Source organism: Sinohyriopsis cumingii, chromosome 9 (assembly GCF_028554795.1).
Source record: "Sinohyriopsis cumingii isolate HCF-2022 chromosome 9, ASM2855479v2, whole genome shotgun sequence".
Lineage (NCBI taxonomy): Eukaryota > Metazoa > Mollusca > Bivalvia > Unionida > Unionidae > Sinohyriopsis > Sinohyriopsis cumingii.
The window spans coordinates 90845877-91422592 of record NC_142969.1 but is presented as its reverse complement, the minus strand read 5'-3'; the positions used below and the strand labels follow the sequence as shown (position 1 = coordinate 91422592).

The 576716-nt window shown below is 36.7% G+C and overlaps 7 protein-coding genes, 1 long non-coding RNA gene and 1 pseudogene across 13 annotated transcripts; 5 read left to right on the top strand and 4 right to left on the bottom strand.

Annotated features, from left to right (window-relative positions):
* Nucleotides 1-68742: 68742 nt before the first annotated feature.
* LOC149792235 (uncharacterized) lies at nucleotides 68743-73551 on the top strand. Its single transcript, XM_089969371.1, has 3 exons — nucleotides 68743-68870; nucleotides 72375-72442; nucleotides 72962-73551. The coding sequence occupies exons 2-3, from the start codon at nucleotides 72397-72399 to the stop codon at nucleotides 73246-73248; spliced, it is 333 nt and encodes a 110-aa protein (XP_089825497.1). The 5' UTR covers nucleotides 68743-68870; nucleotides 72375-72396; the 3' UTR covers nucleotides 73249-73551.
* Nucleotides 73552-79513: 5962 nt separating this feature from the next.
* LOC149792234 (uncharacterized) lies at nucleotides 79514-84322 on the top strand. The gene is made up of 3 exons (XM_089969370.1): nucleotides 79514-79641; nucleotides 83146-83213; nucleotides 83733-84322. Exons 2-3 carry the CDS (start codon nucleotides 83168-83170, stop codon nucleotides 84017-84019), a joined length of 333 nt encoding a protein of 110 aa, XP_089825496.1. The 5' UTR covers nucleotides 79514-79641; nucleotides 83146-83167; the 3' UTR covers nucleotides 84020-84322.
* Nucleotides 84323-95181: 10859 nt separating this feature from the next.
* LOC149792233 (uncharacterized) lies at nucleotides 95182-125222 on the bottom strand. The gene is made up of 5 exons (XM_089969369.1): nucleotides 125039-125222; nucleotides 124043-124238; nucleotides 116390-116575; nucleotides 99395-99488; nucleotides 95182-95949 (listed from the first exon to the last, which is right to left on the bottom strand). Exons 2-5 carry the CDS (start codon nucleotides 124158-124160, stop codon nucleotides 95742-95744), a joined length of 606 nt encoding a protein of 201 aa, XP_089825495.1. The 5' UTR covers nucleotides 124161-124238; nucleotides 125039-125222; the 3' UTR covers nucleotides 95182-95741.
* Nucleotides 125223-185994: 60772 nt separating this feature from the next.
* LOC149792232 (biogenesis of lysosome-related organelles complex 1 subunit 5-like) lies at nucleotides 185995-213016 on the top strand. Its single transcript, XM_089970772.1, has 5 exons — nucleotides 185995-186080; nucleotides 191047-191129; nucleotides 203669-203798; nucleotides 207294-207349; nucleotides 209989-213016. The coding sequence occupies exons 1-5, from the start codon at nucleotides 186056-186058 to the stop codon at nucleotides 210166-210168; spliced, it is 474 nt and encodes a 157-aa protein (XP_089826898.1). The 5' UTR covers nucleotides 185995-186055; the 3' UTR covers nucleotides 210169-213016.
* Nucleotides 213017-217383: 4367 nt separating this feature from the next.
* LOC149792231 (RAD52 motif-containing protein 1-like) lies at nucleotides 217384-254651 on the bottom strand. 2 transcript variants are annotated; one of them, XM_089970769.1, is made up of 7 exons: nucleotides 254592-254651; nucleotides 242526-242647; nucleotides 240111-240314; nucleotides 236763-236882; nucleotides 227599-227740; nucleotides 224432-224616; nucleotides 217384-219854 (listed from the first exon to the last, which is right to left on the bottom strand). In XM_089970769.1, exons 2-7 carry the CDS (start codon nucleotides 242628-242630, stop codon nucleotides 219723-219725), a joined length of 888 nt encoding a protein of 295 aa, XP_089826895.1. In that variant the 5' UTR covers nucleotides 242631-242647; nucleotides 254592-254651; the 3' UTR covers nucleotides 217384-219722. The 2 variants fall into 2 exon arrangements, with proteins under 2 accessions (XP_089826895.1, XP_089826897.1); XM_089970771.1 differs by having other exon boundaries at nucleotides 254633-254646.
* A 33488-nt stretch (nucleotides 254652-288139) lies between these two features.
* Nucleotides 288140-414424, bottom strand: LOC149792229 (connector enhancer of kinase suppressor of ras 2-like). Of its 3 annotated transcripts, none has more exons than XM_089970766.1 (20): nucleotides 414232-414424; nucleotides 408771-408940; nucleotides 403847-404070; nucleotides 402758-402890; nucleotides 399785-399913; nucleotides 397381-397440; nucleotides 396613-396681; nucleotides 395299-395567; nucleotides 385866-386113; nucleotides 364055-364659; nucleotides 360320-360462; nucleotides 356052-356124; nucleotides 350494-350545; nucleotides 328938-329092; nucleotides 321570-321652; nucleotides 311814-311882; nucleotides 307910-308019; nucleotides 304232-304312; nucleotides 300531-300712; nucleotides 288140-292227 (listed from the first exon to the last, which is right to left on the bottom strand). In XM_089970766.1, the coding sequence occupies exons 1-20, from the start codon at nucleotides 414290-414292 to the stop codon at nucleotides 292105-292107; spliced, it is 3039 nt and encodes a 1012-aa protein (XP_089826892.1). In that variant the 5' UTR covers nucleotides 414293-414424; the 3' UTR covers nucleotides 288140-292104. The 3 variants fall into 3 exon arrangements, with proteins under 3 accessions (XP_089826892.1, XP_089826894.1, XP_089826893.1); XM_089970767.1 differs by having other exon boundaries at nucleotides 292092-292227; nucleotides 300492-300712; XM_089970768.1 differs by lacking the exon at nucleotides 300531-300712.
* Nucleotides 376959-379167, top strand: LOC149792230 (uncharacterized). Its single transcript, XR_016423530.1, has 2 exons — nucleotides 376959-377854; nucleotides 378841-379167. It is a non-coding gene; the product is annotated as an uncharacterized LOC149792230 (long non-coding RNA).
* Nucleotides 414425-421913: 7489 nt separating the features above from the next.
* On the top strand, nucleotides 421914-473081 carry LOC149792228 (calcium-responsive transcription factor-like). 3 transcript variants are annotated; one of them, XM_089970764.1, is made up of 15 exons: nucleotides 421942-421956; nucleotides 422988-423063; nucleotides 423450-423591; nucleotides 431319-431520; nucleotides 433124-433354; nucleotides 438963-439114; nucleotides 440492-440681; nucleotides 442440-442554; nucleotides 445610-445747; nucleotides 452533-452721; nucleotides 455273-455423; nucleotides 457304-457496; nucleotides 462974-463113; nucleotides 464462-464888; nucleotides 471998-473081. In XM_089970764.1, the coding sequence occupies exons 4-15, from the start codon at nucleotides 431337-431339 to the stop codon at nucleotides 472048-472050; spliced, it is 2163 nt and encodes a 720-aa protein (XP_089826890.1). In that variant the 5' UTR covers nucleotides 421942-421956; nucleotides 422988-423063; nucleotides 423450-423591; nucleotides 431319-431336; the 3' UTR covers nucleotides 472051-473081. The 3 variants fall into 3 exon arrangements, with proteins under 3 accessions (XP_089826891.1, XP_089826890.1, XP_089826889.1); XM_089970763.1 differs by lacking the exon at nucleotides 421942-421956 and adding an exon at nucleotides 421971-422593; XM_089970765.1 differs by lacking the exon at nucleotides 422988-423063 and having other exon boundaries at nucleotides 421914-421956.
* Nucleotides 473082-477320: 4239 nt separating this feature from the next.
* LOC149792227 (uncharacterized) lies at nucleotides 477321-540136 on the bottom strand (annotated as a pseudogene).
* Between the last annotated feature and the right edge of the window lie 36580 nt (nucleotides 540137-576716).

The following is a 576716-nucleotide window of genomic DNA, read 5'->3' as shown; positions in this document are numbered from 1 at the left end:
GAAGAATCTGCTCCATGCGCCCAAGGGAACTCCAGACCTACAAACAAAAAATTCACCACCGTACTTCCTCCAGAGAAATAACGAAACAAATTCCCTCTGCGAAAGGTCTAACCTAGCTCCACAATCTTTCATTTAAATTTATAATGAAAAACACTATCATACAATGGAATTGTCGAGGACTTAAAGCAAATTACAATGATATTCTTCTGCTTTTAAACGAACATGATCCTGCGGTACTATGCCTTCAAGAAACATTCTTGAAAGATACGGACAATATCACATTTAAAAACTACTCCCTGTTTAACACCTGCTCTCCAAATGTTGATAGGCATCAGGAGGAGTTTTGTTATTGTGAACAGCAGAGCTCCTCATAGCTTCATTCATTTAAACACCAATTTACAAGCCATTGCTGTAAGCGTCACTCTACATCGAGTGATTACATTTTGCTCTATTTACTTACCACCAACACTAACCTAGTACCAAACGAATTAGACGACCTTGTTCAACAGCTTCCCGCGCCATTTGTTTTACTCGGGGATTTTAATGCCCATAACGTTTTATGGGGATCGAATCATATAAGGTATCACGGTACCAATTGTTTTTCCATATACCTCAATGCTAATGTTTTGTGAAATAAATATACTTTCTGTCCTACTTGGGCATGCATGTCACACACTGTCATATAGAACAATGCTAGATTGTCAATTTGACAATGACATAACCAGGTACTCCATTGCATTTAAGAGAGATAACTCTACTGGAACTAGACACGGGTAAGAGTTATCTAGTCACAACAAGCACATTTTCAGCCATGTGTACCATATTTTAAAAAAATCATAAAAAATACAAAATATGATCTAGATAGAAATTAACACAAACTCACATGTTGCCAAGAGGCTCAACATTTTTTTAAGCCAAACAGAAAGTACAACTCTTACATAATGCACCAATCACAGCTAGTGTTGTTCTTTAATTCTGAATACAATGTTCCATACACCTTAAGCTCCGCCCACCTGGACTTGCGCAATTGGTACCGTTATACCTATAGCAAACCTTAATTTTTCCAATAATCTGTGAAATAGTTCGGGACTGTATATGTAACAAATATACTTAGTCTCACTTGTGAAAAACAATTTGATGAGGTACTAACCTATGTCTTATATGAATGTGTATAGAAATGTCATTGAGCTGTTTGAACTATTGTTTTCATACTTTTGTTTCACCATCAAAATCATCTTTTGAAATAAAATGAATTCTTTCAACTATGAGTTGTATCTTATTCCTATCAGCACTTATTTAACTTCACATAGGTGATATGGGATAAATCACATTATGTCATATTATGTAATAACTAGGTCAAAGGTCAATGTACCAAATAAGTATGTACCTGTCCTATTTCAAAATGTACAATTCACCTAAAAGAAAGGAATTTATATTTGTTTGGTAGGTGCAGAACTTAACATCAGAGACAGGTGGACATGACCCAATCTTATTATAAAGTATAAGCTTTGACCACTTTATACTATCTGCAGATACAAGAGGTCACTAACCACCAGTCCTCACACAAAGGTCCACCTACCCATCCTCTTTGTAACACAAATAGTAAGCTTTCCTCCTTTGTGATGTAAATAAAATTGTTTCAATAAGCCAGTCAGTCACCAAATATAGTAAATCACAGCTTCTAAGTGGTTATGTTGGATTGGGGGGGGGTGAAATTAGGGGAATAAAATACAGAAAAATGCCAAATATAAACACTAAGTATAGCACATTAAATGGAGTTAAAAACAGGAGGAAAGTGTTTATCTAAAAGGGAGAGGTAGCATATGATAAAGGAATTAAAGGAGGCAAAATCAGCAATGCGAAAAATGAGAAGTGAAAGTTTGATGACCTTACCTTGGACAAATATATGGGGCAGGGCCCAACAGGTCCAAGGACAGCCCAAAGGCGGCTGTGCTATAACATCCCTTACAGGTACCCAAATTTCAAGTGAAGTTGTGTTCATTTCCATCTAATATGAAAGGGTGAATAATTTAGATAATATCGATACATATAATGTATATTTCTTCTACATAAGAATTTAATAATGATTGGCATAAGATAGAGAGAAACTTATCTCAGATCCAAATTGAACATACCTTATCAGTTTTTAAACTTGTAAACTTTACTGTGAGAAATTATTAAATTGCTTCTACTTACATTTGCATCAAGATAGAGGGCTAATATAATACTTCACAAATCTTCTCTTTATTTTCATAACCAGTCACTGAAAATGTGAGATTTTATTTCCTTGAAATGTTATGACTGGTGTAAGGGAGATAACTGAATGATATGCATAAGGTGTGGTAACCTCTAATACAGTATCCCTGTAATATAGATGAGTTCATCAACAACCTGTATTAACTTCATTGCAATTAAATTATCTCAAAATACATTTCTGAAAAAGTGAGAACCTAACATTTAGACTCCTATATTTAGTGGAGACCTCAAGAGTCATGTAATTTTAATTTCTAAGATGACGCAGCTCTTTCATATCACATAGTTCATATTTTCTACAATGCCAGCATGTAGAGTGCAGCCTTCCATAACAATGCAGATATCATCTCATGCCAATTTGGATTCTTGCGATGGGATGCAAAGTTTCAAGAACAGTGTGGATTTGAATGGAATGAATACGCACTGTGTGACTAAAATGGTTATCATTCTGTAATGTTGGACCAAACATGGAAATTCCACAAGAGCAGCTTGACAGAAAGAAATAGAATCAATTGAAAGTCAATAGTAGATTATAATTGGGCTTATACAAGTGCCAATGGGAAATGCTGACTTAAGGAAACTGTTCTTGTTTGTTGGTATTCACTGCTACTTCAACAAAAGGGAATGCAAGAGAACTGAACTAACTACATGAACAATTTCAAAGCAGGAAAGTGTAAAAAAAAGGACAATTAGAGCAGGACAATTCAAATCAAAGTGGGAAGAAATACCATATCCTTAATAAATTACCTAAAAATTACTCATGCCAGAACATCCCACATGGTACTAGTGATCTATCTACAAGTGTAGAGTGTTCTCTATCCTGGTTTATGGCATGCCTTACAAGAACAAGATAGCTGTTTTTGTACACATGATTTTTCATCTTTTGCAGGTAAAATAGCCAATATTTGGCCAAAATCAACTATATTATGTTTACATAACTTATTTTGTTGCATGCATTCCAATCTAGGAGGTAACAGCACATACATAAAGGCATCAGTTAACACAAGCCTATATCTATCATAGCTATAGTTATCAAAAGTCCCCATCCAAAGCCAACTTTTGCTATTTTCTGAAGATTTCATACATTTTATTCTTAAAGAACTTTCAATATTTGACCAAAACTGTTCAGCACACATTTGTTTTCCTACATCAAACTATTTGAGTTCATAAATGCCGCCCACATGTATGCGTTTCTATGGATACACTGTGAGGCTATTCTTTCCTTTAGGTATCACGGTACCAATTGTTTTTCCATATACCTCAATGCTAATGTTTTGTGAAATATACTTTCTGTCCTACTTGGGCATGCATGTCACAAACTGTCATATAGAACAATGCTAGATTGCTAATTTGACAATGACATAACCAGGTACTCCATTGCATTTAAGAGAGATAACTCTACTGGAACTAGACAGGGGTAAGAGTTATCTAGTCACAACAAGCACATTTTCAGCCATGTGTACCATATTTTAAAAAAATCATAAAAAATACAAAATATGATCTAGATAGAAATTAACACAAACTCACATGTTGCCAAGAGGCTCAACATTTTTTTAAGCTAAACAGAAAGTACAGCTCTTACATAATGCACCAATCACAGCTAGTGTTGTTCTTTAATTCTGAATACAATGTTCAATACACCTTAAGCTCCGCCCACCTGGACTTGCGCAATTGGTACCGTTATACCATAAGTGACAGAGGTCACAAAGTTGAAGACCTTATTTCTAGACACGATCTGTGTCTATATAATACCAAAACACCTACATATTTACACCCAGGCACGGGTACATACATATGCATCGATTTGACAATTTGTTCTCCTTCGCTGCTTTTGGACTATGAATGGAAGGTCGCTCATGACCTTCACAGCAGCGATCACTCCCAATCTCCCTTGTAAATCCTAACTCTACAATTGATGAAGTAATTCCACAATGGAATTTAAAGAAGGCCGACTGGGCCAAGTTCGAAACACTCTGTAAAACCAGGCTGAATGAGCATACAGTTTTCAATGTTAACGATCCCATTCAGCATTTTACATCTATTTTAACCGACATTGCAGAAGAATCTATCCCCAAGCCCTCAACAAACTGTAAAAGAACCCTAAAACCTTGGCTCACTAAGGAATGTAAGGAAGCCATACGGCAACGCTTAGAAGCATTAAAAAAATTCAATAATCCCCCGAAGCCCGAAAACTTAAATATATATCGCATTGTCCGGGCCAAAGCTCGCCGCACAATCAAAGAAAGTAAAAGAGCATCATGGAAGAAATATGTTTCTTCTTTAAACTCTCGTTCCTCTGTTAAGAAAGTTTGGGACACTATACGCAAAATAAACGGAAAGAGAAAACAAAACCCTCTCCGACATCTGACACTGAACAATAACAACTTTAGTTCAAAACGTGACATTGCAAATATTCTTGCTGACAGTTTCTCGAAAAATTCCTCATCATCTAATTATTCAGAAGCCTTCCGAAAACTTAAAACTCAAAAAGAAACGTCACGTTTAGAATTCACATCCAACAACTCGGAAAGTTATAATCAATTGTTCTCACTATCAGAGCTTAGGGAGGCTTTAGACAAGCCTCATGATACTTCCGCTGGGCCTGACGAAATACATTACCAGTTTTTGAAACACCTTCCAGAATCATCTTTAACATCTCTTTTGAAACTCTTCAATGATTTATGGATTACTGGTAATGTACCAAAAATCTGGAAAGAAGCAACTGTAATACCAGTCCCCAAACCCGGCAAAGATAGCCAAGACCCCAACAGCTATCGACCAATTGCACTCACAAGCTGTGTGTGCAAAACAACGGAAGTAATGATCAATTATCGGCTTGTCTGGTATTTGGAAACTAACAATTTAATATCTCCTTTCCAAAGTGGCTTTCGATATGGCCGGAGCACCAATGATCATCTGGTTAGACTGGAAACATTTATTCGCGATGCATTTATTAAGAAAAAACATTTAGTAGCGGTTTTCTTTGATTTAGAAAAGGACTATGACACGACATGGAAGTACGGGATACTAAATGACCTGAACGATCTAGGTCTAAGAGGCCGTCTGCCCTCCTTCATATCCAACTTCCTCTCAGACAGAGAATTCAAAGTACGAGTGGGCTCTACCCTCTCAGATCTGCACGACCAAGAGATGTGTGTGCCCCATTGCAGTATTTTATCTGTGACGCTCTATAACATCAAAATTAATAGCATCACCAAGTGTTTGACTCCTGGTGTGGATTGCTCGTTATACGTTGATGATTTTCTAATATTTTATCGGTCAAAGCACATGCATACAATTGAAAGACAACTGCAGCAAAATATAAACAAAATTCAAAATTGGGCCAATGCAAACGGTTTCAAATTCTCGAAATCTTAAACGGTATGCATGCATTTCTGTCAGCAACGAAAACATCACGATGAACCGAACCTCACGCTGGATGGAACACCTATTCCAGTTGTTGAGGAAACCAAATTTTTAGGTATAATCTTTGACAGAAAACTGACCTTTATTCCACACCTAAAGAACTTAAAAGCTAAATGCTTAAAAGCACTTAACCTACTTAAAGTAGTAGCGCACACTGACTGGGGTGCTGATAGAAAAGTCATCCTAAATTTATACAGAACGTTTATTCGCTCCAAACTAGACTATGGTTGCGTTGTGTATGGTTCAGCCCTGAAGTCATATCTTAAAATGCTTGATCCAATTCATCATCAGGGACTAAGACTGGCTCTGGGAGCATTTAAAACATCCCCGTGTGAAAGACTTCTAGCTGAGGCGAATGAACCACCGTTATCGCATCGCAGAGAAATGCTTTCTGGACAGTATGCTCTCAAATTAAAATCAAACCCTCTGAATCCTACTTTTTCGGCTGTTTTTCAACACAAATACAAAACTTTATACGAAAATAAACCAAACGCCATACCTTCCTTTGGCATTAGAATATCACCCAGCCTTGACACTACAAATATAGATCTTTCTAAAATTCAGAAAACGTCTATCTCCGAAACACCACCTTGGTTAATTAAACAACCAAAAGTACGTTTTACGCTACACGATGGTAAAAAATCAGAAATAAACCCTTCTGTCTTACACAACTCTTACCATGAACTCCTCACCGAATTTAAAAACTACACCAGAATTTACACTGACGGATCAAAGGATGAGGAAAAGGCTGCTTCAGCCTTTGTTTTGGAAATCACACAACGCAAGTTCGCTTACCAAATGGAGCATCAATTTTTACAGCCGAAATCAGAGCAGTAGACCTTGCTCTGCAACATATAGAAAAGAAATATATTTTAAACAGTATCATCTTCTCCGACTCGCTATCAGTACTCCAGTCATACACAATAGAAAACTGGAGAACCCATTATTGAAAAACATACTCGTCAAAAATACCGAGCTGAGTGTCTCCCACAATATAATATACTGTTGGTTACCTAGCCACATTGGTATTAAAGGTAGCGAAAAAGCAGATCGCGCTGCTAAAATGGCCCTTACTCAAGAACCATCTGATTTTAAAATACCATATACTGATTTTAAACCTTGTATCAGAAAGTTCTTTCGTCAGAAGTGGCAGGCATCATGGAATGATGCCGTGAATAACAAACTTCATGCAATCAAGCCAACTCTAGGAGAATGGAATCCTTCCTACAGAACCATTCGTAGGGAGGAGATAGTCATTGCAAGAATCCGAATTGGTCATACTTATATCACCCACACCCACATACTAAAAGGTGAAGACCCACCAGAGTGCGTTTCTTGCAATGAACCATTCACTGTCAAGCACTTTATGATAGAGTGCTTTGACCTACAACCTACGCGCGATCGTTATTACATTGTGCATGACATGAAAGAACTTTTTGATAATATAAACATCACTCGTATTATAGAGTTCCTGAAGGCCGTAAATATTTACTCTAAATTCTGACTTTTATGCTATCACCTTGTGCAGTTTTATGCAATAGATATACCGTCCCATTTTAATACCTATTCATCTTTTTTACATCTCCCGTTGATCGGGAAGCTTTATTTTGCACCGTTACCATCTTACCGTTTTTAATTTCAACCATTTGTTCTTTTATATCGCTGGTCGATATAGGACCTTTTATAAGTTTTAAAAGATTATACAAATAACACTTTGTTTGTCGCTAAATAGCCTAAAAGTGCTGATGCGCCGTTAAACATCAACCAATCAATCAATAAATCAATCAATGAATCAACCTGACACCAACACCATTGTACTCACCTTCAACAAACCAACAGTACCCAAGTGGTCAAAGTTGGCTTCTTGCAAGTGAAGGTTGAGATATATATTCCAAACGCCCTTTGATGCTATAAGTGTGAAAAATACGGCCATCACGAACACCGTTGCTCAAAAGGCCAAATATGGTGCCGATGCTGAGACCATTCTCATCAGGACTCTGATTGTAGAGTAACTCCGCATTGTGTCAACTGTGGAAAGGAGCACCACGCCAATTCCAAGGATTGCGATACCTGGAAACAGGAGAAGGAAATTCACAGGGTAAAATACACAACTAATATTCCCTTTCCACGACCAGAAAACTTGTACAGGCCAAAACAGCCCATCCTGGCCCATCCTTCTCCACTGTAGTGAAGAACAGTCCTAAAACAACGAAGCACGCTAAAACACAGACAGATCTACAGATTCAACACAAAGATCTAATAACCCCCATTACCAAGCACAAAAAAACACGGCATCTACGTAACTACCTTTAACAATACCCAACCTCCGAAATCACCAAAAAACAAAAACAAATCTCTGGGAAACAGGCAACAAAAGGGGTCATATGACCCAATGAAACTCTATAACAGGTTTGGAGACACTGAGAGCATGGATGCAGAAGAATGTGCTCCATGCGCCCAAAGGAGGTCTAGACCTGCAAACAAAACAATTTAATATCTCCTTTCCAAAGTGGCTTTTGATATGGCCGTAGCACCAATGGTAATGTGGATGGACTGGAAACATTTATTCGCGAAGCATTTATCAAGAAAGTACATTAAGTAGCGGTTTTCTTTAATTTAGAAAAGGCATATGACACGACATGGAAGTACGGGATACTAAATGACCTGCACGATCTAGGTCTAAAAGGCTGTCTACCCTCTTTCATATCCAACTTTCTCTCAGACAGACAATTCAAGGTACGAGTGGGCTCTACTGTCTCAGATCTCCACGAGCAAGAGATGGGTGTGCCCCAGGGAAGTATTTTATCTGTGACACTTTTCAATTTCAAAATTAATAGCATCACCAAGTGTTTGACTCCTGGTGAGGATTGCTCGTTATATGTCGATGATTTTCTCATATGTTATCGATGGAAGCACATGCATACAATTGAAAGACAACTACAGCAAAATATAAACAAGATACAAAGAAGTAGCGCACACTGACTGGGGTGCTGATAGAAAAGTCATACTCAATTTATATAGAACGTTTATTCGCTCCAAATTGGACTATGGTTGCGTTGTGTATGGTTCAGCCAGAAAGTCATATTTAAAAATGCTTGACCCAATTCATCATCAGGGAATAAGACTGGCTCTGGGAGCATTTAAAACATCCCCGTGTGAAAGCCTACTAACTGAAGCGAATGAACCACCGTTATCGCATCATAGAGAAATGCTTTCCGCACAGTATGCTCTCAAATTAAAATCAAACCCTCTGAATCCTGCTTTTTCGGCTGTTTTTCAACCAACATACAAAACTTTATACGAAATAAACCAAACGCCATACATTCCTTTGGCATTAGAATATTATCCAGCCTTGACAGTACAAAAATTGATCTTTCTAAAATTCAGAAAAAGTCTATCTCCGAAACACCACCCTGGCTACTTAAACATCCAAAAGTACTTTTTACGCTACACGATGGGAAAAAAATCTGAGACAAACCCTTCCGTCTTCCACAACTGTTATCAAGAACTCCTCACCGAATTTAAAAACTTCACAAGAATATATACTGACGGATCAAAGGATGAGGAAAAGGCTGCTGCAGCCTTCGTTTGTGGAAATCACACAACGCATGTTCGCTTACCAAATGGAACATCAATTTTTTCAGCCGAAATAAGAGCAATCGATCTTGCTCTGCAATATATCGAAAACAAACGTATTTTAAACAGCATCATCTTCACTATCAGTACTTCAGTCACTACATAATAGAAAACTGGAGAACCCATTTTTGACCAATGTTCTCGTCAAAAATACTAAGCTGAGTACCTCCCACAATATCGTATACTGTTGGTTACCTTGCCATGTTGGTATTAAAAGTAATGAAAAAGCAGATCGCGCTGCTAAAATCGCCTTATCTCATGAACCATTTGATTTTAAAATACCGTTTACTGATTTTAAACCTAGTATCAAAGAGACTTTACGTCAAAAGTGGCAGGCATCATGGAATGGTGCAGTGAATAATAAAATTCACGCCATCAAGCCAACCCTAGGAGAATGGACTCCTTCCTACAGAATATTGCGTAGGGACGAGGTAGTCATTGCAATAATCCGAACTGGTCATACTTATATCACCCACACCCACATGCTAAAAGGTGAAGACCCACCAGAGTGCGTTTCTTGCAATGAATCTTTCACTGTGAAGCACTTTATGATAGAGTGTTTTGACCTGCAACCTATGCGCGATCAGTATTACAATGTTCATGACATGAAGGAACTTTTTGATACTATAAACAGCACTCGTATTATAGAGTTCCTGAAAGCAGTGAATATTTACTCTAAGCTCTAACTTTTCTGCTATCACCTTGTGCAGTTTTATGCAATATATATACCATCCCTTTTTAATACCTTTTCATCATTTTACATTAACATACAACATTTACATCCCCCGTTGATCGGGAAGCTTTATTTTGCACCGTTACCATCTTACCGTTTTAATTTCAACTATGTGTTTTGTATATCGCTGGTCGATATGAGACTTTTTAAATTTTTTAAAAGATTATACATATAACATTTTGTTTGGCGCTAAATAGCCTAACAGTGCTGATGCGCCGTTAAAAATAAAATCAATCAATCAATCATTTAAAGCATTTAGCTTTCAAGTTCTTTAGGTGTGGAATAAAGGTCAGTTTTCTGTCAAAGATAATATCTAAAAATTTTGTTTCCTCAACAACTGGAATAGGTGTTCCGTCCAGCGTAAGGTTAGGTTCATCGTGATGTCTTCGTAACTGACAGAAATACTTGCATACTGGTTTGGATTTCGAGAATTTGAGACCGTTTGCACTGGCCCAATTTTGAATCTTGTTTATATTTTGCTGAAGTTATCTTTCAATTGTATGCATGTGCTTTGATCGATAACATGTTAGTAAATCACCAACGTAAAACGCGCACTCCATACCAGGAGCTAAACACTAGGTGATGCTATTAATTTTGATGTTGAAAAGCATCACAGATACAATACTGCCCTGGGGCACACCCATCTCTTGCTCGTGCAGATCTGAGAGAGTAGAGCCCACTCGTGCTTTGAATTTTCTGTCGGAGAGAAGGTTGGATATGAAAGAGGACAGTCGGCCTTTTAGACCTAGATCGTGCAGGTCATTTAGTATCCCGTACTTCCATGTCGTGTCATATGCCTTTTCTAAATTAAAGAAAACCGCTACTTAATGTACTTTCTTGATAAATGCTTCGCGAATAAATGTTTCCAGTCCATCCACATGACCATTGGTGCTACGGCCATATCGAAAGCCACTTTGGAAAGGAGATATTAAATTGTTAATTTCCAAGTACCATACAAGCCGAGAATTGATCATTCGTTCCATTGTTTTGCACATGCAGCTTGTGAGTGCAATAGGTCGGTAGCTGTTGAGATCTTCTCTATCATTGCCTGGTTTGGGAAATGGTATTACAGTTGCTTCTTTCCAAATGTATGATACATTACCAGTAATCCATAAATCATTGAAGACTTTCAAAGAGATTTGATGATGATTCTGGAAGGTGTTTCAAAAGCTGGTAATATGTTTCGTCAGGCCCAGAGGATGTATCATGCGCCTTATCTAAAGCCTCCCTAAGCTCAAATAGTGAGAACAGTTGGTTATAACTTTCCGAGTTGTTGGATGTGAATTTTAAACGTGACTTTTCTTTTTGAGTTTTAAGTCTTCGGAAGGCTTCTGAATAATTAGATGATGATGAATTTTTGGAGCAACTGTCAGAAAGAGCATTTGCAATGTCACGTTTTGAACTAAAATTGTTATTGTTCAGTTTCAGTTGTCGGAGAGGATTTTGTTTTCTCTTTCCGTTTATTTTGCGTATACTGTCCCGAACTTTCTTAATAGAGGAACGAGAGTTTAAGAAGAAACATATTTCTTCCATGATGCTCTTTTACTTTCTTTGATTATGCGGAGAGCTTTGGCCCGAACAATACGATAAAAATTTAAGTTTTCGGGCGTCGGATGATTATTAAATTTTTTCAGTGCTTCTCGGCGTTGTCTAATGGCTTCCTTACATTCCTTAGTGACTCAAGGTTTTGGGGTTCTTCTACACTTCGACGAGGACTTAGGAATGGATTCTTCTGCAATCTCTATTAAAACAAAAAGTAAAATGCTGAATAGGGTCATTAATGTTGAAAACAGTATCCTCATTGAGCCTAGTTTGACATAGTGTTCCAACCGTAGCCCAGTCGGCCTTCTTAATATTCCATTCTGGAGTTGCGTCATTATTTGTAAATTTAATATTTTCAAGGGAGATTGGAAAGTGATCACAGCTGTGAGTGTCATTAGCGACCTTCTATTCATAGTCCAAAAGCAGCGAAGGAGAACAAATTATCAAATCGATGCACGTGTATGTACCAGTTCCTGGGTGTAAATATATCGGTATTTTGGTGTTATATAGACACAGATCGTGTCTAGAAACAAAGTCTTCAACTTTGTGACCTCTGTCACTTATGTGATTTGATCCCCATAAAATGGTATGGGCATCAAAATCCCCGAGTAAAACAAATGGCGCGGGAAGCTGTTGAACAAAATTGTCTAATTCGTTTAGTACTAGGTTAGTGTTTGGTGGTAAGTAAATAGAGCAAAATATAATCACTCTACGTATAGTGACGCTTACAGCAATGGCTTGCAAATTTGTGAATAAAGGGATGACGCTATGAGGGGCTCTGTTGTTTACAATAACAGAAACTCCTCCTGAGGCCCTGTCAACATTTTGGGAGTAGGTGTAAAACAGGGAGTTTTTTTCAATGTGATGTTTTCCGTTTCTTTCAAGAGTGTTTCTTGAAGGCATAGTATCGCTAGATCATGTTCGTTTAAAAGTAGGAGAATATCTTTGTAATTTGCTTTAAGTCCTCGACAGTCCCATTGTATGATGGTGTTCTTCATTATCCTTTTAAATTGAAGATTGTGGACATAGGTTAGACTTTTCGTGGAGGCAATTTGTGTGGCTATTTCTCTGGAGGAAGTACGGGGGTGAATTTTTGTTTGTAGGTCTGGAGCTACCTTGAGCGCATGGAGCAGTTTCCTCTCCATACATGCTCTCAATGTCTCCAAACCTGTCATAGAGTTTCATGGGGTCATCTGACCCCTTTTGTTCCCTGTTTCCGTGCAATTTGTTTTTATTTTTTGGTGATTTCGGTGGTTGGGTATTATTTAACGTAGTCTGCGTCGATGCCGTTTTTTTCTGTGCTTGATAATGGGGGGGTGTATCAGCTTGGTGTTGAATCGGTTGATTGATTGATTGATTGATTTTATTTTTAACGGCGCATCAGCACTGTAAGGCTATTTAGCGCCAAACAAAATGTTATATGTATAATCTTTTAAAATTTATGATAAGTCTCATATCGACCAGCGATATTAAGACACAAATAGTTGAAATTTAAACGGTAAAGATGGTAACGGTGAAAAATAAAGCTTCCCGATCAACGGGGAATGTAAATGTTCTATGTTAATGAAAAATGATAAAAAGGTATTAAAAAGGGACGGTATTGCATAAAACTATACAAGGTGACATCATAAAAGTTAGAGTTTAGAGTAAATATTTACTGCTTTAAGGAACTCTATAATACGAGTGATGCTTATAGTATCAAAAAATTCTTTCATGTCATGCACTATCTAATAACGATCGCGCAAAGGTTGCAGGTCAAAACACTCTATCATAAAGTGCTTAACAGTGAATGGTTCATTGCAAGAAGTGCACTCTGATGGGTCTTCACCTTTTAATATGTGGGAGTGGGTGATATAAGTATGACCAATTCGGATTCTTGCAATGGCTACCTCCTCCCTACGCATGGTTCTGTAGGAAGGAGTCCATTCTCCTAGAGTTGGATTGATTGCATGAAGTTTGTTATTCAGTGCATCATTCCATGATGCCTGCCACTTCTGACGAAAGAACTTTCTGATACAAGGTTTAATATCAGTATACGGTATTTTAAAATCAGATGGTTCTTGAGTAAGGGCCATTTTAGCAGCGCGATCTGCTTTTTTGTTACCTTTAATACCAATGTGGCTTTGTAACCAACCGTATATTATGTTGTGGGAGATACTCAGCTCGGTATTTTTGACGAGTATGTTTTTCAATAATGGGTTCTCCAGTTTTCATTGTGTAGTGACTGGAATACTGATAGCGAGTCGGAGAAGATGATACTGTTTAAAATATGTTTCTTTTCTATATGTTGCAGAGCAAGGTCTATTGCTCTGATTTCGGCTGTAAAAATTGATGCTCCATTTGGTAAGCGAACTTGCGTTGTGTGATTTCCACAAACAAAGGCTGCAGCAGCCTTTTCCTCATCCTTGGATCCATCAGTGTAAATTCTGGTGTACTTTTTTAATTCGGTGAGGAGTTCATGGTAAGAGTTGTGGAAGACAGAAGGGTTTGTTTCGGATTTTTTTCCCTCGTGTAGCGTAAAACGTACTTTTGGTTGTTTAAGTAGCCAGGGTGGTGTTTCGGAGATAGACGTTTTCTGAATTTTAGAAAGATCTATATTTGTAGTGTCAAGGCTGGATGATATTCTAATGCCAAAGGAAGGTATGGCGTTTGGTTTATTTTCGTATAAATTTTTCTTTTGGGTTGAAAAACAGCCGAAAAAGCAGGATTCAGAGGGTTTGATTTTAATTTGAGAGCATACTGTGCGGAAAGCATTTGTCTACGATGCGATAACGGTGGTTCATTCGCCTGAGCTAGAAGGCTTTCACACGGGGATGTTTTAAATGCTCCCATGGGTGTGCCCCAGGGCAGTATTTTATCTGTGACGCTCTTTAACATCAAAATTAATAACATCACCAAGTGTTTGACTCCTGGTGTGGATTGCTCGTTACACATTGATGATTTTCTAATATGTTATCGGTCAAAGCACATGCATACAATTGAAAAACAACTGCAGCAAAATATAAACAAAATTCAAAATTGGGCCAATGCAAACGGTTTCAAATTCTCGAAATCAAAAACGGTATGCATGCATTTCTGTCAGTTACGAAAACATCACGATGAACCGAACCTCACGCTGGATGGAACACCTATTCCAGTTGTTGAGGAAACCAAATTTTTAGGTATAATCTTTGACAGAAAACTGACCTTTATTCCACACCTAAAGAACTTAAAAGCTAAATGCCTAAAAGCACTTAACCTACTTAAAGTAGTAGCGCACACTGACTGGGGTGCTGATAGAAAAATCATCCTAAATTTATACAGAACGTTTATTCGCTCCAAACTGGACTATGGTTGCGTTGTGTATGGTTCATCCAGAAAATCGTATCTTAAAATGCTTGATCCAATTCATCATCAGGGAATAAGACTGGCTCTGGGAGCATTTAAAACATCCCCGTGTGAAAGCGTTCTAGCTAAGGTGAATGAACCACCGTTATCGCATCGTAGACAAATGCTTTCCGCACAGTATGCTCTCAAATTAAAATCAAACCCTCTGAATCCTGCTTTTTCGGCTGTTTTTCAACCCAAAAACAAAACTTTATACGAAAATAAACCAAACGCCATACCTTCCTTTGGCATTAGAATATCATCCAGCCTTGACACTACAAATATAGATCTTTCTAAAATTCAGGAAACGTCCATTTCCGAAACACCACCCTGGCTAATTAAAGAACCAAAAGTACGTTTTACGCTACACGATGGAGAAAAATCCGAAACAAACCCTTCTGTCTTCCACAACTCTTACCATGAACTCCTCACCGAATTTAAAAACTACACCAGAATTTATACTGATGGATCAAAGGATGAGGAAAAGGCTGCTGCAGCCTTTGTTTGTGGAAATCACACAACGCAAGTTCGCTTACCAAATGGAGCATCAATTTTTACAGCCGAAATCAGAGCAATAGACCTTGCTCTGCAACATATAGAAAAGAAATATATTTTAAACAGTATCATCTTCTCCGACTCGCTATCAGTACTCCAGTCACTACACAATAGAAAACTGGAGAACCCATTATTAAAAAACATACTCTTCAAAAATACCGAGCTGAGTGTCTCCCACAATATAATATACTGTTGGTTACCTAGCCACATTGGTATTAAAGGTATCGAAAAAGCGGAACGCGCTGCTAAAATGGCCCTTACTCAAGAACCATCTGATTTTAAAATACCATATACTGATTTTAAACCTTGTATCAGAAAGTTCTTTCGTCAGAAGTGGCAGGCATCATGGAATGATGCATTGAATAACAAACTTCATGCAATCAATCCAACTCTAGGAGAATGGACTCCTTCCTACAGAACCAATCGTAGGGAGGAGATAGTCATTGCAAGAATCCGAATTGGTCATACTTATATCACCCACACCCACATACTAAAAGGTGAAGACCCACCAGAGTGTGTTTCTTGTAATGAACCATTCACTGTCAAGCACTTTATGATAGAGTGCTTTGACCTACAACCTACTCGCGATCGTTATTACATTGTGCATGACATGAAATAACTTTTTGATACTATAAACATCACTCGTATTATAGAGTTCCTGAAAGCCGTAAATATTTACTCTAAACTCTGACTTTATGCTATCACCTTGTGCAGTTTTATGCAATATATATACCGTCCCATTTTAATACCTATTCATCTTTTTTACATCTCCCGTTGATCGGGAAGCTTTATTTTGCACCGTTACCATCTTACCGTTTTTAATTTCAACCATTTGTTCTTTTATATCGCTGGTCGATATAGGACCTTTTATAAGTTTTAAAAGATTATTCAAATAACACTTTGTTTGGCGCTAAATAGCCTAACAGTGCTAATGCGCCGTTAAAAATCAAATCAATCAATAAATAAATCAATCATTAAATGCTCCCAGAGCCAGTCTTATTCCTGATGATGAATTGAATCAAACATTTTAAGATATGACTCTCGGGCTGAACCATGCACAACGCAACCATAGTCTAGTTTTGAGCGAATAAACGTTCTATATAAATTCAGGATGACTTTTCTAACAGCACCCCAGTCAGTGTGCGCTACTACTATAGGTAGGTCAAGTGCTTTTAAGCATTTGGCTTTCAAGTTTTTTAGGTGTGGAATAAAAGTCAGTTTTCTGTCAAAGATAATACCCAAAAATTTTGTTTCCTCAACAACTGGAATAGGTGTTCCGTCCAGTGTGAGTTTAGGTTCATCGTGGTGTCGTGGTAATTGACAGAAATGCATACATACCGTTTTTGATTTCGTGAATTTGAAGCCGTTCGTACTAGCCCAATTATGAATCTTGTCTATATTTTGCTGTAGTTGTCTTTCAATTGCATGCATGTACTTTGACCGATAACATATGAGAAAATCATCAACATATAGTGAGCAATCCACACCAGGAGTCAAACACTTGGTGATGTTATTAATTTTGATATTGAAAAGTGTCACAGATAAAATACTGCCCTGGGGCACACCCATCTCTTGCTCGTGCAAATCTGAGAGAGTAGAGCCCACTCGTACCTTGAATTCTCTGTCTGAGAGGAAGTTGGATATGAAAGAGGGCAGACGGCCTTTTAGACCTAGATCGTGCAGGTCTTTTAGTATCCCGTACTTCCATGTTGTGTCATAGGCCTTTTCTAAATCAAAGAAAACTGCTACTAAATGTTCTTTCTTGATAAATTCATCGCGAATGAATGTTTCTAGTCTAACCAGATAATCGTTGGTGCTCCGTCCATAGCGAAAGCCACTTTGGAAAGGAGATATTAAATTGTTAGTTTCCAGGTACCATACAAGAGGAGAATTGATCATTTCGTTCCATTGTTTTGCACATGCGGCTTGTGAGTGCAATAGGTCGATAGTTGGTAGGATCTTCGCTATCTTTACCTGGTTTGGGAACTGGTATTACTGTTGCTTCTTTCCATATCTTAGATAGATTACCAGTAATCCATAAATCATTGAAGACTTTCGAAAGAGATGTTAAAGATGATTCTGGAAGATGTTTTAAAAACTGGTAATGTATTTCGTCAGGCCCAACAGAATTATCATGGGCCTTATCTAAAGCCTCCATAAGTTCTGATAGTGAAAACAGTTGGTTGTAACTTTCCGAGTTGTTGGATGTGAATTTTAAACGTGACCTTTCTTTTTGAGTTTTGAATTTTTGGAAGGCTTCGGAATAATTAGATGATGAGGACATTTTAGAGAATGTATCAGCAAGAACATTTGCTATGTCACGTTTTGAGCTAAGATTGTTATTGTTCAGTTTCAGATGTCGGAAAGAATTGTGTTTTCTCTTTCCGTTTATTTTGCGGATCGTGTCCCAAACTTTCTTAATTGAGGAACGAGAGTTTAAAGAGGAAACATATTTCTTCCATGATGCTCGTTTACTTTCTTTGATTGTGCGGCGAGCTTTGGCCCGGAGAATACGATATTTACTTAAATTCTCGGGCGTCGGATGATTGCTAAATTTTCTTAAGGCTTCTCGGCGTTGTCGTATGGCTTCCTTACATTCCTTAGTTACCCAAGGTTTTAGGGTTCTTTCACAGCTTGTTGAGGACTTGGGGATAGATTCTTCTGCAATGTCGGTTAAAATAGATGTAAAATGCTGAATGGGGTCGTTAACATTGAAAACTGTATCCTCATTCAGCCTAGTTTTACAGAGTGTTTCAAACTTGGCCCAGTCGGCCTTCTTTAAATTCCATTGTGGAATTACTTCATCAATTGTAGAATTAAGATTTACAAGGGAGATTGGGAAGAGATCGCTGCTGTGAAGGTCATCAGCGACCTTCCATTCATAGTCCAAAAGCAGCGAAGGAGAACACATTGTCAAATCGACGTATGTGTATGTATCCGTGCCTGGGTGTAAATATGTCGGTGTTTTGGAGTTATATAGACACAGATCGAGCCTAGAAATAAAGTCTCCAACTTTGTGACCTCTGTCACTTATATGATTTGATCCCCATAAAATGTTATGGGCATTAAAATCCCCGAGTAAAACAAAGAGTGCGGGAAGCTGTTGAATCGGGTCTTTCTGTTTGTATTTGAGCGTCCTTTGTTATTTTCGGATTGTTCTTCACTACAGTGGAGATTGATTGATTGATTCATTGATTTTTTTAACGGCGCATCAGCGCTGTTAGGCTATTTAGCGCCAAACAAAATGTAATTTGTATATTATTTTAAAACTTATAAAGGTCCTATATCAGCCAGCGATATAAAAGAAGAATTGGTTGAAATTAAGAACGGTAAGATGGTAATGGTGAAAAAATAAAGCTTCCCGATCAACGGGGGATGTAAATGTTGTATGTTGGTGAAAAATGATGAAAAGGTATTAAAAAGGGACAGTATATATATTGCATAAAACTGCACAAGGTGATAGCATAAAAGTCAGAGTTTAGAGTAAATATTTACGGCCTTCAGGAACTCTACATGCGTTGTGTGATTTCCACAAACGAAGGCTGCAACAGCCTTTTCCTCATCCTTTGAGACGTCGGTATAAATTCTTGTGTAGTTTTTAAATTCGGTGAGGAGTTCTTGATAATAGTTGTGGAAGACGGAAGGGTTTGTCTCAGATTTTTCTCCATCGTGTAGCGAAAAAAGTACTTTTGGTTGTTTAATTAGCCATTGTGGTTTTTCGGAGATGGACGTTTTCTGAATTTTAGAAAGATCAATTTTTGTACTGTCAAGGCTGGATGCCATTCTAATGCCAAAGGAAGGTATAGCAATTGGTTTATTTTCGTATAAGGTTTTGTATTTGGGTTGAAAGACAGCCGAAAAAGCAGGAATCAGAGAATTTGATTTTAATTTGAAAGTATACTGTGCTGAAAGCATTTCTCTACGATGCGATAACGATGGTTCATTCTCTTCAGCTAGTAGGCTTTCACACGGGGATGTTTTAAATGCTCCCAGGGCCAGTCTTACTCCCTGATGATGAATTGGGTCAAGCATTTTCAAATATGATTTTCTGGCTGAACCATACACAACGCAACCATAGTCCAGTTTGGACCGTATGAACGTTCTATATAAACTGAGAATGACTTTTCTATCAGCACCCCCGTCAGTGTGCGCTACTACTTTAAGTAGATCAAGTGCTTTTAAGCATTTAGCTTTCAAGTTCTTTAGGTGTGGAATAAAAGTCAGTTTTCTGTCAAAGATAATACCCAAAAATTTTGTTTCCTCAACAACTAGAATAGGTGTTCCGTCCAGCGTGAGTTTAGGTTCATCGTGGTGTCGTCGTAACTGACAGAAATGCATGCATACCGTTTTTGATTTTGAGAATTTGAAACCGTTCGTACTAGCCCAATTATGAATCTTGTTTATATTTTGCTGTAGTTGTCTTTCAATTGTATGCATGTACTTTGACCGATAACATATGAGAAAATCATCAACATATAGTAAGCAATCCACACCAGGAGTCAAACACTTGGTGATGTTTTTAATTTTGATATTGAAAAGTGTCACAGATAAAATACTGCCCTGGGGCACACCCATCTCTTGCTCGTGCAAATCTGAGAGAGTAGAGCCCACTCGTACCTTGAATTCTCTGTCTGAGAGGAAGTTGGATATGAAAGAGGGCAGACGGCCTTTTAGACCTAGATCGTGCAGGTCTTTTAGTATCCCGTACTTCCATGTTGTGTCATAGGCCTTTTCTAAATCAAAGAAAACTGCTACTAAATGTTCTTTCTTGATAAATTCATCGCGAATGAATGTTTCTGGTCTAACCAGATGATCGTTGGTGCTCCGTCCATAACGAAAGCCACTTCGGAAAGGAGATTTTAAATTGTTAGTTTCCAGGTACCATACAAGCCGAGAATTGATCATTGGTTCCATTGTTTTGCACATGCGGCTTGTGAGTGCAATAGGTCGAAAGTTGCTAGGATCTTCGCTATCTTTACCTGGTTTGGGAACTGGTGTTACTGTTGCTTCTTTCCATATCTTAGGTAGATTACCAGTAATCCATAAATCATTGAAGACTTTCAAAAGAGATGTTAAAGATGATTCTGGAAGATGTTTTAAAAACTGGTAATGTATTTTGTCAGGCCCAGCGGAAGTATCATGGGCCTTATCTAAAGCCTCCATAAGTTCTGATAGTGAAAACAGTTGGTTGTAACTTTCCGAGTTGTTGGATGTGAATTTTAAACGTGACTTTTCTTTTTGAATTTTCAATTTTTGGAAGGCTTCGGAATAATTAGATGATGTGGACTTTGTAGAGAATGTAACAGCAAGAACATTTGCTATGTCACGTTTTGAGCTAAAATTGTTATTGTTCAGTTTCAGATGTCGGAAAGAATTGTGTTTTCTCTTTCCGTTTATTTTGCGGATCGTTTCCCAAACTTTCGTAATTGAGGAACGAGAGTTTAAAGAGGAAACATATTTCTTCCATGATGCTCGTTTACTTTCTTTGATTTGTGCGGCGAGCTTTGGCCCGGAGAATACGATATTTACTTAAATTCTCGGGCGTCGGATGATTGCTAAATTTTCTTAAGGCTTCTCGGCGTTGTCGTATGGCTTCCTTACATTCCTTAGTGACCCAAGGTTTTAGGGTTCTTTCACAGCTTGTTGAGGACTTGGGGATAGATTCTTCTGCAATGTCGGTTAAAATAGATGTAAAATGCTGAATGGGGTCGTTAACATTGAAAACTGTATCCTCATTCAGCCTAGTTTTACAGAGTGTTCCAAACTTGGCCCAGTCGGCCTTCTTTAAATTCCATTGTGGAATTACTTCATCAATTGTAGAATTAAGATTTACAAGGGAGATTGGGAAGTGATCGCTGCTGTGAAGGTCATAGGCGACCTTCCATTCATAGTCCAAAAGCAGAGAAGGAGAACAAATTGTCAAATCGATGCTTGTGTATGTACCCCTGCCTGGGTGTAAATATGTAGGTGTTTTGGCTTTTCAATATCAAAATTAATAACATCACCAAGTGTTTGACTCCTGTTGTGGATTGTTCACTATATGTTGATGATTTTCTCATATGTTATCGGTCAAAGCACATGCATACAATGATGAACCATGTAGTGTGGAATCCTTTCCTCGCTTCATGGTCATCAAATCAAAAGATGAAACCAAATCCCTAGCCGCACTATCGCCATTTATAATCGAAAAGACTATACATGGATTCGTCGGCAAACCAAAAAGCGTTAAAAAGATCAAATCAGGTGGTCTGCTTGTGGAGTGCGACCGTAAAGCACATACTGAGAACATTCAAAAAATTAAGATCTTTCATGACATTCCATTAAGTTGTTTCGCACACACATCTCTTAACACATCAAAAGGCGTCATTCATTGCCGTGACTTGGCTGGAGTCAACGACGAAGAAATCGTAGAGGGGATGAAAAATGAAGGTGTCACTGCAGTTCGTAGGATTCGTATCAAACGAAACAACAATCTGCAGGACACCAACTCCATTATACTCACCTTCAACAAACCAACGGTACCTAAAGTTGTCAAAGTTGGGTTCCTACAAGTTAAGGTTGAGATATACATACCAAATCCCTCCGATGCTACAAATGTCAAAAATACGGTCATCATGAAGACTGATGTTCCAGAAGCCAAATATGTGGACGATGTGGAGACCCTTCTCATCGGGAATCCGAGTGCAAAGCCACTCCGCATTGCGTCAACTGTGGAAAGGAACACCATGCTAATTCAAAAGATTGCGATACATGGAAACAGGAGAAAGAAACCCAAAGGGTTAAATACACATCCAACATCCCATATCCAGAGGCCAGGAAGCTTGTACAAGCTAGAACATAACTGCCTGGTCCATCCTTCTCAACTGTAGTGAAGAGCAACTAAAAAGCAACGAAAGACGCCCAAACCCAAACAAACCCACCTGAATCCCCTTCCGACTCGAACAATCCGCATTACAAACCCAAGAAAAACTCAACATCGACGCAAACAACATTCAATAATACTTCACCACCAAGATCACCAAACAGTAAAAAAATGTCGCCAACAAATAGACAGCAAAAAGGGTCTCATGGCCCCATAAAGCTGCATAATAGGTTTGGAGACTATAAGGATATGGATGCAGAAGAATCTGCTCCATGTCCTCAAGGTGGGTCCAGACCTAACAACAAAAAATACACCCCCGTACTTCCTCCAGATAAATAACCAAACAGATTGCCTCAACAAAAGGTCTAACCTAGCTCCAGAATAATCAATATAAACTTGTAATGAAGAACACCATCATACAATGGAACTGTAGAGGTCTTCAACCAACTACCATGATATTCTTCTGCTTTTAAACGAACACGATCCTGCAGTACTATGTCTTCAGGAAACATTTTTGAAAGATACGGACAACATCACACTTAAAAACTACTCCCTGTTTAACAATTACTCTCAGAATGTTGACATGGCCGCAGGAGGAGTCTCTGTTATTGTGAACAACAGAGCCCCACATAGCGTCATCTCTTTAGACACAAATTTACAAGCCATTGCTGTGAGCGTCACTCTACATCGAGTGATTACCTTTTGCTCTATTTACATACCACCAAACACGAACCTAGTACCAAACGAATTAGACAACCTTGTTCAACAACTGGCCGCACCCTTTGTTTTACTCGGGGATTTTAATGCCCATAACATTTTATGGGGTTCAAATTACATAAGTGACAGAGGTCACAAAATAGAAGACTTCATTTCCAGACACGATTTGTGTCTATATAATATCAAATCACTGACATATTTACACCCAGAGAGTGGAAATGAAGTTTCCTGAAGACATAGTACTGCAGGATCGTGTTTGTTTAAAAGAAGGAGAATATCATTGTAATTTGCTTTAAGTAATCAACAGTTCCATTGTATGATGGTGTTCTTCATTATCCTTTTAAATTGAAGATTGTGGACCTAGGTTAGACTTTTCGCGGAGGCAATTTGTGTGGTTATTTCTTTGGAGGAAGTACGGGCGTGAACTTTTTGTTTGTAGGTCTGGAGCTACCTTGAGCGCATGAAGCAGTTTCTTCTGCATCCATGCTCTCAATGTCACAAAACCTGTTGTAGAGTTTGATGGGGTCATCTGGCCCGTTTTTGCCTGTTTCGGTGAGATCTTTTATTTTTTGGTGATTTTGGTGGTTGGGTATTATTAAATGTAGTCTGAGTAGATGCCGTGTTTGTCTGTGCTCGGTAATGGGGGTGCTTGAGCTAGGTGTTGAATCGGGTGTTTCTGTTTGAATATTAAGAAGTCAATCCACTTCGAATCCTTTGTTTCTAAGCAGGAATACATATACGTATCTTTGAATCAGCCACTGAATCCTTTCTGTCTTACATTGGCAGTGTCCAGGCACGTTGAAAACGAAAACGGTTGCTAATATATGTTTCATAGCTTTCTTTCGCAATTCTCAGTTGCACTCCGAAAATCTGAGCGAGAAGTGAAAATGTCGCTTCAAAAATTTTAAATATATCAAGGGCGAAAAGAGGGAGTGAGAAGTATCTTAAAGTGCTGACTTATTGAATCTTTAAAAATAAAATCCGGGTAAAAATAGAATAAGGCGCGGTTGAACTGATTTTTCTTTCCCTTCCACGCAGTAGAGACTGGGATAAAAACAATCTTGTTGTTCCAGGGTTTAAAGCCATTTTTCAGCACAAAATAGGCTATACATGGCGGCCAGTATAACTTGTGGAGGAAGAACCCTGGAAAACCTAGGGAAGGTTCACCGACCCATGAGAAGGGTAAAAACAATGCAAAACAACAAAATATCAACACTGCATACACAGTGAAACGTGCCATCTCTTTAGTCTTTAGGAAAAAGCGTAAAACGTAACCTTGTTCAGAAGAATTAAACGCTCGCTTGAAATTCCTCATGGAGCATGACTGCGGTATCTACCGATGTTCCTAATTGGAGAATAATTGTTTCTGTATTGAAATTAAAAAGCTAACGGTAGGTTAAATTGTTAACTTGAATCATAATTCTCATCATTTAATGTTCAATAACACACTGAAAGAAAGAGTCAAGATATTTGCAACATTTCTTTCTCTTTTCATGCAGCATAGTTAGTGACACAATCTATCGGTATATACACATAATTGTACGTAATCAAATAACGGGAATTCCAAGTACAAACATGTCAGATATTGATCTCCACGTAGATTTACTTTTACTCAGAAAATAAACTAATTCCTCCGCATTTAATCGGATGTAACCATATTACAACATTGCCTACGTAAGGCAAATACTCAAACTTTTTCGTCGTGGTAGTTAAGTGGCAAAAAGATATCAATGGACGACTAATGCATTATGTAAACCGAATTAAACCGTTGTTGTTAAACTCTCCACACCCATAATTAAAACAAAAGTAGCTTACAGACTACTCTAGCCCTATCCCAGCCCCAAAGGAAATTGAAATCCGCATTGTATTGATTTGATAGAAACCATCCCAAAAATTACCAGAAATGTTCCTATTGGTTGTGCATTTGTCGTATCAATCGGATAAAAGGAAATGCTGTGAAAGTTAAATTTGTATATATTGCAAAACCAAAGCTGGGTCAAAGCAGCAAACGTTTGTCAGGTAAGTACATTTTCCTCCTAATTTTATTCAGGAGAGTAAATTTTTATTCGCACATTTCATATTCGTTAAATAATCCTTTCTATATTTGTTTATATTTCCTCAACTTCATGCTCACTTCATATTTTGTCATTAATAATTACGTTGTTGATGTTCTAATCTATAATTAAGATGTACGGGCCAACCGTTTTCCTCCTATCATCAGTGAAAATACATTTTCGTATATTTTCACAATTAAGGAACATGATTCGTTGGCATTGAATTATGTGCATAGTATCAGTGTTTTCTTTCCGCTGAACAAATATGCTAGTTTGTTATACTGGTACAAGTAGATAATCTGTATGATCTATGCCATGTTCATATTTCAGTATAGGTGCTTTCTAAATTGTTTTCTTTATAATATTTTTCTAATCATTAAGATATGAGCCCAAAGTGTAAAGATCTAAATATATTTAATATACACACAAGAGTTTAAATTCAAACCTACAATCTTTGCTCAAACGTTGCCTGTGAAATGACGAATCAGATGTTTCAAGTCATCCACGTGTTTTCATATATTGCAATCCAATCATCATTGTACGCTTTTATTACATGATGGAATATTTCAAAAATGCATTTGTTCAACCAGTATTGCGAACACCTAATGAGAATTTAAAATCCATTTGATTGTCATTTTGGCAGCAATTCCACAACCAAGCCTTACTAATTGTTTTGCACAAAAGATTCTATGACAATTTTAAATAATGTTATTTTTACAAAGATCATTTCAAACAGAAACTCCGCATCAATAAAAGAAACAAGTATGTGCCAATTAGAATAATGGCGAAAGTCTCCGCCTTCCTTTTTTTATAGGTAAACAAATATATGTATTAATCAGCTTTCATTTTCAAGCTTTTCGAACTATCCACAATATGGATGTGTATATCTGTCTGTATATCCGCTTGTTACATCCCATCTCGTTAATGTAACTTTAGAATGATTGTTATCAGCTTCCTTTTGTTGATTTCCCGAGTGTGGACGTTATTGATTGATTGATTTTATTTTTAACGGAGCATCAGCACCGTTGGGCTATTTAGCGCCAAACAAACTGTTATATGTATAATCTTTTAGTTGAAATTAAAAAGTAAGATGGTAACGGTACAAACTAAAGCTTCCAGATCATCCAAACACATATAGTCTCATCTGTACAATCGCATCTAACCAATAAAGCGTATATTTTAACCGTACGATAAGGGGAAGTTCTTTGATACATGGTTTATCCCTTCCCATTGCACTTAGAGGAGGGAGTATATCATGCTAATGTCATAATTGAAACAATCAGCATCAACACGAAAATGAGGCGCAATAAAAACATTCAATGTACATTGTATTATTTTCATCATATAGGAAATTACGCTCTCTATCACATACTCAGCAATAACTGAATATGAACCTTTGAAGAACTGATGCTAGTCGTTCATGGGTACGTTGCCGCAAGATAAAATAATACGACCCATACGTGTAAAGTAAGTGCCATTACAAATGTATGGATGGTTCTAAACAGCCATTACAAAGTATGAGAATAGTTTCAAAGATCTGAAATGATATGAAAATCCTATGCACGTTACTTTCCTCTGCCTGCGGGTTGTTGACCATTTTTAATTCCCCGGTCATCCTGAAAATGATCTTCCTCTGTTTGAACTTTATCACTGATATCTTAGTCTCTAAAAACTTCTTTAATTGATGGTAGATTGAAGAAGAATGAACAAAATGTATTCCGTAAACAAGTTATATTCAGTTCCAAATTGTATACAGAGTACAGTGTTGGAGTCAATATAAATTAAAGAGTAAATGCTACATATGTCAATAAAAGAGATGTGCTAACAATGTCAGATTTAAATGATGCATAAATTGTTATTCTTTGCCTTTTATTCCAGACATATACACGAAAAACACCTACGATGTTGACGAAATCCATGACATTGGTGTAAGTTGCAATCGCTATCGGTGAGTAGTAATATTTCGTAAATAGTTGGACAACATGTACAACAAACGTAATATTGTGTTTTCTGAAGAAGGGATAATAATTTCTTCTATATGCTCCATTACACTGAGTCATACTTAACTTTACGTCACCACTGTAGTCGTCGTAGGCAGTTTTATTATTTCCACGTAATCATCATTGCAATGCGATATTAGAACTTACACATATACACCTTAATGCAAGTCTATTCCAGTAAACATGAACTCCATTTACAATGTACTCAAAATCAGTTTTACTAGTTTTCTTGCCGTTGTTAGAAGCGTATAAAATAATTACTTTTCATTTTTGGTTAAAGGAGCTATCTCAGTGACCTATGGCAACCCTGTACCCACTGTAGCTGAAGATAATAATGACCTGGGAACAGAGGCATCACCCGCTGTGATTCATCATTCTGAAGTAGATCCAACTGAAAAGGTCGAGGCAGCAGAACAGACAGATGCACCAATGAGCCCTGCCGCAGAGGGAGCAGAACAATTGTCAACAATGGCGTCACCAGTCGGAAATAGTGATAATATTGAAGCTAGCCAGTCAGAAGCTTCGGAGACTGATGCGCCACTCAGCGCGTCAGAGGAGCCATCGGCATTGTCAACAGCAGTTTATACCAACCCTAGTGAAAAGTAGACACCAAAGTATTTTCTCTGAAAACGATGTAGCAACTGCAAACATAGCAGAATAAGAAATCCGTAGCGTGCAATGAATATAGTAGTGATCTAGAGGTTGCTGATGACTTTACAGACGTTATAAATATCGCACAAAATCGAAAGCATTTGTGCACGTCATGTTGTTTAGAAGGTATTAGCTTCTGTACTTGATTCGTGCTTGCTAATACCTTGCCATTTATTACTTCTTTGAGCAAACGAAATAAATCTTACCAATATGAGCAGTACGTTTTCTCTTTAAATTCATCCCAAAACAATGACAACTTCCTTTCACAAAGGCAGTCATATTTCATGGAAATTCTATCATTACAATAATTCACTGCACCCATGAGAAAACTTGGGGAATTAATTTTATTAATCACAGGCATTTTCTCTCTCTCTCTCTCTCTCTCTCTCTCTCTCCTCACTTTCTGCAAAGCAGTTGAGCTATAATAATTGATCATGACTGTTAATGATTCCATGGTCTTACTCTTAGTAACAGATAAAAGCGAAAACCTACAAATTTTGTAAAATTCAACGAAACTTTTTTCTCCAGAATACACAGTGACAGCATTGTGAATTAGATCCTTATAGTACTAAACGTTCTATCCCAAGTTTACATGTACGAAGTTTCAATTCACTTCCAGTGCTATTTCAAATAAATTCCGATATTGAATGCGGCATGTGCTAGTACGTGCTAATGGGGTAATGTACCAAATATTGGGACTGTGGCGCCCTTCAAACAGTCTTTTGATAGATCACAATAATACAGTAATAAATGTCACTCTCCGAAAGAACAAAGCTTCTGAGTTATAATAATTGATCATCAATGGTAAAGATTCCATGTTCTTACGCTAAGTAGCACATAAAAGCGAAAACCAACAAATTTTGTAAAATTCAACGAAACTTTTTTCTCCAGAATACAAAGTGAAAATTTAAAAACAACTCACAGCATTGTGAATTAGATCCCCATAGTACTAAACGTTCTATCCCAAGTTTACATGTATAAAGTTTCAATTCACTTCCACCGCTATTTCAAATAAATTCTGATATTAAATGCGTGCATGTGCCAGTACTTACCAACGTGGTAATGTACCAAATATCGGGACTGTGGTGCCCTTCAAAAAGACTTTTGATAGATCACAATAATACAGTCATAAATGTCACTCTCTGAAATAACAAAATTTCCAAATTAATGTTCTACACCAATAATAGTAATGGGGACTTAGTAATTCCAATGAATAAATAAAGGCAACTAAATTAACAATTCAACACACGGTAAGACTGATTCTAGAACAGATCTTACGGCAGGAATGAATAATTTTCCAAGTAAACAATATTATATAAAATGCTACGACACAGTAATAAGCCAAGACGTAGGTCAGTCTCCATTCTGAAACATTCAAATGTGTTGACATGTTCAACACTTTCCACGCGAAACACCAGCAACCTTCATTTACATTTTTACTACTAACAAAGATTTCAATATCCAATCAGCAATGATAGAAAAATCTTCGCCGAGCATTATCTTTCTTACAAGCTGAACGTTACAGGTCAGGAACACTACTAACTTGATTTCGGTGAAAAGGTCAAGCACGAAATATAGATATGAGTAACAAATTGTTACAAGCCAGGGGTCTTTACTTGACCTAGCGGCGTCAAATCCTGGCGCGATTCACCCTAGAAGTCATATGTTTACCCAAAATTTCCAAAGACTTTCATACAACTTCAGTTGAAAATTAGAAAGCCCGACGTGTCCGGTCTATACATAAATTGTACCCTAATCAATGCAAGACGACAGATCTCACAACCCGCCAAATATTTATCAATCGCACATCTGCATGGATTCACTTCGTTAGGTTTCCGTACCGCCAGAAGTTCTCGCCATAGAAACTATGCAACTGTCCCCCAACACAAGGAACTATTTTAACTACGCCACCTTAGGCCATTCAATCAACTATTTCCAGGCACATTTCACTAGTACAACTGCATCAAAGTTGCCATAATGGCGACATAAACGGTATATGATAAATCAATTCTTGTTGATTCCGTTTTGAAATTTACCGTTTTTATACTGTAAATACTGCCACTGCAGTCACGCCACCAATGTACACCACTCGATGTTAATAGGGCTATGTTATTCCAGGGTCACGCATTCGGTTTTCACCTGAATTAGTTATTAGTAAACCATGCCATCACGGAAACTCACTATCAGTTCACTCCCTGACGCTTGCTTACAGTGATTGGGTAATTATAAGGAATATTTTCATTGTACCGAATTCCAATAATCAAACAAGTAATCAGAATAATTAGATTTGATTGATTGATTTTATTTTTAACGTCGCATCAGCACTGTTAGGCTATTTAGCGATACACAAAATATTATTTGCATAATCTTTAAAAAATTATAAAAGGTCCTATATCGACCAGCGATATAAAAGAACAGATGGTTCAAATTAAAACGGTAAGATGGTAACGGTGCAAAATAAAGCTGCCCGATCAACAGGGGATGTAAATGTTCTATGTTAATGAAAAAATGATGAAAAGGTATTAAAATGGGACGGTATACATAATGCATAAAACTGCACAAGGTGACAGCATAAAAGTTAGAGTTTAGAGTAAATATTTACTGCTTTCAGGAACTCTATAATACGAGTGATGTTTATAGTATCAAAAAGTTCCTTCATGTCATGCACAATGTAATAACGATCGCGCCTAGGTTGCAGGTCAAAACACTCTATCATAAAGTGCTTAACAGTGAATGGTTCATTGCAAGAAATGCACTCTGGTGGGTCTTCACCTTTGAGTATGTGGGAGTGGGTGATATAAGTATGACCAATTCGGATTCTTGCAATGACTACCTCCTCCTTACGCATGGTTCTGTAGGAAGGAGTCCATTCTCCTAGAGTTGGCTTGATTGCATGAAGTTTGTTATTCACGGCACCATTCCAAGATGCCTGCCACTTCTGACGAAAGGACTTTCTGATAGGTTTAAAATCAGTATACGGTATCTTAAAATCAGATGGTTCTTGAGTAAGGGCCATTTTAGCAGCGCTATCTGATTTTTCGTTACCTTTAATACCAATGTGGCTAGGTAACCAACAGTATATTATATTGTGGGAGACACTCAGCTCGGTATTTTTGACGAGTATGTTTTTCAATAATGGATTCTCCAGTTTTCTATTGTGTAGTGACTGAAGTGCTGATAGTGAGTCGGAAAAGATGATGCTGTTTAAAATACGTTTGTTTTCTATATGTTGCCGAGCAAGGTCCATTGCACTGATTTCGGCTGAAAAAAATTGAGGTTTCATTTGGTAAGCGGACATGTGTTGTGTGATTTCCACAAATGACGGCTGAAGCAGCCTTTTCCTCATCCTTTGATCCATCCGTGTAAATTCTTGTGCAGCTTTTAAATTCGGTGAGCAGTTCATGGTAAGAGTTGTGCAAGACAGAAGGACTTGTCTCGGATTTTTTTGCATCGTTTAGCGTAAAACGTACTTTTGGTTGTTTAAGTAGCCAGGGTGGTGTTTCGGAGATGGACGTTTTCTGAATTTTAGAAAGATCTATTTCTGTACTGTCAAACAGGATGATATTCTAATGCCAAAAGAAGGTCGAGAGCCGGTCTTATTCCCTGATGATGAATTGGATCAAGGATTTTCAAATATGATTTTCTTGCTGAACCATACACAACGCAACCATACTCCAGTTTGGACCGTATAAACGTTCTATATAAATTGAGTATGACTTTTCTATCAGCACCCCAGTCAGTGTGCGCTACTACTTTAAGGAGATCAAGTGCTTTTAAGCATTTAGCTTTCAAGTTCTTTAGGTGTGGAATAAAAGTCAGTTTTCTGTCAAAGATAATACCTAAAAATTTTGTTTCCTCAACAGCTGGAATAGGTTTTCCGTCCAGCGTGAGCTGAGGCTCATCGTGATGTCTTCGTAAATGACAGAAATGCATGCATACTGTTTTGGACTTCGAGAATTTGAAACCGTTTCCACTGGACCAATTTTAAATCTTGTTTATATTTTGCTGAAGTTGTCTTTCAATTGTATGCATGTGCTTCGATCGATAACAAATGAGAAAATCATCAACATATAGCGAGCAATCCACACCAGGAGTCAAACACTTTTTTGATGCTATTAATTTTGATATTGAAAAGTGTCACAGATAAAATACTGTCCTGGGGCACACCCATCTCTTGCTCATGCAGATCTGAGAGAGTAGAGCCCAATCGTACCTTGAATTCTCTGTCTGAGAGAAAGTTGGATATGAAAGAGAGCAGACGGTCTTTTAGACTAAGATCGTGCAGGTCATTTAGTATCCCGTACTTCCATGTCGTGTCATAGGCCTTTTCTAAATCAAAGAAAACCGCTACTAAATGTTCTTTCTTTGATAAATGCATCGCGAATAAATGTTTCTAGTCTAACCAGATGATCGTTGGTGCTACGGCCATATCGAAAGCCACTTTGGAAAGGAGATATTAAATTGTTAGTTTCCATGTACCAGACAAGCCGGCAATTGACCATTCGTTCCATTATTTTGAACACACAGCTAGCGAGTGCAATTGGTCGATAGCTGTTAGGATCTGCGCTATCTTTACCTTTTTTGGGAACTAATCTTAATGTTGCCTCTTTCCAAATTTTTGGTACATTACCGGTAATCCATAAATTATTGAAAATTTCCAGAATGACTGTTGATGAAGGTTCTGGGAGGTGTTTCAAAAACTGGTAATGTATTTCGTCACGCCCTGTGGATGTATCGTGGGCCTTATTCAGAGATTCCATCAGATCAAACAGTGTAAACTGTTGATTATAACTTTCTGAGTTATTCAATGTGAATTTCAACCGTGTCTTTTCTTTGTGAGTTTTTAATCTTCTGAATACTTCTGAATAATTAGAGGATGATAAATTTTTGGAGAAGCTATCAGCAAGTATATTGCCTATGTCATGTTTGGAATTGATATTCTTGTTGTTTAGTTTGAGATGTCGAAACGAATTCTATTTTCCCTTTCCATTTATTTTGCGGATCGTGTCCCAACATTCTTTATAGAGGAACGAGAATTTATAGTGGAAACATATTTTTTCCATGATGCTCTTTTACTTTCTTTAATCGTGCGGCGGACTTTGGCCCGAACAATATGGTACTTAGTTAAATTTTCGGGCGTTGGACGATTATTAAAAGTTTTCAGTTCTTCTCAGCGTTGTCTAATGGCCTCTTTACATTCTTTTGTGAATCACGGTTTTGAGAGTTTTTTACTGTTTGGTGAGGACTTGGGAATGGATTCTTCTGCAATGTCGATTAAAACAAGAGAAAAATATTAAAAAGGGTTATTGTCGTTTAAAACAGTATCCCTGTTAAGTCTAGTTGTACAAAGTGTTTCAAATTTGGCCCAGTCGGCTTTCTTGAAATTCCAATGTGGAATTGCTTCGTCAATTGTAACGTCGGTGTTGTAAAGAGAGATTGGAAAGTGATCACTGCTGTGAAGGTCATCAGCGACCTTACATTCATAGTCCATAAGCAGCAATGGGGAACAAGTTGTCAAATCGATATATGTGTATGTACCCGTTCCTCGGTGTAAATATGTCGGTGATTTGTATTATATAGACACAAATAGTGTCTGGAAATGAAGTCTTCTATTGTGTGACCTCTGTCACTTATGTGATTTGAACCCCATAAAATGTTATGGGCATTAAAATCCCCGAGTAAAACAAAGGGTGCGGAGACTTGTTGAACAAGGTTGTCTAATTCGTTTGGTAATAGGTTGGTGTTTGGTAAATAGAGCAAAAGGTAATCACTCGATGTAGAGTGACGCTCACAGCCATGGCTTGCAAATTTGTGTTTAAAGTGATGACGCTATGGGGGACTCTGTTCTGCACAATAACAGAGACTCCTCCTGCGGCCCTGTCAACATTTTGAGAGTAATTGTTAAACAAAGAGTAGTTTTTAAGTGTGATGTTATCCGTATCTTTCAAAATTGTTTCCTGAAGACATAGTACTGCAGGATCATGTTCGTATAAAAGTAGGAGGATATCATTGCAATTTGCTTTAAGTCCTCGACAATTCCATTGTATGATGGTATCCTTCATTACCCTTTCAAATTGAAGATTGTGGACCTAGGTTAGACTTTTTGCGGAGGCAATTTGTGTGGTTATTTCTTTGGAGGAAGTACGGGGGTGAATTTTTTGTTTGTAGGTCTCGAGCTACCTTGAGCGCATGAAGCAGTTTCTTCTGCATCCATGCTTTCAATGTCACAAAACCTGTTGTAGAGTTTGATGTGGTCACCTGCCCCCTTTTGTTGCCTGTTTCCATGAGATTTCTTTTTCTTTTTTGGTGATTTTGGTGGTTGGTTATTGTTGAAAGCAGTTTGTGTAGATGCCGTGTTTTTCCCAACCTTCACTTGCAAGAAGCCAACTTTGACCACTTTGGGTACAGTTGGCCCGCCGAAGGTGAGCACAATGGTGTTGGTGTCCTGCAGGTTATTATTACGCTCGAGACGTATTCGACGGTCTGCAGTGACACCTTCACTTTTCATTCCTTCAATGATATCTGCGTCGGTGACTCCAGCCAAGTAACGACAGCGAATCACGCCTTTGGACGTATTCAGTGTGGTGTGAGCGAATGAGGTCACTGGAATATCAAAGAAAGGTTTAATTTTCTTGATATTGTCTGTCTGACCTCGTCGCTAACACTCAACATGAACGCAACCCGATTTCGTCTTTTTTACGCTCTTTGGCGTTCCAATCAATCCTGTTATAGTTTTCTCGATCACAAACGGAGAGAGTGAGGCAAGGGATTTTGCGGCATCTTAAGACTGTATAACCACCAAGCCTGGAAATGAATCCACACTACATGGTTCATCATCAGAGTCAAATAAAGGTTTCGTACGTTTGTTTTGATTTTTTTTTTGGAAATATCCATTTTAGCTTAATTAAAATCCAGTACCCGTGCTCCCCGCCCACCAAGGAGCCCAACAAGGGGACACTTTTCAAGTGCCAAGTGCCAGGGATACATAGATGCCATACTCAGTTGATAAAATTACCTCTGATTCACCCTGAAGTCGCCAATTTCTAGGGGCGGTAAAATTACCCCCCGATTGACCCGTTAAGCCACCGCCTTCTAGGAAGTCTTCTAAGACTTAGGAAGGGCAAAGATAAAGGAAAAGACTATAGGGGCAACGGCTGTATCAAGAGAGATACAAGGAGAAAGATAAAGAAGGTGAGAGAGTAAATAAAGACTTCCTAGGGCTCGGCGTGACCAGCCGATTTGTCGAGACCGGGCCCATCCTGACCACCCGTCTAAGAGATGTAGAGGCCAAAGTAGTGTATTGCATGGAAAGCCTCAGCTCAACTACCAGGATCCTTTCCTCCCCCGACACGGGACGCAACCCACGGCAAACAGGTTGCCTCTACTTAGTCGCCTTTTACGACACGTAGCGAGGCACGTCGGGCCAATTCTACAACCCCGGACTCGCAAGGGGATCAGAATAATTTAAGAATTCTTTAAAACGGGGCGCTATGATCAAAATGCACATACTTCAAATTGATCACATTAGCCTCATCTTTAAAATGATCACTCGACCTCGAGTGATACAAACGTCACACTTCTGTGGCCTAATCAAAATCGATGACTTTCCCTAAAATCATCCAACAACTCGATTAATGATTCCCAAACATGATTAAATCAAAACTCTGAATCAATGAACTTGTTCCGATTAGCCCGTCACTCAACATCCGCAACTAAACTTTTTTCTGAATCACTAATTGCGTATAAGTAAATTAAATGTCAACAATAAACATAAATTAACCAATCTGAATGAATCAAACATGAAAATATTCCGACATCTTATTCGGGTTCAAACTCTTTCCTAACAATCCTAGGAATTCGACGCAGAAAAGACTTCTCTAAACATAGGTATCTAACAACAAGACAACAAAGGTAACACAGGACTATTCCTGTTTTACCCGAAAAACTCCGGTCTGGAGTTTGCGTTTCCACCAGTATGCACGTCTCCAAATAGATCTTAGCGCACCTGTGTACAGTATATTTTTTACCCAGCCTTGGTCAGCCAATCCTATATCCTTACAAGTAATACACTACTAATGTACCAATGCTACCGCGACCGATTTTAAATCAGTCACAATATCTAGCAGCGAAACAGAACTTTTGTATGTTTCTCGAATTGGATGTGTTTCACTTCTTCCTAATAGTCACGTACCTAACACATTTAGGCAATGCACGGAGAACGTGCATTTTTGTTAAAAATGGGTACAGCCGCCCAATACATTTTCAAGGGATTGATTCTCATTGTCCATTTCAGAGAGGTTATTTTTCCAATTCCAAGCTGTACATTTAATGGCGACACCATTCGTCTTCTGCAAACAGCGGTTCCAATGTACCCATTACTCAGTAATGTTTCCAAGTAGCCGCAAATAAATCTTGAAACCACGTTATTGTTATTGGTGTTATTATTATTGCCAAATCTGTTATGGGGTTCCAATAAATTCAGTATAAAGCTTTTGAACATAACACAATAGAGCGGGGGGGGGTGACAACTACAAATCCTCTTTACCGGTTCTTCTCTAGTAATGTTAGATTATCCAGCCTAATTTATGAACCTAGTATGCACTGAAGACATGGCCGAATTTTCTGGCCATTTTTGTCATTTGGAGCTTATTTAGTTGTTGGGGCAATAAACACAAATAATCAATCATCTCGCCCAGGTCCATTTACCACGTGTCGAGAATGTAACACGCCGCTTATGACTGACTATCTTGAATTTCTGCGCCCTAAAATTCACACTCTTTCTGTACCAGAGTGTACCAGATCCTAGATAAAATATTCAGTCGTGATTGAACAAAATGCACCCAAATTGAACATTTGTCTTAAGAGCAAATAAATCTATCTACTTTGGCAGACTAAATGTCGATACACCAAACTGAAAATTTTAAAGGCTCTGTATCATTTATATTTATTTATTTTTTAAATTTTATAGGACACGTCTTTTTTTTCACAATTGCAAAGGAATAGTCTGTTCTGAACAAGTTAAAACCAAATCACTATTACAGAAATTTTCTAAGATCCAGAATAAAGTGAATTTGAATGATGATTCATCGATTAACAAAATTAAAATAAAAATAGACAATACACTGACCAAACGTTTCGTAAAAATCTGAAGAATATAAAAGAGGTGTCAATGATACTAATCGAAGAGCTTTGTTTCCACATCTGCAATAGATATTAAATAAAATCGACTATTTTACACTCTCCCTCATACAAAAATGCAAAGACTATTACACACAAATATCGAACATAACGATTCAAAGATTTATCCGATATGCATCTCTCTTTCTCTCTCTCACAAACACACACACACACACACTCACACACACAAATATACACACAAACACACACGCAGCTTAGATGATTTAAGTGGTTCAAACGTCCGCGAAAGGTCGCGGGTTCAAACTCAAAAAGAGTCGTAACAAAGGTTTATAAATTTGGTAGCAACAGCTGCCTCGCATGGCACTCTGCATTAAGATGTTAGTGTTAGAAATGGTCGACCTGCTGTCAAGATAGAGGATCTGGGCAGGGCATAATGCCACAAGTCGGCGGCGGCGGCACGATTCCATCGTACTCGACATCACTATAAACTCTCACACTGCACACACCATAACGGTATGCTCAAAATTATTAACGATACGTTACAATTAAAAATCTTTCTCTCTCTTTCACGCTTGTCAGCGCAAAATAATCTTGCCAGAATATGCATACGACATGTTCGAAATTAATTTTAATATTAAATACATTAATAAAGAAGGAACTATTATATTCAAATGTACAACATGAAATAGTTTGGGTCAACAACTATTGAAATTAAGTTTAACATCGCTGCATAAAAGACAATGTACTCCACTCTGAAGACCGATCGGGTGACCTAAGTGGCTAGAGCGACGGAATGCGTTAGGTCGCGGTTTCGATTGATTGATTGGTTGAGTTTTAACGCCGCATCAGCACTGTTAGGCTATTCAGCGCCAAACAAAATGCTATATGTTTAATCTCTTAAAAGATTATAAAATGTCTCATATCGACCAGCGCTATAATAAGCAAATAGTTGAAATTGAAACGATAGGATGGTAACGGTTGAAAATAAAGTTTCCCGATCAACGGGTGATGTAAATGACGTTAATGAAGAATGATGAAAAGGTATTTAAAAAGGGACGGTATATATATTGCATAAAACTGCACAACGTGATAGCATAAAAGTCAAAGTTTAGAGTAGATATTCACTGCTTTCAGGAAGGCTATAATACGAGTGATGTTTATATTATCAAAAAGTGCCTTCATGTCATGAACATTGTAATACTGATCGCGCGTCGGTTGCAGATCATAATAAAGTGCTTAACAGTGAACGGTTCATTGCAAGAAACGTACTCTGGTGGGTCTTCACATTTTAGTATGTGGGAGTGGGTGATATAAGTATGACCAATTCGGATTCTTGCAATGATTACCTCCTCCCTCCGTATGGATCTGTAGGAAGGAGTCCATTCTCCTAGAGTTGGCTAGATTGCACGAAGTTTGTTATTCACTGCATAATTCCATGATGCCTGCCACTTCTGACGTAAGGACTTTTTGACACAAGGTTTAAAATCAGTATACGGTATTTTAAAATCAGATGGTTCTTGACTAAGGGCCATTTTAACAGCGCGATCCGTTTTACTTTTAATACCAATATGGCTAGGTAACCAACAGTATATTATATCGTGGGAGACACTCATCTCTGTATTTTTTACGAGTATGTTTTTCAATAATGGATTCTTCAGTTTTCTATTGTGTAGTGACTGAAGTACTGATAGTGAATCGGAGAAGATGATGCTGTTTAAAATACGTTTGTTTTCTATATGTTGCAGTTCAAGGTCTATCGCTCTGATTTCGGTTGAAAAAATTGATGTTCCATTTGGTAAGCGAACTTGCGTTGTGTGATTTCCACAAACAAAGGCTGCAGCAGCCTTTTCCTCATCGTCTGATCCATCGGTGTAAATTCATGGTAAGAGTTGTGGAAGACAGAAGGCTTTGTCTCCGATTTTTTTCCATCGTGTAGCCAGGGTGGTGTTTCGGAGATGGACGTTTTCTGAATTTTAGTAAGATTTATTTTTGTACTGTCAAGGCTGGATGATATTCTAATGCCAAAGAAAGGTATGGCATTTGGTTTATTTTCGTATAAGGTTTTGTATTTGGGTTGAAAAACAGCCGAAAAAGCAGGATTCAGAGGGTTTGATTTTAATCTGAGAGCATACTATGTGGAAAGCAATTCTCTACGATGTGATAACGGTGGTTCATTCGCTTCAGCTAGTAGGCCTTCACACGGGAATGTTTTAAGTGCACCCAGAACCAGTCTCATTCCCTCATGAAGAATTGGATCAAGCATTTTAAGATATGACTTTCTGGCTGAACCATACACAACGCAACCATACTCCAGTTTGGAGCGTGTAAACGTTCTATATAAATTAATTATGACTTTTCTATCAGCACCCCAGTTAGTGTGCGCTACTACTTTAAGTAGATCTAGAGATTTAAAGCATTTAGTCCCCCTGCGTGTCCGGGGTTGTAGAATTGGCCGACGTGCCTCGCTACGTGTCGTAAAAGGCGACTAAGTAGAGGCAAAATGTTTGCCGTGGGTTGCATCCCGTGTCGGGGGAGGAAAGGATCCTGGTAGTTAAGCAGAGGCTTTCCATGCAATACACTACTTTGGCCTCTACTTCTCTTAGACGGGTGGTCAGGATGGGCCCGGTCTCGACAAATCGGCTGGTCACGCCGAGCCCTAGGAAGTCTTTATTTACTCTCTCACCTTTATCTTTCTCCTTGTATCTCTCTTGATACCACCGTTGCCCCTATAGTCTATTCCTTTAGCTTTCCCTTTCCCAAGTCTTAGAAGACTTCCTAGAAGGCGGTGGCTTAACGGGTCAATCGGGAGGTAATTTTACCGACCCTCGAAACTGGCGATCTAACGGGTCAATCAAAGGTAATTTTATCAACTGAATATGGCATCTGTGTATCCCTGGCACTTAAAAAGTGTCCCCTCCTTGGGCTCCACGGTGAGTGGGGATCACGGGTGCTGAATTTTAATTAAGTCAACATGGATAATTCTAAAATAAATCAAAATAAACGATCCAAAACTTTATATGACTCTGATGACGAACCATGTAGTGTGGATTCATTTCCACGCTTCATGGTAATACAGTCCAAAGATGCCACAAAACCGCTTGCCTGACTCTCTACGTTTGTGATCGAGAAAACAATTACAGGATCGATTGTACACCAAAAGGCGTCAAACAAATGAAATCTGGTTGCCCTCTTGTTGAGTGTGAGCGACGAGGTCAGACAGAAAATATCAAGAAGATAAAAACTTTCTTCGATATTCCAGTGACCTCATTCGCTCACACCACACTCAATACATCCAAAAGCGTAATTCCTTATCGCGACTTGGCTGGACTCAGCGACACAGATATCATTGAAGGAATGAAAAGTGAAGGTGTCACTGCAGTCCGTCGAATACGTATCAAACGTAATAATAACCTGCAGGACACCAAACCATTGTACTCACCTTCAACAAGCCAACTGTACCCAAAGTGGTCAAAGTTGGCTTCTTGCAAGTGAAGGTTGAGATCTACATTCCAAGCCCCCTTCGATGTTATAAGTGTCAAAAATACGGCCATCACGAAGACCGCTGCTCTAAAACCCAAATATGTGGCCGATGCGGAGAAAATTCTCATCAGGAAGCTGACTGTAGAGCAACTCCGCATTGTGTCAACTGTGGAAAAGAGCACCACGCAAATTCCAAGGATTGCGATGCCTGGAAACAGGAGAAGGAAATTCAGAGGGTAAAATACACAAATAATATTCCCTATCCAGAAGCCAGAAAACTTGTACAGGCGAAAACAGCCCATCCTTCTCCACTGTAGTGAAGAGCAATCCTAAAACAACGAAGGACGCTCAAACACAAACAGAAGCACCCGATTCAACACCAAGCTCAAACACCCCTCATTACCAATCACAGAGAAACACGGCATCTACACAAACTACATTCAGCAATACCCAACAACCTAAATCACCAAAAAACAAAAATAAATCTCATGGAAACAGGCAACAAAAGGGGTCAGATGACCCCATCAAACTTTATAACAGGTTTGGAGACATCGAGAGCATGGATGCAGAAGAATCTGCTCCATGCGCCCAAGGGAACTCCAGACCTACAAACAAAAAATTCACCACCGTACTTCCTCCAGAGAAATAACGAAACAAATTCCCTCTGCGAAAGGTCTAACCTAGCTCCACAATCTTTCATTTAAATTTATAATGAAAAACACTATCATACAATGGAATTGTCGAGGACTTAAAGCAAATTACAATGATATTCTTCTGCTTTTAAACGAACATGATCCTGCGGTACTATGCCTTCAAGAAACATTCTTGAAAGATACGGACAATATCACATTTAAAAACTACTCCCTGTTTAACACCTGCTCTCCAAATGTTGATAGGCATCAGGAGGAGTTTTGTTATTGTGAACAGCAGAGCTCCTCATAGCTTCATTCATTTAAACACCAATTTACAAGCCATTGCTGTAAGCGTCACTCTACATCGAGTGATTACATTTTGCTCTATTTACTTACCACCAACACTAACCTAGTACCAAACGAATTAGACGACCTTGTTCAACAGCTTCCCGCGCCATTTGTTTTACTCGGGGATTTTAATGCCCATAACGTTTTATGGGGATCGAATCATATAAGGTATCACGGTACCAATTGTTTTTCCATATACCTCAATGCTAATGTTTTGTGAAATAAATATACTTTCTGTCCTACTTGGGCATGCATGTCACACACTGTCATATAGAACAATGCTAGATTGTCAATTTGACAATGACATAACCAGGTACTCCATTGCATTTAAGAGAGATAACTCTACTGGAACTAGACACGGGTAAGAGTTATCTAGTCACAACAAGCACATTTTCAGCCATGTGTACCATATTTTAAAAAAATCATAAAAAATACAAAATATGATCTAGATAGAAATTAACACAAACTCACATGTTGCCAAGAGGCTCAACATTTTTTTAAGCCAAACAGAAAGTACAACTCTTACATAATGCACCAATCACAGCTAGTGTTGTTCTTTAATTCTGAATACAATGTTCCATACACCTTAAGCTCCGCCCACCTGGACTTGCGCAATTGGTACCGTTATACCTATAGCAAACCTTAATTTTTCCAATAATCTGTGAAATAGTTCGGGACTGTATATGTAACAAATATACTTAGTCTCACTTGTGAAAAACAATTTGATGAGGTACTAACCTATGTCTTATATGAATGTGTATAGAAATGTCATTGAGCTGTTTGAACTATTGTTTTCATACTTTTGTTTCACCATCAAAATCATCTTTTGAAATAAAATGAATTCTTTCAACTATGAGTTGTATCTTATTCCTATCAGCACTTATTTAACTTCACATAGGTGATATGGGATAAATCACATTATGTCATATTATGTAATAACTAGGTCAAAGGTCAATGTACCAAATAAGTATGTACCTGTCCTATTTCAAAATGTACAATTCACCTAAAAGAAAGGAATTTATATTTGTTTGGTAGGTGCAGAACTTAACATCAGAGACAGGTGGACATGACCCAATCTTATTATAAAGTATAAGCTTTGACCACTTTATACTATCTGCAGATACAAGAGGTCACTAACCACCAGTCCTCACACAAAGGTCCACCTACCCATCCTCTTTGTAACACAAATAGTAAGCTTTCCTCCTTTGTGATGTAAATAAAATTGTTTCAATAAGACAGTCAGTCACCAAATATAGTAAATCACAGCTTCTAAGTGGTTATGTTGGATTGGGGGGGTGAAATTAGGGGAATAAAATACAGAAAAATGCCAAATATAAACACTAAGTATAGCACATTAAATGGAGTTAAAAACAGGAGGAAAGTGTTTATCTAAAAGGGAGAGGTAGCATATGATAAAGGAATTAAAGGAGGCAAAATCAGCAATGCGAAAAATGAGAAGTGAAAGTTTGATGACCTTACCTTGGACAAATATATGGGGCAGGGCCCAACAGGTCCAAGGACAGCCCAAAGGCGGCTGTGCTATAACATCCCTTACAGGTACCCAAATTTCAAGTGAAGTTGTGTTCATTTCCATCTAATATGAAAGGGTGAATAATTTAGATAATATCGATACATATAATGTATATTTCTTCTACATAAGAATTTAATAATGATTGGCATAAGATAGAGAGAAACTTATCTCAGATCCAAATTGAACATACCTTATCAGTTTTTAAACTTGTAAACTTTACTGTGAGAAATTATTAAATTGCTTCTACTTACATTTGCATCAAGATAGAGGGCTAATATAATACTTCACAAATCTTCTCTTTATTTTCATAACCAGTCACTGAAAATGTGAGATTTTATTTCCTTGAAATGTTATGACTGGTGTAAGGGAGATAACTGAATGATATGCATAAGGTGTGGTAACCTCTAATACAGTATCCCTGTAATATAGATGAGTTCATCAACAACCTGTATTAACTTCATTGCAATTAAATTATCTCAAAATACATTTCTGAAAAAGTGAGAACCTAACATTTAGACTCCTATATTTAGTGGAGACCTCAAGAGTCATGTAATTTTAATTTCTAAGATGACGCAGCTCTTTCATATCACATAGTTCATATTTTCTACAATGCCAGCATGTAGAGTGCAGCCTTCCATAACAATGCAGATATCATCTCATGCCAATTTGGATTCTTGCGATGGGATGCAAAGTTTCAAGAACAGTGTGGATTTGAATGGAATGAATACGCACTGTGTGACTAAAATGGTTATCATTCTGTAATGTTGGACCAAACATGGAAATTCCACAAGAGCAGCTTGACAGAAAGAAATAGAATCAATTGAAAGTCAATAGTAGATTATAATTGGGCTTATACAAGTGCCAATGGGAAATGCTGACTTAAGGAAACTGTTCTTGTTTGTTGGTATTCACTGCTACTTCAACAAAAGGGAATGCAAGAGAACTGAACTAACTACATGAACAATTTCAAAGCAGGAAAGTGTAAAAAAAAGGACAATTAGAGCAGGACAATTCAAATCAAAGTGGGAAGAAATACCATATCCTTAATAAATTACCTAAAAATTACTCATGCCAGAACATCCCACATGGTACTAGTGATCTATCTACAAGTGTAGAGTGTTCTCTATCCTGGTTTATGGCATGCCTTACAAGAACAAGATAGCTGTTTTTGTACACATGATTTTTCATCTTTTGCAGGTAAAATAGCCAATATTTGGCCAAAATCAACTATATTATGTTTACATAACTTATTTTGTTGCATGCATTCCAATCTAGGAGGTAACAGCACATACATAAAGGCATCAGTTAACACAAGCCTATATCTATCATAGCTATAGTTATCAAAAGTCCCCATCCAAAGCCAACTTTTGCTATTTTCTGAAGATTTCATACATTTTATTCTTAAAGAACTTTCAATATTTGACCAAAACTGTTCAGCACACATTTGTTTTCCTACATCAAACTATTTGAGTTCATAAATGCCGCCCACATGTATGCGTTTCTATGGATACACTGTGAGGCTATTCTTTCCTTTAGGTATCACGGTACCAATTGTTTTTCCATATACCTCAATGCTAATGTTTTGTGAAATATACTTTCTGTCCTACTTGGGCATGCATGTCACAAACTGTCATATAGAACAATGCTAGATTGCTAATTTGACAATGACATAACCAGGTACTCCATTGCATTTAAGAGAGATAACTCTACTGGAACTAGACAGGGGTAAGAGTTATCTAGTCACAACAAGCACATTTTCAGCCATGTGTACCATATTTTAAAAAAATCATAAAAAATACAAAATATGATCTAGATAGAAATTAACACAAACTCACATGTTGCCAAGAGGCTCAACATTTTTTTAAGCTAAACAGAAAGTACAGCTCTTACATAATGCACCAATCACAGCTAGTGTTGTTCTTTAATTCTGAATACAATGTTCAATACACCTTAAGCTCCGCCCACCTGGACTTGCGCAATTGGTACCGTTATACCATAAGTGACAGAGGTCACAAAGTTGAAGACCTTATTTCTAGACACGATCTGTGTCTATATAATACCAAAACACCTACATATTTACACCCAGGCACGGGTACATACATATGCATCGATTTGACAATTTGTTCTCCTTCGCTGCTTTTGGACTATGAATGGAAGGTCGCTCATGACCTTCACAGCAGCGATCACTCCCAATCTCCCTTGTAAATCCTAACTCTACAATTGATGAAGTAATTCCACAATGGAATTTAAAGAAGGCCGACTGGGCCAAGTTCGAAACACTCTGTAAAACCAGGCTGAATGAGCATACAGTTTTCAATGTTAACGATCCCATTCAGCATTTTACATCTATTTTAACCGACATTGCAGAAGAATCTATCCCCAAGCCCTCAACAAACTGTAAAAGAACCCTAAAACCTTGGCTCACTAAGGAATGTAAGGAAGCCATACGGCAACGCTTAGAAGCATTAAAAAAATTCAATAATCCCCCGAAGCCCGAAAACTTAAATATATATCGCATTGTCCGGGCCAAAGCTCGCCGCACAATCAAAGAAAGTAAAAGAGCATCATGGAAGAAATATGTTTCTTCTTTAAACTCTCGTTCCTCTGTTAAGAAAGTTTGGGACACTATACGCAAAATAAACGGAAAGAGAAAACAAAACCCTCTCCGACATCTGACACTGAACAATAACAACTTTAGTTCAAAACGTGACATTGCAAATATTCTTGCTGACAGTTTCTCGAAAAATTCCTCATCATCTAATTATTCAGAAGCCTTCCGAAAACTTAAAACTCAAAAAGAAACGTCACGTTTAGAATTCACATCCAACAACTCGGAAAGTTATAATCAATTGTTCTCACTATCAGAGCTTAGGGAGGCTTTAGACAAGCCTCATGATACTTCCGCTGGGCCTGACGAAATACATTACCAGTTTTTGAAACACCTTCCAGAATCATCTTTAACATCTCTTTTGAAACTCTTCAATGATTTATGGATTACTGGTAATGTACCAAAAATCTGGAAAGAAGCAACTGTAATACCAGTCCCCAAACCCGGCAAAGATAGCCAAGACCCCAACAGCTATCGACCAATTGCACTCACAAGCTGTGTGTGCAAAACAACGGAAGTAATGATCAATTATCGGCTTGTCTGGTATTTGGAAACTAACAATTTAATATCTCCTTTCCAAAGTGGCTTTCGATATGGCCGGAGCACCAATGATCATCTGGTTAGACTGGAAACATTTATTCGCGATGCATTTATTAAGAAAAAACATTTAGTAGCGGTTTTCTTTGATTTAGAAAAGGACTATGACACGACATGGAAGTACGGGATACTAAATGACCTGAACGATCTAGGTCTAAGAGGCCGTCTGCCCTCCTTCATATCCAACTTCCTCTCAGACAGAGAATTCAAAGTACGAGTGGGCTCTACCCTCTCAGATCTGCACGACCAAGAGATGTGTGTGCCCCATTGCAGTATTTTATCTGTGACGCTCTTTAACATCAAAATTAATAGCATCACCAAGTGTTTGACTCCTGGTGTGGATTGCTCGTTATACGTTGATGATTTTCTAATATTTTATCGGTCAAAGCACATGCATACAATTGAAAGACAACTGCAGCAAAATATAAACAAAATTCAAAATTGGGCCAATGCAAACGGTTTCAAATTCTCGAAATCTTAAACGGTATGCATGCATTTCTGTCAGCAACGAAAACATCACGATGAACCGAACCTCACGCTGGATGGAACACCTATTCCAGTTGTTGAGGAAACCAAATTTTTAGGTATAATCTTTGACAGAAAACTGACCTTTATTCCACACCTAAAGAACTTAAAAGCTAAATGCTTAAAAGCACTTAACCTACTTAAAGTAGTAGCGCACACTGACTGGGGTGTTGATAGAAAAGTCATCCTAAATTTATACAGAACGTTTATTCGCTCCAAACTAGACTATGGTTGCGTTGTGTATGGTTCAGCCCTGAAGTCATATCTTAAAATGCTTGATCCAATTCATCATCAGGGACTAAGACTGGCTCTGGGAGCATTTAAAACATCCCCGTGTGAAAGACTTCTAGCTGAGGCGAATGAACCACCGTTATCGCATCGCAGAGAAATGCTTTCTGGACAGTATGCTCTCAAATTAAAATCAAACCCTCTGAATCCTACTTTTTCGGCTGTTTTTCAACACAAATACAAAACTTTATACGAAAATAAACCAAACGCCATACCTTCCTTTGGCATTAGAATATCACCCAGCCTTGACACTACAAATATAGATCTTTCTAAAATTCAGAAAACGTCTATCTCCGAAACACCACCTTGGTTAATTAAACAACCAAAAGTACGTTTTACGCTACACGATGGTAAAAAATCAGAAATAAACCCTTCTGTCTTACACAACTCTTACCATGAACTCCTCACCGAATTTAAAAACTACACCAGAATTTACACTGACGGATCAAAGGATGAGGAAAAGGCTGCTTCAGCCTTTGTTTTGGAAATCACACAACGCAAGTTCGCTTACCAAATGGAGCATCAATTTTTACAGCCGAAATCAGAGCAGTAGACCTTGCTCTGCAACATATAGAAAAGAAATATATTTTAAACAGTATCATCTTCTCCGACTCGCTATCAGTACTCCAGTCATACACAATAGAAAACTGGAGAACCCATTATTGAAAAACATACTCGTCAAAAATACCGAGCTGAGTGTCTCCCACAATATAATATACTGTTGGTTACCTAGCCACATTGGTATTAAAGGTAGCGAAAAAGCAGATCGCGCTGCTAAAATGGCCCTTACTCAAGAACCATCTGATTTTAAAATACCATATACTGATTTTAAACCTTGTATCAGAAAGTTCTTTCGTCAGAAGTGGCAGGCATCATGGAATGATGCCGTGAATAACAAACTTCATGCAATCAAGCCAACTCTAGGAGAATGGAATCCTTCCTACAGAACCATTCGTAGGGAGGAGATAGTCATTGCAAGAATCCGAATTGGTCATACTTATATCACCCACACCCACATACTAAAAGGTGAAGACCCACCAGAGTGCGTTTCTTGCAATGAACCATTCACTGTCAAGCACTTTATGATAGAGTGCTTTGACCTACAACCTACGCGCGATCGTTATTACATTGTGCATGACATGAAAGAACTTTTTGATAATATAAACATCACTCGTATTATAGAGTTCCTGAAGGCCGTAAATATTTACTCTAAATTCTGACTTTTATGCTATCACCTTGTGCAGTTTTATGCAATAGATATACCGTCCCATTTTAATACCTATTCATCTTTTTTACATCTCCCGTTGATCGGGAAGCTTTATTTTGCACCGTTACCATCTTACCGTTTTTAATTTCAACCATTTGTTCTTTTATATCGCTGGTCGATATAGGACCTTTTATAAGTTTTAAAAGATTATACAAATAACACTTTGTTTGTCGCTAAATAGCCTAACAGTGCTGATGCGCCGTTAAACATCAACCAATCAATCAATAAATCAATCAATGAATCAACCTGACACCAACACCATTGTACTCACCTTCAACAAACCAACAGTACCCAAGTGGTCAAAGTTGGCTTCTTGCAAGTGAAGGTTGAGATATATATTCCAAACGCCCTTTGATGCTATAAGTGTGAAAAATACGGCCATCACGAACACCGTTGCTCAAAAGGCCAAATATGGTGCCGATGCTGAGACCATTCTCATCAGGACTCTGATTGTAGAGTAACTCCGCATTGTGTCAACTGTGGAAAGGAGCACCACGCCAATTCCAAGGATTGCGATACCTGGAAACAGGAGAAGGAAATTCACAGGGTAAAATACATAACTAATATTCCCTTTCCACGACCAGAAAACTTGTACAGGCCAAAACAGCCCATCCTGGCCCATCCTTCTCCACTGTAGTGAAGAACAGTCCTAAAACAACGAAGCACGCTAAAACACAGACAGATCTACAGATTCAACACAAAGATCTAATAACCCCCATTACCAAGCACAAAAAAACACGGCATCTACGTAACTACCTTTAACAATACCCAACCTCCGAAATCACCAAAAAACAAAAACAAATCTCAGGGAAACAGGCAACAAAAGGGGTCATATGACCCAATGAAACTCTATAACAGGTTTGGAGACACTGAGAGCATGGATGCAGAAGAATGTGCTCCATGCGCCCAAAGGAGGTCTAGACCTGCAAACAAAACAATTTAATATCTCCTTTCCAAAGTGGCTTTTGATATGGCCGTAGCACCAATGGTAATGTGGATGGACTGGAAACATTTATTCGCGAAGCATTTATCAAGAAAGTACATTAAGTAGCGGTTTTCTTTAATTTAGAAAAGGCATATGACACGACATGGAAGTACGGGATACTAAATGACCTGCACGATCTAGGTCTAAAAGGCTGTCTACCCTCTTTCATATCCAACTTTCTCTCAGACAGACAATTCAAGGTACGAGTGGGCTCTACTGTCTCAGATCTCCACGAGCAAGAGATGGGTGTGCCCCAGGGAAGTATTTTATCTGTGACACTTTTCAATTTCAAAATTAATAGCATCACCAAGTGTTTGACTCCTGGTGAGGATTGCTCGTTATATGTCGATGATTTTCTCATATGTTATCGATGGAAGCACATGCATACAATTGAAAGACAACTACAGCAAAATATAAACAAGATACAAAGAAGTAGCGCACACTGACTGGGGTGCTGATAGAAAAGTCATACTCAATTTATATAGAACGTTTATTCGCTCCAAATTGGACTATGGTTGCGTTGTGTATGGTTCAGCCAGAAAGTCATATTTAAAAATGCTTGACCCAATTCATCATCAGGGAATAAGACTGGCTCTGGGAGCATTTAAAACATCCCCGTGTGAAAGCCTACTAACTGAAGCGAATGAACCACCGTTATCGCATCATAGAGAAATGCTTTCCGCACAGTATGCTCTCAAATTAAAATCAAACCCTCTGAATCCTGCTTTTTCGGCTGTTTTTCAACCAACATACAAAACTTTATACGAAATAAACCAAACGCCATACATTCCTTTGGCATTAGAATATTATCCAGCCTTGACAGTACAAAAATTGATCTTTCTAAAATTCAGAAAAAGTCTATCTCCGAAACACCACCCTGGCTACTTAAACATCCAAAAGTACTTTTTACGCTACACGATGGGAAAAAAATCTGAGACAAACCCTTCCGTCTTCCACAACTGTTATCAAGAACTCCTCACCGAATTTAAAAACTTCACAAGAATATATACTGACGGATCAAAGGATGAGGAAAAGGCTGCTGCAGCCTTCGTTTGTGGAAATCACACAACGCATGTTCGCTTACCAAATGGAACATCAATTTTTTCAGCCGAAATAAGAGCAATCGATCTTGCTCTGCAATATATCGAAAACAAACGTATTTTAAACAGCATCATCTTCACTATCAGTACTTCAGTCACTACATAATAGAAAACTGGAGAACCCATTTTTGACCAATGTTCTCGTCAAAAATACTAAGCTGAGTACCTCCCACAATATCGTATACTGTTGGTTACCTTGCCATGTTGGTATTAAAAGTAATGAAAAAGCAGATCGCGCTGCTAAAATCGCCTTATCTCATGAACCATTTGATTTTAAAATACCGTTTACTGATTTTAAACCTAGTATCAAAGAGACTTTACGTCAAAAGTGGCAGGCATCATGGAATGGTGCAGTGAATAATAAAATTCACGCCATCAAGCCAACCCTAGGAGAATGGACTCCTTCCTACAGAATATTGCGTAGGGACGAGGTAGTCATTGCAATAATCCGAACTGGTCATACTTATATCACCCACACCCACATGCTAAAAGGTGAAGACCCACCAGAGTGCGTTTCTTGCAATGAATCTTTCACTGTGAAGCACTTTATGATAGAGTGTTTTGACCTGCAACCTATGCGCGATCAGTATTACAATGTTCATGACATGAAGGAACTTTTTGATACTATAAACAGCACTCGTATTATAGAGTTCCTGAAAGCAGTGAATATTTACTCTAAGCTCTAACTTTTCTGCTATCACCTTGTGCAGTTTTATGCAATATATATACCATCCCTTTTTAATACCTTTTCATCATTTTACATTAACATACAACATTTACATCCCCCGTTGATCGGGAAGCTTTATTTTGCACCGTTACCATCTTACCGTTTTAATTTCAACTATGTGTTTTGTATATCGCTGGTCGATATGAGACTTTTTAAATTTTTTAAAAGATTATACATATAACATTTTGTTTGGCGCTAAATAGCCTAACAGTGCTGATGCGCCGTTAAAAATAAAATCAATCAATCAATCATTTAAAGCATTTAGCTTTCAAGTTCTTTAGGTGTGGAATAAAGGTCAGTTTTCTGTCAAAGATAATACCTAAAAATTTTGTTTCCTCAACAACTGGAATAGGTGTTCCGTCCAGCGTAAGGTTAGGTTCATCGTGATGTCTTCGTAACTGACAGAAATACTTGCATACTGGTTTGGATTTCGAGAATTTGAGACCGTTTGCACTGGCCCAATTTTGAATCTTGTTTATATTTTGCTGAAGTTATCTTTCAATTGTATGCATGTGCTTTGATCGATAACATGTTAGTAAATCACCAACGTAAAACGCGCACTCCATACCAGGAGCTAAACACTAGGTGATGCTATTAATTTTGATGTTGAAAAGCATCACAGATACAATACTGCCCTGGGGCACACCCATCTCTTGCTCGTGCAGATCTGAGAGAGTAGAGCCCACTCGTGCTTTGAATTTTCTGTCGGAGAGAAGGTTGGATATGAAAGAGGACAGTCGGCCTTTTAGACCTAGATCGTGCAGGTCATTTAGTATCCCGTACTTCCATGTCGTGTCATATGCCTTTTCTAAATTAAAGAAAACCGCTACTTAATGTACTTTCTTGATAAATGCTTCGCGAATAAATGTTTCCAGTCCATCCACATGACCATTGGTGCTACGGCCATATCGAAAGCCACTTTGGAAAGGAGATATTAAATTGTTAATTTCCAAGTACCATACAAGCCGAGAATTGATCATTCGTTCCATTGTTTTGCACATGCAGCTTGTGAGTGCAATAGGTCGGTAGCTGTTGAGATCTTCTCTATCATTGCCTGGTTTGGGAAATGGTATTACAGTTGCTTCTTTCCAAATGTATGGTACATTACCAGTAATCCATAAATCATTGAAGACTTTCAAAGAGATTTGATGATGATTCTGGAAGGTGTTTCAAAAGCTGGTAATATGTTTCGTCAGGCCCAGAGGATGTATCATGCGCCTTATCTAAAGCCTCCCTAAGCTCAAATAGTGAGAACAGTTGGTTATAACTTTCCGAGTTGTTGGATGTGAATTTTAAACGTGACTTTTCTTTTTGAGTTTTAAGTCTTCGGAAGGCTTCTGAATAATTAGATGATGATGAATTTTTGGAGCAACTGTCAGAAAGAGCATTTGCAATGTCACGTTTTGAACTAAAATTGTTATTGTTCAGTTTCAGTTGTCGGAGAGGATTTTGTTTTCTCTTTCCGTTTATTTTGCGTATACTGTCCCGAACTTTCTTAATAGAGGAACGAGAGTTTAAGAAGAAACATATTTCTTCCATGATGCTCTTTTACTTTCTTTGATTATGCGGAGAGCTTTGGCCCGAACAATACGAAAAAATTTAAGTTTTCGGGCGTCGGATGATTATTAAATTTTTTCAGTGCTTCTCGGCGTTGTCTAATGGCTTCCTTACATTCCTTAGTGACTCAAGGTTTTGGGGTTCTTCTACACTTCGACGAGGACTTAGGAATGGATTCTTCTGCAATCTCTATTAAAACAAAAAGTAAAATGCTGAATAGGGTCATTAATGTTGAAAACAGTATCCTCATTGAGCCTAGTTTGACATAGTGTTCCAACCGTAGCCCAGTCGGCCTTCTTAATATTCCATTCTGGAGTTGCGTCATTATTTGTAAATTTAATATTTTCAAGGGAGATTGGAAAGTGATCACAGCTGTGAGTGTCATTAGCGACCTTCTATTCATAGTCCAAAAGCAGCGAAGGAGAACAAATTATCAAATCGATGCACGTGTATGTACCAGTTCCTGGGTGTAAATATATCGGTATTTTGGTGTTATATAGACACAGATCGTGTCTAGAAACAAAGTCTTCAACTTTGTGACCTCTGTCACTTATGTGATTTGATCCCCATAAAATGGTATGGGCATCCAAATCCCCGAGTAAAACAAATGGCGCGGGAAGCTGTTGAACAAAATTGTCTAATTCGTTTAGTACTAGGTTAGTGTTTGGTGGTAAGTAAATAGAGCAAAATATAATCACTCTACGTATAGTGACGCTTACAGCAATGGCTTGCAAATTTGTGAATAAAGGGATGACGCTATGAGGGGCTCTGTTGTTTACAATAACAGAAACTCCTCCTGAGGCCCTGTCAACATTTTGGGAGTAGGTGTAAAACAGGGAGTTTTTTTCAATGTGATGTTTTCCGTTTCTTTCAAGAATGTTTCTTGAAGGCATAGTACCGCTAGATCATGTTCGTTTAAAAGTAGGAGAATATCTTTGTAATTTGCTTTAAGTCCTCGACAGTCCCATTGTATGATGGTGTTCTTCATTATCCTTTTAAATTGAAGATTGTGGACATAGGTTAGACTTTTCGTGGAGGCAATTTGTGTGGCTATTTCTCTGGAGGAAGTACGGGGGTGAATTTTTGTTTGTAGGTCTGGAGCTACCTTGAGCGCATGGAGCAGTTTCCTCTCCATACATGCTCTCAATGTCTCCAAACCTGTCATAGAGTTTCATGGGGTCATCTGACCCCTTTTGTTCCCTGTTTCCGTGCAATTTGTTTTTATTTTTTGGTGATTTCGGTGGTTGGGTATTATTTAACGTAGTCTGCGTCGATGCCGTTTTTTTCTGTGCTTGATAATGGGGGGGTGTATCAGCTTGGTGTTGAATCGGTTGATTGATTGATTGATTGATTTTATTTTTAACGGCGCATCAGCACTGTAAGGCTATTTAGCGCCAAACAAAATGTTATATGTATAATCTTTTAAAATTTATGATAAGTCTCATATCGACCAGCGATATTAAGACACAAATAGTTGAAATTTAAACGGTAAAGATGGTAACGGTGAAAAATAAAGTTTCCCGATCAACGGGGAATGTAAATGTTCTATGTTAATGAAAAATGATAAAAAGGTATTAAAAAGGGACGGTATTGCATAAAACTATACAAGGTGACATCATAAAAGTTAGAGTTTAGAGTAAATATTTACTGCTTTAAGGAACTCTATAATACGAGTGATGCTTATAGTATCAAAAAATTCTTTCATGTCATGCACTATCTAATAACGATCGCGCGAAGGTTGCAGGTCAAAACACTCTATCATAAAGTGCTTAACAGTGAATGGTTCATTGCAAGAAGTGCACTCTGATGGGTCTTCACCTTTTAGTATGTGGGAGTGGGTGATATAAGTATGACCAATTCGGATTCTTGCAATGGCTACCTCCTCCCTACGCATGGTTCTGTAGGAAGGAGTCCATTCTCCTAGAGTTGGATTGATTGCATGAAGTTTGTTATTCAGTGCATCATTCCATGATGCCTGCCACTTCTGACGAAAGAACTTTCTGATACAAGGTTTAATATCAGTATACGGTATTTTAAAATCAGATGGTTCTTGAGTAAGGGCCATTTTAGCAGCGCGATCTGCTTTTTTGTTACCTTTAATACCAATGTGGCTTTGTAACCAACCGTATATTATGTTGTGGGAGATACTCAGCTCGGTATTTTTGACGAGTATGTTTTTCAATAATGGGTTCTCCAGTTTTCATTGTGTAGTGACTGGAATACTGATAGCGAGTCGGAGAAGATGATACTGTTTAAAATATGTTTCTTTTCTATATGTTGCAGAGCAAGGTCTATTGCTCTGATTTCGGCTGTAAAAATTGATGCTCCATTTGGTAAGCGAACTTGCGTTGTGTGATTTCCACAAACAAAGCTGCAGCAGCCTTTTCCTCATCCTTTGATCCATCAGTGTAAATTCTGGTGTACTTTTTTAATTCGGTGAGGAGTTCATGGTAAGAGTTGTGGAAGACAGAAGGGTTTGTTTCGGATTTTTTTCCCTCGTGTAGCGTAAAACGTACTTTTGGTTGTTTAAGTAGCCAGGGTGGTGTTTCGGAGATAGACGTTTTCTGAATTTTAGAAAGATCTATATTTGTAGTGTCAAGGCTGGATGATATTCTAATGCCAAAGGAAGGTATGGCGTTTGGTTTATTTTCGTATAAATTTTTCTTTTGGGTTGAAAAACAGCCGAAAAAGCAGGATTCAGAGGGTTTGATTTTAATTTGAGAGCATACTGTGTGGAAAGCATTTGTCTACGATGCGATAACGGTGGTTCATTCGCCTGAGCTAGAAGGCTTTCACACGGGGATGTTTTAAATGCTCCCATGGGTGTGCCCCAGGGCAGTATTTTATCTGTGACGCTCTTTAACATCAAAATTAATAGCATCACCAAGTGTTTGACTCCAGGTGTGGATTGCGCGTTACACATTGATGATTTTCTAATATGTTATCGGTCAAAGCACATGCATACAATTGAAAAACAACTGCAGCAAAATATAAACAAAATTCAAAATTGGGCCAATGCAAACGGTTTCAAATTCTCGAAATCAAAAACGGTATGCATGCATTTCTGTCAGTTACGAAAACATCACGATGAACCGAACCTCACGCTGGATGGAACACCTATTCCAGTTGTTGAGGAAACCAAATTTTTAGGTATAATCTTTGACAGAAAACTGACCTTTATTCCACACCTAAAGAACTTAAAAGCTAAATGCCTAAAAGCACTTAACCTACTTAAAGTAGTAGCGCACACTGACTGGGGTGCTGATAGAAAAATCATCCTAAATTTATACAGAACGTTTATTCGCTCCAAACTGGACTATGGTTGCGTTGTGTATGGTTCATCCAGAAAATCGTATCTTAAAATGCTTGATCCAATTCATCATCAGGGAATAAGACTGGCTCTGGGAGCATTTAAAACATCCCCGTGTGAAAGCGTTCTAGCTAAGGTGAATGAACCACCGTTATCGCATCGTAGACAAATGCTTTCCGCACAGTATGCTCTCAAATTAAAATCAAACCCTCTGAATCCTGCTTTTTCGGCTGTTTTTCAACCCAAAAACAAAACTTTATACGAAAATAAACCAAACGCCATACCTTCCTTTGGCATTAGAATATCATCCAGCCTTGACACTACAAATATAGATCTTTCTAAAATTCAGGAAACGTCCATTTCCGAAACACCACCCTGGCTAATTAAAGAACCAAAAGTACGTTTTACGCTACACGATGGAGAAAAATCCGAAACAAACCCTTCTGTCTTCCACAACTCTTACCATGAACTCCTCACCGAATTTAAAAACTACACCAGAATTTATACTGATGGATCAAAGGATGAGGAAAAGGCTGCTGCAGCCTTTGTTTGTGGAAATCACACAACGCAAGTTCGCTTACCAAATGGAGCATCAATTTTTACAGCCGAAATCAGAGCAATAGACCTTGCTCTGCAACATATAGAAAAGAAATATATTTTAAACAGTATCATCTTCTCCGTCTCGCTATCAGTACTCCAGTCACTACACAATAGAAAACTGGAGAACCCATTATTAAAAAACATACTCTTCAAAAATACCGAGCTGAGTGTCTCCCACAATATAATATACTGTTGGTTACCTAGCCACATTGGTATTAAAGGTATCGAAAAAGCGGAACGCGCTGCTAAAATGGCCCTTACTCAAGAACCATCTGATTTTAAAATACCATATACTGATTTTAAACCTTGTATCAGAAAGTTCTTTCGTCAGAAGTGGCAGGCATCATGGAATGATGCATTGAATAACAAACTTCATGCAATCAATCCAACTCTAGGAGAATGGACTCCTTCCTACAGAACCAATCGTAGGGAGGAGATAGTCATTGCAAGAATCCGAATTGGTCATACTTATATCACCCACACCCACATACTAAAAGGTGAAGACCCACCAGAGTGTGTTTCTTGTAATGAACCATTCACTGTCAAGCACTTGATGATAGAGTGCTTTGACCTACAACCTACTCGCGATCGTTATTACATTGTGCATGACATGAAATAACTTTTTGATACTATAAACATCACTCGTATTATAGAGTTCCTGAAAGCCGTAAATATTTACTCTAAACTCTGACTTTATGCTATCACCTTGTGCAGTTTTATGCAATATATATACCGTCCCATTTTAATACCTATTCATCTTTTTTACATCTCCCGTTGATCGGGAAGCTTTATTTTGCACCGTTACCATCTTACCATTTTTAATTTCAACCATTTGTTCTTTTATATCGCTGGTCGATATAGGACCTTTTATAAGTTTTAAAAGATTATTCAAATAACACTTTGTTTGGCGCTAAATAGCCTAACAGTGCTAATGCGCCGTTAAAAATCAAATCAATCAATAAATAAATCAATCATTAAATGCTCCCAGAGCCAGTCTTATTCCTGATGATGAATTGAATCAAACATTTTAAGATATGACTCTCGGGCTGAACCATGCACAACGCAACCATAGTCTAGTTTTGAGCGAATAAACGTTCTATATAAATTCAGGATGACTTTTCTAACAGCACCCCAGTCAGTGTGCGCTACTACTATAGGTAGGTCAAGTGCTTTTAAGCATTTGGCTTTCAAGTTTTTTAGGTGTGGAATAAAAGTCAGTTTTCTGTCAAAGATAATACCCAAAAATTTTGTTTCCTCAACAACTGGAATAGGTGTTCCGTCCAGTGTGAGTTTAGGTTCATCGTGGTGTCGTGGTAATTGACAGAAATGCATACATACCGTTTTTGATTTCGTGAATTTGAAGCCGTTCGTACTAGCCCAATTATGAATCTTGTTTATATTTTGCTGTAGTTGTCTTTCAATTGTATGCATGTACTTTGACCGATAACATATGAGAAAATCATCAACATATAGTGAGCAATCCACACCAGGAGTCAAACACTTGGTGATGTTATTAATTTTGATATTGAAAAGTGTCACAGATAAAATACTGCCCTGGGGCACACCCATCTCTTGCTCGTGCAAATCTGAGAGAGTAGAGCCCACTCGTACCTTGAATTCTCTGTCTGAGAGGAAGTTGGATATGAAAGAGGGCAGACGGCCTTTTAGACCTAGATCGTGCAGGTCTTTTAGTATCCCGTACTTCCATGTTGTGTCATAGGCCTTTTCTAAATCAAAGAAAACTGCTACTAAATGTTCTTTCTTGATAAATTCATCGCGAATGAATGTTTCTAGTCTAACCAGATGATCGTTGGTGCTCCGTCCATAGCGAAAGCCACTTTGGAAAGGAGATATTAAATTGTTAGTTTCCAGGTACCATACAAGAGGAGAATTGATCATTTCGTTCCATTGTTTTGCACATGCGGCTTGTGAGTGCAATAGGTCGATAGTTGGTAGGATCTTCGCTATCTTTACCTGGTTTGGGAACTGGTATTACTGTTGCTTCTTTCCATATCTTAGGTAGATTACCAGTAATCCATAAATCATTGAAGACTTTCGAAAGAGATGTTAAAGATGATTCTGGAAGATGTTTTAAAAACTGGTAATGTATTTCGTCAGGCCCAACAGAATTATCATGGGCCTTATCTAAAGCCTCCATAAGTTCTGATAGTGAAAACAGTTGGTTGTAACTTTCCGAGTTGTTGGATGTGAATTTTAAACGTGACCTTTCTTTTTGAGTTTTGAATTTTTGGAAGGCTTCGGAATAATTAGATGATGAGGACATTTTAGAGAATGTATCAGCAAGAACATTTGCTATGTCACGTTTTGAGCTAAAATTGTTATTGTTCAGTTTCAGATGTCGGAAAGAATTGTGTTTTCTCTTTCCGTTTATTTTGCGGATCGTGTCCCAAACTTTCGTAATTGAGGAACGAGAGTTTAAAGAGGAAACATATTTCTTCCATGATGCTCGTTTACTTTCTTTGATTGTGCGGCGAGCTTTGGCCCGGAGAATACGATATTTACTTAAATTCTCGGGCGTCGGATGATTGCTAAATTTTCTTAAGGCTTCTCGGCGTTGTCGTATGGCTTCCTTACATTCCTTAGTGACCCAAGGTTTTAGGGTTCTTTCACAGCTTGTTGAGGACTTGGGGATAGATTCTTCTGCAATGTCGGTTAAAATAGATGTAAAATGCTGAATGGGGTCGTTAACATTGAAAACTGTATCCTCATTCAGCCTAGTTTTACAGAGTGTTTCAAACTTGGCCCAGTCGGCCTTCTTTAAATTCCATTGTGGAATTACTTCATCAATTGTAGAATTAAGATTTACAAGGGAGATTGGGAAGTGATCGCTGCTGTGAAGGTCATCAGCGACCTTCCATTCATAGTCCAAAAGCAGCGAAGGAGAACACATTGTCAAATCGACGTATGTGTATGTATCCGTGCCTGGGTGTAAATATGTCGGTGTTTTGGAGTTATATAGACACAGATCGAGCCTAGAAATAAAGTCTCCAACTTTGTGACCTCTGTCACTTATATGATTTGATCCCCATAAAATGTTATGGGCATTAAAATCCCCGAGTAAAACAAAGAGTGCGGGAAGCTGTTGAATCGGGTCTTTCTGTTTGTATTTGAGCGTCCTTTGTTATTTTCGGATTGTTCTTCACTACAGTGGAGATTGATTGATTGATTCATTGATTTTTTTAACGGCGCATCAGCGCTGTTAGGCTATTTAGCGCCAAACAAAATGTAATTTGTATATTATTTTAAAAATTATAAAGGTCCTATATCAGCCAGCGATATAAAAGAAGAATTGGTTGAAATTAAGAACGGTAAGATGGTAATGGTGAAAAAATAAAGCTTCCCGATCAACGGGGGATGTAAATGTTGTATGTTGGTGAAAAATGATGAAAAGGTATTAAAAAGGGACAGTATATATATTGCATAAAACTGCACAAGGTGATAGCATAAAAGTCAGAGTTTAGAGTAAATATTTACGGCCTTCAGGAACTCTACATGCGTTGTGTGATTTCCACAAACGAAGGCTGCAACAGCCTTTTCCTCATCCTTTGAGACGTCGGTATAAATTCTTGTGTAGTTTTTAAATTCGGTGAGGAGTTCTTGATAATAGTTGTGGAAGACGGAAGGGTTTGTCTCAGATTTTTCTCCATCGTGTAGCGAAAAAAGTACTTTTGGTTGTTTAATTAGCCATTGTGGTTTTTCGGAGATGGACGTTTTCTGAATTTTAGAAAGATCAATTTTTGTACTGTCAAGGCTGGATGCCATTCTAATGCCAAAGGAAGGTATAGCATTTGGTTTATTTTCGTATAAGGTTTTGTATTTGGGTTGAAAGACAGCCGAAAAAGCAGGAATCAGAGAATTTGATTTTAATTTGAAAGTATACTGTGCTGAAAGCATTTCTCTACGATGCGATAACGATGGTTCATTCTCTTCAGCTAGTAGGCTTTCACACGGGGATGTTTTAAATGCTCCCAGGGCCAGTCTTACTCCCTGATGATGAATTGGGTCAAGCATTTTCAAATATGATTTTCTGGCTGAACCATACACAACGCAACCATAGTCCAGTTTGGACCGTATGAACGTTCTATATAAACTGAGAATGACTTTTCTATCAGCACCCCCGTCAGTGTGCGCTACTACTTTAAGTAGATCAAGTGCTTTTAAGCATTTAGCTTTCAAGTTCTTTAGGTGTGGAATAAAAGTCAGTTTTCTGTCAAAGATAATACCCAAAAATTTTGTTTCCTCAACAACTGGAATAGGTGTTCCGTCCAGCGTGAGTTTAGGTTCATCGTGGTGTCGTCGTAACTGACAGAAATGCATGCATACCGTTTTTGATTTTGAGAATTTGAAACCGTTCGTACTAGCCCAATTATGAATCTTGTTTATATTTTGCTGTAGTTGTCTTTCAATTGTATGCATGTACTTTGACCGATAACATATGAGAAAATCATCAACATATAGTAAGCAATCCACACCAGGAGTCAAACACTTGGTGATGTTTTTAATTTTGATATTGAAAAGTGTCACAGATAAAATACTGCCCTGGGGCACACCCATCTCTTGCTCGTGCAAATCTGAGAGAGTAGAGCCCACTCGTACCTTGAATTCTCTGTCTGAGAGGAAGTTGGATATGAAAGAGGGCAGACGGCCTTTTAGACCTAGATCGTGCAGGTCTTTTAGTATCCCGTACTTCCATGTTGTGTCATAGGCCTTTTCTAAATCAAAGAAAACTGCTACTAAATGTTCTTTCTTGATAAATTCATCGCGAATGAATGTTTCTGGTCTAACCAGATGATCGTTGGTGCTCCGTCCATAACGAAAGCCACTTCGGAAAGGAGATTTTAAATTGTTAGTTTCCAGGTACCATACAAGCCGAGAATTGATCATTGGTTCCATTGTTTTGCACATGCGGCTTGTGAGTGCAATAGGTCGAAAGTTGCTAGGATCTTCGCTATCTTTACCTGGTTTGGGAACTGGTGTTACTGTTGCTTCTTTCCATATCTTAGGTAGATTACCAGTAATCCATAAATCATTGAAGACTTTCAAAAGAGATGTTAAAGATGATTCTGGAAGATGTTTTAAAAACTGGTAATGTATTTTGTCAGGCCCAGCGGAAGTATCATGGGCCTTATCTAAAGCCTCCATAAGTTCTGATAGTGAAAACAGTTGGTTGTAACTTTCCGAGTTGTTGGATGTGAATTTTAAACGTGACTTTTCCTTTTGAATTTTCAATTTTTGGAAGGCTTCGGAATAATTAGATGATGTGGACTTTGTAGAGAATGTAACAGCAAGAACATTTGCTATGTCACGTTTTGAGCTAAAATTGTTATTGTTCAGTTTCAGATGTCGGAAAGAATTGTGTTTTCTCTTTCCGTTTATTTTGCGGATCGTTTCCCAAACTTTCGTAATTGAGGAACGAGAGTTTAAAGAGGAAACATATTTCTTCCATGATGCTCGTTTACTTTCTTTGATTTGTGCGGCGAGCTTTGGCCCGGAGAATACGATATTTACTTAAATTCTCGGGCGTCGGATGATTGCTAAATTTTCTTAAGGCTTCTCGGCGTTGTCGTATGGCTTCCTTACATTCCTTAGTGACCCAAGGTTTTAGGGTTCTTTCACAGCTTGTTGAGGACTTGGGGATAGATTCTTCTGCAATGTCGGTTAAAATAGATGTAAAATGCTGAATGGGGTCGTTAACATTGAAAACTGTATCCTCATTCAGCCTAGTTTTACAGAGTGTTTCAAACTTGGCCCAGTCGGCCTTCTTTAAATTCCATTGTGGAATTACTTCATCAATTGTAGAATTAAGATTTACAAGGGAGATTGGGAAGTGATCGCTGCTGTGAAGGTCATCAGCGACCTTCCATTCATAGTCCAAAAGCAGCGAAGGAGAACACATTGTCAAATCGACGTATGTGTATGTATCCGTGCCTGGGTGTAAATATGTCGGTGTTTTGGAGTTATATAGACACAGATCGAGCCTAGAAATAAAGTCTCCAACTTTGTGACCTCTGTCACTTATATGATTTGATCCCCATAAAATGTTATGGGCATTAAAATCCCCGAGTAAAACAAAGAGTGCGGGAAGCTGTTGAATCGGGTCTTTCTGTTTGTATTTGAGCGTCCTTTGTTATTTTCGGATTGTTCTTCACTACAGTGGAGATTGATTGATTGATTCATTGATTTTTTAACGGCGCATCAGCGCTGTTAGGCTATTTAGCGCCAAACAAAATGTAATTTGTATATTATTTTAAAAATTATAAAGGTCCTATATCAGCCAGCGATATAAAAGAAGAATTGGTTGAAATTAAGAACGGTAAGATGGTAATGGTGAAAAATAAAGCTTCCCGATCAACGGGGGATGTAAATGTTGTATGTTGGTGAAAAATGATGAAAAGGTATTAAAAAGGGACGGTATATATATTGCATAAAACTGCACAAGGTGATAGCATAAAAGTCAGAGTTTAGAGTAAATATTTACGGCCTTCAGGAACTCTACAATACGAGTGATGTTTATAGTATCAAAAAGTTCTTTCATGTCATGCACAATGTAGTAACGATCGCGCGTAGGTTGCAGGTCAAAACACTCTATCATCAAGTGCTTGACAGTGAATGGTTCATTACAAGAAACGCACTCTGGTGGGTCTTCACCTTTTAGTATGTGGGAGTGGGTGATATAAGTATGATCAATTCGGATTCTTGCAATGGCATCTTTAGACTGTATGACCATGAGGCGTGGAAATGACTCCACACTACATGCTTCGTCGTCAGAGTCTGATAGGGTTTTCGATCGTTTATTTTGATTTTTTGGGAATTATCCATGTTGGCTTCATTAAAATTCAGCACCCGTGCTCCCCGCCCACCATGGAGCCCAACAAGGGGACACTTTTTAAGTGCCAGGGATACACAGATGCCATACTCAGTTGATAAAATTACCTTTGATTGACCCGTGAAGTTGCCACCTTCTAGGGTCGGTAAAATTACCTCCCGATTGACCCGTTAGGCCACCGCCTTCTAGGAAGACTTCTAAGACTTGGGAAAGGCAAAGATAAAGGAATAGACTATAGGGGCAACGGTGGTATCAAGAGAGATACAAGGAAAAAGATAAAGAAGGTGAGAGAATAAATAAAGACTTCCTAGGGATCGGCGTGACCAGCCGATTTGTCGAGACCGGGCCCATCCCGACCACCCGTCTAAGAGAAGTAGAGGCCAAAGTAGTGTATTGCATGGAAAGCCTCTGCTTAACTACCAGGATCCTTTCCTCCCCTGACACGGGACGCATCCCACGGTAAACATTTTGCCTCTACTTAGTCGCCTTTTACGACACGTAGCGAGGCACGTCGGCCAATTCTACAACCCCGGACCCGCAGGGGGAAAGATCCAAAACAAACGCAGTGATATATAAATATTCGCTAAGTAGTATGTTGCTTACATAATCAATGTCTTTGGTCGGGTACATCATTAACTTGATTTTGGACAAAAGCAGAGGTACAAAATAGAAATACATAACATTCAATCATTAAGAAAGTCCAATAAACAATACAAATTTAAATATGACATCGATGACACGAAAGATTCGTCCGCCTTATTCAAATGCATGTCGTAGCTTTATAAATTTTTCAGTCACATCGCTAATTTGACTACACTGTGACAGTTTATTGTGATACCTAGTACTGGCGCATCATGTCGCAGACATGTAGCATGATGTCCCACCCAGTCACATTATCCTGACACCAAGCCGACCAGTCCTTACACGAACCTCTTAATGCTGAGCGCCAAGTGAGGCATCTGTTAATACCATTTTGTAAGTCTTTAGTATGACTCGGTCGGTGATCGAACCCGTATCCGAGGCGGAAGCTCTAACCACTAGGCCACCGGGGCGGTTAAACGTTTCACGAAATTCTGAAGAATGTAAAAGAGGTGGCAATGATACTAACTGAAAAAGCTTTGTGCTTGCATCTGCCATGTGTTGTAGACAATGTCGACTATATTACTCTCTCTCTCTCTCTCTCTCTCTCATGCATCAATACAAAGACTATTACACGCTAATATCGCACATAAGGATTCACAGATATCCATCACTCTCTCTCTCTCTCTCTCTCTCTCTCTCTCTCTCACACACACACACACACACACACACACACACACACAAACACACACACACAAACACACAAACACCGCACAGATAATCTAAATGGTTCAAACGTTTGCGAAAGGTCGCGGGTCCAAACTCAAAAAGAGTCATATCATAGTGTTATAAAACCGGTGAAAACAACTGCCTCGCACAGTCTCTGCATTAAGAGGTTAGTGTTAGAACTGGTCGGCTGGTGTCAAGATAGAGGATCTGGGCTGGACATAATGCCACAAGTCATCGGCACGATGTCCCAGTGCTAGACATCACTATAGACTGTCACACTGCAAACATTGTAGCGGTATGTTTAACATTGTTAACGAAACGTTAAAAATAAAACTCTCTGGATTGCGCGTGTCAGAGCAAGGTAATCTTGCCAGAATATGCATACTACATGTTCGAAATTAATGGTAATATTAAATGCATTAATAAAGAAGGAACTATTATATTCAATTGTACAACATGAAAGAGTTTGGGTCAACAACTATTGAAATTAAGTTTAACATCACTAAATAAAAGACAATGTACTCCACTCTGAAGACCGATCCGGTGACCTAAGTGGCTAGAGCAACCTAATGCGTTAGGTCGCGGTTTCGAACCCCGGCTGATTGATACCATAGTCTTAGAAACAGTTTACTAGCAGAAGCCTCGATAGGCGCTCGTCATTAAGACGTTTGCATTAGGACTAGTGGGCCAAATGTGAAGATAATGGGACTGGGTAGAATATGATGTCACATGTCTGGGGCATAATTCCCCAGTGCCAGACATCACTATATACTGCCACGGCAAACATCGTAGCCATATGAATGGAAAATTGACAAAGTTACGTTAAAAATCAAAATATCACACACCCCAGCCCAACTCAACTCCCTCATCTCTCAAAGCAGTGAATGTCAAATATCACTCAGTACCTTCCTTTAGAAGAATGACCCACATATTTACAAGATAGCATCATTACAAAAACTAGTATTTGCAATCTACTGTACGCCTTGCTGTCTGCAAACAATTGTGCATTTTATGGCAATGATTCTCCACATTTTTCTCAAATACTTCATATTATTTCTCTTGTTTACGAACACTAATTAATTACTCAATTATATAATAAATAATTGTTATTTGAAGGAAAAGTTCAAACATTTAAGTATTCGATCAAATTATGTTGAGAAGGAACTGACGATGGACTCGAAACACGCTGTTTGCCGTAGCTGGTGGATAGGCCTAGTCCAAGCGACCAACTTATATAGTGAATTCCTCAGCTCTCTTCTTGATGTAGTACTTTCCTTTCCTATCTGTTGTAATATTTAACCTAAATTTTCTATTTCTAAAATTTACTCTTCCAATCGAAGTACCTAGACGCAGAGTATAGTTAGTTGCAGACGATCCGTTTGGTCAATATCGTACAGAAAAGGACAGTTGTTCTATGGATAATTGTCTACAGATAGGTGGAGGCTCTACGGAATAAATTATTCATTAAAGCATATTTGACGTTTCATTTATCGCTTAGATAAGTTGATTGTTCAATGTGAGCTACGGTGTGTCCGCATATGTGTGAGATAAGGCATTAAAAGTGTATCTGGTACATTGAGATTATCACCCATGTTCTCTTTGGGCCTCAACCGATCTGGTGACCTACAGGTTAGAGCGTCCGCCTCGGATGCAGGAGGTCGTGGATTCGATCCTCGGCCGAGTCATACCAAAAACTTACAAAAATGGTACTAACAGCTGCCTCGCTTGGTGCTCAGCATTAATAGGTTAGTGTTAGGACTGGTCGACCTGGTGTCACGATAATGTGACTGGGTGGGACATCATGCTACCTGTCTGCGATATGATACCCCAGTGCATGGCATCACTTTAAACTGCCACACTATAGACATCGTAGCGATATGACTGAAATTTGTTAAAGCTACGTTAAAAATCAAAATCACACACGCACACGCACACGCACTTGAGGCCTCGTAACTAATTTGAATATTACGCATTCAATGCACTTAGAATCCTTTTTTTCTAAGCAGGAACACATATGTGACACATGATTTGTGTCGTGTACCAACTTGCGTGTTTGTCATGAGTAAGTGAGCGAGTGAGTGATCGATCGCGGTGCATGATTCTCGTGCTTCACGACTATTAAAATCACATCCCGCCAAACTAACAAGAACTTCTGTCATTCCTACTTAATACCGAATTGTGAAGATGAAGACCAGCGATTGACTATAATTTGGAAAAATTATACTCTTTGAGTCTGGTAAGGTATCATTTATATTTTTTTAGAGTCTGAATTGCCGCTGGGTGGGTTGTATACTGTGTATTGTATTTGTGTCGGTTATATTCTGTATTGTATTTGTCTTGTATTCCAGGTATGCGCTATGTAATTTTTAAGGTGTATTTCGTACCATTTCATCTCGAAATAAACCCCACTACCGACAAGCGAGTGTTATTTCACTGAATAACAAACTTAAAGACCTAATGTTTCCTACCTTAAATATTTTCAGCACGTTTATAAGTTTTCTAATTTCATTGTGCGTGGTTTTTGTAATGTCATTGTTTTTTATGTTACAGGTGTTGTCTAATGCTGTAAAGCGCTTAGAGCTTCTAAAGATTAGGCGCCATACAAAGTCCTCTTTATTATTACGTGTAAAGTAAGTGCCATTACAAACGTATGGAAGGTTCTTAACAGCCATTACAAAATATGAGAATGGTTTCAAAGTTCTGAAATGATGTGAAAATCCTCTGCACGTTACTTTCCCTTGCCTGCGGGTTGTTGACTATTTTCAATTGCCCGGTCATCCTGAAAATGATCTTCCTCTGTTTGAACATTATCCTGTAGTTTTCATCACTAGTTTAATCACTGGTATATTAGTCCCTACAAACTTCTTTTTTGATGATAGCTTGAAGCAGAATGAACAAAATGTATTACCGTAAAATAGTTGTATTCAATTCCACTATGTATAAAAGGTACTGTGCTGGAGTCAATATAAATTAAAGGGTAATACATATGTCCCTAAAAGGGATGTGCTACTAAAGTCAGTTTTCAATGATGCATTGTTATTCTTTGCCTTTTATTCCACAGAAATGTAGGTGATAAACATACACGATGTTGACGAAATCCATAACATTGGTGTTGCAATTGCTGTCGGTGAGTAATAATATTTCGTAAATAGTTGGAAAACATGTACAACGAACGTAATATTGTGTTTTCTGAAGAAGGTATAATAATTTCTCCTATATGCTCCATTACATCGAGTCATACCTAACTTTGTCACCACTGTAGTCGTCGTAAGCAGTTTTATTATTTCCACGTAATCATCATTCCATTGCGATATTAGAAGTTACATAAATACCCCTTAACGCAAGTCTATTCCAGTAAACATGAACTCCATTTAAAATGTACTCAAAATCAGTTTTATTAGTTTTCTTGCTGTTAGAAACGTATAAAATTCCTTTTCATTTTTGGTTAAAGGAACTATCTCAGTGACCCACGACAACCCTGTACTCACTGTAGCTCAAGATAATAATGACATGGCAACAGAGGCATCGCCCTCTGTAACTATTCATGATTCTGAAGTACATCCAACTGAATGGTCGCGGCAGAACAGACAGATGCACCAATGAGCCCTCCCGTAGAGGGAGCAGAACAATTGTCAACAATGGCATCGCCAGCTGGAAATGGTGATAATGTTGAAGCTAGCCAATCAGAAGCATCGGAGACTGATGCGCCACTCAGCCCGTCAGAGGAGCCATCGGCATTGTCAACAGCAGTTTATACCAACCCTAGTGAAAAGTAGACACCAAAGTATTTTCTCTGAAAACGATGTAGCAACTGCAAACATAGCAGAATAAGAAACTCGTAGCGTGCAATGAATATAGTAGTGATCTAGAGGTTGCTGATGACTTTATAGACGTTATAAATATTGCACAAAATCGAAAGCATTTGTACACGTCATGTTGTTTAGAGCATATTAGCTTCTGTACTTGATTCGTGCTTGCTAATACCTTGCCATTTGAGCAAACGAAATAAATCTTACCAATATCAGCAAAACGTTTTCTCCTTAAATTCATCCCAAAACATGATTCTCGTGCTTCACGACTATTGAAATCACATCCCGCCAAACTAATAAGAACTTCTGTCATTCCTACTCTAGTTTTTGAGACGAAGAATACCTCGAGCAGTACGAGTTGTGAAGATGAAGACCAGCGATTGACTATAATTTGGAAAAATTATACTGTTTGAGTCTGGTAAGGTATCATTTATATTTTTCTGTGTTAAAATTGTAATTGCCGCTGGGTGGGCTGTATATACTGTATATTGTATTTGGGTCGGTTATATTCTGTATTGTATATGTCTTGTATTCTAAGTATGCGCTATGTAATTGTTTAGGTTTACTTCGTACCATTTCATCTCGTAATAAATCCCACTACCGACAAGCGAGTGTTATTATTTCACTGCATAACAAACTTAAAGACTTAATGTTTCCTACCTTAAACATTTTCAGCACGTTTTTAAGTTTTCTAATTTCATGGTGCGTGTTATTTTGTAATCAAGTCATTGTTTTTTATGTTATAGGTGTTGTCTAATGCTATAAAGCGCTTAGAGCTTCTAAAGATTAGGCGCTATACAAAGTCCTCTTTATTATTATTATTATTATCATTATTATATCTAATGTACTTTTCCGGTATAACACTGACATTAATAAGCATACGACACGTATGAGTTTTAATCATTACATTTTAATTTTAAAATAGCGAGGGAAACAGTTATAATATATATAACATATTTTTCTCGTTTCATGATGCAAAGGTTCTCACAAACGTAATTTTATGCAATTTATTCACTAACGAAAATTCCAACTACAAATATGTCCGATGTTGATTTCCAAGTAGATTTACGTTTATTCAAGCACAGCTAATTCCTCCGTATTGAAGCTAATGTAGCCATTAAGCGACATTAACTACCTAATAGCACATACGCATTTAAAACTCCTTAACTAAGGCAGTTTAATGACGCACCAACATCCAATAATGAATGTTATATAAGCCTAATTGTATGTGTAATTCAATGTGCCACGTGGGTAAATCAAAGAATATTAGCTTACAGCCTACGCAAACACGACCACTCCCAACCAAAGGAATCAAAAACATTTTTTATTCACTCGCTTGAAACCATCTAAAACATTGCAAGAAATGCTCCTATTGGCTGTGCATTTACCGTATTTATCGAATGCGATTTTGTACAATCCATCTGTTAAATTCCTCCATGAAAGGATACGTTGTCAAAGTAAGACATAATCCTATATCGAAGTTGGGACAGCTGGAAACTAGTCAGGTAATTGCTGTTTCCTCCCAGTTTTCATGTAGGATATGAAAGTTTCATTAAGACGTCCATCATAACTCGTATGAATGTTTTCTTTTTATCCAATTCATGTTCCGTACATTTATTAACATTATTGAATACTGTTGTTTGTAATATGTATGGGTCAAACATTTTGCTTGAATTGTCAAAAATAAATAATAATTTTAATTGTCACAATTATGGTACATGATTATTTTTCATTTTAGCGATGTGTTTAATATTAGGTTTTAACGCGAGCTTAATATATTTAATAATTTTCCATTTTGGTTCAAGTAGACAATCTTTATCACATATGATAACTTGATATTTCTCTTTACGTGCTTTCTATGGGTTCGAGTCTCGGATTCGGCCAGTGTGGGTATATGAGAAAGCTTGCCAGTAGCTTCTCGAGGGTCAGTGGTTCTTTCCGGGGATTTCCTGGGTTCTTCCTCCACCAATGATACTGGCCGTCGTGTATAGCCTATCGGGTGCTGAAAATGGCGTTAAACCCTACAACGTGTTTTCTAAAAGCCTTGAATTGTTCATAATATTTTTATTACGACTGGTAATTTACGATATTGTATACCTTCATATTGCATTCACGTGCATAAAGTTAAATTTTAATGATCAATATTTAACATGCATCCAACGTATAATTTTCATTAACCCAGAACATGATCTTTGATCAAAAGTTGATATGAAAATGAATTGTCAAATATGTGAAGATTGATCTATGCAAGAATTCAAAACTCAACGAATACTTAATCAGACATTCCCAGTGAAACTAATCAAATCATCATAGACATAAACTGTTACCATATATTTTAAACATCACCGTACGCTTTATGTGCATATCTCAAGAGCTGAACACCCTTTGCACTCACAATATTGCCACCATCTAGTGCAAAGTTTAAATTCACTCCGTGGTCATTTCGGCAGCCCTTCTACAACCAAATATTACTCGGATGTATTTTGGTGCTAACGTATGCAATACCAATCTTAAATGATGCTATATTTGAAATACAGCATCAGAAAACCGATTACGTGTGAATTAGAAGAACAGCAAACTTTCTACCTTCCTTTACTTTTCACATGTTAACAAATGTATGCAGTATCAGGTTTCAAATTCATGCTTTTCGAAATACCCAAAGATATGGATGTTCCTGTATGTATGTCCACGTGCGACACCCCGTCTCGCTAATGTAGCTTTGAAATGCTCGTTATAGATTTGCTCTAACAGCTGTTTTGTTGATTACAAGAAGAGTCGTTGACGTATTGATATATATTTTGGAAAGGGCTAGTTTATTGACCTTCCAATACAAAGATAATCTCATTCGTCCTTTAGTATCAAGGCATTTAAGCACATAATAACGTATATTCATACACACACATAAATGCTCAATTGCAGCCAAAATAACTTATTTCTTTAATCTAAGATAGGTAAGGGTTTCTCGATCATAATTAGGTCTTTTCCACTGCATTTACAAGCATTTGAAAATAACGTGTTGATGACGAAATTGAACCAACACAATATTTTAAAACTAGAAAAGCATGTATTAAAGACATTCAATATCCATTGACGCGTCTGGCAATAAAAGGTTATACACGGAAAGGAATCCTATGTTTTAGAGTAGATTGAAGGAAACAGTTGTATTGTCCTTAGTGCTGTGCGACAGTAAAATGTTGATACTTCACGCGTGAAACATTACCTAACATCTAATGCGGAATGGTATACATCCTCCATGTAGTTTTTTATACGTATCGATTCACTTTACAGAATAAAGGAAACTCCTGCAGGGGCATTATTCTTCTTCATGGTACACACACTTTCAATGGGCGTACAAAATTTATCTTCAAACTTCAGTAGAGTAAGCAGGCATTGTTTATTATTCGATGAGAAACTTTGGTATTTCTCTAAAGATTGTCCATAATTGGCGCTAAATACAATATATTGAATGCACTCTTACATAAATAACATAGTATAGCACAGATATGCTCCCACGCCGTACAATTATTTGACCCATATTGATAAACTAACATTATAAAACTGGAAAAATTATTGAATTTGTGTGAAAATGCCGTCAAGCTGCTTTTCTCAGCCCGAAGTTTCTTTGCTATTTTCAGTAGCCTGAAAATTACCATCGTTTGTTTGAATTTTATCCTGTAGATGTCATTATTTCAATCACTGTAATACCTAAGCCCCAACACAGCCTTTTTTTATTGATACGAACCAACTAAATGGCTCATCGTAAACAGGTTATATTAATTTACAACATGTAGAGAGCTTACAGTACTGTGATCATGATGAAATCAATGGTAAATGTATTTAAATATATTTAAAAAGTGATACGTTAAATGTGTTTTGAATGATAAATTAATTACTGTTCCTTATCTTTGTTTTCATTCCACAGACTTGTACATGAAAGACTAAACATGTTGACAAAAACTTTACGGAGGCTGCTGGTCGCAGTTGCTATAGGTGAGTAGTCATTTTTCTTATATTGTTGGGAAACATGTACAACTAACGTTAGATTGTATGTATTCTCAAGGTATATTATTTCTTCTGCATAAACCATTAAATCGAGTCATACCTAACTTGATAATTTGTATTGTAATTAAAAAACGTCAAAATACGAATTACTTCTAAATTATTGTCCTGCGTATTTCTGGCTAAAATTGGACGCGACTGGCTGTTAACTTTACTACACCACTGTATTCGTCGTAGACATTTTTATTTCGAGTAATCGTCACTGCATTGCGGTAATGCAGCTTACGTCCATGAGACGATTCCAATTTTTAATATTGTTTATAGATTACACACTTAAACATACATCTATCCATACATAAATCTATCCGTGCATGCATGCATCCATCCCATCCCATCCCATCCCGTCCCATCCATCCATCCACGCTTCCACGCATGAATTGAATTAAAATTTTATTGGAAAAATCAGTTTGTCTTTATAAAGCATAAAGTAATCATTTTGCTTTTTTAAAGGAACTAACTCTGCGTCCTATAACAGCCCTGTACCAACTGTAGCTCCAGATAATGACCCGATTGATAAGGCACAAGAAGAACAATTATCAACAGCGTCATTACCATCTGTAACTGTCGAAGCAGATATATTGGAAAAGGTAGATGCCGTAGAACAGACAGATGCACCACTGAACCCGTCCTTAGACGGTGTTTATATGGAACAATCGTCAACAATGGCATCACCATATGTAAATATTCATGTTGTTGGAGCTAGCGAGTCAGGTACATCTGTCATTTGCCAGATGTAACAATGAGCCCGTCCTCACTGGTGCATCCTTAATACCCACAACAGCAAGCAATATTAACTATATTCAAATAACAATTTGCTGGAACCGATGTGACAACTTTAAACATAGCAGCATAAGACACTCCTAGAATGCAAATACATGTTTGGATCCACGAGTTCATGTTAACAACATAAACATTATGAATATCGCGAGAGAACGACATAGTGTACAATATATTGATCCAAAAAAATGTTATGCGTACTGCTTGCTAATGCTAAAACTGCATAAATCTTTGATCAAACGGAATAAATCTTACAAATACAAGTCGTACGTTGTGACAGTCGTGTGCAATGCATGGAATTTGTATTATTGTAACAAGCCACGATGTATTTCGGCATATATACAATAGTAACAACAATGATAGCAGGCAGTTAAATCGTACGAATGGATGTACCCATCAATCTCTCTCTCTCTCTCTCTCTCTCTCTCTCTCTCTCTCTCTCTCGTGTATGATTTGTGTACGTTCCAAATGAAAGATGGGAGCTCGCATGATCTTAATTACGTCATAATTGTACTATGACCAGGATGAAGCTTATAGTAAATCAAAATGTGATTATCGGGTAAGACTGAAAGGAGCAATGTTAATACATATATTTTGTGCATATTTTAATTCAATGTTTCTTTAACATTACGAGGGAGAGGAGTAATAAATATGCATGGAAAAGGAATGGAAAAGCCCTTATCCGTCCATCTCATTTAAGCAATTTATTAAAAAAGTTGATTCTCTCTCTCTCTCTCTCTCTCTCTCTCTCTCTCTCTCTCTCGACACGTGCCCACACATGCACGCCGGACTCGCATTGATGGATAGATTCCTCATGTTAAAACATAAGACGTTATATGGTATTTCTGTTCCAGTGTAAACCATCGCCTCATATTACTGTTACAAAATGTACATTTCAAAATGGTAGAGACCTCAAAATATCTTGACCATATTTACCATCCCCCAGTAACCTCAAGTGAAGTTTTCCACTATTAGCCATTTACATGTTTGCCGAGAGCGCCTTAGCAGAAGCTCTACATGTTTCACTTTGGCTTTCCTGCGCGTGGCTGTACGTGTTTTTTGTCCGTCAACAAACTAAGTTATCCACATGCTTACCTCTTTACTAAATAAAATGCGGAATTGACAAATTAAGATGGCTTGTATTTAATAGGCAAGGTATTCACATAATATATCGTTGTTTATAAAAAAAATACAAATTCGTGTAAAATAATACCCACCCTCTTGGTAATTGTATTTTTCCCCAAACATTCATGCCCCTGTGTGTTGACCTTAATATAAAGAGGGAAAGCGAGTTAGCTTATTTCTCACAACAGACATTGGAGCCAACGTCCAAAGCATGGCTTCTTTCTCACAATACACATTGAGCCAATCAAATGTATGGCTTATATCTCAAAACAGATGTGGAGCCCATCGCAAAGATATGGCTTATTTCAAAAATGTACATGCAGCCGATGTCCAAAGCACGGCTTATTTCTTAGAATACATGGAGTCTATATAAAAAGTATGGCGTGTTTCTCAGATTACACATGAAGCCCATGTCCAAAGTATTGCTTCTTTCGCAGGAAACATGAGAACATATAAAACGTATAGCTTGTTTTAGAATAAATGGAACCCATATACATAGTATGCTTATTTATCAGAATAGACATGGATCCCACGTACAAAAATGGCTTATTTCTCAGAATGCACATGGAGCCCTTGTTTTTCAGAATATACATTTGAGTCCATGTCCAAAGTATGACGTATTTCTCAGAATACACATGGAGCCTGTGTCTAATGTATGGCCTTGTCCGTCTGATAGATACTATAATGGTAATATTCACATGATTATTTGGGAAGGACACCACATTATTTGTGGAAATGTAAACTTGTGACTGATACCAATAATCTTATTTATTTTAAATACAGATCGAAGCCTTCATTAGATTTCAATAATAGATCCTTGTAATTAGACCGATCTAAACTGTATTTTATCAGTTTATCTTTTGATAGTCAACTTGAGACAGTCATAATAAACAATGAGATTGCTACCACTATACTCGCATCTATTTAATCCTCGATGACGACAATTAATGGTATATTTGTCAAACTGTGTCTCGCTCGTTTTAGTACGTAGGTCTAGCCAATGTAAATATTTGCATAGTGAACGTCTCCAATGTTAGATTCTCTATAATGATTCGGCAGAATAAAAACCTGATATTCAGACCAAAGTTTACAAATCTAAACCCGAGGGCATCCAGACTTTATAATCGATTTATTCTTATTTATACGGCTTTTCACGTTACGAAATAACCGTTTTAAACGTTAAGAGAAATGACCTATAACTAAGATAAAATGTTTAGACATGTTCTTTGTTTTAATGCGCATGAACTTACACCCTAATGGAATCAAATAAAACGGCGGGTGACAAGTGATGGGTGTTTAGGGTGACCTTAATGACAGATGGGACTAAATTAATTCCGGGGGTGAACTCCAATGACATACTGAACTATATGAAGCACAAGGAGTGAACGCCAAAAACAGATTGTATGTTTTCTATTTATGTTGAAATTATAACACCATAATATCCTTTCCAAATATAAAGTGCACAAATGAAAACGAAGCGTGTATCAAACGGATATTAAAATATTGTACAGTATTCTGGTATTGTATCATAAAATTCAAGATCCTATATTTGTACAGATGGAATTTAAAGCGATTCTAACAATGTTTTGCAAGCGGACAAAAGATTTAATTGCAAGCAAGCACAAATGTAACATTCTACATGTAGGGCGACCATAAATGCTGATTTTATTGCTCCAACCCGCTGAGAAGTGTAGTGAAATGACTATGAAAAACATTCGAATGCCTCGGTGTTTACGCCGTTCCTTTCTATGACGTTATTACGTATTTTGCCTTGCCAGGAAGTACTGCTACAGGTGCCATATAGAGAAAGTTATACTATGGGTATAGTAACGTAAATAACACACTAATCATCTGATCAAGCGAGAACCCAACTCAATGCAGATGTGTGCATGTACATAAATACATGTACATAAATACATGTACAAATCATAGATTATAAGAAATATAACAGGCCACGTAATTACAGTAAGAATTTAATTGTTTCGTACTCTTGTAAGTGGTTTGACTATCCAATAGTTAGCTATTAATTTCAATTAAATTTCATCTTCATTTTAAAACCATTAATAATATGAATACATGCATATCTTTAATCACCAATGCGACAAAGAAATCGACATTAATTGCCTACCTTACATTTCTGATCTCAGTATGGTCGTCTGGCGTGGTGTCCAAGCGCTATGTAATACTTTTAGAAAAGAAAACCTGTCGTCTTTTGCTGTGCATGAGGGAGCTGTTGTATCATCAAACAGAAGCAGAAACAATAGTAACAGCAGAAATGAAATTCACTCATAAAGCAACTTAAGGCCTCTCCAATTTTAATAACACACCATTCAAACCAGTTTGAGACAGACACACACGCACAGGTAGTCGAACTATTTGGTATTCCGCCATAGTTCGTTCCACATAGCATCGTAATTTTTTCCTATCTGTAACTCAGTGTATGTTCAGGTCAGCTTCATTAAATGTAGCAAACGTACCTCATTCGTTTCAAACGAAGAGTTTAAAACGAATAAGGTACTTCTAGCTACATTTAATAACTGACCTGAAAATTCAGAGTTACAGATCCGAAAATTTCGCCATGATATGTGGAACGAACTACAGTAACTAACAAAAAGACACTGCCAGAACACTGGCTCTACACATTAGTGGCCACAAAAATGCAAAATCTGAGTTGCCCCAAAGCGTGCAACAACCAGAAATGTTCTGTCAGAAATGCATTTTTCACACATTCTCAAACACCCCTAACCCGCCCCAGTCAAATCTAACATATAATGCAATTGCAAAAAAAAAAAAAAACCTCGTGCACTTACCAAACAGAGTGGTTGTCATCGCTTCACTTAGTAGTCCCAAAGGTGACTTTCAGACAATTTAGAACAATGACATACACCTACACAGTGAATTTAAACGTTTTAAGTTAATGGTTGTTATGTCTTTGTATGTGATTGTAACGTCGCCCTTTTAATAAGAGTGGTGGTTGATTGGGTTTAGCTGGCGTTATATAGAGGATAACCTCCCTCGATATTATAGCCCGGCGGGAGTGAAAGTGAGCGCGGTGCCTGTCATTTTAATCCATTTACCGAAAAGCACGCGTACGCGAGTATAAAATTGCACGTGTGTCTCCGTTGTTCGCTTAGACGACACTCGTAGTGCCTTAACAGCGCTTTCTTGAGAGCGTCGTAATCATCTACTTCAGTCAGTGCCATATTATGATGTTCATCCTTGGTAGCTCCTTGCAGAAATGCAGAGATATTAATGGCCCACTGGTCTTTGGGTATATGATGGATTAAAGCTAACGTTTCAAACTGAGTTAAAAAGTTATCGATGATTTCGTCTCTGTCGTTAAACATCGGCATTGTTATCTGGATGATGCGTATATCCTCTGATCCTTTGCTTGTGGGTCCTGAATGTTCATTCAGTCCTTCACCCATCCTAGATACCGCTTCGATCCTTAGTCTCTCCATGGCTAACGTATGTTCTCTCTCTCCCTGGCTCTTTCTTCGGTCTGCAATCTGGCTAACTCGATTCTTTCTCTCCCCTCGGCTTGTCTGATTCTTTCTCTTTCCTCTGCTTGTCTATTCATTTCTGCCGCCTGTTGTTCTCTGTATTCACTGAGACTCCGCTCTGCAAATTCCGCTAATTGGGTATATTCAAAACCTAATTCATCTCTACCAAGAGATTTAAACTCTTTGACCATCTGCCTGTCAGTTGCCATTCTAGTATAATCGACTGTATCACCAGCCAATTTAGTTATCTTAAGTATCTACTAACTCTTACTGCCTTACAAGAAACAGCTTCCTTAAGAATACGTACCCGTATTCTAATCCAATAAAGTCTTAACTTACTGACTTAATTAAATTACTCTAATGCAACCTAGCAGCGTTTGGCAGTACAAAATTCTGAATTTCTAAATTCAGCTTGCTCGCACCAACAATGTGCAATTGCTCCCTCGGGACTTCCTTAATTATCTCTTCTAGGAACAGTAACTAAAGACAATATTTCTTTTTGAATTACTTTAATTCAGACATCAACCACGCTATCACAGCAATTCTAGTACGGAATCTTAATTTCGTACAATGTCATAACATACATTTAAGAAAAATCAATGACATGCACTAACTACAAAATGTGAAAACCCAGGAGGTGTTATATACAGAAGAATCCGAAGACATCTGTTACAAACAAAAGAGACACCACCAGAAATACATGATACATATGAAGATACTAGCAAGGAGGTCACTGAACTGAATGACAAGACGCCATTAGTCATCAATGAGCCAAACCAGACAGGAAAGATTCGATCAAGGAGTGAACGTCTAATAAAAAAACACTTGCAAGAAACAGAGATTTTGTTACATGGACTCGACATGACGCAGAAAAGTCAATGATGGATTGATGGAAAGAAAAATATCTCAGGAGCAAAACAAGCCATATAGTATGGATGTGTGCCTTTAAGACGGAAATAGCAGAAGGAAATCTAGGGTCATGGGTGGAACGAAGTATTTGGAAGTTCCGTACCTACTCTCTTATATATTATGATAGAGAGGGTCCTATGTCAGAATGGATCATGGGGGTAATCTAAGGTATTTTTGTCACTCAGTATGATATTTTTCCTTCAGATTATTATTTATTTATTTTTTGTTTGTTTTGTCTCAACATCAAGCTCGCGTCGAGCACCTGTGGACCAAACCATATTTCGGAGACTGATGCGCCACTCAGCCCGTCAGAGGAGCCATCGGCATTGTCAACAGCAGTTTATACCAACCCTAGTGAAAAGTAGACACCAAAGTATTTTCTCTGAAAACGATGTAGCAACTGCAAACATAGCAGAATAAGAAACTCGTAGCGTGCAATGAATATAGTAGTGATCTAGAGGTTGCTGATGACTTTATAGACGTTATAAATATTGCACAAAATCGAAAGCATTTGTACACGTCATGTTGTTTAGAGCATATTAGCTTCTGTACTTGATTCGTGCTTGCTAATACCTTGCCATTTGAGCAAACGAAATAAATCTTACCAATATCAGCAAAACGTTTTCTCCTTAAATTCATCCCAAAACATGATTCTCGTGCTTCACGACTATTGAAATCACATCCCGCCAAACTAATAAGAACTTCTGTCATTCCTACTCTAGTTTTTGAGACGAAGAATACCTCGAGCAGTACGAGTTGTGAAGATGAAGACCAGCGATTGACTATAATTTGGAAAAATTATACTGTTTGAGTCTGGTAAGGTATCATTTATATTTTTCTGTGTTAAAATTGTAATTGCCGCTGGGTGGGCTGTATATACTGTATATTGTATTTGGGTCGGTTATATTCTGTATTGTATATGTCTTGTATTCTAAGTATGCGCTATGTAATTGTTTAGGTTTACTTCGTACCATTTCATCTCGTAATAAATCCCACTACCGACAAGCGAGTGTTATTATTTCACTGCATAACAAACTTAAAGACTTAATGTTTCCTACCTTAAACATTTTCAGCACGTTTTTAAGTTTTCTAATTTCATGGTGCGTGTTATTTTGTAATCAAGTCATTGTTTTTTATGTTATAGGTGTTGTCTAATGCTATAAAGCGCTTAGAGCTTCTAAAGATTAGGCGCTATACAAAGTCCTCTTTATTATTATTATTATTATCATTATTATATCTAATGTACTTTTCCGGTATAACACTGACATTAATAAGCATACGACACGTATGAGTTTTAATCATTACATTTTAATTTTAAAATAGCGAGGGAAACAGTTATAATATATATAACATATTTTTCTCGTTTCATGATGCAAAGGTTCTCACAAACGTAATTTTATGCAATTTATTCACTAACGAAAATTCCAACTACAAATATGTCCGATGTTGATTTCCAAGTAGATTTACGTTTATTCAAGCACAGCTAATTCCTCCGTATTGAAGCTAATGTAGCCATTAAGCGACATTAACTACCTAATAGCACATACGCATTTAAAACTCCTTAACTAAGGCAGTTTAATGACGCACCAACATCCAATAATGAATGTTATATAAGCCTAATTGTATGTGTAATTCAATGTGCCACGTGGGTAAATCAAAGAATATTAGCTTACAGCCTACGCAAACACGACCACTCCCAACCAAAGGAATCAAAAACATTTTTTATTCACTCGCTTGAAACCATCTAAAACATTGCAAGAAATGCTCCTATTGGCTGTGCATTTACCGTATTTATCGAATGCGATTTTGTACAATCCATCTGTTAAATTCCTCCATGAAAGGATACGTTGTCAAAGTAAGACATAATCCTATATCGAAGTTGGGACAGCTGGAAACTAGTCAGGTAATTGCTGTTTCCTCCCAGTTTTCATGTAGGATATGAAAGTTTCATTAAGACGTCCATCATAACTCGTATGAATGTTTTCTTTTTATCCAATTCATGTTCCGTACATTTATTAACATTATTGAATACTGTTGTTTGTAATATGTATGGGTCAAACATTTTGCTTGAATTGTCAAAAATAAATAATAATTTTAATTGTCACAATTATGGTACATGATTATTTTTCATTTTAGCGATGTGTTTAATATTAGGTTTTAACGCGAGCTTAATATATTTAATAATTTTCCATTTTGGTTCAAGTAGACAATCTTTATCACATATGATAACTTGATATTTCTCTTTACGTGCTTTCTATGGGTTCGAGTCTCGGATTCGGCCAGTGTGGGTATATGAGAAAGCTTGCCAGTAGCTTCTCGAGGGTCAGTGGTTCTTTCCGGGGATTTCCTGGGTTCTTCCTCCACCAATGATACTGGCCGTCGTGTATAGCCTATCGGGTGCTGAAAATGGCGTTAAACCCTACAACGTGTTTTCTAAAAGCCTTGAATTGTTCATAATATTTTTATTACGACTGGTAATTTACGATATTGTATACCTTCATATTGCATTCACGTGCATAAAGTTAAATTTTAATGATCAATATTTAACATGCATCCAACGTATAATTTTCATTAACCCAGAACATGATCTTTGATCAAAAGTTGATATGAAAATGAATTGTCAAATATGTGAAGATTGATCTATGCAAGAATTCAAAACTCAACGAATACTTAATCAGACATTCCCAGTGAAACTAATCAAATCATCATAGACATAAACTGTTACCATATATTTTAAACATCACCGTACGCTTTATGTGCATATCTCAAGAGCTGAACACCCTTTGCACTCACAATATTGCCACCATCTAGTGCAAAGTTTAAATTCACTCCGTGGTCATTTCGGCAGCCCTTCTACAACCAAATATTACTCGGATGTATTTTGGTGCTAACGTATGCAATACCAATCTTAAATGATGCTATATTTGAAATACAGCATCAGAAAACCGATTACGTGTGAATTAGAAGAACAGCAAACTTTCTACCTTCCTTTACTTTTCACATGTTAACAAATGTATGCAGTATCAGGTTTCAAATTCATGCTTTTCGAAATACCCAAAGATATGGATGTTCCTGTATGTATGTCCACGTGCGACACCCCGTCTCGCTAATGTAGCTTTGAAATGCTCGTTATAGATTTGCTCTAACAGCTGTTTTGTTGATTACAAGAAGAGTCGTTGACGTATTGATATATATTTTGGAAAGGGCTAGTTTATTGACCTTCCAATACAAAGATAATCTCATTCGTCCTTTAGTATCAAGGCATTTAAGCACATAATAACGTATATTCATACACACACATAAATGCTCAATTGCAGCCAAAATAACTTATTTCTTTAATCTAAGATAGGTAAGGGTTTCTCGATCATAATTAGGTCTTTTCCACTGCATTTACAAGCATTTGAAAATAACGTGTTGATGACGAAATTGAACCAACACAATATTTTAAAACTAGAAAAGCATGTATTAAAGACATTCAATATCCATTGACGCGTCTGGCAATAAAAGGTTATACACGGAAAGGAATCCTATGTTTTAGAGTAGATTGAAGGAAACAGTTGTATTGTCCTTAGTGCTGTGCGACAGTAAAATGTTGATACTTCACGCGTGAAACATTACCTAACATCTAATGCGGAATGGTATACATCCTCCATGTAGTTTTTTATACGTATCGATTCACTTTACAGAATAAAGGAAACTCCTGCAGGGGCATTATTCTTCTTCATGGTACACACACTTTCAATGGGCGTACAAAATTTATCTTCAAACTTCAGTAGAGTAAGCAGGCATTGTTTATTATTCGATGAGAAACTTTGGTATTTCTCTAAAGATTGTCCATAATTGGCGCTAAATACAATATATTGAATGCACTCTTACATAAATAACATAGTATAGCACAGATATGCTCCCACGCCGTACAATTATTTGACCCATATTGATAAACTAACATTATAAAACTGGAAAAATTATTGAATTTGTGTGAAAATGCCGTCAAGCTGCTTTTCTCAGCCCGAAGTTTCTTTGCTATTTTCAGTAGCCTGAAAATTACCATCGTTTGTTTGAATTTTATCCTGTAGATGTCATTATTTCAATCACTGTAATACCTAAGCCCCAACACAGCCTTTTTTTATTGATACGAACCAACTAAATGGCTCATCGTAAACAGGTTATATTAATTTACAACATGTAGAGAGCTTACAGTACTGTGATCATGATGAAATCAATGGTAAATGTATTTAAATATATTTAAAAAGTGATACGTTAAATGTGTTTTGAATGATAAATTAATTACTGTTCCTTATCTTTGTTTTCATTCCACAGACTTGTACATGAAAGACTAAACATGTTGACAAAAACTTTACGGAGGCTGCTGGTCGCAGTTGCTATAGGTGAGTAGTCATTTTTCTTATATTGTTGGGAAACATGTACAACTAACGTTAGATTGTATGTATTCTCAAGGTATATTATTTCTTCTGCATAAACCATTAAATCGAGTCATACCTAACTTGATAATTTGTATTGTAATTAAAAAACGTCAAAATACGAATTACTTCTAAATTATTGTCCTGCGTATTTCTGGCTAAAATTGGACGCGACTGGCTGTTAACTTTACTACACCACTGTATTCGTCGTAGACATTTTTATTTCGAGTAATCGTCACTGCATTGCGGTAATGCAGCTTACGTCCATGAGACGATTCCAATTTTTAATATTGTTTATAGATTACACACTTAAACATACATCTATCCATACATAAATCTATCCGTGCATGCATGCATCCATCCCATCCCATCCCATCCCGTCCCATCCATCCATCCACGCTTCCACGCATGAATTGAATTAAAATTTTATTGGAAAAATCAGTTTGTCTTTATAAAGCATAAAGTAATCATTTTGCTTTTTTAAAGGAACTAACTCTGCGTCCTATAACAGCCCTGTACCAACTGTAGCTCCAGATAATGACCCGATTGATAAGGCACAAGAAGAACAATTATCAACAGCGTCATTACCATCTGTAACTGTCGAAGCAGATATATTGGAAAAGGTAGATGCCGTAGAACAGACAGATGCACCACTGAACCCGTCCTTAGACGGTGTTTATATGGAACAATCGTCAACAATGGCATCACCATATGTAAATATTCATGTTGTTGGAGCTAGCGAGTCAGGTACATCTGTCATTTGCCAGATGTAACAATGAGCCCGTCCTCACTGGTGCATCCTTAATACCCACAACAGCAAGCAATATTAACTATATTCAAATAACAATTTGCTGGAACCGATGTGACAACTTTAAACATAGCAGCATAAGACACTCCTAGAATGCAAATACATGTTTGGATCCACGAGTTCATGTTAACAACATAAACATTATGAATATCGCGAGAGAACGACATAGTGTACAATATATTGATCCAAAAAAATGTTATGCGTACTGCTTGCTAATGCTAAAACTGCATAAATCTTTGATCAAACGGAATAAATCTTACAAATACAAGTCGTACGTTGTGACAGTCGTGTGCAATGCATGGAATTTGTATTATTGTAACAAGCCACGATGTATTTCGGCATATATACAATAGTAACAACAATGATAGCAGGCAGTTAAATCGTACGAATGGATGTACCCATCAATCTCTCTCTCTCTCTCTCTCTCTCTCTCTCTCTCTCGTGTATGATTTGTGTACGTTCCAAATGAAAGATGGGAGCTCGCATGATCTTAATTACGTCATAATTGTACTATGACCAGGATGAAGCTTATAGTAAATCAAAATGTGATTATCGGGTAAGACTGAAAGGAGCAATGTTAATACATATATTTTGTGCATATTTTAATTCAATGTTTCTTTAACATTACGAGGGAGAGGAGTAATAAATATGCATGGAAAAGGAATGGAAAAGCCCTTATCCGTCCATCTCATTTAAGCAATTTATTAAAAAAGTTGATTCTCTCTCTCTCTCTCTCTCTCTCTCTCTCGACACGTGCCCACACATGCACGCCGGACTCGCATTGATGGATAGATTCCTCATGTTAAAACATAAGACGTTATATGGTATTTCTGTTCCAGTGTAAACCATCGCCTCATATTACTGTTACAAAATGTACATTTCAAAATGGTAGAGACCTCAAAATATCTTGACCATATTTACCATCCCCCAGTAACCTCAAGTGAAGTTTTCCACTATTAGCCATTTACATGTTTGCCGAGAGCGCCTTAGCAGAAGCTCTACATGTTTCACTTTGGCTTTCCTGCGCGTGGCTGTACGTGTTTTTTGTCCGTCAACAAACTAAGTTATCCACATGCTTACCTCTTTACTAAATAAAATGCGGAATTGACAAATTAAGATGGCTTGTATTTAATAGGCAAGGTATTCACATAATATATCGTTGTTTATAAAAAAAATACAAATTCGTGTAAAATAATACCCACCCTCTTGGTAATTGTATTTTTCCCCAAACATTCATGCCCCTGTGTGTTGACCTTAATATAAAGAGGGAAAGCGAGTTAGCTTATTTCTCACAACAGACATTGGAGCCAACGTCCAAAGCATGGCTTCTTTCTCACAATACACATTGAGCCAATCAAATGTATGGCTTATATCTCAAAACAGATGTGGAGCCCATCGCAAAGATATGGCTTATTTCAAAAATGTACATGCAGCCGATGTCCAAAGCACGGCTTATTTCTTAGAATACATGGAGTCTATATAAAAAGTATGGCGTGTTTCTCAGATTACACATGAAGCCCATGTCCAAAGTATTGCTTCTTTCGCAGGAAACATGAGAACATATAAAACGTATAGCTTGTTTTAGAATAAATGGAACCCATATACATAGTATGCTTATTTATCAGAATAGACATGGATCCCACGTACAAAAATGGCTTATTTCTCAGAATGCACATGGAGCCCTTGTTTTTCAGAATATACATTTGAGTCCATGTCCAAAGTATGACGTATTTCTCAGAATACACATGGAGCCTGTGTCTAATGTATGGCCTTGTCCGTCTGATAGATACTATAATGGTAATATTCACATGATTATTTGGGAAGGACACCACATTATTTGTGGAAATGTAAACTTGTGACTGATACCAATAATCTTATTTATTTTAAATACAGATCGAAGCCTTCATTAGATTTCAATAATAGATCCTTGTAATTAGACCGATCTAAACTGTATTTTATCAGTTTATCTTTTGATAGTCAACTTGAGACAGTCATAATAAACAATGAGATTGCTACCACTATACTCGCATCTATTTAATCCTCGATGACGACAATTAATGGTATATTTGTCAAACTGTGTCTCGCTCGTTTTAGTACGTAGGTCTAGCCAATGTAAATATTTGCATAGTGAACGTCTCCAATGTTAGATTCTCTATAATGATTCGGCAGAATAAAAACCTGATATTCAGACCAAAGTTTACAAATCTAAACCCGAGGGCATCCAGACTTTATAATCGATTTATTCTTATTTATACGGCTTTTCACGTTACGAAATAACCGTTTTAAACGTTAAGAGAAATGACCTATAACTAAGATAAAATGTTTAGACATGTTCTTTGTTTTAATGCGCATGAACTTACACCCTAATGGAATCAAATAAAACGGCGGGTGACAAGTGATGGGTGTTTAGGGTGACCTTAATGACAGATGGGACTAAATTAATTCCGGGGGTGAACTCCAATGACATACTGAACTATATGAAGCACAAGGAGTGAACGCCAAAAACAGATTGTATGTTTTCTATTTATGTTGAAATTATAACACCATAATATCCTTTCCAAATATAAAGTGCACAAATGAAAACGAAGCGTGTATCAAACGGATATTAAAATATTGTACAGTATTCTGGTATTGTATCATAAAATTCAAGATCCTATATTTGTACAGATGGAATTTAAAGCGATTCTAACAATGTTTTGCAAGCGGACAAAAGATTTAATTGCAAGCAAGCACAAATGTAACATTCTACATGTAGGGCGACCATAAATGCTGATTTTATTGCTCCAACCCGCTGAGAAGTGTAGTGAAATGACTATGAAAAACATTCGAATGCCTCGGTGTTTACGCCGTTCCTTTCTATGACGTTATTACGTATTTTGCCTTGCCAGGAAGTACTGCTACAGGTGCCATATAGAGAAAGTTATACTATGGGTATAGTAACGTAAATAACACACTAATCATCTGATCAAGCGAGAACCCAACTCAATGCAGATGTGTGCATGTACATAAATACATGTACATAAATACATGTACAAATCATAGATTATAAGAAATATAACAGGCCACGTAATTACAGTAAGAATTTAATTGTTTCGTACTCTTGTAAGTGGTTTGACTATCCAATAGTTAGCTATTAATTTCAATTAAATTTCATCATTTTAAAACCATTAATAATATGAATACATGCATATCTTTAATCACCAATGCGACAAAGAAATCGACATTAATTGCCTACCTTACATTTCTGATCTCAGTATGGTCGTCTGGCGTGGTGTCCAAGCGCTATGTAATACTTTTAGAAAAGAAAACCTGTCGTCTTTTGCTGTGCATGAGGGAGCTGTTGTATCATCAAACAGAAGCAGAAACAATAGTAACAGCAGAAATGAAATTCACTCATAAAGCAACTTAAGGCCTCTCCAATTTTAATAACACACCATTCAAACCATTTTGAGACAGACACACACGCACAGGTAGTCGAACTATTTGGTATTCCGCCATAGTTCGTTCCACATAGCATCGTAATTTTTTCCTATCTGTAACTCAGTGTATGTTCAGGTCAGCTTCATTAAATGTAGCAAACGTACCTCATTCGTTTCAAACGAAGAGTTTAAAACGAATAAGGTACTTCTAGCTACATTTAATAACTGACCTGAAAATTCAGAGTTACAGATCCGAAAATTTCGCCATGATATGTGGAACGAACTACAGTAACTAACAAAAAGACACTGCCAGAACACTGGCTCTACACATTAGTGGCCACAAAAATGCAAAATCTGAGTTGCCCCAAAGCGTGCAACAACCAGAAATGTTCTGTCAGAAATGCATTTTTCACACATTCTCAAACACCCCTAACCCGCCCCAGTCAAATCTAACATATAATGCAATTGCAAAAAAAAAAAAAACCTCGTGCACTTACCAAACAGAGTGGTTGTCATCGCTTCACTTAGTAGTCCCAAAGGTGACTTTCAGACAATTTAGAACAATGACATACACCTACACAGTGAATTTAAACGTTTTAAGTTAATGGTTGTTATGTCTTTGTATGTGATTGTAACGTCGCCCTTTTAATAAGAGTGGTGGTTGATTGGGTTTAGCTGGCGTTATATAGAGGATAACCTCCCTCGATATTATAGCCCGGCGGGAGTGAAAGTGAGCGCGGTGCCTGTCATTTTAATCCATTTACCGAAAAGCACGCGTACGCGAGTATAAAATTGCACGTGTGTCTCCGTTGTTCGCTTAGACGACACTCGTAGTGCCTTAACAGCGCTTTCTTGAGAGCGTCGTAATCATCTACTTCAGTCAGTGCCATATTATGATGTTCATCCTTGGTAGCTCCTTGCAGAAATGCAGAGATATTAATGGCCCACTGGTCTTTGGGTATATGATGGATTAAAGCTAACGTTTCAAACTGAGTTAAAAAGTTATCGATGATTTCGTCTCTGTCGTTAAACATCGGCATTGTTATCTGGATGATGCGTATATCCTCTGATCCTTTGCTTGTGGGTCCTGAATGTTCATTCAGTCCTTCAACCATCCTAGATTCCGCTTCGATCCTTAGTCTCTCCATGGCTAACGTATGTTCTCTCTCTCCCTGGCTCTTTCTTCGGTCTGCAATCTGGCTAACTCGATTCTTTCTCTCCCCTCGGCTTGTCTGATTCTTTCTCTTTCCTCTGCTTGTCTATTCTTTTCTGCCGCCTGTTGTTCTCTGTATTCACTGAGACTCCGCTCTGCAAATTCCGCTAATTGGGTATATTCAAAACCTAATTCATCTCTACCAAGAGATTTAAACTCTTTGACCATCTGCCTGTCAGTTGCCATTCTAGTATAATCGACTGTATCACCAGCCAATTTAGTTATCTTAAGTATCTACTAACTCTTACTGCCTTACAAGAAACAGCTTCCTTAAGAATACGTACCCGTATTCTAATCCAATAAAGTCTTAACTTACGGACTTAATTAAATTACTCTAATGCAACCTAGCAGCGTTTGGCAGTACAAAATTCTGAATTTCTAAATTCAGCTTGCTCGCACCAACAATGTGCAATTGCTCCCTCGGGACTTCCTTAATTATCTCTTCTAGGAACAGTAACTAAAGACAATATTTCTTTTTGAATTACTTTAATTCAGACATCAACCACGCTATCACAGCAATTCTAGTACGGAATCTTAATTTCGTACAATGTCATAACATACATTTAAGAAAAATCAATGACATGCACTAAGTACAAAATGTGAAAACCCAGGAGGTGTTATATACAGAAGAATCCGAAGACATCTGTTACAAACAAAAGAGACATCACCAGAAATATATGATACATATGAAGATACTAGCAAGGAGGTCACTGAACTGAATGACAAGACGCCATTAGTCATCAATGAGCCAAACCAGACGGGAGAGATTCGATCAAGGAGTGAACGTCTAATAAAAAACACTTGCAAGAAACAGAGATTTTGTTACATGGACTCGACATGACGCAGAAAAGTCAATGATGGATTGATGGAAAGAAAAATATCTCAGGAGCAAAACAAGCCATATAGTATGGATGTGTGCCTTTAAGACGGAAATAGCAGAAGGAAATCTAGGGTCATGGGTGGAACGAAGTATTTGGAAGTTCCGTACCTACTCTGTTATATATTATGATAGAGAGGGTCCTATGTCAGAATGGATCATGGGGGTAATCTAAGGTATTTTTGTCACTCAGTATGATATTTTTCCTTATGATTATTTATTTTTTGTTTTGTCTCAACATCAAGCTCGCGTCGAGCACCTGTGGACCAAACCATGTTTTGTGTTATTTAGCAAAATATAACAAATAATATTTCAACTTAACCCGATTTCAGCATTCTCGGCTGTCATCGCTTTCCAACCAACTTAAATGTAGGCAAACGAAACTTGAAAACATGTCCATTCCTTTTGTGAGAATTTGAATTTATTGGAGAAAAGACAGCAGGGTAAGTAAAAGTATAACAAAAACATTATAACATTACTTTGTAGAAAAGCGGCGTTATTGGTTGCCAGTTATGTGTGATATTTCTGAAAATTTGACTGGTTACACTGTTAGTCGTCATCAAAACACGCTACACAGCGCCGTTAGTTAGGCTGTAAGACCCATCACTCCCCAGAACTAAAATATCGAGTGATGTGTCTTACGTTGTAGGAATACCTTTCAACCGTGATGATATTGATGTTGGGGTTAGGGACTGATTTCACGTATTCATTACATGCTGCACAAATCGATGTATATTTTATATACTTACCGGTATTTTTCGCGGATGTAAGGCTTCCTTCGGCTGAAGGGTTCTTTTTGCGATATGTACAGCATATTTCCGAATCAAATCGTATGTTTGACAACTTACAAATCCAAGCAAAATAACACAACTCTAAATAGCGTTGACATTTCTAAGTTTCGTGGTCACCATACTGCAAAGAACAACCAATCCGACGCGACTTCCGCTCGTTTGCTTATTCGAAACTTTCGGTATATTTGGTCATATGACTCGGCTGTTTTGCTAGAAGGAGCCATAGTATCATGGACGAAGTGATTGAGGGTGTTCTCGCCGATTTGGGCTATAACGTGAGATTAAAAGTGGAACAACAAGAAGCATTGTCAAAATGAGTTGGGGGAAAGCATGTTATTGCTTTTGTACCGACCGGCTTCGGGAAAAGCCCGATATATACTTTTTTTTCCCCATCATCAAGAGCAATGTAACGTGAATTTAAGAAATGTTGATAAAATTATATTGCTCTTTATCGATGTAGGAGTTATTTGTATGAGAGAATACTGATAAGAAAAATATGATAACTGATTCGGCGAGTTGTGATGATGAAGATGAGGAGGAGGAGGACAATACTAATACTAATAATAAGATAACGTCGCCCTCGAAGTAAGAGAGGTGGTTAACTGGATTGGCTGGCGTTATATAGGGGACGACCTCCCTCGATTATATGCCCGGTGGGAGTGGATAGATAGAATAGCAACAGAGAACTGAGCAAGACTATTGGGAAGAAATAACGCAATACGAGCCCCCATTAGACAAGAAAAATAATATTTAATCATTAACAATTAATAGCGGCAACTCCAACTTACCATACGTTCTGTCCACAGAATTTAATAGCAATGGCTAAATTGGATTTATTTCATCATAATAACGAACGGTGAAAAGAGCGCAATGTCCATGACTTATTGCATCACATTCCTCTCGTGACCCATGTATTCTCTCTAGTCTTCCTATTCTGAACGCTTCCTCTCTTTCTGGACTTCCCAGCTTTTTTTATTCTGAATACGTCATCTCTGTCCGGACCTCCATCATCGGACTGTCCTATCTCTTCCAGAAAGATTAATGCTGGTCTCTTTCAGAAAATGTGCGTCCTAGCACTACAATCTGTCTTTCTTACAAGACAGCCACCTGGTCCCCTTTTCTTGTTTAGCGAGGAAAACACTATTCTTTTTAGGCTTCCTTGGCGTCAAACTTCTCTCTCAGGAATTTTCGGAAAAGGAATTTCGACCAAGGGCGTCACTTTAAATTCACTTCACTTCCAAAGTGTACGCCTCGATTTACTCTGATCAATCGTACGCAGTGGTTCCTAAATGTGTTCCCAAGACAATCATTTCTTTCGTCAGATTATGGATAGCCTACAATCTCTAGACTACATTTTATTTATCAACTTCACTTTAAAAAAGATAATTTGACATGGGTTCCTATCAGATGGTTATGACATTTTTAAACGGTATTTACCAGTCATACACAATTGGGCTTTCAAAACAATGTTTACCATTCATACAAAATAAGGCTTTTAAAAACCGTATTTACAATTCATTCACAGTAGGTCTTTTAAAAACAGTATTTACAATTCATTCACAGTAGGTCTTTTAAAAACAGTATTTACAATTCATTCACAGAAGGTCTTTTAAAAACCGTATTTACAATTCATTCACAGTAGGTCTTTTAAAAACAATATTTACCGTTCATACGCAGTAAGTCTTTTAAAAACAGTATTTACCATTCATGCACAGTAGGGATTTTTAAAACCGTATTTACCATCTATATACAGTGGGGCTTTTAAAACCGTATTTACCATTCATACACGGTGGGGCTTTTAAAACAGTATTTATAGGTTACTGTATTTGTATGGGAAAATATGAACTAGTTTTGGGATGGAATACTGCACGAAATTGTGAGTGCAGTATATCCTTCCGACAAAACGAGTTCATATTTTCCCATACAAATGAAGTAACCTTTTAATTATATGCTCATTTTTTTATTCTACCTAAGGTTTAATTATATAAACAAAATACACTACAAGAAACAACGTAAATGAATGAATGCCGTATTCCAAACTAAATACACAAGCGCAGATTTGTCATTACACAATGACATCATTATTAATGCGCACATAACTCCGCCCAGATAAATTTGAACTTAGTCGCGCGCTCGATATAACTTTCGAAAGAAAATGGCGTGTCTAGTTAAAATTGAAATTTGCAGTCATATTGTGAATGAATGCGCATTGCAACAACTTTTCCATTTGATCTGGAATGAATATATTTTGGCATTTTGTTTCGATTCGACGAAAGTTTGTAATTTTGGACTGGATTCATCTGTGCAAATTATACATGAAATGCATCGGACTGAAGTGGCGCGGGAGAAGCGTGTTTACGTCTGCAAATGTGTTTCTGTCATTGAATGTTTGAGATCATAACGTGGGAAAAATATGAAGTCTTTCAATTACAATTATCAAAAAGACGCTATGGAATTTAATGCTTATTTCATTTTGAGTGCAGTAAGGAGGATGCAGTTGCACTTATCATCGAAATTACAGCACACTTTCGAAATGTGTGTAACGGGGGCAATTCTTTACAAAATCTAAATAGGGTTTTCTTCGCTTGATGGGAAGGGGGGGGGCTGATGCACATCAGCGAAGTTAGTGGACTCACGGACGGAATGAAGCTATGAAATAGTCCCCACTTATTTCATTTATTCTAACCCAGGTTCGTTTCTAATAAAAGGGTATTCGGTGATATAATTTAGTTATCGGAGAGAAAGAGAGGGAAAGTAAGACAGAAAGTTCTAAAAGTTGAACGACAGAGAGAAGAGAAAGAAAGATAGCTCATTTTATTAAAGTGAAGTTATTACTTACTGAAATCAAGAAGCAAAGATGAAATTCAATGAAAAGTAAATAATTAGTTAAACAAGCAGCTACAAATTAAGGATGTGTTTTAGGTGGATGGAGACTAAATTTGGGAAGGAAATTAGAAAAGTATGAAATAATTTGATAAATTATGTAATTAATGGGGCCAAGCTTAATTTCTTACCATCTTGTACGCCCAAAACAAACCAGACGATCGTATCGTCTCGATATAGTAACTCTCTAACCACACAGGACTGGTCTAACGCCAAGCAATCGCGACTGTACTACCTTCAACAACCGCAAACAGCGATTTCGCCCGACCCGACGCTGGACCGGTCAAAAAGCATATATAAAATGAAATGTATACACGCGCCGCCACCGGACTATCCGACATGCGCAGAGAGTGGACGCGTGCGCTGACCGGTAAAAATGGTCTGACATAAACAGAGCTCAAGTAAAAACTTCATGTAGAAAAGAAGGGGGGGGTAACTTTAAATTTCAGCGTAAATAAGTTCGAAATTAGCCAAATCGTATATTAAAAAACTACTTCAAGTAAATTACACACTAAATTTCCATCCACCATCACATGTGTAATCCAGAGTGAAAACCTATGACATAGCCCATGTAATTCGGATTTGCAGAATTAAGAAAAAACATTTTGAGGAAATTCAGGATGTAAAACTGTAAGTATATTTTATTTTGCCATTCTTATCACCAGATAAAGAAGACAGTATATGCCTTGTCACTTGTATGTTATTTGTAGGGACCTATAATCTTCCGTCTTTTATATAATGTAGCTAGCCTAAATCCGTAACAACGCGGAATGTGCCAAAACAGCTTGGGTTTTTTTTTGCAGTCCACGAAACATGTTTTAGTTATTCAGAAACAAATTTTAACAACCACAACGTAAAGAGCCTCTTACGCGAGTGTATATGATTTGTTTACAAATCAAAAGTGCGTCTGCGTCATTGTTTGTTTACAATAGAAAGTAGTTCCTTTATTCACGTGAATGCTATATGTGTATTGTGGCGCGCGTTCAGTATCGGGGAATATGTAACGATTCTGACAATGTAAAGTTAACGGGGAAAAAAATGAGCATTTAATAATTACCATTCATGCACAGTAAGGGTTTTACCATTCATACACAGTAGGGCTTTATAAAACCGTATTTACCATTCATACACAGTAAGGCTTTTTAAAAACAGTATTTACCATTCATACACGGTTGGGCTTTTAAAACAGTATTTACCATTCATACACAGTAAGGCTTTTTAAAAACAGTATTTACCATTCATACACAGTAAGGCTTTTTAAAAACAGTATTTACCATTCATACACAGTAAGGCTTTTAAAATAATATTTATCATTCATACGCAGTAGGGCTTTTAAGAAAAAAGTATTTACCGTTCATGCACAAAATGAATTTTTAAAACGGTATTTACCATTTATAAACGGTGTTACTTTTAAAACAATATTTACCATTCATACACAGTAAGCCTGTCAAAAACAGTATTTACCATTGTATGCACAGTAGGTCTCTTAAAAAGAGTATTTACCATTCATACACAGTAAGGCTTTTAAAAACCATTCATACACAGTTAGGCTTTCTAAAAATGCCCGTCCTTGTGTTTAGTCATGTGCGTTGTTTGTTTTGTTTTTTCCTTTCATTTATGAAAACGTTTTCTAACAATGCAAATTATTTGAAATTAATAAATATATGACAAATTTCACTAATGCTAAGTAATTTTATAGAATATGTATAATCAATTGCACTTGCAACGATAAACTTTACAAATCGACTATTCGGTTTGGACATAAAAATGATTACAAAATACAGGGTCCATCTTTATCAAAACATGAAGGTTCGGGCACTGGTTTTCGCAATTTTTTAATTGCACAAATTATAGGAAACCAAACAAATCAGTAGAATTAAAACATTATGATTATTTTGTTTTACTGTTTATTGAAACAAAGGCCAGATTCCAGCACAGGCACAGACATTTAGATGTACTGTCATACAAGAATAATGAAAAAGAGATAACCACAGATTTGGGTGGATGCACACTAGTTCATGAATAGTCAAACAAAGCTAACCACAGATCAGGGCGGATGCATAGTAGTTCATGAATAGTCAAACAAAGCTAACCACATATCAGGGTGGATGCACACTAGTTCATGAATAGTCAAACAACGCTAACCACAGATCTGGGTGGATGCGCACTAGTTCATGAATAGTCAAAGCTAACTTTGTCAGCTCATTAGTAGATAAGTTTCGTTCGTTTTTCAAGAAAAGAAGATATCATTTTAAAAACTTTGTTCCTTTATCGAAAAGGAAAATTTGGCGAAAATTAATTGAAACGTGATCCAATTATAACAACCTAAATTTGTGTATGCTATACAGGAAACAAAACTATCCAGATACATTATAAGCAAGATACTTAATGGAAGGCGCGTAAAGAAATTATGATGACGTTGATGTCAACGGTCTGTCCAAACGGTCATTAACGATATCATTGTGCATGGAATAAAAACGTGTTATAAATAGTTCATAGAGACGCTAAAATGCAGTGGTTTTTGCCTCTATTTGCAGCCTCTGGACATCTCTTTCTATTTTTCTTGTGTAGAATATATTTGACTGGCGACTTCCGCTGAAATCTGTGACCGGCGTCGCTGTCCAGTTTGAGTGTTCCGACTCTCCAAGTTCGCTATCTTCATCCTTTGGAGACTGACCATTCTTGCTTTTATCGTTCTTCTTTCTCTTTCCTCTAAAAGTTCAAGAACGTCATTAAGCTAAAGTTTACACTGAAACGCAGTCAAAATCCATATTTTTCTTGCTCAAAAATAATGTGGTGGGAATGAAGTTGAAGAAAAACGATATAGCTAGTGTTACGGTTCTATGGTCATAGGCTAAGTAACAGAACGAAGCAAAGCCAAACAAGTTTTGCAAAACGTTACAAAAAATTTAATTATCAATGTTATAAATGAAAATATGAGAAGATCTTACAGAACTATGAAGCGATTTCAACATGATCATGACAAAGTTCTATTAAAGTCCGAAAGAGTGAAAAGTTCCATATAAATTTCAGAATCAGAATTGTAGTAGTCCGCCAAGAGTCGTGACATTGTCAAAATGGTGCTGTTCAGAACTCCTTTGACTAATTCAAAATAGTTCCAAACAAAAATATTACTGTTCACAATCTTAGCACTTTCTATTACCATTGAACAGACCAATCTTTTTTTCTCTCTCCAATAATATCTAAGTGCAACATAAAACACGTTCACATACTTGGTGTCACATCAACCAAAAGCATACGAAATAATAATGAGTCCAAAATAAGAATTAAATTTGATTGCTCAGTTCTCTCCTTATATACGCCTAAATATTAATGAATTAAGTCCAAGCTGTCCGTGGTCAACGTAATAAATATTAATGAAGTTAGCCTTATCTGACATGTGGTCAACATAATAAATACTAATGTTGTTGTTGTTGTAGGGTTTAACGCCATTTTTCAGCACAAGATAGGCTATACATGGCGGCCAGTATAAATGGTGGAGGAAGAACCCGGGAAACCCCCCAAAAAAACCACCGACCCACGAGAAGCCACTGGCAAGCTTTCTCACATAACCATATTAGCCGAATCCAGACTCGAACTAAACAAAATACTAATGTATTAAGTCAAAGTTGTCCGTGGTCAATATAATAAATATTAATGAATTTATCCTAATATGCCCTGTGGTCAACATAATAAATACTAATGTATTAAGTCTAATATGTATGTGGTCAACATAATAAATATTAATGAATTAAGCATAAGCTGTCTGTATTCAAAATAATAAACATTAATGAATTAAGCCTAATCTATCTATGGTCAACATAATAAAAATTAATGAATTAATTCATATCTGTCATTTGGTCGACATAATCAGTATTAACGAATTAAGCCTAAGCTGTGTGTGGTCAACATAATAATTATTAATGAATTAGGTTGTATCTGTCATTTAGTCGTCATAACAAACATTAATGAATTTAATCTAATCTGTCTATGGTCAACATAATAATTATTAATGAATTAAGTTTTATCTGTCATTTAGTCGACATAATAAACATTAATGAATTAAGTCTAATCTGTCTATGGTCAACATAATAATTATTAATGAATTAAGTTTTATCTGTCATTTAGTCGACATAATAAACATTAATGAATTAAGTCTAATCTGTCTGTGGTCAACATAATAAATATTAATGAATTAAGCCTTATCTGTCATTTGGTCGACATAATCAACATTAATGAATTAAGCCTAATCTGTCTGTGGTCGGTATAACAAACATTACTGAATTAAGTCTAATCTGTCATGTGGTCAACATAATAAATATTAATGAATTATACGTATTATGTCATGTGATCATCATAATAAATATTAAGCAAAAAAAATAATAAAAAAAAATACCCAACTTTTACCCTTCTGGTCATGCGCAAGCAAAACAGCCAATGGAAAATGATGTTTCTAATACAACTAGGCATTAGTCTCATGGAAAATCTGTTGAAAGCCGATGTATTACTATGTATTCAGAAATAGCCCCCACCCCCACACCGCAAATGTCTTTCCTACGCACATTTCAGGCGAAAACGACCAAAACCTCTGGGGCAGAATGAGTTAATAGTACAAGAAATAAAGATGATAAAATATTACAATAATGGTATTGAAAAATCACCATATGCGTCTCAGGTCTGCTGCCTAGCTTTGTACTGCTCCTCAGATCATGCATTCAAGAGCAGCTGTGCCTTTATAAGTAATGATTTATTCTTGACAAATAGGACAGGGCCTATAACATTTAGACACTTTCAATGTTATACTGCCATTTCTTCTGCAATACGTAACAATTAACTTACAAATTATTTTCTTTTCAGAACTGTAAAGAAAAGTAAGGATGTAAATGCAATTCATTTTAAGTTCATTTATTTATTTTGTGAACCAGATAGGATGGTATCTGTTTACAACTGCATATAATTCAAACGTGTTCATTTTAATCGAAGATCTGCCACTACGTATTTGGCCATGACACATCTTTGTACATTTGTCTATAATACCACTCGCAAATTCTTACGATTTTGGTTGATTTTGACGTTCATGAATCATTTAATTTAAACATGCATATATATATATATATATATATATATATATATATATATATATATATATATATATATATATATATATATATATATATATATATATAAGAAAACATATCGAAATCGTCAATAACGGGGAGAGGCGAATTAAATTAGTCGCAGATGACGCATTTGCTAAAATGAAAATATTTATGAAAATCTTGTCAGCATCAAATGCAGAAAAAACAACGCTTAAACTTGATAAACCAATTTTTACATCGAAGAAGCTGCTCATGACGGACACCACTCGCTCGCGTACGAAAATCAAAATCGAAAGTTTTTATCAGGATATTTTCAACCACCGAAAACTCTTTGACCTCAATAATTATAATACATTGCCAGTTTTACTGCGCTGAAGACAAAAGGTCATCGTAAAGTTCAAAGATGAAACAACTAATGGAAAACGTAACACGGAAATCATCGGGCTTGGAAATAAAATGTACATCCTAACCCTCGATGGCGGACACGTTAAGAAAAAAGCCAAAGGAATAAAAAAAATCCTTTATTGATAGGTGGCAATGTTCTATCATTATTAAAAGCACTAAACTGAAACCTAAAATATTACTCGATGAAATCATTTCTGTCTCAATTACATCACAGCTCTACTGTTCTGATCAACATGTCCGCCATCAAGGGTTAGGATGTACATTTTTATTTCCAAGCCCGATGATTTCCGTGTTACGTTTCTTCGATGTAAAAATTGGTTTATCAAGTTTAAGCGTTGTGCTCATTCAACCATATAAGAACTTGTTCAGAAGGGGAAAAAACACCTTTGCATAAGGACTCTGTAAAACCGCCTCGTAAACCATAACTCTCAAAAGTGAACCAGAACTGTCATCGATCAAAACCATTAAAATGCAAGTCAGAACTCCAGTAGATCAATGTTAGCGTCGATGCTTAAGTTTGTAAAAAGGTTCTCTTTTATTAATAAAAACACTTGTATGTATGTATGTATGTATGCATGTGTGTATGTGTGTATGTGTATGTATGTATGTACGTATGTATGTATGTATGTATGTATGTATGTATGTCTACCTACATGAGACATTGGACTAGTCTTGGAACAATACAGGCCACAAATATGATGAAGATTGTCACACCGACGAGAAGCAACCACCATGGGTAGGAACCATCTGAAATAGATGCACAATATTTTCGTTTGAAATTCCCTTTGCCAATTTTCTTTATTAATTTCTGAAAGAACCGATTCACCAAAAATGTATCTCTCCCACATGAAGGTATGCACTCATGTGCGTATACATACATACATACATACATACATGCACGATACGTGCAATATTTAATTGCATCCGTCCTTCTAAGCGAATACGTAAGTAGTTATGGGGGCTATTCTGAACACAGGGAGACCTATCTAGTGTAAATGGGAATTCACATTACGGCCTTTCGTATTTAATGTCTAGGAGACTGGAGAAAATATGATTTCAGAGTTATAAATGTACATAGGAATAATATAAGAGGGGCAGTGGTAATTTTTACAGTAGACTATAAAATGATATCCCCTGTTGTCCCAAAACATTGTCTTTGGTCTTAGCTCCAAAAAGGTATTATGGGGACAACGGTAACGCTAATGTTAAAACTGTCTATTTTTAGAATGATGGGACTATCTGGGAACAAGGGAAATGTAATGTTAAAAGCAATATCTATGTTACTGACACACAACACATAGCTTTTGACCAACAATTCAACATAATGAACAAAAGGCCATTCAATGGACCTGCACCCGTACTACTAAATAATACACATTTTTTACTGACCAACACCAACTTACATATTGACGATGCACCCACCATTCCGGTGACCAATATCAATACTTACTAACTAATGAAAATGGTTAGTGTGCTTAAACACATGCACACAAACATAGCTATATGCTATCATACATAAGGGTAGGAGTGCTCACACAGTTACTAGAACACACAATACAGAACAGTGGAGAAGGGGTTTAAGTTATGAAAGAAAAAGACTTATACACACAAGACATTTATATTTTGGCTCTATCACAAGTCCAAAGTATCGAGATTTCAGAATGAATTCCAGGTCTTGAATGCGCTGATGTATGAATAGTCTTGACTATGATGATATACCAGTAGTAATTATGTATCACACAGAATCCAGAACGTCTTTGAATGAATTAACAATAACCCAAGAATAGTGATTTAGTCCAAAATATCACTGATCACTTTGTAATTCCAATGAATAGTTTAAATTAAAAAAATGATCTCACATTAAATCTGAACACAACTAAAAGTAAGTCTACAAAGACTGATATTAAAATTCTTTGGAAACTATATTTGTTTCATCTAAAGAAAATAGGTCAAAATGATGAAAAAAAAACACATTTTGTTATGAATATTTTCTGTAGAAACAGAGTTGAGACGAACCAGCAAGTCCCAGTTTATGAATTTAGTGAATATGCTACTCTGACTCAAAATGTGTTGTATTTTAGAATAGATAATCCGCTGGAATCAGATTATTCTATGATGTGGCCATTGAGAAAATAAACGGTTGGTCAGTGGGTTCCTGGTCGATGATAGTCGTCTGTGTTGATGTGGCAAACTGGAACGTCTTAAGGCTTCCGATGAGAAAGTTCATCTTCTTCATATACAAATGGATTTCAGGAATCTGTATTAAAAACTGTTTGATGGGAGTTAATGAAATTGCCAGATATTTATCTTCACTGGTAATTATAAGCAATGATTTCACACTTGCGGTTTACTTTAGAAAGACCTGTCAAGTAGGTCCGTAGGTCTGTGAACGAATGGTTCTCTACTCTTTTAGAAGAGGGCATCGATTTGTTTTGTCTCAAAGAAGGTAAATGGGGGTAGAACATTGTCCTTTAAGTGTTTATACCACTCTTTTAAAATCGTCTCTTCTGGGATAATTGACCATCCTTATTCCATATATCCTTCCAGCTTTTCTTTTTAAGCAAGTGGCGAGAAATATTGTTCAGGCCCACCTGACATAATAATAATAATAATAATAATAATAATAATAATGCCCGTTATGTGTCGATGATGATATAATTGTTTAATAGTTTTCTCTTTTTCTTCTCCACTTAGATTTAATGTCTGTGACAACTAACGTTGGTGTGGGTTGTTTTTTTGTTGGTTTTTTTTTTTAATTTTTTTTTATTTTGCTTTTTCTTTCTGTTCGTTTTTATTTGTCTAGCCTATGATCACTTCCTCTGATTCCTAATTTCGAGGATATTATCAATTTCTGCACACATCATCAATTTCAGCTTTTACACGGGCCACTATAAGCAGATACGCAATTAGCTGGCTTGATTGAATTGAATTAAAATGTTCCTAATCGCTGAAATGGTCTGGTCAAATCGACACAAACGGAATTCTCCTCCATAATCATCATACCGAACTATGTGGGTACTGTTGTTCTCCAAATATCGTGTGTTGCATCGTATAGAGTCAAATATGATCTCAAGTAATTTTCTGTCGAACCCGTTAGGTTCAAACGGTCTGTAAAAAACGTTTGTCAGTCTCGGGTGACTTCTAACTTAAACACGTTAAAGTTTTGGAATTCAAATGTGTTTTAATCGAGAGTTTCATTGACAGGACTATTGCTGGCAAATGAAACATAATGAACGTTTAGGCAATAGACTCCGGAAGACATAATCGAAGTTGGAGAGGACTCCAGAGATATTGGTAAAGAGTTTGACTTCCACTCGTAGTAGAAGGTAAATGGCTGGAGATCTGAAAAGAGCGTGACTGACTTAGTTTCCAACTTAAGGTAAGACTTTCAATCAGGGTTCTTCGAAGTTAGCTTTTGAGTTCATTATCATTTCCCATCAAAGTACTACTGTCTCATAAATAAATCCTCACCATTCTGCACAAACTTGTCTTGCAACCACATATCCAGTAGCAAGCGATCCATATTTTATCAACTACATTATTGTCTGCTTTTTAATGGCGGTCATTAAACCCATCATTGTGAGAATCATCTCCTTCTGTCAACCCTGTGTCGTGGAAGGTATCCATGGTATCCGGTTTTAAGACCGCTAAAACTGGATTAACGTTGCCCACATTAAAAACTTAAATTTTCAGGAACAAGTAACTGTTATTCACATATATTTCTTATTTAGTTTGTCCTTTGATTTTAAACTCGATATTTACTGAGGTGATCCAAGATGACACAGGATGAAATTCTACCCATTGGAATTCTGGCATCGTCATCGTCTACAGTGGCAAGGTAAACATAACGAATTTTGTTTCGGATTATTAGCAAGAATGCTGGTGAATCGTCAAACATCCAAATCTCAGACAGTTCTTCGTTACTTTTTCTGGTCGTGTCAATGAGGTTTAAAGGGTTTTCAAAATTTCCTTCTGCCTTGACCTGAAGTGAATTTATAGGGATGTCTCAAGACCAAAGAGTGATTGTCCACATTTTATCGTGCCTTCAATAAGACCTGTTTTGGACTTTGTTGCACAATGAGTATATTATGAAGAGATAAGTTTCCTGCATCAAGGCAGCAGTTGTTGAAGCATGTAATCCTTTAAATACCATAGGTTTTAAAATGAATGCAGCGAACGAAAGGCCAATTTCAAATATACCCAAATTCATCACCTCGTTCTACTAGGTACAAAAGAGACATCCATCACAATTCAGTCGAGAATTAATTTTGAAAAATAAGTTTATGGTGACTTTTCTTTTAGAAAAAAGATTTTGTCCATCATATCATGTTATCCTAACACAGTGTAAAACTGTTCATGGAATTGCTAGTTGAGTATTTCTAAGACGAAAGTGGATTGATCTGCCATGATATCCAAGAGCTGAATGTTTAAGGATTTCTACCGAGACACTGCTCATATTGCTTTGTGGCCTAATTGCATAGATTCGGATCACTGGGTGGTGAAACAACATAATTATTTGTTGAGGGATGTCTCCCAAAACGTGACGCTAAAATAATGTAAATAAAATTTGATTACTTACAGTTTGATCAAAGTTCCAAATCTCTGCTCCAATGACACATTACGCTACAACAGTCTCACAGAAACAAAACTGATTTTATTTTTAGCACACGTTCTTCACGAGATACCCTCTATTGCATTTGTTTTTGTCGTTCTTGGAATGATGAACTAAGAGAAAGAAATGCAATGTTTAGTGGCATGTTGTTGGGCTCTACTTCATTTTAGAGTCGTCACCATGTAAACCAAGAATCGATTGTTGGTGGATATCATTTCCAACGGACTTCTTAGATATTGGCCAGGTCGGCATCTTTCCTTGTGACTTCTTGAAATTAGGGCAAGTAACAAAACTTCTGTTAACGATTCTCATTTTGTATTTTACATATCAAAGACAAGTGGGTCATGTCCAAGTATTTGTTATGTGACATGAAACAATTCTATCGTCAGTTTTGAAAATTAGCCTTTGTCAAAAGAGTGCTTTGTTTTTCCAATGCGATCCCAATTTTCTGTTTCAAACCTAATTATATTTGCATTCTCCAATATTCAATCAAGCACGGTCACCTCGTTTTGAGCCGTTACTTCTTTTGGATAGCATCCGATGCTACAATGGTGCCATTGATTGTAATCTTTGACCACACGCGATATATTTGAACGTTTGTGGATAAGAAAATATTTTTCCACTTACATTCTTTCAACATTCTCTTAAAACGTTCCAAAACACTAGCTTACTTTTCACGATTTTCAACTGAGAAATAATTAATATGTTGTTTATTCAATTATTTTTGAAAAGCTTGTATTAGAAATTCAGCACCTATATATTTATGCCATAGCTGAAGGTGTCGACTTTGTTTTAAGCTGATTGTTAAAGATTGTATTAAAGATTGTATTAATTCTGAACTTAACAAAACAAAATCCATGTTAATTCTGAAAACAAATCAGTGATACAAATCAAACATTTATAACTTCGATTTTTTAATGATAAATTAATAATATCGGAATATAAATTATATATATCGGCTAAATCAGATTATCATTGATGATTGATTCCTGTTATTGTAGTTTTATTACTTTAAAATTTTTGTCCAATGACTTTGTGTAATGTGTAAGTCCACTATTCTTGCAAATCATTGTCGTACCTATTTCGAATATAGGCCTTTGAGTTCGGATTTATTTGCACCATATAAATGTTTTAATCCCTCTGATGGCACCTGCTTGGGTAGGATTATAGTAAAAGCTAGATAAACGTGTAACCATGCTGTTGCTGATTCACATCTAACACAAAATCTGTAACCTAAAGAAAATTAGTCAGGATTTTAGATTTTCCGGATCCTGAAGCTACATGGAGTTCGACTGACTCTGGCAGGAGGGGTAAAAAGCAACAATAAAAAGGAGATTAAAATATAGGACATATTTAATCAATGCTTCCTCATATGAAAGTAAAATTATATTATTCACCAGTTTACAGATGCAGTATTACGTGCAGAAATATACCTGTAATTACAACTATAGTGGGTGTGTCTCGATTATTTAAACAATATCATAAATTACTAAGACTCATCCTGTTTGTTATCAGTATAATGTGAGCACATTATGTTGTTTGAAATAAGAAGTTGTAATTTCTAAATCAAAATTTGTATTCCACATTTCACCTCTAGAAATTCGTCTGCTTATGAGAACTTGTACTTTGTATTCTTGGTTCCAAATTATACATTACAATTTCATGCATGACGTTTCCTTTTCAAATCTTTTAGTATATTACCTCTCTCGTTTTCTAATTCAATAAATCACTCTTTCAAATCTTTGCTCTGCGGCTAAATATTTACAAGTCCCTATCTACCTTTCCTCTATCTTTTTTACCCTCCGCCCCCAACTTTAAACAACGAGGCTGATTATATACAAGTTTGGCACTTGTAAGCATTCTGGTAAACAAAGAATGGATTGGTGGGTATTTCAATCGATCGGTCATTACAAATTGGACATGCTAATGGAACGGGACCTCACGGCTGTGATACACACAAAACTCCGTGCCTCAGTTCCTCTAAGTTCACATAATATTTGAAGATATTATCAGTCACGACAAACCTACCCTAAAATATGAATGTCAACTTCGAATGTTTGTGCAGGTAAATTAATTTAAAAATCTTGTATTGTTGTACAAAATACGCGAACGAGTAACGAGCATTTCGATGTACGCGGGGACATCTCTAAATGGATGTGCTCTACCACAACAGCATGTTGTGAATAAAATCAACTGATTGGAAGATACACAAAATAGAGGCATATCAATATAATCAACAAACTACCGATGCACTTTCGTTCGTGTGATATTTTTTTCAGTTCTTAATATATTGGACTAGCAATAGGAATATATGATGGTGATGCTTGTGTGCTCAGTCCTTTTTTAACTTTCTTCATTTGCTAAGTTTTGTCTTCTGCTGGCAAAGGCGTTGACATCAGCTTTGTGGTCAAACCAGTTCTTGAATTAGGTGTCAACTTAGATGTTGTAGCAGGTGCGATGTGAAAGTTTTAAATGTATTCTAATTCGATTTTTTCTTCCATCCCCGCGTTCATATATGTCTTCGTCCTGGAACCACCGTGTTTTTATTTATTTGCCCTTCTTGACATTCTTGAAATTTTTCAGAGTAGGTTTAGCCTTCCTGACTTAAGTTTTCTGGTGAAGCATTTGAAGACATTGAAATAATTGTCCGCAGTATGATTGTTCTATTTACGACAAGTATGTTCGATTTATCAACGACAGTAATTCTTGTTAACAGTGTGCCATATTGTTGTTCCATCCACCATTTGTAAACAACACAATGTTCGTCCTTCCATAAAACCCCAGAGTACAGGTGTGAAGTTCTTCCAGAAAGGCGTTTCTGTTTTATATTTAACTCAATACTTCCTCTAAAAGTGATGCAGAAATCGAACCTAAAAAGGAAGCAGAAACATTTTATGAACGGACCTACCAGCAATGGAAGATGTCTAACTCATTGAAAGTGCACTTTTTTGACTGACTGGAATTTTCTCTTTCACGATTTGGCAACGAAAGTTACGATGTCTTCTTTAATGGTTGTTTATGTATCTTGTTCAAAGGAATCGTTCCTTTCCAGACGTTCAGACAGCATTTATACATCGTATCGATTATTTCGTTAGATGTTTTAAGTAGTCTGCTGTCACATCGGGGCATTTTACTTAGTATTGACGAGGCAATCGAATGCTTAGCTAAACTGGAAGAAATAGTCTGTCTTTCTTTTATGGAGGTCATATTTTAAAGTCGATGATGTGAGAACGCACCTTGGGAAGAAATCTTGTTCCAGGAGGTGAAGGAAAGTTTGTCCATCACTTCTTTTGTACTCGAGGTCCTCTCCATTGATCGTGGGGATTTGTGAAAGAGCTCGTGACATGGAGAGTCTTATCAATTGTTTGCACAAATGCTCTCTTTCCGACTATGTTACAGTCATTTTGTAGCATTCTAACACCATTGTGTTTTCGTTTATATGTGTATTGTATGCAATTGTTCTTTGCTTTAAACTTTATTCTATACAAAGTTTCCGTAAATGCTTCTCCGCAGTTCCAAGGTAACCAAACTTCTTCTCGTCTAAGCTATCCATGATGATAATAATCTGGTCCGACCAAAAACAGATAGGGACAGAATGAAACCCGTCTTTCATGTACAAGGAACGCTGTAACTCTATGCTCCCATTCGTAAAGTTTCATACTACCAACTACAACGAAACAATACAGGTGGTCTCTTTGTTACAAGTAGACAAAAATCCTGATGTAGCGACAGATTTGGGAGTGTGTCCTTCCAAATGTTTAGGCCATCTCACTGCAATCGACTAGCAATATGGAAAAGCCAGGCAAAGCCATGGGAAACATGTATACATGTATCCTTCATGGAGTTGCGATTCTCAATGAACTTGCATAAACAGTGGTCTGCGAGTTCATGGATGATATACATGCATGGGCACATAACCGACATCATTCTTTATTACGGTATTTTTCACCGTGATATAGTCCACCATTGGCAAAAAGCTATATACACTTTTGAAGATGTTCGATGGTCCACGTTCCTAAATGTTCGTCTTCGATATAAGAGTGATACCCTTCAAGATAACGGATGTGCATGCAACAAAATAAAGGACTTTGACTAAACATTGAATACATTTTCAACGGACATTGGCCGTCACACACAAAGCAACAATGAAATGTCGAACACGATTGCGAAGTGGAGTTGGATTCGTGATGATCTCTACGTTAATCTCCACATTTGATTTAGGCATATTCTATGAGTTTACCTTTAACGTGGATGAGCTTAAAGTACTGACATGGATCTGCCACTTATTTAGTGCTAGAACACAACGAACGTTGAGCTAGGTTTCATCATAAACAATTCAGCGTGACTGTAGCAAAAGATCAGCTTCCTTCGTTCTGTTCCACGTGCTCAAGGTCGATACATTTTTGGGATCGACACCATTATTTGAATTGACCTTCTACTTCTGGAGTGTGACTTCATGAATTTTAGCCGCTACCATCAAGCTTCAATTTTAGGAATTCCTTGACGTAGCCTGAAAATATTCCTGAACTCTAGTCATGATCCTAATTATATTGTTTTGTGGTAAGAAAATGTACTATTTCGTAAAATTTAACAATTGGTATCCACGATCATGAGTATGAAACACTCTGGCACTCACCCACGTCCCTCTCCAGGCAAGCACTTAGTTAATAGAGCGACATATCTCGTGTTAATTTCATGTTTCTGCACACTTACGACATAACGGAAACATCAGTTTTGCGCGACGATGATGAATACACACGGGAAGATACATGTTTATTGGTGGAAGGAGTGGAAGTATTTGACACGTGATAAAACCTTCACACTGGCGAATGTGTTTATCTTCGATGTGTTATGTCACAATTTTTAGGGTAACCGGTAGAAAACAAATCATATATACATACTCAATGGTAGAACAAGCATCCATGGAAATACTTGATGCATAGTCCTTTTAAATGTGTTGGCTCCGTACAACATGCTAGTGGCACTGGTCAGTCCCTCAAACAAACTATCGCGGAGATTCAAAGGTTCGATTTCCACCACATCCAAGTCTTTCACGATAAGTCAAAATTCTGGATATGTTTTCAGACGTCGATCTTAGTAGTGTTCTCACATTTCTACTACTTGGTATCCCTAACTTGCTAAACCCAGGCATCGCTGGTAAGGATTATCGAACCAATCTTCCATAATGTGTTCAGTACGCAATGAGGATAACACGTGGTCATCTATGAGATAATGTGAGCTTGTTAACTCCCTTCCATCCATCAAATAAGGTCTAACATTCTTTTTTCCACCCTTCAGCATGCCGGATTAACTTGTCTTGCGTTTCACTTAAGAACTGACACTAACGCAATTGTTTGTCTGAATACTGACAGATGACAATACGACTGTAGTGGTATCAAGGATATTTTGTTCTAGAGTACACTAATCCACGCTCTTTAGGCAATGGTGGAAGCTTCCTCCACGGGACCGATACCTTCGTGTTTGATAAATAATGTTCCACAATAACGTCGTAAAATGTGCGCAAAGGATCTACAGTAATTAGGCATCCCTTCTTGAAAACCAAAGGGTCGGAATAGTTTTATTCATAAGATAATGGACTTACTGGAACACTTTCCATTTTGCTGCAGGAGTCTTCAGTTGTGTCCGAAATCCACGCCTCGCAACCGAAGAGAGGATAGAAATAATGAAATATCTTTTCACGTTCCAATAAAACCACGCTATGATTCCTACAATGATGAGTTAAAGGTTCCTGAATAACGTCATATCAAAGAGATTAGCCACACAAACACAGGGAATGCGAACCAATGCTTCTTCAGCATGTTCAAAGAAATTAAAAGGAAAAGGTATATATGATTGCCCCGTTTCATTTATTCGTCCTAGTCTTTTAATGTTTTGGTTTAGTTGTCATATTTCAGAATGTTAATAATGATGATCTAATTCGTCGACCTGACCAAACTAAGACATAGTTTCTTTTCATGGCAAACCTTTTATTATCTGTACGTACAGGCTGTCCACGGGTGAGACACACTGTCAGTAAACATCATCACTTCTTTCAGGAACAGAAAGTCTTGAATCTAAACAGCCATGACGCTTTACAATAAATATGTTACTCCAGATTGATAAACCTTTGGTCGTATTTGTCACGATAGTAACTGAATGAGAGAAATTCTTCGATACTGTTTATGACATTGAAATCGTTCTGGTGAATGTATTTACCGTTTGGAAAATTAAGCCCCAAAACATAAATGAGTTGAGGGTAAACTGTCAACGTATAACTAGGGGCGAGCACTCGCGGTCTCTTTCGAAATTCCTACTTATGTCACATTTATATACGATTTTTCTATTCTCTGACTTAAATTACCGAATGCTGTCCCATAAGTAATTATACTCAGTTAATTACCTACAACTACAGGAAGATCAAATAATTCAAAAGATCAAAATAAATTGTATGCATATATAATTAATTGATCATATTGCAGATAGAATATATACCGTATGAACTCCAAATCTAGAAAAGCAATACATGACATCGCTGAATGCCATATAAAGAGAAAAGATCTGATAACAATGAAAACAAAGTAAAGCAATGCTTAGGATATTGAAGCTATATGGCAATATTTATAAGATATTGAAGCTCTATGGCAATGTCATACAAGGACACAGTAAAGCTATATGGCAATGTCATACAAGGACGTAGTAAAACTCTATGGCAATGCCATACAAGGACGGCATGTTATGCATCATGTTTTGCAAACATGACAACAAAATAAATGTTTGTATTTCTGCATTGAAGCAGCTTATCTCTCAATACTCTCAATAGTCCATAACAGATGGTTCCGGTTTACTCTCAATCGTTCATACCAGCTGGTTCCAGTTTACTGTCAATAGTCCATATAAGGCTGGTTCCGGTTTACTCTCAATAGCCCATACCAGCTGGTTCGGGTTTACTCTCAATAGTCCATACCAGTTGGTTCCAGTATACTATTAATAGCCCATACCAGCTGTTTCCGATTTACTCTCAATAGTCCATACCAGCTGGATCCAGTTTACTCTCAATAGTTCATATCAGCTGGTTCCAGTTTACACTCAATAGTCCATACCAGTTGGTTCCTGTTTACACGAAGTGGTCCATACCAGCTGGTTCCGATTTACTCTCAATAGCCCATACTAGTTGGTTTCGATTTACTCTCAATAGCACCTTTCTCGGAAGGAGAGGAGGCAAACCTTTTTTGGAGATAATGGTAAATTATATCTGCTATTGCAACGGGATGAGCAATAATTAATGAATAAAAGCAAAATGGATCTGAAAATGAATGATTAAATTAATTAGTTAATGATGCAAGGATATAATCCGTAAAGAAACACACTGCAAGAAGGACCTCTGTACTTACTGGCATGTAGTACACCTACATGATGTACAATCGCATGCCTCTCATATTGCATCCATAACCGTTCTTGCAACAGAATTACGAATTTGGTAAGCCTTTCCCTTCATGTCTACCACTCTGGTGGCCAAAGTGGTTAGAACGTCTGTCCCGGATGCGGTATGTCGCGTGTTCAAACACAGGCCGAGTCATACCTAAGACTTACAAAAACAGTATTAGCAGCTGCCTCTCTAGATGCTCACCATTAAGAGGTTAGTGTTAGGACTGATCGGATTAGTGTCAGGATAATGGGACTAGGTGGGACATGATGCTACATGTCTGTGGCATGATGCCCCAGTGCTACGCATCGCTATAAACTGCCACACTGCAGACATGGTAGCGATATGACTGAGAAATTGATAATGGTACGTTAAAAAATCCAAATCACACACACACACACACACAATTTCATGTCAGACATCCAGAAACGTTTATAGCCATGACTAATAATTGCTCATGACGGCATTAAATTGTCAATATTAAAATATTTCCCTCGTTGAAGCAGCGGCATTCTGTATTAGTCATCTGCAACGTGTGCCCTCCTTTGTCACTCACCGGCAAAGGCTTTGAACAAAAAGGGGTTTATGTGTCATTCAAATGGGATGAACTAACATTTTCCAGAAAGTACTATTACGAAGGTATTACCTCGACCGGTCAAATCTGTCTAAAGCCATACGCTTTCCAGGTAGATTTAATTATATCATTCCTCACTTAAATTAATGGATGTTTTATTAGTCGGTATGACAACAGACGGCAGGTGTTCAGATTGAATAATTGTTGACATTTACTGCTCGTATCTGAAATAGTTCGGAAAAGTAATGCAATCTATAAATCCTTATGATTTGTTAGGTTTTGCATTTGATCAAACAAAATGTATGCCCTTTCCGTTAAATATGAGGAATTCGGTGGACGTCACTTAGACCTTTATTGGAGCTTTCAGTGTACTACAATAATTATTACTTGCGAAAGGGGTTGGTTTTCAATGTCACTATAATAAGTATTGGGGAGGGAGGCCTTTTTATGTCACTATCATAATTATTAGTTGAGGGGTGGGCTTTCAATGTCACTAAAAAAATTGTTAATGAGAGGGGGCTTTCAATGTCACTACTATAAGTATTAGTTGGGGCTGAGGGACTTTCAAAATCCGAACAATAATTGTTTATTTATTTTAAAATGATATTTCATGATATATAATTGTGTGAAGAATTAGTCTGCAATACATATCAGAGAAAAGGTAATACACCTGGCAAAGAATCAGGAGAACAAAATAAGCTTGCATAGCGTCAATTAATCAGGCCTTGCTTATGAGTCCAAACCAACTGCAAATTGCAAAGCCCAAGATCTACCGTTGCATAATGTTTCGAGAGAGTGGGGACTATGCAGTTAATTAGTGGTAATCATTAGAACAAACGACATACACCCAATTATGACGTCGCGTTATGCAACGGCAGATTAGGGTCTACGACGTTTGCAGCCGGACTCATTATATAAGCCAGAGCAGGAGCACAACATCAACAATGTCGGACGCACTTGCAAATCAGATATATATATATATATATATATATATATATATATATATATATATATATATATATATATATATATATATATATATCTTGCTTACTTGCTTAGTCTCTATTGTAACAATATTTAAGTAACAGAAAAGAAGCAAAACCGACGGGTATTGTAACACTCAACAAGCAATTTAATTATCAAAGTTATAATATACACTGTGAGAGGGACTTACAGTATGGAAAGCCTGATAATTATTCTCGATACATCGATATCCCTGCAGTCACTGAGAAACTACGCGACAGGCGCCATTTTAAGTCTTATTATTAAAGGTTTTTTATTACTCATTGTCAACACATACGTAAATATCTTATTATAAATCTTATGCACTTTTATACTCAAGTCACGTAGGCCAGACTTAACTAAAGATATTATGTACACATTACAACCGTGAATAAGAATTATAAAAGTTAGATAACAGCATGTAACAGGAGTTACAAAGATCTAGATAAACATATATATATATATATATATATATATATATATATATATATATATATATATATATATATATATATATATAGCCCAGATTTGTCGTTCTGTGTGTCCCGCTTGCCAAACAATAGGTCTCGAGTTCGAAACTAGAAACCGTGTGTGTGTGTGTGCGTGTGTGTGTTGAGAGTTGTAATGGAAATTTAAGTTAATTTATAATGATAAAAGGAAAGCAAAAAAGATAAATCTATGACCAGAGGACAATGCAGTCAGCACCAAAAAGATACAATTCGTAAAAGCTTTGTTTTAGACGCAAAACAGGGGTGATTAACTTTGTGGGAACAAGAGTGAAGAAAAGAAATTGACTTTATGTTTTGTTAACATTATGCCAGATTCATAACTGGATTTCAGTCAATATAAGGTAAATTACAATATTCCGATCTTATGCAACTTTAAGAAACAGACAAAGATCTGGAACAAATAGAAGAAAAAAAAATCACAGAATCTTTAAGCTGATGATTAATCGAACGATCAGGTAGACAAAATAATTTCCATAAGAAGAGCTAGGTTCCTGAACTCCAATCCAAGTTAACCTGACGTTTACAAATGATCATTATCTTAAAATATAATATACAATAAATGACGAAAGTTAGCAATATAATATGTTACTTATATATGACCGCTACAATCAATAATCAGGGACAATATTTAAATATACAATTTGAAGCAGTTTCCATTTATTTGTTTTAGCTCATAAAGTACGGGAGGTGGTGTTGTTACAGGTACAACCTTTGTAGGCATACACAATCAAGCGTTGCATGGCATAATGGGAAATATTATATTTTCATATAAGAATATATTTTTCGCATGAGAAAAAGTATTAAAATTATTTTTCCAATATTTATCTAGATTTTACACTTTAGTATACAATAAAAGATGCTTATTCCTTATTGAACTGCTTTCCTCAACGTAATATATCAAATGGTGAGTGTATCGCTTAAATGCTCATTTTTGTCAAATATCCTTCAACAAAAGTAACAACCCGATTTGAATATCCTTGAATTAAAAAATTAGTTTTTAACTTTTATATGTTTTGCTTTACTCTTGGATAAAACTAAGAAGAATAGAAAATGCTCTGGTCGGCTGCGCTCAAACCAAAAATATGAATACATGTACCAGAAACAAGGGAAGAAACTAATAAAAGTACAATAAACATACTAAGAGTATCCTCCCTTGATAATTTCGCTGTCTGTATTGTACCAAAGCTGTAAGAATTTTCAAATAATTTTTTTTTCTTCACTTGTCTTTACAGTCAGAGTACTCCAATAAATAATTTAATAGAATGAACCTAAGATAGGAATGATGACTTTGTTTACAGCCTCTATTTATATACATACTGTCACCTGATCTTTGTCACAAGAGAATGCCCTGGATGTGGAAAATTTCAAAATATTTTCAACAAGTTTTCTTCCAGTATATTCTAAGGTTGTAATCAAGGCTAGAGCTTAACCTCACATTCAAGTAAACATCTTTTACAAAAATAGCAATAGTCAGGTATGCAAATCTACCCTAAATCACAAAGTTCAACCACACAATATAAATTAAATATACATAAACCCAAAACTGATGCGATTTAACACCCATCGTTTCAACAAAAATATTTTTGCGGTACTCATCAGCCTTAGTTAAGAATTATAGTGTAAAAGATCGAGTTACATTTTTAATAAATCAAAATGGAATGGTGTGATGCACCTAGGACCGTAAAAAATGATTAGAAGCTACCCCAAAAATCTTCAGCATCTTAACAATATTCAGTCAGAATATACATCCCCGTTTGTTTGTACCCCCTTCCGATTTCAATAACGAAAATGTTTAATGTGATAAAAAGTGCACAGAACCGAGGGGGCGCTCACCAGATAATATTTACTTTTGAGAGAGTGACGTATGTAAGGTGAAGTAGTTCGCATTTAAAACATGCACAATGGAGAGAATGTTGGCATACCTCTGTGCTACATTAATGTAATGTGGATGATATTTCTTTTGGATATTGTACTTTTGAAAATTTTACATGATTTAAGCACACTGCTAACTAAAATGACTGCTCCCATGTGTTAAAAAAATCAGCCTGAATTAGTCTAAAGTACACTATACATAGCAGCTATTAAAAAAGGGAAAATGAATTTTGCCATACTTGACAATACCAGCTGCTGAAAGTGCAATGAATGAATTACCAAATATATAAAATGTAAAAAAAAGTTATCTGCTCTTTTTTATACAATTTACCTCTGAAGTTCAGGAAGTGAAAATGACCAAGTAGAGCTAGCACTTTTTTGAAAGACGCACATCTGAAGTAAGGCCAAGCTGCATACTCTATAACCCATAGTACACCCATTAATCATACACCAAAATAAATGGAATTAAAGGTTCTTTGCATTATACTTAAGATATACAAGGTTTTCTTTACCTATGCAAAATACGAATCTGTAGAGCGCCACCTACGTCAGTTGAACCATTGATTTATAATTTCTAACCTGACTGTGACCAGAAATGGCACTAATCGGCAACCCTTGCACCCTTTCACGCTTAACGGACTTTCCATACTAACACGGCGCCACATTGCGTACACTATAGGCAAGTTTATTTCCATCAGACAACATAATGATGTAGTTATCCTGTTTGGCAACCATTACGTTGAGAGTTTGGAATTATATCCCTTTGCACACATGAACATAGAAATTAAACCGCTTGTTAAATTCACGTGAAAAGCAAATTTGTTGTTGTCATTATTTTCCTTTACTTGATTCGACATTGTAAACATGGGAAAAGCAAACGACTTACTACAGCTGTACATACATAAGTCGTCTGCTTTTCCCATGTTTACAATGTCGAATCAAGCAAAGGAAAATAATGACAACAACAAATTTGCTTTTCACGTGGATTTAACAAGCGGTTTAATTTCTATGTTCATGTGTGCAAAGGGATATAATTTCAACTCGTGACACACCCATTTGGTGAAAATGGACTTGTCCAGGAACTGGATATGGATCCGAGCATGTACGTCTATTACATTGAAAGCTAACGTTAAGCATGAAACGCGCAGAGGATCAAGTGTTAGGGCCACTCTACTCACAGTCAGGTTAGACACTATAAATCAAAGAATGAATTGACTAAGTTCTTTATACTTTTTTTTATCACATTAAAGGCTTCCATTATTTAAATCGGTAGGGGGTAAAAACAAACGGGTTTGTATTGTCAGACTATAGAAAGCGCTTCAGATAAACTATCCTATGCTGAAAAGGAAAGGATCTACTACTGCGCCCAGAAATTCACAATTAATTATACACGATAAATGTATAAATTTTAAATCAAGGAAATGCACTCTTATATCTGCAATGGTATGCACGTATTGCAGATGGTACTCGTGCTTCCATCACAATCGATCTGTCTCTACTTCTTTCATCATCATCACCACCAGCACTGATACCATCACCATCACTGCCACTGTCAACAACAACAAAATAGAACAAGGGGAAAAATGGGTAGAAAGACAGAAGAGCGAAGGAAAGACAGCGGAGAAAATAAACGTAAACATTTACGACACCAAGTACCTGACGACGAGCACGAGGGTAAATCTGGCGTCCACTGCCCCGAGCTACTGCACGTTAGAGTGGTACTGCCCGACAAGGTAAAGCCAGGCACACAGAAGATCTCGTACGTCTCCTTTGCGGCATACGTAGACTTACTTTCTTTCAAGGTGTATGAATTGAGCGGGAGTTCAGGCTTCGAGCATGATCCTAGATGAGAATAAACAGTAACAAAAGAAAGAGTGTAAACAACAAGCTTTGAAAAATTTAACAAATAACTTATTTCCCTGGGAAAACGCTGTAAAAATGAAAAAATAAGAACTTACGGTTTTAAGAATCAAATCCAAAATAATCCAAGAATAATCCACGAATTAAATTTTAGAAGTCCTAGTAATGAAATGTTCATGTGAATTCAACTTCGATTCCCGACGAAAACTCCAAGATAAAAGGCGATAACCTATATTGTAGTCAGTTTATAGCTGATGCGTATAATCCTTTTTGAACTAAAGAAAACAATATTCCGGTGTTTGAATTTCGAATAAAAATTTAAATAAATGTCTTTGTCCAAGAATTATGTATGAAAACTCAGATATTTCCAGGAAAAAGAATTAATCTTTTAGAGTCCAAATAATTCGAATAAACATTAAAATGTAATTCCGAAAATGGTCACAAACAAACGAACACCTTGACATCAAGTGTTTTAAGCCAAAACTAAGAAAAATCTCTGTAAACAAAGATTATACAGTAACTCGAGACGCAAAACAGATTCCCTGACGAGTGTCACGTGATCACACTCTACAAGGATTTAGAACGTATATACATGTCTAATGGCAGGTAGCCCAGTACAGCCTCGATTTCACCATTAGCATTCACACATTAAAAATGAATTTTTAAAAACAAGTTGTTTACTTGACCCACAATCAAGGCCAGGAACATGGTTAAAAATACAGTGTTTCTATTATTAGGTGTCCACGAAAAGAGTCAGGTCAAACTGAATTTTCTGGAAAATACCAAATTCCTAGTAAACAAAATTACATTACATTAACATGTAATGAAAATTTTTTAAAAAAATTAAACTTAACAAACAAATAAATTAAATCAAATATACATAATAGTTACTCTGTCTGTCTGTCTGTCTGTATGTATGTATGTATGAACGGTGTTTGGGGGTGGCAAGTGGGGCGACAAGCCCAGCTCTTGAGGGGACCCCCGCGCTTCAGGCCTAAGTTCGTCCTTATGAGTTTGTCAATCTATATTCTCCGGTAAATTGGAAACGCTGATACAGGCCGCTCGTAATAAAGGCAAATTATTGTTCTTAATTCGTGTCTTCGTGTTATTTGAAAAATAATAATCAGTTTATTAGGCCAAAGACACTGTCGTCATGTTATTATTTCGATTAAAAAATCCCGTTGTCCACAAACAACATTTTTTTTAAATGAATAATGAAAAAACTAAATTCGTGCGCCAAATCGTGAAAATTGATCTATTCTAGACATAATCAGTGTTTGCAGTAGCATACCAATCGAGATACCGATACTCTGGCCCCGCGCGGTCATGGTCGGCCCTAGACCCCGCGTACTCCTAACGCCGCCTCTGTATGTATGTATGTATGTATGTATGTATGTATGAAATGTGTGTATGCATATATGTATGCGTTATACACACTTAGCTGACGAGCTCGGCAAAAAATAAAATATACCTAACTAAAACAAAAGAAAACTCTCCTTACGGACACTCGCACATATTAAAACATAGTAATTAGAAAATATAACATAAATGGATATTGAGTTCCCATTATAAAATTATGTTTTAACTGTTCATTATTTTTACTATCTTTTCTCCCTGTTCTATTCCAAGTTTGTTTTTAAATCCATATCGAGACAAAATCGAGCGACGTATGACGAGTTTGAGAGAGACGACGAGGGCCTGGTATCATTTTGCCTACAATAAAGTACCAGGTGCTTTCTTGTGCGATTTAATGAGAAATATAAATGAATAATAACAGCGCCAAATCATCAATAGTTTTTTTTTTTACTTATTGGCAATTCAATGTTCTGTGACAATGGGAACATTTGATATCGGGAGTCCGACATTATACATTTCAAGAGAATCGTAACTTCCGGCTTAAGCTAGTTAAGTAGTTCATGGCGAGATGTATTATTTTACGTTTTTCGCAACCATTTCTCCATAATAGCACGAACTCTATGCCAACAGAAAATTTTTCCAAATATTCAGTAAAAGATGCCGATGACAATTCTTCGTTGCATGAACATTATCATTGATGGACACTTCTACAGAACTGATATAGGAATGCATCCAGTCAAACAAACAAAACTGTCAAAATTAAGAAAAGATATGTTACGTTTTTAACAGATGTTATATCGGCATAAATTCTGCCACAACTGACGATGCATGCATATGGGCCTAACAGCTGCCATACGTGACAATGAATGCACTTTGGCATAACTTACAACGAGTAGAAAAACCGTAATGCCGAATTAAAGTCCAAATTAAACAAGAGGTATTTGTGAAGTAGCGAAAATCGATTTTGAACAAAGTTGAAAGAATAACTCATTTTATGCATGCCAGACTAGTTACTGTATATAGAAAATTAGTTTTCCGAAGCAAAATTTGCTACAAACAGTGTGTACATATTTCAATTGGAGTGACTTTGACCAATAAGAGGTAAGTAAATGTTTTAAATTAAATGTACGTGTATTAACCGCTTTAAATCAAACAAGTGGGCATTAATCGATTTAAATTAGACAAGAGGGCATTAATCGATTTAAATTAGACAAGTGGGCATTAATCGATTTAATTTAGACACGTTGTCATTAGGCGCCTTAAATTAGATATATGGTCATTAATAAATTTAAATTAGACATGTGGTTGTTAACAGCTTTACTATTCTCCCACTGATTTCAAAAAGATTTCAGTAAAACGGTGTGTCACTGTATAGGAACGATAAAATTTCAAAGGCAATTTTAATGATATTTAAATCAAATCAAAATAGGGAAACTGCCATATATAACTGCTTTTTTGCATTGCATATTAGAGGCCACAGCTATTGATACAAAATACTCAACGATCGAATAAAAAGGAACAAATGAATCAGTGAATTAATACATTTTGAAGGAAACTTTGAATTAATAAAAAAAAGGCAGGGAATTTAGGTAGACAAGCGATAATGAAGCTAATAAATTTGCCAAACAATCAGTTCAAATACGGCATGGCAAAAGAGGCACTAGATTTTATAACGGCAGAAATGTAAAGTTAATTGTTGTTGACTATAATGACGGAATATATGGAATGAATTAATGAAGTATCCACATCAGTCTCTTATCGTGCACAAACATATATTATTTGATGTATTGATCGAGACTGAAACCCGTTTTATCCAGCAGTATGAAGTAGAAAATTGATAGCTAGAGAACAATAATAGCGGTCTAAGTTCCACGTCATGAAATATGTATTAAGCATCCACTGAGATTCTGCCAGAGAAATTGTAAATGTTATGTGAACGTCTACAAATACCGTACTGACAAATTATATGGCTGCTAAAAGTCACAATGAAATTAACAATCAATTTTAGTTAAGCTGCATATACTACTTTTTCACTAATGATGGCAATTTATACATATATTTATTGTGATTGTAAGAGGATGTTTAGTTTTCGCTTATCAGTTTACGTTTATTTTGTTTGACTTGATCGTTTGGTGGGGGTGGGGGTGGTAATTTCACTACGTAATACTGTCTTTGCTTCCAAATTGGGTTTGCCAACAGCATATATATATATATATATATATATATATATATATATATATATATATATATATATATATATATATATATATATATATATATATACGTATCGTATACCACGGTATGTATGTATGTATGTATGTATGTATGTGTACGCAACGAACTGACAACGAACAGTGCACAATTAGTTTTTAACAAGCCCATGCGCATTCGAATCTCACTGAGTCTTTACCAAAGGCAATTGCAGATCAGAGGAAAGACAAGCAATAAACGCAAAATGCACAATAAACCAAGCAATGCGTTGATATAATGCATGTAAAGATGACTATATAATGGAGTCATTGTTTGAAAATGTTCGATGTCGCGTCTAATTCGTTTGAACGCTGATGGTGTAATGGTAGCCCGCCTAATATTGATATCCAAAGTTGGAGCAAGAACGCAACCAGTTTTGGTAATGGAATGGAAAGTGGTATGACCGTAGGTTATTTCCCAGATAATTATTTCTGTAATGATAACAATACCCGTAGCAATAATAATACCAGAGACAAACAGTATTAATCGTAGGTGAGTGAGTGAGTACTTAGAAAACTAAATCAATTACTTAATTTTGAAAAAATAGGTCTGTAAAGAGGTGATTTTATGTACGCTTTGGGTGCCCTTTGGAGTCTTTTTGGTTTCAGCCGCTTGATCACTATGTTCTAAGACGGCATAACCGGTAAGGTTCATTTTCTGGTCTAATTTGGAAAATCCATTTGCAATTGCAGGCAATTACAATACATTCTTACTGAATGTATGGCCAGTGGAAGATAACTGTTTTGTACTGGACTTCTATCAAACTTCATTTTCATCGAGTCACATATGTGAAAGTTGATCCTTTTGTGAAGCTTTTCAGTTTCTCCGATGTAGTAAAGGTCGCAGAGCTTTCATGTGATTATATGAATTGCATTCTCTGCTTTGCACATTCTGTTCGACTATTCTATGTTGCCGTTATGTTTGGCCTAATCTGAGTTGCCCGTTATGTCTGGACTATTCTGAGTTGCCCGTTATGTTTGGACAACGTATGTTCAATGTTTCACTCGTTGCTGAACTAAACTATGTGTTTGACGTATTGTTATTACGTATAACTTTGTATTCAGTGAATAAAATACCTCCAAATAAATGGAACCGCAGTGATTAGATCTGGATTGTGTGTGATCTGGATTTTTTATAACGTAGCTTTAACAATTTTTCAGTCAGATCGCTATGATGTCTGCAGTGTGGCAGTTTATAGTGATGTCTAGCACTGGGGCATCATGCCTCAGACATGTAGCTGTATGTCCCACCCAGTCACATTATCCTGACGCCAGGCCGACCAGTCCTAACACTAACCTCCCAATTTTGAGTGACAAGCGAGGCAGCTGTTAGTACCATTTTTGTAAGTCTTTGGTATGACTCGGCCAGGGATCGAACCCACGACCTACCGCATCCGAGGCGGACGCTCTAACCACTAGGCCACCGGAGCGGTCCAATTTTTTGAAACATGGCAAATCGTATGATAATATTTGTATAGGAAGACTGGAGGATCAACTTTTAGCATCCGTGGTACTTACACAATACCAATGGGTACGCCGTATCGATGATGTAAAAATGACATGGAGGACAAAATCGGGATGACTTTATATCAAAGCAAACTACTTCCATCCTTCAAAGAAATTCATGGCAGAAGTCTCCAACTCAAACAACATTATTCCGGACACAGCAGTGAGACTGGCAAAAAAAAAACTCCACGTAGGCATTTACTCAGAACGTCTGTTAAACCCCACTATTTTTTCGCATCTGTCATCCAAAGCATCGCATTCGGAATATCTCGGACAACCATGTACTGGATACGCAGAATTTGCTCCGACGATGAAGCATTCCAAGATAGCGGAGGAAACAAAAGGGCTAAACAAACAAACCGCAATGGAGGGATGGAAAAGACTGATTGGATACCATTTATCCTAACCTATCATTCAGGAAATCCCAAAGTAGGTCAAATCATCCCATAACACTGGCCCATCGTGGAATCATGTTATACACTGTTATCAATCCTCGAGAACAAACTAGCTGTAGCCTAATGGAGACCAAAAAACATAAAACACGTCTAATTATCAGAACCCATAAGCCAATCTCAAGCCAAGACCACGCTGACATTTCTAGTTACTGTAGTGAGTGTGTGTTTGTGTGTGTTAGATATTTAACGTAGCTTTAGCAATGGTTCAGTCATATCGCTACGATGTCTGTAGTGTGGCAGTTTATAGCAGGGGTGCACAACCCCCGGCCCGCCAACGTGATCTGTCTGACCCTCAGCGCAAATTAAAACAACACAAAATTCAAGCCCGTGAACAGTAATTATGTTAAAGAAATTAGTGTTTGTGGCCCTTGAGTGGTCCCAGAAAATGCAATCTGGCCCTTGGCCAAAAAAGGTTGTACACCCATGGTTTAGAGTGATGTCTAGAACTGGGGCATCATGACGCAGACATATAACATCATGTCCCACCCAGTCCCATTATCCTGATACAATGTCGACCAGCAAGGACGTCATTGGGGGGGGGGGGGGGGCATGGGGACAAATCGTCACCACCACCACCCCAATTTGCATGTGCTGTAAAATGTAAAATTGCGGTTGCCTATATACGAAAATGAACAAGCCCGTCAAGTTTTGCCCCTCCCCCGATCAAGTTGTGCCCCCCAATCAAGTTTTGCTCCCCCTCTCCGAAAAAGTTGAAATGACGCCCCTGTCGACCAGTCCTAACACTAACCTCTTGATGCTGAGCTACAAGGGAGGCAGCTGTTTGTACCAATTGTATAAGTCTTTTGTATGATTCAGCCGGGATTTGAACCCGCGACCTCCCGCATCAAAGGCGAACGGTCTAACTACTAGGTACCAGGGTCGGTCAATGGTCACTGTGGTGATAAAAGGTGCAAACCCTCAACATGCGATAGGGACGAACACGTTCTCTAGCAGAGTCACGAGCGAAAAAATGAACATATTGCGTACGACATCAAACATTTTGAAGCAATGCTTCCAATATAGTTACGTAAACTTTTGTAATTTCAGCACTTTTTTGTGTGTGTCGTTTGTCTTGTCTCTATTATGTTATTGTCATTTTAAAAGAGTCGAAAGTTCCTAGGTTAGTTAAAAACAACAAGTTCCACTGTTCGTTCTCATTCTCAGTTTGCTACATTTATCTTAATCAGTCCTTGACACACGAGATCGCACAGTTGATCCACTGCACTTGAAAGGACCGCTATTTGCCGAATTTCTGTTCATATGAATCCTCTCCTTTACAATTAGCTACAGAAAATTTGTGTTTGGAAACCTGCAAACCATAAGTTGATGTTTTGATTTCAGATACATACGCGCCTACAAATCAGAGCTATGTTGAATCTCCAAAGAATAAATTTGGGAAACATAAAAATTGTAGTCAGTAAATTCTTGTTAGAAACCCATGAAAGTTATGTTCATAATTCAGTCCCCTATTATTTCCTTTTTTACTTACTTTGTGATTTTTATCAATGCCATTTTATTCTATCTTCTGCGTACGTATGTACGTAGGAATGTACGTCTGTATATAATTATTTATGCATATATTATATATCTATCCATCTCTACCCCCTCTCATATATATATATATATATATATATATATATATATATATATATATATATATATATATATATATATATATATATCCACGCGTTCGTCCATCCATTCATGTACCTATTCACCCATGTATTCATTTGTCAGTTTGTAAATCTAGTTGTAATTTCATTCACTAATTTAGCATATCTCCATTAATTTATCCATCAGTTCCTACATTTATGTGTCCATGTGGCCTATCCATTTATATGTTCATCTGTGTTTTTCAAGCGGCGTTGTCGCACAATATTTACCATATGTCCCAGAAACCCAGAATAGACACAGTCCAACGAGAGTGAAACCGACTTCGATGTAGATGTATGGAAAATCTGAGAGTCCCACTAGCTTCACGCCTCCAGTAATCCTCAGCATGTTGACAAGAACCTTGTACGTGACAAAACTCAGTGCTTTGAAAATTGAGGAAAGAATCAGCTTGATAATTCCTTGAAGCTGGAAAGAAAATAAAAATGAAATTAGACAAAATTCTTATGCAATCTTCATATCTTTAACATATTCAAAATACTTTATACCTCTTTCTCTCTCTCTCTCTCTCTCTCTCTCTCTCTCTCTCTCTCTCTGGTGATAATTTTATCAATCAGGGTGTTATTTAAAATATGGTAATGGTATCAACACCGTTTAACGTACGTATAGAGAGAAAAAAGCTAATGGCGATATGCGTTGACTTTACCGAGTGAAAGCATCAAGGTTGGTGAAGAGCAAATACAGAACGCTTGAGAGAACACGAAGATGGTACTCTATTATAAAAGGGAGAGTTCATTTTTATTAAGCAGAACAATGCAGCATTGTTGCAAGTATGATATTTGTATCTTTGGCTGCCACAAGGACAGATGCAATGAAGCTCATGAGTACCGTTAACATGATCTGGTGTAGATTTCTCGCCGGGACTCGTACAATGTTCATAACGAACTAAATGGTCTGATATGATATAAGATATGATATATTTACAGTGTTTCAATATATATATATATATATATATATATATATATATATATATATATATATATATATATATATATATATATATATATATATATATATATATATATATATATATATATGTGTGTGTGTGTGTGTGTGTGTGTGTGTGTGTGTGTGAGCGTTGATTTGAATTTTACTTATGTACAAAGAAACTGCATAATAAGACGACTATTTCAACAGCTAGACTTTTAATGTTTTTCCCAGAATAATGTTTCCTACTATGATGCTTGAAGTATTAACTTTGTACTTACCACATTCAACAGTATCCATGCATGACTGTTTACCTTACACGCAAAACGATATCCATTAGTACTCCGAAATGTCCAATTTTATCAGGATAATGGCAGTAATAAACTAATCGGTTTAAGTCCTCTTTAGCGTTTCAGTTCCTTCACGAATTTTTCGGTTTAAAGTCTTGTTAAGTGTTTTAGTTCCTTCAGGAATTATTCCTAATGTGCCAATACTTACTGTAAGCCGGAGCATGTACTGACCGGAATTCGGTAAATGCATTGTATTTCCATCAATAATTTGTAACAAATGCCTAAACGGCTCACTTTTCACTTTTGGTTCGTATTTATTCGATACGAAGTTCATCACAATTTCCAAATATTCACATAAGTAGTAATGTACGACACTTGAAGGACAATAGGACTTTACATTGAAAATAGCGAAAAACAAAAGTAGGGACTATGGGAATTAAACATGGGAATGACACTTGGGGAACAATGGGAATTTAACACGGGTGATGTCATGGCACTGGAAACTAAGGGAAAATGGCAACAGTGTTACGAATTTTTTATTTCAATCGGGCCATGAATTAATAACGGTATTCGAGTTTACCTCAATACCAGCTACTCTAGTTAGGCGTGAAAATTGCAGTATTTAAACGTTATAGGGACAGAAGGTTTTATTGGGATGAAAGGTGATTTCTGGGGACAAACATAACATAACCAAACAAATACTTATTTTCTAAGCAAGTGAGTAGCCCTGAAATAGGCCATTTGGGGTTCCTCTCTTGTGAGAAAATCGTTTGGATAAATCCTGCTAGATATTTATAGCCTCAACCTGTGGAAAACTCCTATGGAAAAACCTGAAAGATATTTATAGATATATATGGGATAAAGGGAGTATGGATATTGTTTATGTGGTATTGGAGAGTGTAGGCGATGTGATTGATATTATGTTTGTGCGATTTCATCTCATCTCTTGACACGATACCATTTTCGTCTGATTGTAGACATGGGTACACTACACAAAGCTTTCGGATTGAATGTATGGGTGTAGGAGTTTCGAGGTGATGCGATGGATCGTTTGTTTGTTGCTTTACGTGTAGTTTGTTTAAAAAACCTTCTCAGTTTGTGGTGATCATTGGTGTGTGGAAACGTTACACGGCGTTTTGGAGTGAGTGATTGTGTTGTTGTTGTTGTTGGATGGTGTAACTGGTGTGAAGTATATTATGTTTGTAAAATGTCATCTCCTTCTTTCAAATTCTACACTAGTAATATAGGTTTTGGATAGTTTGTATGGAGTGTTGGATAGTGTAAGAGTTGTGAAATTGTACGCTTGTAAGATTTCATCTAATTTTTCAACTCTTTGCTAACAAAAAATACTCTACGCTAGCACAAGGCTTTTTCGATAGTGTGTATGAGCTGTTTTAATGAAAGAGGTGATGTGATGTATGGTATGTTTGTTCTATTATATATAGTCTGGTTCAGAACATTACAAGTTTGGTCAGCTAGTTCATGTGTGGAGACTACACAAGGCGCTTTGGAGTGTGTGTGTGTGTGTGTGTATATATAGTGTTGGCAGGAATAAAAGGTGTGAACAGTATTATTTTTTTGCTCTGATGGGTAAAAGGTATGTGAGATATGATTTTCTTTTTAAGACTCAAAGCGAACGCACGTATGTTTGGATAGTGTGTGTATTAAGTGTGGGATAGTATAGATGGTATGTAATTGTATGTTTGTGAGATTTCGTCTCTTTTTCTTGCTCCATGGCGTTATTTATAGTGTGTGTATGGGATGCTGAATGGCATAGATGGTATGTGATTGTATATTTGTGAGATTTTATTTGCTGCTCTTACACTCTGAGTTTACACCGTGCGTTTTTGATAGTGTTTGAACGTCAGTGTTAGATGGTACATAATGTATGTATAGCATTTTTTTTTGGGGGGGTGGATTTCATCTTTGCTTACACTCTAAGCTAACACAATGCCTGTTTGACGGTGTGTGTATTGGGTGTTGGATGGTATATAAGGTGCGTAAGAGCATAATTGCAGTATTTCATCTACTCTTACACTCTAAGCTGAAACAAGGTGGTTTGGATACTATGTGTATGAGGTGTTGGGTGGTATAGGTAATGTTTTGGTCATTATGTTTGTGAGATTTCTGCTCCTTCTCTTACATTCTAAGCTAACACGATGCGCTTTTGGATAGATTATGTACGGGGTTTTGGATGGAATATAGGGTGTGTGCGAGTATATTTGATCGATTTCATCGTCCTTGCTTACACTCTAAGCTAACAAAAGACGGTATGTGGTTGTGTGTGTATGTGTGTGTGTCTAATTTGACATTTCAATCTTAAAACCCTTCCCCTTTGACCTTATAAACCGTGTTACTCTATAGACCCTTTATGAGGCCATAAAAGCCCCGTATATTAAATATGTTGCCCTTTAACATAAAATTTTCCCAATTTACCTAGTCTAGCGCATATTGAAATCGACTAGAACTCTGTTACTAAGTCACAAACCAATTTAGGTCAGCCACTTTTAACACTGCTACGTTTTGAGACACGGTTTTTCCATAGGATTTCCCAGAAGTTGTAGCTATAAATATCAGGTTTTTCCATATGATTTTCCCACAAGTTGAGGCTATAAATATATACCTGGATTTTCCATAGGATTTTGCCACAAGTGAACAACCCCCACACGGTCCTTTCTCAGGGCTACTCACTTGCCTTGAAAAGATATACTCTTTCAATATTGGCAAAATGTTTTTGTCTCTGTGTTGTATGAGCATTTGCTTGTTTATGTTTTTATATCCCTATGAAACCCCTTTATGTCCCAATAAACCCGTTTGTTCCTATATAACCCTTCTGTCATTATAAACCCTTTTGTGCCTATAAACATTTAACATCCTTTTCCATACCTACCTAGAGTAGCGCGTATTGAGGTCAACTCGAACACTGTTACTAATTCATTGCCAGATTAAGGTCACCTCTTTGCAACACTGTTGCCATTTTTCCCTTGTGTTCAGTGCCGTGACGTCACCCGTGTTAGATTTCATTGTCCCCTAAGTGTTATTCTCTTGTTAATTCCGATAGCCTCTAATTTTGTTTATCGCCATTTTCATTGTAAAGCCCCATTGTCCCTAAAGTGTCGTATGATACTATTCATATATCCCCATCCTATTTCGTGCAATTACCTTTATATTTTGTTTGATATACTTTATATATAATGTTTTATATCTTCACACGTTCTAGTTTATCCTGTGGTATTTCTTGTTTGCATTTATTTGGAAATGTTTATCTTCCAATAATTTTTTTTACAATTCTTCAGTTTTAAAATTTTAGAACTTAGAATAGGCAATATTATGCTGCGGTTCCGTTAAACTCTAATGCATACATAAATGCACACTTCTTTTGTTCACTCGTTTGTTAGTTTGTCTGTAGATAGTGCTTTCATCAGTCTTGAAACTGCCACTTTATAGTTGAAGTAGAATTATGTAAACATATTTGCATATGTTATTGTTGTTGTTGTTGTTATTGTTGTTGTTGTTGTTATTGTTGTTGTTATTGTTGTTGTTATTATTGTTGTTGTTGTTGTTGTTATTGTTGTTGTTGTTATTATTATTGTCGTTGTTGTTAGTATTGTTATTGTTATTGATGGTGATATTTGCATTGTTATTATTACATCTATATTTATGATCTATTGACTGGATAACTTTTCACACACCCAGTCAGACCTAGCTTAATGTTTCCCCAAACGTTTACTTATATTTCTCTTTTCATTTTACTTTGTATCCTACACATTATGCTGGCGTAATCATCTCTACTTCACGTTAAGAAAATTTCACAGATTTTGTGTAAAATCACGTTGAGTGCAAAATCATCGATTTTTTTTTCTCTCAGACAAACCTAAACTGAGACTCATCAATATTAAAGATTTACATTGGTTCCTCTGTGTATTACAATAGTTCTTTCTCGTACTGGGATTAAAATAACACTGTGCGTAATGTATTGCTGATCAGAGGCAGGTCCAATATAATAACAGAGGCAACTACTTTGAGAAATTGGCCGTCTTCTACTGGATGCCCAACTATTAGTCATCGTATAGTCAGGAAATCAACGCGAAATATCAAAGCTACCATAACATACCTATTCAAATTATTTATTTATGTAATTGTTTGTTTGTTGTTTAAATTATTTTTTCTTTACTTTTTTATTTATTTATTTATTTATTTATTTATTTATTTATTTATTTGTTATTTATTTTATTTTTTGTTTATTTATTTATTTATTGACACAAAATGTCTCTATTTGGCTACGTGCAGTGTCAACACAGTATCCCTTCCCAATCACGTATCTGATTAAGATGTTATATTATTCTGAAGATTAATGAAAAGTATGACCAAAGACAGGCGGATAAGTAGATAGACATATACAGATATATGAATGGGTGTATGATGACAGTAATACAAATTAGAAAGAATGAAAGAGCGTAAAAACAAAACAGAAAAAAGACAGATTGACCCAAAACGAAGAAAACGAAATTACAAACAAATATGAAAGCATACTAAGGAAACTGGGAATAAAACCACTGAAGTGTCATAAAATACCACTATCTTAATAGAGGTAGATTGTGTGTCAGTTGTAGTTCATGAGACTGCATTACGAAAGGCGGCCATTCAATCTTCGTTTTACCACAAGAAAGAGATCGATTTGAAATTAAAGGTTGATGTATACTGTAACACGTTACGGGTCTCACTGCCAGGGTTATCAACAAATCATGCGTGAGTCTGGGTTGAGGTCCAGGTTTTCCCTGTTTTCAAGGATATTAAGACAAAAGTTGTTGTCATTTAAGGGTTTTTAAACGCAGAAATACTACAACTAATTTTCCTCTAATTTCCTAATAAACAAACATCATGGAACTGTATTTTCACACTTCGTGCGTTTTATTACTTCTCATATGTATGACCATTTCAAGTCGAAGATAGTTACTTTACGCCATGCATCACAAAACACGATCCTAACACCCCAATGCATATATCTACTTGTGTTGGATAGATATACGAACATATCACGAGTGATGTGGAAACGTTGTACTGTCGCGAGTGGCGAAAAGCCACACGTGACAATATAAAATGTTTCCACTTCCATTTTTCCTACAAACGTGTATTGCTTGTCATAATGCATTACCTGGCGCGGCCCAAGGATGTGCGGAGCCCAAAACAGCAAGCGATGAGGGGGCCCCAAGTAAAATAAATTTCATTGCGGAGTTCATTTCCTGAAAGCGCGGGGCCCAAGGCTTTTGCCTCGTTCGCCTTGCCCTAGGGTTGGGTCTGTGTATTACAGATATACGATACTGCATTGGTAACATATATCATTAGGTCATACAAGTTCGGTAACTGACAGTTCCCGTGATACATGTAGAAAAAGTTAGGGCTTGACGCTACTTTTTGCTGCTTGGAATTCATTTTCAGGTCTTTCTTTCATGGCACCTAATAGATTGTTTATATATACACTTGAGGGTACACAGTTGACACATTTCAAGATTTGTACACCCTTTTGTTATGGGAGTGAAGATATAATGAGTGGTAGAAAAAGGAAAAGAAAACAGGCCGAACTATGAGATACAGACTGAAGTAACATATAGAGGACAGATGTAATTCCTAAATGGGGAAAAATGAGGTTACAAAAATGACATCGCCACCGTTGTGATAAAAGTGGCATCACTACTGCAGCGATATAATTTGTCTCCCATTTATATATTTCAATATCTCACATTGAAAAAAATATAATAATAATAAATATTAATATCTCAAATTACTAGCCACTTTTAGATGAGAGCAGCCCTAGAATTCTCGACCTCAAGAAATTAGTCAGGGTCCGATTTTATGAAACTACCATGCTATCATGAAGTCTTGTGAATACTGTACATTATGCCGTCTGTTCCTAGAAATTGGCTCAATACTCTGATAAATATCTTCCCAACGTCGAATCCCCATAATCAAGAAATAATTACAAAAACCTAAAATTGGAAGGATACTTAAATAAAAATAGAACATATCCTGGGTCTATTACAATACGTACAGGAAATAACTTTTATTGACCACTACGATGTCCTTCTCTGATATTGAAAGATAAGTCAGTGCTGAACACAAGACATTACAAATCCAATCAAATTTCCTAAGTTAAGAAAGATCCAAATCTGCGGAGACATAATTATGTTTCATTCAAAAGCTGGCATCATAAGCTCGCAATCGGATCACCTCGTTGTCCTACCACCAAATTTCACCTTGGAACAAGGTGATTAAAATCAGATCCCCACTATCCAACGTGAATATCCGACAGAGACCTCTAAGGGGACATGTTCTGGTGATCTATATTATTACCATAATTGCTAATTTTATCAGCAAATCAGATAAAATCTTATAACTTCACGTTTGGGTGACTAAGCAGCATGGCTGAAGAACATCATTGTATGAGGAATGATTTGATTCACTTTCAAATTTCGGAATGCTGCATTTTTACTGACTAATTCAAAGGTCACCACCAATACATTGCCCCCTAAGCGGCCACTGTCAGATTTTCACACAACGCAGTGGAGATCTGATTTTAATCAGGTTGCGTCTCGGAAATGCATATACTCTGAAGAGACTCAGAGGCAAACGTAGTGATACTTCAAATATTGGTAAGATTTTGGCTGACCAACATTCGGCAAAATGTGCTGAGAACAGATTCTTAAAAAAAAATTATTGGTGTTGATTAATATTTTTCCAACACGAATCAACAAATAATAACTAAACTATTACAAAGCTGTACAAATAGCACCAGGGCCAGATCAAATGTTTGGGGTAGGTGTGTTCCAAAATTTCAAAACGGCCCTGACTTTCTTCGAAAGGGCACAAAAGCAAAGATCTATGTGTCTGTTTACTCAAAGTGTATATAATACCCAATAAACGTGCGCAAGAATAAAACGACGGTCCCATTTCAATTGACGCGTTAGTGTGCTCTTGTGTGTCTATACGTTTTATTTTTAGCCCTGGAGGGGACCGGAAACCCCCGAAACCCACACACACCATCTGGCCCTGAGCACATGTCCTGTATTTATTACAAAGCGTACAGGAAACAAATTTATTGACCTCTACGAGATCCTGCAAATAAACATAACTCAGTGTTGAACACGAGAATTTGTAAATCCAATCAAATTACCAAAGTTTAGAAAACTCATAATAACCCTGCCAATGGAGACACAATACTGTTTTACTCAACATCCTGTATCATAAGTTTGAAATCAGATTGTTGCCTTTCAACCAAAGTCCACCTCGGAAATATAGATACTCTGAAAGAGACTCATAGATAATCGTAGTGATACTTCTCAAATCGATAAGTTTGGGGCTGACCAGCATTCGCCAAGATGTGCCAAGAACAAATTCTTTTTTTAAAAAATAATACATGTTGAAAAAACATTCGATGATATTTCAACAATCATTGAAGTACTTTCACTTTAAACAATAATGTTTTTAATGAAATTTTTTCATTAAGAAAAAAAAACAACTTAAGTCAATCTGTTTCCATAGTTTGAAAACTGCTGCTGCTTACGCTTTTACAAGAATTACATGTCGTCTAGTCACTGTGACGTCAATTAAGTTATCACAACGTAATAGCAGCCGCGGGTTAGAGGGAATCCCAAAAAGGAACATTTACATCCGAGTGTTTTTTCCAGCAAGCGGTGAGCAAGGCAGATCATTTTCCGATTTACTCGTCACAGTAGTTTCGTCTTCTTGGCACGATGACTGCTTGCTTGTTTAAATTATAATCGTGTTTGGGCAATACTGCCTCCTTAAGCTGCGTGCTAAATAATTTGGTTGTATTAATTGAAATGCCTCCATAGTAAGTCACAGGGCGCAAGGTGCCCTGGCTGCCTACTCTGCCTCTTACTGTACTTCCAGCTCTCTGTCCGGTACATACTGCCCTTCCTTTAATAAATATATACCCAGTTGTGCATGCGGTTGTGTTGTTGTGGTTTTCTGGAGGAGGAGGGGGAAGTTCAGTCCCAGTTCTAGTACCACAGATGCGTTGGTTACATGTCCGATTCAAATATTTGTGATCTTAAATTTTCCTAATAGTTAGTCTGTTTCTTTTTGAGTGATATGCGAACTTTTGCCACACACTCCTTAATCAAATTACGACCAGTTACCTATAGTTTTGCTGTCCGTATTCGTAAAATGCTCAAGGCTCATGAAATCATATTGCATTAGGTTGTTAAAATTTCCTATCATTCTAAATATGAATTTCGGTATCAGCCATATATTTTTTATAGTGGTTCTAAAAAGCTTACCAATCTTTAGACATAAGATTAGTTTTTTTTTTTTTTATTATACTCAGTTTGTGTGAGCATTTCTGCCAGATGTCCGAAGCTTAATTTCCAAGATTGGCACCAATTAATTAGGCTTAATTAATAGTACAAGTTATAGTCGAAACTGGGCATTGGGTACAGGATTAAAAACCCTGGGTCAGCCTATCTCACTCAGACCGCTTGTTTCCTGTAGTATTTGGCCCTTACGGATACTCATCTCGGCGTTCGTCGCTGGTGTTTGTGTGAAATCATTCAGCTTCTGACCCCTTTGGCTATAGATCTGAATCTCTGAATGAGCGTCACTGCTCCTATTTCAACCGGAAGCTATTGAAGTCTTTTTCAAATCGACTAGTCCCTGTTGTTTCTCTTGACTTGCCTTGTTACTCCTACTTAGGTCGACAATATAGCTTCGACGGTGGAATCGGATGATATTTTCTGCCTCTCCCATCTTCACTGCTGAGATATTCCCTGCCGCTCCCTTCTTCACGGCTGTGTTGGTTGTTTTAATTAAGAATAAGAAATTAATATCTTCACTAGTGAAATTTGTTATGAAGCGTTTAAAATAAAACAATGACTGTTATTTCTATAGTAATTATTAGGAAGATTGTTCATATTTGTCCATCCACACCTTTTCAGTTCTTCACAATTACTGTTTCGAGTTTATGTTTAAAGTTACATATAGAACGTTTTATAGCCAAGCAATATTAGTAATATGTATTATATAAGCATTTTTATTCTTATGGTAATAATAATCTGTATTGAATAGTTATTGCCTATAGTTGAACGGCTGGCGGCTGAATGATGTACATCTTGGAGAGTCTTCTTTGTCACCTGTTTATCGACGGAACCTTGCTGGTTCCATTTGCTCCGCGTGAACTGCCGGCTGACCGCTCCGATCCACTCTGATTGGCGTTCCGGGCCTGACTCCGGTATGATACCACTGCAACAATGTTGTACATGTTTTGGTGGTAAAATTCTACCTGGAGAAAACCGAACTCTCAGAGAAAATTAATAACACTTCCTTTAGATTTTATTTACTATGGTGATAGCTCTTATGTGTCTTTGGTGCATGATCTGAAGATTTTGTAAATCATGTTGGAGAGAAAACACCATTGATTCTTTATTTTCAATGATAAAACGCAAAGTCGATGGCTTTAAAAGGTAGCACGTGAACATATGTCATAATTTACCAATGACGTCATACTATAGCATAAAGTAGCCGCCACATTTAGCCAGGTTCATTTAATGATGTTTTTGGTAAGATCTGAATACATTCGCAAAGAAGAATAATAGAAAGCGATCGAGCTTCTCGTTTAGTTTATTGTATGGAAGATGAACTAAGACTTATATGGCCTAGAGGTTAAAACATCGTTCAGGCAACGATTTATTCTAAAATAGTATATATAAAGTTACACAAATATAGTCCATGCACCGAAATCAGCCCACTACACTACTAGGATCATAGAAAGTTCCAGCTGCAAAGAGCTCTTCAAGAATACTAACAAGCTAATGTCAAGGAACAAATCTACACCACTTCCAACTACCTTCTCTCCAGTCGACCTTCCGGACATGTTTGCAAATTTCCTCCGTGACAGAGTACAAACCATTAGAGATAAACTTGACACCACAATTTCAATTGACTCGTCGTCACCATACAGTTGGGATACAGAATTTGAGCGGCAACCATTAGCAGCATTTGAACCTGTCTCTATGGATTTCGTACGTACAATCGTGAGGAAGAGTGCACCAAAGTCATGTGAACTTGATCTAATTCCAACATCACTGCTGCTTGAGTGCTTAGATCAAGCATTGCCTTCACTAACTGATGTTATTAATACCTCTCTCTCATCAGGGGAATTTCCATCATTTTTCAAAACTGCCATTGTAAAGCCTGTGCTGAAGAAACCAACACTAGACCACAACGATTTAAAGAACTATCGCCCAGTTTCTAATCTCCCATTCATATAAAAAATCTTAGAAAAGGTTGTTCTATCCCAACTTGTATCTCATCTAAATTCAAACAGTCTTTTTAGCAATGTACAATCTGCATATCGCCCTTGCCACAGTACTGAAACTACTCTTCTAAAAGTAGTTAATGACATTCTCTCTGCGTTGGATAGCGGAAAGATTACAGTCCTCATCCTCCTTGATTTGTCTGCAGCATTTGACACAATAGACCATGATATATTACTTCACCATCTCCAGCATGTATTTGGCATTCATGATACAGCCTTACTGTGGTTAAAGGCCTACTTGGTCAACAGGACACAAATTGTATCTGCAAATGGAATACACTCCAGCCCAGTTGATCTATGTTGTGCTGTTCTTGGACCTGTTCTCTTCATTCTGTACACTCAGTCGCCCTCAAGTGTCATAGATCATCATCCAGTGTCTCACCAACTGTACGCTGATGACACCCAAATATACAAATCTAGCCACCCAACTGAAGTTGATGCTACCATCCAAGGTGTAGAGAGGCGCATTTCTGATGTAAAATCATGGATGACATGTAACAGGCTGCAGATGAATGATGACAAAACTGAGGTCATTCTGATCGCAACACAAAGACTTTCTCATTCACATCGTTTACCTCAAACAATAAATATCAGCAGCACCAACATTAAATTCACACAATCAGTACGAAACCTAGGTGTTACTCTGGACAGTACTCTCACATTGCACCAACATGTCATGAATATATGCAAGGCTACATATCTTGAGCTGAGACGCAATTCGCAAATATCGTTCAGTTGATGCCACTAAAACACTTGTGTGTTCATTCGTACTTTCAAGACTGGACTATTGTAACTCAATTCTGTCTGGTTCATCTCAATATCTGCTCTATAAACTTCAAAAAGTTCAAAACACAGCTGCTCGGATCATACTTAGAGTACCACGATCAGAACACACCTCCCCGCTGCTATGTACCATACACTGGCTATCCATTCGATCCAGAATCAAATACAAAATTTGTTCTCTGTGCTACGTTTCACTGTCGGACTCTAGTCCAACATACCTATCCGACGTCACCCATGTGTACACACCAGCAAGATACTTACGCTCCTCTTCTGACAATCGAATACTCATTATTCCCACTATGAAAACAAAGTCACATGGACCAGGGCCCAGCAACGTGGAATGAATTGCCCACTGAACTTAGACACAAAGACACAGTGATCCCATTCAAGAGGGCTCTCAAAACTCACTTATTTCGACTGCAAGAACAAACTTAAAGACCTAATAATGTTTCCTACCTTAAATATTCTCAGCATGTTTTTTTAATGTTTTCTAATTTCATTATGTTTGTTTTTGCAATATCATTATATGTTTTTTTATCTTATAGGTGTTGTCTAATGTTGTAAAGCGCTTAGAGCTTCTAAAGATTATGCACTATACAAAGTCCTCATTATTATTATTATTATTGTGAGAAGCGTGCTCCGATATATTGTAAGGTAATGCTACAGGCTTAAAGGGAACATTCACCGGGAAATGACATAGAACATTTAATCACTCGCTGCAGTACGCAGGACAAAACAGCCATACCAATAGCATTGTGATACCTTTATGGATTTATTTGCACAAGCTTAGTAAAAGTAATTCTCAGTAAGTTCATAGTTTTAATAACAACAACAACAACAAAAGCAATATGAAATGTTTCGACAAAGAAGAAGTAATCTTAATCTGTAATTAAAACTAAAAATGTGCGAGATGTGGATACACAGTTTTCAGGCATACGGTGTACATGTATAGGCAATGGCGGCTACGGCTGTTTTCCCAAGGTGTTTCCGAAACGTTGACGGAAAGACCCGAGCATGCATGCATGGCTATCTTGACTGAAAGGCCCAAGCGTGCTTCCCATTGCATAAGCTGGTTACCGTTAATTTTCCTGTTTACGTGACTTCACACAAAAGCTAAATTTATAACTAATATAACATTTCTATTCTACGCTAATGCGTCTTAAAAAGGAGTTACACAAATAAACCAAAAATATATTGCTGCAACCGACATTCCAGCTTTCCTTAACTAGAATGAAATATTTTGAATATAAAATGGTTTAGAAAACAGAATTTTAAGATCATTAACTCTTCATGTTGAGCTTGATAAATAAGGAATTGTCATACGCGTACAGAACATGGCCTAAAGAATCCTACAGAACATTGTGATCATAAGCTTATATCCCTAAATTTACATAATAATTATTTTATGCAACTGAATTTCCTTGGTACTTCTAACTTTTTAACTAGTTTATTGTTTTTATATATGTCCTGTCTGTTCCTAATGGTAAAGACAAACCAGTATATATATATATATATATATATATATATATATATATATATATATATATATATATATATATATATATATATATATATATATATATGTGTGTGTGTGTGTGTGTGTGTGTGTGTGTGTGTGTGTGTGAGAGTATGTGTGTGTAAGGCCTCCCAAGGAGTTTGTGGCTGTACAGTTAATCGTTTAATCCTATTTATGATATCAGTACATTCTAGTAACGTGGGAGTAGTGTGGCGACAATGGGAAAACATATTAAAGACCCCCCTCCCCCCCCCCGGTCCTGTATAACGACAAGAGTTATAATGACAATGGGAAAATACATTACAGGTGACCTCACAATGTAGCAAGGGACTGTCCTCAATCAGGACCAAAGAACGGGAAGAAAACCCTAGAACGTTTTGGCGGGATAGAGACATAGATAACACATTCAACATACAACATACAGACACAAACAACTATACAACTAACTAAAAAAATTAGGCAAGAAAGCAAATCTTTTCAAGCAAATGAGTGGCCCTGAAAAGGGCCTTTGGGTTCTTCTTCTTCTATTTTCTCCAGTTCTTCCATCATCTCCTTACTTTCTCAATAATTCCTTTCTTTTTCTGCTGTTCCGTCTCTGGAATCCAGTCAGGATGTCCCATGCCTCAACCAACCTGCTTCTCTTGTCCGTTCTACCACCCCACCCGGGGCCCCGAGTGGCCAAGTGGTCTAAAGCGCTCTCCGTTACAAATCACTGCCATCTCACCTCTGTCTTTGTACGTTCGAGTCTCGGATTCGGCTAGTGTGGTATGTGAGAAAGCTTGCCAGTAGCTTCTCGAGGGTCGGTGGTTCTTTCGGGGTTTTCCCGGGTTCTTCCTCCACCATTAATACTGGCCGCCATGTATAGCCTATCGTGTGCTGAAAAATGGAGTTAAAACCCTACAACAACAACAACAACAACCCCACCCACCCACCACCCACAGCTCGTTGTGAGCATTGCAATCTCCACAGATGATGAAGTTATCTTCTAATTTATTGTTAGTTATTTGCCTAAGGGTTGCCAAATTAGAAGCGTTGGTGTTACCGCCCGGATCGTATATGCTACAAATTTGAAGACTTCCCCTCACCGCATATTAGGGATAGTATTTCAAGGTTTTCGTTACTACCTGGAGTGTAAATTATATTACTGGTGTAATATTGGGTAGGTTTTCTAAGATAAAAATGACTAGACCCCTCCCTGTCCTATGTTACGATTTTTAAAGTGGCCTGGGGAGTAGTCAGGGAGTTTGGGTAGTTGCTTAATTTTTTTCTGAGATCTTACTTTCTTGTATACATATAATAATATCTGGCTTTGGAACTTGGTCTTGTAATTTGATTTTAAAATTCATTTATATTACTTTATATACCCCTACAGTTCCATTGCCATATTATTAATTTATCCTTGATTGTGGTATTCATAGTGGTGCGTGGTCATTTAATTTGGTTTTATATTTGGGGGAGGGGGTTTAGGGTAGCTTGGCTAATATTAGTTTGAGTTTGGCTGGATATTGCTCTATGTTGTGTTTGTATAGAGTTAGGTCATTAATGGTTAATGTAATTATTTCATGAATAATCTGTTCAACTGGGGGGGGGGGCGCTGCTGTAATTGCCTTATTAATGTTTGATTTTCTTTAACTGCTGGTGGGTGGGGAGGATGTTGAAAACAAACGGAAAACAAAGGTTAAAACAGTAAAATGGCAACTATTTCGAAATTCCAAGGCATTAAATCAGGAGTAAGAATCATGACTGTACTAGAGAGGATCAAGAACAAAAATACCAACGTCTTTTTATGTTATGGGATTTCTGCTGAAAACCTGGTACAGATGGTGCGAGTCCGACAAGATCTGCCCGCGCTAGACACAGTCCCTAAAACTGCAAATGTCCGCCGACAGTACCAACCTACGCAAACAATGTGGGCAAATAACCTAATAAACCCTAAAGCGGAGGAAACTGCAGACATGCAATCATAAATAAGGAAATTATCGGGGTAAAAAAGATAGGAATTTCTGAAACAAACACCCAGGAGAATTCTAAAAATAAGGGAATACGCTAGTGGAAACGGGTGTTGAAGAAACATTTGAAACCACTTACAACACGCAGATTCCCAATATTGATGTCACAGCAATAATGGAAGATGACAACTCCCAGCAAGTCAAGAATGGGGCAGATATCTAAGCCAAAATAAAACGGGAAGATTGCCTACACCATACAAGGGGGACAAATCATCCTCCAAAATAGATTTGCCCTGATAACAGAGGAGGAGTTCAATGGAAGAGAGCCACCCGCAGTGGAACAGGTCCCGCTGGACCTTATTGGACTGAAACCATTAACGTCGACACCGATGCCATACTTCACTCAAAAAACGTAAGATGGCACAATCACCGTCACTGTCAAGTTCACAAGTCAGTGACAATACAGTGCCAGAAGGCAAGATCCCACAAATGGGACAAAATGAAAACGGGGAAAAGACTCAAAATGACCGACAAGGACAGGACAGTGTAACGGACAATGAACAGAACGATGGAAGATAAGACGACGACGAAGATGAAGACAATGGAAAAACGGAAACGGACACGGAAATTGAAACAGGGTTAGAGACTGGCAATACTGAGACACAAGACAAAATCGAAATTTACGATTCAAATGAACTAGATGGAAACTCCAATAATGGAATTGAGGTGGGGGGGGTGCCTTCAGCAACGTAGACTTCAATACATAAAACCTTGCATTTATTTTATCAACATCTTAATTATTCACATAAAACTAGATTAAGGGTAATGTCAATAAATGCGGCGACCTGACGGGAAACAAAAATGGAAGAAACAAATTTCCGTATAGCTTCAATTAACACAAACGGTATAGATAGGGAAAAATTGCTAAAATTATTTAAGGAAACAGAGCATGATGTTATTTTAGTCCAAGAAACGCACAATAACTTTTCAAAAGAGTTAATTACAATGGTTGAAGATAACATGAATGCAATAGTAACTGTAAACAATTATAAACAAGATGATATAAGGGGAAGGGTAGCTACAATCATAAAAAATAGAAGAGATTTTTAATTGGGAAAGGATAATTTGAAGGGTAGAATGATACATGTAGTAATAGGAAAACTTTATATAGTTAATGTTTATTTCCAGGCTAATAAGTATAACAAACAATAATGCATAGAAAGTATACATAGAAAGTATACATAAATACTTAAATGACTTTTCAATGGAAACTCTTACAAAGGGGAAGATTTTAATTGGGTGGAGGAGAGTGTATACAGAATAGGAGAACAGACACTGGATGATAAATGTTTCGAACGGGAAATGGAAAATCTACTAAATAAACATAAAATGGTTGACATATATAGGAAGCTTAAGTTGGTAAGAAAAGAATTTACTTATGAATACAAAATTAAACAGGCAAGTGGGATGGATAAATTTTATGGTACAAAATATGATGATAAATTATACAAAAATGCAGAAATCACAGAGTTCAAAGTATCAGACCACACATTAATAAACATTGAAATTAGTATTAAGAGTTGAACAAAATCGGGAAAAGGAGTGTGGAAATTGAATTATAAAATTCTCGAGGAAAATGATATAATTTCAAAAATGATTATCCAAATTACAGAAATTCAATTTTGGACATTTTTGAATAGATAAGGTCCAAAAATAAAAAATAACTTTATCCAATGATAGAACAACTGTAGATATGCCTTGACCTAAGGTTACCATCCTTACATACAAATCTATCACACACAAACAATAAAGCAAATAAATACATAGCATTCACAGGACATAAGAGATCTCTTGCAAAGATAACTAATGAAATAAGGGAAGGGACTCCGATCTTGAAGATTGAATTCAAATCGGATGAACAACCCTTTAGAATACATTAGGGGCAATAAATACCCCATCAAAAACTTTTGGTTTGTTTTACTAAATTTTCGATCAAAATTCTTTTTGATACAAAAATCAAACATACAAAACTTAGAGGAACACACGAGCACATAAAAACACTTATTTTTGTGGAAAAGTGGTGGGTGGCATCTATCTGGTGCCCCAAAAATAAGAAGGTAAGTCTACAGGAGAGACTGACTGAAAGTACAGGACGTACACTGTAAATATAACACAAGCACTCCTGAGCACTGATTTTTGTTTCTTAATTATGCTATTTTGAATTTTGGCAATTTTTTTCTTTTCTTTTTTTTTTCTTCAGATTGTTTCTCATTTTCATATATTAACATTTTGCAAACTGCGTGCAATTTGCATTTGAATTTTCAATTATATTTTCGCCATTGTTCAATGTGTTTGCTTATCAGTACGTGTGGAATGTTGTCTACATTAATCATAGATAACCATTGGTGTGATACCCACTGAGTTAAATTCATTTTCTGAGCTCTATTCATACCAATACTTAGATAGTATAGTTAATAAAGACTACCAAACAGGTTAATATTTTCATTTAGAGAAATGGAAACGACCACAAAATCTACTTTGCTGTTAGAGTTGAAAAGGAGGACGGACAATAAATTTGAATTGCGTCGCATCCCAAAGGATGTCAATAGTTCTGGTGGAGTCAATGACTGCCCTAGGCAATCCGACATCACCACAGCCCTAAAGTTGAAAAGGATTAAAAATGGGGGCAAGAACAAGTTCATAATTGTCTCCAGGGACTATGAAACTCCACTGTTTGACATTACTGAGCAAGATGTAAAATGATTCAATGCGATGGTGTCTGACGCGGTTCTGTCAGGGCTCCCTCTTGAAGTGGATAACTAATTTCTCATCGAAACAGTATAAAAGAAATTCCATACAAAGGTCAAATGGCAAACAGTAAAAACATGGGGGGGGGGCAGAATAGTAACCATTGTAAAAGAGGACACAAATAAAATTCCAACCTTCTTCTGTGTGCTGGTATTTCTGTTGAAATCCTGGTACAAAGATTGTGAGCTGGAACGTGCTTGCCCTATATGCAAATTGACAGGACGCGCACCCAATGATTGTAAAAATCCAATTGTCCCACGTACTTATGCGGATGCAGTGGCGTCAAAACAAGTGGGAACTGAAATTGAGGAAAGGACAAATATTGACCAAGGGGAGGATGGACACCAACAGGAGGGGAATATAGAAAACACAATCCCCAGACGAAACCTGGTCGATGAATCTATGACTGAAACAAATTTAGACACTACAGGAATATATAGTACTCAAGTACACAGTAGTGATCTAACGGGATTTTGGAGGGCAAAGACCTCAAGCGGAAGGACTTTGCCACGACAAACAAAACAGGCAAGCCCGTACTTAGTGACAACGGGGGATACATTTTTAATTCAAATCCATTCTATCACCTAAACATGGGTGAGGATGAGGACCCATCAGAAAATGAGGAGATAGAGACCAAACAGAAGAAGGACCGGTGGACCTGATTGGGATAAAACCCTTAACATCAACACGAGCACACACCCCCACCCCCACCCCCACCCAAAAAAAGAAGGAATTATACAACTTTCCCACAAAGCTCTTCCCAGGACGGTGAGTTGAGCTTTCAAGAGATAGAAGCAAACAACACAAAACAAGTGCGACAATAAACAGTAACGGAATTGATAAAACGAAAGTAGAACAACTAACCAAAGAAACGAACTTTGATGCAATTATGTTACAGGAAACACAATGGTATCACTATGGATCTAAAGCAGCTCTTAGAAGAAAAACTTAATAGTTATTTGTAACGACTATGTAAATAATGATAAAAAGGAGGGATAGCTGCGATAATAAGAAAAAAACGTGCAATGATTTGGGAAAGAATTGATGAGGGAGCTTTTTAGAGGCAGATTACTACATATAAAAATACAAACTTGGCACATAATCAATATATATTTCCCGGCAAACAGAGAAAAGAAACAGCTTTTCAAAGAAAATCTGAACACACATCTACAAAATTATTCAATGGAAAATTTAATTATAGGAGGACACTTAAAATGGATAATGATATAGACAGAAAAATGAATTAATAACAAATGACAAGTATTTAAAAAAAGAAATATCAAATTTGATAAAAGAACATAAACTACATGACATATGTAGGATATTAAAAATTATGTTAAGACGGGAATATACCTGTGATTACAAACAAGGGCAAGCTAGCAGAATAGACCTTTTTTACGGAACCAACTATAATGTACAAATAGACAAAAATGTAAAAATAACTGATTTTAAATTATCAGACCATAACATGGTATTTATTGAATTAAAGATTTATGGACAGAAGCAAATGGAGACCGGGACAACGGAAACTCAACAACACGATTTTAAATGATTTGGAATTCATAAATATTAAAAAAAAAGGAAGAACTAACAAATTTTAGCAATGACGGAAATATAAATATAATAAAAGAATGGGATATCCTTAAAGATAAAAAGGAAAGCCGTCCAGTATTCAAATATGAGAGCAGAAAAACTGGAAAATGATTTTAAAAAAAAAAATCAGAATGATCTTAAGTAGCACGATAGGCGAAGAAGAAAAATAAAACATTTGACAAAAAAGATAGAAGAGATAGAAGAAGAAAGCAAAGGTAGAATAATTAGAGCAGGAAAATTCACAAAAATATATAACAAAGCTCAGGAGCTGTACAAAAGAGAAGAATTAAGAAAGGGAGGGGAAATATATTTAGAAAAGATTAGAGTAAACGACGTAATATACACGGAAAAAGAAGAAATATTAAAAAGAATATATACATACTACAAAGATCCATACACAACACAAAGCATTGACAGCGATACAACTGACAACCATATACAAGACGTAAAATGTGGAATGATATCAACAGAACACAGAGACCTGTGTGATGACGTCATCTCAGACGAACCAATTAAGACAAACATCGCTACACTAACGAAGGGAAAATCACCAGGAAAAGACGGACTCACCGTGGAATTCTATCAAATATTCCACGGTGAGCTAACGCCGATCTTAAATGCACTATATAATAATATATTTCTAATTAACAAAACAAATGTCCAAAACATTGAGAGAAGGACTTATGACCATAATCTACAAAGGGAAAGGAGAAAGAGAAGATATACAAAAAATTGGAGACCGATCTCACTTCTCAACACAGACTACAAAATCTTAAGTAGAATTTTAACTAATCGAGTAAAGAGCAGTCTAGGGAAAATAATAAACATTAACCAGGCCTGCATGGGGAAAAAAAGAGGTGGGGGGATATACAGAGTAACATTCTAAATGTAAAAACAATAATAGATTACATAAACAAAACAGGAACGAATGGTGCTATGGTTCGACCAAGAAAAAGCTTTCGACAGATTGGAACAGAAGTATATACAAAGAGTATTAGAGAAATTCGGTTTCGGTGCAAACTTCCTAAAATGGACTGAAATCCTATACACTGGAATAACCTCGTGTGTACAGGTTAATGGAAAATGCGCGAAATAATTTGATATACAGAGATCAGTGAGGCAAGGTTGCCCACTGTCAATGCTATTATACGTAATAGCAATTGAAATTCTGAGTCACGAGATTCGAAACAACCCAGAAATAGATGGTATCCAAATTCCAAACCTCAAAGAGGAATTTAAAATGCTCCAACATGCTGATGATTGTACGAACTTCATAAGGGATGCAAAATCCGTTCAACATCTAGAGAAAAAATTTGAAAATTTCGGCAAGCGTCTGGATAAAAAATAAACCATTACAAAACCGAGATTCTAAAAATAGGACACTGGCACAGTAACCATCCTGGTCTTCCATCGCACCTTCTGCGTGTTAGGGTGAAAGCGTTAGGGGTCTTTATTGCGAGAAACGACAATTTAGACAACTATAAGCACCTAATCAAAAAGATTAGAGACAACACAAATATCTGGGCTTTAACGCCACTATGCTTAACGGAGCGGGCCCAAGTGGCCAAAACATATCTTTACTCTAATATTGACTATACTCTCAAATCTATAGATATGAAGAAGAAAAAAAGCTAAATAACCTAGTTAAAGATATGATAAATTTTATATGGAGTAACAAGACTCACTACATTATAAAAGAGACACTCTACATAGCCAAGATAAGAGGGGGACTATGATTACCTAGCCCTATACTGCTAAATGCTCGAATATAATAAATATAATGAAAAGTGCAACCAGAGCCTAAAACAGCTCGGGAAGCTCTCTCTCTCTCTCTCTCTCTCTCTCTCTCTCTCTCTATATATATATATATATATATATATATATATATATATATATATATATATATATATATATATATATATATATATATATATATATATATATATATATATATTGGTCTGGTTTCACTTTAAGAAACAGTCCGGATATATATAGAAATAATCAGCTTGCAACAAAAGAAACTGGAAGTCCTAAGGAAATTGCGCTATATCAAAGACACCGTATTGAAATTTAGAGATAAAAATGAACTATGGAATTTGGACACAAACAAAAACTTATGAATGGATAAGAGAGGGAAAAAAATAACATGTAGGGTTGAACAAGACAACTGAGGAATAAACTGGGAGAAAACTTGCTTAAATTGGGAGAGAAAAAATTCAGTAAAGATAGAAAGCATCATTTTCAAATACTTACATAAGTCATGGCGTAGCGGCGAAGAAGCAATAAAAAGACACATTATTAGATTTATGCCTAGATGTCCATTTTGTAAAACAGTAAACTCCACAAAATTACACACCATGATACAATGTGAGAAAACAAAACATGATAGGATAAAATTGATCATGAAAATCTGCAAAATAATGAATATTATAGGAACAATATTTTGTATATAGATGGAAATTGTGACAATAATGTCATTTTAAAAATGATTATATTACAAAACCATGATAGCTTGTGAACAAAAAATAAATATAACAACTGGGAAGAGGTAAAGGGGGGGGGAGTCTATTTTACAGCCCATTCGGAGTATTACCAGCCTGTGCGCGGGCTAGATCTCCTGGCTTGCACTGTAATCCCAGAGAGAGGAATTAAAGTAAAAACTATTAACGCAATTTCTTTAAAAATCAAAACCAGTGGGGTGATGGGGGGGGAGGGGCTTCGGTTTACAGCCCAAGTAGGGGTTTTTACCGGCCAGTGCGCGGGCTGGAGCCCTAACTTCATCTCTCACCCCATGTTCTCTAAAATAACAAATTTTAAAAGCTAACCAACACACAGAAAATGGAAACCCAATATCATTAACAAACTAGTAAATAAATGCCCTCTTACTCCTTCTTCTCTTTTTTCCCCTCTAAACCACCCTCCCCTTCTGAAATCCTAGAGGGTTACAAGGACCCCGCATACCGATGTAGTATGAGACTTAGACGTCACAGGGCTATGCCACAAGGCGCTACGCGAAGTGAACAGGCCTGCGATAGAGCATCAGAAAAAATAGTATGCAGGAAATGGACGTACAAAACATGCACATGAGGGATAGGTTAAAGGATTAACATTATAAATATAGCGTTATCCAACCTAACCTTAGGGAATAACTAATCCTTTTAATCTTTTTTATTTTTATTTTAGGCCCTTTCGTACCAATTTTTTCTTTGATTGGTAATAATCTACACTAGATATGGCCGAATAAAAGACAAAATACGAAAGAAAAGCCAACGATTCCCAGCCGGACTCAAATGCATGCCATCTGGAGAAAAGTAGGAATATCCAAATCCAGTATGGTTGCAAAAGACAACGCTGGGATGCAAACGGTAAATATCCGTTAAAATTTGATTAATACGGCTTATGACCCGCCTATACCGTCTGTGGGTCATGTTGCGTGGCTGAGTGCGTGGAAGGAAACTCCAAACCAGCACGAGGCGCACGCCTAAACTGAGCAGAACGCCACAAAGACGGCGTATAGAAGAAATGACATCAGAGGGGATGTGTAAATTGAGATTTGTCTTCCCCTATTTGGAGGAAGACGGCGTAGGGCACACTCTCCCAATGGTAACTGTTACGTAAAATGCGTAGAACGTCTGCTCCAGATAAGACACGAAAACGTACATTTAAATTTTTTGGCCATTCTAGTGTAGATAATTAAACATACCGTTCAAGACGGCAAATAATACTATGCCCACAGATTAAGAGATACATGATCACTTGGTAATAGAGGAAATGCGGCTCCTTATGTAGGGCATGGCCTTGTCACTCCTAAAATAATCCGAGGGAAAACGAGAATCGTCACACCACAAGCACACACATAAAAATAAAGGATTTTGTTTTGTTTACCATAGAGGCACCGATTCTCATTTTAACTCAGAAACATACAACCAAAATTTAGACAATTTAAAACATAGGTCAAATTATAATGTCCAAACAACAATTGTTTTGACTAAACAAACCGAATATACCATAAGAAAACTTGAGGGGAAATTTGATACAATTGCTGTTGTAACATACAAATCTATAGCACACAAACAATATAGCAAATACACATGTAGCCAGAGCCGGCGCTACCATGTAGGCAAACTAGGCAGCCGCCTAGGGCGCTGATTTCAGGGGGCGCATTTTTAAATTTGTTTATTGTTTATAAATTTGGAAATTGATAATTTCCGGGGGGGGGGCGCCAGAATCTAACCTTGCCTAGGACGCCAGATAGTCTGGCCGGGTCTGGCGCCGGCCCTGCATATAGCATACACAGGACGTAGCAAAGACCACTTTAAACACAAAGGGAAGCGAATTTGACTAGGATATTGAAGTCTAGTTAGGATAAACAACCTGTAGATTACACTAGGGAAAAAATACCCCATAACAAATTTGTTATAAATTTTTGATCAAACTTTCTTTTACAAAAGAAAAACACACACACGCACTTAGGGGGAAACAGAAAGACATAAAACAGTTTTAGCATTTTTGGGAAAGCACACACAAAGAGTAAGTCCACTGGAATGAAGATGAAATGAAGAAATGAAGACTTAAAGAACAAAATACAAATCTACAAAACTACAAATTTACAAATAGAGAGTAAGAAACGAAAGAGAACAAAATTGTAATTGTTTGGAAAAAATACCTCAGTGAGTAGCACGGGCAGCACGCTTAGCACGAGAAATTGGCGTCCAACAAGGAACTTACTGAACTTAAGAAATGTTTCACTACAAAGCGGATGGATACAAATAATAGAGATTTTCTGAAGTGCGCGTATAAAGAAGGCACACAGGAGATCGATTTATCAGAGATACCCAAAGAAAAAAGACCACGCATGACATGTATCATGGTAGCACTACAACTTGAGAATAAAGAATTTATGGATCTGACAGACTCGCTGAATAGAAAAGGATTCAAAGGGTGGATCCTACGACTTAAGGGTAACAGGCCCATAATACCGTTTGGGGAAATGACAATAGGAAGGGAGAAAGTGTTGATAAAAGAACCGGAACCAGTGCTAAGGAAAATCAAAAAGAATACAACAGAATTACACCTACCTGATATATCCATGGAGACCCCCCTACAGGCAACGATCAAACGATCTGAAGAAAGACTGAAAAGGGTGATAAACGCAAAAATGGACATAATCCCTCTTACTCGCATAAAAAATGTGATAAGAATTTTAGAAATAGACAAAAAGAGGTAACGAAGATCAAACCAGCATTCTTTTTACATGGATTCCTAATCAAGTCGTGGTATAAAGGCTACATATACCACAGGAAATGCAAAAAATGTGGGAATAGAGGCCATTCACCACACAACTGCCCAACCAAAGAAAAGAAGCAAGAAGGTTCTGGAAAGCAAAGTATTCATATAAAAAAAAAACATCTGGATCAGCAGAAGAAAAGAAAACATAACTACAGGAAAAACAGCAGCAAGAACAGAATATCCAACCAGAGAAGAAAACAAGTGGGATAAAATCTAAAAGCAAGGAATATAATGAAGCAACAAGCTCAACAACAAGACGAACAAATATACAAAAAAAACAGGAATGCTTTTTTGTTGTTGTTGTTGTTGTTGTTGTAGGGTTTAACGCCATTTTTCAGCACACGATAGGCTATACGTGGCGGCCAGTATTAATGGTGGAGGAAGAACCCGGGAAAACCCCAGAAAGAACCACCGACCCACGAGAAGCTACTAGCAAGCTTTCTCACATACGCACATTGGCTGAATCTGAGACTCGAAACCACGCAAACAGAGGTGAGATGGCAGTGATTCGTAACGGAGAGCGCTTTAGACCACTCGGCCACTTGGGGCCACAAACAGGAATGTAAAAGGAAAAAGAATTAGAGGCCATAACAACAACAACAGCAACAAACGTACCGGAAATTGACCAAGATTTAAATAAAGCACCAACAACTACAGCAACAACAATTACATCACCACAAACGGGAGAGAAATCGAACACAACATCAGAAACAATAATAACAAAGACAGTCTTATGTTACGTGTTTAGGCTCAGAGTGAAAACAACAAGCTTTGAAAAATTTAACAAATTTATTTCCCTGGAAAACCTCTAAAAATAAAAAATATGAACTTACGATTTTAAGAATCAAATCCAAAAATAATCAAAGTATAATCCACCAATTAAATTTTAGAAGTCCTAGTAATGAAATGCTCTAATAAATTCAAGTTCGAACCCCGACGAAAAATTCAAGATGGAAGGACATGACGTATACTGTATCATTTGTGGTGTTGTAAGGTCTATAGTTCTGTGTTATTCACAAACAATAATCCGGTGTTTGAATTAATGAAATGTCTTTGTCCAATAATTCTGTATGAGCACTCAAATTTTTCAAGGAAAAAGAATTGTGCTTTAGAATCCAACAAGTCTGAATGAAAATTAAAATGTAATTCCCCAACTGGTCACAAACAAATGAACACCTTGACATCAAGTGTTTTAAGTCCAAGCTGAGAAAAATCTCTTTAAACAAAGATTATACAGTAACTCGAAACGCAAAACAGATTCCCGGATGAGGGTCACGTGACCACATTCTAGAAAGATTTAGAAAATATCTACAAGTCTAATGGCACGTAGCACACAGTACAGCCTCGATTTCACCACCGCCATTCACACAACAAAAATGAATTTTAAAAAAAAATTGTTTTCTTGACCCTCAATCAAAGTCAGGAACTAGGTCAAAAATAGAAACAGTGTTTCTGTTATTAGGCGTCCACGAAAAGAATCCGGTCAAACTGAATTTTCTGGATAATATCAAATTCTTAGTAAACAAATTACATTACATTGACATGTAAAGATATTTTTAAAAAAATGAAACTTACAAACAATTAAATTAAATTAAATATAAATTAAATCCAATACACATAACACTCTCACCATAAATAAAAAGGATGATTTATATGATAAAGCTTTCTTTTAACTATAGATTAATTATACACAAGGTTAAAAAGAACTGTTATAAATTACATACAGTGTACAAGAACTAATACATTATTATACACGGGAAAGTGCGTCTGCTATTAAATTATCTTTTTCCTTGATGTGCCTGATGTCAATATCATATTGCTGTGACAAAAAATCAACCTTAGTAGTCTTTGATTTTTATTTTTCATCTTGCCGATGACAGTTTGAGGGCTGTGGTCACTAAACACAATAATCGAAGAAGCAGCTGAACTAATGTAAACTTCAAAATGGTGTAATGCCAATATCAAAGCCAAACATTCCTTAGCGATTGTTAAATAATTTCTTTGGTGCTTATTTAATTTCTTAGAAAGAGAGCAAACTAGATAATCAATACCATTTTCGTCTTCTGGAATCAAAACTGCTCCAGCCCCAACATCACTTGCATCAACAGACAGTTTAAATGATTGGCTGAAATTTGGAGCTGTAAGAACGGGCAAGCTTTTACGTATGGCTCTTTACTTGACAAAAGCCCCCTGACATTTTTCAGTCAAAATGAACTTGTTTTTCTTACTCAATAAATTTGTCAGGGGTTCAGCAATTATAGAAACATTGAAACAAATGTCTGATAGTATCCCGACATACCTAAAAATCGAATCAGTTGCTTTTTATTGACAGGCACAGGGAATTCAGAGATAACCTTGACCTTCGCGTCTATAGGTTTAACTTGTACATGTCCCACGACATGTCCTAGAGAAGTTACAATAGCACAACAGAACTCACTTTTGGATAAATTAACTGTGAAATTTGCATCTGTGAGTCTGTCAAAGAATTTCCGAATTGTTGTTAAATGTTCTTTCCAGGTGTCGTTGTAGATGATGACATCATCGATGTAAACATTACAATTGTCTAGACCAGAGTTAATCATATTTGTGAGACGCTGAAAAGTACTTGGCGACCCTTTCATCCCAAACGGCATTACTTTATATTGATAAAGTCCATTTGGAGTCACGAATTTCCTTTGCTTTTTCCGTTAGTGGAATTTGTCAAACTCCTTTCAGAAGGTCAAATTTGGTGACATACTTGATATTTCCGATCTTATCAATACAGTCATCGATTCTTGGTAACGGAAATGAATCTGCTTTAGTCGCACTATTCATCTTCCTATAATCTGTGCACATATGGAAAGTTTTATGCATGGTGAACTTCAGTCACTTATACTGGTCTCTTTAAAATCATTCTCCAGCAAATACTGAATTTCTTTTTTCAAGTATTCATGTTTGAGAGGGTTCGTCCTGTACGGGTGTCGTTTCACAGGTTTGGAACTTACACTTTCAGCGTCGTGGAACATTGTGTTTGTTCTTGTAGGAACATCTGGTAATAAGCGCTCATATTAAAAGACACTGTTTCAGTTCATTTCTTTCTGGCTCTTGCAAATGTGAAAGTTTCTGGTCCAGATCTTTCATAATTTCCGAATTACTATGATCTGTCACTCGAATATCAGTAGAATAATATGCTGTTCCTTCACTTAAATCTTCACTGGGTTGGACAGGTACAATTAAATTGATTGCTTGTTTAACCTGGCTATCTGTTTTAATATACTCTTTTAGACATTTTTATAAGACAGTTGTTTTTGTTTTCGCCTCCCAGGAGTATTTATGATGCAATTTAAATAATTTTATCCTGTCAACTGTGAAGGGACCATAATACTTGGCCTGAAGAGGATTTTGTGGTATGCGCATGAGAACCAGGACTCTATCACCAGAGTGCAGACTTGCACTTCCGACCTCACAAGCCTTTGACAAATTGTACTTAAAATTGGAAGCATAATCAGGAAGATTAATTTTAGTTTCTTCATTTGAAAGAAGTGTATCTTTCAACAATTTCAATTGTCCAGGCACAGTGCGTCCAAAAACCAGTTCAAAGGGACTGAAGCCTAAAGATTATTGAACTGATTCCCTACTAGCAAACAATAGTAAATGAATGCCTTCATCCCAATCTTTACCCGTATCAAAACAATATGACTGAACATATTTGTCAAAGTCTGATGAAATCTCTCTAATGCCCCTTGGATCTCAGGGTGATAGGCAGAAGGTTTGAATTGTTGGATGCCTAATTCGTACACAATTTGCTGGAAAATTCCAGACATAAAATTTGAGCTTTGATCAGACTCGACAGATTTGGGAAGACCAAATTAAAAAAAAAACCTTTATCAAAGCTCTTACTATTGTTTTTGATTTAATATTTCTCAAGGGAATTGCCTCTGGAAGCCGTGTTGACGCACATATAATGGTCAGCAGGTATTAGTTACCTGACTTGGTCTTGTGTAAGGAACCAACACAAACTACCATAATTCTACTAAATGGTTCGTTAAAGGCAGGAAAAGATTATAGATGAGCTTTAGGTATTTTCTGATTGGGTTTTCTACCATTTGACAAGCATGACAAGATCTAGAATATTTACAAACATCACTTTTAGTTTTTGGCCAATATAAGTGAGTCAGTATCTTGTGATAAGTCTTATTAATCCCTAAATGACCAGTCAAAGAATTTTCCAGGGCAAGACTCAGTATCTCCTGTCTGTAAGGTTTTGGAACTACAATTTGATAGTTCATTGACCACTCATCACCAGCAGGTACCTCGCGAATTCTCCATTTTCTCATATGAATTTTATTTTTAATGAAATAACAGACAGGAACTTCAGTGGCTTCGGTTTCACGAATGGCCCTTTGAAACAAACAGAAGATCTCGGGATCTTATACCTGTTCGACTACAGGTGATTGTCCTTTGTCACCCTGATTAGAAAAAAAGAGAATGAGTCGTTAAAAGTGGATCACTGTGATCAATACCTTCTGATTGATCCAAATATGGAGTGAAAGTGACCTCATCAAAAGCCTGACCAATCCATGTGTCAGCTAAAGAAATACTTTCCTTATCAACATCATTCTCAAGAGCTTTCTTTGCCATAGCTCTGGTAACTGCACAAGCTGAGGAAAAATCAGGGAATACTTTTTCAATTGGATAGACTTTCTGATCCGAGCAAGGCTTGTCAGTTACAAGTGGATTAACCACAACCTTGTCTCCAGCTAGGTCGTTGCCTAGCAATACATGAATGCCCTCAACGGGTAAAACAGACGCTGTGCCGACTGTCAAGGGTCCTGAGACTCAGTCTGATGACAAATGTACACACTGGAGAGGAACATTAACAAAGCCGCTCTCTACTCCCTGAATAAGAACACTCATTAAAAGAAGACTTCTCATTAAAATGGCCAACTATCTGACGATAAAAAACTCTGAGAAGCTCATGTGTCCCTTACAATTTTAATAGGAATAGGATAGGACAAATAACGCACGAGTGATGTAGAACCCTTCGATATGAATGGTTCATAATTCTCCATAATAAAATCAGACTGGGGTTTATTAGACCCAGCAAATGTATTGCTTTAAATACATGACCGTGACCTTGACCTTTTAGAAATAAGAGCATTTGGAACAGGTCTGTCTTGATTCTGATGCCTATTTTTCAATTTGTAGCAATCAGAAATAACGTGTCCTTTCTTCTTACAATAGGTACACGTGGGCAGAGACAAGGATCTTGAGTCAAGCTTATCTGAAGCTTGATTTTTAGAAGTTGTGCCAGTTTGAGATTTAGAAGGGCTTGTATTAAGCTGAAATACTTTTCTGCCAGAAGACTGACGAGTGAAAGTCTTATTACTTAAAGGAACTTTATGAGTTAAAGAATACTCAGCAGCAGCACAAGCAGCATTTTCAAAGTTTCGATCTGATGCGCGTCAAGATAAATCTTAATGTCACTATAGACACAGTTCTTGAACTCTTCAAGTAATACCAGTTGTTTGAGACCTTCATAATCTTGATCAACTTTCTTGGCTAAGCACCATCTATCAAATAACTGCTCTTTTCTATACAAATTCGACATGAGTTTGTCCAGCTTTTTTATAGTTTCTGAATTTTTGCCGATAAGTTTCAGGGACTATCTCATAACCCTTTAAGTTGCATTCTTCAACCGTATCATAGTCACCACTTTGTTGAATTGTAAATATCACTAGCCTTACCAGTGAGTACACATTGTAATAATTGAGTCCAATGCTCCCTTGGCCATTTCAAATTTTAGCAACTTTTTCAAAACGAGTAAAATATTTGTCTTCTTCTTTTTCTCTAAAACGGGGCACTAACTTAATATTCTTTGCAACATCGAAACTTAAATTTTTATTTGAAGTGGGAATGTGCTTTTCACTTGCCAGCTCCATTTCGTTTATTCTAAATTGATATTCCCTCTATTTCTCTCGTTCTTCATTTTGTAGTTGCTCTTTCTCCTTCTCCAGTTGCAAATGCATTTGCTCTTTCTGTAACTATATTTTTCTTTTTGTACCTGTATGTGTCTTTCGTTCTCTCTTTCTTCCGATTGTAAATACATTTGTTTTTTCTTTTTCTCCAATTTCATTTGTTCTTTTTCTTTCTCCAATTGCAACTGCATTTGCATTTGTTTTTCTTGTAAATGCATTTGTCTTTCTTTCTCTGTTTCTTCTTTCTGAAGTTCCAGCTTCCTTAACTCCAATTCCATCTTGTATTTTAATTCTGATTTAATTCTAATTCCTTTACCTTTATGTCAGAGTCTAACACTGACTTATTGATCAAAACCAAATCACTTTTATCCATAACATTCTTTTCTACCAAGTACTGGACGACAATATTTTTTATTTCTTGCTTCGTTAAGGACGCCTTTATCTCAGAAAGATCATACTTACTGGCAAGTTCAATTAATTCATCTTTAAAGAAATGGTCTAATTGGTCCTGGGTAGACTTGAAAGAAAAGTTTCCACTCTTGATGACAATTTAGAAAAAGCTTGCCGATTTCACTAAAGATTTCAAAAACTAGGAGAATTCAAATTTAAAAATAACAAAAAACAACAAAAAAAACCATTTTCTGAAATATTCTAGCCTATTTTCAACAATCGAGTTCGAGCAACCAAATCGTTAATTATGTTTCCCTGGAAAAACTCTGTAAAAATGAAGAAGCAAACAAGAACTTACGGTTTTAAGAATCAAATCCAAAATTAATCAAAGTATAATCAACGAATTAAATTTTAGAAGTCCTAGCAACGAAATATTCTAATAAATTCAAGTTCGAGCCCCGACGAAAAATCCAAGATGGAAGGCCATGACGTATACTGTATCCTTTGTGGAGTTGTAATGTCTACAGTTCTGTGTTATTCACAAACAATAATCGGGTGTTTCAATTAATGAATCGTCTTTGTCCAATAATTCTGTATGAGCACTCATTTTTTTCCAGGAAAAAAGAATTTTCCTTTAGAATCCAAATAATCTGAATGAAAATTAAAATGTAATTCCCCAACTGGGTAAAAAATAAGAACACCTTGATATAAACAAAGATTATACAGTAACTCGAGACGCAAAACAGATTCCTGGATTAGGATTTCACCACCACCATTCACACACCAAACACGAATAAAAAAATGCCAGGAACTAGGTCAAAAATGGAAACAGTGTTTCTATTATTAGGCGTCTACGAAAAGAGTCAGGTCAAACTGAATTTTCTGGAAAATATTAACTTCCTAGCAAATAAAATTGCATTACATTGACATGTAAAAAAATATATATAAAAAATTGCGAACAATTAAATTAAATCAAATATGAATTAAATCCATTATACGGAACATCAGTATCGCAAATGATAGAAGAACCAATGCAAGCACCAAGAAAAACCAAGATAAAAAATAACAAAGAGGTATCGAAAGCGCTTGAAGAAAATACTCAAGCATTAAGGACAGCGCCATAGATAGAAAGGAACAAATATAGACTATAACATTCAATGAAAGAGAAGAAGAAAAGAGAATGGAAAGATTAAGGAAAAGAAAAAAAACGAAGACACAGAAGACAAGAAGATGAAGAGATAATCCAAAAATATCTAATTGACAATGATGAATATCTAGAATAAAGTGGACAACTATATATATTCCAATGATCCACAAGGAGAGAGAAAACTCATATCATATTAAAAAAAAACTTAAAAAATATAGCAACACATATAGTAATATCAAAAATAGAAAACTAAGCTTCAGTAACAATACAAGTAGGGCAGGTGGACTCTTATACTGGTCTGGAAAGATCAAATAAGGGAGACACACACACACACATGGGAATACAAGTCTACAGGATTCTAAATACAGGAACCAAGGACTACCAAATTGCTCTGAGATAAAGAAATGAGGAGTTGTGGACTAACTACAACAAATAAATGATACAGAAATAATACAGATATATTAACCACAAAGCAGAAAACAATCATTGACCTCTACTCACGAGAAACACGGGGAAAATGGCGGCTGATCGGAAAGAACTGAAAGAATAAGAGAAATTTTTCAAAACAAAGAGAACAGAAACAAGTGAATGATCGTTCCTTGAAACTTCATACAGAGAAGGGGCAAAAGAACTAGATATGACACAAATACCAAGAGAAAAGATACCATGAACGTCAGCATTAACTATAGCGTTAAAGCTGCTGAATCCAGAATATATATAGAACAACTGTATTCCATCAACCCAAATTGATACAAAGGCTCATAATAAGACCTAGAGGAAAACAACAGATACTACCGCTTGGAGAAATAACCATAGCAGGAGAGACAGTTGCAGCAAAGGATCCCACACCCATCTTAAGGAAAATAAAAAAATGGAGAGTTACATCTTCGGACATCTCCCTTGAGATACCATTAGAAGCAACGGTCGAAACGTTGGAGAAGTTTAACATAAAGATGATATCATCAAGACTGGCAAATAGTCCACTAACTACAATATATAATGGATAACGAATATTGAAAATAGAAAAGAGCAAGATGAGAGACATGACAAGAGCATTTTTTATACATGGCTTTCTGACGAAATCATGGTACAAGGGATGTGTGATAGGAAGTGTAAAAGACGTGGAGAGACAGGACATACGCTACACAAATGTCCAACAAACCAAGAGACCCAAGCAGAGACCAGAGAACCAAAAGCGAGGAAACAACAACAACACCAAAATCAACAACCGGAAGAGAAACATGACCCCAAACAGAAACAAAGAGAACAAAAACAACGACTAATTCAAAAACGAAACCATCAACAACAAGAAAAACAGGAACTAGAAATACAAAAACAACAACTGCAACAAAATGGGAATCCAAAACAGCAAAAAGGAATGGAAGAAACCAATCAGGAACAAATAAAAGTGCATGAGAACAAACAACAGGGAGAACAAAATAATCAAGAACAAGTACCCAGAACATCATCATCAACAACAGGGACCAAAACAACAAAATCACCACAAATGGAACCAAAAAGAGCAACAAAGAACGGAGAAAGAACAAGGGCAGAAACTAACCAGAAACAAACAATAATGCAAGAAAATAAACAACAAGGAAAACAAAATCAACAAGAACAGGTATTCAAAACATTACAACAACAACAGGAACAAAAACAACAGAATCACCACCGAAATATTTGACGGAAGAAGAACAAGAAAAAGAACGAGAAAGGGCCAAACTTAGAAGGAGAGAAAAAATAAGACAAATGAGATAAGAGGATGAGCGAATGATGGAAATGTACCTACTAGACCTTGCTGAATGTTTAGAGTAATAAAAAGAAAACAGTGACAAAATACACATATAGAAATATATTTTTATTTAACTATAGCACAACAAGTAACATAATGCCATTAGGCAACCATAATAGTAGGGAAGGGGGCCTCCCTAAATGGTCTGGAAAGATTAACCAGGGAGAGTACACCCCCAAAAATATAAAGGTTATTTGGGGGTAAAACTTAGAAACCAGTTTAAAGAAAGACAAAGCTTCGAAAAGAAAGCTTTCCATGGGACTGAATTTCCGGTTCAGTTGAGTCCCGAGTCTCCAAGAGGTGAGACTAGCAGAGCAGTAAGAGTCGACCAAAGTCTAGTCGGTGGAGAGAAGGCGTATAGAAGGTGGAGGAGGTGGAAAAGGAGTCGAAGAGGAGAAAGTGGACAAGAGGAGAAGGAGTATAGAGAAGTCGAAGAGGAGAAGGAATTTGGAGAAAGTCGGAAGGAAGAGGAGAATGAATTGGGAGGAATAGGAGAGAAGAATACACAGATGAGTAGAATACAAGGACAGGTGGAAATCTATCCCACAAAACTAATCAAGTGGTGCAATAGGCTATTACAGGGTCGAGCGGAAGGAGATTACTTGAGAAATTTAAATCATTTAACTATTGAATTGTTATTAAATTGTTATTCGTTGAATTTTACTTTTTTGTATATTCAATCATTTAACAGTCGCCATTGCTGACTGGGGGCTCGGAGCTGTACAACCGTCTTTCACTAATTTAACTTCCAACCAAGCTGAACATGTGTGGGACTTCCATAATAGATGAGATAAAATATTGGGAGCACCCCACCCCAATCCAACCATGACAACCCTCACAATATATATACACATTCCTTGGAGTAGGATATAATTACATACATGTAACATAAGGGATATAAGACAATATGCGAACATGTATTTACTGAAATGAATACAAGTACTGGTGTTATACATATTACATTCCGCTTTGTCTCAATTGCGAATTGAGAGGATATGCCGAAAATATGAAACGTGTTGAGCAAAGATGGTGCCGTTTACTGGATTCAAAATCCTTTTGAAAAAGCAATATTTAAAGCTATTTGCAGCCACGATGCATATATCCATAGACGCCGCCGTGCATTAAACAAACTCACTTCTTACAATTGAATTAGCCTTGCCTTCTTTTCGGCAAATATGTCGATTATATCATCACATGATACGGATCGCAAACACGCTGGTCGAACACTGAATTATTTTAAAAGGTTTTTTTAAAGGTGCTAGTCCACATTGACGGAAAGGGCATTTTTCTCTTTATCTAAAGATGTCTCAAATAATGCCGGGTATTAGTTTATATTAGTACCGTCACTGTTTGTATCAAAAGCAGCATTTTTTTAAATGCCTCCCCTTCCCAATTCAGGTTGATTCGGATCACGGCTGATTGGGACCATGCTTATTCGGCGCAAATTATGGGCTGATTAGTCTCAAATTACAGACTGATTTAAAGAAGACAGAAAAACGATGAAACCACATACATGTTTTTAAGAAGTTATTAATGTTTTCGCAAACATAATACGAGCAAATAAAAGGTAGATCATCGTTTTAAATTTACATGAAATAGCAAGTTTCTAGCTGAAATCAGAATAAAATATATGAGCTATTGCATTTACATTTATTTATACCAAAAAACTTTATAATGTTTCAACAAAGAAAATATAATTTAAATTTTTTATAAATTAGGCCATTATCAACACTGTCAAACAGTAATGCATATTTATTGATTATTTAGTTCTCTAGCAAATCGTGCTTCCTTCGTATTCTATTTACAAAACAAATTGCATAATGTTACGTGTTTAGGCTCTAATAAACAGTAACAAGAAAAGAGTGAAGAAAACAAGCTTTGTAAAATTTAACAAATAATGTATTTCCCTATATAGGTCCCCCGAGTGGCCGAGTGGTCTAAAGCGCTCTCCGTTACGAATCACTGCCATCTCACCTCTGTCTGCATGGGTTCGAGTCTCGGATTCGGCCAATGTGGATATGTGAGAAAGCTTGCCAGTAGCTTCTCGAGGGTCGGTGGTTCTTTCCGGGGATTTCCCGGGTTCTTCCTCCACCATTAATACTGGCCGCCATGTATAGCCTATCGTGTGCTGAAAAATGGCCTTAAACCCTACAACAACAACAATTTCCCTATATATAAAAAACAAGTTAAAAATAGAAGAAAAATAAGGACTTACTGTTTGAAGAATCAAATCCAAAAATAATCCAAGAATAATCCATGAATTAAAAAATTAGAAGTCCTAGTAATAAAATGTTCTAATGAATTTGAGTTCGAGTCCCGAGAAAAATCCAAAATGGCAGACGATGATGTATACTGTAGCCTGTATAGCACTGAAGTGTCAACAGTTCTCCGTTGATCCACAAACAATAAAATTGTTTTTGAGTTCTGAATAAAATTTCAAAAAATATCTTTGTCCAAGAATTATGTATGAGCACTCAAATATTCCCAGAGCAAAGAATTAATAATTCCATAAAATAAAATTTCAACTCAACTGGTCACAACACAACACCTTTCAGTGTCGAAGGTAAAAAGCCCAAACTGACTAAAATTCTCTATAGACAAAGGTTATACGCTAACTTGAGACGCAAAACAGATTCCCTGATGAAGGTCAACTCTCTGGTAAAACCGGAATTTCTAGAACATCGTAGAAACTACTTATGTCTAAAGTCACGTAGTCCCAGTATGCCTCGATTTCGTTCTTATCAAATACACATTAAGAATGAATTAAAAAACAGACGTTTACTTGATTCTCAGTCAAGGCCAGGAACTAGGTCAGCTTGTAGATACAAAGTTCTATTATTAGGTGTTTACGACTAAACAGTCAGGTCAAACTAATTTCTGGAAAATATCAAATTCCAGTAATCAAAATTACATTATTTAAACAAATGTGCTAAATAAAATGGGAAAAAAATAATAAAACTTACAAACAGACAATTAAATTAAATCAGATATAAATTAAATCAAATATACATAACAATAAAGAGTTATTGATGAGTAAAACGATAGTGTAAAATATCAGAGTTGTCCGAAACAGAACAAACGAACATCTGCTTTTTATTGGTCCTGTCCTTTTACACAAAGACGCTTCATACAGAACTTACGATAGCTTTCTGGAGCATATTGCTGCAGAGCTAGATATAGATGCTGAGTCCGTGGAAGTAAGAGTGCCTGAAATGATGGAAATTGAAAGTGATGATGAGAAGGGCATAACCAAACATAAAGGTATATGATAGCTTGTGTCATACATATCTCGTTATGGACCTAAGTAATCGAATACTGTGTATTAATCCAAGGAACATAATGCAAACTTCAAATAAAAAAGATTAATATATACAAGAAAAAGTCATACTCTTTTATTTGCATAGGTAATCAATAAATTAAGCAACACGGATAAAGGATTAACAAAAATGTTTATACTTAATATACATGTGTAGATTAATTTTTTAATGAAGTTTTACATAATACATTATTTTATTGTTGTAACTTTATTTTGTATCATTTTAATAAAGATTGTGATTGTGAAGCATTTGGAACATTTTTTTATTCTTTTTATTATATAATATTAATCATAACATATATGTTGTGTTTTTGGAAAGTTAAATATAATTAAGAATTTATATGTATCTGTAGTCGGAATATTTATTTATTGTAAAGAAGATTTCGCTACTAACTTCATGCTCGGTAAAAATTAATTTAGAAGTAAAATATTTTTGAAGCTACAGAACATCAATACATCGGTATTTAAAGTCAAACATTTAATACTTCGCAATTACTACAAACAATTTTGGAGTCAGTCTAAAAAATAGAGATTAGTAAGAGGTTGTTTTAAATAATCGTTCAGTTATTCGATATTTAATTATTTCGATTATGTTCTAAAAATAAAGAAATTCTTGAATTCTATGAAGTTAGTAAGCTTGAAGGATTATAATCATTTTATAAGTATTGTTATATATACAATGTATGAATATACAACCCACATCTAAGAGTAGTAAATGGGGGCACCCTAGTCTCAAGGGAAATTAGCATTACAGGACCCCTTGGGCAAACCTAGCCTCAATGGAAATTTAACATGGGAAAAAATCATGGGCAAACCTAGCCTCAAGGGGGAATTGAACATGGGAAAAAATCATGGGTCACTCTAACCTCAAGGGGAATTGAACATGGAAAAAATCATGGGCAACGCTAGCCTCAAGGGGAATTGAACATGGAAAACAATCATGGGTCTGTTGAGCGACAAGGGAAAATGGAACAGGGTCGGGACCCTATTTTAATAAGGTCCCGACCTGGTGGGTCTATGGAAATGGAACATACGAAAATTGAAACAGGGAGGGGTCTCTATTTTTTGTAAAACAAAAAAAAAATAAAAAAATAGGGTAGGCAATTGAAAGTCTATCTCTTTTCGAGAAATGTGGGTGGCCCTGAAAAGGGCCTTTGGGTTTCTTCTTCTTCGTCTTCTAACTCCTTAACTTCTTTATCCATCCCCTTATTTTTTCCATCATTCCTTTCTTCTTCTTCTTTTCTTTTTCCGGTATCCAGTCTGGGTGACCCATGGCTCGGAACTTCTGTTGGATTTTCATCCAGTTAGCGTTTAGTTTCTCTAGTTCTTCCTTTTTCTTTCTATTTTCTTCTTCTTTTCTATCTTTTGCCCACCTGTCCTTTATTTTCTCCACTTCTTCATCTATCACCTTTTTCATCTTTTCTTCCCCTTTTTTCAATTATTCAACACTCCTTTTGACAAAGGGCCACTCTGACCTTTTTTCTATCTCTTCCAAGAACCTTCTTACTTATTTTACCTTCTCCATGGCCTCTTTTATTGTCCCCACTCTGACATAAGGGGGATTTATCAGCCCTCTCAATCTCTTCACTTCTTCTTCAATTAATCCCTCTATCATCTCCCTGGCTAATTTTAGTTCGTTCACGTAGTGCAGACTTGTTCTTAACCTCCAATCTCTTTCAATCCTTTCAACTCCATATTCACCATTCACCATCCAAACATAAACATGCCTTAAATCATTAAACAGTTGGGACACTTCCATCTTCTTTTTTTATTCCTTAGAATGGTGCGAAGGACGAACTTTGTGGGTTCTTGTACGAAAAGCGCGGACGTGATGGAAAACATCCCCTAAGACAAAAGTTATATTACCTAGATTATCACTTAAAACGCGCGGACGTGAAGGAAAACATCCCCTACTTTTCTCATCTCATATTATCTACTATCCACATACGTGAAGCAGCAATAAACAAACCCCAAATCTACTATCCATACACGCAAAGCATTATAATTAAACCCAATAATCTAATAATAGTCACCGTGCAGATGACGGTCCAATACAACTCGCTAAAAAGAACCCCTAGATGGATATATTCAAAAGCAGATTGAACCACATTTAATGAAACACTAAGCAAAATAGACACCAAAAACCTAGAAAATGATAATATTAATAAATATTACGAAGACCTGATTGATACCATACTAAAGGCAGCCACCACTAACATACACAAAACTAGTGGTAACCCAAATAAACAAACAGTCCCATGGTGGAATGATGAATGCAAACAAGCCATCACTGATAAGAAAAAAGCCCTCAATAAATTCAAACGCACTAAAAACTCTATTGATTTCACTATATATAAACAAAAGGAGAAAAACCTTAAAAACATAATTAAACAGGCAAAGGAATCAACTTGGCATAATTACTGCACGAATATCAATATCACAACTAGTACCAAACAAGTCTGGGATAAGATTAGATCAATTAGAGGAAAGACAACTAACACCACCCCAAAAATAGCTGGAGCCATTACTAATAAAGAAAAAGCTGACCGACTAGCTCAGCATTTCTCAGATATGAGTAGCAACACCAACCACACCCCAGCATTTCAATTACATAGGGACAAAGTAGAAAGAACCCTTAGTAATCTCTTTAAAGACCTCGGTCCCAAAGTCTCGAACCCTAAATAAAGACATTACAACTTACGAATGGGACCTAGCATTGAAAACCAAAAACGAAACTAGTCCAGGGGAAGATCAAATAGGATACACAATATACAAAAATATCCCAAATAATATTAAACAAACAATTATTAAATTACTAAACCAAATATGGACCTCAGGCAAACTACCCGATAAATGGAAACACGCAATAGTAATTCCAATATCCAAGCAAGGAAAAGACCCTAACGATATTAGCTCCTACAGACCCATTTCCCTAACAAACAACATTTGTAAGATCATGGAAACCATAGTCACCAACCGACTCAAACACCACCAAGAGAGCAATCATTTAATCTCCGATAATCAATGCGGATTTAGAAACAAAAGATCCACCACGGATCAACTAATACGATTGGAAACCGCAATCAAATTAGCGTTCAACTCCAAACGCAAAGCTGATAGGAATTTAATTGCAGTATTTATTGACCTCGAAAAGGCATTCGACCTTGTATGGACCAAAGGCTTATTAGCCAAACTCAACCACTACGCCATCACAGGTTGAATGTTTAAATTCATTGAAAACTTCCTCGCTGACCGTAAAATATCAACCAGAGTCGGCGACACCTACTCTGAACCACACACACTTGAAAACGGTACACGGCAAGGGAGCGTACTCAGCCCAACCCTTTTCAACATCATGATTAATGACTTGGACACCAACTTAACATCAAAACTAATTGAACTCTCGCAATATGCTGATGATAGTGGATTATGGAGAGCAGGAAACCCCTCCAACCACAAAGTAATCAGCGATATTCAAACAAGTTTAAACAAAATAGGGAAATGGGCTGATAAATGGGGTTTCAAATTATCCCATGGAAAAACCATTGCAGTATTATTCACCACCAAACGTAAATTACAAAATCAGTTTCCCAAACTCACCATCCAAAATCAAGAAATTAAATTTGTAAAAGTAGCACGATTTTTAGGAATGCATTATGACTCCAAGCTAAACTGAGGACACCACATAAACGAACTAGTCAAAAGGTGCAATAAAGACCTTAACCTCCTTACAACCCTTAAAGGAACCACCTGGGGATCCAATCAAGAAACCTTACTAGCATTATATAAATCGTTAATTAGATCTAAACTAGATTACGGATGCCAAATTTACAACTCGGAACCCCAAAATAACCTCAAGAAACTAGATAGCATACAAAGAAAGGCCCTAATTATTTGCACTGGAGCACTACCATCCACATCACTAGTGGAACTTCAAATCTTAACTGGAGAACTGCCGCTCCACCTTAGAAGACAAGAACTCACCCTCAGATATGCAGCCAGGCTAACAACACACCCCGACACACACCCCACCCGGCTAGCTATAAATAAATGCAACATACCTTTTAGAACTAAATTATCACAAAACATACCAGCAGGGAAATTAGTCCATCAATTAGTTGAACAACTTCCTATAGACAACCTCCAAGCAGAAATTGCAAATCACTATGACAAAGAACCATGGATAAATATCAACCCCTCATTTAACACCCTCATTACGAAATATGGCAATAAAAACGAACAGGAACTCAAACTAAACACAATCTGTACAGAAGAAATCAACTCAAAATATTGCAACTACATTAAGATTTACACTGATGGATCCAAAATTACAGAACCACCCAGAACAGCAGCAGCTTACGTAATCCCCGATCTTAACATTGAAGTAGGACGAAGACTACCTAACCTCTGCTCTATATACACAGCTGAATTCTGGGCCATACTTGAAGCACTCAAATGGATCAAAGAGAACAAAATACCCCAAGCGGTAATAATAAGTGACTCGCTAAGCGTCATAAACTCAATACTTAATAACAACACCAAATCAAGAGAAAAGTATCTTAGGCAAACCAATTTATTGTTAAAAATACTGAACAATAATAACCTACAAGTAGAATTTATGTGGATACCATCCCATATTAACATGCCAGGTAACGATATGGCAGATATAACAGCTAAACAAAAACTAAACGAAACCACTCACATCAACCTAGATTATAGCATATGCGAACTCAATAGCATATCTAAAACCCTCATTGATAATAAATGGCAGGAATTATGGAACACAAGCACTCAAGGCAGGAAACTAAAAACTATCATTAAAGAAGTATGTAGAAATAGGAAACCACCCAAAACAAAAGGCAGTGAACAAAAATTCATAAATAGAATACTCACGGGGAAAACCAAGCTGGCTAACAGCTTCGGACAGTACATAGGACCACAACCACATAACCCTAACTGCTACCACTACAGGGTCCCAGAAGACATAGAGCATATTTTTAACAACTGCCATACACTTGAAAAAGAAAGGGCTAAGTTTAAAGTTAAACAGCATAATATTTGATCCCCTGCAACATACCCAGAATTCTTGATGAACACAAACCCCATTATTAATCTAACATTCAAAAATATCATAAGTTTTATACACGAATCCAATCTAATCAAATAAATCTAAGAAAGTAAATCAAAAACCAGTTAAAAATATTACAAATCACTGTTTGGGAATTATGACGGCCGGCTCGGTCTCGTGGGTTCACAGATGGACACAGCCGTTCATAGCCCGAATAATAAAAACCAGTTAAGGACGAATATTACAAAATCACTGTTTGGGAATTATGACGGCCTGCTAGGTCTCGTAGGTTCATAAACTGACACAGCCGTTCATAGCCCGAATAATAAAAACCAGTTAAGGACGAATCTAATCACAAAAAAATAATTTTAAAATAAAAGAAAAATCACTGTTTGGGAATTATGATGGCCTGCTAGGTCTTGTGGGCTCACAGACTGACACAGCCGTGTCAGCCGTTCATAGCCCGAATAATAAAAACCAATTAAGGCCACAAAAAATTAAAATAGGAAAATAGGAATTAATTAAAACAGGACTCCATAATAACATACAAACAACCATAAAACAAGTTTTCATTCCAAACCAATAAGATAAGGAATCAAAATAAATAAGGAATTCATGAAGAAAAAAAAGAAAAAGAAGAAAAAGATATACTCCTAACCGTCTTTTTGTCTCTAAAACAATATGTGGCTGAACTTTTAAATCAAGCTTCCACAGCTATTTCTACTAACATACTCAGCCAAATCCAGGCAATGTTGGCAGACGACCCTGAAGAATTTGAAACTTCCACGCTGGCAGCGGCCCTGTAAGTATCATCATCCAGCGGCGATGAAGCTGATGAACCTGCACCACCTAAACAGAGTGGAAAAAAGGAAGGCTCTGTCTACCGGAATATGGGACTGGGAAAGGCAATTGATGATATCAAAAAAGCGGGCCACTTCGTCAATGCCACAAGACCAGGTGTCCTAATGTGACGTCATCGCTGCCGACCAATCGTAGCGGGAGTCACATACTGCTTGGTTTGACACCTGGGGCATTTCAATCCTACTAAGAAACACGAGTGTGTGGTGTGACTATTCCCACTCATGTTTATTAGCCTTTCAGTCAGGTTGTTAAGGACTAGTTAGTCCTACACCTGAGTGGCTAAATTAAAAAGTACTCTTTGAGTACATAAAAGCCTGGGGGATGAGGCTCCTTTTCCTTCCCCCAGGAGTAATTAAAAATCACGCAGTGCGTGAATAAACAAGTGGTACATGTTCAAAAGAACGAAAACCACTATAATCCAACTAACTAACTAACTAACGCACGTCAAACAGCAAAAAAAAAAACATTATCATAATCTACTATCCACACAAACACATACACTCACACCACAAAAGAGTCAGTGTTTATATTCACACTACTCTACATACATACATTGGCAAATTGATTGTTATTTCTTTTCTAGAGATCGGGGTAGCCCTGAAAAGGGCTGTTTTTTGTGCGAAGTTGAAGCTAGGGCGATCTTTTAGTTTCTAAGAATGCGATGTCCTCTGACGATAGACTTTCTGACGATAGGTCTGCTTCTTCGGAAAGAGAAGAAGAACTCTTTGGTGTCGATACGACAATCGACAAAGCCTCTGTCAGGTTCAGGTTGCTGCTGCTGCTGTTGTTGCTGTTGCTGCTCTCTCTGCTGTTTCTGAAGTCTGTACTTCTCTGTCCATTCTTCTTTCTCCCTGTTCACTTCTTCTCTAAGAGCTCTTCAATCAGGTCTTCAGTGACTTTTAACATTCTCACATTCTCTATCTCTTCTGGCTTCGGTATCAGACTGTGTCTGACCCTATGCAAATTCACGTAGGCTTCGTTTAGCTTAGCTAGTCTGGAGCACATCTTCGTAGGAGGATGAGTCGACAATGAATGGTTAGACTGGAGACTACCCCCGGCTTTAAAATCAAAGCGCGGACGTTAAGGAAAACATCCCTACACGGTTTTCGAGCCGGAACGTTCAATGAGTGCCATAAGAGGGATAGTAAGAAGTCAAAGAGCATGAATCAAAATTCTTATAGCCAAACAAAAGACAATGGCATTTTTTTTCAAAACACAACATTTTTTTATTCAAAAATCACTTAACACTAACAAACAACTCTAACATTTTTAACAATAATCCAACAATATAACATCAAACATATTTTTTCAAATCACAAACATTTTTTTTTTGCAACTCACACATTATTTTGGACAGGGCTGACAACGTTGTGAATGAAATTGTGATTTCCACTGTTGGAAGTCATTAGGCCATTGATGGACACTACGTTTCCTAGCTAGAGACAAAAGATAAGCATAATGGTCACAAAACCATCGATCTACTTTCACATCGTTTCTAGAAGAAGAACGAGGATCAAAATGATTCACTAAATCTTCAAAGGAATAGCCCTGACTGCGATGATGCAGAAAATACACACAGTACTGTCCACACACCAAGGAATCTGTGCCTTTTAATTTCACATTATTGAATCGGGTGATCCGAGCATTTCTTCTCATAAAGTTAATGATATCGTCTTCCAAAGGGGGCAATCCATACGAATCGAAATATTCCACATATCCTTCTTGAGGAAAGTAGACGGCTACCCAGTGGGTTCCTGGGAGATGACTGTTGTCCGTGTTGATCACATAAGCTTGATGGCCTTGAGGTTTGCGATGAGGGAGTTCATCTTTAGCACAGACGACAGGATTCCAAGAAGCCGTGTACAAACTGTGGTTCAAAAGGTAATAAAGTTCCCAGGTATCCATTGATTTGTGTGTTTTTTTTTCTTCTTCTTCACAGGTAATAATAGGTGATCAATTCGATCCTGACTTTTTGCTCGAAAATGTCTGACAAATAAAAGGCGTTTAGCTTCGTCTCCCCACTCTGATTCAGAAGAGCTTCGATACGATGGATCTCTTGAGTGGTTAATGATGGACAAGAATGTTCACGCAAGTCTTTATACCACTGATGCAACACGACTTCGTCCGAGATGAGACTCCAAGCTTCGTCCAGATACTCGTTCAATTTTTCTTCTTGACTCAGCATCAGGCATTTATCGTGTTGAATTTGGCTGGGATGATCGTTTTGACATCCATAGCAATCTTTCTTGATCAATTCCGTCATTTTTTCGACCAAGTGTTTGGCAAAACAGGAGACTAAATGGGCTTCTTGTTCTGGCCATCTTGACTTCATCATGATAACTTCTTCGTCTTTGTCTTGAGATTCTTCTTCCCCGGTCTCCTCACATTCCATCTTCAAAGTTTCTCCACTAGGCAAAGAGGGATAACAGTCTTCCATGGCTTCTAATAATCTAGAATGACTTCTCTCAAACTGTTGATTTCTATGGTATTGTCAAATTCTGCATACAGGAGGACGTTCACTGTGTGATCTGGAGGTGGATTTGCAAACTGAAGTTCCACACGAATCTGACCCGATTTTATAGGGTGGAAATGTCCCTCGTCGCTGCCTTGGTCTGGAGTGAAATCAAAACCCCACAAAGCATAGCCTCCTGCATAATCGTCGTACGAAATACCGTGACTGGTGTTGGTTCCTAACTGTCCCGTGGCTTCGTACAGGGACAAGTACGATCTCAAATAATTCTTCGCGACACCAAAGTTGGGCTCAAAGGGTCGGGTACACAAGGTCTTGCCATCGCGACTGACTTCGATCTTGGACACATTGTAATGTTGAAACTCAAAAGGATTTTGATCGTGGGTTCCGTTGAAGGCTGAATTCCTGACGATACCAACAATCAAACGTTTGGGTAACTGTCCTTGGAACAGATGATCTTCGATCATAGAACGCTGTCCAGCGAGAATGGTGAACGTTTTCACTTCTACGCGTCGTATCGGATACTTGGCGGTCGTTCTGCTCAACGTCTGACTGACGTCGTTTCCCACTTTAGGTAACACTTCCACACGACGCACGTAAAGTCGGGCTTCTTGAATGATAGTTTTGTATTCATTGGCATGGGCCATCAAATGGAAAGCAGCACTGCTACGATTCAGTCTCAGACGGATATCCACCCCGTTCAGCAAATACTTTTCTTGTAACCACATGTCCAAATGCAAACGATCCATCAGTTCTAAACCTCGCCCTTGCAGAATTTTCTTACGACGGTCGTTAAACCCCACATTGTGAGGATTGTCATCTTCTGTCAGGACTGTGTCGCTAAACGTGGCCACACCTGCCGTGTCAGGTTTCCATACCACGCAAGCATCCAGATGAGTATTCTTACCTTCTTTTCCGTACGTAAAGAGATTTTCCAGGTAGGCACGATATGGGTAAGTATCCATGCTGCTGCTGACCAGTTTGTTTACAAGTCCACTTCGCTGAACAAGGAATGCATGAAATTGTTGACAGGAGCTACTCTAGCATCGCCTCCTGGATTGGTGTTGTCCGTTTTGATCACTTTCACTTTCAAATACAGGTAACTGCTATTCAGATCGATGTAATCTTCGGGTTGACCTTTGATTTCAAACTCGATGGGAGCGGAATCCGTCAAAGAGGAGACGGGGTGAAATTCCACCTATTGGGATTCTTGCATGGTCATCATGGTGGGTGGCATGGCAAACAGATCCAGTTCCGACTTGGAACAAGCGCAAGATTCTCGGTGCATCATTTTTTTCTCTTTCTCAATAATCGAAAACGTCTAAGTCTCTAACGGTTCTTCTTTTCTTTGCCTTTCTAGCTTTAGACGTGTGAAGTCTGGTGAAAGGGTGTTTTCTTCGTCGTCTCTTTCTGCCTTGTCCTTCCTGAATGCCTGACTCGGTAGCGTGCAGGGCATTTATAGGTGTGTCTCGTCGGCCCAAAAGGTTTTTACCCGTTTGCAGCAAGACATTTTAGCCAGCCCTCATGAAGGCTTCTTTTGGGTTTTGTTTGTCGATGATGACATTTTGGAGAAATTCTTTGCCTTGTGTCAATGCCGCATCTTTCAAGGCGTGCAATCCGCGTGTCACCATCGGTTTCAACACCGGAGCCACCGAACGAAAGGCCGATTTTAGCATATCTCCTAAACCGTGTCCTCGCCGTCGAGCAACCCCTCGGTACACTGGATACATGACTTACGAGTCGTGAGAGAACCGTTTTCGAAAATGGAGTTTCACCGTGATTTTTCCTTTGGTGAATGGAATATTTTGTCCCAGATCTCCTTTTATAGCAATGTTGACCGTGTCCAAATAAGACTTACTGACAGGCAAATAGTAAGGATGTACAAATTCGCGGTGAACGTGGTAAGTGTTTCCACCTTCCTCGTCAGCGGTCGTGGCAGAATCCACTTTGAAAGGAATGAAACGCAGTAACGGCACAGAGGTGTGTCCCACCACGTTGTACTCCACCACATCGGAGTACACAAACATCAAATTCAGTCCTTGGTTCAGTTCTACCGGGGCACGAAATAACTTGCTAAAAGACTCGTTGTCGTAAATGATTGGTAATTCGTTTTTCTTGAGCATGGCCATTCTCATGTTTATGTCTCCGCCCAACATGTCAAACAATTCACGACAAAATAAAATGAACACGATTTTACTCCCGTCAAATTTCATCAAGAAGCGACGAGCTGCTTTGTGGTATTCCATGGTGACACTTTTTTTGACACTTTCCAAAGCTTTCAGAAACACGACATTAAACCTGGAGTTTATGGTGCTCACCAAATGTTGACCACTAAAATAATAGCCTGGGGGAACGAACAAGTGATAGGTGGTGTACTTTTGATTTTTTGTGCCAGGGGTTTTCTTGTCATATTTGCCATAGGTATCCAAGTACTGTTGCAATTGTTCGTCATGAACTTCTACATCAAAAAAATTTTGATTGGGAAGGACATTGAGGACTTGAGTCGGGTGAATGATTTCTACTAAAGCCACTTCCCAATGGGCTTCGTGATCTAATGGAATGGTGTGAGGTAATTTGGCCGTGTAACAGCACAACGTGTTCTTCTGAAACACATCCATGGAACTGTCACTGGGTAAGGTTAAGTAAAATTGGTTTTGGTGACTCATAAATCCAGAGTTCTGTGGCTGTCCGAGGGGTTACTGGACGTCAGAGGAGTGTCTCCGCCCAAAATAGGGTTGTTGTTGTTATTGGAGTGGTGACTGACATTGGCACTGGACACAAGGTTCCCGTGGTTCCCGTTGGAAGAGAATTTCAGGAAGGGATTGGGAAGCAGGTAACCGATGCAACTGCTCAATAAAATGGTCCACAATTGTTTGTCTCCTTGTTGCAAACTCAAATTGGCAATGGCTGCCCCGATGACACAATACAACACGAAGATTTGGCAGAAAAAGACGATTTGCGTTTTAGGCACACGTTCTCCACACCACACCCACAAAGGTTGTTTTTGTAAATCTTGCAGAGAAGAACTAGGTGAAGGAGTGGTCGACGTAGCTGCGTCTGTGTGAAAGGGCATGATGGTCACTTCTTTTTATAGTTGATGACTTGCGAAGCGTCGATCCAAGAATCAAAACTGGGTGGATATCCTTTCCAACGTACTTTGACTTCTTTGACACGTCGTTTGCCCACTTTACGGGTTCTGCGTTCGAGAATGCTCTCGATGTCGTACACGTCGTCTTCTTTTTTGGTGACACGTTGTAACTCGGGCAAATAAAACGTTCCTTTGAGCACTTCTCCGTTCATGTCTTCCAATTTATAGACGGCAGGATGACGGCCATGCACTCGTCCAGTGACACGAAACAATTCGGTCGTCCAGTTAGGTAAGTAACCTTTGTCGAAAGTGCGTTTGGTTTTGCCAGTGCGCACCCAATCTCCTACGGTCAACACTCCACTTTTCTTGGGAGCAGCCCTCGTCTGGGACGTACCAAACAGGCGTTCAAACACCAACACTTCGTTCTCGGGAGTCATTTCTTGCGGGGCACGTCCGATGCTTCGATGGTAAGATTGGTTGTACGCTTGCACCAGGTGCGGTAAGATGTCGATGTACTTCAGAGTGTGGTGATGCGTAAAATATTTCCACATGCGTTCTTTCAAAGTGCGTTGAAAACGTTCCACGATGCTGGCTTTGGTTTGAGGATTCTCGGTGGTAAAAAAATGAATGTCACGTTTCTTTAATTCTTTTTGGAAAGCTGGTTCAGAAATTCGGTACCTTTGTCCGTTTGCCATCGAAGAGGGTGACTACCACTTTGTTTCTACACTCGTTGCAGTGCTCGCACTAAGTCACTGCTCGATTTGGAAGTCAAGGGTAGGACCCAGGCAAATTTGTAAAAGACGTCGATGACACAAAACAAATATTTGTAGTCGCGATTGTAGCTGGCCAAATGAGAGACATCGGCTAAATCGGCTTGCCATTGATGATCGATGCCTTCCACTCGGGTGCGACTTCTGGCAAACTTGCGTCGAATGGGTTTGTGTAAAGTGTAGGTAGCTTGTTCTTGTAACCATCGTTGCACTTGAGGTAAACGGAGACTTTTCAGTCGAGTTTTGGCAGCACGATACAATTTTTGAACTCCTGCGTAACCTGCAGGATGAGAGGGATCGTAGTAAATGCTGGCTAAGACTTTTTCCATTTTTTGTGTTTGTGTGTTAATAAGACACCCACTCTTGAAGGATACTCCTCTTTTTCTCTTGGGGTATTTTCTTGGATTGCAATGCTTTGCGTGTGCGACCGGCAATAGGTGTTGAAGAGGAGGATGTCTGAGCGGGGGATATCGGTTCTTGTTTCACTTCTGTCTTCACTTCTGTCTTCACTTTCTTTTTCTCTTGTGATGAAGAAGTGGTGGTCATCATCTTTTTAATCCATCCAATTTTGGAGGTAGGTGGTGTTGTTAACTTGCGTACTTTTTCTGGTGGAGTTTGAAACCCTTCTTCTTCTTCTTCTCCTTTTTCTGTCTTGGTCACTGGTAGTGGTGGTACTGGTGATGGTGCTGGACTTTTCATCAAGGTCTTAAAATCTTTCAGAGTTGGAAGAGCTGTTTCGTCTGAGGCTTTCTGGTGAAAGAGTTGCAGTCGTTGCAAGAGTTGACCGTACTTTTGCGATTTTTCTGTTTCGGACAAATCTTGGCGATCCATCAAGGACTGCAATTCGTGTTGTAACTGGGACATCTCGCTCAAATGGGGATTGGGAGGTAAATGTGTGGTGCGTTGTTCTTGCCAACGATGGTATTCCATCCATCGTTTGTAAGGCACAAAAGCTAGTTTTCGTCCTTCCATGGGGTGGTCAAGGGTCGATTCTGAGATCTTGGGACTTCAGAGGGCCTTTTTATCTTGCTCCCACCAGTCCTCCCAACATGGTTCCCAAGACTCCTTTCACCAATGGGCCTAACAAGAGGGGTAAAATGCCTTGAAGTTGGACCAACATCTTCTTCTTTTGACGAATGGGAATTTTCTTTTGGACCATTTGTCGAAGAACGTGACGATGTTTGCCTAAGCATTGTTTCTGGTGTTTGGACAAAGGGATCGTGCCTTTCAGGACGTTCAAACAACATTCGCACACGGTATCGATGACCTCTTTGGAGGCTGATTGAATGAGTTTTTTTCGTAGGGGTGGAGAAGCTTTGGACAGGACAGATAACATGTCGCCATGTTTGACTAAACGAGGAGGCAGTCCTTTCCTTTTCTTCCTTGGGTTTTAGAAGAGGGATGTTTTCTGGAGGGCGACATCTTTGAGTCTTCAGCACCAAAAACACTGATACCCCTACTTAGTCACAGGTCATTTTTATACTGGAACGCGTCGCCACTGATTGTCTTTACGTCGTATCAACTTCAGGACAGGCATGACACGTCGTGCAGGGGTACGCAACGGACTAAATCGAGCCAGTTCTTGCTTGGACAAATCCAGTAAACTTTGTAACATGCCCGATCTTTCTTGAACTTTGATTTTGGGAGAAGGTACTTTGTGAGCAGCAGCCACTGCCACTAAATTGGAGGGTTCTGCCACTGGGGAAGTTCTTGGGGTCATCAACGGAGAAGTTCTTGGTGTGATCAACGTCTCCAAGTACTCTACAGTTCTTGGTGTCATCAACGGGGAAGTGGATGACTTTGAGGCTGTCGGAGACGTGGTCACCGCCGTTGCAGGTCGTGGTTTGCGAGTGTACAGGTTGCGTCCTGGCCGTAGTGCCTCTCGCGACTAGTTTTCTTCTGTGGGCTTTTCTTTTTCTGGGGACTTTTTCTCTGTTTCTTTTTATGGGGGCTTCTTTTCTTTTTCCGGGATGGTGTCTTGTAATAGGAGGGTCCCGCCACTGGAGGAGTTCTTGCAGACACGGGTCTCCTTGGGGACTTGGTCTTGACACCGTGGCTCTTTTTCTTCTTGGAGCTTCGTTTGACTTTTTTCTTGGGGAGAACTTTGGGGGCATTAGGTTCCCAACTTAAGAGAGAGCGAATGATGACCCCTCCTAGAGTACCGCTCCCTCCAGGTTTCAAAATGATTTGTTTTTTGGTTTGAGTGTCGATGCGAGGATCGGCCAGTTGGGTCAAAGCGACTTTGTTTCGATCAAAAAAGTGTTTGGTTTGATGAGGAATCTGAATGATCCCTTGTAGTAACTGACGTGCTGTCACCGTGAACCATCGTAAGACTTCTTTGAGACTAGCTTCTAAGACACGAGCCCGTATTTCTGGATTTTCTTCTCGACTGATGCCATACAAGGCACGAATCAATTTGACGGGAAGATGCGACTGAAGGGACGTCATGTTCAAACTGTGTGTGACACAGACGAAAAGTGTCTGAGGTTTTTATAGATTTTTTTGTTGAGTGAAATTAAGTCGAGGACGGAGACGTGTACAGGACTGGCCCTCCGTCTTGGCACCAGTGGTGAAACAAGTGGGTACGAAATCGCAAATCCTCGGGAGTCGTAGGTTTCAAATCGACGAGTAAATAGGCGTGTGGAGTTTGAGTGGCATCGTCGTACGCCTGAGTCAGCCAAGGCGTCCCTAACTGTTTGGCTAAGACTTGCACTTGAGATTTATCTCGAGGGTTTTTAAACAAGACCACGTAATGCGCATTGAGACTGATGGTGCGATGGGCTTTACTTTGTTGAAACAAATTTTGGGTGATGTCAACGACACTGGCATTACGGTGATGCCCTTTTCGCGTGAACCACAGTTTAATTTCTTCTTCGTCTTCTCCTAACATGTCGTCAAAAATGACCAAATGGGTTTGACGGGAGACAGCAGAGGTAGCCATAGTGTTAGGAATGTCACTTGTGACACGAAATAAACAAGACAAGAGTTTATATACTTTTTTCAGGACACGTTTATTGAATGTTTCAAATATGAACAACACGAAAGACAAAAATACATAAAAGCCAAATAGTTATGTACAGGAATAAAAAACACATCAAAACGATCAAAGTGGAATATAAACAAGTCTCTGTACAACATGTTTTGGGTAACCAAGATGTCCTAGGGACAGTGTGTAATGTTCTTACAGTCTCTACATGAGGTATTGTCACACAAGTGTCCTCCCGGAATGACCTTTCAGGAATGTCCATGACAGTCCTGTCCTGAAGCGAGTGGTTGTTCTCGGTGACGGGTTCTTCTGGCACTGTCACTAACACAGTTTGAAAAGTAACTTTTTTCCTTGAACAACTCTTGTGCATACTGAGCCACTTCATGGGTCCAAGCCTCAAAACCCCCCTTTTTCCAGTCACGAACATCTGTCCAATGGGGGGGTAAGTCACAACCTACACACACATCGTCATACACGTCTTCGGTAGCTAAAAGTTCACGAATCTTTTTTTCCTGTTGAGGTCGAGAAGTATCCAGATGAAAACGCAAGGCTTTGAGCAAAAGGAGTCTCTCGTGACCATTTAAAGCCATTGGGGTGGTAAGTACTGATCGTAAAGAGCCCACAAAGAATCGGCTGGTAAACGAAATCCCAGATCGCATTCCACTTCAGAGTCCCCACACTTGAATTGTGCCTGTCTGAACTTGTTTTGTGTTTCTCTGAAAGTATTCATCTTGTTCGCTTGGTCTTGGTAGTCACAATGAACTATCGATCTTGATCATGGCCCTTTCTATACTAGTCGCAATGAAGTCTCAAGCTTGTACATCGTTCCTTTTTTATGTTTAGTTTTGGAAGGTACCGTCTCTAAGGTGCCGTCATAATTGTACTGTAGTGTAATGGGTGGAAAGGCTATAGAAAGGTAAGGGCAGAGCGGAGACCATCGAGTATGTTCCAGAATAGCTGAATCTTTATAGATACATAGATCCATTCGTAACTTCAGTCCGCAAGCGAAACACTGTACTTCGTATCCCAATCCAGTCTCAGGCCCCAAGTAGACAAATCCTGTTCTAGCTAAAACATGCGAAGAAGGTAATCCTTTCCTATCCTTAGGCCATTTTTGAAACGTGTCCAATCGACGGGCACAATCACAATAGTCAGGTAAGAAGACCGGAAAATGGTAGGGTTTGAACTTGGAGTTCTCACTGGATTTCTCACTTGATTCTTGCTGTGGCGAAGTCATACTTCTGGTGAGTGGCTATCCTCTTACAAGCAATGTTTTATACCGACATGTCCATACGGCAATGTAAAGTGGTTGGGAAGCCGCACTCGCTTCTGGTACACGATTTGATAGACTTTTTCTAAGGGTCGACTGACGATGTGGTGGGTGGGTAAACGTACAATTTTGTTGGGCTGATAGGTGGTCACTTTAAAGTGTTCATCTTCTCTAGACTGCAAGGCTTCTTTCAATACGTCAAAGTTCACCACTCGACTGGTACGATAATTCAGAGTCAATCTTTTCACTTTACACTTCGTGTACACTTCTCCTTGTTTGTCCCGGTATTCGTAGCCGTAATTTTTAGGACCGCCACTGACGAAACTTAGAATCTTGTCGTCGGGATGCTCGTCTGTCCAGGCTCCTAAACGGTCTCCTTCATTGTCAGGGTGCTGTTGACTCGGGTGATGGATGTAAATGCAACTATCCGTGTCAAAGTACAGGACACGTTCCCCTAACAGTTCTAAAGCTTCGTACAATTTTAAGCGAGCATGAGCTGTCACGTAAGCCACAATGATGACATTTCCAAAGGGGTCGTCGTGTACAAAGTCCAGATCTTCTTCGTAATTGACCAAGATCAAATTCTCGCGAACGACGTCCACGTGTTTCATGAATTTGGTTTTGTCGTGAATCATCTGGAAGTAGCGGGAAGGTTCTGTCAAATATTCCGTCTTGGGTAAACACGGTCGTTGTGCCATTTTGCCCCACAAGCAATTTAACATCACTTTGGCAAGCGATCGCCTGCCTTCGTTTTTCTCGGTGTGATCTAAAGTGATGTCTTCTTGTGCCCAGTATTTCTCTTTGAATGTCTTTTGGTCTTCGGGAGTGTGACACCAGGAAGGATAGCCACTGGCTTCTTGTTTCAGTTTCAAAAAGGCATCCACGTAGTCTGCGAAAATGCCTTTCTGAGTGGGGTCACCCTTGTGGTATTGTTGTGTCTTTGGAAAGTGACAAATTTCGTACACTTCTAACAGTTGGTATCCCATGTCCAAAGCTTTGAACAATTCCCCGCTGACCCACGTCCCCGTCCAGGCCCGTTCTTCCTGGGTGTGATGACAAGGTTGATCTTGGTTGCACGTTTCCGCAAAAGTACGGCACAAAGGAAACATCAGTTTGCCTTGGCAATGGTGAGGTAAGACGGGATGGTATAGGTTCGTGGGAGGCAAAAATTTGCACTTGATCAAGCCTTCGTATTGTCGAATGTTTTTCAGGTCGATGTGTTCGGTGAACAATTGTTGGTGCCGTGCAGGAAAGGGACAATATTTGCACACGTAGGGATACAGCGAACACACGTCCAAGTATTTGATTTCTTCTCCTTCCTCTTCGTCAGCTTGGTGGCATTGGTCCTTCCTCCGTACAAACTATCCCTCGGGTTCAGCAGGTCCATGAACTGGTAACTTTCCACGAGGCGTTTAAACTCGGGATCGGTTTTCAAACGGTGATCGTATTCGTGTTCCCACATTTCCACCACTTGGTATCCTTCCTGTTCTAACTTTAGGCGTCGCTGACAAGTGGCCTGGTACAAGTCTTCCATGGTTCGTTGTAAAAACTGATTTTTAGTGCCGCGGTCAGGGTAACAGACGGGAGATCCGTGAAATAAGCAACCGTTAAACTCGTACACGATCTTGGGGTTTTCTAAGTCCCAGCCATCGACCGAATGCGTTCCGATGGTCTTTTCGCCCCCTCCGTTGCGGACATGCTGAATCCACTTGTCTTGCTTGTCGCACAAGTAATGTAACCAAGGTAGGGCTTTGACCGAGTATTCACGTTTGACATAGTGGGTCGTTTGAGGACTGATGACAGCCACGGTGTTTTCAGGCATGAATCGTTGTCGATACACTAAGGAACACGCTTTGGCAATGGTGCAAGCATCTTTCAAAGGATCGACCCCTCCGTGTTCCATGAACAGTTCTCGAAATTTTCCACAGCATCGCCGTAAAATGTCCACGTCGGAACGACAATACTTTAGCATTTCTTCCTGAAAGTCGAAAGGGTCCGAGGCGTGAGCCTGGTACCAAGCGTAGAAAGCTTCTCGTTGTTCGGTACGCATGTTGTCGGGGTCGTAATAGTGAGCCTCAGGCAAATGTGGTAGAAGGGCATGTTGATTGGCTTCGGTATTGAAAAAGTGTGGAAAGTACCCTTTAGCCATTTCTGTCATTCCAAACGTTTTAGGCATTCGGCTTAAAGGCATGGCCAAGTAACTCATCGAATCTTTAAACTGTACTTGTCCCACTTGCATGAAAATTATTTTGGCTCCGTTCAAAGTGACTTTAGGACGCTCGGTGCCTTGTTCCGTATAGTATCTGAGAAGAAACTGTCCATCGTATCGGGAGAAATTGTGAGCCATCACCGTGGCATGACGATGAAAATCTCCGTAACGTTCGATGTCCTCTTTGCTCCACGTCTTGTCGATGGGGTCTAAGACCCATTGTGCGAAATCGGCTAGCGTGTTCGGTCCCCGAAAGATTTTTTCACGCTCTCCAGGAATCGTACTGCAGTAAGGGCAATGACTCACGATAGGTTCTTGAATGTACTTTTCGCACGCTCGATGAGCCACGCAGAAATTAGGAATAGTCTCTTGCATGCATTCGAAACCGAAAAAGATGAAATTGCCTTTCTTCTTGTGTCCGTCCTCTTTCTCTGGTTCGGGTTGGTATGTTTGCACGTAGCACTGGTGTTCCAAGTCCACGATGTGATGACAAATGTGACATTTTTTCTTTCCTGAACATACGTGTGCCTTGGTACTATTGGTACATATGCCTTGTCCACACGTAGAGCACAATCTCAGCAGTTGACAAGCACATTTCTTCTGTGAACCTTGCGTCTTCAGATGTTGTTGGTAACAGGCAGGGCTGACAAACGTGCGCAGACAAGTGAAACAATGCACTGGGTTTTGTCCTTCGCTCTGACAGGGTGGAGAAGCCAAACATCCTGAGCATTTCGATCCACAATGCTTGTGTTGCTCTCGATTGTTATAGCCATAGTCACATTTCTACAGTAATAACTGTATCCCAGGAATCCAGTGATAGTGGTAATGGTATCGAAATGGTCATCGTGATGATAGACGTGAATGTATTTTCCATCCTTAAAGTCTTTCCCTCGAAACAACAGAGGCCCACGCATTTCTTGAGGGTGCACTTTCAAGGTGTAGCGTGGAGCTAGTGCATCTTGCAATTTTTGCATTTAAGGAATGCCACAGGGTTTGTCTTTGGGCAAGCCAGCTTGTTGTAACAGGAGTTCTGCTTCGTTTCGTTGTTTGGCTTGGCCCGATTGTCGAATAGTTTTCCAGGCTCTTTTCCATTCTACCGTGTCGTTCTTGTTGACATAGGTTCGTCCCACCACGATGGCCCTGGCTAAACACATCTGGTCTTGAGGGTTGTGAATTCGGACGAGACTTGTTTTGGTGCTGCGAAGCTCGTCCACCAATAACATCTTTATGCGTCCAGTCCCTTGAGGAGGAGAGACGTGGGTCATGTCCAGTGTGGCTTTTCCATCGGTGATGTCAAACTGGTCATTGGATTGTTGTACGTGTTGAATCTTGTCCATGACTTTGGAAGCGGTCAATTCTGCAGGGCTGCTAAACTCGATCCAAACAGGGGATTTCAAACCGTCGTGTTGTATGGAAAGTCTCAAGCGATCGTCTTCTTTGGGTTGACATTGTCGCTTGAGTGTGGTAAGTAAAGAATCCCATACCCCAGTGATGAACCCTTCTGCTTTCTCCAACTGTACTTCGGACTTGAAATCTTTAAACTTCACCGTGTATTTGTAAGCTGTGGTTCTACATTTTCTAGAGGAGCGCTTTTCCGTCTCTCGAATGTCATAGTACTTTTCAGGGTTGACTAAGGGTGGTGAACTTTGTTTAGAGGGTTTGGATTCTGGTTCACTCATGTCCTCTTCAAAATCACTGGCATGAATTTGTGCCAAGACTTCAGCCCTGGTACGAGGCGATAGATCACGTTTCTGCCTCTTACTTTCTTTTTCTTTCTTCTCAAATGTATTGGATCGTTTCATCTTGATAGAAAAACGTCAAATGACTAAAGTTTAAACACCATGGACTAATTTATAGTCCTGGCAGACCAGCGTATATAAGAGGGTGTGTGTCTTGTCCTTCCACTATTCATTTCACTCTCAAACCGAGCACAACGATTGAAGAGACTACCCAGATCGAACGTTTCATCAGAGCTTTGCGAGGGGCCATTAGAAAATTCTCTTCAGACCAGCCGACGGACTACTCTCCTTCCTTACGAGATAAACGTTAAGATACTTGCTATATCTGTCAGAAGAAAGGGCATTGGTCTTCAGAGTGTCCAGACCGTCAAAAAAGAAAAAAGGGGATAGAAAAGACAAAAGTCAAGATACCTGTTATCATTGTCAAGAAAAAGGACATTGGTCTCCAGATTGCCCAAAAAAGAAAGAAGAGGAGCCAGAAGAAGAGAGTGATTCTTCAAAGGAAGAAGAAGAGGAAAAAAGCAGACAGGTGAAGAAAAAAAAACAGGAGAAGAAAAGAAGAAGGGAAGAAAGTGAGGAGGAAGAGGAGGAAAAGACTGTGACGGTGAAGAAATTGAAAAAACAGAGAGACTAAAAAATGAGACAGAAGAAGTGTATGAACTTTTTAAAGTGATTTGTTGTGAATTGTGAATTGGATTGTAAATATTTATAAAAGAATAAATTAGGTATAAAAAGGTAAGCGTGTTTGAGTTTTGATTTTAAAATAAGAACGTACACTCACACACTCATACACACGTACTATAGGGGTAAAATGGGTTGGGTTTTTTTGAGTTATTGGAAATTGAAAGTCTATCTCTTTTCGAGAGACGTGGGTGGCCCTGAAAAGGGCCTTTTTCTTGGTGTAGGAGTGAGTTTAAGCAATCAACTTTAACTGCCTTAAGCCTTTGCCACGGCCGAGGCCTACTTCTGATGATGATGATTTGGTTGAAATCACTAAGGGTGGTATGGTAGGCTTAGTCACAGGGTTGGCGTGTTTAGCTCGGGAAGGACGTATTCTCTTCGGTCGTAATAAAGAAGTCTGATACATTTGTTTCAGACTTCTTAACTCCGCTAAAATGTCTAACAGTACCGTGACCGTTTGATTTTCACCCTCTTGTTTCTTTGCTGCTGATGCTGCTTCTTCTTGTCGTTGTTTTTTTTTTCTTACCTCTTCTTCTTGCTGTTGTTGCTGTAGGAGAAAAGCTTGTTCCGCTTCCTTTTGCTGTTGTATAAATTTCTCCAATTCTTCTTTCTGTCTTTGTCTAAAATTCTCCACTTGCGGTAATGAAGAAGGTGACGAAGGTTCCGGAACAAATTCTTGCGAGGTAAGAAAATCCACAAAATCCCAATTTACCTCTTCTGAAAGTAAGTCGGGGTTCCCTTGGGTGGTCTCCACTGCTGGTACACCCCAATGGATCGTTTTCTGAGTTTTCGTCATGTTGAATAACTGTCGCATGAATTGACTGAGCACAGGCGCTAGCGAATCTATATAGACCACGTGACGTCACAGACTGCTCTCTTCGGATTGGATGCGGGATGACTGAATTTTGTAACGCGTGTTTGGATTGGTCAATGAACTCAATCCGTTTCAATCCTTCCTCTACCTATAAATAAACGCAGTTCACTGCATTGATTCACCTGTTCTCGTCGCCTCAGCATGTGGACTGACGTTGAATCTTCCACCCTTGTGTCAACAATGATGTTCAGGACGGACATACCGATGTATGTCCGATCCGAATGGACAGTTGTCCATAGGACCTCCACAAGCCTATGGATACGTAGGATTTACGTGGAAAGGCAAGGATGCCTCAAAAGAGTGTTAGTGTATGGTCCTACCATTCGACGAAGCCTAAGAAGAAGAAGATGTTGCAGATGCCCTTTATGTTAAGGGCATATTAACATACACCCAAAGGCTCTTTTCAGGGCCACCCACATTTCTCGAAAAGAGATAGACTTTCAATTGCCTACCCTATTTTTTTTTTTTTTTTTTTTTTTGTTTAAATTATAGAGACCCCTCCCTGTTTCAATTTTCGTATGTTCCATTTCCATAGACCCATCATGTCGGGACCTTATTAAAATAGGGTCCCGACCCTGTTCCATTTTCCCTTATCTCTCAACAGACCCAAGATTTTTTTTTCCATGTTCAAGTCCCTTTGAGGCTAGAGTGGCCCATGATTTTTTCCATGTTCAATTCTCCTTGAGGCTAGAGTGACCCATAATTTTTTCCCATGTTCAATTCTCCTTGAGGCTAGGTTTGCCCATGATTTTTTCCCATGTTAAATTTCCATTGAGGCTAGATTTGCCCAAGGGGTCCTGTAATGCTAATTTCCATTGAGGCTAGGGTGCCCCCATTTACTACTTCTAAGCTACTCAGTAAATTAAACTCAGAAATTGAGAAATAAATAAATATTTAAAAGAGGAAAACTGACAGACAAAATAGAAAAGATAATGAATCATTACGCTAACCTGTATCGCAGATGCGATGTTGTCATTTCCCGCATACATTACAAGGCGAAGCAATTTGGCGAGGCCTGACATGGCTATGGCCTTTTACACAAGGCTCAAATGCCATTGTCACAATTAATACAGTTCAGTTCGTATTATACTAAAATATATCCGATCGAAATGTCACAATATAAACTGTATTTACAATAAATTAATCCAAAGTTTACACACATGTATACCAAACACCTTGTTTTTTTGCATGTAATGAAAATTTTCGGCTCCTTTGTACACATTTACAGCGTGCGATACGTTTAATTTTTCATATCTTTTTCCTTTTCATTCAAATTAGCATGCAGTGATTAACCTAATAAAAGTGACTTTGATCATAATTAACTGTTGACGTCTTTTTTCGACGATTTGGGGGTTTGTTTTGACTCTTTAATTCCATATATTAATGAATAACCATGTGATTACTAGAAAAGACCATTAGCAGTGTGCTAATATTGTTTTGCTTTTTCTAATGGGATTTTTTTTAATACAGATTTACACTGTGTGATAAATTTTGATTTCTTTTCATTCAAATTAGCGTGCATTCATTAGCTTAATAAAAGTGACTTTAATTATAATTAACTGTTGGCATCTTTTTCGGCGACTTAGCGATGTGTTGGTATTTTCTTGAATTGCAAACATCAATGAATAGGTGTGTTTAGTGGACATCACCATTATCAACGTACTAATTATTGTTTTAAATATGCATGAATTGGGGTCGAACTGTCCCATGGCTGGAGTTGAATGTCTTGGGAATTTTCTTGGGGTCGAAATGTCTCGCTTCACTGTGGTATTTGCTACTTATTGACAAGTGTGGATAAATATTCACGCTACTGTACCTAAACTCTGCGTCAAAACGGGAATTATTTCCCTTGGCAACAAATGACCTCATTACTTTTCCTGTTACACAAACAATCGCTAAATATGCACACTTTTTGTTTGTTTGTTTGTCTTTGTTGTTATTAAAATTTAAAGTAGGTATTTTGTAAAGTCTTATTGTGGTTTTGGAGCGTCTTGGGGTGTACAGTGAGACCCGATATGAAAACGATATTGCGGGCCCGTATATTAGTTTCCTATTGGAGTTACCTCCCGTTGACACCTCCGTCCTCTCTCCATACTCGGATGGTGCAAAATTAGCAAATATGCAGTGTGAACAAATTTTTAAAGGTAATAGGTGTTTTAAATTGCTGACATTATTGTTTATTAGTGCATTAAATTACTTCTGTGAAAATTACGTGGAATCATCTTAGTGACAGTGTTGTGTGCGCGCAAGCATTGGAGAACTTCAAGATAGATCATGAACAGTTCTGACTTTTTAGTGTCTCTCTCTTCCAGCGCAATTTTATGCCGTAACTGGTCCTTCATTTGTATACATTCAGATTCAGGTGTTTGAAAGCATTATTTAAATGAATTGACGCACTATATCGTTAATTCAAAGCATAGTCCTGTAATGTAAAACGCCTCCGCTGATATTTGATTTTTCAGGGGAGGTGTCTCAACACCGGTCCTGCTAAATACTGCTAAGCCTGACAAAGCCACGCAAAGTCAGATTAAAAAAAGAGTGTATATTGTTCATTATATTGATGAATCAATTAACTTAGCCGAAAGACTAGTTTTAAACATAATACGCAGGTTTAAACGACCGAAAATTTGGCGACAAAGTTCGAATTTCAAAACGATCATAAAGTAAAAACAAAGTATGACACAATCATGTTGGAAATGTTATTATTATATTATTATTATATTATTTTATAAATTATATTATTATTATATTAGTTTATAAATTATATTATTATTATATTATTTTATAAATTATATTATTATTATATTATTTTATAAATTTTTATTTTGACTGATTATCTGAAGAAAATTCAATTTTCTAATATTGTTATAATATGCAAAATACAGTTGAGTTGAACTTCATTAGTTTAATGTTGATACACTTTATTTCATTTTTTTAAACTGCTTGACAAGACTTAGAACAATAATCTTTGTACATATTTATACATTTTTAGTTAGCAGCTAGACATGCCGTATTTGATAGAAATCTGAAATCGCTTATAAAGAAATTATGTGATACTTTCTGTTCGTTGTTTTGTAATGTTAATAAAGATATGCTGAGAATTAGTATATACCAGTATGTTCTGTGAAGACTGAATACATGTGTGTTTTTCATAATAATGGAAAATTGGCTTTAGTGATCTCAATTTATTAATAAAAACCAACATTGCTATATTAGCTTTTGTTTATTTGGTTACCAGTAACGCTTATTATTGTTATTATTATTATTTTTTTTAGCATCAGCAGCGATGTTTCATGTTTATGCGTTGTCTTCCAATACAGCAGTTATCGTAGGAATATTAACTGATCTACAATAAGGTGATGGCCATCTCAATGTTGGGGTGGCGGATGGGAGGTCGTGATCATGAACGTTTTAGCTGAAATATTTTCTTTCTGTCTCACGATAATTAATATATTTTTCCAAGTAATTTAGCAAAGATATAATATGGCTTATTTTGGTATATCGTATTTACTGTTGATATAAAATTTAAGGCATATGGTACTCAAGTGCTACTATAATAAGATTATCATGCATTAACACGTTAAAATTACGAGTAGGTGAGTTGACACGCGCTACCTTTAATTGAATTAACACAGGCATTATAAGAGCAGTTACAAAATGTTGATTATACAAAATATAAGTTTATTACTATGTGATTATGTTTCACTTTCTTTCTTTATATGCATTTTAAAAATAAAAATAAAGTCAAATTGACAGTGTATCAGAGTAGAACATAATTCTTCAAAATGTTCTTGATACCATTATGTTTCTTTTCTTTTCAACCTTATTAAATTTATTCAATTTTGGACTTTTATTTCAAAGAAATAAAAAACAAACATTACTGAACATTCATTATTACATTTAATTCATTCGATATGCTATTATAAATTAAAAAGAGGTGGAATGTAGTGTAGTTGATCATTATTTTTACTATACTTTATTATTATTTACATAAATTAAGTTTGGAATACAGTTGCAAGGAAAATCTTAGAAAGGCTTGTCAATTCATTGGTTTGTTTTGGTATAAATTTCGATATTTGTGAAATTATTTACAATTTAGAATTTTGGCAATAGGAACTGTTTACTACAAGTTGAAATTAAAATAAAACCTCTTATTTTATATGAATGACTATGGGGTATTTTTTACTTAATGTGTGTATTTCAGAAACTCTATCTCAGGTTTCTCCACTTCGCATAGAAAAATTTATTAAAACATTTGTTTTTACCCGTGGCTTTGTGTGGCTTTGTCGAGCTTTATATGTCAGGCGTTATGTAATTAGGACATATTGAAATATTACATTTTCTTTTGATAATCATGCAGATGAATAATTTATCAAATGATGAACATTTTACATACGATTGTCTTATTATTCGAATTCGAACTTTGCTGCCAAATTTGATAGGTTATTTAATTTGGCAAAATTAAATTGAAAACTAATCCTTCAGTTTGGTTAATTTATTTGTCAGTATAATTTACATTGTAAATACACTTGTATAAAATGACTTTTGTGACTCTGTCAGGCTTTGTGAGGATTTGTTAGGCTTTGTATGCCTTTGTCTGGCTTTGTGTGATTAGTATATATTGAAGGAAAAAAATTGCACTTTCTTTCGATAAGTTCAATGAACAAAGTATAAAGTTATAAAGTAATAAACAGTTCATGTATGATTTTGTCATACTTCGTTATTACTTTTTCATTATTCGATTTCTGTCATCCAATTTTTGGTCATTTATTTTTGCATAGTCTTTCGGCTTTGTTAATTTATTCATCAATATAATTAACAATATAAATGTGCATTTTGTATTTGACTTTGCATGGCTTTGTTAGGCTTTGTCAGGCTTTGTCAGGCTTAGCAGTATTTAGCAGGATTCGTCTTACACTGTTGGACTAGTACATCAACAAGTTCTTCGGTGTCTTTCTTTTCTGACATTACTTGTGACTGACCAGTAGTATCATAGAAAAGGCAGAGAACAACTTATTGGTCTACCGTCACATTGCATGTGTCTGCATGTATTCAACTCTGAGGCTCAGCAAATGTGGATATATGACAAAACTTGCCAGTAGATACCCGTGAGCCGGTGGTTCTTATTAGTCCTACAATGTAAGACAGCACGTGTTGTTTTTGTTTTAGTGCTATGTCTTACTATCCAAATAATGGTCTTGTATAGCATGTTCCAATGTCATTGACATCGGAATGAGTAATCAAAGTTTCAGGAACATCGCACACACTTGGCAGCCTATATCAGCATTTTTCTTCCACTAATTTATGTGTAATTAATATACTTACTGTGCTGTCTTTATCCTGGCGAAATGAAAATATGATACTAGCAAATGGACGCATTTTCACATTCCGTTGACATACATTTGAATTTCTGCAATGCAACAATAGTTGAGGTATGCCGAAGTAGGTTCATGTCGGGGATATATTTCTTGAATGAAGCGAACCATTGCTTACATTTCCAATAGGCATAATATATTTTTATTTGTTTTGTTAAAGAATAATATTTCAACTTAAACCGATTTTGGCATTCCCAGCTTTCATCACTTACCAGCCAACTGAAATGTAGGCCAATGGAAGTTGAAAACAGGTCCATTTCTTTTGTGAGAATTTGAATTTATTAGAGAAAAGACATCAGAGTAAGTAAAGTCGGAGTAAAACATTATGACTTTACAGAAAAGCATCATTATTTTAGTTGTGTGAAATATCAGCATCAAGGTCTTACATGTAGGACTAGGTTCTTCTCTGGATTTTTCCGGGTTGCTCCTCCACCAGATATACTGGTCGTCATGTAAATTCATGTAAATCCTATCATGTGAAATATGCCGTTAAGGGCTGTTTTTAATACGAATAGACAATATGTGTGGCTATGGTACAGCTAAAAAAAAGATGTATAGTACTTAAAAAGTGAAAAGCTATAAATTATCAACTTAAGAACCTGTCATTTAAATGTTCAAAGACAATCTATTGTCTTAGAAAATGTATTTATGTGTCTCAATTAGGCAGTTTGATATTTTATAAATAATAGATCACAGCATTGTGATAGCACTGAGCTATAGCTTTATAATCATTTGTTTGCATGAAGACTAAGCAGGATGCAATGAGTATTATATTTTTTCATATTCATTTGTGACTGCATACAGTGCACATGACAAAAACCAAGATGCCATGTAATGGAGGCTGCCATGTTAACCTTGTCATAATCATATTACCGGTACATGCATGCTTGTAACCTGATGGCTATCATTGTTGAAAATACATTTGTGGTCATTGCTGATAACCATGAAGAGAATAATGAAACAATCCTGAAATACATATAATATCACAACAAATTTGTTTGCTTACATTTTACTTCTTTTCATCTCTACTTATTGTTCTTAAATCCCATCTCAAGATAATGACAAGAACTGCCATTATTTTCTTATCATAAAGAGATACATGTATATATATGCATAAATAGATTATACAATGAATTTGCATGTACTTATGAGAAATATTGTATTTCTTGCATTACCTGCTAGTGTCCTTAAAACATCTGGTCATAATATATTATACAAACAGTATTCCCTCAAAAGTCAAAATGTTCAAGATTAATTTTCTGAATATACTCAACACAGGATAAAAAAGGCTTCAAGATTGGAAGAATGTCATGCTTATGTAGTCTTTTCTGTATGGATTTGAACCTGAGACATGTTGGGAAAGGAAACTTCAAAAGCATATTGTAACCAAAAATCATGTTGAATCTTTAGGGTTTAATACAATAAATTCTTGGATAGAAATGTTACATGTTCTTAAATTTATATTTAGATTAAAAATTTTAATGTACTTGTTTCCATTTATAATGAATTGAGTCAATATGTCCAACTTTTCTCCATGTATTCAACTACAGCGTTCTCCTGAATTGGATCACAGAAAATTCTTTGGACGTACTTTGTGTATGTGCATTTACTGTGTGAAAAAATATTACTTAGATAGTGTCTCATATATATAATCCATGCATTCCACCCTCATTTTTAATTAAACATTACAAGTGCAATGAGAACAATTAAATTGCATGTCTTTTTTTCTTTTCAGACATAACAGAAATCCATGCAAGATTATTTGACCATCGTCCAGCTGTCCAGGGACACATCAATTATTTTTTAAAAGAGTTTGAGGTAATTGCATGTACAGTGTAATTTATTTGCCCCAGTCACATTTTGCACAGTATCAAATAACTCGCTTATAATAATAATAATAATGAAGACTTTGTATAGCGCCAGATCTTTAGAAGCTCTAAGCACTGTACAACATTAGATAACACCTATAACACAAAAACATATATAATGATACGATTACAAAAACAAACACCATGAAATTAGAAAACATTAAAAAAAAAAGAAAAAGAAAACGCTGAAAATATTGAAGGTAGGAAACATTATTAGGTCTTTAAGTTTGTTCTTGCAGTCAAAATAAATGAGTTTTAAGAGATCTCTTGAATGGGATCACTGTGTCTTTGTGTCTAAGTTCAGTGGGCAATTCATTCCACGTTGCTGGACCCTGGTATGCAGAAGAACGTTGTCCATATGACTTCATTTTCATAGTGGGAATTACGAGTATACGATTGTCAGAAGAGGAGCGTAAGTATCTTGCTGGTGTGTACACATGGGTGAGGTCGGATAGGTATGTTGGACAGGAGTCCGTCAGTGAAACGTAGCACAGAGAGCAAATTTTATGTTTGATTCTGGATAGCCAGTGTAGGGTACAGAGCAGCGGGGAGGCATGCTCTGATTGTGGTACTCGAAGTATGATCCGACCAGCTGTGTTTTGAATTTTTTTAAGTTTCCGGAGTAGATATAGAGATGAACCAGACAGAATTGAGTTACAATAGTCCAGTCTTGAAAGTACTAATGAACACAAGTGTTTTAGTGGCATCAACTGAAAGTTATTTGCGAATGGAGCTGATGCGTTTCAGCTCAAGATATGCAGCCTTGCATATGTTCATGACATGTTGGTGCAATGTGAGAGTACTGTCCACAGTAACACCTAGGTTTTGTACTGATTGTGTGAATTTAATGTTGGTGTTGCTGATATTTATTGTTTGAGGTAAACAATGTGAATGAGAAAGTCTTTGTGTTGTGATCAGAATGGCCTCAGTTTTATCATCATTCATCTGCAGCTTGTTACATGTCATCCATGATTTCACACCAGAAATGCACCTCTCTTCACCTTGGATGGTAGCATCAGTTTCAGTTGGGTGGCTAGATTTGTATATTTGGGTGTCATCAGGATACAATTGGTGAGACACTGGATGATGATCTATGACACTTGAGAGCGGCTGAGTGTATAGAATGAGGAGAACAGGTCCAAGAACAGACCCCTGTGGAATACCACAACATAGATTAACTGGGCTGGAGTGTATTCCATTTGCAGAAACAATTTGTGTCCTGCTGACCAAGTAAGACTTGAACCACGGTAAGGCTGTATCATGAATGCCAAATACATGCTGGAGACGGTGAAGTAATATATCATGGTCTATTGTGTCAAATGCTGCAGACAAATCAAGGAGGATGAGGACTGTAATCTTTCCACTATCCAACACAGAGAGAATGTCATTAACTACTTTTAGAAGAGTAGTTTCAGTACTGTGGCAAGGGCGATATGCAGATTGTACATTGCTAAAAAGACTGAATTCAGATGAGATAACAAGCTGGGATAGAACAACCTTTTCTAAGATTTTTGTTGTTGTTGTTGTAGGGTTTAATGTCATTTTTCAGTACACAACAGGCTATACATGGCGGCCAGTATTAATTTTGGAGGAAGAACCCAGGAAATCCAGGGAAAGAACCACCGACCCTCGAGAAGCAACTGGCAAGCTTTCTCACATACCCACATTGGCCGAATCCGAGACTCGAATCCATGCAGACAGAGGTGAGATGGCAGTGATCCGTAACAGAGAGCGCTTTAGACCATTTGGCCACTCGGGACCCCCTAAGATTTTTTTTATATGAATGGGAGATTAGAAACTGGGCGGTAGTTCTTTAAATGGTCCAGTGTTGGTTTCTTTAGCAGAGGCTTTACAATGGCATTTTTGAAAAATGATGGGAATTCCCCGGATGAGAGAGAGGTATTAATAACATCAGTTAGTGAAGGCAGTGCTAGGAGCAAGCAGTTCCCAGTTGTAATTAGATCAATGGACCAAAACACTGGACTTGTACGCTCGGAGCTACTTTCCCTTCCAATCTGCATTGGCTCTGCCACAGGAGAAAACACACTCAAAATTCTGGATGGGGAAATCAATGCACGTGCAGTGGAATAATTGTTTAGAGGTCTCGGAAATGCTTAATCACGCGTATGTGGACGCAATTTTTTTAGCTGGGGAGCAGAAAATCACGTATACAGGAGTCCTCCATATTTACACATTGCCAGACGGCAAATTCAAGGGCTTGCCAGTCCTGCTTCAACCATCTGCTGAGTGGGAAAATGTGTTGATCAAATGATCATTTTAGCTGTGCTGATATTTACAATGAGAACGTTCAGTGTTTGAAAGACCCCAGATGTACATGTCATTGTAAAGTTGAAGAACATGACCCAATAGCTTGGAGACAAGTTCAAAGACTTGACTAGCTGCATGGGAAAATGTACTGATATTTACAATGACTGACTAGAGAGGCAGAAAGAACCAGTGATGTACTTTTGTGTAAGAGTACATCAAATGAACAACTTTACCTTTCATTATTGTGTTTATTTCCAAGTTTAGTCGAATAAGCAGTGCATGCGACCTCGAATTCAAGACATGTTGAGAATTTGACAAAATGCTGTTTGCAAATTTGAATAAGTATTTTGGGGCAAATTGGCAAAAATTGTAATGGGATTAAACAGAGTGCTAGAAGTTGCTAGAACTGATATTTCACATGGAACACTATGTGAGAAGCTTAGTTTAGTGCATGGAGTAGGACGTTTTCTTGGCCTGACATAATTCACTCTCACTTTAATGGACAAACAAGAGTTATATGTCAGTGGTGTAAAGAAGTTAGAAAATTAAACTCATTGGCAAGCACTGGTTCTACTCATCAGGAAATTTAGCCACTTCAGGTATGCCTAATATGCTTCTGGTAGCAGACTGCAACTTTTGCTGGTGGGACTCCTGTTTTTCCAAAATAGCAGTCCTGGACTCCTAGTTTTAAAATCCTAGCAAGACCTCTGGTTTTGCACTTGGATGTGACAATGCTCCAGTTACGACTAGGAACAGAAATGGTGTAATTTCCTACATTAGAAATAAGCATGACAGAGTATTCTTGACAGGATGTTGCCTTCATGTCATGCACAATGCAGCCCAAAAAAGAAGCTACATGTTTACCTGATGTGGCTGAGATCTTGCAGGATGTATGTTATTATTTCCAGAAAAGCAAGAAATGATGCACAAATTCTTTAGTGGTCAAGATCTTTTTGACATTGAGCAGAAGAGAATGCTCAGACATGTTTATACCAGATGGCTAAGTATTGGTCATTGCCTGGAGAGATTGCTACAGAATTGGGAACCTTTAAAAAGTTCTTTAAAGCAGAATTTGATGATATCAGGACCAAGTCAGTTCATCTTCAACACAGGTTGCCGAGAGCAGTGACAAACCATATGCCCACAAGAAAGTAGAAAATATCCTGAAGTTCCTGAAATCACCTTCAAACAAGCTGTATGTTCTGTTTCTGGACTATACTGTCAAGATGTATGATGATGTGCTTGTCAGTCTCCAATCAGATGAACCGAAGATACATGTACTGAGAAAAATGCTAGTCAACCAGATTGAGAAAGAACTTTGTCATTTTGTCAAACTAGCTGTAATGTCAAGTTGTGTCTGAAGCTGTTTACTTCAAAAGCAGCTACAATTTAAAAGACAACAAGGACTTAGTCTTATGTGATGCTGCCCGCAGTTTCATTGCTGACTTTGACAATAATGGTTTGAGGGACATGCTGATCAAGCAGTTCTGTGGGGATGTAAAGCTGTACTTTAAATGTTTTTGCAGTTACCTGATTGAGAAGCTTCCTTTCAAAGAAACAATCTTGAAACATGCAGTTGTAGCAGATGTTTCTTTGCAACCGACAGCCAAATTGAGTGATCTGACTTTCTTCCTGCATAGATTTCCAGCACTATGGCCTCCTGGTTGCACCATTGACACTGTTGTTGAGCAGTTTGCTATATATCAATATACAGACCTATCCACCTACACCAGACAAAGAATTGATGAAACCTGGGCTGCAGTTGGTAGTAAGAAGGATGAAGAGTGGGGCATTGTTCCTCAGTGAACGTTTAGTTATAGTGCGAGGAATATTAATCATTCTCCACAGTAACGCCCACTGTGAGAGAATCTTCTCCACAGTGCATAAGAAGAGAACAGAGCAGAGGTCATCAGTGAGAGATGACACTTTAGAAGCATTGTTGCTTATCAAATCAAAACCTGGTCATCCATTTGAATCCCAATGCCAACCCTCAGTTGAACAACTACAGAAGTTGAAAAGTGCCTACTATGAAATGAATAAGACAAGTCAGTGATCCTCATTCCACCATACATGTGGCACTGAACTTGACTCTGCTTTGCTGTAAACTTCAACATCTAAGCTCAACAATGATGATCATTAATAAATTATTTTTCAATTGTTATATGTTTCAGATATTGTAAATATGAAATATTTTGCATGATATTTGCAGTATGGATCATTGTTTGTATTGACAGTTCGGTTACAAGATGTAATAAAGATGTGTCGGTAATGTTGTGCATTACTATTGGTGTGCACTTGTGAAGAATACTGAAAGCTGACATGAAATACTGAAAATATCTCTGAAAATACTGAAAAGCATTATAAGGGGGTGCACAGTTCTGGATCATAAATGCAGACCAACTAGCCCATAGCAATTTTAGTACTACTGAAACGAGTTTTAAATTGATGTCTTGTCTGACAATAGCAAAATATGAAAATGTTCTCATTGCAAAGTCTGATATGAGCTTATCCAGTTTTGGTCAGGATCATGGTCTTAAACTTGAGTTAATTGGGGAACCAGACTAACATTACGGGGGTACCTCAGATTCCATAATCTCAGGCTCTGTTTTTAGGGAGTAACTTAGGGCAGTAAAATGTAAATTCAGTATTGTCATGCTTCTGATCAAATTTTGTATCCACCTCATGCATATTTATGTTAGCAATAATGTTTAAAATTATGAGATTCCTGTCAGAAACATTAACACATGAAGCTTAAAGATGTGAGTTAAATTTAATGCGTTTGTAGACTAATCAAGAACAAATTATTACTGTTTGAAGGTTTATAGGCAGATTTATATGTAAACCAGTTTACTTGATCTTCCACCTTGTTAACGTAGAGAGAGGACTTGTACCCCTATATCTGGCACAGTAACCTATTTTTGCTGAATCAAACTTAGAACAGTTATATTGTTTTCATAAACTGTAATGAGTTTTTATTTTAATTGATTAATATATGGATGAAAGTTTGAGCAATTTAAATGACTGTATAAACATTCTAAATATTTACTGCCCTACACTATTGGGACAGAGAAAAGAGGTGACTTTGCCGCAAAATTTAATTTCATTGTGGACCCTGAATCTTACCATGTTTACCACCTGCATAATCAAGCATTTACATGGTCTGAAAATGTCATCATGCAGACAAAAACAGTGACTGTGAAGAGGAAAATCTGATTTTTAAAAAGTCCATACAGTTGTGTATAAATATAAAAGGAGTGTGTGTACTCAATGTTTGTTTATGCTTGTGAGAAAATACTGAATAGGTGACAGTTATTTATTGGACAGTTTTGTACCGATTTGAGTATTCCTTAATGCAGGAGTGGTGATGACCTCCACCAAGTGTGTTAGAAAAGCAGCATAAGGTCGTATGTAAAGTTTAGATCTAACTCAGAAAGCCAGTGGGGTTTAAAATTGGTTTTAAAACTTAATGGGAAATCATTACGGCTGAAGCTTAATTTACAAACATTTATTTGAATATAAAGTTGCCATCACTGCATCAGACCCAAATTATAAACTTTGCAAATACATCTTTTCCAATTCAGCAGTGCAATAACTTAGTTAAAATGGGTCAAAATTATGGAAAAATATTGACTGCCTTGCTGAGTTATACAAGTTTTAAAATGATTTTGGCAAATATCTACAATGTTGTTTGATAAAAAGTCCATCCTCTTCTTTCTTAAAACTGTACTAAGCTGGCCCTATGGCTTTAACATTGTAGAATTACAGTACATTTGATCTATTGACATTGGTCTGAAGGTAACCAGCCAGTCATTTGATCTTTTGACATTGGTCTGAAGGTAATCAGCCAGTCATTTGATCTATTGACATTGGTCTGAAGGTAATCAGCCAGTCATTTGATCTTTTGACATTGGTCTGAAGGTAATCAGCCAGTCATTTGATCTATTGACATTGGTCTGAAGGTAATCAGCCAGTCATTTGATCTTTTGACATTGGTCTGAAGGTAATCAGCCAGTCATTTGATCTATTGACATTGGTCTGAAGGTAATCAGCCAGTTATTTGATCTATTGACATTGGTCTGAAGGTAATCAGCCAGTCATTTGATCTATTTTCATTGTTCCAGAATGTGATGACCAGTCAGTTGTACGCTGTGTCCCATATTGCAGAAGTTGTCTTTCTCTGTTCTGCATATTTGTATAATAGCTTCAGTAGTTTTCTTTAATAACTGACACGCATTTAATAAGGGTTTGTAGTGTTACATGGATCATTTCTGACCTACTTAGGTTAACTTATTTTTTGTTACATAAGCTTTGCATTTTTATAAATGACAGCATTTGTATTACATAAACGTATTTCTGTTTCAGTTAACATGTATGTATCATTCACAAGATCAATGTCATATTGCTGGAATATGTTTCTTGTTTAGCAGAGCTAAGCATCTTTAAATTATTAAATAGCTAATATTCATGATGACATTAAAATCTCACTAAATAAGGTAAAAACTGATACATTTTTTGCTAAAATTATACAGTACTTCTCAAGGCATTTGTCTCGATATCCTTGGGCCTGAGGTAATATTGTTAACATAAGTGGATATCAAGATGAGTTTGGGGTTCTGAAAAGAAAACCAATTTCACATGTTAAGTGAAATTCATGTAATGGGTGACCTGTAGTTTGTGACTTGGATTTACACTTTGATAGATAAACAATGGAAATCAAAGAGATGGAAATTCTCCAGTTTTAGTCAGAAATCCGGTTCTTTTAATGCAGACCAATATTCCTTTTTTTGGTAACATTTCTGATGGACTATTTTCAGACCTGTCAACCCTCACGATTTTGGCGTGAATATCACAACTCTTGATGGCGATTCACAGATTCATGCAAAAAAGTAACGAATTCCTGATTTCTCGATTGGCTTAAATCATTGAAAAATTAAATTATATCACATTACGTGCTAGTCAAAATAGCAGCTGTGTTCACTGATACCCATAACGGTCCTGTATTGCTAGTCGTGATCTTAGTAGATCTATATCTAGTTGTTACAGTTTGTCCTGTAGCAAGCATTGTAAAGGATATAATCTATATTTAGAACAAAAGTTTTACAAATACTCTGGAGGAAAACTGGGGCACACTGATTTTTTTTTCTTCACATGTACATACTCATAGCAACTATAGTTATTTTTAAACAAACACCAAATGAAGACAGATTTTTCAAGTGTACGAGTTTTTTTTTTGAGATATTGAAAGATCAGCATGAATCGTAGTAATTTGCTCAAGTTCATCACAGAGGCTTATATCGTTACTTACAATCGACCTGTCATACATGTACTATATAATAACTACAAGGGAGGATACTTGTCTACTTGCTCGTACAACCTATTTAAGAATAAATGCTGATATTTCAAGCTATGCTTTGCTTAGCTTAATAAATTTGGTACTGATATTTAGCTCAGGCATTTGATTGTGTATCACTGTCAAAAGTTTGACTTAATATCATACCTTAAAGGTATGCCAGTGATTTTCACACACTACCACTTGACATGGCCCTGATTGCGCCCACTTAATCTTCTTCTTCTTGGTAGTCTCTCAAGCCGAGGAAGACAAGTTGTGTGATCTCATTGATGGTGGAAACACATGTGACTCCGAAGTCCTAATTCCAATGCACACAGGCAGTTGCAGGTGGGGCATAGGACACTGGTGGTTGGGAGTGACTAGGATACAGCTCTGTGACATCTCTTATAAGCTGCAGCAAGATGCTGGCGGCATTCAACCTCGAAAGTAGAACAGGTTTTCTGTTCAGGGCTCGGCAGTGGCTTTTATCATGCATCTTGCGGATTTTTCTCTCAGCCTCAGCTTGATAGGATTTGAAGCAGTCATTGTTGGGGATGAAGCTTGTGTCATTCTGCCAGTCCATAAATGCTTTGTTATTTCTGGCAAGCATATCTTCAATGGCACCATTGTCTCATCAAACCGGTCTTGATGGGTTCACTTCTTGTGGCCCAAAGTTGCCATAGCTGTTTCTCTTATGTCATTGAGCTTGTTCCATTTCTCAGAGGCGTTTCTACTTATAGATCTGATGGTGGACAGCTTGTCATCTAGGCTCTTCTGGAAATTGAGCATGGTTGACCATGTTGAAGGCTGTGCACACAAGCTTTGGATGCCTTGGGTGATATGGACCAATGCATAGCTTTAGGGTAGCATGGACAAGTCTGTGGTCTGTCCAGCATTCCAATGCTCGCATGGCCTTGGTGATGAGGACATCCTGGGCATCATGCTGGTGGACTATTACATAGTCAATTAAGTGCCATTGGTAAGATCTGGGGTGCATCCAGGTGTTCTTGCATTTGCTTGCCATTCTGAATATTGAGTTTGTGATTAGGAGGTCAAATTCTGCACATTTGCCGAGTAGGAGCTGTCCATTATTGTTCATCTTGCCGACACGGTGCTTGCCAAGCACACCTTTCCATCAACCATAATCGCAGTCAACACGGGCTTTGAAGTCCCCCAGTAGTGTGATCTTTGTCATCAGCTGGAACTGAGCTAAGTACAGAGCTAAGGTCCATATAGAACTGCTCAGTGGTTTTGGCTGGGCTTGAGAGGGTAGGGGCATAGGCTCTGATGATTGTTGCAAGTCGTTTGTGGTTGATAGGTAGATACAGTTTCATCAGCCTCTCATTGATACCAACAGGCAGGTCTGGAAGCTGCTTGCTAGCTCAGTCAGAGAACCCTCCTCTGTGAACCTGGTTTCACGCATGGCTGCAATATCGATATTGTAGCATGAAAGCTCCTTAGCAACTAGGGCTGTTCTCCTGTGAGGTCTTGCTACATTCTTTTTGTCCATGTGGGTACTGATGTTTCATGCTCCAATAAGAAGTTTTTTTCCTTGATAGTTTCTACCGCAGATATGGATGATCTTGTCAACTGCGGCAAGCTGGCCAGAGTTTGAAGGGCAGGCTATTTTTTTAGAACACCTTTTCTACGCCCCTCCCTATGCAGGGTGAGCAGCGCTGTCCTGAAAAGGTCTGCTCAGTTGCCGTGGATGCTGCCAAACTGTTCTGCTGCCCTGGGTACAGGGCAGAAAGACCACTTGTCCAAGGGCAGCGTACATGCAGGTCTCTGACTACAACTGCCAGTGGTCATCTCCACCTATTGTGTCGCCAATTGGTAGGTGCAGGTAAGGAATGATGATTGAGATGATGAGAATGAATGATGTTTGCACAACATAACCTGTGCGTGAAGGAGGTTAAAGTGAAACAGCCTTTGCACAGAGACAGCCTTACTCTCTTTGCCTCAGTAGTTGGAACTCAGTGATACAAAGATTCATCATGGCTGGGGACTACTTCGGCTGCATTGGATGGCCATGACGTCTTCAGTACCTTGTTGTGTCCTGCGCTCTCCACAAAGCATTTGCAGATTCGCCTTTGTGGCCATTGAATCACTCAGTTGATCTCTTATGTCCTGCCTATCAAAGCTGGCTTTGCATGCAAGGATGGGCAAGCTCCTAAGTCACCGAGGGTTTGAGGCCCGTTGGCTACCCTCAACCTGGTTTAGGTGGCCAGTTGAAGCTGTTGCCCGTGGTGTGGCCGCTGCCCATGCTACAGCTGCTTGGAGCCTCAGGTGAGAGTTGAGCGCCTGGTGGGGACCAAAGATGGATGAGGTACTCCCAAAGGAGCACAACTTGACCCCCCCCTCCACCAGAGATAGTACCCCTTCCAGAGCACCCCAAACACCACTTAATATGCAAGAACAACACACTGAATGGAATATTACCTTCTCGTTGGCCAGCTGAAAATAAAAAATAAATACAGGACGTCATTTTCTTTTAACCCATGAGAGGACACTATTCCATTCAGCAAGATCTCACTTGCATATTAAGCAGGTGCGATCACAGCCATGTCAAGTGGTAGCATGGGAAAATGATTTTGCATTCCTTAAAGTTATGATATTAAGTCAAACTTTTGATAGGAATACACAGTCGAATGCCTGAGCTAAATATCAGTACCAAATTTTTTAAGCTACGCAAAGCATAGCTTGAAATATCCACGTTTATTCTTAAATAGGTTGCGCAAGCAAGGAGACAAGTGTCCTCCCTTGTACATGTAGTTATTATATAGTACATGTATGACAGGTAATTGTAACCAACGATACAAGCCCCTGTGGTTAGACCCCCTCCTCCCTTGTTTTATGGACAGCTACTCCTAATTTTCTTTTTAACGAAACACTGTGGTCAGCCGACCATCCCAAATTTTCATTGCCAACCTTGCAACTTTTTCACCCCTGGGTAAAAAAAAACATTAAAAAACAAATCCTGAAATTGATATGTATATCTAATTGAACTGGTTTAGCCCAGTACTTGAAGTGCTTTTTACATTATGTAATCATTATATATAATGTTTAAAAAAACAACCTACCGACCCTAATTTTAAAACCAGTACAATAGGAAATACAGGCCATTCACAAAACAGTTTAATTCATGTCAAGTTGAAAGATGGGGTGTCAGCAGTTCTTCACAGGTGACTTGTCAACACAATGAAAGAGTATTCAAGTATTCAAGTTAATAAATGATAATAATAGTCAGCCTTTTTTTTACATGTTTTGATGATTTTGACAGTGTGTTTCCATCCCAGAAATTAAATGAAGGCAAAGCCAGTTTGAAATGCAGATGTATTATTGACAACTTATATTTGTGTTACTTTTGTAAAATCCATAATGCTTTAAGTAATAAACATGTATGTTAAATAGCCATGAATTCAGATAAAGGTCATATGTTAGAAAATTCATGCATTGGTTGCATGCCATTAGAAAGTACATATATAACTACATACATAAAAGAAATGATAGTCTTCGTTTGATCTATATATCCCACTGTTGACAAATATAGGTCACTAAACATTACGCTACAGTATTCATTATCACTAATAGCATGTAGCTGTGAAGTTCTTTTTTACATTGACATATTAAATACAATATTCATGTAGCTGTATAGCTGTTGTATCAATGCTACTTGGCCTAGATTTTGGCATGCCTGAGACAATGAACATAATCATCTTGCTGAGGCTAGCATGTGGCTGTGTAGTTGTTGACATATTAAATACCATATTCATTTAGCTGTATAGCTGTTGTATTAATGCTACTTGGCCTAGATTTTGGCATGCCTGAGACAATGAACATAATCATCTTGCTGAGGCTAGCAGGTGGATAAGGCTGTTCATAGGGAAATGAAAATCTGGCAAGAACTGAAAATTGTTCATATCTTTAACGAGATGTTCCACTGTCAGATTCCTAAATGGCAATGTATTTAACTTTCATGATTTTGTAAATTTAATTTGTGTTTTATGCCGCCATTGGTAGCCATCAGAAGCCTAAACAAAGTTATTTCTTCCAGCAGAACAGGAATCTTTCACATGAGAATAAACAATTTCCAATCACCAATCACTTTGGAAAAAGAAACACTCGATCCTATTCCATTGCTTTTATTCAAGATTTATGCTAACTTCCTGTTTTGAAGGGTGCACTGCTTCTATTGAAGATTCTAGCCAGCTTGCTTTGATGAAGGGTGTATGCATTACTTAAGTCAACGTGAAAGGCTAACTTCAGAGGACGAAACAGATGCCTCTTTGTTAATGCGATGGCGCAACATCAAATAATTGTTGATCAAATTGTTGGGTCAGAATTTGCAGTTTTGTTGATATGAACAAATCTTTTTTTATATTATTTAATTTGAGAGCTATGGGTTCTGTTAATATATACATTTACTATTTATCTGGGGGCCCCAAGTGGCAAAGTGGTCTAAAGCACTCTCCGTTACGGATCACTGCCATCTCATCTCTGTCTGTGTGGGTTCGAGTCTTGGATTCAGCCAATGTGGGTATGGGAGAAAGCTTGCTAGTAGCTTCTTGTGGGTCGGTGGTTCTTTCCGGGATGTTCCCGGGTTCTTCCTTCACCATTAATACTGGCCACCATGTATAGCCTATCATGTGCTGAAAAATGGCGTTGAACCCTACAACAACTACAACTACTATTTATCTCAATGTCAACATAAGGATGGCAAATTTAATAGTAACAATAAACCATAGACTCAGGACTTGGCATTTTTATTGACATATGACATAGGCAGCTTGTTGATACAAGTGATGTCAGTATATGTGGGTTAGACAGTATGTTTGAAAGTTAAGTTTTCATCATAATATCTCTTTTTTTAAATTTTGGTAATTTGTTTCCAGGAGAAACGAGGGGACCGTGAGAAGGTGAGACTCAGAAGTATCGAGAATGCTCTGACAGATATAAAGGAAAAATTTTTGCCAGAGAGCAAAGATGCAATGGATGTATTTCTTACCAACTTGATTGCCAAGTGTACGAAATTTTCACCCTTTTCTATTAAATGATAGATGAATCTTTCTTAGGTTATGAGCAATGTGCAGTTATTTTCTGGTAGTTGACAAAGTGTGTCTGAGCATGCAGTACCTTTTATTTTAATATTTTAGTCTCCCAGTCTTTTAAGATAAAGGGACATTGTAATACTCAGTTTATCACTGTTGGTCTGTTACTATATCACTTCTTAAACCACTGATTTAAAATTCAGTAAACTGTTTGTGTTTTCTGGTATATGGTGATCCATGAAAGGGTGTTAGATGTGCAAAACCATTAATTTGAGTGACATTTTTGAATATTTGTATGCCTCACATAGATAGTAGCAGGGACAAGTTGAATATATTTTTTTTTTAAATTTGTGCAATTTTTGTTATTCTTATTTTCATATCATCAAGTATCATGTTCTTTGTTGTCAAAATAAGCTAATTACAGACCTGCCTACCCATATGATTTTGCTGTAAGTCTTTTGTAAATAACCCCTAAAATAAAAAAACATTTTATGGAAATATGAATGTCTTCTTTAAATACTGGCTTGTCCTTGTTTGATTTTGGATCCAGATTTCACATTAGATTCAGTGAAATTGGTCAGGAAACCAGACCAACATTTAAGAGTACCTCCGATGCATTAAACTGAATGTATTTTGTGATGCAAAACGTCTGCATGATCAAGCTGTTACTCATTTGTTTTTAAAATTGCATCCATCAAACAATACAATTTGAGAACATAAGGGACAATAAACCTCTTAAATAGTTTTAATAGTCAGTACAGAATGATGAAAGGAAACATTCAGATTCTTGGGGCAAAAGCAGGAAGGGGAACATTTAGTTAAGGAGAAATTAGGTATTGATTTGAGTATGTGAGAAGGATGATTGTCATAGCCAGAACTCGTGTGAAATGTTTTTTTTAAAGGATTACATCAGTTTAAGAAATGGCAAGAAAACATTGAGGTCTGTAGGCGTTTGGAGTGAAAGTTTGTGAAACTGTATGGGATATAGTTACATTTCTAGAGTTTTACACATATTTTAGAACTGTTTGCCATTGCTACATCAGTTTGGATTCAACCTTTTGGACTTTGTATTCTGGCTTGACAGTAGTTGTAAATATGTTTGTTAATCTTTGCTAAAAACTTAGCTTAACAAGATTTGACTGCCATACTGCGAAGGTCTTGTTAGGGTTGGCAGATCTGTAATTATTATGCCTATTTTCCTCTTGTTTCCACAGTATGCCTTGTGGAAGTATTGTGTATGCATTTACTGTAATGATGGGGAAATTAGAACACAAGAATTAAGTCAACTTAAATTTAAAACCTCCATTAAGCAAAAGAAATCTATAATGAAACTGTTTCTTTTCATTTATTATTAATGAAATTAAGAATTAAAAGATGACAAAGCAGATTTGCCTTCTTCTAGCATTAGAAGAATAGGCAAACATTTTGCCCTTTGATGTCCATGAAACTCAAATGTTCCATCCCTTTTCAGACTGTAACATTTATTAGTGACATCTCAAGAATTATTTTGCCAACCTCTGCATAACATTGGTTGTTTTGTTGAGAAAATGCTATATACATTTGAAAGAGGCTCACTTTTCATCACCGAGTTAGGTGGGGCTGAGCTTGTGTTGGACTTTGTTGCCAATGAAAACTGTTTTTTGGGGAAAATAACAAGAGAATTATTCAAAAGGACAGTGGAGAGAATGTTCTTATTAGCTCTATGTTACTTTCATGTACTGTGGCTGACATTTTTTTGGATCTAAGCACACAGCTATCCAAAATGACTGCTCCTATGTGCTGAAAATATCAGCCTGAATTAGTCTAAAGTACACTATCCTTAGCAACTACTAAAAAAAATTAATAGGGAAACACATTTTGCCAGACTAGACTATACCAGGCTGTTGACTGCTCCAGTGGCCTAGTGGTTAAAGCATCCGCCTAGGATGCGGGAGGTCATGGGTTCAAGCCCCAGCAGTCATACCAAAGACTTTCAAAAATGGTACTAACAGCTGCCTCACTAGGCACTCAGCATTAAGAGGTTAGTGTTAGGACTGGTCGGCCTGGTGTTAGGATAATGTGACTGGGTGGGACATCATGCTACACGTCTATGGCATGATGCCCCAGTGCTAGTGCTCTTTTTCATAATTTGCCTCTGACATCCAGGAAGTGAAAATGACCAAGAGGAGATGGCATGCTTTTGATACTAAAGTAAGGACAAGCTGTATACTCTATAACCCAAATTACACACATCACTCATACACGAAAATAAAGGAAATTAAAAGTTCTTTTAACATTACATAAGATATACAAGGTCCTTTTAAACAGCCAGTATAACAGTTAAGGAAAACCTGGAAAACTCTTTATCTTTAAGATTCTGACCTATTCAGAATAAAAAAATGTAGATCACAACCCCATCTCATGTAAAGGGCAGTAACTATTGCTCATTACCTCCCCTGTCAAGCAGCTCTGATAGGGGCTTATAAAGACTCCTGTTTGCCTATCATTGGAATTCCCATTATTTTTAAAAACCAATCAGAATAAGTATTGCATTTCAGGTTTGGGATAGCTATTAGAAATATGTTCTGAATGAAGTTGTTTATTGTCATAAATTTTATTTTGATTGGAGAATCAAATGGTCTGCTAAACATATCATATCAGTATCAGTTTGATCCCCACTTTGCTGGAAATATTGAATTTATTTGATTATACCCAGGTACGAACATGTTAGTATTTATTCTTAATGATAGTCTTAATTGGGTGAAGAATGTCCTTCCAAATGTCAGGTTGTACCTACATGAACAAAAGTTGCACGTACTTTTAGGTAGAAGAAACATGTAGGAAACTGCCAAAGTCTGCTAGTTGCAGAATGTTATTCTTGATTATTGAAAGTATTTTTATTCTTGACAGACACAGAAGTACCTTAAATTAAGCATGCATTATTTGTTTCCAATTGCTTCAGAGTATTTTGACAGACTTCTCTAAGTAACACTTGTATGGTAACTGTTGTAGACACTCTAGCCAGAATCAGATGGCTCCTCTGGCACATATGTGCACCAGAGATTGAACATGTTGAATCTGGCACGACAGCAGACAAAAAGCTAGCAAATTTATATGCAGTTAATTAGATCCCTATCTTTGCCCATTTTGACTCGATACCAAGTTAGTTCAGCCCCTCCTCCATGCCCATCTTAATAAGATGCCAAGTTAGTTAGGCCCTCCTCCTAGCTCGTCTTAATAAGATGCCAAGTTAGTTAGCCCTTCTCCTTGATCATCTTAATAAGATGCCAAGTTAGTTAGGCCTTCCTCCTAGCTCATCTTAATAAGATGCCAAGTTAGTTAGGCCCTTCTCCTTGATCATCTTAATAAGATGCCAAGTTAGTTAGGCTCTTCTCCTTGATCATCTTAATAAGATGCCAAGTTATTTAGGCCCCTCTTCCTAGCTCATCTCAATTAGACAATGATCCTTTTATATTTTATTCTTTTTAAGTGAAAGTTGCCACAGAGGTCTGTAAAAAGATTGAAGAAAAGGAAAACAGCATCGAGGTAATATTATCATTATTGATATAATTTTGGGTTCCGTCCTCAGTGTGTTTACTGATTGCACTTTACTACTATGTTACTGTCACTGTCGTAAAGCAGTACAATATCGCTCGTGCATTTTAAAATGAGTTATAAAGCAGTTTCATGTTTTCTTATCAAACCAGCATTTGATTCAGAATCTGTTTTAAAATCCACTCTCATAATATATTTATTGGTGAAAATGAAGAATAAGGGAAGCATGTCATCTCTTGTCATTAAAATATCGTGGTTGTTTGGATTATGGCCTTTATAGCCCACAGAAATATATTCATTTCTCCGTCAAATACTTTACCTGATGACATTGTGTTCTGATAACTTTCTCTGCTACCTCTGAATTCAGCTCTCCTAGAGTGACTGAAAACAGGCCCGGCTCTTGGATGTGCGGGGCCCAAAGCAGCAAGTGATAAGCACGGGGACCCAAGCAAAAAAATTGCATTGCGGAGTTGATTTCCTGAAAGCATGGGGCCCAAGGCGGTTGCCTGATTAGTCTTGCCCTAGGGCTATGCCTGACTGAAAAGTGTGTGTGTGTGTGTAATTTGGTTTTTTAACGTAGCTTTTTCCAATTATTCAGTTGCTATGATGTCTGCAGTGTAGCAGCTTATAGTGATGTTTTGCACTGGGGCGTCATGCTGGAGGTATCTAGCATCATGTCCCACCCAGTCACAATATTCTGACACCAGGATGACCAGTCCTTACACTAACCTTTTAATGCTGAGTGCCTAGTGAGGCAGCTGTTAGTACCATTTTTATAAGTCTCTGGTATGACTCTGTTTGGATTTGAAACCGCAACCTCCTGCAGGTGAGGCAGATGCTCTAACCACTGGGCCACCAGAGCAGTCCAAACTGAAAAATGTCTTTCTGTTAGATATATATATATATATATATATATATATATATATATATATATAGAGAGAGAGAGAGAGAGAGAGAGAGAGAGAGAGAGATGGAAGCAACTTGTACAAGTTAACTCAATATGCCCTGTCCACCCCAGATGATGACACAAAATAGTACGATAATATACTGTATCTGTGAATGCAGTAAACATGTTGATTATTCTCCCAGCCCACCCCCCATGTAGATGCAGAAAGAGTGCCGGAACATATTGTATCTCATTCTGTGTTTGGTTTTAAGCTTCAGCAATACAAATCAAGCCTTGGAAACACATATGATCAGTATCACTCAAAATGCTCAAATCAAATATCAGTCAATATATCAACAAGTAGAAATGGTGTTTATGTATTGTAATCCAACTGCATATAAGCCAATGAGACCTAAGGGCTTGCGGTCACTTATCTATCCATGCATGACAATATTAAGAAAACATGCTGGACATAAAGATTTGCAATTTGATTAATATAGTATGGACTGAGGTTCCATACCAATACAGTACAGATGGATTGTCTGTACCAACTATACATGGCCCAATCACAAAGAATAAATCATCTATGACATGTCATTTTGACTGAAAACCAATCATTCCAGCTGTACAGATGATCTGTGTTTTATTTCGCTGGTCACCACTGTTATCTCCTACTGATGACAGGGTTCCCACGCTGCCAGAAAATCAGGAAAACGTCTGGACAAATAACTTTTCACAGTCAGGAAAAAAGTTATTAAAGTTATGTTAAAATTCCAAATCTCACACACATACACACACTCAGCTCGTGAAAATCACAAGCAAGACTAAAACTGGTGAGTAAATATCCACCTTGTAAAATATGGACTCATTCAGAACAGACCCTCAGATAACTCAGATCTGCACCAAGCGAATTTGGCTTTCAATGAATATTATAACAGAACTTGTCTGCTGACCAGTGAGCAACTTGACCATAATTTTGGTAAACCTCAATCAGAGCATGCAGATGTTAGTTCTGACTTTCACCAGAATTTAATTAAAATAGATCTCTCTGAGCTATGTTGTTGTTGTTGTTATTGGGTTTAACGCCATTTTTCAGCTAAACATGGCAGCCAGGATAAATGACGGAAACAGAACCAGGGAAAACACCTGAAAGAACCACCAATCCATGAGAAACTACTGGCACGTTTCCTGACATACCCACACTGGCCAAGCCTGAGACTTTAGCTCACTCAGACAGGTGAGATGGCAGTGATCCGTAATGGTGAGCGCTTTTGGCCGCTCGGGGCTCCCCTCTGAGGCATGTGAGAGTTTTGTTGGATTGATAGAAGAGATTGATGTGGTGTTTTCACATCACAGAAACACTTTGAGTGTTGTTTGCGTCCAATCTAGTTAAGTGCCTTAACCAAAGATACAGTAGCTATTCATTGATCTTATGGTGGGAATGAAACCCTTGCCCTTCTGGTGACACACTGAGCGACCATGACTGCTAGGACAGACACTGCCATATAACCTTTTGACTGATAGAACAGACATTGCCATATGACCTTCTGACTGTTAAAACAAACATTGCCATATGACCTCTTGACTCATCCAAGTTGCTGGATAGTTGGCATCCTTTTACTGGGAAATATGTCAACAATGTTACAGTTCTGTATTCTATTTTAATTGTGATATAGCATACTTCTTATTGCAGTAGGAAGATGAGACGTATTGTTTTACACAGCGTTTTTATCAATTAATTTAGATTCCATACCTTGAGAACCAAAGAGAACAGCGGAAAAAGAATTGGGAGGATTTTATGCAGCGGCAGTTCGAGCGTAGCGCTGAAATTGACCATGAGTATGACGCCCAAGTTATCAAGTTGTCAAAGGAATACAGTGACTTGGAAGACAAACTTATATCTGATTACAAAACAAGACCCTAATTTAAATTAATCAGGATTAAAATTGATAGTTTCCTAAGTGAATGGACTTTGAAATTGATGCAGTGTCTTAATTTTACACATTTTTAAGATTTTTCAAAATTTTCTTCCAGTGGAATTTCAAAAGACTGGACTTGCAACGAAACAGATTTTGACTATTGTTTACGATACATGCTACTACTAGCACGCAAAAATAAGGATTAGTACAGTAACTGTGCTTCTCTTTTGAGTTCTGTTTGTGGAATATATCTTGTACTGATGTATACTCTAGTAGGATCATGTCATAATAGTGTAGAAAACGAAGACAGGGCATGTAATGATGTGAGATAACATTATAATTTGATTTCAATGCTCATATCCTTAAATTAAGTTGAAAAATTTAACAGGCAATTATAAAAGAAATTCAATCCATAACCATAATCACAGTGGAAGTGGTGCAGTGCTGTAGGGGGGGTGGGGGGTGCAGTTGGCAGTGAGTGACTACTTTATTAAAGAACAACAACAAAGATAAAAGAGGTTGTTTTTTTTATGGGGCCTTCATTCATTGTTCCATGTCACAATGGGGATTATTTGAAAGCTACTACATGCTGACAGTCTTGGAAATGTCTATAATACAAGTCACATGGGTCATGCATGTGCATTTACTTATTTTAAATTTAATATAAATTGTTCTTTTAAAATTTAATACTTATTTTCTTTAACCAGAGTCTATTCAGTCCTGATTGTTGAATGCTCTGCACCTTAACTGTCACCAAGAAACTTCCGGATGAAAATTATATATCGCTATGGACTTGTACAGTGGTAGCCATGTACTAAACTGGGGACAAAATAAGAGAGCGTAAAGTGGAATTGTCACAATTGAGGGTAGTACAAATTTGTTTATCAATATGCGTAGCTTTCATGTGACATCACAGCGCATGACATTCAATCCAGATTGTACTGGATCACACCTTTATATTCATTTCATCCAAAAAAGTCTACGTACTTTAACATTGAGTTTGCAGTAAGCACCTCTCGGGGCATCAAATAACGATCTTCCAAAGGAATATGGATGTCTATGAATCCAAATAAAGTGAATACTTGACACTTAAAGGTATGTAGAATCAAATTCTAAAAAATGACACCCATTACTGAAATAGTTGGTGTTGAATGCCTACATGACCTGTGTGACTTGTACTATAGCTTGATCATTATTCTATATACTCTCTCTCTCTCTCTCTTGCTATATATATATATATATATAGGCTATGTTTAGCCCAATAGCTCTGTTCCATTAAAATGTACATGGGACCCAGGGAAAGCACTTTTAAAGTGGGCTACTCACCCATATATGCCATTTAGAATTTTCTTAACATTTTAATATGAACTCTGTGAATCAAAGTACCTTGGCAAATGTTTTTTAAAAACTGCCTTCCCTGGGTACCGTGTATGCTTGAATGGAACAGTCCTAAGTTTCTAAATGCAGTGAAAGTAGTGAATATATGAAGTAATAAATCAGTTTATCAATAACTGAAATGATGCATTGACCATCAAATGGCTGAATGAATGAGGCAATGAAAAATTACAAAATAATCAGTAATATATTTGATGCAGTATCCATACTGTGTCAGACCTGCCAACCCTTGCGATTTTGCTCAAAGTCTTGTGAAAATTACCCTTAAAATACGGGCTTAGGGCATACTAGCAAGAACTACAGAACAATGATCGTTGCCACAAAATCTAGATAACTGGTTCAAATTTGTTTTATTTGGAACCAGGTTATTTCTTAGAATTAGTGAAATCAGTGGGGGAACCAGACTAACTTACAGCAGCACTCCATATGCTTTAAACTGCACCTATTTGTTCAAGCTAAACATCTGCATGATTAAACTGTTGATTATAGAGTTTTTTTAAATGGTGTCCAGAAAGCAATGCATGTTTAAGAGGAAAGGGAAAATAAGCTTCTAGAAAAGTGTTAATAATCAACACAGAAGAATAAAAAGGAGTATTCAGATTCTTGTGAATATAAGCTGGAAAGGACAAAATTACATTTATTGGACATCACATGCCAATTTGAGTATGTCTTATGGCAGGAGATATGATTGCCATTGTCATGTGAAATGGAAATGAGTTTCCAAGAATTATGTCAAGTTGATTGATAGCAACAAGCCATTGAGCTGCATAGGGTTTGGAATTAGAGTTTGTGGTAAGTAAAGCCTATGCTTACTTTACAAACTTTTCAGTTGAACATAATGTTTATCATCGATGCGTTTAATTTTTAATTATGTTTTCCAGCTTTACAATAGCAGTTATTGATATTCTGTTATACCTTACTGAAAACTGGTCAATCTTATGGAAAAAATAAACTGCCTTACTGAGAGATGGACTCGTCAGGGTTGGCAGGTCTGCTGTGTTCTTGATCTCTCTTATGAATAAATTTCTTGTGGTTAGAACCTTGTCATAATCACATGTCAGTGATGTCTGTGTCCCTATCTATCCATCTATATAATCTAATCTAATCTATCAATCTCTCTATCGACACAAAAGAAGATTGCTCTCTTTGTTTATCCTGAGAACTCCGCTCTGGAGGTTCCTTCTCTGTCTCAGTATGGTCATACCCAGAGAAACATTTATGGTTGTATGTTCTAAGAAAATTCTATGTGGATTTTAGGAGTCAAATTCTTTCCAATTGAGGATTGAGATGTGTGGACAGATATGACCAGTTCGGACCAAAACGGAGTGATTGTGCATATGTGTGTATAAGATCTAATACATTAGATGAAAATTAAAGCAAGGTTATTATTATTGTTTTGCACCCAATGTGTAATCTGATCTTATAATCATGCAGTAATTCAGTAAAAATTAAAACTTGTATGTTTTTGTGTTTTGTGTGCACAAGAAAACTTTGAAAAAGAAAAATGTTGAGACCTTTACTTCAAGATAAATTTATAAACTAATGACTGCCAGTTCTTTCACTTAAGTCTATCTGCTAGATAAAAATATAACAACTGATACAGATTTAAAGACGAGAGGTAGAAACTTGTTCATATAATATCAAATTTCTCATCAAGTATTAATTAGATGTTTCCACATAGAATGAAGGATCTCAGTTACTTGCTTCATCCATGATGACTTCCCCAACACACCAATCCCCTACACCAAAGTTAACCTTCCAACACCTAAATCCCCTTCACCAAAGTTAACACCCCAATCCCCAACACCAAAGTTAACCTCCCCAACACCCCAATCCCCCACACCAAAGTTAACCTCCCAAACACCCCAATCCCACACACCAAAGTTAACCTTCATCTCCAGAACGGCCTGAAAGAGGAGAAAGAATACACGTCTTACCTTTGAAGGTCTTTTGTGGAGAATAATATCAAAGTTTTAATTTTCATGCTCATGTAAAACATTATGTCCAGAATAAAAGTATATTCCTCAAGTAAATTTGAGTTACATTGTCCAGACTTACCAACTATATTTTAATTTACCTCCATTGACTATGACTCATTTGAGAACTACCCAGCCACTAATGTGAAAGCATATTGATTGCTGTCATTTGAAGCAACAATGACAGATTTTGTAATAATACAGTCGCAAATTGTGGTCAAAAACAAAAAAGGACTATTGGTTTCCATGTTCTTAAATTTCTAAAGAAGAGGCAGAACATTGTGATATGTGGATTATAATCAAATAGTCAAATGATTGCTTTGCTTTGTTGTATGGTGGTTAATGCCATTTCTCTGTACATGATAAGCATACATGCCAGCCAGTTGGCAGTATATTTGTTGAAGAAGCAATAACCCATAGAAATTTACTGGCAAACTTTCTTACATATCCACATTGATCCAGCTAGGACTGAAACTCGTATGACTGGGGGTGAAATGTGTGGGTGATCTATAAAATCAAGTAGCAAAGACCTCTCAGCTTCTGGAGGTGTCCTGCGAGCTTTCCAAAGACGTATTAGAAGCACATTGTCATAAATCTTAAGATTATGAATTGCAAACATAGCTTAATTAAACTTTTGCTACACTGATTTATGATGGAAAAATATGAGATGATGTTGTGGTTATTTTGAGCTTAATGCCATTTGTCAGGACAATTGTAGGCTATAAATGGCAGCTGATACTGCTGGTGGAGTAAGAACATGGAAAACCACTGGGCTACAGGAATGTACTGGCAGCTTTATTGCATACTCACAACACAGACAGAGATGAGATGGCAGTGATCATTAAAGGCAAACACTCCAGACTACTCTAACAACCAGGGCCTCACAATGAAATATTAACTAGAATATGCAGAAATGTGAGGCGGTTGTTGTTGTTGTTATAGGGTTTAACGCCATTTTTCAGCACAGGATAGGCTATACATGGCAGCCAGTATAACTGGTGGAGGAAGAACCTTGGAAAACCCAGGGAGAACCACTGACCCACAAGAGGCTACTTGCAGGCTTTCCCACATACCCATGCTAGCTGAGCCTTCGACTCGAACCCATGCAGACAGAGGTGAGATGACAGTGATCCAGAACGGTGAGCGCTTTAGACAACTCGGGGCCCCAAAAGTTGGTAGGGGTCACATTTAAAGTGGGCATGGTCAGCCATGTAACATTTCCAAGAACTACTGGTTATTTTGTTAACCTATTGGAAATAATTTGGACTAACATCAGGGGTCTGATGTATTTTTTCTGTGTGGTATGTAATTAAAACCAGTGGATAATTTATATGTACTTGAAACCAGTGGATAATTAAATTTATATGTACTTGAAACCAATGGATAATTTATATGTACTTGAAACAAATGGTAATTTATTTGAAGTTAAAACCAATGGATAATTTATATGTAAATAAAACCAACGGATAATTTATATGTAAATAAAACCATCAAGTAAAGAGTCATATAAACTGTATGTTTTGTAAAATAACCCCAAACCCCATACCCCAACCTTTGTTCTATAATACCTATTATTAATAGCATGTAAATAAACAAAAATTTCTTAAAAAATGAAATAAAATGCAATTTAGTAAGTTTCAGTTAGGGCTGTTCCAGTAAAACATACATAGGACCCAGGGAAGGCACTTTTAATATAGAATAATAGTCACCATAGATGCATTTAGAATTTTAATTATTTTGGGTAATCTGAGTACCCTATCATATATTTTCAAAATAGTGCCTGCCCTGTGACGGAAGTACGTTTAAATAGAATAGCCCTTATGTAGCAATACAAAATATATGGCACAGACTTAAACTTGTGACTTCTGTACCATAGTGTAATGTTATATGGTCAAAATGCTGCCAACAAATATCACTGACATCATTAAATTGCATCCAGAAAAATATACAAGAACTGAGCCTCATGTGTTACACTATTCACAACATCACGAGGCTTGAAAATCTATTACACACTGCATGAACAAAATGCAGCAAGGCGAAGGCCATTCATTTATGGTGTGTAATCAATTTCTAAGCTTCACGACTTACCAAATCTTGTAAAATATGAAGCCGAGTTCTTTTAAACATTTAAAAATATTGAATTTCAAGACAGCAGATCTATAGCTTAAACAATGTTTGCAAATTTTGCGGAAACAGAAGAGAAGTGGCTCATGAAGTAAGAACTTGTAGGTGTCTATAAGATTTTAACTGATCTAAATGTTTGTTACAAAGGCTTGGAAAATATCTTAATCAAAGAAACTTGTATTAAAATACACAATATAAGCTGAGACGTAAACTTTTTGCCATATTACTGTGAGAATTAGAAGGACTGACTTTGACCTCATACAACTTTTGCAAAAGGGCATTGATCTAATTGTGAAGTTTATTTTTGTAATGACTACCCATGTTATATCTACAAAAGATCATCAAATGAAGAGATTTTCAGGTAGGCATTTCTGAGCGTTATGGCCCCATTGAAAGAACTTCATATTAGGATGCTTTCTCTCAAATCTTTTCAAATTCTGTTCAACAGAAGAGGCCATTTAATGGTTTCTATTTTTTTTTTTAAATATTAGTCACATTTGAAGGCAAATCAGCATCATTTGTACAGATCGAAAGGCCCTCAGGACAGAATGCTTTCTGGTATATATGTTTTTAAATTGTTCCAGTGGTTTTTGAGAAGAAATTGAAAATTGCAAATGTTGGCAGATTAACAGACATGGAATTACACAACTCGTGGTGCATGAGCAGGGTTCATACTGAACTCTGAATGATAAATTCAAAGACTTTTCCCAAACTTTCAGAGACAGCAAACAAAGATTTCCAATACCTATTTTCGCTAACATTTTGTATACAGGTTATCTGAGAAAACAATGAATGCAAAATACTACAATACTGTTTAAAGATGAAATTAAAACTATAATTAATTTCCTAAAATTGCTTCATAATGATCTGGAAGATAGGTTAACACTCACTGTTATTTCAGAAATATGTAACTTATGCATCCGATTTAATACTAAATAAATTGTTCTCTTAACAGACATCAGCACTGCTTTAAATGCATTATTATAGTTGCAGTTTTTGCTCATCAATCATTTTGGAAAGAGAAGCCATCACTGTCATCTTCTCTGCTTTTCTCCTAAGAGCATTTGACTCTTTTACAAGCACATTGAGTCCTTTAACTCTGCTTCTTATTCCTTCTGAACAGAGGAAGCATGTAGGCTGGCAATATCAGCTTCAAGGCGCAGCTTTTTGTCTTTAAGTTCTTCCACTTCATCCATGGCTAACTCCCATTTCTTTCTTTTTCTGATTTTCTCATGTTCCTCCTCTGCATTCTTCTTATCCAGATAGGCATGGTACTTATGTCTTGCTGAGGAGGAATATGTCATCATTTCATCGCTAATGATGATTTCCAAAGGTCCACCTGCTTTTCTCATTGTGTCAATGATTAACCTTTGAGCATTTCAAGGGATGATTGTCCAATTGGATAACTTGTATCCATTAATTTTCCATACTGAGTCAATATTAAATCGGTACTCTACTTCTCTTCCTGCCTCATAAATAATTCATAACAGTGTGTAGTTACTGTGTACTACTTTGCATCTTACCTTTGGCATGACTTGTAAGGGCTCATTCTCCCATCAAAGCCCAGATGGTTGTCTTTTTATACAATGTACATCAATGTACAATTTACATCTTTTATCCTTTCTCAGATATTCCTTGTATTTCTCTTGTTCAAGCCAGATATCAGTAAAAGAACAAACACCTGGTATTTTTAAACATGATGTGAAACAAAACTGAATACGTAAATAGACTGAACAAATTTTAATCCTCAAGCGTGTTACTTTTGCGCACTTTCTACATAGAGTTAGTGCTTATTCAATGTAACCAAAATTTAATTGGCTGAACAGTCTTGTTAAAAAAAAATCATAAACTAGTGTAATGAACATTCTGATTGGCCAAAGCTGATGAACTCTTCCATTCAAATTGAACGATTCATCAAAAAAAAGAAGCTAGGAAAACAAACTACATCCGAATCTAACGACCTTGGGCAGTTTTATTTGTTATAATAATAATAATAATGAGGACTCTGTATAGCGACTAATCTTTAGAAGCGCTTTACAACATTAGATAACACCTATAAACATGTATAATGATATGAAAAACAAACACAAGGAAATTAGAAAACAAAAGTAACATGCTGAAAGTGTTGTGGTGTTGACTTCCTTTGATGAAGAGTGCATGTGTTGCTAAAGTCGCCACCAAGGCCAATTTTGGATGGCCAAACAAATGCTCATTTGTTATTGCGGCTGCTATGAAACTGAATGGGTCATCAAAAGAAAGAAAGCAGGAAAACTCAACTATAGTCTGACTATACATTCCCATTTGTTTGTACCTCCCTACCGATTTCAATAACGAAAATGGTTAAAGTGATAAAAAGTGCACAGAACTAAGTCAATTGAATCATTGATTTATAATTTATAACTTGACTGTGACCAGAATAGCACTAATACTGGCATCCCCTGCACATTTCATGCTTAACAGTCTTTCCATGCTAACATGGCGCCATATTGTGTTCACAATGGGCTACTTTATTTCCATCCAACAACATAATGACATAATTCATCCTATTTGGTAACTGCCAGATAATTCCATAAATTACCATAACTTTGAGAGTTTGGAATTAAATCCCTTTGCACACATGAACATAGAAATTAAACCATTTGTTAAATTCACGTTTAAAGGCAAATTTTGTAGTCATTCTTTCCCTTTGCTTGATGCAACTTTGGAAATATCAGAAGCAGACCACATATGTATGTACATCTGTAGTCGTGCAAACAACCCATTGCTGAAAATGGACTTGTCCAGGAACTGCAAATGGATCTCAAGCATGTCCAGCTATTATACTGAAAACTTCAGTTAAGCATGAATCAAGATTATGACGGTGTTAGGGCCACTCTACACAGTCAGGTTAAAAATTATAAATCAATCAATGAATTTACTAAGTTCCTTGCAGTTTTTATCACATTAAAGGTTTCCATTATTAAAATCGATAATGGGGTAAAACAAAAAAATTGGTATAGTCAGACTACACATCCAAATCTAACAACCTTGGACAATTTTATTTGTGATTATGGAAAGAAATTTAAAAAATTGGGTTTATTTCAATTTTCAAAGACCTTAGGGTAATCTGCTTGATTTTCCTAAACTTTCAAGGCCTTGAAAATGCTACCTCATTTTCTCGAAACTCACAAAGACCTTCAAAGACCATAAGAACCCTGATGAGGAATACATGTTCATATCATAAGCTCACTTGGCCTTACAACACCTGGTGAGCTAAAAAGGTACTGTTTTGTGTGGGGGAAAAATACACAGTTGAATTGCAAACATTTTGTTCCTGGGAAAAAATATTTACAGCGAAATATGATATTGGTATAGTTAGATATTCTAGGTAATTTTGGGTGTCATGAACTGCTTAATACTATTATTAAGTAGAAATTTTTAACATGTAGGGATTTTTGAATTCATTTCATTCCCATGAATCTGTTTTTGTGCAATAATTTCTACTCGTACTTCAGTCTTGCCAAATACCATTCTTAACCTACAATTCCACACTCTAATATTCGAATTCAGACTTCTGTCACCAGGAAACTGTATTGTCAGGTTTTCATTTGTAAAAGAAACATTTCTGAACTTACAAATAAAAAAGGTGAAGTATGCTCACATAAAGCCTTAAGAACTGAAAATTTCTTTTTTTACAATAAAATTCTTGTATCTTCAATGTTAGCCTTTTCCAGATCCCACATAAGACACTTTGTTTCTAGCAATGCCTATCTTCTTTTAGAGGCTAGGGCAAGTGATTTATTTCTACAACGATAAGCCCACCTCATTGACCAAATTCTATCAAGTCATATATGTGAATTGTTAACAATAATTGGCCCATCCCCCTGCTTTTCCAATCATGTACACAGCAGTTATGAGAGAAATAATGTAGGACTCAAAATGTTCCCTAGTTTCTCTATTAAGAGAAATAAAGTACATTTCTTTCAAGTTTCCTCTTCTAATTGTCCTTATGAGAGAAATAAAATACATCTCTTTCAAATTTCCCCTTCTAATTGTCCTTATGAGAGAAATAATGTACATCTCTTTCAAATTTCCCCTTCTAGTTGCTGAAGAATATCCAGATTATTGAGATCAAGGTCTTCCATTGTCACTGCAATGCTTTCAGCTTCCACGTCATTTTCTCCATCTAACCCTGGATCATCATCCAAATTATTCACCTGTGGGTTTGAAATTTCCAGTATTAGTTCCTTAGAAAGCTATTTATTGTAATACTATTTCAATTTGAAACAAAATTAAAACATTCAGTATTGGGAAAAATATATCTTTGTTAAGAATCCTCTTCAACTGATAGTCACTAAATGTGTCCAAGAATTTAAAGTGTTGGTTCAATTAATAAGAAAATGTTCAAAATTTCCAGGTAACTATTAACAGCAGAATCTATATGTAGTAGATTTGTCTAATAATTTAGGTGGGTATTCTGTTAATAATATGTCAATTTCCAGCTATTTACAGGAGTAGGTAGGTAGGTAGGTAGGTAGGTATTTATGCATGCATGCATATGTGTATAAGGTTTAATGTCAGATCAGTACAATATTGGTATATAGTAACAAGCATGCTTAGGTGTTCCAAACACATGGCATACAGAGATAAATATTACATAGGAATTTAAAAAAATATAAACCTCCTTTAAACAGCCCAAAATAATATTTAGTTGGGGCATCATCACAGGTTACCTCCATTATGTTTCACTTACAATTAATTTAGGTCCACACTAACACTGAATTTAAAATTGACACTTAATGACCAATAACTATTGTTAACCTGGTTAACAGTAAAACTAGATCCTATATACACATTATAGAATTTGGCATTAATGTAAATTTTAATATTCTTACATTTTCAAGCTTTGCTAATGCTACTGTCAACTCCCCTGATTGATATTTTAAACCAATATCAGGTTTTATATCAAACAAATAATAATTTTAAAACAAAACAAGAGACCAGGTGGGCTTGTTATTGCTCACCTGACTTACTGTATTCTGCAACGTCAATACTGTACAAATAAGCCATATAATTTAGGTGAAAATATTTTCAATCTGGCTTCTAGAGAAGCCAAATGGTTCTTAGGAAGGTCCAGAAAAATGCTAGTTTGAAAGAACATGTAATACAGTGTGACCCTGCTATAACACGGTAGTTGGGAGCCATAGAATCCGACTGTGTTATGAACCGAACCGTGTTAGAGGTGGGGTAATAAAAACGTGTGCGAAAATGCATGCTTCACTGGCACAATTACCATTTTAGATCAATGTATATTAAATGAGAAAAAAAATTTGCAGTGATAACAGAAATTGCATCTATATTACTTTATTCAGAGAACCATGCATTGGTACATACACGTGTATAGTTTATAAATACATGTCTAATCTATAGCATGACTAGAGTATCAACACCGTGTACTCACCAGCGAATCTCATAACATACACTGAATCCAAAATACAAGTATTTCCATCGAAAATATCCACACACAGATGTAAAATATTCAATAATTTTGTCACATATCATTATGTGACTGAATTCAAGGGAAAAAATAACAAAAATTATGTAACGGGTGTATGTAACAAATGATGAAACAGTACATCCAAAGGTTAATTAACGGTGTCTGTATAAATTTCATACCACTAAATTTCTCATCCGTCAATTGTAATACATTATTATTGCTTGAAAAACTCTGTGATTTTTAGCTGCTTTCTGGTGCTGTCACGTTTGCTCATGGCAAATCAATTATATTTCTCAGCTGAAGAATTCAAACATAGTCGATATCTTGTGTCTCCATTCATCTCAAAGCACACTCTAAACCTTTGACTGCTTCTGTTGCTAATGGTGGACTATCCTCAGGTGTGGTGTCCTCGCTGTCTACATCAGAAGCATCAACATTGTCAGCAACACAATTGGTGTTATTGAACTTAATATTTTGAATAATTTCGGCATCCGAAACGTGTTCTGCAACTGGGCAGTCCTTATCAAAATTGAGCCAGTCATCAACACTTTCACGTGACTGCATCAGCTCCCCAAATGCCCTCTCAGCCTTGAACACATCATTCTCAGAAAATCCATCAAATAAACTACTGTCATCATCACTGATGTTGCCTGTTTTCCTGTGTGATAGTAAATGCTGCCCCAAGTCCTTTCTCCTAGCAGTTCTCAATGCAGCATGGCGTAATGACATCCCAAGATTTGCCACCATGGTACATTACTTCTTTCAGATTTAAACTTTTTAGTGTCACCTGGACTGAGGTTTCATTGCAAACAATCTTTTTCACAAGTTCTCTTCGATAATTCATTTTAAAAACTGATATTACGCCCTGGTCCAGAGGCTGAATCCTGGAAGTTGTATTATTTGGGAGGAAGCTAGCTTATATTTTCCCATCCTTACTAACCAGGCTGTCTGCAGGTGGGTGTGCGAGGCAGTTGTCCAATAATAACAATGCATTCGGCTCCATCTTCAGATTTCTGAGGTGTGATCGAACTGCTGGTACGAATTCATTTTGAAACCATTTTTCAAACAAAGCAGCTGTCATCCATGTTTTTTTTTTGTGGCATCATATGTAAATGGTAGGATCTTCACATTCAAATGATGGAAGCACCTAGTAGATTTGAATTTTTCAATACATAGTGGTTTAAGTTTGTGTCGTCCCGTTTTATTGACACAAAACAGCAACGTTAATCGCTCCTTTATTTTCTTAAACCCTTCATGTTTATGTTCATCTTTTTTCACAGCTAGGGTGGTGTCAGGCATCATTTTGTAGCACAATCCAGTTTCATCAAAATTGTAAATCTGCTCTGGGGAATATCCACCTTTCTCTATTATTTCCCTCAATTCACCTTAATAGTTCATAGCAGCATCAGAATCTGAAGAGAGAATTTCTCCAGAAACTATCATGTGACTAATGCCATGTCGCTTCTTAAAACAGTTTAGCCATCCATTGCTTGCTTTGAAGCTGGAATCTTGCCCATGTAAGTCGGTGTGTAATTTTTCGGCTTGTGCCTTTACAATTGGTCCTGATAAAGGCACTCCTTCAGCTCTACTCTGCACAAACCACTGATATAGGGCTGCATCAAGTTGGGTGTCTCCTGCTAGTCTTGCATTTTGCCTCATCATTCCCTCACTTTCATGCATATCCACAACCGTCTCTCTTAATTTTGCTTCTTCCTTCTTTTATCCTCGAACTGTTGATTCATTCACACCTAAATCTTTAGCTACTTGTGACTGTTTAACACTGGACTTAATCCTGTCCAATGCTTCAATCATTTCTTTAACAGTAAACGCTTTACGTTTCCGTTTCCCATTTTCCATTCAAACTGTCTACTAATTAACACTTTTAATCCTATTGGTTTGAAAGACTACAGCAAGAATAAATGTCATTAAACAATGGGGGTATATTTGTAGGAAGTGAACGACATTATTTACTAGTCAACATATTTCATAAAACAACACCGCCAAGCCACGCGCACATGTTGGCAGCTTTTGTTTATTTGATGTTTTATAAATTGTTGCCCCCTAATTTGAACAAGTTTAGCTTGGCAGTTGACTTTGATGATGAGCAATGTACATAAATTATTGATTTATAAATTCTGGCGAGAATCTTTTATCAACCGCTGCATTGGTTGTTGCTTAGTTGTGTATGCAATTTAGAGAACATGTCGGATATTATTAGAGCAACGATTGTATATGGAATGCATTCAAGACAAACACAAAGTAGACATGATGGCTTCATTGCTCAAGGATCAGTAATAATAATATTAACACTTATGAGCTGTCATTTTTCAACAATAAACAAAGATCAAAGTTCTTAAAAGGCCCAGCCACTGGTTCGGATACTCATATTTCCGATGTTTATTTTGGCACAAAAACTGTAAGAAATTGGTTAAATTTTTAAATTTTAGGAGGCACACAACGATTATTTTATATTTGAATTCGTATGCAATTTCCTCCCCAAAATGATAATAAATTTTCTAAACGTTCCTTTTCGCACTTTTAAGAAGAGTATCAGAATAATACATGTATATGATATTTCAGCCACAATCGTCTTATATTCGAATTTATATGCAATCTCTTCTCGAAAATGATAATAAAACTCTTTACGTATTTTATTTTTCATACTTATAAGAATTTTTTGGTTTTTGAGAAAAATACCTGTAATAAGATACCTGAAATTTCAGGAGCCATGCCACAGCCGTGTTATATCCGAATTCGCATCATAACGGAGCGCATTATAGTGGGGTCACACTGTATAAGTTAAATTATTCTTACGTTTTATTTAAATATGCCAAGAAATAATTTAAATGTCAAAAATCATTTTACCTTTGTTTTGCTAAGGAGGCCATGTTGTTTAGATTATATGCCACATTTGTGTATATCCTCTGAATGGTGTATAAATGAATGGTGTATAAATCATTTCTCAATCCAAACGTTTATTTTGTAATAAATGTGCATTTTGAAAATTCTACCCTTGTCTTGCAAAAGAAAACTATAATTTTCAATGCACTCACATTTCAGATTAATTCAGATTTGATTGTTGTACAATTTTACATTTGACAGTGAAAAGTTTGGATCCTGCTGGGAGTTGAATAGGGCAAATGTTCGATTCTTATACATGGATCAACCCAGTCTGGCTGGTGTGTCGTGGTGCAAGGCATTTTACACTCCATTTGGCTTGGCATTAAATAACACACCAAACCAAGCACTGCTCAAATCCAATTATTTGTTACATGTGTATTCACTTTGGAGTCTTACTTTTATCACAGCTTCCTCTTCCTGCAGCTCTTGTGGCAATATTTCTGGTTTGGTCGTATCTATTTCCACTGTTACTTTCCCATTTGACAAAAAAATAAGAAGCACTCGAGAAAATGAATTTTCCAGTGCTCTCTGGAAAGCTAGCTTCTTGCACTTGCATACTGCTCTACCCCTACTTGCTGGGTCTGCAAAGATAGGATGACATAAGTGAAAGAAATAAAAGGTAATAACTAAACACAGATCAAAGCACTGAGTATACTGACGTTCCTGATGTTTGAATGTTTGTTTTTGTGGGGTTTAATGCCATTTTTAATTACACAACAGGTTATAGACAGCAGCCAGTGTATTAACTAGAAGAACTTGGTAAAATGCTAGGAATAACTACCAACCCATAGGACACTACTGGAAAGCTTTCTCACATACCAACAGTTGCAAAGCCAAGACTCAAAACCACACTAACAAAGGTTGAGGTCATTGATCTGTAAAGGTGACCACCTTAGACCATTTGGACAGCTGGGGCACCATTCATGTGGTTTAAGTAACACTAATTTATGTAAGCTCTGATAGAAGAACACAGATCCAGAGACATTGCTATACAGGGTCCTTCCACTACTGTAACAGTGTAAGCGTACTGCACTAAATGATCTAATACTATATTTCTAGTTTCTTTCCTTTGTATGTAATAGGAGCATTTATATTAACATTTCAAACAGTACTACAGCAATTAATGTGCTGACTTCCTTTTAAAGCCATTTTTAACTAATGCTTCAAGTATTACCATCAGTGTCACAATAGCCATGGAAGTAACTACCATCAGGTCCAATCACATGCCTAAATTTGAGTTGCCTCCCTTGACAATAAATTTATTTCAAATGCCAGTGGATCCATACACTATTACTAACTTTAATAAAATCATATAGTTTCTTACTATGACAAATATTTTCAGTGCAGAGCATGGTTAGGTTGACCAATGCTCTAATACCCTAAGTGCTTGTGACACCCCTGATTACTTACATAAGCTTTCCTACACAAGTCCTTTCATTAGAGTTAAATTGCAGGGCAAGTTACCAAATTAGGCTGGTTGATTAGGGGATCATCATCAAGGGGAATACAGTTTTTTTAATTTATTTAATATAGAAGGTGTGAAGTGAAAGTAGCCAGGTAAATCTATTTTTTAAAAATCTCATCTTGATTATTGTAAAAATTACACTGCTTGTAATTAATCAATTGCAATATGAATTTACATTCATTTTATTAAGATTTAAAAATCCATTATCAATCCAGCATTGGATTGGTTAACATTTCCATCAAATTGTTACATCTGTCTAAAACTGAAGAGGTACTCTTTTACAATTATTCATTTGTAGACATTTTCTAAATGTTTTTGAGGAAATTTGTTCATGAAGTAAATCCAATAAATGAAACATTCATAATTGTCTTCCTTTATTTAATTTTGATCTTATTGGATTTGCAAATTGTTTCAAAATATAATAGACTATAAGAGTGATATATTTAGAAAAGTACTAATGATGTTTAGCCTATGATTTTACAGGCAAGGCAGCTGTTGTTGTTTTGTGATTAATGCCATTTGTCAGCACAAGATAGGCTATACATGGCGAACAGTAAAACTTGTGGAGAAAGAAGCAGGGATAACCCCAGTAAGAACTATCAGCCCACAGAACTGAACATGGGAGATGACCACACGTGGAAGAAGGAAGTGAAATTAACAAAATTAATAAATACATTACTTTTTAAAAACACAATGATGACATAAAATTGCAAGCCAAACTACCCTGGGTAAAGATTAAAATATGTACAGTGAAACTCCTTAAAGCCAAAAAACCATAGGAACCTCCCACGAAATGTTGAATTTGATAAGTTTTAGTTTTGCCGAGTTGTTTTACAGATGTGAGAAAAAGTCTTTTTCGAAACACATGGTAAGAGAGGGAGAGATTGGGTGGAGGTAGAGAGAGTATGTAATTATAACAATCTCAAACGTCAGTGTCTGTGTCTAAGTGTGCACAATATGAAGAAAGCTGGGGTGGTCTTTTCTAAATGTATTTAATGAAGCGTTAACTGAAATTCCTTCCAAAATTTATATCATGTCACAATGTAGAAATAGTTTTTGTTACAAGAAATATCAGAGAAAGAGATACTATTATAACTGTACTATAAGTCCTTCATAATTATGAATTATACTCTACAACATTTAAATACTCCATATAATTAAAAATGTTCACAGATCAAGGATCTGGCTTAAAGTAGACATGGAGTGTAGTCTGTTGTTCTCTTAATCTTTATTTAACTAATATGGCTTTTGTTAATGACTCCATTTCTTGTGCAGCAACCAAATTATGAGGCCTTAGCAACGACAAGTTTTTAAAGCTCTGTACATAATCAATAATTTCCAGATATGTCATTGAGAATATGTCTTTTAAAATATCGCTTTGTCGACCTATGTTGAAAAAGCATCAAATACAAAGCCACATAACTGGTTAATAATGCCCTGATATTTAATTAAAACAACAAGCAAACAATGTTCAATTGATAATGTATGCAGTCAAATAGTATCAATCAAATTATATAATTGGCAAATAAACATGGTCTTTCTTAAATGGGCTCACCTACAATCATTTAGTTCTTAATAATATGCCTTAAAAGCTGGCTCTTTTTTGTGGTGTAAAGAATTCATATTAGCATATTCACAGTCCTAATCTGTGCTGGCATGCATGACACATATTGTTTTAACCACATCTGCACCTGGGGATATTTTCTGCGTTGTTCTCAAATATCAGCCCACAACATTACCTGCTAACTGTAATTAACCTGTTCCAGCATGTGTCCAGAATTTAGCAGCTAAAACATATTTCAAAGCTTGAAATGAACTTCTGTGTTATGGCTTTTGTATTAATGTAAAATTGAAATTAGGGATTTAATGCGGGGTATTCAGAATTGAGTTTTCAGTTTACTGGGTAAATTATATCAACAATGAAAAAATTCAGGACTAAAAACAAATTTTGGTCTTGAGGTTTTGCTTTTGAGGAGTTTCAGTGAATAAGTATATATTTTATTTTTGAAATCTTTTCATAAATAAAAAGGAACAAGAGGGTATAGAGACTTATTCTGAATCTAAGTGTTTAACCGATGTATAACATAAAATGTAATACCCTGCTTAATATAGGACTCTTGCCATGCTCCCATTCCATCTGTATGTAACTTCTGATGTGGAAAGTCTAATCTAACAACACATACGTACTTCACTGAAGGCGTGTCATTTACTGACTCTGCTTGACCTGTCTCTTCGTATAACTGGAAAAAGGAAATATAGTCAGGTGTGCTGTTGTTCTTGGCAAGAAAATAATTGGATTCTTTTGTCAGATGAAAAATTACTGCCAAAGTTATAATGTGCCATATTTTACCTACTTATAATGCCCCCATCCCCTAAAATCTTTTCCTACTACTCATCTTCAAGTATGCCAAAATAAAAAAACACTACAATAACTGATACATGTATACAGCAATATTAAAGCTAGTGATATGTTAGGAAATGCCCCACCCCAGTGCCTGAAACCAAATCAAGCCAGGTACAAGGAATGGACAGATAGACAAGGGTAGCATTCTACATCTGTCATGGTGCAGCATAGTCCAATAAATCTGACCTGAAACCTTTGTTGGTATCTTGGGTGTTTAGGGGTCTGATCTCACCTATTCCTAATGCTCTACAGTTATTGCAGACATATTTGTCTGAAATACAAAAGTGCACATATCAATCATTTGTAAATACCAGTGTTTCTCACGGCTCAAGTTGTAGTCGGCTGAAGGGGACATTTGGCAACCTGTATAACATATTTCTATATCAAATCCGATATTTTGTCAGTTTGTAAATCCATGTGAAATGACACAACCCTACCCCCTACCTCCTGTTCTTATTTTAAATGACCAAGCTACATCATTGGATAATTGGCCGTTCCATTAATAATTTTGAGGAACAGATCAGAGGCAACTTCAATCACTCTGATTGGTTGTTTTGTAATTGTGACTTGAGCATCTGTGTATCTGTCCTGTGATTGCCATTTGATGAATATCTCATCATGCAAGAATTATCATTATTCAGCAATGTATCATATTAAAAAATGAATCTTACCTGACAGTGTTCTCAGCAATTTGGATTACAATGCAGAAAAATATTCTGCCCATCGTGATATCTGATGCATTGGTAAACCATGATGATAGTGGGATGAAAAGTCTGGACACTCGTGTCACATGAACAAATTAACCATTTCAAATGAGTGAAGTCACACCTGAGACTGCAGTATTACAAAATTCAAACACAATGTACAATAACCACAACAATGCTATCTGACTGTACCAATTAAAAACTCAACTTTTCGTCTGATTTGCAAGCCAGGCTTACAGCTGACATCTGTTTGTGTGTATGCCATTGACAATCTGCCAGAAATACTTTGCTTATCCTGCATCTGTGTCCTTCAACTCTCATTATGAGATGCTTAAGTTGTAAAGACATGTCCTTTTTGAATATATCTAATAGGTAAACATCTTTTGGATCATTATTATACTGTACATTGATAATACAACTAGATATACATGCATGGACATGAACAAAGCTCAGTTTAGGCTGTATTTTATCTTTGATGAAATAAATCTGTTTCTATTGCACTTGAGGAGACCACAGAAAGCAGAAGTAAAATACAGTTAAGGTTGATTTCAGACTGACTCTTGGACACATTCCAATCTGCATTACTGAACAGAGTTCACTCATTGCCAAACAATCATAAGACAATCAATCTCACTGGCTGACATAAATGTCTTAATGATTTTGATTAGCTTGGGAACCAACTGATAACACAGAATCAATGATCATGCCTAGAAAATGTAAAGAAGAGAAGATGAAAAACATTAGTAAAAGTAATGCCATATTTATTTCCAATAAATATTGGACAGACTGTGAACTCAAGAAGTGATTTTTTTTTTAAAATATAGAGGCGAATTGGTACTCACACTTTTGAATTGAAATTCTGCTATCAAAAGCTCGCAGCAGGGAAGATTGACATGTGTTGGAATTTTCAACAACAAAAACACAAGAGAAAGGTGATGTACTTGCAACCCCTGTTTTTATAAATGTCTAGACTATTAAGCTCCACTATTTCATTCCTGGAACAAACACTTTATATACAAACTATGCTTTTGTATGATCTACAATAACAAAGAAATTGTACAGTAGCTTACAAACTTCAGTGTTCTTTAAAGAAACTGACTCACCAAAGGTTATGTAAATGAATAAGTTTTTCAAAGGCAAATGAGGTCACTTAAAGAAGTGTTTTTCAGTATTATTAGTAAATTAGCATGATGTATAATGTGTGATACAACAAATTCTTTTCAACTTCAGCTTTTCCTAGAAATGCCATATTCTATAAGAAACATGTATATACTTTAAAAAAAGAATTAGCATAAAAAATTCCTCTTAAGCATAAAAAAGAAATATATTATTTACAAGTGCATCCTGATTCAATGCCAGCCACATCTATGTTCGTGTACATGGTTACTAGTGTTGTAACATTTACAGGCAGTAAACTAAACTAAGTCATTTACAAATGTAGATGTTGTGCCCCTATTCACTGATATGTTCCTCAATATTGATCAAACAGACAATGCAGCCCAGTAATTTGAAATAATGACAGGAGGTAGGGCTGATATTCCAAATGGATTTACAAGTAGTCAGAGTGTCAAAAAGCCACTTCAATCAACTCAAGAGTCACAAGAAATATTTATAAGACTGTCTAACAAGATGTGTACACGTTGCAGACAATTATGTCTGCAATAACTGCAGCACCTTCTGAACAAGTGAGATCAAACTCAAACGACCCAACAAACAAATACGGGGGGGGGGGGGGGGGCGGATTTTATTGGACTAGAAAAAGCATAAAGCTGAGAAGCAAAATATTATTACTAAAGTGAACTGTTATCAAGAGGCATGTAAAGTAAAAGTGTTATGCAAGGGAAATTCTAAACAGCTAATACATTTTCAGTGTGCAAAGGGAAATTCTGAATCTTCACATATTTCCATTACATAAGGGAAATTCTAAATAATTAAAACATTTTCATAGTGCAAGGGAAATTCGAAATAGCTAAAACATTTTCAATAAGCAGGAGAAATTCTAAATAGTTAATTAAAAAAAATATTTTTTTTCGCTACTGGCCCTAGCACTTGTTTACCCCCACTGGTAAAACAAAATTCCCAAATATGTTTTGTCTATCAAACTGAACTGGTTTAGCCCAGTACTTGATGTGCTTAGTATATTATATATACTAACCACTATAATAATTGTTTTTTTTCCTGTCCCAGTACTTATGGTAAAATTATTTTTCACCTAGGTCATATGTACCAAGACTTAAGAAACAAAATAAATTTGTATTGAATTTGTGACCCCCCCCCACTGCATGTTACAATACAACAGATAAACAAAACGTTTATTTGATAATAAAATGAAAGAAACTAACCTTGTATTGTATATTCATTTATTCCTTTTTATATCATGAGCATTAAAGAATAAAATATATCCATAAACTCAGTATATGTATTGCAGACTTCCATACTGTAGCATGTATCACTTATGTCCATTAATGCATGACGTTGTTCATTGACATGAACATTGAGAAATAAATTGTGTTTGGTTGTACTCAAAGGTTTGAATGTGTTATCTGACTGAAAATTGGATCTAGCAAGATTGTAAACGAGAGGGAAATAATCAAATGATCACCTGCAGACAGCTGCTATTCACACATAATATGGCGTTATGCGCAAAATAACCAAGACTGAATTATATCCAGGTAAACTATATGACAGTATCTCGCTAATAAAAATCATTATTTTAAAATACATTCACTTGAGTGCAAGTGACACTCTTTCTGCTAGCATGGGTTACAAAAAGTATCATTATAGCAAGTTATTGTTGTGTTTACACTAAAACCTGTTATGACAGACTGCCCCGTATGCCAACAAAAAATGGTCTCTCAAGACAGGTGGTCTTTCATAGCAGATTTGTACAAAAAGACCAGTTTCCAAGGTCCAGTTTCAGAACAATTTCAAGAAAAATAACCACAATCACTGTACATATATTCTATGCATTCATCTAAAAACAAAATTATATAGCAATAAAGATATACTTCTATCATTAAATATAAAATCACATTTACATTTGAAGATCACTTATTTTAGCATATGAAATTATTTCTAAATTACTCGTTTTCCTTTATAACAACCTAAATTTGTTTTACCGACATTTAAACCACTTTTTTGCGAGTGGTCTGCTCTTTTTCACTTCTTTCAGTTACAATAATTATTTTCTCCAGCCTTAAAATTTGTCTCTTTTTAGTTGGAGGTTCACCCATTTAAGGATCTAGGTGTTCAAATTATTAGTGCTCAGTTGTAATATCAAACATAAAGATGGTTTTGACTGAGCTGTGGGAAAATATGAAAATATATACATGTGCATTGCATATCTAACAATTAACAAATTAAAAAGAAACAATTATCTCATCCAGAAACAGAAACATTTACTCAGCGACAAAAGTCAACGGCTTCATTCAAAGATGACATACAGGGATTAACTCTATAAGCAAAGTGTGTAACCCAGTCACACCAATTTGAATAGATAACACCTTTGTGATTGGGATGTAATCACTTAACATCAGTGGGAAACACAATAAACATCAAAAGTCTTGAACACTATCAATCGAATCCCACAAACAAGTCTCTCTTGCTGGTTTAATAGACAATGACCTTATTCACCCCCGGCAATACGGACTAACTCTACAGACAAACAATTTATGCGACCACTACGTCAACTTTGGCACTACAATGGCAATTCGTGACATGTACATTAGCTTTGTTTACAGGCTGTATCATCTATAAATGGCAGCAACAATCCTTTTATTAAATATTCCTTTTATGTTTGTTTTTCATCAGAACAATCATTACTAATCAAGTGGTCGTTGTAACAATTGATTACATATAGGTCAGTGGTGTCTGTCAGTTCTCTCGATACTGTCGTTGATAGAGATGTCGGGTCCTACGATAAGGCCGGGAAGCAGGCTAAGTGTGGGAACAATTAGTCTGGTTTCCTGCTTTTTATGCTCCCTGCATCACTCACCCCATATAAATAGCAGAGAACACAGGAAGCATACAAAGCAGGGAACCAGACTAGGAAATAATCTACATATACTTTAGTCTGGATTACAACAGAAACTATAAAACACTATAGGCATAGCTAAAAAAAAATTCAGACATTGGTAGTCAGCCTAATTTATTAAAATTTTCTAAAATTTAGAACGGTATGAGTGGTCGTTTCTACAGGGATTAAATAAAGGTCGGTGGAGTTTATCATTTTTGTGATGCGGTAATTCACAGCAGTGTCGAAATGCATATTTTGCCAAGACATTGCGGTCACTGGTCATGTTCAGCAGGTGGTCACTCACAATAGAGCGTTTATATAATAAAATAGATCCATGTATTACAATTGTGGTCAAAAATGACAGGTGGTCGCTCATAGCAGTTTTTACTGTACTCTTTACCCACAGACATTAATGCCTGTTTGTATTAATTATAACTACAGATGCCAAGCAAATAGAAGCCTGGGTGGTGAATAAGCAAAGAGCAGTAAACTCATTGTTTGAACTTAGTCCTTGCAGTTTCCATTTCAGCTGATGTTGTGCCTCAAACAGTAATTTTTCACAGCAAGAGAAAGCCAAAAATGAAAAAATATTCATGCACTGAAAGAATTGATTGTATGTGTGCAGGAGAAGGGTTGTGTTGACGAGAGGATCCTGTAGTGGATTAAAGAGTTTTATCTCAATTACATAGTTTTTTATTTTTTAAAATAAAATTTTAGTTAGAGTGCATTTTCTGACATGTAATTTTTGAATGATTTAAAAGGTGTCCCACAACTTAAGACTCCAAAAGACTGTGTCCCAGAACATACAGTGCACAAAAAAAAATTACTTTAAAAATTAATTTATAGTGTCACAACAAATATGGTAAATATGGTATATCATATTGTTTTGTTTTAGTATTTATTTTATTTAAAAAACTACATACCTACCGTAATTTTAAACCAGTGCAATAGGAACCACTATTTTTTTTATACTTATGCAAGCGCAATTCTAAATAGATTCTACATTTTCATTATACAAGGGTATCCAAAATAGTTACATTTTCATTATACAAGGGTATCCAAAATAGTTACTACATTTTCATTACACAGGGGTAATTCAAAATAGTTACTACATTTTCATTATACAAGGGTATCCAAAATAGTTACATTTTCATTATACGTAAGTAAACCAAAATAGTTACTACATTTTGATTATACAAGGGTATCCAAAATAGTTACTACATTTTCATTATACAAGGGTATCCAAAATAGTTACATTTTCATTATACTTAAGTAAACCAAAATAGTTACTACATTTTGATTATACAAGGGTATCCAAAATAGTTACTACATTTTCATTATACTTAAGTAAACCAAAATAGTTACTACATTTTCATTATACAAGGGTATCCAGAATAGTTACTACATTTTCATTATACTTAAGTAAACCAAAATAGTTACTACATTTTCATTATACAAGGGTATCCAAAATAGTTACTACATTTTCATTATACTTAAGTAAACCAAAATAGTTACTACATTTTCATTATACAAGGGTATCCAGAATAGTTACTACATTTTCATTATACTTAAGTAAACCAAAATAGTTACTACATTTTCATTATACAAGGGTATCCAGAATAGTTACTACACTTTCATTATACAAGGGTATCCAAAATAGTTACTACATTTTCATTATACAAGGGTATCCAAAATAGTTACTACATTTTCATTATACAAGGGTACCCAAAATAGTTGCTACATTTTCATTATGCAGGGGTAATTCAAAATAGTTACTATGTGGCATTGGAAAAGCTACTCTGCATGATAATAATGTATTGAAAGTGATGCTGAAACCAAGTTGCCAGCAAATATGCTGGGTCATATCCAGGTCTAGTACGATTTAAATTACAGTGTGTAACAGAAAGTAATACTGCCATTGTGATAGAACAGACCAAGCTGCCATTTACAGTTTCCTGTTGAACCGATTTTACCCTTATTGTAACATAATTCATGGGTGATATGAAGGTATACTACATTATGATTAAGGTCATCACATACTGAGTTCTGTTCAAAGCAGACAGCAAAACCACAAAAACAGAGTATCCTGCAACCTTAAATCATTTAATCACTTATTCTCATCTAAACAGAAATCAAGATAAGTCAATTAAGCATCAATTATATTATAAAACAAAATTTAGCTAATTTAATGAGATCCACAACCATAAACATGATACCTATGATGTCAAGGTTACTTGATGGTGACTGATCACTTTGACAGTCTCAAGCTAGCAACATAGACTACAATACATACCCAGAGACTATCCTAGCAAGATGACTTGTGTGACAAAGTCAACTTATACGAACAATCTTTGTGTGCGTGTGTCTGTGTGTGTGTGATTTGGAATTTTAACATAGCTTTAACATTTTTTCAGTCTTATCGCTAAGATGTCTGCAGTGTGGCAGTTTATAGTGATGTCTAGCACTTGGGCATCATGCCACAGACATGTAGCATCATGTCCCACCAAGTCACATTATCCTGAAAACAGGCCAACCAGTCCTAGCACTAACCTCTTAATGCTGAGTCAGCTGTTAGTACCATTGTTGTGATTCTTTGATATGACTCGGCTGGGGTTCAAACCATTGACCTCCAGCATCCAAGGTGGATGCTCCAACCACTTAGACTATTGAAGTGCTCACCATCAATCTTTTCCTTGATCTACTGTGAAGCAGAAATCAAGTCGTCTAAAAATCACAATTATCAAATCTTTTGGGGTGATTATGGAAAGGTTTTGATCGAGCTTTAGCGCACTGGAGTGGCAAATGGTTACAGCATGGATGACAGAATATACAAAGTTTATCACTTGTGTCGTGCCACATTAAACATCTATACCCACAACCAAGACTCACAAGTTTGTTCTGGATGAATCTGCACCCTAGGCAAGTACTTCCTTTGGTTCTTTTGGAAAAAATACAGAGTCCCCAGAATGGCATCCCATGGACAGTTACCCATGTAGTGTGCCCCTTCACGATGGTCTTGCCTGGAGCTATTCAGTCCGATTAACTAACAAAGAAACAAAATTTGACATCACAAACCATTTTTCTTTCCCCTCTTACAATGACATCTACCTCTACCTTCCGGCCAAAAAATCAACAGGTTTCGTTCCCAACCCACGTGCAAGTTATCCACAAAGTTTGATCCAGGTCTGTTATACAAGTAAAAACTAATTCCATTGTGCAGGAACAATTGTAATTCTGTCAGTCAGTTACCTTAGCTTTTAACTTTTGACCCACAAGTCGATAGGGTTTCTCCCTTACCCAAAGTGCAAAGTTATGTAATTGTAGATTGTGGAGAACTCAAGTCATTGTACAGAAAATGACTGGTAACAGATGGATGGACGGACATCACACCAAAAACCAAAAAATGAAACATCTGTGTTTCTGGACAGCCAACCATCAATTTCAATGCTGACCCTAGCACTTTTTCCCTCCACATGGTATTTAAAAAAAAATCACATTAAATATATATAATGTTGAAAAAATAATAACCTGCCAACCCTAATTTTAAAACCAGTGCAATAGGAAATACACATACTTTCTTCTTGGCATAAAAAGCTTAACTATTAATAATAATAATAATAATATTAATAATAAAGAAATAATTATACAATAAATAATGCATGAATATCATATAAAACATGCAGATTCTGATTTTTTTTCTCATGTAAAATGTGATTTCAAAATTACTGGAGGCACTAAAATAGTCACTGCAGCCTATATCTTTGTTGTGCGGATGAATGCCCTTGTTATTATCAGATTATTGTGAGGTTTCAAGTAATTCAGCCATACCGGTGCTCCCCTATGCCTTTTTTACAGGTTATCAAACAAATCACATATTAAGTTGGTGTGCAGTTAGTGTTATAACATAAAGAAAATACTTCTTTTGTATTGAAGCTACTAAAATAAGTACTTTCATTTATATTTGTACATTCAGAGCACCAATGTCTGTTATATTATGTTGAACTGCCCACTGAATCTGGCAATTTGATTATTTTATATTTTTTTCCAGACCAAAGTAAGTATTCTGCTGATGCTGACAAGATTAAAACAAAATAAAATGCAAAGTCATGGTATCCGTCAAAATTCTTCCTTCCACTTACCAGTTTAATTTGTGAAGACCAGCCATTAAAACCAAGGTAATAGTTTGCAAGTTCCCTGCATCTTGTGAAGTGCAGAATCGGACTTTCTTGGACTTTCTTCTTTCTCTTTGCAAAAGATATCTTAAAAAGAAATCCTAAATATATTAAGTTGTACTAAAAATTGATTTATTTTTCTGTCGGTATAATTTTTTCCAGCTTTTGTGAAAATGATATTTTCATTGGTGCATAAATCTACTAATACAGGAAGATATCCCACAATTAGCACAGAGACATTAGTATCTGTTCATACGGTATTCACCTGTTTTCAGTGTGAGTATTTTTTCTTGGGTCTGTAAAATCATGCAGAAAGTGGAGCAGATTGACTAACTGAGTACTAGATTTAGTTTTTTATTGAGATATTAACAAATAAGTGTGGGGATCCAAGTGGCAGATTGGTCTAAAGCACTCTCCATTAAGTTACAACAACAACAACAACAAATGAGTGTGTGTGTGTGTTCTGGGATTTTTAAGATAACTTTAAAAACATTTCAGTCATACTGCTACAATATCTGCAGTTTATACTGATGTCTAGCACTGAGGCATCATGCAGCAGACACGTAGCATTATGTCCCACCCAGTCACATTATCCTGACACCAGGCCAACAAGTCCTAATACTAACCTCTTAATGTTGAGCATCAAGCATGTGTTTAATCCAACCTGGTTTGGGTAAGACTTTCTTTTATGTGTTTTAATGGGACTTTTCCATTTTTTTTTCTGTGCTTTAATGGGTCTTTTACCACATTTATTTCTGTGTTTTATAGGGTCTTTACCACATTTGTTATGTATTTTAATAGGACTTTTACATGGGGTTATTACCACATATGTTTTGTCTTTTAATGGGATTATTGCCACATCTCTGGCTATATCATGGGAGTAAAGTGGCTTTCCCAAGGGCACAAAGTCAGCTGAACCAGGAAGACCTTGGTAGATATCAATTTCTGTGATCTTTGGGTTGTGAGCCCATCTGACGCTACTAACCAAGCTTCAAGGCAAAATACACTGCAGTAAACCAAAGTAACAATCATCCACCTCTTGAAGACAGTTGATAAGAAAAGTATAAGCAATATTTTCTATAGCAAGCCTATCCAAATCCCATTTCTTTTTGCCACAGTTCTTTTAAGGTACAGTAATATATTGTATGAGTGTGTGTGTGTGTGTGTATGATTTGGAATTTTAACGTAGCTTGAACAATTTTTCAGTCATATTGCTATGATGTCTGCAGAATGGCAGTTTAAAGTGATATCTAGCACTAGGGCATCATGCCGCAGGCATGTAGCATGATGTCCCACCCAGTCACATTATCCTGACACCAGGTTGACCAGTCTTAATACTAACCTCTTAATGCTGATTGCCTAGTGAGGCAGCTGTTTATGTTTATAAGTCTTTGGTATGACCTGGTTAGGCTTCAAACCCATGACCTCCCACATCTGAGGAGGACACTCTAACCACTAGGCCCCCGGAGCTGTCTCAGTAATATCTTAAAATGTTTTCAACATATTTCATGAACACAGGCCTAAAATTTACATAAATTTTCATGTAACCAGAAGATTGAAATGTATTAGTCTTGCTGAATCTTCACTAGTCCATCTTACAAATGCTGACTAGTGACAACTGAAACTTTACTACTTATTGGACTATTGAAATGAAAAAAAGGAATAGTCCAACAGTAAATTTACCAGCCTTGGGCTAATGGACAGCCCCTAATTTTGAACCCTGGACAAGCTGCCATCAGAGGTGTAACTTGAATGAGTAAATGGAATCACACTATCACCACCACATAACCCTGGCTAGTGCACATACATGTGTTCACAAAGAGGTAATGAACTGAGACCTTTCAAATATGATGTACAATACCACTCATGCAATATGGTATTTCCCATGCATCACCATGGAAATGACAACATGCAGGAAACAAAATATAAACTACTCATTACTGTGTTACATGCAAGCCACCACAAAAAAGCTTTCCTGTGTATTGTTATGATTTAACAGTGGGGAATACTTCCCAGGGTTATACAACCAAGTTTTAATTATCTTATCTAATCAATTCTGTACACAAATTTCCTGTTGAGGAATGGAAAAATTTACTGACTATTTTGCCTTGCTTGAGCATTTAGCAGCAATAAATGAATATATACATAGTCGCTGCTTTTCAGTTTTCTGCTGTGGCCCTCGGCTTCAAGAAAACATTTTCATCTGCCCATGGTGTCAAAAATGTTGGACAGCAGTGTCTTAGGTCATTATTTCTCTTCCTAAATATGGCACTTAAAATATCATAACAGGCAACAAAATAAATAAATTCCAAAATTTAATAATTCCAAAAACTGCACAAATATTTCAAGTACAATGGATTAAATTGTGATGAATAATGTTTATAAAAATGAGGTACCAGAACACACTATACTTGCAATTAGTCTTTTGATCAAAATGATAAGGTACCAACAATTAATTAACTGGTGTCTTAATTTCCTTATCAATAGAGATCTGGCCAATAAAGCTACACCTATTCCATTACAATCACTTGGACACACACACACCACTACTCCACCCACCCACCCCTGAATTTGTGGCAATGACTGGTTGACAGCAACTGGATCTTGTGCTAAAGTTTGGTACGAAATGGCTAAAATCATAAATTAGAATATGGTTTGTAAGCAAGACACTGTATTTTTAATTCTGAACACAAGAAACTTCAACAGCCAAGTCTTCAGTACAGTTTTTTTGCCAAGATTTTATTTGATGTTTCTTCAAAACAAGTATCAATCAAGTAGTGCATGCAAGCAGGTATGATGTATGAATGTATGCATGTATGTATCTATGTGTGTATGTGTATGTATGTTTGTATGTGTGTGCATGTATGTGTTCCTATGTTTATCTGTCTGTCTTTATGTAAGCATGCACATATGTTTGTCTGTTTGTATGTCTGCATGTCTCTAAGTGTGCATATGTATATATGTGCATGTATGTATGTCTATGTGTGTATGTGGCCCCCGAGTGGCCGAGTGGTCCAAAGCGCTCTCTGTTACGGATCACTGCCATCTCACCTCTGTCTGTGTGGGTTCGAGTCTCAGATTCAGCCAATGTGGGTGTGTGAGAAAGCTTGCCAGTAGCTTCTCGTGGGTCGGTGGTTTTTTCCAGGGTTTTCCCAGGTTCTTCCTCCACCATTAATACTGGCCACCATGTATAGCATATCGTGTTAAACTCTACAACAACAACTATGTGAGTATGTGTGCCTATGTCTGTCTGTCTGTCTGTATGTATGTCTCTTTTTCAAATACAGAAGAGATAATGAACTTAATGTAACTGACCTTGCACTCATTTCCTTCAATAACAACTTTGTTGTTAAGGTCCTCCTTTGACACTGCTGCACTGAGACTAGAGTAGAAAGTAACAAAGCCATAGTACCCTCCTGACTGGTTTAAAGGTTTCTTGTCATCTAACTGCCATTTGACTGGAAACACCTGAACCCCATATATCAATCCATATTTACCAAATATAGTGTGGAAAAGACTCTGCAATAAAAAAGACCAATTCCAATGGTTAGTCTGGTCTGCTAAAACTTGCATGTCTTTAATTGACTGCTACTGTCATTATAATAGATGTCAATATTTTTATACATGTATATCTTCCCGTGTGTCTATCTTCTTGTATGTTTATATTTCCCAACCATCAGCTAGTGCTTAAAACAATTCATTGATATATCTGTGTATGATATACTTATGTCCTGATAAACTTCCAATCTTGATACATATATTGATACTAGATGTGAAGGATCAATATGTCCTGATAGACTTCCAATTTCGATACATATATTGATACCAGATGTGAAGGATCGATATGTCCTGATAAACTTCCAATCTTGATACATATATTGATACCAGATGTGAAGGATCAATATGTCCTGATAAGCTTCCAATCTTGATACATATAATGATACCAGATGTGAAGGATCGATATGTCCTGATAAACTTCCAATCTTGATACATATATTGATACCAGATGTGAAGGATCAATATGTCCTGATAAGCTTCCAATCTTGATACATATATTGATACCAGATGTGAAGGGATCAATATATCCTGATAAACTTCCAATCTCGATACATATATTGATACCAGATGTGAAGGATCAATACAAGCTAGTTTAATCTTCTGTAGTAATTATTACCTTTCTACTCTTTAAATTAAGAATTCGCCTGAAAGAGCTATCACAGGCACATTTCACTCAGTAAAAAAGAAAACTATCATCTCGTCTTCAATCTACAGATTAACATATGGTAACTAAATCATATGGTTCAAACTATGCACACACCACTGCCATGCTGATTGCATGCTATTTTTTTTATGCCATTGGGAAGTTAAAACACAAATAGCATATATCAATGTAATGGAGACATTACAGTCTTGTTCAGCATGTACAACTGAAATGCCATACTAATTACTTCATGGACACTGTTGCATTAAGTTTTTTTTCTGTTGCTTCATATCATATCTACCTGAAGCTAGTTATGATGCCTGCACTTCCACTGTGTCAAACAGATAAATGTGGTACATCCAGTTCTGATTGGTTGTTAAGGTTTGTTCTACTAGAAGGTTAATAATAACCACCAATCAGAAATGAATGCAGCTTATTCACTGCATGACACACTGGAAATATAGGCATTTGAACTCGATCCAAGTAGATCTAAAGCAATTGAGAAATGTCACTTAAAGGTGCCTAGAAAATGATTTATATCATACACTGAGAACATGTTTGGAATTTCTCCCTTAGTAATTGAATATGGTGAAGTGATAAAAAGAAATTAGCCTGGAATTGGTAAGATGGCAGATTTTGAAAAGCATGAGTTAGCCACCTTGCATTATTATATAGAAGAGAGTGGGTGCAACAGTTGTTTTGCATCTGCAGTAGGTACAGCAAGAGGAATTCAGATGATAGCCAGCTATACTCCAGCACCTGAACCTGTTCTGGATATGATTTTCTTGTATGAGGAAATGCACCATTTCTTATGTTTTAAAGATAACACTTTAGCGCCTTCCAAATTATTGCAAAACATGAAATTGCAATAAGACGTTTTTAAGGCATTTGTGCAATGCAAAACAAAAGAATGGGCATGGGGACCAAACTGAGACCTGCAACTAATCAAATGGAGCAACCTGAAATGGCCAACAAGCCTTTATTAGAACCACCATTGACTACAGTACTGGTAGTTTGAAAGTATTTTTTTATCTTGACTGTCTAGAATGAGGACAGCATATGAACAGATGTCTGTCTGTAGTCTGCATGTTATAAATATGACTAATATCTTGATGCATATGAAATAGCATCACACTGCCAGTGAGAGATCTTCTAAAGATGACAATGCCTTCAAGTTGACGTGTATTGATAATGTATCATACTGTAGATTGACGTGTATTGATAATGTATCATACTGTAGGTTGACGTGTATTGATAATGTATCATACTGTAGATTGACGTGTATTGATAATGTATCATACTGTAGATTGCCGTGTATTGATAATGTATCATACTGTAGATTGACGTGTATTGATAATGTATCATACTGTAGGTTGACATGTGTATTGATAATGTATCATACTGTAGGTTGACATGTGTACTGATAATGTATCATACTGTAGGCTGTTTCTCACCAATATGTGGCACTGGTGTATCATTTCACCCCTTTATTTTGAGAAAGAGAAAAAGCAATCTGAATTTTAACTCACAACAATGTCATCCTCATGGAGGGAAGCTGGGATGTTGGTAATAAACAAATTCCTTCTGCTTCCATCAGGTCTTGTGAAATCAATTACTTCCACTCCATTATACATTCTCTAATTAAGGCCACCTGAAAAGATCATGCCAGAAAATTGTTTTACTAAGAGACTTCTCATATATATGTATGTATGTATGTTGTTGTGGGGTTTAACGCCATTTTTCAGCACACGGTAGGCTATATATGGCAGCCAGTGTTAATGGTGGAGGAAGAACCCGGGAAAACCCCAGAAAGAACCACCGACCCACAAGAAGCTACTGGCATGCTTTCTCACATATCTACATCGGCTGAATCTGAGACTTGAACCGGTGCAGATAGAGGTGAGATGGCAGTGATCCGTAACAGCGAACGCTTTAGACCACTCGGCCACTCGGGGCCCCATATATGTATGTATGTATGTATGTATGTGTGTATGTATCTTTGTGTGTGTGTGTGTCAGTTTAATGGCAGGCTCTTGAATTAATAGACAAGAGTCCCTCGATGGGACTGTCACTCTATTGACTGAAAAGAATTTCCTGGAATTCCAGTTACTTTTAACTGATGATTGTTGAAACCATATGTGATATCTTTAACAATAACAATATTTTCAAATCCGCTGCTGGGCTGAAGACCAACAAGATCTCATAAAACATCTTCTGGTGGAAATCCACTTTTGATATGAATCACTGATTTGCAGGAATAACACGAAACAAGGTTTTCAAGATGGCTGCCTTGTTGGTCTTACTGGATACCAGTTTCTCATTATTTCCATTTAGGACCAGCTAGACATCATAGGAAGTATTTTGATAAAAGCACAAATTCAATATTACCAGCCATCTAGAAGATGCAGCAATAACATTTTCTAGATGGCCATTTTGGTAGCCATATTTTATGACAGATCAGCACTATTTTCAAAAAGACAACATAAGAAGTCATTCAGTCAAAAGCCTATGATGATATGATCAATCATTTAAGAATAGTGTTGACAAGATTTTGAAGTTGGCCAGCGTGGTGGATGCCTGAAGAGCACCAACTTTATTCAGGATGAACTAGACATTATAAGAGATCATTCAGAAACAAGAGTCCCTGAAAGGGACTTATGCTCTACTGTCCACAAAGAACTTTGATCAATTCAAGATAAAATCATTTCTTCTTTCTAACTGCCAAGTGCTGAAACCCTCTCTGGCATTCTTTAGTAATAACAAGATTTCCAAAATAGTTACCATTGTGGCCATAGCAAATATTCCATGTAGGACCAACTAGACATTATTGAAGTATTTTGTTGAAAGCTCAATATCAATATCTTCGAGATTTAGCTATAATAAGATTGTCATGATGACCATAGTGTTGGTCAAGTTAGCACCATTTCCACTTATAACCAACCAGACTTTATAATCTTTCAGTGAAAACCTTAAGTTGATATGACAAATCATTCTGGTGTAGAGATAACAAGAGTTTGAAGATGGCCACTTTGGTGACCATATTAATATCTAAGCAGCCCCATTTTCATTTAGGATCAACATGACATCATAAGAAATCTCTTTGTGAAAACCATATTATGTTGTCAATATGTCCATCCACTCAGGAGAAAAAGTGATAACATTATTTCCAAGATGGTCATTTGGTTTGGTTTGGTTCTGGTGCTGTAGGGCACAGCAACACAAGCAGGTTCTCTAGTGCTGAGGCAATTGGAGTAAAATGTCTTGCCTAATGACACATGTTCTGCTAACAGATGATGGATGTCTGTCAATTTGGCATCATTTTCATCTAGAGCCAACTTGACATCTTAAGAAGTATTTCAGTGAAAACTCAAAGTCAGTATGTTTTTACTTTCAGGAGGAGTAACAATAGGAATTTTAACATGGTTCATATAGTAGCTATTGGACATCAGATTAGGCACACTCAAAAAAATGTTTCCCGTAAGCAGATTTTCCCTGTTTCTCATTGCTGACCCAATCAATTTTTTAACCATGGTAAAAACAAAAATCACAAAAATGTTCACATTAAATATATGATACTAACTTGATCCACCTACCCTACTTCTAAAATGAATGCAAAAGGAAATGCACATATATATTTGTTTGACTTAGCACCAATTTCATTAAGGATCAAAACGACAAGACAAGAAATCTTTCATTAAGACCACATCTTGGTATGTTCATCCAATTAGAAGGCCAAGTGATAAAAAGATTTTCAAGATGGCCATTTGGTTTGGTTTGGCATGGCAACATAAATAGATTATTTAATGCCAAGGCAATTGGAGTCAACTGTCTAGCCATAGGACACACCTTGGTAAATGACCCTGGCTAATCTGATGGTAAGATTCAAATCCACACACATCTGTTTGCGAGTTCAGCATACTAACTCTGATTTGATGTGTTCTCATCATCTGACCCAGGGTCTCATATTATCCTTATAACTCTATGAGATGGAGGTGAGAAGACCTCAGCAGTATTTAATAAATCACAAAGTCATTTGGCACACTACTGTTTATATCTATATACATGTACATATACTAATATTCTGTCCACCTCTACAATTATATACACAACAGTTTAGCTACATGGTTTTCTGATATGTCTGATAAGTTCTTCCATCCTTCTGCTCTCTATTACATATACCCATCTCTATATCCTCTCTATTATCTATTGTCTCTCAAGCCATATATAATATGAAGCCACATATAAATGAAAGACAGGCCCCACAGACCAAAACATAATGAAATGAAGCTGAACCACCAGCATTGAAGAAGAATATAACCAAGTTACCCAAATTTGTCATGATGCTGACCTGGCATTTAGAAGTATATGAGCCAGTTACCCAGATTTGTCATGATGCTGACCTGGCAATCAATAAGAATATGACCCACTTACCTAGATTTGTCAATGTCTTCCTGAATCCCACAAATTTATGTTATTTCCCTCCGCACTTGTTGCTCATTTGAAACCTGATACTGGTAACTGTTGATTGTTATTTCCGTCACTATTTTCTCACACTACAATCCCAGTGGTCACACTAACCACTGAGTGACTGTGGTCCCAAGATGGCCATTGTGGCAGCCATATTGGCCATTAAATCAGCACAATTTTCATTTAGGACCAACTTTACATCTAAATTCTTCATGTCAACATGACCTTCTCTTCAAGAGGAGTAGCTATGCATATATTTTCAAGATGGCTGCATTGGTGGCAGTTTTAGATGGCAGATAAGCACCATGATCATTTAGGACCAATTAGATGTCAAAGTTTTTAAGTGAAAATAACTGCCAGGATGATGTGTTCAACTATTTAGAAGGAACAGTGATGACGAAATTTTTCAATTTCCTTATTAAATGCTCAAGTGGCACCATTTTTATTTAGAATCAAATAGACCATATCATGAAAGTTTTGGATAAAATTTCATGGCAATCCTCCAAGTAGTTTTGGCAGAATAGCCATTACAAACCTTTGGCAACTGACAGACAAGAGATCATCCAATAAGCTCTTTTGTTCTATGACCATCAGAATATGAAAATCGTTATGATCATTGTGGGGACCGATTTTTCACTCTAAATACATGTATCTTCATTATCAAATCCAGAAAAAAATATTTTATTTCATAAATTGGACTGATGTTATGAAAATAGAAATTCCCTAAACAAGTAAACAATTATATGGATATTCATTGCTGAAGAAACAAATAGAGTACCCACCAGCGATGAAGATTAAATCTACTGAGTGTCACAATATATGAATTAATGTTAATTACCTGTTATGTGGTGAAACACTACTATTGTTTACTTATTAGCCTGATAAGACTGGGAGTTTTTTCTTTGTGAATTTTCTATGTACTCACATAACATTGTTTGGTTGTGAATTTGTATATGTATGGAGAAACTCAATTTCGATGTAAATGTACATGCACCAAATTCATATTTGAAACTTTGTTAAATTATTCACACAACTGCCACATGTGGATCCTTTCTTTTGGATTAGATCAGTTTGGTTTTGTAGGGTTTAAAGTCATTTTTCAGCATATATTAGGCTATACATGGCAGTCAGTATACATGTATTCAGAGGTAGCCACAATGATGTAGCCTTGACCCAGCTTATACACCTTGCAATGGGGCAAATAAAACTACTGTCAATATCAAAAAATATGACAGTAGTAAAGATCTACTATCTAAGCAGAGTTATGTTTTTTTCTGTCTTATGATAGACATATTAAGCTTACATAAAGTAAAATATATTGGTATCTTTATGGTATTTTGAGCATAATGACAGATAACATCAGATTATCTAGGCAATTTGCTTTCCGAAGAACGCATGCTTTACATATTCTACAATACATCATTCAATGCACACCATATTTGCTATGATCTGTTTATTTGTTTCCAATGTCCTTGCATGGCACACCAAAAAATGAGGCTGACAATTCAGTAATTAGATCAACTATTATGGCGAGCAATCCAACAAAAAATTAAAAATCTAACTACAATTTTACTCTAAATTATATTTCTTGTTTATATTTAACAAACATCTTATTTCTGCTTAAATTCCAAAATGCCTAGTGCTTCTGCTCAAAAATGACAAGCAAAAAAAACAAACTGGCCTTGTGCTGTATGTGGACTTAGTTTTGCTGTTGGTTCCTTTATTTGTGGTAAGTGCAAGTGTTTGATGCATGCAAAGTGTGATGGGTTGACATCCGATGATTTAAAAACTATTTCTGGACAATAACCTTATGAGTGTCATGTGTGCATTCGTACAGCCGGCAGTGGAGCATACAACTATGAAAGCTCAATGTACAGTCTAAATATGGTTATTATAATTATTATGTTGAATATTAGAAAGTGTATGTCCATATTGACATGACAGAAACTCACCATAAATTAGCAAATGAAAATAGTAGTAAAATGCTTATTATACAAAACAGATATATGCAAATGTTAAAGATTGTGTGAAAATGCTAAATAGCTTTGATATAAATATTTAATTGCCAAGCCAAGGTAAGGTAAGGTTGTGTTTTATCACATATTTTATTTTGATTATTTATAAATGATTTAAAGACCAGAATAACGGTGTATCAGTGAGATTCAACAATACTGGTATCACATGTAGATAAGTGTACTTACATGTTTTTTTAAGGATATGTATGTGACATCTTCAAACTTTCTGACAATATGCTGGAAAAGTCCAAGGTGTGAATCAATCATACCTGGCTGTTCCATTGATATAAGAATGTTTTTGCCATCATCGAACTACAAGTATTAATTATGATACAAATATTGTACAGGAAGAACCTGGGAAGAAACACTGATCAACAGGAAGTTATTGGCAAGCTTTCTCACATACACACATTGGTGAAGTAGAGATGCAAACTCGTACAGAAGAGATGTGTGCATGATCTGTAAAGGCAAATACCCAAAGGCCACCCAGAAGCCAATTTCTTTTGGTCAATAAACGTACTATACTGCACTATCAAAACTTGCTCACTTGATTGTTAGAAGTGTCAGCTGAGGCACAGGAGTTCACATCACTGCTTACAATTTACCTACAAATTATACCCGTTATTTTACTTAAAAACATTTTAAGTAAATAATACAAAAGTTTCATTTATTGCATTCTGGACATGATATATGGCTATAAAATACACACCCACCAAGTAAAATCTGTCTGCAAAATAAACATCCCATATAAACAAAATAACTTGACTGACCAGCAAACCAACAACAATATCAGAAAGAAAGAAAAAGCAGAGATCTACTGTTTGGTCTAGACCGGACCTACTAAATACTGCTATGCCTGACAAAGCCATGCAAAATCAAATAAAAAAGGTATATTTATGTTAATTAATTTGATGAATAAATCAACCAAACCAGAAGGCGAGGGTTATACACATACCCTTTTAATAGACCGCAAATTGGGAGATTAATTAATTTGGATAATAACAAAGTCAGACAAAATCATATTTGAAATGTGTGGGGTTTTTTAAAGTTACTTGGATAAACTATGGAAATAAAATGGTGTATCTTTAAGTATGTATTAATGAATTATCAAACATATTTTGGCAAACTCAACAAGTGTGTCGATGTTTGACAAAGCATAACAAAGGCACACAATTCCTGACAAAATTGTAACTAAAATGTTTAATTGTAAAAAATATATATATTCCAAAAATTATCGACAGAAATGGCTATTTTTCACACAGGGACACAATGTCATAAAATAGCAGACAAAATCATCACAGAAAGTATTGTTATCATTCCTAACTTGAAAAGTGCCCCCCCCCCCCCATGTAACACATGTATATCTTTGAATAACTTACCAACTAAAAGCATGCAACGTGCCAAATGATGCCTATTAAAATACTAGGGAACACGTAAATATTGGTATATCAATAAAAAAAGTTACCCCGTGTTAGCTTTATCGGATATCTCTTACAACTCTCTAAATTATATTTCTTGTTTATATTTAACAAACATCTTATTTCTGCTTAAATTCCAAAATGCCTAGTGCTTCTGCTCAAAAATGACAAGCAAAAAAAATGAACTGGCCTTGTGCTGTATGTGGACTTAGTTTTGCTGTTGGTTCCTTTATTTGTGATAAGTGCAAGTGTTTGATGCATGCAAAGTGTGACGGGTTGACATCCGATGATTTAAAAACTATTTCTGGACAACAACCTTATGAGTGTCATGTGTGCATTCGTACAGCCGGCAGTGGAGCGTACAACTATGAAAGCTCAATGTACAGTCTAAATATGGTTATTATAATTATTATTATGTTGAAATATCAGAAAGTGTATGTCCATATCGACATGACAGAAACTCAGCAAATGAAAACAGTAGTAAAATGCTTATTATACAAAACCGATATATGCAAATGTTAAAGATTGTGTGAAAATGCTAAATAGCTTTGATATAAATATTTAACTGCCAAGCCAAGGTAAGGCAAGGTTGTGTTTTATCACATATTTTATTTTGATTATTTATAAATGATTTAAAGACCAGAATAACGGTGTATCAGGAGAATCTATGTATAGTATGTATGCTGCATCAATGATATACCACGAAATGTATACATTTTTTATTAAAAGGAAACGAGGCTTGCACAATGAGTGGTATATTGTGGATACAGCATACATCCTATGCATGTATTTTATTTATATCACATACAAATACACATATTTGCCTTCTGAATTTAGTTTAGACTGACTACGGGCAACTGTGTATTGGCCGAGTCAATGAACTAGCATCCCAGCCGAATGTGTCCACTACAAAATGTAATGTCCTTTTGTGCCTATTCACAATCACCTTTGCATATTGATAAGTTGATTGTTTACGTTTTTGAGTTTCTATTTTTATTCACATTGATTAAATCAATATAAGTCACACTTATGATTTATACATGAAAGATGGTTTTTATGAAGAAAGTATTACACTACAAACACATAGATTATTGAATAATTAATTCTCATGAATGCGTTGACGTGCAAGCCCAAGGATTTTAGCATGGAATAGAATCTAAGCAAAATAAAGAGCCAACAATAGGTAATTAAACATTTTATTATATTTTTTTAAGTTGATCTAAGTCATGATTCTGCCAACCATAAAATTCTCTCTCTCTCTCTCTCTCTTGCTTTGGACACTTTGACTTAACCATTACATCATCCTTCATAGGGACAGAGACATTGTGACATTTCACAAGCGAAAATCCTCTATTCTCACCGTTTCATGGATTTTCGCCCTTATCTTGATATGATGGTCAACAGAGAGAAAGAGAGAGGGGTCTTTAGATATTTTAAAATTTAATTAAAAATAATTGATTTTTAGAACCATATAATTGGTTTAGATTACAACATCAACAAAACCTTAATAAATTGCATATGTGTGCCCATAACCAAGACATTTACCTTACTGTGATAACCAGCAATTGCAGCTCTATATCACTGATTATATAAACACTTTAGACAGGTCCCAAGGGAAGTGTACACATACCATTATGATGAATGATATTCTTGTCAGTTACTTGGTGCAATTTCAATAATTTCAATGTTTTTTATACAGCTCTATTTATTTTTCTCTCTCTGGACAGTGATCGTCTTTATAGATGAAATATGTTCTTTTCTTATTCTCAAGATAAATATTTTTCTCCAAATAATAGCAAGGATATAATATTTTGTTTTGGCATACCCCTTTACAAAAGTTTTCACGGTTACCAGCTCTAATTATTATCTCGTTGTTTCTTTGACTACAGACAATATTGCCCCCAATAAGTTTGGTCCCCATGATGTATCGGTCCCATTAAACACAGCATTGATGCGCAAAGATATATATAATAAAATTAATAATAATGAGGACTTTGTATAGCGCCTAATCTTTAGAATCTCTGAACGCTTTACAACATTAGACAACACCTATAAGATAAAAAACATATAATAATATTATTACAAAAACAAACACCATGAAATTAGAAAATACATTAAAAATAAAAAACATGCTGAGAATATTTCAGGTAGGAAACATTATTAGGTCTTTAAGTTTGTTCTTGCAGTCAAAATAAGTGAGTTTTGAGAGCCCTCTTGAATGTGATCACTGTCTTTGTGTCTAAGTTCAGTGGGCAATTCATTCCACGTTGCTGGGCCCTGGTATGCAAAAGAACGCTGTCCATATGACTTTGTTTTCATAGTGGGAATAATGAGTGTACGATAGTCAGAAGAGGAGTGTAAGTATCTTGCTGGTGTGTACACAAGGGTGAGACTGGATAAGTATGTTGGACTAGAGTCCGACAGTGAAACGTAGCACAGAGAACAAATTTTGTGTTTGATTCTGGATCAAATGGATAGCCAGTGTAGGGTACAGAGCAGCGGGGAGGTGTGCTCTGATTGTGGTACTCTAAGTATGATCCGAGCAGCTGTGTTTTGAACGTTTTGAAGTTTATGGAGCAGATATTGAGATGAACCAGACAGAATTGAGTTACAATAGTCCAGTCTTGAAAGTACTAATGAACACACAAGTGTTTTAGTGGCATCAACTGAAAGATATTTGCGAAAGGAGCTGATGCGTCTCAGCTCAAGATATGCAGCCTTGCATATGTTCATGACATGTTGGTGCAATATGAGAGTACTGTCCAGAGTAACACCTAGGTTTCGTACTGATTGTGTGAATTTAATGTTGGCGTTGCTGATATTTATTGTTTGAGGTAAAAGATGTGAATGAGAAAGTCTTTGCGTTGTGATCAGAATGGCCTCAGTTTTATCATCATTCATCTGCAGCTTGTTACATGTCATCCATGATTTCACATCAGAAATACACCTCTCTACACCTTGGATGGTAGCATCAACTTCAGTTGGGTGGCTAGATTTGTATATTTGGGTGTCATCAGCGTACAATTGGTGAGACACTGGATGATGATCTATGACACTTGAGAGCGGCTGAGTGTACAGAATGAAGAGAACAGGTCCAAAACAGACCCCTGTGGAACACCACAACATAGATCAACTGAGCTGGAGTGTATTCCATTTGCAGATACAATTTGTGTCCTGTTGACCAAGTAGGACTTGAACCACAATAAGGCTGTATCATAAATGCCAAATACATGCTGGAGATGGTGAAGTAATATATCATGGTCTATTGTGTCAAATGCAGCAGACAAATCAAGGAGGTTGAGGACTGTAATCTTTCCGCTATCCAACGCAGAGAGAATGTCATTAACTACTTTTAGAAGAGTGGTTTCAGTACTGTGGTAAGGGTGATATGCAGATTTTACATTGCTAAAAATACTGTCTGAATTTAGATGAGATACAAGCTGGGATAGAACAACCTTTTCTAAGATTTTTTATATGAATGGGAGATTAGAAACTGGGCGGTAGTTCTTTAAATTGTTATGGTCTAGTGTTAGTTTCTTCAGCAGAGGCTTTACAATGGCAGTTTTGAAAAATGATGGGAATTCCCCAGATGAGAGAGAGGTATTAATAACATCAGTTAGTGAAGGCAATACTGGATCTAAGCACTCAAGCAGCAGTGATGTTGGAATTGGATCAAGTTCACATGACTTTGGTGCACTCTTCATCACGATTGTACGTACAAAATCCATAGAGACAGGTTCAAATGCTGCTAATGGTTGCCGCTCAAATTCTGTATCCCAACTGTATGGTGACGAAATTGTGGTGTCAAGCTTATCTCTAATGGTTTGTACTTTGTCATGGAAGAAATTTGCAAACATGTCCGGAAGGATGACTGGAGAGAAGGTAGTTGGAAGTGGTGTTGATTTGTTCCTTGACATTAGCTTGTTAGTAATTTTGAACAGCTCTTTGCAGCTGGAACTTTCCATGATCTTAGTAGTGTAGTGGGCGATATGACTATTGTGAATTATGTTAAATATTAAATCATGCATTTTTCAAACATATTCTTATCATTTTTTGTACAATTGTGTAACATTCTACAAATATTTAATTATGGCTAATGTAAGTTTATACAGATATCTTCCTAGATGGAGGTTGAATTTTCTTATTTGAAAATTATACTCTTTCTCCTTTTATTTTACAATGAAACATCTTCGTGTCAATTTATACAAATACTTAATTATGTTAAGTGTTGGGAGAAAAAAATGACAGGATCATGACGGGCAAATACATGGCAATTACTTACAATATTCGAAAATATATAGTGTTGATACAAAATTTATATAAATAAATATAGCAGAATTAGAAAATGTTTGCTTTGTCTTTGATCATTATTTTTTTTAATTATCTATTTAACTCAGTATAAGGATAGAAACGTTTTTAAACCTACAATACTGGAATTATTTATTTTTTTGTTGATATAAAATTTACATCATATGGTACTGAAGTGCTACTGTATTCCATTAACATGCATAAATGCCTGTTACAATCACAAGTAGGTGAGTAGGACCATGCTACCTTTAACTAAATTAACACATTTATAATATGCCACTTTATGACATTGTGCAACTGTGTGAAAAAACAACCATTTATGTCAATAGTTTATCGCAATCTAAAATAATAAACATTCCAGTTAAGGCTTTGTATGCCTTTTTTGAGATGCAGTGAAGTTGGAATTTGCCTCCCAATTCACAGTGATTCATTATGGTGTACACAGTAAATTCAACATTTTCTTTTGTAATTTCTGCAGCAGAAACACCATTTAGCAATAGGACACATTTTTATTATCACTTTGTATGACTTTTTCAGGCTGTTTATGCCTTTCTTATTAAACATCAAAAGGTTTGTTGAGTTTGCCAACCTATGTTTCGATAATCAGTCAAATGAACGGTGTCAGGCTTTGTGATCTGGATATATTGAAAAACTGCATTTTCTTATGATAAATGTTAAATGAACTATTTACAAAGTAATAAACAGTTTACATATAAATATGTGGAAGACTAGTCTTTTGGCTTGGTTAATTTATTCATCAATATAATTAACAATATAAATACACTTTTTTAATTCGCCTTTGCGTGGCTTTGTGGGGCTCTGTGTGGCTTTGTGTGTCTTAGCAGTATTTATAAATTATAGTAGAAGTTAGAACCCGTTTAGACTGGCCAGTTGCACTTAAAAAGATAAACTTACTATCTATCTATAAATACGTTGACACAGTCACACTTGACTATTAAGCAACGGGTGGTACGTGGTCAAAGATAAAGTAAAGATGGAAGTGATAGGACAGTCAGAAGAGTAATGATAGGAAAGGCAGAAATAAGTAAAAGTGTGTCAGTGTACGTTTTTGTCCCTTCATACTCAGACCAATCCGGCTACCGTAGCGGCAATGAGATATGGAACCTCAACCGGCATAGCCCTGAGAATCACTAGGTCTTACTTGTAGCTGACTAGTTCATTAGAATGTGATTTTGGAAAGCTCCTGCTTGTGAGATACCAAGTCAGGAGCTTCTGCAATTATTGATGGTAATTTGTTACAATAAGAGTTTTATTGCTTCAGTATACATTCATACATGTCGTCTTCTTGTTTTGCTTTACCACTGTTGATTTGTTTTGTTTTTTTACAGATGTACATAACCTGAAGAAGACAAAAAATATGTTTCACCAAACTTCACGTAACAAGTTTGAAGAGCAGTTAAACTTTACATGTTGAAATTGGCTCCACTTTTGTTTTTTGTAACTTCTCTCTAAAGAGCGTCAATTCAGCTAGGGGAAGGAACTCTTCAGGACATGTAAACTTACCCACGAATGCGATTCGTTTACATCACATGCTTGAAATTGTCATAACCTCGGTGTTGAATAAAATTAAGGCAGCATGTTTTGAAATAGAACATAGTAGATTCATTAATCTTTCAATGTAGTCGCATTTTACTATTAGACGATCATAAGTAATGAAGCGATGGCTATGTAAATAAAGTATTGCTTTGAGAACATGCCAGAGTTTATCTGCCTGTTAAGCAGCTCGCTGATATGTCCACTAGTAGTGGACAACATATCTACATTCAGAGCGATACTTGACAAACTTTCACACCATAAATAATGCAGCTTTCACAATATTTCAGTCACATAGCTACAGTGTGGCAGTTTATAATGAAGTCTAGCATTGGGACATTATGCCGCAAGCATGTAGCATCATGCCCAACCCCAATCGCATTATCCAGACACTGACCAAACACTAACCTCTTAATGCTGAGCTTCAAGCCAGGCAGCTGCAAGTACCATTTTTACAAGTCTTTGGTATGACTCAGCCGGAGTTCGAACCCGCGATCTCCCGCATTCGAGGCGGACGCTTTAACTATTTAGGCCACTAACTATTTCGATGTGTGTGTGTGTGTGTGTGTGTGGATGGATTAATACGATCTTGCGGCAAATCAGCACAATTTTGATTATATAAGTAGCATAGAGGGATGCTATGTGGGAATTAATATACCGTAATGACCACCACCCAGTCTGATAAACACTCACATATACTAACCAACACGCAGTTTGATTCATTAACACCTTCTAGTACTAACTGAGCTGTGTGATTGATCCTCACTTAGTCATCTACTGTCCAACACATATACATACTCACACAAAGGGGACGATGTAAAAGAATTGAGGATGAAATTAAAGTGAGAACTCTTACAAGCAAAACTAAATTTCCCCAATTTCCGTTATCGCCCAATAACTATTCAAAAATCCCATGATAAACAAATATATCACCCTATATGACCCATGTGACCCAAATAACGAAGTATAAGAGAAAATGGTATGAAAATACACAGATATAAAGTATCACACACACAAGGGTAGGAACTGCATGTATATAAAATGCATATACACACAGTCTACTCACAAACATGTTTTCATGCAATTAAACACTAGAAGAGTGGAAAGCGGTTTAAGTTTTAGTTGCGAAAGACAGAAGAGAAAGATATAAATATATAAAAACATAGATTTTTGGGGCAATAGTTAGGTTTTGTAACTGTTATGTCTCTGTTTCTGGGAGATCTAGGTCCTGCAATGGGTCCTTGAGAAGGCACACCACAGATAATTACGACAGGCGGCAGTGCTTTTCACTATTCATCGTGGCGAGTGCCGGTCCAAGATTGATAATACTCTCTTGATGCACATATCCTTTCCGGTGTACAATCTTCTCTTCTAGATTGTGATGACCAACGGACCTCACATGCATAAGGTAGTCCGGATTGAAGAGTACATTGGAAATAAAAGCTGATGACTCTACGTTCATCCACATCTTGACTTTTCCCCCGAACAGTTGACAGAATAGGAGAATGCAACTCTATATAAAGTCTACGGGCAGATCGAAACTGACTTAGATGTCTGACCAATAAGAATGCGTGTCGCATAGTGCAGTTGGCATGCGTACTTTATCTTCCAGTATTAATACAATGGACGTATAACGTAATTTCGCCATATATATATATATATATATATATATATATATATATATATATATATATATATATATATATACTTAAGTGTTCTTGCCATTTAGATTTGATAATCAGTGTTCGTACGGTATAACATGGCTGAAATGAAATGATGCGTTGGGATGAGCCTGAAATGGATATTGCTATTACTCGGAGTGATAGGATGCCAACTGCAGCTGTTGCCAGTATATTTCAGAAAACTGATTTGAATTTGACTTTGGATTTTTTTTTTACGATTTCTTATTTCCGAAGGAAGTTTTGCCAGTGCCACTGTTACCTCGTTCTTCATCATTTCCGGCGTAAATTAATTTGAAAATGAAACAGAAGGAACAGTCCAGAGACTGTTATTTTTTTTGTATTTTTTTGCAAGGCCGAAAACTAGAACATCAAGAGGAAAAGAAAAAGCAACAAGAAAAGATAAAAACTGTGAACAATGAAATAAAAGGGAGTGGAAACAAAACTATCAGTTTCTTACATGACATTGTAAACATCGGAGAGAAAATGTATGAAACTTCTTAGGAGAACCCAAGAAAAAGACCTTTGCAATCCAAGAATTCTAAACGTTTCTTGTCTACGTCGTCAACCACCAATAAGTCTCCCAAACGCTTGTTTATTTACATCGTCAACAATACTGCTCTTATTAAAGATATTGCTTAAATTCATTTCCAGTTCCAACATTTCACCGTGTCCAAGTAGAAGTCAGCCAAGACGGTCAAACGTTTTGTTTGAGACCTTCTTAACCAAGCTTTAACGGGGAAAAAACTATCTGAAAGCTTACTGTACTGCTTGTAGCCTCGGGACAAGTAGGAATCAACAGTACCCACGAAATGTCTTACGACAATTATGCAGAAAATTATTCTTTGTGTGGATTTGCTATGCATCAGACAAAAGCAGCGACGAGGGAAATTTCCGTTATAAAACAGGACAGCTCCGTCTAGGACTTCAAACCATGCTTGCCCCCAAAAACACAGTGATCGTAAGTTTATATGCAGAATATTACATTAATCTGGAAATTAAAAGTATGTGAAGGGATCCTAGTCTATTAAAAGAAAACACAGAACATAGAGCTATAGACAAAAGCGAAAAAGATTATGTTTTCCATCTAGAACCGGTACTCTTCTGGATAGACGCTTAGTACTGAATTTCATCGCCTGCAACTAATGATCTTGGTATTGCATATGTGAAAAATTATTGAAACAATACACTGGCTGATTAGACATTAAGGTTTCTTCTGGTGTCAGCGAATAGTCTTTTTGGTCGCGCTGAGTTCATAGGGATACTCCAGATCAACTTCATAGAAGCATCCAATATCGTTAATAAGTTGTACTTGTGTATTCTAAATCCGAGTGATTAATCTAATGAAACTATCCCAAGGCATTGGCTGAACCATCGCCCAACACACAAATGTTGCCGCCAAGATACACCATGTAACTGTTTACAACAGAGGGGTCGTATCCATCCACAAAGAGGACTCGTCATAGAAATGTTGCCGCGCAGACTACACTCAATAAACAGATGTTGATGAATGTATGTTACTAACTCCTGCTTGAACCAGGTTTTATACAGCAATGCATCCCAAGCCTTTCCCAGTGACCAAATCTAGTGAACGGATCGAGCCTACCGGCGCATAGCTGTATCACAAAACGACCCAAAATACATTCGCGAGCAGAAATACGTCTGTTCTCAGATATGGATCGTGATAGTCACCGAGATTTCGACAACCATACTGTTTGCATGTGCGTTGTCTTTAGCGAAAATACCACTGTGAGATTATGACGTATTGTATATCAGTAAAAACATTCCCCCAAGGTTGCTCACTGGAGCAGCAGAGAGGGCGAACAGACCAAATGATTCCGACAAACAAATAAAACAAAACAAAAAATAAAATCCGTAGAAAGGTCCAGATTTTCACAAATAAACGTTTCCTTGAGATGATTTTATTTTTTGTTGAAACCAACCCCATCAATAAAACCCTATCGAAAAGGTAGCTGAAAAATAAAGTACTCTACGTGTTTATTTATTTTTTTGTTTAATTACTGGACGACCAACATTGGTAGGTGCCCTCTCTGCTGCTATTAATTAAAAGATTTTATCAAGACCCACACGATATCTTGTTCTTGGATCATGTAAATTTATTGTTATAAATCCATGCGGAGTAGCTTGCGCTCGTGAGAAGAAATTTTTGAATTTAATTATATCCATGTCACCACCACACCAAGTTTGATGAATATTTTGCAGCGTGTGTGTGTCTACACCATTAAACACAACTAAAATATTGCAGTTGTCTCTAATCACCTTCGGAATTTGTGTATATCGTTGAGTAACATAGATCACATCTGTATTTTTATGTCTACCTCGGGAAAATATTTTAGCTGGATTTGATTGTTTATCTAAGCATCACATCGTCGTATACAACTAAATTATTGATAAATCCGTCTAAAACATCTACGAACGGTGCTTCATCAATATCGGTTATAAACTCTATAACATCATTACCTTCATCCAGTAATCGCGCGTTTTCACTGAAATCTTTAAGTACATCATAACATCGTTGATCATCAGCGGATGGTGCTACTAAATACAATTTATCCCATTTCAACCATCTCATTATCAAATTAAGTAATAACTGCGTCTTACCCGATCCAGATGGTCCTATGATAATCATTCTGATGGAATTCGGTAGCGCAGGATGATGCTTAACAGGTTCTCGTTTTCTTGTCGCTGAGAAATCAATTATATCCATATATATTATATCATGAATTTATATTGTTTACGCTGTAGAGTTAAAACTCCAACTGTTGATTTAGCTACGGTTACAACAAAAAATAAAAAAATAGCGTATGGTGGAAAATGTTCTGTGTGCGGTAGGAAGAAATTGTCGTTTTGACCTAATAGGGGCGGTGGTGATATTGCTAATTTGATGTCAAAGTTTCCAGGTACTCCATGGACTAAATACAGCGGAGAAAAACATCTACCAGGATATAATTATTGCGGTCCTGGTACCAGACTTGATATCAGGCTCGATAATCAAGATCAACCAAAACCAGGCGAGGAACCAGTAAACGCTATTGATCGAGCTTGTCACGCTCATGATGTTGCGTATAAAAGTAAAAATCTACAAGATAGGCATATTGCAGATGTGAAATTAATTCACGCGCTAGATTCTATAAAAAATAAAAATATCAAAGAAAAATTAGCTAATTGGTTAGTAAGATCCGCGATGAAAAGTAAATTAGCGCTTGGGGCTGGTAATATATAAATGGAATCGATTTATTATTCACCAAGAGGATACTGGAGAGGCAAAGCAGCAATTGGTAAACTTACTGATGCAGCAGCGGTTAAACATTCTACTGCTAAAGCGTGGTTATCTAAACAAGCAATATGGCAAATTTATCTACCACGTCCTAAACAAATTCAGTACGCGTATTTCGATGTCAGTGTTCCCAATGAAGTTCATCAAGCTGATATTCTGTTTTTACCGCATGATACTGTGCGTGGACAAACATACAAATACGCGTTAACCGTAGTTGATGCTGCAAGTAGATATAAAGAAGCAGAACCGTTATCGACGAAAACATCATCTGAAGTAGCCGATGCGTTTGAGCGAATTTATCAACGAGGTGGTGGACCACAAGGTGGTCTGCGATGGCCACAGCTACTACAGGTTGATCCTGGTAAGGAATTTTTTGGTCCAGTATCATCGTTGATGAAACAACATAATACCAAAATACGACGAGGACATACTGCAATTGACCGTGATCAGGCAATTGTTGAGCGATTTAATCGAACACTTGCCGAGCGGTTATTTGGATATCAATACGCGAGGGAATTTATTCAGGATAAAAGATCTCGCGAATGGGTTGCAAGATTACCAAACGTGATAGCTGCATTAAATAATGAGATCACACGAACAACCAACATGAAACCCATTAGCGCGGTCACAAAAAAAAATATACCAACGCAACGAAAAGATGTTGAAAAACAGAAAATATTGGGTGATGTCACAGTCAGATATTTATATGAGCCTGGTGAACTTGAAGGTGGTAAAGCGAGAGCGACTGATCCTATTTGGAGTGTTACCACACACAAAATATCCACCGTGACAAGATCGCCAGGTAGACCTGCAATCTACAGATTAGATTCGGCTGCTCCTCAACGTGGATTTGTACGTGAACAACTACAAATAATCCCCACGGATACACAACTACCACCGCGATCACTTAACTAGCACTGGTGGCAGCACCCAAGGCGCTGGCGCCTCTACGTCGATTATACTCGAGACAGGTCAACATGGTATTTTCTCGTGTATGACCGCGACTATTATCTTTTCTATCTACGGTAAATTGTCTTGAATCATTACTCGAATACCGCCATAACATTATACAATTGCAACTTGTGCAATGATTATTCTGCTGCTGTTTTAACTCAATAATAAATTCAACATCAAGATCAAAGTCGCGTTTATTTTTTTTATCAGATTGTTTATATCCGATTAATTATTTTCTTATTATATCATCATCGATGACGTTAAATTTATCAACGATTTCAGGAATTATAATTTTACGTAATTGAGATATTTTTCTGACCCTCGATACCGCTAAATAAACTAAATTTGACCACTCGATGCGATCGTCTACAATCCAGACTCGTGTATCAGAAATAGTTAATCCCTGAGACGAGTGGATCGTCATAGCGTATCCCAGCACCCATGGAGATTTGTCAGCGCATAATGCATCTTCGACCACACTGATATCAACGGCGACAATATCATTTAATACGAGATTCTGTTTTTCAGCCTGCCCTGGAATATCAACATTAATATTTTGTTTTCGTGTATCTGATGGTCTATAAAACAACGGTACGGGTAATTCTGAATATTTTTCTTTATGTAGTTGAAATAACTGCTGTTGTAAATCGTCTCTAATTATTTTTCTGCTTGCTACGATCAAATCGTTGGGTCTCCATAAATTTAAAAAATCGCTCATTGAGGTCTCTGAGATTACTCCGCGTAATATTTCACACTGAATTTTGTTTGATTGTAATCTGATTAATTTTTTAAACTCCTTTAAATTTGCATCGAGAGCTCTATGATCATCATCTATTTCTTCGTAATAATCAACGAAATTTTTTAACCAATCATGTGGAGATGGTCCAACAAAAGGCGGCGGTTGACCATGATCGCCACACATTATTATAGCGGTATTTTTCGTCAACAACCAATCAAGAAACGTTTTTAATGTATCTAATGACACCGTACATATCTCATCCCAAATAATTATTTTAGGTATATATTTTTCTCCCATTCGTTCAGGAGTCCATGTATCCCCGCGCCACCGAAAGAAACTATGATACGTGCAAGATTGTACTAGTCGTTGTTTCATCTCGCGTGCAAGTCTATGTGTGGGTGTCAGCACGAACATATCTGAATTTCTGAAAACATTAATTCCTCGAGTCGTTTTGCCGCATCCACCAGGTCCATTGAGATATACTGTCTTATATCTGGTTATTGGATCACTCAACGATGGCGCTTTCGACATTTCTGATATTTTATTACCCTCACGATAAAAATCTCTCATTGGAACATCTGCTGATTCTGTGTAATTGTGTAATAGTTCCTTTTTATTCTCCACGAACCCCATCGTTCATCATTACTTGTAAATTTCATAACAGATTATAAATATTTACTCGAAATATAAAACGAATCTGTTGCGACTCTGACTGCGGTCTTAGGAAATCTATTAATCATCGATAATAAATTTATGGAAACATAAGCCAACATAGAAGATCTTAAATGAGTGTACTGTGGGGATACATCATTTATGTAACTAACGATCGTACCCAATTTTGTTCCGTCGGATAAATAAGCATTTTCTCGGTTTACAAGTATATTTCTCGCTGCTGTATCAGCAATTATAAAATCGTACTCGGCATCATCTAGAATTAATCGTGCGTGATGTCTTTTATGATCATATGCACCACCCTGAGTAAATTTACCTATAATTCTTCTACCGAGATCTTTTGCGGTTTTGAGTTTAATCTCGAGAATTTTAGGAGCTTCTTTGATAATATCATCTTCGGAAACATCAGGACATTTTTCCTTAAACTCGCTAATAACTTCATCGAGATTGATATCATCTGGCATGGGTAACCAAACTTCGGTCTGTGCATGATATGATATAATTGCCTCACTGACCACCAACGATGTCAGTATCGCACAATCTAGCATATATCGTAACAAAACTATAGGTGCCCAACGTTTTTCACAAAAATGTCTGCCAAACCAAACATAACAAATCTTGTGAAGATTTTCGTTAAACTCGAATGATTCAACACAAGCAAATCCAGTCAGATCAAAATCAGGTAATGGTCCATTAATTGCCACTCGCGTCATCTCGTTTGTGGGGTGACCGAATCTTTTAAAGTACACAGAACAATCTCCGTATCCTAGGAAACTTCCCGGATAACATGCAACCATATCAACCGAAATAACGTCTTCGTAATTATATTTGGTATTCCACAATCCACCGTGTCCGTATTCGACGCAACTTGCGCGTACGTCCTCGAGTAAATCAAATCGTGTTGGTTTCCATGAATTTCGTTCTCTAGCGAAATGAGCCGCAACAGATGGAACGGTAAAACAATTAGTTAGTAATTTTTCAGTATTTTCCGCGAAAAACTTATCCGCGAGATTTTTCATCTCGTCATGGAGAGATTCTGTTCGATATATTTCACCATTTGGTCTAACAAACTGATCAAATTCACCTTCCTCATTAGTTTTAAATAACCATACCGATACAGGATCGTTTTTACTTATTTCGTTGATAAAATCAAACATACTGTCTGCCCCCATATCTGGGGGGTAAAATCTAACAGTTCGATCACGTGGAAATATTGTTACTGCGCTAGTCCATGCATGCGCGTTGTGATCAATAATATTTATTGGAGCTCCTTTTGATTTATATTTAGATTCGTACAGTACCTCCCCCGTTATTGTCGCTACAGTTATTGGAAATTTTAATATTTTTCCTAGTTCAGCAACATCTTTTATTGTAGCACCGGCATCCTTAACTGCATCAGCCCACGAGTTTATTTTTTCACGTCTTAAATCAGTTAATCCATTTCCACGCATCGCGTTTGTAAAGTGTTCTATTACTCGTTCGGCTACACAATTTAACCTTGAAAATTTCATGGGTGCCAGTTTATCAACGTTGGTTTTTTTTTATTTATCTCATAAATTCCATAAATAACCGCTGTTACAGGATACGCTCGCTCATAATACGGTTTGTCAACACCCGTCAATAGACCCGGTCTGGAATTTTTACTTAATATGACAGTTTTATTATTACCAAGGACAGGATCATATTTATCACGGATAATCCAACTACCTGTTTCTGTTAATACAATAAATTTTACTTTGAGGAAATATTTTTGATTGCCCTCGTATTCAGTGATGTAGTTAATGATAGTTGCCGCTCGCTTGTCATTCATTGTGGCGTCCTTGACAGTATTGCGAGTAATCTTGAACGTTGACCATGTATGAGATGCACCATCTGTGTAAAATTCCTTCTTGGCGTCGTGAATTTTCGAGATCAGACTTTTATTTTTCGGATCAACCAGATCTCGTACTGGTAAGTCAGAAGATAATCTGTCGAGGTTGAATTTATACTTAACAGGCCTAGCTTGGGATAATTTCTCAAACTCGTTCATATAATTAAAACAAATATTTAAATAAAAAATATTATATATACAATGTCTCAATGCAGATGGTTGATGATAGGTTCAGTAAATCGATGCAATAAATCCTGCAGAGGCGAATTTTGTTGGATGCACTTACAAAGTATACGACGAGGAAGTCTAGGACCAATACCGTGTCTGCGGTGTGGTGTTGGAGTGCGAGAAAAAACAAAATTATGTGGAAAGTGCGGGGGAAAACGGTTCAGAGAGCTTAAAAGATATTACGACAAAAAAAAATAATAATGGTGAAAACGCTATAAAATCCGTGGAGGATTATATATCAAGATTTCAGACAAACAATGATTTAAACAAATAATATTATTATAATGGAGCAAAATAAATTTGTCCCACATCCCACAATAACAAACTATGAATCAGATCGTAATGGAATGATTAGACACTGTATGCTCAAAAGACCGGTTGGTAATGTTTCTAATACTGGCTATCTAAGGTTCAACGCTGGAGGGAAAGGGTATTAGTGTCATAGATTTACGTACGAATGTTTCTTCGGAGTGATCAAAGACGGTCTTGTGATCGATCACATTGACGGGAACACTCAAAACAATAATTTATCCAATTTACAAGCTATCTCACACAGCGAGAATAATACACGTGGTAATACTGGAAGATGTAAGACAGTTTCCAGAAGGGCGGTAAATTCCACAAACATAGAAACCGGTGAAGAAATTACATTTCAGTCTATGAACGCAGCTGCGAAATACTTTAATATTAATCCGCGTTTGGTACAATTTATCGCAGAAAATATAACCAGATCTGGTTTCTCAAAAAAATATAAACAGAGAATCACCTTTCAGTATCAGTAATTATCATCACCACGTTGAATTACATTATTATTTGAGGAGACCCAGTACTGTATGTCCTCCATACACTACTGAATTTTTGATTATATAAGGGGGAGATTACTTTGTAATATATAGTTTTCTTCGTAGATTTTTGATTTTTTATGATCGTAATTGGTCAGTTTAACTAATTACGTCGTAATTAATTACTCGTAGAAGCATATTTATGGTTTTTAAATATTTCCCATCATACAACATTACGAGAAATCAGGGCAATTTTACAACCGCTGTTATTGATCCGCAGGTAGCTATATACAATCAGCTTAGAAACCGTTGTTATGGTGTACAGGTGCATTTCACAATCCGTTATTGATTTCGCAGGTATTTGCAGTCTGCATAATACAGATATATTCAGAAACCGCTGTTATAATTCAGAAACCGTTATTTTAATGCAGGGTAGTTATTTAAATGTAGAAATTATTATTATTATTCAAAAACCGCTATTTTAGTGTAAATATATTTGAAATTAGTTCCTTAGTTATATATTAACTTTCGAAACATGTTTCTAACAAGATTTGATAGCTCAATCAGTATCGTATTGGACTGTGACGCTCGCGGTCCAGGATCGAATCCCATGACTGACAATTGGTCGGGTGGTTACGCATATTAGCGATTTTTATAATTAATTGGGGCACCGCCAGCCCCCCCCCCTCCGCGAGAACACCATCCTATCATGTCAAACGTGGTAGATACATGTTTTTGTATTTCCCACGGGTTGATTATTGTGGGTGGGTGTTCTCGCGGAGAAAATGGCCTCATTACATTACATCTCATTTCATTCATTCATTCATTACATCTCATTACATATATTTCATCTCATTATATATATTTCATTTCATTACATCTCATTACATACTTAATGAACCTGCTAAAAGACTCGAATAGAGGTTCCATTTCATAATATATGTTTGTGCCGTCATTCATTGCATAAACCTGCTAAAAGACTCGAATAGAGGTTCCATTTCATAATATATGTTTGTGCCGTCATTCATTCATTCATTGCATAATGAACCTGCTAGAAGACTCGAATAGAGGTTCCATTTCATAATATATGTTTGTGCCGTCATTCATTCATTCATTGCATAATGAACCTGCTAGAAGACTCGAATAGAGGTTCCATTTCATAATATATGTGCCGTCCATGCATAATCTGAGCTCGCTAAAGACTCGATAGGGGCTCTTCATTCATTAAATGTTCTGTGTGCCTGGTGAACTTGGTAGAATGCGATGGCAATCTGCGAGTTCTTGGCTGTACTGTCCTTGAAACATCCCGACGAACTCGCTAAAGACTCGATAGGGGTTCTAGAGATAATTTTTTTTTTATTTTAAAGATTTATATATTATATAATGAACCACGAAAATATCGAAGATATTATTTCTGCTATCAAAAAACTAGAAGAAAACGGAATTAATATATCTGATGAACTAAATCCTGAAAAAATAATATCTGATTTTGAAACGTTGGAAGAGCTTAAGGACGAAAATAAGTACGTTCTATCATCTCAATATAAGTTCATTAAGCGGATTCAGTCAGCTATGTTTCAGTCACTCGCTGTGGTGAGCGATGATCAAGTAATAAATTTGTTCCTCTTTCTGTCGCAGTAGAAAAGGTCAGATCGCTGTTATCACACGAGTACGAAACGAATAAAACAATCAGTACCCGCATAAGATACTTAAGAAAAATTATATCAGCGGGAAACGACCAAAGCACCCCTGTCTGAATTAATTATTTATTTATTCTGAGATTATATTTATTCTGAAATATTATATTTATTCTGAGATTATGTTTATTCTGAAATATTATATTTATTCTGAGATTATATTCTGAAATATTATATTTATTCTGAAATATTATATTTATTCTGAAATATTATATTCTGAAATATTATATTTATTCTAAAATATTTTATTTATTTCTGAATTATTATTTATTTATTCTGAAATATTATATTTATTCTGAAATTGATGGGCTGGTTGGTACTCAGAATCATGCAAACCAATCAATTTCGTAATTTTGATGGGTTAGTTGGTACTCTGAATCATGCAAACCAATCAATTTTGTAATTTTGATGGGTTAGTTGGTAGTCAGATTTATTATTTATTTTATTTTTTCTGAATTATTTTATTTATTCTGAATTATTATTTATTCTGAGATTATATTTATTCTGAGATTATATTTATTCTGAAATATCATATTTATTCTGAGATTATATTTATTCTGAAATATTTTATTTATTCTGAATTATCATTTATTTATTCTGAGATTATATTTATTCTGAAATATTTTATTTATTTCTGAATTATTATTTATTTATTCTGAGATTATATTTATTCTGAGATTATATTTATTCTGAGATTATATTCTGAAATATTATTTATTCTGAAATATTAATATTTATTTTGTAATTTTGATGGGTTAGTTGGTACTCTGAATCATGCAAACCAATCAATTTCGTAATTTTGATGGGTTAGTTGATACTCGGATTTATGTAAAATGATCAAATTTGCAATTTTGATGGGTCAGTTGGTACTCAGATTTATTATATTTATTCTGAGATTATATTTATTCTGAAATATTATATATTTATTCTGAGATTGATGGGTTAGTTGGTACTCAGATTTATGTAAAATGATCAATTTCGTAATTTTGATGGGTTAGTTGGTACTCAGATTTATTATTTATTTTATTTTCTGAATTATCCATCAGATCGTGGGGGGTAAGTTGCTTGATTCTCTAATTGATTTCAATTGAATAAAATACCAAAACCAACAAAAATTAGAAAAAATCAGTAAAATTAGCTCAAATATCAGTAAAATTAGCTCAAATATCAGTAAAATTATCTCAAAAAATATGTAATTTTTTGCTGATTTATTGGTTTTTGCTGGTTTTGATATTTTATTCAATTGAAATCAATTAGAGAATCAAGCAACTTACCCCTACGATCTGATGGACAAAATCACCCAAAATGGCTAAAATACCCATCAAAAACACGAAATTTGTTAATTTTTCACTGAAATTCAGAAAAAATAAAATATTTCTGATAAAATAAAATAAAATAAAATATTTCTGATAAAATAAAATATTTCTGATAAAATAAAAATAAAATAAAATAAAATATTTCTGATAAAATAAAATAAAATAAAATAAAATAAAATATTTCTTAATCCTATCCTTATTTTATTCATTCTGAATATTATTTTTTTTAAGTTGATCGACTTTAATGCAGGAATGTGCATACTTTAGAATCTGATCTCTGCTACAAATGATCTCGATAATATGTTTTTGACGGAGCTCATCTAACTGTTCTTGTGTTAATAAGAAATCCTCACCTCCGTATTCATCAATAACTAAATTAACGTTAAATTGCTCCATGTTTTGTGAAAACGCTGTTCTGATGGAGTTTTCAAGTACTTCTTTGTCATGTATAAAAACCCTCACGTGCTGGTACATTATATAATATTTACTTGATTAATTCGAGATCAAAGATCTACGATTTCACATACAGATTTATCACAAGCTCTTCTCCACGTATGTCAATTAAGCGATTGAGGTGGTCTGTGAACTTAAAATTTATTCGTGTTAACATATTATTGTGACACCGCAGATAAATAGGATTAGTTGGTTCTTGCACGATTAAACTTCCGGGGGAAACTTGTGGTGTAAATGTATATAAAATATATCCTTGTTGAGCCTGATTTGATCTTCCGAGATCTATTTGATAGCTGCCATTGACTACGTCACAAACCAGATTTACCACGATAGTGCTGGTTATATTAACGATTCCCGGAGATACGTGTCTGCCGCCGCCATGTGGATCATTATTATGTCTTAAAACAGTTGGAGGTGGTGCTAGTTTTCTCCATGCATCGAGTATTTTAGAAAAGTTCTCATCGATGACATCATTGACGGATTTTCTTAATTTATCCGGATTATAATCAGGGAACTTAAATGTTGCAATATCAGCTTCCGATATTTTGTATTTGGCTGTGAAGGATTTTTTATAATCGCCTGATGACTTAAGAACTACATCTCTGATTCTATTATAAATATTTTCAGAAGAATTAACTATAAAATTTAAAACTTCTATGTACCTGATGATATTATCGCGCGCAGATGTCAAATCAGATAAATACTCCCGAAAACTATCACGTAAACTATTTAACTGTATTTTATGGTCTGAGTTTATTGAAGAAAATATAGAATCAATATTCGAAGCAATAATACGTCTACTAAGATTATGAGAAATAAGTACATGATCATAATAAAGGTCTCCACCTATCACCACCGGTTTTAATTCTATGTAATCTAACCAAATTGAATTCATTTCAATATCGTGACGAGAACTATTTGTTGACGTAAAATCATTTAATTTCGGTTCTGGTGGTCCCTCATACACCGGAGGAACATCCGGCCAACCTAGTACGGATCTTATCGTGGATTGATAAATATCAACGACGTAATCGGGAGAATGTATCTCAACCGTCGAAGATAGCGTCGGTTCATGAACATTAATTGATATTTTTGCTTCTTTTCCGGTTATTGATTTTATTCTACGCTGAAATTCCTCATTGATATCTTCAATCTGATAACTACCAGTGGGTAGTCCAACATCTATCCAGTCAGGAGTACCATCTGGTTTGTTCTTGTTAGCAAATACGAGCGAATTATTTGCTGGTGTACCATGAAATGATTTTGATCTGATATTTGGCCAGCTGTAATATACCCGTAATTGAGCTAACGCTATTTCTTTTACTGGAATTGCAGTAGGAAAATTAATACTAAATTCAGGATTAGATGAACTTACCGAGATCATCGTTATCTTTGGCGGAGTTGTGTTAGTCACGATCTGCTCGAGTAATTCTGTCATTATTAATATTTGTATCTTTAATACCGATACCTTCGTCGTATATTTTAGTCATCATTGAAAACTCGAAATCGGATATAATTCCATCACTGAGACTCGCTGATAACAACGAGGATAATTTCGAGTATGCTACCGTCGCTGTGTGTAATTTTATCATGCAATCGGATAATTTTTCGTTCGTGCAAGTACATATTTTTTTTGCGATGATATTGAGCACACCTGCAATCGTTGTTGCCACTGAAATACAAATAGTTACAGCTACTGGTGCCATCATTGTCACCGCTGATAATATAACACCCGCTCCAGCAACAGCAGCGGATACTGAATAAACAATCACGTCGACGATAACTAATCGTCGTCGATATTTTTTTACTTTTACTGTATATTGTTCGACTTGATCTTTTAGCGCCGCCTGCCATTCACGCGTTTGATTGTACCTGTATTGTGCACCGTCCATATATTTTTATGCAGTAACCAATTGAGGTGTTTCAGCTACAAATTCCAAACACCACCAGTAAGATGTTGCGGTTAATTTCTTATCAGCTGCCTCCAGAATAAATATTTCTTCAGTTCCGTTATTTAATATAACAGATACAACCCCGGAAAACCTGTCGGTGGAATGACGCCATGGAAACGTTGTGAAGATCTCAAATCGCGCAGCACTGAACACGGACAGCCTGTACACGCCAGTGACTGTTGCGGTATATTTGATAGTATTATTTTGCTGCGACCACGTTGCAAATCCCGATGATACTGTGTATACGATGTTTGTGATATGTCCGGGAGTTATTCCGGTTGGAATTTTAATCAGACCGGTTTTGTTAACGATCTCAGGAATACCCGCTACGATGTTTTGCTGTGTTTGTTTGATCGTGTCAATGTTGGTCTTGATATCTTGCTGTGTTTGTTTGATCGTGTCAGTGTTGGTTTTGATATCAACGAGTTTTATGTCAACGGAGTGCAGAGTTCCGAAGAATTCTTCTGTGGTTTTTTGATGGTTTCTGCGAAATCTTCCAAAAGCGCCCACATGAACATCATACTCAGCCCGTAACGTGGATAATTTACCATCTACGGTACCATAGCTAATGTCAACATACCTTTTCGTTGCAGCATCTTCGTCGGATGTTGGATCTCTTAAAACTACTATTTTGTTTCCGTTCATGCTGAGTTCACCCGTCATTGTGTCGCCGGTGTTTTTCACGCGATTAGCAACGCTTCTTCCAATTTCATCTCTGATGGTTGTAAATGATACACTCGAATCTCTGATTCTGCCGCCGTCATTGAACACAGGAATATTATCTGTTACCGCACCGAGTACTCGTCGAGCTAACCCGTACGAATCAAAATAAACGATTCCACGTGGATCAACCGCGTATGATACCCAATGAGTACCGGGTCCAGAACGTTCATCGAGATTAATAATACCTGTTTCGAGTTTATTCGGTTGTTTTGGTAATTGATCTCGCATAAAAACACCTCTAAAGGCTTTTATTTTTAATTTTTTAGCAGCATCAAGTAAATCAAAATTTGATGCTGGAGTATCTAACGTGGAAGCCTCAGACCTCTTCCCCAACGAGATCCGGGTAATCTTAGACCGCGTCCTTTTTTTTGTATCCACTTCCAGTTGCTTTCTTTAGAGCCATTCCAGCAGCTGTTCCAACAGCACCTAACGCGGCTGCTTTTGCTACGGCTGGAGCAGCAGCAGCTATTAACGCTGGAATAGCCGCAAGAAGTGGAAATATACCACCGGTTTTAAACATGTCTTTGATGGCGCTCGGGGAAAGATGAAATTGAACTCCAGTTTTTGATTCCAGGGCTTTATTAAAATGTTTAATCTGATTATTTGTCAACGATAATTTGTTTGGACCACCACCAATTTGATCTCGTTTTAGTGATATTTTAGTTCCGCATTTGTTGGCGGTTTTTGATTGAAGCTTTTTTACCTGACCAGGAGTCAGAGTAACATTAACATGACCATACGACATTTTTATATAAAATATATTTTTCTAAATAACATGATTAAAGATTTTCCACCGGTGCATCAACGACCCTCATTCGACCACTACCGCCTTCAAGTAACATGGCCTTATCGCTAAGTATGACCGCGATTGCTCTATAATCAACACCACCTGTATTCAGTGTTGCTTTAAGATGTATATCAACAACAGATTGTTTTGATAGATCAAGATGCTCCAATGAAAAATAATAAATCGGATATAAAGTTCTGAAATCTAATTGTGATATTTGCAACCCAGTATCTATATTTTGATCACGTCCCATGAATGACATTAAACGATGATATGCACGCGCTATGTGATTTTGTTCATAATTTAGTTGTATATTCTCTGTTGGTTCTTGTTGTCCGTTTATCCGTAAAGAAATATCTGTGACACCTAATTTATCAAATATCATATGAGAGCGAGTTTGTGAGTTTAATCGATTAGTTTCCTGAAACGCAATAAAATTATGTCGCGGTGCAGAAACACCCTGTTGTGATGCTATATGCCATGTAAACTGACCGTTAACGTTAGTTTGCATACTGTCTGTGCTTGTTGTTAACCATGACAACAAGGATTTACCACCAGTGTCCATGAAAGAAATTAATTTTTGTTCTACTGCGATCGTTGGAGTCATTACCGGCATCCATAGTGAAAGTTTAGACAATATTACTTTACCAGCATCACCAGCAGGTCTCCACAGAGCATCGTTATCATCACCTTTTCGCACAAGAACAACCGTGTGTCTAGCTCCAAAAATAACCTTCCTAAAATTTCTACAAAATCCAAAAATATGCGATAGTGGAATTGCACATGAGAATCTTCTATTGCCAGTAGACAACATATTTCTACGTGCTGCAAATCCCAAGTTGAAATTTTCGACAGAACCATGAACCACTGGCCACACATCAGCATCAGCGTTATCGGCAAAATTTCTTGGTCGTCTTATATTATACGGATCGCTTTCAGGGTGATTGGAGTTATCTTTCACAAACATCATTGCAGGGCCTGCTGATCTTGTATAATCATCAGAATATCTTGCTAATCCTATTATTGTTGTAGCAACGTCGACATCTTTCTGAATCGATTCGATATTTTTTCCATCGATCATATAAGTGGCGCTATCAAACAGTGCCATGATCCCGTTGTTGACAAAACCAATTTTTACTGCATCTGCATAATTAGTGTCATCCGTTTTTATAATTGTACCTTCTACCTCAAGAAAAGCCTCAGCGGGTAAAAAGTATCTACTTGTATCATGAACTTGTAGTTCAATTCTTCCACGTTGATTTGGTATTCGTGCTTCATAAGAATAAAACTGATAATCACGTACTGATTCATCTTTAAGGACAGGTGCTTCCATGTCAAATGCTGTGTCTGATTCACGCTTAAACATTTTATTATAATTATTTTCGTCTAACACGAAAACCGGGTTTAGAAATTCCACTCCCTGATATCATGCTTGAAATATTATTCCCTGGTTCACTGAGTCTTTGATCTGCTATCAAATTTCTTTCTGCTTCTTCAGATATCGCCGCTAGTTTTTGATTTGCAGCCTGATTTATTATTTTACTTACGTCTGCTGGCATCACCTCAGTACTTGCCAGTTTCACCGGTTGTTGTTTTCGTCGCAATAATCGTGCTAGTCTTTCTTTGATTGCCGAAAACGCCTTACCAGCAACATTGACAATTGCACCAGGCGCTTTATCACGAACAATATCAATAGCTTTCATCGATAATTGTTTTGCAATAGGTGCTACTTTTGGGGCTATCCTTGTAAATAATCCCTGAATAACATCACCAAGTCCATCTCCGTAAGTAGCTCTGTAGATTGGTAATCGTGAGTTTACCGCTCTGACCTGCATGGGTTTACGATGATTATTATGTATGATCATCTTATTTTTATTTACCATTTATCTAACAACTAGTCATCAGCAAGTTCATCGATAAGTTCTCGGTAAACGCCGATATCCATGATACCACCCTGAAATAATCGCCGACAAATATCAGATGCTTCATTAATTATTTCTGGTGAATTATTTCCGGCACGTTTTCCTCCTATAAGAACCTCTAACCGTGACACATCATTAATGATATTATCAGGACAAACAAAATTATCTCCCAGACCACTGCCAGTAGCTCCTTCGTCTGATTTCTTAGATGGTGAGTGTAATCCTTTCATTCGTCTAATTTCACCCAATTCCAGATCTTCCCGTTCCATTTGTTTTCTTGCTTGCTCAATTGTTTTAAATTTTGACATCAACCTCTGCTGCGGCGAAGAAGATTGTTGTTGTTCTATTTGTCGCATAGGTGGAAAAAGCTGATGCTGGGAGAGTTGTCTTTGTTCCCCCCTCTCTCTATAAAGTCTTTTTACTTCTTCATAAAGAGCTCTGTATTCCAAATCATTTTTTTCAACCCGTCTTTTGTTTGCATGTATGCGGTATATCCATTTAATAAGTTTATCATCATTTATTTTTTTTTCATGACCGGGTTTTAAAATACTAGATTTATTAAATATGCTATTTAATATTACCTCGGGTAATAGTTCTTCTTTAGTATTTCTAATTTCTTCAACCACTCCTTCCCTAAATTTTGAAATCAATTCCACGTTTACTTCTGCTGGTTCGGGTTTACGTGCACGCTCTTTTTGCACGTCGGCGACTTCAGCACGAAGTTTTCCAATTTCTTCAAGTATTTCTTCACCGACAGGTGGAGGTTGAGCCGCAGCTATTTCCCTGGCTATGCCAGGTGGAAGATCTCGTAAAATCTTCTTTGTCTGTTTAGTTCTTCTTGCTATTTTTTCAGCTTGTTCTGCTGTTTGTTTTGATACCGGAAGAAGATCCTCTTTGATGACTGTTGTAACTTGTTCAGTAGTTGCAGTGACGGGTTTAAACAGTTTTTTAGTGTCTTCTTCGTACTCAACTTGTGCTTCTTGTTGCGCTTGTAGATTTTTTCTAAATGAATCTCGCACGGGAAGAAATTTTTTAATTGCTTCTAATCGTTCTCGTGCTGTTCTTGCAGTATGAGATTCTGGATATACCATTATTTTTAATATAACAATCTTTTAATTAATAGCAGCAGAGAGGGCACCTACCAATGTTGGTCGTCCAGTAATTAAACAAAAAAATAAACAAACACGTAAAGTACTTTATTTTTCAGCTACCTTTTCGATAGGGTTTTATTGATGGGGTTGGTTTCAACAAAAAATAAAATCATCTCAAGGAAACGTTTATTTGTGAAAATCTGGACCTTTCTACGGATTTTATTTTTTGTTTTGTTTTATTTGTTTATCGGAATCATTTGGTCTGTTCGCCCTCTCTGCTGCTACTGGTTTGTACAGCCTGGAAATATGAAACTGCAGCCATTCAATGACCTGTAGCTGGACGCAACGAAATTAATGTATTTTCCATGTCGATATGGATATTCGTATCGACTCATTTGATGCTGTCGCGACTCATTGTATAATCATGTGACCAACATACACATTCAAATTTATCAAGAACCACAGGGATTTGATTTTGACTGACTTAAACGATGGTATGTATCTGATAAATATGCGATAGCCTTGGTTTTAATATCTGATAAATGTGCCATAGCCCTTGGTCTCAATGTCTAAGAAATATGTAATACGCCTTGGCCTCAATATCTGATAGCCTTTGGTCTCAATATGAAGAAATATGTAATACGCCTTGGCCTCAATATCTGATAGCCCTTGGTCTCAATATCTGATAGCCCTTGGTCTCAATATCTGATAGCCCTTGGTCTCAATTTGCTTTTTCAATGATCATAGTCTTAACCATTCTATTTGCGAAAAGTTTCGAACATTTCTCCCAAATATCTGTTTAAATGATCAGAATAGATTTCGATACTGCGCTTCATGTTTGTTGTGGACATTACGAATATCACGTTTATTCGTTTGCTTGTTTGACAGTTTCATATGTGACACAGTGAACTCGTCCTCATCGTTAGCTTTTTCATTTCGACTTTCAAATGCACTAAGCAGCTTGTTTAGTTTACTCACAAACAACTGTAATAAGTCGAAAGCTAAAATGTCTGCTACATGAGTGTACATTGTTCGTTTACCATCAAAGTAGTTCCTAATACACGATAATGTTTCGACGCACGTGTAATGTGGAAAAATACTGCACAATTCTGACAAAGTTAACGGAGAAAATAATGAGCATAAAATTACGCGATTAAATTTTCTTTTCCCTTGGTATGGCAAATGTTGATATTGTATTCTTGTAATATCTAACTCAATATCAACAATCTTTGATTTATATTTTTAATTTTGTTGAGGAAAGTAAGGGGATTGTGATCACGGAATTCAATAATCAGAGGAGCTGAATCAATCTACACTTCAAAGAGTTGTAAAGCCAAAAATAAAGCCAATCACTCCTTCTCGATAGTGGAATAGTTTTTCTGCTGCTTATTTAATTTAGTTTAGAGAATTAGCACACTGGATGATCCATGCCATTTTGATTTTCTTGAATCACTATGCCACCAACATCTACATTACTTTCATCCACATTCATCTCAAACGATTGGTTGAAATCTGGAGATAAAAGAACTGGTACACTTTTAAGTATGACCTATAATTTATCGAATGCCTCCTGATATTTGTCAGACCAATAAAACTCGTTCTTCTTACTCAAAACATTGATCAGGGGCTCAGCAATCATGGAAACATTTGAATAAAATTCCCGGTAATATCCAGCTATACCCAAAAATTTCATCAGTTGCTTTTTACTGATAGGCACAGGGAATTGAGAGATAGTTTACTTTAGCATCTACAGGATTAACTTGACCATGTCCCAGAATATGTGTTACAAATATGAAACAAGTCGGCAAAACTCAGTTTTACGTAAATTAATTGTCAAATTTGCCTCACTCAGTGAAACCAAGAACTTCTGAATAGGTGATCTTACCAGAATCGCTGATGTTGTCGATGTACGGAACAAAGCCTTCTACACCAGCTGTTATTATGTTCATCAACTGTTGAATGTTGAGGGAGAAAGTTTCATACCAAATGTCATCAGTTTGTATTGGTATAGTCCGTCTGGAGTTGCAAAGGCCGAAAAATCGTTAGTTCCATCCATAAGTTGAATCTGCCAGAACCCTTTTAACAGGTCAAACTTGGTGACAAATATTGCATATAGAACGTTTGTCCAAACAGTCGCCAATTCTTGGTATTGGAAATTAGTCATTTTGGTCAGTGCACATACAGAAAGAATTATCTTGTTTTGGAACAAAAATACACAGTAAACTCCGTTTACTTTAGCTTGCTTAAATGGAGTAATTCGCTAACAAAGACCGAGTTTCCTTTTTCAAACATTCCTGCTTGAGAGGATTTATCCCGTAAGGATGCTGTTATACAGGTACAGAATCGACAATTTCAACATCATGGTAGATTTTGCTTGTTTGGGATGGAACGTCTGAAAACAAGTGCTCATATTCACATAATAGTTGCCTTCATGAGTTCTTTTCTTGTGGCTCTAGATGTGAAAGTTTCTGGTCTAGATTCTTTAATATTTCTGAATTCTGAAGATTGGTTCAACCAAAGTCACTAGAGTCTGGTTGCATGCTGTCATTTAAATCTTCACTGCGTGGAAATGGTTTTTCTGAATTGACTGAATAATTAATAGGGCTATCTCTATGAACGTACTCCTTTAACATATTTTCCTATTATATAGCAGAATTCTTCTGTTTTTCTCCACCCAGGAGTGTTAATGATATAATTTAAATATTTTTTCTTGTTAACTTTAGTACAGACCATGCTAATTAACCTGAAGAGTATACGAAATATGGGCAAGAGAGACCGAACTATATCACCAGCCTGAAACGTTCTCTCCTTTGTAGTTTCATCATACCAAAATTCTTCTAAGATACCACCTGACTGATCTGACCAAAGAAAAAAGGCCCAATATTTGTAAACATATTTACTAAAATGATTTTTAATAACTGTCACCAAGTATGGAAGCATCTTAAAATAGAACTTTTGTATTGTACACACAGATCCAGGAATAGATAATAACTACAATTTACAGCCATCAATAAATAAATATATCAAGACAGATCGAACCCACGAACTCCCGCATCCAAGGCGTGTATAATATTGAAAAATGACCAGGCCACAGGAGCGGTGTTACTATATATATATATATATATATATATATATATATATATATATATATATATTTTTGGATGATATCAAGAAAAGGTATAATCACAAACCAGGTTGCATTGCGCGTGCTGTTCTGACATATATAAAACTACCCATGTTGAAACAAAAATATGTATGACCCTATAATGTGATGATTAGACCAAACGTGCTCTTTTCTTGATCCAGTTTTGTACCTGGCCACTATTGTAAAAGTCCAGAGCAATCAAAGAGAAACAAAAATCAGTTAAAGTGAAGAGCATTAAATAATCATGATTGAATACAATTTTATTTAAACCATAACAGTATTAAAATTTTAGAGCGACGAATAGAATTTAAGATGAATTAATGCGAATACATAACGACATCGGCATACACTCGTATAGTATCGAAAAGCAAATATTGTACTGTCTGCTCTCTTGCGAAAATCAGTATATTCTTTATTTCTTGGTGAAATTAAGTGTGTATTTTGCTTATACTAATTTAATACTTACGTGATATACAACTATCTTCTTGGATTGTTTGAACTGTGTACACTTCTATTATGGTAAAGTTCGATTTCATGTTGCGATATTGCGGCCCAAATTCAAGCTTTTACATCAGCTTCAAAAATATATTTACACCGATGCAATTATGATCACGAAAACCTTATATAAAATTTACTTATTTTAGTACAAATGTCGGGAAATGATTTTTTGGCAACTTTTAGCGGCCGAAAATTGGATTTCGGTTACGATATAAATTTTTCATAGCACGGATGTAAACTGATTTTCTTATTCATCATCATCAGTCCCGTAGTCTGGAAGACCGTTGGGGCACCGCACAAGACCTAACAACCAGCTTCCTCCATTCCTCTCGATTTTCCGTCTTTCTCACCGAGTCGCTTTGTGCCAAGCCTGTCCACTCTCGAATGTTATCTTCCCACCTCTTTCTTTGCATGCCTCTCTTTCTTCTTCCTTGTACAGTGCCTTGTAGGATTGTCTTGGCAAGTCCTGATGATCGTGAGACATGCCCATACCACTGCAGTTTCCGTTTTTTCATTATGATCAGGAGGTCATCGTGAGGCCCAATGGCTTGTCTTGTCCTTTGTCGTATTTCTTCGTTGGTGATATGGTCTTTGTATGTGACGCCGATCTTTCGGAAACGTCTCATCTCTGTAGCCTGTATCCTGTTCTCCAAGTCCGCTGTTATGGCCCATGATTCGCAGGCATGGATAAATATGGAGATCACCAGTGAGTGCATCAGTCTGACTTTTGAGTTGAGTGAGATGTTCTTGTCCTTCCAGATGAGCTTCAGTTTTGTCAGCGCTGCTGTTGTGTGTTCAATCCTGGAGAGTATTTCAGGCTTCGATCCTTCATCTGTTACAGTTGCCCCCAAATACTTGAAGCTGTGGACTACTTCTAGCTTTGTACCTTGGACCCTGATGTCAGTGCTGATGCCCTTGATGTTGTTGGTCATCATTTTGGTCTTCTCTGCACTAATGTCCACGCCATAGGCTGCTTAGGTTTTGTCATAGCTCTCTACTAAGCTAGCTAATTCTTGCTCGTTTCCTGCTAGTCCATCAATATCATCAGCAAACCGTAAGACAAGTATAAACATCTCCAAAACTAGAAGCTTTCCGGGAGCGGACATATGAAGTGACCATGATCTGGTAATGATGACCTTCAGGCTACATCTAAAGAAGGTCAAGAGAGAGAGAGAGAGAGAGAGAGAGAGAGAGAGAGAGAGAGAGCCACACAAGAACACAATTTGATCTCGAGAAATTGAAGGATCCCGAAGTATAAAAAGCCTTCCAGGTAATGTTTGGTGGGAAATTTGCACCGCTCACTATCATCGATGCTGCCAATACCGACATGGACACGTTGATTACCATCTTCAATACAGCAACGACTGAAACAGCCAGCGATATCCTCGGTAGACATCGCCAAGTCAAGAAACCCTGGGTCATTGCTGAGGTTCTGAACCTGTGTGACAAGAGGAGGGAAATGAAGAAGAAAAGGAACGGTACAAAAGGGGCAGAGTAGTACAAGGCAGTCAACCGGGAAGTCACGAAAAACTCTAAAAAAAAAGAAAAGAGAACTGGATAGAAGAAATATCAAAAGACATCGAGGAAAACTTGAAAAGGAACAACAGCAGCAAAGCATACCAACTGGTCCAAGTTCTAACAAGCACAACACAACGGCGGGTCACCTCCCTACAGGACAAAGCCAGAAACTGCCTCAGAGAAGAAAAAGATATTCTGAAAAGATGGACAGAGTACTGTGCAGAACTTTACAATCACCAAGCCACAATAGATCCTGAGGTACTGAACGTCCCTCCAGCAACTAACAACGACAACCACCCTATCATAGACGAAGAAGTAGAAGCCGCAGTGAGATCACTGAAAAAGTGCAAGTCAGCAGGAGTGGACAACATCCCAGCAGAACTAATCCAAGCTGGGGGAGAAGAATTGAGTAGCACTCTCACAAACATCTGCAACAAGAGATCTGGCAAACCAGGAGTATAGCAATCGCCATGGAGCCAATCACTGATCATCACCCTACCCAAGAAAGGCAACTTGAAACAGTGTCAAAACCACCATACAATCAGTCTTATAAGCCATCCAAGCAAAGTCATGTTAAGGATACTGCTGAACAGACTAAACCCACAGGCTGAAAAGAGCATTGCTGAGGAGTAGGCGAGTTCAGAGCAGGGCGCAGCACAACAGAGCAGATCTTTAACCTCAGGATATTGTGTGGGAAGTACCTCTAACACCAGCAAGATCTGTACCACCTCTTTGTGGATTTCAAGAAGGCATTTGACAGGGTAGGGCATGTAGCCTTGTGGGTGACCATGAAACTGTACATCAATGCCAACCTCATCACAGTAATAGAGCACCTCTACGACAAGGCCACCAGTGCAGTATACTTCAACGGCAGCATAGGGGTCTGGTTCAGAATGACAGTCGGAGTCAGACAAGACTGTCTGCTCTCTCCCACACTATTCAACATCTTTCTGCAGAGAATCATGGCAGACGCACTTGATAAGCATACAGGGACAGTCAGCATCAGAGGCAGAACAATTTTCTTATTAAGCATTATCAAATAAAGGAAACCTTTCATATGGCTTTCAGTTAATGCAATTTTAGCCATAGTATAGCCTTTGTGAATAAGTAAGCTAAAATAATGGCCCATATTAACTTTTGTAAATTATCGTAAGTTTTTGTAATTTTTTGTACGTTTTGTTTAAAACTTTTCATAACTTTTTGCACTTGAGTCATACATGTTAAAATTAGTGCCCATAGGAAATGGAAGAAACCATCAACTAAGGAACTGCGATTCACCCCTTATTCTGCAACAGTTTAGACTCTAGGTCACAAATGAACCTTACTGATGTTCAGTCCATGTGTCAAGGCTACTTCCAACGGATAACGTTTACCAAGATTGTCTTACCATGCAGGCCCAGCCCTAGGGCAAGGCGAACGAGGCAACCGCCTTGGGCCTCATGCTTTAAGGCAATTCAATTCTTTATTTTTTGCTTGAGGCCCTGCGCTAATCGCTTGCTGCCTTGGGCCCAGCACAGCTGGGTCTGTTACTGAGATCTATATTCACAAGCCCCTAATGTCTAAGTGAGCAGTGGAAGTTATGTCTGTTGTTATATATTTTCCTATTGCAAAAAGTGCTATACATTTCTCAATGTAATATAATGGAGCTATAATCCTTGTGGCTTGAACTTGTAGAAAACCATGACACACACAAAGTAAGTGTTTATGGAAGAAATTAACTCTGATATACCGGTAGACAATATATTTGCAGCGTAGTTACTGGAAACTGGCACAACAGATTATAGAGTTGGACTGAAAATTCTTTAGTCACCACTGTGGCATTATGCAGACCCATCGACTGGTTTAGTCATTTATATTGGACATCTTCACCTCTCAAGGGCATTCAGTACTTTTAAATCAAAGGTAATTTTCTGATAGTTCTGACCTAATTACAGGTAGACACACGAGAGACAGACAATGCTGACCCAACTACAGTACAGCAAGGAACTGCTCACCCAGTGCAACTTCCAGCCACATATGAATCAATATCAGATACAATACAAAATTCAGGCACCACTGTATCAACTATATCAAGCCCAGGTTCTACTAGCCAATTACAAGATCCATACATTAGAAAGGTTTCCACACATGATCTAGAGTGGTAAACATTGATTACCGTGGCAAACATTGATTACAGTACCTCCCACCCACCAAACATCAGAAGATAATCCTGGTGGGGAGGTCAGTTATCATCCATATCCAGTGGACAGTTTAGCAAAATGGGATGTACAGGATCAGAAGGATGTGAAATGAAACAGATACATAGGAATTAAGCCAAAAGCTGAATGTAATTCCAAATATCATTCTGACCTTGGTGTGACATCATACCAGTAATTGCTTAGTGATAATGAACCCAGACTTTTTGATTGTAAATGTAATGTATTGTATCGTTTTCTCTTTTCAGTGAAAACCTGAAACTATTAAGTGATGCACATTATATATAATTTTGTACTGTGTTTTAGTTTTTTGTCTCCATCATTGTATGTTATGCTTAATTGTATATTGGACTCTATATTGGACTTGACCTTGTCCAAAATCAATCTCATGTTATTCCTGACCATAAACAATAATACATAGCTAATAATTTGTCTATTGGTGTGGGTAAATATTAGGATCATTATCAATAGAAGTAAACATATTTATTTGGGTCTGGGTCATGGTTATTGGAATTCTACCTTTTCAAGAAATAGAAGTAGACCAATATGGAAGTTTCAATTAACAGTTTTTTTTATATAGAAAATACCAATTGTGACTGAGGTGAAGTAGAGAGCTTATTCTTGTTTATCTAGAAATTACTCATTCGTGCTACAAGATCTTGGAGCATAATCATTTGCTGTGCTCAGCATTTCATTTACCCTGGAACTATTATTGAAATTATTATGTTCTGGACTTACATAATGCTCAATAATATTCTTTGAAAACAACATAAATTTGGAATTATAGTAAACTCAAGCAAGGATATTACATCATCACACTTCAGGCATTATTACATTATAACATTTCATACTACATGTGTATCAACACATGCAGTGCTGGATCTAATATGGAATACCACTGAATTTTAATTAGAACTTTATTCATTACGGCTTATTTGGGATTTAAGTTCTTTTTAAATTTCCACTTTGTATTCTATGGAAATAAATTATTTCTAATTTATATTTATAAATTATTTATATCATGTTTGTATGTGTTGGATGTATGAATAGACATAATTTAAACAGAATTATATGTGATGTGTGTGATGTGATTTGGATTTTTAATGTAGCTTTAACACTTTTTCAGTCATATCACTATGACATCTGCAATGTGGCAGTTTATAGTGATGTCTGGCACTGGGACATCATGCCGCAGACATGTAGCATGATGTCCCACCCAGTCACATTATCCTGACACCAGGCCGACTGTCCTAACACTAACCTCTTAATACTGAGCACCAAGCAAACAAACAGAATTATACCTAACAACACTATTTCTAAATTTCTGAATTAGGATAAGAGTAGAACAGAACAATTTTTTTTTTTTTAATTTCAAAGATACTGAGCCATATTTGAATATCTTCATTCAAAAAATAAATAATTGTGTTCTTTAATAGTGTACTTGGACCTAACACTTCAATTTATTAAACAACCTATAACAAAGGCACAAGTGGGTCTGATCTGGCTTAACTTAGTTTATTAGATGACCATTTTGCAAAACGAGCTTGTGTATTATTTTAATAACACGTTTCAAACTTTATAGCATGTTGATTTTACTTATCTTACTATAACCTGATCAAAATTCTTTCTACAGATTGGTATGACTCTATGGTCTTAAAGTAACTGAAAAAGCAAAGCCAAAAAGTTCAGTAAAATTAAAAAATAATTTACTTTTCTAAGTTATAAAATTGAAATTTAAGGCGACATTACAGTATTCTGAATTAAATCCCAAATAATCTTAAAGATTCTAACTTGGGTCCAAAAGTAGCCTTGCATGGGCTGACATGCCAACAGTCTTACTGCATCACAATGATATAATCCCGAATTCGCTTGAATAAATTTATAATAATCCCAAAATTGTGTTTTAGTACAAATGTCAATAAACACTTTGTAATTCCAATGAATAATTAAAATAAACCTTCTCACATTATAATTGAACACAACTAGAAGACTTATTCCACTGGACAGATGTTATATATGAATGAATAATTCTGATGTAAACAAACTTATATGCATCCCCACTTGACCTATATCGCAATAACCTTTAAAAAAAAAAAAAAACCTCACCTTAATGGAAAATTACCCAAACTGTAAACAAGGTCAGGTCTGTTTACTTGTCAATTCAACCTGAAAATCATCAGGTAGACTTTGTTGTTTTTTTCCCCCAAGGAAAAACCAACCACAGATCAACTCATGGTATCCAAATGGAAAACCAAGGGAAGGCATTTGCAAGGAAAAAAGACGTCTGTAAATACTTGGAACTTGTAATTGATGATTAAGAGGTCAAAAAATGCCAGTAACTTTGTCAGATTGTCGAAGCACCTGAAAGTAGATTCTTCTGATGACAATGATCACCTGATGTTGGAATTCTAGACCCAGTAGGTGATGCAGAGGAAAGAGGACAGTGGCTGAAAGTCAGTGTTTCACTAAACACAGTAAGATCTAATAATGTTTTCAGCATTGTTCTGATTAAGGTAGTGAAACCAATACTTCTTGCGCTACCTGCTAAGCTGCTGGAGAAAAATATCCAATATAGTGTCTCACTACACTTGCAGCACATTATGAATTAGTTCCTGTTACTTCTAAGATGTACCTAAGCAGAGGCTCTGTTTGGTTGGCAGAGTCTTGACAACAAGTGAAGAGATATCTATTGGCAAGCAATCATGATGTTATCTCTTGGAAAGCTAACAAGATGGACCTCATACGCCGGAGGTGTCTTGACATATCATGCTGGTCAGACTGATCCATAAGAGTGCCTACATAACCTGGACATTGTCCACAGGATACGCCAGCACCACTATGTGGGTTAGGCTTATCCATTAGAGTGTTTGTATAGACTGCATGTCATCCACAGGAAGTACTAAGCAGCACTATGAGGATTAGTCTGTTGTATAACTGGTTTCATCAAGTGAGTTCATGGGTATTGCGGCACTAAATTAGCAACATATGTGAGTTGCAGAAGTGGACAAGTTCATTTTCTGGTGGCTGATACTGTGTGATCAATTGTGGTTATGGCCCACTGTGATCAGAGTTATATAGCCGAGTCTGGTTGTGAATTCTTGGATGGCACAACATTATCTAGTTCTTGAGGTTGAGATAGGATATTATTCCATGTAACCAGTCCATAATTCTGATATGCAAGAATGTAAATGAGGTTGTTGTTGGTTTTAACGCCATTTTTCAGCATACAATAGGCTATATATGGCGGCCAGAATTAATGGTGGAGAAAGAACCCGGGAAATTCCCAGAAAGAACCACTGACCCTTGAGAAGCTACTGGCAAGCTTTCTCACATGCCCACATTGGCCGAATCCGAGACTCAAACCCATGCAGACAGAGGTGAGATGGCAGTGATCCGTAATGGAGAGCACTTTTGACCACTTGGCCACTTGGAGCCTCAGATGAGGTTGTTGTTGTGCTCTATCGCACTCCCCAGTAAATGATATGGTTTCAAACCCTTGAGTGCAAGCTGAAATTTTTTAAATTTTTTTCGTCATTAAAATCAGATCTCAACTGTACCACATGAAAATCTGAGAGACCTCTTAGAAGTAATGTTCTGGCAACCTTTGAATTAGCCAGTGGAAATGAAGCTTTCAGAAATCTGACTGAGGCTCAGACTCCCAAACAACAAGATGCAATATTTCATCTGATTGGCTGATAAAATTAAGTTATGGTAACCAGAATATAACCCCTAAGCTGTCCCTATCAGATCTTCATGTAGGACTGATTTTAATCAGACTGACCTCAAGCTATGTTTCTGTGACTTCCCCTTAGTACATAAAGAATTGCTGCCCACTGACTTCTGTCCATAATAGGTAAGTCTGACATATTTAAGTAAAGATGAGAATAAACTATACACCAAGTGGTTGTCAGGCTGGTCTCACCCATAACACAAAATAGAGCAGACAATATTTACATGAAGTGTAGCGAGCATCCTGCTTTATGACTTTAAGAGTTTCCATGCAGAGTTACCCACTATACTTACATGTATAAGGAGCACACCTGGCCTGTATATGTGGCTAATTAGAGCATTGCTATTAATGGTGACAAGTGGCTACATGATCAATTATAGAAAAAGTAACCTGTAGGAAGGTGCATTTTGACTACCTTTACAGGTGAAATCACTGAAGAGCCATTTAAAGTACCTACATGCACAAAGTGGAAGACAAATATTCAATTCTAGTAACAACCTACCCTAAGGAAGGACAAGTTTTGACTGCCTATACAGGTAAATATCACTGAAGTATCACTTATAGTATACTACATGTACGACCTTGATGCTGCTGAGTAAACCATGTGTACAAAACCTGCACTTATCTTAAGTGTCATTACAGATACTTATGAAGTAGATGTTACAATATCCATTGCAGGAAAAGGCATTCCATATTGGAAAAATCAGTAAAGCATCATATAACTATGAAGCAGATGTGAAGACAATATAGAAACTAAACTATATGCATCCCTACTCAGCAGAAATTATACAGAAGTATTAAATGAGTTTTCTACGTCTCACACAGGACCTGCACTTATTAATATGGCAATTGCAATGTGAGGATATACAATCACGACCCACGCAGATATCAACCAAAGATGCTTAAGTGTAGGAAGATAGCAATGTCATAATACAGAAAGTTAAGAAACTGTTATCAGCAACAGGCAGACCAGAAAGATGAAACTCCTTCAACTTGATATTTGGTATAAAACTTCCAAACTGCTTGTATTTTGTGAGGCCTCTCTGCTGTAGAGAGTGTGGTACTCAACACGAGAAGTAGTAACTGACAATTTCAGATGATTTGGCATCAATCCCATTATCAAGGGGAGATCACTCTAGCTGCCACCTTGGAGGGCAGATAATTTTTAGCTTTTTAGCTAACAAGTTTTAGCCTGGGAGGGCTGGATTTGTGAGGTAATAGCAGTAGTTTCCCTTAGGTATTATGATTGGGTAATGTGTTTGAGGAAATAGGCATTTATCTCAATTGTATTCAAAACTGGATCAGAAATATGGCCTTCAGAGTGGTAACAAAGTAATTAAATCATATGCAATGTCACCTCATTAATTTGCATGATTCATCCTCATTAACAAGTTGCTCAAAGAGTTCCAAGTTTGATTCCAAGTTTAATTAAAATTAGATCAGAAATTGTACTCCATTGGTGACATTCAATTACTGACCAACAGATGACATGACAGTTGACAAATGATGCACAAAAAGATACAGCGCCATACCATAAACTCACTTACAGCCATTACTTAGGTAATGAGGTACTTGATCATGAAAGCAGGATACTCATACCTTGTTTGGGAATTTCAAAAAAGGAACAAATGAGAACGACTTTAATCCACCAGGTTTTTTCTTTGGATTTAAAAACTCCCTTTCTCTTTGTTAACATTTTGGATATTTGTAAAAAAGAAGAAATAAATGACTGCAAAGAAAATGAAGAAAGCTCCATCAGCTAACTAACAGAACAATCTCAAAAAAGAGAAGCATTTTCCTCCAGCAGAAAATTTCAATGGTTGAAAGAGGACTTAAAATTACAGGTGGAGAAGACAAGATATCACATCTGGCATAATGACAAGTACACAGATGACCTACTGGGCTTCTCCCCACATACCTGTTCAATACTAACCAATGTGTTGAGATTAACATTCACACCTGGAATGGTTTGCAGTCCCTTGAAATATCTCTTAAGCAATGACAGACTGAGAATTGCCACTCTCATCCAAGAGGTCAATTCCTATAAGACAGCCTCTGCACTTGACAGATTCATGTCCAATATAAAGGTAGCTATTTTGATTTTCAAACACAGAAACAAAATTATACCAACATGAATTAAAAATATTTAATTAGTAAATATTTCCCAATAGAATTTCAAATAGAATATATGTAATTGCACAAAAAAGAAATTTTTGAATGTCAATATTATATGAACATGTTTTTTGGATGGATATACCGTATGAAGTTGGGAGTGTGGTTTATCCATCTGACAAAACGAGTTCATATTTTCACCAATAAATGCAGTAACCTTGTTATTATATGCTCATTTTCTTATTCTACCAAAGGCTTAATTATATAAACAAAATACACTACAAGAAACAAAGTAACATTGCAATTGTGTTTCTGTTCTGCCACTGAATGTTTGAAATCATAATGTGGGAAAGATATTCAGACTTTCAATTGCTATTATAAAAAAAACACTATTGAATTTAATGTTTATTTCATTTTGAGTGCAGTAAGGAGGATGTAAATGCACTTGGATATAGTCAAAATTATAGTACAATTTTGAAATGTACATGAAATACATCTGATTGAAGCAGCGCAGGAGAAGCTTGTTGACATCTGCAAGTGTGTTTGTTCTGTCATTGACTATCTGAAATCATAATGTGGGGAAAATATGAAGTCTTTCAATTGCAATTATCAAAATGACGCTATTGAATTTAATGTTTATTTCATTTTGAGTGCAGTAAGTTGGATGTAACTGCACTTGGAATATAGTTGAAAATACAGTAAAATTTTTAAATGTACATGAAATACATTGGATTGAAGCAGCGCAGAAAAAGTGTGTTGACATCTGCAAGTGTGTATGTTCTGTCATTGACTATCTGAAATCATAATGTGGGAAAAATATGAAGTCTTTAAATTGCAATTATCAAAAAGATGCTGTTGAATTAAATGTTTATTTCATTTTGAGTGCAGTAAGGAGGATGTAACTGCACATGGAATATAGCTGAAATTACAGTACAATTTCGAAATGTAATCAAGCTTGAGAACTCATGACATGGCGCATGTAATTCAGATTTGCAGAACTAAGAAAGTACATTTTGAGGAAATTCAGGATGAAAAAATATAAGTATATTTTTGCCACTCTTATCACCAGCTAAAGAAGACAGTTTATGCCTTGTAACTTGCATGTTATTTGTAGGTACCCAGCATTTTTATGAAATCTGGCATCTAATGCCAAATTCCGAAACACTATCACAAAAATGAATGCGGAATGTAGCAAAACATCTGATATGTGGCAGTCCATGAAACATCTGCTTTAGTTGTTGTTGTTGTTGTTGTTGTGGGGTTTAACGCCATTTTTCAGCACGATAGGCTATACATGGCGGCCAGTATTAATGGTGGAGGAAGAACCCGGAAAACCCCGGAAAGAACCACCGACCCACGCATCTGCTTTAGTTCATTCAGTTGGTTTACATCATCTACAGACAAATAAAATAAATCAAAAGTGATGGCATCTGTGTCCATTGTTTGTTTACAACAGAAAGTTGTTCCTTTATTCATGTGAGTTCAATATGAATTGCACACAAGTTCAATATCGTAAAATACTGCACGATTCTGATAATGTAAAGTTAACTGAGAAAAAAAATGAGCATATAATAATTCAGAATACATAACACTTTTAAAAAAAGAAGCTATTACAATATTGATATAAAATCATGCAACCATCAAAAGAATACAAATATTTATAAACATGTATATTCTGACCAATATTAGTATTTTCTTAGAAAACAATCTCATGCCTATACCTTTTCTTAATTCAAGTAATTTGTAGTGTTTATTATCATTTTGAGGAATATGTATACCTGTAAATGATATACAATAAGTAAACATTTAATTAATGTAGGAGCTACTTAAATTGTATGTTTTTATTTACATTACTAATTTTTATACACAAAGTGTATGCTAATCGCAAACTTTAGTAAATGTACATGGTTTGAATTAAATTTATTTTGCAGAAAACATTTTTCATTTCTTAGTAATCGTTCTTACACTTCACCTTTTGACACCAAAATATAAAACTGCAACCTCAGTTCTGTGCAAGGCATCCCCAAGAATAAGTTCAGGTCTGTGATGTAGGCTTAAATCAATGCATGGAAATATTTGTTCTTCTTTTAGTCAGAGTGACTTTGACTTTTGACCCTAAAATCGATAGCCTTTGTTATCACAAACCAGCACAAAATTAAATTCAGGTCTATACTGTAGAACTTAAGTTACTGCATGGAAATATTTTCTTCTATTGGTCACCATTAACCCAAAAAACTGACAGCCTTCTTCTTTATCGCAAGCAATCCCCATAGTTCAGTCCAGGTCTGTGATGTAAACCTTATGTTACTGTACTTACAGCAAATTTTCTTCAGTGATTATAACCCTTGATCTTCTGACCCCAAAATCAATAGGCATCTTCCTTATTCAAGTGCAAGCTATCCACGAAAGTATGGTAATGGTACATGGTAAAGAACTAAAGTTACTTTGAGAACAGAAAATTTCAGATGGATAACATCATAATACACTCCACGTTATGGAGGGTGTCTAAAAAATAAGGGCAAAGAAAAAGTTCCAAACATAACTGTTGTAAAACTTTGGAATGGGGTAGGGTGAATATATATATATATATATGTGCATGGAAATACTAAAAAGAACTTGTCAGAGAAAAAACTGATGATGTCCTAATACCTAGGGTGTATGAAGTCTTAATATGTATAAGTTTGACAAAAGGACTGCTTTGCACTGTATTAAGATACTGATTTATAAGGCTGTCAAAACTACTGCTCTTTTCTGTGGCACAATAACTGATTGTTCAAACTGTCAAAACTACTGCTTTTCACAGTGATAAGATAACTGACTTATAAGGCAGTCAAAACTACTGCTTTTCACTGTGGCAAGATAATTGTTATTGACTTATTATATAAACCAAAAATGTTATCAAGACATTGCAAGATACTTTTGTGTACTTTTTAATATTAAATCAAATTATATCCAAACATGCAAATAACTCTCAAAATTTTGGGTCACTTTCATACAATTGTAACCTCGAAGCATGTCCAGATTTGACCAAATAACATCCCAGTTTTGATTATTTAAGTTTTTACAGGTAAAGAGCTAACAGCTATGGTGAAATCTAACATATTAGGAATAACTGATTTCACTAAAGAAAGTGAGAACTTTCTCTCATATGATATGACTGCTAAAAAGCAAAAGTTCAGTAAATAAGTTTTCTTTTTACATATTTTACATCTTATAAAATCAGTTTAACACATGCAGTTCTTTTTCCTTTAAGAGCTATTTTTTCCTAGAATTCAGGTGTAACTATTTTTTATTATTAATCTTGACTCCACCAAAATTGTACACAGCATATGTGGGTTCTAGTCTTAAAATATTTATTGCAATATACATTTCAACACCTTCAAAATGTGTTATTTTTAACAATAAGTGGACAGTTGTGAATAAATAAAAATGCTTGGAAAATTTCAATAATATATATATATAAATTGCCTTCTGAAATTAAAACATATATTGAAAATACTGTGAAATGTTCATGATCTAACCACAAGTATTCTATGAAGTACAAGTTTCAAACTTTTATTTGATAACATGATTAATAGGTATAACATCATCCCTATCTTAAAACTCTTGCAGTTTTCTTTCGTTAACTATGTCCCAAATACATTATGTAAGCTGGTTTTGAAGTCTTTTTTATTACTGAGTGATGAAAGTTTTTTTCCCAACCTGTATGTATTTGTATATGTCTAGCCAAAAGTGCTTTCAGAATTATTTTCCACTTGAAATTTATTTCACAAATTTATGATTATGTTTCAAGAAGGGTATACGTTTTCAGGTACCCATTTCACTGCTGTATTGCTGCTTCATAATAATTCATATATGATTTTCATCAGAAAGTCAAAATGTGTTATAACTGAACAGTATTTCTACTTGTATACACTGACTTTGGCACAATTCAACACATGTACACACACATTAATACATGCATTTAGAAGGATCATCATGATTCTTAAACAAATTTTTCATGGGATGCTGTGCCATGATCAAGATGGTGCTCTTTAAATTGCTTCAACTTTTCTGGTGTCATCTTTGCCATCAAGTCTTCCAATTCTTGAAGTTCCTTCTCTTTGGCCTGAAAATTACATGACAATGATTTAATAGATGTATACTGTGCTGTAGGTACAACTAGAATCCTCAGATATTTCAAGAAGGTACAATAGAATCCTCAGATATTTCAAGAAGGTACAACTAGAATCCTCAGATATTTCAAGATTATTTTACTCTTCAACAGTGCCTCAACTATATCCAAAAAGGTTTAGCACACATTTTAAAATTTAGATAAATGTACTTCTTCACATGCTATTGACACATTAACCCCTAGCCACGAGTTAACGTGGCAGGAGGTAGTAGCCTACTGCCGAGCTCTGTAGCGTCATGGTCATGCATGATACACTAAGTGGGTGGTATTATAGAAAGGTAGACAGATATAGCTCTACAATGATACCAAATAATCTGGAATTTCAAGTTGCACTACAAAATACAGAGGGAAAAACCTTAATTTCTGGAATCTATTCTTTTCTATCCAAAATTGGCCCGTGGTCAGAATCCGATTTTGTGTCTGGAATTTAGATTGATTGATTGATTATTTTTAACGGCGCATCAGCACTGTAAGGCTATTTAGCGCCAAACAAAATGTTATGTGTATAATCATTTAAAAATTATAAAAAGTCTTATATTGACCAGCGATATAAAAAAACAAATAGTTGAAATTAAAACTGTAAGATGGTAACGGTGCAAAATAAAGCTTCCCGATCAATGGGGGATGTAAATGTTGCACGTTAATGAAAAATAATGAAAAGGTATTAAAAAGGGACGGTATATATATTGCATAAAAATGCACAAGGTGATAGCATAAAAGTTTGAGCTTAGTGTAAATATTCACTGCTTTCAAGAACTCTATAATACGAGTGATGTTTATAGTATCAAAAAGTTCCTTCATGTCATGCACATTGTAATACTGATTGCGCGTAGGTTGCAGATTAAAACACTCTCTCATAAAGTGTTTGACAGTGAATGGTTCATTGCAAGAAATGCACTCTGGTGGGTCTTCACCTTTTAGTATGTGGGAGTGGGTGATATAAGTATGACCAATTCGGATTCTTGCAGTGACTACCTCCTCCCTACGCATGGTTCTGTAGGAAGGAGTCCATTCTCCTAGAGTTGGCTTGATTGCATGAAGTTTGTTATTCAATGCATCATTCCATGATGTCTGCCACTTCTGACATAAGGACCTTCTGACACTAGGTTTAAAATCAATATAAGGTATTTTAAAATCAGATGGTTCTTCAGTAAGGGCCATTTTAGCAGCGCGATCCACTTTTTTGTTACCTTTAATACCAATATGGCTAGGTAACCAACAGTATATTATATCGTGGGAGACACTCATCTCGGTATTTTTGACGAGTATTTTTTCAATAATGGATTCTCCAGTTTTCTATTGTGTAGTGACTGAAGTACTGATAGTGAGTCTGAGAAGATGATGCTGTTTAAAATACGTTTGCTTTCTATATGTTGCAGAGCAAGGTCCATTGCTCAGATTTCGGCTGAAAAAATTGATGTTTCATTTGATAAGCGAACTTGCGTTGTGTGATTTCCACAAACGAAGGCTGCAGCAGCCTTTTCCTCATCCTTTGAGCCGTCGGTATAAATTCTTGTGTAGTTTTTATATTCGGTGAGGAGTTCTTGATAACAGTTGTGGAAGACGGAAGGGTTTGTTTCAGATTTTTTTCCATCGTGTAGCGTAAAACGTACTTATGGTTGTTTAAGCAGCCAGGGTGGGGTTTCGGAGATGGACGTTTTCTGAATTGAAGAAAGATCAATTTTTTTACTGTCAAGGCTGGATGATATCCTAATGCCAAAGGAAGGTATGGCGTTTGGTTTATTTTCATATAAGATTTTGTATTTGGGTTGAAAAACAGCCGAAAAAGCAGGATTCAGAGGGTTTGATTTTAATTTGAGAGCATGCTGTGCGGAAAGCATTTCTTTACGATGTGATAACAGTGGTTCGTTCACTTCAACTAGCAGGCTTTCACACGGGGATGTTTTAAATGCTCCCAGAACCAGTCTTATTCCCTGATAATGAATTGGATCAAGCATTTTAAGATAAGATTTTCTGGCTGAACCATATACAATGCAACCATAGTCCAGTTTGGAGTGAATAAACGTTCTGTATAAATTCAGGATGACTTTTCTATCAGCACCCCAGTCAGTGTGCGCTACTACTTTAAGTAGGTTAAGTGCTTTTAAGCATTCAGCTTTCAAGTTCTTTAGGTGTGGAATAAAGGTCAGTTTTCTGCCAAAGATTATACCTAAAAATTTTGTTTCCTCAACAACTGAAATAGGTGTTCCGTCCAGGGTGAGGTGAGGTTCATCGTGATGTCTTCGTAACTGACAGAAATGCATGCATACTGTTTTTGATTTCGAGAATTTGAAACTGTCTGCATTGGTCTAATTTTGAATCTTGTTTATATTTTGCTGCAGTTGTCTTTCAATTGTATGCATGTGCTTTGATCGATAACATATCAGAAAATCATCAACATATAACAAGCAATCCACACCAGGAGCCAAACACTTGGTGATGCTATTAATTTTGATGTTAAAGAGCGTCACAGATAAAATACTGCCCTGGGGCACACCCATCTCTTGCTCATGCAGATCTGAGAGGGTAGAGCCCACTTGTACTTTGAATTCTCTGGAAGTTGGATATGAAATAGGGCAGACGGCCTTTTAGACCTAGATCGTGCAGGTCATTTAGTATCCCGTACTTCCATGTTGTGTCATAGGTCTTTTCTAAATCAAAGAAAACTGCTACTAAATGTTCTTTCTTAATAAATGCATCGCGAATAAATGTTTCCAATCTAACCAGATGATCATTGGTGCTACAGCCATATCGAAAGCCACTTTGGAAAGGAGAGATTAAATTATTAGTTTCCAAGTACCAGACAAGCCGAAAATTGATCATTCGTTCCATTGTTTTGCACACACAGCTGGTGAGTGCAATAGGTCGGTAGCTATTGGGATCTTCGCTATCTTTACCTGGTTTGGGAACTCATATTAGTTGCTTCTTTCCAGATTTTTTGTACATTACCAGTAATCCATAAATCATTGAAAAGTTTCAAAAGAGATGTCAATTATGATTCTGGAAGGTGTTTCAAAAACTGGTAATGTATTTCATCAGGCCCAGCGGATGTATCATGGGCCTTATCTAAAGCCTCTCTAAGCTCCGATAGTGAGAACAGTTGATTATAACTTTCCGAGTTGTTGGATGTGAACATTAAACCTGACTTTTCTTTTAGAGTTTTAAGTTTACGGAAGGCTTCTGAATAATTAGATGATGATGAATTTTTGAGAAACTGTCAGCAAGAGCATTTGCAATGTTGCGTTCTGAACTAAAGTTGTTATTGTTCAGTGTCAGATGTCGGAGAGGGTTTTGTTTTCTCTTTCCGTTTATTTTGCATATAGTGTCTCAAACTTTCTTAACAGAGGAACGAGAGTTTAAAGAGGAAACATATTTCTTCCATGATGCTCTTTTACTTTCTTTGATTGTGTGGCGAGCTTTGGCCCGGACAATACGATATATATTTAAGTTTTTGGGTGTCGGATGATTATTAAATTTTTTCAATGCTTCTCGACGTAGTCTAATGGCTTTCTTAGTGAACCAAGGTTTTGGGGTTCTTTTACAATTCGGCGAGGACTTGGGAATGGATTCTTCTGCAATCTCTAATAAAATAGATGTAAAATGTTGAATAGGGTCATTAACATTGAAAACTATATCTGCATTCAGCCTAGTTTTACAGAGTGTTTCAAATTTAGTCCAGTCGGCCATCTTTATATTCCATTGTGGAATTACGTCATCAATTGTAGAGATAATATTTTCAAGGAATATTGGAAAGTGATCACTGCTGTGAAGGTCATCAGTGACCTTCCATTCGTAGTCCAAAAGCAGCGAAGGAGAACAAATTGTCAAATCAATGCATGTGTATGTACCCGTTCCTGGGTGTGAATATGTCGGTGTTTTGGTGTTATATAGACACAGATCGTGTCTAGAAATAAAGTCTTCTTCTGTCACTTATATGATTTGATCCCCATAAAATGTTATGGGCATTAAAGTCCCAGAGTAAAACAAATGGCGTGGGAAGCTGTTGAACAAAGTTGTCCAATTCGTTTGGTACCTAGGTTAGTGTTTGGTGGTAAGTAAATAGAGCAAATTGTAATCACTCGATGAAGAGTCACGCTTACAGCAATGGCTTGTAAATTTGTGTTTAAATGGATGACGCTATGAGGGGCTCTGTTGTTCACAATAACAGAAACTCCTCCTGAAGCCCTATCAACATTTGGAGAGCAGGTGTTAAACAGGGAGTAGATTTTAAATGTGATGTTGTCCGTATCTTTCAAGAATGTTTCTTGAAGGCATAGTACCGCAGGATCATGTTCATTTAAAAGTAGGAGAACATCATTGTAATTTGCTTTAAGTCCTCGACAATTCCATTGTATGATAGTGTTTTTCATTATAAATTTAAATTAAAGATTGTGGAGCTAGGTTAGACCTTTCGCAGTGGGAATTTGTTTGGTTATTTCTCTGGAGGAAGTACAGGGGTGAATTTTTTGTTTGTAGGTCTGGAGCTCCCTTGGGCGCATGGAGCAGTTTCTTCTGCATCCATGCTCTCAATGTCTCCAAACCTGTTATAGAGTTTGATGGGGTCATCTGACTCCTTTTGTTGCCTGTTTCCATGAGATTTGTTTTTGTTTTTTGGTGATTTTGGTGGTTGGGTATTGTTGAAAGTAGTCTGTGTAGATGCCGTGTTTTTCTGTGCTTGGTAATGGGGGGTATTAGAGCTTGGTGTTGAATCGGGTAGATCTGTGTTTGAGCGTCGCTTGTTGCTCACACTCAACAAGAAGGCAACCCGATTTCATCTTTTTTATGCTCTTTGGTGTACCAATCAATCCGGTTATAGTTTTCTCGATTACAAACGGAGAGAGTGAGGCAAGCGATTTTGTGGCATCTTCAGACTGTATGACCATGAAGCGTGGAAATGACTCCACACTACATGGTTCATCATCAGAGTCAGATAAAGGTTTTGTACGCTTGTTTTGATTTTTTTGGGAAATATCCATCTTGGCTTAATTAAAATTCAGCACCCGTGCTCCCCACCCACCATGGAGCCCAACAAGGGGACACTTTTCAAGTGCCAGGGATACACAGATGCCATATTCAGTTGATAAAATTACCTTTGATTGACCCTGAAGTCGCCAGTTTCTAGGGTCGGTAATATTACCCCCCAATTGACCCGTTAAGCCACTGCCTTCTAGGAAGTCTTCCAAGACTTGGGAAAGGGAAAGATAAAGGAATAGAATATAGGGGCAATGGTGGTATCAAGAGAGATACAAGGGGAAAGATAAAGAAGGTGAGAGAGTAAATAAAGACTTCCTAGGGCTCGGCGTGACCAGCCGATTTGTCGGAACCAGGCCCATCCCGACCACCCGTCTAAGAGAAGTAGAGGCTAAAGTAGTGTATTGCATGGAAAGCCTCTGCTCAACTACCAGGATCCTTTCCTCCCCCGACACAGGACACAACCCACGGCAAACAGGTTGCCTCTACTTAATCACCTTTTACGACACGTAGCAAGGCACATCGGGCCAATTCTACAACCCCGGACCCAGGATTTTAGACTTTTTGGTCTCAGATCTAAGGCAAACTGGTATGAACTGCAAACAGACAAATGAACCTTTGCAAACAATAGGATAAGATGGGCATTTGGAATAAAGAGTGTTCTAGAACTCCAACTTTTACCCTTCTGCTCATGCGCAAGCCAAATAGCCAATGATAAACAATGTTTCTAACACAACTAGGCAGTATGTTATTGAAAGATCACCTGGGATTTGGTGTTTTTGGATGCATTCAGAAATAGCTTTCAAAATGTGTTTCCTACTCAAATTTCAGGTGAAAATGACAAAAACCTCCTGAGGTTAATGTGTTAATGGGTGCATTTTGATGACGTCACCAAATTTGAATATTCCTTGCGCATTTAATCACTTGTGCAATGAACTGCACATAATTTAAAAACTTAGCCATTCTTTGATGATTTGTAAAAAAATTCAAAAATCCTTGTTAACACATAGCCTACTGCCAAGCTCTGTAGCATCATGGTCATACAAGATACATTAAAGTGGGTGGTATTATAGAAAGGTAGACAGATGTAGCTCTACAATGACACCAAATAATCTGGAATTTCTAGTTGCACTATAAAAAACAGAGAGAGAAACCTCAATTTTTTGAATCAATTTTTTTTTCTATCCAAAATTGGCCTGTGGTCAGAATCCGATTTTGTGTCCAGATTTGACTTTTTGGTCTCTGATATAAGGCAAACTGGTATGAACTGCAAACAGACAGATGAACCTTTGCAAAAAGTAGGATAAGATGGGCATTTGGAATAAAGAGTGGTCTCAATATGAAAATAATGGGTCCGTTTAGCAACAATTTTTTTTAAAAAAAAACCCACTAACTTTTACCCTTCTGCTCATGCGCGAGCCAAACAGCCAATGAAAAACGATGTTTCTAACACAATTAGGCAGTATGTTATTGAAAGATCACCTAGGATTTGGTATTTTTGGATGCATTCAGAAATAGCTTTCAAAATGTGTTTCCTACACGAATTTCAGGCGAAAATGACAAAAAACTCCAGGGGTTAATGTGTTAACATGGTCTTCCTGTAACCTGAAGACATTGTCTATAAATGATGACCTTGATTTCCTTCCTGTCTAGCATTTGTATCAAACAATTACTAAAAGCATCAGCTAGCAGTTCCAACCATGATGAAAAAATAGGATTGTCCTCTAAAGTACACACAAGGAATGGTATCAGAATGGACACCTAGGAACGTATTATCAGAAGCACATAATCAATTTTTTCCAATGATTGTTCCTCTAAACAGCAATTTCTTTACTCCCCCTCCTAAACCACTTCTCCCAGTAATATAAATTATAACATGTGGCCTTTGTGGTTCTGACTAAAATGGTAAACAACATATGGCATAATATCAGTTACTTATCATAAGTATTAAATTCATGTGTGTGTGTGTGTGTGTATTCCTGACTCTATTTGTCTCCCACCTAAAACTATTCCTGAGATCCAAATTTATGTCAGGTTTTTACAACACTGTATCAAATGAAAATTATCAAGAAATCTAACATCATGGAAGCTTTTAATATAGATGCAATGGAAGTGAAATACTTGAAATAGTGCCAAAAACTAACAAATATTCCATTTCATGAAATATGATGTATGTATCAAAGTGATCAAAGAGTGCTCTTTAATATATTACCCCACAAGAAAACATTGTATAATTATGATTTAATGATACGGAAAGTTAGTTTTCTATTCAACTAATTACTTGTTTGCTATTGAAATTATCATAATATTTAGAGGAATCACCTAGAACCCTACTAAAAAGAGGTATAGTTCAAAACAAAAAGTGCTATATCACTATGGAATCTAACAATGCTGATGTGCTACAATAGGAAAACAGTACCTGCTTTCATACAAGCCAATATTCATTTTCACAGACATGAAACCATTTAGCATGCTGAAATTCCATTTTAAAGTTCATGATTTTAATAAATGACTGACTTAAGAAAATCAGAAATTAAAATAGCTATTGCTTCATCTGAAGCTGTTAGTTTTGTGCTATTTAACTGGATATTTGAAATAAAATTCAAAATGTTTTATGCATACATATGTGTTTTTTTACCTGTACAAAATGGGATAGAATATAATATTGATCTCCCAGCAGTGGACACCTCATTTTGGAATCACAAGATTTAGAAAGATCATTACTTTAAAGGATTGTGTAACTGGCCTATTGTCTGAATTTTAGTGAAATAAACCAATATCAAAAGTGTGATCAAAATCAGATCAGAAATATGGCTTCCAGAAATATGGCCTCCAGAGTGGTAAAAAGCTTAGCCAATCCGAATCAAGATAGCTGATTAATGGGTCTTGTTCATTATCAAAATTCATTCCGGATCTTGATGAACTTGATGATACATGCCAAGATAATCAAAGTTGTATTGGAAATATGGTTTCCAGAATGGCAAGAAGATGTGCAAAATCATCAAATTGATATGCACACATCTTGCTTTATCTCATCATAAGCTTATATTCCAAGTTTAAGAAAAAAGTACCGTTTTCAGAGTGGTAACAGCTCAGCAAATCAGATGAAAGATGACCAGACTCTTAATCAGTGCTGAACTGGACTGTGGTCTTGACGAAATGAGCTTATATTCCATGTTCTATCAAAATCAGATCGGAAATATGACTTCCAGAGAGTAAAAGCTTACTTGGTCTTATCGTCAGGTGACTTAAAAATTATAAGTAACCTTTAAAGTCCTTTGCAAACTTTTGATTTTCTTGATCTTGTCAATTCCTAGAGAGAATAGTGTGTCCTCTCCTCCCTGGGACAAAGTTCTACGACGCAGCTCATTGCGGTCCTTGCCATCGATACTCAAATCATGGTCCTGGAGATTGCGATAGAGTTTGGTCAGGTCATCCTGACTGTCACCTGGATTGTAAAATACAGGCAAACCTCATTATAACATGCTGGTCAGGCATCATGAAATGATTTTTGTGATATATGCTGGAAGAAGATTATAACATGCTGGTCAGGCATCATGAAATGATTTTTGTGATATATGCTGGATGAAGTTAATAACATGCTGGTCAGGAATCGTGATTTGACTTGGTGGTTTATGCTGGATGAAGTTAATAACATGCTGGTCAGGCATCATGAAATGCCTTGTGGTATATGCTGGAAGAAGTTTATAACATGCTGGTCAGGAATCGTGATTTGACTATGGTGATATATGCTGGATGAAGTTTATAACATGCTGGTCAGGCATCATGAAATGCCTTTGTGATATATGCTGGATGAAGTTTATAACATGCTGGTCAGGCATCATGAAATGCCTTTGTGATATATGCTGGATGAAATTTATAACATGCTGGTCAGGCATCATGAAATGCCTTTGTGATATATGCTGGAATAAGTTAATAACATGCTGGTCAGGAATCATGATTTGTCTTGGTGATATATGCTGGGTGAAGTCGATATCATGCTGGACAGGCATCATGATTTGACTTTATGATATATGCTGAAGTTCATAACACACATGGAAGAAGTTTTTAACATGATGGTCCTAACCAAGGATGAGACATCATGACTGACAGGTAGATGTTCAAGGGGGGCAAGTCACAGAATCAGTTATGTGTAATTCCTTTTTTTCTTACTGATTTGTATTATAAATGTATTTTCAAGCAAATGCAATTTTAATTTATTGACTGCATTTTTACTATGTAGTCAGTTTTACACAAAGTTCTTGCTTTGATTCTGATATCATTTCTGCAGGTATTAAAATACCTATCACTACACCTGAGCAACTTCTGTGTAATAATGTGGTAGTCACAAAGTAGTTTGCATTTTCAGCAATTTCCCCTACTTCACCAGCTTTATGAAGAACCACATTATTACACATGAGAGTAACATCTGTGTAATAATGGAGTAGGAACAAAGTACTTTGCCTTATCAGAAATCACTCCATCTACATCAGCTTCACGAGGTATTACATCAATACACATGTGAGTAACTTATGTGTAATGCAGTAGGCACAAAGTACACTGACTTTTCAGAAATCTCCCCTATGTCACCAGCTTGATGAGGTTCTACATTATTATACATTTGAATAAGTTCTGTGTCATGCAGTCTGCACAAAGTATTTTTCTTTGTCAGGAATCTCACTTTCTCACCATCTTTATGAGGTACATTATTATTACACGGAACTTATGTGTAATGCAGTAGTGACAAAGTACTTAGCATTGTCATGGATATCCACTACCTCATCAGCTTTATGAGGTACTGCATTATTACATGTAACTAATGTGTCATGCAGTAGTCACAAAGTATTTTACCTTGTCAAGAATATCCTCTACTTCAGCAGCTTTATGAGGTACTGCATAATTACACCTCTTCAATGATAACTTGTCCACAAAATGATCAAAAGCACAGACTGCAGCATGAGAGCATACAAGTTATTGAGATGCTTTTGAGAACTTAAGAAAGAGATAAACATCAACAGTGAGAAGGGATGGGTGAGAACAGTATAAATGGTTGAACTTTCATTTTAAATATTGTGCTGGGAACACTTGTCAATAAATAGCTCTTTTTCAAATTAGGTTGTTCACTTTTTTCTTCATAACCTATCTTTATTTTCAAGATAATCAATCTTTCAAAGATCATTACTCAAAAGGTTTCAATACATACTTGACGCATACCAGTAAAATCATTCCATATTACGTCAACGCTTTTTGCATGTGATTATAGATACAGCCTAGTGTTATAGTTTAATCAGTACAGAACTAGATCCAGTTTTTGTTAAAAAGATAAATATTTGTTTAAACTACATGGTCCAAACTGTATTGTTTTTATTGTTCTATCGATAAAACACAGATGCTGTCATTTCATTCCAAGTGATACAATTTTTTGACTAATCCTTGAGGTAACCTTTGAGTGCCTTTCAGGAATTGTAAGTTCAACTAAAACTTCTCCATAATGAACCCTATCTATGAAACTAAGCTTTTCAATGCAATGAGTATGACTTGTACTTTGTTCCCTTGCTATCCTTATACCATTTGGTAGGAAAAACCATTGAATAACATTATATGCTTTCATACTAACTAATAAATATAATATTTAAATAAGCATTTGAATGGTCAATTGAAATGAGTTGACTTAACACACGACCAAACTCACAAGCTCTTATCCAGGTAGAATTTACATGCCTTGTAACTTTTTTCATTCTACCCCCTTTACTTTGATAAATACAAATGATTTGTTTCACGTGATAATGTAAAGCAGGTCAACTTTTAACTGATTTGAACAATATAATACCTGACTTCTGCAAATCAAAGATCAAAATAAAATACTGATGGCTGTTAATTAGGTTCTCAAAACATTGCTGGTTCTAAATTTGGTTCAGAATAAAACACCTGAGGGCATCACTCTGACAGTAGATTTAAATGTTTCACCTTTGAATTCAAGAGGGCATATCATATGGTGATTACAATGAAACTCCCTAAAAATAAACCTAAAACATAAACTGCACTTTGGCAAGACTTAATATTTTTTTCTACAAGCATTGTCACAAGTGGGCATTACCAATAGTTTTACTGGGTGATATTTCTTTGTATTGAGTTTCCTTTTATAAAGAAATCTGAACAAAATACATAATTTCATATTAATTGTAACGATTTGCAAGAGGAAGATTCCAAATTAAGCATTAAGAATCCTGTGGGAGACTGGATGCAAAATGGCATGGTTGTAATTTCTGCCTCTTATGAAGTTATAAAGCAAATTTATGTTAATCTCAACAGCAGTTATCTGAAAGAACAATCATTATCAATTTGCAACCTGCTGTAAATTGGCTGTGCACACTTTCCATTGCAGAAAACTAATATCATCTCAATTAATGGAGTCATTCTGAAAAAATTATTTTGTTTATAATTCAATAATGCAGTTTAATCCTAAATAAATTTGTATGGTTTTATGTGAACCTGAATTTCTTTTTTTAAAACAATATTTTAATGATGAATCGAATGCCCTTTTTGAAATCAATATTTTTTCTTGGTTTTATAAATATAAGATCATTAACCAAACTGTGTACAGATGCTTTATTCAATAGGTAAGATGAATAAATCTGTCATATTCATGTGTACAAATGCTTAATTCAATAGGTAAAATGAATAAATCTGTCATATTCACATGTACAAATGCTTAATTCAATAGGTAAAATGAATAAATCTGTCATATTCATGTGTACAAATGCTTTATTCAATAGGTAAAATGAATAAATCTGTCATATTCATGTGTACAAATGCTTAATTCAATAGGTAAAATGAATAAATCTGTCAGATACCTGTGTACAAATGCTTAATTCAATGGGTAAAATGAATAAATCTGTCATATCCCTGAGTGCAAATGCTTAATTCAATAAGTGAATAAATCTGTCGTATCCCTGTGTACACTTACTGCTTGCATCAGCTCCTTTGTATCTATGGTTTGGAACACCATCTACATCCTCATCATCACTGCTCTCACTGAAGTACTCATCTGAAATGTCAAAGGTCAAGATAATATTAATGCAGTGTTTCCCTTTACGCACATTTGTGTGTTAGGGATGCACGCTGGAGAAAACTGACGCACACATTTTGTTGTCATGCGTTTTTTTTTACACAAAGGATTTTCATAATGTGATCAGGATTTATTTAATACCCAATGCATTGGACGATGGATGGCATCGTATATACTTCGTGCATAGGCACTGACTGGTTCCCCGCTCTGTTTGCTTCCTGCCTTGTGCTCCTCTATTCGTATAGCAGAGTGCACCGCAGGGAACATACAAAACAATGAACCAGACTAGCATAGGCAACGTTATGATGGAGTAGCTTCCCCACATCTCGCAAGCTCTCCTGCAATTTCCATCGAGCTGAGCAAGCTGTCATCTAGATGTTGAACCTCAATGCTTGTTGCCGAGAAAGTGATCTCCAGTTTAAAACATCGTGCACTAAAAATCATTAGCGAAGAAAGTGAAAGAAGCAGAACACAAAAGAGTAACTGTGGATCTAACTTTAATGAAAAATGGAGAAAATAATTCCCTTGACTGGAATATGGCACATCCATTAGGATTAACGGTGTGACTGCAAAAGTGAATAATCCTTTCATGACAGGGTTTTAGAATTTTAAAAAATCTGCCCTCGTTCGCCACAAGATATCTGGAGAAAACATTATAACCCAAGACATACTTTCACAACAACGAAATTAGTTAACATGTCGAGACAAATGCATTTTTTGGATTACAAAGTAGCGGGTCTTTGCAGATTTTGTTGGTTTTTAACTTTGCTACAATAAAAGAAAGTTCTTAAAGTTCAAGTGTAACTTATTAGAAAGAAGATGCATCATTATCCTCCTTGAAATTTGGATAAATGTGTTCTAGTATGAAGTACAATGAAAGCGATGATAGTACACATTTTATGAAAGGCAGTAAATTAACTGCCATTTAATTAAAAAGATTTATTTGGCTTTGTACATTGGCTTGTATGTAATGTGTTGGGCTGCTTCATTTTGATTATAAGGAGACTTAAAAGTACGACTTTAAAAGAAAAATGAACTAATAAAATTATTCTTTGAATGGACAATGCATTTGTTTGTTAATTGTGCATGTTGGTTTATTTGTATGTTTAGAGAGAGAAAGAGAGAGAGTGAGAGTATGTTGTGCAAGTTGCAATATCCTATGTCAGTACATTTTTGACCCCCCCCCCCCCATTTTTTATTTGACCCCTAGTTATGACACCAAGGGTTTCTTTTACCTTCAATTTTACACCCCTAGGGGATACAATGTATTAATGTGAACCATGCCAAACAATATACCGTATATATTGATTTATAAGACAAGACCAACTGCAAACTGCACAGACCCAGATCTGCCATTACATACTGTGCTGGCAGATCTATCTTGATCTGTGCAGTTTGTTAAGAGTAATCAGTCAAACAAACAAAATAGATCCTAATCTGTATGCACATTATGCTATGGCAGATCTGGATCTTTGTTATTTGCAATTGGACTCAACTATTATGCAAGTATATATGGTATGAGTAAATACATCCTGGTGTTCACATATGTATCTAAGGTTTCCCTTATTTAAGCAAGATGTCTCAGTCAGAAAGTGCTTACAGAATATATTAAGATCATATGTGTAAAAACAATTTATTCATTGAATTTGTCCCCTGCCTACCATTCTGAGGTCACCAAAGGTCACAATAAGGAAATTTATGACCTTAAGGGAAGAACTAAGTTACTGTGCGAATATGGAAAATAACCAGGATTCATTGCTCTATATCAAAGGTTTATAGAGGAAAATTGCAGACAAGGATAAAAAGAATGATAGGTTAACTTGACCCTGAAGTTAAAGATTCACTGAGATACATGATATGTCATGAAAGTGAGAATCTTCAGTGTACTGTAATTCATTCATGTACCTTATCAAAGTGAGAATCTTCAGTGTACCATGATTCAAGCCAATACCTCAAACAGATTTAATGATATTAAGCAAAAGAAACCTAATAATTTTGAACTGTGGCCTTGACCTTGGAAGGAACTAAAAACATACAATGCAACACAATTTATAGTGAAAAAATAATAGTATACCAAAACTTCATCCATTTATCTTAATCAGCTGTTAGGTTAAAAAGCAAAGGTGCATATATGACTGAACCAAAATATATTGACCTCTGACCTTGCAGATATGACCCCCAGTGTGTACGAGAAACAAAATTTAGCAATGATACATAGTTATACCAAGTTTCATCCTTGTAGCTCAAATGGCAATAAAGTTATATCTAACATCATGACCTATACAATAAGACAACCAAAGTGATACACAACCCAAAACTAATGTTGATATGTATGTGCATACAAAACCGAATCCCTTAATTTCAAACAGCTCAAATGTTACAGAGTAGAAAAGAGTGATCACAAAAAATAAAATACTGAGCTGTGACCCTGAAGATAGGAACCCTAAGATGGTTCACAACAAAATGTTGTAATGATGAAATATGTAAGTAACAATGTTGTATCCTTTAATCTCAGAAGGTTAAATAATTACCCCATGGGAAGGGTACTTAGCTCCCATTTCCTTGGCATGATATAGCCAAATAAATTGCTAAATGTACTGAGTTTGACAGATGAACATAGAGACAAAATTTGTAAACAAAATGGGGATAAATGCTGTCAGACCAGATTGACACATCTTTACAGGACAAAGCATCTACTCATGATACCAAAATTGAAGAAGATATCTCAAAGGGTTCAGCGGATATTAAATAAATAAAGCAGATCTAGTCAAAACAGTGTTCCCTGACTCAAAAAGTGTACAGATGTTCTCATGAAAACAGACAAAAACTACTCACATAGTGACTATGATTGTTCAAAAGACATCATAATCTTAATAATAATAATAATAATAATAACAATAATTATAATAATTTACTGCATAAACTCACTGTTGTGAATGACCAAATGTACAGATGCTTGATTCAATAAGTAAATAAATAGGTCATATCCCTGTGTACAAATGTTTAATTCAATAGCTAAGATGAACAAATCTGTCAAGTTCCTTTGTACAGATTCTGAATTTAGTATGCAAAGTGAGTAAATCTGTCATATCTCTGTGTACAGATGCTTTATTCAATAGGTAAGATGAATAAATATGTCATATCCCTGTGTTCAAATGCTTAATTCAATAGGTAAGATGAATAAGTCAGTCCTATCCCTGTGTACAGATCTTTTTTAAAAAATAGGTAAGACAAATAAACATGTTGTATCCCTATGTACAGATGCTTTATTCAATAGGTAAGACAAATAAATCTGTCGTATCCCCATGTACAGATGCTTTATTCAATAGGTAAGACAAAGAAATCTATCATATCCCCACGTACAGATGTTTATTCAATAGGTAAGACAAATAAATCTGCCGTATCCCCATGTAGATATGCTTTATTCAATAGGTAAGACAAATAAATCTGTCGTATCAACATGTATAGATGCTTTATTCAATAGGTAAGACAAATAAATATGTTGTATCCCCATGTACAGATGCTTTATTTAATAGGTAAGATTAATAAATCTGTCATATCCCTGTGTACACTTACTGCTTGCATCAGTTCCTTTGTATCTGCTAGGGTCAGGTCGCTGCATGACTCCAGGCTCTGGATTTTTGTCTCTAAATGTAATGGAAGCAAGTCCCAGCTTATTCATCCACCTAGGAAAGAGCATAATTTTCCATTACTTGCATGCTTTTTTCATTTACAACACGATTATCTTTAATGCCATTCATGACAAATCAGATTAAGATACCCAGTACTGCCAAAATAAAGTTTCTACATTATACAATTATCAATTATACAGCTGACAGAATGAATCTAGAGAGTATATATTAAGTAAATCATAAGTTTAATCAAAAGATTAAAGCTACTTCATAGTTCAATCTACATTAATCTGTTCACAGTGAAAGTGTGTTTGCCACTTGCAATCTGTATATCATGGCAGTAATTTAAAACTTTAAATATTGCAGTTGAAAGATTTTTGATAATATAGACAGGAATATGCCATTCTTTAAAACCAGTTCAGATATCTGATTTCATGGTTTCACCCAGAAAGAGGAAGATTAGAACAAACTCTGGAATGAGGTTATGAACTAAACATACTTAAAGTGTCTTGGGTTAAGTATCACATTTCTTTTGCGGAGCTGATAGCTTGAGGTACATCATGGCATTGTTTTAGAATTGATTTGAAAGAGGAAATTGTGTGCTTCTTGATTAGTGTTGAATGAATATAAATTTGTTTTTCAAGGTACAGTCAAGGCATCTACCATAACACTGGTTTGTTTCCATGGCATAAGACAATAAATCCATGATTACATACAATAATTCCGCCTTATGTATGAATGAACAGGAAAATCTTGAAACACATTTAAACCTGATCTTCTTAGTTCCTTTTCATAAATTTCTGATCAGTGGATATAACAGCTTGTTTTGTCATCACTGGTTATCAAGGAATATTCCACTTGTCTGTCATGAAATATTTCACTTGTCTGTCAAGGTATATTCTACTTGTTTATTATGTTACATTCCACCTATATATTCCACTTGGCTATCATGGTATATTCCACTTGTCTATCATGATATATTCCACATGTCTATCATGGTATGTTCCACCTATCATGAATATTCCACTTGACTATCATGGTATATTTCACTTCTTTATCATAGTATATCCCACTTGTCTAGCATGCTATATTCCACTTCTTTATCATGGTACATTCCACCTATCATGGAATGTTCCACTTGTCTATCATGGCATATTCCACTTGTCTATCATGGTACATTCCACCTATCATGGAATATTCCATGTGACTATCATGGTATACTCAACTTGGTACATGGTACATTGTCTATCAAGGAATATTCCATTTGTATATCACAGAATCTTTCACTTGTCTATCAAGGAATATTCCACTTGTATATCATGGAATATTCCACTTGTCTATCATGGTATATTCCACTTATATATTATGGTACATTCCATTTGTATATCATGGTATATTCCACCTGTCTATAATGGTATATACCATTTGTCATTTTCGCCTGAAATGCGAGTAGGAACACATTTTGTGGGCTATTTCTGAATATATCCTAATACATCGAGTTGTGTTAGAAACATTGTTTTTCATTGGCTATTTCACTCACACATGAGCAGAAGGGTAAAAGTTGGAGTTCTTTTTTTTTCTTTTTCTTTTTTTAGCTTAACGGACCCATCATTTTCATATCAAGACCTCTCTTTATTCCAAATGCCCATCTTATCCTACTTTTTGCAAAGATTCATCTGTCTGTGTGTCATTCAGACCAGTCTGCTTTAGATATGTGACCAAAAAGTCTAAAATACGGAAACAAAATCAGATTCTGACCATGGGTGAATTCTGGGTGGAAAAAAAAATCAGGTAAAAATATTTAGGTTTTTCCCTCTGTATTTTACAGTGCAACTAGAACTTCCAGATTATTTTATATCATTGTAGAGCTACGTCTGTCTAACTTTCTATAATACCACCCACTTTAGTCTATCATAAATGACCTTGATGCTACAGAGCTCGGCAGTAGACTACTACCTCCTGCCACGTAAACGCGGCACCAGGGGTTAAGCAATTATATTTAGAGAGTGGATTTAATTATCATCAACATTTTGATGATGATGATAATGATGATGATGATTACAATCATCATAGCACAAGTTATTTTCTTTAGTTTCATTTTCCTCTGGATTCTCTGTACTAATACATTTTCTACTGTCATCATTATTATTATATTACTACATGCACTATTGTCATTGTTATTATTATTATTATTATAGTTAAAATTACTGACCAAATGAATTGTTGGATATCAAATATTAAAACAATTACAGAAGAATGAATATTGGATATATTTATAGAAATATTCTTTGCTTATAGAAATATTATCACACAAAAAAATGAATTATTAACGAGTTACCACTAAAGACCAGGAAAATATCAGAAACAATATGTAAGAAACTGCCTAGTAGTTATGCCTTTGTTGTGATTAAATTTAAAAAAAGGAAGACAGTACTGCATCGATTCGAAAATTCTCGTCTCTGTGTTTAGGCATAATTTGTCCCAAGGTATTATAGCAGTTTGTGTTTAACTCATTCGGCCCCAGCACTGTTTTCAGTATCTCTGCTGATATGCCTCAGAAGCACAAAGCCATGTCTAGCTGCTTGTGCCCCATAGTTTTTACCTGTTTGAAAACATCGTGCACATGCATTCACTCTTACCTTAATTTCTCTTCTTATATCCAAACAAAATCCACGAATTTTTCACCATTTATTTCAAATGAATTTGTCGACACATTGATGCAATTTTTTCCCTATTTGTTGAAGTTTTTCACAACTTATTTATCCACTATTTACAAACTTATGCGCAACGTTTATCCGCAAGAACTCCGTCATCATCGCAGTCAGCATCATCATTTTCGGACGATTCAATCTCAGAAACTTCTACGTCCAAATCTAAATCTCACAAAATATTCAACTGCTCAACATATCTTTCCTCAGCTTGCTCAATATTTTCGAGATCAAACCCGAGAAACTCCACATTTTTGCTCTCATCAAAACTCACTCTTCCGTCCGCCATCATTTAAGATTTTTCATGAACAGAACACATGTAGTTAAACCGCTCTCAAACTTTAGCCTTTTGCTTCAGAACAATTCAAATTTCCACAAATGAAAGTAAAATCATTTCTGATTGGTTTAATAGTTGTTTAGTTCTTGGAATAAACCATTTCTAACCAATCAGAGACGTTGTATCTAACACACATTCATCACGCCTGGAGACGGGATCGGCCATTGAATGCAGTAAACAATTCACGACTACAGGCAGGATCGGCCAGTGAATGCAGAAACCGGATCACAACTACAGACGGGATCAGGGCCGAATGAGTTAAACATATTTTATCCCATTGTGTTATAACAGTTTGTGTTTAAACATATTTTATCCCTATGTGTTACAGCAGATTGTGTTTAAACATATTTTATCCTTAACTGTCCCAGCAGCTGGTTAGTACAAGAACTTTGCTATCAAGGAAAGCATATTAAAATAATGACAAAAGATTCTCTCAGTTTCTTTGTTGGACCTGGTTATCTGCTGGCACAACCGACTTAATTCTGTGGAGGTAACTCAGCTACATACCTCATTGTTCAAAATAATTATACAAGACATAGTCTGACATCTGCACCAGATATCAAATTCAGTGATCTTTGCAGGATATCCCAGAATTTACAAATTCCATTCTTCTTCCAGGCCCAGTTAATTAAGCCATAATACTTTCTGATTTTTCTAGGATTAACTTCCCATGGAAAGCCATTTCAAATGTGTGCTATGTTGTGAAATGTTTTCCTTGTTTATAAAAAGGAAAGTGAACTCAGTGATTAAAATATGCTTGTGAGTTTTTTCTGTGTTTTTATTAGCAACAGCATGCAACTTACTTGCTCCTGTCCTGTGGTCTGTCTGAGGCAAGATAGAAAGTTGTCCCTGCATTGTGTATCTTAAATGCACTGAAAGATATAAGAAAAAGAAAGGGGTCTCAGTGCAAGCCAAATGTAACATTCAAATCTATGTAGACATATTGTACTAACTAGTGTAAAACTCTTTATAATCCAAGCTAGAAATATATTTAGTGGTCGAAGTTGGAAAAACTAGACAAAAACAAGGAAAAATGTTAAAAAAGTAGGATTTTAAAAAAATACAATGACATGATATAATGAAAACCTAAAATGGTTAACAATATCTACAACAAATATAGCAACCAAATTTCATCCATCTGTCTCAAATAGACTTTACTTAAATCATGCAAGCAATGTTTTCATAATTTTTTTTACTACTACCAAAAACAGCAAATGTGTATTAAAAAAAATATATAAATACAAATATACCAAAATATTTTACTATGTCAAGTGATTTCTTTGTAACAGTAATAACAAAGCTTTCAAATAATAAAAAATTGTGTTTTAAAAAGTAGAAACATTGCTGTACTGGCCCAAAACCCCTTAATTAGGTCATCTAAACCTTAAATTTAATATTCCCACCAAATTTCATTTATCTACCTTAAGTGTCTTTTCCCTAGTCAGGATATCTACACATGAATACAAATATGCCAGCCAAATTTCATTTGTTCACCTTAAGTGGTTTTTACCTATTTGTCCTAACAATTATTTAAGTTTTAAAAAAGGTTAATGTCCAGAAAGTTTAATAAATGGACAAAAGTTGAAAAATTGCTGTTAATGACCTCAAAATGGAAGCAGGTCATCTACATATGGATACAAATAATAAGTTTCATGGCCATCTACCAAGTACTTTAAGAGGAATGATGATTAAAAATTTGTGTTAATGGATAGACAGATGACAGCTGGTGGACAGTAATGGACAACAGACCATCACTTAAGCTCTTCTTGTGTATCATCATTAGATCTAAATTCTATATTGTTGTTGTGGGGTTTAACACCATTTTTCAGCACATGATAGGCTATGCATGGCGGTCAGTATTGATGGTGGAATAAGAACCTGGTAAAACCCCAGGAAGAACCACCAACCAACGAGAAGCTACTGGCAAGCTTTCTCACATACCCACATTGGCCAAATTCTAGACTCAAACCCACGCAGACAGAGGTGAGATGGCAGTGATCCGTAATGGAGAGCACTTTAGACCACTCGGCCACTCGGGACCCCTAAATTCTATGTGGTCCTGAACTAAATGCAAAACACTGACCTAGGCCAGTAAATGTGATATGAAAGTGACAGTAATCTCATTTTGGTGCAAGAGTGCAGTACCAATATACATACAATAATCTAGTTTAATGATTCTAGCATCGACAGTGTCTGAGATTGAAGTGAAGCATGAGCTATGGTCAGAGTGACCTAATTTTGTGATGAAGGTTGTAGCAATTATTAAAATGTATCTCATCACTAAGGTTCAAGATTTTACATATAACAGTATGTATACAAGTTGCAAGAAAACTATTTGCTCATGTTCAAAGTGCAAATCCATAAACTTAAGCCAGCAAGGTGGGAAATATAGGTCACAGTAACCTTCATTTTATGAAAGGTTGTGATACAAACAGAGATGCATATTATCATCTGGTTTTATTCAAGCTAAAAAGAGCTTGCAAAGTAAACTTAAAATGCAAATTCAAGCCTAAGTCATTGAAGCATAACATATGGGTCACAGTGACCTATTTTTGTGATAAGGATGTAGTACCTATCAAGATGCATCCTCTTGTCAAATTGTAAGAATCAAGGGTATGTATGTATGTATGTATGTATGTATGTATGTATGTATCCTGATTTAAACACAAAACTAAACTGAGAATGTTACTAATGTGCATATATGTACAAAGTTAGCCCCATCCCCATCAGTGGGTGTTACGATATCTACTTTAAGTGTACAAAGCCTATACCCATCAGTGGGTGCTATAAAACCCACTTCCAGTATGCAAATTTAGTCCCATTTCCATCAGTGGGTGTTATGAAACCCATTTCAAGTGTACAAAGTTAGTTCCATTACCATCGGTGGGCATTATGAAACCCACTTCCAGTGAAAATATTTAGTCCCATCCCCATCAGTGGGTGTTATGAAACCCATTTCAAGTGTACAAAGTTAGTCCCATTACCATAAGTGGTTGTTATGAAACCCATTTCAAGTGTACAAAGTCAGTCCCATTACCATCAGTGAGTGTTATGAAACCCATTTCAAGTGTAAAAAGTTAGTCCTATCCCCATCAGTGGGTGTTATGATATCTACTTTAAGTGTACAAAGCCTATTCCCATCAGTGGATGCTATGAAACCCACTTCCAGTATGCAAATTTAGTCCCATCACCATCAGTGGGTGTTATGAAACCCACTTCAAGTGTACAAAGTTAGCCTTATCCCCATGAATGGGTCCTATGAAACCCATTTTCAGTGAAATATCTTAGTTCCATCACCATCAGTGGGTGTTATGAAACCCATTTCAAGTGTACAAAGTTAGCCACATACCCATCAGTGGGTCCTATGAAACCCATTTCAAGTGTATAAAGTTAGTTCCATTACCATCAGTGGGTGTTATGAAGCCCATTTCAAGCGTACAAAGTTAGCCACATCCCCAATCAGTGGGTCCTATAAAACCCATTTCAAGTGTACAAAGTCAGTCCCATTACCATCAGTGGGTGTTATGAAACCCATTTCAAGTGTACAAAGTCAGTCCCATTACCATCAGTGGGTGTTATGCAACCCACTTCAAGTGTACAAAGTTAGTCCTATCCCCATCAGTGGGTGTTATGATACCTACTTTAAGTGTACAAAGCCTATACCCATCAGTGGGTCCTATGAAACCCATGTTAAGTGTACAATGTTAGCCGCATCCCCATCAGTGGGTCCTATGAAACCCATGTCAAGTGTACAAAGTTAGCCGCATCCCCATCAGTGGGTCCTATGAAACCCATGTCAAGTGTACAAAGTTAACCGCATCCATAGCAGGGGGTCCTATGAAACCCATTTCAAGTGTACAAAGTTAGTCCCATCACCATCAGTGGGTGTTATGAAACCCACTTAAAGTGTACAAAGTTAGTCCTATCCCCATCAGTGGGTGTTATGATATCTACTTTAAGTGTACAAAGCCTATCCACATCAGTGAGTGCTATAAAACCTGCTTCCAGTATGCAAATTTAGTCCCATCTCCAACAGTGGGTGTTGTGAAACCCACTTCAAGTATACAAAGTTAGCCGCATCCCAATCAGTGGGTCCTATGAAACCTGCGTCAAGTGTACAAAGTTAGCCGCATTGCCATCAGTGGGTCCTATGAAACCCATTTCAAGTGTACAAAGTTAGTCCCATCACCATCAGTGGGTGTTGTGAAACCCATTTCAAATGTGCAAAGTTAGTCCCATTACCATCATTGGGTGTTATGAAATCCACTTCAAGTGTACAAAGTTAGTCCTATCCCCATCAATGGGTTTTATGAAACCCACTTCAAGTATACAAAGTTAGCCACATCCCCATCAGTGGGTCTTATGAAACCAATTTCAAGTGTACAAAGTTAGTCCTATCCCCATCAGTGGGTGTTATAAAACCCACTTCAAGTGTACAAAGTTAGTCCTATCCCCATCAGTGGGTGTTATGAAACCCACTTCAAGTGTACAAAGTTAGTCCTATCCCAATCAGTGGGTCCTATGAAACCCATTTTAAGTGTACAAAGTTAGTCCCTTCACCATCAGTGGGTGTTATGAAACCCATTTCAAGTGTACAAAGTTAGTCCCATCCTCATCAGTGGGTGTTATGAAATCTACTTTAAGTGTACAAGGTTAGCCTTATCCTGATCAGTGGGTGCTATGAAACCCACTTCCAATGTACAAATTTAGTCCCATCATCATCAGTGGGCATCATGAAACCCACTTCAAGTGTACAAAGTCAGCCCCATCTCCATCAGTGGGTGTTATATCTAATTTAAGTGCACAAAGTTAGCCTTATCCCATCAGTGGGTGCTATGAAACCCACTTCATGTGTACAGATTTAGTCCCATCAGTGGGTGTTATGATACCCACTTAAAGTTTACAAAGTTAGCCCCACCACCATCAGTGAGCGTTATGAAACCCACTTTAAGTGTAAATAATTAGTCCCATTCCCATCACTTCAAGCATACAATTTAGCCCCATCCCCAGCAGTAACTGTTATGAAACCCACTTCAAGTATATAAAGTTAGCCCCTCCTCATCGGTGGGTCCTATTGAACCTACTTCCAGTGTACAAAGTTAGCCCCAACCCCATCTGTTTGTCCTATGAAATCCACTTCAAGTGTACAAAGTTAGTCATATCCCCATCAGTAGGTCCTATGAAACCCATTTCAAGCATACAAAGTTAGTCCTATCCCCATCAGTGGGTGTTATGAAACCCACTTCAAGTGTACAAAGTTAGTCCTATCCCCATCAGTGGGTGTTCTGAAACCCACTTCAAGTGTACAAAGTTAGTCCTATCCCAATCAGTGGGTCCTATGAAACCCATTTCAAGTGTACAAAGTTAGTCCCTTCACCATCAGTGGGTGTTATGAAACCCATTTCAAGTGTACAAAAGTTAGTCCCATCCTCATTAGTGGGTGTTATGAAATCTACTTTAAGTGAACAAGGTTAGCCTTATCCTGATCAGTGGGTGCTATGAAACCCACTTTCAATGTACAAATTTAGTCCCATCATCATCAGTGGGCATCATGAAACCCACTTCAAGTGTACAAAGTCAGCCCCATCTCCATGAGTGGGTGTTATATCTAATTTAAGTGTACAAAGTTAGCCTTATCCCCATCAGAGGGTGCTATGAAACCCACTTCATGTGTACAGATTTAGTCCCATCAGTGGGTGTTATGATACGCACTTAAAGTTAACAAAGTTAGCCCCATCACCATCAGTGAGTGTTATGAAACCCACTTTAAGTGTAAAAAATTAGTCCCATTCCCATCACTTCAAGCATACAATTTAGCCCCATCCCCAGCAGTAACTGTTATGAAACCCACTTCAAGTATATAAAGTTAGCCCCTCCTCATCGGTGGGTCCTATTGAACCTACTTCCAGTGTACAAAGTTAGCCCCAACCCCATCTGTTTGTCCCATGAAATCCACTTCAAGTGTACAAAGTTAGTCATATGCCCATCAGTAGGTCCTATGAAACCCACTTCAAGTGTACAAAGTTAGTTCCATCCCGAGCAGTGGATCCTATGAAACCAACTTTAAACTGTTGTCTAGGACTTAGCAAGAGAAGCAGAGAAGCTGTACATATGAATATACTTTCATCTCTGTAGATGCCAATACTGATGCCAATGCCAATGACATGGCTAGTGCAATAATTCTCCTTTGATTAATAAAGGCAAGCTAACAAAACATTAAACTAACAATAAAATGATCCAACAGACAACAAAAACAAAAAATAATAATAATGGCAAAAGTAAAAACCAAGCACAATGGCAACAACAACAACAACAATAATAATAATAATAATAATAATAATAATAATAATGATAATAAAGGTGACATCTGTAAGGTATGTGAAAATGAAAGTAGTATTCATGTAAATCAGATTATTTTATTAAAACTGGAAAATTTTCAAAGAACGAGGACATTTGGTTCAGAATGTTGGCATGTACCTACATTTTCTATATTTTTCAAATTGTTTTGAGATAGGATCAAATTTAAATGTCAAATGTTTTTCTTTCTATCACAACAATTTTTTAAGCTGCCTGTTTTGAGAAAGGCAATCTCCATGCATGCTGACATTACAGTTCATGTTGCATTGACATTTACATATGCTGAATAAATGCCAGATAGCCTCTGAAGACTTCATAATTTTATTGTACACATTTACATCTGAACACTTCATAATTTTATTGTACACTTTTACATCTGATGACTTCATAATTCTATTGTACACATTTACATCTGAAGACTTCATAATTTAGTTGTACACATTCACATCTTAAGACTTCATAATTTAATTGTACACATTTACATTTAAAGACTTCATAAATTTATTGTACACATTTACATCTAAAGACTTCATAATTTTATTGTACACATTTACATCTTAAGATTTCATAATTTTATTGTACACATTTACATCTGAACACTTCATAATTTTATTGTACACATTTACATCTGAAGACTTCATAATTTTATTGTACACATTTACATCTGAAGCCTTCATAATTTATTTGTACACATTTACATCTGAAGACTTCATAATTTTATTGTACACATTTACATCTGAAGACTTCATAATTTTATTGTACACATTTACATCTGAAGACTTCATAATTTTATTGTACACATTTCTTAATCCAGCTGGATAAAATTTAGACTTTGGCATAGCGATCCAAACACTATTTTAGAAATCTTAATTTTATTGGAATCATCTACTTATGGAATTTAAAAAACAAAAACAAACTGGATCTCAATTTCAGAAGTACAGGACAAAATTCAAAACATGAGAATGAACAAACAGGACAAATTTCATATGATGATTGAGTGATAACAAAAATTCAGCAATGTTCTAACAAAATCATCGAAAATTCACAATTACAGGTTCCCACTTTGTGTGAGAAAAAAAAGTAGGAAATTTATTTCCCTTCAAGAATTAAATAATTTAAAGATAGTGACATTCTAAATTATTAGAAGTAATGCATAATTCTAAGTCATTCGGTTTTCTGGAAACAGGTAAATTTATTATCTAGTGAATACAGTAATTATTATTTAGTAATTGTCAACCACAGCAGGTAATTCCTAACTGGGATCAGTAAAGATTTTTAAAAAAATAAGTGAAATCATACTGCTAGAAAATTTCTTAGCAATTTTTTTAAACAAAAAAAAAAGATTACTGAGTAATTAATTTTTAATTTATAGGTAATAATCTTGTAATTATAATTTACATTCAGTAGTTACTAACTGGGGCTAGTAATTTGTTATAAACTAGCAAAACATCAGTATTGTAAATTTTTTGCTTGATGATACCCAAGTTATTATTTTCAAAACTTTCAAATAATAAAACAATGTTATATAATGTGGATCTTCTTGATGTATGTGAATTGATGGAGAGAATAAAAAGTTTTTCTTTATTTCGTTACTTTTCATTCAAACAATAAGCTTTTACTAATTCCAAAATTGTTTGTTTTTTAATGGTACTGCATAATCAGAGTTTATGAACTTAAAATAATCAGGACCACCATGACAACTTGTTACGAATGTACAAGAACCAATCAAGAATTTTCACATAATTTCATGTAGTTTTGTTAATAATGATTTTCAGGAGGCAGGAAACCTAACTGACAGTTATAATTAGGTCAGCTTGCAGTTGTGACCTAAAATCACTTATTGATAACTCTTACCTATCACCAATGACAAACGTCTTAGGCAGGTAACAGTACATCTAATATAACTAATGTCCTTTAAAATTAGTGTCCTGAATGGCAAGTGTTCTCTAATAACTTCAAGTTTGTGCTCATTTGAAGGCTTTCATAAAGTTTGAGCCCCAAGTCAATTCAAGGATTACTCTACAATCTTCTACTATTCATATGCCTCAACCTCTACCAGTCATATACCACCCATTGATAGAACCAGTAGTCACTAGAAAATGTATGACTCTCGCAACAGGTGAACTTGGTCATACACTCAAATGCAAGTCATTACTTCTTAATGCAGAGGAAATTACACCATGATATTTGAACAATATAACAGATCCTATGTGGGTAAGTGAGAAAGCTTTCCAGTAATCCCAGGGTATACTGGTTCTTCCCAGGGTATTCCAGAGTTCTTCCTCTACCATATCTACTCTCTGCCAAGTATAACCTATCATACGACGAAAAATGACCTTAAGCCCACGAAAACAACAAGAACAATAATAGATAATTTCAAGATATTTGTGAATTGTTTTGATTATGTTGTTGCATACAAAATGCCTCTCTAATAATGTTGTAAAGTATTGATTTCAGCGAACATTATGTGACCACCATGAAAGTTTAACAATATTCCTTCTGCTCCACAAGATTCATTAATTATGTAAAATGTGAAGTGAATACACATGACCAAACATAATTATATCAGTTTGTCTCCATTTATTTTATACCTGAAATATCCTTTACCTAATATGTACAGGAAATCATGTGTACAGGTAATTTTTGAGTCACTACTTGTCATACACTGAAGTACCACAAAGTCTGGTAGTACACCATCTAAGGAACACTGCCAGAATGGGTCATAGTCATACTAACTTCTTTCATGATTGAAATAACATGGAAAAAAACATATTAAAAAATAACAAAACTGTTGAACATTAAACAGAGGTAATGTATACTTACTAATCTCCACTGTTTAGTGCCACAAAAAAGGAACAAAATTTGAGGGTGAAAATGAAGAATAAGGAAAAAATTCAAATAGAATACAAAAATGCCTAAAGAAAAAGTATCTTTAATAGATACAAGAACATATTATACAATAAAACTCCCTAATTATAATGCACCTCATTATAATACAGTACCTTTTATAAATGGGTTATGGTCATGAAACCCAATCCATTTTGTAGTGGTAAAATTAAAGGTATAGCAGTACTCAAAAAAAGTTTTTTTTAGAAAACCTAAAAAAATTTACATGCCCTGACACAAATTCCACAAGCCCAGGGCTGGGCACTAAACATTTAGGTGCTCCGACACAAATTCCCTGTCATATTCATATATTTATAAATACCAATTGAAAGCATGACAATTTTCTTTGTCACGTGCCAACAATTATAAATACCAAAAAAAAAAAGCACTGAAGTGTTACTGGTTGAATCTAATAAAGAAATCATTTCCCCTGCCCCCCTTCAAGTAATCAGTAATTATTAAATGTGACCATTTTCAACATGCTTAAAGAGTTCGATACTGTAATACCTTCTGTCTGTCTGTCTGTACATAACTCTAACTCTTCCTAAACTGCTGGTTGTGAGTCCACAAAACTTTGCATATAAGTTGCCCATTTAGTAGGCATCTGCAAAAGGGGAATAATTATTGTGCCTCCTCTGGGGTCCCAGGGAAAGGAATATTTGGTTATGACCCCTGACTCAATACTGAGATGGGGATTGGGATATATAACAAAAAGCATTTGGATTTGCTATGGTAAACCTTGAAGCAGCTTAGCAAGAACACACTGAATGCACAACACAGAAAAATGCATGATGCAAAATTTTAACTGCACATTTGAACTTGATAAACTGGCAAGTCCATCCTATATATAACAATGTTATTAACAAACTCAGATGGAAAAAAAGCAGAGTTCAGAAACTTATTACAGTATTTAAAAGCACTAGCACATGATTGTGTGATGAATATTTTGTGTTCACACTGTAAGTGTAAGATCCCTTTTTAAAATCCTTCTATCACAAAAAGACATAAGCAAACTACTATCAATATAGAAAACATGTCCATTACACAGGATGTTTATGAATATTGAAAAACATGTCCATTACACAGGATGTTTATGAATATTGAAAAACATGTCCATTAAACAGGATATTTATGAATATTGAAAAACATATCCTTTAAGTAGGCTGTTTATGAATATTGAAAAACATGCCCATTACTTAAGATGTTTGTCAAGCTATAGAATCATATAGTTTTATACCTTAACGTAATGGATAAAAATATTATCGAATGAATCTGCAAGACTTAGTGGTGCTACAATTGAACGTTCCTAGACTTACTCTTTTTTAGTCCTGAGTTCTGAAACATTCACAGGAGAAACTTGAAATGCTGGTAAATGGATAACACCCTCAGCTTTCTGATCCTGGAACAAATATGCAAGAGAAAATGAAGAATTTAAAAATGTTATGTACATGAAAATTATATGAATAATTCCACGGAACATGAAAAACATGAGCAAAGAACAGCAGAAGTGAAATTCAACATCAAGTCTGGTTTAATTTACGTCAAAATGAGGAACATGAGTTTATTATCCATATTAGTGATAAAACATTCTTATGATATAGGATTAATTAATCATGGATGGGTATTCATCAGTGTGTAAATTTTACCTAGTAACCACTCACAAAGTAAATAAATTCAACGGAGTTTATGCTAAATTTGTGAGTGATTAGGTCAAACTTACATATCAGTAAATACCCATCCATGATCATATAATCCTTATAATTCCAATTTACTTCCTTCTGTCATCATATCAGCAGATGTCATCAACAAAACATTCACTTTTAGGTAGCTCAGATGTTTCTTTCATTAGCTTCTTCACTGCAACTGAATACACAGCTTAAACTCTGCTGACAGAGTCGTCAATTCTTTATATAGCAACATAAGGTAGAGTCAGAGCAGGTCAAGCCAGTCATATAAGGAGTTTGTTATTATTATTATTTTAATCTATAAAAAAAATTGGCTGATGCTACTTAAACCAGGCTATTTCTGTTTTTTCTAACGTTATGTTCACATGTCCACATGTAATTCATCATTCTTGCTTTCTACGCATTGCGATCAGTCAAAAATAAAATCATGTCCATTTTTAGTGAGATCCCTTGCTCGACATGAATCTGACCTTAAATAACAGCTGATGACATATTGTTAAAGCAAAATGCAATAATTTCAACAATGGCTTGTAAAGCCTGCCATATACTTTCTTTAGCAAAAGGGGTGAGTGTTGAAATGCACAAATGACTGCAATTACATTGTTTCAACTTCTCATGGGCGATTTTAATCAGGGGTTTGCATAATTTGGTCAGAAATCACAATGGTGGGTGGGTGGGGTTTATTATTATGGTGTGAGACATTGGTCTAGATAAAGCTTACCAGTAACTGGAAAACAAATGTAGTCTGCAGAATTTACCATTGTATAAAAAATTCTTGATTAGTATCACAACACCATTTATATCCAATTTGATTGCAGAGACTTCAATCCATTCATAACCATTGGAATTTTGTGGGATATATGTTTCAATATTCTAAAGCTATGTGTGATACATGAAGCACTATATCAACTACAAGCTGACTGATGAATGAAGTCTATTTAATAACTACATCACGTAAAAATTGACCAATGAAGTTAACAACAACATCACCTACAAACTGACAGATGAAGTCAATTTAATATCTCCATCACCTACAAATTGACAGATGAAGTCTATTTAATATCTGTCACTGACAAATAGACCATTCAAGTCTATTTAATAACTTCATCACCTACAAATTGACAGATGAAGTCTATTTAATATCTCCATCACCTACAAATTGACAGATGAAGTCTATTTAATATCTGTCACCTACAAATAGACCATTCAAGTCTATTTAATAACTTCATCACCTATAAATTGACAGATGAAGTCTATTTAATATGTCACCGACAAATAGACCATTCAAGTCTATTTAATAACTTCATCACCTACAAATTGACAGTTGAAGTTTATTTAATATATCCATCACCTACAAATTGACAGATGAAGTCTATTTAATATCTGTCACCTACAAATAGACCATTCAAGTCTATTTAATAACTTCATCACCTACAAATTGACAGATGAAGTCTATTTAATATCTCTGTCACCTACAGATAGACCATTCAAGTCTATTTAATAACTTCATCACCTACAAATTGACAGATGAAGTCAATTTAATATCCCCATCACCTACAAATTGACAGATGAAGTATATTTAATATCTGTCATCTACAAATAGACCATTCAAGTCTATTTAATAACTTCATCACCTGCAAATTGACAGATGAAGTCTATTTAATATCTCCATCACCTACAAATTGACATATGAAGTCTATCTAATATCTCTGTCACCTACAAATAGACCATTCAAGTCTATTTAATAACTTCATCACCTACAAATTGACAGATGAAGTCAATTTAATATCTATGTCACCTACAAATAGACCATTCAAGTCTATTTAATAACTTCATCACCAACAAACTGACAGATGAAGTCTATTTAATATCTATGTCACATACAAATAGACCATTCAAGTCTATTTAATAACTACATCACCTACAATCTGACAGATGAAGTCTATTTAATATCTCCATCACCTACAAATTAACCATTCAAGTCTATTTAATAACTACATCACCTACAAGTTAGCTATGATGTCTACTTAATAACTTTCATGAACATAAACCCACACGAAAAAGCATTGATTCTGATAATTGTCACTGCTGTCATTGCTGATGGAAGAGGGGAATATATGTTTAACATCCTGCTAAATCAATCAAGAAACAATATGGATTTATTTTCCAGATTATATAAATAACAACAAGCCCAAGTGGGTCTGATACCACTCACTTGAATAACTGACATGAGCTTTAGAAAACAAACTTGTACATGTATTGAAACTGTGGAGTGGAAAGAAAAGTTTCAAGTCATTAGTTCCTATATTGTCTTTCAAGCCCAAAACAGACTATCCATATTTCCAACTTCATATTTCCAATTTCTTTTCTACTCCTTTATCACATGCCATTTGATGACAGTGAATCACAGATTATTACCTAATTGTATTCCTTTGAGAAAGGACCTTGTCAGTACTACTCAAACACAGTGTTATATGACAGATATACACTCTCTATATAATTGATTAAAGAAATTGCACTTGATATAAAAGTAAATCTAAATCAAACATAATTAGTGAACAGCATACAAAGGTAGCCATTACTAAGTCAAATACAATAGTCAACAGCACACAAAGGTAGCTATTACTAAATCAAACATAATTAGCAACAGTACACAAAGGTAACAATTACTAAATCAAACATAATAGTGAACAGCACACAAAGTTAGCCATTACTAAATCAAACATAATAGTGAACAACACACAAAGTTAGCCATTACTAAATCAAACATAATAGTGAACAGCATACAAAGGTAACCATTACTAAATCAAACATAATAGTGAACAGCATACAAAGGTAGCCATTACTAAATCAAACATAACAGTGAACAGCACACTGAGGTAGCCATTACTAAATCAAACATAATAGTGAACAGCACACAAAGTTAGCCATTACTAAATCAAACATAATAGTGAACAGCACACAAAGTTAGCCATTACTAAATCAAACATAACAGTGAACAGCACACTGAGGTAGCCATTACTAAATCAAACATAATAGTGAACAGAATACATAGGTAGCCATTACTAAATCAAAAATAATAGTGAACAGCACACAAAGTTAGCCATTACAATATCAAACATAACAGTGAACAGCACACAAAGTTAGCCATTACTAAATCAAACATAACAGTGAACAGCATACAAAGGTAACCATTACTTTCTAGTCTTTGTCAATTAGGTGCCAACAAATAATTGTTGAAATACTAAATGTTTTAATCAGCATGATGTTAAAATACTTTGAAAGAAGCAATTTGGTTACAAAATTAAGAAAATCTGGAATTTATTCCATCCATCTTGTTTTTCTTAAATTCTTTCATTTATGGAAAGAAAATATACAGCACTGAATTGAGGAAAATTGGAGTGTTTGGGTATCTGGATAAATTACAATAATTAAATTTGGAAGTGCTTCGAGACATATGTGTACTGGATTACTGTTTTTCATTTATTAAAAAAAAACAATGCAAAATATACATTTACAATAATTTGTGATTAATGTTGTTTAATATATGGTTCCCACGCTTTTCTAAATAAAAATTTCAAGGTCTTTTCCATATTTTTTCCAGGATGAAACTAATTTTGTCAAGGTTAACATATGATCATTACTGCATGGAATTAAAGTAGGTTTTGGATTATAAAATATGCATTTTCCAAATCCGAAGATGTTTCTCTTTCAAGACTCTCAAAAACATATATGTCAGAAAAGATGATCATGTACAAGACCACAAAATGAGTCACACAAAACAAATCTGACTATATTCCTATATACTGGCTTTCAAAGCCATTTCAATGTACTGAATACAAATTCTAACTTTACTTTGCTGACATGCATTAATTTGTTTCCTTTCAAACCTTTAATTCTAAAGAATTCTAGAGCAATATATGTGCATGTTATACAAAGTAAACATTTCCTATCACAGTATGGGGAAAAAAAACAATAAATGCAAAATATTAGAATCTTATCTTGTAACGAAAAAGTTTAACCCTGAATTTTAATCTGTGTCAATAAAATCTCAAACAAGTGTTTTCAATCCTTAAGATGATTTGGTTGCAAATTCCATCATTTAAAGATATTTGTAAAACGATTGATTTAAATTTTGACAAAAGACCTTTAAAATTATATATCATTGTATATACAAGGACTAAATATTCTGTAAAATCAACTTGTCTTCTTGTAGTTCAGTAAACCAGTCCCAAAACCAGAACTGATACATGGGCTCTTATTGTTGCTTAATATATAACAAAAAGGACGACAATTTCCCATTTATCCTGCATTCTATTTAAGATCTGAAACCAATGCTTCAAGCTACATGTCACTGTGTAATAGTTCTGCACCAAAGTTCAGCTCAGAGATTCATAATTTTTCTAATGCAGATTTCCTCCAAATATTCCAACCCCATTTTTTACATTTGGACATTTAGAATGGAGTGTGGGTTCAGAGCAATTATATATTAAAAATAATGGAATCTGCCATTACCGTAAGATAGATTACCAGTGGGCCTAGCAAATATAAACTATGTTAAATCGATTTATACCAGCATGAAATGGATAGCAAAATTATTTATTTTCTAAAATATGGTAAACATAATATTCGTTATTTCTTTCATCCGCTAACAGACTAGATGAAACTTGGCATAGATGAAACCTGACACAGTACTCTCCATTTGTTTTAATAGTCACATGACATCACAGCTATAAAAACAAAATGACATCAGAAGCCCAATAGCCATGTGATATCAACAACAGACTTCTTTTTAATGTTGCTGTACAAAATTTCAGTTATACTAAATGAAAGTCTGATATCTTTTGTAAAAACCAGAAAGAATATATAATTCTCAACATATTTATTTCGAGAACAACTACAAGAAACTTTGCCAATCTGATTCATCAAACAGAGTAGTCTGGTTCACTGCTTCGTTTTTCTACAATATTTGAAAATGATGGTTGTGAGATTCGATGTGCTCATGTGATTAGCAATCAAAATCACTAGTACCAACTCAAATTTTATCAATGCATTAGTTTTATCGTCTTTCAACAGACAAAAGACATAAAAAATTTAATACTCGCAATTTCTGAGAAAAGAAATAATTTTCATATAGATTTTATACAGGTATAACTCGATTTAACAACGCTTAAGTTTGCTTGCCCATCCACTAAGTGGCTATGCTTTAACGCCACCATGTTCTCCCCTTGTGACGCGAGACTGGTTTTCGTACCTTTCATATAAAAAGAGATACGGATATCGAACTGTGTCTGAACAAAAAGTCTACCAGACGAATCCTAATCCACTGAGCATTTGGATCATCTCAACAAATATATTTATGGCAAGCACCCAAATGATCCATACTACAACCTCCTAATATTCTGGTTAGAACTCAAAAAATTTAACTCATGATCAGTTCAGTTATGACTCAATTACATAATTGTTTCGGGTGTCAAGTTGTAGAGGAAAATTTTCAGATTTTTCCTGACTTTTGTCAATATTTGCAAAATTCAAGGACTTTTCGTGGTCGGGAAAAAATTCTCATTTCTCCCAACTTTTTCCCGATTTCCAGAAGCATGGGAATCCTGTTAATATATGAAATGCCATATGGTCATGTATACACAATCATCATGTAATAACATAAAAACGAAAATATTTCAGACATTTTAATAAGACAATAGCATTCTTAGGTATTTCATTGCTTTCCTTGACTAATTTCTGACAGGCAATACAAATGAGATGTTCTGCCAATTGTTATTGGTGTGCATCAAAAAGGTGCAAACAATACCTGCTTTGGTTGGGTACAGCCTACTTTTAAGATATTTTGCCTAACAGGTACTACACAGCAAATTGATCCAAAAGATGGCCAAACAACACATTACAGTAAATTTGTTCCCCATACTGCATGTACTTCATTGCTTTTCAAGCTAATTTAACACAGAAGTTATTTCATTTACTTTATGATACTACCAAGTAACCATTTGCTATATTTTTAGTTTACATTTTCTTCATCTTCAAATTACAAGTTTACTTTAATCACTAAGGTATATTATTTTACTAATTTAAATAAATAGTTTTAATGAAATTTATAAATCCTGTATTCTAATATTATGTGTTTAATCTGGTGTCAAACGTTCTGCAAGGGAGAGAATTCAGTGTATCACCAAACCTGTGTTTCCCAATAATTGTCATCATAGGTTACTTCCCTTTCTTTACCATACATTTTTTTTTCTCTTCTGTTTTTAGTAATGGTGAATGTACTTTATTGTAAATCAGAATCATCTGTCAAACCTGAATGCCTTTCATCCACAATACTTTCTGTCAAATTTGGTCAAATTCTGGTAAGCTTTGAGCAGTCATTTAAAGGTTTTGCAATTTTTAGCAATACCAGCCATATCTGACTGAGATCAGCATCATTTGTAAAACCTTAAAGAGGCCTTTCTTCAAGGATTCTTCCATTCAGGTTTGGTAAAATTATATTCAATAGTTTTGGAGTAAAAAGTAATTGACAGATTTTTCTACTTTTTGTAAAAGCCACTTTTCTATTTTTATTATCAGTGGTCATATTTGAAGGTGGATTAGAATCGTTTGTGCAAAATTGAAAGCTCTTCATTCCAGATGCTTTTTGAGAAATTTAATCAAATGTTTTTCAGGTTTTGAGAAGAATCTGTTTAATGGATTTTTACTCTATTTAGTAATGGCAGCCAAATTTAATGGCTGCTCATTGTCACTTGTACAAATTTAAAATCTCTTTTGTCACAATAACCTCTGCCACATTGTTCAAAAGTGGTCCAGTTGTTTTTAAAAGAAGTTTAAAATCACAAATGTTGATGTATGCACCACAAACAAGACACAGCATAAGACACATGACAGACAGAGTGATAGGTCATAAGGTCACAGAGCCTTAAGGCTAGATCAACTAAAAATTCAAGCGGTTGTGTAATGGTGTTCAGAAAATAAAGCTTCTTGTTGAGTTACCTCCTGTTGCTTATAGTAGAATAGGTCATAGTTTTTTAGGACAAACCATCTCTTTTTCCATTTTTTGGACAGACGACCCCCTCCCTTATCTCTGTGCTTAAGCAGCCAACCTTCACAGTCTCCTTTACCCAGGTCTTTGCAGGAAATTCGACGATCTGAAAAAAGAGATACACATATTGACAACAGAGTTATTAATGATGGCAATTTTATAAATATGTATCAATAGAACAAAGAAGTCAAATAGGCAATTAGTCTCTAGTGAACAATACTTTCTTCAATATAAAATGAGTGATTATGTGGAGGCCATTAAAAATACTGACAATAAAATTTTGAACTGAGGAATAGTGAGCAATTTTCTCAGATAAGTTTACCCTTACCTCTCCCACATTTCACCCATTTCCAATGACTGTGAATAATGTAAAGTAACAAGTACAAAGTTCTTCCTGAATTAGAGTACAATGACTTATGAACTCGCATTATCCACTGGACATCACCACGATACCATATGCGCAGTTTCATATCCATTCAGTGAAAACTGAGAATATTTGTATTCACAAAATTCTGTAATATACTGCATCCAGCCATAAGTAAAAAAGAACAATAACACTTACAGAACTGCAGAAGAACAATGATTTATCAATGAGCAAATCATTAGATGATGACCATAAAGTGTGCCAGATTTCACAGTCGTATATAAACAACAGGACCAAGAGGGCCTAATATCACTCAGCTGGCTTATTTAATGTAATAGCTGACCATTTCACTAAACAGACTTATATAGAAGTGTAAGAACATAACATATGTAAACTATCTCCCAAACTTAACATCATATATTGATTTTACCAATTTTAATATATCATGATAAAAATTCTTTCTAAAGATGAAAGCATATTTAATATGCAAAGCCTCTTCCTCATAATCAAAGTCATCAAAGACCTTTGATGACAATAAAAACAGATAAAAAATAATGGCTTTAAGAGTGGCAAGAAACTAAGTCACTCAGATGCCTGATCATCTCATTTCTATGCATAAGGACCACTCTGGTGGCATAATGGTTAGAGCATCCGCCTCGGATACGGGAGGTCATGGGTTCGATCCCCAGCTGAGTCATACCAAAGACTTACAAAAATAGTACTAACAGCTGCCTCGCTTGGTACTCAGAATTAAGAGGTTAGTGTTAGGACAGGGCGACCTGGTGTCAGGATAATGTGACTATGTGGGGCATCATGCTACATGTCTGCCACATGTTGCCCCAGTGCTAGACATCACTATAAACTGCCACAATGCAGACATCATAGCGATATGACTGAAAAATTGTTAAAGCTACATTAAAAATCCAAATCACACACACACACGCACATGCATACACACACACACTCTCTATGCATTGATCATGCTCATCATTAAAAAAGTCTAAGATCCTGATCAAAAGAGCAAACATTCAAAGTTTGATCAAAATCAGATCACAAATTCGGCCTCCAAAGTGTTAATGAGCTCACCTTATCAGACGGAACATTACATCCTTAATATGAGTGGAGTTTGCTTAGTATCAAACCGGTCTGAGTTCTGATATAAGCCAATATTTCAAGTGTGATCAAAAGAGGATCAGACACATGGCTTCCTGAGCAGTAACAAGCTCAGCCAATCAGATACAGTATTATCACATTGATATGCATGGCTCTCGTTCATCACTGATCCCATCTGAACTAGCATACATCACAAGTTTGATCAAAACTGGATCCGAAACATGGCCTCCAGTGTAAAGTGGCAAGATGAGGTGGCCAGGTGAGCTAAAAACTACAAGACAAAATTTTATTTTACATTTCATGCAGCTGTAGGGAAAAAAAAGAACAGTAACTCCAAAAAAAAAACAGTGACAGCATGACTTTATCAATAATGAAGTCTTCAGATGTTGACCATAACATGTACAAAGTTTCATAGCAATCAATGACAACTTTGAGACTGGTTACACTCACAAGATTCTGTCACATGCTACATCAGGCTTCAGGAAAAATATATGCAATAACTATAACAAGAATCACAAAAACCGCAGTGATTTGTTGAAATGCACATCTTCAGATGTTGACTGCATCACTTCCCGGTTTCATTTCAATCAAATTTAATTTTTGAAACTTGTTGAATGTACAAGACTTTCATACACTACAACCAGATGTACATGCAAAACTCTGAAAAAACTGAAGAAACATTGATTTGTTGAAATGTGCATCTTCATATAGTAACTGTAATATATAGAAAGTTTCCAAGTGATTGTGGATCTTAAGACAACAGTAGCAATCACCAGATTCTATTATATACTGTATATGACAAGGGCAATAGATTAAATAATAATTGTGGTGGCAAAATTATTTTCGAAATGCGCATATTAAGAGAATGACCATACCATTTATTATTTCATGGTAATCCACTGAAAACTGAGACTATTTGTGTTCACAAGATTTTGCCATACAATGCATTCAGATGCAAGACAGAAAGGGCAATAACTCTAACGAAAAGTGCCTGAATAAATGTGCATCATCACATGTCAATCTGTGCACCATCACATGATGACCATAATATCTGCAAAGTTCCATAGCAATGCATTAAGAACTGTGGGACCAGCTGCACAAACTGGACAGTGTGCCGTACACATGCAGATATCTGGATGGTCAGCGAGGCATAAGGATTCCCATACAACAATTATGTCTCAGAAGAGGTATGGGTACACAAAATGAATTCCCATAAGATATAACTGTCAGAAGTTAAGTACAATCTGACTTAGAGAAAGATTTGTAATATGTATAATTACTAATACATTTTCCCAAATGTTCAATGAAGGATAGGTTTTTGATATAATACTTATTCTGATACTTCTCAGTAACATTTAACAAAATTCATAATTTTCCAGCTTTTTCAAAAAGTGTATATTACAATGAAACCTGTACAAGACAGCCACTTTTGAAATTGGTTAAAACTGGCTGTAATAGAGAAGTGAATGTTATAATGAGGTTATCTTACATGGAATGTGTCTTGAATAATGTGTTTTATGAAGGCTGTCTTATGAGGCAGCTGTTTAGAGTAGGTCTAACTTATAGAGAGAGCATATGTATGGCCTCTAATTGTGCATGCATGTGTACAATGAATGAATCAAAACAAAGCAAGAAAAAGAACAATGACAGCCAGAGAAATAACAAAATTAGACAATGTTATGACACAATGTCAAGTACATGTAATCTAAGAATACATGAATCAAATGCAAGTCATTACTCCATGCATCTTGACAACAGTACTAAATTTATTGTATATACTGGAAAGGATAAAATAATTTTTTTTCTTCCTGTCCCAGAACTTATGGTAAAACTTTGTTTTCCCACCTAGGTCATAAGTCCCAAGACTTAAGAAACAAAATAAACTTGTATTGCATTTGTGCTCCCCCACCCATGTACGCTGCAATAGAATAGAAAAACAAAAAGCTTATTTGATAATAAAGAAAAGAAACTAACATTTTAATCATTTATTCTCTTTTTTCAACATGAGCATTATAGAATATAATATCACCATGAGATCTGTATATGTACCATAGGCTTCCATACTGTAGTGTGTATTGCTTACATCAGATAACACACGCCACATTGTTCATTGTCATGAACACATTGTCACAAACATTGAGAAACAAACTGTGCTCAAAGGTTTGAATATATTTATCTAACTGAAAACTGGATCCAACAAAACAGCAAACAATAGGGAAATAATAGACCGATATATTGAAGACAGCTACTGTTCACACATGACACGTGTTAGGTGCAAAATAACCAAGAATGAATTATATCCAGGTGTACTGTATGTCAATATGTCACAAATAAAAATCATTATTTGAAAAAACATTCACTTGAGTGCAAGTGATATTCTTTTCACCAGCATGGGTTATACAAGTTTCATTAATATTTACCTGCGGACATCAATGCTCCTTTGTATTAATTATAACTACAGATGCCAAGCAGAGAGAAGCCTTGGTGGTGAATAAACAAAACTGGTAGCAAGCAGTAAGCTCCTTCTCTGAACTTACCGACAGGACAGCAAAGACAAAGGCTATTTTTATTACAACGCAAGCTGACCTCATAAGCTGACTTTGGTTACTTTTTTTAAAAAAAAGACATCAATACAAAGGTTATTTTATTGCAAAGCAAGCCGACCTCAGAAGCCGACTTTGGATACTCTGAAGCACTTTTTTTTATAAAGGATATCAATAGATAGATTATTTTATTGCAAAGCAAGTTGACCTTGGAAGCTGACTTTGGATTCTTTCAAGTGTGCTGATTTTTTTAAATTTAAATATACAAAGACAGCAGAGATATGAAGCTAACTTTGGTTCCTTTTCACCGGTATTCATGGTAATTTTGAAATTAAATTGAAACAGTGGAACAACTTTTAAATTTACTCAATATAGTGCTTAGTGCACAGACATAAATGACCCAGCATCACCCAGAAGATCTGGAGAAAATAAAATCATGTGATGAATTTGTGAAGGTCAGAAGAGAAGCAAATGACTTTGCAGACAATATGATCATTAACATGAATGGAATTCAAGTGTCCTTTGATCGCATTCTTGTACAGACTGACAATAACAGGTCAAAAGTGTGAGAATTAGACTGGTGCAGATTTGAAAAAATCTGACTTTAGGCTTGCAGTTTCTGCTTCAGGTGATGTGTTGCCTCTAACGAATTTTCATGGTATGAGAAAGCTAGAAAAAATATTATTGCACTGAAAGAATGGATCATATGTGCAGGAGAAGAGTTATGTTGATGAGAAGCTGCTGCAGTGAATTAAAGATTTTTATCTCAAGTACAAAGTTTTATATTTTTAAAAATAAAATTTCAGTTGCAATGCATTTTCTGACATGTAATTTTTAAATGATTTAAAAGGCGTCCCACAACTTACAACTTGAAAAAAATTGTGTCCCAGAACAAAATAGTGCACAAAAAATTATTTTAAAATTAATATAAGGTGTCCCAATAAATATGGTGTCCTAACATATACGGTAAATACGGTACTTAAAATTAATCAATTGTTAATATGACAGTTATACTATATGAAGACATAGGTTTTCCTGTTTGATACTGGCCATGGATGGCATCTATCAAATATCACATAACTGAGATATCACTGAACCAATAACCTATCATGATCACCAGCTAGATGTGAACTGTTACATTATCTTGTAATGTACATGAGGTTGTCCAACCAATTAGGTCAAATAGAACTTCCTATATAACACATACAAATTTAAAGTTAGGCATATAGGATTTTCTATATACCAATTATCAAATGCATATCAACTGATGTGATTTATTTAATAACCTGTAAAAAATGTAGCATGCAATATGTTGGACAAACACTACAACAAGTTTCTAAGATAATGAATAATCATCATTTTCAAATAAAAAATTATAGAGATCCTCAGTTTTCCTCTAATATTTCAAGACACTTTAACACCAATAATCACTCTCTACTTGATTTTTCTTTCATGCCAATATATATTGTGCATGGTGACATGAATAGACTCATAAAAGAAACTTACTGGATTCATAAGTTAGATACTCTGTTATCCTAATGGACTTAATGCTAATGCACTATATAAAATTATATAATTTAAATTGATATATTGTATATCCTTTATAACAATATAATTATATGTATGACTGTTTGTCTATTTTATTTTATTATATACCAATTACAATTTAACTCTTTATAACTTCAATGTTTTTCATCCAACTTTCATGAAAATTTAACACGTCTTATTTCAATCAATGGACTACCATGAGTGACCCATTCATCTCTTATGATCCAAATTGGTTTCCTGTGACCAATAGGGACCACATTCTGTCATATCAATGTTGTTGGGTGTTACAAAAAAGTTGGGATGAATAGGTCACATACTATAATCACAACTTTGAGCACAAGAAGTCAAATGCTGGAACAGTTAAATTAAAAGGTTTATTTACTCTTACTGATTAACAAATCTTTGGCATCATTACCTTTTCAAAATTATTATGAATTCAGATTGGCTGAATAGGTCACATGTGCTCAATAATAATTCACACCGACTCCGGTTCCACAAAACAACTTACTGGGGAATATTTACAGATCATGGTACAAAAGTGAATAAAACAATCAAAGGATGCTTTATTATTTAATAAAAAGAGCTATGAAATACAGATTTTGAGGGGCCCCAGGTGGCCGAATGGTCTAAAGCGCTCTCCGTTACAAATCACTGCCATCTCACCTCTGTCTGCGTGGGTTCAAATCTCGGATTCGGCTAATGTGGGTATGTACAGATTTTGACCTCTGTTTTGCATGATTAGTATCATATTTCAATGTACTGAACACAGTAAAAGCTCATAAAAGTACATTATTATACTACTTTTAAGAATACATTTGGTGCAAAGCAAAATGGCTGCCTATACAAATAAAATAACCAAAGCTTCCATTACAGTAACAATGAACTGGACACCGACTAAACTACATAGAGAAGACTTATGAGTATGCATTGAACCATGGCAGAAACTATACAGGAAAATAACTGCAGGTATGTACCTAGGACACCTAAGAGTGTCTGGATGGCAAGGTGATGACACTGAAAAGCCTGAAACTCTGTAACTGAAGAAAGAATGAACAGAAAAGTTCGAAATTTCCTTTTGGTGTATAGTTCCTTTGGAAGAGAATGATGACAACTTGCTTTACTGTAGAAAACTTCCAAAATACTTGTATGTGGATAGCAAGGCATGTCTGCCTATATATAAAAAGCATGTTACTCGGCACCAGCATAAGTAGTACTAGTAACTGAGGTGACACTCACCAGATAATATGTACTTTTGAGAGAGTGACGTATGTAAGGTGAAGTAGTTCGCATTTAAAACATGCACAGTGGAGGGAATGTTTGCATACCTCTATGCTACATTAATGTAATGTGGATGATATTTCTTTTGGATATTGTACTTTTGGAAATTTTACATGATTTAAGCACACTGCTAACTAAAATGACTGCTCCTTTGTGTTAAAAAATCAGTCTCAATTAGTCTAAAGTACACTATACATAGCAGCTATTAAAATAGGGCAAATGAATTTTGCCAGACTAGACAATACCAGCTTCTGAAAGTGCAATGAATGAATTACCAAATATATAAAATGTAAAAAAAGTTATCGGCTCTTTTTTATACAATTGACCTCTGAAGTTCAGGAAGTGAAAATGACCAAGTAGAGCTAGCACTTTTTTGAAAGGTGCACATTTGAAGTAAGGCCAAGCTGTATACTCTATAACCCATAGTACACCCATCAATCATACACCAAAATAAAGGGAATTAAAGGTTCTTTGCATTATACCTAAGATATACAAGGTCTTTTTTAAATAGCCAGTATAACCAGTGAGGAAAGCCGGGGACATTCTTTTTCTTTAAAATCCTAACCCTATGCAAAATGCGAAACTGTATAGCGCCACCTTAAAGAAAATAAAAAAATGTTTGCAATTATTTTGTTTTATTTTCATATAATTATGTATGATGTTCTGAATAAAATGGTACATTCATATTGCATTTAAGCATGAAAATAAGCTAATTATGATCATTTTTCTCTTGCTTACATAATTTGCCATGAGGTATGTTTGTGTGAGTAGTGACCTTAATTATGGGGAAATTAGAAGACTTAGAATATGGGAATAGAGTCAACTTAAATTTAAAACTGTTGCAATAAGTGACAGAAATATATGATGAAAATGTTTCTTTTCATTTATTTGCAATGAAATAAAAAAAAATAAATGAAGAGAAAGTGAATTCACTTCTTCCATATTAAACAATAGGCAAATATGTTACACTTTGACCTTTGACCTTTATGAAGCTGATGAGTTACCTCCCTTTTCTAATTGTAAAATTCATTGTTGATATCTCAGAAATAATTCTGGCTAGTTTCATGTTCCTGTCATTCAGCATAACATTGGTTGCTATGTTTACAAAATGTAATGTGCATTCTTAAAATAGCTCACTTTTATCATGGGGGGGGGTAGGCTGGACTTGTTAGAGACTCTGACACTCATAAATACTGTTCTGTGCGGAAAAAGGCAGGAGAATTATTCATAAGGATTGTTTTGATGCTTGCGACTTAAATGTTTCAGCCATATAAACATAATTAAATCATAAAAAAATAATACCTACATCTTCTTTATGGTGGCGCTCACCAGATAATATGTACTTTTGAGAGAGTGACGTATGTAAGGTGAAGTAGTTCGCATTTAAAACATGCACAGTGGAGGGAATGTTTGCATACCTCTATGCTACATTAATGTAATGTGGATGATATTTCTTTTGGATATTGTACTTTTGGAAATTTTACATGATTTAAGCACACTGCTAACTAAAATGACTGCTCCTTTGTGTTAAAAAATCAGTCTCAATTAGTCTAAAGTACACTATACATAGCAGCTATTAAAATAGGGCAAATGAATTTTGCCAGACTAGACAATACCAGCTTCTGAAAGTGCAATGAATGAATTACCAAATATATAAAATGTAAAAAAAGTTATCGGCTCTTTTTTATACAATTGACCTCTGAAGTTCAGGAAGTGAAAATGACCAAGTAGAGCTAGCACTTTTTTGAAAGGTACACATTTGAAGTAAGGCCAAGCTGTATACTCTATAACCCATAGTACACCCATCAATCATACACCAAAATAAAGGGAATTAAAGGTTCTTTGCATTATACCTAAGATATACAAGGTCTTTTTTAAATAGCCAGTATAACCAGTGAGGAAAGCCGGGGACATTCTTTTTCTTTAAAATCCTAACCCTATGCAAAATGCGAAACTGTATAGCGCCACCTGAAGTATTCATGGGATCTGGTTCCAATCCCTGTATCCAGGGGAGATCATTGTAACCTAACTGCCCCCTAGGTGGGCAGATAACTTTTAGCTTTTTAGCTAAAATGTTTTAGCCTGGAAGAGCTGGATTTGGAAGGTAGTAGTAGTTCTCCTGAGGTATTATGACTGGGCAATGAATGTGAATAAGAGATGATGGGCCATGATATTTCTATTTGGAGAGTAGTGGTTATTACAGTTATTATCTCACTGAGAACATTGGAATTCCCCTCAGTATATTTTAAGTCTATGCATGCATGTGCACAAAATATCTTATGTTAAAAATACATTTTCAGTATTGAATCATGAAGTCAAAATTTTATATTTGCTTGCAGACATTAAATTGTTTACCTAGAGGCATTTCAAATTTCCTGTGAAGACTGTGCAAAAAGTCCACTGAATGGTGAAATGTCACACATTAACTTAAATACAATATTCAAGAAACAATTGTAGTTCGGCAATATTGAAGGAAAATCAACCTGCAACAATGATTTTATGTTTAAAGTTCCATAATTTTCCTCGACCAAGTGATGTCGATCAAACTTGCATGAAACTTGAGTATTTGGTAATTATTATTTTCTTCTGGTTTGCACACAAACTTCAAATTTAGGGTAGAATTTTCAAGTAGAAATTGATTAGGAAACAAATGAATGTGATCCAGTAACAATTTGGCTTCAGTTCCAGTAATGTGTACACATCTGTAGCAGAGATGTCCAAGAAAGTCCCTTTTTCATAAAAGTCCAGTCATTGAGAAATATGAAAAAAGGTTGCTGGATAATGGCAAAATATGGCACTATTAGTTCATCAGAAAGTCTAATGTTTTAGCGCCTTCAGATTAAACTTCCTCATGACAATGCTTGAAATAATATGATTCATAGGAAGAAAAAGGAAAAAACACATATGTATCCTGATGCTCAAATGTTTACAAAAACAATAGAAGGATCTAATACATGAACAAGAAAAGAAGTTTCTGACCATTGGAATGCCGGAGAATAAGATACAGCATACTGAAACTATAACCATGATTCCTTGATGCAATTAAGCATAATCCTCAAGGGTCACCTGTATCAAACAACCATGTCTTAAACAGCTGCACTTTGTAAGTTCCCTCAGCAATATTTTAAGAAAACCTGTAATAACAAACCATCTGTGTTGAGAGGCCCATTTCTCCTTCCCCAGGTTGAGGTGTTTGTTTAACAATGCATTTTACAAATATTGTTTTCTATACACTATAGCTACAAGAGACACAGGTCATTTCATAGGGACAATGGATACAGATTTGGATCTAAAATGTTTTATGTACATGAAGAACTGGGAGGAGGGTCAGTTGGGGCTAAGATTGGGATCAATCTTATTTCCTTCTTCCTCTTATCAATCTTGTTCCATCACTGAGTTAACATATATTGTTAGTTTTCACTGTGAAATTCACTTTGCCCCCATTTCTTAAAAATGCATGTACTGGTATTGTTGTACATACATGGAAAGAACAAAATAGAATTTGTTCATATGAGTGTGTGTGTGTGTGTGTGTGTGATTTGGATTTTTAAAGTAGCTTTTTAAAAAAAATCAGTCGTATCGCTATGACAGTTTATAGTGATGTCTAGCACTTAAGCCATATATTAATATCACTATCCATTCTGGGATAGTAGTAACAGCAAAAATCTTCAAGACAGTTTTTATAGAGGCCATATTGGATGTACGATAAAGAAACCATTTTTATTTTTGACCAATTAGATGTAATAAGAAGTCTACTTTTGAAAAGACCATGTTGATATAGTCATTTACAATGATGAATAGAGATCATATTTTAAAGATGGCCACCAATGTGGCCATATTGATGGTCAGTTTACATCTATTTAGGACCGACCAATTAGTGACCATAAGAAATCTCCTGATGAAAATCTCTGTTGTCAGCAATAACATGATTTTCAATATGGCCATCATGTTAGACTTCAGGTAAGTACCATTTTTATTTAGGACCAAGAAGATGTTATAAGAAGTTTTCTGGTGAAAATCCTATGATGAGATGATGTTTCATTTATTAGCAGGAACAATGACAATATTTTCAAGAAGAATATCCTGCTGAATATCAGATTCAAACAATTATATTTAGAACTAACTAGGTATAATAAGTTTTTTGGTGAAAGCACAATGTCAAAACAACCAGCCATCTATCATATTTAGAAGTAGATATAATTAAATTTGTATGATGACCATTGTGGCAACCATACTGGAAGTCAGATCAGCACCATTTTCATTTAGGACTAACCAGATCCCATAAGAAATATTTTGGTCAATATGACTTTATTTTAATTAGTAGCTATATCTAGATCTTCAAGATGGCTGCGCTAGTGACCATATTGGATATCAGATTGGCTCCATTTTCATTTATGACCAACTAGATGTTATAAAGTCTTTTAGTGAAAACCCAATGTTGATGTGACAATCCATTCAGAAGAAGCAGCAGTAAGAATATTTTCACTATGGCCAATGTGGTGGCCATATTAGACACCAGACTGGCACCATTTTCATTTAGGCCCAACTAGACATCATAAGTCTTCAGAGCAAAACTTCATGACTATCCATTCAGGAGGAGAAGCCAAGAAATAATTTTCAAGATATCTTCTATGGTGGCCAAATTAAATAACAGATCATACTAAGTCATTTGTGAAAAGCCCCATACTGATATGACCATCATTCAGGAGAAGCAGCAATAACAAGATTTTCAAGATGGCCAATGTGGCAGCCATATTCAATGTCCAAGTAGCACCATTTTTATTTAGGACTAGACCATGGGGTAAATGAGTGTGTAAAGTTTCATGGCAATACAACAAGTAGTTCAGGCAGCAAAAGTGATAAAGATGACATACATCAAAGATGGACAATGAACAAAGGATGACAGACCATACAATAAGATTTTCTTTTTTATGACCAGTTAGGCTAAAAATCTGAAACTTCTGTTTCTAGCTTTATTCTACTTTAAGTTATGGACCGTTCAAATGTTGGGACTTTTAGCCTGAGCTTGCATATATATATATATAGATATATATATATATATATACACATACATACATACATACATATACATATACATATATATATATATATATATATATATATATATATATATATATATAGTGCAATCCCACCATATGTGAATTAGGATATAACGCGATCATGCCGTGACTCCTGAAATTTTGTATATTCATTCACACATGAAAAAATATTTTTGGGTCCAAGTACGTGAAATAGTGTATAAAATATGTATTATCATTTTGGGGAAGAGATATGAATCACATATGAATTCAAATATAATACGATCGTGCAGTGGTTCCTGAAATTGTAAATACATGTACATGTATTTTTCTCATACCTGGAAATTTTTTTTTTTGTTAAGTACAAGAAATAGTGTATTCAACTTATATTATCATTTTTGGGAAGAGTTCACGTATGAATTGTAATATAATACAATTGTGGCATTGCTTCTGAAATTTAACAATTTCACCGGGTTCTTGAAGTGTTATGTCAAAATAAACATTATTGGAAGTGTTATGTCAAAATAAACATTATTGGCAATGTTACTTACTACTGATCCATGAGTAAGGCAAGTAAGTTGTCTTTGTGATTTTCTTCAATTAATTCTGTATACAATTGTTGCTCAAACAATAGCTGACATGTGTGTCTTCTTAACTGCATACACAACCAAGCAGCAGACAATGGGGTGGTTGATAACAGATTCTCACAGTTTAATAAACATCAAAAAACAAAAGCAGCCAACATGTTTGCTGGGCTTGGTGGTGTTATTAGACGCAATCAGTTGACCAGTAAATAATGTCCGCTTTATTAGCGTGAAATTGAAAGGGTATTAAAACGTACATGCGTTTAGCTTAAATTTTTTTATAAAAGTGACTTGTGACCATTGCAGGCCTAGTGCACTTAGTTCTCTGGTCTTACATGTGTATGGTGTCTATTTATGAACTCGTTATTAATTTCTTATTTTTTATGAAAATATTTTACCCTTATGGAAAAGCAAGTTTCAAAATGCAAGTTGTTCTCTGCACTATGCACAATGATTAGTAAAGTAGTATTCACACGTTTCTTTTGATATTCGCAAAATCTGAAATAAAAGTTATATGCACACTGAGATCATGTGTTCACTGTTAATTATTCTTGCTGTAGAAGTTCAAAACAATAGGCATACAAGCATCAATTATTGGAAATTTGCAATGGAGAAATGTACATGGAAACGCATAAGAGAAAATCTCAGCAGTATGAAATTTGTACAGACACTGTTCATAGACCCTGGAACGTAATCAACCGTACATGTGCTTCATCATTCTTAACTTAATTTTGCTGTTAATTTTTCCCACTGAATTCAGATAAGTAACGATCTGTTGTTGTTGTTGTTGTTGTGGGGTTTAACGCCATTTTTCACCACACGATAGGCTATACATGGCGGCCAGTATTAATGGTGGAGGAAGAACCCGGGAAAACCCCAGAAAGAACCACAGACCCACGACAAGTTACTGGCATGCTTTCTCACATACCCACGTTGGCTGAATTCGAGACTCGAACCAACGCAGATAGAGGTGAGATGGCAGTGATCCGTAACGGAGAGCACTTTAGACCAATCGTGACAAAATAATTGAATAGTTGAAATATGTATGCAATTTTTGTAATGGAATTACATGTAAAATGGATCAACTGCAAGCCCCAATGGTACGATATCAGACGGCAAGTAAACGGGATTAATATTCTGTTCATGCTGTATATTAGACACAATAATCTGGGACAAATTATTAAATATTGTAAATCTGTGTGCAATTTTCAATGGAATTACATGCATTATAGATGAACTGCATGCCAAGATGGCTCAGTAGTAAACGGTGTCGATACCCTATTCATCATATACATTAGACATGAATACACATATATATGCCAATGAGTTATCTGAAAAAAAGTAAAATACTGTAAAACCCTGCAATAGTTTGGACCCCAATTATCGCCTTATAGTGTGTGTGTGTGTGTGTGTGTGTGCGTGTGCGTGCGTGCATGCGTGCGTGTATTCCTGATTGTTGTGCTGTTTGCCATTGTAAACCATCATTAACACCTCTGCATTCACAGAGGATTGACTTAAAGAGAAGTCATACCATCCTGATATTCTAATAACAGTGTTATGGAACACATTTATACATTTTGGCATAACTGAAGGTGACATAAACAATTGCAGATAAATTCCGTGATGCAACAAACAGTTGATGTATATAGGCTTTGGAAATATTCATCATCCATTACAGAATTCTCAAAATAAGAATAAGTACAAGAGAAATCTTGCTTTTAAAAAATGTATTAGAAGGATGAAAATTGTATTTTTTAAAACTACATGTATTTTTTTATAAATAATGCTAACCTTCTGGCAGTAACTGTAGTAATTATCAACAGTTAAATACTGCAGACAGGAAATAGTGATAAGAATGACAAATGTAGCATCATACACACTTCAACTATCCCATCCCATAAACTCAGGTGTTACACGTACAACTGTCCCTCAAACCCTAAAATGTGTCATGCATGAGGAATACAAATAAAATGTAAAATGAATGAAAATGAAATGAAGAATCATTGCAAATAAAATGGAACCTGAAAGCATATAAAATGCAAGAAGAATGAAAAGGAAATGTAGAATGAATGCAGATGAAATGCAGATTGAATGCAAATAAAATGAATGAAAATGATGTGCAGGCTATGCCAATGACAGAATCAGAATGAATGAAAATGATGTGCAGACTGTATGCCAATGACAGAATCAGAATGAATGAAAATGATGTGCAGACTGTATGCCAATGACAGAATCAGAATGAATGAAAATGATATGAATGGTTTTATTTAATAATTGTTAGAATGAACGATACTATATTGGTATGTAACAGTCTGTTTTTGACTGTGCTGCTGCATTTCAATCGTCTTTTCATGTGCTGCTGAGTTAATGTGGCTGAACATCAAAATGTCTTATTGAGGAGACTTTAAGACATCGCCTAATTATGTGCATTACATTGATATTACATGGCAATTACTATTATTCAGTGATAGAATGTGGATTAAATATAAGTTTTTAAAAATGTAATAGTACTGGTAACTGTTAAACACACACACAATTATGTTGTTGTTTAATTGAACCCACAGATATTTCTCATAACAATCGATTCATTCAATCATGTTTTATATCTGAACTGTCTCCTCTCCAAATTGTCCAGTCAATGAAATGTCCATCTCTGAATTCTCTATTCTCCAAATTGTCCAGACATTGATCTGTACAATTTTTATTTGAAACATACTAATAAACAAATTTTTCTGACAACTAAAAAATATTTACATTTAATGCAGTTGTGATTATGCTTTTAATCTTTCCTTATACTGGGGTACCGTATATAGAAATATATATTCTCGTCAGTATGTTATCCATGAAAGCCATGACTATACCCGTGTTGTTTCATGGACAGTGTTACATGGAAGTGATTTATGCCTAAGTTACACACGGGTTATTCTGAGGCTCTTTACAATGAGTTCTATGACCATATTTGTGTTATATCAGGGGCCGTGTTATTCCAAGGTGCTTTACAGTGTGATTTATGATCATATCTGTGTTATTGCCAAGGAGGTCATATTTGATGTCTTAGGACCACCATATTCATTTAATACCAACAGAGAACTATAAAGTCTTTTAATGAAAACGTTATACTGATATGACCTAATGTTCAAAAGGAGTAGCGACAAGATTTTCAAGATGACCACTGTGCTGACCATATCTGATGTCCGATTAGCCATACATGTATACAGAACCAACTGCAGGACTTTCCTTATCAGCCAGGTGATTTACCTGGCTACTTTTACTTCACACCCAGTTGCTTTAAAAAAAACTGCATCCCTGTTGAGAAAGGTCCGCCAAACCCCCTGTCTACTTTGTCAACTCACTCTCCAACTTTAAATCTAATGGAAGGCCCTACAGTTGGATCAGGAAGTCTTTTAGAGAGAAAAAAAAACAATGTCAGTATAATGATCCATTCTGGAAGATTAATGAAAACAATATTTACTGAAACCCTGTGCTGATAGATAGTAATGATAAAAAGATTCTCAAGATGGCTACCATGATGGCCATACTGGATGTCATTTTCACTTACAAGGGTCAACAAGACCTTGAGCTGAATGTAAATGTACAGTTCAACAGCCATGCTCCTAATAACAAGTGTAACAATAACAAACTTACACAAAATGATGATGGAAGCAGGACAAAAGGTCACCACATATGCTCCTGTGGTTTACGGCCAGTAGAACTTACAAGAGGTGAAAGTGGGCCTGATATTGCTCACCTGGTAAGCTCATTAGCTGACATACCTGTGAATCCAAATTCCTTCTCTGAATATACACAATCACTCTTTTGGCACAGAAATGACAAGTCATTTATACAACCAGCACTGTACCCTGGATCTTGAACTGTAACTGGGGACTAAGCCACAATTCCTAACTTAGAAACTGTTCATAGCCCCACCCAAAAGTTTAAACTTATTAACATTGCATGGGGAGGCAATCAGTTAGCATGGATTCTTTGGGGTTTGTCAAAACTCAATAACAGTCAAAGCAGAGAAACCAATGAGACATTCCTCACTTTCCCCAAAGAAAGTTCCAGTACCTCAAAGATTAAAGGACTTGTGACTGGAACATTGATCAGCAAGAATTTAAAATTGTATGTTAAATTTTGGTCATAATCAAACTTATCTGAGCACATCTGAAAAATGTTAAGAATCAGGATCACTTGTGTCCACCAGCTGGACAATAAGATAGAAGACTAGTTTATTATTTTGCTTGGGTGTTATTCATAATCCAACTTATTTGAGAGATTCATGATACAAACTCACATTTAAAATATAAACAAACTCTGATCTGAAAAATGGCCTCCATCACGCTTACATCCTCTGTAATTCAGATGCAAGATCATCTTATGGATTTGCTTTGATCAGACTCACCCAAGATCCTGTCGTCATAAGATTACTGTATATACTTTCTTATTGGTAGAGTCAAACAGCAAACTACAAAGATCCTGAACTGTCTTAGCATAATGCGCTTGCAGATCAGGGTCTATGTTGTTAGTTTTGCTTATTATTCCTATTAAACTGCATGGACCCAGATCTGTCAGCACATTTGGTGACAGCAGATTTGGGTCTGTGAAGTTTGCAGTTGGATTCAACTTATAAGCAAGTATTGATGGTAAATATCAAATCTGATCAACGTCTTATAAGAAATATGGTCTCTAAGGTGCTCACAATCTCAGTCAAAGCAAGTGCAAGTTCACCTCATCCATGATTTTGATCATATAAACTGACACACCAATCGGATCAAAATATAGTGGGAAATATGGCCTACACAAGCTCAGCCAATCAGATGCATGGTAACCTCATTAATATGCATGTATGTCACTCATGATCAAATTCTTCTATGGTCAACAGGGGTTAAACAATTGACATATCAATGCATTATGCAACTATTTTTTTGCTATATCAATACACACATTGATACAAGAGATCGAGGACCAATACAAAATGATACTTAACCTATATAACAAACATCAGTAATTAATGGTCATTTACCATTTCAACTGACAATTTATCTCAGACAGATATCAGAGGCACAGGCACTCATTTTTGTTAGTGAAAAGATAAACCTACTGACAACATCCGCACTTCCTACAAATTAACGAGGCAACAAGGTTAATACTGCCCCTTGACCTTGCCAATTCCATGCTAATTACCTTATCCCAGCTGCATGTTCAGCATAAAAGAGACATTCCAAATGTGTTCCCTAAATATTAAGTATATTAGTCATCATTTAATAACCACTTTTAAGAGATGTTACTCTGTTGAATCGTATCTTGTCTAATTGGGTCTAACTTGATGGCTACACTTCCGATGTGTCACACAGTAAAATATGTTACAGTGAATTCTGATTGGTGGTTTTTGTTTGTTCCAGTCCAGGATAAACAATACTGACCAATCAAAACTTAATGCAGCTCATTCCCTACATGTCACACACGAAGTATTGGCAAAGCAAGAGAGAAACTTTGGCACTAAAATGGTTATTAAATAATCTGTAACTTACTTATGTCATATATTGTCATAATTTTGAATATCTAAATTTATATATATGTTGATGTACTATAACTTACAAATGGGAGCTAATTTTGAATGTCTTTATATAATTATGCTGATATGTTTAGTCAGTGAATGAATATGTGGATGGGATAATTAAAATTATGATTGTATCAGTGATAGAGCAGATTTCAAACCAAGTGAATCTGTCAACACTTACATACATTTTTTTTTTTTGTAGATGGAGAGTGGGTGTTGTCAATAGCTTTCCTTCTTCACTAACAAAAACAAGTGCATGTGGCCATGGCAGCTGTTTTGCTTCTATAGGAAGTACAATGTGATATACGTTTTGGTATACATCCCCACTCCCATGCATGAACTTGTTCTAGAAGAGATTTTTCTTGCACAAGGAAATTGCAATTCTTCAGTTCTGAAGATAACACTGTCATGTCTTCGATGTTCAAGCAGACATGAAATGGGTAATAAGATGCCATGCAAAACAAAGGGCAAGGTGGTCATGCATCTGGTCTAATGGGGCGGCCTAAAATGACCCAACAGGTTGAATTCAAATCACTGACAACTAATAGGCAGTAAGTTTGAAAGTATTTCTGTTAACTTGTCATTGATGAGAATGGTATATAAATGCATGTCAAGTCCATGTCTCTCTGTAATCTTCATACTGGAAACACAACCAATATGTAATCACACAAAAGTGCACCACCTACCACTCTGAGACAACCTAAAGATGGAAAGATCAAGTTGATGTATATTGATAATGTATGGTATCGCAGGATATATATTGTGAATTGTATTCATACATGGCATTATCATTTCATCCCTACTTGATAATATAAGCTTACATGGACAATCTGAGCAAAAGCTGGTAACCTGTAGAGTGTTTGCAAGCAATTGTTGATGGATGGCAGACAATTCATGATGGTATAAAGGCCATAAACTCAAAGTATACATGATAAGGTGAGATAAAAAGTATGGGAGGACAATAATTTGTCAATACAATAAACCCAATTTCAGCAACCTCTACTATGAGCAACTAACTGTCATTTATAACCAAATTTGTAGTGCATGGATAAATTTTATTAGAGAAAGACACTCTCATGGGTGACCACCTGCAAAACAATGGCCATATATTTTTGGCAAAATACGTATTTAAACACTGTGAATAACATCCACATCATAAAACCAGATATAAACACTATCAAGATTATGATGAGATACGAGTGATGTGAATGGCATATTATACATCAGCCCTATAATTAATAGTCGTCTATGTAGATAACGTAAATTTGTGCACAGAAATCATTTTTCTTCTTTCAGGGTGACCTTGACCTTTGCCTTTGACACAAATATAATACAGTTCTTTCAAATCCTAAGTGCAAGCTAACCACAAAGTTTGGGCCAGGCCTACGTTCTTTGTGCAGAAACCATTTTTTTTCTTTAAGTCAGTTACCTCATCCTTTGACTTCTGACTCCAAAATCTAGCAAGTTTCTTACACCAAGAGAAAGCGATCGACATATTTTGTTAACCAAATATTACAGAGAAATCCTTACTGTGCTGAAATCAGTTTTCATCTTTCTGGCAAAGTGGCCTTGACCTTTGACCTTTCTGAGCCCAAAATCAATAGGGTTCTTTCTTATTCCAAGTGCAAGTCATCCACAAAGTTTGTTAACTATAGATGGTATAGAACTAACTCAAGTTCTTGTGCAGAAACCTTTCTCTTCTTTGGTGACAGTGACTTTGATTATAGACCTCTTGCCTCTGAAATCAGTTGGTACTTCCTTACCCTGAGAACAAGCTATCCATAAAGTTACGTAAATATAAATGGTGGACAACTTATGTTATTAAGCATAAACCATCTTCTTTCTCTCAGAAACAGTGACCTTAACCTTGGAGCTTTTGAGTCTGAAATCAATTGGGTCTGTCCTTATTACAAATGCAAACCATCCATAAAGTTATTTAACTGCTGAAGGTGGACAATGAAAGTTACTGCGTGGAAACCAAGAGATGGACTGACAGATGGACAGACTTTGTAACATATTAAGCTCTGTCTTAAAGTTGGCATCTAGTCAGCAAGACAGAAGCTCAAGAGATGATTAACAAAAGATACAATCAAAAACACTAAAGAACAATGAAAAATCAAGCAGAGATTTGTACAGGCAGAGACCAGAGCACATAAACAGTGTCTTTGGGAGGAGTGCAATACAAAGAATGAGGATGGCAAGAAGACTGTGTGGAAAGATAAGTGTGAACTTGCAGACAAACTTGCCACACATACAGAGAAAGCTGGGGGGAAAAAATGACACAAGGACCCTGTGCAACATCACACTGCAACTATCAGGGATGAAATCCAACACAAGTCACTATAGCACAGTTTTCTCAAGATGGCACTTTACCACCAAAACTACAAACAACTCTGAAGTGGCATCATCTTTGGAAAATGGGAGGCAGCCCATTTTGAGGAGTATGGTCAAACAACATGAACCCTTTACAGCCCTGCTGTGAATTGGCAGAATAAATTTTCAAGCTGACTGGCACATCCACAAACCACTCTCTGTAGAGATGTGGTGACCAGGGGTGGATTGATGTCTTCAATGCATTCAGATGCCTGCCACAACACAATGTGTCATGTTTAAAACACAAACTCTTACTCCTAGATCACCTGAAACAGTCGTGCTTCCAAAAAATAATATTTACAATAATCTTTGAAAAGATATTTGCATTAATATACTTTCCACATATATAATTAATCTACCTAAATGTGCATACCATATTCTGCTTAAATAACCCCTCATTTAATATACAAGCAAGTGCCTGACTTTGACCTAAATACAACCTAAATACAATCAATAAAGAAATTCAATCAGGAAAGCACAATTTACATCTTTCAACTGTCTAATTTAACACACCAAAAATATCCTGGGAATGATGAATTCAAAACAAAATATATGCCAATCTATGAGGCAAAGAAACTGACATGTCCTGATGTACAAAGAAAATAAACTCATATATGCTTATGTACAATGCAAAGAAACTGATATCCTGATGTAAGAGGCAAAGAAACTGTATTATGCCAATATATGAGGTAAACAGACTGAAGTATGCCATTATATGAGGCAAAAAACTAGCATGGCAAGGAAACTGATATAGGCCAATGTATGAGGCAAAGAAACTGACATGCAAATGTACGAGGTGAAGAAACCAGTGTATGCCAATGTATGAAGCAAAGAAACTGGTATGCCAATGTATGAGGTAAAGAAACTGGTATGCCAATGTATGAGGTAATGAAACCAGTGTATGCCACTGTATGAGGCAAAGAAACTGGTATGCCACTGTATGAGGCAAAGAAACTAACATGCTAATGTATGAGGCAAAAAAATATTCAGATGAATAAAGAATGAATTCTGAAAACTGACTAGATGAAATGGTGAAAAGACAAGAAATAGTTCTGACTGCATGTTCTAAATACTGTAAGGTCAAATTTATAAAAATTCAACTTACCAACTTTCTTAGAAGATTTTCCAGTTTTTGGTCGCCTAAGAATAACTGGTGACTAAAAAGAAAGTAATCATATAATACAATCTAGTCATAAGGTATATCTATATTTATCAGCAGGAAATTTGTTTCTAAATGGAAAAAGGTTCATAGTTTATAACATATAATATCTTTGTTGTTGTTGTTGTGGGGTTTAATGCCATTTTTCAAAAATGGCATTAAACCCCACAACAACAACAACAACAAACTTTTAAATGAACCTTTAAAAACATCTGATGAAAATATATTTAATCCCCACAATTCAGCATCATGACTGTTGTGAGACTCTGTCTGCCAATTCTTCTGTTACTCCCATAAAACTGAAACATGGAAATTCATAAAAATATATATTATACTGTCCATATGTTTACCATTTCTTGGGCACATGAACTTAAATATTTGAATTACAGTGTCATTTTTAAATATATCATTAAATGATACTATTTTAACATACTACTATTCAATACCTAAAAGACCACTCGGATGCGGGAGGTCACAGGTTTCAACAGTGGCCAAGTCATACCAAAGACATAAAAATGGTACCAGCAGCTGCCTCACTTGACACTCAGCATTAAGAGGTTAGTTTTAGAACTGGTCAGCCTGTTGTCAGGATAATATGACTGGGTGGGACATCATGCTACATGTCTGCAGCATGCTGACCCAGTGCTAGACATCATTTAACTCATTAACCCATGGCACCGTGTTTACATGGCCAAGGTAGTAGCCCACTGCCGAGTTCTGTAGCGTCAAGGTAATGTATGATACACTAAAGTGGGTGGTATTATAGAAAGGTATACAATAATACCAAATAATCTGAAGTTCTAGTTGCACTACAAAATACAGAGGAAAAAACCTAATTTTTTGGACCCAATTTGTTTTCCATCCAAAATTCACCCATGGTCGGAACCAGATTTTTTGTCTGGATTTAGACGTTTTGGCCTCAGATCTAAGGCAGATCCATCTGAACTGCACACATACAGATGAACCTTTGCAAAAAGTAGGATAAGATGGGCATTTACAATAAAGAGTGGTCTCGATATGAAAATGATGTATCCATTAAGAAAAAAAAAAAAGAAAAAAAAAAACAACTAAAAAAAACAAGAACTCTGCTTGGAAGTCGATGTATTAGAATGTATTCAGAATTAACTAAAAAAAACAAGAACTCTGCTTGGAAGTCGATGTATTAGAATGTATTCAGAATTAGCCCACAAAATGTGTTTCTTACTCGCATTTCAGGTGAAAACGACAAAATCCTCCAGGGGTTAATGAGTTAAACTGCCACACTGCAGACATCATAGCGATATGACTGGAAAAATGTTGAGCTACATTAAAAATCCAAATCACACACATAATTCCTAAAACAGTGTTTGACTTAAGACACAAAAAATATTTATGCCTAATCTTTATGGATACCAATATAGTTCTCCAATGATAAGACATGAGGGACAAGATAATATCATCCTCATAAAGTGGGGGAATAGCTTTTATTTATCGATGGAAATAGCCTTGTCACATCTGAACCAACTTGTCTAAAATCATGAGAACAACACTTTGCTATTCATTTAGTCATTTCATTGCATCCGATTGAAAAATCTAAAAAATCCTGTCACACAAGTACTACAAAATTTTCCTCACCCAGAATAACATGTTATACAATTGTTGTGTTGTGTTGTTGTGGGGTTTAACGCCATTTTTCAGCACAAGATAGGCTATGCATGGCGGCCAGTATTAATGGTGGAGGAAGAACCCAGGAAACCCCGGGAAGAACCACCAACCCACAAAAAGCTACAGGCAAGCTTTCTCACATACCCACATTAGCCAAATCCTAGACTAGAACCCACGCAGACAGAGGTGAGATGGCAGTGATCCGTAACGAAGAGCGCTTTAGACCACTCGGTCACTCGGGGGCCCATGTTATACAATAAGCTATCATAAAAGTATACAAGTTGAGGATGAAGGACATTAATATGATTGTGTGAAAGATTATTTTCTAGAACGTAATCTGTGACATTTCTAGCACCAGTTGCAAGTATATATAATTACAAACTGAAACCTGCCTGATCTACTTCTGGCAAATATATACTAAACCTGGACAGAGTGCTTTTAAGTAATTACAAACTAAAATCAACCTTATCATGCTCTGGTACATGTTTATTAACACTGGAAATACCTATGATCAATTGTAAGTAATTACAAACTGAAACCAGCCTTATCTCCCTCTGGTATGTGATTATTTGTACTGGACATAGAGTGAAGAGTTTATAAGTACTGGACATTGCTTGAAGTGTGCATAAGTAATTCCTAACAAACAAAACCATCCTGATCTCCCTCTGGTAAGTGTTTATTAGTACTGGACAAAGAGTAAAGTATTTATTAGTACTGGATAGAAAGTGAAGTCTTTATTAGTATCAGAAAGAAAGTGAAGTGTTTATAAGTACTCGACAGAAAGTGTAGTGTTTATTAGTACTGGACAGAAAGTGTAGTGTTTATTAGTACTGGACAGAAAGTAAAGTATTTATTAGTACTGGATAGAAAGTGAAGTCTTTATTAGTATCAGAAAGAAAGCGAAGTGTTTATAAGTACTTGACAGAAAGTGTAGTGTTTATTAGTACTGGACAGAAAATGAAGTGTTTAATAGTACTGGACAAAGAGTAAAGCATTTAAACGTACTGGACAGAGAGTGAAGTGTTTGTTAGAATAGGACAGTGAATGAAGTGTTTATTAATATAGGACAGAGAATGAAGTGTTTATTAGTATTGGACAAACAGTGAAATGTTTGTTAGTACTGTACAGAGAGTGAAGTATATGTTAGAATTAGACAGCGAATGAAGTGTTTATTAGTACTGGACAGAAAGTGAAGTGTTTATTAGTACTGGACAGAAAGTGAAGTGTTTATAAGTACTGGACAGAGAATGAAGTGTTTATTAGAACTGGACAGAGAGTTTAGTATTTATTACTACTGGACATAGCTTGAAATGTTTATTAGTACTGGACAAAGAGTGACGTGTTTATTAGTACTAAACAAAGAGTGAAGTGTTTATTAGTACTGGACAGAGAATGAAGTGTTTATTAGTACTGGACAGAGATGGAAGTATTTATTAGTGCTGGACAGAGAATGATTTTTTTTTTGTTGTTGTGGGGTTTAACGCCATTTTTCAGCACACGATAGGCTATACATGGCGGCCAGTATTAATGGGAAAACACCGGAAAGAACCACCGACCCACGAGAAGCTACTGGCAAGCTTTCTCACATACCCACATTGGCTGAATCCTAGACTCGAACCGCCACAGACAGAGGTGAGATGGCAGTGATCCGTAACGAAGAGCGCTTTAGACCACTCGGCCACTCGGGGCCCCGACAGAGAATGAAGTGTTATTAGTACTAGACAGAGAGTTAAGTGTTTATTAGCAAAGGACAGACAATGAAGTGTTTATAATACTGTAAAAAAATGAAAAAATGAAATATTTATTAGCACTGGACAGAGGATGAAGTTGTTTATTAGAACTGGATAGAGAATGAAGTGTTTGTTAGTACTAGACAAAGACTGAAGTGTTTATTACTAACAGACAGACGATGAAATGTTTATTAGAACTCTACAGAGAATGAAGTTTTTATGAGTAGTCTATAGAGAATGAAGTGTTTATTAGTCCTGGATAGAATGACGTGTTTATGAGTATTTTACAGAGAATGAAGTGTTTATTAGTACTGCTCAGAGAATGAAGTGTTTATTAATACAGGACAAAGAATGAAGTGTTTTCTAGTACTGGATGAAGATTGAAATGTTTGTTAGTACTGGACAGTGAATTAAGTGTTTAGTAGTACTGGACAGAGAGTGAAGTGTTTATTAGTACTTGACAGTGAATATAGTGTTTATTAGTACTAGACAGAGTGGAGTGTTTATTAGTACTTGACAGAGAATGAAGTGTTTATTAGCAATAGACAGAGAGTGAAGTGTTTATTAGTACTAGACAGAGTTAAGTGCTTATTAGTACTAGACAGACAGTGAAGTGTTTATTATCACTGGACAGAGAAAGAAGTGTTTATTACTACTGCAATATAATGAAATGTTTATTGCACTGTACAGAGAATGAAGTGTTTATTAGTACTAGACAGAGAGCGAAATGTTTATTTGTACTGGACAGACAGCGAAATGTTTATTTGTACTGGACAAAGAATGGAATGTTTATTAGCACTGGACAGAGAGTGAAGTGTTTGTTAGAACTGGACAGTTAATGAAGTCTTTATTAGTACTGGACAGAGACTGAAGTGTTTATTAGTACTGGGCAGAGAATGAAGTGTTTATTAGTACTGGACAGAGACTGAAGTGTTTATTAGTGCTGGACAAAAAAGAGTGAAATGTTTATTAGTACTGGACAAAGAATGAAGTGTTTATTATTATTGGACAGAGAATGATGTGGTTATTAGTACTGGACAGAGAATGAAGTATTTATTAGTACTGGGGAGAGAATGATAGTTTATTAGTACTAGACAGAGTGTGAAGTGTTTATTAGTACTGGACAGAAAATGATGTGTTTATTACTACTAGACTGAGTGTGAAGTGTTTATTAGTACTGGACAGCAAATGAGGTGTTTATTAGTACTGGACAGAGAATGAGGTGTTTATTAGTACTGTATAGAGAATGAAGTGTTTATTAGTACTGCACAGCGAATGTGGTGTTTATTAGTACTGGACAGAGAATGAGGTGTTTATTAGTACTGTATAGAGAATGAAGTGTTTATTAGTACTGCACAGAGAATGGTGTGTTTTTTTAGTACTGGACAGAGAATGAACTGTTTATTAGTACTGGACAAAGAGTAAAGTGTTTGTTAGATTTGGACAGAAAATGAATTGTTTATTAGTACTGTAGGCCTACTGAAAGTGAAGTGTTTGGAAGAAATTTATGAAAACAATAAATCTTCTTGCAAAAGGTATGGACATTCAATGAGAGGTGTTGGCAATATTCTTAAAACATCCTTGTCATTCAAGAAAAGACACTGTCCATCCCTGAATGAGGATTCAATTCAAGCAACTGGCTGAAAAATTCACCCATGTGCCAAACAATTTCATTTACTATTCAATTTCAGTGAGCAAATTTTCATCCCTGCATTTGGACAAAAAGGCCAATTTAAACTTTTTTTATTTATCTGCAGAAGAAATACACCTTAATCAAAACGTCATTAAAAGAATATATGTGGCCCTTTATTATAAGTAAAAATACACTCAAGTTAAAGTCATCATTCACTATGATGTAATTGCATGAAAATGTAACAGTACAGAATGTATTTTGGATATAATCTTTTGGTCACTAGCAGGCTTTTGTGGGATTTTGGGCTACAATCCTCTGGTCACAAGTGGAGTGTGTGCAATTCTGGGATGTAATCCTTTGGTCACAAGTGGAGTATTGAGGGATTTTGGGGTATAATCCTTTTGTCACTAGAGGGGTGTTGTGGGAGTGCAAGTGGGGAGAAGAAATATCTAAACTAACAAAACGCTGCTCTCATTAAAGTTAGGAAAGATATGTACCTCTGTTGGGGAACCCTTGGTGACTGACTCTGGGACTTGTACAACAACTCCTCCAACCACAATGTGCACCATGCTGTAAGAAAGGAGACAGGAGAGGTCAAGTACACTTTTGCAAGCAAAAATGCTTCACTAGCTGCAAAGAATGTTAGTTTTGCATTCAACAGAAAGCGCATTCTGAGCACAAAGCAGAAAATAAAAAGTCGATTGAGTTAATCTGAGACTTTGGTTAGGATGCTGAAGCAAACAGGAGTGATTTGACCAGTTTATGAAAGGGAACTTATGCTTACAATTCAAGTTGTGTCATTCAAATGCAAACTATTTCCAGAAATGCAACATAATGTATGCTGAGTTACTGATATACTGTGCCCATGATAAGTGCCCAGCATTTTTAAAATAGTCTTCATGCATCTAATTTATAAACAATTTACTACATTTCATTTTTAAAATGTTCAATTTACTAATGCATGGAACTTGATTTTAGAATGTGGCAAAATGAATGAAATATAGAAGGATTTAATTAGTGTTGATATCTATGAAAGCAACTAAGGTACTGCAAAAGTTATTTCCCTTTCTATACATGTACATCTGTAATAAGTAAGACTCCAAGATATGTTTCACATTATACAAAAAAAAAAACTTACGGTAATCAGCAATAATAAGGATGGAACTTTCTTTCATGAGAAGTGCCATTGAACACAATATCTGCAGTAGGGAACATGGTTATAAATGAAACATTACCATACATCATACTGACAACAACATGTATTAAGTTCTACTTGAAATGGCTATTTCAAATTGAATATTTTATGCCAAAAATAATTAATTTTCTTTGTTTTATGAATAACTCATTTAAAAAGTAAAGGTCAGGAGTGGGCAAGCTTATGGATGCTATGCTAATCAGATCTGTATAAAACAGAGATTATACCATGCACATATACACTTACTAGTAACCAATAAGAGCAAGCTTTTAACAGACTCTTTTCCTATTAGTTATTATCCTTTATTTGTTCCCTTCTGCTTGAAGCAGGGTTATGCCTAACTGATTGTTGGCATTAATCTAAGAAATAAACAAGATGTTTTGCTTGAATTCGAGCTGAAAGCCTGACCTTGTTTATGAGCAAGCTGGTTTTTCATTAGAAAACACATTTGTAGTCAAATGAAATATGTATTTATACAGAGAAGTTTTAAACAAATATTCACTCCTGTTTAATATCAGTCTATGAGAATCGATGATCAGAGTCTTATATATAATTTGAGAGAAATTATTTATTTAAACTGTTCATTGGAATTAAGAAAGTGCTCACTGACCTTTTAAACCAAAACACTACTTTAGGATTATTGAGAATAATTCAAAGGCATTCAAGATTACTGGAATCCATTTGGAACATTTTATACTTTGGACTTGTGATAGAACATTTAGGATTATTTGGGATGTAATTCACAATTCTGTATATTTTTTAACTTTAACTTGGGTTTTAGAGAAATAAATTATTTGTTGGATTTGCTTTCTTTCTGATACACAGTTTAAGACCATAGAGTTGTAACACTAGTCAAAGTTCAGAAACATTGTCATTGTTTTGATGACTAAGATCCTTAGCAAGCCTGAAAGTCTGTAACCTTGTCTATTTTAAATTCAAGTCTACCCAATTAACAATTACAGGAAACCAGTTGATATTTCAACCAATCATGAAGAATCTTATTGGCGGTGCTTAACCCTTTGAATTCTAAAACAAATAATATACAGAAGACACTCTGGCCTCCTTGAATCATCACTTCGATTATTTTCACTGATGGACACAAGAAGCAATCATAACTAAGTTTTAGAAATGAATGCAAGTGACAAGGTAATGCAGTCATGATGAGAATGATGAACACATAAATTACTTCACTCATTTCATGCTAGTTAATTCTGACATTGCTGACTTCAAACAAATGAACTCAAAGTTTCCTGCTAGTGATATTTTGGAAGTGTGTTAAGAATTTTATTTCAACATATAAATATGCTTGTAAGGGTTTTGATGTTTTCTGGTGGGTGTCCGCTTAATTTGGTTTTCGTTATCTAGAGGTTGACCGCCCTCGATGTTATTGCCTGGTTCGAGTAAATATAAATATAAGTGGTGAAACTTACAGGTGAAATAGATAGAGATCTGAGCAGATATATAGAACAAACCAACACGAGCCCCCCACCCCCATTCATTAAAACAAACAATTTAATCAATTACATAAAACAACTGTGACAATTCATTACGTGAGGAATATACTCTGCTTTTAGAAATAAAACTTTCACCAAATTAAAAAGAAAAACAATAGATTTAAATAAAACAGCCGATATGTTTACTGACAGATTTAGTTCATCATAGGATTGAGTGAACAATGGAAGTCAATGTCTTGTACGACTGCAAAATCTGCTCGTCCCCAGTTGGTTCTGCTTCCACTATAGCTGTTCGGACCCTTGGATCTCAGGATGATACTTTCCACCATCTGTCTTGGAATACTCTCAGAATACGTTTCAGAAATTAATATGCCGCAGGATTACGTCACAGGATTATACATCCCACTGCACTTCTCTCTATACTTCTCAGTATACGTCTCAGAATTGATACATCGCAAGACTGCATCCCAGGATTATACATCTCAGGAGCTATTTTCTCCCTTTGCTTTCAACGTTCCTCCCTCATATCGCCAAATTAGTTTGCCAGTTTCTTTTGACAACAGTCCCTTTTGGACAACAGTTCTTTTACAAGAAAATTTCATGCAAATCCCCGAGGCCTAATCTGGTTTCTCTTGCAGAAAAGCTTAGACTGATTAAAATTTTCGATGTGGCGATATTAAAACCTAGGAAATTTTGTGTGAGAAACACTCCCCTTATTTAATGTAACCAATCAGAATCAAATATCTCTGCCACCTTTTTCAGAGGCGCCAAAGTCGGGGTCAGCTTGACCTGGTAGTGTGACAGTTACAGAGCTTCTGCAATCTTTCAATTGTGACAACTTTACCATGAAAATAAAGTTTACCATGTCCCTAATAGTCCGTCTGGCTGCTGTATAAACAAATGCTTAATTAAGAATAAAATTCTCCCTCTAAAGGACATTACCGAACACGGTAGCATGGCAATTTGATATGTGCCTGTCTCCATAAATCTAATTAATGGTTCTCTGGTCTCAACTAATGTATTCTTGTTAGATCGCCAGAAATTTGCCCCTTCACAATGCTACAGGACATTGAAAATAATCAAGTTTTGCTAGATGAACCTATTGACTTTAAAATGATATCACTTCTAGTTAATAAACTTCATGTCAGTCATTTGATAGTATAAATCAGATCAGATCAATTTCTGGTTCAACCCCACCAAAACTCCAGGGATTTTATCTAGGTATTTCAGGATGTTTCAGACCTAGAAGCATGTATTCTGGCTGTGTCTGGTGTCTCATCCTGTGTGTGTGTCAGATATCTTGTCCTATGTCTTGCACATGTTTGCTGTCGCATCATGTGTCTTGCATGAGTCTGGTATTTCATCCTATGTCTTGCCTGTGTCCACTCTCTTGTCCCATGTCTTGCTGGTGTAAGGAGTCTCAGCATGTGACCTGCCAGTGCCCAGTATCTCATTCTATGTCTTACTGTGTCCAGTATTTCATCCTATGTCTTGCCTGTGTCCAGTATCTCATCTGATGTTATGCCTGTGTCCAGTATCTCATCCTATGTATTATCTTTATCCAGTGTCTCATCACGTGTCTTGTCTGTGTCAAGGTATTTCATTCTATGTTTCAGCTGTGTCCAGTGTCTCATGCAACATGATGTGTCCTGTAACTTGTCCAATGTCTTGCATATGCCTTTTATCTTGTCCTATGTCTTGCCTATGTCTGGTGTCTCATCATACATCTTGCCTGTGTCCTGCATATGAACACATTTCTTTCTTGCATCTGGTATCTCCTTCAATGTCTTGCACAAATCCAGTATCTTGACCTACTTCTTGCCTGTGTCTGGTGTCTTGACCTGTGTTTTGTCTGGTATGGAATCTTGTCTTGTGTCTTGGTTATATCTGGTATCTGCTCCTGCATCCAGTGCCTTGCCCTGTGTCTTGCCTGCAAAACCTAGTGCCTCAACTGCAGGCTCTCTCTACATGACTTACAAAAATTTAACATCGACATCTTAAGTGCTGGTTCCACAAAAGCCATACCTATGTCTCACCATATAATGTAGCTGAAACAAACATAATGAATAGGACATGGAACTTGAAGATATAACTTAAATTTCATTCATTTACTTACTTCTGATTACTGGCCTCTTTGTCTGCTTTCCCTTTCTCTGGGGGCAGTTTTCCAAAAGTTACTTTCTTTTCTGGTTTGGAGATATGAGAATCAACCTCCACTGCAGACATTTCCATCAGCCCTGCTGCCAACTCGGCTGCCTCCTGAAGTCAAAATGAGTGGAAAACAAAAGCATTTGTTAAAATGTCACTGAACATTTTAATTTTAAACAAGAAACGAATACTGTTAACATTTAAGGAAAAAGATCTACCTTAATGAAGAAATTTTCCTTTTTCACTTGTTTCACAACTACAGCTAAGTTTTGATTTCACAAGGAAAATATTGCAGAATGCAATTATATGAATTTCTGGAAGATTTTCTAAAAATATGTCATTTCATAATTCTATTTTAATTATTATACTTTTCACAATATATAGCACTAATTGATTAACATCATATGGTCAACAGTATGAAGAGCTCATAAAATATATGCTTAATCACCATAGTAACCTGTCTCTGAAAACAATTCCATGGAAACAAAACATGCTCATAATTGTCACAGAACAGTACAAGTTCTGACTTTATTCTTTTATATGGCAATAAAACTTTAGAAAATTGTAACAGAAAGAAACATAAAATATTGTCCTCTCTGAACAGGTGTTGTTTTGAACAAGGTCTCTGCTCAGGTATCTTTGATTGTAATTACCTTCCTAACAACATAATTTATGAGCTGGATTACAATAAATTTGTGTGAGGTAATGTAGATGCTGAATAAGTCAATTTAGATCATTCAAAGAAGTCACTTGCTAAAGTTTAACAGAAAATCTAATTTTAAAATATACTTCAGTTTATGAAATATGGCAATTACAGGTCAATACAGAAAGGATCATATTACACCTGTGATCTTTGTCCTGCATTTGCTATTTCAATGCAAAGCATCTTATGCAGCCTAATGGTGGTAAATGAAACAAAGGTGACAACTCTGACATACAAAGCATTTTCTCCATGTAAGGACTACATACATACTCAAAAAAGACACTCCATTTCATATATGATGTACAGATGATAGTCAATCCATGAATCACAAATATTTCATCATATTATGGTCTTTCTAGCTTCAGAATACAAAGAAAAGAAAAGACATGCAAGGAGGGCATTTCCAATGAGGAAGGGAATAAAAGGGTGCAAATATTTGCCTCCCATGGAATGTGTAAATCATTGGAGTGACTGCAGTCAGGATACAGCGTTATGTCTATTTTAATAGATACATGTAAGTTGTTGGTGATATCTGCATTTAGGTATCATCTTGTGATGCTTTTTACAACTTTAAAGGCTGACACTACATCACTTATCAAAAAACTAAACTTAAAGTCTGACTGTCAATGTCACTTATCAAATAAGTAAAATTAAAGTCTGACTGTCAATGTCACTTATCAAAGAAGTCAACTGAAAGTCTGACTGTCAATGTCACTTATCAAATAAGTAAGCTTAAAGTCTGACTGTTAATGTCTCTATCAAATAAGCAAAATTAAAGTCTGACTCTGTCAATGTCACTTATCAAAGAAGTCAAATGAAAGTCTGACTGTCACTTATCAAAAAAGTAAACTTAAAGTCTGTCGCTTATAAAAAAAAAGTAAACTTAAAGTCTATGTTGTTCTTGTTATTGTTGTAGTGTTCAACATCATTTTTCAGCACAAGATAGGCTATACATGGCGGCCAGTATAACTGATGGAGGAAGAACATTGGAAACCCCGGGAAGAACTAATGACCCACAAGAAGCTACTGGCAGGCTTTCTCATGTACCCACATTAGCCAAGCCTGAGAAAGTCTGACTATGTCAATGTCACTTATCAAGAAAGTAAACTTATGCAAACATTGGTCCCAATATAAATTTTGGTTGTGGTTTTGTGGGTTTAATACCATTTTTCAATAAAGAACAGGCTATATACATGGTAGCCAAAATAACTGTTGGAAGAAGAGCCCACAAAATGTTATGTACTTATGTACTGAATAATACTTTCTCCTTTAGAGATAACATTGTGCTAGGTACTGAATAATACTGTCTCCTTAAGAGATAATATTGTGCTAGATACTGAATAATACTGTCTCCTTAAGAGATAACATTGTGCTAGGTACTGAATAATACTGTCTCCTTAAGCGATAACATTGTGCTAAGTACTGAATAATACTGTCTCCTTAAGAGATAATATTGTGCTAGGTACTGAATAATACTTTCTCCTTAAGAGATAATATTGTGCTAGGTACTGAATAATACTGTCTCCTTAAGAGATAACATTGTGCTAGGTACTGAATAATACTGTCTCCTTAAGAGATAACATTGTGCTAGGTACTGAATAATACTGTCTCCTTAAGAGATAACATTGTGCTAGGTACTGAATAATACTGTCTCCTTAAGAGATAACATTGTATTATGTCCTGAACAATAGTGTCTCCTTAAGAGATAACATTGTGTTATGTACTGAACAATAGTGTCTCCTTGAGAGATAACATTGTGTGATGTACTGAATAATACTGTCTCCTTAAGAGATAATACTGTGCTAGGTACTGAATAATACTGTCTCCTTAAGAGATAATACTGTGCTAGGTACTGAATAATACTGTCTCCTTAAGAGATAATATTGTGCTAGGTACTGAATAATACTGTCTCCTTAAGAGATAACATTGTGCTAGGTACTGAATAATACTGTCTCCTTAAGAGATAATACTGTGCTAGGTACTGAATAATACTGTCTCCTTAAGAGATAACATTGTATTATGCCCTGAACAATAGTGTCTCCTTAAGAGATAACATTGTGTTATGTACTGAACAATAGTGTCTCCTTGAGAGATAACATTGTGTGATGTACTGAATAATACTGTCTCCTTAAGAGATAACATTGTGTTATGTCCTGAACAATAATGTCTCCTTAAGAGATAATACTGTGTTATGTACTGAATAATACTGTCTCCTTAAGAGATAACATTGTGTTATGTACTGAACAATACTGTCTCCTTAAGAGATAAAATTGTGTTAGGTACTGAACAATACTGTCTCCTTTGGAAATAACATTGTGCTAGGTAATGAATAATAACATCTCCTTAAGAGATAACATTGTACTAGGTACTGAACAATACTATCCCCTTAAGAGATAGCATTGCGTTAGGTACTGAATAATAACATCTCCTTAAGAGATAACATTGTGTTATGTACTGAACAATACTGTCTCCTTAAGAGATAACATTGTGTTAGGTACTGAACAATACTGTCTCTTTTAGAGATAACATTGTGTTAGGTACTGAATAATAACATCTCTTTATGAGATAACATTGTGTTAGGTACTGAACAATACTGTCTCATCAGGAGATAGAATTGTGTTAGATACTGAACAATACTGTCTCCTTAAGAGATAGTATTATGTTAGGCACTGAATAAAAGTCTCCTTAAGAGATAAAATTGTGTTAGGTACTAAACAATACTGTCTCATTTGAAAGCAGATGCTGAATGCAAGGCAAACTCAGATTCGTCCTCAGTAATGAGGTCTGTTTTAAGATAAGTATGTTTTCAGTCTTGAAAGTACAGCATTTCATACAAGCATGGCAAAATAAAATCTGAATTATATTTAATGAGATCTGAAATTATCTTAAGCACTGTACTTTCTGTACACTGAAAATCCTGAGTTTTTGTACCATAAATTCAACAATAATTTTACATAATTATTGTAAAATAAATCCCTGTACTGATCTAAAACTTATTACCTGGTCAGATATTGTAGTATTTGACATCTTCTGTGCTTTTATCAACTGTACTTGACTGCCATCTTCTGTGGCTAAATTATTTGTGATTCTGCGTGGCAAAGGTGGAGTGAAATTTCTGGTTGACTCTAATGTCTGGGGTACTGTGCATGGAAAATAAGGCCGTACTGCATGAGTTTCTGGTGGTCCTTCCTTTTCACTGGACTGAGACAACTCATCCAGTGAGGGAGAATGACTAGAACTCTCTAGAGATGAAGTACAGGTTTGTGAAGATTCAATGGAGCTCTCTAGACTTGGAGGCACAGAATCGGTTGAACTGTCATGAATATGTTCTGGAGATAATGAATGCTTTTGATACTCATGTAAAGAGTCATCCAAACTATCTTCTTTTCTCAGGAATTTTTTCTCCTTCACCTGGGTTTTACCAAATTCCAGCACACCATAAGCAGAATCCTCAGAAACAGGTGTTTTGTCATCCAAATCAGGTCGTGGTTCGAGAATTCTAGGTGTAATTTTTTTTACAGTAAATTCCAGAGATGGAGGAGTTGACTTGGTGCTTTTGAATTCCTGTCTCTTTTGGGATGCAGTCTGGTTCTTCAAGTCTCCATCTGAATTGAGAAAATGAAGAAAGAACTTTTAGAACAACCTGTATTCTGTCATGACACTTTAACCAAATCTGTTTCCCTAACTATATTCATCCCTTATGAGCAATGGGGTTCATAAACTTTGGCCACACCATAAATAAGAAAGACTCAAATTCTGGCTAACAGTCGATGGGAAGGGAAAGAAGTGTTAGGAATTTTTTATTCATACAAGAGAATTATAATGTCCAGTGTTCCACACAAATATCTGTCTAATGGATTTTAATATTAATGGGTATAAAATCTAAATAAGTCAATTACAGTCACTAATGAGCTGGAGTTGCCTCCCTTTCAAACTCATGAATCCAAAAGTAAAGCTTTGCAACTTAAGTACACTCTTAAACTAATGGAGCCAAAACCATCAAAAGATAATCATTTTGAATGTCAGCATACATAAACCATCAAAAGATATTGATTTTAAATGACAGCATAAATAAACCATCAAAAGATATTGATTTTAAATGACAGCATAAATAAACCATCAAAAAATATTGATTTTAAATGACATCATAAATAAACCATCAAAAGATATCAATTTTAAATGTCATCATACATAAACCATCAAAATGTCCGCATACATAAACCATCAAAAAATATTGATTTTAAATGTCAGCATACATAAACCATCAAAAGATATCGATTTTAAATGTCAGCATACACAACTACATCAGGAGTACATGGCAGTCACCAAGTACAACTCCACATGGCAGTCACGTGGATCTGGACAACTATATCCTGACTGGAAAAATAAAGGACTGACAAAGAAAAGGAGAAAAGACAAAAAAAGTGAAATTTATACCATGCATTCCCTAATTAATGCCCCTGGGAGAGTTACATTTACCAAATGGTGGGAGGGTACATTTATCTGAACACAATAATTAAAGCTAAAATGGTTCTTTCAAAGTCCTCTTATAAGGACCACTGTCGTGTACATCTTGGGCTCTTTTTGTTACTGAATTCAGTCATTGTTAATATCAGCAGAGGGCCCCGAGTGGTCTAAAGCACTCACCGTTCCGGATCACTGCCATCTTACCTCTGTCTGCATGGGTTCGAGTCCAAGGCCCGGCTACCGTGGGTATATGGGAAAGCCTGCCAGTAGCTTCCTGTGGATCGGTGGTTCTTCCCTGGGTTTTCCAGGGTTCTTCCTCCACTAGTTATACTGGCTGCCATGTACATGTATAGCCTATCTTGTGCTGAAAAATGGCGTTTAACCCTAGAACAACAACAACAATATCAGCAGAGTTAAAGTGATCAACTGATAACATTTTCCCACTCATCGGCTGCTCGAAGTAGGACAGGCAAGTCTTTAAGCTATTGGGTTATGTTTAATACTACAGTGTGCCTGTGACTTTAGTAACTTGTGCATTGATAAATACATTGTAACAATGTTATCAACTGAGACAGTGCAGCTGTAGCCTTTTGTTGTAATCAGAATCTGAAACAGACCAGTATTGAAAAACAGATCTTAAACTGCATCTTTTAATTGTTTTCTTAAAAAAGGGGAGGGACATTAATTAGGGATTATTTGATACATGTATGTACTTGGTTTGAATATTTTTCCATAAGTTTAAGAAAACAAAATAAATTAGCCAGGTCAAAACCTAAGAAGCTGTCTATCATGTGTAATTTCAAAACAAGAAACTAGGCTGATCCTATACCTGGAAGTTACTGTAATGCCAGCACATCTCACAAATAAGAAACTTGGCTGACCCTATACCTGGAAGTTACTGGAATGCCAGCACATCTCACAAATAAGAAACTTGGCTGACCCTATACCTGGAAGTTACTGGAATGCCATCATATCTCACAAATAAGAAACTTGGCTGACCCTATACCTGGAAGTTACTGGAATGCCATCATATCTCACAAATAAGAAACTTGGCTGACCCTATACCTGGAAGTTACTAGAATGCCATCATATCTCACAAATAAGAAACTTGGCTGACCCTATACCTGGAAGTTACTGGAATGCCATCATATCTCACAAATAAGAAACTTGGCTGACCCTATACCTGGAAGTTACTGGAATGCCATCATATCTCACAAATAAGAAACTTGGCTGACCCTATACCTGGAAGTTACTGGAATGCCATCATATCTCACAAATAAGAAACCTGGCTGACCCTATACCTGGAAGTTACTGGAATGCCATCATATCTCACAAATAAGAAACTTGGCTGACCCTATACCTGGAAGTTACTGGAATGCCATCATATCTCACAAATAAGAAACTTGGCTGACCCTATACCTGGAAGTTACTGGAATGCCATCATATCTCACAAATAAGAAACTTGGCTGACCCTATACCTGGAAGTTACTTTAATGCCAGCACATCTCACAAATAAGAAACTTGGTTGACCCTATACCTGGAAGTTACTATAATGCCCGCACATCTCACAAATAAGAAACTTGGTTGACCCTATACCTGGAAGTTACTGTAATGCCAGCACATCTCATATATTAAAATCAGTTGATGATATTTAATATTCTAATCAGCTTGTGTCATCATGTCAAAGGACCATTTAATTCTCAACATCAAACAATCCAGCTTGTGTCATCATGTCAAAAGACCATTTAATTCTTGACATCAAAAATCTAGCTTGTGTCATCATGTCAAAAGAACATTTAATTCTCAACAGACATCAAACAATCAAACATATGTCATCATGTCAAAGGACCATTAGATTCTCACTGAAATCAAACAATCCAACTTGTGTCATCATATCAAAGGACCAATTAATTCTCAACATCAAACAATCCAGCTTGTGTCATCATGTCAAAGAACCAGTTAATTCTCAAAAGACATCAACCTAGCTTGCATCATCATGTCAAAGGACCATTCAACTCTCGACATCAAAAATCTAGCTTGTGTCATCACGTCAAAAGAACATTTAATTCTCAACAGACATAAAAAAATCCAGCTTTTGTCATCATGTCAAAAGCTCATTTAATTCTCAAAAGACATCAAACTTAATCCAGCTTGTTTCATATCAAAGGATCATTTAATTCTCAACTGCTGTTTAAATTCGATCCAGCTTGCATTGATATGTCAAAGACTATTTAATTTCCAACATACATCAAACTTAATCCAGCTTGTTTCATGTCAAAGGACCATTCGATTCTCAACAGTTGTTTAAACTCAGTCAAGTTTATATTACTGTATCAAAGGACTATTTAATTCTCAACAGTTGTTTAAACTCAATCCAGTTCGTATTAGTATATCAAATTACCTTGAAATTTTGCAACAGTCTTTTAAACTCAATCCAGTTTGTATCAATATGTCAAAATACATTTTAATTCTCAACTGTTTTTAACCTTAATCCAGCTTGTATTGATGCGTCAAAGGATCATTTAATTCTTAACCGACATCAAAATTAAACCAGTTTACATCATTATGTCAAAGGACCAAATTCTCAACAGCTGTCAAACTTAATCTGAGCTTAGTCATTGATTTCACATTGTTTTTGATGCCCTTGTCATTAGACATGAGACTATACAGTCTTGTGTCAGGCCCTTCTCATTATAAACATGTGACTCGGCAGTCTAAAATCTGGCCCTGGTCATTAGACATGAGACTCTGCAGTCTTGTGTCAGTCCTGGTCATTATAGACATGAGACTCAGCAAACTGGTGTCAGGTACTTGTCATTACAGACAAGTGATTCAGCTGTTAAATATGGGGCCCTTGTCAAGAATCAGCAGTCTCATGTCAGGTTCTTGTCATTAGACACGAGACTCTGCAGTCTTGTGTAAGGTACTTGTCATTAGACACGTGCTATTGTTAAACATGTATGTGTATCTATACTCTTTGTAGTTAGATTTTGCCTGACCTGAGTCTGTTAGGAGCAAAAATTACACAGAATCTATAAATATATGTTTATGTACGTGTTGACAATTATTAATAATAATTTGCATAAGACTTAATCACATCTTTGGTTTAATTTCTCACTGGCTGATGGGGTTTCCACATCTATAGAATATTTGAGTAACTTCCCATTGGTTGAATTGGGTCACATGAATAGGCAAATTTGAGGCAAATTGAGTACTCAGAACTGTCACATGATGTATACTGTGCAATTTAGTAACAATAAAAGGTGTTTATAAGGAAAGAACTGAGCAATCAGACTGATTGTAATTTTGGAGTCAACCTCATTTCTTGTGTTCCTGTTGTTAAGCCCATAGACCTGTTTTATGTTGTACTTAGATATTACTCAAGAGGAAAAACAATTGTTTGGACCATTCAGTGAAATAGAAAGTGCTCATTATGTGGACTATAATATTATTCTAGAACTGTTGTGAATTATTCAAAGGAGTTCTGGATGATGCCATCGTGATATCATAATTCTTGGCAGACCAGTACATTTTCGGTTTTGAAATTTATATGAAACTTTTTATTGATTAGGACGTTCATAGAACTTTGTCAGGATCATTCTGGATTCACCTCAAAACACTGGATTGACTTCATAATAAGTTCCTCTCACATTATCATTTAAAACTTTGATAATTAAATTCTTTGTTAAGTTTTACAAAATTAGTTGGTTTGGCATATTTCTGTTGCTTAGTTTATGACCATAGGGTTTAACAGTTATGCATATTTAATTTGTACTGTTTATAAAAAAAATTATGATAACTACATGTCATGTATCATTGTATTTGTACTTGACCTAGTCGAGAATCATGTTCATGTTATACCTGACCAGTAACATTTGATCTGTGGACACAGAATACATAGCTAATATTTTTCCTATGTTTGTGTATTAAGTTGTTGTTGTTGTTGTAGGATTTAATGCCATTTTTCAGCACACGATAGGCTATACATGGCGGCCAGTATTAATGGTGGAGGAAGAACCCAGGAAATCACCGGAGAGAACCACCGACCCTCGAAAAGCTACTGGCAAGCTTTCTCACATACCCACAATGGCCGAATCCAAGACTCGAACCTGTGCAGACAGAGGTGAGATGGCAGTGATCCATAACGGAGAGCGCTTTAGACCACTTGGCCACTCGTATTAAGTATTCAGAGACTGTAAACATGTTTATTTTAATCCAAGTTTAGAACATCGGAATTCCTTCAAGGAATAATCTGGTCTACCTGACAATTATCAACTTCTTTATTATAGTTTTAGTAACCAATTTTATCTTGTTGACAATTTAGAATTTTTCTAGAAATGAATTTTTGACCCATGATCCTGTTTCCACTTTAGTGTCTTAGTTTTTTTTTATGTAATCTTGTTGATTTGAGAAATCACTCCTTCTTGTGATAAAATCTGAAATAGAATAATTTGTATTGTTGTGTTCAGTATTTAATTTTGGTGGAATTATTTATTAAAAATTATTATTCACTGGAAATACAAAGTGTTCACCAGTAATCACATTTTTGGACAAAGACATTAATTTGGAATTATAGTGAATTCAGACAAAAATATCTTGAATTATATTATTGTGAAACATCAAAAGACTATTGGCACTTATCCACACTCTAGACTACTCAGTTATTAACATATTCAAGACAACACACACATCAATACATTCAAGACTACTGGCTTATTAACACAATCAAGACTACTGACTTATTAACGCAATCAAGACTATTAGCTTATTAACACAATCAAGACTATTAGCTTATTAACACAATCAAAATTATTAGCTTATTAACACAATCAAGACTATTAGCTTATTAACACAAACAAGACTATTAGCTTATTACAACAATCAAGACTATTAGCTTATTACAACAATCAAGACTATTAGCTTATTACAACAATCAAGACTATTAGCTTATTAACACAATCAAGATTATTAGCTTATTAACACAATCAAGACTATTAGCTTATTACAACAATCAAGACTATTTGCTTATTAACACAATTAAGACTACTAGTTTATTAACATATTCAAGACAACAAGCACATCAACACATTCAAGACTACTAGCTTATTAACACATTCAAGATAACACACATGAATACATTCAAGACTACTAGCGTATTAACACAATCAGGACTATTAGCTTATTAACACAATCAAGACTATTAGCTTATTAACATAATCAAGACTATTAGCTTATTAACACAATTAAGACTATTAGCTTATTAACACAATCAAGACTATCAGCATATTAACACAATCAAGACTATTAGCTTATTAACACAATCAAGACTAGTTATTAACACAATCAAGATTATTAGCTTATTAACACAATCAAGACTAGTTATTAACACAGTCAAGACTATTAACTTATTAACACAATCAAGACTAGTTATTAACACAATCAAGACTATTAGCTTATTAACACAATCAAGACTAGTTATTAACATATTCAAGACAACAAGCACATCAACACATTCAGCATTGGATCTTATTTGGAATACCAGTGGAGTTTAATTAGAACTTTATTCATAAGGGCTTGTGATAGAACGTTTTGTACTATTTGGAATTTATTTCATAATATATTAAGTTCTTTTTAAATTTTAACTTTGTATTCTAGGGAAATAAATTATTTGTTGAATTTTAAAAAATTATTGGTTTTCACTCTTTTTCACTCAACAGACATGAAATTCATTAGTATTAGTATTCATTAGTATTGTGTATACGTGTATTCTGATATGTTATGCATATTTAATTTGTATTGTTTGTTGGCTTTTTTCTCCATGATTATATGTCATGTATAATTGCATTTTGTAATTGACCTTACTCCACAATCAAGTTCACCATGTACCTATCTGTGTTTCTATTAATTATTTTAATTTCACAGAGTCATAGAGTACTGGCTCTCTTGCCCTTACCTCAAAATCTCTTCAGGCTAGGTATTATAGTCCTTATACAGTTGAAAAAAAAATGATTTAAATTTTATCATTAATACTCCTGGAAGGCAAAAACAAAAACAAAATTGCCATATAAATACATTAAAGGAGTGTGTTGACAGAGATATCCCTGTTAATCATGCAGTCAATTTAGTTGTACCTCTCCCACACAGTGAGGATTTAAGTGATGGAATGCAATGAACTTTAGTGAATTTGATGTAACCAATCTTCAGAATTCAGAAGTATTAAATAATCTGGACCAGAACCTTTCACAAAAAGCAGTCACAAGAAAAGAGTGAACTAAAACAGCTATTATTTGAATATGAGCATTTGCAAACAAGCAAATAAAATCTCCCATGATGCTTACATTGTAGATTCCACACCTGTGAAACAGCATCCATACATACAGGATTTCCCTCACAAACAGGAATATTTTACAAATAAATTCATGGACAAGTTAAATCTATACAAGTTTAAGTAAAGGTTATCTTTGAAGTCTCTGTGTCTATCAAAAAAAGCAGGTGATGCACTTTTTTGGGTATGGCTGGATATTATAGGAAATTTCACTCCAATTTTTCCATAACTGCTGAACCTCTGACCATTTTGTTGAGCAAGAAAATCAAGTTTTGTTACTCTGAAAAATGTCATGAGGATTTTGATAATTTAAAGGCCATACTTAAGAGTGCACCAGTTTTTTCAGCTCCAAAAATTTCAGTCAATCATTTAAAATGTATGTTAATGAAATTGATGGTTGGATTGGTGTAGTATAGATTTTGGAAAACAAAATGGAGCAGACCATCCATTAAATAAGTAACAGAGAAATTATCCTACAACCTAGAAGGAATGTTTGGCTTTGATACTGACTTTGCAACACTTTGACGTGAATATCAGTTCGACTCCTTCTAAAAATCAGTATTAAAGCAGAGCTTGATGTTGCTATAATATAATACTGACATCAGACACATCAAGGGAAAAGATAATCTAATTGCAGATGCACTTTCACATCTATAGAAATATTATATTGCTTTATGAATACTTTGTGTTATTCATAAGACTTCATGTTATGAAATTTTTAATCACACATATATTTGGCTAATAGTTAAAAGAAAGCTTTAGTGTATACATGATTTTTTTTATGAGGGAAGGTGTTATGTATATTAATTTGTTTTGTTTGTTAGTTTCTTTTATCAGTATGTGTTATGTATAATTGAAATTTGTAATTGACCTTAGCCCAAAATCAAGTTCACTGTGTACCTGACTAGGGACATTGGTTTTGTAAACAACATACACTGTAGTACATAGCTAATATTTCTCTATCACTTTAGACTAAATATTAGGATCATTATCAATGGAGATAAACATGTTTATCTTAATCTCAGTCAAGGACATTGGTATTACTCCATGGAAAACTTGATGTAGCTGATGTTTGCCATGGGTTTTGTTTATTATAATTTTTGTAATAGACCTTATCATATTGAACTTTTAACCCTCATCCTGGTTCTACTTTTGTGTCTTATATTTTTATTTAATGTTGCTTACTTGAGAAATTACTCATTCTTGCCTTAACATCTTGAAGCAGAGTCAGTTTTATGGTTTTGTTCAGATTTTCATTTGGGTGGAATTATTTATTCAAATTATCAATAATATTCTTAGACTATAACAAGAATTTGGAATTAAACTGAATTCAGACAAGACATTTGTTGGATTATACTACTGTGATATAACAAAAGACAATTAGTAAATCATCACACTCCATGCCATTGGCACATTACCACATTCAAGACTACAGACACATTAACACATTCAGTATTGGAACTTATTAGAAATACCACTGATTTGAATTGGAGCTTTATATATTTGGACTTGTGATAAAATTTTAAGACTATTTAGGATTTAATTCGCAATACTGAAAGTTCTTTTGAAATTTTTCAATTTGTATTGTAGAGAAATAAATTATACGTTGAATTTTAAAAAACTTGTTTGTTTTCACTCTTATCTGTTATAGTACTCAGCTTAAGACCATAAAGTTGTAACAATATTCATGTATTTCTTTCATTCCCTATTAATATCAATAGACAAACATTTAAAATTCAGTGATTGGACTTGTGAAAAACAGTGTCGATGTTACTATAAAAATCCAGATAAGATTTATATCACAATACAAAGATCCTGATTTGATATATATCATAATACAGATGTCCTCTATAGATATTTATATATACATATATATAATGGTCCTGATATGATATAACCACTCCAGTGGCCTAGTGCATATGCCTCGAATGTGGGAAGTCGTGGGTTCAATCCCCGGCCGAGTCATACCAAAGACTTACAAAATGGCACTAACAGCTGCCTCGCTTGGCACTCAGCATTAAGAGGTCAGTGTTAGGACTGGTCAGCCTGGTATCAGGATAATGTGACTGGGTGGGAATTGATACGTATCAAAATAGAGAGGTTCTGACATGATAACACATCACAAGATACACATATTGTGTGAAATAATTTTATGCACAGCTTGACCAAGTGCTGTTCACAAAGCAATCTCCAATAAATGATAATACTTATCTTCCAACCAACTGAGAATTTTTTTATATATATTTCTGGTTTCTTGTGTTTTACCCTATATGTGCACATGCCGGCAGGAACCAAACCTATGATATGAGTAATGTCACCCATGGACTCATTCTCAGGCATCAGCACCCTAAGCAACATGTCTATATGCTCAGACCAAAACAGGGTGAAGCAAGGTCAAAGGCAAGGAATCATCATACATACGAACTCATAGAGCATGTAGGAATTTACACAGCTGAATGCCACCTGGATTTCTATGTAGAAGTGCAATGTATATACATGAAATTAATAAATTCACACCTATATACCAAACAGTTGTTGTAATTTGGGGTTTAATGTCAAGATAGGTTATAAATGGCAGCCAATATAACTGAAAGAGAAAGAAGCTGGGAAAACTCTGGTAAGAACCACTGACCAATGGGAAGCTACTGGCAGCCTTCTCAAATACCCACATTGGCCAAGCCCAAAACTAGAATCCACGTGGACAGAAAAGAGATGTGTGTGTGTTTGATTTGGATTTTTAACGTAACTTTAACAATTTTTCAGTCATATCGCTACGATGTCTGCAGTGTGGCAGTTTATAGTGACGTCTAGTACTGGGGTATCATGCCGCAGACATGTAGCATGATGTCCCACCCAGTCACACTATACTGACACCAGGCCAACCAGTCCTAACACAAACCACTTAATGCAAGGCAGCTGTCAGTATCATTTTTGTAAGTCTTTGGTATGACTCAGCCAAAGATCGAATCCACAACCTCCCCCATCCAAGGCGGACACTCTAACCACTAAGGCACCAGAGTGGTTCAGAGAAGAGATAGCATTGGACGGTAAAGATAAGTGTTTTAGACCACTTGGCCACCTGGGGCCCCATGTATACCAAACAGAAGAAAGCACTATCCCTGGATTCCACATATTATTTTTGGATACTCATTATGAAACAGTTATAAAGAATATCAAGACAAACACAATTTTCAACAATGTATGTAAGTTTCTGGATGAAAGCAATGATGGGACTTCCAGATTTGAAATATGAGGCTTCAAAATAAAAAATTAATGGAACTCCTGATCATGCAGGACCTTGTGTATTGTGATTTGTGGGTCACAATATAACATGATGCATCATTATAACAATATTTATATTTCAAAATATGAACTGCTCTATTGTTACAGCTAAAATTTAATATAACTACATGTTGCTTAAGTTACAAACATTTTAATGGTCTCAAGTTGACATATCTTGATATGTCACTGGAGGAAGAAAAGAAAAACCAAACTAAATTTAACACACTCCCATGAACTGTACTTTAAATGATAGAAACAACAATTCAAATTCTACAGAGTAAAATATTAAACCATTGTGGTCAAAATTTGATAGTTACATCAGCTGCCAGATCAGTGCATGGCTAAACAGCTTCATGGAGGTTGGTGGGTCTTCCTCCACCAAATATATATACCTGCTTTTAAGTCAAGTCAACAAAGATCCTGATCTACCATAGAATAATGCATCTGCAGATCAGGGTCAATGTTGTTTGTTCTACTTATTCTAACAAACTGCAAAGACCCAGATCTGCCATCGCATTATGCAATGGCAGATTTCGGTCAGTGCAGTTTGCACATGGACTCAACTTATAACCAAGTATATACAGTACTTGTTGTCACATACAGCTTATCAAGTGCTGAAAAGTGGCGGTAAAACCCGCAAACCACAATTCTTTTCTCTCCATACAAATTCTGACAATGAATCATCTTATAAGAATAACAAAAACTTTAATATTTATCAAACATTTTGAATATGATTGCATATGATTGATGCTTGCAACATCATATTAGAAAAATATGTAAACATTTTGCATGAAAACTCACTTAAAAGTTATAACTTGTATGGCTCAAGGCCCTTAGTGATAAATGATGATACCAGTCAAATGATGATGTGATACCAGTCAAATGATGATGTTATACTCAAATGATGATGTTATACCAGCCAAATGATGATGTTATACTCAAATGATGATGTTATACCAGCCAAATGATGATGTTATACTCAAATGATGATGTTATACCAGCCAAATGATGATGTTATACTCAAATGATGATGTTATACCAGCCAAATGATGATGTTATACCAGTCAAATGATGATGTTATACTCAAATGATGATGTTATACCAGCCAAATGATGATGTTATACCAGTCAAATGATGATGTTATACTCAAATGATGATTAGAATATCAGAATTGGAGTGTATATGATAATCAATGTCAATAAGCCATTCAGTATTCCCTCATTCTAATGCTGTATATAGAACCACACAGTATACCACCATACAGTAAGAACACCTTATAATGAAGTACATTATACACATAATTCTACATGTACATAGTAAAACAGGATCCATGACAATACCAGCTGCCTCTTAACAGCAACCGTGAAGGGCCATACAGTGATGAAGTGCTATACTTGTCATGAATATCACGTACAAATGCATTATTTGACACGGAAACTCTTAACACACTTCAACACTAGTCAAAATTACTTGACCATGTTAACAATGTCCTTCCTTTAAAGGCAACCCTTATGTACAGGTGGTCAGAGTTATGGTTTTTATATCTGAGCTAGTTATTGTAAAATGTTCTTAAAATCTGTCATTATACTAAGCCTGTAGAGAATTTATCTCTGTCACAGTAAAAGGTGAAACACTTAACAAAGCAGCCTACCAGATAAAGCTGACCAGAAACTAGATATTTTATTTCTAAATTTATACCAACTGCTCACCTGGGTATCTACTCCTCTTTGTAATGATAGAATCCCATACCTGTGTATCAAACAGAAATATCACAGTAGAGGGAAAACAACACACTGAAGAAAGAACTGCTGAAGTACAACTGATCATGTATAACTGATAAGAAATTAAACTTCCTGAATGAAGTATACTAGGTCTTTACTTAGATGGGGAATTATCTGTACCTAGTAAATAGTACACATCCAGCATATGGAGGATTTCAAATTAGTATCCACTGAGAAGGAAAATTCAATTGATAATAATAGATGTAAACAGGTGGGCTTTCAGTCATAAGTGAAGTGTAATTATTACTTGCATGAAAGAGTGAAATTTTGATTTCCATCACATTAAGCCACATACAGGCAATTCATTTTCGTAAGAACATTTTACTTGATCTCAAAACATCAACTTCTACAATCCAAACATACAATCCAAACATCCAATGTATGTCATAAAAATGAACCTGTAAAGTGTCAAATTTAAAGATGAATGAATTGAGCATTCAAATTTTATCACATTTAAGCCAGAAGTCTTTGTGACAGATCACTTCGACCTTTCCTCTTTTTTCCCCTCCCCACTCAGTGAGATTTGACCTGGGCATGGCAAAGCTGTCCTGAGAAAGTAAACATCTGAGCTACCAACCATAACCACTTGATAGGAACCCATGTCAAATTATCATTGTCAATGGGAAATTGATATGCAATGTAGTTCAGAGATTTTATGCTCACGAAAAAAATGATCATCTTGGGATAATTTAGGAATTGCTGCTTACAATTGGCCAGAGTAAATTAAGGGATACACTTCATAAGTAATGTGAATTTAAAGTGATGACCATGGTCAAAATACTTTAGTCTTAAAATTCCTGAGAGAGAGTAGTTTGACTCCGAGGAAGCCTAAAAAGAATAGTGCTTTCTTCGTCAAACAAGAAAAGAGGACAACGTGGCTGTCTTGTAAGAAAAGACAGGGTTTAGTGCTAGGATGCACATATTCTGAAAGAGAACATCATTAAGGTACGCAATTTTAATGTTCAATGTAATCTTCTATTTTTGATTGTTTGTTTTGTGCAAATGTGTTTGATATGACTAGGAACCATATTATGTATCATTTGTTTGTTTTGTGCAAATGTGTTTGATATGACTAGGAACCATATTATGTATCATTTATTCAATTTCATGGAAATCTGTTGATGCTAAAGTTGTTGTGCAATTTATCTCTTTAATTTTACAGTTACTAGTTCACTGATAGTATTGACAATTGTATGCTATCCAAGTTTTCATACGTGTAGGATTTCATAGGGTTATATGATGTGATGTGATGTGATTTTGATTTTTAACGTAGCTTTAACAATTTTTCAGTCATGTCGCTACGATGTCTGCAGTGTGGCAGTTTATAGTGATGTCTAGCACTGGGGCATCATGCCGCAGACATGTAGCATGATGTCCCACCCAGTCACATTATCCTGACACCGGGCCGACCAGTCCTAACACTAACCTCTTAATGCTGAGCGCCAAGCGAGGCAGCTGTTAGTACCATTTTTTAAGTCTCTGGTATGACTCGGCCGGGGATCGAACCCATGACCTCCCGCATCCGAGGTGGATGCTCTAACCACTAGGCCACCGGAGCGGTAGGGTTATATGAAATAATTTCCTTAGTCTGTTAGGACAATACTGATTATAGTGAGTTAACAATAATCGCATATTTATATCTGATTTTGTAATGTTTATACAATCTTGTAAGTTAGGAATTGCTGTGAGCTAGAATTTTGTGATTTGTATGCAACAGTAATCGAGCATGTGGTAGTGTAGATAAAGAGATACGGTAATGTTGGATATATCATTCATGTGTTAATTTATGGCCAGTGGCTGTGAAGCAAGTGATGATCTATCAGATTAAGTCAGAATTTATGCAATTACTTCTGAGTAACCTAAGTGAGGGATTTTATGTACGTGTGGAAAGTGGTACATACAGAGATTATGGGGTAATTTTGTCCTTTAAGGAACAACTTTCTGGGAAGAGATGGGACAGTCCAAAAATGGAAGTAAAAGAAAAAGAAGTGACAAGTTCAGAATAAAGGACTAGGAAATCCAGGACGGGGTGAAGCATAGGGAATTAAAAGGCTCGAGGAAATAGGAAGACTTTGATACACAGTCAAGGGAGGAAGGTGATGCAATCAGTCGTGGACATTGTGCTCTTTTCACCACTCATTATTATGATGAAATAAATCCAAATTAGACACTGCTATTAAATTATGTTGACATAACTTAGATTGAATTGGAGATACTGTTAATAATTGTTATTAATTAAATTTTGTTATTTTGCATTATTTCTTCTCAATAGTCTTGCTCAGTTCTCTGTTGAAATTCTATCTTTCCATTCTGTTCAAATTCTATCTTTCCACTCTCACTGTACTATAATATCGAGGGAGGTCATCCACTAGATAACACAAGCTAAATCCAATTAACCACCCCTCTTACTAAGAGGGTGATGTTACAGAACCATTCATCCCATATTATTTTAATATTAACTTTGTTAATATTTATAACCTGTATTGTTACTGGAAATTAATTTAGTAAATGTCCTACACACATGCACACACTATATATATATATATATATATATATATATATAATTTATCATCTGTGCTGCATGAACATAAGTAAAAAGTTTTGGTTCCCATAACAATCGATTAAAAAATACACTTTGTCATATAAAAAAATAACTATATTTAGTTAAACATTCTAGGATTATTTTCAGAAGTTCAATGTTTGACAGCTTCCACAGCAACCATTACAACTCCATTGCACACAGAAAATGTTTGCACACATGTACACACACAAATTAAATTACACTGGTAACATTTTTATTAATAAAGTGGATGAAATATGTATGATGTCATGATCTACAAACAAATGTATGTATATTATTCTCCATGACAGCCAGGTGAGAGTCATGTTCATACATTCTTAAAAACCATTCAATTAAATGTTTGAAATCAGCAGGTAGAAAGTCATTTCAATATTGTTAAAATCTATAATAGCAATTTAAATTTAACATTAGAACTAAAATAAATATGTTTTACATTTTACTACAATTGTTGTATATATGGAGAACAAAATATTATCTGCTAAGCGACAAATCAATTAGGAGGGAGGGACCATGTATTTATTTTAAATCCAAAAATTATTTTTTCTCTTTAACCACAAGATACCCAGTAGTTTGTTCTGTTCACCTAATATATATATATATATATATATATATATATATATATATATATATATATATAAATCAGAGTGAGATTTTTGAAAGCTATCTGATGTAAAAAAATTTGGGTTGAGGAAATGTCAATGTTAGCAAACAATGACATTTCCTCAACCAAAAAAATATTATACCAGGTGTTAGATTCACTTTTTTGAGCTTCCTGGATTTTTATGGCTAAATGAGGTCAAGAGTTAAAATTAATTACTGGGTGAACAAGACAAAGTTTTATAAAAGCTTGCTTAACACTGTGATTATATAATATACAGTACAAAACATCCTCCCGTTAATGTGATTACAGCAATATGAATTCAAGGGACTGGTTCCAAGAAAGGGGGTAAGGCATACATGCAGAAATAAACATGGCTACCTATTTAGGAAGTGATACCCTTCTCTGTGTGCCATATTAAAAATGAGTTATGTTCTAAAATTTCCTTATTCAACCTGAATTATTATTATGCAAAATTCAACAGGAAGTACTATATGTTAGCTCAGCATCTGGAAAATCACCTGGATCAACCTTCAATTCATCTCGATTGAAAGAGAAATGGTGGTAACACAGCTATGTAATTAATAACAAGATTTCCTTTTTTGGAAAGAACAATTTATAAACAGCACAACTTTGCACTGAAATAATTCTATAACAGTTTATAAATAGAAAACCTTTGGGCCTTGGGGCTGAAATAATTATAATTCGTATAACAATTTCTAAATAGCAATTTGTAAATACCACACCTGTGGGCTTTGGGGATGAAATAATTCCTAATGGACAACACTTTTAACCTTACTTTTATTATAAACCAATATCTCTTTCATGTATTCACCTTGTCAACTTATTATTCAATCGATTGATCATTCTATCATATTTTTTGCACTTTTCTGTGTTTAATTTCTCGATTCATCTCTCTTTGTTTCCTTCAATTCTGTCCTCATTTAATTAATTTATTCTTTTTGCCACTTCAGTCTTAAATTCTTGTCAGCTCTTTCATTAATCCATTGATTCTTTTTCATTCATCCACTGATTCTTTTTCATTCATCCATTGATCCTTTTTCATTCATCCACTGATCCTCTTTCATTCATCCATTGATCCTTTTTCATTCATCCATTGATTCTTTTTCATTCATCCATTGATCCTTTTTCATTCATCCATTCATCCATTGATCCTTTTTCATTCATCCATTCATCCTTTTTCATTCATCCACTGATCCTTTTTCATTCATCCTTTGATCCTTTTTCATTCATCCATTGATCCTTTTTCATTCATCCATTGATCCTTTTTCATTCATCCACTGATCCTTTTTCATTCATCCACTTGTTCATACCTTTGCTTTATCATATCATTCACTAATTCATAAACTCTCTTCATTTACAGGCACCTTTATTTATTCATTAATTCATTCCACAGTAATGTTTACAGTCCTCTTTTCTTGCTCATTCAGTCACCCCTTCATCACACATCCATGGGTACTAACATTCATACTTTGTTTCTTGCTTTTGTTTTCTTTCAGTCATTCATTTGTAGTTTATACTCATATTGTTGTTGTAGGGTTCAACACCATTTTTCAGCACACAATAGGCTATACATGGCGGCCAGTATTAATGGTGGAGGAAAAACCAAGGAAAGAACCACCGACCCACGAGAAGCTACTGGCAAGCTTTCTCACATACCCACATTGGCTGAATCCGAGACTTGAACCAACGCAGACAGAGGTGAGATGGCAGTGATCCGTAATGGAGAGTGCTTTAGACCACTCGGCCACTTGGGGCCCCTTTATACTCATATGTTCTGTGCCTATTGTTTCACTAAACAGACTTACTCCAGAAAGGTCCGTCAGAGTTGCATATGAGTCGTCTTGCAAGGATGTGTTTCACTTTCTTGTCTCATACAAGTTGTGTGTATAGGATAAAATTGAATAGTGCTGAATAAATAAGTATAGTCATTCTTTATAAGATTTTGCACTACTTTTCTATTACGTGGATAGGTGTTAGAAACTACAATAATTAGATAGGTGTTAGAAACTACAATAATTAGATAGGTGTTAGAAACTACATTAATTATATAGGTATTAGAAATTGTTTGTAGAATACATTTCCATACTGTACTAGGTAGACAGTTGTAAGTTGTTGCTTCGGGTTTCATGCTAGCACATGTTAGGCTATACATGGCACCCAGTATATCTTGTAGCGGAAGAACCAAGAAAAATCCCTGGAAGAACCACCAACCCATGGGAAGCTATTTGCAAGCTTTCTCACATACCCACTCTGGCTGAGCCTAGGCTTGAACCCCCACAGAGGTGAGATGTCAGTGATCTGGAGAGGCAAGTGCCTTTGACTACATGGCCACCCAGAGGCCAGTTAATATATTTCAGAAATTGTTCAAGACAGTAGATTTGTATTAATCATTTTCTTCTCGTTTACTTTTTGTTTTTACATTAAATCTGTTTCATTATTATATGGTACTAATTTGATACAAGAAACTTTCACTAATGGTACATATTTGGATATGAAATGAAGGTCTGTTGCTATAAAGCTTTTCAGGACATCACTACCCCTCTTATAATGGGAGGTATGGTAATGAGTTACATTACAAGTGGAAAATGTTTATTTATCACTATTTGATTTCATTTGCTTTTAAATCCTCACCAACGACAACCACAACCATTTGGTTTCACACCACATTTTTGTATTTTATGCACTGTAATGACAAAGGCTCATTTAAGCATACCTCATTATATGAATACTTCAGTATAAGAACAAGGCTTACTTACTTATAACATTAACAGATGTGTGTGTGTGTGTGTGTGTGTGTGTGTGTGATATTTGGATTTTTAATGTAGCTTTAACAATTTTTCAGTCATATAATAATGATGTCTGCAGTATGACAATTGAGCATTATATCCCACACAGTCACATTAACCTCACACAAGGCTGACCAGTCCTGGCATTAACCTCATAATGATGAACACCATGTGAGGCATCTGCTTGTACCATTTTTATACATCTTTGATACGAATTGGCCAGGGCTTTTTAACCCACAACCTCCTGCATCCGAGGCGGACACTTATAACATTTAACAATTATGACAACAATGGGATATATATATATATATATATATATATATATATATATATATATATATATATATATATATATATATATAATAAAAAATTATACATACTAAACCATCAATGTCTCATTATGGTTGGCCCTAACATCAATAATCACACACAGTGGTGCAAGTCCTGGTCAAATCTCCATGTATTAGATGAATTCACACTGAGAAACTTTATGTAGTTTGTACTGTGGAGATTCGGTTGTGGATACCAATGTGTAAGTATGCAGATTGTCTGAAATACTTATGAAAGATAAAGAATTTTGTTGTTCAAAAGACTGGTGAAATACAGAGAAATAAATACTCTAAAATCAGGGCCCCCGAGTGGCCGAGTGGTCTAAAGCACTCTCCATTACGGATCACTGCCATCTCACCTCTGTCTGCAGAAGTGAATGTGCATTAAGAACAATATCAACTTTAACTCCTTAGATGTCAAAGTGCTGTAACACTGATATAATTCCATGAATCATATCTGATAACAGTTGTAAAGATTCTTTACCTGGTTTTATGTGTGTGCAATAACTGCCATGTGATTTCAGGTACTTGAAATTGATGTGTTTTTCAATGGCCGCATTATCAATGGTATGTGTATTATGAACATATTGTTCCTCATTGACCAGCTGCACAACCATAGGTCATAATAATAATGCAAGTATGTCCGCTTTACACATGCAACAAATTTGCTCGAGTTGTCTTTGCAGCATCACTGTCAGCATACTTTTATATATATATATATATATATATATATATATATATATATATATATATATATATATATATAGATATATATATATATATATATATATATATATATATATATATATATATATATATATATATATATATATATATATATATATATATATATATGTATATGCTAGTTTTTGATCTCTGCTTCTGCATAGTGTTGTACATGGATACGGACGTGGCACCTTAAATTTCTACAGGTCTTAATATTAATCCAAAATTCAAAATCTCGCTTTTGCAAATAAACAGGTTCATTCTCTTTAGCATTATAAAATAACTTTTCAATGTTAAATAAAATTTCTTCCAATACTGTATCAGCCCAAATGAGCTAAAATGACTAATCACAGCAAAGTATTACTACCAGACTTTGTACGTTTTTATCCAGTAACATCAAATGTCCTGTAGCACTTGTAAATTTCCTCAACAGTTTTTGCTTCATTGCTTGTAGTAACTGCTTGTGAAAATTGCTTGTGCTGCTTCTCCTCTGCCTCGTTATATTCCATTTCATGGTATGTGTGGATGCCATCATTATATTAAATACTAAACATATCTCTCTGAGTTACCCCTGGTGATTTTCATTGGTCAAGCTTTTTAGATTCATTTGCTGTTTCGATAACCTCATCATAGTTATCATCATCATCTGTACTCAACATTAATGTCCTTTTTTTAAAACCGTGCATGATATAAAATAATGACTTTTCTGATTTTTTTTGTTTCTACCTAAATAGTTCCCGTTAACCGGCATCAACATATGAATCAATGTATGCAAGAAAACATACTCTGTCAAGTCCAAAACATTATTATTATTATTAATATGCAAGAAAACATACTGTCAAGTCCAAATCATTATTATTATTATTATTATTGTTGTTGTTATTGTTGCTGTTGTTGTTGATGTCAAAATGAAAATAATATATGCAACTAAAAATATTTTACTATGTTGGTAATGATGATGGTGTTTGGTGGGTGGGTGGTATTCGATACATATAAAAGTAAATAAGGAAATAAAAGAACTAGGCATCTCATCACTTTTCAGTCTGCAGCCTTAAGTCCAAACCCCTTGGGTAGGTCCCTGTGCGTAAAGTCAGCCCCATGGGAAAATGTCCAGTTGGGTATGTACATGTGCGTTATCTTTTCATGCCCAGTCAGTATGCATATGGTAATAGGATGGGGATCTCAATAGTTTTGAAACTATGACCCAAGAACTAAGTAACCTTGACAGTAGGTATAAATCCTGGGATCAATACTATTTCATATATACACTTGCCTTTTTCATTTCAGTAAATGAATAATGGTTAATGGAACTCGGTAGTTTCCAAGTTAACCTCCAGGAATTAGGCCTCAGGTAAGGGATGAACCATGAGTTAATAGCAGTTTCATGTTATGACTAATGGCTAAGTCCCTGAGGGTAGTGAAAGACCGTTGGGAATCACATAGAGGATCAAAATTTGAATTGTAAATATCTGAGTCATTGATTATAAACATGCCAGTTCTCAGATATGTGAGACAAACACCACCTGACATGTTAAGTTTATGTCAAATTACCTTTATTTCCTAGCCCCACTCTGAAGGGAAATAAATTCAAAACAAGTTGGCACATTCTGCACCTACAGGACTATCAGTGACTGCAGTATCATCTGTGTGGGTTTATCCATAAATTTACCATGCAGAGGTGCAAATTTTAATAGTAGATAAAAGCTGGGTTTGAGGATTAAATATGCAATGCGGTAGAACAGTTGACCTTTCTGGGAGATATAATCACTGGCATTTTCAATAAAAGTGAAAAAGAATACAGATTTGCAGGGGACAGAGGCATTTCTAGGTAGGCTACTGTTTCCTCCACATGCTGTAAGAACATTACTACAATTATTAAAATACTAAAATATTTCAAAGAAAGATTGCTTACCAGGTGGTGGGGTGATATTCAAGTCAACAATCCTGGTGTCAATTGTAAAGGACTTAGGCCGTGTTGGAGTATCCAGGTCCTCTATTACTAATAATGGTCGGCTCAGGGTAGGCGATCCACCACTCACAGTGGCTCTGCGCTGTTTGGGATCTGGCTGTACAGGCAGAGTAAACTGGGGGGACTCTGAACCACTTCTAAACACATCATTATCTGTGTCACCTTCAGCATCAGTCACATCACTTGTGTCTCTGGATGAAGAAGAAAAAACAAAGAATGAAATGTGAGCTATTGCATTTATTACTGGGATTTAACATGGGTAAAAATGTTCAAAACTTTCACCAGAATCTGAGCCTGGATTTGAATCAATGGGGGTTCAAACACTTTCCTGAATGTTCTGAAAACTGCTTGAAAATTGCAAAACAATTACAATTTGTATTCATATATGAGAATTGCAATTACTTATATCTTCTGCTGACATTTCTGCATTTTAAAATTACCTTGACCTTATATGAAAGCATTTTAAACTTACCTTGACCTTACATGAAAGCATTTTAAAATTACCTTGACCTTACATGAAAGCATTTTAAAATTACCTTGACCTTACATGAAAGCATTTTAAAATTACCTTGACCTTATATGAAAGCATTTTAAAATTACCTTGACCTTACATAAAAGATAGAGGTAGTGTCGATTAAAAGCTTAGAGGTAAGATGAAAAACAGACAATAAAATCTCAAAACAAATTATGAAAGGTTAATTTTTCCTGAAAATCCAAAACATGCAGTGCAACAAGATCAAATGTAAATATGTTACAATACTCTGAAGTACATATAAAAGATGAGATCAAGGAAAAAATAACAAATTTCTTAATATATACAAAATGTATTCAATAAACTGCATTCTTTTCAAATATGCAATATTTTCTCTAGTGGTACATCATCAAAAAGCTTTTAAATTAGTTTACATAACAAATTTCTGTCTCACAACGTTGATGTTGATACATTTGACAAGAATGTGTCCTCCAGCCAGTGGACACTTTTAACGTATGCACTCTTGCTAGATTACACAGTTCATGGGGTCTGCATGGGTCATATGTGTTCTGAATATACCATCACAATATAACCTCATCTCTGTGATTTATTCTATAAGAGAGATGCCACTCTTTGATAATATCATTTACATGTCTGCTTTCAGGGGTATATGGAGTATTATGTCTTGAAACCCTTTACACCCAAGTTTGCCAGGGTATATGGAATAGTATGAATGCTTTGAACTCCATACACCCCAAGTTTGCCAGGGTATATGGAATATTCTGAATGTCTTGAACCCTGTACACTCCAAGTTTCCCACGGTATATAGAATATTTTGAATGTCTTGAACCCTGTACACCCCAAGATTCCCATGGTATATGGAATATTCTGAATGTCTTGAACCCTGTACACCCCAAGATTCTGGCTGGTTGAAGTGTAATGACTGGTTTGAATATAACTAGTCCACACTGACTGATTCTGGCTGGTTGAAGTGTAATGTCTGGTTTGAATCTAACTTGTCTACACTTGAAAGATTCCGGCTGTTTGAAGTGTAATGACTGGTTTGAATATTGATAGTCCACACTGAAAGATTCTGACTGGTTGAAGTTTATTGTCTGGTTTGAATCTAACTTGTCTACATATGAAAGATTCTGGCCATTTGAAGTGTAATGCCTCGTTTGAATATAACCAGTCTATATTGAAAGATTCTGACAGGCTGAAGTGTACAATGCCAGATTTAGACATAGCAAGGCCCAAAACTATGCGAAGCTGTAGAGGTCCTACTTGGTATAAAATAAATTTAAGAGGCCCTTTCAGACTGCGAGTTCAGACTGAGGCCCTAAGCTGTAGCTTGTTTAGCTTATGCTTAAATCTGGCACTGGAAGTGTAATGCTTAGCTTGAATACAACCAGATTGATTAAAAGTTGAATGCCTGGTTTAAAATTTAACCAGTCTACACTAATTTTGACTTTTGAAATGTAATGCCTGGTTTGAAAAAATAACCAGCCTACAAAAACTGTTTCTGACTGGTTGAAGTGTAATGCCTGGTCTGAAAATAACCAGAGAGTCTGCAATGAGCAGCTTGTAATTTCAATGAATAATTTAAATAAGTAATTCCTCTCATACGGCATCTGAACACAACTGCAAACTGATAACTGAGTTCAAAAGATATGAAACAGGAATGAATAATTGCTAACCATGTTCCCTTTATATACATCTCCACTTTACCCAAGATGCAATAGTTATTTTCCAAAAACTAATGAAAACTTCCACTAACTCTTGAACTCAGCAATTTGTTTGCTAATTAAAATTATGGAAAAAGGTCTGATAGGTATAAACTCCATTCACAAACCTCAACCAAAACTACAAAAGTCAGGAATACATAAACTTTATCCTCAATTACAGACAAAGGTTAAGCATACAATAAAAGTTTAATATACATAACAATTAAAATTATCACTGATGTTTCCATGGAAAATGGAAGCAATGATTTGCTAAGAATGAATGGTGTTTGACAACTAAATATACAAAACAGAGGAAAGAAATAGGTGTGCGACCTTATTTTTCTGAGAAATATGAAGACTCATTTATGTAGCAGATCACAAACAAAATCAATGGGTATGCAGATCAAATTTACTTAAGGCTATAAAACCACCAAATGAAACAAAAGATAATGAATAAAAATGATGTCAACTCTTTCTCCAAAAAGCCAGAGAAAAAAGTTGGCCAGTTGTGGGATTGAGACATGCAGAAGGATGATACTGTTGATATTGGCACCAGTCTCTGAAAACACATCCACTTCCCCTAGTAAGCCTTCAGAATGGAGGGGCCTTCTTGTTCTTGAGACTCTCTCCAAATTTGAAGGTATGAATTGGGGGGCCCCCGAGTGGCCGAGTGGTCTAAAGCACTCTCCGTTACGGATCACTGCCATCTCACCTCTGTCTACGTGGGTTCGAGTCTCAGATTCGGCCAATGCGGGTATATGAGAAAGCTTGCGAGTAGCTTCTCGTGGGTCGGTGGTTCTTTCCGGGGTTTTCCCGGGTTCTTCCTCCACCATTAATACTGGCCGCCATGAATAGCCAATCGTGTGCTGAAAAATGGCGTTAAACCCCACAACAACACAACAACAAGGTCTGAACTGGTTGTCTCGCATGGCTGACCTGATAAGAGCTGAGCAAGCAGAAGATGAGGATGGTCCAAGCAGGGAAGGACCACCTGTGACCATGATTGCTGGAGAAGTATTGTGTTGGCCGGAATCTTCCTGGATAGATCTATTGCTAGAATGAGTAGATCAGTGAGCCACGACTTGTCCCATTTGTGAGGGGCTAGCAGTTTCATTTTGCCATTCTAACCCCAAAACTTCCGGATTACAAATGTCCACAACCCCTCCCAAATGATTTACAGTGCATCCAAAACCCAAGCTTTTCGGTCAAGAGGTCAATCATCGGATGCCCCAAAATGCCCAATGACATCACCTCTCCTGGACAGAGTGTCAGCCAAGACATTGAGTCTACTGAGACTGTATCTGATTTGTAAGCTGATATGGAGATGTTTGCAATAACACAGAAACTGCCAAGTGAAATCAGAACACACAGGTCGGGTGATTTGGTGCCTCTCTGTTTGACATAGGTCACCACCAGAGTTGTCGGACCTAATGAGGACCATTCTGATAAAAAGTTGTTCTTTTCAGAAGTGAATGGCATTGATGACAGTCCTAATTTCTAGGATGTTGATGTGTGGAGGCCACTCCCTGGCTCCCACATGTCGCTGAAGATAGTAAAGACCGACAACATATGGGTACCCCAACCATGTGCATTGGCATCGATTCATACTGTCATTTCCACTTGGGGCTTTTCCAATGGTATTCCCATGGCCAACCAACCTGGGTTGCACCACTGCTACATGAATGACAGAATCTCAGGTGTGATTATTACAGTTTGATTGAGGGGACTTAAAAGGGGGCGTCACCGTGCTCGCAATGTCCGCATAAAAAATACATTAAGAGTGGGATCAAGTCCACTGCCACATTGAATAAACTGAGGAACTGCAACAAAAACTCTCTTGTTGAAATCCAAGACTTGTTGGAAACAGACTCAACGAGTTTGACAATTCTGATTACATGGGTGGAAGTCACACTAGATTCCGGTTGGTTAACAATTCCTTATCAGATGGACAAAATTCTGGGACGTGCAGAGGTCTAATTTTTCCCAGTTCACTAGAAAGCATGGGTGATCTAAAAGAGAGAGGAGATCATTCCTACCTTGGGGTAGAATAGAACTTACCATACATTTCTGGAGAATGTCGTCCAGGTACACAGCCGTCATTATAAATGATGTTCAACAAAACAGGGTGACAATCCATAATCTCTGTAAAAGTCCAAGGGCTGATATTGAGGCCCAAGAACTGATATTGAGGCCCAAGGGCTGATATTGAAGCCCAAGGGAGAATTCTTAACTGATAAACTGTGTTGCAGTAAGCAAAATGGAGAAAACTGACACGGGGTGGATAAGTTTGTGAAATTATATATCGGTCATATCGAGAATGACGGCACACTTGTACCACTGAACTGAGAGGCAGATTGAATTTGTTGTCTCCATCTTAAATTTGGAGTCACAATGAATTAGTTGAGGCAACTCAAGTTGAAGATCAGTCTCAACTTACTGCTTGCTTTCTGAAGAAGAAACAGCCTTGAATAAATCCTGGCAATTGTTGTCTCTGCACCAGCTCCACTGCTTGCTTTTTCGTTCATTGCTTTTTTTTAATGAGCTACTATATCTCCTATTGTAGAAAGGCATCCTTCTCTGAAGTTGCATCTGTGAAGAGGGGAGAGAAGAGGAGAGGATGTTGTTGATGAATGAAAACTCAAAAGCATCAGAATGACATGGATAACCCCCAGTTCTGAATGAATAGGGAGATCCAGTAAGCTCAAAATTTGGTTTCTTTCTGCCTCTTTGTGACTGTTTCCTAGGGATTGATAACACTGGTCAACAGTGAAATCATTACTGACTTGAAAAGGCCCTAATCTGTAGTATTTTGGTGTGCCGAACACGAATATAACCGTGAAAAATTTGTATTGGCTCTCGTTTTGAAGATATTCATATACCTCATTTTCTATGTTTCACTGTGTAAATTTCTCCAGTAGGACTGCAGCAACATCCGGAATAATGATGTAACATTGCATAATACCATCATGCTCACATCATCCACAGTTGATTGCATCATTTTCTGATGCAATGCAATACTAATGCCATGCGGCTGCTGAAGTAAGTTGACGTCAGCAGTGTACTATACATGTGTAGGCCTATTATACTAATGCCAGGCGGCTGCTGAAGCTGACGGAAGCAGTGTACTATATAAAGCCCAATCAGATAGGTTCAGCATTTAAAATATTTTAGACGTTGTGCGAGACAGTTCAAGCTACTGTTACATAAAACTTATTATTTTATCCATTTACGTACAATAAAGAACAGTAATGCCTCGAAAGTGTGTTAATACCGCGGACAATTTTTGCTATATTTGTGGGGAAGTGACATTTGCCAACCAGAAGAAAAGTATCAATTCTCAAGTGAAGAAGGCATATCATCTTTACTTCGGATGCAAGGTTGGTGACCAAGACAAGCCTTGGGCTCCGCATATATGCTGTGCTACATGTACAACACAGCTTTCACAGTGGTTGAATTGCAAAAGGTCATCAATGCTGTTTGCAGTCCCAATGGTGTGGAGAGAGCCAAGCAACCACCTAAATGACTGTTACTTCTGCTTGGTTCCTCCTCTTTCCGGCGGAATAACGAAGCGAAAGAAGTCGAGAATAGTCTACCCAAACATTCCGTCTGCATTGAGACCAGTTCCACATGGTGAGGGACTTCCTATTCCAGAACCTCCAGCAGAATATTCTCTTGATTCATCTGACGAAGACAAAGGTGAGTCGACCTGTTCTTCTCCTGGTCCATCAGTATGCAGTGATCCAGATTTTCACTGTGGTGCATCATCAACCCCACACAGAATAACACAGGAAGAACTAAATGACCTGATTCGTGATTTGGACTTATCAAAGAACAAGGCAGAATTGCTAGGATCAAGACTCCAACAATGGAATCTTCTAGAAGAAGATGTCACAATTACTGCATATCGAAAGCGCCACCAGCAATTGGAGCCTTTCTTCAGAAAGGAAAGTAATCTGATATTCTGTTCCGATATTGAGGGCCTCATGAATGCTTTAAAAATCACTCATGACCCACAAGAATGGAGACTATTTGTGGACTCTTCGAAACTGAGTCTCAAGGCTGTGCTTTTGCACAATGGAAACATTCTTCCATCTATTCCAGTAGCGTATGCTGTCCACATGAAAGAGACATACGATAACTTAAGGCAGCTACTGAATTCCATTGAGTATAACAAGTACAGCTGGCACCTCTGTGGTGATTTGAAGGTAGTTGCCCTTTTAATGGGACTGCAGCAAGGATATACAAAGTACATGCGTTTCTTATGCGAGTGGGATAGCCGAGCAAGGGAAATGCACTACATGAGGAAGGAATGGACTCACAGGCAGAATGTAGCCATTGGAGAGAAGAATATCCAACACCCAGCTCTGGTTGAGGCTCAGAAAATCTTGCTACCACCCCTTCACATCAAACTAGGTTTGATGAAGAACTTCGTGAAAGCCATTGACCGGACTTTGCCAGCATTCCGATACCTGCATGAAAAATTCCCTCGACTCAGCGAAGCAAAGATTAAAGAGGGAGTTTTTGTGGGTCCTCAGATTCGAGAGCTTTTCAAAGATGACCGGTTCAACAACTTGCTGGAAGGTGACGCGAAACAAGCATGGAATGCTTTTCGCCTAGTTTCTACAAACTTCCTCGGAAATGTTAGGGCAGAAAACTATAAGGAACTAGTAGAAGACATGTTGATGAAGTATAAGAAACTTGGCTGCAATATGTCTCTAAAGATTCACTTCCTTCATTCCCATTTGGATTTCTTTCCTAGCAACTGTGGTATTGTTAGTGATGAACACGGCGAACGTTTTCATCAAGATATCGCAACAATGGAACAAAGATACCAGGGAAAATGGTCCACTACAATGCTGGCTGACTACTGCTGGACACTCCTCAGAGATGCTCCCGAACAGCTGTACAAGAGACAGGCGAAGAAATCTAAGATGTAGTCAATGACTTGATTTTTTATAGGTAGGCTATTACAGTTGACCTTTTACTATTGGAATGCATTTCGTTATGTAAACATTAATTTCTTGCAGATTACAAAAAAACTAGAGCCAATTTTGCAATTTGACTGTCATATTCGTGTTCAGCACATAAAAATTGATAAGAATTGACTAATTTTATTTCAGTAACATGACTTTTGTAAAAATTTGTTGTCCAGTGTAATGGTGCACAGGCGACTGAGAACATCCCATTTCCTGAGGCCATTTAACATACCTTCACAGTGGCGGTGGCTGAGTAGTTCCATATGCCTGGGAAGGGGGATTGAGCAGTGAGGTGGGGGCAGTTCCTGAGTTGTCTGCCTCTTCCTCCAAAGCAACGTTGACCTAAACAGGGTCAACCAGAAAGGGTATGATAAGGTTTGAGCAATGTAGACTGCAGACATGCAACACATACTATCAGGGGTAAATTGGCTTAACCTGTCAAAGTACTGGATGGTGAGCAGCCCTGGTCAATGACCCAATCAATCCTGGCCATTGCCTCCCAAGCGTGGCCACTGCCAGGTGCCTCTGTGAAGTCTGAAAGGTGCCAATGAATGAATGAACAAGGTGCAATGACATGCCGAACCAGCTCTGATGGGCATAGAGCACATTTGTCTGTTAAAACAGACAAGCAGACATATGGAGAGCTGCTATATTCTTGTCAAATGCTGGGAGATCAGTACTGACTGCATCTCAGTCTCAGTAAATATCCGTATGGAGTAAACAGTCCCATCCAAAACCGGAATACAGCTGATAGTCTCATCTGAAACCAGGATACAGTCTATATCACATCCAAAACCAGGACACAGTTAATAGTCCCATCCAAAACCAGGACATGGTCTATAGTCCCAAAACCAGACCACAGTGCAATCATACCTCTAGGTGCACACAAGTAGGCCATGTCCTTTGTGAATGGTGTCATCACTGAACATAAACTGGAACAGGCTGCTTCTTTCTTAAAAATGTACTGAAGGAAGAATGGATTGTGATGACCTTGAAAACCTGACATATGTCTGCCACTACTGCTTGTATTTGATTTAACAAAGGACTGGACAGTATCTGCAGGTGATGATGGTCGAGGCAAACCATATGTGGCTGATAAAGTGCTAGTCCCAGCTGTATTGATTTGCTGTTTGCAACTCCTCATTTTAAGAATCTTCCAAGTGCCTCTCTCAATCAAATAATGATGACTATAATATAGATGCAATGAGATCCCTTGAATGACAGCTAATAAAAATAACAGAAATCTGCTGCTGATCTTTATTTCAATGCCCAAAGATGCCGAAAAGAAAACAAGAACATTTCTTTGGTGAAAGCTTAACTGTGTAGTGTTATTATTCATATCTGACAATGATTTTTACCTTTTCAATCACGTACACAAACAAAATAGAGAAAGCTAACCTGGAGCTTTCATCCTCATGCTAAGGACCTCATCAACAGACTGATTTAATCTCTACAGACTGTTAACATCACCTGATGGAATGGTGAGCGATGTTAACAGATTATCTCAGATATGTGGCAGGTTGTAACAGCCCCTACCCCTATTCTAAATTAAGTGATTTTTAAGTGATTTTTTGATTTTGCTGATTACATCTCATAAACACAGCATTACCTACACTTAAAAAAATGTCAACAATACAATGCATACATAAATCAGTTCAGAGAATAAAACAAAAATAAATGTATGGACATACATATAGGCCAGAACATATGGTAGACAACAACTGGTATTTTTCTACCAGCTGCACCTGAAATAACTGCAATTTTTAACATTCTTTTTTATTTTTATCATGCAATCAATCTTTTGCTATTAAAAGTTTAACACTTTTCAGAAATATTTTCTTTTTCAAGCAGTTTCAAGGCTTTGATATTGCAATTGTAAAATTCTAGCATTTTCAAAGTTTTCAAATAAATGTGCTAATCTGAACCATGACATCTGACTTTTCTAGCCTTCAATAATCTCTAGAGATGTTCCCTGATGCCAGTTGTGCCCGCCTGCATGGAGAAAGGAAGTGTGGCGACTCAGAGGCTAGCATGTTGGACTTGTGACTGAATGGCTGCTGATTCAGATTCTACCACTGGATCAAGTATGGGTCAGATACCAAACGTTTACCTAGATAAAATGAGTGAAATTGTAACTGCTATGTCTTCTCCTTTTAACCATTTGTTGCAGTTTAAAAATTCAAATTAAAAAAAAATTTCCTTACTTTGGAGGCAACAGCTCATCACCCTGTATGGTGTTGACAACAAATTCTTGTAGTGAGGGACGTTGCTTTGCCTCTCCATCCCTGGACCGCATCTTTTTGAGTGACTTTGGCAGTGTTGAGGCCTGCACAGCATGTTTATTCATCTGCTTCTTTTTGTTTTGGGTATGCCCAAATGGGCTGATGTGACGGGGACGCTTCTTCAGCAGCAAGATCACTTCTTTTGGTTTTTCTTTCAGAAGGTTTACAAGCTTCTTAAGTTGCCAGCCAACCTAAATATGAATTTACATTAATAACTTTACAAATAAATATAATTGTTGCACACATGTTAAATGCAATTTAGATTCTTTCTTAATAACAAAAGCATTCCTTATATTGTTTTAGATTCAGTCTTGGACAGTTATTTGTCAGAACAACTTTTCATATTCCTCCAAGAGAATATCTTAACTTGACTTTCATCAAACCAGCATTTTCCTTATCAACCTGGTGCTAGGTGATTTACCCAGCAACTTTTACTTTACACCCCGTTAAAAAACAAACTCTATCCTGATTGGGGGAGGTCCCCCAAAGCCCATGCCAGCATTGGCAACTCGCCCTCCAACTTTGAATCTAATGGAAGGCTTTGCAAACTATTCATTTTTCACAGTATGCAAACATCAAAAACCATTCATCAAAAATGTTTCATCACAAAGAGATGGTCCTTGTCAACAGAACGTAGTATGAATTCCAACTTGAACTTTAAAAAAAAATTGCATGGTTTCCAGAAATTTCATCTACTGTCTAAAATTCTTATGAATTAATAAAAAATATGATGTCTGAATAGTTGGAGGGTCCACTTATGAACCATGTTGCAAGAGTAAATTATCAATGGAAAGTAATGTGCAAAGTCAATATATATAAAAAATTAACTTTTTCAAGAAAAAGTTTTACATCATCAATAAAGAAAAATAGTTCATCTATTGTCCAGCCTTGGAAGGTATTTGGAATGCTCAATATTAAGACTACAGAGAAGAAATTTAAAAGAGGCTTAAGGTGTGTTCTAACTGCTGTTCCACATTTCAGTTTGCAAGGATGTACGATTCACAATAAAGGACTGAATATCCATTATGTTAAATCTCACTAAAGTATACAGACTGTTGGAGTGTCTTATTTTCAAAAGACATAGCAAAAGCAAATAGTAGTTTAAATGGTGTAGACCCGTTTCATGGGCTCACTAGAGTGTACTGATTGTTGGAGTGTCTCATAGTCAAGAGACACAACAAATAACTAAATGGTATATATCAATTTCATGGGCAAAGATAAAAATACAATACTCACAACTGTCTGATAGTTGACCTGAATAACTTCATCACCTTTTTCCAATTTTCCACAGAAATCTGCAGGTGACTGTTGAAAAAATTTACATATTAATGTTATATTACATTAAAATTCTGAGTTTGAAAGTATCAAATCCAAAGCCAATCCTTGTGAATGACTGCATAAAAAGGCTGTTTGAATAATTTATCATAATAAAAAATAAAAATCATGTTCATACAAATGTAGAGACCCATACAACATTTTTATTATGAGTGGAATATCTGTCATTACTATAAAGAAACAAATTTGGCTGGACTTAACACAGTAATACCTCAAAAAGGGAGCTTTGTTATGAACAGGATTTTTATAAGTCTGTGATAATTACAGTTTATTACTTTCATAGCCTAAATTCTAATTAATATGTTTTTTAATAAAAGGCATTTTAAATACAGTTCTTAAATGCAAGTTACTACAGCAAAACCTGTCTTGTGAGACCACTGCTATGAAAGACCACCTGTCTTGAGCGACCAGGTTCCTTCACACATTTTATTGGTTATATAGTGTTATGACCTGGCATGAGAGACCACCTGTCTTGAGCAAACATTATTTTCTGGCAAAAGGGGTGGTCTTTCAAGACAGGTTCTACTGTATTAGTGAAAATTAGAAAAAAAATGCATTTAAATTGTAAATTCAGCCAATGATGTCAGAATGATGAATATATGATCAAGACTATACTTTGCTGTCAATTTCTGTACTAAATTGATAATAGTAGCATACATTAATACTTACCCCATCTTTTATTCCACTTATGACATGGATACCATAGTAAGATGACTGAATTGTGATTCCCTGAAATATCATACAAACAAAAAGTGACATTCAAGTGGAAATCCATTCTTATGCATTCTAATGATGTCTTAATCTTACGAGGTTCATCTTTAGAGAAATTGCTTCTTAACGAAGCCAAACATATCCAGAACCAAGCTATAAATTATTAGAACTGTTCTCCTGTAGTAATATTAGGTGGAATATATTGTCGAAACCAAAGGAAAGGGCACCCTACTCTACCAGACAAAGGAAAGGACACTCTGCTCTACCAAACAATGGAAAGGGCATGCTACTCTACTAGACAAATACTGCAGGAAGGTGACAGCAATAATAAACTTCATAATTCACTTATAACATTGGTATGTGATAACAGTACCCACTGGAACTGGGAGCACAGCATTGCACTATGGGTGGGGGGCCAGGTGGCTGAGTGGTCAATAGCAGTCACCATTCGAGATCAATGGGATTGAACACGACTCCACTAACATAGGTACATTTGAAAGCTTGCCAGTAGCTTCTCATGGGTTGGTGGTTCTTCCTGGGGTTTTCCAGGTCTCTTCCTCCACCAATAATACTGGTCGCGATGTATAGCCTATCTTATGATGAAAACTTGTGTTAAACCCTATAACAACAACAACAGCATTGAGCAGTCATGAAGAAATAATGTCCTAAAATAGATCTATTTAGTCTGTGTGTGTGTGTGTGATTTGGACATTTTAACAAAGCTTTAAAAAATGTTCAGTCATATCGCTATGATGTCTGCAGTGTGGCAGTTTACAGTGATGTCTGGCACTGGGGCATCATGCTGCAGACATGTAGCATAATGTCCCACCCAGTCACATTACCCTGACACCAGTCCAACCAGTCCTAACACTAACCTCTTAATGCTGAGCGCCAAGTAAGGCAGCTGCTAGTACCATTTTTGTAGTCTCTGGTTTGACTCAGCCAGGGATCGAACCTATGACCTCCCACATCTGATGCGGACGTTCTAACCACTAGGCCACTGGAGCAGTTTCCCTTTAGTCAGTTAATCCAAATTTGAGCATTTCCTATGTGATGTTCTAATAATGTATTGTACGCAAGGTCACAATTCTGATGAAGCCATCATTATATTTAATGCAGTGACAGAGCCTCATAAGGCAAATGTACTTAAGTTTATTAATAAAAACATGCATTAACTGCAAATTGGAATTTCCAAACAACCCTCATAAAATCAAATATAAGATGGAGCTGGACCACAACTGAGTTTGTTTCTGTAATGTAACATTGCTGACCTAAACTGAAAATGTGACACCATACACGTTTTTCTGGTTATCAATGTTTGCGAAATCCGTATGAGGTTATTGAAACCAGAGCTTGAAGGGCAAGGGTATCAACACACCAGACGGATTAGGCAGTGCTGGAGTTGATTTACATCCTGTGATTCATACCTCAATGTACTGGACAAGCTGATTTGCATCATGTGATCAATACCTTAATGTGCTGGTGTCGATTTACATCATGTTAGCATGCATGAACATGGTTTGTACAGTCCTTCCAATATTTCTCCAAGGACTTTATAAGAAGTTTTCAATGACTCCTAAATGTTTTGAAAGAGGGGTTTTTCTAAAAGAAAATGAACTGTCCCCATGTGTCACTTTATCAGGGTCCGCAAGTGGCAGAGTGGTCTAAAGCGCTCAACGTTACGGATCACTGCCATCTCACTTCCGTCTGCGTGGGTTCGAGTCTCGGGTTCAGGCAATGTGGGTATGTGAGAAAGCTTGCCAGTAGCTTCTCGTGGGTCGATGGTTCTTTCTGAAGTTTTCCCTGGTTCTTCTTCCATCATTTATAATGACCACCATGTATAGCCTATCTTGTGCTGAAAAATGGCATTAAACCCTAAACACAACAACATCACTTTATCACTGCATAAATAGGTACAAAGTTATAATAAAATCATGTAACTGTGCTAAAACAATGCACCTCTTGATCCACCCAGATTTATCTCATTTTACTTATTGAATTATTATATTTTTATTATGATAAATAAATAAGACATATTCTGGATTTTAAAATTGCTTATTGTATTAAATTTAAACTTGATGTATTCAATTGGATAATTTCACATATATTTTTATGTATTCCATGGATAATTTCAATGATATTTTATGTATTCCATGGATAATTTCAAGGATATTTTGTCAAAATTTAAAGCATTTTTCAAGAATAATAGATTTTTTTTAAAAATTCAAAGCAACGACTCAAATTTAATACTTTTTCAAGGTTGTACTAGTCCTGATGGATGAAAAGGTACAAAGAATTTATTTTCCAGTATGCATATGTACAATTATAGTTATCTACTTGGAGTCGAGAGATTCTGACTTACGAGTTCTTCTCCTGGCTTCTTTCTGATTGTGGCCAGCTCGAGAGAAGCTGGCTGAACGAACAGAGGGTCCTGAGGCCTGTCTGGTGAACCAATCACTAACTCTTCACAGATATCACACAACATCCGAATCTGAAATAGAAGTGCCATGTGTGTTTATGATAATATGTAGCTAAACTTTTAACCTTCGGAAAGTACAATGAAACCTCTTTCTTCCAGAGTATGGCTGGCAATAGGCTCAGCTAGAACAGGAAGTAAAATATGTCAAGTAAATAGAAGGATGGAGGATCCAAGAACTGGATGATAAAGTAATTTGACTGCAACTAGATTCAACTGTTTCTTTCATCCATAACTGAAAATATAACTGCCTTAGGAGTTACTCACGACTGTGATTTAAATAATTCCAATTTAGTGTAATCACAGATTCAGTACCTGACCAATGTAGCTGTATTGGTGTTTCCTTTGGAAAGCCACTTGGCTCCCATTTCCATGGCCTGATGTAGCCAAATAAATGTTTTAAAAGTGCAACTAACAAATCATTTTTTTTATATATCATGAAAAAGTGTTATGTTGTAATCATTTTAATATGACAAAGGTTGCCTTTCTAAATGTAATATTACACATGTGTAACTGACCAATCAGAACCCTCTGTGCATGAGTCATGGCTCCACTGTTACTATCTACAGGCGTCTGCCTCTTTGATAGCACTCTGTGTTAAGACCTCACATTAATCATTTATATATTAAAGTTATTGATAGTTAGAACACGGCGTCTCATCTTATGTTTTAACACAATAACACAACATAGTGTCAGAAGTGGGATAATAATTATAATTGGAATAGCACATGGATCGTAAATGGATATTTTGAAACAATAACTTTACAATCCACGGAAGATTTTGCACGAATTTAAAACCTTAAAAACGTTGAAATTTCTGCATACGAACCTGTTGCTGCTCATAATATTTATATCCTCGTGTCACACCAAAGTTTACATAACCTTAAGGACTAGATACAGTCTAATATCATTGATCTGCTGTTACAAAGAAATCCTGACACACATATTGGTTTTCATTTTCAACGTCATATGGAAAAGACTACAATCATGATTTTGTGTTCAATCATTATTTGGATTAATATAAAAGCAGCATCAATGACACCTGAATGAAAATTTATTAGTAATGTCATTTATTTACTGCAACATTTATTTGATATACAGTGACAATTTGTTAATAAGTACTCCACTTATTCAAATGTTCCTGAATCTATACATTAATTTATGGAAAAAGACTTCCTCTATTAATCATTCTGTAATCCAGATTCCTATTATTCCATACAAATAAACTGTTGAATTTTACAAAATGTGTTTGTTTTGATTTTTTCTGTTACTTAATCAGTTTAAGACCACATAGGCATAACAACATCTAAACCCTGAAAATGCCAATATGCAGGTATAAGAAAAAGAACAAAGCAATTAAAATTATTTTTTTAAACATCCTGCCAGATATTTTATGCACTATAATTTAAAATATCTTGAGAAAAGAAAGCCAATAAAAAAAAATGTTAAAGTGAAAAGTCAATTGACTAGATGACATTTTTAAAAGAGATACCATTCCAGTTTACTAAGTACTGAATGACCTGTAATTAAAGATATGATCTGCATATCATTGCACAATTATGTCATTTTAATCATGAATACTGCATATCGAATAAAAGGAACTATATGCTATCATTTCCTGGATATAAAAAGCAGTATTTATATAAATATGTTCAAGAAATTACCATCAAAATAAAGCTCAAAATTCTTTTAATATAGAAGGAAAATCAAATATCTAGCATTTTTATTTGTAAAAATTTACCAAGATGTTTCTTAAAAAGATTAAGGTTAATGTTGGTATTCTTGACCATCTTTAAGAAAATTCTAAAGCTTCATGTCATCACAAAGTCAACAGATTACACAACTGGTCCATTTATTAAATAGACAATGTACTTAATGTCTGAGTTCACTAGATCATTTTGGACACAAATATATTATGCCAATGGGGAGTTCACTAGGTCATTTTGGACACAAATATATTATGCCAATGGGGAGTTCACTAGATCATTTTGGACACAAATATATTATGCCAGTGGGGAGTTCACTAGATCATTTTGGACACAAATATATTATGCCAGTGGGGAGTTCACTAGATCATTTTGGACACAAATATATTATGCCAATGGGGAGTTCACTAGATCATTTTGGACACAAATATATTATGCCAATGGGGAGTTCATAATAATTAATTTTGGGCAAAATACATTATGTCCAATGGGTAGTATATTAGATGATCTTGGACACAAATCCATAAGGCAAAAAAAATTCTGAAATTTATTTGTGCATCCAAATGACCCAGTTCTGCCCAGTACTTTGACGCATTCAGCACATTATATGTATGTATGTATGTATGTATGTATGTATGTAGATAGATAGATAGATAGACAGACAGACAGACAGATAGATAGATAGATAGATATACAGATAGATAGATAGATAGATAGATAGATAGATAGTTAGATAGATTGACAGAGAGATAGATAGATATACACACATTAATCATTATAATATATAAATAGTTAAGAAAGAAAAAAATGCCTACCCTAATTTTGAAACCAGTGGAATAGGAACATATTTTTTGGGGTGGGGAGCCTAATGTGCAATGGAGAGTTCATTTGAATTCGTTAGAAAATTAAAATTGCATAAAGTATGCATTAATTTTGTGTTACAGTAAACGTACTTAGTTTGTATTCCACAATTCTGATTTCATATAAGACAAATCACCCAAACCCAATCCAAATTAAAATTGTTTTATTCCTAATGAACTCTTCACTTGTAGCTCTTCACTTAGTGGAAAATAAGCAGGTTATAATTTCCATGAAAGAAATAAAAATCAATTTAAAAAAAAGTCAAGCTGTCACACCATGTAAACTGACTCACCGAAGTGGAAAAGTTCTGCTCCATATCTGATATACTGATGTCTGGTTTCTGGCACATACTGATGACCTCCAGTCCTAGCTTCACTATTGTGTTTCGCACCAAACAGAGGTCATGGAAACCATTGAACGGAGACCTGAGAGAAAAAGCAAGCACGAAAATGTATGATTCTGAAACACAAACATGGCAAGGAAACTTGGAACCTTATCAACCTGGGGAAAATATTCAAAAATTTCAACAACAACCTTGTTTTCTAAACAGATTTCAAATTTGACCCTTGATGAAAAAATCTCAAGAGGCAAGATTACAATCTCAAGAGTCAAAACTGAAATCTAAAGAATCATTTGTTTTTTAGTCATGAGCTCATAGCTGGGCTTGTCTGTTATTCGTTGAGCAAATGTATACTTAAGATTTCTTACAACTTTAGATTTATTCTCCTTTGAAGAATTGTTACTTTTGATTTCTCTGAAATGATCATCACTGACTGACAGGTTGATCTGTGACAGACCCAAAAAAATGAGAATATACTACATGGAGCCTTTGTGATTAATTACTATGATATGGAAAATGACAATACAGTTAAAAAGGAAGAAGTATATATCTTGTAGTTTAATGGATGATTTTTGTAAAATAAAATCCACAAGTTTAGTTTCCTTCAAAGGATCACTGACTGGCAACCAATGATTTCATTGTAAATATTAAGCTTCACACTTAAAAGGCTCTCATTTGTTTTCTGGTCCAGATTTCCCCCAGAATCCCTTTTTTTAAGGTTGATGACTACTCAACAGTACTCCTTCAAGCTACGTTTAACCTGCTGAGAAAGTTTCAGAATTGGTCACAAGATATGAGTTTCAATTTTTCTAAACCAGTCAGGTTATTTTTAACAATAAGTGAAAGCTTATATTTTGACATTTGACATAAATGACCTAAAATGTAACACCCACCCTTAGATATTCCTCTAAAAATGTCTTTAACAATTACAAATAAACAATACAAAAACTATAAACTGCCAAGATTATTTATTGCTTGGTATCTACTTAACACTGAAAGACTTGAAAGCCATCACAGACCACCTCTGATCCCCTTACTCACCTGTCAAGCCAAGATACCAGAGTTTTCAAATAGCCAATCAACTCTGCCACAAGAGACAGGATGCCCACTGACAGATGCTTGGAACGGCTCTCAAGATGGGACACATTGGCTTTGTTACGATCATTTTCTTCACTGCGTACTCTTATCTCACCCAACAGATTGCGGGCTTTACATCCCAACTGCAGAGCCAGTGACTGCAGATTTTCTGTTTCATATCCATATTTCTGTAAAACAAAAGTATTTTTTTCATTACTACTCAGGAAAAAAGTCTTGATTGTCAGAGAAATTGTCCTAGATGCATAACTGCTGTGAGATTACTGAAAAAATGAAATCGGTCCTCGTAACCAATCTTTGTATTTGGGTATGATTCTGATGCACAGACAACTATATAATGACATGTTTATATTTCCCTAAATTTAGAGACTAAAGTACTCCAAGTCGGCCTCGTTTTTATGCTGTGACTATCTTCCCATTCCCACAATTATAACAAATTTTTCTTCTTCTTCAGGAAAGTATAATACCCCTCATTGTAACACAGTCTATTGGAGCCATATAGTATAATGCCTAATAGTGAGACTGCCCTATAATGAAGTACATAATACAGTACACCTCATTATAACACTGTCCATCTGGAGCCATAAAGTAGAATCCTTTACAGTGTTATGTATATCTGATTTCTATTATTTGTTAGTTTTTCTTAATGATTATATGTATTTAACCTCTATTCTGTACCTGACCTTGTCCAAAATTAAGTTAATGGTGTACTTGACCAGTGACATTTATTTTGTAAACAACATAATACATAGCTTATATTCTTCTAAGATTATAGATTAAATATTCATACCATCATTAATGGTAAACATGTTTACCTGAATCTCAGTCTAGGACATTAAGATTCACTTGCAAACTGCTAAAACTGTTCATAATTTTAAATGTTTTATAGGAGAATGACATATATCCTGGCTCTATTATTGAATCTTAGCTTTTTATATAATGTTGTTTGCTTGAAAAATTATTAATTCCTGCCTATACATCTGAATCAGAATCAGTCTTATTGTTGGGTTCAGTGTTTAATTTGGTTGTATTCATTTATTCAAATTATTAATAACTGGAAATATAAAGTGCTCAATAATACATGGACTAAAACATAAATGTGGAATTATAGTGAATTCAGACAAGGATATTTCAGATAATGTTATTGTGATACGTCAAAAGGCTGACAGTGCATTTACTAAATCCTGGCCACTGGCACATAAGCACATTCAAGACTACATTCATATCAACATGTTCAATATTCAAATTTTGTTTGAATACCACTGGAAATCAATTGGAACTACTGTATATATATATACCTGGATTCATGATAGAACCTTTCTGACCCTTTGGCATTTAAGTCAAAATATTACAAGTTCTTCTTAAATTTTCACTTTGTATTCTAAGGAAATATATTATTTGCTGAATTTTACAAAATGTTAAGTTCTCGCTCTTTTCTGTTACTTAGTTTAAGACCACAGAGTCATAACAATTGTCAGACTGACTTATAATGAAGTACATGATATAGTACTACCTCATTATAGTTCTGTCAACAGTGCCATACAGAATGCTGTAAAACCTGTCCTAACCAACCTCTGCCTTTACCACCTGCCACTGTACAACCAAAATGCATGATTCAATTTTATTATATAAGCAAACTGTCTTTAGCGATCACCTGCTGAATGTGACCAGCAACCACAATGTCTTGGCAAAAAATGCATTTTGACACTGCTATGAACAACCACATCACAAAAGTAGAGATAAACACTGCATACCTTTGTTTAATTCCTTTGTAAATATGAATGCATGCAATATTTTAATAAGAACTAGAATATATCTACAGTTATTGTGGTTATTTTTCCTTCTTAAACAGTGCTCAAATTAAAACTTGGAAACTGGTGTTTTTTTTACAAAAATGTTACGAAAGGGCACCTGTCCTGAGAGACAGTCTTTTATTGCTTTCTCAAGATTGGTTTTACTGTACCACCTTACAGTGAGACTGCTTTATACTGAAATACACAATAGATATAATTTAACAAAAATTTAACTACCACTTCATGGCTATACCCACCTTATACAGTTATCATATCATAATGGTATTACAGTGCAGGAATAATGTATCATAATTAATGGTATTACAGTGCAGGAATCGTATCATAATTAATGGTATTACAGTGCAAGAATAATGTATCATAATTATTGGTATTACAGTGCAGGAATAATGTATCATAATTAATGGTATTACAGTGCAGGAATAATGTATCATAATTAATGGTATTACAGTGCAGGAATAATGTATCATAATTAATGGTATTACAGTGCAGGAATAATGTATCATAATTAATGGTATTACAGTGCAGGAATAATGTATATCCACCTTATACAGGAATCATATAACACTGGTCAACAGTGAAATCATTACTGACTTGAAAAGGCCCTAATCTGTAGTATTTTGGTGTGCCGAACACGAATATAACCGTGAAAAATTTGTATTGGCTCTCGTTTTGAAGATATTCATATACCTCATTTTCTATGTTTCACTGTGTAAATTTCTCCAGTAGGACTGCAGCAACATCCGGAATAATGATGTAACATTGCATAATACCATCATGCTCACATCATCCACAGTTGATTGCATCATTTTCTGATGCAATGCAATACTAATGCCATGCGGCTGCTGAAGTAAGTTGACGTCAGCAGTGTACTATACATGTGTCGGCCTATTATACTAATGCCAGGAGGCTGCTGAAGCTGACGTAAGCAGTGTACTATATAAAGCCCAATCAGATAGGTTCAGCATTTAAAATATTTTAGACGTTGTGCGAGACAGTTCAAGCTACTGTTACATAAAACTTATTATTTTATCCATTTACGTACAATAAAGAACAGTAATGCCTCGAAAGTGCGTTAATACCGCGGACAATTTTTGCTATATTTGTGGGGAAGTGACATTTGCCAACCAGAAGAAAAGTATCAATTCTCAAGTGAAGAAGGCATATCATCTTTACTTCGGATGCAAGGTTGGTGACTAAGACAAGCCTTGGGCTCCGCATATATGCTGTGCTACATGTACAACACAGCTTTCACAGTGGTTGAATTGCAAAAGGTCATCAATGCCGTTTGCAGTCCCAATGGTGTGGAGAGAGCCAAGCAACCACCTAAATGACTGTTACTTCTGCTTGGTTCCTCCTCTTTCCGGCGGAATAACGAAGCGAAAGAAGTCGAGAATAGTCTACCCATACATTCCGTCTGCATTGAGACCAGTTCCACATGGTGAGGGACTTCCTATTCCAGAACCTCCAGCAGAATATTCTCTTGATTCATCTGACGAAGACAAAGGTGAGTCGACCTGTTCTTCTCCTGGTCCATCAGCATGCAGTGATCCAGATTTTCACTGTGGTGCATCATCAACCCCACACAGAATAACACAGGAAGAACTAAATGACCTGATTCGTGATTTGGACTTATCAAAGAACAAGGCAGAATTGCTAGGATCAAGACTCCAACAATGGAATCTTCTAGAAGAAGATGTCACAATTACTGCATATCGAAAGCGCCACCAGCAATTGGAGCCTTTCTTCAGAAAGGAAAGTAATCTGATATTCTGTTCCGATATTGAGGGCCTCATGAATGCTTTAAAAATCACTCATGACCCACAAGAATGGAGACTATTTGTGGACTCTTCGAAACTGAGTCTCAAGGCTGTGCTTTTGCACAATGGAAACATTCTTCCATCTATTCCAGTAGCGTATGCTGTCCACATGAAAGAGACATACGATAACTTAAGGCAGCTACTGAATTCCATTGAGTATAACAAGTACAGCTGGCACCTCTGTGGTGATTTGAAGGTAGTTGCCCTTTTAATGGGACTGCAGCAAGGATATACAAAATACGTGTGTTTCTTATGCGAGTGGGATAGCCGAGCAAGGGAAATGCACTACATGAGGAAGGAATGGACTCACAGGCAGAATGTAGCCATTGGAGAGAAGAATATCCAACACCCAGCTCTGGTTGAGGCTCAGAAAATCTTGCTACCACCCCTTCACATCAAACTAGGTTTGATGAAGAACTTCGTGAAAGCCATTGACCGGACTTTGCCAGCATTCCGATACCTGCATGAAAAATTCCCTCGACTCAGCGAAGCAAAGATTAAAGAGGGAGTTTTTGTGGGTCCTCAGATTCGAGAGCTTTTCAAAGATGACCGGTTCAACAACTTGCTGGAAGGTGACGCGAAACAAGCATGGAATGCTTTTCGCCTAGTTTCTACAAACTTCCTCGGAAATGTTAGGGCAGAAAACTATAAGGAACTAGTAGAAGACATGTTGATGAAGTATAAGAAACTTGGCTGCAATATGTCTCTAAAGATTCACTTCCTTCATTCCCATTTGGATTTCTTTCCTAGCAACTGTGGTATTGTTAGTGATGAACACGGCGAACGTTTTCATCAAGATATCGCAACAATGGAACAAAGATACCAGGGAAAATGGTCCACTACAATGCTGGCTGACTACTGCTGGACACTCCTCAGAGATGCTCCCGAACAGCTGTACAAGAGACAGGCGAAGAAATCTAAGATGTAGTCAATGACTTGATTTTTTATAGGTAGGCTATTACAGTTGACCTTTTACTATTGGAATGCATTTCGTTATGTAAACATTAATTTCTTGCAGATTACAAAAAAACTAGAGCCAATTTTGCAATTTGACTGTCATATTCGTGTTCAGCACATAAAAATTGATAAGAATTGACTAATTTTATTTCAGTAACATGACTTTTGTAAAAATTTGTTGTCCAGTGTAATGAATGGTATTACAGTGCAGGAATAATGTATCAGTTTCAACAATAATACTGTAACAGAATTTGGCTGATACAGAATACAGATCTCACTTACCAAATTTCTCAGTAAATCCACTGCTTCAAGGATTAGTTCCTGGTGACCTAGTTTATGAACATTCAATTTGTCAAGGTCAGAGTGAGTAAGCATCAAAAGTTTCTTCCCATCCACGTCATTGTTCAGAAAAAAGTGAGCATAGGGTATAATAGCATCATCCATGTCCAAGCCTGTGGAAAAATAAAAATCGGCACATTACAAATGGAGCATTTCACCAGTCTTGAACAAATTACCAAAATACATGTACAAGTGTTTATCTTACTGTTACTTTATCCATGTGGTACACTAATCTTAGGCATATAAAAACAAATCAGTGTTTATCTTTCTAAGTGTAACTATATTAATGTGACACTCTGAATGTAATGGTTTTAATGAAATATGAAACAGAACATCTAACTAATGAATCATGCAATCAGTTCCTGTCATCTCTAAAAATCTTAAAGACATTTTTAAACAACAATTTAATTTAATTTTAAAATTCAGAACCTCGAAATTAAATATGATATATAAAGCACTTAACTGGAATTCAGCATTCTAGTATAAAAAATTTAAAATATCATTTAATTTTTTTAATTCTATTTGGATTGAAACAAAAGTTACAGGTTGCTAAAATTAAAGAATAACAATTTTAGCTTGAGTTTCATGCTCAGAATGTTTTGAAAATAGAGTCTTGCCTTATCTTAAACTCTGTCCATGCTTTAGCTGAGTCCTATCTAGACCTTATCTGATCCCTGTCTAGGTTATATGTGAGCCATGTCCAGATTTTATCTAAACTAACAGTGTCCATGTCTTATCTGAGTTATGTCAAGGCCTTATTTGAGCCACATCCAGGATTAATCTAAGCCACATCCAGGATTAATCTGAGCCACATCCAAGATTAATCTGAGCAATATCCAGGATTAATGCACCACAAAATCTGAGCCACATCCAGGATTAATCAGAGCTATGTCTAGGCCAAATTTTATCTGTGTCCCAATAACTTCAATGATATATATGCTTCTAAGTATCACATCTGATTTGGGGGTTTTCATTGGGTCCATATTGCCCAATTTCAATGAAATATGTATCAACTGAGTATCATATCTCATTTGGGGATTTTCAGCTTGAGCTTGAATGTGAATTTCTTGCTCAAAATATTTTATAGAATATGGGATCAGGGCTCAGGTCTCCATAGCTGTTTTGTGCTGAGTTAAGGCTATACCTACCTTCACTTACCCTGTGTCTAAAAATAACAAGCTGAATAAGATCTAACATGTGACCTCTGTTAAGAGTAATCAAGTTCACTGGCTGCATGGTATTTTCTTAAGGGTGGACACTTGTACTTTTATTTTAACACTAGAATTAAAATGGACGAATGTAAGCATGTACAACACCTCATAAAAGGTACAAAAAAAACAGCCGTCTCCTTGCCATCTTGTGCTCCATGTCCCAACTATTAGGCAAGTCCACTAAGCATTATAATTAAGATGCATAATTATATCTCTTAAACAATGTGACAAGCTTCTCACTGATCAAAATTAGATCGTGCCTGGACAGAGCTCCATGCAAGCAAATTGTAAAGAAATAATGACTATATTACTTGCTCACACTGAATAATTAAGGCACTGCAGATGATCACAACTCATAGTCTCATATTATGAATATAGAGAATGTTGTTGTTGTTGGGTTTAATGCTATTTTTCAGCACACAATATGATATACATGGCGGCCAGTATTAATGGTGGAGGAAGAACCAGGGAAAATCCCGGAATGAACCACTGACCCACGAGAAGCTACTGGCAAGCTTTCTCACATACCCACATTGGCCGAATCGGAGACTCAAACCCACGCAGACAGAGGTGAGATGGCAGTGATCCATAACAAAGAGCACTTTAGACCACTCGGTCACTCGGGACCCCTAATATATAGAGAATGTTGGCAATGAGTCAAATGAAATGAATAACGATGACAATGAGAACTTTCCTTATGCAATGGATTCCTGCAATCATAAAAACATATGAAAATGGACAAATCACATTACTTATAGTCCAGATAAAACAGCTGACTTCAAAATGACTGAACATAAAATAAGATTTTGTATTGTTAACAACTGTGCAACAAACAATTAAGAAGAAAACACCCATGATTGACTTTACTACTTGTGTTTGGAGACAACTCTCTGCTGCTGTTAAGTAACTCATGATGTAACATGGTTTAAAGGTCACCGGCCATCCTCCAACATTTTCCTTTTTACATCAGATTTGCATTACATAATTAAAAGTAGTTATACTCGCACAAAAAGAACAAAAAAATTATCAAGTGTAAAGAAAAAATAATAATTTAATTACTCGAAATAGAAGTATACAACGCTGTCACTTCCCCTTAGTTACGATTTCCCACCTACAGAGGATGCCAACCGGAAATGATGTACATTTATCCCTACAAGACGAAGTACATGCTTCTTGTTGTCGAAAAATAAAACACTATAAACTATGGATAGGGAATATTTAGATGAAACTATGAAAACTAATTTACTGTTCAGCCTTATATCGGTATGTGTCGCTTTCAAAACTATTCCATTGTTTTAATTTCTTTTGAAAATTCTCGTTAATACAGGTAAAAATAATCGATGCTGGCTTCCCTGTGTCGGCAAACTTTATAAAAAAAAAGAAAAAAGAAATCGGCACACTTAAAGAATCCAAAAGAACCCAACTTGACTTCCTTTTGTCAACCGACTTCAGAAGAAAAAATCGGCACACTAAAAAGATACCAAAGTCAGTTTCTGGGATTGGTTTGCTTTGTAATAAAATGACCTATGTATTTGATAACCTGTTGGTAAGTTTAAACAATGAGTTAATTGCTCCCTGCCAGCTGTGTTTATCACCTGGGCTTCTATTTGTTTGCAATATGTAATCATAATTGATGTTTGCAGGGCAAATAGTATACACAATAATAATTGCTTTAATAATAATAATGATGTGTAAATAGAAGGTGCCTTCAAGCTATCGGGTGATATCTTCATCTCAAGTGTGATTTTTTTTATTTGACATAAGCGATACACTCTACACTAAGGATGCATGCGCAAGCCGGCATCCACTACATATACGGAATTCGTGGATATATGTTTTATTTAATTAATTTTCGCATGATGAAAAAAGAAGGAATATATGATAACAATGCAAGGTTAATTTCTTTCATTTTATTTTCAAACAAGTGTATGTTTATTAATTTCTTTTGTACTGTGAATGTGGGAGGGGGCACAAATTAAACAAAATTATTTCCTTTCCAATTTGTACAGAATAATGGAGTAAATATAACTGACAATACTGACCACTAATGACAAGCTTTAATTTACGTGCGCACACAGTAAGACAACTTGAAAAATAAAAACAAACAATAAAATTAACTGGTAAGTGCTTCATATTGCAGCAACTAAATACTGACATTTTTTGGCATAATAAATATTTTAATTAGAATAAGCAAAATATGTCAGTTTGTGTTTTCTCTCATAAATATGTATGTTATGATGTATGATTATTTTCTTTCGAAGAATATCAAAATAGTTTGTTTAAATTTATCTTACATTGCATCTACTTGTTTGTTGAAGAAAAATAACGTACAAACTATTGTTACGTTTGGCCAAATTGTATTTCGATTTAGGGTGAATTGTCTTTTGGCCGAATTCACTATAGTCCAGCATGAATGATACAACTTTCCCATCCCTCCCCTATTCGATCCTACATATTAAATCCATTTTTTTCTGGTAAACATGGTCTTTCGGAAAAAGAAAGAACATTTTTTCCCATCATCACTCTTTTGGTTACATCCGTATGCAACACAGTGCACCATATTTGCTGTAAAAAAGCACTCTCGTATGCTATATCCCAGACATTTACGTGGGGAAATTAAAACTTGAATGGCTAGGTTGAATAGAAGGGATAAATGTACATCATATCCGGTTTTGGCACACGGAAACTACCGATTGTTTACGTAGATTGCCAAATAATTTTTCATTTAAAAAAGCGGAGTTTTAAGTCAATTAAACATTTTTATGGTGTGCATACATAATCAATGCATTTTGTTTATAACAATAATATCACACGTTTGTACAATATATGTGGCCAGTGACTATTAACCAATATCAAGTGTACTTGTGCCAAGCTGTATAAATGTCTACATCAAAATTGGATGTGTTCATTTCAAAAATAGAGTTGCAAGTAGTTTAGGAATAAAGAGAAGTTTAGTCTTGTTACCATCTGCACTGATATGCTGGTAACTGAACAATACCAATCATACTGATATCCTGCTGACTAATGCTAACAATCACACTGATATGCCGCTGACAGTTACCAATCACACTGATATGTTGCTAACTAACAGTTATCAATCACACTGATAAGCTGCTGACAGTTACCAATCACACCAGCATACTGCTAAACGCCAGTTACCAATCACACCGGCATACTGCTAAATGAGTTACCATTCACACCGGCATACTGCTAAATGACAGTTACCAATCACACCGGCATACTGTTAAATGACAGTTACCAATCACACTGATATCCTGCTGACTAATGCTAACAATCACACTGATATGCTGCTGACAGTTACCAATCACATTGATAAGCTGTTAAAAAAAACTTATCTAGAGTACGAAGTTAAAACTAAATACATTAATGTATAGACCAAAAACAAAAATGTGTGTTTTGAGTCAGACAATCATCCGTTTTTAGGTGCTGACCCTAATACTACCCCACCACCACCACCAACTTAAAAAAAAAAACATTCAATTTTTTTTTTTAAGTTTGGAAATTGATTTGTACATCTAACTGAGCCACCTTTGCTCAGTACTTGATGCACTTAGTACATTATATATCACTGAATCATTATATGTTTCAAGAAAAAGGAATTTATAAAAAGATAATCCTGAAAATTGATTTGTGCATCTAACTGAGCTGGTTTAAACCAGTATTTGAAACGCTTAGTATAATATACACTACAATACATTAAATGTTTTTTAGAAAAAGAAAATAATTTTTTTTACCTACCCTAGTGTTAAAACCAGTTAATAGAAAACAAAACTTTTAGGCCATATTCAACTAAAATCAATTTGATGATTTGGATGTCAGAAATGACTTTCATACTTAAAGGTACAACTTAACAAACTCATCAAGGTACGTTTTGCGCTGTTTTTTATTAAAAAATTTTGTAATGATAATTATTCTTGAACATCAATGCTGATTTGACTCGGCATCATGGCTGATCAACAGACTTCCTTCTTTGGGAAATTCACCTTAATTATATGGTTTACTATAAGATCACGTGAAAATGGTAATGTTTTCTAAAATACGTTATCTTTTTTTTAAACAGACATAATCTTAATCGTCTAAGTCATTTATTGCCAAGTATGTATGTATGTTTGCAGGTTTTTGAATCATAATGTATGTAGCATAGATATATAGAGAGATCGACAAGTATGCACCTCCCAGCCATTTTGCCACGTCTTCCGCTGACCATTTATGGAACTGAATGTTATTCGACATCCTTACAAAAATGGCACGTTCCTCATAGGAAACTGCTAACAATAACGCCACAACTCCTGAAATCAATCATACAATAAAACCCCAACTAACAGGAAATAAAACAAGGGGGGTAACATAATAGCACCAAAAATTCATTCGGAATATCTCATGTGAAGGAAAAAAGTATGACAGCCTGTACAGGTTTTCTTTGGCCAACAGTTATTGTGGACAAGACACTGTTATGTATACTTAATTTGCATTGTTTGTTAGGTTTTTATTATTCATTATATGCTATACATAGTTGCATTTTGGACTTGAACTTGTCCAAAACGAACTTCATGTTGCTCCTGACTAGAGACAATGATGTTTTTATTTCGGTTTAAAACAAAATACGTAGTTGCTATTTCCCAAAGAGCGCGGCTCAATATTAGGATCATTATCTAAGTCTGAGTCAAGGACATTATGTTTTCTATTGTAATTTTAGCAACAGAAACTTAGATTGTTCTAGAAATGAACGTTTGTCGTCCATCATAGCTCTTCTTTTGTGTTTTAGTTGTTGTTTTAAAAAATATATAATCCTGTTAACTTGGGTGGAATTTATTTATTCAAATTATTTATTCACTATAAATAAAGAGTGTTCTTAACTAATATTCCTGGACGGAAACATTAACTTGGAATTATAATTAAGTCAGACAAGGACATCTTGGTCTATATTATTGTGACTAATTGGAAGACTGTTTGAACATCATCGAATTCCATGTCACTAGTAATTTGGTACATTCAAGACTACAGACACATCAAGACCTTCAGCGTTGAATCTTATTTCGAACACCATTGAAATTGAAGTAGAACTTTATTCATTATTACTTGTGATATACTTTCTGGACTATTTGGGATTAAATTTACTATAAGTTCTTTTCAAATTTTCACTTTGTATTATTGGGAAATAAATTATTTGTTACATTTTACAAAACCTGTTGGGTTTCGCTCTATTTTATTTCTAAGTTTAAGACCATAGAAACGTAATAGCAGAAATATATCATTAAGCACAAATAAACAGGAAGAGCAATGTCTAAAAAGAACACTTCATAATGCAATGTTTTGTTTTACTTATTAAGTTTAAGTATTGCAAAGGTAAAGAAAAATCACATATTTTCTTTTCTAAGTGGCTAGTCTAGATTTAGGCCGACAAACCAGCCCCACACCTGTAATGATATTGACCTTCGATTAGGTATAGATTAAGACTTTGGTGTAAAAATGATGTATCAACACAGGACTGTACGTTTGTTAGATAAAGTCGTTTGTAGGCCCATGGAAAAAGCGAATCAAATGATCTACGAAAATAAAGTGTCACTTCAATATCCTACCGTTCTCGAGTATAAAAAAAAGAAAAAATTAAAATACAAAAATATCATTTTTAGTGCAGACGCTCACCTAGAAAGATGAATATCACACATAAACACTGTGATGGACCCACTGACTGCAAGTTCAGTGAAGCCTAGTGCTGTGCCGTGATCCGCGGTAAGAGAAATGCTGCGCGGCATCGCTCCACTATTCATGCAGTTCATGAGGACCGTCGTCCACATGCTCATAAGTCCCTTTATACTACCATGTAGGTGCCTTGGCACGCTTAAACTTCGAATGCTTGTTTCAAGTGGCTAACAACTTACTTAGGACACTAGCCCAACAGGGGCACCAGAAAAAATTAAAATTAATTGTTGATGATAAAATTTAATAAATTATATATGACCATTTCAATCTGCATGTACGAGTATTTTGATTTGGAATGATGGCAACACTGGTGTTTTCCCATTCTTTTTAGATTTTAATTTTTTCTTTGAGTTTCACATTTTGTAGGGACCGCTCTGGTGACCTATTTTGGTTAGAGCATCCGCCTCGGAAGCGGGAGATCGTGTGTTCGAACCCCAGCAGAGTCATACAAAAGACTTACAAAAATGGTACTAACTGCTGCCTTTCTAGGCGCTAAGCATTAAGAGGTTAGTATTAGGACTGGTCGGCCTGGTGTCAGGATAATGTGACTGGGTGGGATATCATGCTACATGTCTGCCGCATGATGCCCCAGTGCCAGACATAACCATAAACTGACACACTGTAGACATCGTAGCGATATGACTGAGCAATTGTTAAAGCTACGTTAAAAATCCTAATCACACACGTTTACACGTTTTATAGGACTTCAGAATATGCGGAAACATGGAGAGTTTAGAAGACGTGAGTTATGTTGTTTACCCTTTGGAGCTGCGAGAACGCGTTTATAAAGAGTTTCTTACATATACAAGTAAAACGCAAAATACAAGTGCATCCTCTACGTCAGTGGTTCCCAAACTGTTATGGGCCACCGCCCCCCCCCCCCCACCTTGGTTAGCCTCAGCGCCCTCCTACCTTATCCCTTAGAAAGCATTATTCAGCATTATTCTGGGTAATCCCATCGGCCCCCAGGGGGCGCTACCGCCCACTTTGGGAACGACTGCTCTACGTCATACGTTTTAACCACTGATACCTGAATGCTTACTTTGAAAATGTTAAAATGGAGAGATATTGATCAACTACCCACATCTTGGAAGTGTTTGGATGCCATGACTTCTATAAACAGTGTTAGAGTGATACACGGAATTCCATTAAAGAAGTCCAGGAATACAAAAAAAAAAAAAAAAAAGAAAACTTAAAAGTATAGCCCTGAGACGAGACACTTTGACAACGCATATAATGTGTGGCGAGCTGAGTCAAATACTACAGTTCTTGGGCGTGATTTACAAAGCAAAACTCCTTGGCAAACGTACGAATATTTCCTACTGCCAAAGTATGATTCCGTCATCAAGGGTGATCAAAATTAAGGCTGTGGAGAGAATCTGTGATGCCTAGGAAACATTATCCAGTAAAAGCCCCTTTGAATTACAAAATGTGACGGCAGTGGACCTACTGACCGTTGTGGGAACCCGGAATTTTGTCCCAGTTGTCCTACACTGTCTGCTGCCCTGGTCAAAGTGGCAAATTTGTTCCAAAATACGAATAATGTTTCGTCCACAAGTAGGATATATTCATATATATTTGATTTTTATTATCTTATAGTTATAATGAATATATTGATTTAATGTTCAGTCATATAGTGATACTGAATAAAATTATCGGTTCCACCGCTCTCGTCAATTGATTATAGAGCCACCCCGCATGGCCAGCACCACCCAGTTTGAGGAAATATCCTACAAGAGCCCACCTATCCGCATGGGACTCGCTGGTCCTGAAGCTTCGGTCTCTCACCGCGAGAAAAACACTATCTGCCTCCGAGAAACCGTCACCACCGACAGTAGTATACAGGTTATACGAATCCCACTGAGTTCTACTCTCTGCACTATATCCAAAAAATAGCTGAAAATATATTTTCTAGAGATGTGTTGTACATGAGATTTGGTAAAGTACAAATGCATTAATAGACTTTACGCATGCTCGCACACGATGATGCTGTATACATATTAAATCAGTTCATATGAACCACTCTGCGAGATTATAATAATCAGGTTCGTACATTAATCTGTATCCGACAAGACTAATTTCACTGAATTATAATACAAGACGTGTATAGCTTGCTGGATACACAAAAAGATTTACTTCTGGAAACGTCTTGGAACGAATATGCTGCTGAGTATGCCAAAGACGTCTTGTTTGTCTGAGAAAGCTTAACAAAAATTTTCCTTGAAGATGGAAATATTTTATATCTTCGGTTCTACGGTGGAAAAAGTAAACATGAGTAAAATATTTTGTGTTTTTATTAATTGTTTTAAAATTGTTCCAACCACTTGAGGGCTATGATTGCGTCTTTCGTTCTTAAAGTGATTGACGAAAGGTCGAACCGTAAAATTTGGTTGGCACCGTATCTGCGCCATCCTTTGAATAAATTCATTGCTGGATCAAGTGGCTTAGACAAAACTGAATTTGTCAAACTTATCATCGAAAGCAAACCTCAATGTTCTGGTGTTGGTAAAACAATTAGGAACATTTTGGCTGATTTATGATAATTGAGCAGCAACTCAAATGCCACATCCGTCCACTCCCGAATATTGGAGATTTTGTATGGATTTGTTTCACGATTGGTGTCAAAAAGGAGGTCCAATCTTTTATACGTAACTTTACTCGTGTTTGTTAGTTTGAAGAAAGAAAAAAGAACATAATTCATTTTTGACAGTTTTCAATGTGACTTCTCATCCTTCTGTCTTATTGATTCTTGCACTCAATGCCGTCCGTTTCGAAAATAATGCACAGATATCTTTACATTGATAGAAGCCAGTCTCAGAGAATGTTACGATATTACTTTGACAGCACGACATTTGCTAAAAGTAAATATTTACATTTCTCGGCAAACACGACGCTTTTCCTTTTGAAAAAAATATAATTAACTTTGATACAAGTTTCCAGAATTGATATTAAAAAATTAAAAATTAAACAAATTCACAAACCATCATGAAACCAGGAGTGAATGGATCTCTTTGTGGTGTAATTATTCCGTCACTTCTACGATGGGATCCTAATGCCGAACTAAGATAGGAAAACAGGTAAATTCCAAAAGACAACCAAATAAGAACAGAAGGATTATGCGTTCACACTGTACATCAACTTTTCCTAAGAAGAAAAACTACAAGGAAAGGGACTTTCCAAGACACGTATGTATAATAGCTAAAACGTCAAGGCATGATTGTACAACAGCTAGAACGTAATATACTCATGAAAACCCCAGTCTTTGGTCGTCTCTCCTTACTCTGTTATTCACGATGCCACCTAAATCTGTTTTAAGACAAGAGTCTCCCCATTTGATGAAAAAAAATGAAAGCCCATCACCAAAGAGACTTCTACTTTTTTCTCCCTCGACATGTTCTACGGGTCTAGACCCTACAGTCAAAAAGGTGTCATTCCTTAAGACAAAAAAAAAAAAAAACAAACAAAAACAACAGTACAAAACAGGACAGGCATGCTACAAATTGACAGGATTTTCGCAGACAAGAACTGGCGCGATTTAATCTTTAGAACACAAGAAGTACATAAAGTCAGGTTGGTATGACGTCCTGACAATCAGTTGAGACGAGAAAGAAAAAAAGAAGTGTTTAATAAAATATATCTTCCTCTCAAACTTTACACCATCGGTGATATCCTAAATAGACCTTTCAAAAGCGAAAAACGTTATCCCATCTCGGTGAGATGTCTTGTTAGGACTCGCCAAAGACAATGCCTAATACGAAAACAAATCATTCTGAAAGCACTTAAACAAATCATCCATACAGTGTGTGAATCATGTTTGAATGCTTTCAAACAAACAGATCATTTGGCCAAGATACGGAAACAGAGACTACGACGACATTGTCACCATCTTTCCCGCCAAAACCTTCTATATGAAACACAACACGGCTTCTAAAAGAAGAGATCATGCGAGAGCCAACTTATAATCACACCACAAGATCTCGCAACCTGTCTAAACAACAAACACCAGCTAGATGCGATCCCGTTGGGCTTAAGAAAAGACTGTGATAAAGTCTCTCATAAGCGCCTTGAAGCCAAGTTTCATCACGATGGTGCCCAAGGAAAGACCCTTGAGTGGATAAACAGCTTTTTAGCTTGAAGAAACCAAAAGTTTGTTCTCGAAGGCCAATCATCTTCATATCTTCATCATCCCCCGTCACTTCAGGCTTTCCCTAAGTAATGGTCATGGGTCCTCTGCTTTTTTTATATCTATATCAACGACTTAACGTTGAGGTTGAGAGTCCATTACCAAACTAGCTTTTTTGCCGACGACAGATTGCTGTACAGAGTAATCGACTCGGGCAAGGATGCAGAACTGGTACAAGCAGATCTAGATCGCCTACAACAACGGAAAAATGACTGGTAAATGGAGTTCAATCCTGACAAATACGAGGTCATCCGAATCAACCAACAAGAGACGGATCGTCCAAGCCACATTACACCCATGTTCAAAAACTGACTATGACATCCAAGGCCAAATATTTAGGAGTCAACATCGAATCACCACATTGACTCTATTTCAAAGAAGGCTAACAACACCATAGCGTTCCTTCCTAGAAACCTGTCCACATGCCTGGAACAAGTAAACAAGTAAAATCAACGTGCTACAGATCCGTAGTACGTCCAAAGATGGAATATGCGTTGTCTGTATGGGGCCAATCTACTAAATAAAGCACGGCCAAACTTGCAGCAGTACAACGAAGGGCGGAACGGTTTCCTATTGGCGATTATCAATGAACCAGTAGTGTCTCCACCATGCTCTGACATTACGGATTGGAAGAGCCTTAAGTCCGACTGCATTAAGCAAAAGCTGTACCAGATTGTACACAAACTAGCTGACATTCCATCAGCACCATACCTCCATCAGACAGGATCCTACACAAAAGGACATTCATGCAGATTTCTCGTCCCCTTCACCAGAGTCAATGCGGACAAGGACTCCTTTTTCTCTTCAGGAATTCCCCCGTTGAGCTCCCTATCATACAACCAAGTCAACACCAATTCCATCAATACTTTCAGGGCAGGTTTTGGTGCGGGGATTGCTTAGCTCTAGACATGGGGTATTTTAACTTGCTTTAACTGCACTTGAACCTCCTACCACATGTACATAGTTCACATCATGTGCGAGTATGTTCCAATCCAGAGTAACCCAGAACATTATTGGAAGAAGAAGAAGAAAATAGATCCATACATTGTTACTTCCCAGACAAACAGACAGAAAGACAGACTTGCCACACATGATAAACGTACAAGATGATATTTATTTCCATTAGATTGCAGCAGACAGAATAATAATGTTACACTGTTACTTTTTCAGCCAGAACTGAATCCCCATGTGAAAAACAGAGATCAATTTTGCAACATTACACGTCTAAAGTATGCAGTTCAACATGGCTGCTGAATGCTAAATTCTCATTATCTCTGTAATCAACAAACTTTGCTTAATTGAGAGTGGAATAGACACCTAACTGTAACACTATTCTACTTTAGTTTGTATAAATTAATGCGATATGTAAATATATATATTCTTGTGAAATTGTGTATCTTGGCTATGCATACTCTTCGTTAACTTTAATAAGGTGTTGGGGCCCCGAGTGGCCGAGTGGTCGAATGCGCTTTCCGTTACGGATCACTGCCATCTCACCTCTGTCTGCGTAGGTTCGAGTCTCGGATTCGGCCAATGTGGATATGTAAGAAAGCTTGCCAGTAGCTTCTCGATGGTCGGTGGTTCTTTGCGGGGTTTTCCCGGGTCCTTGCTCCACCATTAATACTGGCCGCCATATATAGCCTATCGTGTGCTGAAAAATGGCCTTAAACCCAACAACAATAACAATAAGGTGTTAATGTCGATACAAGTACTGACTTCATATATTGTATTTATGTAACTTGTCATGTGTACTGAATGATATTCAAATTTATTGTTTTAACTACTCGATAGTAAAATCGCAGTAAAACATTATTTCATATATTGTAAGCATGTGCAGCTAATTTTAAAATAACGAATTTCTTGACGTTGATCGTCGAGAACACACTTCGCGGGACACTATAATGACACGTCTAGGTCTTCATACAGTTCTCTTATTTATGAGCATGCGCACATAATTATCTGCCTCCTTTTCGTCGCCATTTTCATCAGGACGAGGTTTCTTGACTCCGAGGTTTGGGACTCGTTTTCGACCTCCTGCCGACCCAACATCATGATACTCAATTCTAGTTGATTCAGTGCCCCTTGTCTTCCCATTTAAAATACTTTTGATAAAATAATTTTCATCAGGTCTTCCAGGAACCCCCAAATTACATAAATCAATACTTAACAGTTTTACATCCACGGCAACGGATAATGAGCGATAAACATGATAAAATTACTGTCGCATACAAAACGCAAATCTACTTTCGGTTTACACTCAGTTAAATATACAATGAAAATGGAAATATCAGGACATCGAGAAGTATTCGAAAATGAAAACCATATAAAAACCAGTTTGCATGACATCCCTTTCATTCGGGATAGTTATTGTATGGAACATGACGTAATTTCAAGTGGGTTGACCCTTCGCAATATATTGTTGATAAAATTAACATAAACGACGAATAAGTTCACTTAGAAATAATTTAAAAAATCCAGATATTTTGGTGAAAAGAAAATGGTTAAGTGTGTGATAATTCCTCTCCCCTCCCCCCTTTTTTATTTTCATCTTGCTATGAGTATGACTTGTTATACCAAACCTATAAAAGAATTAGGATAATATCCTGAAGTAATTGGTTTTGCAGTCACCTATAGTAAAAATCACATGGGTAATGTATGCGCATTTACTCATACTAAATATAAATTGTCCTTTTAAAATTTAAATCAAATTTTCATTAACCAAAGTCTATTAAATCCTGATTATTGAATGCTCTGCACTTTAACTGTCATCAAGAAACTTTCAGACGAAAATTATCGATCTCTATGGTCTTTTACAATGCTGGCCATGTACTGAACTTCGATAAATAAAAGAGCATGTCAAATGGAATCATCACAATATAGGGTAGTACATGTACAAATTTGTTTATCAATATGTGTAGCTTTCATCGTGCCATCAAATCGCACAACATTCAATCCGGATTGTACTGGATCACACCTTTAGATTCATTTCATCTAAAAATGTCTACATACTTTAACATTGATTTTACCATATGCACTTTTCAGGGCATCTAAATAATGACTTTCCAAAGGAATATGGATATATAAGAATCCAAATGAAGTGAATACCTGCCACTTAAAGGTATGTAGAATCAAATTCTAAAAAATAACACCCATTACTGAAATAGTCGGTGTTGAATGCCTACATGACCCATGTGACTTGTACTTTCATCGTGATCATCCTAACTGAGTATACTCAGAATTGGGAGTGTATATTGGTGAGGTTCAAATACCTTGTAAACAGTAAAACAGGATTGCTGACTAAGTGACCAGGAATAGTTGGAAGGATCCATATAGTCTGGCAAATCCAGACTCTTGTGAAATTTGTTCTGTAGATGGTTTGAGATTGTTTTGAGCTGCCTGTATTTCATACTATGCACACTAGTATTAAATGAAGTAGCCGATTGGACAAATATGTTAAGTGATAGGTTATCAGGTCATTCAAGATTTGTCCCATTTTGTTTTCAGGCTCTCCTATTCCAAATCTTTAAGCACCGATGTTAAACTGCTGAACTAGCTGGTTGTATTAAACAATCCTTACTGTTCATCTCTGGACTGTTGGTGGTGCTACATTCTGTAAGTGAGGTCCAAGCAGTAGAGGCATATTCAGGTATGGGTCTAACAAGGGTTTTGAATGCATGTTACTGCACTTTTGGAGGACTGTGACTGTATCTTATGTTTATACCTTTAGAATGTCATGGTGGAATCTGCCTTTTTCATTTTGTATACCCACCATAGGAAGAGTATATTATGATGTCTGCTCATCCATCATCTGTTAGTAATTAAGTTTCTGCACAATACTTTAATTTGTCCACCATCTATGGTTACCAAACTTTGTGGACAGCTTGCAAGCGGGATGAGGAAGAACTCTATCTCAGGGCTTGCTAAAACCATTCATCCTGAGCAGGTAAAAATTGGCTGGTTTGAGTAAATTGAGTTAATCCCTGGTCTAGATGCTCACATTGGGTGTATTTTCAACTCTTAACAAGCACTGAAATTCATCACTTCTTAACACCAAGTGATTTGGGGAGAATACTTTTGCCTAATTTGCTCTACTTGTCAGCATATACTCAATGTAAGTTTGATACTAAAGTGGATAAAGGTCCTGAAAATATGTGCAGTTTCACACAAGGCCCTTGATTTTGTACTGATTTTCATATTTTCAGTTACATTTTTCAGTAATTCAGGTGTTGTTTTTTTGTGGAGAAATTTCTGTTTCAGCGATCGCGTATCTTTAAGAGTGAGATCTCATAAGTTAAGAGTTAGATATAGTGTCCAGATTATTTTACATTTGCTTCAGGTCACCAGTATTTTCTGGCTAAGAGATTATGAAGAGTCTTGTAAGATATTGAACTCTAGTGGCTTCAGTCAGAAAGTCTTCCAGGAATTTGGTCTGGGACATTTGCATTGTGTCTTGATCTTAGGAAGTGGATTCACGACTCTTTGTTCAGTGACAGCAGTATATGGTTATTTCCATGGTCTGGTAGGTGTGATATGTCTTCTTTATTGACTTTGAGGCAATTTCTCATTATATATATTGGCAGTGTTAATGGTATAGCAGAAAGGTGAGACAGTCTTTTTCAAAGAGAATAACACATGTGTAGTCCTTCTTTCTGCCTTGAGAAAATCCCAAACCAAACTAGGGGTGGAAGGGTGGGAAAGAATTGTAATTTTATGATAAAAAATTTTTGTACTTGTGATAAAAAGAATATTAGAATTAGTTCGTGAATATTTTTTAAAAAAAATTAATTCACAATGTGGGCATGCAGAATGTATTGTCTTTTAACTTCAGAACATACTGGCATTTTTTATAAACCTTTCCTCTTTAAGTGTTAATTATTCAGAGACCAAATTTGCAGTATCAGAAGCAAAGATTTATTTTCAATTTTCTCTCATCACAAACTGCAAATACTCTCAGTCAAAATAATTTTATAAATATTCAGTTAAGAAGGGGAATGAAAAGAACACTGTTGAAGTAAAATTGCTAATTCACCATCAGATAGAAATGGCCAATACTTTGATAGAAATAAGAACAATTTTACACAATACTCTTCATTGGAAACCCATCTCTGATAGATTTTATTACCATCCCATCTATCATGAATGGAGTGGTAATGAAGTAAATCACATGTGGGTTTCTGATGATGGAGGACACGGTGTTAATTATAAAATATTTATAAAATATATGATACAAGTGTTTTTCTTGTAAATATTTGCAAATTTTAATAACAAGAGCCACCTCCTACCATCATTATTAACAGTTCCAAAAGAAACTTTATTTTATAGTACACCGTTTTAAACTGTTACTGATACTGTAACAGTTGTCTGCTGTGAGTGATGTTGCTAGCACAAACTCAGTAGGCTAGTGGACTGAATGCCACATTATGGCAGAAAGTTGATATCAAGGCAGCAAAACACCCTGTTCTCAGTAGTACAGACAGATGAGAGAATAATAAAATGGAATGGTAAATAATTATTCAAATCTGAATGATATAATGAATATATTTTTGTCCACAGACCCAAATATATACCACACTTTTGTGCCACTTGTATTATACAGTTATTTTGACATGTCAGTGTTATTGAAGGTCATGGAAAATGTAAAATATTCAGTGAACATCTAAAATCTGTTCAACTGGAGACTTATGCACAATGAAATCTTCATGTGAACAAACCAAGTCATGTTCAACTCTGAAAAGTACATTACCACCTCACATTGACAATTTGAACACAGTTCAGTCTGACATTGTACTTAGTGAGAATTCAACAGCAAAGCAACCTTACACTAAAACAAATCCAGAGCTTGCAAGTTAATCAAGTATGTCAACAAAGAAAATCCTTGATATCATTTGTTCAGCAAAAAATGCTTCTCAAAACACAGAACAATATGCAGTGCATGGACTCCAAAAGCAATAAATTCAGCTTTGTGTGAACATGCCTGCTCTGTTGTCTGGAGTATAACTGCAGAATCTAATAATAATAATAATAGTAATAATAATAATAATAATAATAATAATAATTCAGATCATAGTGAATTGTGAATTAAAATTGATTGCATCTTCGGAAGACACCAGTGCCCCAGATGAGGATTTGGAAAATGATTAGATTTTAGCTAAAGTTGCTAGTTCTCTGTGGAACAATGACCTCTGTAGGGCTGCATTTGTACATAAATCATCACACATAAATCTGTATTAGTGATGGGATAAATGTTTACAGATGTTCAATTCGTGCACCAGTTTCCAAGAAGGCATGGTAGCATTATCATAGGAAAGACAGCATCCTCTCACTTGCGTACAGTGCATCCAGTGTGACAGCAATACATATTTGTCAAGATTTGCCCCTGAAATGCTAGAATCGTACATTTCCTTGCATATTGAACATTACTCTGGAGTTTAGCCAATCCAGGTGGAGAAACTACATATGAAATATAATACCTATGCCAGCTTCGAAATTACGTTATAACCTTACTCACATTGTGATGATGAACGTGGATGCCTGTCCAAGGAATACATTGACCACTATCATAATTGGAATTAAGCTCTAATATTCCCAAATGTTACTATATTGGACTAACATTTACATAATTGATATTCTACTCATTTCTTTTGATATTTGTCATTCTATAACTAGAGATATACAAATGTAAGAAGTTCATGTGATATTTCGGACATTTGCTTTATCCAAGAATGGTCATTCTGCAGTTAGATTGTCTCTTATCAATACATGGGGAGTTTTATGGTTATGGGGTATCACTGATTGAATCAGACATTCATACAGGTAGACCTTACGGAGGTGTCGGAGTATTATACCATAGATCTCTTGCAAATATTATAGAAGTACAAGACCTTAATGATCACAGATTAATAGGTATTACTATTTAGGCAGGGGATTCCAGGCAGTGGATTCCAATATTGCATTTTGTAAATGGCTATTTACCTTGTAATTTTGTAGAAAATTTGGGAGAATTTGTCAATTATTTGGGCAAAATTGATTTTTTTATTAGAAAATGCTAATACTCCAAATGTTTATGTACAGTACTAGGAGATTGGAATGCCCTAAGATCCACTCCCTTTGGAGATGAACTTTGCCTATTTAGTGATGAATATGGTTAAATCATGTTAACCTTAAAACTTATATTAAACCACACAACAAATTTTACTTATCTCAGTGACTCGCACAATACTGTCACCTGGTTGGATCATTGTCTTCTCACAATCTGATCATTCCACTATAAGTGATATGTGACTAATTCACACCCTAGTAGGGTCAACAGTTGTCCCACTTTTATGATTATCAGTGCTGATCTACTTGCTGGATTTGATTCCAGCCCCAGTGAACTTTTAAATTTGAAATAATGACATCAATTGGTCAGACCCCGAGTGGCCGAGTGGTCTAAAGTGCTCACCGTTACGGATCACTGCCATCTCACCTCTGTCTGCATGAGTTCGAGTCTCAGGCTCGGCTAACGTGGGTACGTGAGAAAGCTTGCCAGTAGCTTCTTGTGGGTCGGTGGTTCTTCCCGGGGTTTTCCAGGATTCTTCCTCCACCAATTATACTGGCTGCCATGTATAGCCTATCTTGTGCTGAAAAATGGCGTTAAACCCTACAACAACAACAACAGACCTCGCTGCCTATGAAAAACTGAATTAGACTTAAAAGATCAGAATCCCTGTTAAACAAAATAGAGATCTCATATTGTGTTCATCACTGTAGTCATGAGGTGCATGTGAAACAGGTTAATAAAATATACAAAGATATAGAAAAACCTTGTCTAACTCTGGTAAATACTTAGCTAATAAATCCAAACATGGTCTCTGGGTTATACCAGGCAGGAATGAACATATCAAAGAATTTCATGTCTGTACACGAAATGCCTACCTTATGTGGCATGTTAATGGTAAACCTTGCCACGAGCCTTTCAGTAACCATGTGTACCAAACTAGAGTTCAATTTAAGTATTTTAAATATAAACACTTACATTTGCCTTTACATGTGTCCTATCTGCCAAACAAGAGGTTGTGAGTTTGAAACTCGTGGCAGCATCCCAGTGTTAAAAAAATTGTATTTGTTACTTTTTTTTGGTAATTTTATGTTCAAACTTTTTTAAAAACTCATCACAATTTTTTAAAACTTTTTTTTTATTCCTCTCCTGGGATGGGCAATTAAGCTAGTGCCCTTAGATTATGTAGGAAGCAAGAATCAAAACAGTAGACATGCTTGGCAATGTAAAGATTAGATCAAAGTGAATTCTGGAAGCAAGTCAAACAAAATTCTACCTCAACTTCCAGTAGGCTGCAATTTGCATTAATGGGAACCATAGCCAAAATAATGCATGAAACATGGACAAATCATTTTGAAGCCTTACTCTATAGTGTTAAAAATGATTTGAATAAGGAGTAAGTTCTTTCAACATTCAAGGCCCATTCTGGTTATATTGAACTAATCACATTATCTGAGATCCAACATGCCATAGCTAAACAAACACAAGGTAAATTTCCAGGATCAGATTTTTTAAATATATTTGGAACATTTTACATTTTGAGACAGTAGACTTCATGCCCTTTTGATGATTTTATTTAATTGTATGATTGTATATAACTTTGTTCCAGATGAATTTACAAAAGTTACAATTACCGACAAATGGAAAGTAAAATTGGTAACCTGATGAACAAAACTTAATTATAGACCTATATCTTTTATGACAATTACTTAAAATAATGTTGAATGTGTTATACTACTACTATGATCTCTACTAATCAGTCTGGTATTAGAAAACAACATTCAACATACTTTTACCTGTAAGGAAACTCGACTATTATGTAGAACGTGGCAGCCATATGTTTGCATGCTTTTTTTAGATGCTAGTAAGGCATTTGATAGGGTCAGTCATTGGACACTCTTTAAAACGTTGCTTCCTAATCAAATACCCATCTACATAGTTCATACCATTGCTTCCTATTCAAATACACATCTACATAGTTCATACCATTGCTTCCTATTCAAATACCCATCTACATAGTTCATACCATTGCTTCCTATTCAAATACCCATCTACATAGTTCATACCATTGCTTCCTATTCAAATACCCATCTACATAGTTCATACCATTGCTTCCTATTCAAATACCCATCTACATAGTTCATACCATTGCTTCCTATTCAAATACCCATCTACATAGTTCATACCATTGCTTCCTATTCAAATACCAGTATACATAGTTCATACCATTGCTTCCTATTCAAATACCCATCTACATAGTTCATACCATTGCTTCCTATTCAAATACCCATATACATAGTTCATACCATTGCTTCCTATTCAAATACCCATCTACATTGTTCATACCTTAGTTAACTGGTATAGCAAACATTTATACTATGTGCATTGTGGAAGTGTAGAAGCTCCTTCCATATAACCAATGGGGAGAGTGGAGAGGTGTTCCTTCCACTTTGTTATTTATTATATACATATACAAGTCGTGAACTGGATCAGATATACCTGGGGTTACATTGGATATCAATTGTGTTATTTCCTAACAATTTTAATTTTGATGATGATATGTCATTGATAAGTCCTTCTATCACAGTTTTAAGGAAATTATTAAAGATATGTGAAGAGTACTCATTTGAGAATGTCATCAATAATACACAAAAATCAGTGTGTGGTCTTTAAGTCAACTTCTTTCAAATTACCATCTCCTCCCTCTATACATCTTAACCCCCATGCTCTTACATATGCCAACAGTTGTACGTATTTGGGTCATAATTTCAGATCTAATCGGTCAGATGATGACGATATGACAAGACATTGCAGATTTTTGCGTACTGGAACAAACATGCTTCTATGTCAGTTTAGAAATTGTTCTTTAAAGTACAAAGGAGATCATTCAAATCTTATTGCTTCACAATGTGCACTCCTGTGGACAACTTCAGTGAATGTATGAAAAGAAAACTAGTTATTGGTGATAATAATAGTCTTTGTTTTCTGTTAGCCTTCCAAGATGGAACACTGTCTCTAACATGTTCGTAAACTGTAATGTATTCAGTTTTCAAGACGTAATTAGAAAGTATGTTTTTTCAATGATGACAGCAATATCTAAGAGTAAGACTTGTATCTTTAACTTTCTGAGAACCTTTGACATTCATTTAAATTCTCATAAATTGATAAAATTACTCTTTGAATGGTTTACATAATTTCATTCTTGACAGTGCAGGACACAGTCCATTGTTGTAGATGTGTGTTAGATATCTATGACACTTTTATGTTTATATTTTAATTTTGATTTATGGACTTTGCAGTCTGAAATAAAAATTCCCATCAGATTCATTAAAATAATATGTCTGAGGACACCATTGATTAATTTCAAAAATAATTTTGTCATGCTCCTTAGCAGTGTATGCAACGATGCATTGCCATCAGTCTAGCCATTATAATTAAAACAGTATCCTGAACCAACCAGCTTGCATCATGGAACAGCAGAATGAAAAGCATGTAGACATTTAAATTTGTTAGAAAACAAAACCAAAGTGGATTGAAAGTGACCAAGTTGCATATTTGTTCAGCATTTAGGTTTATATTAATTTTTTAATGAATATTAATGGTTATATATGCCAGTAATGTGCTTAATATATTTAGAAATATTAACTGAGCATTTGTGTCTTTATATGCATCACTTTGTGTGCTCACTTATAACATTAACAAAAATAACTGGCATTTCTTGACCACATGAAGTAATAATATAATCAAATGTAAATGGAAATATTGCTAAAATGCATTTCTTAAATTACAAAGTGAAGGGCTGCTGGTGGCATAGTGGTTAGAGCATCCACCTTGGATGCAGGAGGTTGTGGGTTCGATCCCCAGCCGAGTCATACCAACGACTTACAAAACTGGTACCAACAGCTGCCATGCTTGGTCTCAGCATTAAGAGGTTAGTGTTAGGACTGGTCGGCCTGGTGTCAGGATAATGTGACTGGGTGGGACATCATGCAACATGTCTGCGGCATGATGCCCCATTGCTAGACATCACTATTAACTGCCACATTGCAGACATCGTAGTGATGTGACTGAAAAATTGTTAAAGCTATTTTAAAAATCAAAATCACATCACAAATCACAACAAAAGGGAACAACAGTAAAATAATGGAATAGTGTAGTTTTTCCTATATAGAGGTAATTTCCCATTGTTTCTTATTGAATATTTCAAAGTTTTTTTAAATTACAGATAGATTTTTAATATATAAGTTAATAACATGTTAAGTTTAAAGTATTTATTCATGTTCAGTATTGTTTTCTTTTACATCGTTTACACATTTTGCATTTGCATTTTATTCCAGGAACAAAGATAATGAAATATGTCTGATAGTGACGATGTTAGTTCCAGTGCTGATGCTGTAGCAACTTCATCTGTCACCTTGGTGACACCTGTCAACACAGATGATTTGACATATGTGTCTTCAGGAGTTGGGGTCAAGGCTGATGATGAAGATGATCAGGAAATTCCATCAAGTTCTATCTTACGGTCTTTATCTGTGTCAGGTAGATTAAAACTAAGTTTATGTTCATTCATGTTCATGGTTGAACAAATTGCCATTAGTCAACTTGCACAGGTCAAGCTAACCTGAAAATTAAACTTTCCCAAGTAAATTTTGAAGTAGGCCAAAAGGAATGCTAATTAATCTTTTTGGCTTTATTATTATGCATATTAATACTGTTTGGATTTTATAATTCAATGTTCGATCATCCTTGCAGTATGTAATATTTCCATTTGATATCATTGTTACACTATCTTTCCCTTTCTGTCCAATGATTTTGTTTCTTTTTTTAATAAGTTACCCACTAATAATATCATAGAACTACTAATAGCTTGCAATTCCAGTCCTTTCAGGCTGAATTTGAGTAATCTCCACTTGATTGGTGCTAAATCACATGAGTACTTAAATTACTACTTCTGTATTGAGTATCATGACATACAGAAGCATGATATATTGAGAATAGCATAATATATGGAACTGTGGTAATATCAGGCATGTTCAAAATTAATTAAATAATGGTGTTTTGAAAAAGAAATGAAGAAATGAAACTAAATCTCACCAAGTTTTCTTTTAACCCTTATTATTATGCACTGGTATGATTTTGGTCATAGGGTCCATTGTGGTTCTACATTATATCTGGGCATGAGGTAGAATGGGTGGGGAGAGCTGTACGAGTATTCTGGAAGTTTTCTAGCTTCAGGCACATTGGAGGACTTAACATCAAAGGGAAGTATACTCCATCTATAAATTTCCAACTTTGACGACAAAAGTTGTCCTTTTAGTATCATTGCTTTTCTCTCTGCACACACTTAGGTGCCCTTGATACATACCTGCATGGGTCACTAGTACATCCCCTCACATTGCTATAGCTGTATTTAAATATGTGCAGGTTTGGTGTGTGATAGAGAAAACTCGTATAACATTGCTGTATAATATCTGCTACAGTTGGATACATATTTGTATATTCAACTTGTTGACAAGTTAAGAGTAATTTCACATTGGCTAGTGAGGTCAGATGGGTTCTTAGAAGAATTGTTATTTCCTATTTGATGGCTTGGTCAAGTGGGTTATTTTACAACTTAAATCAGGTGAGGAAGTATTCTGAAATATTGGATTGAGTAGTAATATCTGTCACATAGGATATATTGTGACACATAGTCATTAAAGACTCATGGATATGTATATAAGGAGAGAACTGAGCAATTAGTTCATTCCTATTTCAGATTCTTATTTGATTTGTTCTGATGTTGATATCAGTCTTCCCTAGTTGATATTATCCATGCCAATGGATGAATTGAATCCACTTTCTCCAGCTTTTGTCACAGAGATGTCTTTCATCCCACATGGCTCAGCTTGACCTGGTAGGACTTATATTTAGCCATGGCGCAACAGTTTACTTCCCTGGGTATTTTGATCATGGACCCAACCCAAAAGAGGGGGGAATGGAAGAGAGTTATTAAGGTCAAGTTGTGAAAAAACTGGACTCTACTTGTGTATTATTTTTGTAGGTACAAGACTGTGTGTTAGCATTATTTTAACCAACCTGGATATAACCTTTTCTTAAATCAGACTTGTTCTAAACTGTTTCCATCTTTTGATCATTTTAGGAGGACAAACCCTTACAGGACCTTTTCAGAGTCTCTTGGCCACACCCATCAGTATTAGTAATGGACAGATACTGGCACACCCTGAATCAATCCAGATTATCACAGTTTCAGCACCCTCAGATCTTGGATTCAGTCAGTCTGATGGCAGGGTGTGGCAGGTTGTCAATCCAGAAATGGCAATAATTGCTGTAGGGGAATCTGGAGAGTTTGATCAGAAACCTTTGATTGCAAGTAAGTCTGGTATTAATCTCGTTAATTTGCCTTGTTGCAAGGCTAATCTATATACATGCCTTATTCAAAGACTAATTTATATACATGCCTTACAGGCCTGCCAACTGGTATGATTTTGCCATAAGTCTTACGAAAATTACCCTTAAAATACGGACTTACTGGATACTTGCAAAAACTATGGAAAAATGATCATTGCTAAAAAATAATCCGGATAATTGGTTGATCCGTGTTTTATTTGGATGCGGGGTTTCATCTTAGAATTAGTGAAATTAGTCAGGGAACCAGACTAACTCTACAGCAGCACCCCAGACACTTTAAACTAGACCTATTTGTCTGCATGATCAAACTGTTGATTATAGAATTTTTTAAAATGGCACTCAGAAAGCGATGTATGTTTAAGACAAAAGGGAAAATAAGCTTCTAGAAAAGTGTTAATAATCAACACAGAAGAATAAAAAGGAGTATTCAGATTATTGTAAATAAAAGCTGGAAAGGACACAATTACGTTTATTGGACATCACGTGCCAATTTGAGTATGTGACGGGAGATATGATTGCCATCATCATGTGAAATGGAAAAGAAGTTGAGAGATAGCAACAAGCCATTGAGCTGCATAGGGTTTGGAACTAGAGTTTGTGCAACTGTACTAGTGGTAAATAAAGTCTACATGTACTTTACAAACTTTTCAGTTGAACATAATGTTTATCATCGATGCATCAAACTTTTAATCACATTTTCCAGCCTCACAATAGCAGTTATTGATATTTTGTTACACCTTACTAAAAACTGGCAAATCTTACAGAAAAAAATCAACTGCCTTACTGAGACTGACTCGTCATGGTTGGCAGGTCTGGCCTTATTACAAGGCTAATTTATATACATGCCTTATTACAAGGCTAATTTAAATACATGCCTTATTACAAGGCTAATTTATATACATGCCTTATTACAAGGCTAATTTAAATACATGCCTTATTACAAGGCTAATAAATACATGCCTTATTACAAGGCTAATTTATATACATGCCTTATTACAAGGCTAATTTAAATACATGCCTTATTACAAGGCTAATTTAAATACATGCCTTATTACAAGGCTAATTTAAATACATGCCTTATTACAAGGCTAATTTATATACATGCCTTATTACAAGGCTAATTTATATACATGCCTTATTACAAGGCTAATTTATATACATGTCTTATTACAAGGCTAATTTAAATACATGCCTTATTACAAAGCTAATTTAAATGCATGCCTTATTACAAGGCTAATTTATATACATGCCTTATTACAAGGCTAATTTATATACATGCCTTATTACAAGGCTAATTTATATACATGCTTTATTGCAGGGCTAATTTATATATAAGCCTTATTATGAGGCTAATTTATATACATATCTTATTGCAATGTTAATCTATACACAGAGAAACCTCGTTGATCCAGAAACCTTGCTATCCAGACATAATTCAACAGCAATGAAATTCTTAAATGTTGCTCCATTAGTCCAGAAATCTGCATTTCATATCCAAAAATCAAAATCAGTAACCAAAGTGTAAAATTATTATAAAACTTGCCTCCACAATCAGGATATACTCCATCCAAAACAAAGAAAATTTGAAGAATCATATATGAAAATAGTCAGCTGGATAGCACAGATTCACCTACGTAAACCTTTAAGTTTGTCTTTTTATCAGTATATGATTGGTCAAATTCTAGTGGCACATTAAAGTTGTATATTGATCACTTTATCGTGTGTGTGGAAAAATGACTAATCCCCTATTCTGGACTTTGAGAACCAGGAGTCATAATCCCAAGTCTGTTTGGCCTTTGTGATAAAGCCTATTTTTCCCCCTCCCCTATTCTGTAATATGATGACCAGGAGTCATTATCCTAAATCTGTTTTGCCTTTCTGATGATGCATATCTTTCCCCCTCCCCTATTCTGGAATATGACAACCAGGTGTCATAATCCCAAATCTGTTGCATATATTATGTCTTATCCCATTTTGACTACATGTATAATGCTTGATAACAAAACAAGTCACTGTAATTGGTTAAAGAAACCCAATAGGAAGGGTACAGAAGTGACACTGTTTTTAATGGTGGTTGCCACATGAGCAACTCATATATCAGGTTTTGTGACATTCCATCTAAAGTTTTAGGAGCATGATGAATTATGCCGAGATGTATGGACAGCTGGCTCATGTACACCATTAACTTGATTTTGGACAGACAACTGGCTTGTATCACAAAAATGGATGAGATCAGCAACAAGAATGTTTCTGCCTGTGATCATCTTGTGATTTTCTAAAACTGATAACTCTTTTGCTCATATTTTACATATTACCATCCTGTTGTAATCCTGGCTATTGCATCTGTTTATTTTCATGAGTGAATATAACTCATTTGGTCATTTTTATGATACAAAAAGTAAAATTGTCCCATTAGACCTAAATTAAAAACTTTTGGTTGTTTGCCCTTTGCCAAACAGCTCAATGACCACCAAAGCATTTACTGTGGTCTGTTGTCAGAATATTTTTCCAAACATCCTATCACTTCGGTGCTTCACATTTATTTACAAGTCTTTGCAATGCTGAATCAAGTGTTTAGAAACATGTTTGCTGTGTACAAAAGCCATGCTGATGGGCAAATAAAGAAGTCCTGCAATGTGTTACTCTGTTAGAAGTTTAGTGCTCGGTGTAAAGGGTTGTGGGAAGATTCATGATCATGTTGTTGGGCTGGATATTAATGGTTATTATCACTGAAAACTCAAGATGTCAAAAATGATATAGTTCTAAAAATGTTCGAAACTGACTATGAAGATTCTGTGTCCACAAAATGTGGATACAAACCTGAACAGATAGGATCAAATACTCCTCTGATGGAATAAGACGAGAACATGCCCAACTATGTCAGTACCCAGTTTCTCAAAACATTACTAAAGTGAGATTTTACTTCTTTCTTACATTACTTCCCATGTCACCACAGGAATTTGATGTTTAGTTGTTGTTGTTGTTGTAGGGTTTAACGCCATTTTTCAGCACATGATAGGCTATACATGGCTGCCAGTATTAATAGTGGAGGAAGAACCCGGAAATGCCATGAAAGAACCAACGACCCTTGAGAAGCTACTGGCAAGCTTTCTCACATACCCACATTGGCCGAATCTGAGACTCGAACCCATGCAGACAGAGGTGAGATGGCAGTGATCCGTAACGGAGAGCGCTTTAGGCCACTTGGCCACTTGGGGCCCCTTGATGTTTAGTAGTTTGAAGTGTTTCAATACAGCTCATTTCTTCTTTGTATCACTACAGGAGTTTTGATGTTTAGTCTGTGGATAAAATATATAAATCCATATCTTTATAATAACTTGTATCTTAAAGATATATATTTTTTCCTATACTTTATAATTTTTTTGGTTTCATCCAGAATTGTTGTCTAGTCATAAATAATTTTGTACCTGGTCAAGGTGAGCTCATAGGTCTTTTGCACCCTGTATAAAATGTAGTTATTCATAGATTCATGAAACGTGGTGCATCTTCATAAGTACTACAACCTAATCACAAAATAGGTCACTGTCACATATTTTACACTGCACTTTACTGTGGTTAAAGTTTCTGTTTTAAGTTTACATCTAAAGCTCTCATAATATAAGAATCATCAATCATTATGATTGTTTGCAGCTAAGTACCACATCAATACACCATATAATACCATATCTTAGCACCTTGTATAATACAGTCATGCCTAGAATTCTAAAAGCACTGTGACCCATATTTCATGCATCACTGACCATTTGATCTGTCTGATGATGGTGCTGTTAAATGGCTGGGCATGCACTGCACATGATAAATAATAATAATTACGCTTTTGGTGTAATCGTTATGCTCTTTTTCCACTAAATTATGTTTTCTGCAAGATTGCATATAGATTAAATATAGATTAAAAAATTTGTTCTACATTAAAAAATAAAAATAAAGCAAGATTTATAGCAACTGCTTATGACCCATTTTGAAGAAAACTGACGGGTTTTTTCAAAAGTGAACTTTGCCTTACAGATTCATTATATTGATAATGTAGTTATGTGGTGAACCAGTCTATGTTTTTAAAGATAATGGCACCAGATGTTAAGTGAAACTCTTTACAGTGTTGAGTTGTGGATGTTACATGATGGAAACGTTAGAGTTGATGGATCATTTCAAACTTGACAACATGTCAGATCAGAAAAAGTGTCAAGTCAACACCGCTTTACAAACTTTAAAAGAAGAATATGAGAGTAATGTAATACATCACTCTGGGCACCTTACCATGATCATTGCAGATTCCAGTTCACAATTATTCAGCAAAAGTTACACATATAGACTGGTTGAAGTACAGAGTACAGAATACTGTATAAATATTTTCAGTATATTTTGTGTTTATGTTCTGATTCTAGTCCATATGGATTTTGCCCTTTGTGACAAAAATTTTGACCAGCCACAAAACCAGATTAGTCATAAAAATGTATCTTTTTCATACCTGCTGTAATTCTGGTTAGTAATATATAGATTACACTTTTTATGCCCAAATTACACTTTTTGCCACTTAAAATAGCAATAATTATGTTTACATCTCTGGGATTGGGGTGTTGGCATGTATGCATTTGTCCATCTGTCCATTAGCTTTTCCTTTTCTGCATGATAACTTCAGTTCTGCAGAACATTTCTTTACCAAATTTTGTGGATGGCTTGAGCTTGGGGTAAAGGAAGAAGCCTAGCTATTTCAGGGTCATTAGGTCTATGATCAAGGTCACTGTGACTGAAAATAATTACTATGGTGTTTACATAATAACATTTGTTGTACATCAATGACCTGGACCAGTCTTTGTCAATAGCTAGCATTTTGATAAGGAATAAGCTTGTTGATTTTGGAATTAAAAGTTCAAAGGACATGGTTTCTGTAACTTAAAGATGAAAATGGCTTCTGCACAATAACATCAGTTATACATCATAAACCTGGACAATAATGGTGGGTAACTTGCAAATGCAGTACAGAAGAAATCCATTGATTTTGGGTCAAGGCTCAAGTCACTGACTAAAATAATAGAAATTGACTTTGCCTGATAACTTTAATTTTATATTATTAACCTTTTCAAGAGGTTGTTGGGTTCTTGCACTTTAGGTATGGAAGAGATTTATTGATTTGGGGTTCAAAAGATCGAATGTTGGGGTCCTGTTGCTGAGAGAGAAATGGTTTTTGCAGAACAACTTTTATTCTCTGAGTAAATTACTTGACCAAACTTTGGACGACTTATACTTAGGCTAATAAAGCAAATGATTGATCAGAGATCATGGTCATGATTAGTATAATAATAATAAAACTATAGTTTCTGCACAGTAACTGTTGTTGAAGACTGCCTACCTTGACCAAAGATTGAGGTTGTTGAAGCCCATTGGTCAGTAATCTAGAATCAGTCATTCCCAACTAGTTCTTATATAGAGGACTATTAAAGCTGAGATTTGTGAAATTCTTATGAGAGTCCATGTCTTTTTTGTTCCTTATTTCCTTGAACAGAGAAAAATAAATGATTCTTCGAAACATACATGTTATATAAATTTTTCAGCTGATGTGGAAACTATAGAGGACCAGGACCATGTGGTGACCAGTGGGGACATTGAGGGTCAGGATACAGTGACTAGTATATTGATGCCCCCTTCCTTACAGCCTCTTCCCCCTAACTGTCCACCTTGGGCTGCCAGGCTCAGAAACTGTGAGGTAATGTTCATGTTAGTACTGGCTTATTGGTCGATCCTCCTCTCCAGCCCCTTAACGCTAACTGTATAATTTGGGCTGCCAAACTAAACACCGGGGTACATGTACATGTCAAGATACAGTGACTGGAATCTTGATAATTCCTCCTTTACACTAGCTTTCCACCTTGGGCTGCCAGGTTTCAGAAGCTGAAGTTAATGTACATGTCATGATGTAGTGACTGGCATCTTGATATCCATTCCTTTAAAGCCCCTTCCTCCTAACTGCCTAATCCCGGCTGTGAGACTCATAAACCAAGGCAACTCGATGCCAGAAGACAGTGGTTGACATCTTGGTACTCATTTTTTTTAGTCCTTTACATGCCCCACCACCCACCACGATAAATCTGTATGTGTTTGCAGAAAGCTGGGTAAAATTTAGCAGCCCCTGTATGGGTATTCTCTCAGAGAGCAAACAAAAGCTGTTGGGTAAAAGAGCATTTTTGGTTCATCTGGTGTTTGTAAAAAGTTTGTAATAATTATCAAAACTCTATGTATATTAAGGTTTTGATTGCCAAATGATAAACATTCATAGGAAATGCTATAGTGGAATGCAGATTTGAAATGGTTATGTAGATTCTTACAATTTCTCACTTTGGTAGCACCACCATGACATTGACTTCGTATTTCCTGAGAGATAATTGACATTGACTTCAGATTTCCTGAGATATCAAAACATGTATACCACTCTGCTAGCCTATGTGGTTAGAGGGTCTGCCTCAGATGCAGGAGGTTGCAGGTTTAAACCCTGGCAGAGCCATACCAAAGACATAAAATGGTACTAGCAGCTGTCTCGCAGTCGCTCAGCATTAATAGGTTATGACTAGTTGTCCTGATGTCAGGATAATGTGATTTGGTGGGACATGATGCTATATGTCCACAGCATGATGCCCCATTACTGGACATCATTATAAACTGCCACACTGCAGACATCATAATGATTTGACTGAAAAACTGATAAAGCTACATTAAAAATCCAAATCACACACACCCCCATCAAAATGTGTAGTATTTGGGTAAGGTACTTACAAAAATTTCTTGCTACCATTACATGCAATTTGTTGTAGTTTGTCAGTGCCATTATGTCAGAGATTCCCTGTCAGTGCCATTATGTCAGAGATTCCCTGGCATGTAATAATCTTCTGGTAAAATCTCTCCTTGTTCTTACAACTTCAACTCTTTTTCCTTCTGTCCCATGCATGTTTGAATGGAACAGCTCTAAGATGTAATGCATATAAAATTCTATGGTGAAGAAAACGTTGAGCCTGTGCATTCTTTTTGTGAAAACCTTTGTGACGCTAATTTCAGTGTTCCGAGTTTCAAAGACTATTCCATTTTTCAGAGACTTGGAGATTATTTTAGAGGTTATGTTGAAAGTGAAGTAGAACTAGATCTGCTCCTGACTTATCACAAACAACAGACACAGAGTTTCTGGGGGACACGGCAGTCCCCTAGCCCAGCCAAGCCATCAACACGACTCATGTGGAAATCACAGTATGTCCCCTGGGATGGAATCCCCTTTGTAAACTCGGGTATGTATTTTCTCCTTCATTACAGGTCTGTCTACAGTGTAGGTTCTTTTTTTGTCTTCAGAGTCCAGCATACCTTGTGAGGTTAAATTGCTTATAGTGTGACTGCAGTGTCACTGTTTTGTACATGATTTGTTTAAATAGATTATTGCATCTAAACATGAATTACCTTGACATGGGCATACTAAAAGCAACAGCTAGGATAATGGCTTGAATAGCTAAGGAGGTACTTCATCCTAATGTCAGATAATTTCTGAGTTTTCAGCACTGGTCATGCTGCACCTTTTTCTTCCTCGAACATGCACTTGAAACTTTTAAGCAGAAAATCTCAAACTAAAACTTAATATCATATTTCATTTTTAAATTCTTTTTATACCCTTGCATAGAATCATATTTGGCACATACACACCCATCCCTTTCAGCGTATTGTGAACTGTGCTAAAGTAACTCGGCAATGTTCGGATCAGTTCAGATTCAGAAGAGTCAGTTGCGTCAGAAGCAAGCACACTGTCTTGCTCAGACATCACATGGTAGCATGTGCTGTGTGATAGTTTCCGCATGCTTTGTTTTAAGTTCTTTTTTTTTCTATTTTGTGTTCACAGTGTCTTTTATTCGTACCCCACTTTGGTGGGTATCCTATGTTTGGATTATTAATTATTATTTACAGTGATATTTATTATAGCTATTTTAAAAAAATTCTAAATAAATGGTACTTCACAGCTCCTAGCCAGACATAAGCATAAGCTTGCAGTGGCTGATTGATAGGTTAGGTAAAATGTTTTTATAAAAACTGCAATTATTATGTTAAAAAAAGAAGTAATAAAAATGAAGTATTTATTATTATTAAAACAAAGACAAATATGTAACATCGGCTTTTTGTGTTTACCTGAACCTGTTATATATTAAATGTTGACAGTTGTTGACTCCCCCCCCCCCTCCAATTGTTGGCATTCTTTGGCTAGCAGGTTGTCATAACAAATAGCAAGTTACTCATGGCCACAATTTTCGAGGATTGACCTAATGTTCTAAATGTTTAAAACTATGAGGTCTAATGTTCTAAATGTTGGATAATATAAGGCCTAATGTTCTCAGTGTTGAGAATATAAGACCTAATGTTCTAAATGTTTGATCTTATAAGGTCTGTGTTCTAAAGGTTTGAGAATATAAGACCTAATGTTCTAAATGTTTGAGCATATAAGGCCTAATATTCTAAATGTTTGATCTTATAAGGTCTGTGTTCTAAAGGTTTGAGAATATAAGGTCCATGTTCTAAATGTTTGAGAATATTAAGGCCTAATATTCTAAATGTTTGATCTTATAAGGTCTATGTTCTAATGTTTGAGAATATAGGGCCTAATATTCTAAATGTTTGATCTTATAAGGTTGGTGTTCTAAGTGTTTGAGAACATAAGGTCTGTGTTCTAAATGTTTGAGAATAGAAGGTCAGATGTTCAAAATGTTTGATATTACAACATTTAAGGTTGCATATCTGGACATAAATGTATTTGAGTGACTCAGTACTGCTTTAGCAGGGTAAGAATGTACTGGCAAATATTTGCAAAATAGCAAATTAAAGATAAATTTAGAAAGTTTTATAAAATTTTGTTTTCTTTGTCTTATTGTATGGGCAAAATGTATGACATTAATTCAGATTTATACCAAAAGCTTAATTGGATCTCTTGGTATGGACAAGAAATTTACAAATATAATTATTTTGTTGAATATTATTTATATGTAGCTTTGATTATTTTGTTTTGATAGGGAGTCGGGCAGTGGTTATGGAATGTCAGTTTGGCCCCAGAAGAAAAGGTGCACTTGGCAAGAAATTAGAAGATATTCCTGTCAAAGGAGACTACAGACAAACCTGCCCAGCCAGGTAAATTAACTTTTTTGTATGAATACCTTTAAAATTTATTCAAGATGCTTTAATATGTTGTTGAATTTGTTCATATTACTGATATTTATAAATAGAAACTTGGCAGAATTACTAAATTATAATTTATTTTAGCCCTGTGTGAATTACTATTAGCCATGGTAAACATGTCATGGTTTGGATGACATGGTAATGCTGACATTGGACAATGCACTGTGTTTGAGTCTCAGTTAAGCTGAGCATTTTTTGATGTTGACATTTTGTAGAAGCAGTGGGATTTTACATAAAGACCTTTGTAAAATTCAACAGGAGTTTGACCTTAAATCATGATCAGTCTCTCTTACCATGGTTAATGGAAACATGTCTCCAAAAGGCAGTTTGTAGGATTGATGTTTGAGTGCGATGCATTGGGCCATGAATTCCCAAAACTTTATTCCGTATAAATTTTTTGATCCAAGAATATACCTATCCAACCTGACGTGTAAAATGTCATTGCCCAGAACTGCTTTGGATAATGCACAGTTGCTCCAAAATAATATTATAGTTCAATGAGCACTTTGTATTTCTGCTGAATAATTCAAAAGAATGTTTTTCCACTCAGATAATATCTAAACACAAAATTTGTCTGCAGACTTGATATTACAACAAGAGCAAAAGAAAGGAGAATCCAAAATAGGAATGAATCCAAAGTAGGAATGAGTTTGATTGCTAAGGTCTCTACCTAAATACACCTTCAGGAATCTATGTTGCAATATACCCCACGTGACAGATCTTACTAATCTATTTCAGAATAACTATTCATGTGACCTAGCCCATCCAATGTGAATTAACTTAATTTTTCTAAGAACCCATCTAACTGACCAGTCCAGTGGGAAAAAGTCTGATACTTATAAACATATTTACCAATAGCAATACTATTATTAACGGGGCCCTGAGTGGCCGAGTGGTCTAAAGTGCTCTCCGTTACGGATCACTGCCATCTCACCTCTGTCTGCGTGGGTTCAAGTCTAGGATTCGGCCAATGTGGATATGTGAGAAAGCTTGCCAGTAGCTTCACGTGGGTCGGTGGTTTTTCCTGGGGTTTCCCCGGGTTCTTCCTCCACCATTAATACTGGCTGAAATTCCTGTACTAATCTGCCATTTTCACAAGACATTGTTGATAATGATGTGCTAGATAATCTGGATAAACTTTGTGCAAAGAAAAAATCTAACACAAGTCAAATCTATAATTCCATGCAAGAAAGTAATCCACAGTGATTTGCAAAAATGGCCAACTCAGAATCAATTTTCCAATAGATACTGCTTCATGCTGTACCTTGACTATGGTGTGAAAAGCAGCAATTAACATGTGGAAAAAAACGCCTGATTTTTTTAACACCTACTTGTATTTTAACCATTCACTAGGTGGCAGGCAAGGTTGTAATTTGTGCTACTGAAGAGTAAAGTTAGGACCTGCCTGAATCATGATCAGTTGACTCTGTTTATATAGTAATAAACAAAATAATGTACAGAGAAAGTTCAATATCCAAAACAAAATATACTTTCTGAATACCTTTTTAAAATAGCGATATGACTGAAAAATTGTTAAAGCTACGTTAAAAATCCAAGTGACACTCACACACCTTTGAAAGTTCTTGAAAACTCCTTAACAAAAATTCTATTGGACTGTACAAACATAGCTGCCAACCCTCACGAATTTGGTGTGAATTTCACAACTTTTTCAGCAATTCACGAATTCAAGCCGTAAGCCAAAAATTCACGAATTTTCCAATCTTCAATTATTTTAAATCTTAAATAAAATAACAGATTTCCTGTTAAGCGCTAGTCGTGATATTCGCAGTTGCCGAAATGGTCCGGTACTGCTGGTCACGATATTAGTAGATCTACAGCCGATTAGTACAGTTGGCCCGGTAGCATGCATTTTAGCCTATTTTAATCTATATGTATAAGAGTAGTTTTACAAATGCTTTTGAGAGAAACTGGGGCCTAACCGGAAATTTGCTCCGCGCATGCGTCAAAACACTGATTTGAGTTACCGTTCAGCATCGTATGTAAGATGTCTTCACCACCAAGGAAAAAGAAATGTATTACTCAAAAAGTGAAGTTTAATTTGGAATATATCAAAAATTGGTCGTGCATTCTGCCATTAAACATTGATATTCATTCATGCTTTATGCACTCAGTGTGCCATCGCAGAGACAATGTGAAGAAGAATGTTGGTTGCAAAAAAACACATAGAAGTTGGGAAAATTAAGAATTCGCAGATTTTAGCTCTGGAATATTTTAAACCATTGGCAGAAGATCTGCAGGCTACCAATGCTGAAGCATTATGTGTGAGTTTTCTTGTGTCGAACACAATCTACCTTTATCAGCTGGAGACCATGTTAAACATTTGTTCTGACAAATGTTCCCGGACTCAAAAGTCGCTTCCAAATTTTCCTGTGGAAGAACCAGAAATGCTGCAGATCCTGTGCATTCCTTACAGCAAAAGTGACAGCGAAAGAGTATTTTCTTTAGTGAGGAAAAAATAAGACAGACTTTAGGGCCTCCTTAGCTGCAAAAATTTGTCAGCAATTTTAGTCCCCAAGATCAACCAGCAGGCAAGAAGTCGGAACTGTTTAGAAAACAAATTTACGATCAAGCAGTTGAGGAAGTTCAAGTCTGCCAGAGTATCATGTCTTGATAAATAACTATTTCTGCATATATGTAGTGTTTTATTTTTATTTTGCGAACTTGATATATTGTAGTATTGACGGTCGGAGTGGATGGGGGGTGGTCAGAGTGGATGGAGTTATTGTCATGGTATTTTTCACGAATTCATGTCCAAATTCACGACTTTTTATCCCTATTTTCACTAATTGTGAGCCTGGAAGGTTGGCAGCTATGTACAAACTTTGATCAGGGCCATCTGTACCAACGTGCCCAAACTGTTACTGTAATAGGCAACAGGCTTTTTCACTGACGACAATGATGATGATGATGATGATAAATAGGAAATATTACTTTAAAATTTATGGTAGCACAATGTTAAAAATGTAATGTATTTTTTTTCCAACAGAATTTATATCAAGAAAGTCAGAAAATTTCCTGAGTTTGCAGTCGATATGGATCTGGATAAAAAGTCCTTAAAAAATGCAATGGACAAGGCTTTTCATGAACTGAAACAGCATGGCTTAGACAGTATTGGACAAGAGAGGTACATATAAACCATATGGCTTAGACAGTATTGGACAAGAGTGGTACTTAGAAACCATATGGCTTATTATTGGACTAGAGAGGTACATAGAAACCATATGGCTTAGACAGTATTGGACAAGAGAGGTACATAGAAACCATATGGCTTAGGCAGTATTGGACAAGAGAGGTACATAGAAACCATATGGCTTAGATAGTATTGGACAAGAGAGGTACATAGAAACCATATGGCTTAGGCAGTATTGGACAAGAGAGGTACATAGAAACCATATGGCTTACTATTGGGCAAGAGTGGTACATAGAAACTATATGGCTTATTATTGGACAAGATTGGTACTTAGAAACCATATGGCTTAGACAGTATTGGGCAAGAGAGGTACATAGAATCTATAAGGCTTATTATTGGACAAGATTGTTACTTAGAAACCATATGGCATAGACAATATTGGGCAAGAGAGGTACATAGAAAGCATATGGCATATACAGTATTCGACAAGAGAAGTACATAGAAACCATATGGCTTATTATTGGACAAGAGTGGTACTTAGAAACCATATGGCTTAGACAGTATTGGGCAAAAGAGGTACATAGAAACTATATGGCTTATTATTTGACAAGATTGGTACTTAGAAACCATATGGCTTAGACAGTATTGGGCAAGAGAGGTACATAGAAACTATATGGCTTATTATTGGACAAGATTGTTACTTAGAAACCATATGGCATAGACAGTATTGGGCAAGAGAGGTACATAGAAAGCATATGGCATATACAGTATTCGACAAGAGAGGTACATAGAAACCATATGGCTTATTATTGGACAAGAGTGGTACTTAGAAACCATATGGCTTAGACAGTATTGGGCAAAAGAGATACATAGAAACTATATGGCTTATTATTGGACAAGATTGGTACTTAGAAACCATATGGCATAGACAGTATTGGGCAAGAGAGGTACATAGAAAGCATATGGCATATACAGTATTGGACAAGAGAGGTACATAGGAACCATATGGCTTATTATTGGACAAGAGTGGTACTTAGAAACCATATGGCATAGACAGTATGGGCAAGAGAGGTACATAGAAACTATGGCTTAGTATTCGACGAGTGGTATATCTTAATATGGCTGAGACAGTATTGGACAAGAGAAGTACATAGAAACCACATGGCTTTGACAGTATTGGACAAGAGAGGTACATAGAAACCATATGGCTTAGGCAGTATTGGACAAGAGAGGTACATAGAAACCATATGGCTTACTATTGGGCAAGAGTGGTACATAGAAACTATATGGCTTATTATTGGACAAGATTGGTACTTAGAAACCATATGGCTTAGACAGTATTGGGCAAGAGAGGTACATAGAATCTATAAGGCTTATTATTGGACAAGATTGTTACTTAGAAACCATATGGCATAGACAATATTGGGCAAGAGAGGTACATAGAAAGCATATGGCATATACAGTATTCGACAAGAGAAGTACATAGAAACCATATGGCTTATTATTGGACAAGAGTGGTACTTAGAAACCATATGGCTTAGACAGTATTGGGCAAAAGAGGTACATAGAAACTATATGGCTTATTATTTGACAAGATTGGTACTTAGAAACCATATGGCTTAGACAGTATTGGGCAAGAGAGGTACATAGAAACTATATGGCTTATTATTGGACAAGATTGTTACTTAGAAACCATATGGCATAGACAGTATTGGGCAAGAGAGGTACATAGAAAGCATATGGCATATACAGTATTCGACAAGAGAGGTACATAGAAACCATATGGCTTATTATTGGACAAGAGTGGTACTTAGAAACCATATGGCTTAGACAGTATTGGGCAAAAGAGATACATAGAAACTATATGGCTTATTATTGGACAAGATTGGTACTTAGAAACCATATGGCATAGACAGTATTGGGCAAGAGAGGTACATAGAAAGCATATGGCATATACAGTATTGGACAAGAGAGGTACATAGGAACCATATGGCTTATTATTGGACAAGAGTGGTACTTAGAAACCATATGGCATAGACAGTATGGGCAAGAGAGGTACATAGAAACTATGGCTTAGTATTCGACGAGTGGTATATCTTAATATGGCTGAGACAGTATTGGACAAGAGAAGTACATAGAAACCACATGGCTTTGACAGTATTGGACAAGAGAGGTACATAGAAACCATATGGCTTAGACAGTATTGGGCAAGAGAGGTACATAGAAACTATATGGCTTAGTATTGGACAAGAGTGGGACATCTTAATATGGCTGAGACAGTATTGGATGAGAGGTACATAGAAACCATATGGCTTATTATTGGACAAGAGAGGTACATAGAAACCATATGGCTGAGACAGTATTGAACAAGAGTGGTAGATAGAAAGCATATGGCATAGACAGTATTGGACAAGATAGGTACATAGAAACCATATGGCTCTGTATTAGGCAAGAGATGTACTTAGAAACCATATGGCTGAGACAGTATTGGACAAGAGTGTACATTGAAAGCATATGGCATATACAGTATTGGACAAGAGAGGTAAATAGAAACCATATGGCTTATTATTGGACAAGGGAGTTACATAGAAACCATATGGCTGAGACAGTATTGGACAAGAGTGGTACATAGAATGCATATGGCATAGACAGTATTAGACAACAGAGGTACATAGCAAGCATATGGTTTAGACGGTATTGGTAAAGAGAGGTACATAGAAATATGGCTTTCATAGTATTGGACAAGAGAGGTACATAGATACTATATGGCACATACAGTATTGGACAAAAGAGGAGCATAGAAATATGGCTTACACAGTATTGCATAGCTGCCAAGTGTCCCATTTTTTCCATATTTTGGACCTGAATATAGGTGTATGTTTTTTGGCAAAAAATACTTTTTTTATTTTAACAAATTGTAAAACAAATTCCATGTAATTTTCAGTTTAGAACGGGCACTCGGTTCCATTCTGATAAAAATGTATCGCATGTATATAGGAATACAGTTCTACAGTATGATTGGTTTATTCGAAATCGAGGCTATAATGCCTTTCTATATTCGCCATATTGGATTTAGCAAACAGTTACCGCTGTCACTGTGTCTCATCTTCATAATATTCAACTTCTAATCATGTTAAATAGGAAAGCAGAATATTCAGAATTTTCTCCAGGAAAGAAAAGAAAACAGAACTGGAATGACAATTGTGCCATCTTGTTTAGATTTGTGAAACCATCTAGTAAAGGAGAAAACTCTATGTTTTGCAAATTGTGTAATGTGATTTCGCTATTGGGCATGGAGGCGCCCATGAAATAAAGAGCACAAAAAAGCTAATAAACATCAGCTTGCTGCTTCATCATACACAACTCAGCCTGAACTTGCGATGTATATAAATACCAGAGAGAGCCTTGATGTAATTCGATCGAAATTCGGTTTATTAAATTTCTTTTGGAAATTAACCTTCCTCTTTCAGTTACTAGTGTTGCTGGCGATTTATTTTGCATACGTTTTCCAGACAGTAAAATCGCAAAAGATTACTTGTATGCTAGAACGAAAACAGTTCAATAAGAAAATCACAGAATTGAGATCACCAATTAAAGTTGATACATTCAGATCGATAATGATTGGGAAAAAAATAAGGTGTGGAAAAGGCTACTATAAACAGCCTGTGTCTGAGTGTGTTGCACTCTTGTACCTTCTGAATGGGCATCTGAATGGAATATGATACAACACATGCATCTTTGACATTAAATAATTATGTAAAGCACTGTCCTACTTTACTGATGGTTGTATATGTTGTAAATAGTTACATATGCATTAAAATTTTAAAATTCAGTATTTGTTCCTGAAAATCAGTATTTTTGTCACAAGCAGTCAGTAGTTTTGTATTCGAGGGTTGGCAGCTACGGTATTGGACCAGAGAGGTATATAGAAACCATATGGCTTAGATATTGTTGGGCAAGAGAAATATATAGAAACCATATGCCCTAAACAGTATTGGAAAAGAGAGGAATATAGAAACCATATGGCTTAGGTAGTAGGTAGAAATAGGGCTTAGTAAGTATTAGACAAGAGAGGTAGATTGGAGAGTATGGCTTATACAGTATTAGACCAAAGAGATAGATGGGACAGCATGGCTTATACTGTATTAGACAAGAGAGGTAGATTTGATCAAGTCAGTTGGAGAACACTTTTTAGGCAGGCTAAAATTTGTTAGGTCATATACAATACTAAATAAGTGATCCAAACTTGTTCTGAACATAAAAATGGTTTTGGATAGCCAGAAAATTAGATAATTAAATCTGTGTTTGTATATATTACTATGTTAGGAAACATGATCATGTCTGTGCATGGTCTAGGGATTTTGTAAGTCTAGGCACATGAGATTTTTGGGAGGATCCAGCATATAGTATCGTTTTGTCATCTGGAGCCCCACAGACCAGCCAGCCCAGCTGTCCCAACCCTGACTCATTTACTGGAATCTGATCTTAGTTATAAATCTGTTCATTTAGCCATGCATGCTGCTTCTTATGGGTATGAGGACAGGGGTATTAGTGAAAGATATTACTGTATAGACAAGTCAGTGACTGAAGCCAAACAGAATCTAGTCTGCAAATGTTTCTGTGCTGACCATTCTCCCAGCTGCCTAAGTACCAAAAAAACCCACCTGGCAGCTGGTTTTCGCTATTTTCACTGCCTACTTGCAGGGTATTGGTAGGGGATTATTTAGGGACAATGGCATTGTTGTCACTGGAAAGGTTTATCCTGAATGGAAGCAGTTATTGACCAGGAGTATTGACACAGTGAATGTTTTATCACAGATGAGCATAAACCATGTTCATCTTACTGGAAAAAGGAAAATAACCTGCACACATATTTAAAACTTGGTATTACCAGGCATGATTTTTCTCTTTTTTAAAGTGGAATTCCGCTTTTCTCCTGACTTGAATCAGATTTTTCTTGATGTAGTCCGTTTTTTATATCATCACTGATTCAGTTTTTAAAACTGGTCTGTCTGCTCCCATTTTGCAACAACCCTTGTAAATTATTATTTCTATATATTGGTTAGCACATGTCTATCATAAATTGGTCAAAGGTTTAAATTCATCCATTGAATCTTCATGTAATGGAAACTGTTGTAATGGAAACGAGTTAAGAGAGACCCTGACATGAAAAGTTTAGATAAAGGTTTAAAAAATGTATGGAAATGGGAATGGCTGGAGTGAAAAGTTGACGAAAATTTTAGTTGGTCAGTTTATTAGAAAACTGAACACTAGAGGACTGACGTTTTGTGACCTCTGCTCTACAGTAATCACATTTGGAAGAGTTTGAAACAGCACCTACAAAAGAAGCTGCATACGGGAAAATTGAAGCTGAGAAGGCAACTGGAAAAAGTGCAATTAAATACTATAAGAAGAAAGATTTCTTGTATGAGATAACATATGTTGCACCTCTGTCAGAATATGTGCACTGCATGTCGCAAATACAAGCACCAGCTTGAATGGAGAAAAGCTGTCATTGAGAAGGAAAAGAAATTATTGCACATTGATGAGTTATTTTTAACCAAAATAGTGTTGAATGTGAGTCCAGTTTATATTCTGGATGGACAAAAACAGATGGCATGGCAGTCAGTGCAATATTGAGGGGTGTTTTTACATTAAACGTAGAAAAGACAGAAGTCTAATTAAAATACAGACAATTTAAAAGCAGAATACAATTTCCATTTCTTTTCTTAAAGAATTAACACTGAGGGATCTTTTTTGTTAAAAAACTATCTAGCGCTCTATGTGTTAAGATAAATGGAATAAATAAGAATCTAAAAGAAAATTAAAATGTAAGGACTCTCATTTGATCAAAATCAGACCATGTAGAGTATAGCATTGATGGACTTCAAACCCTACCAGTAATCAGCATGTTCCTTATGGGCGTAAGACAGAGGCCAAAAACCTTGGTGTCAGAACTGGAGGTCAAGAGAAACTTGAGGTCAGGAATATAGTAAAATACTGTCATCTCACCCCAAAGTTTTTCTGCTCAACATTCAAGCTGTCTAAACTAATTTCGCATATGCCCCTGCAGACAGGAGACTCTGAAAGGGGTTCTTAGCAAAAAACAGGTAAGGAACAGATTAACCTCAGAAACCATCATCAGATTAATGCTCATACAGCTAGAAAAGACATCTTTTGAAGATTTTAATTTCAATAAACTTTAACAGAATGGAGCAAGCAGTGAGAGAGACAGATATTTGAGTCTTAGGTAAATATTGAACTCTTTTTTTCCTCCTCCCCCTCTTTTTATTTTGATGGCAAAGGGGAGCTTCTCCCTTTTGATACAATCATGGCACATCTCTGATTCTTTGCATTCATTACATGTATTCAGGTCACTTACCTGTAAGAGGCCTAGATAACTTTTATTCAGGTAACTTACCTGTAAGGGGCCTAGATAGCATATATTGAGGCAACTTATGTGTAAGAGGCCTAGATTACATGTATTCAGGTAACTTACAGGTATTGGGCCTAGATACCATATTAGCAACATGCTTACTTGAGCCTCTTCAGTCCAGGGTCTGATGCATGGTTTTAGCATATGCATGGGTATATGGTTGCCTATTCAAGCATCTTTCTTTTTTTCTTCATCGTTCTTTGTTTTTAACCTGCTTAAAGGTCACCTAATGCAAATATTTGAACTTAAAACAGTACATCATGCAAGATTTTGAGCACAAAGAACATGAAGTAAGTAAAATTGAAACTGCTTTAGAAGTTTAAGTTGATATTTTTAATGACAGGTTTTATGTCCAGCTGCCAACAGAGAATGCCCATGAATTCCATGTTGATGGAGGGAAAATTCAGCCAGTTCCAGTCAAGATTGACCCTGAGGAAAAATACACCAGGCTTCACCCCAGGGTGGTACAGAGAATCCGTGACCTGGTGGCAGCTGGGGAGGTTCGAGTCTATGCAGTACGGAAACAACTCAGGTGAATTTTACCTGAACCTTCTTGCTTTAGATAAAAAGAATATTGCAAGTGTTTCAAAAATATTGCATACAGTTTATATTTTCTTGGCATGTTTCAAGTGACTGCTGTCTCGAATGTATTGATATAGCTCTGCATGAACAAATCTAGACAAGATAACGTTTGATTTTCTTTGACAATGACATTAATGATAGTTTTGTAATATTTCTTTGTATTTAGCTTTCTTTTATTGGTTCATTTTTGATGGATTAAATTCATAGCCAACAATAGAGAATTTTGAAGTGTACAACATGTTCAGCGAGCAGATGTTTGGCTGATGATATTTGTTACAAACACTGAGAGAATAGTGAAATTTCCATGAATACTTGTATACAGAATTGCATGATACAAGTCTTAAACATAGCATGGATACAGTCAAACATTGTTGTTTTACGGTATTATTATAGGCATGCAGTATTAGCAGTATACTGGTTTGCCACAATATTTTTTCTGGTGGCTCATACTGTGATGTTTTTACACTGTACTGTGCTGGTGTAGCTTCCATCAGTAATGAATATATTGAAATTACCAAGTAATTTTGTTCTTAATTGAATGATATTAACAGCATGTTTTCATTTTTCATGACAAAATGATTCAGGTTTTTGTTTACAAAATCGTTTTGTTAGACTCCAATTAAAAATATAATTACGTTTATGATCCCTTTGATATGTCTCACATATGCTAATGTGATAGCTGAATGTGGTGAAAGATATTCAGGATAAATCCAAGTTTTGGAAACATTTAGAATTTTTTTTAAAAACTCAATTCAAAATACCATTTATTTTAGTTTTTTACTCGTGTATGCTAATGTGTTAAGTATATGCATTCCTTTGAAAGAAGATAGAAGATTTTCAGGAAAGCTGTTGTTTTCTGTTTGAAATTTATGTCATTTCTCAAGTTCACTAAATATTTTCTCGTTTCTTGAGTGTTTTACATTTACTGGCACTCACTGAATAATATCTTGAACAGGCATTGTCAAGCCACTCAAAGTTTCCTATCCTCTCGTTATAGCTGTGTAGCAAGTAAATTGTAGGCCAAACTTCCTATATTTATCAACAAGCTCTCCAGTGTCAGCTATAGTGTAAGCTTAATCATCCTACTTTAATTACAGTTTTTGGATTACAACTTAAAATGATTAACATACACATTGGAAATTCATCTAATATAAGGTACTGACCATTTCATATTTGGCTAATGGGGGGAGGGCGCTGTGATTTATTTTGAGCCAAGATATTTTTTCTTGATCTCATGACAGTCATTTTTTTCTTCAAGTAAAGGATGTGATATGGTCTTTTTTGCTAAAAATCATACCAAGATATTTTTACCAGCTATTGACAGAATTTTTTTAACAAAAAGTCCCAGTTCCCTGCCCCAAAACAGTAAACTATATCCCTAGTACAGTTGCAGTATACTCTGGTATGTATCGCAACATGATCAGATGTACTGCAATGTATCGCATTACAAATTTTGTTGTGGTACCCATCTCAATTATTATTATTATTATTATCACACAAAATTACTTAATCCAGCCTTTATATTAAATCATAACTGCTATTTATGAATTTTTTTCCAGAAGTCTGTTTATAGTTTGTTATTGTGCACTATGACAAAATACTAATTTAACTACTAATTGAAAACTTATGCGTGATTGTGAAATAGAGAACTGACTCTTTGTTTTGACCAGCTTGTTTAATTAGACTTGTGAGAAAGGCAAAGCTTCCAATAGCTTCTCGTTGGTTGGTGGTTCTTTCTGGGGTTTAGGTTTCTTCCTCCACCATTAATACTGGCTGCCATGTATAGCCTATCTTGTACTGAAAAATGGCGTTAAACCCCACAACAACATCAACATGAAATATTGACAGTTTCGAGTTACACTGATAGTTTGACTTAGTATGTTGAGTACAAGCGACATAAAAAATGTTTACACATCTATTTACATGCTCTTCTTTATCCAGTCAATACCTTCGTCATCCAACAAATATGTTGCTTGCATTTTTGGAGTAGTCACTGTCAGTGTGATCCAGTAACCACAGAAAGCAGGGAGAAACCATTATTTGGTTAGAACATTTGCTTGGGTGGGGGAGTGTTATATTAGCTGCTTTGACCAGGTGACTCCTATATAAAGGTGATACTTGGGACAGGTTTGACTGTAATATAAATGCTATTGAAATATTACCATTTTAGAAATCTCAAAATACCGTTACATAAAATTGTCATCTATTATTGCTGTGAAAATATATACCTGTCATGTTAATAGTTTTAATTTGATTATGTTTATATGGTCTAGACAAGATTCTGATATTATCATATTCTGGGTGTTGTCCATTATAATAAATGAACAGATATAGAATCTAGTAAATATTTTACTTCAGGTATCTTAGAGACTTTAATCACTTGCATCATGTCGACGATGTATTTTTGTAGAAGAGTACTAAGGATCACATGGTTATGAAACATATACATTTGTAACAGCCTTTAGAAAATAATATTCATATACAAATGTTTCTTCTTACAGAAATTTTGTTATTCGTGAGATGGGCCAGGGTGGTCTTCTCCCACAGCGCCATGATCTGACATTGTTCCCCACAGTAAATGATCTGAAAAATCAGATTCATCAAGCACTAAAGGATGTAGAGAATGGAACTCTACCCCTTACAGCACCAACGGTAAGTACCCATGATGCAGTTCCAAGCCCCAATCTTGTGTACTACCTACATCTGGTCTTTGTCATCAGTAAGTACCCATGATGTAGTTTCAGGCCCCAGTCTTGTGTACTACCTACATTTGGTCCATGTTGTCAGTACGTACCCATGATGCAGTTCCAAGCCCCAATCTTGTGTACCATCTACATTTGGTCCATGTTGTCAGTAAATACCCATGATGCAGTTCCAGGCACTATGTACCTATGTTCCATGCCATTTCAAGTTCAGCAAGATTACAATGGTGCAAGTCCATTAACAAAATAGTGTGATTAAAAAATGTAACCAAAATGGCAAAACATATTGTTACTTGTCCACAAAGATACAAAAAAGATGATTAAGATGTGTCATGTTTCTAAGTTTTTTTAATATAACAGGTCAGTAGGATGTATTGTCCAAAAATAAATGAAGTCAGTTTCTTAAAATCGTCCCTTCTTATTGACATTTTGACACATTGGACAACCCTACATCATTTCAGTGCATATGCATTTCAATGCCTCTACCTCATCTAAGTGTAAATTAAGACATCCCTGTTATACCTCTATACTAGTGATTGCTGACACTCCTGGTGATGAACCACCAATTCCATGGTCAGTACATATCACCACCTGATGAAAATATTCTGTATTATACAACCAACTTTCGGTGACATCATAGCACATACTACTGTATTAGATAAATCTCAACCGCTCTGGTGGCCTAGTGGTTAGAGCATCCGCCTCGGATGCGGGAGGTCGTGGGTTCGATCCCCGACCGAGTCATACCAGAGACTTACAAAAATGGTACTAACAGCTGCCTCGCTTGTCTGCGGCATGATGCCCCAGTGCTAGACATCACTGTAAACTGGCACATTGCAGACATCGTAGCGATATGACTGAAAAATTGTTAAAGCTACGTTAAAAATCAAAATCACATCACACATCACATAGATAAATCCCAAATAGCCAGTCAGAGATAAGAGGACAGTGGAAATGACCCCCCAACTGCAACTGGCTGCCACTATCTTTACAAGTAGAACAATGAAATCCAGACCAGCAGATTGGTTTTTAGAATTCAGTTTATCTCAAGACTATGTCAGTAATCATGACAAACTGATTAATAAACAAAAACAGAACAAACAAACAAGCCTCTGCAGTCTAAAGAGCAATGACTGTTTGCCAGTTTTGGAGTGAAATCTGTATATAGCACACCTACTTGAGACTCATGGCACAAGGTACAGGTAAGCAAGAATGTTGCTTTTTATCATTTTATCTTTTAGAAAGAAACAAGCATCTAATGTTGAAATTTAAAAGCCTTAAGAGTGCATTTTTCCCAGACAGTTTTATTGGATTTCTGTCAGCTAGTGGCATTCTGTTCTATTTATATGACATTGTAGAATGTTGAAAGAGCTGTTTTGCGAAAAAGGGTTAATTAGCTTACCACCATGCTTTTGTACCATCTATACTTGCATATAAGTCAAGTCAAAGTGCAGACAACAAAGATCCTGATCTGCCATAGCAAAATGCACATGCTCATCAGGGTCTGTGTTGTTTGTTCTGAAACTTCTAACAAATTGCACAGAGCCAGATCTGCTGGCGCATTATGTGCCAGCAGATCTGGTTCTGTGCAGTTTGCAACTGGAATCTACTTATAAACAAGTATATACTGTATGTACAAGATATTAGTTAATATTAGTTATTTACAAAGTTGATTAACTTTACAGAGCAAAACCTTGTAGAAACTGGACAGCTTATTGTCAGTATGTTTTCTTATTTTCAATATCTGATGAATTTTAAAAAATTTTGATTAGTTTTTTAAAATTACAGAAATAATTTAAACCAAAGGTTTCCATGTAAATGATTGTTCAGGTAAACGTGGAGATAATGGCTCCATCACCGCCATGTATGGCTGACAGCTCCACACAGGAACCAGACCCCATAGTGGAGAATGCAGAGCAGACAATATGGCCACAGCAGGCAGTAGGAGTCGTGCATGATGGATCAGTGGTGACACCTGTTCCAGAGACAGTAACTGTCACATTAACTCAGAATCCAGGCGAGGGTATGGACATAGATGTATTTGCTACAATAATATAAACACAAATGAAGGTTATTTGAAAAGTTTTGCATATTTTATTATAATCTTTTTGTTAGTGTGAACCTATCAATAAACTAATGCAAATCAACAAACCCTAAAATTATGTGCAGCTGCACTTGCAGTAGGTCAGACACCGGCAGATATGTATATGTGACAGAAGTAAATCACAGTGACCTAAAACTGTTGGAGAAGAGGAAAATTCTGTTACTGAACAAAGAACATATTGTGTGATCAGGACAATCTTAAGGCATTCTACAACTGTCATCAATACCGACTTGGATAAATTATATTGATGTTATCCTGTCATATTCTACAATTCTGAGGTGGTTTCGTAGTTTTAAAAATGGTTGCAAAACAATAGATGTTCCATGATCTGTAAGAGATTAGGGAGCAGGAGGTGGCTGCTGAGAATTGATGATGTTTAATACAAAGTGGAAGCTGTTTCTGTTACCATGGGCATTAATTGATGTTTTCAATATTGTAAAGAAATATTTGAAGCTTAGAAAGGTTTTTGCAAGATGGGTCCCACATTTCCTGATGGCTTCTCAAAAATGGTTGTTTGAGTAAATTGTTACAGGTGATTAAACATGCATTTACTTTCTTAAACCCAACTGAAGAGAAAATAGTAAAGTTTGGATTGGAGAGAACATGAAGAGAACACAAATGGCTCAGCATTTTCGGTTTGTCGAGAGAGTTTTATATACTCAAGTATATAAGCTGCCCCCCCCCCCACTGAATTGGTATAAACACTAAGGAGTGCATGACCTAGGTATAAAAAGAACCCAAAAGTCTGAGATGACATAACAACATGCACACGGTAAGTTCTAAATGCATTTATTTAGGCAAACTTACATTAGCAAAAATTACCTGTTTGACTCTCACGGGGTTGGCATATATGATTATTAAACAATTTGTTTCAAAAGTCAAGAAATTTATTTGTCTGTTTTCTTAAAGTTTTTGTCTAATTCAGAATTGTGTATAACTTGATCAGACAATGACAAGAATTGAGCATTGTGGGTTGCTGTAACACTACCTATCCATTTTGACTCGATTATTGTTTGTTTATGCGTTATTGCATTAGACTTTTTATGTCCATGCATCAGTAATTATGTTTTTATTTTGCCTTGAAATTGTAAATACCTAACTCATTAAAATATTATCCTTGTATGACAACAATGAACAACAATAGGGTTTGATTCAGCTATCACAGTTAGGTTAGTGAGCGTATTTACATATGGCGTATGTACATTTTACGTTTGAATGCACTGAATGAAGGACATTCCTCTGTATGAAGTGCATCCCTTGGATTTGAATCATGGGCACCACTGCACTAACTTTAACGATAAATCCAAAATACAATATTGAAGTTTAAGAAATAATGCTTCGAAAATTATGCTAATGATGTAAAACAAGGGTCTCAAACACACGGCTCATGCTGGGCCATATCCTGTGGCCTACAAAATGATTGGCATCACAAGGTGTCATGAGAGGTAACAAAGGTGGTGCGGCCCTTGGGCCATCGAAAATGTTCACATGTAACCCTCAGGGTGTTTTGAATTTAAGACCCCTGCCATAAAAACTGAGTTGTAGTTTTCTATAATGTTGGCAATCTTACACCCCATTTTAAAAAAATATGGCAATCATGCTAATATTATGGAGTGAAAGGCAATTACACATCAAAGTACTTGTATACTTGCCAGTCAAAATTCCCTCTTAACCCAAGTCATTTTCAGGGTTTTAATGATTAACTGGCCTGTATTGCTCTCGGAAAACAAAAGACAACTATGGCAATTGTAAACAAAGGAGATGTCAGAAAATCCAGCTTTCCATTGTGTGGAAAAGTATGATTTTGTTTGGCCAAACACAAAAGTAAAATAGATTGATGATGATCTTAGTTGATCTATATTCAGAATTTTAGCCTTTATTATTACCATTCTTTCATGAACAGTAACAGTTATGCCGGTTGTGCCTTACACAGTTGAACATGTATACTTTTTCATAAAGATTACCTCAGTTTATAGCATCGCTTATATCATCGAAAAGAGTAACTCGTGAATGCATGGATCAATGTAAATGAAACAGCTTTACCGACTAGCTGAAGTGTTATCTGGAAGAATGGTGTTTGGTCGAAAAAATGAATAAAGCAAAATCTGCATCTAATCTGTTTGAGAATAAACAAGGATTAAGGTGACGCTAGGCACAATTTTCACTCTGTAAGTACTGTAGATTATAGTACAGCCTGGTCCTCTGGGTGAACTCGAACTAGCCCGTAAATTATGAAGTCTTTATTTACCTTTATTTAACAACAAAAGCAATCACAGTAATTTATAACAGTTTAGTAAGTGCTGGGACACTATTTTTTTTCACATGCATATATGCCTTAGGACATGGGAACAATTATTTTTTTTTGTGTCCCAAGATTTACAGCCATTATGGTAGTCAACAAAAAAATCTTACAATCTTTCAAGTTTAGACCTTGGCCCATGGATAAGCCCACCTTCTTACAGGCCTTTATTTTTTCCTAAATTATTCGGCTTATACACGAGTATATATGGTAGTTTTTTATGCAATTGGGTCAGTCATCCATGTACCTAATCCTGTCTCTTTAAGTGTTACTGGATGTTTTTAAGCCTCCAAAGTGTTGCCAGATGTTGTGGAACACTACCAAAACACCTATCCTTTCACCTGTACCTGGAGTATCTATTTACTAAACTACAGCTTCCAGTTTTGTCACATTATTTACGCGGCCATGATTGCACTCTAAGTAATTTTTGGCTGAATCCTGTTATCAAAAAGATTTGCTGTGGGGCAGACAATTTGAAAGCTGTCTTGCAGATGGCAGTGCAGTCTTCCAGTGTTTTGACAGTATACCAAACAGTGAATACAAAATTGGATTTAATAATTGGATAATCCAACTAAGAAAGTGTGTAGAGGTGCATGAGAAGCATATGTGAGGATGCACTGTTTACTAACAAATAACTTTGTTGTACAGCACAGTAATACATACATGCCAACCATTACGCTTAAACATATATGGATTACGCTTTTTCGGTATATCCACCTTCCAAAAAAAGTCAGTTGTTTGTTTTCTCGTTTTTATTAACATCCCATTAATCCCACGGACATTATTTTATACAAGACGGCTTTTACATAACTACAGTATAAGAGTATGCTTGTCTGTGCACTTTCCTAACAGTATTATGTTCTATTTATAGCAACTATCCGATTACCCAGAAACATGCTGGTTCTACTTTCAAACTTTCGACCTCTTATTCTATTTATAACAGCTGTATGGCTTAGTGAGGAGAGAACAGACTGGTTTTCTAATTTTTAATCTTTACTTGCAAATTCTTTTTTCAAATTTATATTTCGTACAGAACCAGTCTATAGGCATTTGGCACTAAAAATTATAATTTATTTTAGTTGATGTGTGTATGAGAGCAAAAATATCTCCTTTCAAATAATTTCACAGATAGATTAGAAAAAAGCCAAAAATAAACGAAACATAAAACAACAGAATCCTCCAAAGATGAGGACATGAGGGCAGCATCATATGACGTCTATTGCAGGCCGTGTAGAAATAATTTTACTATTTGTCGCTAAAAGTCTAAAGATGTATTCTAGTCAGTGTTTGTGTTAGAGCATATATATTTTTTCAAAGAATTTCACAGGTGGATCAGAAAAAGACACCAAAAAAACATGAATCCTTCAAAGATGAATACATTAATGGCATAATACAGCATTCCATTCTCGGGCACAGGGGCTCGTATCGTTGCTTAAAATTGACCTGTCTTACATGTACTATATAGTACATGTATGAAAGGTAAGTTTTAAGCAACGATACGAGTCCCTGTATTCTAGTGTAGCATCATGCTCATTGCAGTCTGTGCGGAAACGATTTTAACATTGGGCATGGTGGTAAATTTTATGTGGAGAAACACTTGAAAACAAAGAAACACATCGAATTAGCTCATCTTATGAACTCCAATACTAAGGTAACTTCTTATCTACAGGAGAACTAAATTGCAGACATGAATGTTATAAATGCAGAGGTGTTATTTACTGAGTTCTTAATAGAATAATAGATAATGAAGATCTTGCTATTGGTGTAGAAGCAAGAGAATTCATAGAACACAATTCTACTCTAGCTGTATAGGTGTTCTATGATAATGTTAGAGATTATTATGCTACAGCCTGTGATTACATGCTCCAGAAATTCCCCTATGGAGATGAAGTGCTTTTAAATGCTTCAGTTGCTGATGTAAATGAGAGACAGTCAAAAAGCTTCAAAAGTGTTAGATTCTTTGTCAAGAGATATCCCTTTCTATTACCATCCTTGCCTACCTTGGATCATCTGGAAGGAGAATTCCTGAAGCATAAAGTTGGGATTCTACCTGACAATATACTTAATGCAGATAGAGGTGATGTGCAGTGGCACCTTATTTCCTAGCTAAAAGACACAATCACTGGAAGATATAATAAATGTCCTCTTCTTTGTCAAGTTATGAAAGGACTATTGGTTCTTTACCATTCTGATGCAAAACATTCATGGTCTCAGCTGGTACAAAGTGTTTTAAAATGCAACATGAAAATCTGTTGCTTTCTAAAGCTAAAAGTGCTACATATGAAAACTTGAAGCAGTAAAGGATGTTAAAAGATGATAGGGGCAAATAAATCATTGTTTATTGAATTTTTAGCATGTTATGTGGATTCCTCTTTTTCTGCTTGGATTCCTCTTTTTGTCCACTCGGATTACACTTTTTCCTCGTCAGGGGTTGGCATGTATGGTAATATTCAGAACTTTTAAAATACTCCTCATACCTACCTTTCTCTTGTGTGAACATTATTAAATTTGTTTTCTGTGCTGAGAGTAAATTTCCAGAAGAGTTTTTTTTCTCTTCATGTGGATAATGTACACATATAGTTTCAAGGGAAATAACTTTGTCAGAGGTTTTTAAATTGGAGTATATCTCTTCAGGTCTTAGAGATCTTTGGCACAAGCTTGGACTTTGTCCAAACTTCCTTTCTCTTGTAGACTGGTGATCAGATAAAATTCATTCAGAGAAAACTTTAACAAAGGTCATATTTTAATTGACTGTAAAATAATATTGTCATCAGTGTAATTCTGAATAAATGTACAGAGTAGCTGTGTCTTATCTTTTCCCCAACAGATTTTATTAGTTATTTTGTCAAAAAATCCCACATTTAATTTTTTAATTTGTTTGTATGTTTATGGCTTTTTTCTTTATTCCTAAGATTTTATAATCAGTTAAAAACTTATCAAAAACAATTTCCAGATTGTATTGGTGCCATATTCATTTCTGTTATCTTTATTTTTTATTGTTAAAAAAGAATATAATCCTTGGTTTAACTGAAACTCATTTAAATGTACTTTAAAGACTGCAGGTTGCTAGTTACTAGTTTTAGATTTTTTTCTTCAGATGGAAGTCATGTGATATCAAGGATAGAGACACATTTAAGTGATGGAACTACACAGATCAGCAACAGTTTAACTCCAGAGACAGCCCAACTGCTAGTGAGATTAAATCCTGCCATATTTCCCCCAGGCACACTTGTACAGGTAGGATATCAGTACTGTGTAAAGACAACTCTGCTGTTCCTGCCACATTTTTCCCTGGCACTCTTTTACAGGGAGGCTAACAGTACTACTTGAAGACAGATCTGCTGTTTATGAGACCAATTCTGTTATAGTTCCCCCAGATGTACTTGTAGGCTCAGCCCAGCTTTGTATCAGCTGGTAACCTACAGTTATAGTTGTTTATCACAGGGATTTGGTTTGGGACACTGTGAATGTGCCCATGCCAAATGAGAAAATAATTATCACTGACAGATAAATATATATAATTTTAGTTGTCCTATACCAATTATTTTCAATTTAGGGCTGTTTGAATGCAACATACATGGAACCAATGGATGACACTTTGAACGTGGAGTAGCCTACATGTGATTCTACACCCAAAGTGTTAAATATCATGAAATGTGATTACCTAATCAGATAATGAGTAGCCAACAAGGGTTAATTGGTGTAGCTACTTAACTATACAAATCACCAAATGCTCTGCATCAGAATTGTTTGGGTACTCTGCTATGTATGCCCAGAGAGACAATTAAAAGATCAAATGTTAGTTGCTGGAAGAATTGTAAAGTTCCATTATAATTTTCAACATGATAATTTAAAAAAAACATTTTGTGGTTGCATGACCAGGCTATCACTAAAGGAAAAATGGTTGCCTGGTATTAATGTCTGGTTGTCCCAAGCTCCTAGGGAATGGATTTCTATCCCTGTATAATCATTATGAAAATATTATTATTGCTACTAATCCTCGATGGATGGTGTGATCTTCACTGAAAGACTTCTTACAGTATCTAGTTGGTCCTAAATGAAAATGGTGCTGATGACATCCAATATGGTCACCATGGAAGCTATGTAAAACAATCTTGTTATCACTACTCCTTCTTAACAGAGAGCCATATTAACATGGGGGTTTCACCAAAGATACCTTATGGTGTCTTGTTAGTTCCATATTAATATGGTGCCACCTGAGCATTGGATGTTTGCCAAAAGTATTTTAATGATGTCTAGTTTATCCTAAATGAAAATTATCAATCTTATCCAATATGGCTAATTTGAAAATTTTATCTCACAGAAATATCAGAGATGGTTTCAACACTCAGGAATGAAAAGGAAGAAATGATCTTGTCCTGAATTCCTGGAAAATCATTTTAGGACACTAGAGCACCAGTCCCTTTTGTTGAACTTTACCATATGTTGTATTAATAGAAAATATTCCAAATGATGCTTACCAGTCCTCACCAATCATGAACATCTCTTTCGATGAATTCAGATAATCAATTCTGTTGCAGGTTTCTTGATCAAATGTAAAACTTAAACAACATTCTTTTTTTAGTTACAAGGAACTGCCTCAACTCAAACAGATGCAGAACCAGAGAGTTCACAGGTATCCAACACCAGCAACATGGATGACCATCCAATCAAACTAGAACAGACTGACACTGAAGATGCAGATCAAAACATGGATGTGAGTTTAGAAGAAACAGAGGACAAGTCTAATAATAGCATAGAGGAGAATGAAAGTCTTCAAATTCTCAACACTGGGTCTAATGCAGAGACAGAAAAACACATGATGAGTGATAACAATGATATAAACCCAGTAAATGTGATGGACTCATCGACACAGATTATTTCTGTTACTAATGATGATCTCAGTGATGTTAGAAGTGAGGATTCTGATTCCCCAATGATTCACTCAACAAGTGATATGACAGTGGTTGTTGAAGATACAAATCAACTCATAAACGCAGGTGTGATGCATGGTAAGAATTACTACCTTATATTAGGGCTTGAAATTCGTTTCTCTGATCAGCATAATACATTTTTATTCTGTTCCTGCCAAACTTTTACTGATCTACAGAATAGTTGGTGTAGAAAGTGTATGATATCAGCCTTTTCTGTGTCATATTTCATCCATTCATATTCATATTTCTGTCAAATGCATTTACAAATCACATTATTGTTAGGAAGTACTTTTATTACCCCCAGAATCCAATTCTACCAAATATTTGAAAAAAGTCAGTCTATCTGTACGTTGTATAGCCAAAGGGAAGTAACTCCTACAGATTACTTTTCCTTACCTCGCTAATTGGTGCTACTTATACCGTCAACCTTTTCTTTCACTGCAAAATGTCAACAGCCCTCAGAGAATGTGTGGATTTTTATTCTTTTCTGTTAGTCATCTATTTTGTTTTTTTTTCAGTAAGACAAATAGTAATGCTATGCAGTATATTAGTTTATTAGCATATTAGTATTTTGGGTGTGGGTGTGAAATTTCTGATATTTTGTGCAGATTTGTTACCATTTCACATGACATGTATTTACATTAGTAATGTCATGTAGCAGCTGCTTAGTACCAAAGAACATCATCTGTTCCTGCTCATAGTTTTGCCATCATGCATATGTTATCACTTTATTTTGATAAATTTATAATATAATATTATCAGTATATAGTTAATTCCAATTTTGTTCATACCTTGTTAATTTAATTCCTAACTTTTTTTTTCCAGTCACACACTATTGTTCATTTAGGATGTCTATCAAATTTATATGTTTATTTTTTAATATGTGATGGGCATTATATCCCATTGCAGATGTTTTAAGAAGGCGGAAGACAGTCAAATCCTGCCTTGCCTGCACTAAATGCTTACTGTCCAAAACTTGTAAGGTGTGCTCTTTGTGGACAGAAGACATATGGTCCTATGTTCTTAAAAAACAGCTCAAAGGCAAGGAAAAGAGGGCTGTCTCCAAATCTAGTGATCAAAACATGTTATCTAGTTTAGCCAGGGATATGGGAGTATCTCCACCTGCACCTGTTTGTTATGGAGGACATATTGGAGACAGATTTTGAACTGAGTGTGATCAGTATGATCCTTAAAGCTTTACCAACAAGGTTGTCAACAAGTGAATATGACTAAGTTCCATCATACAGATCTAGGCACCCCACTGGGTTCAAGTCCAGTTCTCCACCCAGACATGATATAGGTGACAAAACCAGACATATAGGAGTGTTGTATGATTTGCCAACCAATCCAGTCAGCATGATTCTGATGGTCAGTTATTTACTGTTCTGGTTGTTGATCATCCTGTCCAGCCAACTAAATGACTTCAGTAACATATTTGTAGTCCTGGCTCTTGACAAATGCTGAGTTTGCTGCTGGGACCACCTAGCCAGCCTCTAAAGCGTTCTTCGTTACGGATCACTGCTATCTCACCTCTGTCTGCGGCAGTTCAAGTCTTGGATTCAGCCAATGTGGGTATGTGAGAAAGCTTGCCAGTAGCTTCTCGTGGGTCGGTGGTTCTTTCCAGGGTTTTCCTGAGTTCTTCCTCCACCATTAATACTGGCCGCCATGTATAGCCTACTGTGTGCTGAAAAATGGCATTAAATCCCACAACAACAACAACAACCTAGCCAGCCAGTAGGCTGTTGTTAGCTGTCCTTCCAGCTGTATAACTTACCCGACAGCACCCATATTGCTGGTTCAGTGCATTTCAGAGCAGCAGGCTAACCAGCAAAGCCAGCTGACCATATCAACCCAGCTTTCTGTCCCACTCCAATGAGCCATGCTGGACCATAATGTTAGTCTACAAGCCTTCCAGGAGATCTTCAGCAATGTATGCTGATGAGATGGAATCATCTTTGCCTCATGGTATGGCATATCCTGGGTAGACACCCACTGGAGGAAGAGGACCCAAAACTCAATGACTCTGATGATAGTGTCTCCTGATAGTTCTGATCCTATCATGGAAAGAACTTAATTCAGTTTAAAACCAGCCATACAAGAAATTTTTCATATCCTACCCCTGTGGAATGTCCTTCACCACTGATTACAAATATAACTTGCAAAGTCAAGGCTTCATTCATAAGGACAAAGATGACATTCATTTTACTCCAGTCTTTGACGATTGCCTAAAAAGCCAGTGGCTTATCAGAAAAATAAGAAAAAAAATCTGCAATCCTGGTAATAATAAGGCCTTTTATTTGCAAATCAACTTCAGGACACTTTTTCTCAGTATTCATACTGCTCACAGAATAACCCTCATCATAAGGATGTGCCTAGCCTTGACAAAGATTTCATTGCTGCAAATGTGTTTTCCCCTCTGTGTTACAAAGTGAACAGATACATTTTCAGTACCACATGAAAACTTGTATGGAATGTGGTTTCATCTCTTTTGGATTTGGCCTATCTTGCAGTGTACCTCATTGCTGAGAAGGCCTAGAACGATCACGCATGGGATGCGGTCAGTCACATCTGCAAAGTCATTATTAGGATAGCCCATCATGCTGTGGCCAAGGCCCTAACAGCTTCCTCTAACCTAGATCTAGTATGTTAAGCTCTTCATCAATCAAATCACACCACCTAATGACTTTTTGCTCCTTCCCTTTTGGGTCTCCACTCATATATGGGGTATATGTAGAAGAAATTAGAAAACAGACCACACAATAGTTGCTTCTAGAGTTATCAGGGCAAAATCCATTCTTAGCTTTCCCATGTCACATGCAGCCTCAGAGACAGGATTGCAATTGTCAGAGATGTGACAGAGGTTATAATCTAGACATGATGACCTTATAGGGACAGAGCAAGCAATCAGAGATCATTTAATCCTACGTCTCACAGACATGCAGAACAGGACAGAAAAAAAACAGGTTTTCTCCTTCTAGACCTACAAACCCTAATGCCTCGTGGTAACCCTCTGGTGGGTGCCAGGCTACTTCTGTTCCACAGCTCATGAACCAATTTATTCCCTTACAACCAGCAGTTGATACAGTTGGTTTCAGAGGCACTCCACAGTCATTCAGCCAGCCTTCTCCCCTTTCATCCATCCCTTTCATGATATAGACTGACCAACCTCATGAAAGCTCATATATTGCACAAGGAAATAAAGACATTACTAGACAAATCACAGTAAAGATTGGTATTTAAAAAACTCAGCATCCCCTGACTTTAATTACAGTCTGTTCTTGGTCATGAAAGTCAATGTGAATTGCTCCCATTATAGATTTAAGCAGTCTTAATATATTCATAAAAGCCCCCTAGTTCAAAACAGAAACAAGTTGTGTTTGTTTGTCTGTATAGCCCAACAAATCCACAATAAGCATGGAAGTGTCCAATGCATATTTCCTCATTCCCATTCATGCAACAGCAAGAAAAGACCTGCACTTTGCCTGCAAGGGAGCAGTGTACCAGATTGATGCCCTACATTTAGGCATTAACCTCAACCCATGGGGTCTTACCTGAACATTGGACTCCACTGTCACTCTTTTCTGCAAGACATCCTCATCCAGGACATCACCGTTCCTAGATGACATCCTACTGAAACTGCTTTGCTTCAGGAAATGAACAATCTTCTCTGTCTCATTCAGAATTTAGTGTGGTAGCAAATATGGACAAGTCAGTGCTTGTTCCTTCCCAACATTTCATTCATTTGGGTATGGAGTTCCTCACCCATATGAACCAGGTCTGTCTTCCTTCTAAACAACATATACTGAATTGTCCCAGCATCAGAGAGATCATGGCTTCTTCAGTGCTGCGGTGGATCTCATGAATCTTAGCCACCTTTGCATGTGTCCTTTTCAAATGGCCATCCTCTCTCAATGGCATCAAATTTCTTGTTCATTAGATCAGCAGATAAAGATCTCATCAGGCATTTTCTGATTCACTGGCAGAACAGAGAATGGCTAGTATTGGGAATTCCATTGGAAGCCCCACAACCACAGGTCATAATCAGACACAAGTTTGTCCAGGGGGAGGTGGGGGCTCTTGCCACTGGACTTGGAAATGATCAGTGGCAAGTAGACTCAATAAGAGAGAACCCTTCATATCAACCTCTTAGAAATGAAGGAAATTCTCAAAACTGATGATAGACTTGTTGTGACAAGATGGAACAAACTGTCCACCTTCATCGCTCCATTCCTGGGGCCCCGAGTGGCCGAGTGGTCTAAAGCGCTCACTGTTACGGATCACTGCCATCTCACCTCTGTCTGCGTGAGTTCGAGTCTCAGGCTCGGCTAACGTGGGTACGTGAGAAAGCCTGCCAGTAGCTTCTCATGGGTCAGTGGTTCTTCCCGGGGTTTTCCAGGGTTCTTCCTCCACCAATTATACTGGCCGCCGTGTATAGCCTATCTTGTGCTGAACAATGGCGTTAAACCCTACAACAACAACCTCTCCATTCCTGAATCCAAATGCATGGGTTGTTGATGCATCTTGATTTAACAGGGAGGGAGTCTGCACTTATGCTTTCCCCCATGTCAGTTCTGATTTTTGAAGTTCATCCAGAAAATGATTGGCACAGATTGCAGATAATCTTTTTCCCCTGTCTTATAGGACAAGCTATGGGTCAGAGATTTGCTCGCCATGATGACATACATGCCCAGGAAAATCTAGCAAATCTGAAGTGTCTCAAACAGACATGGCTGCTAATATTTCACCCATGTCTTATCTGGCAGGCTTTGCACAGAAAAAACTTGAAGTCTTTATGTATAAAGAGGATCTCATAAGCTCCATGGCCCTCCACTTTAAACTTTTACAACATCTATGCACATCCAGACACCTCTACTCCATTCTCATGGAAGTATCTTTGGATGCCTGTACCCAATTCACATGGAAACGCCTTTTGATGCCTCTACACCATTCTCAAGGAAACACCTTTCAATACCTGCTGTAAACATCCGCCATTTTGAGTCGGTTTTCGTAGCGCCAGATTCAGGGGAAAAAAAGCTATTAGATACTACATTCATTGGTTTGAATGACCATTATGTCAGATCACGTGGTTGCTATTTAAGATCTGGTTGAAATCTGCTATTTAAAGTAACTGGGTTGTATTCTCCACTCTCTAAAATGGAGGCTGCAGATTTTGTTCAGTATTTTCGTGAGTTTTCATGATTAGAATCACAACTATGAAAGCTGTAATAACTTAAGTAAGGGCTCTGATATTGATGTTGGCAGCAATTATTTTTTTTTTATAAATTCTCAAATTCATCTGATTTTTTAATGATGTAGACATAGAGAAAGAACTTGTAAATTTCGAGTTTGAGAAACGGCAGCTGCGTTTGGTCACATGGCTTTACTGAATTGACAGTGAATGAGTTCTCTCAAGATTTTAAAGCACATAAAAAAATTGTCCATGAAGAATAATTATACAGCTATAACGATCAGATTTTACTCTTAAATCTTTCTCTACATAATATATGTATAATCAAAAATGTGAAATGGTTAAAATTGATGTTAAACGTAACATATACTATACTGCTTAACATTCAGGCCTATGTGTATTGAGTCAAATAGGTAACAGGTGTTCTATTTATAGTGCACTGCACTGGGAAACTTTGTAACATGTATATTGAAGGGCTAAAAAGCCATACACTCTTTGAGGTAAAGGGTTAACAATATACAAGGTGAAATGGCATGTTCTTTATATCTGGCATCATCCAAATGATGTCACACCACTGTCAGCCTCTATATTCACAATCTGTCTAGCTTCTATCTATATTTTTGTCTTCGAATGTAAAGAAGCTAGCACCAACAACTCTTTAGGGATATTGTTAATGATTGATGCTACACTAAGAAATCATAGGTTTCTTGATACAATACACAACAAAGATCTCTCATACTTGCGAAACAACTTTGATCTATCCTGACTTTGCATGCAGACCCTGTTATTGAAGTGGAATCTATAATGGGGTTTGAAATAGCTCATTTCAAAGTTTAAACTTCTGCTCACTGTCCCACAGATAGGATATGCTGCTTGATACAAAAATGCCAGAGTGCATGCATGCTGTTAGTGATATCTGAATAAATCGAATAAATCGACGTCGTGCCAATAAAACATTTTTGTTGGTGTAACATGCATTGATGTAAAATGCACACCCCGATATTCTACCCATAATGAGGGTGAAAAAACCTAGTTCTGCCGTGTAATACATGTGATACAATATATTGCAAAATTTGTATAATTTTGCTGTTTTCATTGCACAGCAACCGACAGCCATTTTGGATAGTGTACTTAAGGTTTCCTCTATTGACAGAGATCAGGAAATGAAATATAAAATATATAAAAAGTAAAAAAGTTACCAGCTCTTTTTTTTTTGTCTTTGATGTCCAGGAATTGAAAACGACCAAGTGGAGCTAGCAATCTTTTGGGAAGTTCACATCTGAGGCCAAGCTGTATAGTGTAAAACCCAAACTGCATTCATCAGTCTTACACACAATAAAAGGGATCAAAGTTATTTTTAAAATGACTAAGATGTAAAAGGTCTTTTTTAAATAACTAGGATAAACAGTGAGGAAAACCTGGGAAATTCTTTTCCTTCAAAATCCAAACACTATGCAAAGTGCAATACTGAGAGTGGAATCAAATATATCTCCATAATGTGCCTTTGATGAGGACAATAGCACTACTTGAATTCCAAATATTATATTTCATTTCAACCATGAATAAATGAAGGAAAAATGTATTATCTCCATAGTGATGGAATACTGTACATTTATGGTACTGGTATGGTAATCGTCATATTTTTTTCCACTACAGTGTTATACTTTGTATAACTTTAGAACAGCAAGTTACCAATCATTTTGTACTAGTATTTCTGGTCAAGTCACAAAACAAAACACTGCACAGTGATGTGAAATGAAACAATATAAGCAATCAAAGAACAGCTATTGTGCTTTTGTCAGATTGTCCTGGAAAAGGTGTTTTTTGTCCGTCTTCTATAAAGCACATAACCCATCCTGACAAAAAGAAATTAGGTAACAAAACACGTGCATTATGTTCAACAAAATATGGTACATGTCCTAAACAGAGGTAAGCCAGTAAGTGATTTCTATCAAACTTTCTAATATGTTTTAACTAATCATCTTTTTTGTGATTTCAGAAGATGGTGAGATGGACTCACTGGTAGAGTCTGCTTCAGATGCTGAACTGTGATGCAATAATTATCATTCCACTGCATCAGCGGGATGTCTATGCAGTATGTGAAGTGATTGGGAGTCAGTAACAGCCAGTGACCAGTGATTATTGCTGGCAACTATCGCTTTTGTCACAGGCTGTTGAATCTTGAATGTTATGACTTAGTAAATCATTGTCATATCCATATCTTTTTATCTGCACAGACTGGTCTTTCAGCAGGCTGTATGGTCAGCAAATATGGTTTTGTCCCTGATTTCAACAGATGGTAGTCAGTGTCTTGTATGAACCATTTAGTCCTCTCTGACCACCCGCTTGCCCTACAGTGGATTGGACATGGTGTCTGGTGTATATGGTAGTCAGTTTCTTGTGTCAACCATTTATCCCTCTGTGACCACCTACTTGCCCTACAGTGGATTGGACATGCTGTTTGGTGTAAATGGTAGTCAGTGTCTTGTGTGAACCATTTATCCGTCTGTGACCACCCTCTTGCTCTACAGTGGATTGGACATGGTGTCTGGTGTAAATGGTAGTCAGTGTCTTGTGTGAACCATTTATCCCTCTATGACCATCTACTTGCCCTATAATGGATTGGACATGTTGTCTGGTGTAAATGGTAGTCAGTTCCATTTATCCCTCCCTGAGTACCCTCCTGCCCAGCAGAATATTGGAATTGTTTCTAGTCTAGATCTCAGGGTGACTTGAATAGTCAGCTGTACATCTTGTTAAAGAAAATCACACATTTTTAAGTCTGCATATTTCTCCAGACATATCCAATACCAATTTATTGAAAGCTTGTGGGCAGAGTGGACATGGGTGCTATTAATAGTGTAATTATATTGAATAAAGCTGCTTTCACACAGGCAAGTAAATGCAACGAGTTACCCTAGGTTAATTTTTGGGTTATACATGTTTTAAAAATTTCCATTGAAATGAACAAATGAAAGAGTTATTTTTATCAGTTTGGAATCTCTCTCTCTCTCTCTCTCTCTTTTTTGTTGAATATTCATTTTTGGTGCATCATGAGGGAATAAACTCTGACTTCAAAATTATGCAAGTCTTGGCCTTTTATTTAAAGTTTTTAAGATTAGCATCTCTTTTCTTTTTTGATCAAAACTCAAAATTATTTGATTGAACATGTCTTTGTCACTTGTAATTATTTTTGTTTTTCATTCCTTTCCAGTTGACATAAAGTGACTCTTGAATCATGTGTTTGTAAACTTTCTACCTCATTCTGTATGAGAAAAGTATTATAAATTACACAGTTGATTGAATGGTTGATTTGCATTTAATGGCATAACAAATTACAAGATGGATAATCCAAATCCAAAGCTAAAATATAGTGATTACACTTAAAAGGTCGATGAGCAAATAACACAATTTTTTCCCTCGCTTTTTGTACCTTGTTTACAATAGCAAGGGAGATGTGGGGGTTACCTAATAGTGCCATGTGCATTGACTGTCATTTACATTTTTGTCACGCAAGTTATAAGTTTGTATTAACAATTCATGATACAAATTACAGCCTTGTACTAATACATGCTTTCCAAGGCATGAGACTACATATGATACTAACAGCAGCATTAAAACAAACCAACCACTAAATCTTGCAATGTCTGTCCAGTATAGATCGGTATCAAATGGTTCAGGATGATTTGTTTCTTAGATGGGTCAGTTTTAACAAAATGTGGGAAAAACATGAGATAATTGCAGAGTAGTGAAGATTTGTTGTTATATATGAACAAGATTTTCTTAATATTCAGTTTGACATCGCACTCATTTGAACAGAATTTGGGCATGTCAGTCTCACTCCATCCATATACAAAAGTATTGAGTCTTCATATTCCATTAACGAAACATTGAGATCTCACTAATTTAAGTTTTGTCTCGCAAAATTTGGGCAACATTACAGTCTTACTCTCTGTAATATCTCATGGAAAAACAAGTTTACGATTATGTAATTTGTATTAGTCATTTTCTTTATATGTACTGTGTTATTTATTGAATTCCTGGATGTAACAAATACCTGACTGCTGTTTGTAAATACTTGCAGCTTAAATTGTAAGTTAAACGTTTTAATAAAAAAAGATTTTTTGAATGAATATTGTGGGTGACCATCACACAATTTTTTTACTTCTTCACTTGGTTAAACTGAACTTAAATCCAAATGATGTTTTTGTGAAGTTGCATTCAGATGGAAAGAAAACTAAATTGACAAAAATTTATTAAAATCTAAGAATATTTTGCTGTATTTCACAGACAGGAAGCTCAGTTCAATCAAATTTATTGTATATGCTAAAGAAAATTAGGTATTAAATTATTCTGACTTTGTGATAGTGGTAATTCTGAAAGTGTTATTGTGAAAATGACTTGGTTGTTTGAGCTTTTCCCATCAAACTAAGTAACAGAAGTGTGTATTTTCATATTCTTTTTATGTGTATCAAAATATGTGTTTAGCAGGTATGATTAGCTCTGCTGGTCATATACCAGATGTGTATGGAATGGCCTGTTTTCAGTTGTCCATATGTCCATTACACACTTTTGTTATCATTTATTCCTCTTAAGCTACTGGTACTAAGAGAGTTGCACTGAAACTGTACACACATTCATCCCATGGTCTAGATGGGTCTGATGAAAATGGACAGCCACCAAAGCAGTCATTTTGACAATCTTGTTATCTCAATACCTGATGAATGGATGGTCATAGCAACATGGAGTTTTCACTAAAAAAATTACTTATGATGTTTTGTTTGTACTAAATGAAAATGTTGTTTTTTGACATACAATATGGCAGATGCAGAAGCCATTTCCAAAATCTAGTTATCAGTACTCATCCTGAGAGAAAAGACAAGACATGAGGTTTTCACCAGAAAACTTCATATGATGTCCAGATGGACCAAAGTGAAAGTGATGATCTGATATCTAGTATGGCCACCATGGCAGCCAGCTTGAAAATCCTGTAATCACTATATAACCTAAGTGGATGGACATATCAGCATTGGGTTTTGACCAAAAGACTTATTATGGTAGCTAGTTGGTCATAAATGGCGCTGATCTTACGTCTAATATGGCCACTGACAGGCATCTTGAACACCTTGTTATGGCTGCTCCTTGTCAATGCAAAGGCTTGTCAACACAAGCTTGTCTACACTTTTTATGGTGTTTGATTGATCCAAAATCAAATCAAAATGGTGCTGATCTGAGATTCAATATGGCCACCATGGTGTCCATGTTTAAAATCATGTAATCACTACTCCACCTGAAGGGATGGCCATATTGACATGGATTTTTCTCCAAAAGACTTCTTTTGATGTCTAGCTGGTCAAAATGAAAATAGTGCCAATCTTATGTCCAGTATGGCTGTTATGATGGCCTTCTTGAAAATTGTGTCATCTCTGCTCAGCCTGAATGGATGGTCATATTGACATAATGTTTTCATCAAAAGATTTATGACGATGTCTAGTTTGTCTCGAATGAAAATAGTTCCAATCTTTTGACAAAAGATGGCCACCACAACGTTCACCTTGAAAATCTTGTTAGTGCTCAAGATGTAGTGATGTTGTTACCGACATGTTTCTCCAATGCTCAGATTTTGCTCCCCTCTGCAATTTGTCAGTGATGAATACATTTGTTCTTTTGACTCAGCTGGTCATAAGGCCAAGTGAGCTTGTGGTACTGTCCTGTGTCTTCCATTGTGCACTATCAGCAACTGCTATTTTAAAATTCTTCTCAAAAATCACTGGAGCAAAATTTGGCAGAGAATAATCTGGTGTAATTGGCTTTCAGATTTTCTTTAAATTATGCAGATCCACCGTCTAAAATGGTTATAATTGCTAAAAGTATAGCGACATGTAAATAACTTCTCCAAATCACTGATCAAATTTGATATCAAGTATCCTGGCATGATGACCTTTTAACTTTTACAAATGATAGTTATCAACTTTGAAAAATGTCTGATGTTCCTAAAAAAAAATTAATCATCTGACCAGTTTTAATCAAACTAGGCACAGAGCATCCTGGTTCACAAGTCTTCACAGAAAGCATAAATAAATTTAAAAATTTAAATATAATTACAATCTATGATCAAATATGGCCAACTTTACTAGAAATATATACAAACTTTAAACAACTTCTCTTCTCAGAAACTGCTTGTCAGAACTTTATGAAATATTTACAGAAACTATTATGATAATAAGAACTTTTAAAATTTATACAAACTAAACCAATTTTCCATTAAAAAAATTTGACTAAATATTACAGGAAAATTCTGGCATGGAAGAATTTTTAGTATGTATAAATGATTTGCTATCAAAATTTGGCTGTTGTTACCAAAAATAAAAAGACTTCTTGTAAAAGACTGCTTCACAAACATTGATAAAATTTGAAAGAAATTATTCAGGTATGAAGATTTATACCAGTTCTCAAATTTTTTTTTTACATATGCAGTCAGCAGCAATGGAGGAAAATTTCTTCAGAAAGCATTTGACTGATCCAGATTTTTGGCCAGTGGGCTAATGTGTCTTGTTTTGGGCAACTGCTGTTCCATTTGGCCAATGGGCTAATGTTCTTTTTGGGCAACTTTTGTTCCATTTGGCTGTTGGCCTGAGATGTCTTATTTCTCATTTGGATTTACTCCAGAGAATTGTACCAAATATCTGGACGTAGTTTGGAAGAAATGAAGATAGAAAAGAGATGTATGACTGTCAATTTGTTGACAGGCAGAGTTGAACTTACTAGAATATCAGATGGGCACACTATCTTCTAGATTGTTTCGCATGTCTGTAGGATTGTATTTAAGTATAAAGGATTAATTTGCAGCTGAATAATTTGTGAACGTAATTAGATCATCCTTGAACTACTGTAGGTCTTGTATTTTAGCCAAGTATCCACAATTTAGCAGTGTTAAAAAGGTTCATCTCCTTATATTGTGCCAAAAATTGCAGTTATCTCATGCAAAGTTCATCCAGTCATATTAACTGTCCTTTAATAGGCTACTACAGTTTATTGTGTCTTAAACAAAACTGCATAAATATTGCCTTCTTACATTTGAATTGTTATTTACTCAGTATGACTGTGATTTAATTTGTGGCTTTTGTAAATATTTCTGAAAGGAAATACTGCACTTAGGAGATACCAAAAATTTAACTTGTGTATGTCTTTTATTTTATGAAAATATATTAAGTTAAAGAATAAAGTTTTTACCATTAAAATTCCAGACTCGAATGACTTATTTTACTTCCTTATCCATCCATTTCATTAGCAGTCCACGCTTTATGTGTTACAAAGTAAATTTAAAGAAAGGTTTCCGCATGAGTTTTAATATGCACACTGCTGCCTTGAGTGTTAAGGTGCACACTGCTGACTTGAGTGTTAAAATGCACACTGCTAACTTGAGTGCTAAAGTTCATACTGCTGACTTGAATGCTAAGATACAGACTCCTGACTTGAATGTTAAATGCATACTGCTGACTTGAGTGTTAAAGTGCATACTGCTGACTTGAGTGTTAAAGTGCATACTGCTGACTTGAGTGTTAAAGTGCACACTGATGACTTGAGTACTAAGATGCACACTGCTGACTTGAGTGCTAAGATGCACACTGCTGACTTGAGTGTTTAAGACTTGAGTGCTAAGATACACACTGCTGACTTGAGTGCTAAGATGCACACCGCTGACTTGAGTGTTTAAGACTTGAGTGCTAAGATACACACTGCTGACTTGAGTGTTAAAATGCATACTGCTGACTTGAGTACGAAGATGCACACTGCCGACTTGAGTGTTAAGATGCACACTGATGACTTGAGTGTTAAAATACATAAGCTGACTTGAGTGCTAAGATGCACACTGCTGACTTGAGTGAGTGCTAAAATACATAAGCTGACGAGTGTTAAAATGCATACTGCTGACTCGAGTGTTAAAGTGCATACTGCTGACTTGAGTGCTAAGATGAACACTGCTTACTTGAGTGTTAAAATACACACGGCTGACTTGAGTGTTAAAATCCAAACTGCTTACTTGAGTGCTAAATGCATACTGCTGACGTAAGTGTTAAGATCCACACTGCTGATTTGAGTGTTAAATTGCACACCACTGACTTGAGTGTTAAAATGCATACTGCATACTTGAGTGTTACAATGCTTACTGCTGACTTAAGTTTTAAAATGCACACTACTGACGAGTGCTAAAATGCATAATGCTGGCTTAAGTGTTAAGATGCACAATGTTACCTTAAGTGCTAAGATGCACACTGCCGACTTGACTGTTAAAGTGCACCATGCTTACTTGCTTGTTAAAATGCATACTGCTTACATGAGTGTTACAATACACACTGCTGACTTGGGTCTTAAAATACACACTGCTGACTTGAGTGCTAAAGTGCATGCTGCTGACTTGAGTGTGAAGATGCACACTGCTTACTTGAGTGTTAAAATACACACTGCTGACTTGAGTCAAACTTTTAACATATTATCTGGTACTTTTGCATTGTTTCCCTTTTCTGGAATGCTAAGTCCCCAGTGCAAGCTAAATATTCCCTTCACCAAAACATGGAGGACTGAAAAGAGGGGAACATTATCATAAATTGATAACTGGGTCATATCCAACATATGAGACATCGTCCTTTTCTTTTTTTGTTTAGACATTCATGCTCAGATACATGTGTCTGTAGGTCAGTCCTCCATATTTGGTGTTGCAACATGACATGTTGCTCTAAAAGCATTACTATTTTTACTAACAATGCTCTCCCCCCAACACAGCCATGTTTTGAGATCACTATTTTCAGTAATCTTACGAGAAACAAATTAAATAGCAGTGAGAGAGAGATTTCATTGTTTTCACCACCATATATATATATATCCCAAGCATGTAGTCTGTATAAACAGTAAACAGCCCAACTTAGATCCCATTAATATCCTAGGAGTAGTTTATACAAGAGAAGATCATATCGGCACTTGAAAAGTTAGGAGGTCACACATAAACAACAACCATTTCACAGATTACTTTATTGGCTGAAAATAGCTAGACTGAAAAAACTTAAATCCTTTGAAGACGGCTGTGAGAGCGCCCATTTGATTTTCTGGTGGAAATCTAATATAAGAAGTGTACACACTTGTACAGTATTCCGACTACTGAAATAATAAATGTTCGTTCTATATATGAAGTGAAATACAAGTTCAGAGAAATGCTTTTTAATAATCTTTATTCAAATCTGCTTAAAAAGATTCTCATTAAAGACCATGGTGTGTATCAACTTTTGCTCTTAAACACGCGACTGTTTGATTTATCTAGAACTGAAAAAAAACTGGTTGTTCTATTTGTGCATAGTCTCCAGTGTGCTAATGTGCCAGTGGCCTGGGGTGTGTCACTGTGCTAAAAGTCATTCGATGGGATGTAGCAGTAATATAATCCAAAAATGTTCTTTTCTGAATTCAATATAATTCCAAATTAATGTTTTAGTCTAGGAATATTATTGAGCACTTTGTAATTCCAGTGAATAATAATTTGAATAAATAATTCCACCCACATTAAAATCTGAACGCACCAATAAGATTTATTCTGCTTCAAATATTAAGCAAGAATGAATAATCCCGATGCAAACAATATTATTAACCTAGGTTGCAATTACCATTCTCTGAAAATATTCCGTCACCTAACTGGCAATTTCAACTCTGGAAGTTTCTATGGTCAGAATCAAGACTATATTCTACTCAGATTGAAATGAACATGTTTACTACTAATAACGTTCTAAATATTTATTCCACAATGATAGAGAAATATTTGCCATGTATTATGTTTGCAAATTAAGTTTCACTGGTCAGATACGCCATTGCCTTGAATTTGGACAAAATATGTTACACAATACAGATGAACATAAAATATAATCATTAAGAATAGCCAACAAATAATACAAATTAAATATGTATAACAATACATATATGAATAATATACTATAGTAGTAAAGGGGGATACATTAGCGACAATGGGAATTAGCATTACAGACCCCCCTGGGACAGATTAGCGACAAGGGAAATTTAACATGGAGAAAAATCGTGGGTCAGATTAGCGACAAGGGAAATTAACATGGGAATAAATCGTGGGTCACTCTAGCGACAAGGGGAATTTAACATGGAACTATAGTGTGGGTCTGTCTAGCGACAAGGGGAAATTAACATGGGAATAGGGGACTGTATAGCGTCAAAGGAATTTAAACAGGGTGGGTCTGTCTAGCGACAAGGGGAAATTAACATGGGGAATAGAGTTTGGGCTTTTGGGATTTTTTTTTTTAAATTTAAATTTAAATTTAAAAAAAGGGGTAGGCAATGGAAAGGCTATCTCTTTTCGAGAAATATGGGGGCCCTGAAAAGGGCCTTTGGATTTATGTTAATATGCCCTTAACATAAAAGGCATCTGTGGCATCTTCTTGTCCTCAAGCTGCGTCTTACAGCAGGGCCATACATCAGAGTCCTCTTGAGGCAACCTTGTCTCTCTATGTAGACTCTTCGTATCCACAAACTGCTGGTGGTCCTGTGGACAACGGTCCACTTGGATCGGACATACATGAGCATGTCCGTCCTGAACATCATTGAAGACACGAAGGTGGAAGATTCAACGTCAGTCCACATCTTGCGGCTACGAGAATAGCTGAGTGAGTGATTGCACTGAACTGCGCTTATTTATAGGTACAGGTAGGATTGAAACGGATTGAGTTCATTCACCAATCCAAACACGCGTTACAAAATTCAGTCAGCCCGCATCCAATCCGAAGAGAGCAGTCTGTGACGTCACGTAGTCTATATAGATTTGCTAGCGCTTGTGTGCAGTCAATCTATGCGACAGTGATTCAACATGACGGAAACTCAGAAAACGATCCATTGGGGTGCACCAGCAGGGGAGACTGCCCAAGGGAACCCGGACTTACTTTCAGAAGAGGTACATTGGGATTTTGTGGATTTTCTTACCTCGCAAGAATTTGTTCCGGAACCATCGTTACCATCTTCATTACCGCAAGTGGAGAATTTTAGACAGAGACAGAAAGAAGAATTGGAGAAATTTATGCAACGACAAAAGGAAGCGGAACAAGCTTTTCTCCTACAGCAACAGCAACAGCAACAAGAAGAGGTAAGAAAAAAACAACAGCAACAACAGCAAGAAGAAGTAGCAGCAAAGAAACAAGAGGGTGAAAATCAAACGGCTACGGTACTGTTGGACATTTTAGCGGAGTTAAGAAGTCTGAAACAAATGTATCAGACTTCTTTATCACGACCGAAGAGAATACGACCTTCCCGAGCTAAACACGCCAACCCTGTGACTAAGCCTGTCGTACCACCCTTAGTGATTTCAACCCAATCATCAGAAGTAGGCCTTGGCCGTGGCAAAGGCTTAAGGCAGTTAAAGTTGATTGGTTAAACTCACCCCTACACCAAAATAAAAAGGCCCTTTTCAGGGCCACCCACATTTCTCGAAAAGAAATACAATTTCAATTGCCAATAACTCAAAAAAAAAACAAATAAACAACCCATTTTTACCCTTATAGTACGTGTCTGTGTATGAGTGCGTGAGTGTAGCTTCTTATTTTAAAATCAAAACTCAAAGACACTTACCTTATATCATTCATGTATTCTTTTCTCCATTTTTTACAATCCAATTCACAATTCACCACAGAACACTTTAATTAAAAGTTCATTGACTTCTTCTTTCTCCTTGTTTAGTCTCTCTGTTTTTTTGAATTTCTTCACCGTTTTTTCCTCATTTTCTTCCCTTCTTCTTTTCTTCTCCTGTTTCTTTGCTTCTTTTAAATAGAATTGTCTTCTTTCTTCCTCTTCTTCCTCTGAAGAATCCCTCTCTTCTTTCGAAGAATCCCTCTCTTCTTCTGAAGAATCCTTCTTTTCTTCTGACTCCTCTTGTTTCTTTTTTGGGCAATCTGGAGACCAATGTCCTTTTTCTTGACAATAATAACAGGTATCTTGACTTTTGTCTTTTTTAGCCCCTGTTTTTTTTCTTTTTTTGACGGTCTGGACACTCTGAAGACCAATGCTCTTTCTTCTGACAGATATAGCAAGTATCTTGACTTTTATCTCGAAAGGAAGGAGAGTAGTCCGTCGGCTGGTCTGAAGAGAATTTTCTAATGACCCCTCGCAAAGCTCTGACGAAACGTTCCATCTGGGTAGTCTCTTCCATCGTTGTGCTCGGCTTGAGAGTGAAATGAATAGTGAAAGGACAAGACACACACCCTTTTTATGTACGCTGGTTTGCCAAGACTATAAATTAGTCTATGGTGTTTAAACTTGAGTCATTTGACGTTTTGCACTCAAGATGAAACGATCCCATTCATTCGAGAAGAAAGAAGAAGAAGAAGAAAGTAAGAGGCAGAAACGTGATCTATCTCCTCGTACCAGGGCTGAAATCTTGGCACAAATTCATGCCAGTGATTTTGAAGAGGACATGAGTGAACCAGAATCCGAACCCTCTAAACCAAGTTCACCACCCTTAGTCAACCCTGAAAAGTACTATTCCATTCGAGAGACGGAAAAGCGCTCCTCTAGAAAATTTAGAACCACGGCTTACACCTACACGGTGAAGTTTAAAGATTTCAAGGCCGACGTACCCTTGGAGAAAGCAGAAGGGTTTATCACCGAGATGTGGGATTCTTTGCTCACCGCACTCAAGCGACAATGTCAAGCCAAAGAAGACGATCGCTTGACACTATCGATAGATCACGACGGTTTGAAATCCCCTGTTTGGATCGAGTTTAGCAGACCCGCAGAACTGACCCCTTCCAAAGTCATGGACAAGATTCAACACGTACAACAATCTAATGACCAGTTTGACATCACCGATGGTAAAGCCACACTGAAAATGGCCCACGTCTCTCCTCCTCAAGGAACTGGATGCAAAAAGATGTTATTGGTGGACGACCTTCGCAACACCAAAAAGAGTCTCGTCCGAATTAACAACCCTCAAGACCAGATGTGTTTAGCCCGTGCCATCGTGGTGGGACGAACCTATGCCAACAAGAACGACACGGTAGAATGGAAAAGAACCTGGAAAACTATTCAACGATGCGATCGAGCCAAACAACGAAATGAAGCAGAACTCCTGTTGCAACAAGCCGGACTGTCCAAAGACACACCCTGTGGCATTCCTGAGATGCAAAAATTGCAAGATGCCCTAGCTCCACGCTACACCTTGAAAGTGCACCCTCAAGAAATGCGCGGGTCTCTGTTGTTTCGAGGCCAAGACTTTAAGGACGGAAAATACATTCATGTCTATCATCACGATGACCATTTCGATACCATTACCAGTATCACTGGATTCCTGGGATACGGTTATTACTGTGAGAAATGTGACCATGGTTATAACAATCGAGAGCAACACAAGCATTGTGGATTGAAATGTTCAGGATGTTTGGCCTCTTCACCCTGTCTGAGCGAAGAACCAGTGCCTTGTTCAACTTGTCTGCGCACATTTGTCAGCCCTACCTGTTACCAACAACATCTGAAAACGCAAGGTTCACAGAAGAAATGTGCTTGTCAACTCCTGAGATTGTGCTCTACGTGTGAACAAGTCATACGTACCAATAATACCAAGGCACACGTATGTTCAGGAAAGAAAAAATGTCACATTTGTCACCACATCGTGGACTTGGAACACCAATGCTACGTGCAAAAATACCAACCCCCACCAGAGAAAGAGGACGGTCACAAGAAGAAAGGCAATTTCATCTTTTTCGATTTCGAATGCATGCAAGAGACTGGCATTCACATTCCTAATTTCTGCGTGGCTCATCGAGCGTGCGAGAAGTGTATTCAAGAACCTAGCTTCAGTCATTGCCCTCACTGCAGCAAGATTCCTGGAGGACGTGAACAAATCTTTCGGGGACCAAACACGTTAGCCGATTTTGCCCAATGGGTCTTAGACCCCATCGACAAGACGTGGAGCCAAGAGGACATCGAACGTTACGGAGATTGTCATCGTCATGCGACGGTGATGGCTCACAATTTCTCCGGATACGATGGACAGTTTCTTTTGAGGTACTATACGGAACAAGGCACCGAACGTCCTAAAGTCACTTTGAACGGAGCCAAAATCATTTTCATGCAAGTGGGACAAGTACAGTTTAAAGATTCGATGAGTTACTTGGCCATGCCTTTGAGCCGAATGCCTAAAACGTTTGGAATGACAGAAATGGCTAAAGGGTACTTTCCACACTTTTTCAATACGGAAGCCAATCAACACGCCGTTCTACCCCATTTGCCTGAGGCTCACTATTACGACCCCGACAACATGCGTACCGAACAACGAGAAGCTTTCTACGCTTGGTACCAGGCTCACGCCTCGGACCCTTTCGACTTTCAGGAAGAAATGCTAAAGTATTGTCGTTCCGACGTGGACATTTTACGACGTTGCTGTGGAAAATTTCGAGAACTGTTCATGGAACACGGAGGGGTCGATCCTTTGAAAGAAGCTTGCACCATTGCCAAAGCGTGTTCCTTAGTGTACCGCCAACGATTCATGCCTGAAAACACCGTGGCTGTCATCAGTCCTCAAACGACCCACTATGTCAAGCGTCAATACTCGGTCAAAGCCCTACGTTGGTTACATTACTTGTGCGACAAGGAAGACAAATGGATTCAGCATGCCCGCAACGGAGGAGGCGAAAAGACCATCGGAACGTATTCGGTCGATGGCTGGGACTTAGAAAACCCCAAGATCGTGTACGAGTTTAACGGTTGCTTATTTCACGGATGTCCCGTCTGTTACCCTGACCGTGACACTAAAAATCAGTTTTTGCAACGAACCATGGAAGACTTGTACCAGGACACTTGTCAGCGACGCCTAAAGTTAGAACAGCAAGGATATCAAGTGGTGGAAATGTGGGAACACGAGTACGATCACCGTTTGAAAACCGATCCCGAGTTTAAACGCCTCGTGGAAAGTTACCAGTTCATGGACCCGCTGAACCCGAGGGATAGTTTGTACGGAGGAAGGACCAATGCCACCTGTTTGCTGTACCAAGCCAACGAAGAGAAAGGAGAAGAAATCAAATACTTGGACGTGTGTTCGCTGTATCCCTACGTGTGCAAATATTGTCGCTTTCCTGTAGGGCACCCGCAATTGTTGACGGAACACATCGACCTGAAAAACATTCGACAATACGAAGGCTTGATCAAGTGCAAAGTTTTGCCTCCCACGAACCTATACCATCCCGTCTTACCTCACCATTGTCAAGGCAAACTGATGTTTCCCTTGTGCCGTACTTGTGCCAAAACGTGCAACCAGGACCAACCTTGCCATCACAGCCAGGAAGAACGTGCCTTGACGGGAACCTGGGTCAGCGTGGAATTATTCAAAGCTCTGGACATGGGATACCAACTGTTAGAAGTGTACGAAATTTGCCACTTTCCCAAGACACAACAGTACCACAAGGGTGACCCTACTCAGAAAGGCATTTTCGCCGACTACGTGGATGCCTTTTTGAAACTGAAGCAAGAAGCCAGCGGCTATCCTTCCTGGTGTCACACTCCCGAAGACCAAATACAATTCAAAGAGAAATACTATGCACAAGAAGGCATCTCTTTAGACCACATCGAAAAAAACGAAGGCAGGCGATCGTTTGCCAAAGTGATGTTAAATTGCTTGTGGGGTAAAATGGCACAACGACCGTGTTTACCCAAGACGGAATATTTGACAGAACCTTTCCGCTACTTCCAGATGATTCACGACAAAACCAAATACATGAAACACGTGGACGTCGTTCGAGAGGATTTGATCTTGGTCAATTACGAAGAAGATCTGGACTTTGTACAAGACGACCCTTTTGGAAATGTCATCATTGCGGCTTACGTGACAGCTCGTGCTCGCTTAAAATTGTACGAAGCTTTAGAACTGTTAGAAGAACGCGTCCTGTACTTTGACACGGACAGTTGCATTTACATCCATCACCCGATTCAACAGCACCCTGACATCGAAGGAGACCGTTTAGGAGCCTGGACAGACGAGCATCCCGACGACAAGATTCTAAGTTTCGTCAGTGGTGGTCCCAAAAATTACGGCTACGAATACCGGGACAAACAAGGAGAAGTGCACACGACGTGCAAAGTGAAAGGACTGACTCTGAATCATCGTACCAGTCGAGTGGTCAACTTTGGGGTATTGAAAGAAGCCTTGCAATCGGGAGAGGATGGAAACTTTAAAGTGACCACCTATCAACCGAACAAGATTGTACGTTTACCCACTCACCACATCGTCAGTCGACCCTTGGAAAAAGTCTATCAAATTGTATACCAGAAGCGAGTGCGACTTCCCAATCACTTCACCTTACCGTACGGTCACGTCGGTATTGGTCTGTATATGAAAAGGAACCCTAGGCAAGATCGATAGTTCATTGTTCATTGAAGTAACTTACCATGTCGTTGACGAAGAAGAAACCAGATTGGTTAGGAGTCAAATGTTGGACATCACCGAGACCAGGGTTTTGAGGCTTGGACACAAGAGGTGGCTCAGTATGCACGAGAGTTATTCAAGGAAAAAAGTTACTTTTCAACCTGTGTTAGTGACGGTGCCAGAAGAACCCGTCACCCAGGACAGGACTGTCGTGGACAGGCCTGAAAGACCCTTTCGGGAGGACACTTGTGTGACCTTACCCCTACTGTAGAACTGGTTAGAACTTTACCCAAAACATGTTGTACAGACACTTGTGTTTATTCCACGTTCATGGTTATCATGTGCCTTTTATTCTTGTACTTAAGCCTTTGGCTTTTATGCATTTTTGTCTTTCGTATTCATGTTTGAAAAAAAAATTCAATAAACGTATTCTGAAAAAGTATATAAACTCTTGTCTTGTTTGTTTTTTTCGTGTCACAAGTGACATTTCTCACACCATGGCTACCTCTGCTGTCTCTGCTCCCTCTTCCTCTACTGTCAAAGTCATCGACGAACACTTAGATCGTGCCAGTTGGGAGGCTTTGTATCTTCGCCATCCCTTTAACATGCTCATTGCTGGACCTAGCGGTTCAGGCAAAACCGAATTCGTCAAACGTTTGATCGAACATAAACATCATTTGATCGATCGACCCCCTCAACGAATCGTGTGGTGTTACAAAGAGTGGCAATCGGCGTACAGCCTCTTGCGAGAAAGTCAAGGCGATTCCATCGTGTTTGTGGAAGGCATTCCTAAAGAAGACGACGGCATCGTCTCTGACTCCCGTCAAACCCATTTGGTCATTTTCGACGACATGTTAGGAGAAGACGAAGAAGAAATTAAACTGTGGTTCACGCGCAAAGGGCATCACCGTAATGCCAGTGTCGTTTACATCACCCAAAATTTGTTTCAACAAAGTAAAGCCCATCGCACCATCAGTCTCAATGCGCATTACGTGGTCTTGTTTAAAAGCCCTCGAGATAAATCGCAAGTGCAAGTCTTAGCCAAACAGTTAGGAACGCCTTGGCTGACTCAGGCGTACGACGATGCCACTCAAACACCACACGCCTATTTACTCGTCGATTTGAAACCTACGACTCCCGAGGATTTGCGATTTCGTACCCACTTGTTTCACCACTGGTGCCAAGACGGAGGGCCTGTCCTGTACACGTCTCCGTCCTCGACTTCATTTCACTCCCCATAAAAAAATCTATAAAAACCTCATACCCTTTTTCGTCTGTCTCACTCTCAGTGCGAACATGACGTCCCTTCAGTCGCATCTTCCCGTCAAATTGATTCGTGCCTTGTATGGCATCAGTCGAGAAAAAGATCCACAAACACGAGCTCGTGTCTTAGAAGCTAGTCTCAAAGAAGTCTTACGATGGTTCACGGTGACGGCACGTCAATTACTCCAAGGAATCATTCAGATTCCTCATCAAACCCAACGCTTTTTCGATCGAAACAAAGTCGCTTTGGTCCAACTGGCCGATCCCCGCATCGACACTCAAACCAAAAAACAAATCATTTTGAAACCTGGAGGGAGCGGTACTCTAGGAGGGGTCATCATTCGCTCACTTTTAAGATGGGATCCTAATGCCCCCAAAGTTATCCCCAAGACAAAAGTCCAAGGAAGCCCCAAGAAGAAAAAGAAAAAGACCAGGTCCCCAAGAAGAATAACTTCTCCAGTGGCAGGACCCTCCTCTGACCAGACACCACCACCCCGGAAAAAGAAAAGAAGCCCCCAGAAAAAGAAACAGAGAAAAAGTCCCCAGAAAAAGAAAAGTCCACAGAAGAAAACTAGTCGCAAGAGAGGCACCTCGGCCAGGACGCAACCTTACACTCGCAAACCACGACCTGCCACAGCGGTGACTGCGTCTCCGGCATCCTCACGTTTGTCCACTTCTCCGTTAATGACACCAGGAACTGAAGAGTACTTGGAGACGTTGATCACACCAAGAACTTCTCCGTTGATGACCCCCAAAAGAACTTCCCCAGTGGCAGGACCCTCCAATTTAGCGGCAGTGGCTGCTGCTCACAGAGTACCTTCTCCCAAAATCAAAGTCCATGAAAGATCGGGCATGTTACAAAGTTTACTGGATTTGTCCAAACAAGAACTGGCTCGATTTAGTCCGTTGCGTACCCCTGCACGACGTGTCATGCCTGTCCTCAAACTAATACGACGTCAAGACAATCAGTGGCGACGCGTTCCAGTATAAAAAAGACCTGTGACCAAGTCGGATATCAGTGTTTTTTGGTGCTCCTGAAGACTCAAAGATGTCACCCTCCAGAAAACCCCAAGGAAAGAAAAGGAAAGGATTGCCACCACGTTTAGCCAAACATGGGGACATGTTATCTGTCCTGTCCAAAGCTTCTCCACCCCTACGAAAAAAACTCATTCAAACGGCCTCCAAAGAGGTCATCGATACCGTGTGCGAATGTTGTTTGAACGTTTTGAAAGGCACGATCCCTTTGTCCAAACACCAGAAACAATGCTTAAGCAAGCATCGTCACGTTCTTCGCCAAATGGTTCGAAAGAAAATTCCCATTCGTCAAAAAAAGAAGATGTTAGTGCAACGTGGAGGTATTTTACCTCTCTTGTTAGGCCCCATACTGAAAGGAGTCTTGGGAACCATGTTGGGAGGACTGGTGGGAGCAAGATAAAAAGGCCTCGGAAGTTCCAAGATCTCAGAATCGACCCCTGACAACCCCATGGAAGGACGAAAACTAGCTTTAGTACCTTACAAACGATGGATGGAATACCATCGGTGGCAAGAACAACACACCCCGCATTTACCTCCCAATCCCCATTTGAGCGAGATGTCCCAGTTACAACACGAATTGCAGTCCTTGATGGATCGCCAAGATTTGTCCGAAACAGAAAAATCGCAAAAGTACGGTCAACTCTTGCAACGACTGCAACTCTTTCACCAGAAAGCTTTAGACGAAACAGCTCTACCCACTCTGAAAGATTTTAAGACCTTGATGAAAAGTCCAGCACCATCACCAGTACCAGTACCACCAGTACCCGTGACCAAGACAGAAATAGGAGAAGAAGAGGAAGGGTTTCAAACTCCACCAGAAAAAGTACGCAAGTTAACAACACCACCTACCTCCAGAATTGGATGGATTAAAAAGATGATGGCCACCCCTTCTTCCTCACAAGAGAAAAAGAAAGTGAAGACAGAAGTGAAGACAGAAGTGAAACAAGAACCGATATCCCCCGCTCAGACATCCTTCTCCTCTTCGACACCTATTGCTGGCCGCACAGGCAAAGCATTACAATCCAAGAAAATACCCCAAGAGAAAAAGAGTAGCATCCTCCAAGAGTGGGTGTCTTATTAACACACCAACCAACACAAAAAAATGGAAAAAGTCTTAGCCAGCATTTACTACGATCCCTCCCATCCTGCAGGTTACGCAGGAGTTCAAAAATTGTATCGTGCTGCCAAAACGCGACTGAAAAGTCTCCGTTTACCTCAAGTGCAACGATGGTTACAAGAACAAGCTACCTACACTTTACACAAACCCATTCGACGCAAGTTTGCCAGAAGTCGCACCCGAGTGGAAGGCATCGATCATCAATGGCAAGCCGATTTAGCCGACGTCTCTCATTTGGCCAGCTACAATCGTGGCTACAAATATTTGTTTTGTGTCATCGACGTCTTCTCCAAATTTGCCTGGGTCGTGCTTTTGACTTCCAAATCGAGCAGCGAGTTAGTGCGAGCCCTGCAACGGGTGTTGAAACAAAGCGGTCGTCACCCTCTTCGATGGCAAACGGACAAAGGCACCGAATTTCTGAACCAAGCTTTCCAAAAAGAATTAAAGAAACGTGACATTCATTTTTTTACCACCGAGAATCCCGAAACCAAAGCCAGCATCGTGGAACGTTTTCAACGCACTTTGAAAGAACGCATGTGGAAATATTTTACGCATCACCACACTCTGAAGTACATCGACATCTTACCGCACCTGGTGCAAGCGTACAACCAATCTTACCATCGAAGCATCGGACGTGCCCCGCAAGACGTGACTCCCGACAACGAAGTGCTGGTGTTTGAGCGCCTGTTTGGTACGTCCCCGACGAGGGCTGTCCCCAAGAAAAGTGGAGAGTTGGCCGTAGGAGATTGGGTGCGCATTGGCAAAACCAAACGCACTTTCGACAAAGGTTACTTACCTAACTGGACGACCGAATTGTTTCGCGTCACTGGACGAGTGCATGGCCGTCATCCTGCCGTCTATAAATTGGAAGACATGAACGGAGAAGTGCTCAAAGGAACGTTTTATTTGCCCGAGTTACAACGTGTCACCAAAAAAGAAGACGACGTGTACGACATCGAAAGCATTCTCGAACGCAGAACCCGTAAAGTGGGCAAACGACGTGTCAAAGAAGTCAAAGTACGTTGGAAAGGATATCCACCCAGTTTCGATTCTTGGATCGACGCTTCGCAAGTCATCGACTATAAAAAGAAGTGACCATCATGCCCTTTCACACAGCAGACGCAGCTACGTCGACCACTCCTCCTTCACCTAGTTCTTCTGTGCAAGATTTACAAAAACAACCCTTGTGGGTGTGGTGTGGAGAACGTGTGCCTAAAACGCAAATCGTCTTTTTCTGCCAAATCTTCGTGGTGTATTGTGTCATCGGGGCAGCCATTGCCAATTTGAGTTTGCAACAAGGAGACAAACAATTGTGGACCATTTTATTGAGCAGTTGCATCGGTTACCTGCTTCCTAATCCCTCCCTGAAATTCACCTCGAACGGGAACCCCGGGAACCTTGTGTCCAGTGCCAGTGCCAGTCACCACTTCAATCACAACCAGAACCCCATTTTGGGCGGAGACACGCCTCTGACGTCCACTAACCCCTCGGACAGCCACAGAACTCTGGAATTATGAGTCACCAAAACCAATTTTACTTAACCTTACCCAGTGACAGTTCCATGGAGGTGTTTCCCAAGAACACGTTGTGCTGTTACACGGCCAAATTACCTCAAGCCATCCAGTTAGATCACGAAGCCCATTGGGAAGTGGCTTTAGTAGAAATGATTCACCCGACCCAAGTCCTCAATGTCCTTCCCAATCAAAATTTTTTTGATGTGGAAGTTCATGACGAGCAAATGCAACAGTGGATGGATAGCAATGTCAAATATGACAAGAAAACTCGTACACAAAAGTACACCACCTATCACTTGTTCATTCCCCCAGGCTATTATTTTAGTGGTCAACATTTGGTCAGCACCATAACCTCCAGGTTTAATGTCGTGTTTCTGAAAGCTTTGGAGCATGTCAACAAAAATGTCACCATGGAGTACCACAAAGCAGCTCGTCGCTTCTTGATGAAATTTGAACGAAGTAAAATCCTGTCCATTTTATTTTGTCCTGAATTGTTTGACATGTTGGGCGGAGACATGGACATGAGAAAGACCATGCTCAAGAAAAATGAATTACCCATCGTTTACGACAACGAGTCTTTTAGCAAGTTATTTCGTGCCCCGGTAGAACTGAACCAAGGACTGAATTTGATGTTCGTGTATTCCGATGTGGTGGAGTACAACGTGGTGGGACACACCTCCGTACCGTTACTGCGTGTCATTCCTTTCAAAGTGGATTCTGCCACGAACACTGACGAGGAAGGTGGAAACACTTACCACGTCCACCGCGAATTTGTCCATCCTCACTATTTGCCTGTCAGTAAGTCGTATTTGGACACGGTCAACATTGCTATAAAAGGAGATCTGGGACAAAATATTCCATTCACCAAAGGAAAAGTCACGGTGAAACTCCATTTTCGAAAACGGTTCTCTCACGACTCTTAAGTCATGTATCCAGTGTACCGAGGGGTTGCTCGACAGCGAGGACACGGCTTAGGAGACATGTTAAAATCGGCCTTTCGTTCGGTGGCCCCGGTGTTGAAACCGATGGTGACACGCGGATTGCACGCCTTGAAAGATGCGGCACTGACGCAAGGCAAAGAATTTCTCCAAAATGTCATCATCGACAAACAAAACCCTAAAGAAGCCTTCATGAGGGCAGGCAAAAATGTCTTGCTGCAAACGGGAAAAGACATTTTAGGCCAACGAGAAACACCTATAAATGCCCTGCACGCTACCGAGTCAGGCATTCAGCAAGGACAAGGCAGAAAGAGACGACGAAGAAAACACCCTTTCACCAGACTTCAAGCGAGAAAGGCCAAGAAAAGAAGAACCGTTCGAGACTTAGACGTTTTCGATTATTGAGAAAAGAGACAAAAAAAAAAAATGATGCACCGAGAATCTTGCGCTTGTTCCAAGACGGAACTGGATCTGTTTGCCATGCCCCCCACGATGATGACGATGCAAGAATCCCAGTGGGTGGAATTTCACCCCGTCTCCTCACTGACCGATTCCGCTCCCATCGAGTTTGAAATCAAAGGACAGCCCGAAGATTACATCGATCTGAATAGCAGTTACTTGTACCTGAAAGTCAAAATTCTAGATAAGACTGGAGGTGCTATAGACGATGAAGCAGTAGCTCCCGTCAACAATTTCATGCATTCCTTGTTCAGTGGAGTGGACTTGTACTTGAATAACAAACTGGTCAGTAGCAGCATGGATACTTACCCTTATCGTGCCTACCTGGAAAATCTCTTGACGTACGGAATAGATGCCAAGAACACTCATCTCAATGCCTGTGTGGTATGGGAAGCTGACGAACCTACCAAGTTTGAAATATTGGAAACTGATGAAAAGAAAGACAACAATGATGGATTTCTAGAACGAAGAAAGAGAATCACGGGAGCCGACACAAGTTTAGAACTGATGGATCGTTTGCATTTGGACATGTGGTTGCAAGAAAAGTATTTGCTGAACGGGGTGGATGTCCGCCTGAGACTGAATCGTAGCAGTGCTGCTTTCCATTTGATGGCTGATAGTGACGGTTACAAAACCAAAATCCTAGAAGCCAGACTCTACGTACGCCGTGTGGAAGTGTTACCTAAAGTGGGAAACGACATCAGTCAGACGTTGAGCAGAACGACTGCCAAGTATCCCATACGACGCGTGGAAGTGAAAACCTTCACCATTCCCAAGGGACAGCGATCCATGATCGAAGATCATCTGTTCCAAGGACAGTTACCCAAACGTTTGATCGTTGGTATCGTCGAGAATACAGCCTTCAACGGGGCTGCCGAAAAAAATCCTTTCTACTTTCAACACTTTGGCGTGTCCAAAATCGAAGTCAGTCGCGATGGCAAGACCTTGTGTACCCGACCTTTCGAACCTGACTTTACCAAGAAGAATTACTTGAGATCGTACTTGTCCTTGTACGAAGCCACCGGACAGTTAGGAACCAATACCAGTCACGGTATTACGTACGAGGATTATGCAGGAGGCTACGCTTTGTGGGCTTTTGATTTCACTCCAGACCAAGGCAGCGACGAGGGACATTTCCACCCTATAAAATCCGGCCAGATTCGTGTGGAAATTCAGTTTAAAGACCGAGACCCTGATGAAACGGTGAACGTCATCCTGTATGCAGAATTCGATAATACCATAGAAATCAACAGTTTGAGAGAAGTCATCCTAGATTACTAGAAACCATGGAAGACTGTTATCCCTCTTTACCTAGTGGAGAAATGTTTAGTGTTGGATTATTGTTAAAAAATGTTAGAGTTCTTGTTGTTTAGTGTTAACTGATTTTTGAATAAAAAAATGTTGTGTTTTGAAAAAAATTGTTTGATGTTATATTGTTGGATTATTGTTAAAAATGTTAGAGTTGTTGTTTAGTGTTAAGTGATTTTTGAATAAAAAATGTTGTGTTTTGAAAAAAATGCCTTTGTCTTTTGTTTAGCTATAAGAATGTTGGATTGATGCTCTTTCATTTCTTACTATCCCTCTCATGACACTCACTAAACGTTGCGACTCAAAAACCGTATGGGGGATGTTTTCCTTCACGTCCGCGCTTTGACTTTAAGAACCGGGTTGTTTCCAGTCTAACCATCGATTGTCGACTCATCCTCCTAAGAAGATGTGCTCCAAACTAGCTAAACTCAACGAAGCCTACGTAAATTTGCATAGGGTCAGACACAGTCTGATACCGAAGCCAGAAGAAATAGAGAATGTGAGAATGTTAAAAATCACTGAAGACCTGATAGAAGAGCTCTTCAGAGAAGAAATGAACAGGGAAAAAGAAGAATGGACAGAGAAGTACAGACTTCAGAGACAGCAGCAACAACAACAACAACAAGAGCAGCAGCAGCAGCAACCTGAACCTGACAGAGGCTTTGTCGATTGCCGTATCGACACCAAAGAGTTCTTCTTTTCTTTCCGAAGAAGCAGACCTATCGCCAGAAAGTCTATCCTCAGAGGACATCGCATTCTTAGAAACTAAAAAAAGAATGCCATAGCAAACAAAAAAAAAAAAAACAGCCCTTTTCAGGGCTATCCCAATACTCTAGAAAAGAAATAACGATCGATTTGCCAATGAGTGTAGGTAGAATAGTGTGAAAATAAACACTAACTCTTTTTTAAAAAATGTGAGGGTATGTGTTTGTGTGTTAGTAAGTGCTTAAGTAAGTTGGTATGAATAGTAGATTAAAATCATGTTTTTTTTGGTGTTTGAGGTGTATATTTGGAGTTAGATTGGATTGCTTTGCGTATGTGGATAGTCTAATGAAGTGATTTATAAAAAATTTTAAAATAGTGATGGGTAGCATAAAAAAGTGAGTGAGTGTTTCTTTTAGGTCCGCGCGTTGTTGTTTTTGGTCATGATGTAGGTAACATCAATTTTATGTTTTTTAGGGGATGTTTTCCTTCACGTCCGCGCTTTCACTATAAATTGAAACTCGCTGGGCAGTCTAGCTACCCTTGTTGATTGATCAACACCAAAAATGAACACGAGACTGTCTAAACTGTTGGAACTTCATGTGCATCTGGAATATGCCAGGCGCCTGTTGAATGAACTGGCCGTGGAAGCCATTGTGGAGGAGGGAAGGATAAGAGAGGAGGAGGAAAGAAGAAAAAAAGAAGAGGAGGAGAGAAGATATAAAGAAGAAGAAGAGGAAAGAAGATACAAAGAGGAGGAGAGAAGAAAAAAAGAAGAGGAGGAGGAGGAGAAGGAAAAGAAGAGAAGAAGAATAAATTTCAGAATCCCAGAGAGCGAAAATTGGGATTCTGAAGCGACATATCCTGCCTCTGCTCTCTCCCCCAAAAAAGTAAAAAGTAACTGGGGGATAAGATGTGTATGTGGCGCCAGGCCTGGAAGGTGCCACCATTAACCAGGTGTCCATGAAGTTCCAAAAAAACAGCCCTTTTCAGGGCTACCCAATACTCTAGAAAAGAAATAACGATCGATTTGCCAATGTGTAGGTAGAGTAGTGTGAATATAAACACTAACTCTTTTCTAAGATAGTGTGAGGGTATGTGTTTGTGTGTTGGTGCTTGTAAGAGCTCAGGTATGTTTGTGTGAATAGTAGATTATGGGTTTCTTTATTGTTTCTTAGCGTATGTGGAGAGTATAGTTTGGGTTTTGTAAGCGCTCACGTACGATTGTGAGGATAGTAGATTATGGATTTTGTTTATTGTTTCTTAGCGTATGTGTTTGTGTGTTTGTGTTTGTGTGTTTGTGTTTGTACCCGCTCACGTACGATTGTGTGGATAGTAGATTATGGATTTGTTTATTGTTTCTTAGCGTATGTGGAGAGTATAGTTTGGGTTTTATTATATGAAATGAAAAAGTAGGGGATGTTTTCCTTCACGTCCGCGCGTTGTTTGGTCATGATCTAGGTAAGATCAATTTTACGTTTTAGGGGGATGTTTTCCTTCACGTACGCGCTTTAAGTATAAGAACCCACAGTATTCGTCGTTCAAACCATTCTGCAAAGAATAAAAAAAGAAGATGGCTTCTAACCAAATGGACAAAATACAAACATTACAAGACGTTTTAGACAACTTAGGAATGATGGAGCAGATGTTGATAAGACTGGTTGAAGACCATTATTCCTATAGTCCCCATCGTGTAAAGATGGAAATTAATAACTTAAAAAAGGTAAAGGACAAGATTAGTGGTGTCATGAAAGAGATAAAGGAGGAGAAGGAGGATGAAGAGGAAAGAATAAGAATAAGCAAATGGAACGAAAAGATTGAAAAAGAAGAAGAAAATGAGAAGAGGAAGAAAGAAGAGGAGGAAGAGAAGAAGAAAGAAGAGCAGGAGAAAAAGAAAGAGAAGAAGAGAAAGAGTGTTGGAGATAAAATAAGAACTTGGTGGAGAAAAAGAAGAAATTAGAAGCAGAAGAAGAAGAAGAAAACCCAAAGGCCCTTTTCAGGGCCAGCCATATTTCTCGAAAAGAGATAGCCTTTCCATTGCCTACCCCTTTTTTTAAATTTAAATTTAAATTTAAAAAAAAAATCCCAAAAGCCCAAACTCTATTCCCCATGTTAATTTCCCCTTGTCGCTAGACAGACCCACCCTGTTTAAATTCCTTTGACGCTATACAGTCCCCTATTCCCATGTTAATTTCCCCTTGTCGCTAGACAGACCCACACTATAGTTCCATGTTAAATTCCCCTTGTCGCTAGAGTGACCCACGATTTATTCCCATGTTAATTTCCCTTGTCGCTAATCTGACCCACGATTTTTCTCCATGTTAAATTTCCCTTGTCGCTAATCTGTCCCAGGGGGGTCTGTAATGCTAATTCCCATTGTCGCTAATGTATCCCCCTTTACTACTTACTATTCATATGTATACACATTTCAGCGTGTCAGATACATACATCGAAAAAAACATGCATACATTCTGGACAGAATGATAAAATTCTAGATATGGAGGCTCGTATATACCATTCTAGCTGAGTTGGCAGAAAACTTGTACGTTGCTCCGAATGGTCAACCAAATAGAATGCCTATTTTAAAAATATCATTGACGATTGCACTAGTATGTTGGCCCGATTCGATCGCTAGTAGCCACATTAGTTTCATCAGTGTAATTTGACACGACTGTTTATGTCGTAAACCGGTTTGTGATTTATGGAGGAGTTGGTTCTTGTGAAGGTATCCTAAAAGATGCTAGATTGTTTTACAATAACTTTTCAACGTACAGATAAAATAGATATGGGTCAATACATGGATGGTCATCATTTATGAAGTGAGAAAACGTTTGCTAATTTCAATGACCCGGGAAGTTTACTATAAGTGATACTACAATTAATTACATCTTTGATTGACTCAAAGATTGATAAAACCAACATTTTCAGAGTTTTTGGGGGTGAATTTAGTATAGAACCGCTGATTTGGTAGTGTCCATTTTATTGATAATATCAAATGTATCCGTTAATGGAATCAGGGGGTATTAATAACATGATCCGGCACCTTATTATTCACCAAGACAGTAAGTTAATGTTAGTCTTCATACGATTAGACATTCACAGTGTTCAGTAAATATCAGTGAAAAAGGAGGTTCACATGGTTTGTAATATCGTGATCATCTCTTTAACTAGTGCCATGAATGATAATTTCACATGGACTTAGAAGTACTTGTTTCGTTAAGTTAGTTCTCAAAAGTGATTCCAGAGTTTAAGGCTTTTTTTTTTTTAAGGAGTAATTATATCTAACAGAGAGGGATTTTATCTTAAACTTTAATTGGCAAAGTCTTCACATTTATGATAGCAGTTTCATTTACGTTGTGAGTCAGCGATTTGATTATTATCCAATTCAGCTTTTTTGATCGCCTAATTGTTTTGATCTGTATGTGTTTGGGGCCCCGAGTGGCCGAGTGGTCTAAAGCGCTCACCGTTCCGGATCACTGCCATCTCACCTCTGTCTGCGTGGGTTCGAGTCCAAGGCTCGGCTAGTGTGGGTACGTGGGAAAGCCTGCCGGTAGCTTCTCGTGGGTCGGTGGTTTTTCCCTGGGTTTTCCAGGGTTCTTCCTCCACCAGTTATACTGGCCGCCATGTATAGCCTATCTTGTGCTGAAAAATGGCGTTAAACCCTAGAACAACTAGAACAACTGTATGTGTTTTATTTAGGATAGTTAGAAAACTTTGGTGTGTGTGATTTGGACCTTTAACTTAGCTTTAACAATTGTTCAGTTATATCGCTACGATGTCTGCAGTGTGGCAGTTCATAGTGACGCCTAGCACTGGGGCATCATGCCGTAGATAGCACGATGTCCATCCTAACCACATTATCCTGTTAGTGCCATTGTTTAAAGTCTTGGGTATGACTCGGCTGGGGTTCGAACCCGCGACCTCCCGCATCCGAGGCGGATGCTCTAACCACGAGGCAACCGGAGCGGTGAAAACTTTGGTGCCAGATAGATAAGTCATAATTCAGTTCTCTGTAAAAGAAAGTTGGTGAGCTAATATTTTGCGATAGTTCGAAGAGAAATTCATTTTCAGCAAATTTTTTTGAAGTATCGGGTGTGAATTGTTCATCTTTGTGTGCTGTTGCTTACGAGTTTCCCATGTGGGATAGTGATAACTAACAGAAACGGTAGGGTTTGTAGCGTAGATGTGGTCTATCAGATTAGTACTCTTTTTAGAGCATTGATTAACTGTGTAAGATCTTGCAGTTGTATCATATAAACCCATTTAGCGTTAATATCGGAGATAAAGTCAATATTAAAATCTCCCGTAATAATTGCCTCATTGTTAAAAAGCTAACGCGGCCTCTAGCTTGCGTTCCCATCGGTCAGTTTATAATGACAGGGATTTTGGAGGTCTGTAAGCAGAGCAGATATAAATAGATTTGCGAGTAAGGAAACTTAATTCGACCCATATCGATTCTACAGTGGATATGTCGAAAATCAATCGTGCTTGTTACGTTGTTTGAAACGTACACGATGACTATCATTCCTCCCATGCTTTTGGCGTCCATCTCGTCATTCCAACGAAAAGCTGCTGATTTGTAACGTAGCTTTAACACTTTTAGCCATATCGCTACGATGTCTGCAGTGTGCCATCATGTCCTACCTAGTCATACTATTTTGACCCCATATCGACCAATCCTAACAATAACCTCTGTATGTGAGAAGAAAAACACAACAGCGGATGCACTCTTATTGATTGCTTCGGGATATTTGTCAATATTTCCTTACGTCAATTTAGTTATTTATTTAAAACAAAAACATAATTGCTTTGGAAGAATGAATTAAATTTATGAGCCGCCATGACCCAGATAAAATACTGCACTAAATGATTAAGGAAATACTAATGCACTGGAAAAACACACGAAATGAAGGAACATCTACATAAGTTTGAAAATGAATGAAGTGTGAATAAAGAGAACACCTTGATAAAACAGCCAACGGGAGAATAAAAGTAACTGTTTTGGTCTAATTAACCTGTGTACCCTGAATCTTCTGGAAAGAACAATCCTTACTCGATGTGAATACCCGTAAATCCTACGAAATGACGCGGCGATAAGGTAAAGATAGACTAAAATAATTAGAGAAAAGTGGAATGATTTTGCGTTGCCTAAATTTTATTTTGACTGCTTTTCGAAAATTAGAAAAATAAAGAAATGCGCCTTCCAACAGGTTTTTGTATGCCTAGAATGCCAAATAAAATACATGAATCATATCTTATATTGTGTAGACAGGTGGAAATTTTTACTTGACTGTCTACGGTGAAACCTTATTGCATTGGCGACAACAGTAACAACAACGTACCCATGTTTCTACTCCAAGAGGTGTCCGGGACTTCTAATATTTGATCCTCCTGCTTAAATGTCCCATTCCTCTATTTGTTTGTGTTTCAAAATTGGAGAGTTTCAGTATTTCACTGGTATTAACCCTCTGGATTTTCCTTGAACTAAAACATCTTAATTTTATGTTACGCATTGCTATTGGATAGTGTATTAATGCGGTATTAGTAAAATCCTTAGTTACCTTTTAGCTTATGCAGCATTCGTTTGTGAAAACTCGTATTAAAATCACAGCTGTATTCGAATTAGTTTTATTAATTTTTGTAGTAGTTTCCCTGATGGCAACTTTTTGATTTTCATGCCAATAAGATTTGATTGCCATCCTCAAGTTCCGATACCTTGTACAGTCAGCTATCTATTTCTTGTTTTGAAAAATTACATAACTATCTTTCAAAATAAAATCAAAGTAACTGTCAATGGACTGCATTTAGTATCCTCAGAAATAATCGTATTTACAAATCAAGTTTTAAAAGTAATTAATTCATTATAATCATTTTCTCTTTTAGTTCTACTATTAATATCATATTATTGTTCCCATTTTAGCTCTGTTGTTAACATCATAATATTGTTCCCCTTTTAGCTCTACTGTTCAGAGACCATAAGAGCTTTTGTGATCGAAAAGTGTCCGTCGTGTAACGTCCGTCCGTTAGCACAGTTCATTTTCGCTATTCCTTCTAAACTACTTGTAGAATTTACACTAAACTTTGCAAACATTCACCCCTAAGTCTAGTTGGGCTCAACTGAAAATGGTGTTGCTCAGGCATCCAATATGGCCACCGCAGCTACCATCTTGAAACTTTTGTGATCGCCAATCCTGCTAAACGCATGATCATATCGACTTCTTATGATGTCTAGCTAGTCCTAAATAAAAATCGTTCCGCTCAGACATTAAATATGATCGTCAGGTCTTCAAAATTTGTAAACGCTACTCCTCTTGAATGGATGGCCATATCGACATGGCATTTCACTGAAAGGCTACTTATGTGTGCTGTCCGTTCTTGTATATGGTGCCGCTCTGGTGCCTAATATGACCGCTACTGCAGCCGTTTTCAAAATGTTATTAAAAGAGAAAAAAAAAATCATACCGACGCGGGGTTTTACCAGAACATTTGTTATGATGTCTTTTTCGTCCTAAATGAAAAAGGTTCCACTCAATCCAATATTGCTGCCACAGTGGCCATCTTGAAAATTATTTTGTTGCTACACTTCAAGAATAAATTGTCATATTAAAAAGTGTCGATCTGATGTCCAGTATGGCCGCCACTGCAGCCATCTAGAATAGTTTGCGATCACAACTCCTGAACGAAAAGAAAATTCGGCATGAGGTTTTCACCAGAAGACTTCTCATGGTTGGACCTAAATAAAATAGTACCGCCTGGATATGGTTGCCACAGTGGTCATAATGAAAATCTTGATATAGCTACTCATTTTCAAACGATGGTACTATCAAGATTATAGAGCGTCAGCCTCGGATGCGGGAGGTCGTGGGTTCGATCCCCGGCCGAGTCAAACCAAAGACTTACAAAAATGGTACCAACAGCTGCTTCGCTTGGCGCTCAGCATTAAGAGGTTAGTGTTAGGACTGGTCAGCCCGGTGTCAGGATAATGTGACTGGGTGGGACATCATGCTACATGTCTGCGGCATGATGCCCCAGTGCTAGACATCACTATAAACTGCCACATTGCAGACATCGTAGCGATATGACTGGAAAATTGTTAAAGCTACGTTAAAAATCCAAATCACATCACATCAAATCACTATCAAGATTAAAAATTATGCTTTCACCAAAGAACGTCTTATGAAGTTTGTTGGGTTCAAAAATGGGATCTGTCTAGCACAAATGTGGTAACTATAACAGCCAAAATATAACATTATCGTTGGTATTCCCCATGAATGGAAAATCATAATATATATAGACTTTCTCATTCACATCCTTTACCTCAAACAATAAATATCAGCAACACCAATATTAAATTCACACAATCAGTACGAAACCTAGGTGTTACTCTGGACAGTACTCTCACATTGCACCAACAGGTCATGAACATATGCAAGGCTGCATATCTTGAGCTGAGACGCATCAGCTCAATTCGCAAATATCTTTCAGTTGATGCCACTAAAACACTTGTGTGTTCATTAGTACTTTCAAGACTGGACTACTGTAACTCAGTTCTGTCTGGTTCATCTCAATATCTGCTTCAGAAACTTCAAAAAGTTCAAAACACAGCTGCTCGGATCATACTTAGAGTACCACGATCAGAGCACACCTCCTCGCTGCTCTGTACCCTACACTGGCTATCCATTCGATCCAGAATCAAACACAAAATTTGTTCTCTGTGCTACGTTTCACTGTCGGACTCTAGTCCAACATACCTATCCGATCTCACCCATGTGTACACACCAGCAAAATACTTACGCTCCTCTTCTGACAATCGTATACTCATTATTCCCACTATGAAAACAAAGTCACATGGACAGCGTTCTTTTGCATAACAGGGCCCAGCAACGTGGAATGAATTGCCCACTGAAGTTAGACACAAAGACACAGTGATAACATTCAAGAGGGCTCTCAAAACTCTCTTATTTCGACTGCAAGAACAAACTTAAAGACCTAATAATGTTTCCTACCTGAAATATTCTCAGCATGTTTTTTTTTGTTTTTTTTTAAGTGTTTTTCTAATTTCATGGTGTTTGTTTTTGTAATAATATTATGATATGTTTTTTATCGTATAGGTGTTGTCTAATGCTGTAAAGCGCTTAGAGCTTCTAAAGATTAAGCGCTATACAAAGTATATATATATATATATATATATATATATATATATATATATATATATATATATATATATATATATATATATATATATATATATACGGGGCTTCCTTTGGAAGACCTTCAGTGGAGGCTGCAAGGTCTGAAATATGAATTGTGCTGACCTTACACCCATGTGAAAAAGCTTGCCAGTAACTTCCCATGGGTCGGTAGTTCTAAATGCGGTTTTCCAGAATTCTTCGTACAGTAGATATACCAGCCACAACGTATAGGCCATAATGTGCTGAAAAACGGTGTTAAACTCATAATACAATATAATGCAATATTTGCTTAATACAACAGGGTCATTTAGACGTCATTATAAATAATATACCGCTTTCCTAATTATAATGAGAATATTTATGTACCTGCGAGTCGATGTTATGAGTTTTACTACATTGTTTGATCGATATAACTAGGATTCCATGGATTTTGATTTAATAGTCGTATGGTATTTTCTTTCAATTTCACACAATCCAGTATCGTTGGGAAGATACGTCAAAGTTACTAATAAATTATTCCAGAAGACACGTGATGAAGTCTTCCGATATTTACTGACTGATGCAATACATATTGATACAGCATGAAATGTCCTAGATTGTCAATAAGTTAAGAATATTCAATACAGAATGCGTGTTTTATTGACTTGCTATATCGATGCTAACTTTTCCATTGGCATTCTTGTATCGCTGTTGTTAATGGACAAGTTATCTCTCTCTCTCTCTCTCTCTCTCTCTCTCTCACACACACACACACACACACACACTTTTGAGTTACAAGTTCACAAAAGTATCAGCCTTTTCATTGAAACGCTGTATGAATTCCAGATCAGGCGGTAAATTCCAGACCAGGCTTTAAATTCCAGAAAAGGATTTTCATTCCAGACAAGGCCTTAAATTCCAGACCAGGCCTTAGATTCCAGACTAGGCTTTAAATTCCAGACCAGGCATTAAACCCAAATGAAAAATGTCGAGATTCAGTATGAGAATCTACTACAATGTTTATGATCCAATATCTCGTGAGTTTTAAAAGGCTATTGCAAGAAAATAGTCAGCTATGACTGTTTTGCTCATATGAAATAATTATGTAACGTTTAAAAGTATTTGTGTTATTTTAAATTTAATATCATTTTAATTTTTCCTTCCGTGTAAGAAAACTGACATAATATGATTTGTACAGTAATAATGACCAAAAGCACTGAAAAATAGTTAAAACGTTTAAGTGCAAGATCAGAAAGAATCTGTCAATGTAGCAAAAAAAAAATCGTGCGTACATATGCAGAGATAGAAGTTAATTTTTAAAAAAAAAATTACATCCCATAAATGTGGAAAAGACACTTTAAGTGTGGGTGCCGAAATCTGATGGTTGAAATCTTTGTGAGGATAAAATTCAATATTTATTGATTGATTAGTGTTTCACGGCACATCAAGACATGTAAAGTTGTAATGACGCAGCAAATGGAGTAATATGTCATTCCCAGAGACACATACAAAATAGGGGCTAATTCCAGTCTGGTCAAAGCAGGAACTGAACCAATTCAATTATGCTCCTGAGTCCGACACGCGAACGTTTAAGTCACCGCGGCTGCAAATTGTAAAATGAGCTTACAATGTAAAATGTGCAGTTGTAACGAGATTTAGTCTTGTCACCCAAAATATTGTCGCTACATATGTATGTGTCTGCCCTTTTCTATAAACCGAAAAGAAATACTTATAATTTGTTTCCTTATGAAATCTAAATTTTAATATAACAAAGAAATAATACGAATGACTGGTGACCCATAATCAGTCTGTCAAAAAGAGAACGTGTGAGTTTAAGTATATATATATATATATATATATATATATATATATATATATATATATATATATATATATATATATATATATATATATATATATATATATATATTTCTATAATTCTATAAAAAGCTTTCATTTTTAGCTCTACTGGTCATATACGAAACAAAATGCTTCTCGAAATAATCTCCTGGCCGCGTACGCCGTACGCCTTTCGTCCGTTAGCGCAAGCTTTTTTTTCAATCGCTACTCCTTCAAAACTACTTTTTACAATTACAGTGAACTTAACGCTCCCCCCCCCCCCCACATGCCCCCGCCCCATCATCCCAAGGTCTAGTTGACCCTTAAAGAAAATACTACTGCTCAGATATTCAATCTTTCCGCCACAACAGCCGTCTTTAAAATCTTGTTATGGCCACTCATCCATAATAGATTGTCACATAGACATGATGGATTTGCTGGCTCAGAGCTGACTCCAATATGGCCGGTTGGGCAGCTATATTTAAAGTATTATTGCTACTTTGAGCGGAAAGTCACATCAACACGAGTTTTATTATATCTAGTTATCACCCTTGCATATTTTGTTTCTTCTCTCTGTACCTTTTTCTAGAGTAATCGATTCGTAATTTGAAATTAGCTCGTTTTTTTCTATAATTTGCATAAGAATGTACATTCCATTTCATGTTTGAATTATCCGAAGAACAAGACACAGATTTAGCCAACACAGGTTATGCAGACACAAACTCAACAGAAGCGAATTATGATCAATATCGGCCAAGTTCTCAGTGTTTTCTGTATTTATAATTCGTAAAGTCTTGCATTTCATTTTCACTGTTAAACACGTGGTCTGAGCAAATCTTTCCTCTTGTAGTCATCTCATCTAAACTTTTCGATATAATTATTATCTTTTCCATGTTCAATAAATGTGTCGGCACGTTGCTTACATTCATTCATTCATTCATTCATTCATTCATTCATTCATTCATTGTTTACTCTCGCAAGGGCTCCTGTCAAGTAATTAGATTTATATTTATAAGCATCTATTTGACTCTCATTAAGTGCTAAATACAGTCTCTGTTTCCAGTTCTTTCACTGAAATCTCTGAAAAAAATATTTTGCACTGCAACTTTCTGACATGAAAACTCGTTCAGCATCGTCGTGTTTTAATGCCACGGATGATTTTCTTGTTATGTACGTTGGTTAAATAAATATACCAACATCAAACTGGTGAAAAGTGATCTCCAACATTAATTATTTAAACTTCATTCAAAGAATTATGGTCTAAGCTATTTTGATATTGTCCGACCAAAATGGAGGAGATTTGGAACAAAACTGCAATACGAAACATACATTTTCCAATCTCTTATCATTTATTTCCAACATCTTAATTCTTCAGTTCAAGATGTTCTTTGCATTATCATTTCCAGCATCTCCAAACTTTAGGTCAATCTGCAGAAAGAGATAGGAAGAAACGCCGTGGATGTATTTCTCATCTAATGCATCCATATAGATCTTTTTTTCGATCCTGCTGTGGATGTAGTTTTCATCTAGTCCATCTATAACTATCGCCGCAATATAATTACATCCTATTCTTCGGATATTTGTCCAATCGATAATTGTATCTTCCTTAATTTTGTAAATCACCCAGGCGCTATGCAAGGGCAAGAACAAGATTGTATGTTAGGGCAATGGTACCACGGTTGCGTGTAGCTAATTTGTCAAGAGACTTTCATTTTCCGGTCACGCCATCTTCCATTTATCTACTGTTTCTCGAAACGCCAGATAACTGGACAAGCAGTGACAGATTCTTGAATTAAGTCGGTGCGAAAGCATCCAATATTTTGGAAATGACGAAGTTTATTAACTGCGAAGAAAGTAGGTCCATAGTTTGTAAGGGTAAGGGAATATTAAGTAGTCATTTTTGTTTATTCTTGAGTGAAATATATACACTAGTGTATGTATTTAATCTAACGGCATGTCAGCATAGCCTTTCTACATGGATCCGAGTAAAAGTTAGATTATAAAAATGTAATGGTAAATGGTTGTTAAAATCCCAGAAAGGTAAACTCTTCCAAATGAAGGCAAACTTAGCTTCCTACAATATAAAATATTAAAGGAAAAGATGTTATGATTGGATTAAAGACATATCAAGCATAAAAAAAATCAACCCATAAGTTAATGAAAAACCTGTGCACACACGCACACATGTACATGATGGAAAGTGCTATCCCTGGATCATACGGGAGAATGCTTGATAATACTAGCAGAATCTTGTATGAATGCGAATAAATTGCACTCTGATACAGAACAGTGAATTTTAATTCTTACTCTACGGAGATTAGATCCAGAGTCCGCTGGTAAACGGCATCCGTCAACTTGCCTGTAAGCACTGATTCCTATACTATCTCGACCATGCACACGTCACCGACAAATATGTTATAGTGTACAGACATACCCACATATCGACCTAGTTCAATTGTCACATGTAGACAGTAATTCCGGTTTCCTAATACAGAAATCAAGGTGTATATAAATAGTTATAGAGGATTACAAATATACACAAAACAGAACGGAAAGTGCTATCCCTGGACTCTACAGGAGTATAGCTTATGATGCAGGTTTGCGTATTTTAATTCGTACTCGAAAGATTCTGTACATTGTGTGGGTCTGTGAAAGAATAAATGTGTGTCTGAAAGAATAAATGAAAGTTTGCGTATCTTAATAACAGAGCAATTTATGGTCTATATTTCATGCATGAAATTATGCAAAACTATGCTTTATTCTGAACTGCATTAAAAAGCAAACACATAGCAATATGCAAACAACACGGTAATTCCAAATTCGCTATTTCGCGGCTTCAATTTTTCACGGTTACCTAAATGAAAGGTCAATAAATTTCGCAGCTATCTGCCATGTTTCGTATAAATTATTCACGGCTCTCATCCCATAGCGAACTCTGCCATAATAGAGCACACGGCAAGCTTGGGGTTGCAATTAGGACTGAAATGGTTAGAAAATTGTATGACATGTTATTACCAGTGATACATAAACCGAACGAACGGCCGGATAATCAGAGTAAGAACCTTCTGTGAACTGGCAAGAATTACATACTAATCAAAATTCTAGTTCATAAAATCTAGAGAAACATGCATGTTATATTTGCTGACGCACATATTTCCCGCTTGATGTTTTGCATGAGATCCACATGTATACTCGACTTTTAAATTTTTTCTCATACTCTCCGCTATTTCATTAAGTAATCAATATCAGTCAAGCTGACTGTCAGAATAACTCAAACGCTCAGTTAGGAATTAGTGTCTTAGTAGGGTTTACAATGACATATACGCAAAAGTCAGGACGCCTGTTCTGTGAAAGGAAGAAAATAAGGCGTGTGTGTGTGTGTGTGTGTGTGTGTGCGTGTGTTTGCGTGCAGTTAGAATAAAGACAATCCATTACAAGCAAATTTTACTTTAAATTCATATGCCGATATGCGTGCGAAAACTGGCTACGATAAATTTGAATAGACCCAAGACTGTGTGAAAGACTGATTAGGTCTCACTAGACAGCTTTTCTGGTGAATTTTTATCCAACAATGACCTATGGCAGAAAAATGAGAATAATTTTACACCGAAGATACAAATAAAAACATACATGTAGGAAGCATACATGTGAGATTTTGACTGAAGCAATCAGGTTAATTCCTGATGCAACTGGTGGTTTTTATACTGAACCAACACTGCCACCAACCCCTAAATTTTGCTATCATTTTTGACAGGAAATAGCTATTTTGAATATTTTCCTGTGATAAGGCAGCTAAAAGAATCAGTATGTGCATTATGCATGAATAAAGTTCACTAGTACTATAACAAATTAGCATACTTTTTATCACCCCTCAACCATCTAGATTTTTTAGATGTTTACCTCTGTAGCAGACACACGTAAATACGTAAGGCAAGTTGGCTGCTCATTTGCAGCCCAAGTTACGCATTTGCTCGTCTAACTGTGACAGGCAGTCACCAACAAGCCAACCCATTTCCAAGCCTAACACAAAGTAAATCTAAACCACATTCCATATTTAGCTTATGTGTGAATTTATAAATGCTAGGCTTGTGATAATTAGGTTCATGCCTTCTACCTTAAAAATTACGAAACTATTCAGTCAGACCTTAGGAGTGAAATCCATCTGTGGCTAAAGTCTGTTCCAAACTTCCATAAATAACGAAACTGGACATTATAATATTGACTAATATAGCCTGCAGAATAAATTAATATGCCAATATGATATGTTTCATAATTTATTGGACATCAACTTTTACAACGAATTGTCTACCAGATGTCCCCCAACTTATTGGACATCAGCTTTCACAACGAATTGTCTACCAGATGTCCCCCAATTTAAGAGCCACTTGACCTCCAACCTGTACTCAGGTGAGTTATAACATTTTTTAAAATTATTCATTAGAAAATACGAATATGCACTTTGCAGTTTATAACACACTTGTGATTAGTCATAAAAAATACGAATATGCACATTATATGTTAAAACAAACTTCAACTTTGAAATTAAGCAGTAAAGAAACTGTAGAATTAAGCATTATGCCCGAAAGTACTTAAATGTCAAGAAAAGATAACTCTCTTTTTTTTGTAATTCTCTTTAATGCATAAGAAAATTTTCGCAACATAAATTTGAGAATAACTCTATCGTCATTGTCAACGTAAAAATTATTGAAAACCAAAACTGTGTTGAACACATGGCACGATTAATCATTTCAAAGTTTCAGCGCAAAGAGAACCTTTTTAATAAAAAAATTTATCGAGTTTAAAGCATTGTCCAGGTGAAAGATAGAATTGTTCTCGTTCAAGAACAACTTCACTTTCAAACAGGCCTGGATATATAAAGAAAAGCCCATCAATAAATGAACACTTCATTATGAAGCTTTTTATGTTATGGCAAATTTGACAACGGAGGCTCGAACTCTGACTAGACTACGCCAGCTGCTTAGCGTCCAGACTCAGATTAAGACTTAAATAATTGCATAGCGGAAGTCCAGACTCAGTATAAGACTTAAATAACTGCATAGCGGAAGTCCAGACTCAGACTAAGACTTAAATAACTGAATAGCGAAAGTCCAGACTCAGACTAAGACTTAAATAACTGCATAGCGGAAGTCCAGACTCAGACTAAAACTTAAATAACTGCATAGAGGAAGTCCAGACTCTGACTAAGACTTAACTAACTGCATAGCGGAAGTTCAGATTCTGATTCAGACTTAGCCAACTGCATAACAAGTGCTTCAAGTTGATATGAGGTTCATGATTGGTTGTCAGTGGCTAGACATATTATAGCTTGATCTAATGCTTAAGCTTTTGTTCACGTTTTAATGAAGAAAGAGCCAGTTGTCAATATTTGCAGAATCCACACATACTCTCAGTTTGGTAACGGTTAACCCTGAGGAAGAAAAATCTCTTTCGCGAGGAACAAAATTTTGCAAGGATGGAAAGATACTTTATTGTTAATCTAACTGTCACGGAATTGTGTGTAGTTAAATATTTATGCATTTTACAGGGACACAAATGTACTCGGGTCTCGTTATCGCGTTCAGCGTTACCCGAGGGTGGTTTATTGTTGCCTTTTAGTTACTTCAAAATGCTTAGTTCGATTCATCCAGTGATATACAAGCAAAGTGTTATCAGGGAGAAACCGGATTACCTCAGGTTCTCTGGCTATGGATTTTCAATCACAGTCAGGGTACTTACAGGGTAAACTGTCCTTCTTTCATCAGAATACAAAGAGCTGTTTAGCTGCAAACCTTACGCAAGCAATCTCGAGCTATCGAGTTACATGAAATATAAAACTGCATTCTTATTTCGCTTTCCGTTTTATGTGATAGAATTGTTGTATATATTGGATATTTCAGCATTTATTCTCAATATTGGAGAATGTTTGCATATTTAATTTATGTGTACTTAACCTTTGTCCATGAATGAGGATAGTTTTGTGTGTACCCGATTTTATTTTCATGTTTTTTTATAGTTATAAATAAATTGTGTATTTATATTAGAGTTCAAGTCTAATTTGCAAACTTAGAATGTTCTGGAAGCGACTTTTAATCCACATCCTGGTCATTTTATTGCGTCTTATGTCAAATGAAAATAATATGTAAAGTTCTGGTAAACAAATTCATCCCTGTGTTAAGTTCATTTTCTGTTATGTTCAGAAAACGTTTGAGAGGAATAATTTAAGTTACTAATTGGAATTACAAAGTTCTCATTTACTTTTTGGAATAAAACACGAGTTTGGGATTATCGAGGAATCATTCAAAGACGTTCTGGATTATATTACTGTGGTAAATCAAGACTGTTGTTTCATAAACATATTCAAGACTCGATGATTCAAAACTACTTAGATTCTTTTGGACATGCGATATATCATTTAGGATTGTTTGGGATTTAATTCACAATACTATTAAGTTCATTTTAAATTTTCACTTTGTGTTCTAGGAAAATAAACTGAATTTGACAAAACTTGTGTTGGTTTGCTTTTTTCTGTTACATAGTTTAAGAACACAGAGTCGTAACAGAGAGTCAGACCTTTTTCATACAATGCCATGCTATCAGATAGATCATAGTCTGTTTCAAGCAAGCAATTTTATAACTGGATAGAGCAAATGAATATAAGTAGTGAAGGAGGCCACCCTAGCGTCAATGGGAATTAGCATTACAGACCCCCCCCCCCCCCGGGCCACTCTAGCGTCAAGGGTAATTGAACATGGAGAAAAACCCTGCGCCACTCTAGCGTCAAGGGAAATTGAACATGGAGAAAAACCCTGGGCCATTCTAGCGTCAATGGAAATTGAACATGGAGAAAAAACCCTGGGCCACTCTAGCGTCAAGGGGAATTGAACATGGGGAATAGAGTTTGGGCTTGTTTAGGGACAAGGGGAATTGAACATGGGGAATAGAGTTTGGGTCTGTCTAGGGACAAGGGGAATTAAAATTTTTTTAAAAAAAAATTTAAAAAAAGGGTAGGCAATCGAAAGTCATTCTCTTTTCGAGACCTATGAGTGGCCCTGAAAAGGGCCTTTGGGTTTATGTTAATGTATCCATTAACATAAAGGGCACCGCATTGGTCTTCTTCTTGTCCTTAGGCTGCGTCTCACTGTTGGCCCGTAAATCAGCACTCTTTTGAGGCATCCTTGTCTTTCTACGTAGATCCTACGTATCCACAGACTGGTGTCTGTCCTGTGGACAACGGTCCACTTGGATCGGACAATAATTAGCATGTCCGTCCTAAACATCATTGAAGACACAAGGGTGGATGATTCAACTGTGGTCCACATCTTGAGGCGACGAGAACAGGTGAATCAATGCAGTGAATTGCGCTTATTTATAGGTAGAGGAAGGATTGAAACGGATTGAGTTCATTCACCAATCCAAACACGCGTTACAAAATTCAGTCAGTCCGCATCCAATCCGAAGAGAACAGTCTGTGACGTCACGTGGTCTATATAGATTCGCTAGCGCCTGTGTGTAGTCAATCGATGCGAGACAGTGATTCAACATGACGGAAACTCAGAAAACGATTCATTGGGGTGCACCAGCAGTGGAGACCGCCCAAGGGAACCCGGACTTACTTTCAGAAGAGGTAAATTGGGATTTTGCGGATTTTCTTACCTCGCAAGAATTTGTTCCGGAACCTTCGTTACCTTCTTCATTACCGCAAGTGGAGAATTTTAGACAGAGACAGAAAGAAGAACTGGAGAAATTTATACAACGACAAAAGGAAGCGGAACAAGCTTTTCTCCTACAGCAACAGCAGCAGCAAGAAGAAGAGGTAAGGAAAAAACAAGAAGAAGAAGAAGTAGCAGCAAAGAAACAAGAGGGTGAAAATCAAACGGTCACGGTACTGTTGGACATTTTAGCGGAGTTAAGAAGTCTGAAACAAATGTATCAGACTTCTTCATTACGACCAAAGAGAATACGACCTTCCCGAGCTAAACACGTCAACCCTGTGACTAAGCCTACCGTACCACCCTTAGTGATTTCAACCCAATCATTATCATCATCATCAACAGTACGCAGTCCAGAAGTAGGCCTCGGCCGTGGCAAAGGCTTAAGACAGTTAAAGTTGATTGCTTAAACTCACCCCTACACCATAAAAACCAAAGGCCCTTTTCAGGGCCACCCACGTCTCTCCAAAAGAAATACAATTTCAATTGCCAATGAGTGCGTGAGTGTACGTTCTTATTTTAAAATCAAAACTCAAAGACACTTACCTTATATAATTAATGTATTCTTTTATCCATAGTTACAATCCAATTCACAATTCACAACATAGCACTTTAAAAAGTTCATAAACTTCTTCTGTCTCATTTTTTAGTCTCTCTGTTTTTTCAATTTCTTCACCCTCACAGGCTTTTTCTCTTCTTCCTCCTCACTTTCTTCCCTTCTTCTTTTCTTCTCCTGTTTCTTTTTCTTTACCTGTCTGCTTTCTTCCTCTGAAGAATCCCTCTCTTCTTCTGAAGAATCCCTCTTTTCTTCTGACTCCTCTTGTTTCTTTTTTGGGCAATCTGGAGACCAATGTCCTTTTGCTTGACAATAATAAAAGGTATCTTCACTTTTGTCTTTTCTAGCCTCTTTTTTTCTTTTTTGATGGTCTGGACACTCTGAAGACCAATGCCCTTTCTTCTGACAGATATAGCAAGTATCTTGACTTTTATCTCGAAAGGAAGGAGAGTAGTCCGTCGGCTGGTCTGAAGAGAATTTTCTAATGACCCCTCGCAAAGCTCTGATGAAACGTTCCATCTGGGTAGTCTCTTCCATCGTTGTGCTCGGTTTGAGAGTGAAATGAATAGTGAAAGGACAAGACACACACCCTTTTATATACGCTGGTCTGCCATGACTATAAATTAGTTTATGGTGTTTAAACGTAAGTCATTTGACGTTTTGCACTCAAGATGAAACGATCCTATTCATTTGAGAAGAAAGAAGAAGAAAGTAAGAGGCAGAAACGTGATCTATCGCCTCGTACCAGAGCTGAAGTCTTGGCACAAATTCATGCCAGTGATTTTGAGGAGGACATGAGTGAACCAGAATCCGAACCCTCTAAACTAAGTTCGCCACCCTTAGTCAACCCTGAAAAGTACTATTCCATTCGAGAGACGGAAAAGCGCTCCTCTAGAAAATTTAGAACCACGGCTTACAAATACACGGTGAAGTTTAAAGATTTCAAGTCCGACGTACCTTTAGAGAAAGCAGAAGGGTTCATCACCGGAGTGTGGGATTCTTTGCTCACCACACTCAAGCGACAATGTCAACCCAAAGAAGACGATCGCTTGAGACTTTCCATACAACACGACGGTTTGAAATCCCCTGTTTGGATCGAGTTTAGCACCCCTGCAGAATTGACCACTTCCAAAGTCATGGACAAAATTCAACATGTGCAACAATCTAATGACCAGTTTGACATCACCGATGGAAAAGCCACACTGGACATGACCCACGTCTCTCCTCCTCAAGGGACTGGACGCAAAAAGGTCTTATTGGTGGACGACCTTCGCAGCACCATAACAAGTCTCGTCCGAATTAACAACCCTCAAGACCAGATGTGTTTAGCCCGTGCCATCGTGGTGGGACGAACCTATGCCAACAAGAACGACACGGTAGAATGGAAAAGAGCCTGGAAAACTATTTAACAATCGGACCGAGCCAAACAACGAAACGAAGCAGAACTCTTGTTGCAACAAGCTGGCCTGTCCAAAGACACACCCTGTGGCATTCCTGAAATGCAAAAATTGCAAGATGTCCTAGCTCCACGCTACACCTTGAAAGTGCACCCTCAAGAAGTGCGTGGGCCTCTGTTGTTTCGAGGCCAAGATTTTAAGGATTGAAAATACATTCACCTTTATCATCACGATGAACATTTCGATACCATTACCAGTATCACCGGATTTCTAAGATACAGATATTACTGTGAGAAATGTGACCATGGTTATAATAATCGAGAGCAACACAAGTATTGTGGATTGAAATGCTCAGGATGTTTGGCCTCTCCACCCTGTCTGAGCGAAGGACCAGTGCCTTGTTCAACTTGTCTGCGCACGTTTGTCAGCCCTACCTGTTACCAACAACATTTGAAGACGCAAGGTTCACAGCAGAAATGCGCTTGTCAACTGCTGAGATTGTGCCCTACGTGTGGACAAGGCATACGTACCAATAATGCCAAGGCACACGTATGTTCAGGAAAGAAAAAATGTCACATTTGTCACCACATCGTGGACGTGGAACATCAATGTTACGTGCAAAAATACCAACCCCCACAAGAGGAAGAGGACGGTCACAAGAAGAAGAATAAAGGCAATTTCATCTTTTTCGATTTCGAATGCATGCAAGAGACTGGCATTCACATTCCTAATTTCTGCGTGGCTCATCGAGCGTGCGAGAAGTGCATTCAAGAACCTATCTTCAGTCATTGCCCTCACTGCAGAAAAATTCCTGGAGGACGTGAAAAAATCTTTCGAGGACCGAACACGTTAGCCGATTTTGCCCAATGGGTCTTAGGCCCCATCGACAAGACGTGGAGCCAAGAGGACATCGAACGTTACGGAGATTGTCATCGTCATGCCACGGTGATGGCTCACAATTTCTCCGGATACGATGGACAGTTTCTTTTGAGATACTATACGGAACAAGGCACCGAGCGTCCTAAAGTGACTTTGAACGGAGCCAAAATCATTTTCATGCAAGTGGGACAAGTACAGTTTAAAGATTCGATGAGCTATTTGGCCATGCCTTTGAGTCGAATGCCTAAAACGTTTGGAATGACAGAAATGGCTAAAGGGTACTTTCCACACTTTTTCAATACCGAAGCCAATCAACACGCCGTTCTACCCCATTTACCTGAGGCTCACTATTACGACCCCGACAACATGCGTACCGAACAATGAGAAGCTTTCTACGCTTGGTACCAGGCTCACGCCTCGGACCCTTTCGACTTTCAGGAAGAAATGCTAAAGTATTGTCGTTCCGACGTGGACATTTTACGGCGTTGCTGTGGAACATTTCGAGAACTGTTCATGGAACACGGAGGGGTCGATCCTTTGAAAGAAGCTTGCACCATTGCCAAAGCGTGTTCCTTAGTGTACAGACAACGATTCATGCCTGAAAACACCGTGGCTGTCATCAGCCCTCAAACGACCAACTATGTCAAACGTCAATACTCGGTCAAAGCCCGACGCTGGTTACATTACTTGTGCGACAAGGAAGACAAATGGATTCAGCATGTCCGCAACGAAGGAGGCGAAAAGACCATCGGTCGATGGCTGGGACTTAGAAAACCCCAAGATCGTGTACGAGTTTAACGGTTGCTTATTTCACGGATGTCCCGTCTGTTACCCTGATCGTAGCACTAAAAATCAGTTTTTACAACGGACCATGGAAGACTTGTACCAGGACACTTGTCAGCGACGCTTGAAGTTGGAACAGGAAGGATACCAAGTGGTGGAAATGTGGGAACACGAATACGATCACCGTATGAAAACCGATCCCGAGTTTAAACGCCTCGTGGAAAGTTACAAGCTGATGGACCCCCTGAACCCGAGGGATGGTTTGTACGGAGGAAGGACCAATGCCACCTGTTTGTTGTACCAAGCCGACGAAAAGAAAGGAGAAGAAATCAAATACTTGGACGTGTGTTCGCTGTATCCCTACGTGTGCAGATATTGTCGCTTTCCTGTAGGGCACCCACAATTGCTGACGGAACACATCGACCTGAAAAACATTCGACAATACGAAGGCTTGATCAAGTGTAAAGCTTTGCCGCCCACGGACTTGTACCATCCCGTGTTACCTCACCATTGCCAAGGCAAACTGATGTTTCCTTTGTGCCGTACTTGTGCCGAAACGTGCAACCAAGATCAGCCTTGCCATCACACCCAGGAAGAACGGGCCTTGACGGGGACGTGGGTTAGCGTGGAATTGTTCAAAGCTCTGGACATGGGATACCAACTGTTAGAAGTGTACGAAATTTGTCACTTTTCCAAGACACAACAATACCACAAGGGTGACCCCACGCAGAAAGGCATTTTCGCAGACTACGTGGATGCCTTTTTGAAACTGAAGCAAGAAGCCAGCGGCTATCCTTCCTGGTGTCACACTCCTGAAGACCAAAAGACATTCTCAGGAAGGTGTCACACTCCTGAAGACCAAAAGACATTCAAAGAGAAATACTATGAACAAGAAGGTATTCCTTTAGACCACATCGAGAAAAACGAAGGTAGGCGATCGTTTGCCAAAGTGATGTTAAATTGCTTGTGGGGTAAAATGGCACAACGGCCGTGTTTACCCAAGACGGAATACTTGACAGAACCTTCCCGCTACTTCCAGATGATTCACGACAAAACCAAATACATGAAACACGTGGACGTCGTTCGCGAGGATTTGATCTTGGTCAATTACGAAGAAGATCTGGACTTTGTACAAGACGACCCTTTTGGAAATGTCATCATTGCGGCTTACGTGACAGCTCATGCTCGCTTAAAATTGTACGAAGCTTTAGAACTGTTAGGGGAACGCGTCCTGTACTTTGACACGGACAGTTGCATCTACATCGATCACCCGAGTCAACAGCACCCTGACATCGAAGGAGACCGTTTAGGTGCCTGGACAGACGAGCATCCCGACGACAAGATTCTAAGTTTCGTCAGTGGCGGTCCAAAAAATTACGGCTACGAATATCGGGACCCACAAGGAGAAGTGCACACGAAGTGTAAAGTGAAAGGATTGACTCTGAATTATCGTACCAGTCGAGTGGTCAACTTTGGGGTACTGAAAGAAGCCTTGCAGTCTGGAAAAGATCAACACTTTAAAGTGACCACCTATCAACCGAACAAGATTGTACGTTTACCCACTCACCACATCGTCAGTCGACCCTTGGAAAAAGTCTATCAAATCGTGTACCAGAAGCGAGTGCGACTACCCAACCACTTTACTTTGCCGTATGGACACGTTGGTATAAAACATTGGTTGTAAGAGGATAGCCACCCACTAGAAGGATGACTTCGCCACAGCAAGAATCGAGTGAGAAACCCGATGAGAATTCCAAGTTCAAACCCTACCCTTTTTCAGTCTTCTTACCTGACTATTGTGATTGTGCCCGTCGATTGGACACGTTTCAGAAATGGCCTACGGATAGAGAAGGATTACCTTCTTCGCATGTTTTAGCTAGAACAGGATTTGTCTACTTGGGACCTGAGTCAGGATTGGGATACGAAGTACAGTGTTTCGCTTGTGGCCTGAAGTTACGAATGGATCTATGTATCTATAAAGATTCAGCTATTCTGGAACATACTCGATGGTCTCCGCACTGCCCTTACCTTTCTATGGCCTTTCCACCCATGACATTACTGTACAATGATGACAGTACCTTAGAGACGGTACCTTCCAAAACAAGACATAAAAAACATAAAAAAGGAAAGATGTACAAGCTGGAGACTGCATTGCGACTAGTATAAAAAGGGTCTATGGTCAAGATCGATAGTTCATTGGGACTACCAAGACCGAGCGAACAAGATGAATACTTTCAGAAAAACACAAAACAAGTTTAGACAGGTACACTTCAAGTGTGGGGCTTCTGAAGTGGAATGCGATTGTGAGCCTTGCGATGGGTACGATGCTGTACGTTGTGACCTTAACGATGCCGTAAAGCATCATGGGAACTTTAGTATCACTACCCCTATCATGGAAAGTGATGCTGTGCGTGTCAAACCTGAGGGATGCGAAAGCGATGCCACTCGTCCTCTTGGACATTTTACTGGGTTTCGTTTTAAAGGGGAATGTTCACCTTCACGTCTACCCCCCTACGGATGTCATCCAGCCCTGAGCAAACTCCTGTCCATGTCACCCAACCCTCATCGAAACGAACCTGTGAAAGACGAATATTCGTTTCCTGTGCGTTTGTCGGAATACTGCGACTTTGAAAATCGTCTTCAATCGTTCAAAGGAAAATGGCCTAAGTATCTGGGAGGACCGAGCCCCGAAGAATTAGCCAGAGCCGGATTTTTCTACTTGGGCGAAGGAGATAAAGTCAAGTGCTTCAGTTGCGGTGTGTCACTTCATTACTGGGAACCGCAAGATTCGGCCTACGTAGAACATGCTCGATGGTCACCGAATTGTCATTACTTACCCTTAGTGGGACCGAGACATTAAAGTAACTTACCATGTCGTTGACGAAGAAGAATCCAGTCTGGCTAGGAGTCAAATGTTGGACATCACCGAGACCAGTATTTAAACTTCATTTCAAAAACGATATTGAATCATTACCTAAAGAACTGCAAGAGAAGATTTACAAGGAAGTTTGGCAGGGACTTGCCAGAGTGAAATCTCAATGGGTCACTGTAGAACTTTTGTGCCGAGAAATTCACAAGAGGAAAGTGAAAAAAGTCAACCAGTGTGTTAGATTCCTTTGGGTCAAGTGTGCATTCGTCCTATTGTATTACTCTAGACCGTTTACATCTAAAGAGTTCAGTGACATTCTTGGACGTTACCCTGCATGGTAGTGGTCAGAAATTACTCACTATGTGGATTACGTTTGCTCTAGGAGAAGATTGTGAATTGTACGGACTGACCTATTCATGGATACTTTACAAGAGAACATTCGTGCTTTGCCTGTGGAATTGAGAGAACGCATTTACCGAGAGCTGGTCAAAATACAAGTCAAACGTAAAGAACAATTGCATCCGTTACGTCACCAGATCTTTAACCACTGGTACCTGAATGGTATAAGAGAACTGATTCGTCAGAAATTGTTTCAGTGGTCAGACCTTGTTCAATACTTCCAGGCCCCCGATGATCCACGTGTTGATCATTTTGGTTACTTCGAGATTCACCAAGTGCAACACATTGAGAAAGACAAGGTAAAGGATTACCGACATATTTTACGTGGAATCTACTTAGCTGAAGAGGAAACTTCTAAACAAAGTCTGACGTTTCGGTTACAGTATACAACATTTAGATTCCCCACTGGAGAACGAAGATCTCTGGCTAGAAAGTACGTGTATTGCTTCCGAAACAAAGAGACTATAAAAACAGGCTGCCATGCCGCGACTTATGTCGTATGCAATCCAACAGATTCCGTGGAAGGAACTCAATGACCATATTCAAACCGTAGATCATTACCATCAATTATTACAAGAACTGTATCCATTCAGTTTGGGTCGACAAGTGGTGTGTGTCTTAGTGACTTGTTTTCTGGGATTTCGTTTACCAGCCGATTCCTTGTGGACTCTTTACGAACAGTACTTACCACTCCAATGACCTTAAATGGTCACGAAAGACTCCTTTTGCTCAAAGCCTTGCGTTCTCATCTGGATACTTCTCGACCTCAAGAGGAAAAAAAGATTCGTCAACTTTTAGCTACCCAAGACGTGTATGACGATGTGTGTGTAGCTTGTGACTTACATCCCCATTGGACAGATGTCCGTGCCTGGAAAGAATGGGATTTTGAGGCTTGGACCCAAGAAGTGGCCCAGTATGCACGAGAGTTGTTCAAGGAAAAAAGTTACTTTTCAACCTGTGTTAGTGACGGTGCCAGAAGAACCCGTCACCCAGGACAGGACTGTCGTGGACAGGCCTGAAAGACCCTTTCGGGAGGACACTTGTGTGACCTTACCCCCTATAGAACTGGTCAGAACTTTACCCAAAACATGTTGTACAGACACTTGTTTTTATTCCACGTTGATAATTTCGATGTGCCATTTATCGTTGTACTTAAGCCTTTGGCTTTTATGTATTTTTGTCTTTCGTATTCATGTTTAAAACATTCAATAAACGTGTTCTGAAAAAAGTATATAAACTCTTGTCTTGTTTGTTTTAGTGTCACAAGTGACATTCCTGACACTATGGCTACCTCTGCTGTCTCTGCTCCCTCTTCCTCTACTGTCAAAGTCATCGACGAACACTTAGATCGTGCCAGTTGGGAGGCTTTGTATCTTCGCCATCCCTTTAACATGCTCATTGCTGGACCTAGCGGTTCAGGCAAAACCGAATTCGTCAAACGTTTGATCGAACATAAACATCATTTGATCGATCGGCCACCTCGGCGGATCGTGTGGTGTTACAAAGAGTGGCAATCGGCGTACAGCCTCTTGCGAGAAAGTCAAGGCGATTCCATCGTGTTTGTGGAAGGCATTCCTAAAGAAGACGACGGCATCGTCTCTGACTCCCGTCAAACCCATTTGGTCATTTTCGACGACATGTTAGGAGAAGACGAAGAAGAAATTAAACTGTGGTTCACGCGCAAAGGGCATCACCGTAATGCCAGTGTCGTTTACATTACCCAAAACTTGTTTCAACAAAGTAAAGCCCATCGCACCATCAGTCTCAATGCACATTATGTGGTCTTGTTTAAAAGCCTTCGAGATAAATCGCAAGTGCAAGTCTTAGCCAAACAGTTAGGAACGCCTTGGCTGACTCAGGCGTACGACGATGCCCACTCAAACTCCACACGTCTATTTACTCGTCGATTTGAAACCTACGAGCCCTGATGATTTGCGATTTCGTACCCACTTGTTTCACCACTGGTGCCAAGACGGAGGGCCTGTCCTGTACACGTCTCCGTCCTCGACTTAATTTCACTCCACATAAAAAAATCTATAAAAACCTCAGACCCTTTTCGTCTGTCTCACACACATTTTGAACATGACGTCCCTTCAGTCGCATCTTCCCGTCAAATTGATTCGTGCCTTGTATGGCATCAGTCGAGAAAAAAATCCACAAATACGAACTTGTGTCTTAGAGGCTAGTCTCAAAGAAGTCTTACGATGGTTCACAGTGACGGCACGTCAATTACTCCAAGGAATCATTCAGATTCCTCATCAAACCAAACGCTTTTTTGATCGAAACAAAGTCGCTTTGACCCAACTGGCCGATCCCCGCATCGAGCCTCAAACCAAAAAACAAATCATTTTGAAACATGGAGGGAGCGGTACTGTAGGAGGGGTCATCATTCGCTCTCTCTCAAGATGGGATCCTAATGCCCCCAAACTTCTCCCCAAGAAAAAAGTCCAACGAAGCTCCAAGAAGAAAAAGACCAGACCCCCAAGGAGAACTTCTCCAGTGGCGGGACCCTCCTCTTACCAGACACCACCCCGGAAAAAGAAAAGAAGCCCCCAGAAAAAGAAACAAAGTCCCCAGAAAAAGAAAAGCCCACAGAAGAAAACTAGTCGCAAGAGAGGCACTTCTTCGGCTAGGACGCAACCTTACACTCGCAAACCACGACCTGCCACGGCGGTGACCGCGTCTCCGGTAGCCTCACGTTCATCCACCTCTCCGTTGATGACACCAAGAACTGAAGAGTACTTGGAGACGTTGATCACACCAAGAACATCTCCGTTGATGACCCCATAAAGAACTTCCCCAGTGGCAGGACCCTCCAATTTAGTGGCAGTGGCTGCTGCTCACAAAGTACCTTCTCCCAAAATCAAAGTCCAAGAAAGATCGGGCATGTTACAAAGTTTACTGGATTTGTCCAAGCAAGAACTGGCTCGATTTAGTCCGTTGCGTACCCCTGCACGACGTGTCATGCCTGTCCTGAAGTTGATACAACGTAAAGACAATCAGTGGCGACGCGTTCCAGTATAAAAAAGGCCTGTGACCAAGTCGGGGTATCAGTGTTTTTGGTGCTGAAGACTCAAAGATGTCACCCTCCAGAAAACATCCCTCTTGTAAACAGCCCCAAGGAAAGAAAAGAAAAGGACTACCTCCACGTTTAGTCAAACATGGGGACATGTTATCTGTCCTGTCCAAAGCTTCTCCACCTCTACGAAAAAAACTCATTCAATCAGCCTCCAAAGAGGTCATCGATACCGTGTGCGACTGCTGTTTGAACGTCTTGAAAGGCACGATCCCTTTGTCCAAACACCAGAAACAATGCTTAGGCAAACATCGTCACGTTCTTCGCCAAATGGTTCAAAAGAAAATTCCCATTCTTCAAAAGAAGAAGATGTTGGTCCAACGTGGAGGCATTTTACCCCTCTTGTTAGGTCCCTTACTGAAAGGAGTCTTGGGAACCATGTTGGGAGGACTGGTGGGAGCAAGATAAAAAGGCCCTCTGAAGTCCCAAGATCTCAGAATCGACCCCTGACAACCCCATGGAAGGACGAAAACTAGCTTTAGTGCCTTACAAACGATGGATGGAATACCATCGTTGGCAAGAACAACGCACCCCGCATTTACCTCCCAATCCCCATTTGAGCGAGATGTCCCAGTTACAACACGAATTGCAGTCCTTGATGGATCGCCAAGATTTGTCCGAAACAGAAAAATCGCAAAAGTACGGTCAACTCTTGCAACGACTGCAACTCTTTCACCAGAAAGCTTTAGACGAAACAGCTCTACCCACTCTGAAAGATGTTAAGACCTTGATGAAAAGTCCAGCACCATCACCAGTACCAGTACCACCACTACCAGTGACCAAGACAGAAAAAGGAGAAGAAGAAGAAGGGTTGCAAACTCCACCACAAAAAGTACGCAAGTTAACAACACCATCTACCTCCAGAATTGGATGGATTAAAAAGATGATGGCCACCCCTTCTTCATCACAAGAGAAAAAGAAAGTGAAGACAGAAGTGAAGACAGAAGTGAAACAAGAACCGATATCCCCCGCTCAGACATCCTTCTCTTCAACACCTATTGCCGGTCGCACACGCAAAGCATTGCAATCCAAGAAAATACCCCAAGAGAAAAAGAGGAGCATCCTTCAAGAGTGGGTGTCTTATTAACACAGAAACACAAAAAAATGGAAAAAGTCTTAGCCAGCATTTACTACGATCCCTCTCATCCTGCAGGTTACGCAGAAGTTCAAAAATTGTATCGTGCTGCCAAAACTCGACTGAAAAGTCTCCGTTTACCTCAAGTGCAACGATGGTTACAAGAACAAGCTACCTACACTTTACACAAACCCATTCGACACATGTTTGCCAGAAGTCGCACCCGAGTGGAAGGCATCGATCATCAATGGCAAGCCGATTTAGCCGATGTCTCTCATTTGGCCAGCTACAATCGTGGCTACAAATATTTGTTTTGTGTCATCGACGTCTTTTCCAAATTTGCCTGGGTCGTGCCCTTGACTTCCAAATCGAGCAGCGAGTTAGTGCGAGCCCTGCAACGAGTGTTGAAACAAAGTGGTCGTCACCCTCTTCGATGTCAAACGGACAAAGGCACCGAATTTCTGAACCAAGCTTTCCAAAAAGAATTAAAGAAACGTGACATTCATTTTTTTACCACCGAGAATCCTGAAACCAAAGCCAGCATCGTAGAACGTTTTCAACGCACTTTGAAAGAACGCATATGGAAATATTTTACGCATCACCACACTCTGAAGTACATCGACATCTTACCGCACCTGGTGCAAGCGTACAACCAATCTTACCATCGAAGCATCGGACGTGCCCCGCAAGAAGTGACTCCCGACAACGAAGTGTTGGTGTTTGAGCGCCTGTTTGGTACGTCCCCGACGAGGGCTGTCCCCAAGAAAAGTGGAATGTTGGCCGTAGGAGATTGGGTGCGCATTGGCAAAACCAAACGCACTTTCGACAAAGGTTACTTACCTAACTGGACCACCGAATTGTTTCGTGTCACTGGACGAGTGCATGGCCGTCATCCTGCCGTCTATAAATTGGAAGACATGAACGGAGAAGTGCTCAAAGGAACGTTTTATTTTGCCCGAGTTACAACGTGTCACCAAAAAAGAAGACGACGTGTACGACATCGAAAGCATTCTCGAACGCAGAACCCATAAAGTAGGCAAACGACGTGTCAAAGAAGTCAAAGTACGTTGGAAAGGATATCCACCCAGTTTTGATTCTTGGATTGACGCTTCGCAAGTCATCGACTAAAAAAAGAAGTGACCATCATGCCCTTTCACACAGACGCAGCTACTACGGCTACCAATCCTTCACCCAGTTCTTCTCTACAAAATTTACAAAAACAACCGTTGTGGGTGTGGTGCGGAGAACGTGTGCCTAAAACGCAAATCGTCTTTTTCTGCAAAATCTTCGTGGTGTATTGTGTCATCGGGGCAGCCATTGCCAATTTGAGTTTGCAACAAGGAGACAAACAATTGTGGACCATTTTATTAAGCAGTTGCATCGGTTACCTGCTTCCCAATCCCTCCCTGAAATTCTCCTCGAACGGGAACCACCGGAACGTTGTGTCCAGTGCCAGTGCCAGTCACCAGTCCAATAACAACCACAACCAGAACCCCATATTGGGCGGAGACACGCCTCTGACGTCCAGTAACCCCTCGGACAGCCACAGAACTCTGGAATTATGAGTCACCAAAACCAATTTTACTTAACCTTACCCACTGACAGTTCCATGGAGGTGTTTCCCCACAACATGTTGTGCTGTTACACGGCCAAATTACCTCAGGCCATCCCATTAGATCACGAAGCCCATTGGGAAGTGGCTTTAGTAGAAATCATTCACCCGACCCAAGTCCTCAATGTCCTTCCTAATCAAAATTTTTTTGATGTGGAAGTTCATGACGAACCATTGCAACAGTACTTGGATACCTATGGCAAATATGACAAGAAAACCCCTGGCACAAAAACTCAAAAGTACACCACCTATCACTTGTTCATTCCTCCAGGCTATTATTTTAGTGGTCAACATTTGGTCAGCACCATAGCCTCCAGGTTTAATGTCGTGTTTCTGAAAGCTTTGGAAAATGTCAAAAAAGTGTCACCATGGAATACCACAAAGCAGCTCGTCGCTTCTTAATGAAATTTGACGGGAGTAAAATCCTGTCCATTTTATTTTGTCCTGAATTGTTTGACATGTTGGGCGGAGACATTTACATGAGAATGGCCATGATCAAGAAAAAGGAATTGCCAATCATTTGCGACAACGAGTCTTTTAGCAAGTTATTTCGTGCCCCGGTAGAACTGAACCAAGGACTGAATTTGATGTTCGTGTATTCGGACGTGGTGGAGTACAACGTGGTGGGACACACCTCTGTGCCGTTACTGCGTGTCATTCCTTTCAAAGTGGATTCTGCCACGAACGCTGACGAGGAAGGTGGAAACACTTATCACGTCCACCGCGAATTTGTACATCCTCACTATTTGCCTGTCAGCAAGTCGTATTTGGACACGGTCAACATTGCTATAAAAGGAGATCTGGGACAAAATATTCCATTCACCAAAGGAAAAGTCACGGTGAAACTCCATTTTCGAAAACGGTTCTCTCACGATTCGTAAGTCATGTATCCAGTGTACCGAGGGGTTGCTCAACAGCGAGGACACGGTTTAGTAGATATGTTAAAATCGGCTTTTCGTTCGGTGGCCCCGGTGTTGAAACCGATGGTGACACGCGGATTGCACGCCTTGAAAGATGCGGCACTGACGCAAGGCAAAGAATTTCTCCAAAATGTCATCATCGACAAACAAAACCCTAAAGAAGCCTTCATGAGGGCTGGCAAAAATGTCTTGCTGGAAACGGGCAAAGACATTTTGGGTCGCCGAGACACACCTATAAATGCCCTGCACGCTACCGAGTCAGGCATTCAGCAAGGACAAGGCAGAAAGAGACGACGAAGAAAACACCTTTTCACCAGACTTCACACGACTAAAGCTAGAAAGACCAAGAAAAGAAGAACCGTTCGAGACTTAGACGTTTTCGATTATTGAGAAAGAACAAAAAAATGATGCACCGAGAGTCTTGCGCTTGTTCCAAGTCGGAACTGGATCTGTTTGCCATGCCCCCCACCATGATGACGATGCAAGAATCCCAATGGGTGGAATTTCACCCGGTCTCCTCTTTGACAGATTCCGCTCCCATCGAGTTTGAAATCAAAGGACAGCCAGAAGATTACATCGATCTGAATAGCAGTTACCTATACTTGAAAGTGAAAGTGATCGAACCACCCAACGCTAACCTAGACAATGATGATGCAGTAGCTCCCGTCAACAATTTCATGCATTCCTTGTTTAGCGAAGTGGACTTTTACTTGAATAACAAACTGGTCAGCAGCAGCATGGATACTTACCCTTACCGAGCGTACCTGGAAAATCTCTTGACGTACCGAAAAGAAGCCAAGAACACTCATCTGGATGCTTGCGTGGTATGGAAACCTGACAAAGCGACTAAGTTCAACAGCCTTACACTTGCCGGGGATGCTCAAAATACAACGGGATTTGTAGAACGACGAACGAAAATTCATCTAAGTCGTAGTTTAGAACTGACGGATCGCTTGCATCTAGACATGTGGTTACAAGAAAAGTATTTGCTGAACGGGGTGGATGTCCGCCTGAGACTGAATCGCAGCAGTGCCGCTTTCCATTTGATGGCTGCTGATGGTTCCACTTACAAAACCATCATCCAAGAAGGCAGACTCTACGTGCGTCGTGTGGAAGTGTTACCTAAAGTGGGAAACGACGTCAGTCAGACGTTGAGCAGAACGACCGCCAAGTATCCGATACGTCGCGTGGAAGTGAAAACCTTCACCATTCCTGCTGAATAGCGATCCATGATCGAAGATCATCTGTTCCACGGACAGTTACCCAAGCGTTTGATCGTTGGTATCGTCAAGAATTCAGCCTTCAACGGAGCCTACCATGAAAATCCTTTCAACTTTCATCATTACAATGTGTCCAAGATCGAAGTCAGTCGCGATGGCAAGACCTTGTGTACCCGACCCTTTGAGCCTAACTTTGGTCACAGGAATTATTTGAGATCGTACTTGTCCCTGTACGAAGCCACCGGACAGTTAGGAACCAACACCAGTCACGGCATTACGTACAAGGATTATGCAGGAGGCTATGCTTTGTGGGCTTTCGATTTCACTCCAGACCAAGGCAGCGACGAGGGACATTTCCACCCTATAAAATCCGGCCAAATTCGTGTGGAAATTCAGTTTGCGAGTCCACTGGATGCAGGGAACACAGTGAACGTCATCCTGTATGCCGAATTCGATAATACCATAGAAATCAACAGTTTGAGAGAAGTCATTCTAGATTATTAGAAGCTATGGAAGACTGTTATTCCTCTTTACCTAGTGAAGAAACTTTGAACATGAAATGTGAGGAGACCGTGGAAGAAGAAGAAGATTCCCAAGACGAAGAAGTGATCATGATGAAGTCGAGATGGCCAGAACAAGAAGCCCATTTAGTCTCCTGTTTTGCTACAGTTCTGACAGATGTAATGAAAGAATTGATCAAGGAAGAGTGCTATGGATGTCACAACAATCATCCCAGTCAAATTCAACACGACAAATGTCTGATGCTGAGCCAAGAAGAAAAATTGGACGAATATCTGGACAAAGCTTGGGGTGTCATCGAGATAGAATTCGTGTTGAACGAGTGGTATAAAGGCTTGGATAAACATTCTTCTCCTCCATTAACGTCTCTGGAGCGCCGTCGCATCGAATCTCTCTTTGACCAGAATAAGAAGTCGGAGCCAAACGCCTTTTACTTGTCAGACATTTTCAAGCAAAAGGTCAGGATCGAATTGATGACTTATCATTACCTGTGAAGAAGAAAAAAAAACATGGATACCTGGGAACTTTATTACCTTTTGAACCACAGTTCGTATACGGCTTCTTGGAATCCTGTCGTCTGTGCTAAAGATGAACTCCCTCATCGCAAACCTCAAGACCATCTAGCTTACGTGATCAACACAGACGACAGTCATCTCCCAGGAACCCACTGGGTAGCCGTTTACTTTCCTCAAGAAGGATGTGTGGAATATTTCGATTCGTACGGATTGCCCCCTTTGGAAGACGATATCATTGACTTTATGAGAAGAAATGCTCAGACCACCCGATTCAATAATGTGAAATTACAAGGCACAGATTCCTTGGTGTGTGGACAATATTGTGTGTATTTTCTGCATCATCGCAGCCTGGGCTATTCCTTAGAACATTTAGTGACTCATTTTGATCCTCGTTCTTCTTCTAGAAACGATGTGAAAGTAGATCGATGGTTTTGTGACCATTATGCTTATCTTTTGTCTCAAGCTAGGAAACGTAGTGTCCATCAATGGCCTAATGACTTCCAACAGTGGAAATCACAATTTCATTCACAACGTTGTCAACCCTGTTTAAAGTAGAGTGTAAATTGAAAAAAATGTTAGTCATTTGAAAAAAATGTTTGATGTTATATTGTTGGATTATTGTTAAAAAATGTTATAGTTGTTGGTTAGTGTTAAGTGATTTTGAATAAAAAAATGCTCTGTTTTGAAAAAAAATGCCTTTGTCTTTTGTTTGGCTATAAGAATGTTGATTCATGCTCTTTGACTTCTTACTATCCCTCTCATGACACTCATTGAACGTTCCGGCTCGAAAACCGTGGAGGGATGTTTTCCTTCACGTCCGCGCTTTGACTTTCAGAACCGGGGGAGTTTCCAGTCTAACCATCCATTGTCGACTCATCCTCCCACGAAGATGTGCTCCAAACTAGCTAAGCTAAACGAAGCCTACGTGAATTTGCATAGGGTCAGACACAGTCTGATACCGAAGCCAGAAGAGATAGAGAATGTGAGAATGTTAAAAGTCACTGAAGACCTAATAGAAGAGCTCTTCAGAGAAGAAGTGAACAGGGAGAAAGAAGAATGGACAGAGAAGTACAGACTTCAGAGACAGCAGCAACAGCAACAACAACAACAACAGCGGCAGCAGCAGGAACGTGAACCTGACAGAGGCTTTGTCGATTGTCGTATCGACACCAAAGAGTTCTTCTCTTTCCGAAGAAGCAGACCTATCGTCAGAAAGTCTATCCTCAGAGGACGTCGCATTCTTAGAAACTAAAAGATTGCCATAGCAAACAAAAAACAGCCCTTTTCAGGGCTACCCAATACTCTAGAAAAGAAATAACAATCGATTTGCCATTGTGTGTAGGTAGAGTAGTGTGAATATAAACAGTGACTATTTTGTGATGTGAGTGTATGTGTTTGTGTATAGGATTGTGTGTTTGTAAGTGCTCACGTACGTTGGTGTGGATAGTAGATTAAAATCATGTTTTTTGGGGTTTTTTTTGCTGTTTGACGTGTGGGAATAGTAGATTTGGGTTTGATTGCTTTGCGTATGTGGATAGTATATTCAAGTGATTAATGAAATTTTTTAGAATAGTAATGGGTAGTATAAAAAAGTGAGTGAGTGTTTCTTTTAGGTCCGCGCGTTGTTTGGTCATGATCTAGGTAAGATCAATTTTGTTTTAAAAAGCCTGGGGGATGAGGCTCCTTTTCCTTCCCCCAGGAGTAATTAAAAATCACGCAGTGCGTGAATAAAAAAGTGGTACATGTTCAAAAGAACGAAAACCACTATAATCCAACTAACTAACTAACTAATTTTGTTTTAGGGGGATGTTTTCCATCACGTCCGCGCTTTCAGTATAAATTGAAACTCGCTTGGCAGTCTAGCTGCCCTGTTCATTCGTTGACAAGACAATGAATACCAGAATTTTGAAACTGCTAGAACTCCAGATGCACCTGGAATATGCCAGGCGCATACTAAATGAACTGGCCGCGGAGGCCATTGTCGAAGAGGCAAGGATGAAAGAGGAGGAGGAAAGAAGAAAAAAAGAAGAGGAGGAAAAGGAGAGAGAAAATTTCAGAATCCCAGAGACAGAAAATTGGGATTCTGAAGCCACTTATCCCGCCTCTGCACTCCCAAGAAGAAAGGTAAAAGGAGACTGGGGAAGAAGATGTGTGTGCGGTGCCAGGCCTGGAAGGTGCCATCATTAGATAGGTGCATCTGGAGTTAAAAAAACAAACAGCCCTTTTTAGGGCTACCCAATACTCTAGAAAAGAAATAACAATCGATTTGCCAATGTGTGTAGGTAGAGTAGTGTGAATATAAACACTGACTCTTTTGTGATGTGAGTGTATGTGTTTGTGTGTTTGTGTTTGTAAGCGCTCACGTACGTTTGTGTGAATAGTAGATTATGGGTTTGTTTATTGTTTCTTAGCGTATGTGGAGAGTATAGTTTGGGTTTTGTAACCTTTCACGTACGATTGTGTGGATAGTAGATTATGGATTTTGTTTTAATGATTTGCGTGTGTAAATAGTAGTTTTGGGGTTTGTTAATTGTTGCTTCACTTATGTGAATAGTATATTATATGAAATGAGAAAGTAGGGGATGTTTTCCTTCACGTCCGCGCGTTGTTTGGTCATGATCTAGGTAATATCAATTTTATGTCTTAGGGAATGTTTTCCATCACGTCCGCGCTTTCACTATAAGAACCCACAGTATTCATCGTTCAAACCATTCTACAGAGAAGATGGCTTCAAACCACCTCGATAAAATGCAAACATTGCAAGACGTCCTGGACAATTTGGGCATGATGGAACAAATGCCAGTGAGACTAAATGAAGATCACTATTCTTATAGCCCCATCGAGTGAAGATGGAGATTAACAACTTAAGAAAAGTAAAGGAAATGATAAGTGCTGTGATGAAAGAAATAAAGGAGGAGAAGGAGGATGAAGAGGAAAGGATAAGGATAAGAACATGGAATGAAAAAATTGAAAAAGAAGAAGAAAATGAGAAGAGGAAGAAAGAAGAGGAGAAGAAGAAAGAAGAGGAGAAGAAGAAAGAAGAGAAAAAAAGGAAGAAAAGAAGAGAAAGAGTGTAGGAGAGAAAATAAGAAGTTGGTGGAGAAATAGAAAAAATTAGAAGCCGAAGAAACCCAAAGGCCCTTTTCAGGGCCACTCATAGGTCTCGAAAAGAGAATGACTTTCGATTGCCTACCCTTTTTTTAATTTTTTTTTTAAAAAAAATTTAAATTCCCCTTGTCCCTAGACAGACCCAAACTCTATTCCCCATGTTCAATTCCCCTTGTCCCTAGACAAGCCCAAACTCTATTCCCCATGTTCAATTCCCCTTGACGCTAAAGTGGCCCAGGGATTTTTCTCCATGTTCAATTTCCCTTGACGCTAGAGCGGCCCAGGGTTTTTCTCCATGTTAAATTTCCCTTGACGCTAGAGTGGCCCGGGGGGGGGGGGGGTCTGTAATGCTAATTCCCATTGTCGCTATGGTGGTCCCCTTCACTACTAATATAATTATACTCAGCTTGTATTAAAGGATGCGTAATGTTGAAGTAATAATAAATCCATGAGATTTTTCTTGAAGTACACTAATTTATGTAGTAGACTGCTTATTATGATAATCCTATCATACAAGCAAACACATGTGAGCGCAAGCGTAACGTATATCATTACATTCGTACTTAACCGCGTCTCGTGTACTACATGGCTCAAACATTAAGATTTTAGTTGTTTTTTATGGGGAGTCGTAGAACTCTGTGGGATTTCGTGTAACGTACGATGCTGTCGACGATAACGTTGGCGCAGAGGATGATACTTGTTTTCTCGCAGTGAGGAACCAAAGCTTCGGGACCAAAAGTCTGCAGAGAATAGGAAGGCTCTTGAGGGATCCTTCGGCAGACTGGAAGGGTGGGTCATGCGTGGTGGATCAGTGACCTTTCAAAGAAAGCTGCTGAACCGGAAATACGTCGTAATCATCAAATGAAGGCCATGAGATACATTGTTTCATTTTCATCATTCTTATTCGTATCACTATATGAGTTACATTAATAAATAAATGTCGCTATATGAGTGAAAATGAATAATATATGCACCCTACTGGAGAATGAAAATATATTATTCATATTTTTGTAAATTTTTTGTATATTTTGATCACCTTTTGGAACATAATCGTGCCTTGTTCATACTGGTGCATAAATCCTATAATTTGATATCCATGGCAACATAATCATACCTTGCTCATACTTGTACATAAATCCTATAATTTGATATTCATGGCAACATAATCATACCTTGTTCACACTTGTGTATAAATCCTATACGTTGATATTCATGGCAATAGAATCCTACCTTGTTCACACCTGTGTATAAATCCTGTAAGTTGATACCCTTGTTGATAGATCATACATTTTGCATTCTTGTGATTATTTTCTGATCAGTTCTATTGGGGAACAATATAATTTCCTTATATCAGTTATCAAACTCGGTGCGCATCATTCTGTTAAGTCCATTGTTGGACTTTATGCGCACAACTATTATGTCACATTCATTCATCGTTCAATAACAATTATTAATAAAAAATCTCTTTCAAGAAATTGCTTTCAGCGTCTTCGCTAAATCCAGTCCTAACCCATATTCATCCGTAACAGACACAAATCACCCTCTTGCACTTGCCATTATTTTAAGCGATTAGATTAAAGAACTGACAGGGCGATACAAAGTTTTAGTTCATTGTTCTTTTCATAACATTGCTGGAAGTTATAACCACAATATTCCACAAATACACGGTCAGTAACGCACTTCTTCTGCCATTTTAGGCTCTGGCTTGACACTGACGACGATTGCGAAATAGGAAGCATTGTCTTTCATCAGGGCTTCCAGCAAGTTACTAACGCGCAGTTGGTCACGTTTACTCTTGGCAGGAAGTTATATAAGTTATAACTCGTGTCCATTGTTGTGGCTAACACTCGGAGTGGAAATCGAAACAGCATCAGTAGAAATTCAGTCTTCTTCAGTGGTGTTATTTTCCTCTCTCACTGTTCTCTTGAGTAGTGTCTTCCTCAAATCGATAACGTTTCCAGTGCCAAGATCAAAAGGAGGCATATCAGTAGTTACGATGTTACGAGGTTCTTTAATATAATGAAATAGCACATGATTGGAATCAGGAAAAACGGGTTTGAGACCAACCTTTTATCTGTCGATCTTTAAGGGCCTCTGTCGCGACAATTGAGAGGCTGAAGAAGTGTCCATCTATAAGACGCCTAGCAAATAACAATTTTGACATCGTTGACAGCTTCAGTCCATCGGTGACATAGGCTAGTAGTGCGTGAACGTAGCACTGAGTGTGGGAAAATTTAACATCTGCAGAAGCTACCTACATACCGTTTGTATTGTTTCTCACCAAGACGCTCAAAGAGGAAAGACCAAAGTCGACTGAGATTGACTTCAGGCTCCCTGCAATGTTTACAGGTGTATTACGATTCTCCGGTGGCTAAAGAACTGAACTTCAGCTCCCAGTTGTTATTTACTTAGTGCCCATTGAAACTCACTTGTAAGTAGCTGTGAAGTACTAAACTTGTCCATATATCGGATATCAGTGAAATAGGCTTGTCCATATGTTCGCCAGTGAGTGACTGCTTCTCTACATTGCAAAGTAATTGGTAATATTCTGATACAATATGATGCGAAAGCAGTTTATACTGAAAATTAAGGGCAGAAACAAACTTTTCAATACACCCTGATAATACTCTTAGGAATGATCAACTTCATACATCAGTTCAATATGTCTGGTTATAAATTCCAACCGCTGTGCAGATGTAGTTGGTGCCCATATTATTTTGCACAAGAAAAACTCTCCCTTACGATGTTTCGTCTCCTAGATTCAAGCATATATATTTTAACTTCGTGTTGTTCCTTAAAGAGAAAGCTACTCCTCTTTAAGTAAAATCACGTTCTTACAATTTTAATGTCATAGCCTTTAAGACTTACAGATTGCAGCCTTCCTCACTTATTCCATTATGATATGTCAACTAATTTGTACAAAACCTGGCAGTGATTGCCATAAAAGGGAAACTGAAGATGACATTTGAGATCACCATCAATGATATTTTTAGCAACATTCTTTTGTTAGACCCGGATATCGTGGGAGGTTGGGTCTAAGCAGGCTTCTGGTGGTCTTGGTAACATAACAGAAGACGGACTAATATCATCAAAACACCAGTTAGCGACGCGGTGTATCTATGGGATGCGGTCAGGAGTCGTGGTCTGACGAGGAACAAACACGTGTGCATTGATGTCATAGGGGCATACAGAATCGTGTGGACGAATTTGCTTCAACACCTATTACGCGGTACCTGACCAACGATATAGAGGCGGAATCCAACGCTTGACCTGGAAATACTCAGCAGGTACCATCGGCAATCACCGTATATAAAACCGTTTTGGACATGGCCACTAGACCGACAAACAGCGACGCACAAAACTAAAAACCAGACGATAATGTAGTAAGGTTCTTAGCAAGCTGTATAATAAAGCTATTGCTAAGTCCATGTCACGTAAAGTGACAAACGTGCCTTCCAGAGCGGCGTTGGAGCAAGAATATATTGCAGCATAATCAGTGACGATAGTAGTCTCATGTTCGGAGAAACGCTAGGCAACATAGTATATGTAGCATCACACCAGGGATGCCAGTAAGGGTTGATTTTAGTCAACAGCATCCAATGACAAATTACGTTATTAAAGAAAGACTCGTACATCATAAACATCATAGCCCACATACACGCTAGCGATCAATATGCCTAGCGTAAAGCGAATGAACGCCCTGCTCAGGGAGAATCAGTCACTGAGAGTGAATACGATGATATGCTTAAGGCAGTACTAACCGTCCGAGCACGGCAGTTAACCTCAGAAGCTACCAGGCGACCCATGCCAGATCATAGAACGCAAAACCCAACACTGGGTCTAAAGCAGCAACTAGACTGTTTCCAAGGCAGACACCTATACCAGCCCAGAGGCTCTCCAAAGCGTGTAAACGACGGACCAGGCGGAAGGAAGACAGAGAAGCAATGTTCTCTCCATAGCGTCGTCGACTATGAAGCCGTAATACCACGAGGCCATCCTGTAGAAGTGGATCTCTCCAAAGTAATCAGGACCACGAACCTCGATTAATCAACATCCTGACACAGGACGTTAGAGGAAAGGGTGTCAGGTTTAACCTTAGTGTTAAGGCTCAGCTAGAAGTGATTGTAAAAGATGGGAGGCTATCTCTATGCCGGCCTATTTATCAACCAGCCAAACAGAAGTGACACTCCTCTCTGATGACCTGAAGGAACTTGTAGCTAAGGCCAAACCTAAGATCGAAGACGGATGAAACATTTACTAACAATATTTGAGGTTGTCCGCTTGTCAGAGATTGTTATGTATATTCATATTGTGTGCTTGACCATTGTCCGTGCTTGAGTGTTGTGCATGCCTGATTTTTTTTCTTCATAATTCTAAAACGTAAACAAGATGTTTATTAAAATTTCAATTCAAGGCCTAACTTTGCTTGCGAACTTAGAATGTTCTGAAAATGATCTAGCTGAGAATTTGGTGGAACTTTCCATCTGAATTTGGGAATTTCAGAACTTTCTATTGCGTTTCAGGTCAGCCAAATATTGAGACAGATAGTGTAAACAAATATTCATACCTGTTTCATATCAGTCTTTGATAATTGTTACGAGTCTATGCTCTTTAAATAAGTAAACGAAAAAAGTGAAAAGCAACAAGCTTTGTAAAATTCAACAAATAATGTATTTCCCTAGAATACAAAGCAAAAATGGAACAAAAAGGAACGTACGTATTACAAATTAATCCTAAATAATCCTAGAATTACAGACTCAAGTCCTAATAATTTAAAGTCCTGAATAAAATTCAGTAGAAGTCCAAATTAACTTTTAAAAAACTGAAGGTGATGATGTGTCTGTGGTAGCTTTTTGAGTACTGATGTACCAACACTATTTTGTTGTGTAAGATTAATATGATTCAAGGTCTGAATTCACAATCAATTCCTGTGAATGTCTCTATCCAATAATTGTTTGAACACTTGTATTTTCAGAAAAAATCAATTGAATTCAATAATTTGAAGAAAATAGAGACAAGCACAAAATATTACTTGACAAAACGTATAATACAACTTGACTATTGCGCTAGAATTAAAGAAGGAATTAATTTTCACTTCAATGACAAGATTATATTGTCTTCTACTCAACCTTTGGTCGCAAGTAGCATTCTCTACATAAAAAATATTACCTAATAGAAAATAACCTTCTAGAATGATCCTGATGTTTATAAAATAAAAATATTAGTTATTATTAGAAACCTATTACTAAAATTAAATATTGAACCTAGAGTATATCAGATATACCAGATTATTTCCAAAAAACTTGACCTAGACCCAAATAAACATATTTACTTTTATCAGTAATGATCCTGATATGAAGTCCATACACATGAATAATATTTTAGCTATGTATTATTGTTTACTGAATAAAATAAAACAATAAATTCAGGTCAAGCAGAAATGAAATCAATTTTGGACAAGATCAAGTCCAAATACAATGTTACAATACACTAGCATGTAATGAAATATAAAAATAAAAAACAAACAGTGTACATTAAACATACATAACATAATATATAATCAGAGTTTGCAATTATATTCAAATATAATTTGAGAGGAATTTTGTTATTTAAATTATTTATTTGAATTACAAAGTGCCGATTGTCGTTTGGACAGGATATTATTTTGGAATTATTCTTAAGACAGTCAAGGCTAGTGAATAATCAGCGCATTCAAGAGACTATAGGAATTCGTTTGAACATTTTATACGTTTGGACTTGATAGGATATTTGGGATTATTTGGGACATAATTCACAATACCGAAAGAGTCTTTATATTTTAACTTCTCAACTTTGAGAAACAAATTTATGTGTTTCATTTTACTAAATTCGTTGATTTCGCTAATTCCTGTTAATAATTTATTATCTAGAGTCGTAACATGGCATGGCGTAGTAGAACAACTAGAAGCGTAAGTTGATGATGTTTGACAAGTTTGTCTCTACAAAGGATAGCCTGCGATCCATCGGCCAACATCCGAGGAAATTCTTCTGGACTATGTGATCATCAGTGTGGCTCACACCTAACGCCAAATCCCGTAGTTGATGGGCGGCGACCGAAATGTAAATCTTGGATCCACAGATCAGCCATAAACAGCGGAATCTTCCTGATCTACTACTTAGACCTGGACCACCTTGATCTTGTGGATTAGTCGGTGGTGGATATGTACTTCACTGCCAACGTTGCCCACGTCGCTAGCACTGCCTTTGAGGCCATTACCGTCGTTCTATCAGAAACAAACTATACCGCTCGAATGGGCTTCAGAGTGAATGAGAGTAGTCGACGTTCCGTCCGATCACACAAAGCTCAATGTATATACATATACACATGATGCCAAACAAACGACACCTTGTGTCCCTCATCTAGTGCCAGATGGACAAACTCGCCACGCCCTTGACAGCCTGCGTATGAGCGCTGAATAGCTCCAAGGTCGTCAACCTTCTATAATGACGGATTCTCGGACCAATCTTCTCCAGACTATCCGCACGGCTGAGCGGCGTCGACTTTAATCTTTCCGTCACTTCCTAAAAGACCTTGCTAAAATAAGGTGTATCTTTCCATTAACAGTTTTGCTCCCTTCCCTTGCAAAAGCGAAAGTAATTCTAACCCTTGTGGCTGCGTTTTTAGCACTGCTGGTCACTTGGAAGCCCAAATGTATATGGGAAAGCGTTGCTGTCAGCAGGTAAGAAAGGTAGAGGCTTCTGATTCTCTGATCGGCTTGAAGAGCCTTCTCCAACTTGGACCTGCTATGACCTGCCACTCTCCTGAAGCACTTCACAGTCGTCTACATGCGAACGATCTGTAGCGATTGCCGAGGATCGACGGACTCGAGGCCGGCATAGTTAACATCGATACCTCTTAATCGCTGGGTCCCGGTTTACTCAGTGGTCTAAGGCGTTCGTCTTTGCAGATCACTGACACCTCACCTCTGACCGCGCAAGTCTTAGTCTCAACTTGGCCAGCGTTGGTATGCGAGAATGTCAGTTGTTTTCCTGTCTGCATATTGTTCTTGCAGAGGTTTTCCAGGGTTCTTCCTCCATCTAAATACACTATCATACCATATATCGAGATCAAAGTGATGGTGGCGCTGCATCGCCTTGCGATGAGGCGACCTATTGGCCTTCCACTCGTCTATTCGAACCTCCCTGTCCTAAAATAACATGGCGAGGAAATATATGGCCACGCAACCATCAAGGTGTTGAAACCGTTGAATGGCGATACGACACCCCACTTGCTGTTGGGAACTGCGCTGTCTCTGTCCAGTATGTTACTTTAAAAGCACGCCAGCTGTAGCCATATTAGTCATGCCGTAGACATCTTCTGGCGTTCTGAGAAAGACAAGGCAATACCCGGAGCAACTGCGGACCTCATACAGTATGTCACCTAGGCTAGGCCTGCTGATAGCAACCTCTTCGGCACCTCTGATCCGAACGACCTGGTTGTTATTTGTCGATAACTTCGGAAACATAGAGGCCTTTTTAGTGGACTGTTTCTCGTCGTTGATTCGATAGATTTGCGTTGAGCTGGTAGGTCACCTCATCGACTTACTGGCTAATGACACATTGTGCTATGGCGGCAAGCCGGTCGATAGGCCACAGACATAGGAGACTGTTCGAGGTGGGCCCTACTCAAGGTAGCTAACATCACCCAGCAACAAAAGTCCGCAAAAAGATTATACGTTGACCACTAAGGCACAGATTTAAAACTAAATACGCTGACGATAAAGACCCGGAGATTAGAAAAGAACGTCAGTGATTAGAATCTGGCTTTACAAAAGTATTCAGATGACACCGATATGACTGGAAACTACAGTTTTATCGTGTAGTTAGTCGATCGATGGCAAAGTATGTTGATAAACAAGTCTCCCTCAGGGTGGTAAAGGCTGGTGTCACCCTGACCGGTCATTTAGATATGGCCTCACAGACAATTACATCCATACCAAACTCGGTAGCCTCTGAATTAGCGGAGACGGTATAATGGAACGACCAACAACTAGGGTGTTCCCGTTCAGGTCCCTCTAAGAATGAATGCGAACAAAATCATCGGGTTAGCAAAACTGTCGGGGCTTAGGACGCAGCAACCAAAGACAATGTTGATTACAATGACCGCGAAATGGTTTCATCTAAGCTAACCATATCTGTGATACAGTGTAAGGTCCCTTGAACATAAACGACAACATAATCGTGGGTGTATGGGAGCATTTCGGCTGCTACCAAAGCTTACGTTGACAGGACTAGTACTTCAACCTCCCTAGCCATTGTAACCATCCTCCAACATCCCATAATACTGCTAACAAGGCTTACGTACATGCGGATATGCGTCATACTAAATTCTCTATCTTGTTATCAGGCTTAGCCAGCTTCTTCTTGACTTCAGAAGACGTCAGGCCTCATAATAATTATTTCAGAGGCTTCCACAGAGTAGGCACTCTAAATATTCCTTACATTTTTATGCACATATGATGTAAAGGGGCTGAACCTTCACTTTACCGTTTTGAGGTTTTGGAATGCTCAGTGTGAATAATTTTAGCGCTCAAAAATGATCTTTCCGCGTACCTATAATAACTTTGTCTCCTACCAAGGATATGTCTGTTGGTAATCAGACAATTTTTTGCTCGTTGTATCCGCATAAAGGCCCAGCAATACAATCCGATAGTCTCGTTGGTCCTCCAGGGTGCCTCCCTGTCTGAGGATGAGTTCGCTCTCATTTTGGACGAGATAAATAATTATACTTAAGAGCGAGATAATGGTTTCTGCCAGAGTGGCCTATGCCGCGATGAACATTCACTGGTAAGGTTGACGGATCATCTGAGCTGGCACGTTTCATATGGTTCTCAAGCCCATCTGCATGCTCCATAAATTCTCCTTCGGGGTCTCTAAAGAAAACTTCGCGCATGGTATTTATGAAGGAGGAGGATGGAATATCAACATAATACAAGATAAGTGCCTTGAAACCAATATAATTAAGATCTATAATTTCGAGGCGAGTCAAATATATGTTAACGACCTCTGGAAAGTAAGGTATACGAGGTTTCTGATGGTTCAATGTAGTCGTCAACCTTCTCTTCGGGAAAGTCACCTGATTCTTCACAATCAAAGGTAATGCTTTCATCGGTGTCTTCCTGTTTACGCTTCAGACTGTCAATGGCGGTGTTCCATAGAGACACCACGGCTCTAAGTGCTGTGTTGGTGCTAGTCGACCTCCTCATGACCGCCAGGGGCATGCCTAGACCCTTACAAAATGTCATGTATTATGGCTTCAAACTCCCACATTCTACCACTTAAACGTCTAGATAACCAAGCAACGATACTAAGACATTTTAATGATCTAATACTGCATTCCAGATTGTTTACAACAGGAATAATGATCAATGTTAATCGGAGTACCTTCCAATTTACTTTTCTGTACCTTAAAATAGCAGATAACTCTACATATATAGCGCTTGGCTGCCTCTGGATTAGATTGGATTTATCGCTTTAATGCATTCTTTTGCAAAGCAGCTTGTTTTTGTTAGGAAAAGGCTTTGAGTTGGAGTGAGAAAGTTTTTACAGATGTTCAATTATTTTGTACATTTACTTAGTTCACTAAATACGCTTGGTGTTATTAGGTGAAGATGGTGTCACGGAATTGTATAAATCCCTTTGTTATTTATTAAAAACATGTACTTGGTTTTCGTTTATTGTATACAACGATACCCGAGGATGAGTTATGTATATTGTACAATATTTCAAAACAGTGAGTTCGGTTCATCCTATGCCGCATATGCGAAGTGCTTTTGGTGGGAAAAACTGATATTGATCAAGCGCACAGACGATGTAGGGCTACATTGTCTGTGTATGAATGCCTCACCGTAGGTCGAAATCTTTACATTACATAACGTCTTGTCAGTTAGCAATCTACTTAAGGACTTCCTCATCTTCAGCTATAGAGGTATGTGAGTTATTTATTAATTCCTTATGTATATTATAGGTTATACCTATTGTACTACCACGTTTATATTTGTATATTTTATATGTAACTCCGGCTTGCGTAGCATAATGCAAATACTTTCTATTCTTGTATGTGACTTAACAAGAGATCTATATTAACAATAAAGTTGCATTTTATTAAGAAACAGTTAGTACCATATGATTCTTATCGGACATAGGTAGGTTCACTTCTGAACCTGTTTATTGCTTTGTAATGTTGTGCCGATAATATAATTTGTATCGATTACCGTATATAACGTCTTGACGTGTTATCGTATATGCCCGTGTCATTCTTAGTACACGGTGTTAGATTTATTTTCAGCTGATCAGAGCTGACCATGGTAATCAGAGCTGACCGTGGCAGCTGTGGAGCTGACCATGGTGGTCAGGGTTCACGGGGTACCAGCTGTACAGTTGACCACAGAAGTTGCCAATGACGGCTGTGGAGCTGACGATGGAGCTGGCAACGGAGCTGGTTGAACGGAGTCGTGCAGCTGATTGAGCAGTGTGTTGCTGGTTGAGTAGCAGATGATCAGGCGTTGCTGACCGATTGGTGGGCGTTGATTAGCTGATTGACCAAGGAATTTTAAGATGTTCCGTTACTATCTGCAATACTGACTACTTGATTGACCAGCATGACTGGCAGTCAAGTATTCTGGCGACGGAGTGTTTTGTGTAACTCCATACATGTAATCATTTAGCCGTTGGCTAATTTTGGGGTTTGTTATACCCAGTGTTTTGGGACTGTGAAGATATTTTGTATGATATCTGTCCCATCGTATTATCCTTTTACTATTTGAGTAAAGTACCCCATTTTTCACTTTTTGGTTGAATATATTTTACTATATGAGTTAAGTACACCATTTGTACTATTTGAGTAAAACGCATCATTCTTTTCGTCGTGTGAAATTACTGTGAATCATTAACATTTGCTCTTGTACTGTGTAAGGTCATTTACTTGTATTTACATTTATGTTACATTATTAGGTTCGTGTGGATTGTGTCAATGAGTCCAATATTTGGATCTTTTACACGCACGTATTAATCATAATTCTTTTTTCGTTTGAGTCATTCATCAATAAACATTGTATTTGTATCACCATCAAAAGTGTTATAAATCCGAAATCCAACCCGGTTATCTTCTTACAACGGGGAGAGGGTGATTAACCTGCTTTGTTTAAACAAGGTACAGCTAATATAATTAATCGTCAGTGGTTATCCGCTAATCGTTTCAAGCCTATTTACAATATTTATTTGCAAATATCAGAACTTTAATGTGAGATGTTAAATATGCATGTATTAGCGTTTAACGGCACGTCAATACACAAATGTCGATATGTTGCTATTTAAGAGCATAGATCTTAAAATATTAAAATGAAGTATTACTCAAAACTTGAGAAAAATAAACGATTCCAAATAAATTAAAACATGAAATATGACAAAACAAACTCTAAAAGGTAAAGCTGTTAAAACTCGTTAAGATCTCTATTTAAAAAAATATAAAAGTAAAAATATAAAATTCCCAAAATATATTGTTAAAAGGTGAAATATAAGATTTCCTATGGTAGTGCATCATAAAGGTCTTTAATCGAATTCACACAACAACAACAACAAATTTTTTATTTTAAATGGTCTCACGGGATGGAAGTCGATGTACTGGACGTTACTGAGTTTTACTGTACGTGGACACTGGCAGAATATGCACTCTACAGTTAAGGTTCGCCCTTCAAGATACGCGCACGAATCGGGTATATGTGGCCGATATCGATCGACACAATATTTCTACATCGCAGCCTGTGTTCTACATGATCGATTCCACTCTCGGGGATAGATTTGATGTTACGAAGGTTGGTTTGGGAGTCTTCATTTCACAGATTTTGCAGACTTTATAGAACGTATTGATTTATACCCAAATTCACCAATGAGGCGCCATTGGACGTATAAAAATGGAAGAAAAAAATGATCTTGAAACAACAACTTCACTGGCCTATTTTACAGAGAAATATCTGAAATTTAAACTGAAAAATTTCAATAACACCAACTGATCCATATTTTGTTTATGTTTACCCACAACGTTACAAGAGATCTTCTCGTATTTTAAAGTATTCTTTTTATGATTTACAAATAAAATTATACCTGGAAAATGGTTGAAAATTGTATAATTAGGTATTTTGCGATAATTTCACATAAATTTAATTCAAAACATTATTGCGTTTTGCTATTATGAGTTATGAAAAAAAGTGATAAATGTGCATAAAGTAAAATGCATCTTTACCAAAATTTCTTGTATTTTAAATTTTATTTAAATTGAAAATAGTGAATATTCAAAACATTAAAAACATTTTAAGTTGTAAAATTAATACCATTCTAACCATAACAGTTTCCGATTCAAAATATAATCACGAAAGTTTGAAATGTTTATGCCTTTCCAGTCACTCCAAAAATATAACGTAAGTATCACATACACACGACAAGAGACTGTTCATGAAATCTATAACTGTTTTCACTCAGTTTTCTTGGTTCCATTTTGGTCATGAAAATATGGCATGAAATTATTACAAATATGTTTGATTAACCATATTAAACACGTACATTTGTCATTTTAGTATTTTTCTCCTGTATGTGACTGTTGAACATCATCATTATTCACATGATCATTGATCTGACATAATCATTGTGACTTATTTTATATTTTACAGGAGGATTAAATGATTAAAATTTGTATGCACAACTTAGTGAATCCAGTAAATTTTTAAAATAAAACAAAATAACTAACGTATTTCATAAAATGTTTTTGTAACGTAGAATGGTAACGTCTGTGTCGTAGTGTAAAACACGGAAATAATTTAAAGTTCAAACAACTGTTCTGACGCCTTTATTTCATACAAAACTGCATTGCATACATGGAGTTTTCTTCTTACAAGATTCCGTCTTCTTGGGGTCAGATATAATGTTTCAGCATCTGCAACGGCTCTTTTACTTGGTGTTAATTCCTTAGGTGCTGTCAACAGTCTGAGTTTTTCTACTTAGTCGCTCACTTGTCTTATTTCTTTTTTCTTTATCGTACGTATCAGGTTTGAAACGTCATATTTCAGAATACCTATATTTTTGTGGGAACGCGCAAGAGCCCTACGCCTGATCATCTGCAAACCTTTTTCTTCGTTACTTTTAATAATAATTGCTATCCTTACTATCAGGTGATTATTCTGCTCTTCATTTCTTGGAACAATATCACTGTGGTATCCACTGGTCTGTTCACTTATGCTTTCGTTGCTTTCTTCTCTTTCTTTCTTCTCAGCCGTGAATGTCTGTTTCTTAATTTTTTTCATGTTTCTCTCCTCCCTTTTCTTCTTACTTACTTGTGACGATGGCACATAATATTGCCATTGCCTAGCTCTCTCTTTTCGGAGGAACTTCGGATATTTACCTTCTGGCGTTCCCTGTAGGCCTTTTGTATTTCCTTTCTTGTTTTGGCCATTCTAAAAAAAACAAGTGTTGTGTATATTTGATTTAATTTATATTTGATTTAATTGAATTGTCTCCAAGTTTTAAAAAAATGTTATTGCATGTTAATGTAATTATGTTTACTCGAATTTGTCATTTTCAAAAAGTTAGTTTGACCTGAATGTTTTGTCGTAAACACCTAAAGCTGACCTAGTTCCCGACCATGATTCAGAGCCAGTGAGTCAAGTAAACAACTTTCTATTTTTATCTTATTCTTAGAGCAAAATGATTGGATTTTGTCAAGGTCATACTAGGAATACGTGACTTTAAATGTAAACAGCTTCTGTATCGTCGCCCTCTAATAAAGAGGGGTGCTTAATTAGGGTTGGCTGCGTTATCCAGAGGATGATCTTCCTCGATATTATACCCCGGCGGGAGTGAAAGAAGAATGGAATTTCAACAGAGAACTGAGAGAGAATACTGGTGAGAAATAAACAATACGAGCCCCCTTTGTCAAGAAAATAACAAATTTAATCAGAACAAATTAAAACGGTAATTCAAATTCAAGTAAGATTATATAAGTAGAATTTAACAGATGTGTCCAATTTGGATTTATTACATCATCATAACGAGAGGTGAAAGAGCGCAATATCCACGCTTGACTGCATCATGTTCATTCATTTTGACCGTATATCAACGTCTCCTAGTTCATCTTTCCAAACTCTAGGTTCTGCCCCTTCATGGACTTCCTGGCCCTTTTATCCTGACCTCGTCCTTCTTTCTCTCTTTTCCCCGTACTCCTGTCTTCGGCCTGTCTCGTCCTTCTCTCCGAAAGCTGTTCCTTAAAGGACAAATGTACCCTATAATACTGTGTACCTATTATAGACATGTATACAGTTCACTTAATCGTTATTCAGAACCTGTGGCTATCCACTCACAGAGTAAATTCTGACTTAGTACGGTGGGACATTGACCTCGCTTTCCAGCGGCAAGTCAAATTACCACGTGACTACTAAGTATTACCGTATTAATCTAAATATGCTACTACATGTGCGATCACTATTGCATGAAATTCAAAAGAAATGTAACTCACGGCATTCCTTAACTACAAGATTATCCAAGCATTACAAAATCAGATATAATTAGGTAATTTTCGTTACTCACGATGATCTATATCATCCTAAAAACAAAGGCAGTTATTTCATATAACCTATGAAATCCTACACATATGAACATTTGGATCGCATGCAATCAATTCTACCAATGAACTAACTGTATAGTTAAAAGATAAATTGCATAACAATTATATCATCAACAGATATTCATGAAATTGAATAAAGCAAGTTGCATAACAACTCTAACATCAACGCATTTCCATGAATTGAATAAACGATACATAGTATAGAAACCTAGTCATAGCAAACACATTTGTATAAAACAAGTAATAAAATAATAGAATATTACGTAAAACTAAAATTGCGTGCCTCGTCCTAATTTATTCTACTCAATCGTAGGCAAGGGTCCCTAATCTTTCCCAAAGAAATAATTTCTTTCATCAGATTTAGACAGCTCAGAATCTGTGTACGACAGTGCGTGCCAATTTTCCCTTTTGAAAATATGATAAGTGGACATAGGTTCCTACTAAGGGGTTAGGGTCGGTAGCTCAAATATTGACTTCCAAAGACCGTTGTAAGAAACCCGCTCAGTTTCACTGGGTCGGAAATATTGTTCCTTTGAAGTTTACACTGACATGGTGGAAGATGAACGACGAAAGTCCAGAGTGACCCTTCACAAAGACGTTCCTGGCTTAACTGGGATAACTTTAATTGCTAAATGCATTCAACTTTAAATTCTCTGTAATTCAAAATTCGACATTTCACAGCTTCTATTTCGAAATTCTGGTTTTACCTGAATTGCGCAGTAGTCATGTTTAATACCGATGTTTATAGAGAATTTAGTCACTTTGGACTTGAAAACACTTGATGTCAAGGTGTTCGTTTTGTTGTGACCAGTTTGGAGTTACATTTTAATTGTTAATCAAATTATTTGGATTCTAAAAGAATAATTTGTTTGCCTGGAAATATTTTAGTGCTCATACAGAATGCTTGGACAAAGACATTTCTTTAAATTTTATTCGGAATTCAAACACCGGAATATTATTGTCTATGGAATAACAAAGAACTGTAGACAAAACAGCACTACACTAGTTATAGTATACGTCATCACATTCCATTTTGGAATTTCATCGGGACTCGAACTCAAATTTTTTAAGCACATTATATTGTCAGGATTCTAACTTTTAATTCTTGGATTATTCTTGGATTAATTTTGGATTTGATTCTTAAAATCCTAAGTTCCATTTTTTCATTTTTGCCTTGATTTTTCCAGGGAAATACATTATTTGTTAAATTTTACAAAGCTTGTTGTCTTCCCTTTTTTCTAGATACTATTTATTAGAGCCTAAACATGTAAAATAAGACAAGAACGAGTCAGTGCCAACTTATAGCCCTCCCCCCCCCCGTTTCATCGGTAGGGGAATAATAACGTAAGAATCAATACTACGTTACGAAATTATCATGTGAAGTATTGAGCATAGCTGAAATTTTAAAAAAATTAAAATAAATATTTACACTTCTGGTTTGTTTCTAATTTGCTTTTGCATTGAAATTTTGTCCCAGTTTGTTTATAATTTACCTTCGCACTAAAGATGTATTCATTTTTTTTATCCTAGTCCTTCAACCATTAGTTTTCGAATATACCCATGCCATTCATAGCCACTTAAAACTTTGTAAAAATGTATCAAATTTTAATGGCGTTTTTAAGAATAATTGTATAGTAGAGCTAAACTGAAGATCTAAATTGTACTCATATTTTACACTGATAATCATTTTTGTTCTGGATTAAGTCTTAATACATACGTTACGCTTTGTAACGTATGTATCAGTACCTTATACACAGTGATTACATTGCTTCTAAACAAAGAGGTCACTATATTTTAATGTATGATATCTGCTCTTTTTTCTTCACTGATTCCTATCCAATAAAAACGTAAGTGTCAATCGAAAGTTTTGACTGGAATCGCTTACTTATTGTTGGGCTTTAGCACATAGAGTATAATACAATATTACTGGCTTTTCCTCTTTGTACTTGATGGGTTTTTTTAATACTGAGAATTGAAAGATAGCGGCATGACACCTTTCAGTATGAACAGATGGCCAGCTATCATCACGTGTTCCGTTGTTTAGTATATCTTTGTCACGTATGTATCGGTAACGTACGTATTATTAAGCATTATTTATAATAAAATTTGTCAAATTATTACTTGATAGATTTATCAAGATTTTGTTTTCAGACATATATGAAACATGATTACATTTTCGAAGGGTTTATTCAATCCTTTGATTTGGATTTCATATTTTTTGGACCAAGTAACGTAAAAAATTATATGCATCAACAATAACTATTTATTTAGGTTTTTTTTTAAAAAATAATAAAACGTACAAGTGAATTTTGAGTGCCTTTTATACTCCCCAAAACCCTCGTTTTACACAAAAAATGTGCATAAAAAAGGGTTACGTATGTATCATAACCTTAGCGACTACATTATAAAGTCTCGTGAATAAATGTTCATGGTATAATTATTGAAAATTTGCTTTTAGATTTCTCAGAGACTATACACGATTGATTCAGAGACTTTTTAATTCAATCTTCAGTTTTATTTTTCATTTTTATCTGACAGAATTGGCTCCAGTTTACACTAGCGACAGTAACGTAGGTATTGATATACACCATTTAGGTTGCGATATTTTCAAATCCATGCTTTATTTATTGTTTACATTGATTTTTTTGGAATGATAGACCTATATTGATATATCAAAAAGGTATGCATTAAGGAAAGAAACGTATATAATGAGATAACGTGTCAGCGACATTGATTTGTGCCTCATTAGTGAATTTGGGTCTATAGACTATTAGTCTACAACAAGCATAATTACATCCCGGTATTAGTCTTCAACTAGTTTAAGCAGAATTGGATCCTGTACCAGTCTACAACTAGCACAAGTACAGTTAGATCAAGGTATCAGTCTACAACTAGTACAAGTAGTAGAGATAAATAACAGGAGCTCATAACCTTTTTAAATTAATACCATTGCCTCGAAACTTGCAGCAAAACGTACCCTCATCTTCAGAAACAGTAACAATCATACAGTCCAAATTTTTAAAACGTATTTAAAAAAGAAATCATTACATTTTCTTTGTCTGATATAAATTTCTCAGTGGTGCATCTTTTATATCGGAAATTATATTTTAAGCAGATGTGACCCTGTCGTCAAGAAGAACCATGTATCTCATTTCAAATACCTTTCTTGTTCAAGCGACATATTGCTTCAAAGACTGAGACAAAGCTGAAGCCGCTATTGCAGCATTCCGTGGCGCCATCTGGAGGGTTCATGAATAAAGCCTCAATGTTTACTGCAAAAATTAAAGCCATACGCAACTGAAATTTTGAAATAAATTGAAACATCTCTCTCACTATCTAAAAAAAAAAACGATTAAAAAACTCGTCTTTTCGGATTCCATTTCCAAAATGAAAGCCTTGCGGAGTCTTAAATCTTACAACCGGTTACTATCCCTGATATTACAGAAACCTGATCTCATACAATATGGAAAATTTACTATGTACTGTTGACATCAATGGTAATGAGAGGAAATAAAAAGAAACCAAACTTTCGCTGCTGTCACCCATTGTTGAATGGAAGACTCCATATACTACATACGTCTTACTTGGCAAACTGTGCATTTTTGGAAGGGTTTAAGTTCCTAATTTTTTTTCAGTTAATTTCTACACTTTTCTAATTTAGCCATTTGTTGGCACTAAATGGCCACTTTTGAGCTGATGTGCAATAAACACCACATACATACATACATACATACATACATACATACATGAATGCATACATACATACATTAATGTATTTGTTTATGCATTTGTTTATGTTTATTTCCAAGAGATTTCTATATGGTTTTCTGTATTTATATATCTCATTTTGTAAATGCATTAGTTGACGATGTATATATCATGCTTGCGTTCTCGTCTATGATGTGTCTCATAATCCTATGATATGTATAATATGTATCTTAGCAACCTGATATACTCTTTGTTGAAGAGGTAACTAAGTCATTTAGACAGTCGGTCATAGATAAAGGCATGCACGCACGCATACGCGCAAACAAGTATATATATGCATAAATACATGCGTCATATGAAGAAAGAAAAACTACATATAGAATTACACTGTTATAAGTTTTTCATTTCATTTTCGTTACTATCTCGAACTTAATGTTAAGCACATAACACTATAGACGTATTAACTTTTCGAAATATTATCATCATCAAGCAACTGTTAAAAGATTAGTGCCTTGCTCCGCCAAATGACTGCAAATTTGCATAATTGCAGGCATTGAGATATTTCGTTTTGTCAATACGGTAGCTGACACAGTGTTACTATCGTATTTTTGTCAATTTTCTGTTTTATTTTATGATCTTGTATTATCATGAATTTGTTTATTCTGATGTAATCTCTTTTTTAAGAGGAAATAAAGTCAGTCAGTCAGTCAGTCAGTCATACATGAATGCATACATACATACATACATGTATGCATACAAACATGCATGCATGCATACATACAGACATTCATACATACACACACACACACATACATACATACATACATACATAGGGGCCTACATATATACATACATTCATGCAAACATACATTCATACATACATACATACATACATACATACATACATACATACATACATACATACATACATACATACATACATACATGCATGCATGCATACATACATGCACCGCTCCGGTGGCCTAGTGGTTAGAGCGTCCGCCTCGGATGCGGGAGGTCGTGGGTTCGATCCCCGGCCGAGTCATACTAAAGACTTACAAAAATGGTACTAACAGCTGCCTCGCTTGGAGCTCAGCATTAAGAAGTTAGTGTTAGGACTGGTCGGCCCGGTGTCAAGATAATGTGACTGGGTGGGACATCATGCGACATGATGCCCCAGTGCTAGACATCACTATAAACTGCCACATTGCAGACATCGAAGCGATATGACTGAAAAATTGTTAAAGCTACGTTAAAAATCAAAATCACATCACATCACATCGCATACATACATGCAAACATATATACATACATACATAGATACATGCATGCATGCATAAATACATACATACATAAATACATACATACATACGTAGGGGCCTACATATATACATGCATTCATGCAAACATACATTCATGCATACATACATACATACATACATACATGTATGCATACATACATACACACACACGTACATACATACATGCATACATACATACATACATACATACATACATACATACATACAGACAGACAGACATACATACATACATACATACATACATACATACATACATACATACATACACATACATGCATGCATGCATGCATGCAGGCATACTGACAGACAGACAGACAGACATACTCAAACACTTTAATTATAACTTACATGTCAGCTCAGTGTATATGAATATGTGCCTTGATGTTATGTTTTCGAACATTCAGTTATAATGGCATCATTTTTAACCGAGACCGTAACCATTTTAACGGTGGTAATTACGAACTAAATGTTTTACCCCATTGTCAAAATCTTTACAATGATTTGCAAATGGTACGTCAGGCCATGCTGCTTAGACTGAGGATATCTGCAATGCATTTTGTAAGGACACTCTCGTGGTCACATTAAGATCATACTGCAAAAAACAGACAGACACACACACACACGAATATACACATGCACGTACACATCTATCCATCCATACTACTACTACTACAACTACTACTACTACTACAACTACCTCTACTACCATTACTACCACTACTACTATTTCTACTACTACTACTACTACTACTACTACTACTACTAATATTTAAAAATAATGCTGAGAATATTTAAGGTAGGAAACATTATTAGGTCTTTAAGTTTGTTCTTGCAGTCGAAGTAAGTGAGTTTTGAGAGCACTCTTGAATGGGAATATAATTGTTAGATGTAACACGTATGTAGTGTTAGTGTGATAGATTTACGTTCAAATACGAATATAATTGTTAGATGTTTAATGTATGTAGTGTTGAATGTGACAGATTTACGTACATATACGAATATAATTGTTAGACGTAACACGTATGTAGTGTTTAGTGTGATATATTTAGGTACAAATACAAATATAATTGTTATATGTAACACGTATGTAGTGTTTAGTGTGATATATTTAGGTACAAATACAAATATAATTGTTATATGTAACACGTATGTAGTGTTTAGTGTGATATATTTAGGTACAAATACAAATATAATTGTTATATGTAACACGTATGTAGTGTTTAGTGTGAAAGATTTATGTACGGATACCAATATAATTGTTAGTAGTTACATGTATGTAGTGTTTAGTGTGATATCAAAGAGGGGAAATACAACCTTTACCAAACAGGAATAATTTATGTATGTCCTACAGCGAAGTTCACAGTAACAAGATTCTGAAATATGCCACTTGGGATTAAATCCATACTAATGCACCGTGGTTTCCCCAACTCCCTAATGATTAATCAATTTAATAATTTCCTTACTCCTTGATGAATAATCAATTTAGAAGAAGAGAGAAGCATTTTGTTTTCTAATAGATTTGCTTGGTGGCAGGTAAATAAGCAAATTCGACGGTGAGAGCAGAATAGTGTGTTTTTCCTGAAGAGCAGCGCACCTACTAACATAATTCTTCAGGCATCTAGGTCTTTAAACAATGACGTCAAATGTTCTCTTTTCCCTTTGTTAATTCGTCTATTGATGCGGTATGGACCGCAAACCTCACATACTTGCACTCGAAGTAGTCGCATGTTTTTGTTTGAGGAGCTGAAAATAGATGCCCAGTCTGACGGGGTTAGTGAACCACTTTCACGCTCTGCATTTTGTTTTAAGAACTACAGTAGATGACCACAAACAAGTTCCCAGTTCCACTGTTTCAATAGTAACTGATATTAAAAAGAAACCGGTTTTGTCCGATATATACAGGTAATATCCTTATTTCTCAGGAAAATAGTAACATATATAATATCCCTATTTCTCAGGAAAATAGTAGCATATATATATATATATATATATATATATATATATATATATATATATATATATATATATATATATATATATATATATATATATACAGAGAGAGAGAGAGAAAGAGATAGAGAGAGAGAGAGATATATAGCATAATGTCCAACCCAGTAACATTGTCCTGACCCAAGGCCGACCAGTCCTACCACTAACCTCTCAATGCTGAGCGCCAAGCGAGTCTTTGGCATTACTCGATCGGAGATCGAACCCACGACCTCCCGCATCCGAGGCGGACGCTCTAACCACTAGGCCACCAGAATAGTTCATATATATACATTACGAATATGTGGTCTTAAAACAACTAACTAATAGAAAAGAGTGAGAAGCTACCAGCTTTGTAAAATTCAACAAATAATTTTTCCCCTAGAATGCAAACTAAATATATAAAAAATGAACTTGCGGTAGAGTAAATTAAATTCCAATTAATCATTGAATTACAGATACAAGTGATAATGAATAATGTTTTGAATAAACTTTAATGGAAATCAAAATTTAATCCAACGATGGACGTGTTGGCGTGCCTGCGTTGACCCGTGTCGTGGTGTTGTTCCAACAGTCTTTTGTTGCTCACAAAAATACAATCCAAGGATAAATCCTTATTTGAAATGTCATTATAAATTCAAGTCTCTGTTTCCAAGGATTTTATTTTTGTTAAGCACTGTCTATTTCCAGTGAATTCATAATTTGAAAACATAAAATTCTAGACCTAATGAGCTACTGGACAAAATAATAATAAAATTGATTATACTCAGATCTTAAATCACGAATGAATAGTTTCTGGAGTAAAAAAAACAAGATTATATAGCGTTTTACTTGACCTTACGTCACAATTAACATTTTTTAATAGAAACTATTACCCAGTTGAAAATAACCATCTTGAAAGTTCCTAATGCTTACTAAATAAAATCTTAGTTATAATTAGAATATAAAATGTAGTAAGCAGTGTCCTTAACTCAGGCAAAAATTATAACCCTAACAGTTAATCCGTACACATAGAGAATATTTTATAAACTTGATTTTGGACAAGGTCATGATCTTTCAAAATAAACTGCACAAAATCCAAGAACTCTGCACTTATGTTTCTTTCATTGTTATGATTTTTTGTTTAGCTCATGTCGTATGCAATTGTCCACAACGAATTATATTCAGAGCAAATTGACTGGTATTACCATTACAGGAAAAATCATCTATATTTCGTTATCAAAGTTAACAATTGTAATGAGGTTTATGAAATTAGTTTATCATTATCTACCATTTTCCAGCTGTGTTTCAGTGCAATCCAAATGTATGAAAATGGATTTCAGAGGTCAACCAAACAGAAAATCATGCGATGTTTAAGACCGATAAACAAATCTCTGGGGGCACATTAGAATACTAATAAAGTGCAAGAAATACCAGATCAATTAGAATCGTACTAATAAAATCATAGCAATATTGTACTATGATTCGATCTGTTCCGGCATTCTTGTACTTCATTAGTATTCGAATGTACCGCCACAGTCATTTACAGAACACATTTTAGCTAAAATTTCGCGAAATAGTAACGGGTTAAAATCGTTCTGTAATATGAATACAATCGCATTATTATTCTTGTCTCTTCTCTTTTCCCGCTATTCTGTTACACATGTAATATCGATTCGGGTGGAGTTATGTGTTTTGTACACGGGAATGTTACAATCCCGACAACCGTTGCCGATCAGCTTGTGAAAAGAGTGCCTCGCACAAGGTGGACTTTTAGAAGCCAACAACTGACAAAAAGACTGGACAAATGACACGTACCCAGCTTCCAAATAACAGGAATAGTATATATGTGCAACAGATGTTGGTTTGTTTATATCTATGTGTATACATACGTATATGTTCCTGCAGAGGTTCCCTTTGATAGATATATAATGTGCATTTCTAGTTGTGCTTTTAACTTAATTAAACATGAACATTACACATGTCCTCCATGTGATCAAGTTGACAGTAAATTGCTCTGTATTTATTTTCGCTACTTTCCGGGCAGACAATAACATAGCGTGTATTCTATCAAACTGACTTTCTCTAAACTCCTGAATTTTCTTACCATTTTGGGTCAGGTGCGCTAACAAAGTTATTTTCGGAGGGAAGAGGCAAACATGTAGTGGTCAGCAATTAAGTTTTACGGATGTAAGCCAACATGTTTAGAGGTGAAATCAAAGAAAGGGGGAGGGACATTTGACCCTATGTGCGGGCGCCCATGATTTGGGCAAAATATATCGAAAATGGATCTTTGGATCTAATGCTAACTTCTGGCGTCGAAAAATGTTAATTGTAAACACTCTTACACATTGGAGGTCCTACCAAAAAATCAAGAACGCAAAGTGACAATAATTCACTGTCAGATTCAGATTTAGTTCTGCAGAGAGGAGAATGCAAATTGAGAGCAATGTTCGGGCCTAAACATCTGAACTGAAATGTACGCCTCTAGTATTAAGTTTGAGCGCAAAAACATATCATTCTCTACCACCACTACATTGCTTGCATTGCAAGAATAGTATGGTCAATTGTGTCGGCTAACAGTCAAATTCAATTTATCAATGTTATCCACGAAATCAACAATTTTTTCATCCTTCGCCTATGTTTCAAGGTCTCACTGCAGATCCCATTACTCCACCCTACATCGCAGAAACAAACTGGACACAGAACTCATCAAGCTGGCCACATTAGATATCCTAGAGGTAATTTTGGTGATGTTAAGAACGAAGTGTAAATTCTCTCCAAAAATTATTCTGAAATCTAAATACATTGAAATGTATAAGTGACAAACATGACAAACAGACAAATATTAGCACTCAAGCAAGTAAGCATTTACAACAAATGAGAATACATGTGTCTAAAATCTAACAAAAGAATGCCATTATGTGAGAAATAATACTTGATTTGCACAGCAAAGATAATGTCAGTCTGAGGGAAACAATACTTGATTTGCAAAGCAAGAGAATGCGCGTTTGAGAGAAATAATACTTAATTTGCAAAGCACGAGCATGCCAGTCTGAGAGAAACAACACTTGTGGTGCACAGCAAGATAATTCCAGTCTGAGTGAAACAATACCGGAATTGCAAAGCAAGGGCACGCCGGTCTGAGAAAAACAATGCTGCATTTGCATAGCAAAATAATGCCAGATTGAGAGAAATAATACTTGATTTGCAAAGCAAGGGCATGCCAGTCTGAAAAAACAGTACTTGATTTGCAAAGCAGGAGAATGCCAGTCTGAGAGAAACAATACTTGATTTGCAAAAAGCAAGACCATGCCAGGTTGGGAGAAGAAAATGCTTGATTTGCAAAACAAGTGAATGCCAGTCTGAGAGAAACAATACCTGATTTGCAAAGCAAGAGAATGCCAGTCTGAGAGAAACATTACCTGATTTGCAAAGCATGAGAATGCCTGTATGAGGGAGAAAATACTTGATTTGCAAAACCAAGAACACGCACATCTGGGAGAAAAAATACTTAATTTGCAAACAAGAGAATGCCAGTTTGAGAGAAGAATATTTGATTTGCAAAGCAAGATAATGCCAGTCTGAGAGAAACATTACCTGATTTGCAAAGCAAGAGAATGCCTGCCTGAGGAAAAAAATAATAATACTTGATTTGCAAAAGCAAGAACACGCCAGTTTGGGAGAAACAAAAGTATACTTAATTTGCAAACAAGAAAATGCCATTCTGAGAGAAGAATATTTTGTCTGAAAAGCAAGAGAATGCCATTGTGAGAGAAACATTACCTGATTTGCAAAGCAAGGGAATGCATGTCTGAGGAAAAAAAAAATAATACTTGCAAAAGCAAGAACACGCCAGTCTGGGAGAAGAAAAGAAATACTTAATTTGCAAACAAGAGAATGCCAGTCTGACAGAAGAATGCATGATATGTAAAGCAGCAGTATGAATATCAACCTAACAGTCACTGGTATATCTGAAACAGAAAATGAGAACCAGGGACAAAACAATGAAACAATCGTACGAGAATGTTTTTTAGACTATTTAGTTAGCACCATAGAAAGCTTTAGTTATATCATAGAATGTTGTGTTCACGTTTTATTTTAGCCCAGTGCTATCTGACATTCATAATGTAGTGATTTTCATGGTACATAATGAGGAGAATACGTGCGTACCTGAGGCACAGTCTATGAAAATAATTATTGTGGAGATCTGATAAGACAAAATATGTACTTAGCAAGCATTAGGAGAGACTGAGTTGAAGAACTAAATCACAAAATACATTATTTGAGAAAAGCAACAAAATATTGATACACAGACGGAAAATGATTATTTATGATGAAATGGCAAAAATTCTTTAGGATAGTGATAATAAATCATTACAAAATATGAGAGAATGTAAGTTAGTGTGTTAGGACTCTATTATTTTAAGCAAAGTAACAGAAAGAAGTAAAACCAATAAGTTTTGTAAAACTTTACAAATAATTTAATTCCCTAAGTAATAAATTAACCTTTAGAGGAACTGACAGTATCACGAATTCAATCCAAAATAATCCTAAAAAATTCCACACAAGTCCACAACAATTCCAGGTCCTCGAATGTGCTGATGTGCAAACATTTTCGATGTGTCACAATAGCTTTGTCCCAAACGCGTTTGAAGTAATTCACAATAATCCCAGAATAATATTTTAGCCCAGAATAAATAAACACCTTGTAATTCCAATAAATAATCCAAGCAAATGTTTCCTCTCACATTATAACTAAACACGACATTAAACGGATGTATACACTGATATTAAAACAAAAAACATAGGAAATACGAATGCATTAATTGATCAACTTACTTTAAATACACCATTACGGCCCAGCATCACAATATTTTCCTACTCGATCGAGTCACAATACTTTCTAGAGACCTATGCCACAATATCTCACGCCGCAATATAACCCACCTGACTGAAAAATCAAATTCAACGTTGTAGGCGGGTTCATTATTACGATTAATTTTTAAACAATATACGCACGTTTCAATAGCTTATATACAATCTTCAGTGATGCACCAAAAGAAAAAGACATAATATAGATTTACATAACAATAGAAATAAATATCATACTACTAAACAAAAATCCACTTACGACTGAAATACACCAAGTCAGAATGACATGTTTTCTGCTAAAACAAATTACAAGAAAGTACTGAAAATGTTTGAATTTGCAAGTCCAAACTAAGCTAACAAACATGCAAACAATAAATCAAAAACAATACTGGTCAATAATAACAATTTGACTAAAGCAAATGATGACATACCTACCTAAATTAACACTTTTCAGTGAGTATTTTAGGAAAATGAACCCATTCAAAGAGAAAAGTAACGAGACAGGTGAACGAGAAGAACCATTACACAGAACTATAAGAACCAGTCTCTTCAGAGAAGCATTGAAGATACTGAAACATTTGAGATCATTTGAGATCTAATATGTCGACTGGTGAAGATTCCATCTTGAATGAAAATTTTATACATTCCAGAGAAATCTGTCTCTTTAACTCTGTGTGGACGTTATTAACCTGATTTTAAATACAGGCGTTGTTCCAGAAACCTGGAAATACACGTTGATTATATATATATATATATATATATATATATATATATATATATATATATATATATATATATATATATATATATATATATATATATATATATATATATATATATATATAAACAAGGGAGATAAATCAGATCCAATTGTTTACAGATCGATTAGTTTATTGTATTCTCTTAGTCAAAACCTTTACTGATCGTCTTAGTAATAGAATTTCTTTTCCAGAAGAAAACAGTGTACTTTCGGAGGTACATGCAGGCCTTCGCAAAAGATACCAGGCAATTGGTGATACTTTTCTCTTAAATTAATTAATGGAAGGCATAAAATTGTTGTGTACCATTATGGAGACAATGGATGACCATTACTATAAATGTGAAGATGCTCGAGGTCTTCATGAGTGCATATGTAAAGTCTTATGTCGTCCTCACTGAAAATAATTCAGGGCTATTCGCATGCAATCAAGGGGTTTGACAAGGAGAAAATATTTCTCTTGTATTATTTTGCTTTGTATCTTAATTACATCGATAATCACATCTTGAGCTCGAATTGTTGATTTACCGGATGGAGATATAGTGAGATAGTCAGCACTATTTGTTTTACCCTATGCATATGACACCGTTGTATTTTCAGAAATTCCAAGAGATGTAAACTATTACTGAAATATTCCGTAATTATTGCAAACTTAGAGATTATCTTTAAAACCAACATAACCAAACTTACGATTTTTAGAAAACGTGAAAATTGACAAAATTGACAAAATGTGAAGATTAAATTAAGAGATTCTGGACTTGAAATTGTCAGAGATTATAAATATTTGGGGTTGTTCCTGGTAAATACTTATTGGGAATTAAAAACCTAATACACACACACACACACACACACACACACACACACATATATATATATATATATATATATATATATATATATATATATATATATATATATATATATATATATATATATATATATATATATATATATATATATATATAATGATGGAAGTTGTAATTTTATGGATGGTTATAATGGATAAAGAAAATACTCCATCTAATTGTTCATAGTCTGGAACAAGGATGAGAATTAGCATGATAAAATATTCATTACATTTTTATTATTTTTAATTGAATGTACATCAAAACTTTCAAGCCAGATTACAGCTAAGGACATATATGCAGAAGTCTTTATTTACATGCCAGTTGAATAATCAATCAGAAATGGACATTTAATACTGGAAAATATTTTGTCATTTCCAATTCATTCAGGTGATATTAAAACAAAAATGATAGCAGGTCATAATACAATTTTAACATGGTGACACATTGCTCAACCAAACTATGTCCATGTTATTGTAAAATATTAACATGGTGACAGGTTACACATTTGGTCCAGGGCTAATGTCTTCCTTCATATGGAAACCTGTGTGAAGAACCATGTGAATGTCCTGGGATGGCGAGTAGAGCATGTGAGTGTGGAGGGCATTTGTTCCAATAGGATAGTGATATACTTTCTCTAGAAGAATCCTAGACAATTTACAAAAACTGAATGAAGAGCTTGGGGATTCTGCCTACTCTTCTGGAGAGAACATTTCCAAGCATCATTTGGTTTAAATCTTTCACAGTAAAACAGATAAGCCTTCAATGGACAGATAAGCCTTCCATGGACAGATAAGTCTTCGAAAGACATAATTGTGGCGAGCTTCATATAGACAGCAGTCATAATGTTGCAGCAGCTACAGTGTCAGTGACTGTTGGTACGGGAAATCGGATTTTTAAAAAATAATATATATGTAATCGTCCACTGGGTAATTGAAAAATATCCATTGAGATTTTGGCAAGAAGTAGGATGATGTGCCCGGAATGACAAAAGAGGGTTGGCTATCAGTTATGTTTAACTTTCGCCCCCCCCCCCCAGAAGTATGACCAGACCATACCATAAAATACATGTTCTGTTCAAACGATTGTTATATGATGACATTTATGTACAGCTATTCCCCCGTTCTGGTTTGGACGAGTCTTTATTGCCGAACACAATGAGAAATATATACACCTTAGAGAACAGTGTAAAACGTTACTGTCATGCGTGTATGTGTTGTATAAATTGCCCCAACATTTGCACATGTACTGGGAAAATTACCAGTGGTGCGGATCGATTGTGATGCTATAGTCCTTTCAAGCGGTGTACATAATAACTGGCCTTCATAATGTATCTACCGTGTGTGCATTATAAGAGTCTAGTGGGTGTGGTGTTTCAATAGTGTCTTGAAAAGCGCCGGTCGGTTTTTATTATTTGTCAATTTGGATCCAGCTTTAATTGAATTGCCTAGGCATGGGCTGGTCTTGTTGTGCTGATGTGTCATTAAACATTATTATATATGCTTACATTCAGAAGAAATAAATATGTAATTAGCGTATGATATTTAAAATATGCGTGGAAGGGGTTAGGGTTCAATATATATACAGAGTAAGTCTGCTGTCATCTTTTTCTCTATTTCTTATACCCGTCAGCTTCCCCTATGTCTTCCCCTTCATGAGGTCAGTTTATGCATGTGTTTATAAATGATAGATATACCTGAGCTATTAATTTTCACAGTAACGGGAGAGGGTAATTTGCATCACCTCGCCTCCGAATGGGTATAATCACAGCCTTTGATCTTTATTCTTGATAATATATAATACCGAGTATTTTATTAAATAATATTTTTATATTGGTGTAATTGTGTTGCCTGTAAATATAAAGATCGCTGGATAAAGCATGTACTCCCCCCCCTCCGATTTGTCATGCTTTAGTTTGTTCAGTGCTAGGCAAACCTTATCTAGGGTATCATTAACTATTTGGATGTTTTCGTTTTCCAGTAACATGACAACAGAACCGGATAAATTAAATAATTCTGAAAAAATATTAATACCAAGTAGCAGCTGTGATACTGCTTTGTGCTAGAGTACACGGATTACAGTCCTCACCCTCCTTGAGTTGTCTGCAGTATTTGACACAATAGACCATGATATATTACATCACCGTCTCCAGCATGTATTTGGCATCCATGATACATCCTTACTGTGGTTCAAGTCCTATTTGGTCAACAGCACACCAATTGTGTCCGCAAATGGAATACACTCAAGCCCAGTTAATCTATGTTGTGGTGTTCCACAGGGGTCTGTTCTTGGACCAGTTCTCTTCATTCTATACACTCAGCCACTCTCAAGCGTCATAAATCATCATCCAGTGTCTCACCAATTGTACGCTGACGACACCCAAATATACAAATCTAGCCACCCAAGGTGTAGAGAGGTGCATTTCTGATGTGAAATCATGGATGACATGTAACAAGCTGCAAATGAATGATGATAAAACTGAGGCCATACTGATCACAACACAAAGACTTTCTCATTCACATCCTTTACCTCAAACAAATAAATATCAGCAACACCAACATTAAATTCACACAATCAGTACGAAACCTAGGTGTTATTCTGGACAGTACTCTCACAATGCATCAACGTGTCATGAACATATGCAAGACTGCATATCTTGAGCTGAAACGCATCAGCTCAATTCGCAAATATCTTTCAGTTGATGCCACTAAACCACTTGTGTGTTCATTAGTACTTTCAAGACTGGACTATTGTAACTCAATTCTGTCTGGTTCATCTCTATATCTACTCCAGAAACTTCAAAAAGTTCAAAACACAGCTGCTCGGATCATACTTAGAGTACCGAGATCAGAGCACACCTCCCCGCTGCTCTTTACCCTATACTGGCTATCATTTCTATCCAGAATCAAACACAAAATTTGTTCTCTGTGCTACGTTTCACTGACGGACTCCAGTCCAACATACCTATCCGACCTCACCCATGTGTACACACTAGCAAGATACTTACGCTCCTCTTCTGACAATCGTATACTCATTATTCCCACTATGAAAACAAAGTCATATGGACAGCGTACTTTTGCATACCAGGGCCCAGCAACGTGGAATGAATTGCCCACTGAACTTAGACACAAAGACACAGTGATCCCATTCAACAGTGCTCTCAAAACTCACTTATTTCGACTGCAAGAACAAACTTAAAGACCTAATAATGTTTCCTACCCTAAATATTCTCAGCATGTTTAATGTTTTCTAATTTCATGGTGTTTGTTTTTGTAATCATATCATTATATGTGTTTTTATCTTATAGGTGTTGTCTAATGTTGTAAAGCGCTTAGAGTTTCTAAAGATTAGGCGATATAGAAAGTCCTCATTATTATTATTATTATTATTATTATTATTATTGTATGGCGTCTAGCCTAAATCCGAAACATTGTATCAACAAAGTTAACGCGCAATATTGCAAAGCAGCTGGTGTATGACAATCCATTCAACTGGTGGAAATAAGGATCCTTCGTGTCTTTGCTTATTGGCCCTGATGCCATTACTTTTCTACGAAAACCTTCAGTTGCATTTTTTCTCCACGAATTCAGTGCTTTCACTTATAAAATGGTACGTATCGGATAGATATGCTTTAGCCCTTACCCTCAATATCTTTTTCTGTACTTTTTTAATATGCCCAGCAGAGCACTGGTCATAGTCTGAACCATTCCATTAACGAAACGTTACGAACATTTCTCCTAAATAACTGTTTAAATGATCAGAATAGTATTTTCAATACTGCGTCTCTCAAGTTTGTTATGGGCATTGTGAATATCACATTCATTCTTTTTCTTGTTTGAAAGTTTAATTTGTAACTCACTAAACTTGTCCACACTGTTCACTTTATCATCTCTACTTTCAAATAGACAAAACAGCTGTTTTAGTTCATCCACCAACGAATCTAATAAAGTGAAACCTAAATTCTACTCCATGAGTGTACAATGTTTGTTTACGAAGTAGCTCCTAATACACTATACTATTTGCATGCACGCGTGTCGTGAACGTGCGTGCAGAATCAGTGTGTTCAGTATTGTATAATTCTGAACGATTTGGACAAAGCAAAGTTAACGGAGGAAAAAAAGAAGTATATTATAAGTGTAAATACGTGTACATGAGCAAGTCGAGGTGCACTATACTACTGCTAATAAACTATTGATAATATAATAAAGATTCACATGAGTTATTTTGATGACCAGCAGATCACAGCCACTCTCATTTTGTCTTTGAAGATTCCTCTTTAGTGAAAATGTATCACAGCGTTTTTGTGCTTCGAAGCTATGTCCACAAATTAAACATTTATCGGCCATTTTTTGCATTTAGAAACGTACGACTGTGCATGACGTTACTGCTTAAGGCATGTAATACGAATCCGATACTTGAATAAGTACGTGTGTCTTGTTATATTTTGCAGTAACTTCCGTCCCTGTACTAAAATAGCGATGCTCGAATTTGATTGGCTGTCAGATAAATCGAACAGATAAAAATGGAGGAGTTAGCATCGAAGTAATTTGCAACTTAATGTTTCGATACTAAACCGCAACCAGATGAGAAAAAAAAAGGCCTTTCTTTCAGACCGTGCGCTATGTGTATGATCTTCGGACCATACGTGTGTGAAATTACCCCCGAAAGTTTTGTAAGCCAGATTTGGCCTACTTCGTCAAAGACAACCATACGTACCAATATTTTCCCCAGTAACGAGCATCCGGACAAAAACAATCATTATGGGGACATTTATTGCTCTACTGAATTTATGGCGGGATTTTAGTAATGGTCTACGCAGACTTATATGGACAGAGATCATTCATGACAACTTACCGGATACTGCCCTGCAATTTATTTGGGTTAATCAAAATATTCATAATGCATCCTGGTTAGATGCAATCTTACGGAACGACTTCCAGATCATGTTATAAAGACATGGAAATCTCGATAACATGCGATGTTTATATAATTTGGAAAACTGAATTGAAGTTTGTCTATTATTTATTAAAATACTTATTGAAAAAATATATGGCACAATTTCGAACGTCTAGTCATTGTTTACCAATAGAGAAGTGAAGATGTGAAACTTTGCCTGAACATGAAAACATGTGCAATCTTTGCTTGCAAAACTACTTGGGTGGTGAATTTCATTATGTATCTATTTCCAAAGCAAAGAAGGCATTTACTACCCATACACTTACATATCAGACCAAATTTACCAAAGATTAAAGAATTGTCGAGTTTTGAGAAAACTGGCGTTTTAAGAAAGCTCTCTAAAATTTTCAGGAAGAGCAAGACGGATTTTAGGTTCATCAGATTGACTGCCAATCTGAATTCAATTACCTCTACTGTGAAGGAAAAGATTATATCGTCCATGGCTGAGTATACGAAATAATAAGATTATATCGTCCATGGCTGAGTATACGAAAGAAAAAGATTATATCGTCCATGGCTGAGTACATGAACGAATAAGATTACGTCGTCCATGGCCGAGTACACAGATGAAAAAGATTATATCGTCCATGGCTGAGTACACGAAAGAAAAAGATTATATCATCCATGGCTGAGTACACGAACGAATAAGATTACATCGTCCATGGCCGAGTACACAGATGAAAAAGATTATATCGTCCATGGTTGAGTACACGAAATAATAAGATTATATCGTCCATGTCTGAGTATACGAAAGAATAAGATTATATCGTCCATGGCTGAGTACACGAAAGAAAAAGATTATATCGTCCATGGCTGAGTACACGAAAGAAAAGATTATACCTTCTATGGCCGAGTATACGAAAGAAAAAGATTCTATCGTCCATGGCCGAGTACACGCATGAAAAAACAGATAACAATAGTATACCTCTTTTTCTGTGGATTGCAGCCTTGTGTAAATAAGACTATAACAATGTCTGTGTTGAAAGGTTGGCGGTAGACAGATGCTAAAACAATCGGAATCTATAGCAAATTGTTTCTGGTGGTTTTTGTACTAAACAATAGTCCATATTTGCTAAATAAAATAATAGCGCAATATTTCATAGCACTCTATTTTTTTATTGCTTGGAATGAAAGAGTACATTTTTAAAAATTTACTAAGATATTTTTACCCACTGGATAAAAAGAACGCATCTTGCCTGACTGTTAACATTTAACTTCAGTTCCTCTATTACAACGTCACATGTAGAGACAATATTTTTCTACAATCTTTAGTTTATAATTTATGAAATTTTCGATGTCAACAGTTTCGCACATACCTTATTACTAAAATTATATTGATTGATCGAATTTACATTGAGCTTAACAAATATAAAATTAATTATTTAAGTCCATTTTTTATACTGCCCATTTAATATTCTGTTGTTTGATTTAACAACCTGGGGATATTAGATGCTCACTTCTGTGAGATTTGATTTTTACGTCTAGTTGTACTCGATGTTGCAAAAAACAATCCCCAAAACAACCCTTTCCACCCCCACCCCGACCCCCCCACCCCAAATAACCCTTGCACATGCAAGGCAGTCTCTACTAACACATGGATTACGGGTGAATAACTCGGCCTACCATACTGATTTTCTTCCAGTCACATATTTTTCTCTATATAACCTCTAGGGGGATATATGCTTCACTTTTACATATTTAATTGATTTTACTCTTCTGAAAATTCCTTTAAACCACTAACATTTACAAATTCTTGTATAATTAGTTAATTTAGTTACGTAATTTAATTAGCTTTTCTGAGGACGTGATTGATTTAAGGCATTTAAGAGACTTTTGATTTTCATTTGATTAAATTATCTGCAGTTCTATTTTAATTTGGAAATCGCTTTCTTTAATCAAAGAAAATTAGGACAGTTTCGTTGCCGGTATACCCACTCTAATACCCAACTTTAGTATACTCTTGTATAAAGCTTTCAAGAAGAGCAACAAAATTCGTCTGGAAAATTGAAGAGGTATTAGACTGATTGGGTGAAATATCTATGGTATCTGTAATTCATATTACGATCCAAGAAAAGAACTAGGATTAGAACAAGGTGATTCAAGGTACACTTCACCTCATTCGTAAGGCAATCAGCATAGATACATTGAAGCTCACTCGCTGGTGAATTATAAATTATAAATAGACCTAGCAGGCAGAGAGGAAATATATTATAATGATTTCAGTGTTCAGTTTAAACAAATACACGAAATATGTATTCAGTAAATTCCGTCATGTGATGCCAACAATTTGATTTACTCGTGTGTCCGTAAATGCTGCTGGTGAAGAACAGAGAAAACAAAATACGAAAACTTACTGTCTGATTGGTTTCATTGAAGATGTCAAGCATGATATTGTACCGCTGTTGCCTTTTCCCAACAAAATAAATACCAATCTTGGGTTCAAGACGATTCAGATTTAAAGTCCGAAACATGGGTTTCATTATTTATTGAATGATAATTAAATGCCAGTACGTATCTTTTATCTTGTAAATCATTACTCTCCAGCGAAAGGCAATTAACAGTTAACATGTTTGACTTGTACTTCAAAGGCTGTGAGTCGCAAACGATAATTAGATACACTTGCAGGCAGGCCATTTTGTATTTTATTGCATTCCACACATATCACGCTTCTGAGATGTATTATAAATAATTAACCTGCAATCCTGAAACGTTTCATTGATAGGTAAGGCATTCAAGGCATAACAGACTCATTTGAGATTGGAAAACCACGTCCAATGATTTGGAACAAAACATGAGATAAGGACGTCATCAATTAATTAGTTGTTAACTTACCCGCCTAAGCGTTGCGTGAGACATACAGAACAGACAGAAGTAAAATTTCGTACAAGCGTTCTCAAAGTCGACCCCAGGGAAGCAAGGAAGCAGATACTTTTTCTGAAATCATCGGTGTCAACAGCTTGGTAACATTTTGGTTCAGTTCTTTTATCTCGCATAAACTCGTTGATGGCTTCTCGTCATACTTAGTGTGAACACAATTAGACATGTTGGCTTGCTCCTATAACTTTGAGGTCAAGGTCAGATAAAAGTCAGATAAAGTTTGTGTTAGGGTTTCATTTGCTAATATTTCCTTAATATAATTGATTAATCTTCATCATAATTAGCTTCACTCAGTATCAAGGTAAACCAGTTTATTCTACGGAGTGCTCACTAGCACCATTGACCTTGAGGTCAAGGACAAAATCATGCACAATTTGCGTTAAGGTTCTAGTTAAAGTCTTTCTGCTTTGCTTATATTCCAAAATCTCTTGATGGATATTCTTCAGGCTTGGGAGGATTCATTATATAGCTAAGGCAATTGTGTTGAGTTAACGTGTCAAACGCAATAATTGTACTGCAATAGTCAAGAATAATTTGTTACATCTTGCCAATTATCACATCAAAGTTATCTATTATTACTATAAAATGCGTAGAGAAAACGAACAGTAGAATGCGTGCATACGAGCAATTCATTCTTCCTTTCAGTCATATCTTCGCTGAAATCCTTCGGGTTTGAGAAACTTCGAAGGCTAAACACTGTAAACAGAGCATTTTTAGAGACTCCAAGATTTTGCTGGGTTTCAGATAGAAAACAAAATCATTACTTTACAATCATACTACAATAGAACGAAAGTCTTTAAGATTTCTTTGCCAAATGAAGCGGCTCTAGCATACTGCCTTGCCAAAAGATTATAGTACCAATACGCTACCGTGCCAAAATGAAGTAACACCAGCATGTCAGCGTGCCAAATGAAGTGATATCAACGTATCACCACGCCAAATAGATTGTTAGTCTTCTACAAGTTTTCGAGTTTATTTTCAGTCTTCGAGAGTAATTTAACCAATGTTGACATTTATTTTATTTCTGGTAATGTGAGCAGAGTTTGTGCGATGAAAGAGAAAGAACATCGAAAATGTTATTTTATGTTATGTATGGGATGTGATAGGAAAAGATAGTCTTGAGGTGCATTCTTCACACAAGAAGGAACTCTATTAGCTTTGACTCTAGCAGAGTGAGCAGAATTCATGTATTGAAATAAAATACTTTTAAAATCATATATAATATGCACGGGTTATTCTTTGGTGAAGATTTTGAAATACAAAAGGAGACTAGCTTTCAGTTCCATCGATAGTATTTATATTTTATTTGAAAAGAAGTTTATCACAGCTGTTTATGTGGGCAGTAGGAAGAAATGCTTACGAAATAGTCCAAGATGTCTCCACCTTTTACACCAGGGTACATTTTTAAAAACATGGAAAAATTAGGCATTTATAGTTTTGACACACTTTAGTCACTCAACGCTTGATATTAAGCGATAAATAGCAATCCATCTTTAATCTGGTAGGTGAATGGCTAAATAGTTTTATTCGATATAAAATAATGCAAATTATTAACCAGAGTCTTGATTCAAATTTCTAAATTTTGATAAATTTTATTCTTATCTTGTCATAACCCCACCCCTTCCCTCGTACACACAAGATCACAAAATATATTCAGCGTCATTGGCGTATTGCACATGTGACACATATAGTGCGATAATGCGGTGACCGATAAAAGAGATGTCGATGGTTTTTCCGAATATCAACGTGACAGGAAGTAAGAAAATTAAGGATTCTTTGACAATTTGAACGGATGAATATAGTACTATGATTAATTACAGCAGATTTTTGTGTGGATTTGATTGATTGTAATTTCTTGAGTATCTCATACATGCTGTATGTATCGGGTAAGATAGAGGTTAAGAAATCTAAATGTATTTGTAGGACGACTATGAATTAATATTGTTAGCTCTGTAGTCACCTCGGAAATGTTGACTTTTAAATATTTGTCAGTCTGCTCATTAAAAAAAGGAGTTTATCTTCTTTGAAAGTGGAAAGAAGGTTTTTTTTTTCTATTCAGTAGTTTGCAGAGTATTCGACAAAGCAGTCGGTATGCTCAAAAGACTTAAAACAACAAAACATAAATAACTGAGTGTACTTTCCTGTCACACCAGACTAAATCTCAGCAATAACGGATTGTACTTTCCCGTCACATTATACTAAATCACAACAATAACGGATTGTTTAGTCACACAAAACAATGATGGATATTGCCAGCTCCCGGGGATAACTATTAATAAGAAATTTATCTGAGAAACGTGAAGTCGTGGGAAAATATAATACAATATGCCTATTTTAGATTTGTCGTCTCTTTATAGATTCATTATATCGAAATTGTATTTTTTTCTAGATAATTTTTAGACTAGTCTTAAATTATAGGTTATAGCTATTATGGACCTCTTTGGAATTTTTTCTAAACTTTTTTTCAAGGTTATACATTAAAACCTCTGTATATAAAATATCACTCACTCGCACATTCAACATCACTCAAATGATTCCCTTAGTCTAGCGCCAAAATCCCTGTATCAATCGTTCGCATAATCCGCATTACTCGAAAGTCAGAAACCTTGTACATTTAAAACTACCATCAATCACTCAGATTGCTCTAAAGATAAGTGTAATCCAGTGTCAAAAATTCGATATTTTAAACATCATTACCTTCATACTCGACATTACTCGAATGATTCCTTAGTCAAGGGAATGGCTAAACTTTCTTTGGTCCGCGACCTCAAACAGTAGATACAACCAAAACATAGAATACAAAATAAACGCATGCCTCTCTTGGAGTTCTTGAAGTTTTCCCTTTTTCTAAATATTATATCATTAAACAATGAGAACTATAAATTATTACTACTACCTTACTTTTGGTACAGTGAAGGATATCGGTGAAATGTGACTGCTACTCCAGACTTACTGTACCCGGTCTAAGTAAAAAAATGCTTACGTTTTGTTACAATATCATGTTGGTTTGAACTATGGCTAGAATTTCTTGTGATACGACTCTATGGACTTAGGCTAAGTAATAAAAGGAAGCAAAACCAGCAAGTTTTGCACAGTAATGCCAAATTAGTGTTTTTGTCCAAAACTGCAGTGAGCACATTGTAATTTCAATAAATAATTTTAAATAAATAATTCCTCTCAAATTATATCTGAACACAATAGTAAATTCTAGAGATTGAACGTAAGGGAGGAATTTATAATTTTGTTGACAACAACCTTACGTAAAACACAACAAAATGACCAATATGTGTTTCGGAAGTTCATTCGATAATCTCTACGTTTTCTAAAAATATAAAACTAGACATTGAATTCAGAAATCAGTAAATAACATTTTTATAACTTCATAACTTACAGACATGACAAAAGCAGGTACACATGAAAGCTAAACTATATTATCAATCAAGGCCAAAAAAAATCAAGTACACAATACAAACTAACTATACATAACACTTACTTAAGGGAGCAAGAGGACAGGTCAATCCACTTCTTTGGAATTTTGATGAAAGCAGTAACGTCGGTGACTTAAACAAAAGTCAAGTTTATATTTATGTGCTGGAAAATTATCATAAATCACTAGGTTTATGCTACAATATTCGCCAGCATCAATGATTAATCCAAAGGAAAATAATGAACATATCACGAAGAATGCATAGGTGACATGATATTTCAAATTTTCCATAACAAACATTCTTGCCATTAAGTCGCATATCCTGTAGAATGTAAATTTTGTCTTGTAATGCTAATGTTATTTGCAAATTATGCCTTTCAAAGGGCAGCGAAAGAGAACGCTGACATGCATCATTTATTTCAATTTATATTTTCGCCCATAGGATTCTGTTTTTTCGTTGGCGATAAATATATAATAATGTACAATAGAAACAGATAGATCAGGCACTTTTCGTTTCCTTATATATTCAAGATGGAAGGCGATGACGTTAATACTAGTCATCGTTGTCATGATGTGTCAACAGTTTCTTATTGAATCACAGAAAATATTATTCCAGTTTTTTTAATTCCGTATATATTCTGGTGAATGTCTTTATCCAAGATTTATATCAGAGCACTTTTGTATTTCCAGAGAAAATAATAACTTTTATTTTATGCTAAGCAGTGAATTACTTGATTTTCTAATTAAAATAATATTGATATTTCACTGCAGTGAAAAAATAACAATATTTTGTCACTACAGGAACTACTTTTTTGGGTCCGAACATACTTCCCTCCCTTTGACTTTTTGTCAGTGAACTACTTTTAACCTATGTACATGTTATTGTCATTATTAATAATCCCTGTCTGTTATCCTTGAAACTTGTAGTTTGTTATTCTCGAAATATCGGTTAATTTTTATCACTGATGTGGAACTAATACTGTGCGCAGGTACACATAGCACAGCAGAACATGTACGGTAAACAACTGACATTACCGTAAGAAATCTGCAATTTACTGTCAAAAACTTTAGGTAGCCAACTTATGTGAGCATAAAATAAAAAAGAATATTTGCTTGAAAAGAGTGAATAACGGATACATTTCATCTCGTGGGTGAAAAACTCTAGTATTTGCACTCTTGGCTTCGCCACTCGTGAAAATACTGAGTTTTTCATCCACTCGAAATATATCCGTTATTTACTCGTTTCAAGCAAATATCCTCTATATGAATTCAATAATTTGAACCAAAACAATTCAGCCCAAACTGGTCACAACATAAAACAACTTAACGTGTCAAATGTGTTTAGCCCGACTGGCAATCATTTATCATTGCATCAGTTATAAGAATAACTAAAATGCAAAAGAGATTCCCTGATGGGGGTCAACAGTTCATTCTTCTGAAAAAAATAGAAGTTTGTTATATGATAAATATTATGTAGTTAAGACATGACCTTGACTCAACTTAATGTTTCTTACTCTGAGACAGACAAAATAAGTTGTTTACCAAAACTGTCACTAATTTTGGAAAATGGTCAGATACTAGATACAATATTTTTATTCTGGACAGTGTCAGATCCAGTAAACAATGTTACCTTACAATATCATGTAATGGAATTAAAAAATATAACTAACAAACAAATATATATATGTATATAAATTTTACATGTCCGGAAGTGGTGGGTCTAGTGGGTTGGGTAAGGTTTCCAAAAAAACTCAAACAATATATTAAATACTGCAGATTTAAAGTTGGCGTTGATCATCGTCGAGGCAAGCGCTATCATATATATATAGCATGTTCCTGGATGGCAGCATCAGGTCTTGCCCGGTGTGTGTGTGTGTGTGTGTGGGGAGGTCACATGTAACTGTCAAGATCCCTTCTCCTTAATCACAGACCGCATAAAATCATACACATGTCCGATTGAGATCCTTAGTCATGCTCCTGGGGTTGGGGCGTGTCCCTGTGTCATTACTTGAAAACTGTTGTTAGCTTTGTTAGATTTTAGTGATTATTTGTAGATTATGAGGGAGTCGTTATGGGAAAAATATTACTCAACCCAGCATATACTGATTTCGTAAAATGGACGATCCCCAATTTCTTAAAATAGTGAACTCTCTGGATGTGGTTATGATACGCGTGTAGTACTTTGAGATAGGAACAATTCTTTGTATTTCGGTGGTTGGATCGTGTTTTGTTTTGCAATACATGAAGTACTAATATACAAACCTTAAATAAAGAAAATGCAAGTGTGAAATTGGAGTTTCGTGATAAGAAGTCATTAGGCGATCAGATTAATTACTGTATTCCATGCTCGTTCAGAACGTCTCAGGTGACAACGAATTTTGTCTTGAGGTCCGTGGAAATCGGGTAAAACATTAATTATTAACCCACGCTCACACATGTACTTGATTGGCTCACTATGATACCCCTTGCGTCTATCCATCCATCCATCATCCATCCATCTATCTATCTATCTATCTATCTATCTATCTATCTATCTATCTATCTATCTATCTATGCATGTGTCGAGATTCCCAACTTTTTGCTATATAGACATGCAATAGGCAAGAAGATATAAATTCACGAGTGCATCCGTTATGTTTACAAAACTTTTTTTCGGTTCCTACGTCACTGAAGATAAACAGATAAATTGGCCAGTCATTAAGATTAAATCTTATATCTAATAACAGAAATTCCTTTGAAATAGTTTATTCAATAGACCATTCGAACCTTTCCTAAAATGCAAAATGACGATCATTAAATGTAATTGTCAAACGGACAATTAAGGAAATGGCAACCAGTTGCCTGTCAACATGGCACAATTGATGTATATGACCGAACTGCCCAGACTGAACTCCATAGTGGACGAACATGTTTAATTATTTTTCCTTCAATTCCCGATGTCGAAATATGGGGGTAGAATCTTCTTTATCCTAGTTCGTGCACGACATTCGATATTAAAATAAAGATGCTTTTCCCCCTTGATAATTGTCAATACAGCCTATACTTCTTGAAAAAACAATTTGTCTACAAAAACGGGTTAATTTTTGAAGGGGGGGGGGTAAATGTTAAGAAAACGTGCGTTCGTTTGTGTGTATGAAACCAATATATGTATGTGCGAGGCAGACACTGAGATAATAACATCACATGGCTGTATATTGGAAATTATCATGGGTTTGCTTACTTTTTACAAATCTAATATAGAATTACACAGTTCCTGTTTGTGTTTCGCTTCTCGGCTGTATCAGGGTTTATCGATATTAACTTCACTCGAAAAACACTTACCATCTCTATAAATCCCAACACTTATTTTAATTTCAGCTGAATTCCCCATCCACCCACTACCACAAACACCTTTTAACCAGTCAAGAAACTTTTCACTGATTTTGAGGGTGAGTAAACTCAGATAAAGTTTTAGCTATTTAAATTATGTAAAAGTTTTTTTCTTTTAATTGGAATTACAACTGACAGGAATGTAAAATTCATTGTTTTTCGTTTAGGGCATAATTTTATTCAAAACTCGAAGTTACTAATAACGGCCTAAGCTTCTCTAATCGCGAGTCCAAATCAGTCTATTCAATTCCGCCCAAGCAATCGAATCATTTTGACCTCACTGGATAATAATGTTTATATATATATATATATATATATATATATATATATATATATATATATATATATATATATATATATATATATATATATATATATATATATATATATATATATATATAAATGTAACTTGGAGTAGAATTTCGAATGTCAAGGCAGACACACACACACTCTCTCTCTCTCTGCTAATGTCCAGCCTTTTTCATCGATCAAACTCTCATCTGTATAGTTTAGGAGTTTTTTATCTTAAATTTTTTAAAGTATATTTACCATTTTTATTCACAGAATTATTTATTGTACCCCGTAAAAATGATCTGATGATTTTGTCTTTGTTGTTAACATAAACCAACATCACAACATTGTTGTTTGCAAATGTTGTACACGTCATACTCATAGAGCAGTTTCAGAGGGTGTTGCTAAATCATTTATATGATTCTGATTCATACAGGTGTAAATGAGAAAGAAAAAGAAGAAGAAAAAAACAATTACAGCCAAACTGATTGCCAGAAATTGTAATGTAAAAAGACAACTTTTATTGCGCATTGAACTTTCATTTTTGAGAACAGGACATCCTTAAGACTTCTTTACGACTTTTGAAAATCGAATAAATTGTGTTGGTGCAATTTATGGAGCTTTTTCTTTGATCTTTTAGATCGTTAAAATTGCAAGAGCAGCCCATCCCCTATTGAGATTGGAATATCGCTATGGACCCTTTTCTTGTAACAGGAGCTTCCCGCGACTAATAGTTCCCTGCAGCAGGGCAGGCCATATCGATTTTCCTATTATTTCTTTGAACTAATTTCAGCTTATTATATAGCCACAGAGACTCGACAAATTAGGAAACATAATTTTGTTAAAGAGTTTTCGATGTTGGTTCTATTTACCCATCACTTCATATTTTTGCTTGTTTAGCCGCATAAATAATAACGCAGCGTACACGAGTACCCTTTGATCTAACAAATGGATAACCCGGAGTTGTAAAAGTGGACTCTTTGATCTAACAAAGGGATAACCCCGTATTGTACTAATGTACCATTTGATGTAACAAAGGAATAAGCTCGTATCGTAAAAGAGCACCCATTGATCTAACAAAGCAATAACACCGTGCCGCAAAGGAGCATCCTTTGATCTAACAAAGCGATAACACGGTGCCATGAAGGAGCATCCTTTGATCTAACAAAGCAATAACACCGTACCGCAAAGGAGCATCCTATGATCTAACGGAGCGATAACACCGTGCCGTAAAGGAGCATCCTTTGATCTAACAAAGGGATAACCCCGTATTGTACTAATGTACCACTTGATGTAACAAAGGAATAATCTCGTATCGTAAAAGAACACCCATTGATCTAACAAAGCAATAGCACAGTGCCGCAAAGGAGCATCCTTTGATCTAACAAATCGATAACACAGTGCCGTGAAGGAGCAGCCTTTAATCCAACAAAGAGATAACACCGTGCCGTAAAGGAGCATCCTTTGATCTAACAAAGCGACAACACAGTGCCGTGAAGGAGCATCCTTTGATCTAACAAAGCGATAATACAGTGCCGTAAAGGAGCATCCTTTGATCTAACAAATCGATAACACAGTGCCGTGAAGGAGCAGCCTTTAATCCAACAAAGAGATAACACCGTGCCGTAAAGGAGCATCCTTTGGTCTAACAAAGTGACAACACAGTGCCGTAAAGGAGCATCCTTTGATCTAACAAATCGATAACACAGTGCCGTGAAGGAGCAGCCTTTAATCCAACAAAGAGATAACACCGTGCCGTAAAGGAGCATCCTTTGATCTAACAAAGCGACAACACAGTGCCGTAAAGGAGCATAATTTGATCTAACAAAGCGACAACACAGTGCCGTAAAGGAGCATACTTTGATCTAACAAAGTGAAAACGTTTCTCTTAACTTAAACCATTTTTCTTTTCTCTACTCAAAAAATGAAATGAATGGATCCATGATATGAAACTGATGCACAAAGTAGACAACCTATAATTTCAGCGAAAACAGGTCGATGCAGATCAGGATTTTCAACGAAATATGTCGATTTATAGAAAGTGTCTAGTACTGTTCAATTATTAACCATAGAGCCTACGAAATACACGATTGTAAATGTCAGTAGATTTAAAGTAACTGCAACAAGCAAATTGTATTATAATTATTTCTGTAAAACTTGTTGCTCTGTCAGATCTGGGTCTATGCACTTTGTTAGGAGTAAACAGTAGAACAAATTATATGCGCCCTCATCTGCAGCGCATTATCGACGTATAAGCGAGTCAGATGGTAGTTATTTTGAAA

Excerpts from the sequence above, each read along its gene's own strand:
- LOC149792235 (XM_089969371.1), top strand. The coding sequence starts at position 72,397 with ATGTTGACAAAAACTTTACGGAGGCTGCTGGTCGCAGTTGCTATAG. Across the intron at positions 72,443-72,961 it reads GCTGGTCGCAGTTGCTATAG|GAACTAACTCTGCGTCCTAT; the intron begins GTGAGTAGTCAT and ends GCTTTTTTAAAG.
- LOC149792234 (XM_089969370.1), top strand. The coding sequence starts at position 83,168 with ATGTTGACAAAAACTTTACGGAGGCTGCTGGTCGCAGTTGCTATAG. Across the intron at positions 83,214-83,732 it reads GCTGGTCGCAGTTGCTATAG|GAACTAACTCTGCGTCCTAT; the intron begins GTGAGTAGTCAT and ends GCTTTTTTAAAG.
- LOC149792233 (XM_089969369.1), bottom strand. The coding sequence starts at position 124,160 with ATGCTGAGGATTACTGGAGGCGTGAAGCTAGTGGGACTCTCAGATTTT. Across the intron at positions 116,576-124,042 it reads CTGGGTTTCTGGGACATATG|GATCATGCTCGAAGCCTGAA; the intron begins GTAAATATTGTG and ends ATTCTCATCTAG. Across the intron at positions 99,489-116,389 it reads ACCCTCGTGCTCGTCGTCAG|ATGGTTCCTACCCATGGTGG; the intron begins GTACTTGGTGTC and ends CATCTATTTCAG.
- LOC149792232 (XM_089970772.1), top strand. The coding sequence starts at position 186,056 with ATGCAGTGTGAACAAATTTTTAAAG. Across the intron at positions 186,081-191,046 it reads GTGTGAACAAATTTTTAAAG|ACATAACAGAAATCCATGCA; the intron begins GTAATAGGTGTT and ends TTTTCTTTTCAG. Across the intron at positions 207,350-209,988 it reads AAAAGGAAAACAGCATCGAG|ATTCCATACCTTGAGAACCA; the intron begins GTAATATTATCA and ends CAATTAATTTAG.
- LOC149792231 (XM_089970769.1), bottom strand. The coding sequence starts at position 242,630 with ATGTATAATGGAGTGGAAGTAATTGATTTCACAAGACCTGATGGAAGC. Across the intron at positions 236,883-240,110 it reads TTGAAGGAAATGAGTGCAAG|ATATCTTTTGCAAAGAGAAA; the intron begins GTCAGTTACATT and ends TTTCTTTTTAAG. Across the intron at positions 224,617-227,598 it reads AGAGTCCTATATTAAGCAGG|ACCCAGCAAGTAGGGGTAGA; the intron begins GTATTACATTTT and ends CTATCTTTGCAG.
- LOC149792229 (XM_089970766.1), bottom strand. The coding sequence starts at position 414,292 with ATGTCGAATAACATTCAGTTCCATAAATGGTCAGCGGAAGACGTGGCA. Across the intron at positions 408,941-414,231 it reads CGTGGCAAAATGGCTGGGAG|GCTTGGACATGGATGATGCT; the intron begins GTGCATACTTGT and ends ATTTTTCCACAG. Across the intron at positions 311,883-321,569 it reads GAACTCAGGACTAAAAAAGA|TGCATTTAAGATACACAATG; the intron begins GTAAGTCTAGGA and ends TATATCTTTCAG.
- LOC149792228 (XM_089970765.1), top strand. The coding sequence starts at position 431,337 with ATGTCTGATAGTGACGATGTTAGTTCCAGTGCTGATGCTGTAGCAACT. Across the intron at positions 457,497-462,973 it reads AACTCAGAATCCAGGCGAGG|ATGGAAGTCATGTGATATCA; the intron begins GTATGGACATAG and ends TTTTTTCTTCAG. Across the intron at positions 464,889-471,997 it reads AAACGCAGGTGTGATGCATG|AAGATGGTGAGATGGACTCA; the intron begins GTAAGAATTACT and ends TTGTGATTTCAG.